At 43.8% G+C, this 576,716-nt stretch overlaps 1 protein-coding gene across 7 annotated transcripts; it reads left to right on the top strand.

Moving 5' to 3' along the window:
• Window positions 1–135,077: 135,077 nt before the first annotated feature.
• On the top strand, window positions 135,078–555,402 carry NRG1 (neuregulin 1). 7 transcript variants are annotated; one of them, XM_009687597.2, is made up of 14 exons: window positions 135,078–136,798; window positions 258,340–258,417; window positions 408,165–408,342; window positions 414,420–414,544; window positions 422,947–422,997; window positions 425,910–425,960; window positions 524,171–524,300; window positions 530,982–531,040; window positions 537,365–537,388; window positions 542,035–542,137; window positions 545,453–545,579; window positions 547,322–547,452; window positions 548,080–548,283; window positions 552,585–555,402. In XM_009687597.2, the coding sequence occupies exons 1-14, from the start codon at window positions 136,741–136,743 to the stop codon at window positions 553,234–553,236; spliced, it is 1,971 nt and encodes a 656-aa protein (XP_009685892.2). In that variant the 5' UTR covers window positions 135,078–136,740; the 3' UTR covers window positions 553,237–555,402. The 7 variants fall into 7 exon arrangements, with proteins under 7 accessions (XP_009685892.2, XP_068784459.1, XP_068784460.1 ...); XM_068928358.1 differs by lacking the exon at window positions 537,365–537,388; XM_068928359.1 differs by lacking the exon at window positions 425,910–425,960 and having other exon boundaries at window positions 135,079–136,798.
• The last annotated feature ends 21,314 nt before the right edge of the window (window positions 555,403–576,716 follow it).

Here is a 576,716-nt window from a genome sequence, read left to right as displayed (position 1 = left end):
TGTCTTTTTCAAACTATATTCCTTGTCTAGCTATGGGTCAAGCTTCCCCCAGCCCTCCTGGGAGCCAGCTCTGTGGCCTCAGCAGCAAAATTGCCATTGCCAGAAGCAGAGGAAAGGGACATCCTTCCTAAGGATGTCTTCCTAAGGATGCCTCCAGCAGAAGGTCAGATCCCCAGTACTTGCAGGAAGGCTGATGTGAGAGAAAACTCCCTTTGCTGCTTTTATAGGAAGAAAAAGAAAGGATGAAGAGGGTCTCAGCATCATCTTCTGCTGCTAGATGGTGCAGCTCAAATTGTCACTGACATCATTATCTTTCCCATCTGGCTGCCTATGCTCAGATCATCCCCTCCCTTTACAGCATCTGGCCAGCTCCATGCCTGATACCCTCCCACAGAGCCCAGGACTACACTGAGTTGGGCTTCCTCAGCTCAAGGCATTTTTTCCCTTTAGTGGAAGATCAGATCCCTGCCACCTAGTGGGTCCTGGGCCTGGCTGAATGCTGCTCGTGACCCAGATTAGGTGCACCCTTCTGCTGTATTCACATGACTTGGAGAAAAAAAAAGGTTCCTGGAGAAACTCCCCGAAGTTGTACTCCGTTTCAGTCTGGTTATACAGCTTCACCAACAATTAATGGGCCAAAAAAAAAAAAAGTCACATAGTCACATTCAGCATTTTACTTAAGCGGATTTCTGTCCGTGAGCTCTGTACCTAGGACACATCCTGTAAGGCTAGGGCCTATGTTCATATACAGTGAGGAAGGCAGTCCTCTCCCCAAAACACCAGCAAACAAACTGAGATTATAGGAGTTCTTCCATATGCCTGAGGAGTACCCAGCACACATTTGACTACAATTCTCTTTCTGTGTTAGCTATTACTACACCTAAATATGACATGAGACCGGTATCTTCACCAGGCACCCTCTCCTTGCAGGTGTACCTTCCCTACAGAAATGCACAATTCCTATTTCAGAAGCAGCCATGGCTCGGTCATGGGTGAGGTCTCCTTCTCAGGAGCACAGCAGGTATGGAGAAGAGGGGACAACCCCACTGAAATCAAGTACTCCCTCATACTTCTCGGCAGGAGCCAGCTTCCTCTCTTTGTGAGAAGAGGCTGGGGTACTGGTAGCAGACTTGCAGTTTGCCCGCCAGTGACCTTTCATGCAAATAACCCATTTGCTTATGTTTTCCACACACACATTTACAATTAAGGAGGCTTACTGCCACAGCTGAACACTTTCCAAGCTGTAAGAGGCTTTCCCTTAAAGACAATTCTATTAGTACTGAATGCTCTGGAAAAAAAAAAAAAAGATTTAAATTAAAAACCACTTAGGGCCTACTTTAATCCCCAGGACCCCTGAGTCTTTTGAGACTTCTGGGAGAGCAGCTTCTGGTGATAGAGGTAATTGTCCACAGAGAAGTGGGAACAGAGCTGCCAGGTCCTCTCTCAGAGCCTGCCAAAGAGCTGTCAAGTGATAACAAATTCTGTCTCTGACAACCTGACCTCGAGACAGGTGTCTCTGTATCCAATTATGCTGGGTCATTTCCCCAGACAAGTGGTTAGCTCACAGCTCCCTGCCTGAGACTGCTTGAATTCATGGGATTAATCCTGGTGCGTCTTCCTCTGGGTGCATTAGGCTAGTCACAAACATTGCTGATTTTGACTTTCTGAAGGCAGAAACAATGGAAGAATCTATTTCCTCCATCATTAAGCAGAACTAGTCGCACAGAGGTCTCTGAGACTTCTTCTGGTCTTGAGACAGTTGCATCCCATGCACCTTCCCTCACTTCTGTTGTTAAGGAGGAAAAACCATTCCTGCCCTCTACACTGCTTATCCCTGGTGTCGGGATCTAAGTGCCCCTTCCAAGCATCAGGACAGACTCCTTTATCTGCTTTGAGTTGATTTTGATTTGCAGTACCTCATACTGTCAACATGGGGCCAGAGCTGGAACAGTAGCTGCTTGGAGGCCATGCATCAGCTCTGTGCTTTCTGCCACATGGTATCTGTCTTAATGGTGATCCAATACCACGTAGTGCCAACAGCCCCTCTGCCTGGTAGCACACTCACAAACTTTCAAAGTCTTCCAAGCGTGAAAGTCTCCTGTGCAATACTGGCTGCAAAATTAGGAGGGAGGTTTGCTGATTGCTCCTGAGCCATGTATGACTTAGAAGAGAGAGGGAACGTAAACAGGGTGTTGTTACACTTCATTTGGCAGAAGCTGATGACCTAGTACTTACTGCCTGTGTGTTGTAGAGGTGCTTTGCTAACCTGTTCAGTGCAGGCATCCTCAGAACATTTGCTTTTTCTTTTTGCACTGAGTGCCTCCAGGGTTTGGACAGCCACCCATTAGCAAGGAGGGGTGAATATGATAAGGCTACAGAAAATAGTGGAAAGGGGAAGAGCAAACCTGCAGCTGCTTTGGAAGAGGGTTTAGAAAGACTTTCTACTCTTTTAAAGAATGAGTTGCCATCTGGGATATTGTCAGCGTTACAGAGTGGCGATAATGTCTCATTTTTCTTTCTCAGGCTACCTTTCCTGATTTCTACTTTATGTTTCGTCTTCCCTTTTGCCCCAACACCTTGTCATTCCTCTTCCCAAGTGCCACCAGCTCTTCCGTGATGACTGGGAGTTTTGCACTGACTGGCGTTTCCCTTCAAGTGGCAACTATTGGAGTTAAACAATTATATCAGACTATTGTGACTGGGAAGAGCAGCAGGGAGTTGGTGATAGGAGAAGAACCACTCCCTTCACTTTCTTAAGTATTTATGATGATTTTTTCAAGTTTGGGACTGGCAGTGCTTTGGTAGCCTCTAGCCTTAAAGAAGCAATAAGGCCACACTTTTGAGGAAGCCTGGGTGGCCAAGCTGGGATCCCCCATACACAGGTGGAGTTTTGGATCCATAAAAATATCCTACTGATTTCTTTGATTGTCTAACACATGAATTACATTTGTTCTTCATTTTGTGTTTTAATCCACAATCTGTGCAGTGTTACCAGTGATCCATTTTACCATATAACTTCTGATAGGAGCTGTACTGTAAAATCCCACTTCCTAGAACCAGGAAATTATGTGAAATTTCAGACTCTATTAACAACTTTCATACCTCATGTTCCCTGCTACCCACACAGAGCCCAACAATTTATTAATAACCTGGCGTTTAAGCTGTTAATGAGCTAAGGATGTTTTTTGCCTGCAGGGTAATATTTGTATTTTTGTTGTGTGACTTCAAGCCTATGAAGTCATCTCCCTGGATCTTTATTTAGTTGCCCCAGAAGAGGATTGATTGAATTCTGCCTTCCTTATTAGGCAACCACATGTGCCTAAGACAGAACAGTCTTGAAAACGTGAGGAGACACAATAGAGAGGTCCGTTTTATTTTCAATTGTCCATTATGACTTGGCCAACTAGTTCAATGTCGACTGTGAGGCAGTGAGACAGGAAGAATGTGGGAGGCAAACCCAAATTCCTGATTTTTGTGTTGTTCGCCAAGACATTTGAGTTTAAGAGGCTGTTTTCCCAAACCTGTTTGGGACCTGGCCCCTCCCATTGTTCTCAGCACACGCTGGGGAGATTTCCCTTGCCCTGAACAGGGCTGGGGTGTGGAAATTTCTTTATTGTTCCCAGACAGGGTGGAGGGATTTTGCTATTGTTCCCAAGTGTGAGGTGAGGGGCTTCAAGTGCTGTCTGGCCAAGCTCGTGGCTCCGTTCAGCACGCTCTGAATGAGCTGGTGTGCCTATGCAGCGCAACAAAGCAGCTTGCTAAGATTTTGTCGGCAGTCACAGAAGCAACCTAACTTCACCAACAGACGATTTTTTTATGCTTCCAGCATCGTTTTATGCTTCCAGCTCGGGAGCCGGTCTATGCGGCACACAGTGCTCTGCAGACACGGACCTTGCCTGTTTCACTTCCCATATCATTCTGAAGCCCCGACATCGCAGCTTGAAAATGAGTATGATCCACCCAAGCCACAGCAGAAATCCTTGCAGCAAATCCTGCGAATGAATGCCTCCCTGCCTTCCACTAGCTCAAGCACAGCCCGTAGCCTCAGTCCCAAGAGGGACGGGGGATGCCTGCCCTGCTGTTGATTTCCCAGAGCGCGAACAGGATTCCCGTTGGCAGTGTGATGACTCCATCAACTGTGATGAATGACTCCACCTGAGGGGACCCTGATGAGGATGCAGCAGTGCAGAACAGCACTGACCAACCAGGCATCCCGAGCAACAATCTGAATCTTGCAGCTATCCACAGCTTTCCTGCAGGCAGAGGGACCGCATGGCATTTTGTACTGGGTTGCAGGGAGTACTCCCATGGTTACAGAAGCCAGCCCAGTTGAGAAAGCACAGGGGAAAGCACCTCTATCAGCAACCTGTTTAGGCACCTACAAAGATCATTGCTGTGAAAAAATTAAAAAAAAAAAAAAGACTGCTTCCATCCAGTCCCGGAGGAAAACCTCCTGTCAATGGATAGCAGCTATGGCCTGCCTGAGCGGGAAGGGAGATTTCAGCAGTCAGTGAAGAAAAGACCAAGCCGAAAAACAAAACTCTTATTCCTGACGACCACTGGCAAAATGCGTCATCTCAAAGAGACTATGAAGCAACCCACCAGCAAAGCAGCCTCCCTCCAGAAAGCAATTCCCCTGGCCCTAGTGCTAATCCTGGAGGAGAGCAAAAAGAAATTATATGTCATCCAAGGGAAAAAGCTGGTAGGTCTCCCAGATCCAAGACATAGGCAGCCAGCAGCCAAGCCCCAGAAGATCACTGCTGGATGCCAGCAGCTGTCCATCTGAGACAGGGACTCGTCCGTATGGCTAGGAGAATCCAGACACTAGCCCTTCTTACCCTTAAGTCACAGCTTTCTTTCTTCAGGATGTGCAGCATGAGACAACCAGGAGAACGCCCACTTTTCCAAGTGGGGTTGGCAGTGTGGCAAGAAAGCCTGCTGCATTCATCAAGACCATCTCTCTGTTCTTATCCAGAAAGAGGTCCCTAAGCTCACAGGAAAAATGTACTTTATGCAGAAGGCAATGTGTGAGACAGCGTTCCCCACCTGAGCCCAGGGGAGAGACACAAAAACCCTTCCTGTCATCCAGGTTCAAGTCAGAGGCTGCTGAACCTCTGTCATGATAATGACCCAGTCAGTCTGGTGGGACTTGGCTCTTTCCCTGGGCAAGGAACAGGGAGCTCCAGACAGCTCTTATCAGATCCTAAAGTCAGCCCAGCTGGACAGGATGGGAGTCTCTAGTATGTCTCTAATAATCCAGCTGGGCAGGAGGTCTATTTCCAGTACAAAACAGACAACTCATCCAACCAAAGGCAAAACATTCTCTGTGATGAGGTTATTCCTTGGCTTTGGAGGATTGTTTTCCATCTTACAATGTGTCCCCTCCTCAACCTTCAGGAAATAATTCATATTATTCTAATGAGCAGAGCATTGCTCCACTGGGAAGTTCTTGAGATCGGGAAATGGGTTCTTTCATACAGAACTTCAACCCCCTTTTCACAGCAAAGTAAACTGAAATACCCCGTGGGACTGTCCTGGGAGCAGGGAAGCAATTTTTCCACTCTGTGGAAACAACCACAACCCCAGAAGGCACCTGAGGAGGAAGGAGTTTCGGGAGAAACCCACGGCACTAGGAAAATCTGGCCTCCCAAGATGAATTTTTTGCATTTTCAGGTTTGAGCTGACCAGAACACTCCTCTCCTGCATTCATATACTTCTCCCCTCCGTCCTCATTGAAACCCTTCCCATGGGAACAGGAGCATGTTGAAGGCAGTTGCTCTAAGGATGCCAGACATATAGTTCACCAGTTGGTCTTCATTCCAGTCAGAGGAACAGCTCACGCTGGTTGAACAGAACTCATTTAGTCCGGGAGAGGGCTTGTGTGCCTTTGGAGAACAAGCAGCTGATCATGGCAGCAGCTCAAAAAAGCTCAAAAAAGAGATGTGGTCAGTACAAGAGGCCTGGGTCCTATACAGACACAGGGCCAGACCTGACCAGGAATCCCCACTGTAGCAGGAGCAATCCAAGAGGGGACAGCCACGCTGTCCTGGCACAAGTCCTAGGAGCTGGCCAGTTCAACACAGAACAGCTCCTGAGAAGCAGGTGGAGGGCTCACTTACCTTTGCAAAACAAGGGCCTATGCCAAAGGGAATCAAAAGTGCAAATCTGGTTAACAAAGTCACTCTGGTAGAAGACTGCACACCCCAAGGCCTTGGGACAGTGTCGTGCTGCAGTCTGGGGAACGGATGGTGCTTGTCCAGCACTGGAGCACCATCTGGTGACAAGAAGAGAAAATCGGTTTGTGCAGACCTGATGCTGTCTCCTGAGAAGGCAGATGTTTCTCCGTGGCCCAAGGGGCTACTCAGGAGCCCAAATGCTGTACCCTCCAACAGAGAACAACACCTGCTCTCCTCTGGGTCTCTAGGAAGAGATGTGACAAAGGTCTCAGAGGAAAGGAGCACAGACCACATGCTGTGGCAAAACTAACGCATGTCTTTACATAGCAGGCAAAAACAAGCTAGCCTAGGGGAGTAAAACTAGTCACACATGAGTGATTCCATAATTTGTAATATCATTAGTAATGGACAGGGAAAGAGAGTGCGCTAAATTAACAATGAGGACGTCCACCACGTTCCCATAAACTGTACTTATCTGATAGTTTTCAATAAGAGTAAATTCCCCTTAGTACAAAATTTATCTTCCTTTTTAAATGCAGCTGTGCTTCTACCCTAAACAAGTATCTGTAATAGCTTTCTATAAAGAGTTCTGCGAGGTATTTTATATATTTAGGGAATTAACATTAATTATTTTAAAGTGACTCTTTAATTGTTTCAAATATGTGCTTTTCCTGGAAGGACACACTGCCCTGGAATCACAACATAAATGCAATATTGCTCTTTGCTTTCTTACACCAGGATCTGCTCAGGCCTTTCTTTTTTTGATCTCACTAAATGAAGTAAGTTTTAAAAGGGAATAGTGTTATTCAGGTGAATGAGAAATGGATGTGTTAAATTACTCAGAAAGCTCTCTTCTCACTCCTTTCTCTGCCACTTAGCTTGGGAATTTCATGCCCTGAAAGAGGCCCTTTCACATTCCTGCACACATAATCCAGCCATACCAAAGTTCATGGGTATCCAGCTGCACAGGGGTGATTTGTAGAGGTCATGGCATGGTAGGAAGGAGACCAGTAGTATTTACTTCTCTTCCCTTGACTGATCATCCATTCCTAGACCGCTCATCTCTGTCCACAGCCATCCCAATATCCCTGGTCTTCTGCCAGGAAAAACTCTTTACTGAAGGGGAACACTAGGGCCTGCTATTTTCAAGACCGCTTTGAGACTTTCTGTCCTCTTTCAGGACACCACGTAGCCAGTGTCAGTGGCTATGAGCTTGAGGCACAACTCCCTGATCACTTGCTGCTGTGCGTGGAGCTGATCGCTGAAAAAGGAATGCCTGTAAGATTCACTGGCTTTTTTCTGCAACTGAACCTTCAGGCTGGATTCGTACATGGCTGTAAAGCTGGCTGTCCTACTGGTCTATTGGGATGCAAGCCTACCTTCAAATTGCTTGGACATCAGCAGGGCATACTAAAACCTATGCCTCTAAACATGGCCACACAGCAGCATGCAGCGTTTGAGGATAGGACTTTTTTTTTTTTAATAAAACAAATTCTTGTTAGTTGCAAGGTTGATGCTATGCTCTTGGCATTGCAAGGCAGATCATGCCTAGCCTTTGACCCTGGCATAGATTTTCTGGGCATAGAGAAACAAAGCAAAACAGAATCTCCGAACACCTGCTGTGTTAGGAATTAAAGCTCTTCTTTGTAATTCAGTGCTTTGTGTTGTGCTGGGTTTTACAGCTTGGCATATCAGCACCGCTTGTGTATTCCGCACAGTGGCAAACAATGCTGTTCGTCATGCATGGACCTATTAGTGCTTTGGCTGATTTGTACTGTGACTACTGACATCAACAATCCAAAACAAAAGCAGCTTAAATTCCTCTGATACTGCCCCGTTCTGCCACTTCTATAGCTGTATCTCCAGTGCAAAAACTCTGTATTCAAAGGTGTTCCTTGCATCAATGTTACACTTGAAAGGGATTTCTGCTAAACAGTGAAAACTTTCTCATTAAGTAGTACACACTTTTGCTCTCATTAAGTGATGTACCAGGTCAGTTTCCTCTCCTGGTTGGAAGGTCACCTTAGACAGCTCAGCTGACACACAGTCAGATAGAAGCTGGCGGACCCCCTGCATGTGCCAGTTTGGTCGTTATAATCAAAAACACCTTTCCTTGCCACGTGTCCTTGAAGACCCTGAGGCAGAGTGGAGCATGGTGCAGGATGCAGAGCACACCCCACGCAGAGCACCGGAGAGCTGTAGCTGAGCAGGGGCCTGACTTCTGATTTTCTCTCTGCTTTCACTGGGTACAAGCTTCAGCATACCCGCAGCAGGAGGTGTATGCTCAGCGCCTGCCAGAACTGAAGAGCCGAGCTGTCACTGCTGAGCACTGCACCCCTACATGCTCAGCCAGTGCTGTGCAATTTAACACAGCCCTTGAGGTTTTAACACTCTGATCAGTGCTTTATTCGAGAGATGGACAGCCAAACTCCTCACGTTGTAAACCCTACTGGAAATCACTCTAGCGCACACCACATTTGGATCCTACCTAAGCCTTCTGCTGAGCTTCAGTGAAGGACTCACTATGACCCTCAGTTTCCCAAGTAGAGAGGTGGGAACAGGAGCACATTGACTGGTTAGCCGGGTAGAGAGGAGGAAGAATCTCAAAATTAACAATATTCTGTATCAGTAGGAGGAAGCAGCGCTTTATACTCCGATGAGCCACAGCTCTGTAAGCTGCCTCCCCACAGAAGGGAACACATTGGACTGTGAGTCACTCTGAAAATAGCACGATCCTTTTATACTCTCAGAGCAAGATCCTTTTATACTCTCAGCGCAACAGGCCTCCCACATATGAGTCATGACGTTACCAAAGGTATGTGATACAGAAAGTACTTCGTTTCCCTTCACCCGCTCCCCTGGAAACCAAAGAGTAAAGTAAACTACTGCAAAAGACAAACACAGCTTGGGATTCTGGTTTGCAGGCGCAATGGCGCTTATATTCCTAATGTGGTTGGCACAGTGCAGGAGAGGGAACCTGCCCAACAAATCCAACTTCCTTTCTTCCACCTCAGCTAGCGACTGCTCCCTTGGCCCCAGCCACCTCATCTAGGTGAGGTGGAAGGAGGAATCAACATGCTGAGCAACGATGTCTGCGGCCTATTCACTGAACGCAGTGAAACTGTGCTGATTTGTGTAATACTGTCTTGCTTTAAGTCAGAAAACATTAATGCTAGGAAGGTCTTCAGCCAACAACAGAGGGAACTGTAAGGTTCCCATGTCTGGCCCTTTCCTCATGGATTTGATAAACTGTATTTTTTGATGCTGTAAGTTCAGTGATCAAAGTTATATAGGCAGTAATAAAGTGGGTTACCCAAAATGAAGGGAGATCAAACGACTGAGCTACATTCAAAGGGTATTCCCTAAACAACAGGAGGCAACTGGGTTTGCGAGTGGAGGAAAGAGAGATACAGTGCAAACCTGGGAAATCCATAGGATACCTCGACTTGCCGGGATCCCTGTGTAGAAGATGGAAATACCACCTGAAAAGCCAAGGGTTAGGAATAACCACCTTACAGTTTTAAGACCTGTTTCCCTCTGATCTTTTGTTGTTGTTGTTGTTATTGTTGTTCTAGAGAAAAGGACACTCAGCTCTAAGGTAGCTGTTTTTGATAACATAATCCTCAGAGGCAGGAGAAGGAGAGACGCTGGCAGTCCTGTGAAAGCACCCCAGCCCAGGGTTTTGTCTCAGAGCTGGAGAAGAGCATAGTTTCATGGCCCGAGGGAGCAGATAGCTGGGGCTGGAGCAGGGCAAGAAAAGCACTTAGCCAGATGAATGACTTCAGACACATCTTTTCCATTGCCCCCCATTCAATTACCCAGCTCTCCCGTATCCTCAGATCCAGCCTCAGAGTCCAGGGATATTGCAAGGAGTGATATAAAGTTTTCATCTGCTGCGGTGAAAGGTCTGACTGTCCTTCTAGCTTAGGAAGTCCTCGTGTTTCACAGCACAGCAGGAAAAAACAAGTCATGCACTTTGAAGGTAAAAATCCTTTGAGAGAAGCTGGAGAACTCAAATATGTACTTTCCTGCCTAAACATTCCTTGATCAAAAAAAAAAAAAAAGTAAATGTGCTTTTATGTCCACTGTTTCTTGTCTCAGGACTACAAAGAACCTGATCAGAGACTCACCTTTTCCCTGTGAAACAAAACGAAGTATACATTGCAATGTGAGGCTACTTCCACCTCTCTGTAGAAGGCCTCATCCACTTCCTCTTCCTGATCAGGTGGCCTGTAGTAAACACCCACAACAGTGTCACCCATGTTAGGCTGCCCTTTAATCCTTACCCATAAGCTCTCGACCCGCTCATCATCCACCCCTAGGCAGAGCTCAGTATGTTCCAGGTGTTCTGTCACATAAAGAGCCACTCCACCACCTCGGCTTCCTGGCCTGTCTTTCCTAACAGGCACATAGCCATCCCTGACAGCACTGCAGTGAAGTGAGCTATCCCACCATGTCTCTGCAATTGCCATGGAATCATAGCCCTGCGACCGCACACAGATCTCCAGTTCTTCCTGCTTATTCCTCGGGCTGTGTGCATTGGTGTACAAGCATTTCAGAGAGATAACTGAGCATGCAGGTTTCCCAGGATTGGTTCAAGAGGATCCTCCACAGTCATGTCCTGTGTGCGCTTCCCTGGCTGCATGCACCCACTGGAGGCATCCCAACTAGAGCCACGTTTTGCTGACTACCCTGTCTCTATAACTCTCCCCTTCCCCCACCTTTCCTCATTGAAAGCCCTCCTTACTAGGCTGGCCAACCTGTTGGCAAAGACATACGTGCCCCGCTTAGTGAGGTGGATGCCGTCTCTCCCCATCAGTTGCCGATCTTCAAACAGGGTCCCATGCTTGTAGAAACCAAAACCCTATTGCCAACAGCAGTGGCGCTGCCAGTTGTTAACTTGGAAAATCTGTCTACTCCTCCTCCCGTCCTTTCCCCTCCCCCACGCCCACTGGCAATATTGAGGAGAAAATGACCTGGGCTCATAGACCCTTGACCACCATCCCCAGAGTTCTGAAATCCCATTTGATAGTCCTCAAGTTGCCCTTGGTATCATCGGTGCCCAGGTGGAAGAGCAGCAGAGGGTATTAGTCGGACTTGCGGACAAGCCTCGGCAGAGTTTCCATGACGTCTTGGATCTGAGCCCCTGGCAAGCAACAGACCTCTCTAGACAACAGTTCAGGTCAGCAGATAGGTGCCTCTGTCTCCTGCAGCAGAGAGTCACCCACAACAATCACTCATTGCTTCTTCCGGATGTTCCTGCACAGCATAGGGTCTATCAGTCCAGTTGCTTCCCTTGAAGCCATGCCCAGCCCCTCCTCCACCTGGAGGCCACTGAACCTGTTCATCAATTGCAAGTCTTCAGCAGGAGTAACAGCCTTTCTCCTCCTACAAGAAGTGACCAGTTTCCAGCTTTTATCTACTGCAGAGTTACGACTTACAGTTCCACATGGCACAGAGCCCACCTACATCTCCACTGCTATGGGGGGTTGAGACTTCTGAGGCAGTAGGGTGTCTCAGAATAGCCTATCTATCTTTCACTTGTCTTCTCAGATACTATGCAGCCTGCTTACTTCCTCTCATAACTCCTTGCCCTGATGAAACAATTCATCAACAACAGTACACTTTTAGCAGAAGATAGGACTACCAGCACTAGGCTCACGGAGAGGCCCCAGGCACTCCTTGCACCCTGAGACCTGCAGAGCTACATCCACTGTCAGAAGGTCTGTCTGGGTGGAAGCCCTTGACACAGCTGACCCAGCGACTCCAACAGCTACCAGGGAATGCGCTCTGTAGTGTATCGTAACCATATCTGCGGAAGCATACACTACTAAGACTGGAGACAAGGGCACCTTCTTGCACCGTTCTGCGCGAACTGCTGTACAAACTGCTGCATCTATTCGCTGCACTCTGCTTTGCTACTTTGCTTGCAGAAGGGGAAGGGAAGCTTTCAAATATTTAGTTTTCCAATTCACAGCATGTCCAGGATCTGTATAGAAAGGGAAAATGCAGGATTTATGGGGCCAGTGCAACAGCAGTCCTAGCTGTTATCCTCAGCTGTTCAACAGTGCAACTCCCAGGCAGTTTCAACTAACATAGCAGCATCCATCAGTTTCATGATCCCAGAGTTTATAAATACAGGGTCAAACCAAGATTTACTGCAAAGTGCAGAAAGCCCTTCCAGCCACATGACCCAATGTGACATGTGTTGCATTGACAAAAGAACAATCTTAGCCCTCTCCTCCCTGGCTCATCTCCTGTTCAGCAGGTCCTGTAAGGCAGACCTCTCCAATCAACCGATCTGCCTTCCTAGGGAAGGCGCGTCATACAACTTCCCTGCACAGTTTCCCTGAATTGGAGTATTTTAGGCTGTTTGAAACCAGAGAAAGCCAGTGGCTAAGCATTTCTTAAACTGTTGGTAAACCCTTCAGTGATTAATTGTCCTCATAGATGAAAATGAGCATTTTATTTGGGGTCTGAATTTATCCAGCTTCCACTTCCAATTAGGAGATCTTCGTATATCACTGTCTGCTAGATGCAAGAGGCCAGAGCTGTTTGATTCCCTCCAACGGCAGCAGTTAGTTCCGGTCGTTGGGAACATATTTCACAGCTTAGAGGATGGTTCTTGTTCCTCTAGAGGCCGAATTGCTTTTTACAGTTACATTCTCAGAGCTGGCAGCTAAGACTTTATTCATTCAGTGGGCAGCATGCTGGGTTAATTCTAGCTTTGAAGAAGCAAGCCATCCCATTTCAAGTCAAACAGCACTCCTGACACCTATAGCATGGATAACCATTTGCCTTCAGCTGCCCTACTCCCCTTAGAATACATTTTAGGTGCTAAACCAACATTGAAATCCTTGCAAACAGAATAAACCGCTTTAAGGTCTGGCCTAAAGTTACAGTCAGAGTAGATTAATTTAAGAAGTCTTTTTCTTCAGGCAACAGTCTTCTGGTGGAGGGAAGGGAAACAGCAATGAAGGTGGTACCCAGAACAGCATTGCTGCATACAGCGCGTGTACTCCTGCCTGATGTGAGGCCAGACAGGGTTTAGTACACAAGTCCCTTAAAAGGCCACAAAGAAGAAAGCAAACAAAGAAAAGTGAGCAGCACACCAAATAACCATGGCTGAATGCAAAGAGGGATGATTAGCTCAGGTAGAGTACCTCAAGGACTTGAGTCACTGATATGCTGGCAGGCAGCAGGGAACCTGTAAGAGCTGCTATGTCTTGGCTTGAAGCGCATTTAGCTTTTTTCCACAGGTTTGTGGCAGCTACTGGACATTACCTACCACCAAAGCTAAATCAAGAAGCTGTACTTGGCCTTCAGAAAACAAGGTGCAGACAGGCAATGAGAGAGGCTGAGAGACAGACAGGCGCAAGATATTCACCTAACATCAGTAGCAGCAGGACTGCTCAAGCTATTGGGGCAGAATCAGTCTCCGAGCTAAGGAAGATGGGGCTGGAGACTAAGGATTTAGCCCATGAGATTAAAACAGTGGTAGGGAAAAGTCAAGGCGGGGGGGCTCAACAAGTCAGCAGCCAGTCCCAGCAGTGCCCCCCCCCCAGTTTGCTGGGGGAGAGATTTTGCTCTGGACCTGCTGCAGAGATGCCTCGTGCGGGGGTCATTTCTGACCAAGCAATGGAACAGCTCTGCTGCACCAAGTGAGAGTGATGGCAACGCCAGACCCTGCGAGGCTCTTCCCTCCTGGTGAGCCTTTGGGCTCTAACCGTCTGCAGACCGTGTGCTAGGAAATAGGTAGAGCACTTGCAAGGGGGTAAGCAGCTACTGCCACGGATCCATTCCCTTCCTAGTGCACTTGCTGCTGAGCAGCGCTCTGCTTTCAGGTCGTGTTTTGCTGTGGCTGAAGTGAGCAGAGTTTTTTTCTACTCTAGAAGTCCTTAAACACCATCTGAAGACATGCTTTCTCCCTGGGAAATACCTGTTTGAGCTACACTTTGAAACTTCATTTAACTACCTGTTTGTTGCCTTATAAGCATAAAGCAGGAGACTTTGGAAACTTCTTTGTTCAAAATCCCAGCTTTCTTCCACTCCAGGATCCCTTGTGAAAGTAGAAGAGGAAGACTGCCTCAGAGCTGCCCATTCTCTTCTATCTAGTCCAGGGCACGTTCCTTTAGCCTCACTTTAAAAAACGATTCCTACTGTGGCAATCTCCAGTATAGAGGGAGATCACCGCAGAGGAATCCCTGCATTTCGCATGTAGCCTGCTCCTTGAATGTTCTTATAAGGCTGCAGAAGATGGGAGCCTAGAGTGACTTTAGTACAAGAGAAGGATGGGTAAGGGGTATCTTGAGAACAGAGACACTAAACACCAAATGAGGAGGAAAAACCTGTTGGTTTTCATTAGCAATGTTAATAGCAATTTGCATTTCTTCCTTGCTGAAAAATGCATTTGATTGTTTGTTTACAAAACTGTTATCAGGTAACTTGTAACTGAAGAGAAGGGAGTACAATAGCTTTTGTATTTGCCACATGCTCAGGGTGGAATCCCTGCTGTCTGGTATTTCAGTCTTTACACTGTGACATTGTCGCTGTTTACCTGTTTCTGTGTCTCTCCTCGGAGCTAAAACCTGAAATTTAATATTTAGCACCTCTAATTAAAAAAAAAAAAAAGTAATTTTGCCTCCTCTTTGGTCACTTCCATGTATTTCAATAAAGCCTGGAAAATGTCTCACATCTTCTCACATCAAGAAAAGGAGGCTTTGGCTCATTAGCAAGTGTGATGTCGGGTGGTTTTATTGGGAAATGCATTATCAACTCAGATTTTATAAGTCTGAACCCTTGCAACAAAATCCTTTTCCTCAAAGTAACCTTGCTGGACAACAGCGTAATCTAAATCAGGTTGCAGGTAAACAGGGGCTGCTCTTTCAAGCTGTGCTTGATCAGCTAGAGGTATTAAATTCAGCAATTTTGAGTTACTGATTGCCAGCTCTGCCTGAGATTTTCACTTGAGGTGTGGCACTGTACTGGTAGCAATTTTTTTTTTCCTTCATCTTTGGCTGTTGCCTGAAAAGATATAATAGCTTTTCCAGCTGGAAATCAACCATATCATAATCTTAGGAAACATCAGGTCTTGACACTGCCAGCTGAAAAAACCACAGCAAAGCAAGATTAAATTCGATTTTGGCCCCATTTCATTCCCTTTTGACCCAAAAGGTCATTCTGAATAGTTTGTATTGCCCTAACTGAAACCTAAGTTAAAGCACAAACTGTTAAAATAAGTAATATTAATCTCACCTTCTAGATTAGGCTAGCAATACATAATGCTTGTACATGCTACGGTACAGTGTACCTGCAGTTTTAACGCAGCCGTCTCAGAGGTGCACATGACAAGACCTCATCCCCCTCCAGCTGCTTCTGCCCTGTTGGTTTGAAGAGCTGGAGTGGAGGTGGACGTGGTGGTGGTGGTGGTGGGGACCACATCTGACCTAGTAAACGAGGAGAGAAGAGTCCTCCTCTATCTCCAGGGAAAAAGATCCTCTTCTGTCAGAGGATGTGGAGGGATGAGTTTAGATACATTAAAATAAGGAGAAGTACAGGGTGAATTCTGCCTCTCTGCTTCCTTGGGGCCACCCTGCGCCAGCCCGTGCTGGGAAAGCGCTCCCTCCTCTTCCCAGCACGGTGCGCTCTAACAGCACAGCAGCACATGCAGGTCTCACCAAAGGCAGCTACACCTCCACCTCGTTGTACACCCTGTCTGATACCTAGCAAACCAGCAGCTGCAGCATCCCAATTTCCTCAATCGCTTTCATCTGCCCTATTTGGGCAAAGGACATCAGCAGAGCATAGGCTTCCCCTGGGGTACGGATGAGTCACCTGGCTGCAGCTGCTCCTGCTGGTGGTGCCAGAAACCCAGGTCTGGAGCAGTCCTGTGGAAGAAACACAGAGTGAAGTCGGCTCACTGGTTCCTGTTCAGTACAGCTGCCGTGGTGTGACCTCCACGTGGTCACCTCTCTGAACGGCCCATCCTAAGGTAGAGGAGGCAGGAAAGCCACTGGCATTGCTCCGTGTTTTGCTGCAGGGCTCATGAGATTGCCCACTCTGCTTTGGCCCTCCTGTGAGTTGATTTTCTAGTGCCTTAGAGGGGGATGCTCTTCTGATCCTGTGATTGTCTGGCAGACTCCGGGATTCCTGAATAATTTATTTTGTCTCATTACTTTGAGTAACTACATTTTACTAAGTTCTGAATTTTCAGCTGGATAAACTACTTCTGGTTTCCTTCCTCAAATGGTTTTATTCTAGCAGCTGCCATAACGTCTGGTAAAACTGCATTTCAGTGACTCACCAGATGAGAACACCCACAAGCACTGAATATTTGACTAAGGCTGGCCAGAAATCTAAGCTGATACTCGATTAGCTAGATTCAAGCAAATGGTTCATGCTTGGACAGCATCTCCTGTAGCCCCTAAGAGTCCCAATTAAAAACAGACACCTACCATTCTCACCCATTAGGTCCGGTCCCAAACATTGTTTTGCAACCACTACTGACAGATTGTGGTGAAATAATGAATATAGTATGTGAAGGGCTCTTCCAGCAGCTACCCTGGAAGTCCTACACTGTCAATAGGCAGCTGAACTGGCAGCTCTGCCCAGCTGCACCAGGTCATAGGCGCACTGCCTTTTGTATGCCTGGACGAAGAGCTGGCAAACCGGAGCAGCCTTAGCACAGTTTGCTTGTTTTCTGACATCCCTTGGCCACTGGGTGGCACTAAGGTTACTGCTTGGCTCACAAAAGCCTTCTTATAAAGCTGACACGGATTTTTAAAGAGCACAGGAAAATTCCCGCTGTCGTTGATTTTTGTGTCTCAGTTGGGACAAGGATGAAACTGGCTATCTCAGATTGTGTTGTTCAGATAATGCTTCCCCCTCCAACACTAAAACTTTCTTTTCTTACTTTGAAAGTGCTTACAGCTAGAATTAATTACTATCTGGCCATCTCCGTGTGGATGTGTGCTCCTGCCGACAGCGCATTCTGTCCCGTCATTCAGGTGGTTTAAGAAGACACTAAATTATCTTGGTTCCTACAGTAATCCCTAAGAAATGCCACTAGTAACTGGCAGCCAGCTGGACGTCATACTGCTGATTTCTACGATTTTTACTGAATGGCCTGTTTTCCACCCATCTTATCTTTCACTTACGCTGTCCGTATCTCACCGATTTTGCCATAAGGATACTATGAGAGACTAACTCACAAAGCTGCGCTCTAATGCAAAGCAGCATAACTCTGTACAGCTCCTACATGCCAAAACGCTCATGCAGATTGTGGGTCTGCTGAGGATCCATCAGCCCTGCAAGCAGTGCCCCTTCGAATGTCTAATAGCATGCTGCAGAAAAGGTCCCTGAGAGGCATTTCTGCAGCTGGGCACTGGCTTTCTGCTCTGCTCAATCCTACTTCATGCAATGGAAAGGAGGGGGAGGGCTGAGCTATGGGCACAGCTTCATCCCCTTAGCTCACCCGTTACTGCTTCCCAGAGATGCTGGTCACTATCGTCCACTTCCTCTTTAGATGAGAGGGCGCTTCTGTCCCTGTATTTGCAACTTGTGTTTTTCACTGAGACAAAACTTAGGAAGAACTTAGGAAGATCTCACTCTGCTTGGAGATTCCCTTTCTTGGACCTGGAGGACAATGTGGGAAATAATAGTCATTTCAAAGCGCACATACAATGGTCTTCAGATGCCTGGCACCATGGAGGAGGTGTTCACTGACCATCTAGTGGTCTTCATGCCCAGGATTTCTGAGGTCCCATGCTGAGAGCTCAGGAAATTCGAAAATATAGCACAGCAATTTCAGAGACTGAAACACCTAAAACTTCAAGGTATTTACAGATCTCTGACCTTAAAGCACCTTATTTGTCTCTGAAGATCAGATCCGGTAAGGGACTATGATTTTTCTCCAATGCAGTCGTTGAGCTCTAGCTGCACAATCAGCAGGCTGCGTTGCAGCTTGATTCACTTGATGCAGACCGCACAGTGGTACAGTTGAAACTAGGGATGGGAGCGAGTCTTAGTAACTGAGGCAGAAATATCTCTTTAAAGGTTTTATCTCCAAAGGATATAGTCTCGAGCCACGAGTATTTTGAATGCATTTATCCTGCAGGCCCCTCTTTAACTGCTAGCTGCCTTGAACAAGATAAAAATCTTTCACTTAGTCTCTAGATAGTTCATTGGAAGCTTTGCATTTCACTCCATAACCTAGGGAGTTTTGAGGGCAGATCGTTCTTCAGGTTGTTAATACCAGCAGTAGTTCACAGGTGGGTACCTCTAGCAGCGGAAAAGCTCCCACGTTGGGAGCGAAGCCAGCGCTGCAGACTCAGAACGAAGCACAGGGGAGCAGCGACTGCCCCCTCCCAGCCTGCCCGACCGACCCGGCTGCAGTCTGATTGCATCCAGCCGCTGAGGTCCCCGACCAAGCCGATGCGGTGGGCTGCACGTGGAGGTGCTTCGTTGCTTACTCCTACAGCAACGACCAGCAAAAGACAAAGTTGGGTGCTCAGGATTTTGAAGTAGCCAAGAATGGAAATATCACTGTAACTCCATCAACTGGATACTGAGCATTTCATCCTTTTTAGGTCTCCTCAAAATTCCTTTATGGTTCAAAGTGGTTACTTTCCCCAGCTACATTTCCTCAGACGTCCATCAAGTTAAAAGCGAGGAGACAGAGTCACTTTGCCAAAGTTTCATCAGAAATACTGTCTTTTAGAGAGAAATTACAGCCTACTTATGCAACTAATGTCACATAGTCTGGACTTTAGGACATAACCTTCTGGTGCCTGCTTAGATGCTTGTTCCTGCAAAGCAGACACACATATAGGCACTGAACTGACTAAAAGTACTAATCATTTATTTCGCTGACATTTAGTTTTTTCTTGAAATCAGACATTAAGAAAATCAATAAATTTGAAGGTGTGTATTTTTTAGTTCAGTGAAATCACAGATGCTGTATCCTGTTTGTTCTTAGTATAACTGCATTGCTTTTATGCAGACAGGAAATTAGAGAGAAGAGGCTAATTTATTGATGTTTTTAAATTGAACTACTTCGTACTTGTGTGAAAAACAAACAAAATATTGGCACATGTGGCTAAAACCTCATCAGGCATTGATTCTGTTTTAGCACAATTAGGTGGTAGCAAAAGATTGATCTATTTAAAGTGGCTGTTCTTCTGAGAATATCATAACTTATTTTTTAAATAGGTTTAAGCTCTTCAATGGGCTTTGATTTTGTAACAGCCTCAGCATTGTGCAATTAATGTCAGGATACTGAGCTCCAGCCTGCTGAGTACCTAGTGCTTTTGAAAGTGTTATGCCTTGTGGGACTTTCAAAGTGCCTAAATACTATCTATGCAGTAGCTATTGAAGATATGCTTTATGTGGGGTATAGCTAGCCTCAGGACTATCACAGCACACTACAGGGGATTTGGGCACCCAAAGCAATCTTAATAGCATGCAGCTCCAAGCCAGTAAGTCTTCATATGGGATTTGCTCTCAGGTTTTGATCCTATCTCTTCACTAATAATGCAAACTTCAAACCCAGCAGCTGTGTTTTGTACAAAGTGTCCTGATTTAAATGCTTTTGACTTCTGCGGAATTTCTGTGGCTCTTTGGCAAGTTAATGAAAACAAAAACTGCGGTCACAAGCATCCTTTGGAGAAGAGGGGAAGAGTTCAGTTTTACTGAGCTTTTGACACAGGCATGGATGTTTGGCTCCTGCGACAAAGTCAACCATATACAAAAGGATTTTGATCCAAACATTTGATGAAACGAACATTACTTAGGTGCAGTGTGGTCTTCTTTAATGCTTCATTTAAGAGATACGTTGCGCTGTCAGACATATGCTGTGTATGGAAAAGAATCATTTAGTTTATATTCCTGAAGACCTGAAAGACATTAAACTGGCTCTTTCTGGATTGCACAGACATGATTTCAAAGCTCTTGTGTCTGCAGAAATTTGAAAGTAAATTTAGAACAAAACTACACATTGACTAAACTGCCCTCTGGAATAAACATGCCTCTTCTGATCATTGGTATCTTTTCAAGGGGGGAGAGGATCATGCCTTCACTCTGTCATGACATGCAGTAGACACTGATTAAGTTCTTCCTGCACAGCTTTGCAAAAAATTGAACTACCTGATGTCTGCGTGGGAAATATCGGTGCTCCACTCTGAGGAATTCAGCTGACAGGTCACACCTCTTAGTTTTCCTTGCTTGATTATCTATTTTATATCTGGGGTATGCATAGTGAGACTCCTTACCCTCCAACCTGGCTATGTGATACTTTTAAAAATAGATTTTTGTTGTATAAGTGAAGATTACTCAAATCATTCATGCAAGCAAAACGCAGGATGGGGCAGAACTTGCCAAAACTCTCCTGAAAAATATCTATTGGTGAAATACCTGAACCAATGGGCAGAGTTGCAAGAACTGACTAAGCACTGGCGAAAGGAGGAGAAAGAGAAAAAATCAATGCTAGGATGTCCAGAACCGAATGGGTGCACTTTAAATTTGCTGTAAAAAGTCTGGAGCACATACAGGCAGTTCAATACTGTTATACTCAGGTGAGGAATATCACCTGGCTGCTGTGCACTGTCAGCTTGCACAAGTAGGGATAGCACTGTACAACAAACACAACCCAGGCTCCTGAGGCATGCAGCATCCTGGTGAATGTGCATCAATATCACAGAGCTTAAACAGCACGAATATTAATCAGATTTGGTCTTGATCCTGAACGACTGGTAATGAAACTTTTCTCTTGTCGATACATAGGCACTGAAAGCTTAAATGTAAACTGAAAGTCTTAAATGAGAAGACGTATGAGCTGTGTGCAGGATGTTGCTTGACTGGAGCTGTAGAATAAAAATCATAACGAAACATTTTTCTCCTAATACAGCTTGCTGCGAAAATGTCAAAGCAGCAGAATAAAGTAGGGGTCTTTCTTTCTTTTTCTTTTTTTTTTAAGTAGAAGTAATTGGAAGCTTGTTCAAACTGCTAAAGAGTATTCATCCCTGAACGTAAGCTCATTGAAATGAATTAGGTCACATCTGCTTATACCTGCAAATGCATATGCATCTTGAGATTTTTAAGGTCTTCTCAGCCCTCAAACTAGATGAATCTACTAGAAGAATGTTACCGGTTGTAGGTAATTTGAACTAGAGCTGGGACCAGAAATGCAGAGAAAATGTTTCAATACACTTAAAGGCAGGGCTGCCACTCAGGGGACTGGGCAGGTGGGAGGAAGGGGCTCGAGGGTGGCAGTCTCCCGGGCAGTGCGAGCAGGTGCAAGGCCCGGAGCAAGGGCAGGGCAGGAACAGCTGCCTCTGCTCAGCCTCGTCCCAGCTCAGCCTGCCACCAATGCGGGACCCTATGCAACAGAGACATCCACAACCCGGAGTGGGTCAAAGGAGACCAGTGGTGCCTGGTGAGAGAGAGAGGGGTGTAGCTGAAACAAGAGACGGTCATGCTGGAGTTAAGGAAACACTTTTTCCCCCTGAGGACAGCCCAGAATTGAGAGCAGGTTGTCCAAAGACGTTGTGTCATCTCCATCTTTGGAGATTTTCAGTGCTCGGCAGGATGAAGTCTTATCAACCCTCCAATTAAGGAGGGTCAGACCCTCCTTGGAGCAGGCTGTTGGACCTGAGACTTTCTGAGGCCCCTTCCAAGCTGAAGTATCCTGTGATTATTCTATGATTATGGTGAGGGGGAGGGTCAACAGCTTCTCCAGCCATGCTCTTAGATGGAGCAAGGAAAATCCCCGGCCTGCTGTAGTTAGAAGTGCAGCCACTAGGTTTTTGAATTATGCTGCAGTAAGAAAGGAAGAGCCTGCTCTGCTTTATCTGCAGTCACGAGTGGCGCTGCTACAAATGGAAAATCGAATGACTCTGTTGAGTCTTCCCTACCTGGCCACAGCTTCTGCTGCTTCTTAGTGTAGGTGCAACTGTGCAAGCCTTGGACCAGGCCCAGAGCCACTAAGCAGAGCTGCACTGGGTCCTGCTGGCGTCTCTGTTTAAGTAGTACTCGTGGAATCAGCCATACAGCTGATACACGGCACAAGACACTAATTCAAATGAAGACAAGTTAGGGAAATCCCTGGACCAATCTGATCCTCCAAAGAGTGTCTAATGGGTAATATGGGCATGTTCAAATAAAAAGCTTTGCAATTTGAAAGGGATTTGGTACTTTCACACACTTCTGTTTCAGAAAGAAAATAGGCTTTTAATGTTTAATATGAAGTTTCTCTTATAGTATTTCCAGTAAAAGATGGCTAAGAGCTGCTGAGGTTAATGGCCCAAGGTAAAAAGGCTATCAGGTTTCCCATCTGGTCATTAATCTGCAGGAAATGCACTGTGCTGTAATTGCTTAATTAATCAAATGAACCCTGCACTTCAGTACCACTGAAATGGTATTGCCAGATTCCATTTCAGATGGCTAATGGCAGTGGGCGTTTTAGCAAAAAGCCTGTTAACAATTAGTTCAATTCTATTAATTAATACATAATTATATTTTGTATGTGGTCACCTAAGGGATTATTTTTAATTCTTGTTTCTACAATAACACGGTATCTGAGCCAAATGTTCACCATGTTTCTTGTAGTTCTTAGGCACGCTAATCCAAGAAAATTGATAGCTTACCAACTGCCGGAACTGACCTGCACTGAGATGACTTAAGAACAGATAAATGAGGAATAGCACATCTACACACACATGTGCATCACCTTATTATAGAGAAGCTGGGCAGCTGGCACAACTGAATAGGGCTTAATAATGTCACTACCTGGCTCTCTTTCGCGGGCTGCTCTTCCCAGGAAAAGAGACCTGCAAATGTTTCCTTAGCAGAGGTCATGAGAAGCTGTGGTGAACATGGGACCCTTGGTCTCACACCAAGACATTGGGAGTTCTTATTTACCACTTGCCTTAAAAGCAATCTTCCTGAAGCATTTATGTCATGTAGTTTTAAGCCCCTGAATTGCTATTCAGTGTAGTGACTTGTGTGGTGCTGGTGTTAAATATCTGGCAACAATAGCCAGTCACTAATTCACCAGATAGATAGTCATTGAAGCTTACAGAGTGAATATGAACTCCTCTGTATGAAAGTCTTTGCATTTTCTGCAGGAGAGTTCAGCAGCAGAGTCAGGTGCCTCTTAAAAGCCACTAGAAAACGAGGCTTGTGAAGCCCTCACTGAGTTTTTTACTGATGGCATTAGAAAATTCATAAAGCATGAAAAAGAGTATGGCAAGAGGAGAAAGACAGTGCCATTTAAACCTTTTGTGACTTGAACGAGTGGTCTAATGCTTCCTTTCCAGACCTCTTACCCAAGAGGAACGCTGAGGTCACTGCTTCTCATGCAGGCAGATAAGGTCTCTTACACCTGTCTACTTAAACGGAAGCCATTCCTTGTCTTGGAGTAGAAGATGAGATACATCATCTGGAGGGGAGCAACTGGGAAAAATCAGTTACTCCTGGACTTGCTGCTTCCTGGCCTTCCATAAGCATGCATGCTCCTTCCTGTTAAGCATCTAGGACAGGGGCATTTGTTCTACACACAAAGGATCTTGCCCCACAGCCTTCGCATTTACTTCACCATAGGCAAAGCCAGCAAAATGTGGACTTAGGTCCTCATAAGATGGTGGTACTACTGCAATGCTCTTTCCAAACTGTTATTTCTGGGCAGAATGACTCAGTTTGTTGTTTGCCTTACCTCTCCTATTGCTTTCTGATATGAAGCAGCAGTAGTAACACTTTAGTCACACTTCTCACTCATGCTACCCTTCCTATGAGTTAGTGAAAAACACACTAAACCACTAGATTTGAGAAACTGGATGGCACTATAGGTGCTGTACTCAGGTTGTGCAGTACTGAGCACATTCAAGTACTGAGCTATTGCTTAAATCTCTTACAGTTAAGGACCTTTCATTTTTAGATTTTAGTGGGAGTTATTCAAGTCAAAGGGAGTTTTTCTTAAAATCTTTCCCCTCCTTCTTACTATTCATATCAGATTAAATCTCTTCACTGTCTTCTCTTGAGCAAAGAGAGTTTAGGCACCTCAAATCCAAATGCCTCTTTGGATGATTAGTGGGGGAATTCTGGTCCAAAAATTAGTGCTTGAAGCCTACTGACATATTTGTTATGAGTTATTTGTTATGAGAAAGAGGAAAGTTAGAGGTTTTAAGGAAAGCTGAAGACTTGTCATGGTAAATAAGAAACAACACATGTGAAGTGCAGTGAAGAAGATCCAAGTTGCATTGAGGGAGATCTGAGAAGGCTGGTGGGGTGCTGGAGGAGCATTTTGTCAGGTAATCCATGTCTTGGGGAGAGCTGATATTGCCCTAAGTTAGGGCAAGTGGGTAGGCTAGTGGCTTTTGAGACTGAGGTCTTGGTCAGGGGATGTCATCAGCGTATCTATTACTGAACAGCCACTGCACATGGGCTGGAAGAACATGAATATCTTCCTGTTAAGTGACCAGCTGTACAGTGTCATGACAGGAACTCTGTCTCTAGATAATATAGCAGTAGAAATAGCAGCTCACATCTGACTGTTCTTCCCGACTGCTCTTCCCGAAAAGAGAATGGTTCTCTTTTCACCTGCTGTCTGCTCGATTATGCTATAATAATGGCTTGTGAAAATGCTCTTATCATTGATACTAGTGTGAAGACTTGGCCTCAACTGGCAGAGCTATTTGCTGTGATCTCCTGCTAGCCCTATCCTTATAAAGAGAGCTAGCTGCATGGAATATGTGCAAGAGCAAATATTCAAAACATTCATAAAATGAGGGGTATTTTCAAAGCCAAAGGCATTGTGGAATCCAGCTTAATGTTAGCCATGGATGAGAATGAGTTCAACTTTGTCTAGTAAAAAGGTATCTCAGATACTTCTCCCTAGTTACATTAACTTCAAGTAATACACTTCAACTGCCAAGCCATATTTAGGGGAATGTAGCTACATGTCCACAGGAGGGGGCACTTGAATCAAATTTTAAGCCATTTACTACATAGCTGCATTCTTAATGCGCCTTTGTTTGTTTGTTTGTTTGTTTTGTTTTGTTCTCCGCGCTTCTGTGTGCTAGAGACGGGGAAAAGCTGAGATGATGAAAATACATTGAAATAGACCAACTACATCAAGTCATGAAGTAGCTTACCGAGCTCTTCTAGTTTTACATTGTTTCAGTCAAGCTTTGCTTCAGGTCAGCTTATGTGACACATATACACAAAGCAATCCATTGAAGTAAATAAAGCACTGAGTCATTCTGTTCCTCGGACCAGGACTTTTGTCCTCTGCTTCAGAACTCAATAGATCTATGGCACTTTACAGGGAAGCCTTAGTTTCATGGTTCATACTCACATGTACGCCTCTAAAACAAGAAAAATGGCTTTCTGAAGTGCTCAGTGGATTTTGTTCAACTGGACTAAGGCTCAAATTTCTGATAGCTAAGCAGCCTGAAAGGTCTAAAGAGCTTATTCTAGTGCAGAACTTATTCTTGCTTAAAGAGGGATTTGCTTCCAGTGTCTGCCCAGAATACAGCAACGCTTCCTTGCTCTTCAAATAAGTGAGGAAAAACTCACTTCTCCAGGCATTGCCAAGGGGCTGCGCTTAGGCTACATAGATGTGTTACATTTTCCCAAGGGGGCCAAGGCTCAGCTGAACATTGGCGAAGCTGCTTTTTCGTCCTGCTTGAGCTAGAGCTTGCTGCTTGCGCCTTGCCCCTCTGTGGAGCATCTCTGGCCTTTTAAGGCTGGCTGAGGTGAGACATCTTGGAAGGACTGATTTCTAGAACCTGCAGGTTATTTTCAAAGCTGAATAAGAAGAAGTTAATATAACTATAAACACCCACAGGACTGAGACTGATCTCCACTAGCAGAGTCAGTGGTAGGTTCTAGTATAGTTTTCCCATTACTGCATTTAATTTCACTCCTCCTTCTGTCCTTGCTTTTGTCTAGTTTAGATCCCGAACTGTGGCTAGGGGCTCCCTGCGATGCTCAGCACGTAGACAGCACGTGTGGGGTTTTGTCTTCACAGGAGCATCAAGGGGCCTATTTCTAGTTCCTCAGGCTGTGCCACGGAGATGCATCTGTAGAGATTCCCCACTGTCACAGTACCAGCCCTGCTCCCAGATGCAAGGCCTATCCTGAGCCAGAGGAGATGTCTTTAATCCAGAGAGGGACAGGGAAGATGTCATTGCTGATCTGAATAATCAATAAGATTATAACATGGAGGAGAGGGAGGACATGAAGGGAACCTCTGATTTAACTAGTAGAAAGTTCTGCACTTTCCTCTTCTATTGCCAAGTGGCAGCTAATGTGACTCTCCATGCTCTTCCAGAGGCCCTCCATCAGTTAGAAATTATAGCTTGGAAAGTAGCTCTTCTAACAAGAGTGCTAAATATGGCAGGGACTCAGAACAGGGCTGTGGAAAGAGAAGAAAGAAAGGGGCAAAGCTTCATTATTAAATATTATGATACTAGTCCTATTTCTCCTGGCGACACACGCACAGCCAATTAAGTGCATTATTTTGCCGCTGCTGCTAATCTGCTGAACTCCATGCAGGAGAAGAGGCATATGCCTTCCTTGCTTGCTTGTATTTTTTCCTTTCATCTTTTCTTGATGACAACATGGGTTGGATTTTCCAGACACAATCAGCCTTGTCATAATTACACTCTCTGACATGTGCGATCAAATTCCTATTTGCTAAAATGTCTACTGGTGAGATGCTGGCTGACTGCAGTGGGAGCAGAACTGCAGTTGTTCGGGCTCCTCTCACAAAACCACTAAGAGATTAGTGCAGGAAAATACCTTAATTCTTGGTCTGAAAGAGATTTATTAGGGCCAATATCAACAGATGAGAAAACTGAGGCAGGAAAGGAGAGATCTTTTTTAGGTTATGTGGCATGCACAGTGGAGCAACCAGAACCTAATTCTCCAGCACCTGCACAGGCTGACTTAACCGAAGCCTCCCTGTTAAAACTTAGGCCAAATGAAGTTCCTTTAATAGATTGCTTTTGATTTTTTGGAAGACATTTCCTCTAACTTCAAAGGTCTTGCTGAGAACTGTTCAAGGTCACCGACAAGAACAGCATCCTGCATTATATCTCTGCCTCTGGGAGAGGGCACCCGCAGAACTATGGCTATTTTTAATTTTTGTGGCAAAGCTATGACCATTTTCTTTGATTCTTTTTCTTTCTGGAAAGAGATAGTTGCTTCATTCCACTCACAGCAAAGCAATTATAAATTCCTGAGACTCCAATTAAAAACTAGATCAGTTTCCAAAACACTATTAAGGACACACCAGGGGATAAGGTTTTCAATTTATTGTCATGAATATAAAGCTTGTCTCCTTATTAGTGGCAGAACAGTGAGGAAAGTGTGTTGCGCAGACAAGCCTTTCTATTTTGCAATGTAAAAAAGTCTCTGAAAACCAAAATGGAAGCTGTAGTTAATGCTTTTCCCTTTGTAATGTACCTAGACTAGAGGTGTTGGCACTCATAAGAAATGTATACTATTAGGAGACATGATCTACTAAAACAGCTAGCAAACCTTTTGTACTGACTGCTCCTTGTGGCTGGCTCACTTACTTCCTGCAAGACAGGACTTTATCATCCCAAGCCTGTGGCACCTCTCTCCACATCAGATAGCCAAATATGCAGAATTGCTTCTTCCTATTGTATTTCAGTATCACCTGAGAAGTGGGCCTGATGATACTTTTCATCTTACCGCTGCTCACTACTCAGGTCTCCCCAGAAAATGCAACGATGGGGTGAGACGCAGCAGTGCAGGAACGCAGTTTGCCTCAGCTCAGCCTAAGCTTGGTCTGCCTACAGCTTTGGCTAAACTCCTTTTCTCTTGCCAGTGATTACAGAAGACTCCTAGTGAACTCAGAATAATTAAACGAAAACTTTTGCGTTCTGGTAACATTCATCCTGTCCTTCCCTTTTATGAGCTGTGCAGGTGGATAGGAGCTTGGGGTGCCGCCGAGGGACTGAAGAACTGCCTTTTCTCTATGCGTACCAGCAAAATGCTGCTCTATAACTGCACCTGACCACCAAAAGCAGTTTCCTAGATATTGCGGGGGTCAAAACTATGGAGAAGCTTGCAAGTCTCATTGAGCTGTTAGAGTCTAAGGGGGCAAAGTATGATTTTCATGTCAAATTTGAAAACACTTACATGAAGAGTAGGACACGCCTATGCATGGGGCTTGGTGCTCAGGGCAGCTGAGGCAGCTTTCAGACATAAGAAAATGTAGCTTCATCATGTTATAGTGGAGAACTTGCTGGCACAGGGTGCTCTGAGCCTGCCTAACTCCAAATCTTTAAGAACTTCTAGATATGTTCAGGTAAGAAAAGTCCAGGTAGGAAGACACCCTTTCTGGTTTAGGAGGCCTGAGTCCACATCTTTGAGGAGCTGAGACCCAATGGCAGAAGCATTGTTACCTACTTGCCCTGCCCTTTTCCTGGGAGAGAGAACTTAAGAACTCATCTCAAGAACTAGCAAGGGTTAGAGAAAAAGAGTTTTTTTTTTTTTCTTATGGCAAGAATCTGAATTGTTTGGAAAAGAAATAAAATTAAAAAAGAAATCAGTATCCTCAGTGCTGCCACGACTTGGTTACATTATCAAGGCCAGAAACACTCTGACTCAGCTGCAAGAAGAATATGACTTATTCAAAAATCACTTTAGAAGAGAGGTTCTGAGTCATTGAAGCTTTACCTATTATTTGCTTGACAGGATTCTGATCCTACCAAACCAAAAATAAAGAGAAATTTCTGCAGGAAAACAGAACGGCACAACAGCGAGCAGTGAACGGCTTCCAGCTGGACTTTGTATCACTGATCACAATTCCCTGAGCCCAGCAATTCAGGCAGGTTTCAGTCCACCTCACTGTCCACTTGTTTAGCCTGTCCTTCATCAGCTTGTCAATGAGACAGTGCTGAAAGCCTCGCTAAGGTTGAGATAAGCAGCGCTCCCCATTTCTGTAGGGGATGCTCATAAATACCTTCATCAGACCACAGCATTCCTGCAGGCTTCTGTGGAAACACCAGCCTCGCATCAGTGCGCAGTACCCAGCTTCCCACTGCCTTTAAGTGATGCATTTTACTGGCAAGACATAAAATCACTGACTTAATCCACTGGGCCCGATGAAATATCACTCTTGACTGCCTCTCTTCTCATGTGCCCAGATAGGATGGGAAGGAGTGCCATGGGGACTTCCTGAATGGGCTCCACAAATCTCCCTTCATTTCCTTCAAGGAGTTTATTCACAAAAACAGGTAGGGTCTTAAAAGATAAGTGTAAGAATTCGGCTTATTACGCATCAGAGAGAGCTAATTGGAATTGCGATGCTGGGGTCACTTTTTGTTAAGTATCTAGAATCCAAAATTTCAGTAGCCTGAGAAATCCTAACCGGTAAAAAATTAAAAATGACTACATTTAAACTTCTTAGCAACAAAACCTTGTCATAACTGCCAGCACTCATAAAAGAATCAATTCTTATCTATTTCAGGAAGGAAGAGAGGGAGAAGGGAGTGAAGATTTACCATACATGTTTCCATCTGCAAATCATCATAATTTCCAAACAAATCACAATATAAAGTTGGAAAACTTCCGTAATGCCTACCTTCGTGTACTGCAAGTAGCAGGAGATAGTCCCAGCACCCTGAAAGAAAGATTTACAAGGGTTATAATACTCTGAAAAACTACAGGTATTGCTTTTTTTCTGCCCTCTCTGGCTTTCTTCTTTCCTGAATTTTTAAATAACTGCACTGACTAATAGGATCTGGAGTTTAATCTTTACACTGCCACGAGTATGATCCACTATGCTGCAAACACATCTTTGGATGAGTAAAAGATATAAGGCTGAAAAGTGAAGTGGTGAAACGGAGAACTGTAGGATTGTTTTGATCTTCAATATCCCATTCAGAAAAGGCTCAAAAAGCTTGTTACAAGGTGGCTCTGTGCTTAACGCTAGCCTTGGAAAGCATGCTGTGCTTTGTTTTTGTCTACTTAAACCATTCAGAAACATTATTGCAAGCAAATTGCACAGTTCTGAGCTGCTTTAATGTACCGCAATCGTTATTTGTTGATATACTTCATGCATGAAGAACTTACTCCATTTGCAATGTAGTCCAAAAGCGACTGTATATTTATGACTGGAAGCAAAAGAACAAGATCAGGAAAAGGAGTGAGGCTGACTCCCTTTACAGACGCTGCAGGTGTTGTTCATGCAACCCTGAAACAGCCCAGGCTGCTCTAGTTAATTCCGGGAGTCTTCCTTGAAATGTCATGGACAGCAATATCAGCTATTTTATTAGAGGAGAAATACCTCCATTTACCTCTTTCTGAGTAAATGGGTTTCATGTTGCACCATTGCAGGGTACACTTCAGACAGACAGGAGAACTTGCTCTCCGATCCTGTATCTGAAAGTGTCACTTCATTAAACATGACATCAGCTTCTCCTTTGCATACGACTTGGGAACCTGCAGCGGCTGCTGTTTCACCCGAACTCAGGGACACAGACCAGGCACCTAAAACGCTCACACTTGGGTTGGTGAGGTCCACCTCACCCCCGAACCAGAAAATGGCTGTAATTACTCAACAATCTAGAACGCATCAGTTAGAGGAATATTCTTTAGCGGTTAGCTCTGAAGATTTGTGACTCACCTGGGTCTAGTTCCCTTAATATTTACTGTGCATGTACCTGAACTAAATTAAGTTCTTTGCAGCTTTCCTTCATTGTACTTGTTGATTACTGATTTCTTCTTAAACGGAGTTTATTGTGCTTCCAGACATGTCAATATCAATGATGTTGGGTAATGAGGCCATTTTTTGTCTGCTGTGCAGAATGTCTTCTTACAGTTATCCCCTGTGTTGGCATTCGTTGCTCACTGACAAAGCTCAATGTGTGGACTGATGTCCACCAAGTGCCTTGCTGACTCAGCACACATAGAAAACGTACAGGACTGGGACCACAATATAGCACCTGTTGTCAGCAAGTCTCCCAGACCGACGTCATCTGACCTGGAGGATGTGCATGACAACAGGTTGTGTGGTAAGGAGGCAGGGCTGGAACTGGAGAATACTTGACTAATGGGTAGAAAATGGCTTTGCTAATGAAAACAAATAAGAGGTATTAGTGTGGGGTGTGTGCTGCTGAATAAATATAAACATTGCAGAAGTAGAACATTAATTCCTTGATTACTGAAAATATTAACATGAATAGATAGGCCTGATACTGTATATTTCCATGGAGACCACAGCAGTCTCTTGGAGCTCGAGTGTGTAGGCAGAGGAATGTGTTGTTCAATCAATTAATACTTGGACTTGAGCCCTCCTTACAAATTTGGGAACTCACCTATCCTTAAAGCAGTGCAGCTACAACAACATTATAATAAGAAATTCGGGCCTCCATGAGCTAATTCCTCCTTGTAAAGTTGCTTAACTGACTTAACTGTGGCATACTTCATGCCACGGCCTGGTTCAGCATGGGAATAAGACGACTCAAAGACAAACAAAGCAGGATCTACTCTGATTCCTTATGCTATTGTTTTAGAATAATGGAAATGCTGAACTGACACTTCTGGCCAGATAACAGCTTTAAACGCGTGATGAAAAAGTACCTGTTACTGGTGGAATTGATTGAACAGCCCAATGAACCTACAGATATTTGTTCACAGAAGGGTATTTGAATATTTGTGAATATTCTGTGTAAAGGTCACTAATGATCTTTAGTGATGCCTTAGGCTTGATCATAAGGACTAGTCTGCCTGATAATTAACAGTCTGGTATAGCCAGCTCCGTGCAAGTTTGCTCCACCAGTGCTGCGGGGTCTCTGTACTGGTGCCGGAGTGCAGGACAGTGCTGTGTTCATGTCACTCAAACATAGTATGCTATGTCCGATGACAGTTCAAAGTGAAACAGAAAGCAGTGTGAGGCAAGCCATCTTCCTGATCTCCATATCCTGTTGTAGTCTGTGAAATCTCTGTAATGAAGGAGTGAGTGGTCTGGGGAGTTTTTGTTGTGGGTGTAACTCCACCGAACTCGGTTGCTCATACTGACCACATGCTTACAAATGCTCATACATGGAGCAATGATGGATCTACTCCTTACTGCTTTTTCTTTCCCCTCTTGCCCTGGTTTATCTTGTGGAGTTTAAGTTCTGCCAGCTCTTGACCATACTTCCACCCGGAGCTCTTTCCTTAGGACCGTGCCTGCAGAGCCAGGTGTGGTCTCACATAAAGGATGAAGATCCCAAAAAACTATGGACAACTTCAAGCTCTGGAAATCCCTGATTGTCAGCTCACACAAGGTCTTCGACAAGTCCTTCTTGTCTTCTTTCCCCACTGAGTTGTAATTTTTATTATTTATACTGCAAACAAGCTGTAAAAGAGTAAAGCATGCTTCCAACAGTCAAAAGGGGAAAGAAAAAGGTCTGTGTGCTGGCTGTTAAGATATGGCTGTCCCATCCTCAGCCAGCTGGTACACTTCGGAGGCAGCTGCCATCTTGTGCTCAGACCTTCAGCTGCCTTTAAAAGCATTTTTAGTCCAGAGAGGAGCAAAGGAAACCATGGAAACCAGTCACAGAATCACAGAATCGTTTAGGTTGGAAGGGATCTCTGGAGATCATCTAGTCCAACCTCCCTGCTCAAGCAGGGTCACCTAGAGCATATTGCCCATGATAACATCCAGACGGCTTTTGAATATCTCCAGGGAAGGAGACTCCACCACCTCTCTGGGCAACCTGTTCCAATGCTCTGTCACCCTCACAGGAAAGAAGTTTTTCCTCAGGTTCAGATGGAACTTCCTGTGGGTCAGTTTCTGCCCATTGCCTCTTGTCCTGTTGCTGGGTACCACGGAGAAGAGATTGGCCTCATCCTCTTGACACTCCCCCTTCAGATACTTGTATACGTTGATGAGGTCGCCTCTCAATCTTCTCTTCTCCAGGCTGAACAGGCCCAGCTCTCGCAGTCTTTCTTCCTAGGAGAGGTGCTCCAGCCCTCTAATCCTCTTGGTAGCCCTCCGCTGGACTCTCTCCAGGAGTGCCATGTCTCTCTTGCACTCGGGAGCCCAGAACTGGACACAGCACTCCAGGTGAGGCCTCCCCAGGGCTGAGGAGAGGGGCAGGATCACCTCCCTCGACCTGCTGGCAACACTCTGCCTAATGCACCCCAGGACACCATTGGCCTTCTTGGCCACAAGGGCACATTGCTGGCTCGTGGTTAACTTGTTGTCCACCAGCACTCCCAGCTCCTTCTCTGCAGAGCTACTTTCCAGAAGGTCAGCCCCCAGCCTGTACTGGTGCATGGGATTATTCCTGCCTAGGTGCAGGACCTTGCACCTGCCTTTGTTGAACTTCAGGAGGTTCCTCTCCGCCCAGCTCTCCAGCCTGTCCAGGTCCCTCTGAAGGGCAGCACAGTCTTCTGGTGTGTTAGCCTCTCCCCCCAGTTTAGTATCATCAGCCAACTTGCTGAGGGTGCACTCTGTGCCTTCCTCCAGGTCATGCATGAATACATTGAACAAGACTGGGCCCAGGACTGAGCCCTGGGGGACACCACTAGCCACAGGCCTCCAACTTGACTCTGCGCCATTCACCACAACCCTCTGAGCTCGGCCATCCAGCCAGTTCTCAAGCCACCTCACCGTCCACTCGTCTAGCCCACACTTCCTGAGCTTGCCTAGGAGGATGTGATGGGAGACAGTGTCCAGAGCCTTGCTGAAGTCCAGGTAGACAACATCCACTGCTCTGCCCTCATCTACCCAGCCAGTCATTCCGTCATAGAAGGCTATCAGATTGGTCAAGCATGATTTCCCTTGGGTGAATCCATGCTGACTACTCCTGATCACCTGCTTGTCCTCCACATGCTTAGTGATGACCTTCAGGAGGAGCTGGTCCATCACCTTTCCAGGGATGGAGGTGAGGCTGACTGGCCTGGAGTTTCCTGGCTCCTCCACCTTGCCCTTTTGGAAGACTGGCGTGACATTGGCTTTCTTCCAGTCCTCAGGCACCTCTCCTGATCTCCAGGACCTTTCCAAGATGATGGAGAGTGGCCTAGCGATAACATCCGCCAGCTCCCTCAGCACTCGTGGGTGCATCCCATCGGGGCCCATGGATTTATGGATGTTAAGTTTGGACAAAAGATCTCTAACCCGATCCTCCTCCACCAAGGGAGAGTCTTCCTTTCTCCAGACTTCCTCTCTTGTCTCCAAGGTCTGGAATTCCTGAGGAATGGCCTTAGCAGTGAAGACGGAAGCAAAGGCGGCATTCAGCAACTCTGCCTTCTCTGTATCCTTTGTCACCAGGGCACCCGCCCCATTCAGCAGCGGGCCCACGTTTTCCCTAGTCTTCCTTTTGCTATTGATGTATTTGAAGAAGGCCTTCTTGTTGTCCTTGACATCCCTTGCCAGATTTAATTCCAAATGGGCCTTAGCCTTCCTTGTCGCATCCCTGCACACTCTGACAACGTCCCTGTATTCCTCCCAAGTGGCCTGTCCCCTTTTCCACATTCTGCACACTTCCTTCTTCTGCTGGAGTTTGGCCAGGAGTTCCTTGCTCATCCATGCAGGTCTCCTGCCCGCTTTGCTCGACTTCTTCCTCAGAGGGATGCACTGATCCTGAGCCTGGAGGAGGTGACGCTTGAATATTAACCAGCTTTCTTGGACCCCTCTTCCTTCTAGGGCCCTACCCCAGGAGATTCCCCTAAGTAGGTCCCTGAAGAGGCCAAAGTCAGCTCTCCTGAAGTCCAGCGTTGCAATCCTACTCATTGCCCTGCTCCCTCCTCGCAGGATCCTGAACTCCACCATCTCATGGTCACTGCAGCCAAGGCTGCCCCCAACCTTCACCTCTCCAACTAGACCTTCTTTGTTCGTTAGTACAAGGTCTAGCATTGCACCTCTCCTCGTTGGCGTCTCCACCACCTGAGTCAAGAAATTATCGTCAGTCCTCTGCAGGAACCTCCTCAACTGTTTGTGCCTAGCTGTGCTGTCTTGCCAACAGATGTCAGGGTGGTTGAAGTCTCCCAGGAGAACCAGGGCCTGTGATCGTGAGGCTACTTCCAGCTGTCGGTAGAAGGCCTCATCGATGACTTCATCCTGGTCAGGTGGCCTGTAGTAAACCCCCACAACAGTATCACCCAAGTTACCCTGCCCTTTAATCCTTACCCATAGGCTCTCAACTTGCTCTTCATCCACCCCGAGGCAGAGCTCCATACATTCTAGTTGCTCCCTCACATAAAGAGCAACTCCACCACCTCGCCTTCCTGGCCTGTCTTTCCTAAAAAGCACATAGCCATCCATGATAGCATCCCAGTCATGTGAACTATCCCACCATGTCTCTGTCACTGCAACGAGATCATGGCCCTGCGACCGCACACAGATCTCTAAATCTTCCTGCTTATTCCCCATGCTGCGTGCATTGGTGTACAGGCATTTGAGAGAGCCAGTCAAGCACGCAGGCTTCCCAGAAGAGGTGCAAGAGGATCCTCCATAGCCATGTTGCATGCTGTCTCCCCTGGTTGTATGCACCCACTGGAGGCATCCTGACTTGAGCGGTGTTTTACTGACTCTCCTGCCACTATACCACTCCCCTTCCCCCATCTTGCCTAGTTTAAAGCCCTCCGTACCAGGCTGGCCAATCTGTTGGCAAAGACACGCGTGCCCCTCTTGGTAAGGTGGATCCCATCGCTCCCCATCAGCTGTTGATCTTCAAACAGGGTCCCATGGTCATAGAAACCAAAGCCCTGTTGCCAACACCAGCGGCGCAGCCAGCTGTTAACTTGGAAAACTCGTCTACTCCTCCTCCTGTCCTTTCCCCTCACAGGCAAGATTGAGGAGAAAACGACCTGGGCTCCCAGACCCTTGACCACCATTCCCAGAGCTCTGAAGTCCCGTTTGATGGTTTCCAGTTTGCCTTTTGTGTCATTAGCACCCACATGGAAGATCAGCAGAGGGTAGTAGTCCGACGCGTGGACAAGCCTTGGCAGTCTTTCCACGACATCTCTTATTCGAGCCCCTGGCAGGCAGCAAACCTCTCTGGACAAGAGGTCAGGTCGGCAGATAGGTGCCTCTGTCCCCTGCAGCAGGCAGTCACCCACAACAATCACTCGCCGCTTCTTCCGGGGGTTCCTGCACGGCACAGGGTCTGCCAGGCCAGTTGCCTCCCTTGGAGCCATGCCCAGCCTCTCCTCAGCTTGGAGGGCGCTAAACTTGTTCTTCAAGGGTAAGTCTTGAGGAGGAGCAAGAGCCTTTCTCCTCCTACGAGAGGTCACCAGCTTCCAGCCCTCTTCAACAGCGTTATGATGCACCTTTACACACAGTACAGAACCCTCTGACAACTCCGCTGCAGTGGGGGTTGGGGACTTCCGGAGCTGCACAGTCTCCGAGAACGCCCTGTCAATCTCCCGCTCATCCTCTCGGATGCTACGCAGCCTACTAACCTCCTTCTGTAGCTCCTTTATCTGGTGACGCAACTGGTCAACCACAGCACACCTCACACAGGAGAGCTGTCTGTCAGCCCAGGCCTCACGGAGAGGCCCCAGGCACTCCCTGCAGCCTGACACCTGCAGAGCTGCATCTGCTGTCTGAGGGTCTGTCTGGGTTGAGGCCTCAGACACAGCCACAGCCGATGCAGCACCTCCCGCAGCCACTGGGGAACGTGCTCTGCGGCGTGTCATGACCATGCCCCGGGGAAGGACACACCACTGTGCAAAATGTGCAAAATGGAGAGGTGCCTTCTTTGCCTTCTGGCACCCTTCTGCGCAAACTGCTGCATCTGTTCACTGCCTCTGTTGGCTGCGCTCTGGGAGCTGCACTCTAGGCCTGGCTGTTATAGAGGCCTCTGCCCAGCAGAGACTCGCAAGGGTGCTTGACCCACCCAATCAGGAGCCACCTGAAACAAAAGCCTCAACTCCCTCTGACCAGGGCAGCCCAGAGACCTCGTTAGCAGCAGCCCCACCTAGCTAGAACTTCCCAGGAGAAGGTAAGTCTCCCTTGCTAGCAGCAAGCACTGTCTAGTTCCTTGGGGGTCCCCAAAAAGTCTCCACAGCTTCCAACAAGGCCCACAAAAGGCCCAGGCAGAGCCCAGACACTGCTGCGCAAACTGCTGCCTCTGTTCGCTGCCTCTGTTGGCTGCGGTTCAACCATGCAAAACATTGACTAAGTCCAAGGAGGGCTCACCATCCTGGACTTGTTTACCTTTGGCTCCCAGTCTGAGTTTTACATACTCCTGGTAACAAAGGCAGGCCTGTCAATCAGAGGTTCCTCCAGTTTTGATTTGTAATCTGACAAATTCAAAGTTAACTAGAGATGGTATGGCTTGTAGCTTTGGGTTAGCCTTCCATAAAGACTGCTGGTTATTAGGAAATTGTGAGTTTCTAGCTGACTCGCGCAGCTAGAACAGAGCGCAGCCAACAGAGGCAGCGAACAGACGCAGCAGTTTGCGCAGCAGTGTCTGGGCTCTGCCTGGGCCTTTTGTGGGCCTTGTTGGAAGTTGTGGAGACTCTCTGGGGACCCCCGAGGAACTAGACGGTGCTTGCTGCTAGCAGGAAGGGAGAGCTGGGCAAGGACTCCTGCAGGGGACCTTGACTTAACTTCTCCTGGGAAGTTCTAGCTAGGTGGGGCTGCTGCTAACGAGCTCTCTGAGCTGCCCTGGTCAGAGGGAGTTGGGGCTTTTGTTTCAGGTGGCTCCTGATTGGGTGGGTCAAGCACCCTTGTGAGTCACTGCTGGGCAGAGGCCTATATAAGAGCCAGGCCTAGAGCGCAGCTCCCAGAGCGCAGCCAACAGAGGCAGCGAACAGATGCAGCAGTTTGTGCAGCGAACAGATGCAGCAGTTTGTGCAGCGAACAGATGCAGCAGTTTGTGCAGCGAACAGATGCAGCAGTTTGTGCAGCAGTTCGTGCAGAAGGGCGCCAGAAGGCAAAGAAGGCATCTCTCCACTTTGCACATTTTGCACAGTGGTGTGTCCTTCCCCGGGGCATGGTCATGACACGCCGCAAAGCACGTTCCCCAATGGCTGCGGGAGGTGCTGCATTAGCTGTGTCTGAGGCCTCAACCCAGACAGACCCTCAGACAGCAGATGCAGCTCTGCAGGTGTCAGGCTGCAGGGAGTGCCTGGGGCCTCTCTGTGAGGCCTGGACTGACAGACAGCTCTCCTGTGTGAGGTGTGCTGTGGTTGACCAGTTGCATCACCAGATAAAGGAGCTACAGAAGGAGGTTAGTAGGCTGCGTAGCATCCGAGAGGATGAGCGGGAGATTGACAGGGCGTTCTCGGAGACTGTGCAGCTCCAGGAGTCCCCAACCCCCACTGCAGCGGAGTTGTCAGAGGGTTCTGTACTGTGTGTAAAGGTGCATCATAACGCTGTTGAAGAGGGCTGGAAGCTGGTGACCTCTCGTAGGAGGAGAAAGGCTCTTGCTCCTCCTCAAGACTTACCCTTGAAGAACAAGTTTAGCGCCCTCCAAGCTGAGGAGAGGCTGGGCATGGCTCCAAGGGAGGCAACTGGCCTGGCAGACCCTGTGCCGTGCAGGAACCCCCGGAAGAAGCGGCGAGTGATTGTTGTGGGTGACTGCCTGCTGCAGGGGACAGAGGCACCTATCTGCCGACCTGACCTCTTGTCCAGAGAGGTTTGCTGCCTGCCAGGGGCTCGAATAAGAGATGTCGTGGAAAGACTGCCAAGGCTTGTCCACGCGTCGGACTACTACCCTCTGCTGATCTTCCATGTGGGTGCTAATGACACAAAAGGCAAACTGGAAACCATCAAACGGGACTTCAGAGCTCTGGGAATGGTGGTCAAGGGTCTGGGAGCCCAGGTCGTTTTCTCCTCAATCTTGCCTGTGAGGGGAAAGGACAGGAGGAGGAGTAGACGAGTTTTCCAAGTTAACAGCTGGCTGCGCCGCTGGTGTTGGCAACAGGGCTTTGGTTTCTATGACCATGGGACCCTGTTTGAAGATCAACAGCTGATGGGGAGCGATGGGATCCACCTTACCAAGAGGGGCACGCGTGTCTTTGCCAACAGATTGGCCAGCCTGGTACGGAGGGCTTTAAACTAGGCAAGATGGGGGAAGGGGAGTGGTATAGTGGCAGGAGAGTCAGTAAAACACCGCTCAAGTCAGGATGCCTCCAGTGGGTGCATACAACCAGGGGAGACAGCATGCAACATGGCTATGGAGGATCCTCTTGCACCTCTTCTGGGAAGCCTGCGTGCTTGACTGGCTCTCTCAAATGCCTGTACACCAATGCACGCAGCATGGGGAATAAGCAGGAAGATTTAGAGATCTGTGTGCGGTCGCAGGGCCATGATCTCGTTGCAGTGACAGAGACATGGTGGGATAGTTCACATGACTGGGATGCTATCATGGATGGCTATGTGCTTTTTAGGAAAGACAGGCCAGGAAGGCGAGGTGGTGGAGTTGCTCTTTATGTGAGGGAGCAACTAGAATGTATGGAGCTCTGCCTCGGGGTGGATGAAGAGCAAGTTGAGAGCCTATGGGTAAGGATTAAAGGGCAGGGTAACTTGGGTGATACTGTTGTGGGGGTTTACTACAGGCCACCTGACCAGGATGAAGTCATCGATGAGGCCTTCTACCGACAGCTGGAAGTAGCCTCACGATCACAGGCCCTGGTTCTCCTGGGAGACTTCAACCACCCTGACATCTGTTGGCAAGACAGCACAGCTAGGCACAAACAGTTGAGGAGGTTCCTGCAGAGGACTGACGATAATTTCTTGACTCAGGTGGTGGAGACGCCAACGAGGAGAGGTGCAATGCTAGACCTTGTACTAACGAACAAAGAAGGTCTAGTTGGAGAGGTGAAGGTTGGGGGCAGCCTTGGCTGCAGTGACCATGAGATGGTGGAGTTCAGGATCCTGCGAGGAGGGAGCAGGGCAATGAGTAGGATTGCAACGCTGGACTTCAGGAGAGCTGACTTTGGCCTCTTCAGGGACCTACTTAGGGGAATCTCCTGGGGTAGGGCCCTAGAAGGAAGAGGGGTCCAAGAAAGCTGGTTAATATTCAAGCGTCACCTCCTCCAGGCTCAGGATCAGTGCATCCCTCTGAGGAAGAAGTCGAGCAAAGCGGGCAGGAGACCTGCATGGATGAGCAAGGAACTCCTGGCCAAACTCCAGCAGAAGAAGGAAGTGTGCAGAATGTGGAAAAGGGGACAGGCCACTTGGGAGGAATACAGGGACGTTGTCAGAGTGTGCAGGGATGCGACAAGGAAGGCTAAGGCCCATTTGGAATTAAATCTGGCAAGGGATGTCAAGGACAACAAGAAGGCCTTCTTCAAATACATCAATAGCAAAAGGAAGACTAGGGAAAACGTGGGCCCGCTGCTGAATGGGGCGGGTGCCCTGGTGACAAAGGATACAGAGAAGGCAGAGTTGCTGAATGCCGCCTTTGCTTCCGTCTTCACTGCTAAGGCCATTCCTCAGGAATTCCAGACCTTGGAGACAAGAGAGGAAGTCTGGAGAAAGGAAGACTCTCCCTTGGTGGAGGAGGATCGGGTTAGAGATCTTTTGTCCAAACTTGACATCCATAAATCCATGGGCCCCGATGGGATGCACCCACGAGTGCTGAGGGAGCTGGCGGATGTTATCGCTAGGCCACTCTCCATCATCTTGGAAAGGTCCTGGAGATCAGGAGAGGTGCCTGAGGACTGGAAGAAAGCCAATGTCACGCCAGTCTTCCAAAAGGGCAAGGTGGAGGAGCCAGGAAACTCCAGGCCAGTCAGCCTCACCTCCATCCCTGGAAAGGTGATGGACCAGCTCCTCCTGAAGGTCATCACTAAGCATGTGGAGGACAAGCAGGTGATCAGGAGTAGTCAGCATGGATTCACCCAAGGGAAATCATGCTTGACCAATCTGATAGCCTTCTATGACGGAATGACTGGCTGGGTAGATGAGGGCAGAGCAGTGGATGTTGTCTACCTGGACTTCAGCAAGGCTCTGGACACTGTCTCCCATCACATCCTCCTAGGCAAGCTCAGGAAGTGTGGACTAGACGAGTGGACGGTGAGGTGGCTTGAGAACTGGCTGGATGGCCGAGCTCAGAGGGTTGTGGTGAATGGCGCAGAGTCAAGTTGGAGGCCTGTGGCTAGTGGTGTCCCCCAGGGCTCAGTCCTGGGCCCAGTCTTGTTCAATGTATTCATGCATGACCTGGAGGAAGGCACAGAGTGCACCCTCAGCAAGTTGGCTGATGATACTAAACTGGGGGGAGAGGCTAACACACCAGAAGACTGTGCTGCCCTTCAGAGGGACCTGGACAGGCTGGAGAGCTGGGCGGAGAGGAACCTCCTGAAGTTCAACAAAGGCAAGTGCAAGGTCCTGCACCTAGGCAGGAATAATCCCAGGCACCAGTACAGGCTGGGGACTGACCTGTTGGAAAGTAGCTCTGCAGAGAAGGAGCTGGGAGTGCTGGTGGACAACAAGTTAACCACGAGCCAGCAATGTGCCCTTGTGGCCAAGAAGGCCAATGGTGTCCTGGGGTGCATTAGGCAGAGTGTTGCCAGCAGGTGGAGGGAGGTGATCCTGCCCCTCTCCTCAGCCCTGGGGAGGCCTCACCTGGAGTGCTGTGTCCAATTCTGGACTCCCGAGTGCAAGAGAGACATGGCACTCCTGGAGAGAGTCCAGCGGAGGGCTACCAAGAGGATTAGAGGGCTGGAGCACCTCTCCTAGGAAGAAAGACTGCGAGAGCTGGGCCTGTTCAGCCTGGAGAAGAGAAGATTGAGAGGCGACCTCATCAACGTATACAAGTATCTGAAGGGGGAGTGTCAAGAGGATGAGGCCAATCTCTTCTCCGTGGTACCCAGCAACAGGACAAGAGGCAATGGGCAGAAACTGACCCACAGGAAGTTCCATCTGAACCTGAGGAAAAACTTCTTTCCTGTGAGGGTGACAGAGCATTGGAACAGGTTGCCCAGAGAGGTGGTGGAGTCTCCTTCCCTGGAGATATTCAAAAGCCGTCTGGATGTTATCATGGGCAATATGCTCTAGGTGACCCTGCTTGAGCAGGGAGGTTGGACGAGATGATCTCCAGAGATCCCTTCCAACCTAAACGATTCTGTGATTCTGTGATTCTGTAACCCTGTATGAAATTTGCTTACCGTTGAAAGCAACAGCCTTGGCTGCAATCCTGTTTGCTTGGGAGGGGTAAGCCTGATTCATCAGCCCTTCATTGCTGTGTAAAAAATTACATAAAAAACTCTTGGCCCAATTTTGCAAAGTGAAAGAGCATTCAGAGAGAAGACTGATTACTGGCAACTGGTATGAAGTTAGCTTTCAAATATTTTGTACAGCCACACAGATTCACGTGGATGGATATGTAGTATAACATTGGTATGAACTCCAAGGACATACAGCCTGCTTGTGTTTTCTTAGGTAGCTTTGTCCTGTGCTTAGCCTTAGCTCCTTGGAGCCTGGCTGCTGGTAACACGGCTCGTTCATTGCCAAAGCTGCTGTAGAACTGCAAACAGTGTTACCACAGTATAAATAGTTCATACCTACTTCTTCCGCTAATACCTTATATAGTCAAAATATAGGGAAATTTTATACTAACCAGAGCTATTTTGGGCAATTCTTGAGCCCAGATCTGATGAGAACTCTTAGAAGAAATGGAATTAAAATGTACATACAAGGAGCACCTCTTCTCTTGTAAACTAGAGTTTAATTATCATCTGTAACCACAGTATTGAGGCATACAATGAAATTCACACTGTCTTGAATAAAATCAGTATTACCCCAAGGAGGCTACTGCAATTCTCAGATTCTTGAAAGCTTTAACTTGTAATTCTGTCATAGAGGCCTATCTATATCTATCAACTTTTTCTGCTCTCTGAAGCAGGAAACTCATTAACTCTGAGCTGGAGTAGTGTAAAAGAAAAGTAATGCCTTTCTTGGCTTTCAGTCCTTTCTCCAAAATAGCTGCTAAAAGCCAGGAAAGCAGGAACTGGGATGTGGATTTGAGAGACAAGTAGATGTCTTGGAGTAAAAGATATGCAGAAAAGTTCCTAGTGAAGTTAGTGCAGTTGTCTGTATCAAACTACCAAAACCTTGTTCACATGCTGAAACTCGACCAATTGAACTATAAATTTCTAGACTGATCTAGTTAAATCCATGCAAAACCCTTGTGTGAATGAACTCCCTAAATAGGTTAAACAAACAAAATTAAGATAATTCAAGAAGTCTGTCAGACTGGTTGCTTTCCCCTTCCGGAGGGCACCTCCTTTTGTCATTTGATTTGAGAAACAGATTTAACAAATTAGTGCAACTTATGGGTGGATCAACCCCTTCCACACATCCCCTAGCTCTGTCATAAGGTCTCTCATATCTTGCTTCACGCGCAAGCCTGGTGATATTTAGTGTTTGAATAAGGACAGAAACATAAGCTGGGCATTACTGAGAGGATCATGCATATCAAAATTTGGTTTGATGGAAAAAAAAGGAGAAAGCCACGTGTTCCTCACCTCTTGTTCTCCCTGCATCTGTGCCCACTGCCATACAGAGGAAGTGCAGAGGGACTGGCCCGATACATTGAGCTCTGGTATCTTCATCACATTTTTCACAAGTCCCAGCCAGAGAGAGTTGCCTGATCTGTCCCCATTTAGGCAGGGTGGTGTCCTTACGCACCTCATCCTGTCACATGTGAGGATGTGCTGGCAAAAGGTGAGATGTGGTCCCTTCTGACGTGGGGAGGTGACCTGAAGATCTTGACAGACTCCTTCAGATGGAGGTGCCGGGGATACTATGGCTATTAATGGTAAATGAGGCAGACAAACACAGCCTTATTCCAGTAGCAATTTGAATATGGAAGTTACTGAGGCATGTGCCTTATGACTGCCAGTTCTCACCTGTTTTATACGAGTCACGGCAATGCTTGAACAGTGTTACAACCAAGGATGTCAGCACTTCCGAGCATTAATTTTCTGTTGCCGTGCAGCCTTCTGTAGTAGATGAATAATGTGCTCACTTAGCGACAAATGTTTACATTAACCAATGACATTCATTAGCTAAACAAAGCAGTTGTGTGCTGTATGTAGTTATAGTCTTGACCAGATGATGTCTTCCTTCTATTATTCTGCGATTCATAGAGCAGCCGAGAATGTATTACAAACACATGCTTTGCAAAAATAGTCTATCTGAAGCTATAGGTTAATCTACCTCTTGAGCCTGTTGCAAGCTGTGCCAAAGGAGTGTTTTCACTAGTACTTCTCAAAGGGCAGTCAGAGACCCAGGAAGCAGTGTCCTGCCCTACCAGCTGCCTCGGGGGAGCAGAGACACTAATTCCTGTTCTTCTTTAAAAAGGCAACCATAAACACCCACTGCTAGATACACAGCGTATGTGAGCTGGCACAGCTTCTGAGTAGATGAAGGGAGGGTAGTTTACACCAGTGAGGCTTGTGTTGAGTCTGAGCTGACAGTTTCCAGTGAAAATCAAGGGCCCACACGCCACCGGTAGACTGTCCCTTTCATACTTGATAAAGAGTGAATCAGGAAATCTGAGAGTGGTGTTTTCCAGGGCTACTAATATTAACCATGGTCCATTGATATAGCTTCTTTACACAAATTCCACATGGCTCCCTCAAGCAGCTTCACATTCCCATATCACTAAAGCAAACATAAGCATGTGACATAGCAGTTTGCCTGTCTGCTGTGTCTCAGGAACTAGTGACACTCTATAGACTCACAGTAATTTGCTGGGCTAAAAGTCAATATGAAATACAAATAACAAATATCTTACCCAGTGCCGGAAGCAAGTTAGATTCCCACCTGGGAGTACTGTATCCTGGAGGGAACTACCAAGAACAGCTGCTGTCCTCAGCGTGATGCTATAAGTTATGGTGAGACCAGCCTGACCCTGACACAGCACTGGTTTTCAGGAAGCCTTTAAAACCCTGGTCTGGAGAAAGCTAAACTGAATACTCATGTTTCTCGAGATGTAGGTAGCTGTTTCTATTGCTTTCAGTGTAACAAGAACCATCACAGTGACTACACTTTTAGAGCAGCTTAGCTGGTACTACATATGCACAGCCGGTCTGGAAACCACCTCTTTAATGCTTGGAGGAGATGCTGGGCTTGGCAGGCGTGTTTGGGATGGGATTCCTCATTCCTCATGGAAACTATCACTTATTTCTAAATACCACTGCGACAACAGACCTAGTTAAAATCACTTATTCAGTGGATTAAAATGTTGGTGCCAGCTGCTGTTCTGATCCTTCATATGTCTGCTGAAATAAAACTGCTTTACGACTTGGTTGATGCCCATGTAGCGGTGTCAGAGGGTGGCAGAGCCCCATATGAATGTTAACGCTGTGTAGGCAGAGGCAGAGGCAGAGGCAGAGGACAGCTTACACTGCCTAGCTCATATAATTCCAGCAGTGATTTAATTCTTGAGAAATCTGCAAGTGAGGATGGAGGAAAGTACCTGTAGAATCCCTTAGTTGCAGGAAAGATCAGGCCATAATGATGGAGCTTTCTGAAGATCCTATGAAATATAACTCATAGAGCAAGGCAGGTAAGAGATGACACAAGTCATAAGACAGAACAACAATTTGTAAGGATTAGTGCTTTCTGTGGCACTAAATCCTGTGTATCAGCCAAGCAGCGTTGCTCTTGTATAGAGCGCTTTTGAAAAAAAGAAAAGAAAAGACTAATCCAAAGTTACTGCAGCTAATCAATGTTAAACAGAACAAAAGCTGTTATGAATTTACTAATAGTATGTTAAAAGGCACATTCCTATGATAATCAGGTAGCAAGTCAAGCCTAAAACTGGATTAACTCAATTTCTCTCTAGTTTTGTCAGGCAAACTGTAAGGAACCGAGCACAAGAAGCAAGATGCTTTATCAGAAAGGTCAGGACTGGAAAACTCAGGCATGTTAATTGCCTGGGATATTTGTGTTGAAAATATACCCAGTCCTATTTACTGTAAGGAAATTGGTTCGTTTCCATCTGAATATTAGGGCTCAGATTTGACTCCTGCATCATCAGAGCACTTTCATCAGTCCTTACGATCAATCTTCTCTGCCCTGCACCAAGTATAGGTCCTACGCTGTAGAGTCAGTCTTTACTGTTCTTGCACTAGTGAGCTAACCTGAATAGCTGCAAGGCAGACCACAGGTAAGTAGCTAAAGGTATGATATACATAAGAAACCAAACAACAGGTTTTTTTTCCTACTAAAAGACTTGCGCGGCCATAAATTTTGCTTTTCCTTGAGTGGGGATTCCTAAACTTGCTGTTATCTAGAACTGCATTGGTACTATATGCAAAACACAGAGTAAAAGTCTTCCTTTATCTCAGGCCCAGCCTGGTACGCGTGCACAATAGGCCTTAAATTAAGGTGGCGTAAGGAAAAGGGGAAATTTTCTCTTGTGGCTCCCAGACAAGGACAGAGGCCGTTACAAGAGCTGCAGGTCAGAGAACGCAAGCCCCGTGTGGCATAATCATTCCAAGTGCTTTTCTTGGAGGGCCATTAGCAGCAATATCATGCCCAAGAAACAAATGCATCTTAGGATGTTTTCCTGCCTTGGCCATTCAGGTGACCACAGCAAACTGGCAGAGCTGAAATTCCTTCCTACTGCCTTCAGGGACGCCGTTTTTAGAGGTAGATGACATCTGCTGCAGTGCAGGGAGCAGCTGGTGTCGCTGGGATAGTACACAGTGTCCAAACAGCAGCAGCAAACTAATCAATACTTAACAATTCTCCCTGCACCTCTGCTGGCTTTTGCTCCTTTGTCCCTTTTCTGCCAGTCCAGCTGCATGTGGATTGACTTAGGAGCAAGGGAAGGAGCAAGGGAAAACCAGCTGTCACTCATATTTCCCTTGTCCTCCCTATCCTGCCTTCTCCAGCTCTAAAGAGAGAGAAGATAAATTGACTCTTACTCCCTCAAGGCTCATTTTCAATAGCTTCCAGCATCTAATGGCTTCGAATATCCCCAGAAAAGCAGTATATGTTCTTACCCAACATATATACAATAAATAACTTCACTGTGCATTTAGTGTTGGGGATAGTGGAAGATGTCTGAACAGCAGAGGAATGAAATCAACTCTTCTTTCAGGAGTAGTTTGCATTTCTTGTTGCCAGGAGCATTACAAATGACACATCCCATGGATTTATTTGCCTATATACCTGAGTGAAGTGTTACAAGGTCAGAATTATGAGCTGAATAGAGAGCTTACCTTAACTCGGTTTGCCCTGAGGATGCTTTTGCTTTGCTCAGATCGACTTTTACTCTTTTTCTGATGACTATAAATTGGCTGGAAAGACTGGAGGAGAATGAAGCTTTCTAGCCCTGGGAAATCTGTTGTTAGGAGTTACAGTGACAGGAATGTTTAAAGGCCACAAACAGGAGATAACCCCCCTCTACTGCCTGAGGAACTAGTCCATCCTCCATTCTAGCTCTTGGGCTCAAAAACACATATTGGGTATTTTTAATCTCTATATTGGGTCTGCAGCATCCAAAATTTCTCAGAAACAGAACATTTCAGCATTCATGTATAGCTGTCGAGGAGCTCTTTAGTTCCAGATCCCTGAGTGACACAACCTGAGAAGGAGAAAGGGAGGACTTGAAAATTTTCCTAGGTCAAGCTGATAATGCCAAAAGAACTGTTCAGACTGGTAAAAGCCTCCTATAGTAAAGGACGGTTATAAGCCATCAGGTTCTCGATTGGAAAGGCTTCTAAAAGACACAATGAAAGCCACTCCCCTGCTTTTGGGAGTACATGAACACTGGGTTTCCTTGGTTACTGATTTTGCAGTGTTTAAGCCAGGTTGTTTCGGCAATCATGTTTACAAGCTGAATTCATGCCTCTGATCTACATGAAACATGTAAGTTTCTTGACAAACTTACCCTTGTCCAAGAATTTCCACAGTTTGACTTCTAATGGAGAATACAAAATCAGTACGGTTCTGCTAAGGGCAGGAAAACCGCTGTATTTGTGGCATAGTGGCCAGGTATTCGACTACTGTTTAGCTGAGCAGTTTTGCAGCCCTAAAAAGCATACTTAGAGGCTGAGAACTTTATTCCTTTGATAGAACATGCAACTCTCACTCAGCAATTGGAAACTGCATAAAAATTTCTGAAAGAAATTGATGGCATTAAATCTCAAAGTATAAATATCTCAAATTTATTATCCAGACATTTTGCTCCTGGTTTTGGCTGAGAATATCATTTGCTTTCCTTCAGTTGAATGAATGCTGTTACCTGCAGCATTTAAGAGGAGAAACGCTTGAATGATGCTACACTAAGCAAAATAATGAGGGCACTCAGACCTGTGTATTTCTGAACTCCATGTCCTCTTACCCTTAGTGTAGGTATGGCTGTTAGTGTACAGAAATGACTGAAGCTTGTGTGCAGTACCTCTGCCCAGGCTGCACTGCAGCAGAAACCATGCATTTATGCATGAAGCTGTGGAGACACAGTTAAGTGACTGGTCAGAGCTCCTGGAAGTGCATGATGAACCGGGAATCTAGCTAGAAATTCTTAGAGCTCACAGCTACCCTGGTTTGTCCATTTGAAATGAACTCCATTTATTAAAAAAGTACAAAATGCAATCCAAGAGATGTCTTTCCCAGCTCTCAGGAAAATAACGGTATCAGTTGACTTAAGATGACAACATTAGACTAAGCCTCTTCAAATGTACTAACAATTTCAGAGCAAAGCAGCCCATCAACAATTCAGTTGTATGGTTTCCACTTAGAGGGAATTAAAACCAATGGTTCAATCAATTCAAAAAAATGGGATTTTCTTCCATCTATAAATTGTTTGTTACAAAATCTGGCTGTAGGGAGAATCTCACAGCTGAACCGATTATTCTGCTAACCACTGTTAAAATCTCCTTGAGATTAGACAGCTTTTTTTGAAAAACGAAATCTGAATGCCTGGAGAAACCAGTAGGATTAGAACGTGTTCAGAATCCCTTCTTTTCCTCTTAAATCAATGACATCAATAAAAGCTTCCTGAAGTCATGTTATGGAAAGCCTGTGGTTTTATTGCCTTTATTAACTGCAGAGACAGACATGCAGCTGAATGAAGGTGACTGGGTTTTAGGAAAAGGGGCTTATTCCCACAAACATTTGCTGTCTTGATGGAAGAGGAAGCTCTGCTATATCATATTCTTACCTCACCACATGCCTTCGGTGTTGTCATCTCAGACCTTTAGAAATGCAGATATTAAGTGAAATCAATAGAAAAAGTTCTGCTTCCAGCTCTTGGGGTCTGGTATAAATTGGCATAAGCTACGTCAATAGCTCTTTAGCATCCTCTGCCTCTCCTCTGGGACGCTCTGCTAGCCCGGCATGACTGTTTGAATGCCTTTCTAACTGTGTGCCCACTAGAGGGTTTTCTAGTCTGACTGCTGTGACAAAATGTTATCCAAGTGCGTGAGCCTTGGAGGAGACACCTGCTATCTTGATAACGGTCTACCTAGACACTGTGAACGAAGGCAGAGCAGGGACTGAAGAAAGAGGTGTGACCTGTCTGAAGTATCATTGCTGGCCAGTTGCAAACCCAGTAATAAAACTTCATCATCCCTTTCTTGTAGTCTGTATATTATCTCTCGCACCCAGAAGAATAACTAAACTTTGCATTTTTAAGTGAATTAACCTGAACTAAAAATAGACCTTCAAACTAGAGGCAACCTTAAGGTATTTTTAGGAAAGAAATGAATGCCTTGATACTATTAATGAGCAAGATAATAAGGGTAAAAGGTAGTAACAATGGAAAAATCATGGAAACCAGTTGGCCACTGAGTAAATACTTAGTCTTTAAGCATAAATGTTACTAATATCAAAGTGGCTTTTCCAAAAGTTCTCCTCTGAATACTACCTAGAGATTGTTTTAATGCAGAATTACAAAAGGAACAGCTTGGTTAAGTCAGATTTTTTTTTTTTTTAATAGGTGCTCTTTGCATATTAACCTTGAACTTTCCAGCTTCCCATGAACTAGGCTGCTGGATAGAACAATATTTTCTCAGGAACTGTGCAGTACTGATTATCAAAAAGTCAATGGGAACTGGAAGTCTTCAGCAGTTCAGGGAATGAGGATTTTAATTCAAGGTTCTCAGTATATATTAGCTGCTTACCTTCATTTTCCTAAAAGTGAACCTGATGGTGTTGGAGTCTGCAATTATTGATGCTATACATCCGCTCCAAAACCAGGGTCCAAAACACTCCGGTGCAGGCTCATTTACTCTTTAAAGAGTCACACAGCTTCTATCATTATTAACAAGATTTGTCTAGTGAGGACGATCCCACGACCTTGCTGCTTTGACAAAGTCCCAGCCGACCCTTTCCCTTTCACCTCAGCATCCTTCAGCGCTGTAGCACAGCGCAGCCTCCTGGGAGGGCATAAGGGGGATGAGCGCACCAGGAGAGGAGGCAGAAGGGTCTCTCTCTCCTCCATCCGAACACCTGCGTTGCCTTCCCAAAGGGAGATAGGCACCTGATAGTGCTGGTCATGATAAACATCCGGTGTGCAAGGGTCCAGATGCTGCCTTTGCCCAGTGCCCTTTGAAGTGCAGCAATAGCTTCTGCCAGCATCTACTTCTAGCAATCAAAAAACAAATCACAACTTATGCAAAGCCTGATGAGGCTTATCTCCAGGCAATTAGCATTTCCCTTACTGTGCAGTGAAACTACATAACTCATCTCCATGACAGGCAGAGTATTTTCTGCTGTCGAGCAAGGGTTTCAGTTATTTGAAGGTAAATGCTTTCAAGGGAGCTTGGAAAGCATAACTTCAAGTAAATAACACCATCTTCAGTGGCTACAGTGTGTGATGTATTTTGGGAATATCAACCTGAATATTTGCCACAACTGAAACCCACTGCACTAGTAAAAACTATTTTGAAATTTCATTGAAAAATATGGGAACATTTTAGCAGTCTATCACAAAAAATGTTAGCCTGTTAACCGGTAAAGTAAAAATATCTTTATTTCTGTTTAAAATCAGATTTCTGTAAGTATATGTGACTGCTTTAGGATACTTAGTGCAGAGAGCTCTTCTGATACAGCATAGATATATTGAATTGTAGCAGAAGTAAATAAATTAAATGAGCTAGATACCAAGTACATTGCTGAAATATGACTGTTTTGAAGGACATAATGCTTTAAATACCCAGAAAGGACTTACTAGGATCCTGCTGACAATGTAATGCCTATCGAGTGTTTTTATCTGAGCTCTGTTTGCTCAGTGTGTAAAATACATACTGAGCAAATGTGTCTGTGATAAGGTGAGCAACTGGCTCAAACTTCATATGCAAAGCAACGATAATTAATTAATCTAATGCAGTTAACCAAAACTATACCAGATAAGGTCTTTTCCTAGCTCAAAGCTGAATTCTGAGTAGGTCAGTCATGCTTCAGTACTTAGTTCTCGGTATGTGCAAGGGAGGGAAGCCTGAAGAAATAGCAGATGGTGAAATACATTGTTTTTTGCTGGACCTGTTAAAGAAGGGATGCATGCACACATGAGCAGAGTCTTCTGGCCCTTTCTGGAGAATGGCAATATCTGCAGACCAGACATTACTAGTTTTTTTTGGTACAATCATCTGGTCTGTGGAGCTTCAACACTTACAACACAAATAATGTTATGCTATGCCATCATGAAGAGGTAACAGTGTTGAACGGCAGACAGAAATACTCCTGCCTATCTTTCACCTGTAAGGTGCCTATCAGACACCTTATCCAACTATATTTAGCTTGTCCAAGGAAGAGTGAGGGGAATTTGTTTCCAAAAAGTGAGAAGTGCCAAAAGACAGCTAGGAGCACCTGAATAAGCACTTAAGAGAACCAAGCCAATATATTGAAGAGGTAGCCTCATTTTTCAGGGCTCCAGCTATGTAGGCATAGGAGGGAGCAGAGTGAGAAGACCTGCCTGTAGCGACACAGCATGTATAGAGAAATGCAGAGCATTTCTTGCAAACCTGCGCTTGGCAGATCAGGAAGAGTAATAAAGTAAACAAAACTGCAAGCACTAATTGCCTGTGCAGTTCCTAATGGATCTGGCTGTACCTAGACTGTAAAACACTGTCCTGTGAAGTGGTAACTTCTCAAGAACTTTAAGCTTAGCAGCGTGTTGCATTGACTGTTGGAGAGCATTCTTTGTGCCCATGAGAGAAACAGCTCTGACCAGAGAATTTCTTCAGTGTATTTTTTCTTAATGTGTTCAAGTTCAGCCACTCTGCTGACAATGGAGATGTTTGCCCTCACAAATCACTGGCAGAAGAACGGCAAGCCATTTGACGTACCACGCAGCTTACATAAAGAGGATAGTCCTATTGGAAAGCTGCAGGGCTGAGGAGGAAATGTCCTGCAGGGTATAAGACTGGATTCCTAAGGGAGAGGTGATATTTTTATTTTAATGGGAATATATTATTAACTCCTTACTGAATTTGATAGCTTCTGCTTTGTCCAACAAACAGTGTGATATGCTAAATAAGGAAAGCAGTCACACTGAGTGCTTGAATCCTGGCAACTGACAGTTGCTAGTTAAACAATCCCTTAATTCTTCAGTAAAGAATATACACACTTTTAAGTTCTTGCTTGGATGCCTTGAATAGAGCAGTTATCATTTCTCTTTCTCATTCATAAACAACCTGTCTAGGTTCCAGCATAGTTCTACACTGCTAAAATTGGTTGGGCTCACTGTGAAGCCAACGATTCAAAAGTGACCTTGTCTGCTCTTCCCCTTTGTGGGTAAACAGGTATTTAGGTGTCAAGATTGTACAGAAGATTAGCACTCTGCATTTAAAGGGAGTTTGATACAAAAATCTTAGTAAAACTACTGGTAAAAACAGGTAAGATGTCAGGCACCAAAGTTTTGTTTTGATTTTGTGGAAATACCCAGTCTCTCCCTAGAGACAGAATCGGGAAAAAAACATCTGCTTTCTTAAAATGTTGCAAGAAAGCAGGGGCACTTTGTAGCACCTCTTGTGTTTGAATAAAGGTCAGTAATGCATTTCCACTTCAATTATCACTATTGGCACTTTCTGCACAAATAATTAACTCAATTTCTCACTCCCAGTTAAAGTTCACTAACTGTGGTTTGCACGAGGTAAAACAAGTCCTGCGCACATTTTCCCAGAGTTTACTAAGCTAATCCTCAGAGCACAGGTACTAAATCCATTTTGAGAACAGACCACTTCAGTTTGGGATAAGTCATTCAAACATTCTCCAAACTGGATATTCACTTCTGAGTCTCACTTTCAAACACATGAAAGCTGGTTAGTCTCTTTTACGTCACGTCAATGGGGCTGTTAATTTTGCTTTCTGTAAATAAAGATCAAGGCCATATAAAATTACTATGTTCATTACGGCCCGGATAGGCTTAAGATTTGAAAAAGTAAGAAAGGTGGTGAGGCTAGAAATTTCATCTGTGTTTCTTGCTTTGATTTTGTTAGATTTTAGTCTTAGAAACCTGGAAGAATAAAATTAAGGGACCAACTAATCTTGATGTTGTTTCTTACTGCCCTCCAGGGGAAGCTGCTCTGACAATACCCAGACACTTTGTCTGGAAAGCCCCTCTTCTAATATGAATTAATTATGAAAACATGTTCCTAGAAAAGCCCAGTCACTGCATGCAGTGAAGGGACACTTGAAAGCCATATGGTGTGAAACTTTTCCACCAAAAGGGCATTTACACTGCAGTAAATAACCCACTGGGCAAGTAACTGGTTGGCTAAACTCTGCTTAGCCAACATCTTTAGATGAGATGTGGAAGTTGCACTGGGTCATGGAAGTGGAAACTGTTAGGCTTGTAGCTAGCTCAGACCAATCCCAGTCTACATCTTGATGGAGAAATGCATTAATCTATTTCACTTCTGACAGCACTAAGGATTTGGGCAGTGCAGAACTTGGAGTCTTTTCTATGAACAAGTCGGGGGGATTGTGCATGGTCTTTGGCAAACTTTGCAATCTTTTTCCGAACTAAAATAGTACCTTAATGTGTCGATTATACTTCAGCAGATAAAACAGAAGGCAAGATCAATGGATCAGGAAAGACTCTTCAAAATGCCTTTGTGAGCTACTGATGGTCCTCTAATTCTATTAATAGAGAAACCTGCTTGCCAAGAACACAGAGGAGACCAAACGATGCCAATTCGACATTTCACCCCTGGGAAGGTAACTACCAGAGCCAGTAAGGTAGTCTATAAACTGTCAGGCTGTGTCTTTTGTTACCATTGGACAATTTATCTAGCTCCGTTTGTCTGAAATCAATGTAGTTTGAGCCTGACTGTCCTATGATATATTAGCTCTGCCTCCCGTTACATAACTGCAAAGGGAAGGTCAGACCGATCCTATAAGAACATTATGATTAGAAACAAAAGCAAAAATAATGCAGTGATTCACGTGCAGCTTGTCATGGCTTGATGTTTTGCTGGACTGGGATGTACTGGGCTATCAGCAAGGGCAGGTGCCCTTATGTGCCTAGTTCTCTGCATACATTTCACCCGTATTAATATCAATAAATTGAACCGTGGCAGCAGTCTGAATGAATTTTCCATATGTAAATACAGATTTTTATACTAGCACCCACAGAACAATGGCTAATGAGGCAGTTTTTGAAACTTGTCCTCAATTTAGACAATTTTTCACAAGATGTGACTTGACATCAAAGCGACCCCAAATGGCTTAAACTTCGACTGTATGCCTTCCTATAAGCAAATGAAATGCTGAAAGCATGCCCAAGATAAGTCTCAGATTTAACTTCAAGAATAACCTGATATAAAGAAGATAACAACTATTTAAATTCACCCTGAGCCTGGATGCAAAGCTCCCTCATCTGCTTAGTTGAGCAGTTGGATTTTGCCCTCCCTTTCAACTTGTAATGGTTCAAATGTAGATACTCACCTCTGCTTGAACTCCTGCATCCTAAGTTCTCTCCTCCACTGATTTCTCACTAACAGCATCTCTGTCTGCAACACCTCCTTGTATTCATCTCCAGGCTAACACTCTGTAATGACTTTTCAAATAAAAGTATCCAATTGCTATCCGTGTCCTTATCAGTGGAAGACCGTAGTTTTACAGTGTAAGGTATGCTGCTGTGTTTAGTGGTAATAGAGCAGGTGCCAAGGTTAAGTGACTAGGTAAGATATTTTCCTGCTGAATGGAGCAGGAACTAATCTGGGTCCAGAGTAGCAAGACGTGAAGTCCGTTGGAAAGTAGACCTTCCTGGAAGAAAAGGCAATGAATGCTTTTCTATCTGGTCCCAGCAGTTCCTGTTGCCCCAAATACCCTAAGCCTTCCCTTCCAAGTAGGAGATGCAGCTTGCTCAGACAGCGTCCTCCTGACTTCCACCTATCTTGTTTAATTTAAATGGGCCTGAATGTTCCTTCAACCTTTCTGGATTGTTTCCACACTGTCAATCCCTTAATCTCTGTTCATACCTGGAAACAGAAGTGAGCTCAGCCTTCTAATAGGTTGTCTTTACTAATCAGTCCTCAGATGATGAAAACTTATCACAGTGTTGAAATTCTTTGTCTATGTCATTGTTTGTCACTATCTCTGTGCATCTCAGTGCTACGAATATGGAAATGCTATTAATCTCAAATCAGGATTTGAATTGCTCAGGGTGAGAAGCTGGGCCTTGCATCCTTCACTCCTGCAACATGCAGGGCTGCATCACTAGAGACTGCCTTGTGATTGTTACAGGGGTAGGGCAGACTTTGCGAAACAGAAAGGGTGGGAAAGTGTCCTTTTAACTCCTTGGTGCTGAGGAAGCATTCAACACAAGTGGCAGCCTGTGCACAGTGCAGCTTTGTACTTCAGTTTTTGTCTAGTAGATCCATCAGGTATTTGGGATTTGTTTCTGTCAGGTGGCAAATCTGTGTCCTCCATCTCCCTGTTTATATAATCCTTCACTTTCCTATCGAATCCCTGAAATGCCTCATTTGTCCAGTCATATGCCTTTCAGTGTAGCTGTACTGGACTGTAGATGAACTTGAGCTGGACTGAGAGCAGCAAGAGCAGGAAGCTCTGCGGGTGGGCTAAAGTGTCTGCACAGAGCTATGCCCTTGAGATAGCGGAGGGTCAGCAGAGACCCTGGACTGAGCCTCTGGCATTTGCTTTTGCTTTTACATGCTAGCAGAATAAGCCAAATCCTCCAGACAGTTCATTTGAAGCTAAATGTTTGCTAAAGCTTGTCTCATCTTATTTTTCATTAGCTTCTGCTATTTACAGGGTGATTCTTTAGAAATACCAAGACTCCAGTTTTGCATTCTTTGGTCTTGGAAATGGGAAAGAAACCTGAATCTTGGTTCAAATAGATGTTGCCACTGTCTACCCAGCAGCCTTCCCACCACCAAAGCCCTCTGCTGCACATCAGGACCAGAAGGAGCCATCACTGCACCCTGTGCAGCATTGCTGACTCACTCGCTGTCTGCTTTCCCACGTGTGTGCAAACACGGACTGTGGTACAGCTACATACAGGGTTGTTTTGGACTGTTCCACACTGAACTGTGGCTGTGCCTGCTACGAAAGTAGACACTGTGGTAGGCAATGGGGCAGGGTTTGTTGGGAGAAATACTGTGAACTAAGTTACTGCGAAAGCGAGGCAAGGGATTATAGATACCCTTTTGAGCCAGAAATGAGCTGCTAAGACTGACACTATACAAGAAGCAAGGGTGGCAAGGAAATTTCAGGTAGTCTCCTCTGTCACAGCAGCTTCCTTCAAAATTGGGGAAAGCTGGAGGGCTGCCAAGGCACCTGGTGTGCAGACCAAAATCCAGAGACAGAGGCACCTAGCCCTTTTACTAGTGAGCTCTCCAGAAAGACTGAGTTGCTGTTTAACTCAAGAGCCAATTTTTTCCCGAATGGAAAAACACTAAACTTTCCAAATAGGAAACCTGCAGCTGCTAGGAGAGATAGGACCTAAACAGACAGGTCTATGTCCAATTCTCCTTGCTGTCCGGACAAACCTTCACTTCCATTCATCTATGCACAGTGCTCTCACACCCAGAAATACAAAACTTTCCCTACAAGGCTTTCAGTCACCTCTGAAGTCTCGTAATCACTTTCCAAAATTGCACTGTTCAAGGCCTCCAACTCTGCCAGGTTTGCTGCCTGCCTGCCCCTGCGGTTCCTGACATCTCTTTGAGCAGTTCAGAGCTATCTCCCTTCCTCCCTGCAAGCCTATCTGAATCTCCCACACTCAAAGACACTCACATAATTATGAATATGCCAGTGAAACAAGTTAAAATACATTTAATATAAGCTGTTGTATACTGGGTTGTGGAGCTGGTAATGTTGTTGGTACAATTAAACTGCAAATCCTAGTCCTGGAGCAAAAAATGCAGCCTGCACAGGCCGCCTCTGGATACGACAAGGGAGAAGAGTCCCAGAGACCGGAATTATAACACTATCCCTAACGTACCCTCAGGGGAGCCTAGCCCATCACTTCTGTGCAAATGAAGTGACTTAGAGCCATAAATGCATTGATGTTTGTCTAGATCTCTATCACAGTGTGCTGGTCAGCCCAAGTTTCCTGTAACCCACAGCAAAGCTCAGCTCATCTGTCCTCTCGCTTAGGTGCCTTAAAGGAAGACTGCATTTTCAAAATGTCCAACCTCCAGCCTTCTTATGTGTTGATTGGGTCTAAAATGCCTGGCTCATGTGATGCGGTCTGTGAGCTGCATGAGAGAAAATAATAAAAAAAAAACCCACCAAACACCCTTGTAAGCAGATTTCCATTCTTTCTTCCAAGGAGTTTCAAACCTCAGTTGACCAGCCTCATCTGCTGTCATTATGAAGTCTACTTTCTCACTGAAGTTTAAACTACTCCGTGGGACAAGAGTGCTTACTTGCCTCAAAATGACCAGATGTCTTGCTAAACTTCCTTGCAACATAAACCAACATACCTTAGATTTTTGTCTCTTAACAGTGAAGCTCAGCATTTTAGATATTGCTTTTCAATGAGGTGCCTGCTTCTAGTGTGCAAATGGAGCAGTGGCATTGGGATCAAACCCATTTCTTAATTAGGGCTGAGAGCCATGTGCATTCAGTGCAGCTAGGATTTTAATTTTCAAGTCATCTGGAGCAATGTTTCCTTGTAGTCAGGACAGTGACCCATGAGCCATGGTGACCCTTCCTGTTGGCTGCAATTTTCCCGAACTGCTCAAGCTCCTGGGGCAATCAGAAGATCCTGTTACCATGTTGTACGTATGTGGCCTCATCTGAATGGGATTAACTGACAAACTTGCTTTACTAGAACATCCTCCAGGGAGCTAATTTTGACCAATGGTAACTAATGATGTTATTTCACAAGGATAATATTAGCAATAATTATAAGATATAATGAGGAAAAAATATCTCAGCTTTTGGCATAGGTGCCAGCACAGCATCTCTTAAGAACAGAAAAGGAGGCTAGGAAAAATCTTGGAAAATAGTTATCCTCCAAGACTCATCCAGATCCCAGCTGAGTGCAGTGTCTTTGCTGCATGGGAGAGCTCTAGTACAGCAGAATGGGTCCTCCTACTGCTGTATCAGACAGAGCATCACAAACAGAAACTTCAGGCATCTTATGCATATGAAAGCATGCTATAAACAAATCAGCCTAGCTCAAGCGCTTTTGTTGGGGAACATGAGGCAAAGCTCCACATTGCAAATTAATTTTTTTTCAAGTCCAAGGCACCAGTGAAGTTTTTCAGGGCCAAACTAAGGGAAGATAGTTGCAGAACTTGCAATTTTTGACTGGTAATTCAATCCCATAAGGACAGCTAGTGAAGACGGTTGTCATGGGATCAGATGAGGTCTTCCAACCATTCCCAAAGCTTTGAGATTCTGCGTAACAAAGCTGAAAGCTGGGGTTTGGGACGGGAGGTTCTGATTTAGACTGAACCCAGAGGTACCATGGACCATCTAGAGGGATCCTTTCAAAGCTAACAGCCCCTGGCCGTGAAAGCCTTCTAGCATTGCGTGTGAATGGATTTGGGGAAAACAACCACCCCCTTCTGTTGCTGGAGTAAGGAGCTGTGCTATGGTATCCTGGTGAGCAGTACTGGAGTACAGACTGAAGACATTATTCTAATTCATAGCAAGTCAGCAATGAGAGAAACTTACTTAAATCACACTTAGCTAGCACCAGTTTTTTCCCCAGTTCCCTTTCTGATGTAGCCCCAACACAGCCATGTGGTCGCACATCTGTTACAGCAGCTTCTCTGAGCTAAATCTGCCCTGAGCTACATGGGTTGCAGGAGTAACAGTCAGCTGCATTGTGCACAAGCAGCAATAAAATGGAAGAAACAAAACCCCCAGCCAACGACATTAAAAAAACAGTCTTCCTCCAAGCAACCAAACAAACACCATCAAGTCTAAGTCTTAATATCATCACCTTATTAAAAAGGCATGGTTTCTGAAACCAGCCTAAATGAGGCTGAGGCCTTATTGACCTCTGCTTGATCACAGTGTCCTAGCCTTACCTGGTTTTGCTCTAAAGATTGATGTCATGCTATAAGGCTTAGCAGTGTCCCAGCTTCACATGCTGCTGGGCTGCTCTCAGGTAGGAGTCCCGCCTTATTTCGAGGGGACTGGTGGTCCAGACTTTGGTGATGCTCTGCTCTTCTCACTTTGAATTCATGCAGCTGAGATAAACAGTCCTCTGAGTTGCAGTCCTAATGCACAGGTTTTGAAAGAATGTGATATCCTGTTGGATATGAATGTGTGATGGGAAGAAGACCACAGAGTAAGTAATGGGAAGCCACATGATGGATGGGATGAATATTGGAAGTTTTAGCAGTTTATTGCATTGCTGTTTCTGGCTGTTGGTCATGGGGTGGCCAGGGATCATGCTACAGAGACGTAACTCAAAGGTTTTGTGATGGGGAGAGGGAAGAGGAAACTGTGCAGTGCATGGAGAAATGATGTCTCCGCACAATCATTTCAGGATTGTTCCCCTTGACCGATACTGACAGTTGGAGATCTGCATTGCCTTACGCTTGCTTTGTATTTGCCTTCAGGTTGTTAAAACGCTTTTCATCTTTACATTAATGATTGTGTGTGAGTGTGAGAGAAAAAAGAAGTGGGAAGGATGCACAGGGACACCTATCAGCTGTTAGTTAGTCTAAGCCAAAATGCAGACTGGAAAAAATAATTACCACAGACAAAATGGGAACATTCAGGTGTTGTTACAGCACTGTGGGGACAGTTTACCTTTGCTCATCCTTTCAAATAGGAAGCAAAATCCTACTGAAGTGAATATGTGCTTTCAGAGGGACTCCTTCTAGCAGCTCCAAACTATAATGTTTTCTATTGTTGTTTGGAAAAGGATTGAGAGCAGTGTGCCTACTACTCTTGTGTCTCATGTCGGCACAATAGTAGGGCTTTCGATTTTATAGTTCTGTGATTACTTGTATGAGGCAAGGTCACTCGAGAGTCTTTAGCAAAAAAATAATGTTTAGAAATTTGTAACGGTGCGTAGTGTTCTCTTCTGATCTTCAGACCCACTGTGCTAAGCCTTTCTGGTGCCAAGGAGCACGGACACAACGAAGCTGCAATCTCAAGGTCAAACTTCTCACAACGGCTGAGAGAGAAGCTAAAGCTTGGGTCTCCTGCATGCCAGCCTGTGCTCAGTCTGTTTTACAACCTCACACAGAAAACTGCTCAATCTATACTAAGCAAAAAGATCACTATGGCATAAGGTTCTGCTTGGTCCTTGCCTGTATAGCGCACACTTTTAGGCTATATAACAGTTTTAGTGAAAAGAGCAAGTCATGGAAAGGTAACTTAAAATTGCAGCTAAAAGGTCATACAGAATTGCTTTATGCCCAAAACAACTTACAATTCATGCTCAGTCTTGGCAGCAAGAACAGCACATGTATGTTAATGGTGGCCTGTCAGTCTCTCTGAGAGCTGATCTCAATTAAAATCTAACTAGCTTCCCTGACAGTGCTCATCATATTTTTTCTCGAGGAGGCTGGATTGACGCTACGTGGGAGGTTGTGGATTCAGGCTTCGCTGCTGCTGGGTGCCCTTCATACTCCCTACAGTCCCTCTCCCCTGCGTAAGAGGTCCTTGTGCTGGGAGCTCATGGGGTTCATGGCCTGCTCAGCCCTACCCTCCTTGGAGGAGAGTCAGGAAATCTCCTGCCCCTGTTGCAGTCAATGGAGTTCTGCCAGCCATTTTTCAGACTTGTTTAAAGTAAACATGGGAAATACGGCTGAAAAATTACACAGTCTAAGAAAACTTCAGCATGAACGTGGGAATTGTCCTGTCTGACCAAGAGGATCTCAATACATCCAAAAAGGCATGCAGAAATCTTGGTTTGTGTAGTGTAATGGGACCCATGAAGACTGTGTTTCTGTGGGATAAGATGAAGCGGGCAGTATTACAGTCAGCGTAAAACTTGAGCTAAGCTCTTCCCAGGTCAGATTTCTGTTAAAATATCAAAAGCTTTAGCAATTCCAATATATCGCAAAATTTACAACTTCAAAATATAAAGCATGATCCTTCTTCTCCAGAGTGTGTTACTATCGACATGAAGAACAGAAAAGAAGAGTCTTAATAATATCCTAGATGCCAAATTATTACTTGGAATGTAGTTATATTTTATACTAGTGTCTTTAAAACTTATGGGAACCACTCGCTGCTCTTACAGGCCTTTGGGTAATATATCCAACTTGCCGTTACTAACAGCTGGAGTAGACTCCTCTGAGTTAACTTTCACTGTAAAAGGATATACGTGTATGTTTTTGTTTTACAACCAAAACTTTAGACAAAATGTAAAACTGTAACCTTTCACCTGTTATTACTGATAAAAATACTTCTTAATAATAACTGCAGGACTATAAACATAATTCCTTTTTTGTCTTGCCGAAATGGAAATGTGATGTTTTATTATTGTGAATCTGCAGTTTTGAACAATTGCACGTATAGTGACTTAAACCACATGTCCTCTTTGCTACTTTAAGTCCAAGAATAGGTGTAGTCATACAACCATAAAACAATGACTCATGCCTGAAGCAAAATATTTATGGTGTAATTCTTAAAGCCTCTTTCTCCACTGCTAATGTGAAGGGACTGAATCACAATACAAAGGAAAATTGCATCTTTGGAGCCAAATATGGGAGAGTAAAACTGAGCCCATTTTTTCAGCAGGTCATGCAATACGTGAATAAAGAAATCATTTGTCCCAGGGACAGGACACATCATGTCACAGGTAAGCCAAAGGCACGCTTTAGAGGGCTGTTTATAACCTGATCAGCTGCATATAAAGAGTAGGGTGCCTGTGATTCTCACTTAACCTCATCCAGCAGTAGCTGTTAGCCTAGAGCAGCTTCAGAAAAGGGTTCCCCCCCTGCCCCCCAAGCAGGCATCCTCCTCATTATGTAAATATTATGCACTTAGTGAAGGCTTGGCTGCGGGGAAATTCATTCAGAGCCAAGTAGCTTGGAAGGGAAGATATAAGCCTGCAGATCTGTAACAAGTGCAAAACATTTGTTTTTCGTCTGTATTCAGAGAGCAGCTGCAGATTCCTTGTGGCACAAAAAATGCTCTATATATACCAGCCAACAATGCTAGCAAAATCCGGAGTTTGCTGGAGCATTCCAGCAATACGAAAACAAAGTTGTTTTTTCAATGGCTGAAGAAAGATGTGAAAATGGGAGAAGCTTTCACTGACTCATCACAATCAGAGGGATTATTACAAAGCTAAATTGTTCTTCAAAACTACTATTTCTGCACAAACAACTCATTTGCAATTGCGAAGAATGACTGTCTTATCAGAAATAGACCCTTCTATTATTAAAAAGTTGCCTTCTTCCTTTACTGTAGATTTCCTTTTAACAGAATGTGTATGAATTAATTCTTCTATATTCTTCATCTCATTACTTTGAAAGAACTGCCATTATGTTAGCTTTTCCCTTATACACTTACCTCCCTTCAAAGTTAGTTTGTATTTTATATTAGTACAAAATAGCTGTAACCACAACCCTGCTCTGCTGCCTTCACGTCTTTTGTTTTTACATTCAAAGAAACTTTTCAGTTTTGAACGGATAACCTTTCCCATTATTATATTCCTCCCGTGATAACTTACCTCAGATTTAAGTACTCTTAACACTTCCAGGGAAAGCTTAATACAAATGTCAATTTCCTGCCGCACACATGCACACAGAGCAGATCTGGCTGGCAGCAGGGGTTTATAGCTGATCTCTGACCCCTTTGTCCCCTATTCCTTGTTCACCTATCTTTCCTCGCTCTCCCCATCACCACTTCCGTCCTTCTTTGTGAACAGACTCAGCCCTTGAGGTATCTCTTGAAATGTTTGGGAGGAATGACCACTTTGGCAATAACATTTCTTCCCTGAGAGGAGTCTCCAGGGTAACGGCACTACTTTCTCATGGCCCTTTTTGGCCTTGAGAATGACGGGGGATGCCAAGCATTTTGAAAGGGTGATTATTGATGAAGTTCTTAGGACATTTTGCACTCAGTTCTGCAGAAGAGGAATCTTCCAGTTAGAAACACTAGAAAAGGGGGATATACCCTCCAGCAGGAGCCTATGAACAAGGTTTCAGTAAGTTTAAGTGCATAAGAAGAGTCTGAGTTATTCCATTACTGAGGTTAGCACAAAAGTCTGGCATCTGGTGAAAAGACTCATTTTTAAGATTACGTTTCATAAATGCTGATTTTATTTGTAAACCTGCTTGAAGCTCGTTTTCTAGCTAAAGCAAGGGCAATATAATTTAGGGGAGAATATACCTTTTCTTTGGCACTTAACAATGTGTTTACACTTAAAGTAAAGATTTGAACTTTAGTCAGCCTTAACTGGTATGTCCTAACCAGCTTCTTCATGATGCTAACCCTGTCTGAACGCACCATACGCTTTGCCTTGTTGACGGCTGGCTGCTCTTTCTTATAGCTTGATCTGTCTTCCCCTGGCTAGGTTTATCTATGACAGTGCCTCCCCTTTCAACTCCATGCCTATGCATTTCCCTCAAACACTTTCCAGGAAAGGCCCTCACAACCACTTTATAATCCGGATAGATTATATACCCGCAGTCTATTTAACGTATTTATATTATGTAAATGTCATGAGTTTCCTGTATGGAAACTGTACTGGCTTTTGTCTCAGGCCATTTTAATCTACAACATATGATTTCGTTATGAGTGTTAGTGTGACATATGCACTTCGTTGACCTGAAGGTGGATAGCTCACCTTCAGCCACTTTACATAAAAAAAAAAAAAAAAGGCAGTCTTCTGAGATCATTGCCTGTACAAAATCACACATCACAGAGAATTTTTCAGTTAGCTGAAACATTTGGCTGATTTCATGCCTTCTGAAAGCATACAGTAGGAGTACAAATTAAAAGTTCTTTTGAAATTATTTTGTTCTGAAATTGTCTTGCAAATATGAAATGTTAAAAAAAATTAGCATTGATTTACAAACCATCTTGAGTTCTTTCCCTGACAGCTGTTTGTTCAGAGCTACAGAAATGAGAGGAGAATCAAGCACTCAAGAGAAGTTTTAAGTTCTTGCTAACTCACGAACAAAGAGAAAGCAGGTGGTGTCCTTTGTGCAAAGAGTTAGCTATAAACCCTTACCCAGCTCTAACTGCAGGAGATGAGGATGTTATGGCTATACAAACAGATACTGTCTCTCTTGCAGTCTCACATATTTGTCTGAAAGATGAGTTTATAAACAAACTCTGGAACTCGTTGCAGTTCACTGCTATGTTGGCCAAATCCGTAAATGTGTTAAAAATGAACTAGCTGAATTACTGGAGCTACTAGACCTATAAAGCAAAGAGGATCAGGTTTTAGGGTTATGATTAGTTAATAAACCACTGATGGCTGGAATTTGGGAGTGGGTACTGAAGGAAAGATGGTTATGGGTGTTTTCATTTTATCCAAAGCATCTGCTCCTGAATGATGGAAAAAGACACTAGATGGATCTTTGTCTGAGCAGTAAATCATGTCTTATGTTAGTCCATACAGTTGACAGTGTTTTTCAATTTTCAAGCTGAAAAGAAAAAGATTGCTTTACTGCTTTTAAACACTTGAATAACAGGCCAAAGCCTGCAAAACCACTATTTTTAATGAACAATTCTTGTCATGTGCCACTTTATTGTTTCCTACACTAAGTCCTTGCATCACTAAATTGAATGTTCTGTCTTATGCTTTATTTACAAGGCACCACATAACAAACAAAGGCTTGCCGAGTGTATATAATGTTGGGAAAAATCTTTTAGCACAGCCAAGGGCAGGTTTTACAATACAGGAGACAAATTCAGTGTAACCAAAATGGGTTTATTCTCATGTGTATGGAAGGACACAGATCGCAGACACATTCTGATGATAGCAGTTTGGTTCACTATAGCAGCTTTCATGTGAGCCTCTGACAGAGTGTTATAGGTAAGACTGCAATACTTCTGTGTTTCTGAATATTTCCACCTTACAAAACAGGAAATTAAAATCTCAAGCTTGAAAAAAAAATTGGTCTTTGACATCCTCAGAAGCTTTACTACCCACATTTAGACCCTCAAGTTAAAGCAGAACAGATTTTGAAGAGAAACATAAGTATTTACAGCATTTATAGCCATGCCTCTCATAAAGCATGGTGCAAACCACAGAATGTATCCCAATGTGTGTGCTCTTCACTGACAAAATGAGCTCTATCAGGAAATTCAAACCTTGACATAAATCGAGGTGAATATGTGACTTTCAGTTGCCAGCTCTTTGCTCACTTCAGATACTCCCAAGCAGATCTGTCTGAACTGAAGCTGTTTGTACTTGTGTGCACGCGAGGAAGGTTGTGTGGAAGAGTGCTGCCTTCAGAGATGGACTGAAGAAATGCATTTCTTAGCTCAGTTTCACAGATTTTCAATTTCTGCCCCTATGTTCTAATTCTCAAAGTTATGAGAAAATATTTCAATACCTCAGACACTCAGCTCCACAGTTTACTTAAAAACAAATAGCTGATGAAGCTTTAGTCCCTCAGCATGCTCAGTTTCCAGTCTAGTGTCAGTGAGAAATATGCCGAACTTACACTTCTTTCATGCGTGAGCTCCCCTGGAAGCTTTTCCTACCGTTGAGCTACTTGTGTTTCTGTCCTGCTGTCAAAGGGCTAAGCCTACACCGCAAGCTTTCTTCATCAGCATGGACACCAGTAGAATATCCTCCTTATATTTATATTATTATCTTGGTTGAACCTGTAGAAAAAGAATCTTTGAAAATCATTTGTCATTGCGTAGTTGGTCCACAAGCCCCATAATTGTTAGTGGTCAGGAAGTGCAGATTAAAAAAGGCTGAACTGCCTTGGGAAGTCAGGCTAAAGATTGGGGGAACATCGTTTGCTGCAGTCCTAATGCACAGGTTTTGAAAGAATGTGATATCCTGTTGGATATGAATGTGTGATGGGAAGAAGACCACAGAGTAAGTAATGGGAAGCCACATGATGGATGGGATGAATATTGGAAGTTTTAGCAGTTTATTGCATTGCTGTTTCTGGCTGTTGGTCATGGGGTGGCCAGGGATCATGCTACAGAGACGTAACTCAAAGGTTTTGTGATGGGGAGAGGGAAGAGGAAACTGTGCAGTGCATAGAGAAATGACGTCTCCGCACATTCATTTCAGACTCTGGAACATAAATTTTTACAGGCAGTAATGACAGCAGTGAAACTTCCTTTCTTTCCAATGGCAGCATATACAAGCACTGATTTAATGTTGTTTGGCACCCCTTCTATAAACTCACCAAGGCATTTGTTTACTTCCATGCACTTCAGAATACACCAAAATGAAGCATATTTTGCAGCTTTCCAGTTCCTAAAGATACTTTATGTAAGGGACAGAGGGCATGGGAAGTCAGATCTGCAGTACATTCTTTCTTCTTTCTAAAAGGGAAGAAAGTCCTGGAAGTCAAAGCTGGGTCAATTTCATCTTATTCAGATAAAGTTCTTATCTCCCTCCCACCCTGAAACTAGAAAAAATTTAACTCATTCATATTTCAGAAAATGATACTGTTTGAAATCAAAGTTCCAGTTTAATGTACAGTTTAGCCATTTTCTTCATTAAAGTACTGTTTACTACATGATCTTCTAGTACACTTACTATAAAGAGGTTAATCTATCTTTTTTCAAATGACCTGCCTGACATGAGTATGCCACCTAAATCCCACAAGGGTTTAAGTTAGACTTAAGAAAGTAAGGTCCTATGCGTGCCCTCTGTACGGACAAACAGTCTTGGTCCTGAGTGTGTCCTGCAAAGTTGAACCTTTGTGGCCAAGTCTTATTTGTTTGGTTCTTCTGAACAAATGGGACCACAAATCTCATCCTAAACATAAATCATGTACTTTACAGGAGAAGGAATAAGTCCCAGTTAAAAAGAGAAAGAGATGTTTCACTCCTTGCATGTATTTCAGTCGAAGAAACGAAATGTCTGATCAGAACCCATTATATCTCTAATGCATAGGACGTGTATTTGGACAACAGGAAAAACTCAGGCTATACATGCCTATTTCATTTTCTGGGGGTAGAAGGAAACAGTCTTGTGCTTTGTGATGTGCTTTGTAAGAACTTGAATTTCCAAACAATATTATTCCCAAAGAGTCTCAAAGCCTGATTTGAGGGACCTCATTTTCTGATCTCTGTTCTACTTCTGTTTAAACGATGAAAGCAGTGCCAGGAAGCACAATGTGCATTGTAACTCCTTTCCTGGGATTTGTGCTGGTGAATTTTCTTCAACTATGCTTCCTTTTCTGCTGCAGTATCTCTGGGATGCCATGACACTGTCAGTAGACAGGAGAAATGGTCAGCAGCTTTTACCTTGCAGATGCCCTTAAGCTGGCATGGACCATTTACTGCTTGGGCAACTGGAGTGATAGCTCTGGTGGCTCCAGCCTTACCTGGGACTGAGCAAAGCCTACCAGGGGAAGGAGGCAAGGCCCTTTCTGCTTCCTTCAGGGGTTTCTCTCCCATCTTGGGAAAGCCCAGGCGAGTAGCTTGGCCAAGGGTTTGCTCTCATTTGCTACCATACAGCTTCTCCTTCTCTCTGTCTTGCTTAATACGCACTGGGAGGATGTTTGGATTCCTGAAACTGTCCTGAGTTATTGCGTTATTAAAGTGTCCCTTTTACTGTGTTTGCAGGGCTTTTGAGTATCTCGCTGATGATGAGTTATGTACATACATTGTACCTCTTCCCATTGTCACTGTTGGATGGTGGTGCGATGACAACAAGTTCTGTCAGTATTTCCTAAAACAGGGTTTTTGGTGCAGTTCCATGATCAAAATGCAGTAGGATGTAAGACTTGGCTTCAGGATGGGTGGCTTCCCATCCCCTTACCTGCTAGTGAACGATAAGCAATGTTTGTAGAAACAAAATCAGAAACCTTCCAGAGCCTGCTTGTTTTGCAAGCCATCTCTGGAGTGCTTGACAGAGGCACAGCAAACTTTTCTGTAGTCAAAGACCAGTTCCTCTTTCCCCATCACCTCAAGGGCACAGATAGATAGATTTTCAGAAATCAGTGGTACTTTTCATTCCCTGTGATGCAGTTATAGAATAAGTAAAATCTTGGTCCTGGCTCTCCCCCACACAGAAAGGCAATCATATCTGTTTGCCTCGACTAGTAAATTTCCTGGCTTAACACCAGTCTTTTGTATCAGGTGAGAAAATCACAGCAAAAGAAATGGGCGTGGGATAAGGCAGACACAACAAATCTCTGTCAGAAAGAACGCTTTCAGTGCAATTGCTTTGCTGGTGAATTGTTATTCCTTGTTAGGCAAGTACTTTTCTTGTTTACGGCATTAAGGGCAAAACAAAACACTGCTCAGGAAATAACCTTAAGTATACTGGAACTCTTTTAATATAGAATTGTGATGTATTATTAATGTTAAAGATTTATATCTAAATGCTGCATTTCCTTATGTACAGATTTCTTCTTTGTGTTCCGATGGAAAAAGAAGAAATTTCCAGCCAGAGTAAATTATATTTATAATTTAATGGGTTATCAGTTCCGTTTTCCAGAGCAAGCAGGATGTGGCTCTTGCAGACTAGTTCTGCAGTATCTGTAGTTCATTTATTTCTAAATGTCAACCTGACTCAGTAAGGATGCTGTGAGAGTCTGATTTTCCATTAAAAACTTCTACACAACCTGAGGTAGTAGTGGAACCGAAGCAAGTGGCTGCATCGTTCCCCTGGAGTGTGTTTGCCTTTGCATCTTCACAGCTGTCTTGTGCCTGGACCTACCTGCTGCAGTGAAGTGTTTTGCAGCCTGGGTGATACCTAACAGGGTGGTCTTGCTGGACTGCTATGTCACGTCTGCTGCAATGCACAGAGTGTTGGCAATTCTTTCAGAGAAATAAGCAAATTCTGATTGCCGAGGGGCCTGGAGGAAATGTGGCTACAACAGGGGGTTATGGAGAATCCCCTAATCAGCTGGCTGAGGATGAGTCCCATCATACCATCAGCTGGAAGAGGAAGGCGGGGCAGTAACATACTCTTTAGTGTAAAAAAGCAAGGGCTGGGTACAGAGGAAAAAAGAGGAAGCGAAGCCTGAGTAGGATGCAATTTCTCGCCAGGGTTGGAGCTGGTAAGACTCGACTGCCCATCCGGACCAAGGAGAAGGCTGCTGATATTCACTGAATCAAAACCGATCCCTGGCCTGCTTTTGCGGGCACGCAGCATGGCTACTTTTACATCGGTGGAGATGACTGGTAGGTGCAGCACATTTGCGGGAAAGTAGATCTATAGTGTAGTAGAGCTCTAAGTCCAGTGTGTGGCATGAACCGATCTGCATTCAGAAAAGCCCAGACGGGTCTGCAGGCATGCTGCCAAGGGAGGGCTACGTTCTTGCAGAGTTTTCCTTCCTCTAGCTACTGTAAAGGAACATTTATTTAAAAGCCTGGAAATATAGGCTTCCCTACCCACTCATCTCACTGTTCTCTAAAAGCTGTCACTTCTTCCCACACTTTTCTCATTTAGGAAAAAAGCAGTATTCACCTACTTATCCGCTATCTTTGCCTCTTTTCCCTCTTCATCAGTACAGTGAACTGACTTGTTGCAGGAGTTCCTGGCTTTGAAGCCTTGGCTCAGTGCTTTATGCCAGGAAAATTCAAGTGATGAGAGGGAGGCAGCAAGCCCCATTTCCTCTGAGGTGGGCTGTGTTGGGCCACCCAGGACGATGATCCCAAGGACCATGGGGAGGATCTCCATGGCAGCTGGCCACTTTGTCCCTTGCAGGCTCAGCAATGCAACACATGCATTTAACTCTACACCTTTTTATCTTCAGGAGGACAGCGTTTAGCCTTAAGGACACCATCAGATACCATGCTATATTGAGACCTGCTTATAGAAGCACAGCATTTCAACTGATTTCCTAATCAGACAGACTTTTGTTAACAGAAGACTTTTATTAGCCCTTTAATTAATTAATCTATTCATAAATATATATATAGCTTAATGTATAATTTCATCATATATTACAAATATAGCCAGACTTTGATCATATAACGTTTTGCATACAGGCAGGCTGCAGAGCCTGCACGGGGCATGTTTTTGCCCCTAAACATTCACTCTTACCCTGTTTCACAAGGACAGATTATCTTCACACTTAGAGACTAGGAGGGACGTGTAGAAATCACAATCCATCACACTTATTTCAGTTTAGAAGTGCTTTACATGCTTTCAAATAGCTACTCCTTGCAACAGTTTGATAAAGAAGCTATAGGTTTTACTCTTATTCTTATAATTGTATTCATCTTATAACAGGAGACAAGCACAAGGGTGAGAAGTGGCACTTGGGAGTTCGTACCTCTTGGTTTGTGCTCTCTGTAAGGTTACTCTGTTTAGGGGGAAAAAGGAAAAAAAAGTGCTGTTTTTCTTGCGATTCTGCATGTCTCTATCAAGCAGTGGAATTACCTGAGACTAAACATATTTCTCTTTAGCCTCTTAGGAGGCAGAAAAACAGAATTACAGAATCACATACTCTGCGAACATAGACAATTAATACAGAAAGAGCACTTGACATGCATGACAATCACAGATGACACAGGATTTATTGATTCCCTCTTATTTCGTAGATCTTTGACTAGAGTGTAATACATTTCTTGCAAGAATAATAGGAGATTCACAGCTGTGCATGGACTCTTACGAGTGCACTGCTCTAGCTCAATCCCACCAAAGTCCTTGGGGACCTGGTACAAATCTCTGCTGATGCATACTGGAGCCTTGCCCAGCTATGAATTTCACTCCTGTTGCATAAATCGTTCTGAGTCTCATAGTAAAACAAGGCTGTTACATTTACAGTATGTGCCTGATTCTCATTTACACTACAGCACTTTTGCATTTTCTTTGGGTCAAGGGATTTCAATGTAACTGAAAATCAGGCTGTACTCAGTGCTCAGATATTTGCACTTTTCTTTAAATTCAGGGGGGTTTTTTGCATTCAGAAAGAGAGTGATGATATAGCAACATAAAGCCTAACGGCACAGGTACATTTGTCCCTGCTTGAAGACATAGGAAGTCATAGGGAAACCACTTTGTAGTCAGACCTGCAAGTTTAAAAGTTAAGTGTGCTCCTTTCTCCTCCTCTCTTTTATCTAGCTGTGGGAAGTCTGTCTGCTGCTGCCGCAGCTGGCAGAAAATGGCTTTTTTTTTTTTTTCTTAGAAGGGTCTTTTCCTTTCTGCCCTTTCTTTGCTGAAGCTGTTCAGTGAAAAATCTGGGAGAGTTTAGTAACTTCCAAAGACTTTTTTTCTTGAAGAGTGATCCAAGCATTAATACTTTGTAATACACAAGCAACTCCTGGTACCATGGAAAGAAATGGGCAAAACCTATCTTTGCATAAGGAAATAAACCAGGGGATCAGCTCTAGTAGATGAGAGTTGCACAAGGCGTAGAAAAAATTCACCATTGCCAAAGTTAAAGAGAGAGGGTCTTTTTGCAGCTTATTGTGTTCATTTTTTGGTAGGCTGTGTGGATTTCTGTCTTTGGTAAAATAAGTAAGAAAAGTAATTTTTTAATTTAGCACCTTTACAATATGTGAGGCATCCTGAAGCCTCCGTGGTCCCCCAGTGGTATCACATTTAGATTATCAGACTTGAATTGAGCATCAGAGCTCAATCCTAAGCATATTCTCTATCAATCCTTAAGCTCATGGTAAAAGTCATGGGCTGACCAGGCTCCAAAGTGCTATAAGCTTCACAACCACAGCAAAGCAGATACTTTGGAAACTACATTTCTATAGTATGGTATTCTTACAGAGACATCAATGCACAGGAAAGGTGGAGATAAGTTTAGATCCTCACCGCTGAGTATTTGTTTTGCAGCAGCTATTAACACACGTGTAACTGTTTCTCAGCTTGCAGGAATAAAAGGCTGTTTCTGTGAGCAGCAAAACTTGCAATACTGGAAGAGCATTGTTCCTCTGTCCACTCTGGGGAAGGAAACATTGTCAATGTACCATCTCTGAGCAGGCAGAAATGGTCCACAGTGCTGAATTTTCTTCTTCAGTCTGCTGGAGTATCGCAGCCCTTTCATTTTGGACAAAGCAAATGAAGCTTGTTCATGAGGGCAAAGAATAACCTTTGAGCTGAGCTCCCGCAGTGGCAATTCTAGAGCTGGAGGCTTCTGACTCCTGCCCCAGGGCAGCTTGCAGAAGGGACGTAAAAACATGCCAAGGTGGGAAGGCTCACTGAGCTAGAGGAAAACTTACCCTCAACCTGCAGATCCAAGCAGTCAATATCGTCATGTACCAACAGCTCCCAAGATGCCTGAGACAAAAATACCACTGGGGTTTGGATTGCTTACACTGGTTTGTGAACATACAAAGCGTGGCTGCTTAATCAGAAAGGATATTTCTTCCAGCTCAGAGACAGAAACTGGCTAATGATTTGTTCTCTAGCCACCAGAGGGAGATAAAAAGCCACATGGATTTCAACTGGATCATCTGATATCTTCTAATGCCATGTTAATAAGCGTCTACACCGTCACCGTAAACCTCGTATTAAGCCAGTGTAACTCTTACAGCAAAAAGCGATAGCATTCTGCCACCGTAACGTGCTGCCAATAAGCATTACCGTTTTAATTTTCATGCCTCTGGCAAAGCTAATGCCAGAAAAACAGAAAACAAAATGCTCGTTAGTGCTTTTAGAACAGGTGTGCACAACCTGTTAAAAAAGTTTACAAGTATTTGTCCCTGCTAGCCACACAGCATTTATTCTGCAGCTGTTACCGTTCTGCTATGTCTTTCAATGAGATCCAAAGAAACAAGAAGGTTCTGCAAGCATCTTAGTTACGTGGTGGTTTTGGAAACAGTTCTAAGCACAGGCTGCAAGGTGTTTTCCTTGGAAGGTATTGTAGGAAATTCATGCTTTCAAGAACTCTGGTGAACATTTCACATCAATTCTCAAGCTCAAAACAATCTTTCAAAAGCAAGCATACATATTACAACAAAAATTATGAGCTGCTGCTGACAGGACTGTTCTGACAAACTCTTGCTTAGTTTGTAAGTCTGTAAGGATACTGTGTTTCTCTCTCTCTCTCTCTCTTTTATGTCATTCCTAAGCTCAAAGATATCATGCAAATGTGAAAAGATCATGCTACTACTTGTAGTAAAACAGTTTGAGTTGTCTGGAAATTCAATCTGTAGTCCTGGGGAAAAAGGTAGATTTCTGATCTGGATCACAATGGAAAAAATAGCACAACTGTCACAAAGTGTATTCTAAGGCTTTCCATGGAAACAGGACATCTCAAGAATCCCAGATTAGAATGGGAGTCTTTTTAGGCTTGATCAAGAGGAAATTGTACTCCTGAGGGCCCCACTCCTATGCTTTTATTTGCTTCCAGTCTTGCTGTTCAACTGGGAAACTTCTCCCATTATACCTCTGTTATCCCCAATTTTAAATTATGGTAGCTGGTTAGAGACTAAGAAAGAAGGGTGACTACTGACCCTGAGGACTGTAAGGATGGCCAGTCAACGGTACATGAGGCAACATATCAGGAAGGAGTAACACAAGGCTCCCCATGCACTTTCTCCTGTATTCCAAAGAAGACTCCACTTCTATGCTACTGTTAGCCTTTGCTATAATTTATGATTTATATGACTGTCTAACTTTTATGAAAGGTAACTGAGAAAAAAAGAAGTAGGTTTTTGTGCCAGAGACATTGCAGCTCCAAGCACTGCATGCCATTAATCACACATTGTTGAAATTAGGCCTCAGCTTTTCTTCTTCTTTTTCTTTTGAAGTGTGAAGTATTCCTGTTCTTGAATGTCACCAGATTAAAATACCACAGAGAGCCAAATGAGTTGATGGAGATGCCAGATCTTAGGGATTTAGGGAGTTTTCTAGGTTAATGAACGGATGGAAGAATTTTAGCTTGAAGGATGCAGAATGAAGGGTGTGGGAGGGCAGATTGTTCAGTTCTTCCAGACATCTGAGCATCTGTAAGAATCAGCATATTTTCCTCTTAAACTCACAACAACTCAAGAGGGCTAGGTAACTGCTTGGAGTCAGGATTGAGCATGGTGGAAATCCAGCTGCAGCCATCACCCAGTCAGGGTTCGCAGGGGCAGGCAGGCAGCCCAGGCTTGACTGTTGGACTTTCTGTGTTGCTCCTCCTGCCGTGAGACCTCTGCATGTTATCTACAGAGCCTACAAGGGAACAAAGTGCATGGAAGCCCTGCAATCTGCAAATGTCAACTTCTTAGAAGGGTCACTGGGCACCTATTGGTGATGGCTGGAATGAATTACAAAGAGATTGTCATAGAGAAAAGGCATTGCTTTCTGCCCCAGTATTCAGAAGCAGAAGTATGATAATGGTTTGATCCAGAGTTGGTCTGGACTTTGTCTGATCCATGCTGACAGCGCTTGCTTACATGAGTTGCACGGGGCCATAACTTGTCGTCATGTTCTGAGCGTATGAGTAGTCTAGGTCTACTTAATGACACAGAAACTTTAAGAACGGTTTATGAAACCCTTGAGATACTAGTGATTGTAAGGAAATGTTTCTTGCTATTTACTCACCATTGCTAATCAAGCAAGTGGCTTGCTAAGTTCTAGCACTAAACTCGACACAGAAGTTGTGGCTTCCCTGTCAATCAGAAAGTGAAAGGCAGATGTGTCAAAGCCTTGGAAGTTGTATTGAGCATTTGTTCCCACTTTGCCAGCTGCATGAAGCTATGTGGTGATTTCATAAAAGCTGCAGAAAGATCAAAGGATTCTGGTTATGTGATCCATGCTGCTTACCACGCAGATGTGCTGAAAGGAGCATTGAATTCACTGTGAGTAGCTTCATATTCATGCTACAAATAAAACTACTTTTATCAACCATTCAGTGATACTTCTGTTAACTGTGTTTGCAAGACTAAATCCATGTGCTTTGCTCTTTTGCTTCAGACTAAAGACCCGAGTCAGCAAGGTGTCTAAGCATGTGCCTAAGTACAGACTGCAGGGCTTTGCTGAACAGTTGTGAGTTTAAGCACATGTTTAATCTTAAGTAGGTACTTAAATGTGTTGCCAAATGAGATCTCCCCTAAATAATAATTAATCAGATAGTGACTGTAATACAGGGCTGGTGATACTCTGGACTGAACTTGTGAATCCATGCTGGCATTAAGGAGAAAGTTTATTTTCTTTTTAAGGTAAATACATCTGAAAGGAAAAATATGAAAAGTAGGAGCATTTTCTGATAGAAACGGGACACTGACTGTGAGGTTGTCTAATTTTTTACAGAAGAAACACTGGTGTAGTTCTTAAAAAGAGAGCGTGGAAGGAGAAGACATGGGAACCTTGAGCAGCCTGGGTATTAAACCAGGCTTATGTGTGGGAGTCAGGTCAGACAGCCAGGGTGGATGTAGGTCATTGGCCTGTGAGCTGTTAGGGCGGTCTGCTTCCTAGGGGAGAGATTAAGTGACGAAAAAGGACATTTTCAAAGTGTCACTTTTCAAAAAGCCAAAAATTACTGGCAAGCTGTGCTGTCTAGAAATATCTTAGCTCCAATCACAGATTTCAGTTTGAATCAGACCTCATTGTCAAACACTGTTCAAATTAGGGATGCATTGAAGCAATCAGTATTCTCAGCAAAAAATCTTGAAAATAATTCTTTGTTTTTTTCTTATCATTCATCGAGAAAGGCTCATTCAGGAGCCTGATACTAACTTGCACATGCTGGGGAAGGAGCAAAAGATTACGTATTCTCTGAGGTTAGATACCCGCGCACCTGACTGTGGTGTGCCACTGGTCAGAGATGTCCATGTGTGCTGCAGATTTTAGTTTTGTTTTTAGATATAGTATAAACTGTCAAGCGAGTAGGAGTATGGGAGGGTTACGGACTGGATAAGTGGACTAGAAGGTGTGTGGAAAATTGGTGGACCGTTAGGTTCAAAGTGTTACAATCAGCTATACAAAGTCTAACTGGAGGCTGGTTACTAGTGGTGTCCCTCTGAAGTTAATGCTGGGGCTGAGACTGTCCAATGTCCTTACTAATGACCTGAATGATGGGGCAGAGTGCGCTCGCAGCAAATCTGCAGATCTCCAAGCCTGGGAGGAGCAGTCAGTATGCTGGAGGAGAGAGCTGCTCTACAGAAGGGCCTTAGTAAGCTGGAGAAATGGGCTCACAGGAACCTTCTGGAGGTCAGCACAGGCAAATGTTAAGTCTCATTTGGGCTCCCCTGATCAGGTCAAGACAGACACTGACCCCGTGGAGTCAGTCCTGTGGAGGTCATCAAAATGAGAAGGGGGCTGGAGCACACCAGATTCAAGGAGAGGAATGACAAGCGATTTTGTTTAGCCCGGGGATAAGCAGGTGAGAGGAAGCTCTTCTGGCTGTCTTCAGCTCCTCCATGGGAGCGGACTGAGATAAGAGAGCCGGATTCTTCTCAGAGGTGCAAAGAGACAGCACCAAAGGCAACAGACACACATTACAACAAGGGTCACTCCCCGGAGGTTGGAGAAGCCCTTTTTTTTTTCCCAGAAGGGTGCTCAGTGCTTGCGAGAGGGACCCAGAAAGGTTTGGGGTTTTCCATTCGTGCAGATCTTCTCAACATAACTGGGCATGTTGGGAAGGAAACAGATAAAGTTGGACCTACTGTGAGCAGAGGGTTGGATTGGGTGGCCGCCGGAGTCCCTTCCAAGTACTGGGTGCCAGAGAAGGAAGAATCTCTGAACCTGTTGGATAGAGACTTTTATCATTCATTTAAAAATTAGAAATCTATATCCTTTTCCTAAGTCTGCCAATGGTAAGTCTTGACTGCGCTTCTCTCATTGTTTACCTACATCACCCCTTAGACTGAAAACTCTTTATGGACTGGGGTTCTTGCTCTGTGTGTGCGTGTGTGCCTTCCGTAGAAGTAACTTGGGGGTGCGAGACCCTCACTCAGATCCATGCCCCGGTCAGGCAGAGCGCGGACTTGAGCGGGCATATCTCAGGGAGGAACTTCCTGGGCTGCACGTTATCTCCAGGCATCGAAGACTGGACAGGAGAAACACCATCGGGCACGATTTGCAGAAGCAGCGTTCAAAGCTTGCGGCGGGCGGTGAAGAAGGGGCAGCCGCTTACCCCGCCGAGGGACGCGACTCCCGCTCCCGCACCGCGGCCCCGACGGCTGCCTAGCGGGGCGGCGGGCCGGGCCGGGGTGGAGGGGGGGGGGCGGTGCGGTGCGGTGCGGGGCGGGCGGCGGGCGGGGCGGCGGCGGCGGCACCATGCGGCCGCGGCTCCCCGCCCTCCCGCTCCGGCTCTGCGCGGCGGCGGCGGCGGCGGCGGCGGCGGCGTCGGCGGCGGCGGCGGCAGCGGCGGCGGCGGCGGCGGCGGCGGCGGCAGCGGCGGCGGCGGCGGCGGCGGCGCCGGGGGCGGCGGGGTCCGCGGGGCGGCCGGGGGGAGGCGAGCCGCCGCCGCTGCCCTCCGCATGGAGCCGCGGCCGCCCGGCGCCACCGCCGCCGCGCTGCGGGGGGCGTCGGCGGCGCCGGGGGCGGCGGGCAGCGGCGGCGGCGGCGGCGGCGGCGGAGGAAGAGGAGGAGGAGGAGGCGGCGGCGGCGGCGGCGGCGGGGCGCCCTGCGGGGGATGCGGTGAGTGTGGCGCTGCGGGGCGTGCGTGGGTGCGGGTGGGTGTGCGTGGGTGCGGGGCGGGGGCGCTTCGGGCCGTGCCGCAGCGCGGAGCCGCCTCGGCGGGGCGCGGACCCCGCGGGGAGCCGCGGGCGCTGTCCACGGCCGCGGTGCTGAGCGCCCCGCCGCGGAGCAGCGGAGCCGCGGAGGTGCTCGGCGGCGGAGCGGGCTGCCTGCCCCGGGCCCGGCCTGGCAAGCAGGATAGCCCCTGCTTGGCCCCCGCGGGAAGTGAGCCCCCTGCTCCCGCCTTCCGTCCCTTTTCCGGGCCGGCCGCTGCGGATCGCTCCCGGCGCGTCGGACCCTGAGCGGGTCGGCAAGAGCCTAGGGTGACTCGGACATAACTCCAGTCTAGTAATTCGGGGCCGCCAAGGGTTTTCTGTTTGTGTGGCTAGACAATATCGACGTCTGCTTTCAACAGACAACTTACAGTAGCTCCTTTGGCACCCTGCAATTTTCCAGATGAAAACGCGGGCTCTCCCTTTGATGTGTACATCAGCTTAAATTAACTTGAGGTCAGCTGAAGCTTAGATGCATAATTCTTACATTTTCTTAGCTCTCAGATCACATAATGAATACAGCTGAAAACTGAGGGAAAGGACATCCTTACTCCAAGGACTAAATCCGTTTATTATAGTAGAGATTTCTCTGTATGTAAAAGTAATAGTAACTGTACACTTCTTTAAACCTTCCCCTCTTCCAGCCGAAGTTCAGCTTCTCTTGCCTAGACCGCTCTGCATGCTCCTCTTTCATTATTTCTGTAACATTTACTCCTCATTTGTATAAAAAATGAACTACTCTGCTACATTTTTGGAATTACATTTATCTTTCTTAAAAAAGATCCTTAGTTGAGTGTCTGTGTTAACGCATTAGTGTGAGGAAGCCATGCTTGCAGGTTTGGTTCTCCAGAGGTCTTGGCTCCTCAGTACTCACCTGGACTTGACAGGAACTGAACTCTGACAGCATTTTTCTGTATGTGTTCAGCACCTGGAAGTATGGTTTTTTGAAGATGGAAGTTGCCTGTTTAAAAAGTAAATGATGCTGTATGCCACAGGCACGAGAAGACAAAAGAGAGAAGTGTTAAGCTGAATGACTATGAGGTTATTGTATGATCAGATAGGTTAGCCGTGGGCAAGGACGTTTCTGTAGCTACACACAAGGAAGCAAAGTATTTTTCTAAAATTGAAGGTCCCTCCTACGAAATGAACCTGGCAGAGTGACTGCAGTCTGTCTAAATGAGACTTACTGAAAATCTTGAATTTGAGGGAGTAATAGCTAGTAAAACCCTGGCTCCCTTCAGTCTGTGTCCAGACTCCCTTGCAGTTCAGTGGGATCTGGATTTCATTTGATGTGTCCCATCTTGATGCATCTCACGCGTGTTTGATTTGACATCTGCCTCTCTGGTTAAAGGTATTGACTGATATATTACTTTCTTTCAAAGCTGAGAATAAGTCACTTTACTTTACTTTACTTTATTTTGACCCTCCTGTGCCCACTGATATATTGGTTGTTTCTCTTGAGACTACACGAAAGAGAGAAGAAGGTTGATTCAAGAAAGTCGGTGCATACCCAGCCTCAAATTTATAACTTTCTCTTCTCTGTTTTCTCTGCTTGTATAAGTGCTTCTGCTGGCTTTAGACAGTCCTCATGATGCAAGCACATTTTCTCCACTATTTTGAAGGTAGAGCCTCTTTCATTAAGGCTCGTGTTTGTATGTGTTCTCCTGATATGATTAATCATGCAAATAACTTAAGAGACTTACATGCTGGACTGCTCATGTGAACAATGAGAGACAATATACAGCATCTGTATTGAAACCCACAGAAATAGATTAATTAGGGAACGAAACAGCAGAAGACATCATCTTTTGACATTCAGCAGGCTTCCTTTACCTCTGCATAGGAGATGAAGTGGGACATTCAGCCTAGGCCAACAAGGTTCTTGCGCAGAACCGCAGTCCAGTCCTCCCATTAATTCTGCAGGGCTATAAAATACTTTCCCAGCATCTGTGGAAAGGCCAGGAAATGCTGGACCACAGCTGGCAGAAGTGGGCTCTGATATAAGGAATGGCTATATTCTTACTTAGTTGTTTGCCATGCAGCACCAATATTGCAATAACAAATAGTATTGCCTCCTCATGCAATGTGTTTTATTGTCTTCAAGAAATAGTTACAACACGCAGAAGTTATTTCCAGTGTATTTTGCATGGGCCAGCTTTGCAGTCAGGTAGGCTATTTTAAAGATACTCATTTCCTTACACAGTTAAAGACATGAAGTCAGCTGGTACGCCAGTGTGTATATGTGTTGTGTGTGTTGACCACAGGCAGGCACTTAACTGTTTTTTTCAGTTCTTGAGCTCTTCACAAAGCAGTATCATGAAATTAGCACTGAGACTAGTAGCAGCTTAATTATGTTTGTGCAGGCACAAATCTGATTTGCAAAAATATGTTTGTGCTAACCAAAACTTGTTTAGATGTACTCACTAGGGTGCCTAATGTTCATTTAATTTAATGAGAAGTTAAATTTGATTCTTTATATAACATATGTTAGTGAGACACAATACGTGTGAAACATATTTTTCATCTCTCTTCATCAAGTCAAACCGCTTCTAGACACTTAAGGACTTGCTCCTAAATGTAGGCAACTTAAAAATGCTTTTGGGGACTTGAGTTAAAAATAGTTGACTTACTGTTTGCCTGCACCAGGGAGTATATTTTTATCTTTAGCCACTGGCTGGCACTCATGCAATTATAGTGGATGTTACAGGTCCCCTCCCTAACAGTGAGATTAAATCCAGCCCCTAAGTGTGCTAAATCATTTTAGTTTGGTGAGCAGCCCCATCTAAAGAGTCATGTTTCTCACTGACATACAGATGTTTCTAATCAGATGAAGAAGGGAGGGATAAGAAAGCTTACTCTGAACTTTAAACATGTTGTCAGCTCACTCTTTGAATAGCTGGATGATTTCAGCATCACTTTCAGAGACAGGCTGAAATTAAAAGGAAAGAGCAGACATGAAATCTGCTTTAAATACCTGACTCCCCTTAGTACTTACTGTCTGTAGCTTTTCCCAGCACTACTGAAAATAAACTCTACCAATAGCTCATTTTAAATGGTTTCATGTATAAACAGCAATTTGAGAATAGCTAAGATTGATTAATGTGTCTCTTTAAAGACAGAAAGGATACGTCACTATCTGGAAATACGTATTGAGAGTTCATGTGCTCTGAATGCTTTGCTGAACTGAAGCTGTGAAATCTTAATGTATTTTTCTTTCATCCTTGTATAAACAAATTTATAGCTGTATAAATCCTATGTTTAGAGCACGATATAGGCAGGAAGAGATTTTATGTATTTTTGTGTATTAAAGATATATGTTTATATTAAATCCGGTCATGTAAAACAGGTATTTAAAACCATTAGTACTCATGACAGATACCTCTTCAGAAAGTTCCATTATTCTACATGTTTACAAGAGGATTCTGACTTTATAACCTAAAAACATGCTGCTGGAGTTGAGAATCTCTGAAAATACTGTTTTGTGCCTCTCAGCACTTCTTCTTGGGAAAAGTGCACTTCTGAAGGTCTGGGCATCGATTCTGATGGAGCACCCTGTCCGGGGGACCCCTATGGGATTCCTTATGTTTTATGGCCTCAACAGCTGATTAAACTGTGGGGTTTTTATCTATTTTTCTCTCTGCTTGTTGGGATTTAGCTGCACGTCACCAGCTCTGCCTGCCAAGTCAGAGGCAGCACTCCTACCTGGCTCCTCCAGGCTGGATTTTGCAGCCTTCTTGGTCTGCCCCTCGATCTTTCTAGCCAATTGTCTGCTGCTTTTAAGACGGAGAGGTTCATCCTCACAGTTTGATTTTTGAGGTGCTCAATGCTTCCTGCAAAGTGCAGGCTTTACGTTTCCTTCTTGCATTAGACCCCACCCTGCTCCTTTGTAGCACGTGGCAGTTTTATTACTGTCTCCGGCACAGGTAAAATCCACGTTGTGATGAGCACCTGGTAGCTACACGAGGGTGCAGCTTCCCCCCACACCTCACACACACACACACACACAACTTCACGACTGTTTTGATTTACGTGCTAAAAGTAAAGATACTGCACGAGCTTCCCTTCTCCACGTGAACACGCACTTCTGAATTTGGGTAATTGGTTTCGCTGGGATTGCTCGTGTAAGGAAGGTGAGCAGAACTTGCCTCTGTTTTTCTAATGTGTCAGTCTTTCTGACCACACAATTCTCTGTACAGTGCCAGGAGCAGCAGCAATACTTGCAAGCACAGATAGTTTTCTCCCAAAATAATATTAATGATTAATCATATCAGGATTTCTGCTCTGCAAGATGCAAGCTCGGATTTCTAAATGTGAAACGGGATTATTTTAGTCTTTGCAGGAGAAACAAAACCGTAGAACGTAGATTAAACAGTTACTTTCAGATAACCTGGAAATCTCTCCCCCTGCCTGTATATCCACATGCATACATAGATATATATATATAAATACATGTATATATGTATCTACCTATATATGTATCAATAAATTGCATGAGGGTTGAAACCAGATTTTATTAGTAATGTGTTTTGATAGCATTCTGGTAGTGATTGTAGCTGTTTATTTGGTTGTGAGTGATTATTTTGTCCTCAGATAGATGTGTCTTCTAGGATTGTGTAATGCTCTGGAATAGCCTAAGTATATTGCTGCTCTGACGCCAAGACCATCTTTAGCAAAGAGATGCATATCTAAACAGAATGCATCATGATCATTACCTTAATAAAAAGTGAGTCATGCGCACCGGCACATTCATTCTTAAAATAGTTCAATAAACTGATCTATCAGTTTATCGATGGACAGAGCACACTGTGGAAGAAAAAAAATCTGTTGCAATAAAGGAAATTAGTATATTAACTCAAGCATCTTCCCTGAAGCTCTATGCTTAATTTAGCACTTTATGCAGGAGCCAGCTAATGAATATTTTAATTAAGATTCTGCAATGTATGTTTTCCCTAAATTTTGGCTAAAATAATAAATGTTCAACTGGCATAAAGTCTCTTTGGACTTGACAAAGTTTTAGATTCTTATTGAGACTGTTGGCTAAATGTACCATTTTGTTCTGGAGAGCAGAGAAGAAAATCTAACTGCCTCACAGCTAACTCTGTATTTGATGATCCTGCAGCTAGTGCACAGCAAATTTAGCAAGTCACACCAAAATCTTCTCCGAAACCAGCCTCCGAGCTAGGGTCTCTGAGTAGCAATGTATGACTCAGAAAAACTCTCCTGTGCCATCTTGAAAAATTTGTGCACGATGTAGGAAGCACAAGGGAAAGTTGAAACTACACAGGCTGTCAGCTCCACTTCATGTTTATCTGTGCAAGAGAAAGTCAGCAGGCAAATGTGAAGGAATTTGGGAAGCATTGCATGTGTGGGATGCTATGGTACCTCCATCTTTCAAAGGGATTTTCTCACTTGTAGTGAAGCAGCAGTCACTTCGGAGATGTGTAAGGAATATCAGAAAATGTCAAACTCTGACAGACGTGTTTGTTTTTCTACATACACTAGGCCTCTGGGGCATTTGTCTGAGCTAAACTCTTACCCAAATCAAAGGTGAAATCGTCAGTGCGGTGTGTAAATTAGCTTATATATTTTCCATAGCATTCTGAAAATATTTCCACAGTATTGATTCTTTAAACATATATGTTAAAAAAAAAGAATATTCAAAAAGCTGTAATCTGTAGGCAGTACGACATATTTTTTTTTCTCATGCTATCAAGTCTTTTCTTATCAACAGTTAAAATTCATTTCTAATCCACCTGTTTTCTGACAAGAACAGTTGTCAATTTTTAAACGGTTATCTGTATATATATGTTAGCAGTTTCTTTGTGTGAAAGAGCATTTGGTAGCCTAGCGGAGGGAGAGAATCTGATTCATAACAGGTGAATAGTACTTGATTAATTTTTGGTACAGCTGTCTAAAACATTCAATCTTTCTTGCTAGGACAAACCACGTATATGGTGACTACAGTAGTCTTTCTTCTCTACTTTCACTTTTATAAATTAACTATGAGAATCTATCCCATCAGTAGCTGAAGAAGAAGGATTAATTATATTGTAATCCTCACTGGAAGATATTTAATCATGAGAAATATACCAAACCTAGATAGCAAAGACATTCTGGTTCATCTTATTGGTGAACATCATCATCATCATCTGTCATCAAGCATATTTTCACAGAATTTTTCGGTATGATTTTCTCAAAATAGCATTTATATTTATGGTGATTTTTTCTTGAATTATTCTGCAGTGCTGAGTTTCATCACTAGCTGCTGTCAAGCGCTGGTGCTTAAGAATCCAAAACTGCGTATTGTGGGAATAAAGGATTGAAACAATATAAAACTAGTGGTACTTATGGGGCATTTTACTGGCACATATGACTATCTTAATCTTAGAAGCAGGCAGTTTCTACTACTTCATGTACAAAAGTGATGCATCCACAGTTTCTGCTGGCTGCTTGGGGACTGATGTTGCATTACTACCACCTTCACTGGTGGTGCCAGCATTTTTGGAGTGTGTAAGTGCAAACTGTGTAATGAAGGACTACATTGCCTAATGAGCATTGTCTTATAATGCATTGATATGAGTCATTTCTGTCCCTGGTGAGAGAATAACAACGGTGGGGAAACGTTATTGCCAGTTTCCAACAAATGCGTTCCTCGAGACCGTGGAGATTAACTCTACAAGTGTTTGATCCTGAACTCAAAAGGTTTGCAGCAAACTTCAGCCAGCCGTGGAGCAGGCCCTCAGGTCTGTTCAGCAGAAGCTGCCAACACGCAGGGCTAGCTCAGAGCAGCAGCTAAGGAGGTTGTTGCGAGTGGCCTCTCCAGGTCACTTGCATTTAAAGTTCATCTCAGATGTCCCCTGCCCTCTCAGACGCTGACTGTCTAAGCATTCTGCTGGATCAAAGCTCTCCGTGTGGATTTATCTTCCTGAGAGCAGATATTTTTAATACATGATTTCTCTTAGATGCGTTGGTTGTGTTATATCAGAAATCTACAGCATCTTGAGCAAGTTCATCCTAAAAGTTTCGGACAAAATCAGTTATCTGATAGGTTTTTGGAAGCATAAAAAGTTCTAAGTTATAGGGAGTTTGTTTCTGTCTGTACTGAAGTCAGTGGCAAAACTCACCTTGACTTTCACGGACAGCAAGAACAGTGCCTGAAGCTATTGCTGTAGTCCAGCATAAATTGTATTGGGAAGTGGTCTGGTACTTTGTGATGTTTCAGTGAATATCCTGAAACAATTTTTCTGCCTTGACATCTGGTAAATTGCACGGCTGGGAGTTTAGGTCTCTGTGTGTACTCCTCTAGGCAGCACTTTTGTATTCACTTTTAAATGAGGTTTTTTGGCTGTCCTCGTACACATTTAAATACATATCTTCATAAAGAGTGGTAATGCTTTAACAGAGTAATAAATGTAAAGTGGAGTGTTAATGAAATGCAGCTTCTCATAAGTAGAAATGTGATACCTTTCTATTAACAGTAAGTTGAATGATTACACTGGAAATAATCAAGTATGTGGTAAATTCCTCCAGTTTATGATGAAACCTTTTTATTTTTTCTTTTCTTATAATGTTTAAATTTAAAAAAGAATAAGAAATTTAGTTTAGGGAGTATGTCCTAGGTGCAGAGAAAGATTTTTGACAAGTTTGAAATTGTAAACTCTCAAGTGATTAATAATTTCCAAAACCACAATTAGGTAATGAAGAGTAATACCTTCCAAGAGCTGATCAGATCTTTCACCAAAGATTAAGGCCCTGGCATCAGGCTGACAAATATGCATTTCAAAAGATGACGGGTATCAGGCTTAAGTGGGCATAATCTTATTAAAAGTGTCAACAACTGAGAATGAAGATACAACCTAAAGTCCAGACAAATAGTTTAGATAGCTTTTCCAAACATTCATGCTGGGAGCTTCAAATCTACCAACTGGCTTTGGACATTTGGTTCTTTTTAGGTTGTCCAGCTTTTGAAAAGTTGTAGGAGAACGAGTTTGACTGATTCTTAGATACTTTTGAAAATCTACCCTAAATTGCTAAAGCAGTGAAAAGCAGGAACGGTGCGCAGGTCTGCGGGCTGTGCACCATGAGGTTGCACAAGCATCTGGGCTTCCTGGTGGTATATTGCTACAAGGAGTTGTGCGGTTCAGGGTGGTTTCTGGTGACTAGCCGGTGTGGTGACACACTCTTGTCGTCGGCACAAACCTCACTGCTGTGGCCTGCAGGATCACTGTAGGAGACACAAACCACTGCCCCCCAGCCTCTTAGTGACTGTAGCTTCAATAGCACCAGAAACCAGGTGAAGCCTAAAAGGATATCTCAGCACTTCTGTGTCCATGTTACACAGACAAAGCACGAAGTTGCTTAATGGATGCTACGCAGCTGAATTGGCTGGAGTGAGTTCTTGTCCCATTAAGGTAAAAGAGGGCTTTATCTCTGGTTTGGAGCCAGATTTTCAATCCTTTAATTTACTGGGGATTTTCCTTTGGCAGGACGGGACGTTCTGCTGTGCCTGTGAAAAATATCTTACTTTATTGACAAGTTATGAAGGTCAAGAGAAACATTCAGTTGCATTGCTATGCAGAGACTCCTTCGGAAGAATGGTGAGGGAGGCAAAGGGAGTGGAAGTACTCCATTTACAAGTGCAAATTAAATTTAAATCTACTTCAGATTTTTAAATGTAACTGATCATGTTTTTCAGTTTCAATTCTGACCTTTTTCATATATAATTCCCGTTCTAGGAGGCTAATTTCAAGTATCTGCTTCTGCAAATGCTGGCCAAATTGTAGCCTCCCGTTAAATAGTTGCCAGAAATTCATTAGCTGAATGATCCGTTTTGTAGGTGCAAGCAGGATCAATACCTTTATTCCTACTAGTGATTTGCAGGTGTGATTTATGACACTAACTTTCCTAATTAGGTTCATTGCCTTTGAAATTTGACTGCCTGTGGCAAACTGTACACCTGCTCAAATGTTATCTTGACTGCAAGTGCTTTCTTAAGTCAGGGTCTCAAGGGAATTCTAGTGGTGCAAAATCTGGTGGCGTCTTTTGATGTCACTGTTGCTGGAAGTCTACAAGAAGTTTCTTCTATACCTCATAGCTGGCTTTGTTTCTTAAACTGACTTTATAAGAAGTTACTTGTAACAGACGTTTATAAAAGAAAAATATATTGATGAAAAGACAGTACTTTTTTTCAGTATTCCTCGTTTCTTCAGAAGTTTCTGCTCTTTCTGCATCTCTCAAGAAGCTCAATATTTGCGTTAGTAATACAGAGTAACTATTAACTGCTGTAGAGGGGCATTGACTTCAGAAATCGTTTTGAAATGTCCCATTAGTCTGTATGACTTTTAGACATTACTCTGGAGGCTAAGAAGACTTTCTTGACCGTACTCCAGTGTGTGATCACCTTTTGTAGCTTTCCGGCTTTCCAGTTTCCCTGAACAAATTAATCTGCTGTAGTGGCTTAATGTCAGAAGAACTTTAATATGATGATGAATCTCCACTAGTTTTAACTTCTGCCTCTCCCAGCACAGCTCTAGAGGAGGATCATATTGCTATATTTAGAGGCTCATTCTTTTTAGAGGTTTTTATGTATTTCGTGCACAAAGAAGTATTGAAACTTTAAACAACTTACTATTTTCAACACTTATAGCCAGATGTACTCTATTTTATATTTGTGAATGTCAAATAATGGCATTTAGTTACCTGGCTAGCTGATGATTATGAATATCCATGTAATGTACAGAAATGTGTGTCTAGGACTGCATAAAAATTACAGTTTAGCTGCCCTGTAATATTTAACAAAGGCAAAGCATAAGCAAATGGCACCAGTTTTGTTAACTGTGATGCATTTCCTGAAACACCGACATATAGAGGTAGAAGTGGAAGAAACTGATGTAAACTTTTTGTTGTTGTTGTTGTTTAATGCAGGAGAATAATGTCGATTGTTAACCAGGAGAGATTCTGTGTAGGCAGATGTTTGGGGAGATATGTTTCGCTTTACATATGGGACAGTATACCTGTAGCACAGGGTCATTACAATATTTTTATTTGTTTGTTTCTTGCAGTTTGCAAGTTGCTAATTGATTTTTAGCTCTATTTTCCTGAAATATATTCTAGCTTCTTTTCCCATATTTTTGCCAGTTTGTTATTCTCCTACAGTGGCCTACAGGTTCGGCCTGTAAAAGAGTAAACATTTTAAATTTTGTTCTTTTGGCTTTGTGGATGGTACTTGCTTCAGTGCAGTGTCTTGCACTTTTATTCCCAAGTGTAGGTCAGAAAGGTTATCTGTTTTTGTAAGCCTAAGGCTACCTTGTCCCTGAAAAATGGGCCTGCTATGGTCTGTTTGTCTTTATCCTCTACAGCAAGGACTTTTTTTTTTTTTTTGAAGTTGATGTGCTGATGTGCATGTATATGTTTATTTGTCATTGACATCCCACTCAGTGATCGCTCTAAGGTTATGTTAGTGGGTGATTTAAGGGTGGGGACATTTACCCAATGTTATCACGGCCATCACAAAATTTGGTTTATGCCCCCTTTTCAATATGAGATCATTGTCTGTTTCAGCATACCTTGTAAGCACATGCAAGTGTATTAGGCTGCCTACTTTTTGGATATTTTGCTGAAATATTTTGCTGAAATATTTTGTTCAATTTCATACTTAGGGAAAAACTACCAAAGTGCATCCAGGTAGTTTTGACACAGAGGTGATACCGGAGATGTTGAAGAAAATCTGATTTGGTGCTGAAAGTGATTGGTATTAGTTTTACTTTAGTCTCATCTTAGTATATACTACTTAACAACTGCTGTAAAGCAGAGGGTTTGAGGTCCGTGCACTTCTGAAATCAACAAGAAGCAGGATGCCAGGCTTACTAGAGTCACAGAAAGTATCTGCTTATTGGCTAGGTATTCTGAGATGTTCTTCAGTCATCTGGACGAAACCACGGAAACATTTCAGGCTGGCAGCATGTCAAGAACAGGAAGAGATTGTTGGTACAGCATGGCCTTGATCTCCTGGTAGGTTGGATGTAACTAAACAGTGCGCTTTTTTATATAATCAAATTCAGGTCCCACCTTTTGAAATAAGGACTACACTCTTTGACAGGAGAGCAGGAACTGCAATATTCTGGAAACAGTGTCCACAGAAAGGAATGAACACGTCATGAACATTGACAAAATACTAATGTCCACTCCATTACAGGAATTTTAAAAAATCTGCTGATTTCCTAGGGCTTCGTATCTATAAACACTCTGGAGTTAGAGCTTTCTGTCACGTATCTGGTTTTTGAGTGAACATTCAAGAAGCCTGAGGAGACTTCACAGAAGAGCTACCAACCCAACTTAAGGGCTGGAAATACGACTTGTAATGAGATTGAAAGGATTCAGTCTACTGTCTCTTCAACATGTTAAGGACTATTTAATCACTTTCTATTAGAGAACATTTTAGTCCTCTTTAAAGGACAAGAGCATGTCGATGTTCAAGGTCTGGCAGTGGAAGTTAGAGAAAATCCAGATAGGAAATACAGTGCTATTTTTTTTTTTTTTTTTTAACAGAGAGCATAATTAATCATTGGAGCAGGTTGCCTAAGGATGATTTGGCTATCACTTAAAGACTTAAAATAAAGACTTTTACAAAAAGCACTCTTTAATTTCCCAACAATCATTGTACACTGAGATGCCTGGAAAAGGTTCTAGAGGCTTTTTGTACAAGACTTCAAAATGGTTAATCTCAGTGGTCCCTTCGTGTATGAAATTTTAATAAGCCATTACTGAAAGAGTAGTTGAAATGACCTGACTTTTAGAAACTGTTGCTGATTGAGATATGTTTGTTTTAAATTCAACTATGATCTCAAGAAAGGGGATAGGCTGACACTCTGATGTGTTCAAATCATTTGCTTGTTGAGATGAGCCACCTGATTTTCATTTAGCATTTCCGGTTTTTCAAGATGTGCATGTTTTGTTCAAATCTCTCCATGCATCATTAAGTACAATGGAAAATTAAACAGCTGTTATGAATGGTTCTATAGCGACTAGATTTTTTCTTCTTTTGCCCTATCCAAAGCTAAAAAGGCTAATGACATTTGTTTCTGGATACTTCTGTTGCTGCTGTCATCCTTTTCTCAGTTGTTCTAAAACCAAATGAAATAATAGAGGGCTTTTCGAGAAGCAAAGAGAAGTTGTTATTTTGTTCTGAAGGTGTGTAGATTGCATTTAGTCTTCTAAAATCTTTTGCAAGGGCATTTTACCAAGTGCAAGCTGCCCTTTAAAATGTATTTGGCCTTTGCCCTTGGATTTCCAAGGTCTTTTGGCACCCTTGAATTTGTTTCTAATCAAGGAGAGTAGGACCTTGGTCAGGGTCGTGTGAAAAGCCATACCAAAAATCTAAGAAAAGCTAAGAAAAGGCAGATATTTTCAAAATACATACCGGGTACCTCATATCCTTGGACACCTTGGAGAGCCTAAGCAAATAAATCATGATGAAAAATGTCCATAAAAGACTTCAAACAGGATGCTAGCATTCAAGATAGATGAGAATAGACATGAAATGCATAGGAAGAGAAGATAATTCATTGAAAGGCAGTGTAGCCTTGCTGTTAGATCCGCCTAGCTGGGTAATCAAGAATTGCCATTCCCTCTGTTGTTCTGGAAAGGTCAATCATTTCCATTTGTTAGTGGAAAAAAAAAAGCAATACCCTCATGAGATGGTAAGGGCATTTCTGATGTGCTTGGGTAAAATACCAAGGAACATATATATAGGTGGATATACTCCCACTGACATATAACTTGGTGCCCCAAAAAGCTTCTCAACTAACCTCTGTCTTCCCTACCTCTGAACTTATCCTCTGAACTTCTAGGGTGACTTCCAGTTTCGTGTTAGACAAAACATCCTACTGGTTTCAGGCCAATTGAAGAAGCAAGCATGAACATCCTTTTGTAATTGATAGCATCAGAGGGCCCAGGAATTGCGTGCCATTATGATAGAAAAGTGGCTTCTTCCTCTGCAGAAAGGTGTTGGCTAATTAGTCACAGTATCTCCTTCCTCGCCTTCCCAAAACAGCTCTCTTTCTGTCTTTCCTATGCCTCAGTCAATTGCTATTTATCCCATAACTGCTTTTCTGTTCTGCCTGGGAGAAGCCGGGGAATTGTATCACTTGTGTTAGAGAAGAACCTGAACTACTAATACTGGCAGTTCTCTTTGCCAAGTGACTTCATTTTTTTAGTGTGACCTACTGGGGCATCCACAGATGAGCACCTTTGGCAGCATCATATGGGTGCTAGGTCCCTATGTCTGACACTTAGAGGAAGGACTCTAATTAGTTTTGGCAGTAGCTTATAATTCAAAATGACTTGTGTTCTTACTGAAAATATGAATGTGTAGGTGTCTGAAAAAGAAGCAAAATTAAAAAAAAAAACCACATCCGATTTTTAGAGGTGCAAACCACGTACGGTGGAATCCTCTAGCACAAGGAACAAAAGCCACCGAGTGCCAAGTTTTTGGAGAAGGCCCGTGCTTTAAATGTCTTATCACTAGTCTTATTCAGGAGAATGAGTGGAAAGCGTCCTACTGAGTCAGAAAAACAACGAAGAAGAAAAAGATATGGAAGAAAAGACTGCCTGCAACTCCTCTTCCTTTGCCCCAGTTTGTTAATGGTCAGCGCTACATTTGCAACCTTGCAGAGCTTGCAGTCAGCCTTTACCTTTGTTTTTTCTCACCCTGACTCTACTAAATGAAAAGGAAGAAGTTTGGTGAGTGGGATGTTCATAGAAACACAAATCTTTACCATCAACATAGAGAGGTCTTTTGAGTTTTTCTTTTCCTAACAGCATTACTTTTCTCTTGTTAGCTCTTTAGCTCTGTAAATCTTAATTCTTTGACATTGTTTGTCCAATAAATGTTTTCTCACATAGGCCTGAATAGCATTGATAGCAAAAAGATGGTCAGTAAATAGTGAAGAGGTATTAGGTCAGATCTACCTCAGTCCTGACATAATCGTTTTTACCCAGCAGTATCTTTAACAGACACGCGCAGGGACTGTCACACTCTTACTTCCAGTTTCAAAGCACCATCAACATCTTCCATAGCAACTCATTTTTTCTTCTGCAAATGCCTGTAGATGACTAATGCACTGTTAATTTCTGTAATTCCCCCACTATAAGTAAGTGTCTTAATCCGGTGTTTTAACACGACACGTTTTTGCCTCTTGTTTAATTCTCTTGGTTTGCTCTCTTTTGAGATTGGGTTACAATGCAGAAGAATACCAAAAGCAACAACAGTTAGACGCTTTCCTCAGCACTTGCTACATCCTTGCCACTTCTGTGCAGGTTGTGATTCATAGCCTGGTGTTGAAGCTACAGGTCAGAGACATGCAGACAGCTATAAAACCGCTCGTGGCAAACAAATATCCCTATATTTTCCAGAGAGGTCTTTGAAAGAGACAATAAATAGGAACCAAGCTGGTAGTTTTATGGATAAGTCACATGTTGCAAGACTTCCCTAAAAATGAGAAATGTCTGTCTGTAGAAGACAACTTACTAGAGTCATCAGCACTTTGCAGAACGTGATGCTGTTTTTGTGTTTTGTAGAATCAAAGAAAACTTTTTGTAAACAGAGCTGTATCTACAGCTCTTTGAGTACAACTTCCAAAACCATACACTTTCAATGTAATGCAAACTGTGAACAACACTGATCTGCAGGCTGTGGAGTAGTTTTCTGTCCCATCAGACTGATTATTGTAAGATACCTGGCTAGCCTTTGGATAACCAGGAGGTGTTGTTAAGGTGTTGCACAGAGCGGACAGACACTTGTGTGACAATAACTCATCTCCACTTTTGGGTTATTCTAGCTTGCTGGGACTGAAGAACAGACAATTTTGCTATTTCTCCCAGAAAAGAAGATGGGTGGGTAGCAGTGGTGGTATTTTCAGTTAATGCATCTAAATCTGAACACCTGTCTGAATTATGAGAAGCATGAGGACAATAGGAGAGCCAAGTTTGGCTCTCTTTTCAAGAAAAGCTAAATGAGCAGACAGAGCTTTTACGACTGTGCTTGCAGACACATTTCCTGCTCTCTCTGCCATCTGTGATGACAGCCAGCTAGCCCACCACAATGACACAACTTGTGCTAAGTTTCACATTAAAGATGCTACTTAGAAGCTTCCTTGGGCAAATTCAATTCATGTATTTGATACATGTTTCATGCCCAGATATTCCAAGATTGTGAGATAGTTCTCAGAAAAGACATTTATTTTTCCGCAACCAGTAAAGAAATATTTATTTTTAACTGTCTTCTGCTTCTGAACTTTCTTAAGTCATGTTTTTATGATTACTTTACAGATATTCTAATTAAAAGAAAAAAGCTGAGATTGTAAAGTAGTCACAGCAGCACAGGACCTGGCACAGTTAAAAGTGAACAAACTGAAATCTCTCAGTAGGATAGAGAAATGTCAAAATGAATTCCTCATTTAAGAGACTCCAAAAAGACAAGCAAAGTGGAAAGGTGAGATTTCCGTTAAGAGGAGGATATTGTATCTACTGAGAAACGTTGCTGTCAACATATGGTTAAGAGAAGTAAACATCTGCAAAAAGCAACCATATTTCATTCTTGATACTTGATCCACGACTTCAGGAGTTAAGAATTTAAAGAAAAAATTAAATACAATGACTTGGGGTACTTTTATATGTCGATTAAAGCTGTACTCATGTAATATACGCCGCGCAGGAGCAAAGTCCAGCTGCAGATTCCATCCATCCCTAAGCAGTGAATTTCCATATATTTGCTTCAGGAGTTTGTTTTTAGCTTTTTGACTTCTTTTCTTTAAAGTAAAAGGAAAAATAAAGATTGTTTTTAAGCTGATCCAGCAATACCTCATCCCTCCCTATGGTCCGTGATTTTAAGAAATACTTTGTTATTCATTAAGATAACAGTAATAATAATATGTTTACCTTTGAGGCTTCCTACTTCTTTATTCTTTTTATCTTAATTGGAGGACACAATGTTCCATTTGGCAGGCTTGAATATGAGAATAAATTTTGAAAGGAAAAGATTGAGTAACTTACTTTAATTTAAAATATCTGTTAACCTTATAAAGCACGTGTTCATTACTGTATATTTCTGGGACATCATGTAGAGTATCTTTTGGAATGATTCCTGTTTTCTGCTTTAAAAAAAAAAAACAACAAGGTATTTACTTCTCCTAGGATACTTGAAAGTTTTGCCACAGTTGTTTCAAAGCTACCACTAATGTGATGTTCTGCCAGTTAAAATATAGGTTATCTCAGAGCTTGATCTTACAAGGCGGTGGGCTCTTGGCTCTGATCCAGCTGAACTCTTAAATATATGCTTCACGTTGGCTGCTCAGATGCACACATTTAAGCACATGTTTAAATGCTCTATTGGATCATAAAATAGCGCTCTGCAGGACCAGACCATGTAATATATTAATATGTTTTGCAGATCACACATTGCACTGATGGTACAAATGCACAGGCAGCTGTGTGAAGTTGTCAGTTTCGGCTTTGAAAACAGGTGTATAAAAACTGACATGTTCACCTGCAGTATCTGAACACCAGTCCCTTATTGGATAGCAATGATGGCTGTCGAGATGGAGGGGAAAAACTGGCTCTGAATTCAGTGGCAAAACTCTGACTCCACCAAGTCAGCATTTCACCTGAAGTCTGCTCCGCTCTGCTTTACGCTTTTTCACTCTCTTCACTGTGGGATTCGTAAGCAACTTTTGTGGAATGACTTGGAAATCTCTCCTTGTGTAGCAAAAGCTGCGGCTATCTTTTGAGCTGATTGAATAATCCACAAAGAATAGTTCCTTAACTGAATTCGTCCTCTTATTTTCTCTAGTGCATGTTCTCCATGCCCGCAATAATGGCTAACTGCGAACTGACTGGAGGTGAGTCCCTCTAGATTTTAAGGGCTGGGTATTCACTGGTTAACACTTTGACACTGTAGCTGGAGATGTTTTGTGCAAGGCACTCCTTCCACCGCTTTGTAAAAGTTCAGTTTCATCCAATTTCTACTCTTTCATATAGTATACGTATATTCTTTCGCATTAGGCTGGTCAGAAAGCACAACTGCTACCCTGTGATGGCAAAGTGCATTAGAATTTCCAGAAAATCTGGGTTAACTGTGTAACACTTACACTGCTCTGAAGCCTTCGCCCTCCAACCCCTGATGAATACCAAATATTGAAGCCCTGCGGAGAATCACTTTCAATCAATCTACAGAGTTAAATATAGCTACGTAAATTTATTCGTGCTGTACTTCAGTTTCCATGAAATATTCACAAGACTTTGAAATTCACTGTCTGTAAATATTAGTGGCAACAAACTCAATCCTTCCAACATTCGAGGAAAGTGACACCAAAAGGAACACAAGCAGTTTTTGAAGTACTCCATTTCAACTAGGTGAAAGGATTCAGGACAAAAAGGGCCCTGGTGGTTTGATCTGATCCCTATACCCTTATAGATTTGGCTGAGTGTTTCCTACAGGTGGTGTGAGCTCTTGTGGCTGAGTTAAAATACATCTCACCTTAACTCATATGTTCTTTACCTGCTTGGGCTGTTTTATCTGCAGCTATCTTTTCCTTGGGTTGCAGCACTTTTCTCCCACAGAATTGTTCTGCTTGCAAGAGAAATTAAACTGGTAATACATAGCGAGTGGAAATAATTGCTACCTGCTGCTTCCAAAGCATTAAATGGAAAAGAAGCTAATGCATAAGCAGCCTTGTGCTAGCAAAGAACATTGTTTTCCATGTCCGGAAGGAGCACAGAGGGGAAGGAGCCTTGCTTTATACCACATCATCACAGGAAAAGTAGGTGTTGACTCGTATCTCCTCTCCCAAACCTCTTGTATGGATACTAATGTTGATTCCACACATCTACTCATTGTTTCTGCCATAGAGTCAGTTTGGATCAGTATCTTTCCCATAGTCAGTGAAGAGTGTTGCTGCCCTTGAAATGCCAAAGCTCAGTTCTGATTGAGTACTTCCCTAACTTCTTTCCCATCTCTACATGCAGCCTGTTTCTACTCAAGGCTGTGGATAACTGAGTGGGGATGATGCTGGTGGACTGGACTCTGCTGAGCATGAAGGCTGCTAAAGTGAAGCCTCAGGCAAAGAAAAACAAAAGCTGCAAAGAAAACAAGTGCCATTGTTGCTTTAGGAGAATTCTGCTAAAAAAAGGCAGGAGAATGGAGTGATGCAAAAAAAGGGTATTTAAAATAAAAGTGAACTGAAGAACTTGCTGCAGTTTTTGCTAAGGAAGAAGGTGATCGAATGAAGAGCTCAGTGAGCTAGCCTGCTCACATAGGGCCAAGAAGTGCCTTAAGTTGTTGTCAGGAACGCGGATCAGTCTGCACCTAACTTATTAACTAGACATTGGGGCCCAGGTGACTGTGCTAAGGCAGGATGCTGCTCTGGCTCTTTTTAGCTCAGTTTGTGTCTCATTTCCAGCAAGCCCCCTCTGTGCTTTGTGGGCTTTGAGGAGGAGGAACCAATCTGTGGTCCTACATGGAGAGTTGTAAATGGGATTGGCCCAGTTGTGTCTCTGCAGATCTGGGAGCGACTTTGTGCTACTTCATGGTATCTGCAACAAGCCAATATCAGGGTTATATTTACTCTGTCACAGGGGATGACGCAGACCTAGGTAACCAAGAGGAGTTATTCTTTCCTGTTATCGATGGTGCATAATCAGCCTTCTCTAAGAGGGTGGTCTTGCTCTGTGAAGTTATGGGAAACAGCTTAATTTTGGAAACCTTTGCTTACACCAGGGTCAAGGTCTTTAGAAGGCAAAAGAAAGCAGTAAGGTGAATGATAGAAATCTAGGAACTGTCAAAGGAAGCTCCTCTTGTTTCGTAGCCAAGACAGCGCTGCTTTAACCTCTGCACGCTCCACAGTTATTACCACCAGCCCTTCTGCTCGTGTTCTTCTCTTGGCAGCAGTTGGGAAGCAGGGACAGGATATAGAAGAACCCCCCCCCACCACCACCACCTCAAAAAAGTACTACTACGTCTTTGTCTTAGCTTAATCTTGATTTTTCTTCGTCTGCTTTCTTGTTAGCTGATTGATTGTTCTTTTTCAAGCAAATACTTTAAAGAAATACACTAATGTGGATGGTCTGTTTGCAGTTGGGAGTAGTTTACGATGAGAAATAAAAGGATTATCTTCACAGAGATGTGCAGAGAGGACTAAAGTCACTCGAGTCAGATAGGAGACATTTTGAGTTAGTGAGCCAGGTCATTGTGCTAGCACGGCCGTATTGCCAAGTTAAGGCTTCACTTATGGGACTTAGCTTAGTGGACATGGTTTATCTGTAAATGTAAGCAGAGCTGCTTTGATGTGCCTGTACAGGCAGAAAGAGTTGGTATCTTTTCACTCTTCTGGTAAAAGATGAGTTGGAAAATATATCTGTCATGATGGGAGTGGGGGGCAGGGGCTCAGGTAGGCTTGGTAGGGAGAGGGTAGGTTGTATAGAGGGACATGGGATGCTGATGATCAGCCCATAATACCTCCAGGATGACTGGAAATCTGCAGATTCCTGTAAACTACACAGCAGTAAGTGCTCCTGTGAGCATAAAACTTCCTTTTTAAAGAGGGTTTCCTTCCCCACCTTGCAAGGACGCATGTTCAGTTGGCATGCAGTTTTGATATGCCGTGGTCTTTTCCCTGTGGTCTCACAGTAATATAAAGGGCAGATGCTCGGCCCCAGAAGGTGAGAGCACAGGCTTTATGATTACAGGATGCACACCTCTTTCCTGACTTAGGTAACAGCTTGATAGACGTCAGCCGTGGGGAAACTTGACATGAGAGCAGCACATCCAAATTTTTCTTTAGAAATTGCAGCCTGACTTCATCTTGGCAGGACAGATATTGCCTGAAGCATGGCAATAGCAGAAAGAAGTCTTCCAGAAAGCAAATGCACAAAACTTTAAGGCACGACATCAGCTCTGAACAAAAGCAAAACCTCTGACAATCTGCTCGGTTTTCCAGGAACCAGTAATATCTTGTTATGTGCCATACCTGAGACAAGGACATACTCATCCTTCACCGGCTGACACAGACCTGCTGATCACAAAGGTTGTCAAAGACAATTTCCTTGTAATTTTGAATTCAATGATATAGTCCACGAATTAGTGAATAATAAGAAATGACCCAGCTCTACGTATCTGCTCTGTTTGTGCTTCCCACCTGTCCACCTTTTAGCCCAGAAATGGTGAAGTTTGTCATTCGTGCCATGGCCAGATCCAAACTGCCAGATTATTCTAAATTGGACTAAGTTTTCCACTGGCATGAAACTTAAGTTACTGTTAGGTTTACACCGGGGTTTGCAGCATCACTTAATTTAAACTTTTGGGTTAAAGGAGGTGCTCACTTCAATTTTTATCAATCAAATACTAATAACCGAACCACCACTTTCTGCTTCTAAATAGTGAATCCAGCCATACAATTTGTCTCTCAATTTCAAGTATTTTAGAAATTGAAGAGGCTCAGGTCTCGATTTTGATTCAGGGCTAACTCTGTCTGTTGCAGCTCCCTGCAGAAGGAATGAAGAACCATAAAGGGAATTAAAATTGGTAAAAAGATTTCCTAGAGGTAGCAGTAAAACAAGAGGATGTCACATTTCTTCAAGTCCAGCAGAAAAAAATAGCATGGCATACGATAACATAACATATAATATTCTAAATTCATTATTTCTGAATGAATCATAGACTTGTTGCATAGAGAAAAAAATAAATTACTTTCTTTTTGCTGAGGAACATCTTTTTATGCATCCAGCTTTCAGCAAATTAGAATAACTTCAGTGTGCAAGTGGGCTGGCTTTTCATTAGAGAACGTGGACTGTATACATCTGACCGGATCATGGAAGTGTAAGGATTTCTGCGAGGGCATCTGTTTGGTGGTTCTGCGAGCACAAAAGCCTCTTCTCTTGCCTCTGTAGAAAGGAGAACGAGGGCTGTAGGAAGGGATGCCTTCAGCAAGTTGGTAAAAATATCTATTAGCTATTTTTCTCCGTTTTTCTACAGCTGAAGAAGGTGCAGGAAATCAAGAAAGGATGTTATAGCGACAGAGTGGACATGTAGGTTCCTCCTTTCTGTGTTGGTAACAGCAGCTGTTATTGCCTCTCTGAAAGATAACACTTGTTACAGCAGCAGCCTATTACACTGAAAATCTGTTTTTCTGAATTGATTTGTTTAGCCAGGCAAAGGCAGAAATTGGTTAAAAGAAAAGAATCTGAGAAGGGCATTGCTTCTCACTTATTTGTGCAATCTGTTTTGTGTGAAGACACAGACAAAGAGGATGACTCTGATATTTATGCTACTGGCATCAAGCGTGTAGACAAGTGGGACACCTCGCACTCGGGAAGGGCAAGTCCTGTTTTTATACATCACATTTGCGCACTGGCCACATCCCTCTGGGAATGGACGGCTTCCTGACAAACAGCATGTTGCATCCCAAGCACACTGCTTGGCAGTCTTGCTGGGATTTGTTTTATATGCAGTGAAAGCCAATAAGGGAAGATGGATCTTTGCCTTTCAAGAGGGTAGGTGGAAACAGGCTTGTATAGCCTCACTGCCTCCCTCCCTGCATATGCTGCCAGCTGCAAAGACAGTGATGCTCCTGACATCGCCTCTGTGCTGTGTCTGACATGCGGGTATTTCCACACTTAAATGTGCAGTAGCAGCAACGCACAGAAGCAAGCACCCTTGCCGCAACGACAGCTGGCGTTTCGTGTCGTTGGCCTTTCCCTGTCGAAGGGGTCCTGAGCATACACCGAAGGAGAAACACATTTAGACGAATGTGGCAGTGCAGGGCCCTTTCCTGTGAGCTGTGCCAGATAATAAGAATTTCTCCGTTTCCGCAGCTGCCATCATTAACGCTGTGATGCTACTGCACAGTAAAGAAATGGGTAGGGTCAGGCTAATTTTTTGAGTTCAATTCTTGCAGCATCTTCTAAAATTCAGCTGCTTTTTGCTGTAGCCTCTTGAAACACTGTTAGAACAGAACGGAGGTTTTTTGTTTATGTGCTTGTTTGTTTTAATAATGGCAATTTGTTTGGATGCCATAGTCTGTGTGAACTGCTTGCATAGCTACACACTAGGGTCAGGCATTCCTCCTCTTGGAGAATATGATGAATGTTGCTTCAAAGAAATGAAATGTTATTCCTTTAAGGGAAGTGGACTGAGGGAGCAGGGCATAGCCTCTTTTGCCCCTTTCTCCACCTCCACAGTTAGTGAGCTCCATAACGCTCACTGATTCAAAGCTGCAGAGCGCTTTGGCAATGTGGCTTCTGTCTAAGACGGTTTGGAACATGGTGCCGATAAACTGCTTTTCTAGCTGTATAACTTTTTAAAGAGCTGTATAATAATGATCGGATCCTCCCATGTGTTGGAGCTCAGGGAGCCACTTATATAAATTCCACCCCTGAGGCAGATACTGCTTAACAGCTGAATTAATTTCTATGATCACTTTTAATAAAGTAATATAGATTTCCTTTTTACCTTTTCTCAAGAGCAGCATTCAACCAAAACACCTCTTCTCAGAGTAGAAAGCTCAAGGAAAAATGATCTTTAAAATACATAACTTTGAAAGCAGTGACTTAGACGTGTGTTACACAACATCAAAATTTATCATCCTCTGTTGGAATTGTCAAACCTTTCCATGAGGCACATGTGTCTTGCTGTGACGGCTTTACAGCTGCCACTGTCACTCAGCATTTGTAATCAGACTATCTTCTTGGCATTGCAGTACCTGCCTGGACTTTCTGAACCAGAGTCACCATGGTCCTCTTTGAATGCACTGCTGTATATGAATGAGAAGGTCTTCCAGAGGGGGTGAAATACATGGGTATTTATTTATGGCTTCTTTAAACTGCCTTACTAAGGGAAAGATGTTTTGTCATAAATAAAAAATATAGCGTTAAAGCCAGTTCTTTTCTGGTTACTTTCCCACAGTGAAAGGTGAATCGAAAAGTTTTCTCTTTACCCTCTTGAAACTATCTGAGGTTTTGTAACTCTCTTGAAAATGAAGCCACTTCACTTCACTAGAACTGAGGATTATTCATACACATGAGGGGGCTGAATGAAAGCTAATAGGCACATTTTATTCTTGTATTGCTGTGCCTCTGAGTGCTTGACTTTGTAGGCTTAATACTCTTTAAATATAGGAGGTTGGTGGGTGAAACTTAGTGTGTGTGTGTGTGTGTGTGTATACACATGCAAAATGAGCAGTCTGTGGTCCTCAAATAAGTGGATCAGTGTCCCTTGATCCAGAGATATTGTATATAATTCAGATGCTGTTTTTCTTCATTACTTGTCAAAAACCACTCTTCCAATTTCAGCAGTTCTTCTCCAACGCTCTTACTGGTGAAGTAACAAGAGGAAGATGGTTCGGCCCAAAAGAGGCATTTTTAGCAAGAAGATTTGGTTGGCAATATGTTGCAGTGTGATGCAGCTGCAAATGAAATATCAAATTTTTGCAAGCCTGCAAAAATAACTTATGCTTCAGAGACAAAATGCTGACCTGGATTCAGCAGCTGGCTCTCCCAAACAGAGTTTAGTTATGAAATCAGTACCAGAAAATAATTGCAGAGTAGTGCTGGGAAGAAAATGTATGTGTCGGACTTGCTGGCATTTGTGCACTCCGAGAAGGATCGAAGGAAGCAGTCTAGTGCCCAGATCACCAAAGTGCTCTTTGTGGGTTTTTTGCTGGTTTTCCCTGGTAGCAGGGATGGCTTCTTGTTCTCCCCAGCGCTGCCCATCCCTCATAACTGGCCTGCATGCCATTGACATCACAACTTGGACCTGAACTGGTTTAGTGGTGGCTAGCAAGAAAAGGCAAGTCGCGTCTCAAACTGGAGAGCAGACAACGTATTATTAACAGGTATTCTGGGTGTCATGTTTAATGATTTAGTGGAGGCAAGGGGCTGCCTCTGCACAAGCTCTGCTGAGAACTCTCATCTGCGATCATGGTTAATCCAAGGGAATCTGAGAAACTCTGGGCAGCCGTAGAGGCATGGCAACAGTTCAGCTTAGAAGGGGCTGATAAGTTACAAGTTGTCTCATTCCTTAGACATATTGATAGGGCTGGATTTGGATAACCTTCTGGGGAAAGGATATGGGCAGCTGGCTGAAAATGCCTTCTCGCTTCTCGCTATTGGAAACTTCAAGGAAAACTTGTAAATGCCTCATGGTTAGATATACTTCAAAAGGGATGTGAAGGAAAATGTTTCATAGACTTATGTAGAATAGTGGCCCACTCTCTTCTAAAGTGCCATGCCAGTTAGATCTCTATCACAAAAGTCAAGATGATGTATGGAGTTACTAACCCTGAAAGAGCAGGAGAGGTGAACAAGATTCCTTCTGTGTGAGAAGTTTGTTGAAACTAGGGCTATTTAATTCTGAAAGTAACTGAATAATGACACAGTGCTTGATTCTGCTCTCTCATTCATGCATTGATAGCAGAGTAATTTCAGTTGTATCCCTGTAAAACAGGCCTAAGTGAGACCCTTCTGAGGTAGTGATATTTTAAATTAGGAAAGTTATTATGAAAACTGGGGAAAAACTCTATATCTGACATCACAACAGAGAACAATGAGGAGGAGATAATATTAATGGCTATAATTGTAGATCAGATAAAAATAATCACTTCATAAAGCACATAGTGAGCATGCAGAATTTATTGCTCAGTGATCATCGAGTCAAATACTGTCTGGAATACAAAATGACAGAAAAGTTTTATGAGCACAAATAACATTGTAATTGTGTAAGTTAAAACAAGTATGACTTAGTCTCCTCCTTCACGGTGTGATGGCTGAAGGTAGAAGCGGTCTTTTCATGTACAGTGCTGAAAAATAGAAAGCTGTGCTATGAGATTTGCCCTCTCTTTGCTAATCATTCTTGGTGACTGCAGAGTCACCAAGAGTTAATTTTTTTACCAGTTAATTGTTAAGTTTCTATATTTATAATGGAGGGTTGTTACCGACGCTACAGCTGCCTGTGACACATTTGCCAAGGATGTGCGTGCACGGGACCTGTAGGTGTAACCAAGGAACTGGACTGTGCTACCTTCACTGTCCCAGGGCCTGCTGACGTGTGACTGCCCATGAGGAGAAGTCAACGAAGACGCTGGGGCAGAATTTGCTCTGGAGAATAATTCTGGGAACAATTTTGGCTACACTGCCAGTGGCAGGACTTCTGACCTACCAGCCTGCTGGGATGTGGCACTCACCCCTCTGACTGTGCAGAGAGTTAGTTGCAGGGCACCTGCTGGTGCCATGGAAATGTAGACTTGTAGCTCCCCTCCCTTTTAAAGCCCTCCTGATGCTGGCCTCCTGAGGGTCTCAGGAGGAGAAGAAGTGGGAAACACCCTGCCCCTTCTCTGGCAGTATATCCAGTAATGTGCGGGCTGCCACTGTTGTTCTCCCATCTCGAAACTCCCCCATCAAGTATGGGATGAGAATCTCTTCCTTTGCTCAGTTATGTTCACTTATGATGTCTGTTCCTGCAGTGATGGGCTGAGAAGGGAGAAATACTGCTTTGGTTACCAACTGTGGAAAGCGTGTCTTTCACTTCCCTTTCTTCTTCCAGTTCCTTCCCGCTGCAAAGACAGAGCATCCTTTACTCAGCCATATCCATACAACCGTAAAAATTTAGAGAATGGCTACGAGCAGCCCAGTGAGACTGGTTGGTAGGAAGTGAACCGCCGTTGCATTATGACTGCGTACTGGTCTCATCCTCTGAGCAGAAAGTCTGTTCAAAATAGATGCGTGAAAGACATACTATCATCGCCTGCATGACGTGCTGCCAGTCCTGGCTCCCCAGCCTGAGCGTTCGGATATCCATTTACAGTATGGTTAACCGCCCTCGGCACAGGCCTGGATATTTCTCAGCAATCAATCGTCAGTGAAACCCTTTCCCTGCTCCTGCGCTTGTTCCCTATACTGGACCCTACAGCTGACATGCTGTTGTGATGCAACGATTTTCAGTTGTGGGCAGAGGCAGAATTCAAACTCAGTGCCAAAGCTAGCAATAAAATTAAATTTAAAAAAGACAGTAAATGTGAATTTTAGTTCTACCTTTAGGGTAACGGCACCACCAAGTTGGCCAATCTGCCAGTCTTGTAAATGATGGCTAAATTATTGTGAAAGGCTGGTAGATAGTTCTGCAGTTTGGAAGTACAAAGTTAATGTAAAACTGAGCTATGCTTTTGGTCTATATTTAGTCACAATATGCTTTCCAAACCTCCTCATGAAATTAGCTTTGAAAAATTCGGATCAAAGCTTTAAAGCAGATCTAATAGGTTTCTCTTTTCTGTGCGCATTTCTGATTATTTTTCTTAGTGCTTGCAATCAATATTTAATATTGGAACAGACAGTGAAGCTTAGTTCTTTCCATTTTTTCTCAGCTAAAGATTTCTGTGTGACACACATGGCAAAAGTGCAACAGAATCACACAGACTTTCTAGCGATGTGTGAGAATGACAACAAAAAGTTGTTCCTACAGGGGCAATACTGGCCTTTGGAAGAGGAGTTAGACTTCGTGCCTGAAGAAAACACCGAATGCCAGTATCTTATCCTGAGGGGTTAAGTCACTTAGTATTTGCCTGCAGAAGAATTCTGAATGTTGTCAATGTACACAACAGACAACCCTATGCCAGAGAGGGATTTCTTTCCGGGCTGTGGTATCGCACAAGACCCAAAAGAAGTAGTGAAAGGCGATGTCGCAGGAAAAAGGAAAGCAAGAGCAGGAACAGGAATGGACATAACCCATGCTGATTTTCATCTCTGCCTGACCGCTGAGAGACGGTTTCTTACTGTACATGTTACCGGGGCTGAATGGTGAGGATGGGTCAGAAGCTGGACAAAGTGGTCCCTTTGATTTTTGACATCATTTTCCCTCAAGCATGAGGAGCAGCAGGCAAGGTAGCACAAACACAGTGATTCAGAAGAAGGGGAAAAAAGGCCGGACTAGGTGGCCGAGGGGAAGAGCAGAGGCCGGGGCTGGGTGAGTCAGGCAGGAGGATGAGCCACAGTGGACTGCAAGAGGCAGTCAGTTTGCAGGGGAACTGTGGCCGGAAGGGAAGATGTCGCTTTCCTTGCAAAGAGAGATTAAAATCGTGTTCAAGACCTCTGGGAAGGTGGGAATAGAGAAGAAACCTACTCTTCAAAGCGGTTCATGGGAAGAAAGGGCCAAGCGTAGCTGTGGTTCGCCCTGTATTAATGAGCCTGTCTCTTGTCTTACATCAATATATTTTCCCATATTTTAAAGCATTGACAAAATTGCCGATTAATGATATTTTAGATGTTGAGAGACATGAAAGACAACTTACTTGTTGGCTCAGGAATACACTGTATAGCATGCACTGGGATTTCAGCACATATCTTTTTTCCATAATAACCTGTCTCAGAATCGGTCCTTTCACGCTGAGAAATGCTGCTCATGATGAAACTACTTCCTTTGATTCACCGTTGTTTGCTTTTTTGTCCCAGAGCCCAACTAACCTGAATTAGCTGTGCACTGAACCTAACTGAGAGTAGAGTCAGCTCTTTTTTTTTGAATTTGATAGGCAAATAGTATCATGATTTGGCCCAAATTTTAGCTAGAACATAAACGACTACCCTAGTGCTGGTATGAAATAAACTGCAACAGGTTCATGAAAAGTACCGACTTTTCACAGGCTGTAGGCAAGTATTTTGCTCTATCTCATTGGATGTGTGCCCTCACAGCTCATCCTAGCTTCACCATTCATTCATAGGGAAATTCTTCAAGTTTTGCATATTCTCAGACTTCAAATCTACCTGCAATCTTAAATTTATGGCAAATGCTGGGTAGGATTTCTGCATCCTCCCAAATGTGCTAAGCTTCAGTCCAGACTTTTTCCTGGTTTTTGATTTTTGTATCTACAAAGGGAGAGGGGAACAGTTGGTCCCAGTGTAATGACTGTCTCTCAGATCTCCTTAATGAACTCATGACTGATAACGTTTGGAAGTCTTTGGCTTGAGCGCTCCTAAGAAGACAGGTTATTGACCTATTGGAATAATTTACACTCCTTGATCTAGTGCCATTGAGCTAACAGGGAACTCTGTGTTTTATAAACAGACATTGTAAAAGGGGACCCAAGCACTGGTATGTTAGTATAGATGAGACTGTTCTTAGCAGAGGTCTTAATTCCATGAAAAATAAAGATCTAAGCCAGTTTTGTGAGCATGGTTTTGTAGTAAAACTGAAACTCCATGTCCTGCCATGTGCATTCAGTACAGTCAGTTAAAGTTTTGACATATGGTAATATGGTACTCTCGATTTTCTCAGATATTTTTATTTTTCACTTACGAAAAGGAAGTTTTCCATATTGTTTCAGTTTTTGCTTTCTGAAATGAAAATCGTACACAAGATTTGCGTATAATACAAGGTTTTGTTGTATTTATGTATAATATAAGATGTTTTACACTTGTCTGTTGCATTTTTGTTAATTTGAAGGTGCTTCTCTTGCAGAAAAGAAGACACAAGTAAAGATGTTCTGATCTTATTTTCCTTCCATGTTTACCGTACCCTCCAGCCCCCTCCCAAGAGTTCAATCACCAGCAAAAAAAGAAATTTAGAACGTAATACAGACTACAGGCCAAAATCAAATATTTTAGGTTAGCCTCTTAGTGCTGAAGTCCTGAAACGCAAACTATAGCAAGCTTCTAGGAGGAGCTGTGAAGGGATGCTGCATTGTCCGTGCTCCCCGCAAACACTGGGACTTTGAATGTATTTGTCTCCTGCAAAGACAGTAAGCATCACTCGTGTCAGCCACTGCCAACCAGCCTGCTGTCTATGTAGCAGCTGTCCTCAAGCATTTGATGTGCGATGTCTTCTGCAGCTGTGTATCATGTAAGAGAGGAGGTAGCTCTGGTTTCCCCAGGCTAGTTCCGAATGGACGCTGCGAGTCCGAGCTCCTCCGTTACTGCAATGTGGCTAGGAAAAATGGGTTTCGACATACAGCGAAAGGAAACAGTCTCAGATTTGCACGATGCATTCACTGCACCTAGTTTCTGCTGAAACCCTCCTCTAGGACCTTGCGGTCTCTGAGGCTTCACTGTAATTGCCTTTCTACGTGACACATGTGTCCTTGTCGTTGCAATCTAGGAGAAACAGCAGTTGATGGCAATGTGCAGCAGATTATGTCTTTTGGCTTGTTAAAACTTCTACACGTATCCTTCTTCCCAAGCAACTGCAGCCTTGAGGTTGGGCCAGATGGTCACACACGAATAATCCGGAGTAAAACATACCTGTACTGCTCTGGCAGGTGGCACAGACTCCTGACACGTTGCATAGGCAGATCCCTTATGGCATAGTGAAGGGCTGAAACTTGCAAACAGATATTGGAAAAGAGCAACTACTGAGCATTGAAAAATGCTGCCTGTCAGAGGAGCTTTGTTGCAAGAGACTATTTGGCAGTGGCAAGTCACATGGCTAATTATGAACATATTTTAAAACAGGAAAACTATGAGGATTCCCTATCTGTTATCATTTAAGAGTTAGCGACTGGGGGTTCTTTTGGAGTGTTTACTGTTATGGAAGAAGTAATTTTAGGACATATATCCTTTGTCTGGCCCACAGCCGATTATTTGACCTTCTCTTTCACTTTTCTTTGTGACAGCTCTGAGCCACACCGCTTTGTCGTAAGGTCACGAGCCCAAATACTTAGCTTCAGTTTGCATGATGGTTTCGCGAGGAATTTGACACACCTAAGTACCTACTAAAATTATGATGCTTATTAACTTTTATAGCGTGTCTGTAATTGCAAAAGAGTAGTTGAAGTACTGGTAAAAGGTGCAGAAAAAGGTAAAACAAAATCAGGCTTTTGGGTAACTGTTAAACATGAAAATCCGTACATGCACACAAGTTGTGTAAATCCTCTTGCCCATCAGCCCCTTCCTACTTTAAATATATAAATAAAAATATCCAGGTGAGTAAGTGGTTTTCTTCATATTTCTAACTCCTGCCTGGTGCTGACCGAAAATGTGCCTGTCTGAGTTTTGGGGGGGGACTAGTTCTGTCGGAAAGCTTTGGTGCCTTTCCCACTGCTTCTGTTTATTGCATTTGCACATCTACATGCATTAATTAGCCATGAGTAAACAGGAACTTTGGTGAACCCTATACTCTGGCCATGCCAGTGCAGGGAAACATCAGAGCCCAGGTTGCTCTCTCTTGCACGTGCCCAGGTGCTTCGGAGATGGTGGGGTAGGGTAACAGAGCGCACTACACTGCTCTCATTTTCCTCATCTGTCTCTGCAGAGTTAATGTTCCCACACCTGAGAAGGGTCGTGCAAACACTTAATAAGAAACTTAAGATGAAGATAGGCCTCTTCACGCATCTTGTCTTGTCCTCTTACCCTGATAGAGAACTTTCATATTTCAAGATCTTTCTTGAATTTAATATTGATTAACCAAAATCCTCTGTAGGGTTTGTTTGTTTGTTTGTTTGTTTTTGTCCTCCCTTCATCCATTAAGTGAGCTTCACAGCTATGGCAAAAAACTTTTTCTAAATTCCAGCTTAAATATATTCAAAGCCTCTTTAAGCCACTTCTTATTGTGTCAGCACTTTATTACCTTGAGTAATTCTGGTCTTTCCCCTGATGTTTACCCCCGATATATTTATAGACAGCAAACAAATCCACTCAGCCTTTGTTTTGCAAAGCTACATAAAATCCTGCCCTTCAGTCACCTCTCCTCAGGCAGGCATTGCTAGCTGTATTCCTCCTCCATATGTTTCCAGTTTCATTTCATCCTGTTTTGGGATTATTGGCCAGACTTGAACATAAGAGTCCACCAGTGCCTTGTGCAAGGGAACTGCCACTTTATTCCTCTCACGAATAGCGTTTCCCTTGATGCTGCTTTCCACAGAGGCCAGAGAAGCCTTTTTTGTGCACGGAGCATCACACGTGGGTTAGCTCTGGCAGCATCACCACACTGACTCTTCCCAGCCCTCTTTCCCTGCCATGGATAATGCTTCTGCATTAGGCGATTGTTAAAAGGACTCAGTGCAGCTCTGGTGGGCTACAGAGCATCCTCTTTCGGAAAGGTGGAAGTGGTGTGTTACTTAAAGCTCATAAAGTACAAACTTCCACATACTGAAGTACCTGTATTCTTTAGTTTCAGTTTCATTTATATTCACTATTACTAACTTTCTACAAGCTATTTGTAACAGTAACACCTTTCCCCTGCAAATTTTTTCCGCTAATGTCTAACACTGAATTAAGACAAGTGATGGGATTGCTACCTACATATAATTGGGCCTGTAGGTGTTCAGTGCACAAATATGTAAGAGTAATCTGACTAATGACTCATGCTTACTGCCCTTATCTTTTAATATGTGAAGGTTTTACCTTTGCTCTGAGCAGGTGGAGCTCAGCATGTGTACATATAGTTTGGGAAAATGATCCACCGCTAGTGCAGCAGGCTTAGATAGTAAGTCGAAAAGCTTTATATAAGTATTTGTATTTGTACCCCAAATCCTACCCTCTTTTCTCTCTTATAAGCAGACTGAGATATTACATCCAGAAAAGTCCTGAAATAGGTCTTATGTGCTGGAGCTGTTTGGAGAGCCTGGATTCTTCTTTACCTGTAGAGTGTTATCAGGGTTCTTTTATTCCAAGCAGATGCTGATTTTTATGGAAATTCAGATTATTTTTATTATGGAAAACAGGTAGAGTAGCCTCAAACATTTATGCACTGGCCCTTCATTTATATGCATATAGGAGATCTCTACAGCAAAATATTCACCTCCATACTATTTAGTGCTTCCTTGGCTAGAAGAAAACAGTATACACTCAATGAGTTCTACATGAAAAATACGATGCAAGCTTGTCTTCAAAAAAATAAGTGATGTCCCAAAGTTATTTTCCATTCTTTGTGCAGTTTGTTGAGAACTAAATAATATGCCTCTGATCATGGGAATGAGCAGAAAGCATGGCAGCAAAGCAACAGCAGTGTTTGAAGCGCTCTGGAAAGCTATTTAACAGCTCACCTCAGATTGTGGTAAGGATGGAAAGGACTGATTCTAGTGTCATAAACAAAAAAACTAAAATGGGGTAACTTCAGAGAAGGAAAATAAAATATCTGCAGTAAAATACGCATTGTATATTGTCAGAGGTTTTTTTGCTTATCTTTTATTGGTGGATAATCTCCTAATTACTAGAACATGTTTTCTATCTCCAGCTGTGCCTAGCCTTGTTTTGACTTGATTGTGGTTAATATAGGAGGGAATGAACAGTTCAGAGCCAACGAACAAGTGTTTAGGTCATTTTCAGTCTTTTTTCCCCCTCTTCTCCTGAGCGCATTATTAGGATAGTGAAATTTCTTTGAATACATAAAAATTTCATATTTTGAACAGTATGTTTTATCTGCATGCTCTCTCTCTCTACATATAAAATTAACCTGAGTATGGTATATTTGTCTTGTTTCAAGTAGCATTTGTAATAAATTGATCTTTTCTTGCATGCCAGTTTCTGACTGTCCTCTTGATTTCAGATACTGCTGTGTTGTTGGCGTGTGAACTTCAGAGTTAAGCATCATCTTCAGTTTGTTTACCAGGGAACTCTTTTTACAGAAGGAGAGGGTCAGGAGAGGAGCAGTGGAGGAGAGGAGAAGAGGGTGCCTGAGAATATAGTGATGTGATTTCAGTTGAGTGTGAAGAAGAACAAGCTACACTCGTATTCCACTCATAAAAGTGGCAGGCAAGTTTTAGCCTAAGAGTCGAATTACTATAACGTTGACATCTTCGACATCTTAAAGTCGTGCATTAATTCAAGGCCAGATAGGCTGTCCTGATAGCCAGATTAGGCCTGATGATGCAATTTGCAATTCGCTGCTCCCTGCAGACCAACGAAAGGGGATTGGCCCTATTTCTCTTAGGCTTTCCTTCATTGGAGACTCCTAGCAGCTATGAGATGGGGGCATAATCCCACTCCATTCATTCAGTGGGAGGTTGACTTAAAAGCAGGTTTAAACTCTACTTATGGCTGACTGAGAGACATATGTAACCAGATCTGTCCCAACAGTCCCGTTTTATAGGTTGTCACTTCTCCAATGCCCTATTTTGTCCAAGTGCGGGGCCGGAGGCACCATGTCTTGGCAAAACTTCTAACATTTATTACCAAGATGCTGTCTTAAGCCTTATTACAACCTAGTGCAATTAAAAGATTGGATCCTTCTGTCATTCAGCTCTGTGGGATGTGTGATATTTCCTCATTTTGCAGTCAGCCTAGTTGCTCCTCAGACAGACAGGAAAGAGGGACGTATGTTCAGCGCTGGGTGCCTGAGAGAGCAGCCGGGGCACCTGCGAGCCGGAGAGACAGAGGTGCCCTGACTGCCCTCCGGACGAGCAATCCCCTCCCCACCACCCGCACAGGGGCACATACACTCCTCGATGTCCAGCAGCAATAAGCTTTGGGAAGGAGAGTCAAATGTAAGTGAATTTACAGCCCAGCCTGCTGGGGCCATGATTATATTCTTACTCTGGCATAGAAATGAAGTGCCTAAAAGCGGTTGAAAGTTGCAACACTGGCTTATTTCCCTCAGTGGCAAGCATTATCTTTTCGTTTATTTTTCTGTCACTGCTCAGGAGCCCTGCCAAATATAAGAATGACATAGCGCTAGGTTTCCTTTCTATAATGCTGTGTCTTCTTTTGCAGTCGGTCCAAAGGAAAGGCAGGTTGTGTGAATTATTTCAAGGTTAGGCCTTCCAGCATTTTCCTTTGTATCTGCTAATGTGTATCCTCAGGGCAGCTGTAATTGCAAATGGTTCTTGCTTGGGAATACTCCAGAGGGAGAAAATGACACCAGTGGGCCCTGCGCCTGCCAAGGAGAGTCCTGCTATCTGAACATCCTTTGCCTCAGTCCTCCTCCAGCAGCCGAGATGGCCCAGGGCTTGGTGGGAACAGGTTCTGCGTGACAAGTATCAGGCTTCGAATCCACCTCTTCTAAATATCTTCTCCCAGGAGCTGGAATGAAATATGTTTGCAATAAGTGATATAGCAGCCTTTGGGTGTTTAAGCTTAGGGTTAAAAGAGGGTTGCTGTGATGTCGAAGGGTGGGTGCAAGCAGCATGCTTCATGCCAGCTGCACACAAACCATAAAATGAGGCTGTGACAGAAAGCAGAAATGGAGCCCTTTTAAGGGAAATGAACTAAACATTCTCGAAGCCTTATGAGAATCCCAACATTCAGTGTAGCTGGCAGATACAGTTGTCTCCAAGGAGACAAAACTCAATGCTTCAGTCAGAGAAAATGACCAATTACGTAACTTGTCCTTGAATGTGACTACCATATGTGCATGCAAAACGTTTATGACTGCCACTAGATGACTGAAGATCAAAACACATTTGAATGTGTGCCTTTATTGAGAGCTTTATGCAGCTTTAAAATTACAGATAGCAATTACCTTCCAGGACAGAGGAACACAGTTTTGAGAATCTCAGACCTGTCTTAGAGATTTGATTGCCTTTTTCCTGTCAAGCCTCATAAAAATCCCACCAGGGGTTTTTCAAAGGTAACTTCTAAAATTTCTAATTTTTATTTTTTTTTATAATATTATCCTGAGTAAAGAACAACTCCCTCTAACAGCTTCACGAGGCTTTTTTGGCCCTTCAGGTAAAAGCAGTGATTAGTAGGAGTAGCAGGTATTGAGTTGCATTTAGTTCTTTGTATTACCAGGTATCTCCAAAACAGAGTAATTGCACGGTGGTGTGCCAGCAGGGTCAAGGACATGATTTCATAAGTCACCTGCTGACAGACCTCACTTTAGGATAAACTGATGTTCCTGGCTAGTTACCTACCAGGGAGGCACTGGCCCAGCCTGGGGTGACATGTATCACTAGATGTTCTGAGACCATTAAATCAGTTTATTTCCTGAATATAGAAATCAGGACAATAGCATGAACATAGCTGGAAGTCCTGAGCAGAGCCCCATGTAATATAAACGAGTTTAGTTTTATAAAAGGCATAAGAAAGGCTGTACTTTGTCCAGGGAAATGTCCATGCAGGCCTGTTGTTCTGTTTGATTGTCAGCTGCTGCAGATGCCAAGGAAAGAGTATAAACACTGGACAAATATATTGTTATCCTTCTTTTAGTATCATTTCCAGCTTTCCAAAAGTCAATGAATAACGCTTTACTGATTTGCACTCGCCAAATATCTGACCCTCCTTTTTATTTTTGCAATTTAAAAAAAAAAAAGTTCAGCAACAAGGATGTGAAAATTAAAACACGACAAAATAACCTTCCTAACTTATCTTTTTCGGTTGCCGTGTAACCAACTATAATTTTTGTTAGTTATTGGTACTATTAAGGCTTGCAACTTCAGAACGTATCATTTTCCATAACAGGATAAGAATATCTCTAGTCTCTATTTAACTGTAATGTAGACCTAGCGCTACATAGCTCTGATATATAGAAACATATTTTACAACGATAATATTTCTGCTTAGAAAATAAGTGCCCTTAAAGCAATTTGGTGAATATTGCTCCTGCCATTGTTATACCTTAATTACAACACTGCCTGCTAATAAAATAACACCATTATCACAGGCCACAAATTACCATTGGCAGAGCTTCTATGGTGATGCAGCAAATCACGAAACAAAAAAACCCTAGTGGCATCCTAACAGGAACTGTTCCTGTTTATATGCTGTCAGCTTGCGCTGTTGATTGCAGTGGGGCTCTGGTTGCTTCTGTAGCTGACTGGGTTTCTTATTTTTATGTTCACAAACTTGCACGCTGACCTTTTTTCTCCTCCTGCCCGGCACAAGTGAATTGTGCCGTTAATGACACTGCGGTGACTGAGGACATGCACAACATGTCATAGGCTACCTAGCTTGGATTATTTTGCACGTGGAGTTTCTACGACTTAAGTTAGCCTCAAATGTCATCAGCCTTTTAACTGTGAAATGAATCTGTCCAGCTCCCTGGGCGTGGAATTCCTGGACAGTAACATGTGTGTTTGACTTGTCACACCAGCTCTTTAAGCAATGGGCAGATGACTCAAAATGCACAGAAGTCAATCGAACCGTGTGCTTGGCAGCAGCTGGGAATCACAACCTTCGTGTGCCTGTGGACCCCGTCCTGCAATGCCGTAGGGATGTGCTTAATTACTTTACATCCAGGCTACTCCCAGCATTTCGTTTACACCATACATGACTGCAGGGTCTGTCATGGACTTCAGATAGTTATGAAGGATAGATGTCCAGTCTGTGGAGTCATATTTGTTAAACTTACCCTTCCTTCTCTCTTCTCAAGTTTTTTAAGCTGGTGTGAATCTACCATTTTTGGCTTCCTGAAATACCCAGTGAATGTGTTGGCTACAAGAAATATTCAATTCTGTGAGTAGAAAAAATAACTTTTTCCAAAAAATTATTACCAAGGAAAATGACGCAAATAACCAGGATTTTAGTACAGTTCATTGGTCTATTAGGAAAAATTTTAAAAGAGATGAGTCGAAAAAAGAGATTAGCTTAGTTTAGTTCTACCAGAGTCTCACTCATGCATGCAAGTGACAAATGGTTGACAGCAGCTGCTCTAGTTGTTCCCATGATCAGAAGAGCCAGAAACATAAGCCGAGACTGAGCTGCTTCCATCACACCACTCCTGGGGCTTATAGGAGAGTGACTGCACAGCAGACCTCAAGGAGCCTTGCAGAACCCACTTCGAGAACATGACGCTTGTAAAATGAACAAGTACCTCTCCTTCATGTCGGCTGTGGTCCCTGATATGCTTCAGGTGTCACAACAATAGGTTCAACATGTGGCTCTTGCAGTGGATGCGTGAGCAGCCGGGGAGCGCTGGAACTCTTCCAGGCATATTTCTGGGGGAGAGATTTGAAGCCAGCGTGAATGAGGCTGTGCTGGTTAGAGCTGTTCATCCCAGGGCACTCGCTGCTGTGGGATGTAGGGTATTAAAAGTTCATCAGTGACATTACACATATGCAAGCGGTTTGATATGTCATTAGCTGTTTCCAGTGCAAAAAATATTTGCAATTAAGAGATCTGCTTACTTGGATTTTTTCACCAGCAGCTCTGTAAGGCCCCAGTTCAGAATAATTTTAGAACTCCAAGCTTTCCTTTGCAATGATCTTTTGTTGTTTAGGGAGTGAAGGAGGATTTGATCAGATCTATCTCTCTCCATTTTTCTCGATTAAAAAAGTGCCTTTACAGAAGATATGTATTTGAAGTTCTAAAAGCATATTTCTGAGAGAAGGCTTAACTTTGCTGGTGAAAATATTTCTATTTCTGTGTGAGGTACTAAGAAAGTCAACCTCTGAGCTATTTAATTATGGAAAACATTGATAGGATGCAAATTTGAAATCTATGTGGATCTACTCCATAGCACCACAGATTACAGTTATACCTGATGATTCCTGGTCACAGCATGCCAGCACTCTCACAGCTGGCAGCTAAATAGGCAGACACCATCACTTGCACTTTCATACGGTCCTGCAGAGGATATGGGGCTGGTACAGCTGTTGTGGCAGTGGCATCAAGAGTCAAAATCAAGTTGCAGTCGCAGTTGCACCACTTGCAGACTGGATTGATTTGATTTTCACAGGTCATGAGCATCGGTGCTGGTGGAAACACTGAAGATCTAGCCAGTGGACAAGATCTCTGCAATATCTAATCACTTTCTTGCCTCATGTTTGGTGGGGAAAAAAGGCAGTGAGTGATTTCTGGGGAGTAGAGTTTGGCCACCACATTGTTCCTGAAAATTTCACGGAGTCTCTAGCATGGTGGCAGAGGCCAACGGAGCTAGTGAGAGAAAGCTGGTTTGCAGATCACCTGGAGATCTTGTGGCTTGGCAAGGAGGCCCGTGAACCTTGCGTTCTGCAGTCAAAAGAGCTTGCCCCGTAGCTTCAAGAGCTTTTAAATATTAACGCAACATTATATGTGGAAAGGTGTCTCCCAGCAGAAGGGATGAGATGCTATTTTAAGTGGTTTAATATTGAAGAGAGGAAGTTGACTGACTCGTGACACCAAGGCAAGCTGTCAGTTTAATGTGTTTGAGTAGCGCGAGTTTAAGTGCAGGGAGCATCAGAGAGGAGCAATGAATTTCCCCAGCCCTGAACCAACAGTCTGCTCCTTGCGCATGCCTCTGTCTGCACAGTTAATACTGCAGCATGAATGCTATCTTCTTTCTTCAGCACTGAGACATCGGTGGTTTTACAAGAGTATTGCAGTGGCCTCAGTAAAAAGAAACAGTCATAAGTTCATAGAGCGGGAAGCTGTTTTTCCTCTACAAGCTCACCCTCTAACCTGGCCAGCAGGCAAAGCATGGAGAGAGGAGACAGGCAACGGCACTGCTCTTTGTGCTGGGTCTCCCCATTTCCCTGCAGTGAGCTCAAACTGCCTCACCATATATGAAACATAAACTCAAGTAGACTAGCCTTCATTTATAAGGCACAAGATTTACCTGGAAAGAAAGAAAGAACAGTTCTCCGTCAGCTCGCTGAATGGTTTGAAAAATAAATATTTACTGTGCATTTACTTAAAACACGTACCATGCAGATCCGCATATGCTTGTTTTATAAGAGGTTCTCTAGTATCTTGTCAGTTTTAATTTATTTGCATGTTCATATACTCGTGCTTGTTCTCTTCGTCGAAGAGCAAGCCACTCGCCTTTTCTTCCCCTCCCCAACCCTGCTCTTCCATGGTTACACTCCTACTTACCAATGTTTTAATTATGATAGCAGCTACAGGCTTGATTGTGCTTTGGAGCTGTGCAGGGATTGTGATGAATCTTGCTAACTCAAAGCTACATGTGCAGGCTGAGCTCTGGGCTGAAACAGTGACAAAAGGGATCACGGAGAGTCACGGAGAGCCTTGGCGGCAGAGGGAAGGGTTGGCACCGAGCTCCTCCTGGCCTGCTTGGTGCTCTGCCCCGTGGACCACCCTGATTCAGCCTGGCCTTCCCGCTTTCCCTGCCCTTGAAGGAGGGTGTTTCCCCACCTCGATGGAGGTTTTCTTTGGTGCAGAGGTGTGCGCCTGCTAGAGAACTGCCTGCCAATATGTCCTTTCACTCAGCTGAGCGGTTTGTTTCGGTCCTACACCGTCACATTTGGGGCTTATGTGTCATACTGCATTGCAAACTCAGAGAGCAAATGCCTTCTTTTTGAAAAGGCTGTTGGGAAGAGTGTGTTTCCCCTTTGATCACTGACTCACCCCTTGGGTTTTTGTTTTTCTTCCTTTTCTTCTCACTTCTGATCCAGATTTTTACCTTCCACCTCCAGGTAATTTTGTGGCCTTTTTAAAGCAGTCTGAGAGAGGCAACACACTTCTGACTACCGTTTCATAAACATTCATAGCACAGTATTGTGCTTCTGTAAGCCTGAAATGTAACTGAGCGTTTTGTATAAGCTATTTTATAATCTCATGCAGATCTAAATCGATAGGGAACATTAAGCAAATCTCTTCAAAGAGACATTTTTAATAAAATCTTGCTGATGGTGTCATTCACCTACAAATAAACTCACTAGCCTTTTAGTATTTAAACAGAGGTGCTTTATGTATTTTTATGGTGCAATTACACATCAGTCAAAAAGACATACCATTCGGTAAAGAACCCTGAATTAAGTGACAGCTCATTTGAAAGAAGAGAGATGGGTCTGCCTGGTGTGGGCCTGTTCTTGTTTGCTCATTTACTTTGAAGTTTCTATGTGCTTTTTGAGAATTTACAAGTGTAAAATCCCAATTGAAAAAAAAAGAGATGGGTGCTTACTGCACTCCACTCACACAGTTGCAATCACTTGCTAGATAGGGATTTGCTCACCTTAGTAGCACCTCATCAAATGTTAAGCTAATGATGCATTTCTGAGGTAGTTGCAGCTGAAATTCCCTTTTTTAAAGCTGAAATTCAGCACGCTGCTGTGCTGAAATGTTTTACTATTTTTCTCCCTTGCCTTCCTCTGCTACAGTAACCAACTTATATCCCTCTGCTTTACTCTGGTTTTATAAGCGGGAAATTCAAAATGAGAGCAAGAGAATAAATGCAGATGCTTAATGGCTTACGCTTTAAGCCACCCAGAAATCTCTGCTGAAGGGCGTATGTGCAAAGTTAGAGGTGCAGGATCCCCAGAGCTCAGCCTTGCTCCGTCGAGCTGTTGCTCGCAGGATTCCCCCCTTTCACGTGCATCACTTCTCGGGAAGGGGTCGGACGTTGATTCCCTGGCCCCAGGTTTCAGGGACAGCTGTGCCCGCTGCCGTCCCCGGACTGCTGCTGAACACCGGCTCTCTGAGCTGGTCCCGCGTGCCCGGGAGCTGCAGCATCCCTGGCATCTGACCGCCAAACCACTGACTTCCTTTTGCAGAAGGAAACTTTTGCGTGAGGAAAAATGTCGAGGGTAGCCTCGTGCCACTTTCTCCCCTTGGAATAGCTCTTATCACGTTGGGTTAGGAGATCCTGTTATGATCCTGTTCTTGAGTCTCAGCCACAGTGGCTTTGTGTTCCCCTGCTGTATTAGTATGAGCTATACTGACTATAGCTCAGTGATTATTGCAGCTATTTAATCTGCTTAGGGACTAGCAAAGGCAACTAGAGAGCGGAAGATATTTCTTTCCAGAATGTTTGTAAACGCGCTTTTCTTACCTTTCTGTTTTTTCTGCCGCGTGAAGCAATGAGGAAGGAGAAGAGAATTCTAGCTTAGGCTGTGATAAAGAGGTATTTGTCTCCTCACCCAATAATATTGATCAGGCTGGAGGCAGCAAGCTTATTAAATTGCGTACTGCTGTTCCAAATCAGTGCCTCCTGCCACTGGGATTAAACCTGACGTATGCCTTTACCACCATGAGATGCCAGTGGTGCATTGGCACCACGGCCTTTTCTCTTGGCACAGCATCGCCATGGTGAATGTTCTCTTTCCAAAACTGTTTTTTTCTGCAGTGAAAATAGGCAGAGGCTCTTCTGTGCCTCTCTGTGAGGCCATAAGCGTTTAAGTAGAAAATGCCTGAGCCAGTGGCCAGTGTAATGAGCGTGCAGTCACTTGGCGCAAAATACTATAACTAAGTAGTGTAGGCGCTAAGTACTATTGTGCGCTAAGTACTAGAGAGTGCTGTCTTGGCCTTAGCTGAGCACCCTGAGCACCTGCTTAACTTCACACAGTGCGTGAAAGTACTGCCAGCACAAACAAAAGTTTGTTTAGACCTCTGCTAAATTTGCTTTTAGGAATACTGCAGTAGGGGAAAGCAGATGGGTGTCTTTCAAAACTTAATATACTGAAATCTTAAACACTGATACATAAGACTTTTTTTCTTCCCCTGTCTGTAAGCACTGGGCTGTGATGTCTGCATTGCTTTACTCTTGAGCTGCTAAGGTCTAATTGCTATTTATACTATGTTCTGCTGTGGAGAAGGATGATCATGAAGACATGTCTCCTTAAAGCATCGACCTAACATAACTCTTCAGTGATGCTGACAATTCTCTGTAAAAATCATACTGATCATAGAGCTATATGATTTTATACACACACACACACACACACACACAGACACACACACATATATATGTGTGTGTATATATACATATATATATTTATATTTATATATATATATGATTTTTTCCCCCCAAGTAGTACATGTATTAAAAAGAGAAATTTCAGCTGGGATGGTGGAATCAAATTAGAGCACTTGGAAAGATGTGAATTAAACCTTTCTTGGAAGTCAAAAAGAGTGGGGAAAACCTTTTCCTGACAACATGCAAAAGTTACATTTCTACTCTTCTTTTTATGAAGTATCAGCTTTTCAACAGAGTTTTGCAGGTGATGTGTATTAAAACAAACCAATTAAATAACACATAGATATTCAGAAAACAGCTCTTTTTCAGCAAAATAACACTTTACTTGTATTTTACTCAAAACTGCAAATATCTTGAATTCTTTCTGTCTTCTTTCCTCCCTTCTCTCTTCGCACCCAATTTTTGTCTTTGTTGATGAACCAAAAAGTTCATCGGCCTCCCAGTTTTAATTCAGCATTACTTGAACTGTTTAAATCCGTACTTAGAAAAGCAGAATAGAAATGAAATGCCCAAGAGCAAAGTGTAAAGCACTGCAGAGGCTAACCTGCAACCCTTCTGCACTAAAAAGTCCTACATTACAGTATTAAGAAAGTAAAGGAAGTACTGCTGCAAGCTCTAGCATAAAAAGAGAGCTTTTGGAGAGCTTTTCAAAAGCAGGAGCTGCTAGAGATCAAGTGTTCTGTAAAACTGAGTCCCTGATAAGACCATTTCAGAAACTGTCTGATAAAACTGAGTGCTGTTGGAAAATAGCTGTTTGTAACACAGCTGGTGGTGTCACCCACTGAAGGCACCTTCCCTGGTATCCCGACTTCCAGGAGGGTGGGGTCTCTGGTTCCTTGGCTGCTTTGCTATAGGGATTGCCCTCTGGTCTGACCCTGATTCAAAGGGAGCCGTGATTTAAAAAAAAAGCCTCGCCAATGACTTCAGGGCCTTCGGGTACCAGAGTCTGTTTGCCCTCTTTCGCCACCATCTTATTCAAGCTGACAAAAGAAGCTCCTAAAGTCGCAGGGCTATTTGGAAATGCGTGTGTTGATATTCCTGGAGAGGTTTTTCCTCTAGCACTTCAGTCACACAAGAAATTTGCAGAACTTTGCTTGGGTTCAGAGCAAAAGCAAAATCGAAGCCCCAGATCTCCTTGTGAGCCAGGAACATCAAGTTCCAGACCATTCTGTTCAACATCCTGTGCCTTGGATAGGAAAGCGAGAATATTTTCCCTGCAAACGGCTTTGCTAATTCCTCCCTGCCCCAAGGCTATCTCCACCACTGCAATATAGCCACAAAAACACGATAATATTTCCCCTCAGTTTGTGCAGAATTGAATTACTAACAAAAGTTCAGAGCAAAGAAGAGTCTAACACTGTGTTTGTAAATGCAGGCTCCTTGTTTCGCCTCCTCCCTTCTATCCCCTTTAGGCTGGAGTGTAATAGAGCCAATATTGGGCCTTATATTTAAGTATTTTTTTTTAAACAACAAAAAGTTCCCACTTACTTATTTCCTGTGATCTTTTGGGCTGGGCTGCAAAGCTGCTAAAGGGAGCAAAGTAACACCATAGGTGGTATAGTCTCTTCAGACTTAGAATGTTTACAAAAAAATACTGCCCAGATTTCTTCCATCATACACTGTTCTTCCTATCTTTCCTCCGGAGTGACATCTCCCTGTACCTGCAGCCCTTTTCTCACTCGGGAAAACAGGAGAAGCAGGTGTGAACAGCTGCCTCCAGCGTCCTCATGGATCGTGGGTGGCTCCAGGTGCCTCCTCTTTCTGCACGCAAAGCTGGACTCCACCACGTGGGAGGCAGAAAGGGGACCGAGCCCTGACTGGTGGCAGCAGGCAGCTCTTCTTCTCCCTAGATCTGGGGAATAAGTGATGGGGGGCCCAGGGCTTGGCCGCGTTGGCTGATAACCTGCGTTATCAGGAGGGATAACCGTTGTGCAGAGGGATGAGGCAGAATGACCTTGTGTGTTTTGCATTGGCACATTTCACCAAATCGATAAATTGCAGTCACACAGCCCTGCTGTAGAGGAGGCGCCTGCAGCATTTCCAGTCTCTTTCTCATTCCTATGCAGGAACTAGTGACCTCACAGTCCTTGCATCTGGGGCACTCCCTGGGAGAGGATTTAATGTGTGAAATGTAGCTCTTTGACAGCAGTGGCTTGCAGATGGAGGAAATACTAGACTGAAGTTGCCCGCCAGATGGAAAGCAGTGGAAATAGCTTAGCTGCTGAGGGCGGGCTGCAGACGGACATTCAGAGTGAGAATGAGGATGGTGACCAAAGGAATTGCAGTTGCCGACTCCAAAGAGGACACTTTAGTCACATGGGCATAAGCTGGAGGCAGGCCTGCAATAGAAAGAGAAGTGAAAAGTATGCTGATGACCTTCAGAAGAAACCACTTAGCACGCCTAACTGAAAACCCAGTATACGTCCCGGTATTTTGGTGAACCTGACCTGGATAGCAAAAAAACTGACTTTGTGCCTAAGTGCGGTGCTGAATCCAGTCCTGCTATATTTTCCCAATGTTGTCAAATTTGGGAGTTTTCAAGTATGAATCAAATTGCCAAACCATCAGGAAGCTGTTAAGATACTGGGAGATTAAACCAAAAGGAAAAAAGAAAAAAAAGAAGAGCTAGAAATGCCAGGATTCTAATAGTCTTTCAGAATCTTTAGGGTGCAGTCCAGTTGAGTTCTGGAACTATTTCTCCGTAAATATAAGGGATAGAAAAAATTTCTTTCCTTACATTCATCAAAGGGAGAATAAAAGGAAGCTGATTGGTAAGGACCTATTCATACAAGTTCAAAAAAAAATGAAGGACTGAAATAGTTCATCTCTGAGAATGCAATTGTAAGGATATGTTTAGCTAGTAGAGTATGAGCAACCATATGTTGAGGAAACAATAAAAAAAAATTTTTCACCTCTTCTATAAACTTAAGAAAATTGTGTATTAGAGGTTTTGCTGTCAATATCTTTTGCAGTTATGAAAATCAGGACTTCATACATTTTTAACTAGTGATTAAAAGCACCCTGCGCCTTTATTCAGGTTTAGTCAAACAACATAACCCCTAACACCTGGCAGAACCACGTCAATTTTATTTCTTGTAATCCCTCCTTGCTACAATTTTTCCACATAGCCTCGTGGAGCCTCATATGTTCTTTTACCTGTTTAACTGTGTTTGCTTGTATTGACTCGTGCTCCTTGTACCATTAGAAGAAAAATGACTGGTTGTCAAACAACTTTATCGATGAAACCTTTCATTTAGCAATCAGTATTCTGGATTGTTAAAATGTCTTGTATACATAAAAGACTGAAATGAGTGTCCAACACCATCATTGTCCTACCAGAGAAGAAACTCATGCATTGAAAGAGAACCAAAGCCTAAAGAATAAGCAGAAAAATGCCACTCTTCTCCTATGACACTCCAAATAGAGTCTTTGGGTATGCTCCAGTGATTTAGGATCCTCAACTTCACTTTTAGAATGGGAAGCCGAGGTTAAAGATATATTGACAGGGAGGTGAAATGTGAAGCATAAACATTACCATAGGTAATACATTCAGATGACCAGATAGTGTGTAGGAAAGCGTTTCCTGACTCATCCAAGGGTAAATCAGTCCCTGGTTATTGTCCCTGTTACTTCTGGATTTTTATGCCTTTTATAAAGCGAGGCAGCAGTGCTTGCAACAGGTCAGACCACCTGTGTGTCCACAACATCCATCTCATTGAACTTAGCAAGTCTGGAATTAGAGTTGTCCACGTGTGAATTAGCCCATATAGTGCTTAATTTTCTGGAAGGCCCACCACATAAAAGAAACTAGAAAGGAAATAAAATAAAATAGTACAATAAGATAAAATAATACAGTAAGACAAAATAATACAATAAAATAAAATAATAAAATAAAATAAAATAAAATAAAATAGTGCATCTTTTCCAAATATTTTATTTTATTTTGTTTTTTCACCTACCAGAGATCTAATTCTAGTGCAGATTATTGCTAGTGACCCTATTGCTTAAATAGCTTAAATAAATCTTCTTATTTACTCAACCTGCCCCTGGCCACTGTGTTGATTTTACTGCGTGCTAGCCAGCTAATTCTGTTCTCCTTATTTTCCGTAGTCACTATGTTGGCCCTTGCTATGCTGCTTCTATGCTGCTTCAGGATTTTACATCAGGACACCCCAGTAATTTTCCTTCTCAGAGGCACAGTATTATATCTATACAACAACTAGTATTTAAAAAAGGCAGGGTGAGTTAGCCCTTCAAATACACCTTCAGTCAGAATCAAGTGGGGCAAAGTCCAGCTGCCAACTCCTGCTTTCTGCCAGGAAAGGTCATGCCTGGAAACGTGGTTTACAGGCTTCCCTTTTTTGTGTGGACTGGTTGGTTCAGGTCTGCTTGTGAGCTTCTCAGGTTGAACCAAATTTGGGAAAGGAGCATTTAAAACAGTCTGAGCTGCCGATCATTGAAATATATGCCTGGACAAACCTTTTGTAATATTCCTGATGGGTCTGTTGGGCTTGTTGCTGTCTTGCTCAAACCTGTGAGGGGAAGATAGCTCACTGCCTGGTCCTCATCCAGGCAAGCTTTGAAATGGGAAAGATACAGACACCTTGAAAAAGAGAAGAGCTTTTTTAAAAATAATATCCTGGTAGAAAGGAATTCTTTCATTAATTAGTATGTTTGATAAAGACCAACGATGTCCAGAGGAGAGAGAACGGCAACCTGCATGGTCAAGGCATGTTCATGAGCTGCTGGCCATACAGGGTTAGTACCAAAAACTTTTGGGCTCATGTGCCTGTTGTACCCTGATGCAGAGGCAGATCCTCATCAGTGCTGGTAGTAAAACACAAATATACCCGCTATTCTAATGATGGAGGGAGATAATAATTATAGCTATATTATCATTACTGAGGTGGATAGCATTTCTAGGAGCTCCATGGAGAGGTGAAAGACAAAGATATAATCTCAAAATATGAATCTAAGGCTTCTGAGTCTTGGTCTTCCCCTAAAAGTCTTCTACATTCGTACTCTTGAGTCAAGCAGCTGTTAAAATTGAGTGGTAACATATATATGCTTGTCAATTGATTGGAGTCGTAATTCTCAGCTTCCAAGTGAGCTAGCATTTTGAGCTAGTCTAGAACGGGGGGAAAAAAAATCTAAACTAGTGTAAAAAATCCAGTGAAAGAAAGAATGAAAAAGACCTTTGGAGCACCTTGGGGGAAAAGGTCATTTCTATCAGATTTTGCTCATTTCGTGGGGAGAAGTGAAGGTCACCTGAGATCATGAGTTCTATTTATCATGTTTTTGTCAAGAAAATTGCTCTGGGAAAGAAGTGCTTGGCAACTACCAACAATGACAATAGCATCTCCTCCGAGAACAGGCTTTTAAGAGCTATGAGATGATAACAGCTGGCTTGCAGTAATGCATGTGTGGTGTAAGGTGTATGAAACATGGTAGTGTCATTAGTGCCAGTGACAGAGCATGATTTTTTTAGAGCGTATGCCCTCTGCTTGCATGAAACAGTTTGTTGCAAACCCTAAACCTGATATGAGCAAAACAGCTTTGCATTTTTGCTGGTTTTCTGGAGCTGCTTCTTACTGCTTTTTAGGTGGCTTACCTTCTCTCTCCTTAATTTTCTTTCAGTGAAACCTCTACTACTTGAATAGCTATGAGTGGACTTTTGTGTATGTACATACCTTTACCTTGCCAATTTAAGCAGAGCATGTGCGTGTGCTGCTTAGAGTTCATGCTTTGTTGAACAGGGGATTAGAGAGCTAACTGTCATGCTAATTGTGACAGCTGCATGATCGTGAGACTGCCTGAGTCAACAAATGCAAGTGAGGACTTGTTGACAACTTTTGCAGCTATGGTTCACTTTTAGAGTTAACAGTAGAGCTGGTTTTCCTCCCAAGCCACCTGTAAATTAGGAAATGGTGGGATTAATTATATATATATGTATGTACTGCCTCATAAAAGGAATTAAACACACTTGAGGCTTTTTGAAAACATGCTTCTTTTCTGAAATTTAATTTCCTCATTGAACTTTTTCTGCATTATGTTTGCTAAGGTCATGCAGTTCTACGGTATGATAGGCAATCTTTGCCAGAGCAATGTTTGGATATGTGTAAGGATTTGATTTAAAAAGTGATAAAAATAAGTTCTTGCCCTTTTCCAGGGATGAAATAAAGCTAATGAGGTGCAATTCAGATAGCTTTCTTTGTTATATATACATCTTTATATCAAGGTTTTCAAAAGATCCAAAATAATTTGAGTAGACACATTCATATTATAAGTTATGATAGAAACTTCTATTTCATTGCCTATGTTGTAATGTTAAATAACTATTATGGAGCACACTATGTCATATCTAAAACCCATCTAACATTCCTTAGGTGCAGTAAATGAGGCGAAATCTGCTTCATAGCTGTATCGTCATATTTGTAGAAGAACTCTAAGGGAAAATATGAGTAAAACTCATACAAAATACTAGAAAAAATTCAGATGCTGAAAGAGGTCATTCAAGTAAAGTAAAACAACTTTTATTTTTGTTTTGACTGGGGAAAAAAACAATAGATTTTAAACTTATCCTTTTAACCAGCAGCCGCTAAATGTTCATCATGTTTTTTTGGTGTTTGCTTCAGCTGTCTGGTCACTTCCACATTTCCTTTACAAAATCGTCTTATTGCCAGATTTTGTGGCAGGACCATCTCGTATCAGGTGATGTTCCCTGTATAATGCTACATCGGAGGCATGATTAAATGGTAAAGACAAGTCGGTTTTGGCTTGAAAAGCCTGCACATTTATTGCACATGTCAGTGATGATGCTTCTAACAGCTATGATTTTAGCTAGAAGCCTTTGACGGGCAGCCTAAAGAAAGACCAGCAATTGCTGCCCTGCACTGCTTACAAGCATTTGCAGCTGCTTTGTACTTTTGCTGCCCTTGCTGAAAAGAGTTATGATGTCATGCTGAAGCCTTCACTTCTTGCCAAGCGGTTGCTTCCACTGTAACATAATTTTTTTTGTAATCTTGATCATTAAAATAGCATAAAATGTATAGGGAGACTGAAATACATGAAAATTGTCATTGGATCTTATTAAAAAAAATGTAAATAGCATTTAGGACATGAAAGAGGACAAATTGATGATATGAAAGGAATTTTAACTACAATATTGTTCCAGGCATTTTTTTGGTGGGGAAGGGGTTATATTTCCTTCTGGAAAATATATAAGAGCTTCTTGGATAGTAAGAATTTATAGTGTCTGTTAACTGTGAACATAGAATAAAAAATCCAAGCCACTGAAAATGAAGGATAGTTTTGTGGTTATGGTCCCTGGGACCCAAGAGTCTTTGGTCTAACTCTCAGATCTGCTAAATGCTTCTTGTGTAGCTTTGGGAAAAGCGCTGAAACACACATCTGTCAAGAACTTACGCTTATGCCTGATTTTTATTTGTAAGCACATGAGCTATCACATGAAGTGCCCTCCTACAAAAGCTGCTTAGGGAAAACTTAAGTAAATTTTGCAAAAAAATTTTTCAAAAGATAGCAGAGAATTGTCAAAAAAACGAGAATGTGAAAACTATGCCTCAAATTTTCTTATAAAAATTCATTTTCACTTTTTTCTAGGAAAATCTTGTATTTTCTTTGCCAAAAAAATAAAATTTGTTTGTGTTACTCATTAAAAGCCAGGTGTCAGCTCTCACTTCTTTCTATGAAAACTCTGTAGTCTTTATGTAAACTGTTTTTTATAATGCTGTCCCTAGGTCAATAATGGTAGATTCAACCAAACGAATAGTTTTGGTAAAAGTTGTAATTCTAAAGAAGATAAAAATCAGGGTCAATGGACTCTGCAGAAGCTGAAATTCATAGAATTATTAAAACGGAATAGCCTGACAAGAGGCATTGCTGCAATCTATGCACAGAAATAACAGCTGCATAAGAGCCTGTGGGAAGTGACTACCTCACACCCTTTTCCTCCAGGAAGTTATCTGTTCATGAGGTTTTGAGCAGGGAAGCAAAGGTAGATCTAAACTTGTCTCTGCTTTTAAACAGGATTCATGTAATGATAAAAAAGCTAACCTCTTTTTATCTTTTTTAAAAAAGGAGGAGGGGGTAATGCTATTCCTGCTTCTGAATCCCTTCCCAAAGGTAAAATTTCTTAAGGGTTTGATACTTTTTTTATTTCCATGCCCTTCCCTCACAGAAAAAGTGTATCCCTGCATATCTTCTTCCTCTGCTGGAACCACTGTTTTGCTTGTTCATTTGAATTAATGCAACCTATGCTTGTAAAAGTTCTTGGCTATGTGGAGCAGCTAAATGGAAGTTCTCCGCTTGCAGAAGACAAATCTGTTTAACTCTCGGGTTGAATGATAAAGTGGAAATATTTTAAGAACTAGATGGCACGGTACATTAATTTGAAGGGCCTTTTTTAGGTGGTGAGTGATTTCAGTGTCATCACAGCAAAGACTAAGAACAGAATGGATTAGATTGTCCAGTGGCCAAAGGTTTTACAAAGGAATATCGGTGATTTATAGACTAAACTGATTTTAATGAGGAATGGCACAATTTCTCAAATAGAATTATCATGACTTTGCCTGATGGGTCAACAGTAGGAAAAAACAAATAATCTGTTACTGAAACTTGCTGCTTCTGGCAGGAAGAACCATGCAGAAACCAAGTTTGATGTCTTTGTAGCGCAGCAAAACATTTGTTTCAAAGTTGGCACCTTTAGCTTAGCATTGCATTTTGTGTTGGTCTTTCTCCTCAAATTCAGACTAGATTTACATCAGCAGAAGCCTCTTAAGCTTTCAGGAGCAAGTGGGACTCCCTCTGATCCCCTCTCCTCAGGAATGAGCTTTTCTTCCTGAACTTTGGACACCTGTGGGTAATATCTCCTGATCCAACCCGTTCCTTGGTAAAATATTTGAGAGCATCTGGCTGCTGGGATCTTCTCCCATCTCCCCAAAAGAGCAGAACAGGTGCTAGATGCTGTGTTTCTGAATACTTAGCCATGTTTTAGTCTTTCTGAAGTTTTCTGTTTGCACAGTGTTGTGCCAGAAATAAGTGAGACCTCTTGGTGACAATCACCAGCCCAGCAAATCCTGAAAAGAGTTACCTGCTCCAGAAATATGCTGTTTAAACAAGCAGTAGAAAAGAAGATGGGGGCACAGAAAACTGAAGAGATTTGTTCCTGCAGCAAAAAAAAACAGATTAATGCAGTGCTAGGAGCAAGTTGCAATTCTCATCTGTTTGTCCCCTTTCCAGCTTTCATTAAGAGCTGTACACTTTGTCTCGTGTGCGCAGTCTTATTTTTTTGAAATATTTTTTCTGAGTTTCAATTTTCTAGTCGTTTTGTTTGATCCCCTTCTCATATCTGTAGGATGGCCAGAGACAACAAACATAGCAGGAGAAGATGCTCATCTAGACCTTTTAACATTTTAGAGATGTTAGCATCAAAGGCAATCTAGTAATCCAAATATGATGTTCTGTGTTTAAAAAAACAACACCCTTCAAAATAAAATTTTACTTGAGAGGAAGGGAAAGATTTGAAAATGTTCATGAGGTAAGGCAAAAATTACTGAATAGGCTCAGGTAACAAACAAATCTAAAAACATCATTGCATTCTTAAACAAAACATTTTACAGTTCATGCTGACCCTTTTCCCAAATCTTCCAAAAATGAAAGAAAAGGTTTTAAAACCTGAAAAGGAAATTTAATAAAACAGTTCTAGAAAGCAGTCAATTGAAGTAAATGCAGACTGTACTCACAGAAGGTAGAAATAAAAATGCTCTTAGGTTTGACCGGAAATGCATCTTCTTTTCACGTGGTCATCAAGCAAAGATATAGTCATTTGTCTTGAGAGACTTTACTGTTTTTCCTCTCCTTGTGTTTGCTTTATAGTCTAATGCTGTCCCGTAATGTAAATACTGCTTGCTACCTTTCCTCTCTCAGATTCCTGCTTACATTATCACCCTGTGCTTTGCCTTCTGTCACAGCCAAATCTGTCAGTGCTAGTCTGGTTTTCCCCAGGTCATCCTAATGATAACACTTCTAAAGCATTAAATGCAATAAAGCCAGGCTCCATTTACCACTGGGTGTCCTTAAGGTATCCAGAAGGAAATTATGTGAAATTATCTGTGAATCTATATAGAAAAGAAACCCATGCATATGTTTTTTTGTGCATGCATGCAAGCAAATAAAAAGAAGGGGGAACTAAAAGAATAAATGGATATTCAAGACACAGCCTAATTCTAGTGAATTGTAATTTGAAGTTACTGTGGCCATACTGTACTCTATCGTTGATCTGCCCCCCTGGCAAAAGTGAAGGCATTTCTTCAACTAAAGTATGCTGGGAAACATAGGGCTAAGCAGTAAACAGGGAGAAACTCATGCTTCCTTTTTGCAGTCTAAGCACACAAACTGGAACTGCAACCTTCACACACAGAAATAATATTATGTTGATACATCTCTAGCCAGGCAATAATTGGTGGTTTGCAGACTTAATCTGCCCACAATAACTGTGCATATTTGGATTGTAAATATGCACCACTAGAAAAAGACATTAGGAAGCAATTAGAAAGGCTGGGGTAGTATATTAGCGTCAGCTGTACTGCTGGATTGTTAAGCTCTTGAAAGCAGTGAGGAGAGACAACAGTTTGCAACAGTAGGAAAGAGAGACTTGCCTTCAGTAGTTGAGTCATCTGAATCTAACCAAGAGGCACTGGCTAGCAACCTTCAGGGAATACCATTTATTTGTAATGGCAATTTGAGAATGTGTTTGAACACCTGTGTTTCTCTTGTAATCTTTTGTTGCAATTAATTTTCTAACTTTTTCCTGGATGGAGTTAGTTTGGAGACAAAGGGCTTAGACAAAGAGCCGTATTGCCATCCTGTAACCACAGTGTGATATGCCATACTTTGCTCAGACTGAAGCTGAACCTCTAGAGATTTGAGATCTGTTCTGCTTAAATAAATTATAAGAAATTATAAATGGAATTCAGATGGGGACTTTCTGACTTTTGCCTAACTAGGCTGAGCATGGCAGCTTTTATCTGGTCACTAATATAGTCTTCTTCCTACTGAGTTACCCCCTCTGATAGCAGAGGAAGGCATAGAAAAGGATCACGCATTGTGCATGAGACAAGGCAGACTGCTCTATTCCGCCTGATCTGCTGCTGCAGATGGTGGTTGCACATGTGGTGCCTTGTCTCCTTTGCTCTGTAGCTGGCTATCAGTACGGCAGGTGAGCAGACCCACAGGGAACTGGGGCTTGTTCCAGTGCGAATGCAGATATCGGTGAGTGAGATTTTCCATCATTTCACAGGATGGAGCATGGCACGCAGGGGGACATGGGCAGACTTGTTCAGGATGGGCATCCAGCTCCAGGGTTTGCACCTCTTTCATCAGCCTCTCCACTGAGTAGCCAGGTAGGCTCTCATACATGCCGCAGGATGTATGGCTAAGTTTACAAGCTTAGGCTAAGCAAGCCATCCTGTAAGGGTGTGGGACAGCTCTCTGCCCTCTTTAACACAGGTCTAGTTTCTCTTGGGGGTACCCTGACTGCCGCAATAGTAGTGGTTTGCAACGTCCTGGATTTGCACTCCTTTATGTCCCACCAGCTTTGAGCGCAGGGCTCAGATCTGTATGAAACTCTCTAATAGTTACGGTATGTAATAGCAGCAATCAGCCCTGGAAACACCATCCTGGGGAGAGGGGTTGCCCTTTTCTCCTACCCTTCCTCTGCAAAAAGAGTATCTGTCAAAGAACATCACTGCAACAGAAATTTTGTAGAATGGCTCATTTTCTCCCCTTCCACAGAAAAACTCTTTGAATAGGTACCGACACGTTACGTTGGGCAGCAGCGTGGAAAATGAGGTGGGTATCTGCTTTGATGAGGCCTGGCTGCTTCTGGGGACCACAGGCAGTGAGCACATGGCTGGCCGTTGACCCAAGCCATCATTTTGTACCTCTTGATGCAAGAAGTGGTTTTCATCCGCAGCTTTTCAGCATCAGTTGTCAATATTGGCTCCACAGCTGAAAGCAACTAGTGCTAACTCTCCAAATAAGTTGTTTCCCCAGAATTGTTGCTGGCACTTTTCATTAGCTTGAGGTTGATAAGGGTCAACTTGAATGAATGAAATAAACTGCCTACTGGATGTGAAATTAGCCAGAAATTACTCATCTGTATGCAGATGCTCCTCTTTAATTCAGAGAGGTGGAGAAAAGTGATCTTCTGTAATTCGTAAGTGAGAGTGTACTCACTCTCCGTACTGGATGGATGTACCTGTTAACATTCAAAGCATTTTCTTGATGCTGCAGCTTATTTTAGGTTTCAGTATTTTGAAACAGAAGTATATCCATCAAAAGGGCTCTTCCATTCCTGCTCATCCCAGTTTCTGACCCCTTGCCGTGCCCCTATGATCACTGCCCCTCTGCTCCCACTCTGGTGGGGACAGAAGGATGAAGTTTATGTTTTCCATAGTGAGTGATCCTACTTTACTCTCCTTGAAACTTAGAATTGCCTGGGATTTGCAAAGGAAAGTGTTTGAGTTCAGGCTGACTCAGTACATTGATATCTATGAGCTCCGTGTGTCCCGGGCCACGTTAAAAAGGTTGTCCAGCTAGGAGATGTGGAAAGGGAATGGTAAGTGAAACACCAAGGGGGAAATGCAAGTGATGCTAGAAATTGGAGGGAGGGAAGGAGCATTATCTCTACCTCTTTTCCAATGCTTTACCTGTGGATGATGCTGCGGGGTCTGAAGCAGTGTTCAGAGATTTTAGAAAGCCTATAAACATCGTTGCCATTATGCAAGCAAAATTTTCCCCTGGTACAGCATGTTGCGTGCTGCTTTCATTGGGGGTAGGGATGGATGCTCAAATGCAGTTACTTTAGAAACAAAAGGAAATAGGAAAGATTTCTTTAAAAGGAGATTGTTTTTATTTAGTTACAGTAGATTGAACGGAGAGGTCCAGCCAAAAGCACAGTTTTATGGAAGGAAGTTTCTGGGACATGAATCCTTGTTTCTCATTGCTACCCTAAATGAGATGAAAAGTGAGAACAGACCCCTAGGCATGGTGAGTCAGTATTTCACCCAAATAGATGGGGGTATCCAGCAGTAAAATGTAGATGCTTTGGTCACTCTTGAGGATTGTTATGATGTAATGTTTGGCCAACACTGATGGTCTAAAATTGACTAATTTACTGTGGGTAACATCAAGTAATTGCAGAACTGAGCTGAGCAGCAACAGGTATTTTTCTAAGTCTATTTTGTGAGTTTCTTTCCATTCCTGATGTAACCACAGTGACAGGACTGACAATTCAGCCTTGTCACTAGCACCAGAAAGATTACTACAGAATGACCAAGCCATTTTAAATAGGGAGAAAGAAAAACGATGGCATAAAGATTAAATTTCCTAGCTGCTGAATGACCTGGTAGGTTGCAACCCATCTGTTTTTCTGAACTGCATGTGTTCCCAGAGCCTGCCAGATACTGGCACGAGAAAGAAGAGTTCCCAGGGGAAAAGAGAGTTCTCAACACAGGGCGAAGGTGTGTGCCTATTGTAAATAAAGATAAGAAAAAAAAAAAAAAAGAGATTAAAGACACAAGTGGGCCTGTCTGTAACTGTGTGGAAATAAAGCTCATTGGGATGCTTCAGTTGAACATACATCCTGAGTGGTAGCAGAAGGTGTTAGAGTGCCTTGAAGAGGATGATTTGCTTACATAAAATTCCCTTTGCTGGTGTCTGTAGGAAGACCTGTGGGCCTTTCTGACAAAGAAATAGGTCAGTGCTAGATCCCAGTATCGAGCAGCCAAAGCAGCCAAAAAGCACTGTAACGGTGGATACTGCAGCAGATAAAATGTATTTTTCTGGACAGAATGGAAGTAACATTTGAGCTTTCCATACCCCCTATTTTTACCACTTCTGTGCATTTGAGCAGCTCAGCAACCAGCACGAATAAAGAAGTCAATGGGACCACCGATAACTGGACAGTATGACAGTTACTATGAGCTGAAGTGGCTGGCAACTTCCCGTAGCTTCAGCGAGTCAAAAATAAAACCAAGAGGGTAGTGGTGGGGAAGCGCTTACACACCTTGTGGTATTCCTGAAAAAGGGTTGCCAAAGGGCGGCGTCACACGATGTGCTTTGCAGCAGGGTGGTCAGCAGCCTACTCAGAGAGGCAGCAGAGGATTTGCTTCCCTTCCAAAGCTATTTCCCTCCCTCCAGGGATCACAGAAGCCACCACTTCTCTTTCCAGCCATGGCAAGGGAGCTGAGAGGGCTGCGCTCCTCTGCAAAACGGTGCTGGACTGCAAGCAAATGGCATGTCCGCTCTGGCAAGAAAAAGTTAAAAACCACGTAGGTCCCCATGGCAAGCAAGGGCCATTACAGGATCATGCGGTTTCTTGGGGGGACTGTGCTCCGTTTAGCTGTGGAGGTGGGAACAACTGCGAAGCGAACCCTGTTTTAACTCATGGGCCCATGCTTTTGCAGCGGTTACTAGCAGACCTCTGATAAACAGGCAGCGTATCATCCGGCTCGAGCAGATGCTGCCTTTTCCCATTGCTCTTGTGAATGGCCAACTCCATGGTTATGGCGCATCACCAGCGGCTCCTGCAAAACCCAAACAGGGCTTAGCTGAGCTACAGCAGCTCTTTCACAATGACAACCGCTGTTTTTTAAAATGCGAGAGTCAGAACAGTAGAGAACGTGTTGCTTCCTGTGCTGCCGTAGTCCAGCATTCAATTATCCTCCACTTTTTACTTTCTTCTATGAGCCCAGGTTTGAACTAGACTAGCTTGAACTCCCAGTCACTGGATCTTATTAGGCCCTGAAACTAGATGAAACAGGTTTTTTTCTTGACTCAGGCTGACGCTCCTTCTCAGCTTTCACTTCAATAAGCTAACAAATCAAAGCCCCTCGTTCCCTTGCGAAAAGCATGCTCTCCGGCTCATGAATCATTTACATAGCTCTTCTCTAAGCCTTTTGCAGCGTTTAACATCTTTATTCTGCTTGCACACCAGAGCAGGGAAGGGTGCCCCTCGGTGTTTCTCTGACCTGTCCCACAGCGGTACCCTTGCCTCTTCCCGGTGCTCCTGCACAGCGTCAGTCCCCAGGCGGTGGGGGACGGCACGGGGAGCACTGCCCCGGGGATGCACAGCTCCATCATGAGACCGCTGAGAGTAGCCACGGGTAGGCAAAGATTGGCAAAATCTGCTTTGAAATATCATAGGTGGTACAAACAGTAAAAGCCTCACTGGTCTGCTTTGCCATAGGACCCTCCCTGGGTGTTCTTATCAGAAGGCTACTTCTTGCAATCTCCACATTCACACCAGCATCTACTTTCCAGGTGACATCTTTCCTACTGTCTGCCAGGAGAATGAAGTCCTACATCCTCCAAGCCACTTCTAAAGAGACTTTGGAGCTCTTCACAAGCAGAGGAGATGTCTGTAATGTTGGGCAGCATATTGTGAAAGTGCAGTATCAAAAACAACTTCGGCACTTCCAGGGCTTCGACAGATAGTGGGTGTTTGTTTTGAGCTGCTGAATCATCATGTATGGCACCAAATCAACAGGCAAAAAGCGATTTTTCAGCCAGGCCAAGCAGTACTAGCATACTGCTGTGCTAGGAGGCAGAAAGGGACTTCTCTTTCTTCCACCAAGGCTTGTTTGTTGTGTGGTAGATACACAGTCAACAGTCAACGGGTGACAACAGTTCAGACTAATGTGAGCCCTCGGTTGGATGAATGCATTACAAATTTTGAATTTAGATGTCTAACTATCGTGACAATTCTGTGCCTTTGCAGTGGCACTTTTTTCCATTTTGGAGCTTTTCCAGTTTTTGTTCTTTACAATTTGTCTTGTGCAAACTCAGTTTTTTCTGCCAGCAACTGAGCCTGCAAATGTGCCTATACAGCCTGCCCTGCAGGAGGTCCTGGCTCCTCTTCCCAGCCTAGGTGTCGTTCAGTGAGAGTCACAGCTCCTGCACGTGGGATGGAGAACATTACTCAAGGCCATGTGCGGACCGCTGTCGCTGTGCAGAGAGCAGGCATAGCCCAGCTGTTAGGAGATTACACTGAATGGTAGGAGGTCCAGATTTAACTGCAAATGCTCTGTGCTCAAGACTTCCTTTAAGATCAGATTTCCAAAGGCTTCGGTTTCATTGGATTTAGTCTCCTAAGCGCCTATGAGAGTCTGGACTTTCCTCTCTGGAGGGTTCATTCAGTCTTTGCAGATTGGAGTATGAGGACTATAAAATAAAAAGGCCATGCATACCAAAGCCACACCTTGCACCTAGTGAAAGGAATTAAGATCCTCAGTGGTTCAGTCCATTTTGTAGCTGTCGGACAGCTGTGAGGACAGATAGCTGGAAGAGAACCCCAGACACTCTGCTGTGGCCTGGACCATGTAAACAAGATGGCAAGATAGTCATGCAGCAGTAACTGTAAGCTTCAGTTCTTAACGAACTAAATAAATTTGTAATCTAAGAGGAAAACACAAGAGAAGGGTTTAATATTCTCTGACAAATACGAAATAGTTAATTATCTTGAATGAATGCATTTTTTTAATTATAGGTAAATTCTTGCATCGTAATTGTAAAACTTGAAATCGAAAATAAGAAATGGGTTAATAAAGAAATATTGCTATTATGCTAAATACGTTATTGGCACACTGAGACCATTTACAATCTAATAATATTCTCTAACACTGGTTGTTGCTAGCTGTAATATGAGAAAGCTAAATCTTAAATTGTAATTCAATATAGGGTTTAATGTTTATTTTATTGTGCCTAGAGGTAATAGGCATAACAATTTATTTGTTTACCTGTGGCAGAAAGCCTACTCCTTTTAATTTTTGGTATTTCACTTTATTTTCTTTTACAGAACAGATAGGGAATCATTATGCTCTTGCTCACCCTTGAACAAATCAGAGTAATTACACTGAAGTAATGGGCTAATCTGCATTTTTATACCATAGATCAGAATAATGTCCATTGAACTCTCCTCTTCACATGGCTGTCTTCTGCTCAGCAAGCTTTATATAGGTGAGGAAGAAGCATTCAGCTTAATTATAGATTATTTTTGATTGCATGCTGTGGAATGCTTGTGCAGAAAAGCTGCAGTTTGTTCACATCTTGGCGTGATGTCACCCCATCACAATTAACACACAGTTATCATCAAAATGACTGAATTTTAATCAATTATGTATCTGAAGACTGCCTGATGTACCGATCCGTCAGAGGTCCAGGAAATCAGATTCAAAATCAAGACTTTTTAAAGCCTCCAGTGTTGAAATAAGCTAGAGATTGTGTGCAAGTTATTGAAATGACGTCTTTATAAAATTTACTGTGCCTGTGGATATTAATGTAAAAAGTATTATTGTTTGCTTCCCTTCTCATCTAATTCATTTTACATTTTTTGGAAAGCTGAACAAACATGTGACTTATCAGGGCTATAAACTTAACTATCTAATTAAATATTTTCTCTCTCAAGTATCCCAGCGTATTTCTGACACAAGTTTGTTGTTATATATGGATAAGTGGAGGAAAGCAGAGGAGTTGAGATGTGTTCTTTTTGTTTAGATAGGTAAACCTGCTGAAAAAAAGCCCTACAAGAAAACAGTGACTCTATTTTTAAATTTATATTCTAAAGCACTAATCTAATTGTTTTTCAGCAAGAGTTATTAGAAACTCATCATCATATCAACAAAGAGGGAACATGTTTATATGTAAAAAAGCCTTCTACATACTTAAGTAAAAGTGAAATAAAATTATTGCTACACAGGTATAACGTTCTGCTTGTTATCCCTATTCACATTAAGTAAATAAAAGAAGGCAATTTTATTTAATATAAATACTTCTTTGTAACTTATATGTAGAACAGTCTCAGAATAATGCTTTCTTGGATAGCTTTTACATCTACTATATGATTTATCAAGATGCCTTTCTCCAGTTTCCCTTATTAAATAGGAAATGTCTGAAGAATGTTTAGAGTCTCTCTTCAAAGGAAAGAAAATGAAGTTTTCATTCCCATTAGAGCGTAAATACAATTTCCACTGGCAGAGGCAGTGACTTCCAAAAGTGAGGTTCCTCAATTTGTGACATACATTAAACTTAAGGCAGCCCACTGGCATCTGTTTCCTATCCATCTTCAAAGAAACGCACTTTTACTGTTTTGGAGATACTTTCCAATAGCATGGCATACAAACTTCATAGTAGGACCAGGGAACACTGTGAGGCTGGGTTGTTTTTTAACTGTTAATATGACCTTGAAACAGATGGAGAACAACATTCAATCGATGTGCTGGTCTGTAATTTAGAAAATGGTGTAAATGCTTATTCATGATTGTGAAAGTTTTACTGTGGGTCAAAAGGAAATGCTGATGGGATGTCAGATTCCAGGTCCACTGATTATGTGAACTTCAGCTGACTGAAATGTGACTAAGCCTGCAATGGAAAATGCCTTAGAAACTTTCTAGTGAAACGGTAGAATATCTTTCAGCTCCTGCTGATCTTCGCAGGCCATCTGAGACAGGAGGTAAGCTTGACTTGCTTTACCAACACGCGAGTGTGTTATGCCGTACCTGGAGTTAGTAATATAAGAGACTCCTGAGTTCTTTAGCCTGGAACGAGACTCTACGGACAATCTGAAAAACTGTTCTCCTTGATGCCTGTCATTGTCAAGACTGTACCTCCAGCAAGTGCACAAACAAGACTTAAAGATATTAGCTGAAACTATTAAGAATCCTTATCAATACCTCGATTTGTGCAAAAACCTCTACTTATAGAAAATGCAATAAGTTGGTTGACGCCTGAGACAACTGACACTTTTTCAGTTATGCGTTTGTTATTGAATTTTTATTTTCCTTCCCATTTCTTCTCTCACCACCTCAAGCTGTTTGTGTACGTTCACTATCCCCAGTCTTACGCTTAGACTGCAGCTTCCAGGAGCACGTACCGCCTTTTTGTTCCTTCTTTGTGCCAGGTCACAGATAAAAGCATTTTGATATGGTTTATTTTTGGGACCATACTAAAACAGTAATGTAATGAGTGAGGTAACTAAAGAGGACCTCTATTCACTTGACAAATCAATGAGTACTTTCTGATTAAGATAGTTTTATCAAAACAGTTTCCTTCTGAAAAGGGAAGCAAACGTTCATACATACAAAGATAAAAGACAGAACATGAGTGTAAACAAATGGCAATGATGATATTTGTCTGCAGCGAGTCTGGAAGCAGTTGCAACTCAGTGCAAAGCAAAGTGGCTCAGCAGAATTCTAGTAGGAGAAAATATTCTTACTGCACACCTAGAGCCAAGAATCATACCTTTAGTTCTGAGTCATTATGCTTTATCTATGCGAGAATTTACAAAGCAAAAATCAGCTATGGGTATGTTTATGTTTTTGGAAGGGACTAAAAGGCGAATTTCAAAGCAGACCCAGAGGATCTAGCTAAGAAGACCACAGCAAGTCAAAGTATTTTTTGTGTGTGTGCTTGTGTTGTGTTTCATATAACTTCACAACTTGTCTAGAGAGCCAACACTAAGAACACATGATGTAAAATCAGATTTGACCTGTAAAACAAAAAAAGGTCAACTGGACTGGAGGAAGTAATAATATGCTGAGGGATGTAGACATGAAATGACAGCATGGTTATCAGGACAAACTCAAATGTGCAGACCCTATAAGCTGTGAGAAGATCCAGCCATTCTAAGTAGCACTCCAAGAAACCATCAGGTTTGTGATGTCTGGCATTGGTTTGAAATAGTTTCGGTAAAGGGAAAAGATTATGGTCAAATAGAAAATCATATCTTTTGCTAAGCTGTGGATGCATATATGACGTTGCAATGTTGCTGTCAAGATTGCCTTCAAAAGATATTGGTATCTACTGAGTTCCTGTAATTGCAAATGTACTCTTCATGCTTACGTTACTGATGAGGCTGAACAGACAAGAGAATCTGAAGTCTGGGAAAATGCAGTCAAATTCTTAACATTTACCCCATGAAATCCTGAGTGAGGTGCTGTCTTGCTGGCCGAGAAATGAAGAAGTTCTTGAACTCTGCCTCAGCTCCTCACAAACTCACTAATTGTCTGCTCTTAAAAGATCACAGTTGTGATCCATCAGAAGACTTGAAACCTCAAAGGCTTAGGTGCATTCATCACAGGGAAATAGCTGGCCCTGAGAAACGGCAAAGGGCAGGAGAGGAACAGCAGGTAGTCAAGCCTGTCAGGACAGAGATAGTTCTAGGTGGAAACCATGGAATATGTAGAAAAGAATAATCTGAAAAGCAAACCTTTTACCTAGGTGTTTTTCTTCTGGCCTCAGAGACTTATTTCAGTTTCCCCTTTGAAATACTGAACAAATTCAAACTTCATTCTTAGAACGTGAGATATCACATGTCAGACCAGGACAAGGCCTTGGAGATCAAACAAAATGAAGAGCAGTTGCAGGGCAGGACACCAAGACTGCAGCTACTAGATATCCAGCAGTTTGTCTGCATCAGCACCAGTCTCGCATCCACTCGTGTTCTCCAGACATTGCTGAGAAGGGCAGCCACTGCAATCCAGGGGATGGGAAAGATCTCCCAGGAGAACATTGCCACCAGACACTAAACCTTCTATAAGAAAGTAATTATATTTTTTTATTGTCTATTAAAAAAAAAAAAACTTTAAGGCATTCCCTGAGATCAGAAATATAGCTGCATGTGCAACTCAAAGTCAGAAAGGATGTTTCTGCTGCAGAAAATGAGGTGCTGGAAAACCTCATAGTGCTAGCCCCAGGTAGGCTGTTTTCCCTCCTGCAAATTGATGAGAAAGTATATATGATCTTTTAGAGGAAGGGAGAGTGGCGATATGGAAATAGGTTATTCTCTTCTACTTTTCTGTCATATAAGCGAATCTGTGGTCCTTTATTCACTGTTTCTGTGACCATCATTGAAACACAGGCAGGAAACCAGTCTCCTCATCTCCTTTCCGCCCGTTGTTGCATCTTCCGTCTGTTGTGTGCATGGAGAGATGAATTTCTGTGCCATCTCTGCTGTGGGTTTTTCACAAGGCTTCTGACAGATGCTTTTGCTTCCTCATGCTACTGGGTTTTCATAAAGCAGCTTCATGCAGGAGCTGAAGTGGCCTTCTTTAGAGAAATTAGCTTAAAGCTGTGGATGACGTATTGCCATCTGTTAACTAAAGTCTTTAACAACCATTTATTTTGAAGATGTCTCTGTCCATGCTGAATATTTTATTGGATGTCCAGCTGTCCAACGCCAATATTAGATTTTCGTTCAAATGCTTTTAGTGTGCTATCCTTTTCATCTCTGTACACTGTTGATTTTAGCAAGATACATTCATTTAGAAAAAAAGGTCAGGTATTGTCTGTTAGTGTTATTGCTCTCACGTGCTTGGATTTCAATAATATGCTTTGGCATAGCTGCCGAAATGTTTCTCTTGGCCTCTTTATCATCGCCCGCACTAGGATTATCCGTATCTCACAGCGTACCTGTTTAGGTCAGCAGCACATTATCATTAACAAAAGTTGACATCTTTTAGGAGTTTGGTGTGTAGCCCTATTTTACACCAGTGTGATGCTGAACCTTTCTACTATGTGGCAGGTCACCCTTCCAAGTCCCTTCCCATCTGCATATGTGGCCTCATAGCACGGATAACTTTCATGGGATTCCTGGGGTATAGAAAGTAACTCACTTTCTGACCTATGAAATCTGTCAGTCAGATGCTTTAGAAAGCTCCCAGAATTGCAGGGGAGGTGAGCTTGCTATCCATGGCTTTCTTCTCTGATAGTTCAGAGAGTAGCATATCTACTCTTGGGCTTGAATCCAGCCTGCTGTGGTCTTAGAAACAGTACTGCAGTGTATATGTTCTTTTCCTTGGTAGAAAGCTGATAACAAAATGAAAGATTATATAGTGGATGGGCTGCAGTAAGAACTTAACCTGCATATTTAATACGTCCACACTGATTGATAGCCTGTATGAAGTGTATTATACATGCTGGTATAATTTATTTGTGCAGTCCAATTTCTTTGCTTTGTCTTTAATTCTAAGGCATTTGCTATAATACAGAATAATACTATTTGTAAGCTACCAGATCATGATTACATAGCTTGAGCCTATTCTTTCCAGATAAACCATCTACATTTAGTTCTCTGTACACCAGGTTAAAGTCTATGTGGCTTGTCAGGAGATTTATGTACCAATGCTCGCCTTAGTACTGTTTCCGTTGCCGAAGGAGAACTAATGTTTATTTGATAAAGTGCATACTGGACCAGGTGAACTTTGCATGTCTGTTAACATTTTCCCTGCTGCACAGGCTGCAGGATGGATGGACATATCAACACAACAAGACTGAATGCATAAACAAATAGTTGTTTGATTCCAGTATAAGTGACTCCTTAAATACTACTGAGAGAGCATTTGGGGAGATCTCCTCGGCTCAAGCCCTCCAGTAGTGAGAGCTACAAAGCAGATATAACTTAACAGACATGACAGCAGCAGAAATTAAGAAGAAAATGTGGTAAAAGAGGAAATGAAGAAGAAACTGTATCTATTTAACTAAAACACCAACCTCAGTGTGGTATCTGCATGTGTACAAGCATAAAAAGTACAGTGGTTTCTTCTTCTACATGCTCCTTCTATTAGTTCTTTTACATTCTGATAATACTTCATGAATATTTAGGGGTTTTCTATGGAAATGATTTGCAAAGATGAGAGAACGTTTGGAGGATTGTTTTCTGTTTATTCTAGGAGGAATTTGTTACGGGTGCTGAAAAATCTTACCCTGGTCTATGAGTACTGATTTCATTTAAGTACTTAAAAATAGCCATGCAGTTCTTTCACCTGTGGGTAAAATCTAAAGTTAGATTGGGAATGCATTTCCCTTTTGCAGCGGTTTATTGGATATAGCTCTGTACAAATAACAAAATGCTTTCTAAATGCAAACGCTTGCTCCTCTTTCTTCTTTTCTTAGCAGTAATTAGTCAAAGAAGGAGAACTTTTCGTTGTTTCCACCGTTTCATAATGGAACTGTTCCCCTGTCTAAACCCTTCTCAGATGTTTAAACTACCAAGAGGTCTTGAAACTTGATATGGAAGTGGCTATAAACTATTAATAACTTAGCTTTTTGCTCCGTTCTTGCAAAGATTTGTGCAATGCTTAACTTTGAAATCTTTTTTGAATGAGATGTTTGGCCTTGAAAATAAAGCTGTAACATGTAATCTGGTTGCCTTTTTTGTTGTTTATCTCTTTATTTTTATGAGTAGAAAATGCCATAGCTTCTAGCAGGGATTTCTTCTTCAGAACTCACAGCCTGATATAGTTCATTCATTTACGTATTATATATTCATATTTTATCTAAGGTTATTATCTCTCCAAGGTCTCAGCATCTGCTTTATGTGCTGGAATGTCTACCGGGCCTCAGTGAAATGGGATGACTGCCCAGTCTGTGTTTTTGTTTTTACACATAACTGCTATTTTAAATGGAAGATTAACCTTCCAGCAAGAAGCTGGGGCCATTGGTATAAGGCTAATTTTGCCGTTGTACTTTCACAGCCCTGTCAAAACTAGACCAGCTTGTTAAATAGGTTATATTTCAAGCAAAAGCACGTGGGAATTTATCTGTAATTATGGCTAAACAATGTATTGTGGCAATTCTGTATATGCAAAGAATAATCGCGGCTTTATATCGTCTCAACACCTGCTACTGTTCAGTGTCTGTGCTTTGATGACAGCCGGCTGAACCGGCGCCTGAGAAAGTAACTGCACATGATTTAATTGCATTAGAGGGTCAAAATTACTGCTACACACTGCCAGGGTCATGGCAGAACCAAATAGCTGGGGGCACAGATCTTCCTTTCATGCTCCGCTGGGCTCAGTAATCCCCGGGGCTGTGGACTCCGATCGTATTTCCAGATGGTCTGCTCTGGTGAGGTCGCTAGCCAGGCTCTGCCCAGCCGCGTCAGCTGTGTTGGCAGAGAGCAAAGCTTTGGGTCATGGCAGTTTTGGGCTTACATGGCAGATGTCACCTGCTGCACAACGCGGGGCCCTGGTATTTTCTGCTTTCCTCAGGATGCCGTTTAGCTTTGTCAGTGGAATGACATTTGAGGCAAGGACAATGACATCAAATGAGCATGCAGGTGGTTCACGCTCAGCTTGTACTGCTGCTTGGGGTGAGCGTAATGGTGCCAGTCAAGCATTAGTTTTGTGTGACTTGCACCATGGTTGACTTTACGGCCTGCAAACAAGGCAACCTGTTCATTAGCCAACCTTCACGTAGTTAAGTTTAAATCCTTGGCTAAAGCACCTATGCTAGCAACATAGTTGCCCACAGCATAGACAATGGACAAAGGAAAGAGACCTCTCCAGAGGACTGTCCACCTCATCTAAGGTCTGAATTGCCCTCTGGAAATACTAGGCTCTCTTTTTTGGCTATATTTAGGAAATTTAGGACAGCTAGGCTTTAAAACAGGCTTTTCCTCTAACAGCCTAAGTATAGGTAGGATGAAGCTAAAGTGGGTGTTTCTTTACCCTAAGGGATAAAAATCTCACATAACTTGTGTTGCACTGCATTAGTACAAGTGGTGGGGGCTTCCTTTTCTCGGATGTCCCCAGTTCAGCCACTGCCAAAACTGGCAGATATAGGTGCTGCCAGCTGTCCTGAGAAGGATATTTGTCAACGGTAGCTGAAGCATCAACAAATACTGCTTTGCTTCTCTCTCTCCAAATGTGGCTGCTAGTTATTGCGCTCCATATTTTTTTAAAGATAATTCTGTGTTTCCCCCACTCAGTTGTCCTGAGAAAAGTAAAGCACAGCATCTGTTTATTTTTCATACTTTGCCCTAAGCTTTGAATGGCCTGTAGAAGAGCATGGGTAGAGCTCTTGCTGTCTTTACAGTGCCGTGTAAGCTGACAGAGGGACTCGGGGTGGTCTGAGGCTGACAAAAAAGGCCGTTGGTGTCTCAGTCAGAAAAAGTATGCCAGGAAGGCAGGTGGCCTCAATTTCTCGCTTGAACTGGCAGCTTGCCTAGGAGCAGCCATCTCAAAATCTCTAGGATAACGGATGGGGAAAAGTATCCCCATGCTACTCTCAAGTGGCTGAAGCCAGATCACAGGAGAGTGAATGGGAGGCATGAGATGCATATTCCTCATGAGCTATGAGGAATACACAAAGTATGTGCCATACACAAAAGTACATGGAGTGAGGATTGCACACAAGTAATTTCTGCAGGAAATGGAAGGGAACATGGCATCAGTCACTCTAGGGTGAATGTTTCGGGGAGGAACACCTCTTTCCGTAGTTTGGCCAAAAGCCTTCTGAAGGAGGAAGGGATCATGCGGTTTCTGTAAAGGTGGTCATTTGGGACTAACGTCAGTGCAGTTCTCCAAAATAAAGTCTACTTTGCAGGTGCTACCTTCCTGTAATTGCCCAGGACTTCCTGTAACCAGCCCTAGAGGTCATATCTGCAGGACAAAGTTCCCCGTTCCTATGCAGTGCTGGGAAGAGGCAACATACAGCTACCTTGCTGCGAGAGGACACCGGGTCACTGTTATAACCATATGAGCTCCCACAGTGATTTGGGAAATAATTCCCTGCAGATATTTACAGCAAACCACTCACTGGCCTCTGCCTGTGGCATTGATTCTTCTGGCTGTTTAGTCAGGGGAGGGCTGCTCGCTGCCACTGCCTATCTGCCTGCTTGAGGTGGGAAGGAACAAGTAGGCTGCGTGAGACAAAATCCTGTTTTCAGAGCACTGGAAAGGTGACAGAAAAATGACAGCTGTCATCAGGAACATTTTTACAACATCTGATCAAAAGAAAAACATATTTCATAGAACCATCTCATTCACTTACTTTATATGATACGAGGCAAATTGCGTTACTGCAGCAAGTAAGAGAACACGCCTCCCTTTGACTAGCAGGATCACCAGGATGATGGCAATGTCAATTACAAATGAAAACATGAGCTGCTGGGAAATGTTTTCCCCCCACTGCCCTGCAGCATTAGATTTTATGAAATGGTACTTTTATGAGGAAAATGTTGTCAATGGAAGTTTTCAATGGTGAACTTCAAAATAAAATTTTGCTTCACAATATTACTTCGCACGTCAGTTTTTGTAAATGAAATTTTGGAAATTAATTTCGTTTCCTTCTTTAAATCTGATTTATTATTTATGTGTTAATTTCAAAAGTTTGATTTTTCAGCTTTTTCTTGACCCCTTCTCATTTGTTCCTCACATGGAATGCAAGAACATGACTACCCTGAATTTTTAATTTATTAATTTTTCTGTTTGGTAGGATAACTCTGAAAAGGAGCTAATTTTACAAGAGGTTTTGCTCAATGTTGTGTGTTCTAGAGAAATAAAAAGGGAGAGATTGGAGAAACAGGTGTTCAGCATTTTGAAAATCAATTAGAAAATATCAATTTGGATTAGAATTTTTGAAAATTTCCCGTGACACTTTTTTAAAATGAAACACTTGAGTTAAGCCACTCTCATTTGCAGTCATGCGTAGCAGTCCATCATCGTGCAGGGCCATTGGGGGACCTTGTGGAACGGCGGCTGCAGACGGTGCTGACGTTGCAGTACCACACCAGCACTCACACTCCAGCACGCTGCTCCTTAAATAGTCTCAGCCAAGGCTTGTACACCTTATGCAGCCAAATAATTCTGCTCTAGTCAAGATTTTATGTGCTTTCATCTCATTAAACCATGTGACTTCCCAGCATTGCATGCAGTTTCCTGTTTCCTTTCAAGCTCTTCCTCCTGGGGAGATAGCTTTTAACACACAGAGACAGGAAAATGGATATCTTTATTACCTGCCAGGGAGACTAACCAAGGCAGCCAGCAACATGACCAGGGCTTTCACTGCACCTGCGTCCCGTGTGGCACTGGACAGCAGAGACATGCTGGGAGGAAGCAGGGGGTCTTGTACTTGCCCAGACTTTTCTTCGCTCCATGACAAGCCCGTCCTCTCCACTTCATGCCAGAGTGGATGCAAGGAAAATGATCCTTCCTGTTCACCATCGCAAAGTGCTGTTCTACATGTGATGCTTGGAGCTGAAGTATTATGGCTCTCAGGACCAGCCGGTACTGCTCTATGTCAAGGGACAAATAAAATCAGGAGAACTGTAAGAATAAATCTAACTAAAACTTTTCTGAGCATCATCTGCCTCGAAAGCTTCTGCCCTCTTCCCTACACACACTCAGCCCACCTCAGAGCTATTTTCTGAAGCAGCAAAGGAAAATTCAGAGAATAGCTTCATGTTTTCCTCCAGATTAGGACAATTAGTAGAGTATTGTTTAATTTGTTTGTACATGTGTGTCTGCTCAACCTTCCCTTCCAAATGCACACCTTATGCTACACTGCCTTTTCTTTTTGCAAACGTTCCCAAAAGGCAGGTATTCTAAGAGATTTATTGATGCACAGACGCTTAAGCATAAGATTAAACTGCAAATTCATTTTACTATTGGTTGACAGTAGTTTGGCTGAACTGCCAATTAAATAAATTACTTGAGTGTATGTTCCAAGTCTCTTAATTCTCCAACAAAACTAATCAAAAAGACTTTGAAGGCCCACAGGGAGGGTTTAACTTACTCAAGAAATTCACATTTAACCTTTTCTAAGGTAAAACTTTTACACAGGTTAGTAAACAGTTATTTTTCTGTTGATGATTTTTCCCATTCTTCCGGTGTCTTAGCAGGCAAAACGACTGCCAGCAGATCTTTGCACAGCATTAGATTAAAATTCTCCATTTCTACAGCACTTTACTTAAATGGCATCTCAGAGCCTTTTGCAGACGAGTTAATTATGTGCTGGCAATGAATATCATATAAGCTCAGAGCAGGAACACTGTGTAAGACATCTAGGTTTATTTCTTGTAGTTGTCAGCTACCTTACAGGAAACTCTTAAAGGTTCTTTAAAGCAGCAGAATCACAGATGTGGAGTTTTTTGGTTTCACTTTCCAGTTTCTGAGGTAACACCTGTCTTTCTCCCTCTCTCTTTCTAGTCCGAGGGCAACTATGTGCCTCTATGAGCCACCAAAATAACACAGGATCATGTTTTTTCCTAAATTCAGAATGGTCAGGAAAAAAAAAAAACAGGGCAATTAGAGGCCAGTACAATTTTCATAAGGTTTGGGAAAGAGAAGCTTATGCTTCTGACAGATGCTTCAATAGTGATGAAAATTCTAATTTCAGGAATCCTTAATGGCTTTTTATACTCTTTCCTTATGGCCTGAGACAGTGAAAAGACATGGAAATCCTTCTTCTAGGATCTCTGAGTCCAGCTTAAGATACCCACACATTCAGGAAGGTGCTGCTGGTCTCTTTCTCTGCACCCTCCTCTTTCCCTCAGCAGCCCTTACATTGATGTTTTCCCTCTTTCTCTGAGCAGCAGCCTGGTGGCCCAGATGTATCTGCTTCCTTGGCAAAGGGAGGGCCCCTGGCCTGCTTACCTCCTGGCCTGGAGCTGTGACCTCCTTCTCCTCCCTGCTCCCCCCCCATCCCTCCAGCTTTTCCCCTCTCCCTCCGCACAGACAGCAAGATCATTTCCATCCTTTGGGAGTGTCTGGCAATAATCTTCGTAACTCACTCCCCTTGGCAGCATGGACACATCTCCTCTCTAGTCCAGCTTAGTAGAACAAGAGCTATTTTGAAATCAGCTTCTTTTGCACTATTTCTTGCAAAATTAGCTGCAATCTGGAGAGAAAAAGCCATTTCAAAAAGATCCAGTAGCTTAGGCTTATAGTTAAGCTCTTTAGAACGAGTGGTTTTTGGCAGAGAGGCAGGAGTCACTTGTAGACTTGTTAGGCCTGCTGATAGCAAAAGAAATGTGTGAGTTTGAAGGGCTACGTGTCAAGCAGCTGGGATCGTCTCTGTAGTGATCGGTGCCTGCATGACAGGCAGAGTTTTCAGGAGCGCTCGTGGCTTCTGAAAGTCTATGGACATACATGACAAAGGGCACCCTCCTGTCCTCTGTTCCCTACTGGGAACATCCCTCCGCCTTTCCACCTCCCTGTGCAGGGTGGCAGCAACATCATGAAATGTCCTGCTGGCTGAAGACTTAAGTGTGGGGTTGTAACTGCCGTGGGGTTTCTTCTTTTTAGTGCATAATAGAAATTGTATCTGTAAATACCATTCAAAGTACATAAATATGCAACAGGAAGGAGGAGATGATCAGGTTTTTTATTTGTAAAGGTAGTTAACTAATTTCCTAGGAATGCCATATACTGTTGAGAAATACACATTTTTCGTCATGGTGAGAAGTGTTCAAAATGGACCTAATTGTTTTACATACTAGAGTTTAAGAGAATACTATACATATGGTAATGAAAATACAGCCTTCTGTAGTCACAGCTGGCAAGCAACAGCTAGTCTGGCATATTCGAAACTCGGAATTTAATCCCCAGAAATGAACCCCCAGAACTGTCAATAGTATTACAAGATGCCATTTCCCTTCTCTTTTGTTTAAGCTGGTAAGAGTTTTGAGTGCAATCTCAATGTCAGAAGCTTCAAAGTACAGATTGAGGAAAAATACTCCTTTTCTGCTGTAACTAATGAGTGTATAATTTTTAATAATTGTATGACTATTCACACATGAAGGCAACCTTACTCTAAATCTTCTTATGGTATCAAGAGACAAGACGATTCTAAGTCTGAAACTTAATTTCTCTTGAATCATTTAACAGTTCAGTTACGATTTCCGTAAAACATCATAGAATTCTGTTTTCTTGTCATGTCACAATAACAACAGATAAGGGACCAGCTTATGAGAAGAGGCATCATCACAAATAAAAATAAAGGCTATTTTGGGGGAATGAGCTGGTTGTACTGAGACCTGCAGGGATACAAGGAGGACACAAGTCTTTGGAAGCTAAATGGAGATTTTAGTTGCTTAGTTTTAGAGTTGCAGCACAAAATGTTTGGTTCCTCAGAGTTACTCCATACATGCAACTTCTTATTGGTTTACTTAAGGTCAAAATTATGGACTGGAAAACTAGGTAACGCAGTACACAGATCACTAAATTGTGAAGAGATGTTTGAACTTGTTGACTCGTATCAATTTGGAGGGATGAAAGCATTTGTAATGGAGCAGGCTTCTATTCCAAACATTCTGGGTAGGATTTTCAGAAGGACTCTACTGTACCCTAGTTTTGTTCCTTCTAAAATCAATGGAGACTTTACCATTTATTTTAGTATGGACTGTTAGATGAGAGCCTTTTTAAATAGCCTGTTCCTTTTTGCTATAAAAACTCATCTCTTTCGGAATTGAGGGTGGAGATTGTGGGAACCAAGGACCGGAAAGACCATAAGATTCTCTGAATCCAAGCTTTTGCTTTTGCAGCGTATGCCTAACTGTATCACATGTCATCTCTAAATCAGATAAATTTCTTGCTTTAGATGTTTGTGTTGAAAGAAGCTCTGGTGCTGTACTACAGCATCTTAACTTCTCATCCTTTTTTAAAGCCATTTGAGTTCCACTCACTTTACTGGAATTTGAAAAGTGAGACTGTCAAAATTAACTCAGGTGTTGCTGCTGTTTTTACCTCACATTGCCTACCACTTCAAGATCTAGCAGCAGACTTTGGCGATGGTTCCTTGCTCAACCTAACCATCCAAGGACCCTCATCCCTCCTTCCAAAATCTTCAGAAAATTAAATGATTGGGTATATTAGCACTCAGTACTAAAGGTACACAAGCTATACTGTATGTGCCTGCCAAATATTTCTGCTTTGGCAAATGTACAAAATCTTTAGAATCTGATCTTTAGAAACCATCAACATTTTTGCTGAGTCTTTGCTTAATAGCTCTGAATGGACTTTTCTTTAACAAGAGTCAGGGTCTATCTGACAATCTCATTTTGCAAGCCCCAGGAGAGTTTCCTGAAAATAATTTTATGCTGTTTAAATATGTTGAAGATTTCAGTGCATAATTCTTGAATAACTTTTTTTTTTTTTTTAAGGAAAACTATAGTATCCCCAGGGAACAGGGGAATCATTTCATGGAACTGGGAGGTGAAGAAATAAGAAATAAATTCAGTAACAAGTTCTGCCCTCTCTAGAGGATTCATTCAGCCCTAAGTTACACCCTGTTTGGTCCATATTCTTATACAATTCTGTTCTCTTCCTGAGAAATTAATTTTCTTAATTTGGGGAAAACTGAGTTATTACTTTCCACAGCAAGGAAAATCTCCTTTAGTATGACTCTGAATTATGCATTCTTATTGTTATGATGGTGACAGACTCTTGGGAAAAACACTACAGCATCAGAAACTCCAAGTAAGAGTCGTAATTAAGAAGAAATGAAATAGGAATATGGTTGTAATTTTGACAATCCATACTGTCAGGTGTATTCGTGACTGATGATAAAATGAAAATGAATCCTCTTTTGTGTGATTATCTTCAGCTCTTAAAGCATATTACTATATGAATGGTCTGTACGTTTGTCTGTTTTTCTTGGGTGTCTTCCAACCTCTTCAGCTCATTCCTACACCTCTGCAGCCTCGTAAGTGAGGTCAGCCCCATTAGTCTCTAGAAAGCTGGCAATCCCAAGGCAGCTGGACTGCCTTTTCTGAACTGTTAGAGTAATTGAGGTGCCTGACACTGACTTTTTGGTCAGCTTGCCTGCACATTTTTATTCTGAGGCAAGCACAACAATATGTAATTTGATTAACATTATTACATCTTTCTCAGGTATCTAGCTGTGGATTACTCTACCGCTTGGAAAGTTATAAAGTACCTGGACACCTAAGATATTTTATATTTGCTTTCCAAACAAGGATCAGCTCATACGATTCACACAGAAAGTGTGATTCAGCTCTCTCTGTATACCTATAAAGAGTAATGCTATAGCTTACAACACAGTTGTCTCAGCTGTGTTGAGCTGAAAAATTCCTCCCAGTGCACATATCTCTTCTATGATCGTTTTAAGTTGCTGTAAGGGCCAGGCATAATTAGGGATAGAGAATAATGCCAAACCAGATGGAAATATTTTTTTCTGAAAGAAAAGATAAAGGAAAAATGTTGTGTTTGTAGGCTGCTGCTGCTCCACATTCTGCGCACAATGAGAGCTCGCTGGTAAAAATACCAAGCAGCTATTGTCCAACATCTTATTACCTAGTATCTTCACTTGAAACAGCACTGCAGTATTTCTGACTCTTAAGAAATTCATATTTAACTCCCAGACATACAAATCTCATTAAGCTCGGGCTAATGTTGGCGGTAGAATTCAGTAATTTAAAGGTGGAGGGGGATATTATTGGGGGTTTGTCTCCCAAACAAATCCTAAACCTGGATTTTACGGAGTTAGAGTGAAAAGGAAACAAAACAAAAAAAAGAAAAAAAAGAAAGTACATCAGAAATGAAGTACAGCCCTAGGAGATCATCCCTTTAGGCTTGAATTCAAAGTTATCCTGTGGATTTTCTAATTTGTAATGGGCTCACTGCAAACGCTAGCAACCCTTAGGCATGGAGGTGAAGGGAAGTGGCTTAAAGTATCCTGTGGTCTGGGCACCGTCAGTGCCCAGCTGAAATTCCAGCCCAGATTTTAAGAAATCAAAGGATTTGGTTCTGAAAAGAGCACTCATATTAAGAGAAGAATAAAAGTCACACAATCTCCTTTTGAAAACTGTGAATAGGCTCAGGTTGCTTTGGAGTCCAAACACAATCACTTTTCTCCCATTCTGCTATTTCATCAGTTATTTTTATCCCCAGAATGATACGCTTCATATTCCTTAGTGAGGTCAGCAGGGGCTGTGAAGGCAGACCTTCAGACAAGTTAAATTCGTTTACCCTCGCATCAAGATCTGACCCACTCCTGTCTGTCTTCATACTTTTTGCAGCCAGGGACTACTTGATGTGATCTGATTTAGTTTAATTGTAGTGGGCCTGTTTTGTGAGGTAGGAGGATACTGTAATTTCAAAAGGTGGCTTTCCAGAACCTCCTTCTTGGAGGGAGCATGTTTGTGCTGAACCGGGTAGTCAAACAGAACCGCATGAACATAGGATGCTGTGAGTTGCTGAAGAAAGTTGACATTTTTGATTCATGAGGAAAAAAGAAATGACCAATTAATTTCCCACCAAGATGGCAAAAGCATTTCCATATAAATCGCTATCTCCCTCAAGCGCTGTTGAGCTGCAAAGTGAGCGTTTGGGTATTGTTTCTAGCAAAATCAATGAAATTACACAGCCTGCTAAAATTAGATTCCTGAAAAACACACCACTTCCTCGGGGTAGGTCACTGCAGTCTTCTGTTTAGTGATCCTTTTCTGCCCAGAGTTAGAATGGGTGAAAAGTGAAATTAAAGGGAATGACTAATTAATGCCGTGACTTAAACGTGTGCGCAGTGACAGAGCAATAAATCAGACATGCTTTGTATGTCCTGTTTTTTCTCATTTCAGCTTGGCTGTTTTATCCCTTCAAGCCCACTAGCGCTTCAGGTTTGTGGGTCAGGAGCAGCTCAGAGTACAAGAAACAGCCTACTGTACTTATATCTCTCAGTCTTCGGCCTTTTTCATGTCCTTTCAGGTTACAGGCTAGACGCAGGGACACCTCCGTGCTTGCCAGCAGCATAATCTACCCTTCACTGCTCGTACTAACAAGGAGTTGCCTGTAGCTGGGCAGAGGAAGCAAGGCTGAGACTGGCACACTCGGTGTATGTCTCATCTGTGCGCTCTGGCGACGTTCCCTCTGCACCCATTTTTGAGGTCTCAAGCTCACGCTAAGTCACATAGGCTGAACTGCAGCGTAGGGAAGGAGCTGAAGGCTTATCTGCCCCATGGCTTGAGACCAGCCTCTTGTATCTCTGGTTTTGTGCAGATTAGGTCTGGACAAAGCTCAGCTGCTACAAGCCAGATGGTCACCAAATCTCTTGAAATGAACTGTCCCCTTTCTGAACCACACTATTGCTGCCTTTGAGATGGAGCTGCTGACAGACTAATGTTACAGGCTTATTCTACCTTAACATTTGAGATTTTTCTTTTTCTTTATCTGGGCTATAAGAGTTGAGATCGTATTTTCAGAAAAGGTAAATATGTTAAAAAAGGAAAAAGGTTCGCAAAATAATTCGTATGACATAAAGAAGGGAAAAGGGTGTCAGGGGTGCAAAAATCTTTAGCTGTCTTTTTTTTGCCTTCAGTAAGAGTAGTTGCTCATCAGAGGGTTCAACTGTGAAGTCTTTTAATGTGCAGGTGTGACAAAATGAATTCTAAGCAAAGTCCTCCGTGCTTTATTCTCATAGTACACTATTTATTTAAAAAAGAGGAAAAAAAACTCACCTCTGGCAGATATTATGGATGAGAAAAAAGGTATGAACAGAGAGAGAGATTCAGCAGCAGCAGCTACAGTTGTGTCACTGCTGCTAAAGCTGAACCAAGGTTTCCCATTTAAGCTGCTTGTGACCAGGATTTATATCTCAGCTCCAAATTGTGCTGGAGGAGGAACTTCATACCTCATGGGATTTTGTTTTTTTTCCCTCCAGTCCTTTCTCTTTTAATGAGCTAAAGGGGTATGAACATGGGTTTTGAAAAATGTATTTGTAAAAATGTAGATGTGGCATTTGTACAAATGTCTATACATTTATTTTAAGTGTCGATTGACAGCTGGATGTGAAGTGAGTAAGTGTCATGCGTTTTCTGAGCTGGGACAAGAATACCAGGCTGTAGTAAGGCTATGCCACCCTAGTGAGGAGAGTGGGAGTCAGGTCACACAGCTGATCTCTCTGCCCTTAAATCCCCTGGAACATCTCTGCTTTGCCTTTACGCTGTCCATAAGACAGCAATATGTCCTGGGCAGCTCCTTGAGCGGGAAGAACAACCGTCGGGCAGCTGAAGGCCAGCTGTCATGCAGTGCTGGTAGCCCATGTGGGGAAGGAAGAGGGTGTCTTATCACCCTTGGTATCTGTATGAGAGGGCTGAGATTTAAGCAAATATGTAGGCATGTGCATGAGCCTATTCCTATTCTAGAGCCACGTGGTGGCATGCAATGAAACCAGAAGCTTCCTTTCCCTACTGCTTTCCAGTTTTGAAGAAGCAGTCCCCGCACACAGAATGCAGATTGCTCCTAAAATCAGAGCTGCACGAGAACACCTCACAAGTAGCATTATGTTTTCCCTTCTGAAACTGGCCCTGGTGCAAATTTTTTTCCTTAAGAATGCAAGTAGAGAAAATATCTACTAAAGTCTCTGATGGCTCACTCCGTTTTCACCTTCTTTCTGACCTCGTGTATGCATATGTAATCTCTTTTAAGATGACCTGGAAGGCTGCCAGACTTTTAGGCATGTTCATGTTGAGTCTTAATGTGAAGATCATTCTTATAAAAAGCCTTCAGTTTTTCTTGTCTTTTTCAAACTTTCTTCTAAAACACTTAGTTGTTTAAGACATTTGGGTAATGGAGCCCTTGGGGTCCCAGCACCAGCGGGTCCTTCTGCTCTACTGTGCTATCATCCATCATCAGCCAAGGAGATACTATCCATGAAATAGCGTATCACTTGCCACCCTTCTGAGTTATTAGTATCAGGATTTCTTGGTAAGATTAGGTGCGTACCTACAAACTGAGAGTATTCCACCATCATGGTTCGTTCCAAATAGCCAGCCAGCAAAATAAAAAGCTGCAAAATGAACTTCCATGTAAGCTTTCATCCAGTGCATGCAGACGGGGAGAACGTGCATACTATAGCATCCCACTGCCTCATCCCTGAGAGCAAATATTCAATGAAAGAGTGGAATTTTTCATGGCTGAGGTTCCTCCTCAGCCTACAGATAATGTAGAGTATATGCAGCAGCTCTTCTGTGATTCAAGAATAAAATGGGACAATAGGGTTGATATTGAATTGCAGGGACTGACAGGCAGGGTCAGACAGCACGCAATGCAAAGTTAGAGAGTTTTACGGACCTAAGTAACTCTAATAAAATTATGGTAATATTATCTACCTACAGTTAGCATCTGGGCTAGAAAGCTGATAACATCTCTTAGGACCCAAATCTAAAACTGAGTAGCTACGCTGTTGGCAAACTAAAAATGCACATTAGTACACCAAGTGTTCTTAAGATACCTATACCTGACACACAGATGTTGTGGTTTTGAGCCCTGTTTCCCCAACAGATGTGTCAATACTAATCTGAAAAGTGACATGAAAAATAAAAGTTCATTTTATATTCTAAGGAGAGGAGGACATTTTTGACCCTGATGTTTGTGACCATAGAATAGGAACCAATGTTTTTGGGAGAAATGGCTTCAAAAAGTTATGGAGGGTTTTGTGGAAGCAGGCCAGCTCCAACAGTGAGCACAAAACTGATGTTACTCAGGATGTTTGTTATGATTATTATAGCAAATAACAGAAAGAGTTTTTGATAGACAGAAAGGTGGTGGTCATGGCACAGTTCCCTCCCCTCTCTCCCCGCCCCCCACATTTAACAAATGTTTTGTGGATCCCATAATTTTTGAAGCAAAATTCTAGCAGGAGATTTGCTTCTAAACACTCATATCGACTGAAGAACCAAAAAATCAGTGCTGTATGAAAATTTCTCTGAAATCTCTCTTTATGATACCAGGGACTCATGTGACACATGTTCAACTCAAGGTCACTTGAAGCTGGTGAGGTTTTCAGCAGACTTCAGTAGAAGCTTAGCCCTGCCTTCTTTGATTTAAGTACAAGCAGCTATGAATTCAAGTTTCCTGCAAATAAAGACAGAAGCAGTCTGTAATCGCCTCTGAAAAAATTTACTAAAGATTGCAAGAGAAAAACACCAATATCATAAGTTTAAGTAAGTAAACCATTTACAATCTTCATACTGCTGTGAAACTTTTAACACCTTCCTTCTTGAGGCAAGTAGGCTGAGGTGTTTTTAGCCACCATTTAAAGAATGAATGTTATTTTCCTAGATATTTTCAGGGTCCCCGTTATGGGACAGGTAATGGGATTCTCAGATGCTATTGGAAACTCCAAAAGAGGGAAGAGAGCACTCAGGAGCTCATGGCAGTTACAAGAAGAATCAGAAACCGACATTCAAAGTTTGATCAGAAAGTGCATGTATTTTCAGATTTCCAGTACATGAAGTATGTCTTGGAATTCCCATGGCTCAATCTCTGGTAGATTTTAGACCTTTCGGCTTTTTTTTCTTTCACTTTCTTTTCTCTAGTCAGGAGGAAGCAAAGGGTGACCAATGACAACACCTTGAATGCTGGACTGATCTCTGGAGGTGGTTTATGAACTCACCTAATCAGTTCTCCTCCCCTGTTTTGGGGTGGGACCATCCAGCACGTCCCTGTCGGCTAGGTCAGCGGAGGAGCACCAGCTCTCCTCCACGATAAGCAAGCAATAGGGTATTTTTTCCAGTGCAGGCAGCTGTTTGAAGCATCGCTGAAGGAGCAAGGTACATTGAAATGCTTTTATTCAACAATTATATCAGGAAGATGACAGATGAAAATAGATTTCCTGAGTCAAGGAATGAGAATTGCTACTTCTTTCTCTTTCTATCATGAGATTTTTTTCTTTAACAAGTCCAGCTCCTGAAGTCACAATACTAAACCTCTCTGTTTTTATTTTTCTTTTTAAGTTCTATCCTTATGCTTATGGAAAAAAGCTTGACAATATGCATCTTAAGCTTGAAAATATGCATCTTAAAATCTCAAGCTTAGGAAAGCAAACCAAATATGTCCCTCGACTTACTCAAATGCCTTGTAATATCTGTCTGATCAGGTATTTTCCATGACCACTGCCTTAACAAATTTGAGCTGGACAGGTTACGCTTGTCCCTGTGTATGCCTAAGGAGGAAGGTTGATTGTGCAGACGTAGAGTGAGCTTTTCAAAATGTGGCCAGGATTGAAAGACATTTGTAATAGTTAAACAAAGCTGTCTTCAGTTATATTTTAATATAGAGAGCTGATGGGGTGTTGTAAGCAAAGTGCCTGATGCGAAACAGTCTCCCCACGCTCCACTTCTCCAGGGATTTAAAAGTAGCCTGCTGCTGTTTTTCAGTCTGAGCTCTCACCAGCTTGTGCTATTTCTAACATTTCTCCCCGTTCAGCTCTTCTCCATGCCCTTCTCTGGTTTTCTCAAACCCTTCACTGTGACGCTTGCTGTCAGTCCGTGCCCCACATCCTCCCAAGCATGTCTTGCCAAGTAGATGTCTTTTTTTAATGCTCTCGTGTTCGTAGATCGCTTTTCAGGCCTTATCACGTTTCTGACTCTGCCAGAGGCTGTAAACCAGGTTAGCGTAAGACGCAAAGCTTTAGCTGTTGGCAGCAGTTACAATTTATTTAAGAAAACAAACTTCTGAATACTGATTAAATAATAATAATCTGTTAGTAAATCTCCTGGGGCATGCTCCTTAACAAAAGGGATAAGGAATTAATCTCTCATATCTTGGAGGCGGCTTCATTTCGAAAAGCACAGTTTGACCCTGCAAGGTCGCTGTGTGCAGAAGGTCGGGGTTTGGTTCGAACTGCTGTGGGAAACCTCAGCCACAGCCTGCTGTATGCACATTAAAATAGCTGCCGGGAGGCAGCTGGACAGAGGTGTGGGGTCCCTCCGACGAACCAGAGAGATGTCCCTGCCCTGTTCCTTGTTGGCCCTGCACAGTCTGTCCCCAAACTGCACATGTCCTCCCTCGTTATGATATTCCCTCAAACACATACGGGGGGGGAAAAAAAAGGCTAGAAGTTGCTGTTCCTTTTCCGATGAAAAACAAAAAAAGACACAACTTTCCTATAAGTTATAGCTACCAACCTGTGATATTGCCTGGCACTTCTCAGAACCTGGCACAAGGCACCGGTCGGAAAGGGATGCACCCAGCAGAACAAACAGACGGTGAAAAGACGTTTTGTTTGTTTAAGATCAATGTAGTCAGAATTAACTTTCACAATGGGAAAATACGAAAATTTTATCTTGAATAGTCTCAGAATCTTTGTCTTGATAAGTGGCTATATAATTGCTGCTACTTCTCATAGGGACTAACATTGCTTTGTAGTGATTAATACATCTTCCTCAGACGTAACAACAACAACAGCAATAGCAATAATAACAATTATTATTGTTATTTGCTTACCAATAGCTTACCGAAGTTTCTCTTCAGCAGATGTTCTTAGGCTTGTGCCCTGGTGGTGTTTTTAGGTCAAGCCCAGGTAACTGGGACTAGCAGAAATTATATGTAAAAATGTTCTTTACTAATACATAGGTTTTTTGACCAGCATATCTAGATTTTTTCTTTACCATGGGCAAAACTCTGCCTATATGAAAATTTACACTACATGCTTTTATATCTGAAAAAAAAATTATTTTACTCAGACGCTAAGGGTAACTGCCAGGGATGTGCCATTTTATATCTTAAAGTGTGGATGCTTTGGAGTCTCAGAGGAATGTACTGCAGAAAATGCCATGCTGATACCATCTCTCTAAATAGCAGTTGTAACATTTGCTGCTACTAGAGACAAAATACAGGGCTACATGACAGTTGATCTGATCCAGACTGTGTTTTCTGTGTTACATATTTACTTTGTAGATACTGTAAGGACTAAATTTGCGTGAGTGCTTTGAGATTCACAGATGAAATGCTTGTTATTCCAGCTACAGCAGTCACCAGATGGTACTGTTATAATCTTATTCAATATGGAAATATTTTGCCGTCTTTCCAAGAATATTGTATTGTTTTTTTTTCTGCGTTGCAGAATTCTTCTGATTTGTTTAGGTGTGATTTGCTGCAAGCAGCAACGGAGTTTTCGAAAGAGTGGGTTATTGGTTAAGTGCTGAAACAGTGTTAGAAGTTGGTAGAAGTTCATAACAAGAGGTACTCACCTCTGTGAAGTTTGTTTTGTGGCTGGATGTGTAGCATCGATAAATAAATCACACTCATTCTCCTTATTTTTCACCTGTCCTCCTGATGATGAGTGCAGTAGGCATGACTCCAAGATCTGCTACCAGGGGGCCAATACAGTTATTTTACCTCATTGTTTTTAGCCTGTGTTGCTTTCAGATCATATTTTGTAATATGGTCTGAATCTGATTGGGGCAACAGATCGCCTATGGCTCTGGGGTAAAGCCCTGGCTTCTCTGTAAGAGGAGTACTCAGTTCACTATGGGCTCCTTAGCGCTCGGACATACACTCTTATTCTTCCAGAGTTGGCTTCCAGGTGGTCTTTATCATGAAGCCATGCACTGAAAATGCAGGGATTTCACAGAGGAGTCTCTGCAGTGGTACTGCAATCCCGGTTGTCTAGCTGGGTCTCTAAAGGCTGTTTCCCAGTTCTGCATGCTCTCAAGCCACTGAGGCCTTTAGCATTAGTCCTCCTTTCTCTAGCAAGGAAAGCTTCTTTCCAGTCATAGCAGAGTTGTCACAAAGGATATCCTCTTTTTAGTTCTCAAGTCGTTTACACTTTTGTCAAAAGCTCAGCAAACCTTTGTGTACCTCAGTGAAAAGGCATGCTCAGGAAAGGCTATTAGGTGGTTAGACTGCTGAGCTCTTCAAAAATCAGATTTAGGCGGATAACATCTAGGTCTGCCGTCCACTGAACATTCTGTTCCACTGAACATTTAGTTACGCAAAGCCATTTGCTTTCCCACGTGCGCTGAGTCTGTAACATAGCTGCACTAAAAACGCACAAACTGAAATTCATGGAGGAGATCAAGGGATACAGGGAAGGAATGAATCTCTGAGAGAGAATAAAGATCTGTTTTCTATAAATTGAAAAGTCCAGTCTTTATTTTATGCACTGCACAGCGGGATACATTTTGCCCAGATTTGCATCTGTAGTTTTAACAGGAGCTGCTTTTTATATAAGCTAGCCGAATCTGGTCTTGCAGCACAAAACCAGTTTTGACCGGAAATGCATTACAATTACTAAGCTACATAACTTTTTTGGTTAACCATCATGATGAGTGTTCAGGATTGCAGAGGATGCTTCAGTTTTGGAGCTGCTCAACTTCCTCTTAATTGCAGTGACGATGCAATCTTCTAGACAGCTATCAAAATCTCTCCCACACGCCTTTTTCAAAAAAAAAAGAAAATGTTCACACCGGCTCCAGAACTTGTAGACTATTGTAATTATCAGTTAAGACATATTCCTCTGCAGAGTCACAGGTGTTGGAGTTGATTTTGCAGGTGGACACTTCTCCAGGACAATCACAGAGTCATTGCACAGCAGTTTTGAGGTCTACACGTGGCTGGATTCAGGATTTGATATATGTTTTGAAAACAGGAGTGGAAGAAGACAAGGTGCCCTGTGCCATCCTTCTCCTTGCCAGCTGAGTGTTGCTGTGTAGGCCCCAGGACAGTTTTCGTACTAGAGCTGTGGATAGCTTGTCTATAAATGTAAGGTTCCGTAATTATCTCTTAAAGTAAATCACACATGATTTTTTTTTGTCTCCCCCCACATCAGTGATTGCTCTCAGATTTGGCCAATGTGCTTGTTTGACATTCAGTCTGTTCATTGCCATTAATATCTCATTATATTAATCATATCTCATAATATTAATCATATTAATCTAGCATGACAATGTCCACACAGAGGTGTTCCTGATAGCCCACAGGAAGAAATAAACCTTCTTGTCTGTATTATCTGGTGAGCTGTACACATCTGTTTTTTTGCTAGATAAACCAGTGAGTATCCTTCCAGGTTTCTCATAGTTAATCAAAATAAAAAACAGGACTTTGTCTAGTTTTTTCCCCACCTTCATATTTCAGGAGATTTTTTTTCTGAAATCCCCACAAGTGGTGTCATAATTCAAATTTGGAAAGTGACTGTGCTTCTCGACTGCTTTTAAGGGGAAGGAGACTTTTGGCCTTCAGTGAGAAAATCTAACACACAGTGGGCTTAGGTGATAGCAGGAAAAAGCAGGCAATGATTCTTGACCTGTAGTAATTGAAAAGAAAGCAGCTCTCTGCATAGCACCCATGAAGAAGTTTTCCAAAAATGTAGGAAAAAAAAAAAAAAACAAGAAATACATTATACCTTTCGTCATCTCCCCGAATCAAGAAGAAAAGCAGCTCACACTGGAGATAGATAAATTTTCAAAATACCTACATGACTCTGCCAAAGGATGTGTACACACCACACTGAAAGGTGGGATCCCAGCTAGCTTATTTGCTGGTTGGGGGCTACAGCCCCCTGGGTATTCAGTGTGAACTGTGTCTTCAGGGTCTCATGCAGCTTTTGTAGCAGATACACAATTTGCAGAGCCAGAGCTTATTCAAACCTAGTTCACAATCTCTGATCACATCTGCAACTGCAAGTAGACCAATCCTACGTCAAAAATGAACAAAAGCAGATGTCTGGAAAATACAGAACTAGTGCTGATCCTGGCCATAATTTCTGAGGAAGGAGTGTAGAGTCTTCATTTATCAAAAACATGTACTGATTTTGTAGGAAATCCATTTCAGTGTACCTGGGAATGTGAATGTGGTGTAGTATGATTTGTATAATAGTGTGGGATAAAATTTTAGTATGTGTGGGTTAAATCTGCCTTATTTCTCTATATGGCATAAGAAGGTAAGGGAGGAGATCCATCTCTCTGGGAAAAATGCTGCTATGACAATTTACACCAGCTAAAAATATGCTGCTAAATGTTTGAAAGCAAAGCAGAAAGCAAAGCAGCAAAGTAATGTTCCCATTGCAGAGTAAAATTTGAACTGTAAGTTCAAAAAGCAAATAGTTCTGTGGAAAACACTTTGGCCTTGAGTTATATCCCTACATTCAAAGAATGTAGTCCCAATCGTGGACAGTGAGCAATTAAAAATACCAGCCCTAAGTTCCCTAACCCGTAAATCAGAAGACCTCCGAATTTCATTCGGATCAATCTGGGAATTAACTCATAATTGCCCTAGTGCTAGCGCTGCCATTTTGCTGGGATTTCTTTGGAGAGTTGCAGGTTATTCAATTTGCCAAGTGTTCTCTGGACACGTGGAACGCTGTTTCTGTGCTAATCTCCCCCAGACACCAGCAGTACAATGATGTCACTCACCAAAGGTGATCTTCTGGTGCTTTTGAAAGGCATGATGTGGCTTTCTTCAGTAGGCATGCAGAAAGCTAGCTGTGCAAATCATTGTGTCATGTCCAAACAAGAAGCCTGCAGAGCAGGTCTCTAAATGTTTCTGCGAGTGTTTTTACAGTATTACCATCTGCAGGGTGGGCTGGAGCTCTGGTTCCTAAAGCTTAACCATTTTCCCTATCAACGTTTTTGTATCAATTTTTTTGCTGGAAACACAGATGAGGATGTGACAGGTTGCACATGCACTTCCATCCTCTCACAATATTTCCTCTAGTTGAGTATCACGTATTGCTGGAGAGGGCAGAACTGTTACTTTGCCTCTCTGATGCAGATAAAGCCAAACATTTTGGAAGGCTAAGAGCAGTATTCATGTGGCCCATATTCCAGCTCAAGCCCTGTGCCTTGGTGTTTCCTTGTGGCTGGCTTGGGATCTCAAATGAATTCCCACGTGAAGGGATCTGCCTCTCTGCTGAATGCAGGAGCAGCCAGGAGCGCCGAGCCTCTAACAGAGGCACTTCAATCAGGTTGGATATAAGGCTCTGCATGCCACCTGCGTGCAACTGCATCTTTTTTTCCTGAGATCCTAGAGACCTGAATGTCAGCCCAGGTTCTAGTGACCCTGCTCAGCTGATAAAACCAGATGACGTAGGTGCAGGGGGCAATGGATGTCAGTGAAGCAGCCTTAGTGGGAAATCCCTTGTGCGCTGATAAGGCTTTTGGAAGCTCGAGCCTAGCATAAATTACAAGGGCTCATCATGTAAACACTGCTAGGGATCCCTAATTAGAGCAGTTCTGTTTTCTCTCTCTCGTGCTGTGCAAAGAAACACAAAGACGTTCCCATTATCAGAAATCATAGCTTTGGAGCTCTGTTTTTTCAGACTACAGCTTTCAAGAAGCACTTTTCTCTTTGCAGCGGTAGAATCTGTTCCACCTCCAAATTACATTTTTGCCCAGCAGCTGCTCTTATGAACTGCAAAGAGTCATTTTGCAAATGCACGTTATCAGCATTCAGGCTGGAGCCCTGTTTCAAGCTTCACTGTTAGAAAGGGGTGCTGAAAAAATGAGGTGCTTCAAGTAAAGTCCCCTCTTTTTTCATATGCATAGAAGCTACTTTTGACTTCTGCTGACTTTCAAGCAGCCCTGATTTTGTTACTTTTAGTGCGCAAACTATCTGTGCTTAGTGCTATGCAATTATATAGTGAGTGTTGCGTGTGCAGTTCTCCGGGGCCAAGCAGAAAAAAGAGAGGTATAGGGTGATATGGAAAGAAATTCATCCTTGGGGTCACACAGCCATTTTGTCATATAGAAACTGGGCTTCCTGGCTTCCTGCTACCTCGTCTGGATGTATACAGTCTGCTACAGCTATCAGAGTAGGTAGTGGTCATGCTAACACAAGTGTTTGGGTTGTATGCAAAGCCATTTGCTATGTTAGTGAGGTGGGAAAAAAGTGGCGTTTTCCCCCTTTGCATGGCAACGCTTTCCTACATGTAAGCTGTTATACAAGAATTTAAAGACTGACTGTATGAGATTCCTTTCATTGCATTTTGCATGGGTGCAGGAGAAGTGGTTGCATCTTTTCACCCTTCTATTGTCTCTGCGCTTTGAACAGGAGGGTAGATGGGCCAGAACAAAGGTCTTGGCCAGTACTGAGGACAAAGTGCTTGTGTCATAGTAGATGTCTAAGAAGAAAGATGTTTAAGATGGCCAGGAGCATAGAAATTATGCAGTGATGCCTCTTTGGTATATCCTCCAATCTACCTGCAACTCAAACTTCCTGAGCAAGAGGTACTATCCATTTTCTTTTAACCCTATATGGATTTTTCAAACTATCTCCTTCCTGGAAGCTGCCACTAGATAATACATAAATGAGTAAATGAACCTCCACCTGAGAAACATGAACAATTCTTCTCTACCCATCCTATGAATGCCTCAGGGATTTTTATAGCTCTCGTATCAGCTCTACCATCTCTTTTTTCTGGGCTGAAAGGTCGTAGTTTTCCTCAGTCATCTGTCCTACAGGATATTTTTCATAATTTTCTAGTCCTATTATAGCTTTTTTGAGATGAAAAGGGTCAGAACTGCACCTAGCATTCAAAATACAGATATCTGGGTGATAATATAATAATCACAGAATCACAGAATACGACTGACCTCAGGAGATCGTATAGCCCAGCCTCCTACTCAAAGCAGCATCAGATAAAGCAGGTTGCTCAAGGCTGTCTCCAGTAGAGTTTTGAGCATCTCCAAGGATGGAGATTCCACAATATTTTTGGGCAACGTGTTCCAGTGCTTGACCACCCTCACCTTAAAAAAAGCTTTTTCTTATGTTTAAATGGAACTTCTTGCATTTCCGTTTGTGCCTACTGCCTCTTGTCTGTTCACTGGTACCAGTGAGAAGAGTCTGTCTCCTTCTGTACACCCTTCCTTCAGAAACTTGTACATGTTGATAAGATGCCCCTTCAGTCTTCTCTTCTCCAGGCTGAACATTTCCAGGTCTCTCAGCCTTTCCTCACAGGAGAGATGTTCCAGTCCCTTAATCATCTTAGTAGCCCTTTGCTGGACTTGCTCCAGTATGCCCATGTCTCTCTTGTCGTGGGGAGCTCAGCACTGCACTCAGCACTCCAGATGGGTCTCACCAGTTCTGAGGAGAGGGCAAAGATCATCTCCCTTGACCTGTTCTTCCTAATGCAGGATACTATTGGCTGTCTTTGCCACAATGGCACATAGCTGTCTCATGGTCAGCTTCTGTCCACTAGGACCCCTAGGGCCTTCTCTGCAAAGTGTCTTTCCAACAGGTTGTCCCCCAATCCATGCTGATGAATGAGAGCCACTTCTCCCAGTTTTGCATTATCTGCAAGCTTGCTGAGGGTACACTCTTTCCCATCACCCAGGTCATTAATGAAGATGTTGAACAGTATTGGACCCAGTGCTGGCTTTGGAGTGCTCTGGTAGTGTCTGGCCTTCAGCTGGACTTCTTACCACTGATTACAACCTTCTGAGCCTGAGAATTCAGTCAATTTTCAATCCACCTCACTGCACTTATCTAGCTTGTAGTTTACTAACTTATCTATGAGGATGTTATGACAGACAGTGTCGAAAGCCTTACTAAAGTAAAGGTAAACAACATCCACTGCTCTCCCTTTATCCAGGCCAGCCATCTCGTTGTAGAGGGCTATCAGGTTCATCAGGTTTGATTTACCCTTCATAAATCGATGCTAAATGCTTCCAGTCACCTTCTTGTCCTTCATGCATTTGGAAATGGTTTTCAGAAGGATTTGCTCCATCACCTTTCCAAGGACCAAAGTGAGGCTGACCAACCTATAGCTCCCCAGATCCTCCTTCTTGCCTCACTTGAAGATAGGGGTGACATTTATTTTCTTCCAATTCTCAGATACCTCTCCTGATAGCTCTCACTTTTCAAAGGTAATCAGGAGTGGCTTTGCAGTGACATTGGCCAGCTCCCTAAGTACTTGTGGGTGCATCTCCTCAGGGCGCATAGACTTGTGTATGTCCAGTTTACTTAAGTGTTCCCTAACCTAGTCCTACTCCCCCACAGATGTGTTCTTTGCCCTGGACTTTCCTTCTGGTCTCAGGGACCTGAGATTGCTGAAGGCCGGAATTACCAAGAAAGACCAAGGCAAAGAAGGCATCCAGGACTTCGGCCTTCGGTGTCCTTTGTAACCAGGAGCCCTGCCCCATTTAGCAGCAGGTCCATGTTTTGTCTACCTTTTCTCTTGCTGCTAATGTATTTGTAGAAGGCTTTCTTGTTGCCATTAATGTCTCTTTCCACTTTCAGCTCTAGGTGGGCTTTAGCTCTCCTAACCCCATCACTGCATGCTCAGACAGTATCTCTATATTCCTCCTGGCTCCCCTGTTTCTGCTTCCACCTCCTGTACACTTCCTTTTTATATCTGAGTTTAATTAGATTTTCCTTATTCACCCACGCAGGCAGGCCTCCTGCCACCTTTGCTTGATTTCCCACTTCTTGCGAAGGACCGTTCATGAGCTTGGAGGAGGTGATCCTTGAATATCAAGCAATTCCCTTGGACCTCTCTTCTCTCCAGGGTCATATTCAATGAGATTCTTCCAAGTAGGTCCCTGAACAAGACAAAATCTGTTCTCCTGAAGCCCAGGGCTGTGATCCTGCTCTTTGACCTGCTCCCTCCTGTCAGGGTCGTGAGCAACATTTCATAGTCCTTGTTGCCCAGACTGCCCCTGACCTTCACATGTCTGACCACCCCTTACTTTTTTGTAAGTGTGAGGTGCAACAGAGTGTCTGCCCTTGTTGGCTCCTCAGTCGCCTGTGATATTTTCTACTTTCTTCTCTGTTCCTTTCTTCATAATTATTAGCCGTAAATGTCCTTTTTGAGCCACTAAACAATGCTCTGAAATTGTCAGAGAACTGCTACGGCTCAGAGCTCTCTTATCTCAAGTGGAATGAGCTAGATCAAAAACCATCACTGAATTTTTAAAGTTAGTAATGATTTTTCATAGGTACATAAGTTTGCACTTATTGACATGGAATTTCCTGTAATATCACACAGGACTCGCACGAACCTGCTGCATTGCTACTACTCTGAATCAAACAGGATTGTTAGCAAGTTTTGTCATCTTTCTCCAGCAGCCATTACTGGACTGTCTTTACCATTGCATGGTACAGCCTAAATAGAAGTGGGCAGTTTAGTAGCTTTATGTCAGCGCCTTTAGCTTGAGTTTGAATCTGCATTACATGTTTCAGGCTTCTAAATCAGATGAAATCAGGGAAATCCATAAGTACTCCGAGTAAGTTTTGTTGAAACTTGTTACCACTTCTGGCACGTTCTCTGAAATTCACTGTGCTAGATATATGTCAAATAAGACGCTTCAGTAACTAGAAGAAATGAAGTGTTTCCTTCTTCTGGTACAAAGAAAATAGAGAAATATAGAAGGGAAATGAAAAGAAAGGAGTCAAACTTGAAAGGCCGAACTATTTCACTTATTGGTAGAACTACTGGGCAAATTCTCTGGGCTTCATCTATAATAGGTTAAACCAAATGGTTATAATATTAGTAAAGTTAAGAAGGTCCGTTAAGGAGTACAACAGGAATAGTTCCTTTATTTTTATCCAGGTCAATAGCTAGGTGTTTTTCTTTGGTTTTGGCTTTCTTCTGTACTGTCTCTTGCAGATTAGGATATATAAAACTCAGGTCATGATAGCCTATTTTTACTTAGTGCATCCATGCTTTTTAAATTATTGCTTGGATGGAAGAATTTCAAGGAACCGAAACCATTTTTCTTGAAATATAGGGTCATGATGAGGAAACATTTTGAAAATAAGTTCAGTCCTTGTATTTCTTTTTCATTTAACGCAGTCGGCAAATAAAATCTTATTTTGTGTCATTTTTGTCATCTTCTTGATTTTACTTGAAAAAATGGCAGAAAAATGAAAGCCTCAGTGCTTTACTTGTTTTTTTTTTCTATATCTGTGCTACATCTGTTTATAACTAAGATCTGATACCTACTGATAGCTTTATTTTCTTTCAGCCTGAATTTTCCTACACATCTATTGCTGGATGGAGTACTAGCCTCAGCTGTGTATTAAAACCAGCCAGGTACTCCCCATTAACACCTCATTTTTCTTCTGGTACTGTAAGGACTAAAAGCACTAGTCAGGGCTGGCGGTCCCACTGTGCCAGATCTCTGGTTGTACATACGTGTGCGCTGCCCCAAGTTGCTTGCAGCTAAGGCCAAATGTAATATTGCAGAGAAAGCATCGCACTGTTGAGTCCCTGGGCTTTGAGTCCTGCCGTTGACTTAGCCTGAACTTCCCCGCAGTGCACTTTACCTGTGCGCTGTAGTATCACTGATGTGTTTGTGCGTAGCCCATGGCTCCGTGTGCTGAGGTTTCCTGCACAGCTTGGGAGGGTTTTGCATTCCTGAGAGGTCATATCGTGAAAGGGTGCTACGTGCTGTCTGCACATGTGTCATCTTGCTGCCAAGCTGACGGATGTTCCGGCACAATCTGGGACATAACCATAGCCACTAGTTTCTGCAGAGTATGATCACAGCATTGAGAAAGATGTAGATTGTTCCAGGGCTGCAGAAAAAACGGAGAGAGGGGAGGATGGGAAAAAGAGAGGAATGAATTCATTCGGGTGGACACCTTCGTTAGAAACATGCAACATAGCATTGCATAAGACTCTCACCAAAGCCTGACACTGTGGCACAATCAATTGTCTTTACCATACTTTGAGGAGGTTGGTGAGGGAGAAAATACCAGCTCAAATACAGTGAAACTTTCTCTTATTGCGTCTCGTTGGATTTTTGCCTCTGATTATCACCCTCCGTGTCCACTTCCACTTTAAGGTGATAGTAACACAATTTTAACCTACTTGAATATTCAGACATCTTTGGGAGAAAGAGGAAAAAAGTTTAAAGAAATACAATTAGAACCGGGTTTTTTCTTCCCAAGGATGGGAAGATTGCCTTTTGCTGTTACAATGGCGATCAAACCCTTATTACGAAGGTTATTAAAATTGTCGTGTGCTTATAATAAGGACTTTGATGTGGAAAACCAAAATATAAAGGGATGTGAGCATATGTGTGTGCAGGCATGTGTGTGTATATTTATATTTGTGTATGTGTAAAAGCTGATAAAGTTTATAAAGAACTAAGGCTAAATCTTGAATTTTTAGAATAGAAGAGGGAATACTGAGTTACTTGGAGCATTTAAAGGTTGTCACACACTGGTGTTTCAGGAGCATATATTGGAGACATTTGTAAAAAGATATGTGCTTGGATCCTTGCACTATAAAGATTTTCTTTTGTTTTTTTAATAGTGAGAGTTGGACATCAGTCAGCCTAACAGGCTAAATATAAACATACCTGCAAGTTGCCTGAATTTAGGCTATTGTTTCAGGAAGCCAACTACCTGGTGTTGGCTGTGCCTCAAAGAGGCATAAGGAAGATGAACTCTTCTTCCCGTTTTCTTTCCTTTTGCTGACAGAAGGAGAGGAAAGACGCAGGCTCGCACGCTGTGCTGCTATGAGAACATCGGTAGCCCTGGGAACCGTCAGAAACGGGAAACTTTGAAGCTCCGTGTGAGGCTCCCAACTGTTTGCTTGTCTTCAGGACGGAGCGCAGTGTTTTCTTTGGCATGACACTGCCTTGCGAAGTGGCAGGAATGAGTAACAGCGCGATTGATTTCCGTGAGGATAATTGGCACCGGTGCTCTGGCGCAAGCAGCAGGCCACGGGCACCTCAGGGGCCCCTGCCATCCTCAGCGGGAAGGCTGATGTTGGAGCAAACGCACCCTGTGGGAGCATAAAAATTCAGTGCAGTGCCATTAAAACTGGAGTCTGTCAGCACCAGGCCAGGAGAAGGAAGTCTTAAATATTCAGCACCAGCATCAGCTGCGCTTGTTGGGCAGGCAGGAGAGAGAACTGAGTCTCCAAAGGATATTACCTGCAGGCGGGATTTGGTCTTCACTCCAGCATTTTGACTCTATCCCTATTTCTAAACAGGCCAAGACTTCAGCGATCGAGTAGGCCCCTGCTGATTGATCCAGCCCAGCCTTTGTGTCTTACCTTTTTGTGCGTTTTCAGCCTTGCATTGATTTGACCGTTCTGTTGCCTCTGGCAGTTGAAGTCGTGCCTGGGACTGCCACTGCTAATGCGGAGTTCGAGGAAGGCCTTCATCCCTGAGCATGCAGTGGTTGGTATATTCTCAATTTCAGCCTGCCTACAGTCATAGCAATGGTACTGCAAAAGGGTGGCTTGATATACCAGCTTCTAAGAGTAAGCATGGAATTGCACCTCTCTATAGCGGGGAAAGGTAATGAGGCAGAGAGCAAAATGGGAAGCCACGGAAAAGCAGGAGAAGGTTGTCAACAGTAGTTAGGGAGTTTTGCACTCTCTGTATGCAGTCATTCTCCCTGCCCTGGTGTCTCTGGGCCTTGCCTTAAAGGTATGTTGTGAGGACGAGCATCCCAAACATCCAGCAGCACCCCAGCAATGGGACACTCCCAGCTCCCACCACTATGCAGTCTTCCTTAGGGTTATATGCCTTATGGTGTTAGGGTAGGTAGGTGTAATCTTGGCTGTGCCAAGCCTCGCACAGGGCTGGGACAAGAAGAACCTTACCTATTTTTGAACGTTGTGCTGGGTCTTCTGGTAACTGATTTTATTTGTATTGCTGGCAAAAAGATGGCTTCTGATTTGTAAAAGTGAGCCTGCTTTTGAGGCAGAGGCTTGTAACTTGTTCCATGTATGGCTTAGGTGTTGCAGGACCCTGTGGAGTAACCGTTTTCTGTTTTCCCGTGTAGCTTTCTACAAACCGGACGCATCTCCGTATTTGCCGCTCAGTTGCTAGAGTTGCTGTAATCTGCCCTCTGGTGTAGATCATGAAAAATTGACTCTTAGACATTTCATGTATAGTAAGTGGTACTGATTTATAGTGTCAGGAGGCAAACTGCGACTTCACTACCTATTTTAAAATTAAGTTTCACTGCCTTTGTTTGCTTATGTTACCTTCTGAGAATTGCTTCAACTTCCTCCTATTTTAATGTCTAACAAAGACTTACACTTTGACTGCTACTTACTATTTATTTTCTTTATGAGTAAATTCCTTTAATGTTGCTCCTGACCAAAACAGATACCTCCTTGCCACTGGTTGGTCAGTACTTCTGAAAAAAAATATTTTGGCTGAAAAAAATAAAGGATTTTAAGATTATTCTTTTGCCTGCTTGTATTATCGTTCAACAGTTCTCATTCATACCTCTCACCGACATTTGGCATCGTTGTCATAAACAATGATGAATCTGTTAATTTTAGAGTTGTCAAGAAACACCAGATTTTCTAAGCTAAGTTCCTTTCTCTTCTCCCTCCAAGCAGGAGGGAGGGAGAACCTCTAATCTGGCAAACACCTGCATATGGCAACAGGTTTCTTCTTTTAGGCAGAGCTAGTGTATTCAGGGCTACCAGAGGTGCAAGCACAGCTATTTAGAAAGGAAGGCTTGTGCATGGCTTAGTGCTGGCCTATGGCAGTCAGATCCCATTCAGTCCACTGGTCTTGGACAGTCTGCTTAGGTGCAGAGCCTCAATATTACTTGGGCATCTCTCTGCTACTGAAATAAACAGGAGTTTATCCCAATAGGAGTCACATGCCTGAAGATATTTTCAGGCCATAATTCCTGTGTGCGTAAGTCTTCCCTTGGTTAGGTGAAATATTCAGCCTCCTTTCTCTGGGTGGTTGTGAGGTAAATGTACTCCAGCCTGTGAAGAGAGCTGGTACAAAAACTTGGATCAGAGCTTTTATACCCAGCCATTTTAACAAGCTGTTATGGTTCTGACTGCGTTGGGAATGAATCACATAATACAGTATGTTAGCACTGAAGCACTGAAAATGTAGTCATGGCAAATGTATGCCATGTTATTGCTTTTTTTGTTAGGTAATATCATAACGGTTTTCTGAAATCTTCTCTAGAGCTTCAATTTGATTAGAATTGCATTTTTTCCATGTCTTTTTTATTTCTAAGATGGCTGCAGTTAAGATCTCTGGTGTTTCCTACTGTTACTAGATCTTTTTCCCTGTCTTTTAAAGCAGGAATTGATGCAAACACTGTGATGACCTCTCTAGCTGGACGCCTCCACCTCAATTATCAGTCCATATGAATTACCACAATGGGGAACTAACTCCTAATTGCCGTTAGCTGTCATTCTTGCAATGATTACAGCTTCTCCACCGCACTACTGAAGCTGGGAGAAGTCCTTGAAATTAGGAAAGAATAAGCATTAATTTATCATTCAGTACCACTGCAGTACTTATTAGTACTTCCCTTGAGTCAATTCGTGTGGATTTAGATTCTCCTGTGAAGATCTGCCATTAGCTGAAATGGTTTGCTGGCTAATAGAACCAAGTATAGGACAGACAGCATCGGAGATGCTTCTGGCGTGGTCTCTGATGCATGTTCAGCATCCCCACTTTTTTGCTATATCAACGTGAATCCACGTCTAGCATGCTGGCAGCCTGGTCATGATAGGAAAATTATTCTGAGCATTGACTTCTTCACCATGACTTTTTTCCAGGAAAGTGGGAAGTGGGAAATGTTCAAAGAAAAATAAACCTGACATCAAGTTTATAAAATAAAATCAAGTAACAAGTTTTTCTTGAAATTTTGACAAGTGTGCCAACGTTTCATAAACTTAGCAGCTTCTTACAAAGAGTCTTCTCCAGTAATGATAGCAGAAGAAAAGAATTATGTTAAAAAATAGGAGCTCCAGCAATACAACCAGGGCTTACTCAGCAATGAATTTTTTTATTGTTGATTTAGTAATCAAGGTTTAAAAATCCTTCCTTTCTTTAATTGAGAGCTTATGAGTATTCAGCTAACTAAAGCAAAGCTGACAGTGGAACATTCTCCCTGAAGAGAGAAGAAGTAGTCAGTGGGGTGGGGGGAGGAGTGAAAGGGCAACTTTACAATTTTTAGTAGAAAAAATTAGGAACTCCTTTTCCCCACACTTTTTCTGTAATATTTTATCAGTATTTTATGAGAATAAAATAGTTGCAAAAATCATCTTAAAAACCTGATTGATTCTTTTACTTTTATTGTTTAAAAAAGTACTGTACTTTCAAGTGAGTATCTGACCTAAGATATGACCTACAGCAGCAGTAAGTTATTTGTTTCCAAATTAGAATTACTGGGGAGAATTAGCTATCTTCCTTAGACCAGCTGACTGTAGGTAGTCCAAGTACACATCAGCTCAGCCTACCGAGACTACTTCAAAATGGGGGCCACTGTTTTTGCTACTGCTAGAAACTTGTGGCTTTGCAAAGACTGTTTTTTAGAAATCAGTTTGATTCTTCTTCAGATTTGACAACCACCATGGGTTTTACCATGACCGCTATAATAGCCTTCCTGCTATGTTAGTACTGACTGATGTTCCTCTCAATAGAAAATTTTCTTCCTTCCTGTAAGAAGATGTGTTCTGTCTTCTACTCTTTTTCCCCTACTTCTGGTCCATCATTTAACAACTTCTTGCTGAAAGTGCTTTAAAAAATGTAGTAGTTCAGCCGAAGGTTGGGGAAAAGGAAGTATTAGAGAACTCTAAATGAGAAGAAAGTGACAGACTGAATTATGACAGAGCAGAAAAAAAAAAAGATAAAAAAGATACCTCCTAGGGTATTCTGGGAAAAGCAACTGAATTCTTTGGGGCACTTTTATTCCAGTCAAGTAACTCACTGCAGTAAAAAAGGCCATACAGGTTCAGGTGCTGCTGAGGAGTGATCAGCCCTTAGGGACTCTCAGTCTGAGCTGTGTCTCAACAGAGATAGCCAGTGTTTCTGGTCACTCTTTAAAGCCTTGTCTCACCAGCAAGGGTTTGTAGTTCTCAGTGCGCTTCCCTGAACTCATCAGAGTCGTAGGGATTTGAACTTGCGGTTGGAAGGAGTCACTGGTGCAATAAACCTTCAAGACTTCTTCTATGCTTAATACGGGGAAGGAAGACTCACACCTGAGCCTTGCAGCAGCCTTTTCAAGACGTTTTGCACGAGTACCTTCTTCAGACACATGCGTTCTCATCTGTGTGAATGATTTGGTCTTCACATGCATAGACATGTCTGTCCTAATGGATAAGTTGCAGACTTAGGTCCTCCAAAGAGGTTATAATAACTTTTAAAGGCTCCCAGCGATGCAGGGGACCAGATTCCACCTCTTTGATTGCGGTGACCTGGTGATCAAGGGCATCTGCTTGGAAATATTGTTAGCTGCCCCAAATCAAAGCAGCCTCCCCTTTCCATCAATTCGTATAACCAACTATAAGGCTTCTCACTGTCAGCTCCCTTGATGTCCCTTTCTAAGCAGATAACATTTCATAAATCCTTTTCTACTTCTACCAGTGCCTACGATGGAGAAGCTCAGCCTGGGATGAACACAGGCATTCACAGTCATATTCAGTCAAGTGAATTATGGCTAGTTCCTATAGATCACATGACTTCAGTAAATATATTCCTATGCGTACCAGCTAGGGCCTAAGAATTATTTTTCAGAAGTCCATTTTAGAAGCCGGGAAGGTGGGGGGGAAGGAGTGAAAAGGCAACTTTGCAATTTTTAGTAGAAAAAATTAGGAACTCCTTTTCACAAGACTTTTTCTTTAATATTTTATCACTATCCAACTGGTTGTTACAGCAAGCTGAGGAAAAATTTTCACACTTTTTCTCCAGAAAAATGAGAAAGATATAGGGAAATCTGTGAGCTTATTTAGTAAGACCTTTCTTTCATTGCATAATTAGTTTAAGTGTATTTTTAACTCAGGTATCACTTCAAACAAATACAACCTAATTTAATACTTAAATTCTCCCCTACCTTTTCTCCTCTCCCTGAGTTAGACATTCCTTCACAGGATCGTGCTCTTATTTCAGAGAGAAACATTACTTCATGTACTCTGTAGCCACGACACCAGTCCCAGGAGCAAATAAGCTGTTCTTTTGTTTAATTAATCAAATTAGTGTTGATAAGATGCTTTGAAAATGGTAAGCACTCTCTAAGCGCTAATATAATTGTCGCTTTTCCTACCAAGTACTTTACTAGGTGAAAATGTATTATGGGTATGATTAATCAAATATGGTAATAGGCAGGAGCCTCATGGCATCTTAATAGCATGGAGATCACAAGATACAAAAGTATCACTAATTTGCAGTTGAAAATGTAGCTTATGGAACCAAGCATAATGATAAAAAAAAAACTGATGGTAAAAAGAACCAATACAAATGTATAAGTTTTATAATGAATGCATCCAAACTCTGTGTGTGTGTGTGTGTGTGCACGAGTGTGTGTGCACGTGTGTGTGTGCACGTGTGTGTGTGTGTGTGCATATACATATGCAACAGCATACTCAAGAACATGGGAAAAACGATCATCTAAATGCTTCTGGAGAGGTAGGAAGAGAATAATGTTGCTATATTTTTGCGACAAAATTTAGTTTAGTTTTTATTTAGTTCCCTGTGCCCGGGAGCACTTTTCCCACCTCTCTCTCTTGCCTTCAGCTACCTCCTCTGCAGCGAGTTTTTGCCTGTGCGCTGCTCTGTGACCAGATACTGATGAAACCTAACAATGTTTGCGCTGCGAGGTTGCATCCCCATAACTTTATACAGTCCACCCTGAAAGGGCCTGCAACACGGTGCATACTCCTGAACTTGACTGCTAACCGTGTGATTTTAGTAGTTGTGGCAAAAGGGGCTAGCCACCTCTTGAAAGGTGTTGCACACCAAAGGTCTCAGATAGGTGCCAGGTAGGACTGGTTTAGGTCTAAGTTAAAACCGTAATGAATGCACAAACATCTCTAGGCTTCTCTTAGAAGGCTATAAAGAGAATTGTACTTTTCCTCGGGCTGGCTGGCAACCGTGAATCAAATCAGGGAAGGTGAGGCAGCCAGTGAGGTGTGTATATTCATACGATCTTGCGCTGACCTCTGAGTTTATCTTAACTGTGCATAATTTCTGCTTGATGCAGCAAACTATTTTTCATAATATTACAGTATGTCACCTCTGAACTCCAATCCTATATAGTTAATTATATAAAGAGGCCTATTAACTTCAGCAGGTTGACTAGTCATGCAAGGCAAGCTGTATAATGCTAGGCCAGGCGCTATAAAGGAGAGCTGATCATGTTATTTCAAGGGACCAAGAATATTTAAAGCTTCCACATAATCTGAAATTAACAGTCCCAGGGACGTGCACTAGGGGCTTCAATTTCTATGCTAGTGAGAAATGTCTCACCTTATCTACCATCATTTATATCCACTGGCTACAATAGATACAGTAGAACCCTGGTGGTTTTGCCGCGTTACAGAGTGGGATTTTGTTTTCTCTAGGTACAAAGGATTCCTATTTTCAGAGAAATCCTTTCACATTTCTCTATCTCCCCAGCAAGCTTTTGTGTATTTACAAGCCTTGTACTTTTTAAATGAACATTATTTTCTCTTCTGTCTCAGTCTGCCAGAAAAGTTTAGTAAACCTTATGCCTTGTGATAAATATATTTATCAGAGAAGAAGCGTAAGTGTGGTGTGCTCTCTTTGGAGTTTCTGTCTCTCTAAATTACGGAGCTGCAGACCAAAACGTCTGGCATCCCCTTGAGGGGAAAGGTGAGCACAGATTGCTTAATGCTGGCCAATCCCAGCAAGGCTCAGCATTTGGCTTCATCAAAAAGAGGTGTTAGAGAAAGGCAGCATGAGGCATGTCTGCAGCATATGTGGGGAGACATATGAACCAGTCTCACTCCAGGACAAGGAGGCAGCAGCCCCACACCTCTGTTTGGCACCTCTGCTGCCTTCTCTGTGGCATGGCATCTTTTCAGGTTTGTATCCTAACTGCACACCAGGGAAGAGCCGTTCTGGACTCACCAAGATTTTCTTTGCACCTAGGCGTTGCCAGGGCATGATGCAAAGAGTGAGATCATTTGGATGTGTGTCCATGAGCCAGACCCAGCACAGCCATGAACTGACATGCAAAAAGTAACTTGAGCTGCTCCCCTTCAGCAGGGTTGTTTGCAATCACAACAGGATTGGAAAGGCTAAAGGTCTGAGGGTGTGAAAAAGGCTACTCTTTGAGGACATTCAGTTGATTAGAGTAATAATTTGGCCTCTGCCGACCTTGCATGCTCAAAAGACCCTGAAGTGGAAAAGTAAATTGGAGCAGGTTGCCCAGAGAGGTGGTGGAGTCTCCTTCCCTGGAGATATTCAAAACCCACCTGGACGCGATCCTGGGCAATATGCTCTAGAGGCCCCTGCTTGAGAAGGGGGGTTGGACTAGATGATCTCCAGAGGTCCCTTCCAACCTCAACCGTTCTGTGATTCTGTAAATTTAAGAAAGCACAAGAACTTTGGCTTCCTTGGGGCTGTATTTCTGGGAGGAGGGGAAGCAGGCTATTTTGCACAGTGATATATATTTATACAGCCCTCAAGGCCACAACACTCCAGCAGAGCAGCTAGTCAGTGGAGGAAAGGGATAGGCAGTGGCAGGAAGAAATTAGAGGAAGTGACCATACGAAGTACACCAAAATGCACAAAATCCACTGCACTGAGATTTCTCCTTTTGTTAATGTTTTGCTTTGTAACTGTAATCGCAAAGATTAATTGACAAAACATCAGTCACTGTTGGGAACACAGAGGTGTCTAAACAATTGTGTTATTTTAATATTTTGGGGCTGCTGTAGTAATTTGCACAAGTAATAGAACCAAAGGAATTAGCAGAGCGTGCTTGTTTCTGAGCAGTTATTGCATTTTTAAGTGAATAACCTTGCTCAGCTTTTGCCTTTGTTCCTTTGTAACATTGTCTGATGGATGCTGCAAATAGAGGAATTACAGTGCTCGTAGCCTGCTGCCCTATTCTAGGGAAGGTGGTGCGGCCCAGTGGGCTGGAACAGGAGAGACGGGTTCTCTGCGGGGTAACCTTGAAAACCTCTTTCCATCCAACAGCTTCAGTCCACTGTGTGCTGAAAAAGGAAAGGGGCAAAGGGAGCTCACGGCACCTTCTTTGCGTAGTTATGTGAGATGTGAGTAAAAAGCTTTGTGAAGGAACAAAGACTGACCTGTAGCTACACCTTCTACAGCAGGTTAGTTTTGATGCACGGTGCGATTCTCCCACCTCACTGTGATTCTGTAACTAACACCATTTGTTTCTAATCCAAACAGATTTTTTTTTTCAAGGTTAATGGCTGCGAGGCTAAAAATACAAATGAGGATACACAAATGGATTACTGGAACAATGGTATAAAATTCTACTTTCTCTGTAATGCCAGCTGTTCTTCATCCATCACAGTCTAAGGGCACAAAGGATTCCTCCTCTTATGAATTATAGCTGTTAAAGAAGAAAAAGTATTTTACTGAATACTGTCAGTCTGACCTTTACCTGCTTGCCACAACAGTTTTTTGAAGTCGGAAGCATAAACTCTGAATTATATCTGAGCTGTGGATGGGAGAGTCATGAAGAAATAGTTAGTGAAGCTATGGCTATTACTTGTGAAAGCCCATTTCATTATAAACGCGAAACGTAAAAAGATTATAGGCTATATTATCATTGGGAAGCTGAAAAGAACATGAAATCCATTTAATATTTTAAAATTAACTAGTCTTTGAGATGAAAGCGTAGGGCTGATTCAGAGCTTCCAGAAACAATCAGGCTATGAGTCCCACGTTGTGATCTCTATTAAAGGGAAAATATTCAGCATCTTCTATAGCTGACATGAGTCGTTGTTTCTTTCTCTAAGAACAACACCTCAGAGCTCTCACCAGAGACTCTAAAAGTGAGCTAAATCCCTTGTACTTCTGTCCCGTTCCGTGCGTTCTCCCCAGATTTGAACAGGGCAATATCTGTCTCCAGGCACTTGTAGTCTGACTGGGCAAGACAGTGAAGATCTGGAAGTATAGACAAGGAGGAGGGAAATGAGTAGCCAATGTCACGCAGCACCTGGGAGCAGATATTCTGGTTCCCAGGGAATTGCCCCGCACATCAGTGGAGGGTCTACCTTTTAAGACACAGAATCTGTTTTGGATAGGTAAAGTTATCCAGAACAATAATGTAGAAGAATCAAATAAGGAAATAAATGTTGTTCCTTAGGGTAATTATGATGGTGTTAATGACCTATTTTGATTTTCAGATAAGACATTTTTTTCAAAATTAACAAAATTCATATCAAAATCTCTAAATACAATACCATTCTTTAAGATACATGTAGAATGAAATAATTTCCCCTTCTGAGTGCTTTTGCACTGGATATAACGTGGACATTTTACTAACAACCACAATAAACCAAAACTAATGACACCAGAAGTTCACTTGTTCTCCAAATGGTGTGAGTGCTTGTGTGCATGTGTGTACATGTATATATGTGTTCTTTCCCTCCTAAGTGATGGTACAGTGTAAAAGAATAAGGTAGCGTCCCTTGAAAGACTGCTCATGCTTTTCGAGGCTGTAGTTTTCACAAGCCACAAGAAACCAGTCAGAGAGGTAGGATCTATGAATGTAGGATGGCTTAATACAGCTGTGCACATTCCTTAAGGAAAGTTATTTCGCGCCTAACAGTTTCCGTGCGCTTCCTTCACATTTTTGTTTCTTTACAGCACTAAAGGTGCCACAGGAAAGGCCCTGAAAGATGGAATGACCATGAAGCATTTCTGCAGGAGTTTTCCTGTAGAATATGGGGGCTGAGTGAAGCAAACCTGTGAACTATTACGAACTGACAGTTCAGCTGGTCCCAGTATGGAGATGCACCCAAGTTCATCCTGTACTTCTGTAATGCGTGGCTGCATGTTCTCTCTCCCTCTCAGTGATGGATAACTACATGGAAATTGTAAAGACCTCTAAGATAAAACTCCCCAAACTATCCCCTTGATTTCAAACTGTACTATTTCCAGATTACTTAGGACTCTATGCAAGATTGCATAAATTCCCTGCATCAGCACCTGTGGGTTTGGTACAAACGTTGAGCATCAAACTAATAATGATTACTGCTCCATTTGCATTTCAGCATCCATAATTTGGGTGCTCATAAATTCCATATTTCCAAATAAAGAAGCAATTTCAACTGGAAGCTTTATTTATGTCTCATGCTTAGTTCTTTAAGGTCTCATAAATAAGAAACTTGAGTGAGGCTTTTGCTAGGGCAGGATCAGTTGTCCACCCCACCACCCGCACTGAGTCTCTGATAATCTAGCTGAATTCATTCTGCACTCATTCATGTCACTCAGCCATGGCACAAATTGTCCTTCTCTCTGCCAGGTGTCTGGATGAGTAGGTATCTTCAAATCTGATATCCTTTCCATTTCTTTCCACTTTGCTGGTGTTTGAAATTGTCCAAGGGGATTCCAGAGCTATTGGCAAGTCCCAAGGGAAAAAGATTGCCACTGGTAGTGTTTCTGGACGCTGACCACATCAGCAAATAATTTGGCACAGTAAAAGCAGACCAGCAGATTGAAACATTTGGTGCCGAGGTTTTTACAACTGCACTGTATGCAGTTTGGGGCTTGTTGCAGGATGGATTTAGTGTAGCCCCCTGGATCAAATATCTACAGTCCTGTGAACCAAGGCAGGCATAAGGACAAATCATTGGTGCAAACATTTCTCTCCCCAGTAGTGCATGGAGAGCACCTAATGTGTGCCAGAATAGAGCCTTTGGGTTAGCTTCCTCTGAAAGGAATCCAGTTCACATTTTTCAAAACTGTTCTGCAAACTCAACCTATGCTCAGAAAGACAGGTTGACTGAGGATTTCTCTTTGTAACTCCACTACTGCTTCAAACCAAAATGTTAACGTAGAGGAAGCCTTACGTGGAGGTAGTCCAGAAAACACTGCAAGTGTTTGCTGCCGTGAATAGGCCTACTCCTGTCAATGAAACTGCTCCTGGACTGGTATTCAGGGACCACACTTGACAGTAAGTGTTCACAAAATTGTCTGTTTAGATAGTAGCCCCCTACACTTCACAAGGACTGGGATGATAGGAAAAATTGTGTATTCTTACTGCAGGCCGTGCTTCCTGCTATATGCAACAATCTTCATCTGGCTTTGGTCTTTGCATCCTGCAGGTTTAACCATGGAAGAGAAGTGGAAGTTTTCAAAAGTGGGAAGTGAATTAGTCATTGGTTCATCTTATCATGCTGTGAAAAGTACACGCAGAGGTGTTGACAGCAGCTCTCCTGTATGCTAAAAGATGATTGGTGCACATTCAACATTTTGAGTCTTGGCATCATATGCAAGCACGGAAATGGCGGTGGATCAATTTCAAAAGTAGCAATGATGTATAGCAAGAATTATGGTCTGTAATTAGTATGCTCTATCTAGTCTGAGCTTTCATATTTTTGCAAAGTATATTTTTTGCTAATCTTGTAAAAATAAGCATGGTGGCAAATATGGAATAGATGAGAAATAGTAGCTGTAAAAAGAACAGAAACAGTCTTGTCATAAGTACAAATGAAATTCTGCTAGGAAGGCTTCTCTAGAAGCTCTTTGGTGTGACTGAGAGATAGGTATGATTTAAATACTTATGAGAAATACAGGAAAAACAGAAGAAAAACAGTGCCAGTCCTGGTCAGTGTCATCTGCACAAGGTTGCACATGAAAAGACTGGTCACCCATCTGACCTGACCAGACATCTTGCATGAGACAGAATGGGACAGCAAGCAGTGAAACATGTTCATCAGGTGCTGTGTACAGCCCCTGGACTGCTAAACCTGTCGTGGACTGAAATATGATGCCTCAAACGCACCACTCACTCTTAGGAAACTGTATATTGTAGTGAGCAGAGCTGCTAAACAAGCAGCAGCAACATCCTCCAAGTGCACACACTATATAATCAAACAGTGGTATCATCAAATAATAATTCTGTGATTGAAACTTAAAAGAAGGCAGTGAAAATCAACAACTGCACCTGAAGGAACAAACGCTTGCACGGGAAGTGAGGGCAACTGTCCTGGGTTATTCACAGGTGAATATCAGTCCCGCAGATGAACACATTTACGTGTTTTTCCACGAATGTAGGCTGAGGAAGTATGGGTCACACAGCAGAATATGGTAGTGATGGATCCTTTGGACGTAATAACAGACCCTAGTAAATGAAGGTTTGCCTGCGTTCCAACAAGTGCACAAATAACGCGAGTGCTAAATAACGGCTTGCCTCATGGTACAAGTGCAAAAGAGCTATTTAGCACCAGCTTCTTTATGTAAACACTGCTGTGCCAATAATATACACGCACTAGTCAAAAATGGATTAAGTTAAACAGCCCAAAGGCGTTTTTCTGTGAAATTAGATCACCTGCACAAAGACTTTGAAAAAGAATAACGATGGCACATTAAATTCGCACCTGAGTTTACTTGACAATAAATTCCCTGTGTTGACAGACTGTGAGAGCTCAGAGCCCATAAACGGATTATACACATAATATGAGGCGTGGTTACAGAAGACAGGCAGCCAGGCAGCCCTGAATGCTCAGCTGAAGCACAGAGGCTTATGCTAGAGAGCAGCTGAACTTTAGCTGGCTAATTGAAAATCATGTTGTTACAGAGCAAAACAAATGAGGAAAGAGAAACATAAGACGGGGGCAGCTTTAAGATAGTAATGCCCGTGGGAAAGCGGTAATACAGGACATTTGCTGACTTTGTGTCAGTGATGTAAAGAGCTGGATTCAGAGATTTAAAGATATTAAGGCATCTCTCCATGGAGCATTGCAGTGTGTAATCTGTGTTTACAAAAGTGACCTGTAAAGATATTCAAAATTTTAAAAAATGAACAACCAGATTTTTGCAGTAATTTTCTTATCTACGCTGTGGTGATAGATGTAAGAATGAGGGTCCTTCTCTCCCTGTGACTTCAGCTGCAGGAGAAGGCTTCAGGCTGAGCACCGCTCGCTCTGTGCATCCTCGAGACCGGTGCTCTGGGTTGCGTATTCATGCGGAGGTGGTGGCCATGGTGCCACCACGCTGTGTCGGCCGTCTTGCAAAATGGTCGATTTTGCTGGTCCTTCCCCGCAACATCTCGACGATTCCTGGGCTTTTACCATGCTCTGTCAGTGAAAAGCACGTGAGCTCAGGCTAGTAGGTACAGTCATCCTACCCTTGGATTTTTGGTACTTCTCCTTGTTGGGGCTTATGATTCAAACCTATTCTAATTGTTCAATTGTGGGATGCTTACAAACCAGGATCTGCACTAGACTTCTGTGGAAGGTAATGAAGACAATCCCCAGCGTGGGTCATTCTCTCCTGGGAACGATTTCCCATTAGAAATGTAGTTTCCCAGCAGTACCACAGTGCCTGGGCACTGGTTTCGGTCGGTGCAGATGTGGCACAGCCTGGCAGCCACACAGCGCCCTGACCTAGAGAGACCATGCGGAAAGAGGCTGTTTGCACTGCCCCTCGTGGCATCTCAGAAGGTCTCAAAAGACCCGGGAATTTGTGGCAATTCCCTTCATCCGAACGGAAAAGCTCTCCCTGCTTTTAAAGAGGGGAAGACCGACGGTGAGCGGATCATAACGTCGGTACTTTGTCCTTGTTTATCGGGCCTGGGGCTGGAGACCTTTGCCGAGTTCAGGAAGTTGCTCATGTTGCTTAGATGGGGAAATGGGAGGAGGGTCAAGAAAAGGTGCCTCAGAGGGTTATGCCTCCAAAGCAATGTTTTGTACCCAGGCCATTATTGTAGTACCATAAGTATCTGTTACTTGGGAGAGCAGCTGCTGTGCTCTCATCATTTGCTCAGTTACTGCTGTGAAAGCTTGGGCAATGCTTCTTGAACGCTTTGTTGCTCCTGTTGGCCCGGTAGTGTAAGTGTTTTATGTGGAAAGGCACCGCTGCACCCTGGGGGCTTGGATCGCTGGAGATGTCACTCTAAACAGTCTGGGTGAGTCCTGGGAATAGGCACCTACAGGCCAAGCGGTGGAGCTGCTGATGGCATCCGGTGCTGGGGGACATCACAGCCCACCCTACCTCAGGGGCGAGAAGAAAGGTCAGGCAGTGCGGCAGGGGTCTCCCCGCGTGTGCTGGCCCTGGGGGACCTTGCAAAGGCTGCCCTGCTCTCCGCTTTCCCGAGGCTTCACTGACCATGCAAAACAGTGGGGAAAGCAAACAGCCTGGGCTAGAGCATCAGTCTAGGTAGAAAATATTCAAATATTCCCTGGAAGACTGACCTGCTCCTTTGGCTGGAGTTTCCCTGGTTCCCAAAACTGCTCTTCTGTAATTTGTTCTCATTTTCTAATGAAACTCTGATGAAGTGAGGTGAAGGTCCCATGTGGGTCTTGGACAGGCCAGCTCATGCTTGCCATTAATTAACTGGGTTTCAGTTCTTGATTTTGAGCTATTAAAAATAATTAAGTTTATATGAAGACTTAATCACATAAAATAACTTTAATTTTCCACTCAGTAATGACAATGAGAGTCCCACTGGGCAGCACATTTCTGGTTAGTGACTCCCAAAAATTGCTTCTGGTGACCTGCTCATGTCATCTAACCCACCTGCACTGAAAGTAAACTGCTAATTGTAACAAATGAATAAGGACTGCGTGAGTCTGGAACCTAATCATGCTCGCTCAGGGAGATTTTTCTCATTAAAATATGTTAGAGAAGCTTTCCTTACAGATTCCCACGACCAGCTGCTGAAAAATGTTTTCTGTCCCTTGACTGGGGCTGAAATTCAAGGCACATGCTCAAGCCCTTGCCGCATAGCTCTGGATTTGAATATCTAAAGTTGATGATGTAACTAAGAGCAGTGCTGCACCCATGTCTAACCGAACACGTAAAGCTGTGAACACGACCCAAATCTGAGTAGGGCACGAGGTGGCGGCACCCCATGCTGAGCTGTGACGATGTGCCACTGAGTCAGGAGGGCGAGCGTGGGGACTTAACCAACTCTTAAGTATCTCTTCCTGCTCAAAACACCTGCCAGCAAATCCGTGCCTGAAAAGTTTCCTTGCTTCAAAACATTGCAGAAGACGTTTCCCGTTCTGCACAAACTCTATGCAATGTAGAAATGGTATACAGAGCTGGACTGCCACGATATATGTTTTACACATAATCTCTTGGGAATAAGCAGCAAGCCTTTGAATGAATTTAGCCCTGTATGAGGATGACTTTTTCTGCCTTCCCTGTGGCTCCTCTGAGGTCCATGACAGTCCTCAGAATGGTGCCTCAGGATGTCGGTTGTCTTCTCTAACGTTGGTGGCATTAACTTGCATTTTTATGAGGCTACATGTCTTCCTATTGTTAAAAATTTTTCCTAAATGCTTGGTTCACATCTTAGAATTTTTGGGGGGCATTATTCTACGACACAGACTTTTTTTTTTTATGTTTGTCAGAATTTTCCTCTTTTTTTCCTTCTTCCTCCTTCAGGGTACAAGCCAAGCGAAGCCTTGCTGAGGAGATTGTATGAGGATGTAGGGGAAGCAGGAAATTGTTTTGTTTTGTTTTGTTTTCTTGAGTTCCTTGCCACTGTACAGCTGCCTCTGCAAACAGCAGAGTTCAATAATAAGTAAGAATAACAATCCGAAAAAGATAAGGGAAATGTTAAAACAGGAAAGGAGCAGAATGAGATGGAAAATTATACTGAGAAGAAGATAATGCAATTTATAAAATAAAGAGTCATCCTTAGTCTGAATGGTCTGCTCGGGTCTACTCACCCGTCCCAAAAGAAAAAACAGGACTAGATGGGCTTTGGAAACAGACGACAAAAAATAATCAGAACTGGAGAAGTGTCTGTAAGGAAATGCTAAATATATTGCAAGTTAGGGAAGAGGTGTGTAGCGGGGACTCTGTGAGGAAGAGCACTATGAGAAAATAATTCAGGGTTTCTGCTTAATCTTGCTTATCTTGTGAGATTAGGAGGGGACACCTAGTGAAACTGAAAGGAAATCTTTCTTACCCAGCAAATAATTAACCTTTGGCACTCACTGCCGCAAGATGATCTTGCTGACACCCATGTAACACGTTTTGCAACGATGGAGGACCATCTCAGTGAAACAGAGGCTTAGATGTGAAAGAGAAAGCTCCCCTCAGGACATGACTAGATGTCTCCTCTGAAGAGCCTGCGGCGAGCCGTTCTGAGAGAGAGGCCGCTCCGTGAATCTGTGTTTTAGCTCAGTGCTGTATTTCTGCAGTTCTCTTCACAACAGGGAGTAGATAGACTTTCCTGGACAGGTAACTCACCTCGTCATCTTCTGGTAGACCGATGTGTAAGAAAATTGCATGCCCATTGCGATTCTCCAAACTATCCATTCAGCTTTGACCGAACTGCATGGTTAAGGCACCAAAGTTTGGAGTATTAAGATAATATATGTTATGAATAGTTCTTTACAATGGCAATGTAATACTAGTGGGACAGCACTTCTAACTTCGTTACCATATATGCCCTCTCTAAGAAGATTCTACAGTTTTTCTTTCCAAGCAACTTTATCTCTGCCAATGCAGATAACATCTTTATTGAAAGAACAGAAATAATTCAAACCCTGTTAGAAATTACCAGGAAACTTTTCCCCTGGCAGTCAGAAGTGGTGTTTTCTGCCTGCCGTTTTGAAACGAGTGCTGGGAGGAGATAAGGTCTGTGCTGTGTCACCTTTCATGGGGACACAACGCATGTATTATTTAGGGCTGCATGATTTGTATTGCATTATTTCAAAGCTTCCATACATTCTAATGCTTTACATTTGTAGCAACAGAGTGGTGTGCGCAGATAAGGACTCTAAGGAGGTTTCAAAGTGCTATTATAGTTCAATTTGCCAGCATGGCAAATTTGCATGGATTTTTCTTGATTTTCTGTCTCTCTAATTTCTTGTGCTATTCTAAAAACTTAATAATTACATACATATACACACATATATATATACATATATTCATGCACGCATGCACATACATGCACACACAGACATACATGCCCCTCCACAACACATATATGTACATTTAGTTTTCTAGTATCTTGGGTGGGAGGGCAGAGTGTGCCTGTATGTGCATATTTGATATTTTTTCGTCTGGATTATAGAGTGAAACTTGTTTTCTGTAAAGGTTTCTCTCAAGCTTCAGACGGTCTCTTCTGATCATTCTTATAAATGGCCTTTATCTACATTCAGGCATATGGCGTATGGCTCCTCTCCCCCAGTGATTTCCCATGTTGTGAAGAAAAGACAATTGATCCTTATTTGTAGTGGAGTGGACTCAGAAGCACACAGCTCCAGGATCTGAGCCTCATCTGTTCAGCATGCAGACATGGAAACATATCTCTGCTGACAATCTTGTTCACTTTTAGGATCCCATTCTGGCCTGACCCATTTGCTTTTGTTGGTAGGGCGGAGTCTACAGTGCGAAGCCATATGTTGATTGGAGTTACACTGTGATAAATTCATGGTTAGAGCTTCTTATGCCAATTGCACGGTGGCTGCAGGTGCCCAGCAAACGTGGAGAAACATCTCTACACTGTTATTGCTGTCATGCAGGCTATCAGCCAGAGCTGACACCTGCGTTGCCAGGAGGCTGGCTGTCGTGGTGCGTACTCATGAACATGCTATTGCATCTTTCTTGCCAGCACAGCTATCTGAGGGTAAAAGAACAGACCTTTCTCTGTCTTTATGGCAAAAAAAAAAGGGCGAGGGGGAACAAGATAGGAGTGACCTTTGCAAAATGTTACAAAGGGTCTTCGGCAGAGCTGGAAATAAAACACGCACTGGCAACACCCCTCACCTGCACGGAGGCGATGCAGCTCGCTCAGATGCTAATGACGTGCTCCTGTCACCTGCAGCAGCTCAGGCCATCACCTGCATCGCCTGCCCCAAAGCAGTGGTCTAGAAATACTTGGCAGAGCTGACTTGCAAGACTCTTACAGCTTCCCACGTATGCCCTCAGGCTACTTTCGAAAGACGCAGTAGTGGGAGGAATACGACCCAAGAAATGTGTCCGTGGGGGCAAGTTATGCAAATTTAACATAAAGCTTGAATTTTAATAGATACAATTGTATCTACTAGTTACAGATGTAAGGCCTTAGAAACTAAAGGCCGTAGAAACGTGAAGATGTGCAGCCTTAGAAGCTGTTACTGAAAGGTAAAGATTTGCTTTTCCAAAACTCCCATTGCCTTTGTCAGGCAGGAAATACATGTTCCAAAGAAAACGTCTGACACTTTCTTTTCTGATGGATCTCAGGGAGAGAGGGGTTTGCAATGAGATGGTGAAAACGCAGGATGAATGCAGAGCTTCTCTCCAGTTCCTCACACAGACACCCATCCGTGACTTCAGTGACACGTCTAGGTTAAAGCCACCCCTCCTGCACTGCCAGTGGAGAAAGACAGCGATACCAAATCAGTATGTGGTTTTGCCTTTTTTTTTTTATTTTTTCTTTTCTAACTTGGAGCCAATTCTTGCCCTACCTATGTCAACTCAGAGCAGCTCTGGGTCAGTTCTGAATTAGCTATTTCTAGGTAACAGCTGCTCAGAAAACTGAGGCTGCTGGGAGGAGAGGGATTTTTTTCAAATTATTCTTTTGCACATGCTAGTGTGTGTAAATCCCATCTGATGAATGATTTCAGTCTTTTCGTAAGGCTTTGCTGATAACATCTGGCAGGGTAAGTGCAGAACCTGCCTTTAAAGTTTTATTTGTGCAGCTGCTGAGCACCGAAGTCAAAGGAAATCTTTGCTGGGCTGAAATGCCTCTACTCCGTATTGTGTAAGGAAATCAGTAAGCAGTCCTTGTGTAGACGCAAAACATAGTATTTCTCCGTGGCTGGGATGATCAGTTTGAAGAGGGCTGCTGTGAATATTTTGCAATCTCCTTCCCCAAAATATTTATTTAGGATTTTCCCCTTCTCCCCGCTGTATAAAAGAAAGGTCTTCTTTCTTGTATTTATACGTGAGTTAAATCTTCTTCTTTCCGCCAAGCTATTTCCTTGAGGAATGCCTCATAATGACTTTTACTGTGTTCTGTCATGTGATTCAGCTTTCCTGCCAGTCTATCCCTTTTGAATGATGTATTGCTTTTGTTGATTAACCCCCACAGTCTGTAAATGAAGAAGAAATGCATCCAAGTGGTTTATGCTCGCAGTGACACTTTGCCACCCAGAAATCTATGCAGATAATCTGTTTGGAAGTCTTCAGGCCTCAGAGGAATATAACTACCCTGCACTGACTTACAACACCTGCTGCAGCTGCTTAGCGATTTGGCAGGCAACGCACGTCATTGCCAAATGTTGCATTTGCTGGACGAAATCTGATGTCAGTAGCACTGACTGGACACCTTGAGTTATAGAGTGATGTAGTCCTTGGTTTGATAAGTGTCTTAAGAGTAATAGCCAGGAAGGATAACTGGAAACAACTTCCAAGTCCAGAGTATCTGAGACTTAAAGCGTCCTCGCTGGATACTTTGACAGTGTGTAATTTTAAGCAGCAGACACCATTTCCCTGGGGGATGGCCACATCAGGTCAAGTGCTTTAGGCTGTGGGGATGTGTGAGAAGCAGAAAGACTGTCTTTTTTCTCTCCGAAGAACGCTGACATCTAGGGATAATCAGAGTGGGCCGAAAACTAGTTTCCTAATTCAGAGATGACTCTTCCAGCTGGCGGTCCCAAAGCTGAACTGAGCCGAGCGCTCAGGGTGTTATAGCCACGTGTTGCTGGCTAGGAAAGACGTAAACAGGCTGTACTTGTAGTTTCTGGCCACAGCTCGTAGCTTACCTACCTTCTTGTACCCGCAGCACGTGGTCGAATCTACTTGCAAATGACCCGTCCTCCTACTTGCCCGAATAAATACGGTGGCATCCAAATTAGAATCATGCTTAATGTTTTAGAAAATTTCGTGTGTTTTGCACACCATGTTGACAGGAGTGCCAGGTTTCGAAGCTAATAATTAAATCCACATTCCCCAGATGGTTGAAAGGATACGTAAGCAAAACCCTTTACATAACTGCCTAGCTTTGTGTGCCTGGAACTGTGTTTTTTCTAGCCACATCCCTTCCTTCACTCTTCTAGCAGCACCATCTTTGCTTTGTTCCTGCAAAATCAGACTAAAAATGACACTAGTGGGTAACGTTTAGGTCTTTTATACGTAAAATGACTTGAATGGAAGAATAAAATGATTCCCAATACCTTCAGTGGACCTTGAACTAAGTTCTCAGTTTCCCAATGCAGTTGACCTTAGCTGCCGGGTAGGAAAAGCTGCCTTATGTCACTCAAACAGGAATGAATTCCAAATTCCATACTGAAAAGTACTGGTGGTTGGAGACCCCTTTCACAGAGAGTTCTCTAGTGGCATTTAAATCTCCTACTGAGAATCCTGCCTTTGCCAGACTGTAAGCATCATGGATCAAGTTTATTATTGTATTACTATTATTTCTCCCTGAAGAAGCAGCAGAAACATTAAGGAGAGATGGTTCTGGTATCTCACAGTTGTTAATTTCGTATGAGTGTTTGAAGATCAGCTCAGGTGTTTATGCTCTTATTTTTTACTTTGCTTTTTGAGATTCCCACCAGTTTTCTTAAAAAGTGTTTCTCTTAACCCAGGACATTATCAATTATAGAAGAAGCAACGTGATGCAGCAGCTATGCGGTTCATTGTACACCTCAGGCAAGCACCTGAGCACTGGAGCAGCCAAAAAAAGAGTTTTGCCCATGATTTGGCAAAGCTGTGGGTTTTAGTTGGTTGGCTGGTTGGTTAGTGTTTTGGTTTGCTTTGTTTTGTTGTGTTTATTTTGTTTTGTTTTTCTGGAGAAAGAGATGTTACTCCTACAAATGTTCCCTTTCTCTGCTGGAGGCAACTAATGGAGCAGTTTGGATAGCTGGTCCCAAGAGAGCTCTTCTTCCTACACTGTTAACTAAAGATATTAAAATGCATTATAATAATAACAGTATCTGGTGATTTTACTGCAGATAGGCAGCTATTGTAAGAGGTGGAGCTCTTCAACAAATATTCAACAAATAAATAGGTCAGCTTCAGAAAATAGGAAAAGTGATATGTCTGAGGGAATGTAACTTGTAAATTCAAAACCTGGATGCAGCAGATAAAGCCTTCCCTTTGCACGCACGGGGGGCTTTGGAGAACAAGGATGTGGTTTGCCATGTCTCTCCAGTGTGACTTGAGTTGCAGCAGTAAATTGGGGCTGTCCAGCTGCTGCCCAGCAGGACACTGCTGGGGGCAGGACTTGGCTACGTGGGTACAGCATGTGCAGGAGTTTAAGCTCTCTGTGAGCACCCGCCAGTAGGAGCCATGATAAAAAGGGGTTCACAGTGTACTTACCTGCAAAAGCAGATATGCCTGGACTCATGTCAGATGTGTAATCTGAATTAAACATCTACTTGTACTTAGCACTCCTTAAGTAGAAGTTATATCTAGCTCATTAACAATCATTGTGGCTAATCGTCGCTGGCAGATGTCTGAATAAAACAGGAAACAGCAGCACTGCGCGTTTGCAGCATAGCAGAGAAGTGGGTGGTGCGGTTGCTGCTTGCGGCGACCCGAGTGCCGTGTGTCACATCACTGGGGGAGGCTGTGCCTATATTGTGACTATGAATTACACACCTCTGTTTCCGTCTCGATGTACCTCCGTATGGAAGCAAGAAGATAGAGAAAGCTACCGTAGATCCTTCAGTATGCCATTGGCATTGCTCCTTGGATGCAGCATGCTGAAACTGCTAATTTACAACTATAAAGATATAGTAAGAATTTCTTATTAAAGGAGGAAAAAAATTTCTCCCTTTCCTAATAAAATAAAAAGTAGAAGTAACACTTTTTCTAACTAGAATAGAGTATAATGAAGAAAGAAAACTGCAATCACAAAAGAAAGTATGTAGCCTTAGTCATTTCCCTTTAATCTTATTATACTAAGTTTTTATAGCTGAAGATATAATGGAAAATGTAAGAATTGTTGAAATTGAAAAAATAAATTGGATTCAGCTGGGCAGGTAATCCCCTGACACATACCTTTTTTACTAGTATCTGTATGTTCTAGCCGTACTGAGATAAGTTAATTGGAAAAAAAAGAGAACCGTGAGCCTGAAGATTCATGAACAGTCAATTTCAAAGTACCTTCCAGTTTAGCCTTGATTATAAAATTTTAATTCTTGCATTGGTTGGTGACATAAATCATTCCATTGAGGTGAAATAACAGAGCCACATGACTTATGCTATTAGGTGTATTTCAAATCGTACATTTGATTTTTATGTTTATAATCCATATTAATAACGTAAGTCATCTATTTAGAGGAAAGAAACAGCATAATATAGTTTAACAACTGCATCCAGACACCTTGAATATCAATCTGGACAATTTCAAAGCAGTTAATGAATAAAGGTTCTTAACTTCAAGCAACTTGAATAGATTCTATTTTTCTAAAGCACTAAGCATTCCATGTCTGTTGGTAGGAAATGCCTCAGAGAAGGCAGCTAAACTCGGAAACATCAGATGCTTCAGAAAAATCACAATGAAAATTGTGCAAGAAACGAAACCCAAAACTCTCATTTGCTAGTTTGCATCCTGATAGATCAATTATCATCAGTGATTTAGTAAGAATATTGTTTACTTGGCACTATAAACACTTGGAAGAAGCGATTGCAGAGCATCAGCAGACGTCCTCACTGCAATCGAAAGCACTTTTTGTCATTCACTGGGAGATGTGGCTTTGAATAAACGGTAGTGAATCAAATCTCCTGATGCCTTCTGGTTGTGCACAGAACACATGTTAATTACAGCACTGCCAACTAATTCCCAAACTTCTGGATGACTTGTGCTTGCTGCTCTGTCTGGCAGAGACATGACTGCCTTTCACACCGAGGAGTACTGGTCAGCCTTGGTAGGTAACTGTGAGCCCGTAATGACAACATGTATCTCGCACTGCTGTACATCAGCCTGTGAGGCTGCAGGAGCAGCAGGAGCCCGTCTTCATTAATGAGAGAGCAGAATAAAAAGCATGTTTATTTTGGTGTATGACCTCTCGGTTTGTCTTTCAAACAGTGCACAGCCAGGACACAGAAAGATGACCAAAAGTAGTTGAAATGGCGGTCATCCTCTCCCAGCGCACATGATTCCTCTCCTCCCACTTACGTTGCCTGCTGGGGAATGAGGCTGCCGAAACCTAGCAGAGATGTATGCTTGTGCCACGTCAGCTCCAGCGTTTCGGTACCTGGGGTGAAGCTGAACGCTTGAACACAGTCTCCTTTTATATTATGCTTAAGTTCTTGGGAGCTTAATGGTTACCTGAGGGTTATCAGAGGTTACCAGTGAGGTTACTCCTCTCGTAAGGCTGAACTTAGGCCCAAATAATGCACAAAGCGTTGAAGATCCAGCCACAAAAGATGGGGTGAAGGGCATGTGTTCTGCACCTGCTGCCAAGTTTGGTTTTAGTAATTAGTCTGGCATTGAATATACCATAATATTACACAGTCTTACCGTTTCCGTGCAGGTTCTGTGCCTTGTCTACCCTCTAGGCTATTTTCCTAAAATCGTGTATGTGTCTCTAGCGGCCTCCATGTACTTGCTGTCTGTGAATCCCCGTGCGGTAAGCACATAGGTGGAAAAGCGAAGACAAAAATGCAAGTGCTTTCAGTGTAGGTTATGGATTTTTTTCCTGTATAGCTGGGATGAGAAAACAGCCGTGAAGTCCCAGGACTAGAGACTTAAGGAGGAATTAATTGGCAACAGAGGTTTTTCTCTGTAGTTTTGAGCCAGATTTCAACCTTTTGCTTTGCTTTGCTATACCTGCTGCTGAAAAAAGTGACACTGAAATGAAAACTATGTGTCAATAAGTCTCTGGTGAGTACAGAAAATTTGATTGTTAGATCTGTGACATTTTGTAGTTTCTCCCCGAACTTTCATGTGTTAAATCAATAAGAGAGTCTGCAATTATTTCCCATCTGCTTCCTCTTGACTCTTCCCCTGCCACCCCAAAAGCTACAAGGTTGTCTAAAGATTTTGGTTATCTTTCTCCAGTAAATCATTACTTAAATAACCTGATTAAATTAAGGGAAAAATTATAATCCTAATTTGCTGTCCAAGATCCCTATTCAGAGTAAAAAAATTGTATAAAAAGTGTTCAACATTTAATTTATTTCATTAACTTGGTGAGCTGTCCAGCGCAGAAGTGTGGGAGATACATGTCTTCTCTGTTGTTTTTACAGTTTCCTGGAAAGACGCCATGTCCCCTACTCTTGCTTCTGACATAGAAAAAGGACAGGTGGATCAGTTCTTACTAAAAATGAAAATACAATAAAATGAGAGGCACCAGCTCCATTCTCAGATCGTAAAAGCATTGACTGCTTTATAAAAGCCATTGATGGAGAGTGGCTGGATGGTAATTTACAAAATCAGATCCACAGAGCTGTTTAGACACCAAACTCCCATTTCACCCCATGGGATATACCTGCCTAGAAAAGCTCGGGAATCTGGATTTAGTGCGAGATTAGTTAATGGTAATCAGTGCTTACAAGCTCAGCATTCAGGAAGCGTGATGGACCTGGTCAAACATCACCTGAAAAACTGAAATACAGTGGAGTTTTGTGTGTGTGTGTGTGTGTGGTTTTTTTTTTTTTTTGGTCCAGCTCAAGACTTACAATATGGGTCTGGACAAACTGTCTGGACTCTGTCCCAGATCCTCAGAGTTATTTAAGCTTTGAGCTAGCAGTGATCACAACACTAGTCTAATCTCTATGTGGGAAGCAGCATCTAAGTACCTTCGAGGATTTCAGCTTTTCTACCTTGAAGAAGTGCGAAAGCAGAGGTAACAATTCTTCTGATACCATGGACTGATGTGAGAGAAAATTGTGAAGCACTCAGGTGCAACACTAATGGAGAACATATGACTGTCCAGGGGTGATTAGCAGGGCATTTACTGGAGCCAGGACTCTCCAAGTTTCCTGCCTAGCTAGATCACTTTTTATTAACTTTTCTGTACATTCGAGTGCCTGGCTCCATCTGCTATGTTTTAAAAATACCAGTAAAATTGTCATCTGGTAGCAATATGCGTTCTACATGTGTGCGGGGAGTTCCCAGTCTCTCCTCTTATGAGCATCCCCATGTTTCTGACCTCCTCGTACTTGTCTCCTTTCCCTGTAGCATGGGGAGCATGGGCTCCTGCATTTAATCCTGAGCAGCTTATCTGAAGGCAGCAGCTGCTTTTGAGAACTAATATACCAGAAGGAGCGCAGGCTCAGCATGTGAAAAAACAGTGACCTGTGGACTGTTTGTACCCTACATCCCTGTGGCCTCCTTTTCTGAGACTTTCTGACTTTCTTTGTGTAGCTCCAAAGAGGTAGATCTGTGCTTGCATCATCTACATCAGATTAGCTGTGCCACAGTGGGGAGCAGCTCTCACGCTTCCAGCGTATCCTCTAGGAGCATGCCGTTGTCCTAAATTATAGATGGGACTAATTGGTAAACAGTTTCAGAGCGTTATCTTTGTATTATCTGTTGTCAGATCACAAAAGTGAAACTGGCAGACGGTTGGGATGTTGCCCTGGATTTCTAGGCTTTTGCAATGCCTCAGCTACTAGAAAGGATTAATGGCTTGTTCCATTGAGCTAACTTTGGCTGCACTCTTTTTTACTCTGAAGCATGAAATATTATGTGCATTTAGGGGACTCTGCATTTCTCTGTTTGTTTCCTCTGATTCAGAAAATGTAGTAGTCAGCTGAATTCCAGCAGAGGTTTTTGGTTGTTAAGATCTTTTTAAAAATCATTGCCATTTCAGCTGTGCTAGCTATTAAAACAACCTGCTAGTTGTCACAACGCAATACGTCATTGAGATAGTGAATACCGAACTGTTTTTTTCACAAACTCTACCAATGACAAAACTTAGGAAGAGGAAGAACTGACAGCTTCTTTTCCTGGGTAAAGCTTTAAACAGTCACAGTCGAAGGAGTACTGGGTGGGACATGAGTATAGAGTGTCTGTACAGGATGGGACACTCCCAGTTGGATGTATTTCATTTAGATTTATTTCATAAACTCAGAAACATTATGGAATAAATCTCTGGTCAGGCTTTCTAAAAAGAGAGAAGTAGCATGGGAAACATTAGCCCTAAAGAATACTTTTCAGTTGTATAAACTAGCAGAAACTGAGAGACACTGCAAGCGGACTTCCAGCCTTCCTTTGCGTGGTGGCTGCTTCACTTTCCAGAGTAAAGAGAAATGTGTAAGCTGGGTATCTTCTCTGGTGGGGTCAATACACGTGACACGGAGTCTTCTTATTTTGTCCAGCTTCCGTTTACAAGTTTCCTGTGTGCTTTGGTGCTGCTGAGGGACTTTTGCAAGGCTGCCCCTCCAAAGCCAGCCACTTGTGTATGCCTTTTACGCCTTCCTTTCTGCAGTGTCCCTTCTCACACAGCTTCCCTCTGCAGTGCTGCGGCTGTGGCCTGCTGCCACCACTGCTTTGCCATGCTCTGGGTTGCTCTCCTTTCCACCTGCCCTGTAAAGCTCTCTTTGCTGCTGGAGATCCCACACCATGTGCAGCGACTGCCCAGTTGGATGCTCTGTCCTGACGTAACTGGTCTGCAAATGGAGGAACGCATCTAACCTCACTGATAGACAACCCTGAAACAAACCAGAAGACCAGAAAATAAGGCTATAATAGACCCTGGAAGGGAGAAAAGTTGCAGCATTCACTCCCAGGCCTTGCAGCACTGCACTTGTTGGCATTTTCTGTGACATCAACAGTTACATGGAATTATGCTTTATCCTTTGAGTTCAGTAATGTCTCTTGTAGTGTATTCTCTGCCAGATGGTTCATGCACGCATCTTACGCTGTGTAATAGGGTTCGCATTTCTCCCCCTTTCATTCTCAGCTTTAGTTTTCTGCAGCTTTGTGTGCATGTGTAGCAGCAGCTATCCCATACTTGGAAACAATTTCCCACAGCTACTTTGTAGGTAGGGTGCCAAATAACTTGCTGTTTGGGTCATCAGATAACCCTTCTTTATTGGCAGTGGCATGTGAGCGCGCACCAGTTATCCCATTAACCTTACTGAAGAATCACTTAAGAGATTCTAATTTTAGCAGTGACAGACTGAAAAGTTGTCTGCTCCTAATTTGTGGAAAAATTGCCTCAAATGTTCATCTTATTTTTGGTACTTTTTTATTTTTGAAGGACTTTGGGAAAGTAAAATAGCTTTAAAGCATATTTCTTTCAAAGAACAGACAAACAAATGAATAGTTTCTTTGTGTCCAAGTCTGCTTCAGGAAATCGTTGTCTCACAGTGGTAGTGTTTCCTCCAATAGCTAAAGATCCTGTATAGAGGAAAATAGAATTTATATTAAAAATAGTCATTTTATATATAATTTTGGGGGGAAATCTTTTAACCCAAAATTTTCCACTGATTTTTTTTTTTCACAGAAATAGGAACTTGTATTCAAATTGACTTAAAGCAAAGTATAGTTTTTTTCTCTTACATTGTACCTCTTCCAGTTTCTTCTGCTTGAAACGAACTACCTCTGCTTGTATAAAAACAATTTCCCATCCCAAAAAGGGGCAAATGTACTGGTAAAGCTAGTTGTTACATTGCGTCTAGTGATTTACAAACATTGCGAACCCTTTTTGAAGATGGAATTTATTTTATGATCAATTATAAGTCACAGTATTGAAGACATTTACTTGTCAGTGCCATGTCGGTGTTTATATGTGGAACCCATAACTGAACGTGATTGACCTGTTCGATCTGAATAGGTAATCTTTCCTCAGTTGTCAGTGCACTGTCTTATAAAGTGCTGGCAAATGGAGGGAGGAAACACCCCAGCACGCCCTGAGCATGCAGCTGAGGAAAGTACCAGTATAGCCTCTTAGAGTAGTATCGATTTGGCACACTGAAGCACAGTAGCCCTAACTGAAAACTGCCTGTGCAGCAGCATATAAGCAGCCTCCTGCATTCTGTTTGATTTTTAACAAAATCTGTATTATCTGTTTTCATAGTCTTTATTCCCGCATTGAGCACTCCTCTCAGGTTACAGGTAAGAGGAAACAAATATAGACAGTATGTTTTTAACACACACTGGGATTGCCTGGCCAGGACTAAGCTGCTTTTATTTTTGCCAGCTGCAAAGTGGGTGGGATGACTGTGAATATACAGTCTGTGTGTTTGCAGAGGGAGGTGACCTGTGGTGAAAGGTCGGCTTTTGATTTGCACATATGATGTCATAGGCAAACTGGATGTTTTGGGAGCTTTTCTTTACTGAATGCTCCAAAGCAAGGCCAACCAACAGATGTTCAGGCAGGCACTGGCTCTCTGCTATTAGTTCACAGCTGTGCTGAGTGGGCAAGTATGTCATTTCTAACCTGAGCGAGCTTTTTACTTCTTGCAACGAGACCTTTTCTCACCGTTTATCCCTCTCAGTGTCCTATGTCTGATCATTTGTGGTGGATGTTGTCTCCCGCTAGCAAAGATTGTTTCAGGCAGTCAGTGGATGCTGGAGAAACTTTTGCTCGGTACATTTCCACAGTTCTGCCAATTTCATATCTGACAGAGATAAGCTGGATGTGACAACCTCAAAGTACTCCTTGGAGTGTCTCCTCTGTAATGTTAGGCCCTGTCAGAAGCAATCTGCTTAAAGTATCAATGACTGAAATAACCTTCCCCATGGGTGCTAGACCAGTATGCGCCTATGGAAAATATCTTTTCTTCCTTGCCGGCAGAGCGGGCAGTAAAGTTGTGCTTTCTGGCAGTATTGCACATAGTGGTACCTCCAGCGCTGGCACTGGGCTGAGGAGCCACAGAGAGAGGCTTAAATATGGAGCCCTCGTGTGCTTTCATGCCAGATGCTGTGCGCTGGCAGCTAATTTACTGACACTTCCCCCCCGCCCCCAAAAGCCTCCCCTTCTCCTTACTCTTAACCTGGCCTGCTGGGCCATCTCTTCGTTCATTTCTAAAATGGTCTTTGGGAGCCGGTTTGCTTTTAGCAGATAGAAGTTCCCTTTCCACACAGTTATAGCTCCTCTCCAGGACTCAAGGCATGGAGAGGTGCCTGGAGCCGTGGTCTGTCCCAGAGGGGAAGTAGTCTTTCAGAGAAGACCAATTTTTTAACTTTTCGAAACAATTTGTGCGCATGGAACAATATCCAGATGCTCAGCTCTAGAAATTTGTCTGCTGTCTTGCTGGCAAGGGAAAAGTGTACATTTACTCCAAAAAGTGTATTGCAACAGCGGGGACACGTGCCTCCCAGGGGAATGTTGCAGAAGAGGGGAAGAGCCTCCTGGCGTCAGGTAAGACAGAGCAGATGTCAGTTTAGCGAATGGCTACATGAGTCTCAAAGCTTTTGCAGTGTGCAGAAAGGGCTTCTGGAGAGGTGGATACATGAGGAAGAGACAATGAGCAGAGACTGGGAGTCCTCCCAAGGATCCTGCATGTCTTGGTTAGCAGATACCCCTTAAAAATACAGAATATTGTTGCCTGAGACCATGCCGCCCATGCTCCATGGCAAAGGGGACAGCAGAGACAGACAGTGAGGATGATAATGGCAGGGCTGCTTGCAGTCCTGGAAGGTAAGCCTTTGGTATTGTGCTGATGACATTTTAAGGAATAAATACATGTTTTGTTGGAGCCACAACTGCTACTGAAAGTTCATTCTACACAAACCTGATCCTCTGCTGAATGGTGCTCATGTATACTTCTTGGTGCATGTATATTTCTTGATGAACTGGATTTATATACTCTCTATTGACATACATGTACGATTTCATTTGCAAGCTGTAGTGCTGGCCGCTATGCCTGTGGCATGTATTAGTGATGTGGAAAGCACTGGCTGCAAATGCATGTAACACAAACATTGATTACTTATAATTAATGGTTTCATCAATATGTTTTTACTTATAATCAGTGCTTTCATCCATAGTTCTGAAAGCATTTTCCAGAAGAATTCAGTATAAACACCTGCATTTTAAAAAGTAGGAAAAGAGAGCTAATGGCAGCAGACTGGAGTGTCTTGTAATATCACCCTGGAAGCCAGCAAAAAAGGCAGGAAACAAAAGTTATGTAATGCCAAGATGTTATCCTGAGAGAAGATACGAAATGAGCCTTCCAGGTCACCTGAAGATTACGTCTCCTGATTTTGTCTGTGCCAAACAGTTAATGACTTACTGTGCCCCATCAGTGAAGTGTAAGGGAAGTCTTCTGTCTTCTGTCCCCTGAGCAAGCTCTGGTGGCTAAATGCAGGCCGACATGCTGAACTGCAAAATGAAGCCAACAGACAACCTGTTCCCGGGAAAGTGCTGCAGATGACTTAACAATCATAAGTGAATTTTCTTTTTATCTTATGGCTATGCAAGGTTGATTACTGCTAGACTGACTGCACTGGTGACACCTATGGCTGTGTAGGCGTCATCAAATTACCTGTGTAAGTGTGTAGTCATACACACTGGGTGGAAAATAGATACAGGTTTCTGTTCCTTGGCCTCTGCTGTGGATTCATAACTATGCCACGTGCCTTTCCATTGTCTTTAGGAATAAGTATCACCACAAATAGGGCTGTGCAATTACAGATTTAATTCCTCCTCAGATGACAGAACATAAAGTTATCCTGGCTTTAAATGCCGTACATGGTAGGAAGGTAGTCTGTGTTGGTGGCATTTTGTGCACAGTTAGGTGAAGGTCACAGCAGGTAAACACTAATGACCTGCAGTTCTGTAGGAGATGATCTGATTTCTGCTATCGATGTTTAAAATCTCACAGCAAGGCCAGCCCAACCAGTCCATTTTCTGGCCTGGAAGCCTGGCGTCCTTTCCTGTTGAGGGCCAGGACTCGCCCAGCTCTTTTCTCCAGCCCTTCCTCCCCTCTGCTGAAGCCCCTAACTTTTTTGTCTGTAATTGCGGGTTTTCATCTGTTGTGCATTTTAGATTCTTTCTTGCCCATCACCCAGGGGAATGAATACGACCCTGCATACCGCTCTCAGTGGGTTGTCCTCATGGATAAGTCCACAGTTTTCTCAAAAAGCAGTAGACCAGTTTCCTGGGTCCTTGTGCATCTGAGTTCACTACCTCTGTCTAAAAATGCAGGGGATCTAAACAGGATTTTTCCTGTTGTTGTGGCACTCTTAAAGCCTTTCTCCTGTGCTAATTCTCTCCTGTAGAATAATATGCTTGCACTGTCTCTACAGTCCGTTCTTTGTTAGAGGAAACGATTCATATCTTATGGCTCTGCTTTGCCATCTCTTTTTCTTTGCTCATTCACTTTTCAACAACTTGTCCTGCAGTCAAATTTATTTCAGATTGACCAATATATTTTTAAAAGTTATTAAAAAACAAGAAAGGACTTACACAGACAGGTGACTGAATATACCTCATTTTATTGGGAATCTCAACTAAACTAAAGTATATTTACACTGGTAAATTTATTCACTGCTGTAAGAAAGCAAATGTACATAGCCATTTTTCATTGCCTGGGACAGCAATATGTTGGTAGTTCTTTGTTAAGCCAACATCAAGCCCTAGACGGTGTATATTTTCCAAGATCCTGAGTGGGCAAATTTCCTGCTACAGGAATGAATATTCAAACAATACCTTTGAATTCCTCATTCTCCCTTTCACATTTATGTTATTATCTGGAATAGGACATCACTCCATAAATAGATCAAGATTGGCTGAATAAAGAAATACATGCAAAGAAGAAAATGGGCTTCTTTTCCCAAAAAGGAGAAATAGCGTCTTGATTGTATGGCTTCTTGAACAGCAGGTTAAAACTAACGATTGTGTGGTCTCTAATTGTTTCTCACTCTACAGCAGCAGGAAGGTTTTTAAATTACTCAACATCCTGGGCTTCGCTATTAATGTCTCCTTGCATTGCAAAGCAAAATTAAAAAAGGGAAAACCGTGATGGATAGCTGTGTCCTGAGCAGTTCCATTCAGTGGTCCAGCAGCCATTGGACACTTCACCTTGGGGTATGTCGGATCATGAGGCATGAAGGTGATCCTTGGTACCTTGCAATATAAGCATCTGAGATATTAATTTCTAGAGGTGCAGATTCTTTCTGCTCTATTGACTATTCTGTGAAATTAGCTTTTAAAAGTACACCTGCAGCGCAGGCCACTTCACGTCAGAAGAGAACATTGTCTTTGGCCATTTGCAAAACTTGATGTGCGTGCATTTGTTGGAGAGACTTTGAAAGTCACTTCGAATGATATACAAAATAAAAATACAATTGCAAAAATGCTAGGTTATTCTTTTTCCTGGTGCAAATTGGCTTAGCGTTATTGATTTTGGATCATATTCATTGATCATCATGAGTGTCGTCACATACAATAACGCTGGAGTTACTGATAGTTTTGTGAAACTTTGGTTTACCTATTTACAGTCATCTGTTGGTAGCATTTGGTGTCCTTATTACTCAGTATGAAATACGTGGTAACTGTGATGTGCTGTGAAGAACTGCTTGATTTACCATCATATCACCAGAAAATATAGTGCACATAGTCATGCACGTTTTTTGATGCAGAAAAGCATGCAATGAGGATCCTGTCAGTCGGACTTCTATTGGATGTGATTCTCAGTAAATGTCTTGTAGGAGGTGATCCAGTTCAAATCTGTTTATATTATACTAGGCATGACAAACATGAAGGAAAGTGGCAGTAGCTCCAAGGTCTGACAGAAGTCTCTGTCAGAACTGCTCTGCTCCCTTCATCCCCCCTTGCTCCTTGTTATCCCCACAGTAGCTTGATTCTCCCTCCACGTGCACAGACCCTTCTGCTTAAGTCCATGTTTTATAGTTAGAAGGGAGGCTGTGGGAAGGAGGATGGCTCAGAGGAAAAAATAACTTGCAAAAACGTGGTGTCATATGAACTATTAAAATGTACTAGATTTTGTATAGAGAACTGGAAATACAAAAATAAAGGGACTTTTAACAGAATACAACTAATATATACTAATTAAAACATGGAAAGAGTGCACAATTAATGAATTGCAGTGCCCTGAAGTCAAGGCGAAGTTGGATTGCGATAGTATGCATTAATTAGCAGGACCTTGCTGACATTCTTAAATCAAGGCTTTTTTAGTTTAAAGCTGGCAGGTTGTACCTCTTACCGTTCACAGTAGGAGACTGGCAGTTACCTCAAACAACCAGGTCTGAAAACATTTAGAGCTAGTATATGTGAACAGGACTTGACCTCCATGTGGGAGGCTGATGGGACCTGGGAAAATCAGTGCCAGAACTGCTGGAGAGATCAGGCTGGGTTCCTAAAAAAGTAGTCATAAGTAAAGATGAGGTTAGACTCGTAGAGAGAGGTAGTGTCACTGCTGGAACAAATGGCTATTTTAGCCTAGGCCACCACAGCTGTAACACCACCAAAATTATTGGCAAAGCTCTGGAAGATACAGAGATTCTCCATTTGAAATGGAGACGACACAGCATGAAGGAAAAAAAGAAAACCAACTAAGGAGAAGCATGTGCTTAGATCAGTGCATTTAATGGGAGATAACGTCACTTTCCTTAAGTCTTTGTGCAATCACATCAGCACTGTTACTACCACAAATTGAAGTTTAGAGTAGACATTCCCAAAAACAAGTGACTCCCGTTTTCAAAAATGTCTTGGTAGTCTCCCTGCCACTCCACTGGGACATAGCCTCCACAGCGATTTTTAAAAATGTGGCATAGATCACTGTTAAAATTTTATTCAACATAACTGACTGGCAAATGCAAGTGATAAGTGACCAGGAAAACTTCAAAACAGAAAGACCCATTGGCTTTCCTTAGCCTCTGTCACACTGCTGGGGCATTTCATTGTCTGGTAATTTAGGTTTTGCATTACTGGGGCAGTTGCATTCAAATGGGCATATGGATTCTGTAACACTTCAAGTTCACTCTTCCCCTGTGTTTCCGCTCTTCTGGAAGAACCAGTATGCTAAGATCTGATGGCAGGGCACCGCTGCTCTTGCTTGCATGGTAGATTTCTCTTAGTCAGCAGGAAACACTTGAGATTAGAGCTCCTTGGAGGGACTACGTGTTGGAAATGAGTGAGACAAATAAACACTACCCGCATCCCCCTGCACCCCGCCTTCTGTGGCCTCTTGGGAAGTCAGAGCACATCCAGCCACCCACATCGTGGTGCCTACAAGGGCAGCTGCTGCTCAGCGCTGGGGCTGCCGAGCAGCCCTCGCAACGCTGCCAGCCACTAAAGAGGCACTACAAACACCCGGGGCTTGCTTTCCAGCGTGGGAAAGCTTCATTTCTGGCAAGCTGCCTCCCACGAGTGGGCCTGTGCTGGATATGTGAGGAATAGTCAATAGCTTTTTGAGGGAAAAACCTCCAAAGTCTCATTCCCTAGCACTTGAAACAGGGAAATTAGAGAAGGACTGGGAAGGGACTCTCTGCACATGCATGCTTTGATCTTTTGCTGGTTGCTCCTCACAGTCAGCTCTCTCAGCGCTTCCAAGGCTGCCGGCTCCCCCACTGCAGGAACTTGTGTCCAGGAGGAAACAAGGGGTAAATCTTCTCCTTTGCCAGCTCTTCCCCACCAGCCATGACTAGGAAATGATTTAGCCAGTAGATGGCAACAGTAGTATAGACAGGCTCCAACAAATCTGGCATAACCTTTTCTCCAGAATCTGTTGTGCTGTGAGTTGAAAACTTGATCCAGGTGAACTGTGGTTCTTCAAACTGCGGTCACATCAGGTAATATCCACACAGCACGGCCAAGTTTTAAGCAGCTCCTCTATCTGCAAGTTACAGACGGGGATTTTCTGGTCCCAGGTGGAAATGCTGGGGAAATAGGTTGGACGTGCAGCCTTCAACCTGACTCCTTGTGGCACATCTATTTTATTGTAAGCATTTTCAGAAGTCCATGACATCTGAGCACGTCAGCACGTAAATTTTAGCAGGGCTGTGGCCAACTGTGCTCTGGACATGGGGAATGTCTAAACCAGGAAGATCAGAGGTTAGTGAGCTGCCTGTCACAACATACATCTGACACAGACTTGTGTGCTCTGGGTCTCATTGCTGGCAGCTGGTCTCACCCCAGAATAAGGTATTGTGCCATTAGCTCTACCTAGCGCTAATTCTAGTTGCCCTGCTCCAGGCATAGGTAAAGCCACTTTGCTGCATAGTTCTGGCTTCTCCTAGCAGTCTTCTTAGCTTATGGTAGATGCCAGGGCTCCTGCTTCCCACATTGTCCAAAATAACATCAACTGCAAAGTTAATGTTGGTTTCTTCATCTCAGTCTTTCAATATCTGTACATATTTTCAAACAAGCAAGCACTTGGATGCCGTAATATCTAAATCTTTCTTATCCACTTAATTTTCCTTTTTTTTTTTTGATTTCACTATTTAAATTCCTGTCTCCTGATCATCATTCTGCTTTGTTGCTGGGATTTCAGTGGCTGGTGTTGTATTGCACAGCTAGAACCTGTCATGACACTCCTGCACCCGAGTACTGCTAAAATAAAGCCTTAAGACCATCTCTGCACTAGAGGGTTTGTGGGATGTACTTAAGAAGCAGGAGGTAGAAACAAGAGCACAAGGAAGCAGTGGTGCTGCTTAGGTGGCCTAAAGCTGAGCGTTCTTCTGTGGGTCTTCACAGAAGACCATGCTGCCTGTTCTCAAGGGCATCCACACTTCTGCACCTAATTTATTCTGAGTGCTAAGTTGGACAGCTTCACAGGCATCTGCTGTAATCAGCCAGAGGAGACGTTAGTGCTCTAATTGTCTTCTACAGAATCCTCTCTCTGTATTACTTAGAGAGGGAGAGACGCAAAGCGGTCAGAGAAGGTTCTTGGAGCAGGCAGTGTGTGTATCTATAAAAGTTATACTAGGTCAGACTAAAGGGTCAAGCAAAGTCAGTAACAGTCAAAAGGAAAGTACAGCATGATACTCCATCTATATGGCCTCCCACAGTGTTTTTTTTCCCGTACTGGTACATTTGCACTCACAATATATTTGATCCTTAACTTATACAATAGGTAATGAGTAGAAAAAAGGGAGAAAATTTAATGTTCCCCAGGAAAACCCAAGCCAAGTTCTTTGTGAGGCAAACTGTGCTTTGGCAAAAATCTTAACAGTGATCTGAGTTAATTGAATCAATGTATTAGAGTTTCCTGAATATATGGAGCTTGTCTAGACTAGAGAACTTTACAATAGCGTTAAGTGCACTGATACAGTTATATATAAATTTTGGGTCCTTTTGTATTTGATTTCTGGTTTGAGTCTTTTGGGTGAGCTCCATGTTTTGAGTTTTGCTGCAAAAGTGCAAGAGCCAGACACGTTTTAAAATTAAGGCTGAAATTCTTACTTGCTGTCAATCTACCAAAGTCAATTGGAATGATGCACGTTCTATCCTAAAATGGAACAGTAAGTTTACCCTCAGGGATGGCATTGGGGTGTGCACGCCAGAGTGAATAAGTGCATCACATTCTCCATCCCAGAATGAATGCTCCTCCTGTCCGACTTGCTTGTCATTTGGGTTTCCTTCCCTGTGAGGGAGCTCTTGGTCTCCTTTCACAGTCTCGAAGCACTGCCCTAAAACCAGGTATGGTTGCCAAAAATGAGGACAGAGGCAGGTATCAAGAATGCCATGAAAGTCAGTTGTGGAGAAGCTATGTTTCCAGAAGTCAGCTGGATGGCATGAAATTTGTGGCAAGCTAAGGCACAGGCGGCTGGAGAAGGCAGAAGAAGCAGAGGATAACCTAGAGTGTCACAGATATCCTAGACAGGCATCTACCTGACCCCCAGCAGTATTTGTATTGCCTTCAGCTCAGACAACTCTATTTTTCTAAGCACTATATTTTTGAGTGGTTATTTTATAAAACAAGCCAGACGGTTCCCAGTGGAGTTTTTCTTGGAATAATGATGTTGCCACTTCCTTAGGTTTTTGTTTTTTTTTTTTATTTTGTGACTTTTCTTTTGACTGCAAAGTAAACAAGTTAAGCTAACACCCAGGATGAAATCAGCAGCATTTAGGACCACAAACTCAGTAGTTTTAGGTTCCAGCTAGAGTAGGTTATTATAGTTTTTTTGCTATAATTTCTTTTACTCTAAAGTTTGTTAGGCTTCAGGCTAGCTAATTTTCACTGTGTTTTTTATGTCTACAGGAGCCTTTGAGAAGTATGAGAACCCAAGCCAGCTTGTGAATTTCCTTATTGCTGGGTCTTTACTCACACTCTGCCACATTCAAAGTCCCCTTTTACTGTTAGCCTTGACAATACCAATCCCTTAGGATATGGCAGAGCCCCCCAAATCTCCAGATGCCTTGAAACTCATGGCATTGTTTATCAGTGCATATGAGTATGGTGTTAATTAGTTTTTGATTCCACTTTCACAGCTTTCGGGTTGCAGTTGATCTGTATCTTCCGTGTTCCTTACCCAGCTGAGAAGTCTGGAGACTTGCTTTGTTTTTCCGTCTTGAAAACTGAGCTTCTCATCTACTTACATTAGGAAGCTACAGGAAAGTTTGATGAGATCCTCAGTAAAATCATAGGAGTTGGTAATATTGCTTTCCTAATGCTTTGAAAGCAGGTTGAAATATTCACCGTTGTCCGTGTTCCGTAGCATGGTTCGTAAGAATGACCTAGCTGAAAACAAACTCTGCCAGGGATATGAAGATCATTTGCATGTTGTTTCTCCAGACTAGGATTTAAAATATATCAAATATCTTTTTCTTAAGGTAGGCATGGCCTACCATTCATATTGTTTAAAGTCTCCACAGCGCAAGTGACATCAGAAGTTATTTTGCACCATGAAAATGAATTTCAGACTCTTACGCCTATGAGAATTGCCTTGTTTTTGAGATAAAGTCTGGTTCTGCCAATTGATATTTTCGTATTTGCTTCACTTTCATATACAACCTCCACGTTATTGCTTGACAGTAGGGAATTTCCGTTTTATATTATTCCTCCAGATTGTATATCCTCCTGGTACACAATTTCAGATTGCGTATAAGATGCTCTGATTCGGTGTCCCTGCACACCCTTCTGCTGCATGATGGAAGTCATAGGAGGTGTAAGCGTGTAACTGAAACTTCCCCAGTGTGGGGCAGCTGCAGATCATGAAGTCCTCACTCAGTTGCTTGAGCTGATGAAGAAAAACAAAGAGTAGGTGATAACGTGTGATATTACCTTCTGTGGACCTCCTCCAAAACCCACTGAGATGGAGGGCATTTTTTCAGTTGGCATAGGACCAAGGCTGCTACACTGCTGGAGAAGCACGGGTGTTATCTTCAGTGTTATTATATCTTTGCAGATTGCCTAGAAGTGAAACAACTTGCCCAGAGCCATCCAGCAAGTGAGGTATCGGGACTAATCAGAGAAACATCACTGTTTGTTCCCAGACCCTTTATTTTAACCACATATGAAGTGATAAATAGTCTTTATATCCAGGAAAACATTAAACACTTAAGGCAATATAACTCTGAGCACTGTAGCGCATGATATTGCCCAAGAGTGCCTTTCATCTCACCCTGCTTTTAATCTGCAGCATTAATGACCAACTTGATGTTGTCATAAAAACTCATCTCTAGCTTTTGTGCATTTTTTAAGAAACAACTCCCTTTGAACAGTAACATATTTCCGTTGCCTTTAAACAGTAGGGTTATAAAAGATTAAAGGGTATTTTTTCCCCCCTAACAAATTTTGCTTTACAATTTTGCTACAAATGTAATTTTGTATAAACTTCTTTTCCCTTTAAAATAACTTCCCACCCCTCCTGCTTTGGATCCTTAATGAATAATACTATGCCTATCTTAAGAAAAACGTGTTTAATGTGGTTCAAATCCTAGTCCGGAGAAAACAAGTGATTTTTATGAAACATTAGCTTGTCAGAGTAAATATTCACTTGTCTCCAATAGGATGATCTGTAATACGCAACGATCGTTCTGTCTACACTAAGATTTTGACAGGTACAAGTTAAAATGTGTTTTGTAACCAAGATGCACATCCGTTAGACAAAAGCCTAAAAGGCCCTTTGTGAAGACCCTGACGCTGTTCTGGCTGCAGCCGGGGATACTGAGGGGCATTAGCTTGGTTTCCTGTTGGAAAAGAAATCACAGATGAAGGCAGTGGGCATCTGAGTGTGTACAGCTTTTTTATTTTTGCTGTATGCACCAGTCCCTGAACAGAAGCAGTATAAACCCGTGTGCAAAAAAAGCCTTACCTCGTTAATCTAAACATCTGTACATCTTTTCAAGTAAGCAGCTCTATCTTGGGTATTGGCTCTACCTCAGAAAGATTTAAATTGGTCATACAATCCTTTTTGTTACTTGCCCCATCACTTTTGCCCATCCCTCATCCCCTAAACTCTCCCACTCCCAAAAATCTACTTCCCACTGCATAGTTTCTGAATGATCATATGCACCTCTGGACTAAGGAAAAAGAACCCCCAAAATGTTTGTATTAATGCTTCAGCTAATAGCTTCTGCTCTAGAAATCCTGAAAAACATTTACAAATTTACAAGACAGTCATATTCTCCATTTGTAAGTAGCCAGCGAGTTGGGGGTAATCAAGATACAAGGTGCCCTGGACATGGTTGTAATATGCCTTTATTCAAAAAAATAGATTCCGTAAGCTTCTCCAAAATGGAGGAGTTACCTGGCCACCCAAAAGCACTATGTTAAAGGAGAGGAAGATAATTTCAAGCAAGGCTGAAATATATTTCCCTAACATTTAAAATATTTGTTTATATTGCTATAAAATTGTGCACATTTTCTGTCACCAAGTCAGGGTATCTGCTGAATTAGTTGGTATGAGAACACAGAATGGGGGAAATTAGAAAGAATTCCAACTGTTTTCTTTAAAATAATAATTACTTGGCCTTAAAATGGAGCTTTAGTGTAGTTGGATTTCATACTCTCTTGCTGCTCAGGTACAATACGGTTTATCATTTTCTGAGTGCTCTCTTATACTTCCCACACATAATTCACCATGAACGATTTGGGTATTTGCAACTGACAATGCCTATTCTACATTTAGTGTTTTGTCCTGTGAGAGCAGCAGAGTGATACTCTCTGCTGGACGAGAGAGTTTTGGACGATAAACTGTTGAGGCTGACCATGATCTGGAGTTGAATTCTCTGACCTCACAAAATAATAGAAAAGTGATTTGATGTTTCTGACTTCAAAATGTGAATTCTGTAAAACATTGGAAAATGTGGGTGGCCATGGGATAGAGTACTACAATAAGTAATGTTGCATCCCGCATCCCATGACGCATTTCATGGTAATAATTCCACTCGTTTTTCTTTGATATCTAAATTAATGTTTACACGTCAACAGTGTAGTACTGAACAGAAAGGGGACATTTTCAAGAGCTTGATTGCTCCATTGTTCAAAACATAACTCTGCAGAGATATTTATTCTATTGCAATGGCTAGAAACTTTTAACAGTCTTCATCACATCGCACTTACAGACATTGAAATAAATTTGGAATACCCTGCCCTGAAGAGTTTACAGTCTAGGCATAGGACAGGAGACTACAGATGACTGAAGACATTTTGTGTACAAGGAAGAGTAGACTGTACTGAAACATTTATTTCCAAAGTTATTTGTCTTGTAATGTACTGTTCTGAAGTGCCATGATTTTTTTTCTGTCCTTCAGGATGAAAATGTCGTGTTTAAAGAGATAGTGCATATTAGCTGAATTTACTCAGAGTGAGAGAAATTCCTGGCAGTATTGGTGGAAGTTTAAGATTCCAGAAGACAAGTGAGCTATACAATAAAAAGAAGTGAAAAAACTTGTTATTCCCCCTTCTTTTATTTTTTTGCTTGTTATCAAAGTTATAGAGAGTAAAATTTTAAATTTATTTTACTTTTGATAGTTTTGAAAAGTTTAGTAAAGCTCCTAATTAGTGGAGTATAGTAAAGCCACAAACAAAAATAGAGTCATGCGGTAGTCGCTCCTGTTTTCTGTTTGAACTTTCACTAAATTACTGCTTTCCTATCTCTGGAGAAAATATTTGGTGAATTATGATGACATGTCTTGGCAAGTGCTATCTTCAGAACCATGTAGCTGACAAAATATGTGATGAAGTCAAATGGGCTCAAGGGAGGAAAATGTCGTTCATTTTTAATCATGACAAGTGATATACCTCTGTAAGATAGTCTAAGAAGTTAAACTTTATCACTAGAGTCAAGAAACTGACTTAAATGATCAAAACTTCCTCACCCCACAATCTACCAGCTGTTTCCTCCTTCCTCTCTTTCTTCATCCCCGTTTGTTTCCCCAGCACACTTGCATTGGTTTTGCCAATGCAAGACTTCTGCCTGAAATTCTCCCAGATAGGAAAACACCTGTAGGCAATGACACTAGAAATTTCAGAAAAGAACCATGACTGGAGTCAAGGCAGAACACCTATGTCACACATTGTAGGCAGCATGACACCCTGAGTACCCACCCGAGGGCAGCGGTGTCTAGAGAAGGGAACTGAGTAAATGTCTTCTGGAAACTGCTCCTAGCGTTGTCCTTCCACACGGCAATACCTTTTCTGGAGGCAGGATGACAAAACGTGGGCTGAGGTTGTTGCCAGTGCAATGTTACCATGCCGCTTTGGTATTGTTTGTTGAGATTCACGGAGATCCCCATTCATAGCCCTGGTTGTCTTTGGCATCAAAATTAGGTGAGAAAACATCCCTGGGGAGCCTTGTAAACAGATGAGTGTCCTAAGCCTGATTCCTGACTATTATTATTAGTGATGCGGCATTTTCCTTGTCTCTGGTGGCCCTTTGAAGGGAATCCTTTGGCCTTTTCTTCTCTCAATGGGAGAAAGATAGGTTGATTGAGATTGAGATTGAGATTGATTAAGGCCATTACGAGTGGCAAAGTAAGAAATAAAGTCAAATCACAGCTCAGGAAAGACTCACTCTGCTGGAGATGATGGACTAGTCCAGCTTTATACTTGCAGAGTGCAGAGCAGGTTCAGCCCCAAACTGAGAGCTGCTCTGTCGTGGCATGACATGAACAGTATCTGTTGACATGAGTATTAACTAGCTCTAGCCCTATTACTTGTATGCAAGTTAAACTTGGAGAAGACCCTTTAAAATGAAATTTCTGAGCAAGCCTACTCATCTTCATAGGCTGTTTGCATTGCAGGAGTAGAGTTTTACTGGTTGGAATACTTTGGCACAGTGTCACCATCCAGTTTTGTGAAAATATATATTACTACACTATGCTGCTGGCTCGAGGTGACTTGGATTCTGTGTGGGTTTTTCCTCATTTAAATTAGCTTTGCTGTAAGACAAAGAAAGAAAAATAAGCTCCCAAGCACGGGTATTTAAAGAAACATTCCTGTGCCAGAAACACTGGGGGGGCTGTGAGTCCGGAGCAGAGAAGTCCTACAGGATCAGGATCAAAAGACAGCAAGGCAGCCACGGGGAGCTGACCAGCTAGTCTACAGCCCCTCCTCATGAGGCAATAAGCTACCAGGCTTTAGAAAGGATGACACTGGGAAATTCCCTTGCCTGGGTTTAAGTGGATCGTTGAATTAGCTGGTGATCCCCCTCCTGTCCTAACTTTGGAGCCTGGGGGTGCTTGTGGGCATAGATGCCATCTCTGATTTTTGGGTGGTGGGTGGGTGGCTGAGGGTGCACAGTTAACTGTGATCGGTGGCTTTCCAGCTCTGAGTGCACTCAGAGGTAAACTCCAGTTTGAGCCAGGGCCAGATTTTCCCTAGTGGCTGAGCCCTGTAGACCCCACAGTGGTATTATTGGCCAGACTCTGAGTGCGTTGCAGTGTTAACAAAGTGCTGACCCTCTTTGTAAGTTTTATACCACGGCTGGTGTCTTTTGAACATCCTCGTCCATGAGTTCGTGTTTTTGCATAATAAAACTCTGGATTCAAGTTCTTTCCTAGCCTGTACCAGGATAAAAAAAATGGTTCAAGTTGCTGGGTACAATGTTTAAAAGCACCTGTGCAACTTAAAATACCTGTGCTTTTCAGTAATAGAAACTAGAAAGGTGAAGATGTTTTGGCCGGAAGGGAGGAGACTGATACCAGCTGTGTATCAGGGCAGCCTTGCCTCTTTTTTTTCAGTCAAGTCTTGAAAACCTCCCTGGTGGCCTGTTCCAGGCTCCACAATCCTCTTGGGAAATAAAGTTTTCCTGTTGTTTCACCTGAATTTCCCAAGGTGCAATCTACGGCCCTTGCCCCTTGCACAACTTCTGCAACTGATGGGAAGAGTTCTTTGCCATTCCCTTTAAATACTTCTGAGATATTAGATCACTCTTGGCCTGCTCTTTGCCTGATTAAACCAGCTCACCTCCCTTAGTCTCTTCTCTGTATCATGCTAGGAGCCCTTGAGCATCCTGATCCCATTAAACTATTTAGTCTCTTTGAAACCGGACTAAAAGATTAGACAGTTTTGATATTTTCATGCATGCGCTGAAGCTGTTGGTAGCTGTTTTGTGTGTGAAGAGCTGTGCTCCCCTAGAGAAATGTCGGTTGTGTATGCTGTGCTAATGGGTAGGCTGGATGGAAACATTGGTTCTGCTTGAAACTCCTCACTCTGCCAGTGCTTCCCAGTGAGGCCGTATGTCCGTTCAGGGACGCTGCAGGAATTTTAAGGGATTGTTAATGACAGCCGTGGTGCATGGGGATGCTCTGTTTCCAGGCTGCCTGTGGTGCTCCCTACTGATGTGCTTTGATCAGGGGTCTCCGCTGAAGCTGTGGGCCGAAAAGGAAATAAAGCCAAAAAAAATTCCATCGAGATCTTTCCCGATGAGAAGTTCTTGCAGGCTGACTGGTTGATAGCAATAATTAGCAGCATCCTTGTCTTGCCCAGAAGGTTGCTGTCACTCTAAGTGGTGCACAGAAGCAGGGACAGAAGAGAGCTGGCAGCTCGCTGTCCCCAGGGCTCTGCCGCTCCAGGCAGCCGGGCTGCATCCTGCAGATGATCAGGCAGGAGCAGGCTGATGTCTCCACTAAGATCACGGGGAGCGAGTTTGGACTCTCAAGATACTGTAGCGTAAATTAAAATTTCTCACAGCAAACAAACAGGAGAGGCACAAGGGCAGACCTGCAGGCAGATAGCTTGTTTACAGGAAGGCTAACTTTAGAAATGATATCCCCAGGACTCACGCTCTTCCGAGCTGCCTCCCGAATTAAGTTCCTTTGCATAAATTCAGGGTTGCGTTTGCTACATATAACCACACGGCGCCCAGCAGGGTTACACCAGCAGAAAATTTTTCTGGGAGAAGTGGGCAAATGACAAGAACCGTTTTCATGTAACTTAATGGATTACTCCCTGCAAAATGCCTTGAGTTCATCCAGTGGTGTCTGTGTCAGTGAAGTATATTACCATTAAGCACACCCCAGTGAACACTGTGATTCAGAAAGAGGTGAGCACTAAATGCCAGCATACCACAGTTTACATCATCTGCTTGTTTGTTCCCCTTTCCAGCAATGCTTGCACGGTCCTTTCTGTGTTCGGTATTTCTCTTATCCACCACTTCAGCAGCAGAGCAATAAAGCTGCAATAAGCTTAAATTATGCATCTAAGCTGGGAGTTCTCTCCACATCTACTTAGTAACTGTCAAGTGCTGCAGGAGCACTGGTTTAGCAGCCTATTTAAGACTATGTGTGTCTTGATATAATTTAAATATTACATGTGATTGAACTACCGGAATTTTTCACCAAAGGTGGGCGTGAGTGCAAGCATTTGCATGAAGGAAAGGAAGGTTGTAAATCAGCAGTTCACAGCAGATTCCTTTTTGCAGTATTTTGTATCACCACTTTTACAATTCAGTATAAACCACGTTTGGATCACTCTGGTGTTCCAGGGGAACATTGCCTGGGTGCAAGGAGCCAGACCAAGGGCAAGCTGTTGAAATCTAGTAAGGCAGAGAGATGTCCTGATCCATATAAATTTGATAAGTAAGTCTGGCATCTGTCATGCAGACTAGCATGAGCTGATCCACCTGCAAAGCCCACAGGGAGACGTGGTGGCAGCCTCAGCCCTCCTGCGCAGCGGTCACAGCCGTTGTCTGCAAGTCAGTAGCGTTCAGCAGCGCGGGAGGTCTCGCTGGGCAACGGAAACGCTAAAGCAGTATTTGTGGCCAGCAGGGACACTGCAAGGCACACAGAGGCGCATGACTTCAGACATGGAGCCCTGCGCAGTGGTGGGATGGGTGGGAGACGGGGAGTTACCCCTGCTGGTGGGGTGAAACAGTGCCTGGGTGAGGTTCAGCCTCTAAAAACCGAGGAACCCTCTGCTTCCAAAACAGAGAAGGCAACCGTCATGGGGCACTCTGCCTGGGAACCTGGTGCCAACAGCAGAGAGGTGACAACTCGGGCCTCTCTTATGTGAAGAAACTCTCCCGGGAGAGCAGCACCGTAGCTGCCTGTAGGCTGCTTGCGCACAAGGGGAGTCTTTGCTTCCTAAGGAAAGATTTGGTATGCAAGTTTTGTGAACTTGCCAACAGCGATAGATTGGGGTAAACAGACAAATAACGGGGCTATGCCGAACTGTGGCAGCATGCAGAAATGGATTTAGCAGGGCGGGTATTTTAAGACAAGGTTTTTAATTAGCTCCAGAACTGAAAAACCTCTGCCTTTGTTTTGCAAAATGCACATTTTCAGGATGGAAACTCCGGAGGGCAGGTGGCTGATCTGAAGGACGATTGGAGAAGACAATAGAAATTAAAAGGGGGAAACCATGTGGATGTGTTAACACATTCAAGGCCTGTGACACATCCTAACTTTAAAGAGTTTGGCAGGGGCCCGTAATCAGGCTTCCCCAAGGCAGCGATACTTTGGGGTGCACAGCTCATGTAAGAGTGGGAGAAAGCTCTGCGAAGGACTTGTTGCAGCCTGTTGAGTCCCACAGAGTGCCATTCCAGCTGTAAAAAATTTATTACTGACATAGACTGTGGAAAATATAATGAGTGTTTGCAAAGGCTAAGAGGTGGCCTGGGGCACTGCAGAGTACCCAAAACTGTCTTCACTCTGCTCTCTCCACCCCCTCAAAATGGGATGAATTTCAAGACTGCTGTTCTCCTTTCAAGCTCTCAGGATCTTACCTTTAGCAGTAAGACTTACACAGCAGTAAAACTGTGTACAAGGAGACAAAGTGAAGCCCAGGGAAAAGAGCTACTGAGTGATCCCTATCCAAGTATTACAGCTGTAAAACTCAAAGAGATTTCACAGGTCTGCTCTGAAGGTTTATATGTTTAGAGTTTCACTGGCTTTCCCATTCAGCAATAGCCAAAAAAAAAAAAGAAAAAAAAGCAACTTGTTCCTGCAAAAAAAATTCTGTGCAAAGCCAGACTTTCAAACATGGAGCAGTCACCCTCCTGCGGCAGCAGCCAGCACCTCAGCACAGTCCTTGCTCCTCGGCCAGCGCTGAGCTAGGCTACCAACCACAGCTAGGTAGCTCCAGTCAGTCTGAGCTATTTTGTGGCGCAAAGATCCCCTCGGGTTGCCTTTAGAGCACTGATTGGAGCAGTAGAAAAGCAATTTCCACAGAAGCAAATGGCCTGAAAATGTTCTCAGGGTACTCAGAGGAGCTGGCCTGGGTGTCAGTGTCGTTTTACCCAGGCGACAAGTTGAGTGCTCATGTTCCGTATTTAGTTTTTAAATGATAGGAGCAGGGCGGAGGGGAAGAACAGAAACGAGGAAGCCGGCTGGTTGCTTTGCTTCAACATACACCTGGTCGGCTGAGCCCAGCTGCCCCATGCCGAAAGCTCCTTGCTCTTGGGTTGCCTTGCTCTCCATTGCTTTGCTGTTGTCACGTGGTTCCTCGGTGAGGTCCCGCCGAATACTTTTTATTGTTGTTTAGGTGTACTCGTTTCCCCATGTCTCCTTTAGTCAAAGATCTCAGCTGTTTCCCTCTTGATATTTTCCTGTCACTCTCTTCCCATCCTCATTATGTCCTTTCCCAAGGCAAGCTTATGATTTCACTGACTCATCTTTTGTAGCTAATATACTGCCATGAGCAGTGTAAACTACTCCAACCCAAATCCTCAGGTGAATTAGGGGAGGATAATAAAGGTGCCTTTTTTTTTTTTTTTTTTGGCAGTGACTAGAGGAAATTCCCTTTCATGCAAGGTCTTCTGGACTCTAAACTGTCTTGGTCCTGTCTTCATGATCAGCAAGACTCTGCCTTCAGATATTTCTATATGCTAAAGACAACTAAAAGTAAATTTCCTGGAGAGAAATGTTTTATAGCAACAATTAAGCCTGCTGTTCATCTTGAATTTCTAAATTGAAAAGCCTGTCATCCCAGATAGCTGGTGTAATTGCCAGCTTATAGTACTGATACGGCCCAGAGCAAATGCAGTGATAGGGCTGCATATTCAAAGCCTTTTCAGAAAGGGGAGATGCTCTTATTTCATTTCCTCCAGCTTCCCACAATAAATTCCTTCTTTTAACTGATGTTTGGACACTTGAATGACAGTAAAAGATTTTATGTTGAACCACAGCTCAGATAAGTATGCACTGCATCTGAATTGTCAACTTATGGCTATTTGTCAAGGAAAAAGGCTTGAAACGCTTACATCTCTATTGTAGCTCCACAGCAAAGCGTATGATATCATTTCTATTGGATATACTGACTTTCGCACTTTCCAAAGCAGTCAGGAATTAGAAGAGAGTGATATTTCAAATGTGTTCATTAACAATGGCTGCCACCCAAACTTGTCACTTCTGGACATTGATAGATTCGTTTTTTTGGAAGTACATATACTGGGTTTGGGGTTGTGAGGGGGTGTTTGTGTAGTTGCCTCCGTCTTCCCCAGGGCAACGTATGAAGACTGAGCACTCAAACCCTCACTGAAGTCAATGAAAATTGACAATCTTGCTCCTCTGGGGGCAGTATCTGAAAAAACATAACCCTGCTACCTGCCGTCCTCTGTGGGGTATCTCAGACGTTGTTCCCCCTCCATCAGCCATTTGATCTCTGTTGTAGTCTGTGACTCTGGCAGTGCCGTTCCCTGGTCAGAGTCCCCTGAAGTCAGGGAGGCAGGAGCTGTGCTCCTGACCAGACCATGGCTGGAGAAATGCGATCCGACTGGAAGCAGGGGCTTCATCTGCGCAGGGAAGTTGCTTGGAGCAGTTCTTCTGGGATATGTTTTCTCCCTAGCTTTTATTTAATCTCCTTTAAAAAAGGAGTAAGCCTTCTATAAGGAAGCACTCTTACCCTGAAATTAACGGCTTCTGCTGGAAAGCTGTCTCAGCATACTTTGAGTGAAAGGAAGGGTCTGACGGTGGGGGTTAGAAAACCCTCTATCCTCCCCTCTCCATTACCGTAATATTGGACACAGATATACTGTTCCTTGCTCTAAAATGGCTCAGGACCTTCCCCTGCCCTTCCTCCCTATAAATGACCAGGGCTTTATCCCCCTGACACATACAGGTGGAGCTCTGTAAGAAAGGGGTAATGGGCGGAGGTGAGGTGATATCTCTGCCCCTTAGGGTCCTTATGTCACACCTGACTGACTTTGGGAGAGAAGGGCCTGCATTCAGCCATAAGGTGCCTTTAAGTTGGAAGTCAATGGCTGATGCTAATGACTGTTGGTTAGTTAATTGTGCAGGTCCTTTCTGACTTTAATTTCTGAGCTGAGGATGTTCCCAGTTTGAAATTCAAAAGCTCATAGGGGGATTTAGGTCCAGTAAAGCCTCCATATCATGCAGAATAAGTTGGTGCACTGCACCCAGCAGGATCAAACCTTCTTTTTCTTAAATAAAGTAATTTTCTCAAGCGTAAGAGGTGGAAAATCTCTAAGAAAGTGATTCTCTTGAGAAATAAAGGAGAGATGTTCAGTGTGCTAAAAAAATCTGTTGCTTCCCTCTGAATGGCTTGAGACTGCTGAGAAGAGCATGACATATGGAGCACAAGGCACTACGGAAATGTCAATGAGCAAAGTTAGCCATGTGTTACAAATGAAGCAGTAATTAAGGGCACATATTCTGTGTTCCTCAACCCTTCCACCTTCCAGAATTTTCACTTTTGGTGGTTGCAGTCACCAGTCTTAAGTCTAATGAGTTACTGCAGTCAGAGCCAAACTCGGCTGGTAAAGAAAAGCAAAACAGGAAAGCTGTAAAAGGGGGTAAAACCTTCAAAGTCAGCTCCATTGCGTAGTGATACTGAGCTATATATATACTCTATAGGTAGGATAGGATATAGCTAGGATATCACTATAGGATAAAGCTGTAATCAGCTTTTTGTTTGTGGAACATTTTTTGTTTCACGAGCTGGGGCCCATATATTTGACAGAAGAGATTCAGAGAGGGTATGAACAAAGCAAGGAAGAAGTTTATTCAATTTATTGAATTTATTAAGCTTATTATTTACCTAGGAAATCTCAGAACTGACTGGAGTACTAGTCCTCCATGCATTAGCACCCTTTTCTTACCTGGCAGGCTAAAATTGCAGTATTTATGGAGAAGCAGCACTGTGTATGGAAATATGAACACAGTCACCACTAATGACTGAAGAGACTTAAAGAAGCAACTTCAATTCCTTGAGAAATGCATCAACAGACTACCTTTCGTATTGCTCGTGGATGTAATTATTCAGTTCTGCAGTGGGGTTGAATAGGGCAGATGATTGTCTTTGACATCTGATGCACAGTTTGAAAGAAATCTCTTTTTTCTGGGATGAGAACTTTTCTTGTCTTACCTCTGTTCCAATTTCCACCCTTTAAAAGGCATCTCTCTTCTTGGGAAGTCTCTTTATCGGCTCTTCCTAACAAAAGTGTACTGGAGATTGCTGAAATCACTCCTTTGTGGTGACATTAAAGATCTTTTCGCTGTCTGCCTTGCTCTGGAGGGGGAAAAGGCGGCGCTCTGCCTCCCACAGCTAATCAAATGGGCTGGGAAAGCCTGATCCCGGGGACCCGGTTGTCCCTTCTCTCTGCCTTGGCAGAGGGGAAGGGGGTTACGGGTTGTCTAAATAATGAGCTGTGGGATACTGTCATTCAAAACTTTCTAAACCCATGGCATAAACAAGGTGGGGTGCCTTCCAGTCTCTGTTTCAGTCCTCTGAGTATTCCAGTGCATATTGTTCCAAAAGCAGAAGTGACATCATCATTACAAGTTTAGCAGAAATGAACTGAGATTGGAAAATTCTACGTGCTACCCTGCAGGTATAGACCTGAATTCACACATACCAGTTTGATATTTACTAACCACAGGAGTCCTTCTGAAGATGGGACTGTCTTCAGAAGGCTTTAGTTTTTTCCAAGGTACAGTCTAAACATTTTTTGTACAAATTTCCAAGAGTGAGCTTTTCCCTAGGCCCTCAGCATCTCTGCGTGTTTGGTGTCTTTCATCGCACTGTTTTCAAGGGGATTCTCATTGCTTTGGTCTATCTCTCAGGCAGCCTTGCGAGGAAAGGTCTTTCTTCCCTGCTTCTGCAGACAATGCAAAGAAAATAAAAGCTTCTAATATGCCGCAGCAATCTGGAGAATTGCTGTGGTCTGGATGCAGCGAAAGCTTGGAGATTGGATGGTTCACACTTGATTTGTCTTTCCTCTGTCCTTTCCTAGGCTCTAAGCCATACAGAGCTCCCAAGATGTTTCAGCGGGAACACCTTCTATGTGCCACATTAGGGTCATGATAAGGCCCTGGCCTGCAGAAGTGCTGCAAAGCAGTAACTCTTTACTTGGCTATAGGCACAGCGCTTCCCGCAGATGTGAGAGTTACCACCCTCTTCCCGTGCAGATTTTGGAAGCAGGATCTGGATTTTCAGATTTCGTGATACAATTTTAGAGGGTCATCTAGAGGTATGTCGAAGGAAAGCTCCTGCATGGTGAGCAGGCTGGGGAAGCTGGTCTTGTATGCAGCAGGGCTAGGGATCATCCCAAATGAGGGCACAACATACCCGCATTAAAGCACTGAGCTGACAGTGGTGTGCTCTATCGGGCGGTGTGGTTTGACTGGACTTTTGGAAATGCGTCTGGTCTGTATTCACACGTTTTACTTTGAGAACAGCATTTTATGTGCAATCCGGACCCACTTAGAAATGACGTATGCCTAATTTAATTGAAATTTGCACTTAAAGTTGTGTCCACGTGTGCCTGAAAGCGGACTGGAGCAATCTGCTTATCCCTTCCAGTTGGCATTCAGAGGCTGTAACGCAAACTGAAACCAGGTTAATCCTCTGTATCCTTTTTTATTTTCTTTCTTGTAAGCACAGCACTCATCCCAGGCTAGAAATTTTTTGTACTTGGAGATACAAGAGAATGCCCGAGATTTTGTGACAACTTACTGACATCTACCTGCAGAAGTATTTTTATTGGCTAAACCGTTCAGTCATTGAGTGCAATGATGTGGTACGTTCAGAGTTAAGAAGCATGCACAAAAAGCTTATTGCACGGAAGATTCACACAGGAATGTCTACCACTAGGCTGAGGATTAATTTTATTATGTATATCTAACCAGGCAGCACCAGTATCCGCTTCAGAAAATCCCCAGTTTACCATTATCTCTCTAACATAAAACAGTGCACGCTGCTTAAAAGGAATGAAATGTCATATTCCAGACTTCCCGCAGCTGCACAGTTGTCCTTAAACTCACCACAAGAACAAATGCAATGGCATTTTTCAAGCTTTGGAAATGGAGGGGAGCAGCAGGCTTCCTTGGGACCTTTGCACCACACAGACATCTGGCACACTAAGAGAGAGGTTTACTGCTCTTACAGCCAGACGCCGGCTAACTCCATGCCTAGCAAGCATCCTGGAGAAGAATGGGCAGAGCGAAAAGGGAAACCACAGTATTAAGAAGAGAAAAACTGGAAGTGTGCTGGGCCTTAACTAGCTCTACTGAGGCTAGTCAATTGAAGCCCTCTGCTTAGGCAGCAAAGGCCTTAGCAAGTACAGCACACTGGTCAGCAAAGGTTAGGAGGCAAGAGTGCCCGCTGCCTTCCCCGAGAGCGGGGAGGAAAAAGGGGAGAGGGGCAGAGCAAATGCAGAGAGTCGAGGAGGACCTGTCTCCTGCACTCCTGGGGAGTGCTTTTTCTGCAGATGAAGTGCAGCACTGGGATGTCTAAGGCAGCAAAGAGGAGAGCTGCCAGCTCCAAACTGCAAGAGCGTGGGGCAGGCTGCTTCCCAGCCCAAACTGACGTGTGGGTAGTTTGCTTGGAGGTGTCCGCACAGCCTTACCCAGCGCTGTTGCAAGCAGCTGTTTGAGCCTAGATGCGCCTATATTCACCAAAACAGGTATGCCCATGCTCCGAGGCAGCTGTGCCCGGGAGCAGGTCCATATTCCAGCTCAAGCATAAACCATGGCATGGGTGCATGGGGAAAACGAGGCTGTGCCTTGCCTTCACTGCCCATCTCCTGGAGTAGCTAGGTCCCCAGTGCACTGTGAGGTGCTCTTTAATTGCCCTTACAGTCAGTCAGCAGTAGCTTGCAAGCCTCCAGAATCAGAGGAGAAATTAAACTGAGACAAAAAGAAGCATTTCTGCTGAGGGATGCTGCTCTGTTTCATCCTTACCTCCTTGGGGATGCTGTCCTCGTGGGAGCCTGGGTCACAGCTCCATCATATAAGCATAAAATAAGGAGATAGCTCCTCATTCCGAGAACTTACAATTCACTGGTTGTAAAATTACTAAATTTGTAAAAGCTAAACTTAAACCTGGCCTCTGATGCCAGTAATCTCTAATTTCAGCCTAATCACCATGCAAGAAGTATTTTGTTTGTCTTATCAGTTTTGGGTTTTTTTTGGTGGCATCTGGGTGGATGGATCAATGAGAAAAAATTCAAAAGGTGGCCAAAATGCCTTACTTACAAGCCCCAGCATATCTATTTGTCTTGACTCTGTGGGGTTTTTTTTATTTTTTTCATTTTTCCCCCCAAATCGAGTTACTGCATGTCCTAAATATTGCAATGAGGTCTCTGTAGTGTAGGAGGTAGTTTTCTGTTACCGGAAACTTCAGGGATAATCCCTCTGAGGCCAGTATTGTTCCAAATTCAGGAGAGTCAGCAAACAAGAATGTCATCTGCCCAGTCATTGTCAAATGCTGAAAAATTCATGTCCTCTTATCACTGCAATACATCTAGCTCTCTATATCTTTCCTGAGACCTGTCAGATGGAATATGCATTATTTATGTATTTGTTTTATTTTTTACAGTGCATGCTTTTATCATCACTTTTTCCAGGTTAACTGTGCTGTATGTCACCTGAGCAACAAAATAGGATCTTTCTTCATTTGGCCTCTTGGAGGCTGACTCTCTCTATCCAGTGGCGCTAGAGTCGCATGGATATGAACTTCAGAAAATGCAGAGATTAGTTACACAGAGAGAAAGAAAAGTTGTTAGCTTCTTTATAGCAGCTCTAAAGAAACAGTACACACCACTCAGAAACAGAGAGGAAAACAAATATTTGGAATTCCCAAAAGGGATGTAGTTCGTTGGCACTTTTTTACTCTGTGGCACAGCTTTTTAGAATGTGAACGCAGAAGAGGTCTCTTCAATGCACAGGGAAGAAGAAAAACTGAAGGGGAAATGTTCTTTTTTAGGGGCAAATCAAGAGAATTTTAAAATTTAATGATAAGGCAGAGGCCCTGTCATCTGAAAAGCTGTCTCTGCAGGCTGGAGAGGAGCTGTTAAGGGGAAATCTTTCTCTCCCACCTTCCTTGCTCACGTTCTGGTTCCTACATAAGACGAGACATACCAGAAGTCTTGTTTTCATTTGGAGTCAAGAGGTTGTTGGCTCTGCAGTATTTTTCCCTAGATAGTGAGGTACATAATTCTGCATTTATAGAGGTGCATCTGAATATATCTACAAGTCTATGTGCTTACTAATAAGATACACAAAATATATGGAAGTAAACCTAAATATTAACGAAGTACTAGATTTGAGGGAGGATGGACACAATATGCTCCCATTCTAACATAGCTCCATTGCAGTGAAGTTGCATGCATTTCAAACAATAATATAATAGGGATCCTACTTTAATGCCCCCGCTTTGGGGATCAGATTCTCAAAGGGCTCTTCATCTCCTTGCTTTCACTGAGAAAGAGATGCTGACAGAATCGGCACTGTCATATATTTCATACAGAAACTTCTCTTCCCCCCTTTTCTAGTAGTGCATCTGCAATCTTAAAGAAGCAACAGCACCACCATGACACTTTTTCTTAAAAAATACAAGATAATGGTAAAAATAACAGTTTCTCACTCATTAGCCAGTCCCTGAAAGCTGTCGTATTTGCATTTTTCATAAATAGAAGAGGAAGCCTTCAGCACTGGACAAATATGCAGCTGGTGGCAATCAACACAGTGTCATGACAATACTATAGCAAGGGAGCTATCGGGTGCTACCGCTAGCATGATTCGTCTTACTTCCGGTCTTACTACTTTATTTTAGTCTGCAAAATTTTCCCACTTAAAATATGCTATATCCCTTCCATCATTCCTGTATATTTCTGGGCAGCAGCCTCCATAAAGAGTGCATAATTACATTAGCTTAAGCTCTTGTTGAGAAGAAGCAAATGGCAAGACCTTATGACAAATCTGGTAGATGTGAAAGTGAATCAGGGTTTATATCTGCATAGACCTCTCTGGCTCTAGGAAGAACAGCTGAGGGTCTGTTCAAGCCCTATATAAAGCTCCCGTATGACTGGGCTGTTCTTGCACCATCTTCAGTTTGAGTCCAGAGCTCCTTCACCTCATAGAAGTCGGTTAACCTGATGAGTTGCTGATCCACACAAAAGAGATATGCACAACAACTGACAGTGTTTTACAACATGGGCATCTGAATCAATAGTCTTTTGGGAGCTCGTGTTTCAGTTTTCAAGTCCTGCAAACCCAAAGAGGATCAGATGCCTCAGAGTTTTAATTTTCTATTTTGGCAGCAGAAGGAGCCAGATTTCCCCCGTGTGGATTTTAGTGCCAGAGAGTTAAAAATACATGTTCAGTAACAGTATATTCTAAGTTTATAAAGCATAGGCAGGTCTTTGCTAAGCAGCTTGGTTTTAAAACTTGGATTTGTACATGTCACACAGCTTCATCCATTAATAATATGGTAAACTCACACTGTGTCTTTTTCCCAAAATCTATTTGTTCTATACAACTGTTGAAAATGTTTCAAAAAATCTGTAAAAAATTAGCAAGATCTTGCAAAAATTACCCTATAGGGTTGCAACACTGTTCAATTAACATGATAAATAAATTCTTATCGTTAAAAACAATGAAGTTTCTTGATTGTGAAGAGGACAAAATGCCTTCCAGAAAGTCTTTGTTTTGCTCTTCTGTTTATGTCAACTGTATTGAAGGCACAGCAAGCCTTCACTCTAGAATATATTATCAGTCTTTTATCTTGTGGCAAGTAGAAGGCGGATTTGTTGAAAGTGACAGTTCAGACTGTACTTCAGTATTTTTTGTTGCAAGTCTTGAAAACATTAGGGAAGCATATTGCACAAGCCCTGACTTTCACTAAAGTAGTGCTCTACTAAAGTAAACAACAGAGATTGCACTTCCTGCATTTAATGATTCTAATTTTCCAAGATGCTTCAGTCCTGCTGGGCCTGGATGTAAAGGGTTGGTGTAACCAGGCAATTTCCCCTTTGTTAAAGTGAGTATGGAAGCCCCGGATTTCTTTGTACCATATAGCAAAGTATGCAAGAAATCCCCACTGCAGCTGGATGAGCACAGATGGGAGCAGTGATGAGACATAAGCAGCGGGAGCTGATCCCTTAGCTCCTTTTTATTTTTTTTAAGGGTTCTTTTTGAAAACTTGAACTTTAACATCGGTATTGAGTTTTCCCATATCCAATTGTGGACATTAACATTATGACCCCCCCCCCCCCCCATTCTGCGCTTCCTGAAGGTCTTGCAATGGCTATCATAACTTCCTCTTGTGTGCTTCCTTATCTCCTGAGGAGTCCTTGGATCTTCTCAGACAGGTGCTCAGGGAGGACTTCTCACTAGGTCTCAAGGGATCTTGCCTTCATGGTAAGGACTCTGCAAAGGGCAACGGGTACTCTCTTTCCTCCAGCGTCCTCATCCCTTCCCTGATCTGCCCCACTCTGCTCTAGTCCCTCGTGCTTCAGGTGCTCTCACAGCCCTTGGCTGTGGCCTCACTGTCACTCTTTCATCAAACAAAATGAAAATAATTGGAAGCAGGGATCCCAGTTGCAGCAGTCCCTACTTTCTCTGGACCACAGCAAAACATTGCAGGGGAATGATCACTTTCTTTAAAGGCTTGCTTCAGCTGTAGAAGCAAGTGTTTTACCTTTTGACAAACCTTCTGAACAATAGAGTGATTATTGTCTAGATAAATGGATTTCTGCTGCAGAATTTATTGAATGAAGAATTATGGATATTAGATTATTTGAACTGCAGATTCCGTTATTAGAGCAAACAGGGGAAGAAAGAAGATCATCAAAATTGTTACAGCACAATAAATATGTTTTTCAGATTCTTGCCTGTGATCTGCAAGAACAACCATTTCAAGACCATTTTTACAGTCCTTTAGTGGTTGAAATGAATATGGATTTTTAATGAGTAGTACTAAGCGAAATGTGGTACGTTAATTTAGTTATTTTTTAAGGTTAAGATTGTTGACAAACTGCCTTTGTCTAAGAAAGTGTAAATCTAAATAAGTCACTCTTTAGATTTTTTTTTTTTTTTTTGCTAAAAGTAGGGAGAGTTTTTAGCTGCACTTTATGTGCTTATTGTTTAGGCACAGAAGATTCCCTATGAAGCAAATGAAATTATTATAAGTCAAAAATGAAATTATTGCATAGTTAATTTGGGAGTAAAACTGTGCGAGATCAGTGTATTAGCCTGTCCTCTGTAGAGACTCATCTGAATGGCCGATATAAGATGACTCTCAAGAGATATTCTCAGTTTGATCACAGAGTAATTAAAGTAATAATTCAAATAACTAAGCTGACAGTACCATTTTATTCCACCATTCAGCTTATTTACATAACATTCGAGCTGGAGGTTATAAGGAAGTATCAATTTCTTTATTTGTAGGACCAATGGGAGCTTTGTGGGGAGGAGAAAATGGGAACAAGGATATGCCTGACTCCATTAGCACAAGTGTCTGAGAAATCAGAGGTGCAGAGGGGACAATGTGATATTCTTCACATCTGCATCAGCACCAAGAAATCTTTTATGAATTCTCCTCCATGTGGAGTAAGAGGAAGGCAGGAGGCAGTGATAATGTTGGCAGAAGGACAAGCAGAGCAGCAGCAGCTACAGTCGGTGCTATCTGGTGGACTTCTATTTTCTGCTCACTTCCGCGGGTGAAGCTGGGGGCCATCATGTTGCAAGAAGCACGTGTCCTCCTCTCCTTACCAGATCCTTCTTCCTCGGGGAGAGGGTGGTAGGACTGGGGGAAACAGCGGTGGTGTACGTGGGCTTGTCCAGTGAGCAGTGCTGTGCTCCTCACACTGTGGCTACAGGAGAGACCAAAGGGGAAAAATAACTTACTTACCCAGGTAGAGAAGCTGAATCTGTGGCTGATCCCATGGCACGGATGAGGTGCTAAAACTTTGTGCTCTTATTTTGTGCCTTGCCAAAACTGCACCAGCACCGCTGTAGAAGGCACAGGTGACGGGAGTGTGGCAGTACTTGAGTTTGCTCTGTTACTGGCTTTGGAGCTATCATGGCTGTATAAAGCACCACGTGAGTACCCTCTAGAAAATCCTTCTCTACCTTATCTGGCAACAAATCCACGCAAGTTGTTAATCCTTTTTAATATTTCTAAATGCTTACTGAGTATAAAGGACAGGGTACTGCAATTCTGCTGATTTCTCTAGTGATATATTTCACCTGCCTTTTCTACAAATCCTTTGCTGTTTCATCTCATTGAAAATTTATTCATAGAAATTAGGATCCACTATTCCCAGGGGAAGAGGAGAGAGAAAGTAAGTATGATTTTGGCACGGAAATGAGGAAAACAGGCAAATGTGATACACTGGTGGTGTCGAGGGCATCTCAGCTGGCCTATGCCCACCCCTTGCTATGATTTATAGGCCAGGTGAGCAGTGCAGGAGGTTTGTCCGTGGCCTGTTGTGGTGAACCCTGGGGTAACATCTACCCAGTCTGCCTGTGCTTTTAGCTCCAGAGAAAAAGTAAGCAGTTTCATGTTGCTCTCAATATTGCTGATTTCTTGCAGTAACCTCATGGTTGCCAGCGGACACGATTAACACCATTTCGAGAGGAATGAAATAACAGTGAAGACGAGGCATCTGTTACTCGCGCTGAGTAGGGTCAGAGATGGAATAGGCAGTAACAAACAACTTGTTGCAGGCGATCGAGCATTGAAGGTCTATTCTTTCTGTCTTGTTTTCTTTCTCTCTGTTACCCTTGTGTCATCTCTGAAGCATGCGATGCAGTACTGGGAGAAAGAATGCTGAAAGGAATAAATTTCTTGTGTGAAAAGGAGAACATATGGCGTCGAGTGAAACTTTTGTGGCGTCTTCATTAGAAAACAGTGAGGAGGGGACGTGGAGAAGTGTGCTGAAGTGTGCTGTGCTGAAGTCAAGGCTGTTTCAGCTACAGCATCTCACTTTGGCTTTTCCCCCTTGCTTTTCTTGCCTTTTGGCAACCTCTTTTCTTTCAACAACTAAGGCACATAGTTTCTCAAGGCAAATTGTAATCCAAAGATCTGGTATGGAACAATCATAGTTTTAGAGTATGCTCCAGGGGTCTGAAGACAACTGTCTTGTCTTGTTCTGATCCTCCTATTTGTATTTCATTTTCATTGTGTTTTCATTTTAAAATACGCCGAGAGAAGTAGAGCATAGGAGCATTTAGCTCCAGAGCATAATCTTGGTTCATACCTCCTCTCTCAACTTGCAAAGTCTGTAACACCTGCACTGGTCAGAAAAGGAAAGAGCTCCCAGTAGCAACTCATGCCAGCCTGTCAGATCTTGCACGCTTTCAGATGTCCTTGAAGTCAGTTATAGTCTGGAGCAGGTGTATGGGCCTCTGCTCCTGCAATGGTGCCCTGCACATGGTAGGAATGTGCATCTGTGTAATACATTTGTGTGTATGTAAGCACGGATATTTGCATAAAACTATAGGGGCAACGTCACGGATGTTCCTTTACACTAGTAATTCCTGAATGTTGTACAGCAGCAGCCCTCAACACACTTTTTTGTGAACCATTGCTGACATTGTCTTCACTCTTTAATGAGAATACTGTAGCAGTGATGGGAAGAGCTTCTGGGAACGCCTCCAACAAGTGATTTTGTGCATGCGAGGGAGAGTGTGTGTGTAAATATAATGATGTATCTCCCTTTGTGCTGTTTCCCTTTTCTTGGACACAAACAGAAGTATAAGTTTCAGCTTTTCTGCTTTATTGCCCTGGAGTCTGACAAGACATTTACTTTGCACTGCCTGTTTTGGTCATCTCTTTAGGTTAAGGGAGTACGGACTAGGTGCATCCTTAAGAATAAGCTGCAGGCATCACTGTCAGGTACTTCAGCTCTGGGGCTTGTGTGTGTGGCTACTGTGCCCAGGACTACTCTCTGCTGCTTCTTTGCATAGCATAAAACTGGATTTTGCAGCTCCATCCTATCGCACTGGTGTTTGTCCCACAGAAATAGACTACTGAGATTCCTTGCCCATTCATTGTGATTAACTTATTTAGTTCCATTTATAACTGTGGACTTCAGTGCGAAATATAACTGTTGCAAGCTTTAATAGCATTGGAGAGTTATTGACTTAGAGAGACAAAGTGAATCTAAGTTTTAAAAGCTTAGGAATGGTTTAAGCAGGTTGGTTGCATGGAGAAAATCGTAAATCGCAACTTTGTTCTTTCTATGAGGATTAAACAGGATCTGAAGGTGGTAAGGGGGCAGCGAATGGCAAAATAAACTGACTTTACACAGTGGGGTTAAATCCACTGGCTGCAAGGAAAGTTATTTCCACCTGCTGCTAAGGGACTTCTCAATAGTGCATGATGGGATAAAATCTGTGCGTGTTCCATCTTGAGATAATTTCTTGTCTCCTGCTGCTTGGCAGCATCCTAAAATGGGTGGTATAATGAGCACTCTGGAACAATGCAGTTGTTAGCTATGCAGAAATTCCAGTGCACTGACCCCAGAATGCTATCTGATGTAGGTGTAATTATTTGTAAAGTAAATTAGGCCTGGATTATGAAATATTTGCTCATGTCATTCCCTTCAAAAGAGAGGGCGTACAGTTAGATTTGCATTGACCTTTTCTAGGCAGCCTTTTGACGTTGCAAGTAGGCGGAGGAAGCGTGGAGGCGCTGGTTCTATCAACACAAGTGCGGCAGGGTAACGCTGCGAGAAGATGAGGATTTCGGGGCGGGGGGGTGGGGGGGGGTGGAAGGCCTTACATAGCGTGGAGCAGAGTAGCGTGTGGCTGACAAGGGGCAGAAACCACAACCACTTGCTCCTTCGTCAGTGGAGGTGCATAACAGGCCTATGCAATAAAATGCAAGCTACTGAGGAAGCCAGTTAGCCTCTGATTGTCTTTTCTGGCTCACTAGCTGTGAATTGTGGGGGGTATGCCTATGGGAAAAGCACACAAAGTCGCATAAGGAAGGTGGAGCAGCTCCACCCCATCAGAGGTGGGGTGACCGGAGCTGCTAGAGCTACTGAGCCCAGTTGGAGGAAAGCTGGGGCTGGGATTTTCCTGCAGGTACACTGGAGCATGCAATCTGTGCTTCCCGCACTCCCTGGCGCTTCATCAGATCCTGCCTCTGCAAGCAACTGAGGTAAAGGGAGAGTGGATCCCCATAGCCCCACACCACCAAATCTCACCAGTTTGCTATTTTTTTGGAAGCAGGTTGGTCTCCCCTTTGGGCACTGGAATTAGGACAGAGAGTCTGCAGAAAAACTGAGTGCTTTAGTACAGTCGGGGAGCAGGAGTTCTGCCATTGCGTGGCCACAGCACTGGTCACGAGAAAAATGCAGAAAATACAGAAAACGGAGTTGAGAGGTTACACGATCCATCTTCTTATCCAAAGGTCAACTTCCTGAAACATTTTTCTGATTTGTTCTGAAAATCTCTGGTGATGGGGCTCTCCACAATGCCCCCAGGCAATCTTTGCATAGCTGCAAAATTTCTCCTGTTGTCTAAGCGTTCTGCGGCTTAGGGCCTTAAAGCTTGTCCCATCCACAGCAGACACAGAGAACAGTGTATTCCATTCCTCCTGGTATCAGGATTTTAACTTGAAGACTGTTTTCATGCCTCTTCCCTTCTGAAGGATCTCGGTTCATCCCCTCTTCCCCCAAATCAGTCATATTTTCCTGCCTTCAAGTCATTTTTGTTACTCGTTTCTGGACTTTCTCCAGCTGGCTCACAAATTCCCCCAAATGTGGGCCCCAAGATGCCTGCTCAAGTCTGCAAACAGTGGAAAACAGTTGACACTGAACTCTAGCAGCAGAATTCTGGTTTCACAGTGGCTAAAGCCCTTCATTGTGGATTGTTTCAAGAGACCATGCATTTAGCTAATATCTTTATCTAAAAATGAACTTTAACATATTTTGCACCCTGCCTTATGTACCAAAGGAACAATCCCCGCTACTCACCAGCTGCCACAGACTGTGATTTTTCCTGGGCTACTTTCACAGAACCGCTATGAAACCCTAAAGCATACTAGGCTTGAGGTGTTATCCACCTAGTGCAAAAGGTGCTCAGCCAGGCGTCATATTCAATAACCTGAGTGGCATCAGACAGACTGCATGTGCAGTTTAGCACATACTTCTGTGAAATTATACCCCCTCCTTTTTTTGGCACAGCAAATCTGCTGCAGCTGTCAGTCATGCAGGTCTTTTTAGGTTTTCTTGCTTCCCCTGGAGAAGCTCAGGATGCTTGGGGCCGCACCTACAGTTTTGGTTTCTGAGAGTTAATCCGATTTTTGGAGGGAAAGGGGGGGAGTAGGGTTAGGATAGTGTGTGAATTTAGAACACTGTAGTTCCTTGCCATTAACAAATATTCAGTTCCTTACCCAGAATGAGCTAAATCCAGCCAATTCAGAGTAAAATCCCGAAACTGATTCGGTTACATCAGCACCTCTCAGAGCTAGTGCAGGGTAGGTGATCTGAAATAAGTCCCCAAACAGGCAAGCCCTGAGGGTGTGATCTGTCCTCTCCTCTTTGGGCTAATACCGATAGTACCCAGGAACTCTGTGATCCCTCTCAACCTTCTGAGAAGGGACATTGCACCGGGTCTGTGCGTGGGTGTGCCTAGGATTTTTTTTTTTTCCAGGCATGCATGGAAGTTTATATGTTCTGCTATGAAGGAGGAAGAACTCCCTCTGCATTTGTTTGTTTTGCAGATTTCCAGCATTTACAATTTGTGATTTGAAATTGTGGGACTACTTGTCCCACTTGGGGCTTTTAAAATATTTGTATTGTCTTAAATAAATATATAAGCCCTTAGACTACTGTCTGGCTCCTTTTATGTCTCTCTTCTGATTTGTGATCTTTTATGGGATCGTGTTTTCAAGAATTTTGCCACAGCTGGAAGAGCTAGATATTTATTGCTAAATTAAGAAAAAGAAAAGATGTGTGTTGGCATTATAATGGAATTGTCCAACTGCAGGAGTTGCAGTAGGACAAGAAAACCCACCAGATAATGCAAAACTCAATAAAAACAGCAGATAGTCAATACAAATTTCAGATTTTTAGGCATACAAAATCACAGACATTTCAGCTGTCCTTGAAGTTGATAAGATTAACAAAATCAGATTTACTTTCAACAGTAGCCCACCATTTACTTCAGTAGAGAGTAGAACCAATCCCCAATTTTTGACATAAGTATGATCTTTTACACAAAGAAATGGTATTTTGTGCCTTTTGGGCTGCTTCTGCAAATTCATCTAGCTGATGTCAGCAGTTACGTTGTATTGCATATCCTGCCTGTTTAAAATGATTAATGCTTGTCAGTTATCTGCGTTTTGCAGACACGTACCAGTACAGCACTTATACTATAGAGACTCCTTCTGCATTTACCTTATGACAGATGTAATAGCAGTTATTTCCAGATGATACCTGTCTTCAAGGACACCAGCTCCCTGCTCCTTGTGCAGTATGTATTCTAGGGGTATTTCCAAAAAGCCAAGCGTTTATACATATAAATATTTTGAGCCAGTAATTACTAGACCAGCTTTTGGAAGTTTTGCAAGCAATGTTTCAGATTATTTTTTCCACAGCTAAAATGATGCTGATTGAAGATTAAACTTGCTTCGCTCCGAGCCACTCTGCCCAAGGCCCAGACTTTTGCCAGCACTTGAGATATAATCATAAAATCACAAGTGTTGCAATCTTAGGTTGATTTCTTTGGCAGTCGTTAGTTTTCAGAGCACCACAGGCAGCTTAGTAGTTTTAGATCATCCCTAAATTGATTGTATTGTTTGTGTATATTTTGAAGCTGCATTGATCAGTCAGATGGCTACATTGCACAAATGCTTGTGAACTTTTGGAAAAATTCACTCCGGAACCTGCTGGCTCTTAGTTTTAGTTAGAGATGCCTGAAGTCACATCTATATTGGGAAGTTAATTTGAACTACAGTAGGCTGTGAATTAAAAGCAGAGTAGGTATTTTCAATTAATATCTTGAACTGGCAGCACTCTCTATATGTATATAGTATAATGGGAGCCAGTTTAACATTCCTGAATAATGCTGAATAATGGCTTTACATTATATGTGGTCCTGCCAGAATGTAAAAGGCAGTAATTCCTCTCACAGATCTTTTGAGATTAGATCCTTAAGGACCAAACTGTTCTCTTCAATATCCAAGCTTTGGCACTAAGTTCAAATCACTTGCTCAGATGCATGGAAATATACCGTCCCAGACCATTTGAAATTCAGAACTGAATGGGTTATTGAAATCCTTATTCAGAATATCCCTGTTCAAGGATGGCTTAAGACCTACTGTAGTACATTCCTGCCTTTGGTTTGCTGTGTTTTCTGGATATTCTGATAAGGACCAACATCTCCCTGATTCTGCAGGCCACTCCTATTTATCAAATCACATCGACCAAAAGGGTATTTAAGCATGGATGGACCTACAAACACACAGACCCAAGGTCCAGCTTCTGCCAAATAGTTGCAGGGCTTCTGTGTGGGTTACCAACAAATCTTTTCAGACCCCTTAAAAACAGATATCTCCTGCATGTCATCCTTCACACATTGTCAGCCAGCTTTGATGTTCTTTTTGGAAACCTTTGGACTTTTGCTTCTGCAGCTACCATCTTTATAGCCTGATAATGCCAGGCTATGAGTGAAGGTATGAGAAAAAGCATGGAATATTTTACAAACAGTACCAAGTCTCTGGCTCATCTCACGTGAATGTTATTTGCTTTAATGAGTTTCACTGCATAAAGTAGGCTGGACAAGTAGTGACTTCTCAGCTTGATAGCTGATTTGCTAAGTGCCTATGTGCAGCCAGAGATCTGAAAAATTTTTCTCTGGCCACTTACATGGCGGTCTCAGGAGCAGTCTAACCCGTTGTTCTCTAGCTTAACCTGTGGTGTGTTATCTTTTGCTGTTAGACACCCTGTGTGTACGCCTGTGAAGGCATTCACAAATCCCCAAAATGCTGAGGTGCACACAGTTAAAAAGAGGCTGCAGACAGAGCACAAGGATTCCCAGGCCTTTCACTGGAAAGGAGGAAACGGAGACACTCAGGACTACCACCTCTGCCATTCAACCATGGTTTGCTCTGCTCTGCAGCTCCCTGAGGAAAACTCAGTTAACTTATCTTCCCAGGCTGCGCTTCCAAAGGGCAGGACACAGAGACCTCCTGAGTCCCTGTGACACTTCTTGTCTCCTACGTGGAGCCTCGGTCCTCTTGGGCCCTCGGAGTGGTACTGCAGTAAGGGAGACCACGTACGGTACTGCCTGGGATGTCCGATCTTGAGGCTCAGCTGTCTACTTATGCTAACGTCCACCCTTACTGATGCCCAGAGATTCCGAGTATGAAGTCTATAAACATTTAAAGCATGCTGCATGTCTACAGGGACAGTCTTTAAACAGAATAACAACCACCCACTCGACAGTGAGCTCCCATTAATGCCTAGTCTGAGAAAATTCAGCCCACTGAAGTAAAAACTCTTTTTCCCCAACATCTTTACAGTTATCTGAAACGCTCACCTTTTGTAATTGTCTTTTATGTGTATTTACTCCGCAAAATAAGTTGGAAAATTATCAGATTGTGATTAGGATTTGGGGTTGCTTGTCTTCTGTTTGTACCAATTTCAAGCATTTTATATTAGGAGATCCTGTCCGACTTTAACAGAGATTCTTGATATGTCTTTGCAGAAAGAATAATAAAAATCATATTATGAAGTGTAATAGTGCAGTGAAGCACCACAGTTCGGACACTTCTTTCACATTAGACCTCTCCCTGTTGCTGTTCAGGGAGGCAAAAATCTATTTCTAATAACTTACACTCTGAGGAGCGTCCCGTTTATAGGGAACATCCTCTCATGGATTCTCTTGCAGTAAGACAGTTGTGTGACTTGTCATCACTATAGTTAGTCAATGTTGCTCCAGCGCATCCAACGGATATGAGAAATGACTTTTCAAGGAGTAGCAGCACTCTTACCTCAAGGTGGTTTACCCATAAGGAGCACTTAGACTATAGCTGGTGCTGCTTAGCCCTCTAGCTACCAAATATACCCCTATATGGTCTTACACTTTCTGCTAAAAAGTTTTCAGTTGAAGCATAACTCAGCTGAATTGCCCCAGCAATGAATGCAAAACCCAGTGAACATGCCATGACCTCCTGAGGTCACTCCCGGTGCAAATTGACTTATGACTCTACGTGGCTTTACTGCAGTGTTAAGCTCATGGGCAGGCATGCTGCATTACCCACCTGGGGTTATCGTGTCCATGTGGCTCATGTCTGTCACCAGACATGTGAGGTATCTCTCATAACTTTAAGCAATGAGTTATAGTATTATTAGTGAATTTAAAGGGATAGTATCTTTCTTCTAGATCTGAAGGGGGCTTATAGGAAGACATCAGAGAACCTTTAATACTTCAGTGGTTCAGCTGATGTCCATATCTGACATATATGCTCATGGAGTTCAATAATCTGCAAAATGTACATTCTACTGGCGTATTTAATTTAGCCTAGGCACCAGAAACAAGCTAGCTCCAATAACAAAATGCTCCTCAGCAGGCAAATTATCTCCAGCAGAGCTCCATCCTACCTGAGCCTCTAGGACTATTTCTAATCTTTAAAGTGCCCATACACCACTGCAGTGCTAAGTGTGAGCATGTAATTTGTGATGCCTTTAGATAAGCATCAGGCTAGACACCATGACACACCTTCTGACTCTTCCAGAAGAAGGAGGTCTCATCAAAAATAGGTGAAAAGCTTCTCTTTGAGAGATAGAGTGCAATTTGATTGCATTTCCTTCTACAAGCAAAATTAATGTTTTGAGATCACTTCCAGTCTAACTGCATGTTTGGAGTGGGAGTGGAGCATCAATAAATTGATATACATGACATTGCTCAGGCGAGATCATGTCTCAGTTGTAAGTGGAAAGATAGTATTCCAGAGTTTATTTTCACACAGATGTTCATGAGATTGGGCATTTTTGATTCACTTTTTTGAAAAAAACATTAGTGCAAGAAATGTCTGGGGTTTTGATAGAGCCTTCCTATGGGACTCTGGGAAAACTGTCCGTGTCACTCTGCGTCCATCTGTGTCACTGTTGTTTCTAGCTGTAAAACTTGTGCAGCATCATTGACTTATGGCATCTATACATTCAGAATTAAAAAAAATCTGCTTTCTATTGCCTATTTTCTATTATCTGTCACATAGTCATGTGGAGTAGATACTTTAGATCAGAGGAAATGGAAGTATTATACCTCAGTCAAACTCTTTTCTTTGGAAAGGGTTATTTCTGATATTTTAGAAAGTGTGCATGGCATAAGTCTTTCTAATGCCATGGATAGGGAAATAAAATTCTGACTACCCAGTCCTGCCTTTAATGTGACAGAATCTCACCCGGCATAAATTGGGGCAAATCCCTGCTGGATCTCTGCCACTTTGCATGAGTGAATTATCTGGTCCATTAACACATTTTTTTCTTGAGGGAAAGTTTGTGCCCCTGGCCAGTTGCAAGTCATGTTGAGATAGAAACGCTCGCGCTGTTTCTGAGACATCTGCCTTCTCCAAGGCTAGGAAGGTCACCCTGTTGGGACAGCTATAGCCCTTTCATTGATGCAACAGTTTGCCGGAACATACCTTTTTGTTTTTAGCAACTTGAACCAAATGAAGGTCTCTAAATTATATTGTCTCATAAACTGGGTTGTTCTTATCTTCAGCTATTTGAAACCTTTACCACTGTACTATGTTTATGCATGACCCTCTGTTATTAAATTACCCTCTTTTATTGTGCTGAAATTGTATTATTTTGCCGATATCTGACCATCTCTTTCTCGGGCCTGTTAACTTCAGTCTGTGGATGTCAAGAAAAGTTTTATTTGAAAGCTTTAAATGAATCTTTAGCTCAATATGATTTCTTCAGGAACAATTTACAATTTGCCATTTTTTTAAATAGAATCAGTAACTTTTCCATAAAAGATTCAAATAATATCCATTTTGTTTCCTTTCTGAATCCTTAATTTGTTATTAGTTTTCTGGTATAAAGCAATGGAATTCCTTCTTGCTGTCCTCTCAAAAGGGGAAAAGAGAAAGAAAAGCCATGATAAATATTCTTCAGTCCTGTTTTCCTCCTTTACCAAGGCATTAATTCAAATCAAAGCCTTGAAAATTCAGGACCAAGAGTTTAGGAGATTTTAGGCTGGCACATTTTACTGATAGTGAGATAAAAATAAAATGCCTTTAAGTCTTGTCATTAGGATACTCTGCAGCTGCAGAGAAGGGACCATTAATACTTGTAGCTGAATCAGATTTAATTAAGACTTAATGGAACTACAAATCACTCTGTGTATTAAGGACCCTGTTTATAAATGATTAACAGTTGTTTAAACGGTTAATTGTTACAGATGAAGTCCAAGGTGTTGCTAGGTTGCTTATAACCGTATATAATGTCACCTGAGAATGTGCTTACGTGAATAAATAATATAGCTTTTACAGTTGCATCATGCTTCTGTTTGCTTATAATGTATTGCCCTCTATATAAGCTCTTTATAATGGGACAAAAACATGGACTATGACTAGACTCTTCTTTTCTATTCTTTATAAAGAAAATAAAAATTAATCAGTAAAGTATAGCTTTTGAGGTCAGCTAATATTTCAGGTCATCCTTAACCAAATGCTGCATTATTTGTGGGCTGAGGTTTGATGCCTGTGCGTGACCTTCACAGCCCTGCATTTTCATGTATGTGCTGCTTGTGCTATGCTGTGTGTTAGAGGGAATAAGAAGAGCTGAACTCTAGGGCAAACTCAACAGAGCAGTGTATTTTTACAGCCTTCACTTTTACCATCACTCACTAATCATTGGGAGCCTTACATAGCTGTGAGGGGAAATAATGTTGGATATGTGCAGCTGTATCAGAAGATATGCCCTACTCCTCAGAGGCTTAAAGCCATAATACTAATGGTCTTACGTTCCCGTGTTTGGGCTAGAACTGAGTGATACACAGAGAAATTAAATAACAGAGGATCAGCTTCTGAAAAATAAGAGTTTCTCAAATGTTACTGAAATGCCTATTAATAGAAGAATGAGACAGACAATTTGGCTTGTCTGGCCCAAAGGTAGGAATGTATGACAGGTGGACACGTAGTTATTGGAGCAGGTGATTAAAACAATGTTGGATTCCTTCCTTCTTTTGTCAGTATTTGTCCCTATGCCCTCAGCGGGACTCTGTTGAATTCTTGGCAGAAAAAATCTTCTGCAAAGTGAAATGAGAAGAGGTTTGAAGTGGGGTGGGACCTGCTTTGGAGCCAAAATGAGTGATGTTCTTTGAAACGAAGCATGTTTCCTTTCAATGAAATTCTCATTGACAAAAGGAACTTTTGATCAAAGAGGTATCCTGCACCGACCCTAACCAAATCCTGATATGATCCCTATGGCAGGATGTTTTTTTGTCCATCTTACTGAGCAATATAAATCAGAAGGCCTTACTGGTCCCTTGTAGCCTTTGTATTTTTGTGTGGTAGTCACTAGCACGTGCTCTAGTTAAAAAGTTAGACAATATTTCCTACTACCATTTCTTGTTTTCCTGTGATCTTTCCAAGGCACTTATTTCTGCCCTGATTGATCTTTGCTGGAGAGCAATTTTATTCAAAGGACTGAGCCCTCAGTGTTGCTATGTGTCTTAGAGCCCATGAAATTTTATTCATTAGTGCTTACGTCTTGCAAAGATAAGAAACAAAATGGGTTCATTGGGAATGGGAAAGAGGAAATCATTTGCCTAAATCTGATGGTCCTTTTGATCCTTGAATCTGTCAATAGATAATTTTAGGATGATCATTTCATATATAGAAAAAAAAAAAGCTAGATCTTTCTGGATAAATACCTTGGACTTTCTGCACAGCCCCTTGCAGGGCATTAGGCACTAGATGTTGTTCATTTGTCGTAGCAAATTTCTTATCCTACCATAGAAAGATGTATTCAGAGTCATTTGCAAGAGGAGAGAAACAAGGCGTAAATTATCTATATGATTCTATTGAGCATTAAATTAAGAACTGCCAATGCTAGCAATATATGTAATTTTTAAAATAGTCCTGCCAAAGGTGTAATTTTTTTCATTGATTTTGCAGTAGTGTAATTGGGAAGAAAAGCTCTGTACATCCAATTAATTTGATCAGTTCGCTAACGGTAGGTATTTTTGGTGACACGATAACATAGCACATAATTGAACTTCTGTTCAGTCAAGGACAAGGAAGTTATGAGATGGCACTTCAATGAAAAATCTTTCAGTGCTAGGGATGTACCTTGTTTCTTGGCTCTTGCTCAACAGTGAAACTGCGTCATTGGTCAATTCACTCTCATTGTGTCATTTGTCAAATTTGCTTTCATTCCTTTTATGCTTTTCTCAGCCCTCAAAGAAACCAACTTTAAAGTTGCTCCTTCCCATTAGATCAAGTGGCCTCAGTATTGTAAAAGAATGTCAAAAGCCTCCTTTTCATCAAAGTGCTTTTCCAAGGTGGTTTTGACCTTGATGCCAGACCCTAACTCAAACAGAGTCAGCAGGTTGCAAGCCAACGTAATTAGACATCGTCTAATAGAGTGTTGAGAGGAGAAATGCTTACAGTTATTTTGTCATGTATTGATTTTCTAATACATGCCTCAGTTCTAATGAATCAAAGAGGTCTCTAGGGCATGGGTTTTCCAGACTCTGGAGATCATCAAGTGCTCATAGCAGTCGATGCAGACACTGGTAAAAAGTATGTAATTAACTGATGTCTTTTATAACCGAACACTGCTTGGCACTATAGTCTTTCCTTTACTGTAGGAGGCCCCCCTTGTTGTGGTAATGATGCTCGTATTGATCCCTTTACGAACAAGAGGAAGTGATTGCCTCTGCCTTGATGAACAGTTCCAGGAATTGATGGGGGCACCTGGAGAGTCATATACTGGTCCCTCATGCTGACTTCCTGTGGTAGAGACCCGCGTCGGCGTTTTGTCCGAGGGATCTCTCCTCTGTGCCTTGTGTAAGGGAGTCCTGCAGCAGCATTCTTAGAAAGATGGCTGGAATTTTTCATAAATAAGTTTCATCCCATTTTCATTGAACTAAATGTTATTTCTGCAGAGAAATTCAAACACACAGCACGTCAAAAGACTTCGCATACGGCAACAAGCAGGCAGGACAACAGGATATTAATCCTTAAGTTTGTAGCCCCCCCCCTTAATTTCAGCCAGCTCGTTACTCTTGATGTCCATAGGCTGCAGGTAAGATCAGGTGAGTCCCCCTTGTCTTCGTAGCTGTACAAATGGTGTTTGAGAAGGTTTAAACTTTGACAAGCTTAGAGCTAGATATTTGAGTCAAACTAAGTGTGTGGAATGTGACCACAGGGATAAAAAGAGGAGCTCAAGATCATCAAATAGATCAATGGCAGAATAAAGACTAAAAGGTATATTTTTCTAGGTGTTGATCTTCAGTTTGATTCTCCCGGAACTCATTAATTAGGCTGCAGTTCTGCAAGGTGTGTGCATCCCGCTCCAGAAGCCAGGATGTAATCAGGGCAAGTTTTCTGAACTTAATGATGACGATTGTAGGTTCCTGGAAATGATGATTCACATGCTGGATGGCAGAATTGGTCTTAGGAAACCTGCCTCAATGCTTGGGCCAGCACATTAACTGTTTCATCTTTAACATATTATTTATTCAAAAAGCAAACAGATCCCTACCTAGTCAAAGACCAGGTAAAATAACAGTATTTACAAAGGCTCTATCTTTTGAATTTTAGCTGCCTGGTGATAAACAGCTACCCACGGATGATTATTTGCAAGATGGGGAGAGAATCCTATCGGTGCATTTCGGTTTAAACATTTATTATTTCTGCCAGCCTTTCCACTGTGATAGCCGCTCTCCAATATCCTCAAGAAGAGAAATAGCCTCCTGAGTTCCTCTTTATATTCACCAGGTTTAGATACAACTGAGTTTTCTATCCTGTTAGAAAGGACCGCATACACATAAAATTTGCGTTCACTGGATCACTGAAAAGGCCTTTGGTGTCTAAACTAGCCATTCATTCCCTTTATCTTTTTGAATGCAGACTCCAAAAATTATGAGTGAAATTTAGAGACAACAAACTCCAAATTTAAGTGTTTCATTATTTATTTGCAAAGCAGAGTTTAAGTTTTCACCACAATAAGCTACAGGCACCTCACAGACTATTGTTTGGAGGTATCTAGTTGTTACACCTTGCTTGTGAGCTGGTTCTTCAGCACAGTCTTTTAGTGATGACAAACATATGTTCAGCAAAATATATCCTCAGGGAGAGTCTGCTGAATGCATATTAATTTATAAATCAAACTGCTGCTATGAGGCCATGAAACGTAAATATCCAGCCAGAGTAACAGGCACATATTGAGAAGCAGAGACCTTGAAGGCATCTAATCCATTCCACAGACCCAAAATACAATCAACGTTACTGACATCATCTATGCTATTCTTATAGACTTTGGACTCTTTGAGGATGTCCCACGAACTGGGGAATTTTGCAGCGCGAGCGAACAGAAGATACATATGCGAACATATGGGAAGCCAAATTTGTCTTGTGCTCAGGATTTCCTTCCTGCCTTTTTTCCTTATCTGACTGCAGGGTCTCAACATTGCCCAGTGCTTCTGCTTATCACGGGTATCCTGCGTCTGCTGTCACAGGTAGGGAAAGGGGAACGAAATGGAGGCAGGGCAGTGGCTGACATAACCAAAGGCAGGCCTTCTAGTAAGGCGGAAAGCTAGCAGAGCTAGCAGATATTTTTAGAAAGAAGGATGCTGGGGGAAATTACCTCATGCTTGAGGTCTCTGGGTTTTATCATTTTAAACAGTATAGCGAAAAAAAATTGAAATTGCATCTTTCTAATTCCTTCCACTTCCTTATTTATCCCTTGCCCTTTTCCCACCCTGTCTCAAGAGCTAGATTATTCAAGATCTTTAATCAGAAGTTAGTTCAACAAACTTTCCGTTTCTTACCTGTCTCCTGCATATCAGTGGCATGTATTAATTAATAGAAATCAGAGCCAAGAGAAAGGATTAAGAGTGAAATTTTTAAATCTGCTCAACGTCTGTCTCGTTCTGCTCCCTTTGAAGCCCAAAGTAACTCTTCTAAATTTCCATATTTGCCCTGTTATCACTGATGTCCATGCTAAAGCAGCTGGGGGCTTGGAGGAGAGCAGAGGTAGACTAATGCTCGGCTCTTCCAAGAATTCCCACACAGGCTTAATACACAGCTTATTGTGATCAACGGAAAATCACTTTTTGACTTTATCAGGATTTGGATCAGCCATTAGAGTATACTAGTATTTGTTTCACAGTTCTCCAAGGGTATGAAAGCGGAGGGGGCTGGCTCAGGGTCCACATGAGTGCTCTGGCTGGCGGAAACAACCAGGTCTCCAAGTTCAGCCTCCCCCTGTCGCAGGAGAGAAGTACCTCAAGGATGGAGCTTTGTGCTGCTGAGTGTTGGTGGGAGTTTTTTTCCCCCTCCCAGAGCTTTATTACTTTAATATATGTTTGGTTGTCATGGACGTGATACAAAAAGTCTGCACAGTCACAGCCCCTGTACCTGGCAGCTCACACTGCAAGAGGAATGCAATGTTATTATCACAGTGAAGTGAGTTACCACACATCACTTGAGCTACATTTACTGGCCTTTAGTCCATAGGAGAGGCTACAGTGCAAGAAACATGAGCAAAGGAAAAGAAAATGAGGAGTATTGGGGGGTGGGGGAGAAAGGCATAAATTTCCAGTTGAGTTTCTCCAAGTTTCATGAAAACAGGCAATTGAACAGAAGAGATAGGATCCCCGGTCATGGAAGTACTGCAGCATACTTCAACACTTATTCAGTATTGGAGAGTTCAGATAGGACTTGCAGGTCCTGAACGGACTGAATACCAAAGCCTGGAGTTTTCTCATGGTTTAGGTGTCTGGTACCTGCTCATTTGGATACAGAATGCAGCAGTTCCCATAGCATGAACATTACAAAGGGCTTAAAGCTGTGAGCTTGCTAGAAGTGCTTTCTCATACAGTCCTCAGGCAGCTGTCTGGTGAGCTGATGTGAATCAGCAAAGCTTCTTGCATACTTTGTAAACTACAATTTCAGCCTTACATGTGCAGAGCAAGGAAATGAAAACCATTATTTATCATTACAGCTCTGATTTATCTATATGGCATTTCAGCAGCTTCTTGAGAAATACAGGAGATAAACTGTTATTGCAGCTAAACTATTTACTGTTACTCAGGCACACATTTTGAAAGGAATACTAGTTGCAGTAGTGCTTGGCAGATGAATAGGCATTGTTTACCCTGACCATATGCTCTTCTCCAGTAATTACAATGTCTGCCATGCAAAACTAGATATGTCTAACCAACTGCTTTGTGGTAAAACCACTGTGCACGTACTGACACTAAGAAAGCCAAATTCTGCCCTTCGTTGCGCAAATGCAGCTCCCATTGGTTTCCGTGAGAGCTCTAAGTTTTGGCCCTCCAACGTACAATATCCATCAACTTTGTCCCTCGGTTCAGAAAGTGTTTGAATGTTATCTGGTACATGTAATTCTTTCAATGACTCTGTTGACTTAAGTAAGTAGATGCTTGAGTATTTTGTTGAATTAAGGTCTAAATTGTAAGCATGCTTATTTTATCTGGTCACTGTTTACTGGGCTTAAAGAAGCACTTTATTTTAAAGGTCGAAGCGCCTGGCTATTTGGATTGAGTGCCTAGTGAATGTGTGCGCAGACATACCAGAAAGAAGAGTGCTCAAGACAAGGAACACTACCTTCTGGGCACATTAGCAAAGGGAAAAAGAGGAAAAACGACATCTTCTAAAGAGCATCTCTGCCACTACCAGGAAGATTTGCGGGAGTTTACTGATCTGCTTCATGTAGATAACAAGAATCTTAAGATCCAAATCCAGCACAGATTAAAAATGCCTATTTATGTGCTTCCTGCCAAACGATAGCAGGCTACTGCACTGTTAGGGAACCACCAACAAACTCATCTTTCTTGTGTCGGACAGTGTTTCTGGTGTTACACAGAGTCAACAAAATACCCTGATGCATTCCTCCTGCCGGGTGTCCTGTACATCAATTAGCTAGTTATGACTCAAGGACTCCTTTTCATTACGCATGGAGCAACCTTGCTGCTCTGCAGGTATCCTCTGCATGTGTCATTTGGTACATTTGAGACCAAGCACTGGAGAAAATAATTTGCGTAACACCAGGTAGCTTATAAAGCCAGCAGAAGGGATAGCTCAGCCTGAAGCACTGTCTCAGGCCCCTTCCTCCGTGGTGCGTGTGGGGAGGTACAAACAGCAGCTTCGTTTCACCTCAGAAATGCATTGGCATTTCAATTGGTTTTTCAGCTGGGCTGCCTGGAACTGCTTACATGAACTTATACTAGTTCATACCTTTTCCCCCAATGCTATGTGATGGTTAACCTTCATTGTCTTGCCTTGCTTATCCGCTAAATCACTGAAAATGGGGTGCTCAGAATGCTTTGTGGTTGATTATGCAGAAGCATACTATTAACTATCAAAATAATTTAAAAGAATATGAAGGCTTTATTCAGTTGGTTTCTGTTCATCCTGTTTCTTAATAATCAGAACAGAAACAAACTGCTTCCCCCAAGTTATGATTAATTCCCCAGGCACAAATAGTGCACCGGAAACACAGATACACTCCAAAACATCACAAGCATTTCCATGAACCATCTCTTGCAAGGTTAATGAAAATATACAGTCAACAGGCTGAATGGCAGAGTAGCTAACAGTGCACACCAGATCAAGAAGCCACTGGTGCGTTGTGTGAGAAGTGTTATGAAAAGTCTTTATTGCTGGACCTTTAGCAGCGGTGGCTCCTCTAGCTCAGAACCTCCGTGTGAAGGATGTCTCAGCCCTGCTGTCATATATCTCAGTCTGTGTCCGCATGGCTGGCAACACAGCTGATTCGTCTTCCCTATCGGAAAGGACTCCCCTGTTAGATCATCCTGCCAAACCCTGGGGACACACTTAAATCTTTACGGGGAACAAAACGTCTGTTCAAGAGAGAAACAAAGTACATGTCTTTTTCCTCCTCTCTATTTATTTTACATGTCCTGGTCTCAGTTGCGGATTGTCCATAGCCTTAGAGCAATGCACGTAACTGGGGGCACAGCTTGTACCACAGATGTCCCTAGAAAGGCTAACTGCTCCTGAATGTTCATCTATGTAGAAATTGGAAAGGAGTGAAGTTCCCTTTTCCACACATTCTGCTCCTAAAAGCTTTTAAACTTTATATAGGATGAAAGGTGTTGAAACTGAAATCAGTAACACAAATATCAGCGTTCAGAGTTTTTGTAGGGACTTCATTAGCTGAGTGCGATGCCAGGAAATCAGAGCGTTGACTGTATTTTGAGGACAGCTTAAGGCTTGGAGATGGCTGTAATTGCTGTTCTTAGGGCCAAGCGCAGAAGTTAAAAGGAGATCCAGGAGTACTAACTGCAGAGTTAGATGGGTTACTGAAATGACTGCCTCTACCGCCCTTTTGGGTCAAATGCTATTCAAACCATGCATCTACCTGCATGAGACTGGTTGCCTGCTGCTTGCAGTGGAACCAGTTTTTGACCAGCCAAAATGGCAAGGCGTTAACCTGGCTGCCTTGCAGCAGTCAGAAACTGCAGCAGACCCAGGGCGTGTGTTAGATTACTGTGGAGAGAAGCAGAATGTGGAAAGAGGCCTACAGAGGTATCTGCAGGGTTACAGGGGACAGCCCATCGCAGAGACAAAGGGCTGTTTAGTCTGGATCTGCCCTTGCTCTGGAAGGCTCTCCTACCTTAGAGAGTGAGGTGAACCTGCAGCAGCTTAAGAGGACAAAGCAAGCAGAGAAACTACGGCAGTGCCTTGCTTGCCACCCGTGGGAGGATGCGAGGGGTTATTGCAGATCAGCCCGTGAGAGCATCACCAAAGCTGCAGAGCTGAGCTGGACACCTGCCTCGCAGGAGCCGCAGAGGCAATGGCAGTGGCAGGGCGTGTTTTTTACCCACTGGAATTTATTTCAGTCCCGCTCAAAGAGGAAACGTCAGTTCCTCAGAGCCAGGGAGAGGCACGGAGGTCAGCCGGGGCTGAGGCAATTTGTGTGGGAGGAGGAGAAGGAAAAAGTAAAGCAATTCACGAAAGAGCCGGTTACTTCAGTGCCCCACTGACAGGCAGGGTGTAATCACAGAGAGATGGGGCCTCCTTGGCCCTTTGTCACCGTCTGTTTCTTCACTGTATCTTGAGCTACTTTTCCCTGCTATGCCTGAAGCATGCTTTTATGGTTTGGATGCTTGGGCTTGAGATTTGGGGCCACCCCTCTGCCTGCCGCTTGGAATCAAGTGTCTTAAATGCAGCCATCCTATAGCCAGAAAGGGACACGTGCGATTATCCCACTCATCCCCGTCGTGACGCATCCTTCTAGCTTCTGTCAGCAAACCCAGCATTTCAGGAATTGCTGCTCTGCCTGTACTTAGCCCGGTAATTAGTGGTGCAAATGGGTGGTGCTTGTGATGAAGACTTCCAGACCAGCTTTGGGTGACGGGTACACTGATGCCTTCTTAGCTCTCAGCGAGTCCTAGAACTTAATTAATTAACATCTGTGACCTGTGAAAGCGTCCTCTGAGAGGAGCTATTAAGCATCAGTGCAAAATACGAATAATCTTGGATTGTTCAAATTTTCTAAACGTTAATATAGATGGAAAAAGAATGAGTGACACTTGATACATCATAGGGAATATCTAGCGTTATTTCAAACTCTGCAATCCTTTCTGTCACTTGTGGATTTATGAGCTATTTTTAATATACTAATTCCAACTAAAAATATAAGTCTGCTTTGTCAGCTCTAATCCACGCTTCATCCCTGCACATCTAGCAATGCTAAATGCTCCAAGTCGGGCTAGTGTGAAGGCATTCAAAAACACTCCCATGTACTTCTGAGGGAAATATCCAGGCTATTGACATTTCTTAGCCTCATCGAGTATGGGCAGGTCTGAATACGGAAGAGTTTATGGAAGTGCATACGGCTGGGTGGCTGTAATATGTAGTTTATTGACATTGATTGTGTCCCAGCTATGGAAAGCAGCTGTTTAGTTCTTAGCTCTCTGCTGCTCCAGTGCGAGGCACTGGAGTTCAGCTGTGATCGTCCACTGGTGTTAATAACGGTCTGCCTGTTTCCAGGTGTTATAGCTTTCCTACGTCTCATCAAGGCAGCTGCTCAGTACCACTCTTGCTAGCAGGGACAGCCATATGAAAATGGGCTGGAAATGCCTCGACCAAAGTGGGTGAGGCTGAGAGGCTGCTGCTTTAGCCTAGCCCTGGCTCTTGGCACCACCTCTGTGCAGGACACAGCTGCTTTGAAGCTGTTTCACATCATAGTCCAGCAAATGAATAAAAAAAAAAAAAGTTTCACCAAACTGCTTAGCAGCGTGTAACTCGCCAGAGCAATGGAGAAAAAGGCACAGCCTGGGAGTTATTTCGTGCTCTTAAGCTTTCTGCCTCACTTTGGGTTGTGTTTTGAACTCCCTGTACCACAAATAGAAACTTACTGCAATATTGAATTCAACATTTTGCTGCTTAAAAAGCTCAGTTAACATCCCCACACTGCACAGATACTGCGAGAGCACTTTTCATCTACTAAGTGCAAACTCTTTAGCGCTGTTTTGAAATAAAAATGAAAAAAAATCCCTCAAAACAAGTTTCTTAAGCTGTGTAATTTGGTGGATTTTTTTTAGTATCTTGCATATAAAAAGCAAATTTTTTTTCAGTGTTCTAGTGAAGCCTAGTCTGACCATGAAAAAAGTGATTAAGCTAGACTATATTGTACTATTTTATCTGATCTTTAAGTAATTTAGAAGCCAGAATGAGCTTTTCCATTATTTTTACTGAGTGATAAAGTCTTTGCTGAGTATATGTGCAAGTAAGAGCAGCAGGCAAATTATATAAAGCACAGATAGAGGTGGGAAAGGGTTAAAGGAAAGAGAGAAAAGTATACTTAGTCCTGGAGGGTTTGGCAGCCATGGGCAGTGTGATTTTCTAGTGTGGGTGCATGGAAGAAGATGATAATTTGGAAATGCTGGATGGAAATCATCCAGTCCACGTCTCCATCTCCAGGTTGTCTTGAAACTTTAAATTCTTTAATTCCAGCTGATACATCTTGTGATCTTTTAAGCTTTCTCAAGAGTTGAGGAAATGAAATTAATTGGCTATAGGGATGTGTGTAGGAAGACTTAGAGAGTACACTGCATTTCAATTATGTAGTTAAAGCTTAAAGAGTGTTTTGAAAGAAATGCTTTTGAGTAAGCATTTAAGAAACCTCCTCTGTAGGAAAGGTGTGCGCGCACTACGCTAACAAGAGTAGCATGAATTGCTTTCTGTAATGAAAAGATTATGCCTTGGGGCAGTCTGATCCACAATGTTGCCTTGCTTGGACTATCCAGACATAACTCAGTCACCGCTGACCTTGACTAAGACTCTTTTTCTGTTTTCAAAGGGGGGGCCACGCTGAGAAAGGGGCCTTCTGCTGTAACCCACTATATTCTCTTGAGGAAGGTTCCTCTGTTACGGCGATCTGCAATGGGTGGTTGGCTGTGCAGCCAAAGGAGACGGGAGATAAATAAAAGTAAAAGCAGTGCAGTGTAGTGCAAAGGAAGCGTAGGCATGAAGAGATGTGGGGAAGATTTTGAGGGCACAGATGGTGGTTGTTTTGAGGACATAGATAGCAGCTGTTTTGAAGGCACAGACAGCGCCTGGGCCGTAGGAATCTGTAGGAAAGTGAGACATAAAGATGCCTGAGCCAATTTTTCAAGTGGGCTTGTGAGTTCAGGTGCCCCTTTTTTCAAGCACCCATACTGCTAGATTTCTAAAGAGCTTGGTGACCCTTCAGAGTATGCGGCCTGAGCACTTTCCACAGACTAAGCTCCAAAAACCCCCAGCTGTCCCTTTTTGTCCTTTCCCTTCTTCCGCCCACCAAAGTCAGCTCAGTCATTGGTTATTTTGACAAACTGTCCATCTATACTGGAATTACCTAGCAAATGTTATGGCAAAAGCATTCACAGATATATAATTTTCTCACATTCAGTAGTGACTGTGTAGGGGTTGGTTGCCACTACCTGATTATTTTTCCCCAGCTTGGTCTTTTAGTTACTGAATAGAGCTGCAGAGTGGCTGTGTCCAGCTGACCTTTGTTTCTTGACACAACGGATGAATCTCATCTCTCTATCACAAAATCATGAAGCAAATAAGTCTAAATTCAATAAGCTGGGTTTATTTTTAGCTTCCTGCAAGCTGTTGCCTCCTCCCTCTTGGCTCCTCTCTTTCCAGGCAGTTGGGAGATGCTGTCTTCATCTCTCATAGCTCCTCTTTCTGCCCTAGTGATTATGCACCATCTGTTCTGGACTTCATGTTCACTCCCCAAGTAAGAACCCAAGGCAAGATATGATATAAGCAGTGGATAACTTGAAGCCTCAGGCTCCCCAGATCAATATTCATGCCTAAACTGATGACCTCCTGTTCGATTCAGTTTCATACACTTACATTTTCTCAGAAGGGCCTAAGTGCAGGTGTGCTGACTGTGTCAGAATGGCCTTCACATCAAGGACTGTTAAGGAAGACGGGTCACATGAAAATGGAAATATCAGATCAGACCAGTGTCCATCAAGCCAAGTGTCCTGTCTCCAGCTACTGATTTCTGAACAAGAATATACAAGATAAGGACAAAAATGCATAGAGTTGCTTGCCTGGATATTGCTTGAGCTTTCAAGAACTAGTGACCATGGGCCTCCTGAGCCAGAGGTGGGGTGTTTGCATGTAAAGGCCTAACATCTTTCTTCTTCTTCTTCTTTGAATTTATCCTGTTACTCCTGGAGCCCCCACATGCCTTTAGCATCTAAAGTGCTCTGTGTCCAGGGTTTCCCCAGGTGAACTAATATGTTGCATTAATAAGCACTATTTATTTTTGTTTTGATCCTACCATATTTGATACTCGCTAATTCTTGAATGAAAAGAGATTGTGAAAAAATGTTCCCTACTCATTTGCTCTGTGATGCTCCTGACTTTATAGACCTGCACCATACCATTCCTCAACCCGGAAGCCTGGAAAGAGATTGCACGTGTTCACTCCATATTAAAGGCACTTAGAAACAGGTTTGCTCTTGCCACTCATAACTCTTTTTGGCCAATGGTCAACAAATGCCATAAACCATCTAGCTCAGTGGTTCCTTAATATGACTTCAGAAGCTGACCTCATTTCCAATACTGAGACATTTCATTTCACTTAATTTCTCATTTTCAAGATGAGTGTGACAGTGGTCCAATCAGTGCCTCCTTAAAGAACAGAAGCATGCACAATTCTGCTCTGCTTTGGAGGGTTTTCACAGGGGAAGCCAGGAGACTGGCATTTCTCTGAGTTAATGCATTGATTTCTGGCTGCAGCTGCTTCAAAGCCATTAGACGTTGCAGTTAATCATTCTTGATTTTTTTATTGTCAGTCGGTTCCTGTATTGATAATACTGGATAATATCAATACTACTCACAGCAGCTTTATTTGTAGCTGTGTTCCCTGAAGCTATATAAATTGTGCTGGCATGCTCTGTGATAACATTGAAGTATCGATGTAGAATCAGGGAATTATTTTTTGCACTCACAGACTATATTAGAAGAACGTTATTCCAAAGCAGAGCACTCCAGTTTTAGGAAATGCCAGAAATGAGTCTGTCTGTGCAGTTTTTAGCCGATCACATTAAGCATATACACAGCCACTCCGCTTCACTGACTTTCAAGTGGAGTTTTTGCAGATATTAGAAGAGCAACTGCACTGAGAGTGCTACAGTGGGCAAACTTCTTGCTTATCAGAAGAAATTCTTGCTCTGTAATTAGAACAATATTACCACGTGAAGGATTTTGTTGACAGGGAAAGAATAACAGGGGAGCATAGACCTCTACATGGCTACACAAGAGTACACAGTTCTCTGCTGTAAGGTTTCTTTGCTAAGTCCTTTCACTGTCACTCAGAAGATTCCTGTCACTAGAGCATGTTACAAGTGTTACCTTCCACTTTAATCTCTCTTCATAAGCCCTTGACCTGGTGATGATCTTAACTCTTACTGGTGCATCCTCCATAAAGTCACTGAGCTTGGGATTGGATGTGCGCTCAGAGGAAATGTTGTAGGAAGTCCACACAGCCTAGATGGACCTACAGGAAAACTGTCAGTACCTGGATTGAGACCTTTTGGACAGACATTGTAAATTTTAGAAATTTTAATTTCTGATGATGCTCTCAAACATCTTAAGAATGTACTGAACAAAACCCAAAAACCTAGGTTCTATATTTTATATATTTAGTGTGGAAACAGGTCCACTGCTTCCAGTTAAAAGCACTGCATTGTTACATTTTTTTAAAAAAATGATTGACTTAGCAAAATTTCAGAAGCATCGAATGACTTGGGAGCTTTTGAAAACAGTACCCCAGGACAGATGCAAATTAGATAGATAGTTCAAAGGTCCTTTCAGGAAGCCTTCAGATGCTGTGGGGTCACAAGGCAGAGCAGAGCAGAATCAGTCCCTCCAGGAGTTTTTCAGGTGAGATTTGCCAAAGTAGGTCAAAGCCAGGCAGACTTCTGTCAGCATGGGGCTGCTGTCCGCAGGACTGCTTCTCCTCTGGCCATGACATGGGAAGACACCGGAAAGTGTCTGGCGCTGCAATCGCCAGAGAGGGACAAGGATGCGTCTGAAGGAGGTGCAGTCCCCAACAGTCCAGAGCTGGGACGTTGTGTGCTGGAATTTCACTTGGTGCAGAACAAGACCATTAACATCTCAGAGCATTAACTCCTGAAGCTGATTGTGTCTGAGGAGGGACAGAGCATTTATAGACTGCTTAACTTATAAACTACCTGTCCTGAGCTATTTATGAAAATAGGCAACCTATAGCAGTGTTAAAATGTTTCCTGTAACCTTTTTTACACTTACCCTGTAGACCAATACTAAGTCTTTAGGCAAGCTTCTCTTCTCAGCTATGGACATGTGCATACACTGGGATTTTATTATTTTTATAATACTTATACACAGCCTCAGGTTAAAAGCTGTGATTCCATTTTGCTAGCACTGCGCAAAACAAGAAAAACAAGACAGCCTTTTTTGTGAGCTCATCCTCTGGAATCATGATAAAACTCATGGTGGGGCCTTGATATCATGTGTGACTTCCAGGTGCTCCTGGATGAGGAATGATAATAGTTTCAAAAGAAATGGGATGAGCTTATGAAACTGGATAACGTTGGTCAAGAGAAGATGTGGTTTCTCCTCTGGAAAAAAGTGGTGGCTGGGGCAACAGAAAAGAGGGCGTTAAATCAGTGCTTGTGTTGCAAGTAGAAAATTGCTTTTTTTTTTTTTTCAGTTAAGGCTGAAAACTGAAGCTACCTGGAAAACAGGAAAACTGTTGTATTTCCATGAAGAGGAACTGGCATTTCTTGACCAACAGCTTAGCTGCATCAAAATATTCCTGGCAAACTTTATTAAAGAAACATGTTGAGAGGAGCTGGTTCAACCTTCTGTGCTATCTTTCAAAACTGTGAGGCCTGGAAGAAGTCAGCTTTGGCTGCATATGAGGAACAGACTTGGTTTGCTGAAATAAATGACAGCAGCTTAGACGACAACAGAGAAAGTTTCATGGCATTTGTTAGGAATTAGATCTGCTAGACTTTTCCAGACACTGGATAAAGCAGTGTTTATTTAGGTTTTATTGAGATAATGGTATTGTTTTCCTGAAACATCAGGGCTGTGCTTCATTAACTGAGATCATATTCTGGCCCTTCAGAGGAATGGCAGATACAGTTAAAAAAGAAATAAACAAATGAAAGTACCCTACATTAGGAAGCTGCTCATCCCTGTTACTTACCGCAATGTGAAAAATAAGAGCAGAAGTTTCAGGGCCAAGTCTTGTGACTGGAGATAGCTGGAACAGTTAATGCCGGTGGTTCCTTAGCAGTGCAGCTGTAGTGCTGTGAGTGCCTTTGCTCCCCCATCCCTCCACCAAACCTGCCCCCAGCTGTTACCCTTGGCTGCTGAAGGTCATTTTCTCTCATTGGATGCTGGCTCATTGCTCTATTGGGAAGCCTGGGATTCGAGCCTTCATGAGTCATTGATTTGCCTCTGATGCACTGAAAAAAAAGAAAGGAGTTTTAAAAAGAAATTAGCTGGTTTCTGTAGGGGAGCTTCTTATACTCTAGAGGGAACTCCTTGCTGCTTGCAATAGGTTATTCCTCCTGCTGCTATCTCCTGCAGACCATCCGAAACCAGGAGGCTGGAAGGAGAAGTGCTGAATTCCCTATGTGTAGTCTAAAATAGCTGAGGATGCTTGCTGGTGTTGGCTGTACATTTCTAGGACTTGTAGTGACCAAATTTTAGTGACCAAATTTATCCTTACTTTTAGTGACCAAAATTATCCTTATCAAGCACTGCACAAACTGTATTTCTATTATTTAAAAATTTTAAAGGTCTATAAGTAAGCCCCTGTTTCTTTGTTTCATGCCCAGAAGGCTACCCACTGAAGGAGATTTTGGAGATTAAGAAGTGTGTATACCTCCATATTCTTGCAATTCATATCTGCCCAGATAGCATTGTTTCCACTCCGTTTTGAACCCCCTACAATCTTCATTTTACCCATATCATTCGCTTCAGTTATCTACAGTTGTGTTATACAGCGCACTTGATTTGAAACCAGACAGAGAATGGAATAGGTGACCATTTTTTTTTAGAAAAAATAGATGTGTCTCTCTTAAAGTCACCACCTCTGGACAAGGACGGATTTTCAGGATAACTCAATATTCCATTGTCAAAGTCAGTGTGAATAGAATTAAACCATCTCTAAGCGCTGTTGAAATTCTTACTGTAATATCTCCTGGCTGTAGAAACAGCAATGCAAGAGGCCTTGTACCAAATTTGGGATTTATAATACTCGTGCTCAGGTCTGAACAATCCTACTTTTCAGATGCAAGTGATCTCTGATTCTATTCAGCACTTTACAGTATGAGCCCTAAAACAAAATGGGCTTGAATTTTATTCTCTCCTCATAGACTTTGAGAAAAAGAAGAAAGGTAACAGCCATCTGCCACCTTTTGCTCCTTAGTTCACTGAACGTTAAGTGTGTTTTTTTTTTTAAGTAAGGTACAACTTATAAATGTGATCTCCCATGTATCCGGAATGGATTGACACTGGTCCCCAGCAAAAAATGTGTTCCCATATTTATATGTCAATGATTATTCTCTCAAATATGGGACATATAAGCACTGACAGTCAGGATTACCAGATTCCTGTGTTACAAATCATAAAATGAGGAGAGCTGGAAGGGACCTCTGGAAGTCCCTTGTGCAACCCGCTTCTCAAGATCAGGTGGCTCCATACCTTAGCTAGAAGTGTTTTAAATGTCTTCAAGAATGGAGATCGCAGAGCTTCTCTGAGATCTTATTCTAATGGTTCACCACCTCTAGCAAAAAAACATTCCTGAGGTCTCGTGGGAGTTTCATGGGTTGCAGCTTGTGCCTGTTGCTTCTCATGCTTTCACCACGGCCCTCTGAGCACAGTCGAGTGCCATCTTCACTTTCCCCTCCCATGAAGTTGTTGAAAACATCAGTAAGAGCCATTTTAGCCTTCTCTTCTGAAGCCTGCCTTGAAAACCGTGCAAAATCATGAAAATCTCCAGAAGAAATATGAGTTTAAGGGCTTTGATATTTTGGTTTTTGAGCAAGAAGGAATCGAGTGTTCAGATTTTCCTCCACAACCATGAAGACTACTGTTCTGCTTTGTTTTAACTTTGCATTGTTTTAGTGAAATTATGGTTCTCTCATTTGCACTTTTTAGAGAGAGCTGGAAATGAAACAAGTTTACAAGAAAGGAAATAAAAGAATGAGAACGGGCTAAACCACAAATGCGATTTTGATTGAAAGCATTTTTGTAGGCACCTAAAAGTAGTTCAGGACGCATTATTGTTTCAGGGCTAGTGGAATAAAGGATGGAGCTTCACCCTAAGAAAAAGAACAATCCACAAACCCAAACAAACCGTGTTAACTAGTGATTCAGAAACAAGCGTCTTCCAGCAACACTGAAAAGATATGGCATGTGTTTAGGCACACAGACGCTTTGTATTTCTTACTGCTTTGAAGATGTAGTTCTCCAGAAGACTCACAAAAAGCTAGAGCAGCAAAATAATTTAGCCCAGCATTTGTGCAGAGAGACTCCTACCAGCCTTATATTTGAGAAGCATTTAATTTTGACCGTTATAAGTTGAGGGCGGGTTTTTTTGGTGTTTCCCGCAACAATCCAGTCTCTGAAATCATTAGGGAAGACCTTTATCTCTCATGTAAAAAATGTTTCAAGAAATAAAGACATAACAAAAGCAGTGGTGGTTCACTGGAAAATATCAGACAGTTAAAATGCATAAGTAAGGAGGCAAAGGCGAAGCAGGCATAGGAGAGGGGAAAAAAGCTTTGTGATATATGAGCACTGAAAAGAAATGCAACTATAGAAAGTAAAGCTATTGTGCAAACAGAAGTGAAGAACAGCACAAATGGCTGGCAATCAAAAGGACTTGGAATAGAGAGAGGGCAAATTCTAGGAAAAATCTTTATAAACAGTAAGAATGCTTTAGAAGTGGCTTTTCTGATAAACAGGAAGCCAGTGAAAGCCTAGGTAGATGGGGTAATACTTGTCCTTTTTACTAGATATGAGAAAACAGCTTTGGCAAACAAAGGAAAATAGGGCTGACTAAAAAGTATTTTAGAAAATATTGCTATCTAAAAGGAAAAAAAACCCACCACCAACAACAATAAAAGCCCAATGCCTCACCTATCTCAGCTGCCTCTCAGAAGAAATTGTGTGCTCCTGTTACACGTGAAATGGAAAAGGAGCAAGAGCTCATTTTTACTGATTCTCTTAAGCAATTCTGAAGAGCCTGAAAGGGTTTGGGTTATTACTGTCTTTTAATGAAAAGCTGTTGTAAGCAGGGATAGGGACAAACAAGCATACAAAAACCACTAAGAGGTTGGAGTCTTCAGTCATACTGGCTCATAAGTGGCATCTTAAAACTTTATACTCTCTCAGAGCACGGATGGATGGTCCTGAGCTGATTCTGCTGCAAGGCAGAGACTATAAATATCACTTTGCTCATCAGTCTTTGCGCTTATAAGACAAAAATTAATTTAATGGTATTGTTCGGCATTCACATGGACGGGTAAAAGCATCTGTCAGCAACAACTTAGCACTAACTGTTCTTTAATTAGCGTAATAAGCCTTTTTAGATGGTGTAAGGCTAAAGTATGTTTCTAGTGCTTTCTCAAATGAAGAATTAATTCTACATCTCCTCTTTGAAATATCTTTTAATTACTGTGAATGCTGCTTTATCATCCATCTTCATTATTAAGTAGAACAAGTTGCCCAGTCAAATTGTGTGAGAGTTAAGTCAGGAAGGGAGATCATTTAAAGAGAAATGAGAGCTTAATAAAGATATTCCTCATTTAGAGAAAGACAGCTAAGTCCACTTAATACTGGTTTAGTAGTCAGAGAGAGAGAGAGGAGTGAAGGACAAATGCCAAGCTCCTGTCTTCCTCACTGAGAAAATCTGCTGTCTACAAGTCCATGTGCCTATGGCACTTCATTATTTGATCTGTAGCAGCAGCACAGAAGTTTTTTTCCCCTTAACAGCCTAAAGAACCTGTCAGATTCCTTGGTTTCATCACCATGTAGAGACCTGAGCGTCCTCCGTCAGTACTGTGGGTGAAAGGAGGCCATGTGAGCTAAGTCTGTAACCCAAACCTTGTGCGAATGAGAAGCAGCAAAACAAAAAGAGGAGAAGGATCAGAAATGTGGTGAGCATGACCTCAAATGTTAGCATAGGTGAGCACAAGCACTGTCAGCCTGACAGGCTGCCAACCCACCTTTGGTGCGTCGTGTACAGAGCAATGTGTCTGGACTGAAGGACGTTGGGGCAGCCTGAGGTCCGCAACTCTGCATCTTCTGCAGGCAGGGATTGTTCCTGCATAGCGAATTCATTAGTGCAGTTTGCTAAGGAGACACACATCATGTTAACAGCACAGCTTTTGCTGACCTGAGTCAAGTATACCCTTAATACCAAATAGGATTTGGATTACATTTTCCTGAGGAAACACAATTAGATATTCATCCTGGGAAATGTTGCGGGGCTACTTTTTTTGTTGCATCCTACATCCGTTAATAGATAGGACAGCAAGGCTGACTTGCTCATATTTAACATTCAGATCCTATCATATGTTTCTATCCTTAAAGAAAAGCTGAAATATTAATGCAGGCATGCTAACAGCCTGATCTGCAAGGTCCTATAAGCTGCTGAAGCCCTGCGCTTCTCTGTACTTGCACTAGCAGCTCTGCAACTTGGGTGCCCTCCACCCTTTTTAACAATCCTGGTATGAAGCATTTCCAGTAGAAAGAAGTATTTTTCAGGCAAAGTAAATGAGTGTGTTTTGCCGAACTTGAGGCCACCAGCTCCTCCAGATTTCTGCTGAGGAACACGTGAAGCATGTGCCTGTGAGTTTCTGTGGCAGTAAGGGGAGAGGGATTTACAATATGAAGTGCTGTTAAAACATCAGAGAGTGTCTGCAGTTTCTATTCACTGAGATTATCTAAAAATTCTCTTTTCTCCCCTTTCTTTCCCTCGTCCCTTCCTCCCTTCTCTTCTCCTATTTACTGTCAGGAAGGGCCACCTCTGAAGGCTCAATCCAGCATGGCCTGACGCCAACACAGACGGATATCAACAGCAGTTACAACAACAGTAAGTGATTTAAAATCAAGGCACTCCTTGAAAAGACGTCACTTTGTGTATATAGAACGTGCAAGAACTCTGCTGAGGACTTTGATGGGGAAAGGGATGTGTTTGTCACCCCTGGCTCCCTCTGGTTTGATGAGATTTCAAATTTTTGATGTATCATTGCAAGCCTTAAATACAGGCAGCTTTTACTGAATGATACTGGGAGTTTGATGCATGAGGGCCAGTGCCAGGGCATAATACCAGCAAAACAGGCTTCAGCAACTGGATGCCGCTTGGAGATAAATGGCCACCGAGAAAGTCCAAGACACTTCACCTGAATAGAAAGCAGAGGCTGGAAAGGCAAGCATAGACAGGGTTCTCAATTAAATGGTCACTTGCCCAGCCCTTGGCATGCTGAAGTGAAAAGCTACCAGTCTCAGATGGGTGTAGGAGCACTAATCTATTATTAGGGCAGGCAGAAAAACTCTGCTTGCAGCTCTGAGGTAATTCAGCTGCTATTGCTTTGATTCTCTGTTTCTCCTTGCCCTAGAAAGGAAAAGGAGGTTGAGCCCTTGCATGGTATAATATGCTCCATCTCTCTTGTTTTACATACACGTATTATCCAATACTTGTGGTCGCAGCCTCAAAGGCCTTTTCTCCTAATGCATATGCATATGGGGGTCTCCTTATAGGTTGCAGGAGAGGAAAGAGAAATTCATTACATGGGGCAAATTGTCAAGGGCACCTGGTCCTCACTGTTCCTGCAAGGTGCTCATGTCATGTATTTTCCTTCTGGTGGTTCCCTTCAGACCAGAAACCTCTGGTCCAGTATCACACAGGAGGCAGCTGAGGAAGGAGCTCATGGCTTAGAGAAGGAGTGGAAAAGCATATGAGCTGGAGAGGATGAGAAGGGGTGAGAGCAAATGGAGAGGGCAGCAGAAGGGAACTGGAAAAAGTAGTTCTGGCTCTCTGGAAAAGCAGTCTGGAGGGCTGAAAAATAACAAGTGAGCTAGCCTTTAGGTAAACCATCTGGTCTGAGACCTGGAAGAAACCTTCCTCCTCACACACACTCCTTCAAAGTCAGTGTGACAAATTTAGCAGGGCCTGAGGGCAGAGCCAGTGTCCGTCACTGGTTCCAGGCTGATCACCAAGGCTACATAATTTCTAGCATCTTACACATTTACGGAAAGGTAATATAAAGTAGCTGCAATCCACTGCATACTGATAGGTTTGCCTCTATTTTCTCTAGCTGTGTTGTCCTCAGCGTAGTTCTAACATTTTCCATGCATCTGCTGAACACTGTGTCTTTGGTAGGTTTACGAGTATATAGCTTGTTACGAACATATCAGAACATGTTTTTTAAATCCTTGCTCATAAACCATAAACATCACTGCAATAACGTTATCATGAGCTATGCAGAAATCTAATCTTGTTCTGCAATGAACAGTGGAAAATCTACAGCACAAACCAACAGCTCACTGCTTTGGACTCTTAAGCCAAGGACTGATTGTTTTCTTTTTGCCCTGCTTAGTTGTCTTTTAAAGGCTTGAGCGAGTCATACTGGGTTTTTCCTCTTTTTAGTTTTTCTTAAGTCTCACAGTTCATGTAGCCTTATAGTTACCTCTGTAAACTGTCACTTGGAAGTGTTGATATCTTGGGCAGTGCATCAAACCAGATGTTTAAGCAGCTGTAGCCTCAGCCCTGTGAGCAGTTCCATGTGCCTGTAAACGTGTGGACACAGGTCTCCAAATCAATGGGACGACTCATCTGTGAAATCATCACATGCGGTTGAGGGATCTGGGCCTGTATTTGTGCCAAAAGGAAATGGATTTTAAAATCAAATAGTGTCTCCTGAAGATGTGACGCTGAGCACCTGGGGAGATTAGGCTGGTACTTGGCTTGTCATAAAACGCATCTAACCATCAGTGAAGGAGTCTGAACTACAGCACAGAGTTTACATTTAGCAGGTCCTTGATGAAAAAACAGCAACAGAAAACATGGACAGACCCCTGACTTGGGAGAGGTTGAGCTGGAAAGTTGTTCTTTGGGCACTCAGAAATCTCTAATGTGATATACTATCATATCTTGCCTTACCTTGCCTAATCTTCAACCCTGTTTTGTCCTGCTTGTCTGGACTAGCACTCAATTTTGGAATTTTTTATTTTCTTCTTCAAGTTGTTACAGCACTTAAGCAAAATGAAAGAAGCACTCTGCTTAGATCGGAAAGCCTTTAAATAGTGTTTGATTCTGGTGTATTTGATGCAGTTCTTCACCAAGAAGAAGAATATTTTGAGGTTACATTATATGAGCTTAGTATTTGTGAAATTCAGGTGACAATATTAGGCAGGTAAACTATCAGGCAAAGTTATTAATAATGTTTGATTAGTGCTTCTCGTGCTTGTTTTTCCTAATCATAAGTATTTAGCCTCTCCATCTCTGTTCATTGGAGACTGCATCTGCACAGCTTAACTTTGAAATGACTGTAGACATGCAATACTTGGCGACTACCAAGAGCATCTCAGAATGTCGCTATTAGGATATTATTATTATTATTATTATTATTGATGTCCTCTGTGGAGACTCCATTGAATGACTAAGCCTTGTACAAACACACAGGAAGAGATGATCTATCCAGACAGACAGAACTAGGGGCAAGATGAAGGAGGGTTTTCAAGCCCTGTTTCATGGACAAGCAATGAAGAGTCTCTCTCTGAGAGTGGGACAGAATTGGAATAGAGGATCAGAGAGGGTGTGCAATCCTCATCCTTGGAGATATTCATAACTTCACTGAACAAAGCTCTGAAGAGCCTGATCTAACTTGCAAGTTAGACTTTGAGCTGGGAGGTGGGCTAGATGACCTCCAGAGGGCCCTTTCAAGCTACATTATTCCATAATTCTCTTGTTGCTAAGGTAGCAACAAAAATCTGGGGCAAACTCCTGTGTGTTTAGATTAGATATTCTGATACCTGATCTAGCACTTGAGCTGCATAAAATGTCCTCCGTCTTTGGAAATGAGATGTCTCCTCCAAAACCACCCAGTTGCTGTTGTCTTCTAATAACCTGCAGTGGAAAGGAGAGGAGTGTGATGGAGAATTTTGCATTAAATTAAAATCAAGTCTGCTACATTCACAAAGTAGGTAGGATTCAAGGAAAGGAGGACTGGAAGGTGAGCCGGTGATTTTATGCAGGTAAAGAGAACTTGCTCTCCACAGGACTGATTCTGATTAAGGCTCTTGTTGACTCTCTCAAGGGTAGGAGGACAAAACTGTTCTTTCCCGGAGATCCTCAGGATCAGAGCTGGAGGAAGTTTATTCTGACAGTATTGTTCCTGTTGTGTAGCTAAATTGAACAGGTCAGGTCCTGGGGCTGTCAATCCAGTGAAGTTTGCACTTCAGAAAGGAAGGAGACGTTCTCCAGGGGCTTAATGCCAGGAACTCTGATGTGACATTGTGATAAAGCCCTGGGCTCTTTCAGTGAGAAGAAAGTATTGTTGCATTACTGGAATGATTTGTTATATCATGCCTGTTGCTCCCTTATTGTGTGCTTTCAACCCTGGGATCCCATTTTGTTTTGACGGACATCGAATTTCTTCCTCTGAATGTTTTTTTTAACCTTTCCTTTTTGTGTTGATAGGAATCTAATCTGAGAGCTCATTATAGATTCCTGCTGTGCATACCGAGTTCCTATTACCTGAGGCAGGGACTGTAGGAAGAAGTAACAGCAGATAGTCTGATGAAAAAAACAGACAGGTTTTCTGGCACAGAAGTCACCATTCATATCTGAAACAGAAGCTGCACATTTTAAGATAATACACTATATTCTGGGATCCTTGGCTGTTATATTTTGACTCTTATTCAGAAGCCCCTGAAGCTGTTCAGGTGCCTGCTGTTGATTTTAATGGGCTTTAGGTTAACTATTATGTCAGCAAGATTAAATATTGTACTAGAATCTATAATGTTCTGCATTTTTTCTTGGTATCTATGACATCACTATCTTTTTTACCTAGTCATTCATTAGAAAAACAAACTAGCTGGCATCCTGAGACACGCCAAATTGTGTCTGCAGACTACTAATGATCATTAGTTCTATTGACTGAGTTCATAGGGAAAATCTAGGAAGCGAATCTGCGTTACTAACAGCGCTACTGCAAGCTGATTTTGTTAATTACAAGAGTTAGACCCTGTCCTTTCCACACTATAGCCTATACACTGGGATTGTCTGTCACAATATAAATGGGAGGGAAAGGCTTCCCCAGCAGCATCCTGCCAGAATTCCAGGACTAGCGAGCGCAGTTGTGCACTGCCTTTCCCCGAAATGTTTTGTTCCATTATAGCTGCCAATTTCAAATTATTGGTTTTGTCTCAGTTAATTGAAGCCACTACAGAAATGTCACTGCGCACAAATTTTAGTGTCAAGATCTGCACAGAGGCAGGAAAACAGCAGCTACTGAGAGAAAATCCACAAAACAAAGCAGTGCATCATCCAAGCTTCTCAACACGTGGAGGAAACTTTTAAGGAAAGCTGGATGGTTGAACACCACCCTCTTACTGTTATGGGCTTCTTACACCGCTAGACGTTTTATGAACCTGAACAGCTTTGGAGTGAATTTATGTCAGGGCAAGGGTAAAATATCACTGCCCTCCTCTTGAGGTAACGAATATGTCCCTTAGGTTCCTGTCTACAACAATGAAATAACACAGCAAAAAGTATGCATTTCCAAGTGAGTGGAGCAGGCAGAGGTCATGGCAGAGTTAATACAGACAGTATCCCCGTAAGTTTCAGCAGGACAGCCAAAATCCCACTTCTGGTGCCATGAAAGAAAAGTCCCTTGATTTGCCGTTACTCCTTCCACACATAGTTGTACTCCTTCATCACAAGGAATCGTGGAAGTGTGTTGACTCACCCTAGAGCGCTCAGAAAGCCTTGGAAAGGGCTTAGCACAAGCAGGGCCCTTTTACTTTTGAATATCCCGGATCATGCTGCTTGTAGAATAAGTAACCTAGGAGAGCAGAGAAGATAGCACACGTCAGCACTCAATTGGAAACGGGCAGGTAAACAGTGCTTGAGCAGTGTCAGTATTGCTGTTGGCTAGGAAGGTGGCAACACAAACTACATATAGACTTAAATCCTGGTGTGGGCAATCTCACTCAGAATGAAGCTGAAGTAAAATAAGGCTCTTCAAATACTAGAGCAGAGTACCAAAGGCAGTGGAAACAGAAGGGAAAATTTTCCCTCGTCTGAATTTGGTGAAAAGCTCAAAGTAGACAAAGTGCTACAGGCCAGGTCCCTCACTGATTTAAGTTGCTGAGGCTCCGCTGAGGCCAATTGAGCAACAGCAGATTGCACAAGAGGAGGACATTCCTGTAAAGAGAAGGACCTGTCATCAGCCTGGAGCTGTAGGTATGAGGCTTTTTCTTTATGTAGGCAGGGGGCTGTTCCTGTGTATTCTGTTCATGTTGCTCTGCTCTAATGTCGCAGTTTCCAGTTAGTGTGAAAATTCACATCATTTAGTGCATATTCTCAGCCTCTGAGTCAAGTGGAGAAAGGAGTTTGCTTTATGAGGAAAATCCTTTTCTACAATCAGAAAAAAAGAATTGTGCTAAACTACCGGAATCTTGTGAATGTGACTCAGACCTAGACAGAGAGGTTTTGCACAAAGCTTTTCTCCATCACAAGACTGCGCTCCAAGTATATGTCCTCAGCCAGCATGAATTATCAGTATCCAGTGGTTTAATTCTGGTGTTTGGTAGGGAATAATCTGGACCTTCACAGGTAGTTAGTAATGCAGAGTATCAGTGTTCGGAAACTTGCTCAGATGTAGTAAAAGGGCATAAAATGCAAAGGTTTACAGAAGCACCTGCTGTTCAGATCAAGTTAAAGTAGCCTTTAGCTTTTCCTGCTGTGCGTGGAAATCAAAGTATTTTATTGACAAATCAGTACTCTTGCACCTGACTGCTTCTTTTGCAAACAGAACAAATAAGAGATGATCGAAAATATAAAAAAGGAGCGATGTAGACACAGATGAATAGGGACTTCTGTTCTGCCTCAAAACATAAGAATTCAGAGGAACCAATGGAAATTAAAGATGACAGTTTGACAGCATGTTATTAGACTCTGGAATCCAGTGCCACAGCAGGATTTCAAAGCCAAGAGTTCAGTTAAAGTCAAGGAAAAATTAGCAGCTTCTATGAATTACAAGATATCTAGACAGGTAGTAATTAATTATGATGAAAAATCTGGAAGGGATATTAAAAATTATGCTTTAGGGATTATGCCAATGTTTATCGTGGATCAAGATGAAATAATCTAGGAGGCGGACAACCTGCAACAGGCAGAAAATTACCTGAGAAACACCTGGGATTGACCACTAAGAGACAGGATAAGGAAGAGCTTGGGTCAGATCCAGGCTGGCACTTGCTTTTTTCCTTTTACAACTGCTCCATCCTTATTTTGGCTGAGTTAAGCATTTCAGGTGTCCAGCTGCTGATGAGTAATCTATACTGATCATACCGATTCACAGAGAGTAATGAAACATGACTTTTTAAGGCATCGTGCTGAAGAATCATGTAGAGTTCAGTGTGTTCAGAGCCCGGATATTGTCATAAATAACAATGCTGAGAAAATAAGAGGGGAGCAGGATTGACCATCAGCCAAGCACAACGTCAGTGATCGAGATGTACAGGCTGGAACTGTTTAGTATTGTTATAACGGCACTGTCTAATATTATTAGCAATAAGAAAGCAAGCTGTGGGAACCAACAGGTATGTGCGCTTTAAGGATCACAAATAAAGCATCCACATCCACATCCACATCCATGGCGCCACATTATGCAGCAGACTTGCTGCTCACCAGAGGGACCAGTGTCAGAGGGGACAGGAGGTATCATATTCTCTCTTTTTTCCTGCACTCAGAGGGGAAACAATGCCAAGGGAGTATACGAGAAGGAAAAAGAACCAAGAGTTGTCATGTGGGCCGTTTCACAAATACCTCTCATATTGCAGTGTCCCAGACAGCCTTAAATGGTCATTCTCATTCCAAAGCAAGCAGATCGAGATGAAGTACCTTACTGGTAAAACTATTGCGGGTTAAACAGTTATACACTCTTTATGTAATTAAATTGTGAGGCTTTCTGTCATGTCCTCCAATTAATGTGCACAGTCTGTGAGATCTCAGCTGCACCTATAAGCAGCTGGTAGAATCTCTACAGCAGTGGCTGCTGTAGGAGCTTTGGAGTAGGAGCTTGAAACTGCTCCCAGCTTAGCTCACCCAAGTATTTAAAACTATCTCTATGGTCCAGAATGGTCAAGCCACATGTGGGCATTTTTTCAGTTTTTGCTATTTTTTGAGTGCAATGCTTTCACCACATCACTGTCCTAAGTTATAAAATTAGCTTCTAGCCTTTTGTTTGCAGGTGACAAACATAATCTCTCTACAGTAGGGTTAAATAATGATTATAATTATCTCCTTTCAGATCAAAGCATATTCCACAGCTTTTACCAGTCTTGTAGTGGAAGGAATGAAAAAGGAGGCTTTTTGCTTTCATTGTAGTGTTTTCACATGAAGTTTATACTTACACAAGGAAGAAGAAAAGAACTTGAAATGTTGAAAGAAAATAGAGTTTGTGAGCCCTCTGTCTGTTCTAGCTGCTGCAGCTCTGTTTGTGTTCATGCACTAGGCAGGTAGGGTCCACTTAAACGTGATTTGAATGTCATCGTTTCCAGAGGACCAGACAAGGGGCAGAGGAGTAACGACATGCTGGAAAAGCCACTGCGCAGAGTGGCTGAGACAACCAGCTACCTGCTTTCAAGCCAACCGCTGATTTCCTGCTCAGATACAGTAATTTCTCCAGAGAAACTAACTCAGCTCCCCGAAAAGGTGCAACTCACCTTTAGCCATCACACCTGAATCTTACCTGGAGAGGGCCCAGAAACGATTTCTTTCCCGGTTGTGTGCTGGGAGCAGCCAGAATTTATCTGAACAGGACATAGTCGGTGTCCAGTAGGCAATGCATGCTCAACAGGACTGACTTGCTTATCAATCCTAACCCCAGCCTACCCGTATTCTTCACTCTCGCAGGGTGGCTCCCCTCATCTTGCCGACAAAGCCTATGGAAACTGCTCCCCACGCAGCCTTCTCCCAGCACCACGCCCTAGACACGACCGTGGTCCTGGTTCTCCTCTTCCTCTCTCTGATGTAAAGCAGGACTAAGCCCATGAGGTTAACTAAGGCAAAAATGATACAATGTAATGAAAAAATGACAGCCAGTGGGGCCAACATAAACTCAAAAGGGGGAAACAAGCACACAGAAATCACCACTTATGTTCTCTTGTGAAGCTCATATAATGCAAAACTTCTGTTCCTTTTCAAATATCCAGTATACAGATTTAAGCCTTTTTTTTTTTCTGTGATTTTAAGTGAGTGATACCTGTGGGGTTTTCTTTCTGTGACCAAAGTGTTTCCAAAGACCTTTTGCCACTGTTTTCCAAGACCAGTGATAACATGGGGCTGTAGGTACAGTCATGAGAAGGAAGAACAAGAATTAGACTGCCCCACCCCCAAATTTAGTTGACTCATGATCTCCACAGGCCCAGCCCACATTGCCATGTCCTAGTCCTCTCTGGGATGACCTTGCCGCACGGCCAGCCCTGATCATGCCTTGATGTTTGTGAAGACAGGCCATCGCTCCCATCTGCTCCTGCTAGTGGCCTTCTCTGCAAGTCACATCTGCAAGTCTCCAGAATATTTAGCAAAGAGGGGAGGAAAGGAGGTGAAAAGACACTTCAGAGAAGGGTTTCAATGCCACCTGCTGAAGTGGACTGGGCCCGTCACAAGCACTGCCTATAGCATGTGAATGGGCCAGATGGTCATGGGGTTTGAAAGCTTTTCTCCAACATCTAGTATTGTCCTATTACACCTACCCAATGCCTTGAAATAGTAACCTAAAGCCATCGAAGATGGATGAGGCTGGTGTTACCCCAACCCCCAGCTCCTAAACTTGCTTTCCTGACCCCTCTCTTGTAGCAGTTCTCCCATTCCTGCAGTTGCAGGAACTGACTGAAGAATGGATGATTTCTACTTTTGCTGGGGTATTTTTCAGCTGGATCAGTGGATTCATGGCAGAAGAAAGGCACCCGGTTAGCACCTTTGCTCAGGGAAAGACAGAAGCTTCAGATCCATTATTAGACATGGGAAAATCTAGACCAGAGAAGTATTATCAAAGCGCTCAGTGAAGATAAGTTCTTCTATTAGTCATCAGATCTAGCTGCGAGAGGCAGCACTATATGAAACCATGGCTAGTTCTGCTGCCCGCAAAGCATGTGAAACTACAAGAACACTTTAAGTCGCCGTAGGCACTTCCAGAACACCTCAAAGTGGGAGAAACCCTCCTGAACGCAAGGGCTGTTGACCCCAAAGTCTGGGAGGATGACATAGGCCTGCCTTCGTGAGAGGGCCCATTTTCTTTTCTTTCCATTGCTTTTGCCTGGTGCCAAACAGTCCTTTTTACTGGTGACTTCTGCAAGATGGCTCTTCTAAGGAATTCAGGTGGATTCCCCTTACCGTGGGGGTGACTGTTTCTACCCTCGCACTAATCTCTTCCACATTTCTTACCTGCCTCTGCCAAACATAAGCAAGATAAGTAACCTGTTGAACAACCTTCTCCTGGGTATGATGAGTTGCTTTTGCAGGTGGTATTTGGATCAAGACCGGATTTGGAGTAGTGAGGAACCATTGGTTTCCAACATGGACTTCAACTGTGAGAAACAGCCCCCTCTTCTTTGGGGGTCAAGGATAGGTTGTGGGATTTGGCTCAGGCCTTGCTGACAGGGAAACCTTACAGCTTACTGGGAGAAGGCAGATAATAAGAACAACTACAGTCTAGGCTGTGGCTACAGGGACAGGTTATCACAGATAATCCAGGGTATAGTTTTGCAGCATTCAGCCACTCAATTTAAAATAAATGCACCGTACTCTATCACCTTGTCACCAGGATGAGGTAGTTCCCTCTCTGTGGAAATGCTTCTTGTTTTGAGTAAGTGCAGAAGTCAAGTTTGCCAGGTTTCTATCATGTCTTAAGCCTATTGGTATGAGGTAAGGAGTAAAGCCCTAAGACTTTTTCCATCCTCTTTCCAATCCATGCATAATGGTTTCTGTTTTGCTTGCAAAGAAATACCTCACTTCTCTGCTTGCTAATCCCGTTCATGTTGGGTTTCACTTCCCTTTCTGACACAGAAGGTTACCAGCATGTTCATGCCCAGCAGGCATTAGTTTGCATCTGTTCTTACATTCAGAGCACGTAGCTGTGCCCTCAATTTCCATTCTTTGGAAACCTGTATGTAATGTGATTAAAATAGACTGCAAACAGATGCTTGATGATAAAAAGGTCCCGTTTGTCTGCACTAATTGCAATTTGTGCTGTGAGGGTTTTGTCAGTGTCTAATGAGTAATCTTTGTCAGGGCTCAGTGAATCTGCCTGACCTGGGGCTTTGGAACAGCCATGACAGCCCTGTGCTTTTGAGCGCTGGAAGTTTTGGGTTCAAAGCTCACTCCTTTGCATCCCAGAACCACCCAGACAGAGGGACTGACACCAATATACTCACTCTGTCTCTCCCTCCTGATTCACATTTGACAAATAAAGGCATTCCACTTCCAGAGTTTGTGAGGACAGGTAGAGTTAACTGTGTCAGTTCTGCGCTGCGAGCACAATGGGAAATGGGTCCTATGGCTTCGGGAGCCCTCAGTGGCTTTCGTAGCAGAAGGCAGATGACCGGGCAAATGTGGACGCTTTCACACATGGAAACCTTTCCTTAGCACAGAGTTTAAGAAGGAACCTTGAATTTTCTTTCTTTTGTGCCACCCGAACTTCAGTGAGCGAGGGTCAGCAAAGCCAGGTGGCGGCAAAACATCTAGATCCTTTACAAACTGGTCAGTTAAAAGAAAATCTTGGCAGGGCACATGATGTGAAAGGAAAGGCAGAGATGACCCTGAATGAGCCTGGAGATGTGTTTTTGACAGGTTTTTGATGGCACTGTTGCTTCTGTCAGCTCACACGCCTCCAAGATGAGTTTGTGGCCCCTGTCTGGAGAGAAGGACGGGCATAATGTCTCTCTCCTTGCAATCCCAAGGCCTGATTTATGCCAGTTGACATTTTCAAGCTCTGAGGCCACAACAAAATAGCCCCATTGTCCCCTAACTTTCATGCCATTGTATATCAGGAGTGACTCCCTCCCCAGCAGTCTGAAACTTAGACAGAGAGAATCCGAATTTCAGCTAAAACTGAGTTTTCCATTTATCTAGATAGTGCACTCCAGAGCTTCAAGATGTATGAGCAGGTCCATAGAGCTCCTTGCTTTTAATTAACAGATTGTGGCATAGACATTCAGTCTTCTGATGTGGAAATGAGAAGTCAAAGGACTGGATTTGTCCATGTTTGTGGTTGGTCGGGAATGCTAAAAATAGCCCCCCAAACTTCCACTTTTCAGCGTGAGAGCCCCCCAGCACAGCTCAGCACAGCGCAGCCAGCCTTATCCAGCCACTGGACCACATGGCTGCTGGGCCCATGGTGCGCAGGTACAGCGGTGGCACCGGGACCCTGGAAACAGGAAAATATGTGCCAGCAGAAGACCCGGACTGTGGTGGGATCACCTCCAGCTGAGGGCTGCTCATCGTCAGAGGGCTCTGGGGAAGGGATGTGTGATGCCACTTGGGAGCAGGGTCTGAAAATACCCTGCCTGCTCCCAAAAGAGATCCAACCTGTGCCTCCCGGGGTGCTTTGCCACCACCTCATTTTTAGGAAAGGCAGCCTGCGCTGCAGCAAGGCGCCGTACATGACACAACCCCCAATTTATGTTTTGCATTTATTTGAGGCTACAGCAGGCCAGCAGAGAAAAATAATTTTTGTTTATTTTTCTCCGTGTTTTCTTAAGTCTTTGAGTCCTATATTGAGAGTAACAGTTAGCTGCAAAGTAGAAGCTGGCCAGGCATGTGTTTATAGCACATCTTTTTTTTTTTTTTCAGTACAGTAATTCTGTACAGAGTTAGATTTGCAGCCCACATCCATTATCACACTTAGATTTTGTTTTCCTGAAGCCAGCATTTCTGCGAAAATGAACAGAAATGGCAACATGATGGAGGAAGGAAAGGAAAAAAGCTAAGCAGTGTGGTAAAGACAACAGTACCTGTGGCTTTATTTTAGGCACTCACATGCTACTGAAGATAAAAGTTTGGGAGCCACGAGAGGCATGATCCTCTTAGCTCTTAGGTATCTTGAGCTGTGCATTTTTGGGGGTAGAAGTGAGGCATTGCAAGGTATTGGGGGCTGTGTTCAAACTCCACGTTCATTATATCACTCGTAGTCTGCTCTGGCTGAAAATCATGTGGATACAGTCCAGCTCGGTCTCTCCAGCTTGGCTGGTGCTGAGGATCCTCTGTCAGGGACAACAGCCCCAGTGAAGGTCTTCTCCTCCCAGCAGGTAGAGAGCTGCTTCTACCTCCACCACAGACAGGCAGCAACCAGCTCTCTTCCTGGGAAGGGGATTCCTCAGCTCCAGCAGAACTGGTAATGGCTCCTGCCCTGCCTTGCCTCTTAGCAAGTAACCTAGGCTACTCCTAAATCATGCCAGAAGTGGTCTTCCCTATACACACTTCTTAGCTTGAAAGTACCAAAGAAACCAGTCCCCCCAACACATTGCACAAGATAAAACTGTGAAATTTTAAAATGCTATTGTCTTTGCAAAAGGCCCATTAGAGCGACCAAAAAAAAAAAAAAAGTTAAATCAAGTCTCTAGGTTGTAATAACTTAATATTAGTTATTCAGATGAACAACCTTGCTCCATTTGCTGAATGGCAGCCACTAATATAGCATTATTATCTAGGAACGTGTTACACTACATACGCAGCTATAGCCTTAAACATATCTGTGTAAGCCTCATTTTAAAAGTGTAAATTAACATAGAACAAAATGGCAGTTTCTGAAGTGGTTTGCAAGAATTAAGACAGACGTGCTGCGAATAATTGTATAGGAGATGAAAACTTTATTTATTTATTTATTTATTTAAGATTATTATTTCTTGGTATCTTCCCTGACTCTGTAAATTACTCCATTCCTTTTGGTAGGTAGGGAGTTGGGACAGGGGAGTGAGTGTCATGGTTAAAAAGGACAGGGAGACCCTCAGTGTAAAGTAGCTGATTTTACGCTAGTGAGTCCTGTCCTGGAGCTGCGTTTTCCATGGTCTCTTTCAGAAATATTTGCACAACCCTGTGCAGGCCAACTTGAAAGCTGCATGAAATTCTGTCATATCCTCTTTCACCTTCTGCTGCAACCCCTGAATGAGTAAATCTCTTTAACGTACCCTTAAAAGTTCAACTGAAATCAGGCTGAAACGAGCGATGCCAGAAAATTAACAGTGTTTCAGACTAAGTATCAGGGAGACACATTCCTTGACTAGCCAAGTTCATTAATCAGCTCCAGCGATAGGATCCAGAATACATCACCGATTGGCCCATCAGAGAATTAGATTGAAAATAATCAAGATTTAATAGGCTCAATGAGGCTGAAAAACATAAGCATTCTCTGCAGCGTGCAGAGATGGGAATATTGGACTGAATTATGACTCCTGGTGCTGGCAGAGGAGAGCAGCGGCGACATGACTGACGAAGGCACCGCTCCCGCAAATAGATGTGTTCCTGCCCTGCCGACTGTCCCCTGCTGTACTCGGACCGCGTCTTTCTGGGCTGCTGGCGGAGGAGCCCAAGTACTCCCCTATTTTCACTTGCCAGGCTCATTGCAGGGGGTAGTTTGTGAGCAATTTAACAGCGAGACCAGCTTCGGGAAGGAGCTGCGCTGCAACCAGGCTGCATCACCATCTCCGTTCTCGGGCACCTTCCTCCGCTCTGAAGGCCTGTTTCCTTTCGGAGGGAGAATGTGCACGAAAAGCCTCCTCTTTGGTTTATGGGATTTTTTTTCTCTCTCTCTCTCTCTTATTTATTTCCTACTATTCAGGTATGCAACTTCTGAGGAGAATTTTGTAGGGGATTTTTCAGGTTGCTCCCAGTGATCAGGGCGTGATGATGGCCCCAGGTTCCCATCCCTTGATTAGTCTATCCTCCTTTGCCTTTTCACTTTTCACAAGAGTTTTCTGATTTTCCTTTTGCTGCGCAAGCCTTTTTGTGTTGCCTAAGCCAGCACACTGCAGGAATTAGAGGGAGGAAGCAGCTAAGTCACGTCAGTAGTGACAGTCAGCAAAAGCCTGTGCTTTGCTACCGACAGGCATCCATCATAGTCTCCCAAGCCATTGCCTGGACACTAACACAGTTCCTCCTCACGACACAGCAATCTCACGCCAGAGCAACAGCTCAGGCATCAGCAGGCTTCACCGTCAGCGGGCTGGCATCCATGACTTACCGCTTTGAGGCAAATTTCTGATTGCTGATAAGAACAAGTCGATTGCCCTTTGCCTCCCTAGGGAGAAGATCGTACCTAGAAATGCCTTATATCAGTAGCTTTATGTGCTTGTAACCAAGCCTGGAACGCTAGCGTTTATGGGGCAGTAAACTCTTGCACCAACAGGGAGGGCTGAAAATCAAAGGCAGATGGAGGGAAAGGACAGGAGATTTTTCACTGTGAACCCGCTACGTCGCTTTCATACTACCTCTGGCCCTGGGGAAAGGCAACGGCCACCTTTGCTGAGGGTTGTTCTGGAAAACCAGCAGATCGGCACATTTACAGGGTCCCTTTCTGACAGGAGCGAGATGCCGCTGCCGCATGGCTAGCCAGTGCTGCAACCCCTGTTGAAGGCGCTGCTTTCACTCTCTTGACCCTTTCTAACTCCCTGCATTTCCACTGCTTTATCCAATGTTAGGCTGGTCTCTGCCAGCCTAACCCAGGTGTCAGCGCAGCTCTATCTTTGTTTTTCTGCCTCCCTAAATGAAGCGGAAAATTGAAATCAAATACTATGCTGGCTACACATTCATCAGTGCCTATTTAGAAATACCCCTGGAGTGATCTTTTGGTGCCATAGAGGCTTGCATTCAGACTTGCAATTTAGGAGTGGATGGTTCAGCCCACAGGAAAATAGCTGAAATGTGTAAACAACTGAAAATAAACTACTGCTGTGCTGTCCAGGATGCCTATCTCCTGCAGGGCATAACTGCATCAAATGAGGTGTTGAAACGTTGACCTGAGTAGGACATGTGTATGACAGGGCCTTCTTCGCAAGTCAGGGGAGAGATTTGCAAAGCACTACAGGGTGTTTGATTGTGCGCATTAATTGTATTGGAAGCCGCTTGCCTGTGCCTTTGAAAGGCTCAGCTCTAACTGCTTAAGCCCTCCGTTCTGCCGGTTTCTGTGCATATCACAGCCTTCCTGGCTGAGTGGAGGGGTCCACCCACACAGAGCCAGGTTACTGAAACGTGACCTTATATATTTAGTTCTTTAAAGACAGGCCTGAGAGGCTAATTTTAGGTAACCACTTTTGAACATTTTGTTTAGATTTTGGCAGGAACAAAGGAAATAATGGCAGGCTAAACTTTGGAATATGTGAGCATGCGCCTTCCCCATTGCCTTTGCCTTCCCCTTCGCCTTCCCCTTTGCTTCTCACCAACCATATCTTGTATGTAAATATCAAGACAATAACTGGAGCTTCCAAATGAAGAAACGACATGACTAAGTACATGCTATATGAAATAAAAGCTCTGTGAAATACATGAAATAATACGTAAAATGTTGACTGTCTGTCACAAACAGTTTGAGTATGAATTCTGTTCAAGTGCCATTTCCACTTGAATTCATTCACAATTAGTTGTCCCCGAAACTTGCTGCTACAGCCAGCCATCTGTCTTGCGTGCCGCCTTCCTCAACTTGCTGGTGTTGGTTACCTGCTGGTTAAAGGGGAGTTCAAGGATTTTGGGGGGCCTTTTACTGTAGCATATTCTTTCCACTCTAGTAGCAGATCCCAAGTCCTTCAGACTCATTAGACATAATTTAGTTTGAGCCATTGCTCCTTGGCTCTACAGTGTTTCATTATCAGCTTGTTGTTTGAAAGGGAAAGTGAATTATTAGCACTGTAAACATACGCTGTCCTCGCTGGCTGCTGTTAGTCCAAAAAGCTGCTAGAAGATGGAGAGAAAGTGCTACAATATGAGCTTTTACTAGATATGTCAGTGTTTACCACTTTAACCCATCTTCTGTCATACAAAGACTAACCTCCAAGTGACATAATCTGGTTTTCTGTGTTTTTCTCCTCAGTTTCCTATGTCTCTGCCTGCAACTGTTAAGAATAAATTCAGGTAATTTACTTTATTATCCAAACAGAGAGCAAGGTAAATTAAAAAGAAATGGACTTGTAGAAGTTTTTTTTTTCCTTTCAGAGGACCAATTTCTCTGGCCTACAGAGCATCTGATTGCACTTATTTATCATAATATACTATGACATGGTCATGAAGAAAGATTGAAGAATCATCTAATGATTTTTTTTTTTCCAATTAGAAGGATGCCATTAGTATCAGTGACTGTTCTCAGGTGCTGTGAACCAACCTATGGCCACAGCAAAGTTAACTGTTAACTGAGACATCAAAAATCCCATAATTACTCCATAGGAAAAAAAAAAAAAACCCTGAAAGATATCAGTTTTGATGAAAAAATAACACTGAGGCCCTTCTCATATAACAGTTTTTCAGACCATCCTCCTGTTGATTTTAGTGGAGATTTCTCACAGGGAACTTAGCAGATAGAGAAGATGAAAAGGCACTTCCTCATCCTGAAAAAGTGTAGTGCTTCTCTGTTCACATCAGTCCCGCATCTGACTGGCCAAGTGACTGGACGGTCCTGTATGTGATAGTTCAAGATAGCTATGGGCCATTAAAAGTGACAGACTTATTTTAGACCTCATTCCTTTAGTCCTCCTTTCACGCTTCTCTGACAACATGCACATTTTACTATTTTATCTCATTTTATCTCTGAGGTCTTTTCGTGATCCAGGATACCAGATGCCAATTGCTGCAGAGCCCTACCTGCACAGCAGTCAGATATGCTGATGCAAGGGTGTGGGTTTCATTGTCATGCGGCCCACTGACAGTGATCTTCATACAAGTTTTTTGTACTTATTAGAGAGATTAAATGTAACTGTAGTAATGAGCTCAGCCCATACAAATTGTTTGCTCAGTTCCGGATTCTCACAAGGGGATATTTTCTGTGTTAAATCAGCTACTACTTATGGACTCTATTAATCCTGATCTATACTGTGTTTTCATCCAAGACTGAAGAAGAAGGAGTGTGCATTTTGGCACTTCATATCTTTCTATTAACAAGTGCAGTGAGATGTTCAGATTATTGCAAAATTGGCTGTTGAGAACGGCTCCCAAGGGCATGATCAGGTGATCACTTGCAGATGTGAATAAGTTGCTGCCACTGCCACAGAAGATGTGGTTGCTGATCACTCAGTCTACGCTAGCCCACACGAGCTGCCAGCGTAGGGCCACTTTGGGTGTGCTGGTGTGATTGCTGACAGTAGTCTGATCATGCTCCGATTCACCTCTCTGCTTGTGTTTTCTCAGTGGCTTAGATTTAGGGGAAATACATCCCAAACCTCATGCTGTAGGCTACTTGGAGTCAGAGGAAAGTCCTGCAGCAAGCGTGATGGAAAGTTTCAGCAGCTCCCCTCCTGCAAGCACCCACATGGGCTGCATGAGAAACCAGCAGGGGGGATGTCCCCAGAAAGAGGGATGTCCTGATCGGAGAAAGGACAGTCAGCATGTCCGAGGCAGGTCTGTTACTAATACAGACTGCCACAAAAGGACATCCAAGCTCCGCTAGAGCTCATCAGACCCTGCTCGGGGGTTCCCCCCAAGGTTTACAATAATTTTAGGAAACCTGCAGCACATTGTTGTGGAAATTGTCACTGGACCAACAGAAATAGCTAGTGCGCCCCATGGCCTTGGGCGGAAGACACCTTATGCTTTAATGAGTTGAGTCTAATTAGCAGGGGTGATTCATGCCTACTTCATTCCCTCTGATACCGATAGGCATGGACAGTACTGCTAGCAGTTCTCTGTGACAGAGAAGACATGAGCTGGCTAGAGCTTCGACTTGGGAAACAGGAGTCGTAGGAAACCTAGGACCTCCAAAGTGCTATGTATATCATAAGTGCATATACCAAGTGGATATACCGTAAGTGGTACACACAGCGCACTGTGGGGTTTTCTTTCCGATGTGGGAACCATCTGAAAATTTGGAGTATACATTTGATTTGTGTGTGTATATGATATCATATTGCGTATCTTTAGCAACGGTGTGCATGTTTACATTTAAGTATTTATTCTTCACTCTTTGTAATGCATAAATTCCATAAATATACAATCAGAACTAGGCAACTGCCCCATTCTCCCATACTAGAGAGTTTGGGTAGGAATCAGTTCTGTGATGCATAGCTAAATCTCCTCCTACGACAAGTAAGTGCAGTGGGTTTTCCTGTACGAAAGGGAGCCAAGTCTCTAAAGGTGAGGAAGTGTTTCCTATATCCTGCAAGTCAGCTGTGCAAATGGTCTTACTCACACTCGATGTTTTGAAACCCTGATGCATGTGAAGTCCTACCTTGCTATAATGATATTAACACTGTGCACACATGCACACACACACACACACACACATCCCCCACATTGATGTTGTGTGTGTGTGTGTGTGTGTGTGTGTGTGTGTGTGTGTGTGTGTACAAATACATGGAGAGATTCAGTAAATTACTCAGTTACACAGAGGTCTGTGGTGAGAGCCAGACTTTGAACCCAGTATTCCTGCACCTGGGATCTTCTCATAAGCCTGCCTTTACTTTATACAAAAATCTGCCCTCCCTTCCCCGTTTCTCTTTCCTGATCGTGTCGTGTATGCAATAGTCTTCTCTGAAATGGACCTTTTAGGATCTACTTCTGGCTTCACTGGTTCTCATAAAAGTATCGCTAGTTCAGGCATGCATAACTAATGCATCTTTAGAAAATGCTTCAGCCTGACGTAAAGAAGGATATATCTGTTGACACAGTCCTTTTCTGAAAAGAAAAGTCCTTAACAAGTATTAGCATGTGTATATGTCCCCCTGGACATGTATTTGAAAATACAGTCTTTGCTTCTCCTTGGGCTAATTTACCTTCCGGGTCAAGAGGAATGTGAGCAACTGAACCTAAAGTCCTCACAATCAAAGCAAGGAGCTCATGTTCGAGTGAGCCAACTGCAATAGATCTGGCTCAAATGTCTTGGGAAAGCCAGTATTTTCCATGCACAGAGGGCTCACCTGATTCCACTTGGACTTGAAATAGAAAATTAGAAGAGGTACTCGCCTTCGGGTAGAGATGCGAATGGGTATTCTTTCATACGCCTCCTGCTGGACAGCTTTGTCCTGGCTGTGTAAAGCCCACGGGACTTTAGATCCCATCACTGGTATAAGTAAGTAACTAAGGCTGGCTGCATGATGTGGGTGCTGGGGGTGACCTTTATAGTGAGCGTTCAGATGATGCCATGCTGTTCTCAGATAAAACTTAGCATGCATGTGGGGGTTTTGGAAAACTGGGGTCAAGAGCTGAAGAAATAATTCCTCCCAGCAAGGAGCAAGATGCCTTCTTCCTTGGGCTGGTCACTTTTTGGGGACATGAGTATATGGATGGAGCACTCTGTACTGCAAAGCATGGGAAAGAAAGGCTGAAAACAGAATTGGTTTGATGAAAAATGGAACAGCCCAGAAAAAAAAGGGAGTTACTTCAGTTACTAATTATTGTAGGCATTACCTATAAATGCTGTAATTCCTAAAAAATGCCAGCGTTCCTGTGCAAATCAAATAGATCAGGTCTGTGCGTGCAACAGTGCAGTCAGCAAAAGCTTGGGCCTGTGTCACTAGGACAAAAGGGTTTGGGGTTTTGCTGAGCTAGCTCCTGGCAGTTTTCACAGTTAAGTCATTTATAGCTATAATTTAGAATTTATAAAACTCATTGCTCATGTAATTTAACGTAAGAGTTACCCAATGCCAACCAAAGCTGGATTATGGGAGCACAAGAAATTTTCATAGTCAGTAGGAGAAAAAAATCTGTTCTATACCAAGTCTGTAAGAGTAAAGAATGCTTGTACTATGCATAGTTTGTTGATAAAAGAGAAAGAGAGATATGAAGCTTGCAGATTGGGAAGTAGCAGCAGCAGAGCCAGAAGGCTATAATGCCTCGTTTGGAGAAATGAAGAATGAGGTTACTGGCATGAAAAGAAAAAGCATCTCCTTGCAATACACATAAAAGTCTACTGCAATGGAAAATGTAGGCTATCAATTTTAATAAAGTCTATGTTAACCCTTTTGTATATGACAGACATCAATTTAATAAAATCTGAGATGAATATGTGAAGCAAGTATAGGATGAATTGCATCCTGCTGAAGCTTAGCTCTACTGGCTGTAGTGAATAACATCTTTTTTTAAAATGTTCCTGCAGGTCAGTATTAGGTTTTAGTTTATTTTACACTAACAGTATTTATTAATATTGCTGAGGGAGTTCTGTTCATCTGATAACCTTTTCCTTTTTGTTATGATACCAGATAATAGATGTCAGACATTCACAAGTGAGATGCAACTTTTTCAGAAAAAGATCTGAGACACATACCTCCAGAACAGAGAGTGAAATATGTGTATTCCAGCCAGTTAAAGCATCTGATGGTATTACATTTCAGATTTGTATGCTTTACTTTAAGTATGTAACCCCTTTAAATGGATTTTAGTATCTCTCAGGGCAGCAAGGGATTTTGCGGTTATGAATTCTGCATTTATAAAGCTCAGTTTACCTGAATGCACAATTATTAAAAGTAGGTTCTTCTTGAAGAAGAAAAAGATCTATTACGCTACCACTGTTGGAGGAAGAATTGAGTGAACTATCCATAGCATGTCAGAACTTACAAGAATGGGTTTTTGCTTTAGTGAACACCAGGGAATGAAAAAAGTGCCAGTTAAAACAGATCTTTTTATGGGGCAAATGTCCTTTTCATAGCAGTTAGTGCCAGAAAGAATTATTATGTTGAGTTAATCCAAGCCCCTGCTTATCACTAGCAAAGGGCTGGATTCATCCAGTGTGCCCTATATCAAATGCATATACTGTAGGTGGGCTGTAGGATACCTCTTACAAAGTTACCCCTATTCAGCCATACCCATACCCATACCCAATATCCTGAGTCAAGTGGAATCAAATACAGCTTAAGTTACCCTGGGCAGGCTGGCAGGGACCGCAGGAAGCGTCTTCTCCAACCTCCTGCTCAGAGGTCACCTGTGAGCGTGACTTCGCCTCCTAGGCTGAAGAACACAGTCACTCTTTTGACACATGCGATACCCAGATTTTGAATACTATGTGACACTGCAGCTATGTATTTCAGAAAGTATAGACTAGCACTGGAAAAGGTAAGCTGACAGGGGACAAGGAAGGTTTAGATTTAGGGAATTGTCTTTGACATGTTAGTGACTAGACAGATGAACACTCTTCAGCCAGGACGTGTCCTTAGCCTTTATAGCATTACCCCTCATATGACGAATTGTCAAGACCCTGTCATCATACATTTGCAATAGTAGGCATTGTACACTTCATCTGGTGCTCCAAATTGACCTTATGCCAACTTTGAACAGAATAACCACCAGTTTCTACCCTGAGCGTGGTGACAATCAGTAAGGACAGAAGGATCCTGCTGTCAGTAGGAGAATATTATTTAGAAGGCAGCCACTCTATTTGTAAACCCTCCACCTGGATCCTCAAACGAGAAGTCACAGAGCACCTTCTAAGGACAGGTCAGGAAATTAAAATCCTTTAAACAATGGAAGCTGAAAAGTGAAAGTCTGTGCCTGTGCTCTATGTAGGTATGTGTTGTATTATACATTATCATTTTACTTACACATTAGATAGATATACTCATCGCCCCTCCTGCGGCTGAAACCCTTCCTCCACCCTTTGGGAATCAAGTACCTCCTTTTTCTCAGATGCTCTGATTAATTAACTGGTCCAGTTAAACTCCAGAAAAATGTTTTCTACTTTTGAAGACTGCTGCCTCGGTTCTAGACCCGAAGAAAGCCTCATGGGCAAAAAATCATGTTTATTTTTTCCAGCTATATTAATTGACCTTACAGAAGACTTCGCCTCCTCCCACAAACCATGCTATATTTACTTCATGAGATTCGTTACCACAAGACATTCAGAAAAAGATAAATATGTTGAGAACAAGACTATCACTGACTATTTAAAATAGCATCTGGAGGACATATCAGGAAAGAACAATTCTATTCTTACCTTGTTTCTTGCACGTTTTTCTTAAATTGACCGCTAGCGATAGAATACTAAGCTAGATGGATCTTTGGTCTGAGTGAGGACAGTTCGCACCATGTTATTGCAAGTCATCTACTGTCAAAAATCTATTCCCTGCGTAAGTGGTTCATCAAGTCTCTAACTGTCTCTCGGTTAAGTTAAAAAAATGGAGCTATATTTCACATTTATAAACAGGAAAAAGGAAATCTATGGGATTTTAAGATTAACATCTGAAAATGGACAGCACAAGTCCCTGTGTAAACACACGTTTGCCTCAGACGTTCTTTTGGAGCAAAAATAAATCAACATTCAGAAAACAAATAGCAAGAGTCTTGAGTCTGGTCAAAGCAGGTGTCCAAACGAATGTTCCATTAGTACTGTTTGGCAGCAGAAGCCCATTTCTAATTAGGCATTATCTTACGTGGGCAACATGTTTAAAATGCAAGATATATACTGCCTGGATATTGCGTTATCTGCCTGCTGTTCGTGTTAACTCGTTCTTGCCATGCACCGCCGTACGTAGGACTGCTAAAAGCAATATTTTTCTATTTATATTCCGATTTCCGCAGGCCAAAGAGTAGGAATAAGGCAGAGCTTAGAATCTTTGACTGAAAAGAGAGGAGTGTGTTTTTTTGCAACGTTATGTGCTCTTCTTCATCCTAACTAAATTACAAGCATTTTGAACCAGCTTCTGCTTTGCCTTGCATTTGATGTGATCATTTACAACAGCGCAAAGCTTGATTTAGCTGGCATTTGCTTAAAGGAGCATATGCTATGCAGATCAGTAGAGGACTAGATCCCTTCTGTTAATCTGGAAAAAGGTATATCAATCAGTCGTTTACCTTTTTATGTCATCCTGAAGACTCCTTTCTCCTATCGTCAACACTAACTGAGAAAAAGAGAATTAAGAGCCTCCTCTTTGTGCTTTAAGAGCAAGATCCAGAGCTTGTAGGGTCTAGTCTGGTCTCAAAAGCTGTTTCCAGGGAACAGGTATTCATTGTTATCAATCATATCATCAGAGATTACCGTTAAAAATGAAAAAATGTACTGAATGCTTTTGGTGGAAATGATTATACAGATTTGCCTCTTGTGCCAGATTCTTTTTTCAGCCCACTCAGTACAACCGCAGTTTTGTAAACAGAAGGAAAATTTGGCCCAATGTGTATTTTAAAGATTATCTTGTTTTAACCACAATTACAGTAAATATTATTTTGGGGATAATGTAATTACCAAAGTCATAAGTGACCTTTTTTTTTCTCTCTTTCTCTTTTTTTTTTTTTTTTTTGGAATAAAGCACTCTTTCTTTTCATATGGCTGAATGTAACTGGACCGCTGCTTCAAAAAACACATATTTTTTCCTTTCTGGTGTGCTGTTTCACCTTCAATTTCTTCATTGCATGCTTCCATTTTTAGAGCACTTTTGAAAAGCACGATCAGTTTTACTGGAAGCACAATGGAAACTGTTTTACCCATTTCCCTTCTGGAAAGTGCAGCTGGGCATGTGCAGTAAATTGGCATCTGCATCTATGAAAGAGCTGGTTTTCCTCTACAGTAATTCAGGCTGTCTTTTCCAACTTCACTTGAAGGTTATTTTGCAAAGATTGGCATTCCTTTCCAGGCTGTGGCTCTTTAGCATTATGATAACATATCCAAATGGTAGAGAAAAGAGTATCATCACTGTTAGCCAGAGACCAAAGAACAAGCCAGATAATGGGATCGCAATGTAAATATTGATAAATGTGTAAACACATGCAAACTTTGGCAAGTACCCTGCTGGGGCATGAAGTTTTCTCCATACCTCAGAGCTGCTTCAAGTTTTCTGACCTCAGAATTATCCTACAGGGAAACACACCTTAACTGAAAAAAGAGTTCTTTGCTCTGTCTTCCTCCATTTTTTTCCCTATATTTTTTTTAGATTAGTTTTTTTTTTTGTACTGAAATTTTAGTAAGAAATATTTTTATATTCAAATGTGCGAATTCAGATGTCCTATTTCATGTTTAAAAAAATCTTGCAGACATTTAAATTTTGGATTGCAATTTAGAATTTTCATGGCAAAGAGTGAAATTTGCTTTTTAATATTCTTAAATGGCAAATTTTGTGCACCATGGAAGTACTTTTGCCTCCTATCCAAATCCAAAGAAAAATACCTGTATGGCTCTGTATAAGGAGAAAAATGAAGGGATTAGCATCTTTGCCAGTGTATTTATGCACCTTTGAAAAAGAAGTACAAAAGCTCACAAAGCGCTGAGTGCATGCATTTGGAAAACAAGCCTCGTTATACCTCAACGAACTTGCTACCAGACTCCAGCTTTCACTGCCCTGCCCCCTGTGTAAATATCTGTGCTTGCTGAAAGATGGTGCAAAACGCAGCGTGTGCTTGTGTGCGTGCACGGGTGCACAGCCACATCAGTGGGACCATCCCGGTGGAGAGCACAGAAACCCCAAGGGTTCCTCCAGGGCAGCAGAGGTGGATGAAGCTGAAGGCTCCAGGGACAGGGTAGTCACACCACTGTCTCCCAACCAGGTCTTCAGTGGTTAAGTGTGTTTTTAAACTCTTACCTCCTGGCAAGTTTCGGCTGAGGGCTGCCCTCGGGCTGGGGCAGGTTTTGTTTCGAATCAGCCTGGCTGGTGGAAGGGATTTGTGTGGGCAGGTTTGGTGCACAAACCCTCCTCTGATGGGCAAGCAGATTAAGCTGGGCAAGCATGGCAGAAGATTGATCTTTTGCTAACGGGAGCAGTAACCAGTCTTGGGTTTAGCCTGGTTGACGGCTGCTATTTTTGCTTACAAACAGCAGCCACGAACCAGGTTTCTCGTGTGGCTAAACCCCTGGCATCTGCTTTGCAAGGCTATAGGCAACCTTCCAAATGCAGTCCTCCACCTCTGAGCCTGGCACACTGCTTCGCTTCGGCTCGTACTACTCGGTCTTTGTGGAGGGTCAGTAACCTTTTACTTGTAATTGCTATTTTCACAGTGTTCTCCTCAATGCTATCGTTTGCTTCTGGAGCAATTTTGTGGATTTTCAAGCCACAGGGAACAGTTATGGTCTTTCAGGCCAACCTCTGCATAATGCAAGCAATAAAGCTTTGCCCTGGTCATTCCAGCTGTTAATCGGCTACCCTGTAGATGAGCTAGAACACGTGTCTGGTGACAGTTTGAGAGGGCTCTGGTTCCCGGTCAGCAATGTGGAGGTGTCTTAGCAGGTCTTAACTTTAGAAAACCATTGGCAACCTTCTCCTCCCCTTCGTCTGTGATTATTGCTAAGGTATCATTGTGCTAAAAAATAAGCAAGCCTCAGTGACCTTGATAACTGGGTGGCTGTTTTTGGCGGCACAGTTCCCGCAAAGCTGAACAGAAGAGCGATAGCCGTGTAGCTGCTGGTGCACCAGCAAGGGCAGCGTTGCACTTTTTGACTCCAGGCTCAGACTGTGAACGCCGGGATCGCGCTCCGGCCCTGGCAAGCTTGCAAACAGCAGCGTGCGGGTGATCTCGGTATGCCCGTTTCCTCACAAGCCTGGCAAGTGCATTAGGAACGGAGCCTGCCGGAGCCAAGATCCGAAAGACTGGGCAGACCTTTGCATTTTCAGCTGCAAACAACCCGAGTTTCAACAAACAACCTCCCCCTGAGAAAGCGCGCGGGTGCGCTGCCTTCTCAGGGTGACGTGCCCGAGTCGGCACGCGTTGCTCCGCTTGCCTCCTTGTAGAAACCTCCGCCGACGCAAACGGCGTGTAAAACATTGTCTTGATCGGGTGTAGCTGCCTGTAGCAGGTGCAGAGCAGCTGGGGAGACGATCCTTATCTTTGCTTCCGTAAAGATGGTATGTATCTGAGATACGTCAACTAGAGAGATTTTCATAGAGAGATGTGATGAGGAAAAAAAAAAAATAGTGAAAACAACCACCCATACCAATTAAAGCATCAATGGGGGGCAGTGTTGGTTCGTAAGTAACGTGCTGAATTGGGAACATTTGGAATTGCAGTGTTGCAGGACCAGCTGGATATTTCACAGGAAAAATAGGATTGTTAGCCTCACATATGACATGCTGCTGTAGGCAGAGTATCTTGGGGTCCTGTTGCTGCTTCAGGAAAGCTACTCTGCAGAAAGTAAACGCCCAAAGACTGGCCACTGCAGGGCTGTCCTAACCTCACTGAGAAAGACTGGGCCAACCAATAGTAAAGAGAACCAAAGAGTCCCCTGGGACACCAGTTCAAGGTGTCTGCTTGTCAAGAGTTTGCTTTTCTTATGGGTGAAAGAGTAGATAGCCATTCACTGACACCGGGTAATTTTTTTAGAAATACCTGAACAAGTTATCTCCCTAAATTTCCTGCAAGGTGCTCTGCCCCTTCTTCTCCACAAAAAGAGCTCACCTGCAAGAATCACCTGCTAGGCTGCAGGAGCCCGAGGAAAATCTTGTGCAATTTCTATCGGGGGTTGTGACAAAGGAAGCGAACCACAGAGGTGGCTGCTACATAAAGCTGTGCAAGGCTGACAGATAGATAGATAGATAGATATCACTAAACTGAGCAGATAGCATTGAAAATTAGCCATGAATGAATATTTTTCTCCCTTTTCTCACCTTAGAGGTGGCTGTGTAAGATGAATGGATAGTGTCTTTGAACGACTGTGTGTGGAGCATCTCAAGCACTATCACTGCTCCAAGGGGAAGGCTTTTCCTAGCTGCCTTCACCCATCCAAGCCCACGAGGAACACCTGTGATTTGGTAATGGTTCCCTGTGAAAAGTGTGGCAGCTGGAAAAATAGCTACATTTTCTCCAATGCATCTCAATTTAAGTTATTTTGAACTCTTGTCCATCGTTCCCAGTTCTTCTGTGTTAAAGTTGTGGCTTCCACCTTCGACAGAGTTCAGAGTTGCAGTGCAGTCTGGTGCTCCTTCGTGTGTCTTGGCCTGAAATTTCCCTTCAAGATTCCTTTAGTTTTTTAGCAAAATGCTTGAGCCAGTGTGCAAGTCCCCTGCTGAAAAGCCTGAGAAAATTCAAAAGGTATTGCTTACCACAGTAATTTCCTAATTTACTTTGCTTTTCACTAGGTTTCTAAGGAAAAACACAGCAATGCTGGTGGTTATTGACCACTTCTCAAGGTGTTTCATCTGAATCAGTTATGGAGTAAAACCACAGCAATAAGAGTCAGGGACTGGGCTGTGAATTCTTCCTCTTCTCTCTTTCTTCCTGTATACATAGGTGTGCGCCTGTGTGTGCGTGCGTGTATGTGTGCTGGAAAGCTTTATAGATAGTACTATTTATTAGAACCATAGTGACTGTCAGAGCATTCATAGATCTACTTTTATTTTACAGATGACATAGGATGTAGTTACATGTTACCAAGCTAACATGCACAGTCTGCCCTTTGCAAAAGCAAAGAAAGAAAGAAAAAAAAGAAAAAGAGAGAGAGAGATTGATGGCCATGAATTAGTCATGGGAAGTATTTTTAGTAATACACACATCATTCCTCTATGTTTTGCATGAAGAAGCCCCTCTGTGAAAAAGGCTTTATTTTCAGTTTGTGAATTTGAATGCTCAACTATAGAAATATTTTTGTCAAAAAAGAGTAAATATTTTGCCTTAGACTTTTGTAAGATGGCATCCCATATTGCAATGGTAGTCCACATCTGCAAAACTTGGTACCTCCACTGAATGACGGAGACACCCAAACAAACAAAAAATACAAGTAGGATTTTATGCTTATTTTCTATCTTTTTGCAGCTGCAAAGTGCTTTTGCACAAAGGAACATCTGGCTGAGGCCAAATTGGAAATAGGAACTTGAAACAAAAAGATGAAGGACTCTTTTCCATGCCCTCCAAAATATAAATCTTTAATGGCTGAAGGTGAAAGACCTCCAACCAATAAAATGTTGAATGGATTAAAGTCCACCCAAATCTTTGTAATGAAGATAAGTTTTGAAATAGCACAAATTTAGCTTCAGTTCTCCTAAGAAAATATATTTCTTTTGTTCAAATATGTAAAAATTCTCATTGAGTTTAATGTGTTGCGGCACATTGCTCAACGTTACGTACCAGATCTTTGCTATGCTGGGCCCCTGTTTGCAACCAGTAAGTTTTTGTCTTGAAAAGGCTTTGAATAACACATTGTCTAGACATTTGAGGATACCGAAAGAGTGAAGTTTTGCGAGTGGTGGACACCAGAAAGCTAATTTACTTTGAGGAGCTTAATCAATTCCTGCAGCCTGGTTGCTTGCGATAAGACGGAGCCAAACTTTCTGACCCAGAAATCTCTTCTGAGTATATATCTTATGTAACCATGTCTTGTCTCTTTAAATTATAAACGCTTCAGGTGGTACCTGCATCTGAGACAGGTTTGGAATTTGCGTTCTTACAGATGTGTTTTAGCAAGGATGTTGAGCTACCCTCATGCGGATTGGTATAGGGGAGAGAGCTTTTTCCAGCCTGGGATGTGGCGAATTTAAGCCGTACAGATCCCACACACAGACGCATCCTCTGAAACCAAAGCACTAGGGACTGTTCAGGGTGCTGCACTGGCTTGCAATGGCTTAAGTCAGTCGGGGCTGTACCACTCCTTACGGCCAGATTTTGGGCCACGCGTCGCTCCCACGTGGGAGGGCCTGGGAAAGCACGGCCATTTGCTGCGCCCCAGGTATCCATCTGCAAGAGCGGGGTGACTAATTCCCTGGTGGCCTCCGCTGGAAAAAGAGGGGTGCTGATGGGCAGAGCAGGTTCTTGCTCCTGCCCCTTTCCGGCTGTCCGCTGGAGACGAGCATGTCCCTGCAGAGCCGGGGCACTGGGGAGGACACCCACCAGACTTGGCAGCGGCGGTTCCTCCCGCCCCTGGGCAGCTATACGCAAAATCAACTGCCCGAAAATTTAATGCCAGCCAGGCTTTGGTCTGTGCTCTGGCGGAGTGCTGGTCTGATAGGAAGACTACGTCTTTTTGCAAGACGGGAGTAGCTGCGTCCTATCAGATGCATTACTTTTGGTGGGTGCAAAGCTGATCCCTCAGGTTGCAAAGTAACTGCGGGAAGAAAAGGAGCCTTTTCCTCCTGGTTCCCTTGGCAACCCTCACTCTTGTATTCAGCACCACTCCAGGAGCCGGGAGAGCATAATTAGATATGGGAGATGGCGGTGGGGATAGGCGGGGATTGTACATCGCCTAATTAATTCTGAGTCTGGCTTGCAAGGGCTGCAACTCCTCCATTCCCAAGCAGAGGAGTAGTAAAAAGAGAAGGGGGATGGACTGTGGCAGTGCGGGGGGAGGTATGTATGTGTGAGGGGTGGAATTAGCTAGATTTCCAAAGGGACAGCTGTGATTTCCAAAAATATCCTTCCCGCTGGTTGAGCTACAGATGTGTCACTATTTATCAGCAGACCAGGCCATCTGCCACAGTGTTTCCCTGGAAACTCCTTGCCTTCTCCTTGCACCCCCCATCCCTCCCCCTTCTCCATCCTTTGCTATCGGAGTGGGCGAGTGCCCTCCCATGCACAAACCATGCAAGTGAAAGGAAAGCAGTTCCCAGTGACGTCATTGCCGCTTTCTTACACAGGGAATCCCTCAGCAAAAAGAAATCCTCTTGAGCACCAGGCAAGGAGGAAACTGTGCTCCGTAAGAAATTACAGAAAGAAACGGAATTGCCACGGTCCACAAAGCATGCTTCTCCATCATTATTTGTATCGTTCTCTTCTGCAAATTGCTCTCTGCGAGGGAAAAAAAAACAGAATTGATATATGTAAATGTTTGCTAGGCAGCAGTAGCAACCCTGCAGCAGATTGCTTTCCTCTTCCATATACTGTTTGAGAAATGTGGAACGCACGAAGCTAAAATACAGGGATTTTTTCGGTCTACAAGACCCCAGATTAGCTGCCAAGGGCCAAAACCCTATCATGCGAATGACAATAACTCAGTCATGGACTTACTCCAAAATTAAGTTTTCTTTTCGATGGAAAGAATCGGCATCAGCACATTGGCATGTCTTCATTTACCTTTTCTTTGTGTATGCATTTTCGTATGACGGAAATACTTATAAGCTAGGACCCCGCGGTGCCATTTGAAATGGCGAAATGCAAAAAGGATACATGCTCCCTTCAAGATCCTGCTTGGAAATGGGAAATGTTAATTTTGTATTTACTGATTTGCTCCTTTGTGAAAAAAATCTTAAAGGCAATAGGTGTTTTCAGAAGTGTCTGTTACTGCTCTGAACCTGACACAAAACATACTGAGAAATCCTGTATTTTCAGCCATCAGCTGGCTTCTGCTGAAACTGTGCACCTCACTCACTGAATACAGAAACAGAAACAGAAACAGGTCAGGAGTTGACGTGTCATGAAAATGGTTCCCTCTTTCTTCTACTATTTTAGAAGGGTTTTTTTTTCAGATTAACACAGAGAGCTTCAATTTGCCTGTCACTTCCCGTACAAAATCAGAGGAAAGAGAAACATCAGCCTTAACATATGTACCCACATTTCCCACAACAAGATTTTGAACATTGGTTATCTTAAACTAAGAATTTTTAGAGCTAAACTGAACAGCAAGGTTACTTTCATCTGAAGAAATCCTTTTTTTTTTTTTTTTAAAAAAAGAGTTTTAACTCTTTTTTAAGTCTTAGATTTTTTTATTTAAAAAATGAGCTGTACTTGCTTTGCCCATTGAACCCTTCTGTTCTAGACATTGTTTCAGCTTTCACACTTTTCCATCCAGCAGATTTCAATGAGTCCCAATGAGTCCCAATTCCATAAAAGCAAAACGCAGCATGTCTGGACATAAATCCAAAGTCTGTATTATCCAAAATAGTTTTTAACATATTTTTTGGTATTTCTCCAAAACTGATCTAGAAATACATTTTTCTCCCTTCAGACTACTCTGGCAAGCTTACAGTCTTTTCTGCTTCCTACCTCAGTGCCTCAAAATCAGTATATTGATTTACCAAATTATTTTGTTTGTTCATTTTTCTTTTTAGGGAATTAATTAGAAAAGTTCAAGTAATGAAATTCTTCTGTTTCATTATTTTTAAATGTTTAATAATATAGTCTTATCCATGCCATAAAGAAACTTAAAAGTTTGGATGATAATAGCTTAGTTGCAAAATTTAAATAAGGACAACATATTTACCCCTTGGTATCCAAAAGGAGCTTACTGAGGGCCTCAGTAAACCAGATTTCTTTTTTTTTTTCTAATGTCAGTCCTCAGACTGATGAAGTATTGTTGGTCTATCTGGAGTATTACAAAATGCATACCTGAGAAGATCAAAAGTGACTATGCATGGCTCTGATTCTGCCTATGTCCCCCCCCCACCCCACCCCCAAAGATGTCAGCATTGTTTTTGTAGTAGTGGCTCTTGTTTGTATGTTTGTTTTTTAGTTAAGGAAAACTGCACAACTGAAAACAGAGTAGAGCACAAACAGATTTATTGACAACAATTGCTAGATATGTGGCAGAAATGTAAATGTGCTTTCAGATTCAGAAGTGAATTTTGCTACAGCTATGATCATAAATCATGTTCTTTCTTGGACCATATGAATGCTACAGAGCTTACTTTTGGTGCGGAAATAGTGGTTTGCATTTGTATTTCACTTCTGGTACTGTTATTTATATATCGCTTATTACTGCTATATCTCAGTCACTCTAGGGGTTGTAGCTGTAGTATTAATAGTGCATAATGCACGTGTATCAGTGCTCATAAAAAGCTAATCTGAAGCATGAATACTTTAATATTAGCCACTAGCAAAATTCAGATTATTGAGTAGATTGTATAATTTGTGGTTGTGTATCCCAGGTCCTCCAAAAATAAATAGACTATACTTGATTTATTGCTAGAAAGCACTGGGAGATGTATGAGCCAAACAAAGTGAATATTGGCAATGCAATGCTCATTGGCAGTCTGCAGAGTTGGATTCATGCACTGAGCAAAACCGTGGGTAATCTGAAAGAATGAATTCCTCATGAAAGGAAACACAGGAAGTGTTTGCTAAGTTAGCCAGCTAAGTTGTGCTACAGGCAGTACTAATTTTTGACAACAGAGAGCAGCCTTCTGGCCTTTCAAACATCTTCATTCCATTTAACAAGACACGGCAAAATCCAGACTAACTAAGGAGTAGACAGAGTTGCTCTTAATGAAACCTAATTCTGTTAATCAGTTTATCCATTTGGGAATGTATATGGTTAGCAACGTTTCATGCAGAGTCCCTGCATAAACCAAAGCCTCTGCTTAGTCCGGGACTTTAACAGGAGGAAGAACTGTTTATTTTAGTGCCTGGGCTCGTGTTTGGGAAGTAGTCTGTAGCTCTCTGTTGGGGGCTGGGATCGATAGATCAGAAATGGGACAGCTGTTTTGTGAGATGTTCTGATTTCCGTAACGGAATGTGTAGGCAAAATTTAAAGATTGTTCAGTCACTTACCTGTTCTCACAAGGAAATCATTTTCATCTTTGTAGAGTAAAAGGCAAACGCAGCTTAGATTGTTGAGCACTTGTTTAGTTTTAAAACAAAAATAACAGATTTTTTTTTCATTTCGTTGACATTTTTCTTTCAAGATTCAGAGACTGTCACACAGATTTGAAAGCCTGCTTGCATCATCTTTTACAGCCCAGTTGACTGAGAGAGCTTGACATGGCCAGCAATGGTTTTCTGTTGCTAGCTGTCCGGGTGAGCATACAGTTTGCCTTCCAGTTATCCATGGACAGAACACCTTAGCAGAGAAGAGCTTGCTGAAGTGATCTTTTGGTGATCTTTTATCAAAATACAGATATCACCAGCCAGAAATCAGAACCTTCCTTCAGCTGCATCGACATACAGGGCCAGAGGCAACCAGAGGCTTTTGGTATGAGTGTCCTTGTGGACATGACCTAGTAGACTCACACGGCTGCCTCATCCCAGTACAAACCTCACTTTGCACTCAGCCTCCTGGCACCCCACTGGTGCTGGCTTCACCATGGCTCACCACAGTTACAGACAACTAGTCAGATCTAACACTTGCTGGAGTGAATACGCATTAGCTTCAAGGGGCTTTGAATCATCCCTTCAAACAGTGACCACTTGGGCACCAATGGAAGTGCTCTTCTTTATAGCCCACCTTCTGTAGCACAAAGATTTGTAGCAAACCAAAGCTGCAGAAGTGATCAGGGAAGGGGTTTGGTCAATGACTGTAGCGTGAGCCACCTCACGGCACTGACAACTGCTCTGAACCGGAATCTCCAAGCCACTTCTCTGCCTTTACGTATGTGATGATATATAATGTCAGACCAATGTCCCGACATCGAGGCCAATGTTAGGACCCATTCACTGAGGCTAAGTAAGGAACTGCTCCATTCTTGCTGTGCATTCAGTACAAGATACCCTGGAAGGGCAGACAGAGGTACAAACAGGAAAAGTTAATTTCCCAAGGTTGCTTGAGAAGGTGAAATGCAGTGACAGAAATTAGGGATGAGCTCTTTTGATTCCAGCTCTGCCCTGAGGAGTAAACACAAGTGAATGAGGACAGAGATTTCTGAAGCCTCCAGTGCACCATCCTGAAAATGTCCTATTCTTGCTTTCTGGAAAGTCACTTTGCAAGTCACTTTTTGCAGGAGGTTTTGCAAAGTGCTTTGAGATGTGTCAACCATGAAGCAGAACAGTAGATACAGATCTGCTCATGACTACACATGCTGCCTATAGTGTCCCAACGTTGTGCTAAGTGCTATTTTAGAAAGACAGTTGATGGAAACTGTTTTCAGTGCTCCTGCGCCATCTCCATAGCTCAAGATAGGGCCAGAGTTCTCCAGACCCTGGACACCTCTCTTCCCACAGATTAGTATGCAATGAACTACTGCATTTTCTGCATTAAAGTTTATTCTTAGGACTTAGAGTGCTGTGCAAACTCCTCAGTGCAGTCTTATCTGGAGGTGCTAAAATAGTAAGGATGTGTTAATTTGCCCTCGTTTCTGGCACAGCTAGTTGGGAAACAAGACAGGACCTTCAGGGAGACCTACAGCTCCCTGAATTACCTGTGTTATCAACTTGACAGGTAGTTTCTGTACACCTCCAGGCTGGGGGGGGGGGGGGGGGGGCGGTCAGCCAGAGAGCTGGACTGACTCATCTCCTGACCCTTTAATTTATCAAAGGTAGCATCATCTGGCAGCAGGCAGCCAAGGTGAGCACACACTGTATCATGCTGCAGAAGGAACGGTTAGCGGTGAAGGACATTTATTTCTCATAGCCTCCCACAAATCATTTTGCTGTCATCAAGTCTGCACTGGAAAAAATGGACTCGGAAATTCTGCTCCAGGTCTGATCTCTCCTCGGTGCAGCTCCTTGCAGTTGAGCCTACAGGGCCAGAGCAGTCTATGAAATGTCAGTCCCGGCCTGAGCCAGGCAGCCTGGAGCAAAGAGACATACTGAGCAGTCTGGCAGAGCTGCTATTAGAAGGGTTTGGTTGCTGTTTTTTGGTTTTGTTTTTGTTTTTTCCCACACTCCCTCTTTATTCTGAAGCTGTTCCTTCTTTACTATTTATGTTAATAACTGTTTTGACCAGGAAGAGTTTTCCTGTAACATTAATGTTCCTTGTCTCCAGGGGTGACTCACGCTGAGTGCTAAGGCTGTGGGCATGCCAGGATCCTGCTTCCCATAAGTTTCTGCCTCTGCGTTGTCCAGAAATGTGCTCTAAACCCACAGCATCCTGAAGGGACGCCTCTTCATCAGGAGGTTTGACAAATTGCTTTGTAGTGTAATAGCATCACTGCTGGATAGGAAATCAGTGCTAACTTGCAAATTCATCACAGGAATGTGCTTCCGGCTCCCTACCGCTGCCTACAGAATAAGGGGAAAGGTAACAGCAAATGTATCATAGGTAGGTAGTAAGACGCTTTTCATAAGAATCTCATCTCTCTGGCACACGAGTAAAACTGAGGAGATAGGTAGGCTTTCATAGTGATTCAAGCTTCTAAGCTAAATAAGTCATAGTGAAGCACTAGGACCAGTAAGATAAGGTCACAAAAAAATGTTAATCCTTGGACACAAGGAACATGAGTTTTACCTCTCAGCTCAGCCACAGCAAGGTGATTCATAAATCATGGTATATAAATATAAAGAGATGAATTGATAGACAGATGAATAGATGTTACATTTACACATTTAGAAATTATTTAATGTAATTAAGTTGACAAGTAAAACTACTCAACTGAATAGTATCAATGTCTCAGCTAAACATAATGCACTGGATCGTGTCTAGAGGAAATTGTTACAGCTCCACTGGCAATTGCCAGCGTGATCATATTGCAAGGAACAAAACCTCCTGTTTCTGGATTCAGCCAGAAAGGAGCGCTGGATCCCCCTACCAATTTCTGACTTTCCGTCTGACTTTCTGTGTAGCAAAACCCGTCACATTTCACATCACAGTTTGACCCCAGAGCCCACATGTTCTGGTTGAGCTGCAGTGTACCTTCAGAGACTCACCCTGCTTTGAGTAAAGATTCAAAGGACAGAGAGTTGGCATTCTCCCTGGGGCTGTTCATCTTTAGCGTTAAAATGAAAATAATTACCATTTTAAAATTTGAAACTTCTTTTTAGTCTGAATCTGTCTTCACCATCGAAGCACTGCCTGAGGTTGGACCTTACCATATGGCTTAGTGTACCTTTACCTTGGCAGCAATACTGGCTTCAGGAGGGGTTTTTTGTGCTCATGCTGCTTTCAGCCCCTTTTCTTCACTTCCATTCCCCTCCTTCTTGCAGCCCACAGTTAGTTAGGACTGGACAGTAAATTAGTTCAGGATTTCACTGGCAGAATTGTTCTTGATCCATTTATTGATCTAACTTCCAGCCTCACACACAGTTGCTTCACACCACTGAAAGGATAATGTGGAGGAAGGGACGGTACCTGGGGCGGAAGAAGGGGAAAGGATCCATATGTTGCCAGGAAGAAAAGAAGCCTTGTCTGCTAAATGCAGTTATCAAGGATCTTCTTTCCATGGAAGTCTTGCAATTAATTCACCTCTCGATTTTCTCGTTGTTAGATTAAACAAGCTAAGCTTCAGTCCTTCATGAGAATTAGTTCTACAGATCTCAAGTAACATTTTGGATTCTTTTCCCTGTGTTCCTCAGTGTGCTTTTTGAAAATTTGACTGCTGGAAACAGACACTGCCTTCCAACAGTGCCACAGAAGTAGCAGCTGCCCTCTCCCTCCTTCTCCTGGACAGTCTTATATTTCATACAACCAAGGACAGTATTGACTTTGTTTTAGTCACCATACAACATGGCTATCTAGCTGCTCGTCCAGATCATTCCCTACTTGCCTGGCCGTTTGTGGCCAGTGTTTCATTATGCCTGCTGTGAAGCGATTGACGTTTTCTCTCCCTAACACTACCTAGACCAGAGTGTTTGGGAGATTGTTTGTCTCCTCCCACTTTCAATCTCCCTGAAGTCTCTCTTGGCCATTAGGCCTGAAGTAGAAGGTTCAGTGTTTCATTTTAGTGCCTCTTCCTCGGTTTGGGGCTCAAGGGTGAGCTGGTGAACTTTGTAATTAAAACATTTAGTAGCAGCCAAGCATGTTGTAACAGCCGGGTCAGAGCCATTCACAGCTCTCTGCCTGAACTTGCAGGAAGGAGGTAGACCAGGACCTCATTGTCGTGCTCTGCACCTTTCTAGCAAGGTGTGTCTCTCCTCTTTGCCTGAACTTGCAAAAGGGAAGGTTGCGTTGCAGCACTTGGTATAACCTCAGCCTGCTGTTTTGTTTTAAAGGGGATGTCAGAGCACGAGTGAAGAAATGTGCCAGTAAATAACTATCAGGTGCTGTTTGCCACTCACCAAGACTTAATTTAGTTCTCTACATCAGCTCTCTGAATGCATTTATTTCTTAGAAAATAGAAAGACCTCTCAGGGTGCAATACCAACAAGCTGTTAGGATGTGAGTGACTGCCAAGCATTACCACATAGCTACCACAGACAATGAGGAAAATAATTGCATTATTTGCACAGTGCCAACAGTGTGATAAGTGATTTATAGATACTTCTGAGTTCTGCGAGACTCGCCCTATTCTTCTCTACCTTTGGTTTCCAACACTGTGGCACTACTGACTCCTGTATATTTACTCTGGGGTGTTCACCAAATCAGATTGGATTACATCTCTAGCAGCTTGGTATCTCTTATAAGAAGCATAAACTGCAAGAAACTGAGAGATTTTACACAGTCGGATGTTCATTAATTCCAGCATACATAGTAATGGAATGGCAGCAGTACCATTTTTGCGTACTGTGTCCAAAAACAGTAGAGATGAGAACTTGCTTTTACAGCTGTAGAAAACTGGGACTTAAAGTGTATAGCAGATCTTGAACTTATCCATGATTCTTCAGGCAGCTCTTCAACAAATAAAATTATCTTTGTGTTAGTTTATGGGATGACTTCATTGTGGTTGCTAAAATGCACAGCAGAAAGTATTGCATTCATGGTATAACACTCATTTTGAGGCACTTGGGGAACAATTTCCAGAAGTTCACAGTGTTTTCTGATTTTCATGAAAACACTTGCATTGAACATTGTCAGTCAACACTGAACACTTAGAAACATCTCAAGAAAGCTCACAGTTCCACAGACATTTAACAGGACACTTGGGCCTGATTTCTGAAAATCCCATATAAGAAGTAAAACCCTAACTCAGGAGAGCTGAGCGCTCTCGTCTCCCACTGCCTTCTTGCAGAACTCACCAGCCATCTCTGTCTTGCAGAAGTCATTCAGCATAAGGGCTAGGCAAAAGCAGTTAGAAATTGTTTGCAGATTTGTCTCGAGCTTTGGCAAACAGCCCAGGCTAATAAAGAATGGGGATGCCAAAGTGAACCTTTCTCAGCCATGTGCTTTTATAAAGTGTGGTCCCAAGAACTAGGAAGGAAATACCCACTTTATACTTTCCAGCTTGGAAATAATTACATCAAGGATATCGGAGTCCGAGGCTGAAATCCCTTATCTAACTAAGTTGAAAAGGAGGGTGCAATCTGAGGTCTCCCCTTCCATGGGAATACCCTAACCTCTTGGTTATGGGAGAAGTGTTTCTCAGCCTCTCCTGTAACTATTTTATCTCGAATAAGACACTTAATTCACTAGGTAAGCATCAGCCTGTAGAGTGATTTCAAACTCCTTCTGACCTAATTAATATGTAAGTGCTATACAGCACTTCAAGGACAGCCCCCAGCTGAACAAAGAAAGGATTTAAGCCTGGCTAGCTATACCTTCACTTGTGCTCCTGCTCCTAACCTAATGGGAAACAACGATGTCTCACTTTGGTTTTGTGTTCATCCTTTAACAAATCTGACACCATATTTTCCAAGTCCAGGGTTTTAGTGAATAAAGGAAAGCCCTAAAGCTGATACTGGTGTGAGATTAACCAAAAAATTAAGCATCTTTCAGACCTTCACCTCCTTTGGTGTGAGCAGCTCCATGTCACATAACTGGTAGTTTTCATCCCTTTTATTTGTAGGGGCCTTGCCTTCTTCCTTATGTGACCGCATCAAATTCTCAAAGATTTCCTGCTCATAAAAAATAGGAAGAAAAGCTAAAACTAAAAGCGTCTGTGAGAGCCTGTCTTCCTCTATTCTTTCGTTTTCTCTGGTTCTAAGAATTGCAATACCACTTCTCTGCCATGAGGAAATGAACTTTGACCATTGCCGCCTGCCGTTTTTCAGTATGCCAGTGGAAAGCATCCAAAGCAAGCCTGTTTATCCATGGGCATCCACAGAGTCATCTAGGTGAAGGAAGCATAAAGAGCACAGACAACTAGAAGCCAAGTCCTGGTGGGAGGAAGAATCCAAGTGTGGAAGATTTGGCCCTGAGGAACGCCGTGCAAAAGGTGAAGAAGGCCGGTGAAAATTCTAGCTATAAGCTTTCAATCCCAAAGATTTCCACTGCAACCTAGCATGGCATAGTGATATGTTGGGAGTAAAACGCAAACACTCTAATAAAAAACGCCTGAGAAAATGATGCTCACCACACTGCTGTGATATTCAGAAGGAAGGGCTGGTAGTGCAAGGATAGCTGGCCTGACAGATGGCTCTCAAGGTGGTGAAATAGAAAGGACCGGGCAGGTTCATAGCATTCACCTTGAAGGTCCAGAGCCTTTCTGAATACTGTTACCTTGATTTGAGAAAGTATCTGGTGATTTGAGTAGACATCCATTTCGGGACGCTCTAATAAGGCCTCGTTTACAAAGAGCAGCTTCTTCCGCAAAGCATACCTTTATAGTGATCCTGAATCCCAAGTCAAGTCTGAAAATCCTGGCCTAACTCAGACCTCCATCCAATGTGCAGTGGACCACAGAGCAGACCAGCAACTCAATGCCGTGCCTGGCCATATAGCACCGTTATATTTTCATTCCTGCCTGCTGCATTGCAGCAAACTGACTTAAAAAAATAAACACAATTTTTTCTTAACTTGCTTTCTACATAAGCAGTCACTACGGGTAGCCTAAGGTGGTTATCTGATGATATGCAGGCAGGAGGGATGCACAGCACAGTGTCACTGGTTGAGCTAGTCTGCCAAGGCGTCCAGGGAAATTAATGTGAATTACCTTTTAAAACAGATTAGTTAAAGCATATTAAATGCCCGTGTGAGCAGCCTTACTCAGAATTTAAAAATAATTATCTAGTATACAAATGCTCTGAAACAAAACATTGCTGTGAGACTTCATGAAGCAATAACACATAATATAAATGTCACCTAATCCTCTTGGGAGGTAGATAAGAACCTGTTTGCACTTCCCTGTGGCCTGAATGCATTATCATCATATTAAGGGACCTCTGTCTCAGTCGGGATGTTGGGAGGATGGGCAAAGTTAATGGTAGCAACTCGTGACTGCTCTAAAGAGTGTCTGAGAAAAACAGATGAAGTGAAAACACAGTGAAAGGAAAGGAGGTGAGTAGAGGAGTGTGATTAAGAGATTGGCACAAGAAAGCCCATGCAGTAGTCCCAAATGTTCCCGAGGAAGGAATGAACTATCCAGACTGCATCTACTTGTCCAGTATTACCTCAGAGACAACATATTTCCTTCCTGCCTAAGTAGTTACTCAGCTCCTGTCCTGGTTAGTAAGGTTATACTCACTTTGATTTTGATCAGTCATAAGTATCACAGTGAGCTCCATACCTGACTAGGTTCCTGTTATGGGGATAATATGGCATTTGCAACGATGCAATGCATTTCACGATGCTGCTGAAGAACCCTTTATATGTTTAAGTGGGGGCTGTTTCTTGTCGCTTAGACGAAGTAGAGTTCTTACATTCTCGTCAGTACAACCCCCGCTTTGGAAAATTGCAAGTAAAATGTCTGACCTGATGTTAAGGAATGGTTTCTGGTCTGTGCTCTCGAGCTCGTGGCAGTACCTGTGACAAGGTGGAAAGAGGAACACAGATATCAGCCCCCATAGAGCATGACCGCAGAATATAACCAGCTAAGGCCTTTGCATCTGGTAACCATACACAGCAGACTCAAACTTAAGGACGATGCTCTGTATAAAAGTAGAGTTCTTGATAAAAGTGGAGTTTGAACTGCTTCTTGTTATTGTAAAACTTAGTGGTCCCATTGTGCAAGATGCTGTAGAAACACATACTGTGAGAGAAAGACAGAAGATTTAAATGCCAGGGAGGAGAAAGCAGTATGTTGCAGCTGGCATACACCTCAGAGCCAGATCCACAGCCCGGTGAATATCTTCCCACACCTCTGCATTTACCCAGTTACTGGGAATAGATGCTGGGTCAGGGTCATTTGCAGAGAACAACTGGCCTGTCTACCTGTGAGAACTTTTTCCATTCATCTACTCCCTTCAAATAATGACGACAAAGTCAAAGTGAGCAGATGGGCATAGTTGTGCACTTAGAAGCTATCTGAGACTTCGTCTTCCCGGCCCTTGAACTCCCCTGTCAGTGGAGTCAGTGTCCTGAACCGACTCTCACAGCAGAACCGAAGCGCTCTGCAAAGCCTGGGACACAAAACATTTCTAACTCCTCTTGGCTTACTGCTTGAGCAGCTGCACGTGGTGTGGTTGCAGAATCTTATATACTGTAGCAGCTGAAGTTGTAATGCTGTGTGCAACAGGCAGTCCTTTGATCTTGTTTCAGAATTGCTATCTGTGCATTAATCTTATTAGTAGATAGCACCAATCCAATTGCAAAGATTAAGGTCAGGTGGTACAATATGACTTTGACTTTGCAAATGAGCCCTTACCAGTGATGACTGCGAGGTTTAACAAGTATATGTTTTCTGCTTTGTTTCCCACTATGTTTCAGAAACACGTGCGTATTTTCCTAACTCAACTGGTGGCCTATCAGTCTTGGGAGCTATTAGTGTGCCAGGGAGAAACAATTTTTATGTGGAAAATGCTATGGGAAGCCATTTGGGGCTAGATTCTGCACTTCTAGAGCCCCTGGGGAAGATAAGGGAAGAAATACTAGCCCGGAGCTGGGTAATACTAAAGAGCCAGTCCATGCTTCCCCAGCGGTTGTTTGGTTAGTGAGACCGCTTACTTTAATCTTCCTGCTGAGGTAGGGGGCTCTCAGGTTTCAGCACAAATTGCTTTCGTTCGATAGTTATATAAAAACAGAGAGGGCAGCACCAAATTCATCGTCTGCCACAGAGAATCCCATTCCCCATCTGCCGGCACGTCACCCTCCCTGCCCTGATCCTGCCGGATGCCTGTCATGGGATGTGGTGTGCCACAGGATCAGGGCTGAAGGAAAACAACTCCTAAATAGTTCACTTCTCTGAAGCAAGAGAAAAGGACACAGACTGCTGCTGAAGCAGAGGAAAAGGCTGAGCAGTGAAATGAAAGTCCAGCCAGGGAAAAAAGACGTGCGAGCAAAGTTCGGGTCTCTTTGCAGGAGTGAAGGACGTTTTGACGTAACTGAGCATCTGTCTCTTAGAGCTGAATTCAAGCCCACTGAGTCCACAGACTGCAAGGAGCATCTGTTCAGACCCTTAAGAGCCTTGAACAAAACCCAGCATAAGACTTCAGAGGCAGAGAACATTTTCAAGTTCAGAATGGCTAAACCGTGAAAAGTGATACCAGGGAAAATGTGCATTCTTCTATACAGCAAAATAGATAGTGCTCTTTGAGGAGCTCTCCCCTGCACTCTCCCCGCACGACCGTAGGCACTTTTACAGATGACGCTGGTAAGCCTTTACAAACAGAGAGATTGTGAAGACTCTGCTGCAATTAATGGCTAAGAGAGCAATTTCAGCTTGAAATATGTTAGAATGAGGCTTCTTGACATGTTCCCTGTACCTTAATAATTGTAAATGGAGAAGCCTGTGTTGCTTGGTAGTTTGCCTCATTTGAACATTGTGTTCTTTTGTGGAGCAAAATGCAAAGTCAAATATCCAGGAAAATAAGTAAATAAGTCGTACTTGCAAAATAGAGGTCTGTATCCTATAATGCGCTGTGAAAGAGCTAATGGATAATAGTAGAGGTCTAATTGATCTGGGACCTCCAAAGCAATGCTATAGGACAGTCAGGGTTACACAGAATAGGAAAACGAACTAGGAGCTGAGAGACTGCTGTGGCTGTGTGCACCATGAGGCATCAAAACAGATGTTAGAAATTTGGGAAGGGATTCAGAAAAAAACAGCAAAAATCAACTGAAGACCAGAAAACTCTCTTTATTGTGAGGTTATTTGAGAAGCACAGTCCTTTTCTTACTTTCAGAGGAACTGATTGAACGTCAGTCTCCAGAGAATTACCTGAAGAAAAGATCACAGACCTTTCTTTTGCATAGCAAAACAAGCTGAAGTAAGAAGGCAGTGGCTAGAAGCCAAAACTAGACTAATTCCAAATAGAAACAAAGGTGGAAAGGTTTATAGAGAGAATGAGTCAGAATTTACTGAGCAACATGGCAGATTTTCTGGTATTTGTAGGCTTTAAAAGAAGGCAGAATAACTTTCTATGAGAAATATTACCGTTCAGTTCAAAGTTGCTGAAAGTCAGCTGTTACACAGGAGATCAGAGCAGACCGTCTCTGTGATGCGCTTAGGTGCTTAAGAGTAGCTTGTGCTCAGGGATTAGAGTAAATATTGCACCTTTTTCAGCAATTTGCTAGTTACCCATTCTTTGTGGGTCTAGAAATGAGGTTTATAATTCGAGCACAAGGTCATGAGGGGAAGTGCATGTCTACTATGTTCTATTCGGCTATTGCAGCGAAAAATCCTGTCTTCTGGAATTAATAAATAGTGAACATAGGAAAATTACACAGCTGCAAAGATGTGAAAGAGAAATGATTCCTAGATCTCTAGATGAGGTTCTGAATGTGCTTTTTAAAGAAAAATCAATCTAATTCTTGATAAAAAAACTTCAGTCAGACTGTTAGGAAATCTAGTCTATGAGTTAGAAAACAAAATGGTTTCTCTTTTTATTCCCGGTGTGGTACTTGACAGTGTTGAATTACACAGCTGAATATACATACAGAAGATTCCAACAGTAATAACTGGAGGAAAAAATTCACAGTGCAATGAGTTAGGTGGCAGGAGGCCAACAGGTTTCCTTTTTTGCATCTCACAATAAAATTGCACAGCTGGAACCTGTACATTGTAACTCAGTGAGAGTGTAGGTGAGCTAAAAAAGTAGTTCTGCAGAAAGAAAACATTTGGGATGGTTTGAAGGTTCATTCTGAGGGTCTATTTACACTGTCAGGCACGGATCTGATCCAGAGCTTAGAGACCAAAGTTTCCCGTTATTGTCAAATAAAAGCTCTATTTGGCTTCCCTGAGTGTTAGTAAGGAAAGCCGCGTTGGTCTCTTTTCAAAGAGCACAGAGAATTTCTCTTCTTTTTGAATGATTAGTGCTAGTTGTGCAGCCCCAAAACCAGCCAGTATGAGCCAGTATAACAGTGCATGGAAAGAATAAAGTGCAGATAAACCATCTGCAACTGAGAAACTCAGGCTTTCTCTCCACAGTCCGTCTGTCTGTCCACGGGCCCTAGCTCAATACTTGCCAACAAGACAGCAGAGAGGGTCGGAGACTCAGAAATTGCTCTCTCTTGCCTAGAAAAAAATTTGACTGCAATTGCCTTTTCCTGCCCCTATGAGCAGTGCCAAGAGGAGAGGTGACTGCCTGAGCAAGCAGGACAGGGTGCAGCCTGTTGCTCCCCTTGGTGTCAGAGATGTCCCCCAGAGCAGCAGCTCACAGCCTGGGAGCGGTGTCGCATTTCTCAAGGCACCAGCCAGCAGCCAAAAAACAGGAGGTGAGGAGCAAGTAAAAGTCAGCAGAGGAGGCCGGAAGAAACAGGGGAAACTTTAAAAGCTCATTTCCGCAGCTGACCTTAGGGAATAACTGACCAGCTGGGACTTAGAGGAGAGCTAGGCTCCACCCCTGCTGCATCACTGCTCTGGTCACCCATCAGCCCTACACTCCTGATTTCAGTTCCCGATGCCCCATCTTCCCTACGCGCTGAATGGCAATAAATTTCCCAACTGCTTTTTGCGAGCCATTTGAAACCTCTGGAAAAGGAAGACCAACTCTGAGCCAGCTAGGATGAGCAACATGAAGCAGGGGCAGGAAGAGGCCAGTGAACGTGTGAGGTTAGCTCAGAGATCACTTGCTGTGTGAACTTCCCATGCATCTCACCTGCCAGGGCTTGTGTCCCCTGTGGCTGACCTTTCAGTCCACAAGCCACCAGTGGGAAGGGGCTGATGGATTTTAGTGGGGTTTGGCTGAGACGCTATGCGAGGGAGATCCTTCTCCTTCAGAAAAGATCAAGACAGCTGAGCTATGACACTCACAGTTCTCGTCCAGGTGCACGATAACACAAGGAGAAAATCACCTTCTCCCCCTTTTCTAGCACAGGGTGATGAACATGTACCTTTTCTTAGAGCTGGACTGAGTGAGCAGTTGCAAGCAGGGCAGAGGAATGGTGATCCTGGGGAGCGCCATGCTTTTAGAGTTTATCAGTGGCAGCTTAGAAGAACCCTGATCCAGGGGTTACAGCTGTGGTGGGTTTCTGTTACAGCACCACCACTGTAAGACTGGAGAGGAAAAGGTTTGTGAAGGATCCCTGTGGGTCTCTGCTAGCTGTTCTCAACCAGAATATCCTTTGGAAAGGTACGTTTTAGTCCAAGCCAAGGTCAGCTGTCCTAAGATTGGTAGGAGGCCACCTTTTTCTTGAAGTCCTTGTATAAACACCGGATATGCTGCGTCCTTTGCATCACAGTAGTATAGCTCCTTGCATTAGCTGAGAGTTGTCTCTGGAGTGAGGCAGTGTCTAATCCTTGCATTTTTGAGATGACTAACTCACCAGGAAGGAAGAGGACTGAGCAGTCTTTATGTGGAAGCACAGGAAGAGGAGCAAGGCAGAAAGACTTACTAGAGGAAAGTATTTCCCTGCCCTGGCTTAGCAGTCTGACCAGCCCATCCGTGCGCAGGATGAAGGAGCCACTCCCTCTCCGTGAAGGACAGTTAGGTAAGAAAAGACATGTTCTCCAAATAACTGCTGCCTCTGGCAAGTTCCCGGCGCACGCACGTTGTGCTGTTCAGAGAGAGATTATTCATAGCCGCACCCCCCCCCCCCCCGGCTGAATTACATGGAGTAGCGATGGTCAAGGCTCTGTCATCAAAAGTACTTTTCACTGAGTATTATGAAACTTCTGTCCAGATCAAAATTTTTCTCTTTTAATGGCTTCTACCCCCAAAATTCACACTGTTCTCAGGTTGAGTTGGTTTCTTCTTCGTCTCTGCTTCATGTTCCTTCTCCCTCCCCTTCTCCAGTCACATACGTGGTAAAAAAGAAATGGAAAGGGCTAGGAGCAGAGGCTTATAAAAAAGGAAACCGAACTGAGATGGAGAAATGAAAGGTAATAAAACACATTTTTGAAAGAGAAAATAGACAGCTTTTCTCAGACGATTGTTATTCACCTGGATAGTAAATGAAAACACTGTGAAAGCTAGCAAGTGTCTGAACTAGTGCTGCCTGGAGAGGGTCGTTCATCCCTGCATGTGCTAGGATGCAGAATTTCATTGCGAGAACTTCACTTGCACCTCCCTGTTCCCCCCGTAACATTATTTCCCTTTCTCCTTGCTTCCTCTTGCCCTGCTGCTCCTCTCCTCATTTTCCAGGCAAGTTATTTTCCCACAGGCCCAGCCAAGGGGAAGAGAGAGGTACGTGCAGGCAAGCTCTTTGCCAAATCAGGGCCTGAATGTGTAGAATCAGTGGTAAAAAAGGCTTTTGTGCTTGTGACACCTGGGATCAGGCAGCTCATACTGCTAAAGAGCAAGGCTGGGTATTTAAATACATTAATTTAAGTGATATCCCCAGTGGAATCAGAGTTGATATAGCTAACTTAGATCTTTTTTGTCATACTCCTGCAGCTGTAGACATTTCAATACCTTCAATAAAATGGTTTCTTTTATTTGTTTGACGTGTTCCAGTGGGCTGCCTGTGCCTGTGGCAAGGAGGGACTACGTTACCATTACAGCAGTCTGAATGATGTTGCTTGTAAGGTTGCATGACATTCCTGAAAAACTTTGAGGCTTGGGTCCGGAGAGCTGGAGAGCTAACCATTTTTTTCTGTTCAGGTAACACTGAGAGTTGGCCAGTTGTTATGGATGTCTTGGTTTCCTGATCTCTAATATGAGAAAACTTGAACTCATAGCTGTTAGCTGTAATTTGAATGTTTTAAATAACTGCAAGTTTCCACAGCCTTCAAGTTTTGCCAGTATATTCATGTCACAAACACCATAGTATCTGAAGTGCTGCAGTGCAATGAGACCGAGTAGAAACTCACGCTATTTTTTGTGAGGATATTCCTGTCAAAATATGTTCCACACTTTGACGCCTTTGATTTATTCGCAACCTATTTGACAAGGTTTCAGTCTCACTGCGCCTATCTGGCGTTTGTTTGAGCCCTGCCATATTGCTAAAGAGACGTTTCAAACAAGTCGGAGCTCCTCAGCAGGGCCTTTCCCTCGGCGTTCTGTATCTAAACATCGACGAGTGTTTGCTGTTTATCACATTACTAAGGACTAAGCCACTGTTGTTAGGCTGGGGCATAATCAACTTCTGTTGTGCCTTTGATCAAAGAGAGCTGACAGTGCCTTTTAGCTTAAAATCTGCAGTTTCAAGCAAACTCCGTTCCTGACCCAAAGCAGAAAATATGACAGCTCTGCTGTGGCTTTGTCCAGACAAGTTAAAGCAGAGGCGTATTGACTTTCCTGATGTTCTTTGCCCCCAAGTTCTGCTCAATAAACATGTTTGCTTTAACTTAACAATATTGTCACAGGGGGAGAAGCAGTGCCAGAGAAGTGGGCCGACAGTGGTGTTTCCGCACAGTTGGGATAATTTCCTTGTGAATCACCCATCTCATGAATGAAAGCACCCATCCCCAACTCAAAAGGTGGGGAGGCGGAAAGAAAGACAAGGAGCTCCTTGCTACTGCCTCTCACGCTGGAAACATTTTGTGAATGACTTTAAACGCTTGGGTGGTTGGCTCTTACTTAAAGCAAAAGTCATAAGAAAGTGATTCTCTTTAATCATAAGGGTTTTATGTGCTATTTCATTCACATTCTTCATCTTCCAAGGGCTGCCTTAGGACACAGGGCCAACAGCATGGAAGCAAGCTGCACTCAAAGGGTTTTGGAGGAGAATGCCTTGAGCAAATGGCTGTAGCTCCACGTACACGTTTCAGGTGTTCGGTGAGGGGATGCCTTCCAAAGGGTTGTTTCCTGCTTGCTGCTAGCCACCTGGCCGCAGCATGGCTGTGGTCCCGGGATGGCAGTAGAGCAGCGCAAAGCAGGCTCTGTATCCCCTTGGCAGAGAATTGCACGTTCCACAGATGAAGGCATGCTCGGAGCACACTCACTTTATTTTCTCTTACCCTTTTTTTTCACTGGGAGAAAGGGAGTAGAGGGTCTCTCATCTCAAACTAGAGCTCTTCAAAAGATGTTTGCAGCTCCTTGAAGTGGTGCAGAAATGTCTGAGCGTACCAGCTGCCTGCTTGCATGACTCTTGTGCTTGTTGCCAGGCGGTCCACACCTGACCACTCTCTTAAACAGTGCTCGGTGCGTATTTGCTCCCAGCCTATTTACTCATTCCTGTGCATCAGTTGCTGTTCTCTGCTCTGAGGCACTGTAAGGGCAAAGCATTGCTGAACTGAAAAGATTGTATTTTATCCTTGTTGTGCCCTGGTGGAAATAGTAGAACAAACTTCAGAGAGGCAGAGAATCTGTCCTACAGAGAGCATTTCAACTGAAAGCACCCAAATCAGCATTTTCCCTTGGTATAAGGCAAGAAACAGGAGAAGATGATCCACAAGCTAAAATATTGGGATGCTGGTTCAGCCCCATCCTCTACTACAAGCTCCCTGATGGGGCCAGGACCTGGCCTCTTCCTCGTCAGCATGGCAGAGAGGGGATGGAGGGACAAGGAAATCAGTCCATTCACCGAAGGTTATCAGATGAGAGCCAGGATCCCCTTACACAGAGTATTTGCATTTGGTACGGAGCAGTTCCTCCCCCGGACCACTGTCAGGTACTGCCAAACTACCACAGACCCTCTGCGCACACGTGTCTGCAGGAAACAGAAGGAGTCAGAACATCACAAGTGACACGCAGACATAGGCAGGTTTAGTCTGAACTGTACATCTAGCTCCACGGAATTAAGTAAAAATTATTTCATTACCGTAGAGCCGTTTTCATTCATATATAAAAATATGTATTGCTGCAGCAAAAACCTGTTCTCCTTCGCAAAAGTAAATAGGAAAGCATTTCTGAAAAGCCTTAATGAATGCAGAAGCAAGCTGAAGTAAATCAACAAGTAAATGTTCCTTTAAAAGTGTTGGCAAAACGCAGAGGGGGAGGTAAGTATCTGTACACAATGCTTCACGGTTTATGTTGCTAAGGTCCATGTTCAGTAAAGGGCTTAAGTGTGCTTAGCTGCAGGCACAGAAACACGAAGGTAAGACAGCATCTAATCCACGCTGAATCCAGAAAGAAAGGATTCCTGCCAGCCGCAATGAACAGTGAGTGGTGTCCCAAGCAGTGCAGGCTAAAGGCTTGATCTCACAAAAGGGAGCAAAAGAGTAAGGGTAAAATGTAAATGTAACAAGAGTGACGTGCCGGATGTTCTTGTGGATCTTCCACAGTGTTTGGGTAAAGGCAAGCACAAAACAAGCTTTCTACCGTTTTCCTTAGTGCAATTATTGTAATGTTTCTTATGCAAGAAATGAATTATCAGGAAGGAAATAAAAAAGCCCAAGAATATTCCAGGAATGAAATTCTGAATTCCTTTTTGCATATTTTTGCTGAAGTATTGGTAGTTTGGAGAATTAAAATATTTGGTTCACTGGGCTGAGGCTGGAAGTTTGTCTTTAAAAACTGTCATTGACAAAACTCTTAAGAGCACTTTCTTACTTCTATAATAACATTTAGCAGCTTGGAACTGAAATGTTTGTTTAAATTTTATCCACCCATGTGAGGTGTTTGCTGCCAGGTTGCTCGTCAAGTTCAGTGACATTTCTGAATAGGTTTTGTAGGAGCCCGGTTTATTTTTATTTTTATTTTTATTTTTAGCAAAAAGGATGATTGAAACATTTGTTCTGAAAAGTCAGGCTTGGTATATAGGCTTTGCATATTAAAACAGATGGGAGAAATAGAAAATTCCTAGCTGGATTTCCCAAGTCTGAAAAGCTACAGATAAAAACTTGCCATTTAAATTTTCTTTTGCTAATCACTTGGTACGCATTCTGTTGCAATACACTGGTACTGAACCTTGTGTCGGCAAAAAACAGCTTTTTGTCCTGAAGCAGCAGAGGGTGCTAGACAGACATAATTAGCTATGTGTGATGGCTACTAGTCTCAGCTTCTGTAACTGTGAATGGAGACCTTTGTGTGCTGCATGTCCCTGGCATCTGCAAAGATGAAAATGTCAGAAATCTACTGAACTGTGATACCAGCCTTAGGGGAGAGGTGGAACATGCGTCTGAAAAGTAACCAACGAGACGAGAAAGTACAACAAGAGAGTACATTCAGACGCTCTTAGGTGTGAAAAAGCATAAGTGTCCTTGCAGGTTGGTGGGATGCAACCTTTTCATATACTTTGACATTTTTGAAAATTGCATTTTTTGTTTCAAGAATGTGGGGAATTCCAGTCATTATTTTGGGAGCTTAGAATGGCCTTTTCTCTACCATCTACATCTTCCTACAACTTCATCCTGACAATGGCACCAACTCACAGAGCTTTTCGCCTTCTCCTCGGAATATATGCATAAACTCCACTGAATACTGTGAGGTGTAAGCATGCATTGACAGTGAAACACATGCTTAAATGCATTGCTGAATAAAAGAAGAGATTAATCGCTTATACTTAAGCATGTGTTCAGGCATTTTGCAATTGTTCTTGAAAGGATTCACTTGAAGGCCTATTAATGCAAGCAGCAAGTCCTTCAAGAGCTAAATATCTAGAAAATCTTCTCATTTTTATCAATCGCCACAAAAGAAAAAAGAACTTATTCTTCTGCACTGCGTGTTGGACAACCTAGTGCGTGTCTATATTTTTCTACCTGTATGCGTGTCTACGTGTGTGTAAATACATTGTCATTAAGTTATTTTACAACTTGCATGTTCCTCTTCCTCCCCAATTTTTTTACTCTCTCAGTTTCCGTCCAGTGACCACCAGGGAAGATGTAGAAATCCAAACACAAACATTGTCTCAGAGGTCACCACAGAGTTTTTGGTTCTCAGTTCAGGACAGTGAGACTGCCCAAGGCAAAGCAAAAACAAAAGAAAAATGAAGCCCTGTGGCAGCCACAAATTTCGGTCCCCATTCCCAGCCCTTCAGAGATCCTCAACCAGCTCCTAAATAATCAAGTTTTCAAAATAATTAAGTTGAGGAAGGGGAGCATTCTCATTTATAGTCCAGGTTTGAAGCCTTTAGAGTTTGTGCGTGCAGCTTTTCTTTGCAGCTAAAGAGTTAATGTTGGGAGGGAAGGGGGAATCCTCAATTTCAGGACACTTTATGTGCCTAGGGCCCTGTGCCTGACTCTGTAGGTGAGCTGTGTGATTAGCTGCAGCCCTTTCTTCGCTCAAGTCAACGTTTCTGTTGGATTCGGAGGCTGTTAGTGACTCTTTTGGTGGGACACTGCTTCACGCTGTTTATCCAGGAGTCTGCTAGACACCTTTAGAGTTATTATTGTTTGCTTATTTTCAAGAGTGAGGACGAGGTGAGGTAAATTAGGTTTTATTCCTCAGTAAACATGCATTTAGCAGTCACACACGGCAGCATTTTGTGTGTCAGAGATCAGGATTTGATAAGTTTGTTGAAAAAACTTATTATAAAAAAATGTGTGCCTAATAAAAAGCATAAGGCAAGCATATGTATCTGCAAATTGTTTGACCTATTGAATTTCAAATACTTCTCATGCAGGTGTTAAGGAGAGGGCAAATAAACTAGCCATCTTGGTGTAGAATTATAGAAATGCCTGCATTTGTAGCTTTGCTCGGTCAGTCCAATCAGCGTATAAATAAACGCTGATTTTATTCAGGACACGAAGTCAGAGAATCACAAAAAGGTCAGTGGCAAAGGAAGATTTTCTTGTCGATCCATTCAGAAAATGGGTATTTTCTGAAGCGTTTCCCCAGTGTGTCTGCATGTTCCAGGGGAGGGCTGGGGAGCTGTAACACTGCAGACCAGGAGAGCAGAATTAAGCACACAGAGGTTCAGGGAATCGAAGCATGTAGGTCTTTTAGTCCCACTCGGGTTCAGTGCCTGGAAGGAGCCAGGTCTGTGTAGCTCTGAAGCTCCTTTTCTCCCTGGTGTTGGTTGCCTTCACTGTTCATACCGGTCCTGAAATGAAAGGGCTGAAGGATTGCTTCTCGGAGGCGGATCTGCAGCCTAGTCAAGGGCTCACGGGTGTTCTTCCGGTGTCTCCAGGGGCCGTGGGCTAAGATGGATAAAGTACCAGTTGCTTTATGAGACTGGCAATTTCATGCTTATGTTCTTGGTGATGCACACAATCACTTTCTTTCTGTAAATTCCCGTGTTTGTTAACCAAGGGGTCTGTGCTGAAACCTCCGGAAATCGCAGTCTGCAGGTCCGTACAAGCTCCCAGTGGCGAGACTCGTGTCCCTGGATTACTGTCACAGATAAATCACCTCTCTGTGGAGCCATTCGCAAACTGTGAGGATCAAATGCTGCAGTGCCTAAAGAAGGCTCAGATAGCAACCGCTCGGCACAGAGCAGCTCGGACAAAAACTTTGGGGGTATCTGGCTTGAGATTTTAGTTTTGTGTTAGAAACGTGGAGGTGAGGGTCTGGGGAGAACAATCAGGTTGTGTTGATGGTCTCAAGAAAAATTCAGGTGTGCTCCAGGGCAGTGCCTTACTCTGTGGCCTGCTGTGCATGGTTTTCTGGTGTGAAAAGCCTCTCCAGGATTTCAGTGAAACGTGCCTCTAAAACGGACTTAAGAGCCTATTACACTTTTCTTAAAATGTTTTTGTTAAAGAAAAATGTTCATTTAAAAATGCCTTTGAGAGAACACTGACACCAAAATAGGTTTTGATGTTGCTGTCACTAAAAACTCTTTTTTCCTCCTAATTTTGATTCATTATTAGAAATAGGTGACTTTTTAGATATTTTGTATTCTCTTTCTTCCCCTCCTCCTCTTTATGTCTGCCTTTACTTAATAGTACCTTCATGTCTTTTGACTGAATGCAACAGGACAAATTCTGTCTAGCTCTTGGATTTTTCTTTTCCTGAATCTTTTTAATTTATTTTTCCCGGTTACTGATATTTTTACTATCAAGAAGGGTAGGAAGGGAAACAACACGTCCATTATAAAGCACTATGTATCTTAAAAGTCAGCATTAATAGAGGATTAAGCAGAGAGGCTTTATTGGAGAAGGGTACAAAGGTGGGGGGCAGGAAAGCTATGAGAAAAGAAGAGTCCAGTAGATGAACCCAGGAGGAAGCAGAAACTGACTGTCTATACTATTTCAGCCCAGATTATAGCTTTGTTGCAAATGCCGTGCAACAAGCAGTGATTTCATGGTGCTGCCCTAGACTGGTTTGTTTCTTTGAATGATGGTATTGTCCTGGCTTGCTCCTGAAGTAACCTCTTCCTCTGGCAGAAAATGCTTCACTCTGTTCTGCCCTCGCTACTCTGCCTGATGCGCTGTGAGGGATAGTATTGAGGTTGAAGGGAGAAGAGTGAGCAGCCTTACGAAATTTGTATCCCCTCTGGTGAAACATGGAGATTCAGTTTTTTGGCATCTACATAAATCTGAGTACGTTTTCAAGATGGGAAACATACTTTGAACAATATAGAGCAAGAGATGAAGATGTTCATGCTAGGGAGCGTGGAATATCTAGCTAATTACAGGTTTTTCTAACGCTTCCCCAGAAAGGCTTCACATCATTTTTATGAAGCAAGCACCTTTGAAACTTGCTGTCCATTTACTATGTTTTAAAAAATGTTTTGTTGTGAATTACCTGATTTTCTGAGAAAACAGAAGTGGTCTATACAACAAAAGGACTCATCAGGGCAGTTCCTTTAGCATGAGTCCCTCAGTTTTACCAGCAGTCACCACTGGCGAAAGTGTCTGAAGCACTGACATAACTCAGTACAGCTGGGACCAAGTCCCCCTCAAAGTCTTTACTACCCAGTCAATAAACATGAGATAAAATCAACTGAAAATGTCAACAGTGTATTTCCATTACAGAAATAGACAAAGAAGCAAAGTTAAGGTTGACATAGCTATGTAAACACTGTGTGTTAACAGTGAGTGATAAAGGCTTATAGGGCTTTTGGGAAGCGGCTAAATTCCTTTACCGTCCATGTCTAGACAGACTTACTAGTTCTGGTCAGGAAATGGAGGTGAGGGGGAAGGGTTCCTCCTCCCTTGTGAAAAAATGTCTGCAAAACCGAAATAAATGAGTACTCATTTTTTGTACGCAGAGCATTTGTAACAGAAAAATGCTGTGACAAAAGGAATCATTCCCAGCAGAATTTCTCTTCCGAGTTGATCAAAAACATATTTTTCTATTTGAAGAAAATTTGTGGGAAATTCTCAAACAGCTCTGGTTGTGACATATAGATCTTCTTAAGGGCCCTCATTTTAGCCATGAGTCGATCTTCATTGTGTTGCTCATCCCTACTCCAGCCTTTACAAGTTTGTCTTTTCCAATTTTGTTTGTGACTGGGGAGTCTCTACTTGGACCTCCCCAAAGTTTCACAGAGCTGAGTGAAGATATGCTTTAGTATATCCTAGCTTAGGGTTTATAATCAGGTAATGAAGACAGTCCAGTCATTTTCTGGAAAATTTACAAGTGAAATGCAAGCACCCAGAATTAATGACTTTCCCTTGCCCAGACTTTTAAGATTTGTTTCATAATTGTGTGATTTAAAAGATGATAGTCTATTTTCACGGAGATTTATACTTTTCATCCCAGTGGGAGGAAAGAATTGGAGCTTGGAGCCCTTCTGATCAAGAGGCATCTCAAAACTCTGCAGGCTGGAAAGTTGCTCTTTGAGCGAAGCGAAAGCCGAAATTTTCAGCTGACAACTGAAACCAATAGAAGGAACTTTTGAGGAAGGACCAAATAGTCTCAAGCTTATGATAACACCCTCAACAGTGGACATACTGGCGTGTCAAAATGCCAGGAGCAAAACCGGTGGCTCCTTCCTTCCACAGAGCATATCTCCTTTCTGACAAAAGAGAAGTGAACATTGCTAGGCGGTGGGGTTGCTTATGCTATGCAGACGTCTTGCTTCTAGAGGGAGGTCTACTTTTGAGATCAAACATTAGTATACCCAGTACAGGGGGACAAATCAAAAACCTGCGTGGATTCTTAATATACCCACATCCAGGCTGACATGAACGGCAGCGTGAAGATGTGAGTTCATCCTACTGAACTTCGGGGAGACACTTTCACATATTTGGTGATGCTAAGGTGGAGACTGGGGCAGATCCCATCGGGACTACTTGGCAACATGTCTGAACAACTCTGTTCTGAGTCCTAAATTTTTAGTCATATGAATTGGTGACTTCTTTTGACAAGCCTCCAGCCTCACCTATGAAGAGATTTATTTGCAGGCTCTTAAAGCAATGCGTGGCTGGGGAGAGAGTTGCTTATTTTGGTTAACCACCAGACAGTTAGACTGCAGTTGCAATGTATAAGCAAGCAAAACGTTCAGCTATAAAATCTGGCTGCATTCTAATATAAACATCGTCTATCCTCAGACGTTGCCTTTTTGGGGGAAACTGGGATCATACAACACAGCATCCCCAATTATCATTTTCTCTTTATCTAGGCTTCTCGGTGAGGAATAAATCAATTTCAGTAAATCACAGGTTTGCCATTTTTATTGCAATAATAATGAACTACTGTTCTGTGCCTTGCCATGTGCAATGGCTTCCTAGTTCTGAAAATGAAATAAATAAAGACATTCTTCTTTGAAGGGTTATAAAATGTTGGAGTCAGTGATAGCAGTTAAGTGGGGGGGGGATAGTTCTCCTGATTGTTGAGAGCTTCACCATGTTTATCCTCTATGCTTCCCAAGAACTGTGTCTACACTTCTGTCTAGACTGCATGTAGTGTTAAAATATCAAACAAACTTTAATCCAGCGAAGCAGGAACTGGTAGTTCTCTAGTCGTGGAAGCACAGTGTAACACAGACAGGCCTGAGAAACCAATCAGTACTCCTGCCTGCACTTCAAGCTGCTACAGCTAGGTTGAGTGTCTTCATGCCACTGTGCAGATTTCAGGACAGACTTATTCTTGTGCTTTTCAGTGGAGATGTCATATTTTGAAAAAGATCGAAGATGCTCCTGTGTCGTGAGATTGTGTTTGGGTTGCTGGGAGAACAACTCCCTGGCTTTCTTCTGGTTCCACCCAACTTATTTCTCCTAAAACTGTCACACAGGGATTCCCAGGCTGGGACAAATATTGGCTGATAAATTGATGTGGCTTATGTTGCTATGCTATCAGGCTGAGGCAGTGGGGAAAGCATGAGAAACTTCCAAAGGTAAATATAAAATTGCCCAGTGCAGCAAACATTTGGGAATACGAGGACACGTCACTGCACAGTTTCTCTTTTCTGTGAGTATTTGGTATGCACGTATTTCCACACTTGTGAGCCCTGGTTCTGAAATCACTTTTTTGCTTCTAATTACGCCTAACAACTGACATACAGGGTCCAAACAAAGATCTGTTAAGCCAATTGACTTGGCCTGGAATTAAGGTAACTGCAGTTTTTTTGAAAGAAATGGTAACATATTCCGTATGCCACTTGCAGAATAAAGACCAAACAGCATCACAGTGTATCTGCAGTGGTGTCTTGATCACAAGACTGTGCCTGCTGATCCTGGACATGCTCTTAGCATAGCTTAAAATACTATATTTAGCTTTTTTGAAGGCTCACATCTACTTTCCCCCTTCCTTTTGCATTTGTCTGTAAAGTAGACCAGGTGTAAGTGTTTTTTACCTCCTTTATGGCATCCTGCGGCTCTCATGGTGGCACCACCCTGACTGCACCTCTGATGCAGCAGCCCCACCACCCTAGAGGACCTCTCAAACAGCCTGGACTCATCTGACAAAGGCAGGGGCAGTGGCTCCACCGTTTCATGTGATGAGCTGCCGCTTCTTCCCATCTCCTTTAGTCAAAATAAGTCCATCAGCTACTCCAGGAAGCAATATAGAAGAGTCCAGAAGGGACCAGCAGGTGAAAAAAAAGCCGCTCTTGGGCAGGTAGACCGAGGCTGAGCTGATTATGGAGCACAGCTTCGCATATGCTCTTGCTGGGCTTGGCACAGCTGTCCTGGGAAAGTGACCACGCACGCCTGGTTTACAGGAGCAGTAGGTGGGGAGGGTGCAGTTTTTCCTCTTATCCTGTCTTGTCCTATCCCGCCCTGTCCTTTCTTGTCCTCTCCTCTCCTTTCCTCTCCTCTCCTTTGCTTTCCTAGCAGGACAAGGCAGGGCAGGAAAAGGGGAAGGGAAAGGGAAAGGAGAAATTTGAGAGCTACTGGCCTGATTTGCCAGCATACTGAGCACTTGAGAAATCACAGTGAACTGGTCTGGATCACGCAGTGCTGTGTAATGCTAAATTCTATGAAAAATTAGGCCCCATATATTTCAAACAGGACCCCTGAAATGTGTTATTTCTGTGCCTCTCATCCTCCTCTGTGAGAATAGGATAATAGCCTCTCGTGTCATCATGGTGAAAACTGCATGCTCCCTAATCTTTCGGATAGTATAATAATGAAAGCCATATTAACTGAGGAAATCAATAGCTGTGCATTTTCATCAGATTTTTAATACTGAGCAACTACTGGAGAATAGGGAAAAACTGGAGAAAGGGAAGTGTGTAAATATCGGAATGAGGGAAACTTCTATACTGGGGAATAAGAAAGGGAAATAATTATAGATTCTTACTGCAAAGCCACGTTTCCTCACTGCTGAGCACCGAATAAAATCGAGGTCAGACAGCTGAAACCTGAATCATGATCCATCGACAAAAAACAACCAAATCAAGGAGTCAGGCATTGTCTAACATTTCAGTGTTTAATATTGCAAACTTAATGTTCTTCTTGTGTAGTTTGTCCATGCATAATATATACTGAGAGCTCTGTTCTTGCTCCCTTTGACTTTTGAGATATAGATCTTGATAACCTGGTATTCGTAAGTAATACAGCTGTAATTCTGTCAGGAGTTTTAGTGGTAACAGAAACCCCAAGATCGAAACTCCAGATACCTTATCTCTGAGAGGCATGCCTACAGAAGGACCTTGCAAGAGCTAAAAGTGGAAAGATTGTTGTAGTGAATCTGAGTGCTGATTTAATGGTAGTTTTATCACTGTGGTCCTCATTCCAGACTTTAGCCACCGAAGTTGGGAGCTGTCCTTGACGGGTGTGGTGGTGCACAGGGCAGTGATAGGAATTCATGTCTTCCCAAACGTGCTGTTTAGGACTCAGCTAGGAAGCAGCAGCAGCCAAACTACAGAAGCCCATCTTTGACAATCTGCATTTTAAAGCTGCATCCCGTCCTTCTGCTCTGCAGTGCCAGTAGCAGCCCATTCAGAGAGGAAGGCAACAAGTCCGCAGCTGTAGCTGTGCCGCCTCATGTGTGTGTCAGGGGATTTTCTTCCCGTTTGTAAGACGGTGCAAGTTTGTCTCTTGCTGTGTTTATCTTCGAGGCGTACACAAATGAGAAGATCTACCTTCCTGGGCTGAAGTTCATGTTTCTCTTCTGCCTATGACCTGAATCATAGTCTTTGTGCTAAAAATACTGGGATGTCTCACAAGCAAAGGAGAGGGATACTGTACATTACTTTGAACACACCATAGGGAAGCTGAATAGTCCCCAGCCCCTGCCAGGCTATAAGCTGGATCAGGATGGTGACATGAGGCTGTGGCTAGCACTACCTAGAGCCAGCCAAAGCCAAAGCCTGGAAGAGGAACAACTTTCCTCCTGCTTCATTGCGTCTTGCCTGATGTTGCCCTGCAGAGCCATCCCCGAGCATTGCTGTCACCTCTGTCTGTCTCTTCGCTCGCTGCTTTCGGGGTGACAGGAGCTTTTCAGGTCCTGTCCCACCAGCAAAATGCTATCCTTAGGGATGAGACTGCAGGCGAACTTGTGCTTGTGCCATTTCACTGACAATCCTGAACCTGACTGAGCAAATTGCAGTTTCTCAGGTATATCACTGGTGCATATGGCTGTAGCAAGGGGGTTGTCCGACTCTTTTAAACCTGTGCTGAATCAATCAGAGTGAAATGAGAATAGCCTGGGACCTTCTTCTCACTCGACTGGACCCCGAAAACCTCTTGCAGACTTGTACAAGTTCAGAAAACTTCTGTTTTTCATTAGTTCTTTTATTTCCTCTGGCAGAATGACAAAACTACCCAGTGAATAGCAACCTTTGTGGTATTTCTGGCCTAGTCAGAAGAAAGATTTCTGCAGAGTTTTAGAAAACAAGATCCGTGGTTTAGCGTCTTAAATACAGCTCCGGATTGCATGGGCATAGCATGGATATAGGAAAAAGCACTGTTTTTGCCCCAAAGTGTTTAAGGTATAGCTTCTTCAGGAATACTCTACTTGAATCAGAGTATAGGTGTCCTGCCCCTTCTTTCTTTCTGCTGCTATAAATGACACAAACCAGGACAGTTGTGTTACAGTTTGCTAGTCTAATTACATCTCTACAGAGGTTATCTGCACTGCTCTGTCAGTTGGGACCATCCTCCATCCTGTCACCAGCTGAAACTGCAGCAAAAGAGAGTGGGAGGGCACAACTCGTCCCTGCTGAGCATGCTGGACCTCCCACGGCTGCCTGCAGGGGCTATGCCTGGCATTTCTGACCATCCCTGACCAAGCTGTTGGCAGGCTTCATTTCTCATTTGATTTAGTTTCACGAAGGAGGTCAAGAAAGTGAGCAATCTTTTTTGAGCGTGAGATTTCCCAGCCCTAGTTTAGAGAGAGTAAGTGGGAGGACGGAGGGATCTGGGCCAGACTGCGCTTTGGATCTCTTTGAGCTTTCGCTTTCCTTCTTCCATATCTGTGCCTACCACAGCTTGTGTCTCCAAGGTAAGGAACACCTATATTGCCATGACCTCACTCTATAGCTACTGGGGACTGTTTCACTGCTTCTAAAGGCTGCTTCACAGAAAGGCACCTAGCCTAAGAGATGTCCTGGTTGCCAGATGCGAAGGTTTATTCACTAGTGGAAGATGTGACAGCCTCTAGGGATTTTACAGCGTGAGTCATTGGTTAGTGACTAAGACCGGTTATTCATCGGTAGCTGACAATTAAAACAATCCTGCAGCCTTGTGGGACAGCATCCTTCATAGCTTTGCAAAAAGTTCACTTTAACCTCATACTAAATTGTCGCTTTATAGGTTGCACATTATGAATAACATTGTGATTCAGATGTCTCAGAAATGTTTAGAAACCTCTTATCGTGAAAGCCTGTTGTCATAATTATTAATCATAGTTTTCCCAGAAGCGTGTCCCCCCGTGCAACGTGCCTGTTGAACAGAGGGGCTGGAGAGCAACCTTCTCCATCCATTTCCTTCATAAGCAACAGAGAAAAACAGGAGAAGAAGCCTGTAGCTACTTCCTGTGAGGAGGAGTAGTCACTGAAGACTTCTGACCCCCAGCATCTGCAAGGATACTCATTTTTCATAGCCCTGATCTTTGTCAAGGTCAAAAAAGGTCATATTCCCAGTCAGCAGACTTAGAGCTGTTTCCACTGACCTCAGTTTAAAGGGCTGAATAGCACTGACTCAACATGAGCCCTCATTTATGATTTTCTACCTGCTGGAGAGTTTATAAGGCTGCTAAGCGAAGATCAGGGGCTCAAACAACTGCAGAATATTTTTTTTAAATATGAAAATTTAAATCTGCTTGTTTCACTTCAGCCTTGCTGGGTCAAGCTAGGAAAACACTTAGTCAAACAGCATGTTTCCTTTTTACGCCGTTGACAAAGTTTAAGGGAACATAAGAAATCAAAGTCTTGATGCAGTCTGTGCGTTTGACTTCTACAGTGTCTTCAGTGCTCTCGTGCACATATTACCCTTCTTAATTAGAGCAACAATGCCTATGCTTTCTGCACAGCATGGACATAGCCCGTAGAAAACAGTGTGAGGGGTTGTCCCTGACCTTTTTTTTTGCTAATTTTTACGCTGCTATGCAGATTTGCTTACTTATTTTTCTCTTGTTTCATACCTGCCTGTCTCCTCTGGATCTTTATTGTTCAGCCATTGGAAAGGCATTAGTGAGGCTGATTTTCATCCTGTTTCTTTTCTTTATAGTTTACTTTTGTGGATGACTACTTCTCTCTAGGTTGATAGTAGAATTTGAAGGGGAGAATTTTGAAACTAGAAACTGTCGGCCTCCTGTGGTGGACCTGACAGAGGAGCCTCAAGCAGCAACTGTACAGGCTTCATGCATTGACTGGCCAAAGTTCAGATCTTACAGACGTGTGCTGTGTTACGTAGTGGATGCTTCATGTGTACCTTATATTCGTGTACACTTTAGTTAATCTGAAGAGGAGGAAGTATGTAACCTATAGATATTTTTGCCCTTGAACAGCTAGTCCGCATACAAGGGTTGGGTCTGCTTTGTCTAGCACTAATAGTTGTAACTGTACAGTGCCATAGTAATGCCTGCTGCTTTTACTCCCTTCCCTGAGAATCCTAGAATTAAGTTTACCTTTTTGACTACACTTGATCATCGAATGACATTTTCCTAAGTTTTGTCATGACCCTGGGATCTTTTCCCTCAGTGGCAATAGCTAGTTTTTAACCAGCTGTTGGGTCTGTAAGGTTAGGATTCCTTTTCCCCATCTGCAGTGCTTTGCCTTCAGCAACGCACAATTTCCAATTTTATTTATCACTCTCTCATTTGGGATCAACTTTTGCATATGCTGCCCTGAATAATGTAGGATCGTCAGCAGAGTGCTACGGTGTCATCAGTCACTCCATCTTCCACCTCCTTTTCCTAATCACTAAAAAATACATTGAACAGCACAGGTCCCAGCGCAGAGCATAAGCAAACTACGCTAGTATCCTCTTTTACTGTGAAAGCTGAGCATTTGTTTGTACCTTTTTGTTCTTCTTTCAATCAGTTACTGATCCCTGAAAGGAACTCTGAAGAGACATTAGTTCCTTTCAAACCTCCAATAAGGGTATGACAAATACACCCTGGGAACCACACTGTTCACCGTCAACCTTATCCATGTGCTTGGTGACTCTTTACGTGAACTTTTAATGCATTTGCAAGGAATGGTTCCCCTCCCTGTACTGACTGCGTGGATTTTTCTTTTATGTTAGACTGCAAGAAAGTTGTTGGACTTGCAAGAATAAAATTCTGTACAAACATGTATTTATTAACCAATCTGCATGTGCAAATGCATTTTGCATGCCCCAGTGGGTGGTAGGTTTCTCACCCAGCTGGAGATGCAGTGCTGACTGAATGCCTTCTAAATAAGTGATTTTCATCTCAACGATTTTAGGTTGCTTTGGCTGCTTGTGAAGACTAAAAATGTTGACATAAAATAGGCAAACCATGCAATATCACTCCCAATTACTCTCACTTACATCTCTGCCCTGTAATTTCTTCCTGAACCATATAGCTTGCCTAAAAGAGTAATTGGCCAATCAAATAAAGCTGCCCTGCAGCTTTGCATGCAAATTTATCTAGTATTCAGACTTACTAGCTGGATATCGCAGACTAAGAAAAGACAGCTTGTCATTACCCACAAAGGCTGGTACACAATACATACACTACGCTTCTAGGAGCTTTGTGGGAGAGCAGCAAATCCATAAACACAGAAGAGACTTCAGATGACCAAAGCCAGAGCTGCCATAAGCTATATTCCTGTGTCACGTAGTTAGCCCCCACCAGTGCCACCGGCTTATGACTTAAGCAGGAAGGTAAAATTTTAAGACCACTTCTGAATGCATATACAAAGTAAACAGCCTTCAATACGGACAAAATCTTACGCCCTCTTGAGTAAAGGGGAATCTTGCCACTGATTTCCAGCTAGCCCAAGACATCACGGTAGTGCTTTAGGAACACCTCAGAGATGTTATTATACTTTTCCTCTTGTTATCTTGGCAATAGTCCTGCAGTTCAAGCAGACGGCACTACGACTTAGCCTCAAGGCCAAGCATGAAAAATGTCTCCCCAGGAAGCAATATTCACTGCAAGCTAAATACAGCCAAAACGAAGCATTTGGAATGCAAATGACATCTCAGCCTGAACAATACCATTGCCAGTGCACAGCTTGTGCTGGAAAAGGGTACTTTCGTCATCCTCCAGCTCCAAACCACCCTGCTCTGGGAGTTTCAGCTCCACATATTCACAAACATGTTGACGTGCTTCAAAGCAGACTTTTAGGTTAAAAAGACAAATAAAAACAGCTCCCATGTATAGTAGCTGGGTGGTGGGGCCTAGCAACTACTGAGATTCAGCACTATGAATCAGAGTGTAAATGTGAACATTTGCAGCTAGTTCATTGTTAACTGGGAAAGAGGAGCTTCCCAGGCGCTGTTTTTTGAGGCTGAGCTTCCTTTTGCTGTCTCTAAAGCTCTGCTTATAGGCAGAAGAGTTGTCGCCATATGCCTGAGTGAAGAGGCTAGGTTTGAAAGGGCAAATCCTTCCTCTTCTGCAGATATGGAGGGTTTCCAGGGAAATGGTCACAGGGGTGGTTCTGCTCTGCAGAGAAACAGGCAGGTAAGGATATGCTGGGGAAAACCCTTGCAGCCACCCACTGCAGCATGAACTAAGCCCTGCCTAGCTCCATGAGAGTACATGGGACTGAGATTCTGCAGGAAGGCCACTGGGATGTAAAGGTGACTTTAACAAACACCAGTGCCGTACCCTAAAACACATAGTTTTTCTAGCCATATTCATCTTCTGCTCTCCCACCCCCAAAAGTGCTCCCAGACTGAATGGGAAGCAAGGACTTAGGTGCTTAGCCCTAACAGAACTTATGCTCAGCATTTATCAAGTGCTTATTTTCAGGGACAATAAGTAAGGGAAAAAACAATACTAATGGTTTTAATTTCATTTAAAATAAGCATTATAATGCTTAAATATCACCTCTTCCAAACTCCAGCAAAGATCTTTTTTTTTTTTTTAAAATAGCATTTGAACTTAAGATCTTCATTTTATGTCTAAATCAACACCTTTTTTCTTCTGGTTTTTTTTTTTAATCTCATCCTACTTTAAGTCTTCAGAAGTCCTGAAATTATTGTTTCATTCACATGACAAATACCTAAAATGTCAAATATTTGTGGGATAATTGCTGTTTACTTGACATTTGTTGCTGCCCTGAATTTCATTGGACATGTGCTTGCATGGTTCAGCCATTAACAGTAAGCTTGACATCAGCCACTTTGCAAAGTTAAATAATTCAGCTGTTTGTATTTGCCTACTAATTGCTGAGAGCAGCCATCCACACAAAGAATTAAATAACTGAAAAATTAGAGCATTATTCTGTACAAAGAGGTCTGAAAAATGATGTTTGGTACTTTCATATATAGCATCTCGAGAAGTACGGTAATGGATTTCAGCAAGTTAAAAAATGCATTCAAGTCTGCTTATCAAATTCTGGCCTGATATGCCTTTAATTTTAGCAAAATGCTTCAGAATGGAAGCAGCAGTTGACTCTTAACTTCCATCTACTACTAGAGTGGAATGCTATGTTACGACTAAAATAAAACAGTTCATTAAAAAAAAAAATAAATAAGCCATCAACTCCAAAAGTATCTGAAAGCTGGCAGTAGGCATTAATGAAGGCAGCAGACTCTTCTGTGATTGGAGTGCTGAAAACAACACTGCAATATATAATCAAATGAATACTTTATGAGTCATTGTAAATCTGTCTGATGATAGCGCCTTGAAACTAGAATTACATTCTTTCCCTAAACACTTAATTTAGTGGAGCTTTTTTGCTGAATTTTTTACAAGCAAATGTAACTTTTAAAAGATTTCCTTCCCATTGCAATGATAACTCCTGCATAGAGTTTATTGGTAAGAAATCAAGGGATACATCTCAAGGCAATAATTTTCAGAGCATTCTGTTCAGTTTGACTAATCTGCTACGTTTACATCTCAAGGGTTCTTTCCCTGGTTAAATAAATACAGAGGCTTTCACTAACTCTTGCACTTGCTGCTCTGCCAGTAGCCATGACGCTCTAATTCAGCAAAGGAAAAATAATTGCACTGGAAGTAGCTGTAAAACACAAGATGGTATCTCCGCATCGATAAAAGCAATTTTATTTCCTTTGTAGCTTGCACAAAGAAAAGGTGACTAAGGTCATGTTTCTTTGGTGTATCTTAGTGACATCCGCGCCATCTCAGAGGTGAGGGGCAGTGTCTGCACAGCAAGGTGCGATGTTGTGCAGAGGCTCCGAGGCGGACACCAGAAGAGGCAGCTGGCCAAGCGCAGCACCACGGCTAAGAGACACTCGCCTTGGGGAAATGCAGGCCGGTGTGCAGCAGCTGCGCTCCTCCGGGCTCATCACGAGTGCTGTGACGTTGACTGCATGGCTTCCAAGGCTCTTGGCTGTGCTGTGCAACGCGAGCTGTTGCTTTGCTCCTGTGGCTTGGCCTAGTACCAGCCTCTCACCTTCAGGCAAAATTCAGTGTCACCCAGGCACCTGAGAAGCTTTTTCCTCAGTTACCTTCTCCAGAGCTCTCAGAAACAGTTCACAGATCCTCATGGCTGGGAAGGCCTACTTTAGGAGACACACGTGTTTGTTAGAGCTAGCACAAACGGGGAGATGCTGGAAAAGGCCCCACTTCAGCAAAGTGCTCAAACTTTGCTCCCATTTTGCTCTTGCCTGCAAAATCCACTGCCTTTTGAGCTTCCGTTCTTCCAAGAAACGGTCTTTGACTGCTCCCTCTTGCGTAATGCTTGGTCTGCAAAGAATATTTCTGGGTTTCATGTGATTGTTTGTCTATATCCCTACGTGGTCTGCAAAACTTGCCATGTGCTGTTGCAGTAACAAAGCTGGTGGGAGCAATGGATTTCTTGTAACTGGGGCTGGTAGTTTTGAAATAGCCTTTAAAACCATTTAAATCCAGGCACTACTTATGTTTTAGTGCTGTGCTGTGTGCTGTAGCGTTAGCTTCTGACTTCTGGAGAGACTTTGCTTGCAGAACTTAACAGGAAAAGAATCGGCCAGGCCTTATTTTAAGGTTACATTCTTGCAAGGGTAGTATGAGATTAATGAAAGCTCTGAGCTTGCTATAGGCATGGGCACTCTGTGCTGTAAATGGCTATAAACACAGCAGGAGAAGGTAGTGTAGCTGCTTCTAAGCCAATGTTTATAAACAACTTGTCCAACTTTATCACTGTTGGTTAATATCTATTAATGTATTAATGCTTTATAAACTATTTATAAATGGAGTCTGAATATAGCAAGAAACTTTTGCGTCTCAGTTCTATCACTATGGCTAAGAACATCTACTCCCACTCCAGGCCGCATCAGTATTTTTTCTAAAGTCCGAAGAAGTAGTACGGGACCAACACTAAATGTTTTTGGCCTTGATAAATGCAGTGCTGATATGCTAACAGACAAAAGCACACCATCCGGTAGGTTCTGATTTGGTACCCAGTTACTGATTACCGGATTCCCACTATTGCTCCATGCTAGGCAGTTCCCTGTATCTAGCATCGGAACAGTGAACACTTTACAATGTTTGGCCGTTTATTGCAGGTCCCAAGGCTCACCTTGGCCAAATACATGGAGGGCAACTTTGCTGTGTGATCATAAGGAGCCAGAACACACTGTCCTTGCTCTCCTAGTCCATGGAGAAAACCTGGTGCTGCTGAAGAATAAGTAATTCACCGAGCTTTGGTAAAGAGATGAGCAGACAGCTGTATGGAGTGGGCCACCAGGAGCTGTTAGGCTCAGACATTTCATAGTCTAGCTGAACCTCCCTGCTCCCCTACTTCCAGAGGGCACTTGCAGGGAAAAAAGAAAAAAAAAAAATCATTAATATCACTTCTTCGTGGAGCTCAGCAGTGCTCTGGGCACTGCTAAGGCTGTGGAGCTAATTCAAGTCATTGCATCGTAAAAACGTGACATTTAAAAAAAATACCTTCTCTACAAAACTGATTTGAAAAAGTCAGAATATCACTGTGATGAATACTTGAGGATCGTAGAAAGTAATAACTGTTTTTCAAAATGTTATTGTCTACAACCATTTTTCCAAAGAATATTCATGCTTCTCAGTTACGGTCAAGTCTCTCTTATCCGTGAGTGGATTATACACATTGTAAATTAGTCAAGCCATGCTAAAAAATAAAACAAACACAACTTTTTTCCTTTACATTTATGAGTCATTCTACATCTTTTTTCAAAGATAAACAGGGCGTGTTGTGTGAGCTTACTTTACGTAGAGTGTAAACTATTTGTACAGTTCAGTTTTTTTGCTTTGTCTGAGCTATCCATCAGCTGCCCTGGATATCTGAGAGCTGACAGTGCATCCATCCTGCCTCGTCATCCTGTGTTGGTAAGGAGGGACTGTAACTAGATAGAATAATGAGCAAACACCCATACAGTGCAACGCGCTCGTGACCTAGCAGTCAAGCTTTCTTTGGGCATGAGTCCCCACTGGCTTTAATCAACCTCACTTTGAGTCCCAGATTTCTTCCCCAGCTTCTCTCTGCACCCAGAATCCCATACTCTTGGGAAGGTGAAGCCAAGAGGAAGCTGAACGTATTCTCCGAACCGCGTGAAGAACATAGGAAATGTTTCTTGTTTTTCATATTCTGGGGTGTTTTGAGGGGTATTTTGTGGAGGCTGACAAACAACATGGCATTGTCGTGCTTTAATGAACCAGTGCAAACTCTCAGCACATGTCAGCGTTAGCTTGAGATTCACGGCTGAGGCACTGTGTGACCCACTGAGTGGCTTCTGATGGTGCAGTGTCACTGCAAAGAGCAACCTGTGCTTCATCTCCATCTGACTACCACAGTCATAACTGCTAGAACAAACTGTACTAGCTTTTCCGACTGTGATGTAGTTTCTTCAGAAGTGTTCTTTGGATGGCGTTTTACTGAGCTGCATTTGGGTGGAAAAACTGGAAGAATTAGGAATGAGCAATATGTTAGCATTTCTGAAGTTTGGAAAAAAAAAAAAAAGTGAGATCTTTCGAAAGCATGTTCTGGTAAAAAGCCCAAACTCGTGTTCAATTTCTTTCAACTCAGGGTCTATCAGAGGGACCTGCAAATTCCCTGGCTGTGCTGAAAAAGTAAGCACTAGAGAAGAGGTGCTGCGTTAACCACACAAAGCAGAGCAAACGCATCAAAGGAGGAGTTCTGAAAACATTAGAGTGATTTAAGAGCTATTGCCCAGTTTTGGAAAGTGACAGACTTGCAAGACTGTAAATCTTTTTGCTTGTCAGTGAAACAGGCTCCTAAGGGCCTACAGATCTACAAAGCTCTCTAGGTACTGAAATGGAGAAATCTGCTAGCAGGACAGAGCACAAGACGCTGGGATATTGGCAGTCCACAAGTGTGGGCCTAGCTGCCTTCCACTTGCCCATGTCGGTGAGCATCTATGCGCTGGATGTATCAAAGTTAGCTTTCAGATAGCTGTGCAAAAATTGCCAGAGTTTGCCATAAGAAGCTACAAAAATTAGTGTACTTAGCAGGCAGACTCTGAGTTCCCTTGTAGGTCTCCACAGGCCAAAGTGGATGTGTTTGTGAGGCATGCTGGATAACCTCTCGCATGCTCTCTGTGTCTCCTAGCAGTCTTTCCAGCCCATTGGGATACAGTGCCACATACGCTACGGCTTTTTTCTTTTTTCTTTTTTTTTTTTCAATTATCCTGTAAAAAAGTGAGAAGTGTGAAATATTTAAATGCTGTCAAAGATCGTTATTTATGTGACATTCTCTTGCTGTGTCTTTAATGTCTCTGTTGGTTGTACCTGTCCTTAGTGAATCAAGCTAATTGAGACAATTGATAATTGAGACAATCTCACTTGCCCCTGTTTGCGTTTGGGGAGATGTGCTGGCCACTCCAATGTGCAAACCCCCCTGCAGACAATTACATTCACTTCAAAATCAATAAAAGCTCTTCTTAACAGAAGGTGATGGAAAATTATGCATCGCACCTCCTCGCTTCTTTCATTTCTCCAAATCGTGTACTTGACAGACTAGTGGGCAGCATCTCATTGTCTCACGTTGTCCTTTGGTGAACTCTTTGGCCAATTCCATTTAATGTGAGAACGAGAATTACGGTTTGTCTCCTCACTGATCTTTACTTTACTGTTTCTATTAAAGTGCAGAGCTCCCCTGAGCTGTTTTGATCTCTTTGTAGTGGGCTCTCCTGTTAGCCCAAGTGGCAAGCCGTGCAAAGTGTCCTCACAGCACTGCAGTTGCTGGGGTCAACATTTTCCTTTCAAAAAAGCAGTCTTTGGACAGTTGTAAAAGCTGACCCTTGTGCCCCCAGTAGAATGAATGGGTTTGAAAACTGTTGATTCAGAGCTATAAAAGAGACTTTCTGACATCTCACCCATTAACACAGCCAAAGCTATTCACTCCAGTAGTAGCCCAGCAGTCAATGAGCAGATCAGAGAGATGGTGTTAGCATTTCTTCATGGGCAGACTACAACAGCAGTCCTTTGTCACAGCGGTATAGACACCAGGCTTAAACTGAAACAGAAGAGAAACTTGTGTCAGAGACCAAGTACTGCTGTCTACATGTCTACATATAACTGGGCAAAAGGTGGGATTGGCAAATGATGTACTGAGGCACATTAAGAGCAAACGCTTTGCTAACCAATTATTGGGGGTCTTCAAAAGGCTCGGAAGGTATTGTGGTGAAGCTTCAAAGCAAAGAAAAATGAGAGGTGAAGTCGAATTAACAAGCATGCAGAATTTAAAGTACATTCTTATCCTAAAGAACGCTGTCGAAGCCCAGGGTCTGCAGGCCTGGAAATTTCTGCCTTTCTCAGCTAGGTGAAAAGAACTTCTTCTTTCTGATCTTTTTTTAATAAAAAAAAAAAAAGTAATGAACTGAAAACGCTTTTTATCTGGGCAGAGTTCTGTTCCAGATCTGAATACAAGAGAATCTTGCTGAGGGTTTCTTCTCTTGTCCCAGGCAGATTTTACCTAAACCAGGAAACTACCAAATGAGAAGCCCTGATGTGGATAGAAAACTATGCGATCATCATTCTTGCGTTGTTCTGAGGAAAACAGAGGGCCTTACAATGTCTCTGCGTGCTTGGGGAATGTTGCTTGTATTCAAGTAAAAAAACCGCAAAACTCGCATACCAAACACTGGTGGATTTTAGTCACAGTTTCACCAAGAGAAACATCTGTTCTGGTGGTTCCTGAGGTCTCGGATGGCCTGTGCTGATCTGCACGCCTGCTGCAAAGGCTGAGGCAGCAGCGGGTGGGATTCCTGTCTTGGTAAGGGAGTAGGGTGAGGTAGGGTGGGGGGAGAGGAGCTCTACAAGTCACACAGTGGCCTCCCAGCTGATAGGTAATGTAATGGAAAGAAGAGCTGCCTTTCCTCTGTGCCACCTACACCTTCCTGTGATAAGCAGCCAGCACACCCAGAGACCTGCCAGGGGGCTATGCATCACTGGTGTAAATCCGAAGTCTCACGCAACGGTACGAAGATAAGAGCTTGACCCTTGGCTGTGTTGCAGGAGTGGTCTCCCTGTTCACTTACCTGCTCTGAAACTGGCCCCATGGGGTGAGGAATAGACCGCTGGGCCAGGATTTTCCCATAAACTTCAAGGTCTCCCACCAAAATTGCTTCCCAGTGGTAGTTTACACACTAGCAGTCAGGAAATGAATTCCCAAGCCACGCGATGCTCTAGGGAAGCTCATGCTCAGTCACACAGCAAAATAACGGGGTGCTGGCTCCATCTACTCTTTAGTTCAGCCTGTTGGAAAACTCGCAGTTCGTCTCATTACTCTGAGATAGTGAGTAAAAGGGAATTAAACTGGTGCTGCTTGGCTGATTAGCACTGCTAATTAGAAGGAATGGGGCAGTCTGCCCATCCGGTGCAGCCTGCATTTCAGTTAGGTAAACTCTGCCAGAAGGCATTCAACTGTATTTTTGCCTGAACTGTTCCAGTTTTGTGTGAGCCAGACACCATTTTCTTCATGGTCTGTGATTTAGATTGACTGTTAGACGTTTGATTCTTTTTCCTTTTTTTTTTTTTTAATTTATTTTAAGTGACGGAGAAAATGAGGCTGAAAATAGAGGAGAGACATTGTCAGCCTGGAGCAGGTCCAGGAAAGGGTCCCGAGGCATCGGGACTGGAGCCTTTGCCCTGCAAGAAGAGACTGTGGGGCTAGGGAGGCCACCTGGTGCAGAGATGGCTTCAGGGCACCTCGCAGTAGCCCTGGCACCAGCAAGGAGGGGAGAGAGGAGATGGGGCCAGCTCCTCACAGTGGTGCCTGGCGAGAAAGTGAGAGACAGTGGTCATGATTTGAAACAGGAGAGTTTCTGACTGGATATACAGGAAAAAGAAAAAAAAAAGAAAAAAAGAAAAAAAAGTACTACTAGGACAATTAGGCATTGGAACAGGGGTCCAGATAGGCTGTGGGATCTCTGTCCTTGTAGGTTTTTAAGACCCACTAGGACAAAGTCCTAAGCACCCTGGTCTGAATTCAGTGCTGACCCTGCTCAGAGCAGGAAACTGGTCCAGAGACCTCCCGAGGACCTCTTCGCTCTTCCACCTTCAGTAATTCTACGGTTCTAAGAATAAGCATCAATTTTTTTCCTTAAATAAGGACAAGATTAAAATATACTGAACAGGTACCTGCTGTGGCTCAGCCTCGACTACAAGAGCTCCAGGCAGTTAATTTCTCACCGTCTTCTATGCTCAAACTCAACCATTAAAATCACAAAAGAACAAAGGCTCATCATACAAACATGCCATGCAGCTATTTAACCATGCATGGACTTCTCTGGCGTGGTTTCTAGGGTTGGACTGTGTCTCTTTGTGTAAATATCCATAGGACTGAGATTTAAATTTGCAAGGTGCTTGGGTGCAAAATCCTAGGGCTGTCCAAATCTCAGTCTTTGAGCTGGCAAACTGCTTCTGGCTCATGCTTCAATTTAACTGCTTCGCTAAAATTCACCCAAAGAAAAGGTGTGTGTAGTTGCTTTGCTGATCTGTGGCTGCAGTTGAGACTTACGAGATGATAGCTGGTTTGTAAATTCACACTTTTCTTGTCGTTCAGTGGGAGCGGAACATGCACAAGCAACTTGAACACATGAGCAAGCAGCTGCCTGGGAGCACAGTGAAATGCCAGCAATGGGCCTGATGAGGCTGGTGAAGAATTAAAGCAGGGCAGAATTCACCTTCAGGCCAAAGTTTTGCACACCCAAAGCTTGTGATGTGTGGCTGTGGTGGTGGCTCACGCTGCACTCCTGTCTTCCACGGAGCTAGTTCTTACTTTTCTCTGAAAGTGGGGAAGGTCACTGGCTGCAACCAGAAACTTCTGAAACAAAAGGAAACTTTGCAGAGTTTTAAGAGTTGTGAACCATGAACAGCATAGTCAATAAAAATGATAGCCTTTTATCTTTGTTAGTAGCATGAAGGATGTTGCACAAACTTGTAGGAAATTCCCATCCAGGGCAAAGAATGACACTCCTCCCCCACCTTGCATATTTATTCCAGTGCCTGCAAGACACAGACTGTTACAACATGACCCGGAGCTGCTGTCACAGCCCAGCACCGCTGCCAATGTACGATGCCTCTTCTTAAAACTACGGCCCCCACTGCCGTGTCACTGAGTGAGGGATCCCAGCTTTGACGGAAAGAAAGAACGTGCTCATGTCTGAGACTTTAGGGAAAATCTTGAAAATATGACCTTATCAGTTCAAAAACCAGAGAGGCACTAGAAAGAATCTCTAATATCATTTTGCAATTTTGTGATGTTTCAGCCTAATTTCAAAAGATACAAGAAGAGAGGACACGAGCAAGGGAGTCGACTCAATTTTTGATTTCTGAACTTTCACTAGTGGCAGTACTGCAGAAATATGAGTGAAATAGCCCAGGTTATGCTTACCAAGGATTTCTACTCCTCCTCAGTCATCCATAGGAAACACCCTTGCTTTTGAAACTCCTCCTTCCCCGCTCTGATGCCATAGTCTTCTTCGTAAAGGAAGGAAATGGTGATTCTCCACTTATCTTATTAATAAGGGAAATGAATCCAAACACTTTGGTTCTAAGTAGCCAAACAGGAATTGAACGCCGTAGGATATATGACACCCTTTCTCTTATAGACTCAGCTGGTATTTTTGGTATCATTTCTGTGCTTCCTATTACCTCGTGATACAGAAATTGACAAGAATATCACACTTCTAGCCAGTGAAAACCAGAATCCTCACTGGCAGAAATTCCTTTTTTGGGCAGCTGCTGTTCCTTGTGGCGGTTCTCCTTGTTCTGTACGGTTGAAAGGCCACCCATCACTATGGTAATGAAGCAAATTGACTGCATCATTGGTGGGGGAGGGGGGACGTTTTCTATTCCATCAACAATTTGTTTATTTCTGAGATGTTTTTGTTTACTTTTCTGGAAACTTGCTAAAACGAACGACTTAAGAAACAAGTACACACGGCTATTCAACAAACTGTCGTTTTGAAAGTGACGTGTACTGAACGCCCTACCAGATCCCCACTGCCTTGGACTGATCCTTCCCCTACATCTATACTCTGCTCTGTTCCAGTGGAAATTTGTTGGTATCCCATGCATATAATTGATATGATTTTGTTAGTGACAGCCGTGGGAGAGTATTAACCTGCTCCTAATTCAGGTTTTTTTCGTAGAAGCCCTACCAGCTTGCCATGTAAGCCCTATTAGAAATGGATGGAGGCTATCAACCCCGGCAGACAGGAGATCCCAAAACACATGTCAGTCCTTTTGAAATACATGGAGAGCTACCTTCCTTCACTGTCATTCAGTGCAAGTTCAGGGCAGACTCTGCCTGCCCACAAAAACATGGAATTCAGCACTTTTTAGCACTATTAAGCTATTATTTAGCACAGCAAGAGAGTTAAACAGTCCTGTGGTACTGCTTTTGAGATGTTCTCTACATCCTGGCCCGCCTAGTTTCTTCAGGACGCAGATCAATGTGAAAACAGCTCTCGTCAGTCGAGGGAGCAAGAGGAGACAATGCCTAGTAGAAAGAGCTCTCTGCAATGCTTGTTGGGTGAGATATCAATACAATGCTGCTCTCATCAAGACAAACCCAATATCTGCACTTTTTGAATCCACTCCTTCCCAATTATGGGAAAGGCTAATGCTGCCCCAGGGCAGCCTTCGTTTTCGTCCCGGACAGAGCTGAGATGGGCACATGGTACGTGCCCTTTGCACTGTGATCAGCCCCAGGTGGGCAATAAGATACCATTTCTAAGACTCACCAAAACCAGCTAGATGAAGTAGTAATTTGCTTTACTGAACTGAGCTGTACAGGAAACATCTTCCTTCCTTGGGCTGCGAATCCTATTCCCACCACACATGCCCACTGTCCACCACCTGCCTGCTACATTGCCATCATGTCCACATTTTCTTGGACAACATAAGTCTCCACTAGCTGTCTGGCATCTCTAGAAACAGCAGGATTGTCCTACCTCTGTTGTCTTGCCTGGTGGGAGAGAGGAGCTGGTGGGAAGCCTGTGCCGGAGGTGGGGAACCTGTCCATTGTCTCTGTTTCGTTGCACTTTAGGGTTCCCAAAGAGCATCCACAATGGGAATGCCCCAGCTGTCCTCGGCTGAACTGGGGAGAAAAACTGCCTATTTCACCTTGCTGCTGGAGGGGTTCAGGCCTTGGGAAGAGCTTCACTGGGACAGTGAAAGCCTGAGAAAAGCCTGAGAAAAGATACCTGAACATTAGCCTGAACACCATTCTCATCCTAATCATTTTGCAGAGTAAATTGCTTATTAAAGGACTGATACGTTGGAAAGCTGGGTTAAACCCTGAGTCTCTGCTAGTTGACGTCAGTGACTGTAACGAAGTAGTTGAAAAGAAATCTGGAAAGCAATGCAGATCTCCTGACCACTGTCCTCCATCTGAAAATGAAACCAATTCTGCATTTCTTCTAGCCTTTCGCTTTTCTTGCCTCTAAGCGTTTCAGAGCAGGCAGGACTCTTGCTTTGTGTTTAAACAGCTCCCAGCACGACTGGAAACTGTTTTTTTAGCTGAGGCCTCAGCTTCATTGCAGTGGAAATAGATGATTCATTGAGGTCCAGTCTCAGAATTGGTTTCAGTTACTAAAAGTCCATATGGAAAACAAACGGGTCAGTCCTGTACCCCTCTCCCTCACCTGCCTGTCCCCACTTGGCATCCTATACTCGCTCTAGTGCCTGTGTGTACCTATGGACAGCCAGATCAGGAAGCCGACCTGCCTCAAAAGCAATGATTTATTGTTTCATGCTATATTTTTGTAGGGTTAGTTTTCTGCCAGATGATTTCCGTTGTCTCTCGTTGCCAACACAAGACAGAGGATGAGAACAAAAGCAGAAGGGCAGGACAACGTCTTTCAGGAACAGATTGTCTTATATCAGTCATAACTTTTCATGAGTAGAATAACTTTAAATTCTCCCATTCCAAAGAACATAAATAATTCCTCTTATGGAGAACCACTTATCTTTCCTTAGGTATTTTTACACAGAAACCCCATAAGTAAAAGTTAGCGTGTAGATCTAGAAAAAATCTACTTTTATTAGAAAATCTTGCTTTTCTGCTTTATTTTTGCTTCAAGTTTGGTTTTAGTTCCCTTTTGAGCAATGGGAATGGGTGCTCATTGCTGTGGTTTGTGCAATCCTTGGGCTATCCAAAGCCATATGTATTTCTTCTTCAAACCCATATCGTGTTTTCAGCATGTGCTTGGAAAAGATAGTAGCATTGTCATACTCCTTAACACAGCACAGTAATCTGCCCCACAGCTCAGAAGTAGCAGCAAAGTGGAAGATTCTACTGGCTGATAAAGATTATCTGCTGTTTCCTGTTCTAGGGACGAAAAATGAGCAAAAATAAAGGTCATCTGTGTTTATATTAACAATACATAGTTCCACCATGTTTCGTAACAAAGTTCGGTCATTATTTATCCACTTGTCCTTTATATCATTGCTTTGAACTCTCTGAGTTTGCTTATCATGATATTTCTAAAATCTGTAAACAGTCAGGGAGAAGCATTTCTAGTTTTCTAAATAGAGCATTAGGTCATATTATTATCAGGGAACTAGAAAGCTGCCCATCTGTTGTTCTTCCACATGTGGAACAGCAGGCAGCCTCCTCCTAACCGTTAATTATTTCAAGGAAGTTACTACAGCAGCTTTGCCATCTATGCCCTGTTTCATTTCTGCTTTTCAGCCCGCCCTTTTCCACAGCTATCAGTGAATTACAGGCAATGTTAGGTTAGGAAAACACACAAATCCCCCAGTTAACAACCCATTCTTCATATGATTTGCCATAAATGTTTTTCTTTTTGGTTAGCGGAGCAAAGATAGGGTTTCATTTTCACTTTAAAGCATTAATGCAGCTTTTAAGTTCTCATCTTCCTGGAATCCTCTGCAAAAGGTGAGGTTTTCCCCTCCATACCCCAGGGGTATTGTCACCTGTTAGGGCACTGTACTGCTTCCTGCAGCAAGATGTCTCTCTTGTTACTTTCATATGCTGTATAATGTGGGAGGGAGAGGCAGAAGGGGAGTAAAGGGGACTAGAGGAATAATAGTTAACCAGGTCTGAAGATCCCAGGTCCCTTTGTGGTTCACTGAGAGCATGTTCTTCCTTGTCAGAAGATGATGGAAACATTGAGGTAAAAGGGTTCAGTCCCAAAGTACACAAAACCCTCTGTGTCGGCCCCGGTGTCCTTTAGGCAGGGATTGTATTTCTGCAAAGGATCTGTGCAGTGCCTGGAAAGCTGTGCTAGTTCTTGCAAGTGGTACAGCTGTACAGAAAGCAGGAGAGATTATTTTATGTGGAAGAATAAACTTAGGAGTTTTGAAGGCAGTGTGGTTCCCATTTTGATTTTACAGAGTAGAGAAATTCACATGTGAACTTGCTGCAATCTTTCACCTTCCCATATACTACTGTTCCCATCACCTCTCCTCTGCAGGGCCGTTTTATTCAACACATCCTGTACCCTGAGAAATCATCACCTCTGCTGCTCAAATAAACACATCAACAGGGCATGAGGATGTGGTGCTTGGGGCTCAGTCTAATCCCCATAGAGATCTACGTTGAAGGTCTGCATGGCAAAAATTTAAGGCAGTTCCCATCTGCAGCCTACCAAATCCTTTACTGTTACCTCCAGCAAGTGTTTTTCCATCAGCAAATTGACAAACTGTGGGAGAAGAGAATCGAGTACTTGCCTAGTGACCACAGCACTCAGCATCTGAGCACACTTGCTTGCTGACTTCACTTAGTGATCACCTTACTCCTGATGGAAACATAACAGAAGAAATGTGCTGGGGCACCAGCTGGGTATCTGTGGGCTCTTGCTACCTCTTGGGATGTCCCAGAACATGAAACGCTCTGCAAGCCACCGAGGCCAACATGGGCCATGGAGGGTGCTGAAAGATCTGCCCTCTTTCTCCCTCGGGAAGATTATCTTGGGGTAGGGAGCATATGTTTTGCTTTATTTTATAGGTGGAGTTGTTTCTTCTTTGTTTTTTACGGGGGTAGAGGAGTAATTCTTCTTGGTCTGCGGAGCTGCCATTGTACAACACTAAGCATGCTACCTCCGGGTATGCCATGTTGTAATACGCAGAAGGAGGCCCAAACACTCTGCGTGACAAGAGTTATTCCCCCTCCCTTTTTTTTTTTTTTTTTGCATCTCAGCAACACCTTTCACACCTATTCACAACTTCTTCTCTGATTCCTTACCTTAGCTAAGATCACTGTAGGCTCCTCTCTTTTCTCTGGTGCTGTGGGATCTTCTTATAGGGAAGCATGACATTAAGATATATCAAGCCTATTTTAACTGTCTTCTAAGAAATTAGGCAGCAGAATGTAAAAAGCATGGCAAGAAAGGACTACAAGTGTTTGACATGCCAGCAGCAGTAGTCCCCAGACTAGAGTCTGAGAAAGCTTGCAATAGACTGCATAAATATTAGACAGGCTGCAGAAAGGATGGAGGAAAAATGTAAGCCAGTGCGGATAGGCTGGACCAGAGGGATGGGAGTAGGAATAATGTTTTCAGCTCATCTTGAAAGCTGAAAGTCATGCATAAGCAATACATCTGTATCAGGACTCGGCCGTGTGTATTTTCATGCAGGCAAGCTACTACTCTTGCTTGTTTGATATACCCAATCCAAATAGGGAAATGCATGAGAAGGAGCTTAGAGGTCAGCACTTACTGAGCAACTGGGTGAGTCTTCTCAGGGAGACATCGAGAAGAAGCCTGAAGCAGGAAGGTAGGTGCCTTTAGATTCACCCCATGGTGTGAGGAATCTGACCTGGGTAAGCGAGGTACCACCTTCCTCTTCCTGCAAAATGAAGAGGGATGGTCATAGCTTAAGGGAGGTGAGTGAGAAGGTATGAGCTGCGGTGAAGGTGAGTCTTAGCCAAGGACCAGCTTGCCTCTTGACCAGATGAGCTGGGGTTGCTCCACTGAGAGAGTCTCCTTTGCAATCAGTGCAGTTTTATCTGTTCATCCTGGCTGATGCCTTAGCTATCATGGGGAAAAATCCATGCTAGATGTTGATCTACTCCATATGGATCCCCCCCGACTCCGCTGAGGTACATGTTTTCAAGACCCTATCCTTGCCACTGATAATTTTATCACCACTGACCTTATCCAACAGGAATTTGTTAGGCTGACATGACAATTTCCTTTAGGTTCTGGTTTACTGTAGGTAATTATTATGTCTTGTGAATTATCCTGTGAGACAGTTTTCGATGTGAAGAGTAGCTGCTCTTTTTGTGCCCTGCAGAAGAGGCATCCTGCCAAATTTTTTAATTCCCAATGCCCTGTAATTGACCGCAAGGGCTTGGAACACTTAAAAAAAAAATGTGCAAAAGAAGTGCAAGTATACATTAAAGAGGAATTTTGCAGTTTTTACAGTTTTCCAGTGTGAGTTTGTGTGTGTGTGTGACTGCACATGGATCAGCGTGCAAGGAAGACGACTTCCAGGCATGCTGGCACTGTTGAGCCTGCTTGATCCTTGAGTATAATCCCCCTGCCCCCCGTAAGCAACTACTAAATATTTGATATAGCAGCAAGGATGGTCTTTTACAAAACGTGTGTGATGCTCATATCAGTGCTCTTCCCTAAACTGGATGCTGCGGCCAGCACGCTTACTCCGCTTATTCCCTTTTGCTTGTTTTTCTCCTCCTCTTTCAAGTTTGTATATCCCTCATCTAAACAGCTTGTTACATGCTAAGAAAGCGCCTTGTCCTAAATCTTGATTCTGTCTTATTTACATGTCAGGAGTGTATATTGTGCTTGTTCCATTCTGACTGTATGTTACCTGATTTGCTAATGAAAGTTCGTCCCCAAGAACTTCAATATGTCTCTCAAAGATGATGTTTTCTCTTGCTTGCGAGTCTGGCAGCCACTGCTTCATGATTCGCTAGAGGTAGCTGTTTCCGTTTCCCAAAGCCCAGCTTACCTGCTGCATGCGTCCCCCAGAGAAGTGGAGTCTGGGCAGAGAAACCTACTAACCCTACCATGGTTTTCTGTTCAATCACGCCCACTTGTAACTCTGCTCTCTGCCCAGATCCCTATCAGAGAGCTCTGTATCCGCACCAAAATTGCCTCCAAAAACAAAAACGCTGCTCAGGACAGGCAAAGCTTTTCCAGCAATTTTGCATTTCTGCTTGTGAATCTTGTTAGGGGGCTTTATGAAACACATAGTAAGTATATAACAAAATAATATAAAATTATAGCACAGCAATAACATAAATTAGAATAAGGCTGAGTTAGGCTCGAGGAGGGAAGCAAAGAGACTATAAAACTAGGGGGAAAGAATGAAGGTAACCTGTTTTCTATCAAAAATCCAATTTAGAGCTCCAAATCCATTCCCGCAAGGACAGGAAGATGTGTGTGACATGTAAGGAAATGAACTCTCCAGGATGTGCCTTGGGAGTGCTCTAGGACAGAGGCATTTTGGAAAGAGGTGATAATGGCCTTAAAGGGCAGTGATGAGATTGTGGAACTCCTGTGTGTGGGTTCTGGAAAAAAAAGATATATTCAAAAACCCCCAAAAAACAAAAAACAAAAGCTCCTGGAAAATACTAGCAGCCGGGCTAATTCAGACACTTGGAAAATGGAAAGACATTTCCTTTTTTTTTTTTTTTTTTTCTTTTTAACAGGCACTTTTGTAATCTGGCTTCTGTTCAAGGCATAAGGAAAATTGTCTTGATTTCTGTCTCTTTGTTATGTGTATTCTCCGCAGTCACCATCTGTAAACCTAAAATAAAGGAAATCACCAAGGGATAAACCCCAAAATACTGAACTGCAGCCCCCAGGCTGCTTATCAGTCGTTAGGAAGCAGAGAGATTTCGTAGATGTGTGCATAATACTATTTCCAATTTTACCAGTCCATCAAATAAGAACATAGGAGGAGATACCTGTATATCTGACGGACAGATATGGCGGCCTCCGCGAGTAAACTTAAGTTGCAACTTCTGATTTAAATTATCCAAATTATGGGGAAATAAAAAGCTAACTCTGAAGTCCGTTCCCCACTCCAGTGTACCTACGATAGAAAACTCTCTGCTTGGTGCTTACATCGCTACATGGTCACAAGTCTGTTGGATCTTATACCAAATCAGATTCCCTCTGAAACCCTTATTTCTTGCTCTAACTCCACTCTTCATCTTGCAGTAGCAACTCTGTGAAAATGGTGTCAAACATTAGCTTTTAGAAGACATTTCCTTATCAGAATTGATTGTTGGAGTTCCTTCTTTGTTTCATGTTCTATTTCAAGGACTCAGAGAAAAACCTTGAAGGCTGTGGCCCTGCTGTGAAATATCTCCAGACTGTTGATCACTAGGGTCTGCAGCAAGGCCCATCTTCTTGTCAAGGTTGCTGAAAAAGTAGACAAAGATAGGGTGTTTAAATTAAAATACGAAACTTGTGTGTTTGTCTTTTTTTTTTTTTTTTCTCAGCGTTCAGGGATTTCCTATTATCTTTGTTAAGGGATTGCCCTGCTATTAATTACTATGCCAATTTTGTCTAAATTGTTGATCTAGTTATCTCTTGTCCTTGCTATTTTGTGAAAATAATGATATCCTGACCTGGCTTTTCTCATATACCGAATTTGTATTCGCTGCTTAATACTCGAAAGCGTGATTTGGCAAGTCAGAGACCAGAATTCCTGCTAAGCTATTGCACAGTGTAACTCCAAGGAGGCAAGAGACAACTTGAGCAGATAGTTTTCTGAGGCTGGTATACATATTTTCATAATCTCTAGGGTCTCTGAGCTCATTATGACCATTGGAGTGCATCTTGATGTGAGCTGTTTTGATGCAGAATAGGCTTTAACTTAGTCCCAAAAGCACACAGCAAAAAGTAACAGGGAGGATGCTCCAGGAGGTGCAACAGGGCTTTTGCTGAAGTCTGCCTCCCAGCATCTCGCCTACTTTATCTGCCCAGAAGAACCTAGCACTCACAAAGCATTTGACTCTTCCACTAATTATATCTTCTCCAGGCTTTAACAGTTCTTGAGAAGCTTAGTAAAAGTACTATCAGTTACTAAGCCGTGCAGGAGAAATCTACAAGACCGAGTCTTCAGTTGGCTTTTTGAACGATACTTAAGATATTGAGTTCAGTTCACAATAGCTCTGAGTTGGTGCACAAGCTTTGTCCATTTCTCTCTTTCTCTTGGTGTAAGCCAACAATTAATCATGGCACAAGAGGTAAATGAGTGGGGGATTTCAGTGTAAACTCTGCTGTGGGATTGGTAAACATTTCTGGTATTGTTGCAAATAACCAACACAAGTGTAAGGAATGGAAGTTTAGCTTTAGCCCTGTATGTTTACCATCATAACTTTAAACTGTTTATATGAAGAAGAGTACTTTAAATGTCCCTGAGGAGATGGGCAAAACCACATGGCTAGTAAGGGTTTAACTGAGATAAAGTGTTTGCCTTAAAATTCAGAGAAACATGGTCACTTTGCAGCCGTGTTTTGTCATTTAAAACATTGCTGTTGATACTGTGCTGTGACGACAGCCTAAAACATTTATGGTAACTCCAGAAATGAGGTGTATAGGAAACGAACAGGCAACATCTGGACTCTTCTTTATCACTGTGTCCTCAAATAGAGCTAATTTGAACTTATCCACATGAAATACCAATGCAAAAGCCTTTACTCCTACTGTTTTTATCGCCGTCATTAGGTGCAGGCTTAAACAGCTTTCAGTAAAGCTCTGGGTCTGCGTGGCAACAGGTGAAGGTGTCTCTTTTCGTGGTGGCCAGTAAAACTTTGGTTGGCATTTTCTACTAGCTAAGGCATTAACGGGAAACTTGCAAAAGCTGGGTCCTGCTCCCCAGCGGCCTGCAAAGCTGGCCGTCCCCCCTCCCGCCAGGAGGCCTCGTCTGGGAGCTGCCATCAGCGCTGGGGAGCTTGGACACGGGAGACCACAGCTCGAATTTAACTTCTATACGAGACAGGTCAAACCCTCCTTTCCACCAAGAGACTTTCCAACCTGCGGATGGCAAAATGTTGTGGTCTGAAGTTACTCTCTAGCCTGTTAAAGCTGTTTCACTTTGCAGGAAAAATCTGACATTTACTGAGGCAGAGGGAGAGTGGCTCTCTAACCAGGTCATTATGGCACTCGGTTGGGAGAGCGAAGCCCGTGTTTCCAGTCTCTTTCCAAGGTCTTTTTAAACATCCTGTGAGGTCTGGAGCCCTGAATTAGGCTTTTTAAACATTTGGCATTGGCAAGTAAGATACAGAGCTCTCCCTGCCAGTACAGGTGGGGAAGGACGTCAGAAAGTTTGTCACTCAGCTTTGTGAAAGGGCTCACTGCAGTGGGGGCCAAACTCCACTCCGCCGTTGTTCACAGGACCGCATTGCCTGAGGAGCACCTTTGGTCGTCGGACCTTCCAAAGGAAAAGGGCAAACACCTAACTTTTTTTTAGGTGTAACCATCGCGGCCTAGAGTTATAAACAAGACAACTTTTTTTTTTTAACTGCCTTTTGCACAAATGTGTAACTTCCCACTTAAGACGAGTGCTCTGAGAGAAGACTTCAGGCTGACATTTGTACTCATTAGCTACAAAATATACAAGGAGAGATGTAAACAACACTGCTGTCCTCACCTGAGATTTCTGTTTCCCTTATTAACATCCTTAGTTGAGTGCTTTTGCTCCAGTGGTACCAAGAGGGCCAGAGTGACCCTGATGGACTCTGCTCCGTTCAGTGCTGAGCAGACAATAAATGTTACACCTCCTTGGAGAAGTTTTAATATAAATAGAAGAAAACAAGCATAGAAGAGAAGATGAGCATCCTTATCCCTTGTCTTTGGTTTTGCCCTTTAGCCCTGTCTTCTGTGTGTGTTCAGCTCGGCTCGCAACAAACAAAACTACCTTTTTCTGCAGGTGCTGTTCAAAGGAGAGCATGCCATTTTTTTTTGGCTTTTTCTTTGCAGTTTGTTGTAGCCTTGTTCACGCTATCCTGAAGTCAAGCCCTACCAGCTAGTGTTTCCTTGTGCTCTCACTATATTTGTGAAATTTCTTGGCTAAGACCTCTCTGGGTCCCATTGTCAAAGACCGAGCTCTGCAGTGTTCATCCTCCCGTTTTCCTCATGAGGAAGAAAGGGGTCCCATAATCGCTTTTAGCGTAGGCTGCTCAAGCGATGTGTGTTTAAATGCTCAAGAGCGTGTCGCAAATCCGCAAGAGAGCTACTCTCCCAAGCTCCAGACCAGCACCCAAGCCACTGAACCTGTCCAGTGATGCAAGTGCTCTGTCACTGAAGCAATGGATATGAAAACATGTTCCGTGTGATGAGACGAAGACCCTGTAGAAACAGGAATGGGGCAATGAGCCTCATCTGATGGGAAAGGATACCTTCAATGCAAATGATTCATAGGTAAAACCTCTGTCAAGTTCCTGCATGAATTCCCCTCAGGTTTGAGAGCTTAAAAAGAAGGAACTTCTGGAAAACACAGGGAGTATTTTGGACGAAAAAATGGATTAGTATTATATTGGGAGGAGTAGCCCTTGGTGGTTTTCCAGTCTTTCTAAATGACTTAGATGTAAAAGTAAGCCTTCAAAACCATTCCACCTGAGCTGGTATTTCACTTGAGTAGTCAGATTTTACTTCTTAGGACTCTGCCACAAGCCCTGCCAAAGAGCAGTAGCACACAGTGTTTTCAACCTGCTCTAAACGTGTGCGGACTTTTGGGTTGCTGTGCTTGGTTTAGGTGATGAGGAAGTACTAACAGCGCAATCAGTGAAATATGTAACAGTCACATCTACCTATAGTACAGATGCCTCACGCTGGCCTGCAGACACCACTGAGAATGTAGCCAGGTGCATAGCACTACGTTTGTAAGGAAAAGACAATTCATTACAAACTGACAGACTCAGCTAGCAGGATTACAATACTCCTCTTTATACAGCGAAAGGCCAGGTTAATTATCTGTGGTATACAGGATAGCTGCATGTGTCTGATGGCCTTTGCTCCTTCCTGAAGGGAGAGATGGTTTATTATTTGCTAACTCCAGATCTGAAACTGCTAAGAAATTTGTTTTGGTTTTTCTCTGTGGCAATGGCCTGGAATAGTTAATACAGCTGTTATTTCCCTTGCCTTCTCTCAAAGATCAGAACAGGAGAAAATTCTATTATTTGACCAGGCAGTTATGCTTTTGGCTCTGCTGATACACATATTCTAGGTTGTACATACATACTTCCTATTCCTATATGTATCAATTTACATATATATGTATAGGTATATACACACAGACATATATATGTTCACATACACCTATACATAAACAAATACATACATATCTACATATATATGCACACACACATCATATATCTGCACTACCCCCCTGATATCCATAGCAGATATCTCCGAGGGAATTAGCTCAGTGCTTTTCCTCACTGACATTTCACCTTACGAGGTTGTTTTATTTACCACAATATGGTGGGGGCATAACAGAAGGACAGGTACTGCAGCCTTTTGCTTTGTGAATGAGCAACTGCAGTGGTCATACACTCTTCTTTAGGAGAATTCACCTATGAGCTCTATCATCATTCCACTAAAGCCTGTAAAAACAAAGCTGACTCCACTGAAACTACAGGTGAGCCTATGAGTGGGGAAGAGGAAAGAGCTTTGAATATATTTCAGATTACGGGTGATAGAAGGCAGAAGAGCCCTTGCAACCTTTTCTAAAGGAATGCTCATTTAAAATATTTTGGAATAGAGTCAGACGATGAGGCGTAAGCCTGTGGAGAATGTGTGACGTCGGTTAGTTTGGGCTTCTGGTGGATTTCTGTAATGTAATCATGCTGCAGTCTTGCCTTAGGAATAAAGAATGACTCAGCACAGCTTTTCTCCAAATGTATGTTGAGGGTGAGAATCCCCCAGATATGGCCTAAAGTTCCTTAGCATCTAGCGTATATGGCGGACAAGCATTAAAATTTAGGGGCCCACATTTTAGAGCGTGAGTTCGTACCTGGGTCCCAGTTCAGGAAAATATTAAGCACTTGCCTCACTCTTCTTGATTTCAGTGGAAGTAATGCGTGTGCTGAGGTTTAAGCATGTGTCTGTGTATAAATGCTTTGCTGAATCCATTAGTAACAGCTTATATTCTCAGAGCTACCTCTCAGCCTCAGTTCCTGTTCAGGTTAATCATACTTATGAAGCTCGTCGGAAGTATAAAACTAGTCATGGGTCAACCATCCATGAATAATCAAATATATTAAAATATAAAGTGCACTTGTGGAAATCATGTTGTGCCAGCAGACATTCTGTTCAGAGTAGTTAAAACTCATGAAATAAGTTACTCATTGTGAATTATTCACTCATCTGTAATAAACAATTAGCTTTCATCAGAATTCTTGGACTGTTTTATTTAGCAGAGATCACAGAATCACAGAATGGCCGAGGTTGGAAGGGACCTCTGGAGATCATCTAGTCCAACCCCCCCTGCTCAAGCAGGGTCATCTGGAGCACATTGCCCAGGATTGCATCCCGGCGAGTTTTGAATATCTCCAGGGAAGGAGACTCCACTGCCTCTCTGGGCAACCTGGTGCAGTGCTCAGTCACCCTCACAGTGAAGAAGTTTTTCCTCAGATGCAGATGGAACTGCTTGCGTTGCAGTTTGTGCCCATTGCCTCTTGTCCTATTGCTAGGCACCACTGAAAACAGTCTGACCCCATCCTCTTGACACCCTCCCTTTAGATATTGGTATACACTGATGAGATGCCTTCTCAGATATAAACTGAGAACATGATGGAGTGTGGTGAATGCAATACACTTGAAATTCATTAAGGCACATGCTTTTATACCTTTCAGAATTATAACTGAACATTTTTACATGGTTGTATTAGATGCTAAAAACCAACAACAAAGGAGTGGATTGATTCTGGGGAAAAAAATCACTGATCTGGACCTAGTGATATACTTGTTTGGCTATTTTTACAGAAGAGGGAGTAAACTACACATAAATTAATTCATGCACAGAAAGGGGTTGGAAAGATTTGGGCAAATACACAGCACTTACACAAACAGGGCATAAGAGAAATGAATAAGTAATAAGAAGGGTTGATTTAGGAAAAACGGGAATTACACCAACCCTATGTCCAAGGTAAGAATTTATTCAAAAAAGCTATTCAGCTCTGAAGATCTGGAATGGACAGGGGACATTGAGTTAAAGAGAGTTTTGTTACATGATTAGACCATAAAAATAATGGTTAACTTTAGTTCTATAAGCATCAAAACTCCTGCTTCCCAAGGTCAGGTTGAACCCATCCGTTTTTATATCCTGGGTGGGTCCACACGCACCACTGTGGAGGCTCCACTGTCTCTGAAAAATGGTAGCATGAAAGGAGATCATAAACAAGAGACAAAAATTTGTGGTCGGTAGGAATCAGCGTAGGAGGTGGTAAGTAACACAGAAGGGCACTGGCACTGGTCACACTCTGCTCTGATGCAATGGGAGTCACCCACAGCCTGTGTACATCACCAGAGACGCTGGAACTTTACTGGGGTAAAGCCTTAGGAAATGGAGTGAAATGAGTCGGAGTGTCTTCTTGGGATAAGTCCTGCCCAAATTAATCCCTTCCTTTGCCTATTTCCTTCCCTCCGGGTTGTTTCCCTGAAACGTTCATGCAACTAAAAGGGATGATAGGGAAAAATATGGGACATATCTGGGAAGTGAACGGAACAAAAGGGAAGCTATCCAATCCCATCTTCCAAACATTGAGGCGAGGTCTAAATGCCAGTGTTTTAGTCATAGAAAATATCTGGAGTATAAAGACACGGAACTTAACCTTGGCATAGTAAGAAACCCTGGGATGGTTATCCCTGGAGAAATCTGTTTCCCGGTTTCAAGTGCTCTTGGCTATCCATGTGTACAGTGAGCATATACAAAAAGTGTTTATTTCGACTTAAGAATGGATCTGAATACCTTCATAGTCTGAAAGACACTTAGGCCTAGATCCTCAAAGATATTTATTCGTCATTGGGAATTAGGCCCTTAAATATCTTTATGGATCTGGACTCTACACCCTAGACTAGAAATGTCCTTAATCGTTTGCTCAGTTTAGGCATCCTCCTCTGATGCCAGCTATGCAGGTGAAGGCATCAGCATCGCCCCAGTGGAAGTTGCCACCTGTGCATTTCTGCCGGCAGATTGGTTCCCTAATCTGCCATAGACAAAATTAGCTGGCGTAACCCAAACCCGAAACATATCGTTTAAATTTAAGTGTGCAAAGCAGCCTGACTGATTTTCCCAGAAATGGAAGTGCTGATGAGCAGCTTGAGGGTGATAAATTTATCATCTGGCATCGCTCTGTGCAGTGTGAGATCTGTCTACAGCTGTAAGGCATGGCAGCAGTTCATTCAGGTTTATTGCAGTGACTTGCCAGCACCACACTGGAAAAGTGTGCAAGCAGGAACAGAAGCCTTAAAAATGTCAGAGAAGAATACTCAGAATACGACAACTAAGAAAGGGTAAACAAAAGGGAAGCTCTCTAGCTGTGGGGGAGAGCCTTTCTTTATTTCAGCCCGTTTTATTGTCTTCTAGTATCTCACAGAGCATGACTGGGCTTCACAGTCTAAAATGTCACCGTGTTCACTGTGCGGAGCACAGAAGCTAGTGGATAATAGAGGCATAAGTCTTGGGGAGGGCTAGTCAGAGGAGCAGATTTGTCATGTATCAGGACCCACTCTCAAACACGTGCAAAGGTGTACCTGTAACTTTAAGCTGTGCTTGGGCTGCACAGAGGAAATGTGGTGGTAGTTTTCCTTTTCATCCCACCCGTGGGCAACATTTATATTTGACTGCTTAGTTATCTGTAATGGTTACTTAAAGTTACAAGAGACTTGCTCTTGCTTTGGTACCATTCTCAGAGTTCAGGGCTAAGATTTTCAAGAACATCAAAATGAAATAAATGTGGAGTTTTTATCGACATCAGGCAAAATAGCTGGTTCGGTGGGAGTCAAGCAGCACAACCCATTACAAAGAGTGAACTTCACAAGCTGTGAAGCCCTCAGTATCATATTTCCAGTTATGTAACATGAAAATAAAACATAGCCAGAAAACAAAACAGTGCAAGAACCAGAAAAGGTTTGGCTACTGAGGATCATCCACCCTGCTAAAATTTGATAAATCATATCTTCAAACACATGTCTGTTATCTAGATAGTCTTTATTCCAGGGGGTCCATACGTACCCATCTCTACGGCCTTGGACCTGCATGGAGACCTTCTTTTCTAAATCTCTGCAAAAGTCATGGAAAATGGTCTCTCTCCATTGTTGACAGGAATCAACGAGGGCAAGTGTTTTGCAAGTTCATGGATTAAAAAAAACTGGTGTTTCCCCACAGCCTGCCTTCCATTATCATCTCTATTACTCCAGTTCCTGCGTAGTCCTTGATGGCAAAGGCAGCCAGTTTCTGTAGGGACTGAGAGCCATTTATTTTCCTTGGCAGGGACAGACCAAAGCAACACTGACTTAGCCACCTCTGCTGGCCTCCTCCTGCATCTACACATATAGTCCCTCATGGTCTGCCCCACAAAACCTTCACAGAGCAACTCTCCTAAGAAGTTTTGCCTGCTGACCGGCTGGTTTTCCTATGAACTGGAGAGCACTACTGGGTCCCTGGGTTGCAAATCGGTTGTTCCTCATCTAAGGGAAACTATAAGCCTGATATATCACTATCTATTCAGTACAAATACAAAGCTTCAGTACAAAGCTTCAGTACAAAGCTTCAGTACAAAACTGGCGTTAGATAGTATGACTCATCAGCAGTCTCCTCTGAATTCTGTCCAAATTCTATTTAGCGTCCTTTTATTTAAGAAGATAACTTCTGACCTTGAAGACTGATTTGATTTCTTGAAAACATTGTATTGATTTTTTTTTCTCCCCTGCTAATATTCCCTATTATAATGGACCTGTAATGTAAAAGTGCTAGTTTAGAGCAGGTGCGTAGCTACAATGAAGTGAAATAGAAGTGGCTCCATACACCTTTCAGCCTTTCAGATGTTAACAAATTTATCTGAACAGCCTCTCTGTGAAGAGCTGGTTGGCTTTTCTTTTACCTAGTTGTTCAGTTAGGCTCTGGGCAGTGGAATAGCATGGTTTAAAAGAAGAAGGTATAAAACCTGGAGCTGAATCATGCCATAGGCCTAATTCTGACTTAAGCTAAGTGCTCTGACTCATGAGCACTGACATCTTTGTCTGCAACAGCTCACACTGTTTACTGCTGTCCACCCTGCTCCTCTGCCAGAAGATGCTACCTTCATGGTGGGGTAAGAAAAGCGAATGTGCCTACACCACAGCCCCACGTGTTACCTTATAGCGCTCATTAAGGGTGAGTGGGCAGGCAGGAGGTGTTTACATCTAAACCTGCCATGGCTGAAACCATTCAAGCTCGTGACTCAGAGCTTGCGTGGCCCCACTGTAGCACATAGATGGTGTGAAGTGGCCTTCCAGGCTTTTTATCGTTACAGGAGTCATGCTCCTGCATTTCCATGCAAAGATTCCCATCCCATTTAGAGGCATGCTCAGCACTGTATATGCAAGAGGAAAATGAGTTTCATAGCCACTGAAGCAGGTCTAATTGTGCAGGGAATCCCTGCCTGCCCTGCATGAGACCATTAAAAGGATCAGGAGGAAAACTGGTGACTGTTTCGAGTATTTCTAAGCTGCAAGACAAAATGGACTGGATATACTTTCTTAAAAAGTTGTCAGGTCTCTAGTGTATTTCCTTACTTCTCTTTTTGAACAAAACCTTAAAATCAATTCTCCACAGATTTGCTGTTCTTTCAAGGTACATTTGAAAAGGCTGCATTGGTTTCCCTGGAGTCTCTTAGAGATGTTATTATAAGTATCTACCAGCCTGATGGAAGAAGGAATTGCACGTGGTCCTCTTTCCACAGAAGTGGTTGACTATTTCAAATGCATAATTGATTGGACAGCTGACATAGTAGTCAATTGACTGGTCCAGTATCCAGCCTGACTGATGATTTTTTCCCTTCTTTCCTAGTGAAATGAGGCATTTAAGTGTCCCTTTTGTTATTGGGGAAACACTGAGGTCTTATGTAGCCTTTTATTTAGGTGGTTTCACCTTCCACACAGGAAAAAATGGTCCTTTAGAAGTCAGTGAGTGTAGATCAAAGCAAACTGGAGAAGAAGGGTTCATAAAGTGGGAGAGTAAATAAAGGCTGGAGGATAGATGACTGGGAACTGGGTTGAGCTTTCATTCTGGCAGCGAGGCCAATCTGTTCATAGTGTTTTGTCTTCCTGCAGCGTCCCACTCCTGCGAGGTCTGAGAGGACAGGAGTACCACCCATCTCCTGCCAAGCCTGGGAGTCAGTTACTGGTGTATCTGAGATGGGGGAAAAGTCCTGCGTGCTCGGAGTACTATGCTGAAAAGTGACTTTGTACTTGCAAGTTTCCCTGGCTACATCTTGGTTGATTTTTAGCGGGGATGACCTCAGGAAGCCCTTCAGATCAGATTGACTGTAAACACATTCATCAGATTGGAAGTAGCAGCCCAAAGGGAAGCTGGAGACTGGCCTTTGAAGTTCAGGGGATCCTCTGTGCCTGAATGCAGTCAGTGGTTGAGTACACCAGTAGCGTGACATTTGGCACCTATAGAAGGGCAAGGCATGCCTAAGGCAAGCTGCGCTGTGGTGGGATGATACATTTCCAACATCACCTTTTAAGGACAGTGCAAGCATACACGCTGACTGTGGAGGGGCTTTTAACTTCCGTCCACCACAACCCCTTTAGAAAATGGGGGGCTGAAGTTCCTGGGTCCCTTGGGTGATTTTAAACTGTGTCCAGAAGCACATCAGCTTTCAGTGTGGTTAGTGTTGAGCTGGAGAAGACGTTCATAAGGAATATTACATTCCCTCAACATTCGCAACATGCAGGTTCTCATTTCTGTTAAGCTCTCTTCATGTTGTTGCAGGAGTACTAAGTGGGTATAAATATAATTTGCAGCCAATTTAAAGCTATTATATACTGCCAGACCGATGTAAAAGGGTCTCTTAGCGGAGTAAATATCTGCCTTGAGAGTTCATTACTGTCCATACAGTAGCAATACAGCCAAAGGATTATACAGCTTACTGAGCTGGACTTCTTATTGGCTGAATATGAATTAGAATCCAGAAATAATCTTGGTGGAAATCCAGGTGACATGGTCTGAGCCCCGTCATAGACCTTATTAATGTTCTGTTTTTCCAAGCATGTTTGCCCACTGAATGGCTCAAACATGTTCCTAGTGGCATGATTTCTCTGTTAAGGTTCACGCAGTTAGAAACAGCCATCCCATTGCAATGGCAAGCAGAAGTCGATAGATCTGTCCACGGAGGTGCAATATTGCTGGGGAGATGAAGACGAGAGGGAAGGTGCATTCAAGCTGAAAGATACCTTTTTATACACCGTTTTAAAGTTCCACCCACTGTCTCTTTTCTCTGCCTACATTTTCATTTGCCTTATAGCCATACCAGCCTCACAAAAACCTAACAGCGCTACTTTTTACATGCAGCACTCTTCAGTTATTCGGCCTGTTCTTCATCTCAAGAGACGTGGCATCATGAAGAGGCATTTACAGAACACATGGCATTCAGAAACACATGGGGAGGACAACATGTAAAGAGTAAGCGAGAAAAGGCAAAATAATACTAGTTGCAGAGCTTTTTGCTCGTAAGTAGTGGTAAATATCTAGACATTGGATTGGTTTCCCAGTCCAGTTTTTCCCAATTGTAGCTGAGGAAAGCTCTCCCAGCAAGGCAGATCTGTGAGAATTTTACCTGTATTCCAGACAGAAGAGGTGGGCAGGCCTTGGAGAAGGGCTGAAAAGGAACAGCCCTTCAAAACTTTGGGACACCCACCACATATCCGTCCTGCAGCATGGAGACCTCCATGCTGAGTAATATCCGTTTGCCTGTTGATCCTAAGGAACAAGAACTCTGTCCTTTTTCAAGCAAAACAAAATGATACTTGGGATCATTTGATGACAGAAAACAGGATTTTTTTGCATGTAGTTTTTTCCCCTTCTCATTTTAGCAGAGGGAGTAGGAGGAAATGATTGAAAGTGAAGCCTGGAAACAGCTGGCTTCTCTTCTGGGTCACAGAATTATCCAAACTGTTTGCAAACACAGGTCTATAAAGCTAACAAAGTGGAAGTCACCAAATCCACCGTATACTTTATGTTTCATCTGACGCCCACGTGCTAAAAACTACCTCAGCTGCATCTGCTAATACAGAGAGATCCTTACTTCAGTGAAGTGTTTCTCCTGCACTGCTTGTCTGATTGTGCTGATTTTCTGTGCTGGGAGGGTTTCCCTGAACTCTGGGCAGTGTCAGCACGAACACATCTGTGGCCTCTCCCACCTGCCTAAGCGTGAGTGAAGCCACCTGTAAGTCCCCTCCACATGTTTCCATAACAAAGCTGTATTTTTTAGAGGTAGATTTAGCAGGACGTGGTGTGTGGAAATGAAAGCAGACAGTATGGCTACACGTCTCCATAACCCCCAGCACAGCCGCCCACGGTCAGTGCGGTCTTTGCCTTAGGCAAAAGGAAATCCAGGAGGAGCAAAAGTTAAGTTTCACACCAGCGAATATCAGTGGGGTGTATATGTGATTGCCTCACTCTTTGGGCTGCTTTTTTCCGTAAAAGTGCAGATTGCTCATTAAAAGCAAATATATGAAAGAGCTGTAATAGATGCAGCTGGCTTCCACTGTAATACCAGGTCAGTTAGGCTGGCTAACTGCTTTCAAAAGCCTTATGTCTCCTCGTGCAACTTCCTCAACAGAGACATTTTATTTTTATATATTTATATTATGACAGTTCTCAAAGCCCATCAGCCTGAGCTGTTTTGCTGTAGTCTTTACAGAAGCGTGCAGAAGAAAGTTGCAAACACTTCCATCAGCTTTACTGACTTTCTGATGTACTGCTGATCCTAATGCTGTAACTTGTGAAGAAGCTTCACCATGCCAGTTCCTGAGCCTTATGGTCTGGAAGAGAAAACATAGCAGGTGGATGTCAACCATTACATGGGCAGAAGATGGGCAGTAAGACAACTAAACTGAGTTTTAGAATGGCCTGGCCCACGCGCACTGCTTGCTTTATCTTTGTGATGTCTTTCACACTTCTCTTTAAGGGAAGAGGAGGTGTAAGCAGCAATGTGGAAAAGCTGTCTGTAGTGCCTTTTCAGTAGTCAAGAAGCTTCTCACGTCTGTTGTTCTTAGACTGCATTTGTTCGGCTGTCATCTCCTATTCAATAACAACAAGCATTTAAAGAATAAATCCTCACAGGGAGGAGGAAAAGCCTCTTTGCAGACTGTGTAGTTATCAGTTCCAGTCACGAGCAAACCAGCAAGAGCATCAGTGTTAAAACAGCTCCTCATCTCTCTCTGAAGTGGTTCTTTCTGATGGAGCTAACATGAGCATGTTTTTCCAGAGGAGCCACCAGGTGTCTCATACTAACAAAAACTTAGCGAGGAAAAGCATTTTTTTTTTGTTTGGTTTTGTTTTTATCAAGATAATTCAACAGTTCTACATCAGCCGGGTTATATATTCCTTGCTTTTCAAAAACTTTGCTGGGTTAGGTTTGGGGGGGAAGGGTTGTTTGTTTGTTTGTTTGTTTTTTGTTTTTTGTGGTTGGGAATTTTTTTTTGTCCTTAGTATAACCACTTAGCTCAACAGCATCAATTTTACTTCTGTTCTAGCAAGGGACTAAGGCTTAAACACAAGGGTTTTTCAGCAAGACTGGCTTTAGGTAGAGACAGTTCAAACAGCTACTGCAGTTCACTGGCAGCTAGCAGCAGAAGGTGGCCCTGCTGAGGCCATCCAACTTCCCCTCCACCCCCTTTCTAGAAAAGGGACACACTGTTGTCTAAGCACCACACTACCCAAAGAGCTGGTCTCCATCTCTTGCGTGCAGAGCTACGCACAGTCCCCGGCTTGTTACTGCCACTGGGACTTGAATGGGGAACTGCGGGATGTTGGACACTGCTCCGTCCCTCCTTCTCCCCTCCCAGCAACAGGTCTCTGCAAGTCCTGCAAAAATGAGGAACAACAAACTTCAGTGGGGTAACCTGGTCCCCCTCTGCCTCACCCTGTCCTCAGCCTACTCACAGCAACTTGGGAAGGACAAGTCTACCCCGATACGAAGACAGGGAGAAGATCCTACAAAAAGATTTGATCAGATGATAGGGCACATGGTACTGAGGAGGACAGAGGGAGACACCAGTGACCTTACCCGTGATTGCCTGAAGGCTCCTCACCATCCTGGAGCCCCATTCGCCCATCTCCACCCCCATCTCTTACTTCAGACGACCTCGAGTCGCATTCGTCCCTCCCCACTGCAGCTCCTCTGTCTCTCCAAAGGCCTACTCCTTCCTCGCAGCATACCTCTCCACCCACAGCCCCTCAAAATTCACCACCCCTTTTTGGTTCCCCATACACTTACCTGACACGTTTCTAAATACAGGTTAGAAAAAATTCCCCTTAGTCTCATTTAATTCTCTTCATTAGCCAGCTAGCTGGGTAATCGTAGGGAATGCAGAAGTCCAGTAAACTGTCAGTGAGGCTTTTACTTCTTACTCTCAGAGACACTTGCAATTTGTCTAGTAAAGTAATGTGTAACTGTTGCAACTGCAAGTGTTTGTAGGTTTTATCTTTTCAGATTCATCTTGTAACTAAAGAAATATGGATAGCTGATTTTTATTAGGTCATACAAGAATTGCACATAGTGCTATCTAGCAAAACTTGCTTGGAAAAATAGTCCTTCTTTATCACGAAACAAAAGCAATACATACTTTGATTCAAATCAAAAGGGAATGACATATGATGCAAGCAAGATCAATTCAATCCTGAATTGAGATGAAAAGTGAAATTCCTAAAATGTTTTGCAAGATGAAACATTGTTTTGACTTGTATTATTTTGACTTGGTATAATTTATAAAAGTCTAAACAAGAAAGCAAAAAATGAGCTGCTTTATGCTTTTTATTGAAATAAAATCTTTTGGCTTTATGCACTTTAAATATTTTGATTAACTTTTTATTTTAAATGCTGGTGGAAAATGTTCAGCTTTGCTATCATTGAAAACCAATTATCCTTTTATATATAGAGATAGTTTTAAAGAGCATTTAGTGTGGGAGCGTGGAAGCTTTTCTTATCGCTAAAAATGAGTTATGAGCATTGCATCCAGAAAAGGCAGTTACTGGACACTGTCATTCTTTAAAGTATATTGAGTTGCTCAGTTTCAAACAAAGTCAGTTCACCAAGGAGTCTAAGGAAAGGCTGAGGTTTGTAGGACGTCTGTAAGCTCTAGTCCTCAACAACAGGTTGAAGAATATTGCAAGTTTGATATGATTGAAATGCTAAGTAAATCAATAGAGTTTTCTTGATGTGCATTGACTGAAAAGCTGAGTGAACACACTTGCATATTCCATCTCACCTAACAGCAGGAGAGAATAATCAAATATGTATTATTGATGCACTTGCATTTTTTTTTCACTCAGTATCTGATGGGGGCAGAGTGCAGGACACATCCATGCCATTGAAAGTTTTTGCACCCGTTATCACCCAAGCGAGGTCCTGTTCACGGTAGAGGGAGAAGATCAGCTAAATAAGATCGTGAGTTGTGTGGCTCAACAGCGTGCCTCGTGTGTGGGACCTCATGCTGTTGGCCAGGCTGGGCTTTTTCTCATTTCAAAGGGAAATGGATGAGTGATGCTGCCTCTGAAAAGCCACTATGCTGAGATGTCACCGTGACCGGCAGAGGCCTCTGACTTTCATGTGTTTTTCATTACTGATAAAGCTGTGCCTGTTATTTTAATTCAGTTCTTCAAGTCATATCTTAGCCATCTGCTGTATGAATAAATACAGCAATCACTGGGATCAGGGACAAATGTGACTTAACACGGCTGTTTGCTCCTTTAACAGGTTTTATTCAGATGACTCCATTGGTCTGATTTGGAAGTGGCTCTGTGACCTTTCTGAATTAATCAATTGCACCTAGGGTGTGCAGTCATGACATAAAGAGCCTTGATAACGGGCTGCAGGGTTTAGCACAGCTGTCCAAGACAAACTTCAGAATCCATGTGTGTATCAGTTCTTCAGTCTGTTTAAGTGACATAAAGTTTGTTTGGAGAACTCAAATCTTTAATTAGAACAGCTGATATAATGGGAAAATACAGTCATACTTCTAGCAGACGAGTCCTTCTTCAGCTCATCTGTTTTTTCCAACTATAACAGTTGTTCTAATAACAGATTCTACCTCTTCCTACAAGCCTGGACCTACTTGTGTCCCGAATTCATCACAGTTAAAACAGCAGTGCTACCCGCTTGTCCATCTGGTGAGCAGAAGTATTTCCTGACATGACGTCTAGCTTCTGGTTGCAATGAGATCTAGCTTTTATTGTATTTTTCAGCTTACATTTAAAAATTTCGTTGCAGTGATTTTAAGTGTATAAAGTCAAAAATGAGGAAGTAGCAGCAGGAAAAAACCTGTTCATACAGCTCAAACTCAGCATTTGAGCGTGTAGCCTTTATGGTACAGTTTGTAACTGCGTAGGACTTTTTTTCCTTATGACGCCTTCATTATCCAGTGCAACTCTTCAAAATCCTGGGGGATTTTTAGGTACCTTAGGATGGAAACAAGTACCTACCTTTAAGCACCTATACTTGAAGCGTTTGCTGAGGCTCTCCTTGTGCAGGAAATCACAGCTTCATCCTGTTGCAGGAAAACTAGGGTCTCATATAGAGTCTGATCCCGATTCCCTGGGGGGAAGAAATTAAATCTCACTTGTAAAAGAGAGTACACTACTAGGACTCCGGGCATGAAAAATTGGCTTAACTTGGTGAATACCATTTAACGCACTAGATAAGTTTTCAGTCCTCTGAGGTAAACCAAAATGTCAATTCTTAAAATCAGAAGTTAAGCATTAACGTCTTGGAGACAAAGTTAACAGGAGGAACAGGCGGCTATGTAAAAGGAAATAAATCGAATAGACTGTGGATTCTACAGCATGCTCAGCTTTAAAAAACTGTGTACAGCACTATCTTGCCTCTAATTCTCAGACTACTTTTTTTTTTTTTTTGGTGTGTGTGTTTTGCACTATGATGAAGAATGCTGAGAATTTAACTGGTTTTAAATTCAATATAGTTCAAGACATTAAAAATACTTCTACTAATAGTCGCTTGGCCTCCAGGAGCAGCAGTGGAAAAGGGCATCTTGGGCTTGGCTCTAGGTGCATAGGACTCAAGAAAAAATCCTTCGTTCACTTCCATAGGTTTCCAGCTACACAAAATGGGCAGAGAGTGATATGAATTTATATACGATATGTATAGCTCATCAGGTCATTCAGCAGCAGCTAGTTTGGGCTTAACTGCATGTTTTTCAAAATAACACTTAAAAGATGTTAGAAGAGGAAGAAGTACTGTTATTCTTCTTAGTAGTCTGCAGAGACTATCAGCCCGATGTCTACACTAAACTGCGAGGTGTGTTTGCCACTGCTCCACCTATCCATGTAAGGCAGAGCAGCCCAGGAGCTGCTTTGAATCATCTCTGAAACCACACCGGCATTGAGAAGGACTCCCGCTGTGCTGCCGGTTTTCCGCGGCTGCAGAGCAGAGTGGGTGGGTTGGCAGGGAGGTCAGAGGAGCAGTGCCAGTTGCGCCTTCTTAATCCACTGCAAACTTCCCTGCCTGGGGGGCTCTCAGCTGGCACCCAGGGCCTGGTCTGCTGAAGCAGGCGGTGGGGAGCCTCTCCCTCTCATCTGCTCCCCAGGCTTCAAAACCCTCTTGAAATGATACGGAAATAATGCCGCCGCTACCAGCACCTCAGGAAAGAAAAAGAACGATTCCTCTCTGAGGTCAATTAAAAATGAAGGGCTAAAGGCTGTGTGCAACACGGCAATCATGAAGCTGAAGCAATCATCATGTACTTTCCCATTGTTCTAAAAACGAACGTGCATGTTGCTTTCCCTCCTCTGTTCTCTCTCCCAAGCCCAAACAAGATGTTTGCCAGCTCTCTGCCTATTAAGCCAAGACAGGCGCTACTGAGGATGATGTGGTCTGCCAGGCAGGAGCAGTAACCCTTGGCAGAAAGATACGATGAGCCCTGAGACTTTTGTTATGACAACACTTCCCCTCGGGTTTGCTCCTCTCCCTACAAGACAACTGCCAGCCATTGAAAGATAGTTTAAAGCTATCTATCTTTGCTACCCAACATAAAAATCCTGAAGTCTGTAGCACGTCAAAAATACTGGGTTAGTGCCTGAGAGTCCCAGCATCCTCCATATAGCAGTGTGGCACAAAGACTGAGCAGACAAGACTGTGTCCTGCCAAACAAGCATCTCCAGCCATCCTGCCTCACGCAGGCAAGAAGCAAAAGCACATACAAAAACATAGTTTCCCAGCCCTGGAGCACAGCCTTAGCAGCAGCATTAACAATTTTTTCCTAAGAGATTGCAGTTTTGAAACCCTTGGTGGCTTGGTTCTCCCTCCTATTTAGAAGACCATCAGAAAGAAGGCTCTGTGGTTTACGGTGTAGGAAGCTAAGTAGGAAGGAAGGTGTGTGATTTTGCTAGAGCCATGCTTGACTCCTGATCAGCTCAGTATCTGCAAAGAGGTCAGGTCAGGGCTCGGACATGTGCTGCTGGTCCAAATGGGCTGTGCAGCAGCTTGTGCTGTAGAAAAGCAGTCAGATTGTCTCTTTCTCCCTTTAAAACACATAACTGGCCAGAAACACAAAACTGGCACTTCTGCTTACTTACCCATCAGGCAAATGCGCTCCATGCTGCAGTTAAACTAATGTGTTATGTTTGTTTTGCTTGAAGCACTGCTACCAAGCAGCACGGAGGCTTCCCCAGCCAGGCTGGACAACGACAGCAGGGCCCTGTGCTGCTGAAAGCAAGTATTCCACAGGCAACTGAAAAGTTATCCAGACCTTTGGTAAATAACACCAAAAATTGGCCAACCCTTCCTCCCTGAGATTCTGCAGCTTTAAAAAGGAGGAGAGACTTGGGTTCTGGAGACTGTGAGTCAGGACGCTTCTTCTTGTGGTACTCGAGCCTACGACTGCTCTGTGATGGTGACCTTTCAATATCCCTGTCCTGCTGGTTCAGCCAGCAGAGTGCCTCCAAGCTAAGTCAGGTGGACGTGGTCCACCTCCATGCAGCCTGGGTGGAAGTGACTGAAAAGGCCACTTCCAATCTTGGAACAAAGCTCTTTGCTCTTCACCAAGTAATTTAAAACACATCCAAGCTCAGGAGCCTTCTGGAAAGTGGTGTGCTAGAAGTAACTCCTGTGCCTGGCGAGACGTTGCTGAAAGCCACCAGCTGGCCCCGGCACGCTGTCCCACAGTGTGCTGTACAGGAAGGGTGTGTGCTTGTGAGGGGTTAAAGGAGCTCCACCAGGAAACGCTGGCAGTTCCAAGAAATGACACAGGGTATTTACTGCCAGTGGAGTGAATATTAGGCTTGGATGAGCAGCATCCCATCCAACCAAGCCAGACTTAGTAATCTCCTTCCTCCTTGGCAGTGCAGGCTAAGTCAGCCCTGCTGAAACTTGAAACACTTTTGTACGATTTGCATGTTTCTATGATGCTTAACCATAGTAACCGTATAGTACTCTAATTATCTCCTAGAAAGACACCTAGGAGGACTGTTAAACAGGAATAAAACAGCATCTTACCAACAAGGATGAACATGTAGTACATTGCAAAGATGAAGAAGACAGTAAACACTAGTGTAATATTTTACAAGTCCCTTCATGTATCATTCCATAAGATCCATAATCGGGATGATTCAAAGGAACAGCATTGGTGACACGCAGGCTCTATCTGAAAGCTTTATTGTTGAAATCAGTGGACTAAGAACACCTCCTCTCCCCAATTTCCTGTCATCAAACATAGTAACAGAAGTAATTTCCAGTTTAGTTGCAATATTACGCATACGGTGGGTGAGGCACACAGATCGTGAGGCCTATCACATACTTATAATTTTCTTGGCTTTTTGCAACAGTGCAAAATGGAAAAATTTGGAATAGCCCTTCTGTTAGTGATAGGCCAACTCAAAAAAAAACCCTCATATTGTACGTTTTGGATTTGCATACTTCTTTTCCTTTCCTCTTTGCAATGATTTTGCTGTCTTTGTTTGCTCAGCTTACACGTTTTCATAAGAACAGCCAGCCAATTCCTCTGACTTTCCAAAAATTTGTGACAAATACAGGGATCATGCAAAGGTGTATAAATTACACCTAGAGCAGGCATGCACAAATTTAAGCATGATCAGGTATTTGTGGCCTGGCTGGAGAACCCCATTCTCCCGATGAGTAGCACTTAGGTGAGTAGGCCCACTGACTTAAATAGGATGTCTCATGCAAGCAATGTGCATTGTAGTTAAATGTTGCTCGCACATAGGTGGCGAACCAAGAGGTGTATGGAAATTCTTCTCTGTTGAGTGTGAGCACAGAGCTCCTGAACAGCATGAATAGCCAGTGCATGTGTCCACAGGCCTCTCTGGGGTAACAAGTCATGCCTGCCTGATTTGAGTCTATGCCGGGAATAAGTAAAAATATCTTTCTTTTTACCTTGCGGTGCCTGTTGGTCAATATATACGTTTTTAACCTGGATAGGAGAAAACTTTGACATTGTATTGCCCCTGTAGCAATGGAAACATTAAAGCAACCCATTGCTCTTGACTGGTCCGGGCTAATACAAGGCAGGGGAGGAGGCCTGAAGTTATAAATCCCAAGCAAGGTTCATTCTTTGAAAAGAGTGTCTCTGTTGGTAGCAAATGCCCTAGGAAAAGGCAGCTGTCTAGAGGAGCCATTGTCCCCACTGTCAGTCTGAAGACTGCTCTGCAGTGTGCTTTGAAGGATCCCACAGCACGGTCACTGATAGAGCAGGGCCTGCACATTACCACCCACCCAGTAGTCCTCCTGAGAGGAAAATAAAGCCTTTGCAGCTTTGCAAGAGGAAGAGGAAGCAGCCCCCTCCTCCTCCTCCCTTGCATACGTATGCAAAGGATCTGGCTAGTCTCCCCGCTGGCATGCAGAGATTGTGCAACCCCTGTGCCCCCCACTCTCCGGCCACAGCAAGCGCCGGAGCCGGGGAAGCACAAGCGCACCTTTGTGCACAGGCTGAACCATGGCTCTGCCCATCATCTGTCCCCAGTCGCCTGCTGATGTGCTGCATCCGGGCCCTGTTTCTAATTGCCTACTGATGCTGATATAAGCAGGGGGTGAAGGACAAGAAGGTCAAAGTCCGTAAGTGCAGACTTTCAGCACAGCTCTGCTGGCTTCCCTTAAACTCCATTGGCCTACACGAGCTGAAAATCTCTCTGGTTTTACTGGGTTAGACGTCTTTTCCTCTCCTTAAGACAGGGACAGAGCAATCTAGTGGTTACTATTTTTATGCAGAAAGTTCAAGTTAATCTCTGTTTTCGCATGAGTATAAATGCCAAGGCCTGCATACATACATTTCAGCAGCAAAGAGAAATTATTCACTGAATTTATGGCATTTCATTAGCCTTTACATTATCTTTGGGCCCAGAGGCCCCAAAGGAAACTGAGACCTTCCTGTGAAAGGGACTTTTTTCAGGGCTTTATCCAGCTGGGTCTTGAAAACCTCCAAGGACAGAGAACACACAACCTGCCCCACTGCCCGGCTATCACTGGGGGGAAAATTTCCTGATCTCCAGTCTGAACTTCTCTTCTTTCAGTTTATGCTCAGTATGTCTCTCCCTCCCACCAGGCACCACTGGTTTCACGGGTTCCCTGTACAAATCTGTCTGCCCTGATAGAAGTTACAAACTAAAGAAACACGACAAGGTGGGCCACAACAAAAGCAAGTCTGTGGAGGACTTGGCTTGCCCAAACTGAGCTCACTTAGCTGAGACCAGAAGTCCACCTCTCCCAATATCCTTTCTCTGAGACCAGCCCACAGCTATGGAAGAGTGAAAGGACAAGGAGGTCTACGCTGGTACTTTTTTGGAATACTTTCCCAGCTTCCAGAAATTTGTGTCTCAGAGGTGAAGAGTTTACATTTAATAACTCCTGAATGATTTCAGTTGTCCATGAGTTTATCAGATTGTTTGTGAATCTGTATAAACTTCTGCCGTCCATAGCATCCTGTGGCAAGGAGTTCCTCAATGTAATTAGCTAACTGTCATGTGAAAAAATGTGCTTCTTTTCACGTCTGAAAATAGTGGAGGTTGTGTTTGAAACCACCACTTTCTGGTTTTATTGAAGCTCCTTACTTGAATTAGGGGAAACAGTGAATAATCCCTTAGTCATCTTCTCTGTTCAGCTCATGCAGGACGTACAGGACTCTACCATGTCTCTTCTCATCGCCATACTGCATCCTTTCAACCACCTGTGTTGCTCTTCTTTGTACCTGACCCAGCTCTACTGGGTAGATGTAGGGACAAGAACTGCACGGAGTTTTCCAAAACACAGGTGCAAACTGACAGTTTGGCAGAAAGATGTTCTCTATTTTCTTCTCTCTTCCTTTCCCAAAAGGCTCTAATACTGAGCTAGCCGTTTCAGCTGAGCGCTAACCCTGCTGTGTGCAGAGCTATGTATTTGACCCTGAAGATCTTCTCCTGAGCAGGAATAATCCATTCAGAATCTGCCCCTGCCCCAGAATAGTCAGGGAGGGGTTTTCCCCCATTACGGCCCCTTTACCTCCACTCCAGTGTCCTGTCCATTCAGATAAGCCAGCTTCCAGGAGCACTCCATAGGGGTGGCTCATTTCTGCTTTCATTTGCTTTCAGTACTTGTCTAACATGCTCCAAACCTTGCACCTCTTTGACCATGAGACAACAATACGTAGTACAACATAGTGCTATGTACCACAGTACAACAGAGACTGTGCCCCAATAAAATACTTTTCTGGCTTTTATTGGAGGGAACGTTTTATGACATCTCTGTGTGCCTGCCTTCCTGCAATCCTGCTGATTCCCTTGGGCCTTGTAGCTAGCCTCAGTACCCAAATCTCAGCTTTCGGAGTAACTTCCTTCCCTACTTCCAGCCCCAGACAAGGGGAGAGGTGTTAAAAGGCTATGAGAGCATGATGACATTGAAGGAACAGGAAAGCGGAGACAGACAACCCCCTCTACGCCATAGCCTGCATTACAGTGGTGACCGGCCTCCGCTGGCACTGTTTCAGAGACAGTAAAATGGCAATAGCAAGTGTCACAAGTCCATATCTTGGCAGTGCCGTTACCCTGGTGCCATCTCAGGGCAGGATCTGGGCACTATTGGGAGTTTATCACCAATGGGATCAAACTAGTGTTCTCGTGACTCAAATGCAATGAAAAGGGAACAAAACTTGTTTTCGTTATTTCGTCTATCCCAGAGAGCACTAGTATTTCTGAAACGACGCATGACTAGTCCAGCACAGTGTAAAACCCTCAGTCTATTTTTTTTTCTCACACTGACTTTTTCTGTGCCTGGTACAAAGCCCATATAAGTATTCTTTCTCCTAAGGGAACAATAACCTTAAGGGCTAATCTGGAGTAGCCATGCTTTGTTAAAAAGATCTATGGCCTGTGATGCATTTTGTGTAGAGTCACACTGCAGTGGGTTGGCTGATGGGGCACTCAGTCTGCCTAGCCTGGCAAAAAGGCCAGCATATGGTCTTGCATGTCCCGCGTCCTATTTCCCCAGGTGACACAGCCTGAAAAGGACAAAAGGGAAATATTTTGTGCCCTGGCTGAAGACCTGAGATAAGACTATGCTGTGCAGATTTCTGGAACAACATTTTAAAGATCTGATATCTTTACGATTCTCCCACAGCTTTGATCTGCCTCCCTGAACAAATTGCTTCACCACATCATGCCTGAGTTTCACCTCTGTTGAATAGTAAATATTATAGTGACTCCTTAAAAGCCAGGAATTATTTCAATCAATCCCAGGGAAAGGTATTGAAGGAGTTTCTTGTGGGTGAACACTGTCATTTCCTTGGTGGTTCACAGAAAGCGTTCATGGCTGTTAGAACTGATAGTAATTAACGGACCACGTAAAAACACTGATGACTTAAGAAGCCGACTCAGATCCCACCTCTTTGTTTAGACTTGTCTGTAAATTCTTCACATTTTTGTTTGTTAAGAACAAAGATAAACTGTTTTAAATGTAACCACAACCCGTAAACGTAACCTGCAACATCCGAAGGACGGGTCAGATTTTCTGTTGGGTGAGTGGGTGCAGCTCCTGACTGCAGTTGAGAGGTTCTCTCAGGAGTTGCAAAGCTGTGAGCATTTCCTCTCTGAAAGAGAAATGAGTCTTTCTATGTAAGGCAGAAGATCAATTTGCGTAATGTGGAAGATCGAAAGATGTGGTCTAAAAAGGCCGAGGGAGCAAGATGACGAACCCGAAGAAAAGAACCCAGAAGAGTGGGCATTTGCTGGAGGAATGCGCAGGTTCTTACACAGCAAGGGGAAGGGGCACAAAGAAAAGGTTTCGGCATGGCCTACAGTCCAAAATGCTGGCGATCAGAGGTTTTAAAGTACCACCCTAAACAAACAAATGGAAAATAACACATGGGAGCAGGAAACCTCTCCACCCCAAGTTCAAGTTTTGCACATGTAGAGTGGCTGGCTGGAGCAATGGGACATGGACATGGGCCTGTGCGTTTCAGATACCAAGAGCTGCTGAACCTCTCCCCGAGAACCTTACAACAAGGCAAAAATGCAGGTGTGTCCGATCGGATCACATGCCATGCGGCAGGCACAGTTGAGCACCGTGTTAGACGAAAGGCACCTGTGTGCTCATTGCTGAAAAAGCAGTGACTCTGGGATATGGGTCAATTCACGCTCAGGTCAGTCCCTTCATTACATCCGCTCCATGCAAAGCCTCAGATAGCTTCAGCCGCGGTGTGTGTGTCAGCTCCGGCGCTAGGGCAGTCACTTTCCTGCCCCAAGAGAGGTTAGAGCACAGAGCTTCAATCCCTCAGTGTCACGCCTTAGCCTGCCAAAGCCATCAGCTTAGCTGAGAGAGTATGAAAAGGTTCTGAAAACATCGTTTCAGATTCTGAGAACGTCATTCCAGACTAGGCCTTGCTTACCCCATTGCTCACGGGGAACAGCATTTGCAATCAGTCGCTTTGCCAACCCTTAAAACGTTTTAATTTTGCTACAGCAGCTCATGGTAACTAATTATTCTCTTCAAACAAGTTCAGTTTTCCCTCTAGCTCTTCAGCCCTTTACTCAGGGCACTCACTCACTCACTTATTTTTTGCCAAAACACTGAGCTCCGTATCCATGTGACTTATTATTTTCTTGAGGTGTCCCTGACCATCAGACACTTCATCAGATTCTTTAATATCTTTTGCATCCTGTTGCTGTAGACACGTTATGCACCTGCTGGACCATCTGCAGTTGCAGACTGCAGTTCAGCCCACGCACACAAGAGATTTCTTTATCCATTACTTTACACTTACACTAAATGGTATCTGTCTGTACAGAGAGGCTCTAGCGAGGTTTCTAACAAGGGCCAGCTCAAGACATTTCAGGAGCACAGGCAAAACTGAATTTTTTGCTGCCATGAGGACCAAGGGCCTCTAGTGCTGCCTCCGGAAGATGAGACGAATGCTGCAGGCAGCTCCAGCATGCTGATGCTGTTCTTCTTGCACCCAGGGAAATGGGAGGTTGGAGAGAGCAACTAGTGCAGTGGCACCAGCCAGCCTAGCTTCCCGGGACTCCAGCACAGACTAAGAAAGTGGTGGGGCTATAGTCCTTTTCCTGCTAAACTTTTTGCTTATTTCATGGCTTTGTCACATGTTCATTTCTTGCTCATATTTACGGAACAGCACCACCAAGACTTGATGTAATCACTTGGCATTAGCACGAATTTATGTTTTGCTGTTTATTTTTTCTTTCCTTCTTTCTTTCTGTTGTCACAAGTCAGCCTGTTGAGGAACAGTCTGTACAGACTCTTCCATAAGTTTATTAGGCAGTCTGGCAAAGCATCCAGCTTTTCACCATACTCCCAAAGCTTTGCGTTCATTGTAATATTTGGCACCCTGATTCCTTTGCAGTGTAAGCTAAGAGAATAATGTTTTTGGTTTATCTTGTTGCATTCATAACCCTGCACCACTGAAAACTATAAAGTTCAATGTAACATTTGCAAAAATATCAATTGCCTGTTTGAATTTCTTTACCTTCTGTTTGGCCTCTGTGACATGACACAGATTTCATACTGGACACACGTTGTTTCACTAACTGATAACAGGACAGGGCAGTGTTGGATGGGAGGGCTTCTGTTCCCTGCCCTCAAGCTCTTAGCCACTGCAGGTGTTGTTTTGGTAGGTCTTAATGGACCTTAATGGGAGTGTGCGTTCCCCAGAGAAACCCCTCCCGAATGACTTACCGATCCAGCCTCACAGGATTAGTCCTTTGGATTTGGCTTTCTTGATCATTTCCCCTGGGTAACTAATAGCTTGTCAAGAAATTTCACAGAAATGAATCCTTCTGGTCTACTCTCTGTAATAGCTGGTGATCACCCGAGCCACTGCGCACCCGCTTGGTGTGAACACCTCTGTTCTGGTGTACCCCAGAACATCTCATGGCTCTTTTGATCCCTTCTAGGTTTCACTGACAGGTTACTGGCAAATGATTAGGATTTGGAGGACTTCGTTCTTTTTGCTCTCTCCACTAACGGGGGGCTGACCTCGAACTACCTGGCTCGAGATTGAAATACAGCTAAAGAGTGACTACTCCTCGTCAGAGAATAGGGGTCCACATGTACTGACCACACGGTAGCAGCTGTTGGTCCCATTGTTATGTTCAAGCTCTGTTTCTGTTTATAAATGTTACCTTACCCATCTGGGAAAAACAAACAGCGCAATTCAGGTGACCAGCTGCATAGCTGGGATGGTGACTCAAGATTACCAAGTTCTCTTGGCTGCAATGGATAGTTCAGGAGCAAACCAAAGGATTAAATGGGCTTGCATGAAACAATCCATCAAAGAACTACGCATAGCGATCAAATCGTCAAATAGCGATTTCACATTCTCCTTTATGACTGACATATCCACAGTCTTTCTGTGCGTTATTCATGGACAGAACAAAGGTCTGAGGTTGTGAAATAGCATGTTCACTGTTGACTTTAACTCAAAAGTAAATTTGTAGAAGGAATTACCATTAAAATACACTCTTTTCCTACTCAGCGAGGTGATCCAGCAACTTCCGGTGCCTTACTAGCAAGCTGTACATTTAGGGTAATCAGATTCCTGTCTTGGCTCAGTTTTAAATGTTTTATGAGTCAATTAAAACCACTTGAAAGAATTTAATGACATAGGCACCACACATTTTATTCCTTGACAACTGAGTTCTGCATTGTTTTCCTAGGGCTAGGATTAATGAACGTTCTCAAAAAACTTTGCCCTAAAGGGAAGTACCCAGATCCTAACTATTTGTATTTTTAAGCACTGAAACTTGGCAACCAGGGCACTGCTTGTAGGAAGTTTTCAGTGATCCAAAAAAGCCCCACAGATATATGCATTTAGGTTTTCACGTGTGCTAAGCACTGTGTTTACCGGGATCTGTGTGGCCCCACTAAATCTCCTGAGATTTGTGTGGGTGTGGGTGTGTGCATGCGTGTGGGGGGGGGGGGGCTGTGCGTGTGTGGGTGTGCGCGTGTGGGTGGGTGGGTGTGCGTGCACACACGTGTGCTGGGGGGAGACGGAGATACTTGAGGATTTGAACAGGGTTTTCCCCAAACAGTATTTTATGAAAAGTTTTATCCACACAGGAAGTCACATCACTCTGATTATATCAGAGCAGTTACAGTGCTGAGGGTCCCTGACATGACTCCCCGTTCAGACTTCCTTTCAAAATGAGGAATTGGTCAGCACAGAGAAAAGCTCTTTGCTATCTATTTTAAACCAGGGTTCATCTGGAAACAGTCACATTGTGTTAGGGCCAAATTTTCAGGAGTGCAAATCACCATTTGCATGGACTTCAGAGGAGCCAGGCTTGTTTTCCACCCTCAGAGATCTGACCTCTGGATTTCTCTTCAACTTTTACACTATGTTCATTATCTTCCTTACCGCTCCTTTTGCCAAACAAAGCTATATTTAGCCCTTTCTCTGATATTTCATGCTGAATTCAATTTTTCTACCTCCACCAAGCAATATATGATACCTCCAGTCATGGTTTTACAAAGCCATGAAAACAAAATGAAGGGCTTTTAAAATGTAGCTCTAACTTTACTCTAGAAGTCTTGTTATAACAAGCATAGTTTGAGGTCTAATGCTGCAAAATGAGGAAGCAGAAGAAAGTGACAGTGGGGGTCTGGAAATTCCAGTTGTGACAGGTCAATAAGACTTACACCTACAGGCTCATGTGCGTGGAAAAAGTGGGAGTCTGGGAAGAAGAAATGAGTCAACTGGATGACCTGGTGTGGGTTCTGGAGACGCGGAAAAATCCTGAAAGCCGTCCGACCCACACACACACTTGAAAAGAAAAAGCTGTAATACCGGGACAGTAAAGAAAGAGAAAGAAACCAGGACGCTGTTCCTGTAAACAGCCCTGAATCAGTGCTCACGTACAGATCGCTGAAGTCACCTCTTGCTTTGAGAAATATGCCGAAGCCCTGTGCTGACCCAAGACCTTAGACACTTGTTAAATTGCGTGCAAAGGAAAAGAACGTAAGAATGGTCCTACTGGCTGAAACGAAAGATCCATCCAGCTTAATATCCAATTTCTAGCGACGGACAGGAGCAGACACCTAGAGCAGATTACAAGAGCCAGGCATGTAGAGAGCAGTTCTGGATTCATGCTTCCAGCTCCAGTCTGTCAGCCCAGTACCCAGTGCTACTATAACTGCAGAGCACCCAAGGGTGGTTTAGGTGCACTTTCTTCCCCCATGCAGTTGGCAGGGTTCAAAACAGACAAATATACAGCTTTTACTCAGGCCTATCCGCAAGCAATGCCCCCCTCCACCTCACCTACAAGTGCACAGCGTTTAAGGCAATTTCAAAACATTATTTTTTGAGGCTTGAAATAACTAGATTTCCCTGGCCTTTAATTTACCACTTGACTAGTTTCCTATTTAACCTTTCACTTCAAACCCTATTTCACAGCATGAAATGATACCCCTGCACACCATATTTCTCTTTTTTAGGCAAGCCTACCAAAATTATCTTTTACTTAGATGTGATGGGAAGTGCATGCCACTTTCTGAAACAACTCAGTGAAAATAGCATATTATTTGAAAGCAAATTCTCGGTGAAGGTTGCAGCTGAGAAACTTGGATGGGAGAAATGGCATATCAGACAGGTTTTAACCCAAGTTCCACTTATTCAGAAAGGCAAGGGCATGAAAACTTTCTAAAAGAGCAACCTTTCCCAAAGCCCTGTTTCAGGAAGGCACCTAAGTCTGTGCCTAGCTTTAAGGAAAGGAGTTGCCATAGAAATACTCCTGGGCTCCCACTAAGTCATGGATTGAACTAAAGACTCTAGAATTAATCACATAGACTTCTACAGCTTGAGCTAAACAGTCAAGACTTGCTAGCTAAATTGTAAGGAGATATATTTCTTATGTGGATAAGGCACAGCAGGGAATCTTACCGCTGCTTCAGACTTTAATTAGGCACATCTTAATTATCTTGTTGGATGGAAGCCCTAAAAATAAGGCTGGAGTGACTGTACCTCCTCTCCAGCAGTGTACTTAATCATTTTGCTAAGGTTTGAAACAAGAGTTACAGAAAAGAGTAAGCCCACACGGAGAGATTCTTTTCCCCACATGTGATATATTTTTGTTTACTGCTGTAACATCTAACGGATTTTGTGGGCAGCAAAACCTGTAGTTGAATCATACCAGTCTTGAACTAGCTGTGAATGTGTGTGTGTGTGTGTGTGTGTGTGTGTGTCTGTGTGTGTGTGTGTGTGTGTGTGTGCGTGTAAATATGTATATATATGTACGTGTGTGTACATATATGTGAGGGATACATGCATGGGGGAAGTCTCATCCTTTGCATTTATTTATTCCGATGAAGCAACCTGAGCTCAGGTTTCTCCCTCTTGGGGAGAGGGCATTCACCAACGTTAAGGTGTTAGTGCCGGTACGAGGGAGGTGATGTGTCCCTGTTGCCTTCATTTTCAGGTGGCATCTCCTTTTCTCTTCTTTTTTGTCTTGCTTTGGGGCTGGAAGGCACTTCTTTACAGCATGCAGTTGAAAGCTCCTAAACCGCAATGAGGCATCTTTTTTTTAATGTGAACATTTCTGATGAGGTGGTTTGGGTGGGTGGTTGCTCGGCAGACATGACTTTGGTGAATCCCACTGTCAGTCACTTAACACTCCCCAGCCTCTGGGTGGGGAGCGTGTGTGCTTAACTGAGGGGGCTGCTTTGGTGACCAGGCCATGAAGAGTTTGAACCTTCAAAGCTGAGATCTGTTTTGTCTAAATCCCTACTCAGTCCTAAACCCATTTTTTCCCTGTCTGTAAAGAAAGCAGCTGATAGCTTTGCCATGCAGCCTGAGGAGCATTATGGATATGGATACCTTGGAGTTTGGCGTGTCATTGGGATAATCTAGGAGAGAAGGCTGTAACAGCCTTGGGTGGCAATGCAGGCGAAACAAATTCCAGCATGACTGTGCTGTGCTGGTTGGCTCCAAAGGGGAGCTGCTTTCTCCACAGTCTGAGGACGCACGACAGCGATGAAGCGGAGCCCGTGGTGACCTATGAGGCTAGCCAAGCGGTTTAGTCAGAGACGTGGGGATAATTATGCACCTTAGTTAATTGCATTCCATTGGGAACACCATTTTTACTCCAACCACCACTGAAGATTTCAGGTGCTTCTGGCCCCTGTCACTCAGTTGGTCACTGTTTGCAGGACACACCAGCCTGCTAGGGAGGTAAGGAGGGCTTAGGGGAAGCAGCAAGGCCACAGTACCGTTGCACTCGCCAGCACACAAGATACAGGCACATCCATGACAGGATCTCCATGGCCCAGAGACAAAAATAGCTCTACCAAAGCTGCCGAACAGCATGCAATTTTGGATGGCTGACCATGTGGATGCAGCCTTTGGATGGGACTGGGCCAAGGTCCTTTCTGACATATGTCACCTTAGAGATAAGGGGTGTGTGTTGGTTGCACAGGGGACAGATTAATTGTGGATTTATTTCCAATTTGTGCCAGCCTATTTAAGACCAGTGGGTCCCTGGTGAGTGTACCAAGGCAATGGGGATTATCATGCTTGGCCACTTCAGTTTTGTCTACAGCAAGAAAAATCAATCTAGATCCACAATAGATGTAGACTTAAAGTGAATTTGTTAAACCACATTAAAACTCTGTTTGGGCATTTTCAATTAGAAGTGGACTTAATGTGATTAGACTTAATTAGTTTCCCAAGTGAATTGGTCTGAGCTTAATTTGAGATGTTTCAATCCTAAATGAGAGGATCTACCCAGAAATTGAATGAGGCTTCAAAATCCACTTAAAAAAATTAATTTGAATTCATTTCCATGAGAGCACATTGTGTGGATTAAACATTAGTCGATGGAGTTACAGCAATGAAGTGAGAGAACTGTCAATTCTGTCAGCACCTGAGGAGTTTACTGCCTTGCAGGTCCGGATTCAAACAAAGGTTGTCAAAATTATTCCTCGTAATAGATTTTCACCTTCTGTGCCTTTTCCCCCTTCTTTTTTATTTTCAACAGCCAAATTTTGGGTTATAGCTAGTGATGTTCTTCAGGAACGTAGTAGCTGTTATGTCTGTAGAAAGAACAAGCCACTTTAGCCTGGTATTTTTTTAAGAAGGATAAAGCTTATGCTCATTAAATACACAAAACTATTTGTCTTTTGTCACAGATCAAATAGCATCAACACTTTGCCCACTAATGTGACTAGCAGTTGGTGATCAAAAGACCCAGAAAATTCTGAAACGATGTATATTAAAGTGCCCATTTCTCTTGTTGTGAAAGTTTCCTGAACTTTCACAAACTGAGTCCATAAAAATTGTTGGTAAATCAGATGCTCTTGGATCTTGTTTGTAGCATCATATATACAGACACATGTACAAACAACTCCAGAATATGCCATTTCCTGAAAAGAGACGTTAGTGAAACGTCATCACCTGCCACAATTGCTGCTGTTGCTAAATGCATTGGTCTGTCAGCTTGACCTTTAAACTGCTATTGGGATACTTGTATGTAACCAAGATTTGCATCTTCAAACATGTCAGTAATACAGAAGCTACTGTTGTCCTGACTCAGCTGAGTAGATGTCAAAGATTTGGTGCTTAGCTGCTGACAAAATTTCAAGCCCAACTTAAGATGAGAATGTATTTTATTCCCAGTTATGGGAAGGACACAGATTTACTAAATATTTCTACTTACACTGGTGTTTCTTACCCTTTTCTTGTTGTTAGTGGAGTAACAATAGGTAGTTTGATGCTTGTGCAGGTGTAGATCCAAAATTCTGCTCTCCTTCATGGATTTTAAATGGAGAGGAAGAGAAATTGATAATTCTCGGAATGATTTAAGAGTACCCTGAGAATAGGATTAAACCACTAACTATACTGATGCAAGAACCAGTTTTGTTACATCAGCGCAATTTTTGTTAAAAAAAACCCAGAGGTCTCAAACCGCTATATACTATTCTAATAAGGCACTGGAGTCTCAAAGCAATTGTAATTAAGCCCCCTTTGTACGGCCAGTGTATTTGTAAAAAGGAATCTAAAAACTAAAGAAAATCAGGTTCCTGAAGTGTTGCTCAACTATTTGTTACACTGGAGCACTCTATTTATTTTTGTTTACTGATCAGCCTCTTTTGCCCCACATTTCGCAAAGTTGTTTATGTGAGCGAAAAAATTAGACTTAGCAGCATTTTGCATTCGCTTTGCATTGCGTAAAAAATTGCACGAAGTGCAGAGGTTCGGAGTAGCCAGTTTATCACCCGTAAGATGAGCTTGGGCATAGACAGCTTTATTTGTACACTGAAGAAGGTGAGGTGAAGAGAGCAAGATATGAATAAGCAAAAGCTCCACAAACTGTTGGTACCCGCTGTGCCTTGGTGACAAGGGGGAAGGTCTCCTCTACCCATCCTGTGATGAAATGATGTACATGAGAGTTCAACTTCTTTTCCCCTGAGATCTGTGTAATCTTTCCCAGGTCGTACAACATGTCTGAGCTGTCGTTCTTACTTCACTGAAATGGTGTTAATGACAACACCCCTCTACCTGAAGAAGTCCAAGTGGCCTCTGGACAAGGAGGTGATAAAGTGCTCTGAGACCTGTAGACGGTACCGTGCCGTAACAGCTCAAAATATCGTTGAATGTGGCTCATTTTTTGAACGCTCTCTGAAAGCCCACTCTTTGCCACCGTTCTGCAACAGAGGAGCAAACGCAGCTGGCAACTTGGTGTTAAACTAGCTGCTACCAGCTCTGTTGTAGTAACTCTGAGCTGGCAGCAGCTGAGGAAGAAAGACAGGCTTCAGCGTCCGGAGCGATCCCTGCCGCTTTCTCATCTTTGTACATAGGATTAAATCTTGCCTTTCCTCTGCAGAGGAAAGACATGTTGCCTGAAAGGAATAATATGCCTCATTCTGGGCTGGATTCTGATATTCTAACTCTTGGTTTCCCAATAAATGAGCGTCACTTCCGACAGAGAAGGTGTAAGGGAATCAGGAATCTGGCTTTTCATTTTTTAGGCCTTCTTTTTGAATCCTCAGGTTCCTCAGGTCATCTCACAGCACTGGGCCCTCAGAAAGAACGTAGCTTTGGTAGGGGTCCATCCTGTTTCCTGCTCATTGCGCCTCAATGCTGATAACACCCTAGGATGATTATACAATGCTGGTGAATGCAGCGTGAAGGTAATGTTTACCTTGAGCATTTAAATTCCGCAGAGTACAGAAAACCAGGTCATAGTGAGATTATTTAATAGTATACTTGGTTCTCCAAGCACAGTTGGTGCTCACATTTTGCCGAAGTATGCTCCCTCCTTGCTGAGTAGTGACCCCTTAAGGAAAAACAGAGCTACTGCCGCTAGGAACGTCTTCCCTGCCACAGGCTGTTCTTCCCCGAGATTTGCTTTCTCTCCCCTGCCTCGGGTTTATTCTCCGGTTCTCTGTTCAGCACATTTGAGAAGGGATATCTTAACCCTGTCTGTGGAGAAATTCAAGTGCTGTTCAAATACGCTGAGGGGCACGTATCTTCTGTGAGTTTTTGTGTCAAAAATTGTACCCGCGTCTTTTTTCATTGTCTGGTACAAATCTCCGATGCTGCACTGTTAGGCCACTTTGCAAGTTCATTTCTTTGCCTGATTGTTTTGCAGTCGATGTTGTTCACTCCGTTCACTTTACAATAGAGTCACAGCTTACACAGGTATTGGAGTTTTTTTGACTGTTTGTTTTTATTAAGTCCAGATGCTAAAATCCCAGTACTTCTGGTTAACAACAGCTTTCCTAGAAGCTTCTTGCTCCAGGGGTTCATTGGGAAAATGTCAAAAAACTGGACCGTAAAACTTTCAGCTCCATGAGACAGGGAAGAGGAACTCAGTATTTATTGGTTTTATCTTCTTAGGGCCTGACTCGGGAAAGTTTTCTGAATGTTTTCAATCAGGCAGTACTGGAAAACAGTTCTATAGCATCTTTTGTGCATGGTGATCGCTGCAAACGTTTTTGCAGCCTAACAGACACTCAAAACAGTCTTCTCAGAGTCAATCACTAAGACTTGCTAAGCAGTAATCCTAGTTTTAGGCTCTGATCCTGTCCGTTTTTCCATATTGCTTGACATTTCCAAACCTACAGGTCCTTGAGGTTTTGAGCAATTCCTGCAATTTTTTTTTGCCTATAACTTATTCGGAGTATCCTGTTTCCTACCTGATGGAGTAAGCATACCTTTTACAGATAATAGTTACCTGCACATGCAAGGACATTGGCTCAGGTTAGCAGAGCAAGTATTTACCCGGACTTTTGGGTAAGTTTTCCAGATGCAGTGAACTCCACATTGCTGTAGTTACACTGTTATCACCACTTTAAAGCTCACTCCGGTATGTCTGTATGAGGAGCAGCTGCACCGATGGACTGCAGCAAGGTGCCTCCCTGGCCTACTCTCACCTGTGCACAGCTTGGTCTGGCATCCGCCCCTTGAAAAGGAGACACGAATAGGAATAGATCGGGATACGGGGCTGCGAGTGCTTGCCATCGTAAGACTTTCCAGGGGGCAGAACTGCCTTGGGGGGGGGGGGGAGAGATGCTCCCCCCTCCGCGCCGTGCCCTAGCTGCCCTGCCGGCCCGGCACAGCCGCTGCAGCCCCCGGCCTGTCCCCCCGTCCCGTCCCGCCCTGCTCCGCCGGGGCTGTGCCCTCCCCGGGGCTGGGGCCGCCCCACGCCCCACGCCCCACGCCCCGGGGCCGAGCAGGCTCCTCCCGAAAGCAAGCGTGCGGAGCCCGGGGCGGGCATTAGTGCAGCGTGTGCCCGGGGGGTGGGGTGGGGTGGGGTGGGGGTGTGTGTGTATGTGGGCTGGGTTTCTTTTATTATTATTATTATTATTATTATCATCATCATTAAGAAAGGAAGGGGTTGCGGGGAGGGAGGGAGGGAGGGAAAAGGCGGTGGAAGAGGAGGGACGGAGGACGGGGGTGGGTGCGGGGGGGGGGGGGGTGAAGAGAGAAAAAAAAAAAAGCCCGGAGAGAGGAGTTTCCAAAAACTTCCGAGGAACTCGCCGCTCCGGGTGGCGGGCGAGGCGGACGCGCACCGGCGGCAGGAGCGATGCTGGAGCCGCGGGCGCTGCGGGAGGCGGCGGCGGGCGGCGGAGCCGCGGCGGCGGCGGGCGGCGCGGGCGAGGCGGCGGCCACGGCCACGGCCACGGCCACGGTGGTGGCGGCGGGGGGCTCCGAGCCCACCGGAGCCGGGATGGCCGAGAAGAAGAAAGACAACAGAGGCAGGAAGGGGAGGAAAGGCAAAGGGCCCGGCAAGAAGCCGGCTCCGCCGGACGAGGGTGAGGCGCCCGGTCCTGCCACAGGTAAGCCCGGCGGCAGGTGCGGGAGGCGGCGGGGACCACCCTGCCCGGCTCTACCGCGGATGGAGGTGTTTTTCCCCGCAGCGGAGGGGAGGCAGCGGCGGGTGCATCCCCGCACGGCCCCGGCTCTCGGCTCCCGGCTCCGGCCCGGCCAGCTGGGCGCCCGCCGCCCCGTGCGCGCCCCGCGGCGGCGGCCGGTTCCCCCGCGCAGCGGCGGCGGCGATGCTGCCCGCAGCCCCCCGCAGCCCGGCCGCTCTGCCCGCTCGCCCTCCGGCCGCCTCCTAAGCCCTGAGCGTCTCCCGGCCAGCTGTTGCTTTCTTTTGCGGATGGATTGGGGGGGGGGGGTCGGATATCTCCCATGACAAAACGCGTTTTCTCTCCCTTCTTGTCCCCAGAAAGTGCTCTAGCTGAGCTGGGCAAACGACAGGCTTTCAGGTCAGGTATCTTGTCCTGGGGCTAGGCTCGCAGCTAGTTCTTCAGGGATAAGCGGAGGGGACTTCTCTCTCTCTCACTTACTTAGCAGCACGTGTTGCTTGTCTTATGACACACTAGTATTAAGTGCAAGGATTCTTGCTGGCGAGACCCTCGTCCTTTGTGCATGTCTGCAGAGGCAGGACTAAGGCTGACCCACAGGTAGAGTTTCATGCTGCAGCACTCACTGTGGCTACTCCTTACTTCTACCAGATGAACATCCCAATCAAGATCAGGGCTCCCGAGCGTTGTACAAACACACATGAGCATATATCGCTTTTCCTAGAGAGCTCGTGCTATGCCACCTAGTTTATAAGAAAGGCACGTGTACGTACATAGAGAGACGCACTTAGCTGTTTGCAGCAGTAACACGTAGCTGGAGTTATCGACTAATCCCTTTATTTGTTTGAACTCTTTGTTGTTTGTTGTAGCTAGTTTTAAAAGAAGTATATGAAAACCAGGGTCAGTTACCAATTGCTGGGTTGTCATCCCCACCTCCTTTTTTTTTCCCCTGAAAAGACAAATAAGCAGAAAGCTCCAGAAGGGTAAAACTCTCTAAACACACCTAAGTTAATTTTGCTTAGTGCATCATGGACAAATATGATGCTGCTCTAGACTTTAATCATCAGCTCTCAAGGAAGACATGCATGATTCAGCAGTGGCAGGTATCCCTTCAGGCTAATAATCTGTACAAACCAGCACTGCCCAATGCATCTTCTCCTCCTCTGTCCCTCAGAGAGAGACACATCTCATCCAGCTTCTGCTCAGCAGTAGGTGTAAATGAAAGCTTCAGATACTGTAGGGGAGGTTTCCTTTGCTATGCTAAGCTATAGACAAACCCTTTTTGACCTTCTTACTGTCTCTCTCACTCTGTTACATTTTTTTTAATATATAAAGCTGCTAACCATTACACGATGTGAGCACTGAGAGTGTCTCCTGCTTAAAAACTAACTGCCTCTTGCAAAATTAAAACCTCTGGCAAACCTACCAGTGACAGCTGTGCTGCTTGAAGTGTTTGGGTTTTTGTGTTTGTTTTTGTGGTTGATATAGAAAATACGAGGACAGTGACACGTTGGAGGATTTGTGACAGGAAAGTTCTGTTGAGGACACACGGTAAAGGAGAGGGACCTTTTCTGACTGTGCGTGCCTTGGAGGCTCACTGTGTCTCACCCCGTTCTCGCAGGAGAGCTCTTCTCCTGCTCCGAGGACAGCTCGGTGTCTGCAGCATAGCAAGGCTGTTGCATGAGCTGGAGGAGCTCAGATGGTCCCCAGGTAGCTGGGGCCAGCTCTGCACGTGCCTGGGGAGACTTCAGGTGCCTTAGGCTGGTTGCTAGTGTCAGTGGGGATGGAGCTGGGGAAATCAGTCATGGACGGAAGGGAGTATTTTTCAGCTAACCTAGTTGACCTGACTCTGTGCTAGACAGAGCTTTTGGGGAAGATGACCTTCTTTCTTGAGTGAGGAGAGCTGGAGTGACCAAATCTAGAAGATCCACACAGATATATATCAGCTAAGGTTATGGTATCCACATGGACTTAATTCTCAGTCCTGGGATGTTCTAATCATGTGTGCCATGGTGAGGGTTTTATTTGAAAAGCTGAAGGGTGGCAAGTGCATTATTGTTCCAGCTTGAGGTCCACCGAGTCAGGGTTCAGATCAAGCATAGCTCCTAAGGCTTTGCTAACGCACCAGAGGGTTCATGTCCCTGCTAAGCTAAAATATGTTAGTGTTTGTATCAGCAAAAATAAATGTTTCTGGCAGTGCTTGCCTCAGTGCTCCAAACGAAGAGAGAAAGACCTGCAGAAGCACTTATTTGGAGGAAATGCGCCTGTGCAAAGGTGCCAGTATGTTTTTGCCAGCATAAAAGTGTACCGCCCTCATCCATACCTGACGTTACTAGTCAAAAGTTTCTTGTGTAGGCAAGAACCGAGCATTCCTCTATCTTATGTAATTACAATCCCACTCCTTCCAGGATGAGTGTGTGTGGCACGGTAATTCGCATGTGTAGCCTGTCCAGGTAGAGTGTTGGCAGGTATGGTATCTAACAAGGAGAATCAAATACAGCATGAGACGTCACTATGCACTTGACTTGCAGTCAAATAATGCCAAGCCGAAAGTGTTACATTTACAGATTATACCTATTCTATTATTTAACGATATTTTTCTCTTTTGGGGGAGCTCAGAACAAGAGCTGACATTCTAGAAGAGAACAAGCAGAAAGACTGGTACCAAAACACGTAGCAGGGAAATAGCTTTACTTTTTGTGCAATGGGCTTTTATTCTCTCTGCTCAAGCGTATTTGAGCTTCGGTTAGTGACTGGGCTATACATGTTGATTAATGCTACAACAATTGAGGATGTAATGAAGGCCTCGGTGGGATCACGATTTTGCTAATACAGTTTTGCAGTGAGAAATAAAGGGCTGTATACACGCTGATCTGTTGGTGTGTTGGGGTGTAAAGTTGGAGAGGTCATAGAGCAGCTTTGCTTTTTAGGTACCTGCTTTCCTAAATTGAAATATGCCAGGAAGTGTCATTATCTTTATTGTGTTCCTCTCTGTCAGTAATTTACAACTGTTCCTCGACTTCCTTCTATATGAAAAGTAGCCTTTACACCCAGACAGCAGTTTTAAGACCTGTGCATCAGCACAGAAGTGCTTAGGAGATCTTGAGTTTTTTGTTTAGTGCTATGTTTTTCTAATTGTTGTTTCTCTCAGGTTAGTTTGGTGGACTTTGACTGTCAAGGTAACTCCCATATCCTTTCGGTCTTGGGTCTGGAAGCATTTTTTTACTGGTAATTTGTTATCAGCTTTAGAGTCAGCTTTATGATTTTTAAAAAATTGCACAGGAACTCTCCTGTCTTCTCTCATAACTATTCTGGGAAACTCCAGAATACGTATTAGAGAAGAGAGTTAATTAGAGCATTTAAAAAAAAAAAAAAAAAAAGATCTTAGCTGGTTTGGCCTGCCCTGCTCAGCTGCACAGTGACAACACAGGAAGATGCCATGTTTTTCTTTGCCCAGGTGATATTATGGCTCAGTAGCAATAGTTTGGGGAGGGCTACACTGCTGTGGTTTATTTCTCCTAAAATTGGGCAAAGAGTTCCTCACACACACACACGCACACACACACACACACGCACTTCAAATGGTCTTGAACAAATCAATTCTATCTGGCTTGCTTAAAGCCCAGAGTGATTCTGTCTTCCTTCATCTGGGCACTCCGGACCATGATAAATACAGGGGGTGGAGAACGGAGGAGAGAGTGCTACGAATTGACGGAAGCTTGCAGCTCTTCTCCCGCTGACCTGCTGTGCCAACTGCCTGTGCAGGGGGCCAAGCAATCCTGCTGGCTGGGCCTCCTGGAGCAACACTGATGTGCCTAGGACAACCCGCCTGGGCAGAGGGACCTAATGGTGGAGGCTGAGCTGGCGGAGGGAGTGTTGTCTCAAAACCCTGTCCACACAGAGGCACTGATGGCACCCTGGGTGCTGTTACAGCCAAGGCTAGGAGGCAGAGATGGAGCCCTCTGTGTCAGACCTTGCACCTTTCCACCAGGCAGACCTGAGGACTGTGCCCCCTGAGATGGTGCCAGTGAAGTGAGAGAAAGGAGTCAGAAAAATCCAACTGCAAAAGGGCAGTGTTTTGGTAAATAAGATGGTGCACCAGCACATCGGCTGCCCAGCCCCTTTGTCGAGTGTTTGCAGACATCTTGGGGAATGTGAGTTTTCAGGCAGTTTCTGCTTAACAGAGAAGATGAGGGAGAGGCTGCTGAGCTTGAGAGGACAGAGTATGAGAAGGCATGAGGTACTCCTGAGAAAAAAGCCTTAGTGAGCTGAAAAGACTGGCTGTTCTCTCAGAGCAGAGGTTTCTGCAGTTACAGGTTGTATGAGCTACTCTATATTTCAGTAGCAATAGTAGGATGAGCAAGGCTCTGTGACAGATTAGTGGGAAAAAAATCCCCAAATTTGATGCGGTGGGGGGAAGAGCAGCAAAGGTGGGACCCCAAGCATCATTTTCGTCAGCATTATTCTGAACAGGTTTTAGGGATACACATCTACATCTGCAGAGCCCAAAGAAGCGATACTGAAGTCATTGGCATAGATGACAACAAGTATCTCCTGGTAAGAAACCTTATTTAGACTTAGATGAAAGCCCAGAGCTTTGAAACTGTAAGGCAGAAGAAAAAGCACAATCTTCAAATGAGATGAGTGTGACTACACATCACATTTGAGTTCATCTGGGTGCAGGCTTGGCTGATGAAGAAAGAAATGATGTTAATTATATTAAAGACCAAGGTTTAGTTCAGGGCTTAGTGGGGAGGATTGAGAGCTCCGACTAGGGCTTGCTAAGTTTGAATTCAGATTCAATATTAATTAAAAGAGGTCAGAAGGCAGATCAAGATTTTAGCATGAATTGAAGCATGAATATCTCCTTCCCTGGAGATATTCAGAACCCGCCTGGACGCGATCCTGTGCAATGTGCTCTAGAGGACCCTGCTTGAGCAGGGGCGTTGGACTAGATGATCTCCAGAGGTCCCTTCCAACCTCAGCCATTCTGTGAAGGAGAGAACCTTGGAGATGGCAGTGAAGCTGTGATTTCTGGGAAGAGTTATCCATTTCTAGAGGAAAACCATTGTTCAGAAGAAGTGAAAACTTACGGTGCTTTCAAGCCGAAATATTAATGTGCTGCTGGTATGCCTGTACATTTTTCTGGAAGGAGAGCAAAGCCTCTCCACCTGTGTGCAATGCATGAATGCTCCAAACATTCCACACAATCTTCAGGGCAATTTTGAGAATGAATCTTTTAAAAAGCATGCGAGTGTGTTCATGTTTTGTGAATAAATGAGATTAGTCACCATTCAACCTTTTTTGACTTAACACTACAAGTACTACTTCACTGTAGCCAAGGGAATGCAAATAAAATTGTGAGGACATACCAGGAGGGGTGTCCAATAAATACTGTATGTGTATAGAAAGACATTCCCCTTGTCTTCCAGAAACGGTTCTGAACTTTGTGCAAATATTGAGAGCTGGGGAAGGCTGAGCTGATTTTTCATCTTAGGTATAGAAATGCCAAGATCTGCTAAGCTAGGCAAGGATTTTAAAATACTAATGTCTGGCAAGCCCTATGAGCTGACACTCAAATCTAAGTTTGTCTCTTTGCAGTTGTGGGCTTTTCTTCTTTGGGCTTCTGGAAAGGCGCTAAGTGAAAAAAAAAAAAAGAGAGCAAGCTGAGTGAAACGGTTTGAAGCAGCTCTTTAAAAAGAAAAAAAAAAAGGGCGTTTACAGGGCTGTCTTTTCAAAAGGCTTCAGTATTCACTATTTGGGGCAGCTCACTTTTCATTTCTTCTGCAAAATCAAAGCCATTGGCTTTTCAAGAACACATTTTTGGTACTGTGTTCACGAAGATCTTAGCTACCAGAGTCACAGAGGAGCTGGTGAGCATCTTCAAAAATGAAATCTACCTTAAGCACCTAAGTGGCAATTTGTTCCTCTGAAAGTAAGGAGAGCTAAGTAATGAACTGTGGAAAACTTTCTTGCAAGCACCTCCATTCTTCTCTCCCCCCCCCCACTCCTCCCCCCATCCTTAATCTATCCCTAAGCATCTGATAGCCCTTTGAGGCAGGTACTTACAACCCAAGAGCAAAACAATGAAGAACAATCATGTTGCAAAGTGTCAGAAGTTCTGGAAATGCTATGAATTCTTACCAAATCAGTGTTTTGTTAACATTCCAAAAGTAACAAGAGTGAATGTGATTTTAACAGTACTGATAGTTTATCATGTTCCGTTATGATACAAGAAAACAAGCCGAGTGTCAATATTTTGTGTGAGTCATTCTAGCTGTACAAAGAACTGCCTGAATGTGCTTTAAGTGTTTGAGTTAACCCTAAATTACTGCCTCGAATGTACTGAGGACAAAGCCCTAGGTGGGAGGGAGGGTTTATTCCAGCCCAAGAAAATGGACAGGGAAAAATCTGAGTGTGAGGGTCTGCAGCGTCGGGTCTGCACGCGACAAGCAACGGGAGCAGAGCTGAGGCGAAACCTACCTTGGTGTTTTATTGCAACTGCGGTGCTTTAACGTGATGCCCACAGGGGCGTCCAGGAAAGGACGGCTGTAAAAATAACAGTCAATAATGATCAGGAGGGTGGGGAGGGGAAAAAAAAAAAAGGGGGGGGGGGGGGAAATCCTACCTTTGGTGACCCGAAGGGAAAAAGGATGAGAGGCCGGTGCTACCGGGGAAAAGTCCCGCGGTGCCGGTGCCGCCGGTGGCCGCGAGAGGGTGCGCCGGGTGCGCCGCTGGCTGCCGCCCCGGCCGCTCCGGCCGCCCCGCGCCCCGCGCACCGGGCGCACCGGGCACCGCGCACCGGGCACCGGCCGCCCCGCGCCCCGCGCACCGGCCGCTCAGCGCACCGAGCACCGCGCACCGGGCACCGGCGGGCTGCCCCCGTCCCCGCTCCCCTCGCTTCACCGTCCCGGCAGTGCGGAGCTCCAGGCTTAGCTATACCGGAGTTTTACGAGTTTGGGGAGCGTTGTTTTTGTTTGTTTCTTTTGTTGTTGGGGTTTGGAGGGGTTTTATTTTTATTTTCCTCCCCCTTCCATCCTTTGGCTCTATTTGTATTTCACAAGCAGCGTGAGGTATCGGGGGATGATGCGAGGGCGGCAGGCTTGAAAACGACCTCCTGAAAATGTGGGGGGGGGGGGAGGGGAGAGTGGGTTAAGCTGTGCTAAAGCTCAGTCGATGCGCAGATAAACTGGCAGGGAAGCTATGAGGGAAGCTTGGGTCCTGGCACGGACTCTGCTCTGATGTCATGTAATACGAGTATGAAAAAGTTCAGTGTGAGGTAACAGAAATATTCATGAAGATACTTTCCTTCCTCCCTTTCCTTCCTCCTTTTCCTTCCTCCTTTTCCTTCCTCCTTTTCCTTCCTCCTTTTCTTTCCTCCCTTTCCTTCCTCCTTTTCCTTCCTCCTTTTCCTTCCTCCTTTTCTTTCCTCCCTTTCCTTCCTCCTTTTCCTTCCTCCTTTTCCTTCCTCCTTTTCTTTCCTCCTTTTCTTTCCTCCCTTTCCTTCCTCCTTTTCCTTCCTCCTTTTCCTTCCTCCTTTTCCTTCCTCCTTTTCCTTCCTCCCTTCCTCAATCCCTTCTTCCTTTCCATACATCCACCTGTCCAACCCTCCTTCCTTCCTCGCTCTCTCCCTCCTTTTCTTCCTCCCTCCTTTTCTCCCTCCCTTCTACTTTTCTTCTATCCTCCTCTCTTTTTTCCTTCCCTCTTTTCCTCCTTTCCATCCATCTGTCCTTCCATCCTTCCTTCTCTCTACACTTTCTATTTGCTTTGTTTCTGCTAATGGAGAAAAATAATAAAGGGAAAATAAAGTAAGATATTTTGTAAGGGACAAACAGGGAACTTCAGTATAACACCCTGTCCAGAGTAACTGCTGTCCTTCCTTCTTCTGTCTGTTTTCTCATTTATGCTTATGTAACTTCTTTGGAAGCACAAGATCTAGGGAGAAATTGACCATGTTAGGTAGGTTGCTGGTTGTGGGCCATTTGACTTCTCCTAGCTCTGACAGGGAGTCCATAGGCTTCAGGGGTCAGGAACTGAGAGAGTGACATCATTCGACCCTATGTTTTGGCTGATGAGATGTTAATCCAGTTGTGATAGTTCATCCAGGCGTCTTTCCTCATTCCCTCTGTGCATCTGTTTCTCAGGTTTTACGAGCTGATTGTCCCTTCCACCTCTGTAAGCAGGGGGAATTCATGTCAGGCAGTTTGGGGCTTGGCATTCAGAGCTTGTACTTAGGTTGAGCCTTGCTCCATGGTTGTTTTGAGTGTTAGCAGCTTTCATCTCACCCCAAGTTAACTGCCATGTCCTATGGCTAATGGTTAATCCCTTTGAAGACAGTTACAGGAGCATGAATGCATATCTGCGATGACTAAATAGGCTCCTGGTAACATCCAGTTGCAGAGGTGACTGAGGGGTTTTTCCCACTGCAGAGGCTGCCAGGAGAGTTTTTTTAATCCAATATAGTGAGATTGTGTGCGTGTGATGTTTTAGCAGGACTGTTGGCTTCTATAGTGACAGACTCTTTAGTTTTCCTTTGGGTAAGTCCACTGGACTTCAAAAGGGGAAGAAGAAGGGGCCGTTCTGTCAGCTCTGTATTGCACCTGTATATGAAACAGCACTGAAAACTGCTCTGAGTTATTGCATTATGTTTGGAAGGGATCCCAGGGAACGAAATAGGGCCAGTAATTCTGTGAATGCTTTTTTGCGTTTAGCCTTGAATTGGACCAAAGGAGCTGATGTTATTTGTGCTGTGAAAGTGCTTCAGGGTATAACTGAAATCTGTACCTTCAAAATGCCCACTGTGGAACAAGCCCCAGTTGGGAGCAGGCCCCTGCAGGCCAAGGAGCCTGCAATCTGCATGTCCAAGGTCGCCTGAGATCAGAGTCAGATCCCAGAACAGAGCCTAGGTCTTGATTCATATGTTAACCTCTTCCTACAAACAACCCTGTTTCCTGGTGTATGCCACTTCTATAGATAAGAAAATAAGATACAAATAGCGTGAGCCAGCCCAGCTTGTGCTCTATTCTTTGGCATGCAAAAAAAACCTCTTTTCCTGCTGTGAAAATGGGTTTCCCGGAGGGCACTGTGTGTGGCTGATTTATCCATTGTAGAGGGAAGACAAGATCTAGGTAGTATGCGCATGGTTTTCCCATTGGTCGTGTGGAGCCAGCTCTACAGCAGGAGCCATTTCTATAGGGAGGATCTGAGGATGAAGAAAATTAGGGAAGATGTCAGTCATGCCACTGTGCTGGAGCTGCATATTCAGGGAATATTGCAGATAGGATTTGGGACACCCAAAAAGAGGAGCTGCTGTTAGCAAATTTTTCCAGTAAGTTGATTCCAAGGACACATTTCCCACTGCAAGAAAGAAGAGCCACCCATGAGGGAAAGTTCCCTAGTGGAGCTTTCCCCTCTGGTGCAAGCAGTGTGGTCCAGTTGCCAGCTCCTTCTTCTTGCTTCTGCCCTCGGCTGTACCGCTGCAGTGAACCTCGACAGCTTTGCAGCACTGTCCTGACCAGCTGCAGAAGTGCACAGAGCTTTTTCTGGATAAGTTAGCTGGCTTTTGAAAAGTGAACATGAAAACATGAAAGCTGCTAGTCAGACCTGTTCTTGGGAAGGGTAGGCTGCCAATACAGAAGTATAAAGCACATTAAAAAGTGTGTTCTCCACGGGAGCTCCAGAGAATGAATGGAACTGCTGTCACACAGATCAGATTAGATAAAAGGCACTGATTTTGAAAGTGAGAGTAATTATGCATAGGACTTGTTGGGGCATGTAGAGCATTTCCTGTCACTCACAGCCTAGGAATCACGGCAAGGATAGGTATCTTTTTTGAAAGCTATTCTATAGCTCAACCAGAAGTTATGGAATGAATGCAGAAGTTACCGGTGAGGTTTTCTGTGTGTGTTTGGCTTCTAGGCCAGCCTCCTGCACAGTTTATTGCCAGACTAAATTTTGTAGATTCCAGCTGTCCTGGCCTCCTCTTTTTTTTTTTTTTTTTTTTCCTGTCGATACATTTGGACTTAAAACTGATTCTTCTCTTCAGCATGTTGTGGGTGGCACATCTGAGAAGGTGCTACAAGTGTGCAAAAGGCTAAGTGCAAATGCTGGATGACAAAATGATCTGTGAACATAAGTGAAACTGATGTGTGGAATTTTTCATGGCTCTGTGAAGTGCCAGCAAGGTCAGAAACTGGAAAACTATTTCAGATTAACAATCTAAAAAATGTGTGGAGGGGCAAGAATTAAAGAAAAGTGAGAGGGGGGATTTAAGACAGACAAAGGTCCTTTTATCTCAGGTGCACACTCCTACATTGTTTGGCATTGCTATTCCTCCATTACATGTCCCACCTGGGGGTGAGACTGTTTCTCACCCCACTCCATCCCCACTACTACAGGAAAGGCCACCTGGGTGAGGACCTTTTTTGCAGGGTCAGGGCCTATCCTATCACAAAATGGTCCACGCTCAACCCTAGCCACGGGTCTCTCCTGAGGTTCATGTTAGTCCCACAAATCCTACCGCTCTTAGCTACCACCCCCAAAGTGCTGTCTGCCTCCTTCCCTTTTCCAGATCATGGCTGACTAGCAGAGGCTGTTGGCAGTAACCACATTGCCTCCAGTTTCCAGGCCCAGCGTGTGACAGGAACCAGTTCTCCAGCTGCAGTGTGAGCTGTGCTTAACAGCAGGATGCAGGCAGGCCTGGGTGTTGCAGGGATGTTATCTTCACTGCTGTCCACAGGACAGAGCAATGGAGACCATATCGTTCCTGAGAGCTGTTGAGAGGGCGATGGCCTGATCTAGGCATTTTATTGAAAAGGCATGGAAATAATTGCACTGCTGCTGCCGGTGACATTGTTACTGCCTCTTGAGAGGAGGTGCTGAAGAGAGATTCTCAGGGGTGCAGAAGGCAGCTGAGGATGGCTCGGACCCAGGGTGGGTTTTAAAGGCTTCTCATGGCTCACTCCAGAATTCAATGGCTTCCCCTCAGGTCTACTTCATGTGCAAGTGCCATCAAAACTGAAGTAGGCTGCCAGGTTTGGATATCTCTTCTTTTCCAGGGTTTGCAGCTTGATTCTGCAGCGTTTCTTTCCTTTTAATTTCGCTGAAAGTCAGACTCTCCTCCTGCAATGAATAGTACTGAGTGCTGACTGTCATAGCCTGTAGATAGTCCCAGGTCAGCTAAATCTGATGCCTTGCATTGTGGCACTGGCAAAAGGGAAACAGCATGTAGATTAGATGAAACGGCAGGAGGATATCTTGCCTGCATGGGGAAAGCCCTTTTGCAAACTCTCCCAATACTTGCACATGAAGAAAGTGTTTGGGGGCCTCTTCTTCTGCTGTTGCCCTGTATATAGTCTCTGCATATCTACCCAAGATGCTTCTCAGAGTTGGGGATGCTAAACCATAAATTTTCACCAGATTCTTTCCAGCACCAAAACGTACTTTGGAAGGAAGGCAGTTTGGTGGCCCTTGCTCTGCCATCTCCACCATGAGATGAAGTAGCCCGGCGACTTTTCTGGTTTATGTTGTCATTTAGTTTGAAGTGCTGCTTCCTGCCCACTGTGCCAGGAGGTTGTAGGTGGTCGTCTCCTTCCTGCCACAGTTCCTCAGTAATACCTGGGGTTCGTAACTGTGTTCTGGTCACTTTGTGCTGTGCAGGAGCCGATACTCAGTGTTACCGTCTATCTCTGAGCTCTAATAAAAGCCTATTTGGAGGGCCCTTTTCTTGCCAGAAGTGGCAAAGAAGATGGTGATGCTAACTTGCTTCAGTGTAGGCAGCTTTCCCTGTCAGTTTCCCAGGCACCTGCACGTGCCACAGCAGGGAAGAATAAAAATTGCTGCTAGTAATTTTGAGACAAATCTCCAGGGGAAGAAGAGCTTTCATCAAGGAATTTGACTTGGGAGGAAGAAACATAGGCACTTGCATGAATGTGCGGGGTCCTTATCTCATAGACAGAAGAGTGGGTCCAACCCCTTCCAACTCATTACAGCTCTGAGGCTGCTGTGTCTGTGTATCTCCCTTTCCTGTGCAGTGCTAGATCCTGCAAGAAACCTCATCTTCCGTCTTACTTACAAACAAGTTCACCTGTCAAGAACGCAGGAAACCCCTGCAAACTTCACTGGGACTATTTGCAGACTTCAGCTTAAGCACTCTGATAAATGCAACTAATGGGGGCTGTGTGTGAAGATTTCATGCCTGCAGTCATATTTCCACTCAGCCCACGTGCATGACCCATGGTTTTTCAACTGTGAGCAGGTCCTTCCAGGCGTTCCTGGGCACAAGTGTGTAACGGCAAAAATGCAGCTAATGACATTGCAAATTATTTACATTGAAAATAACAAACGGCCTTCACAAAATATCAAATAACTTCCATCCTGCAAGCACAGTTTTGGAAGAAATTGAAATGATGCACTGTATCATGTCTGCTGGCCCAGAGATGAAAAGGGAAAGAAAGATAATCAAATTGAATATTGAATGTTTGCTGTTGAGGTTACCGCTTAACCCAGCTAACCTGTGAAAACAGATAGTCCTACATTCCCAGGTGTTTTGGCATCTTTTTCATCTTGTTCTCTCTGCCTCAGCAAAGAGACAGCCATTTCTCTCTCTATCTGTCTTAGTGTATTTAGCTTTTGCAAAAAGAAGGCAAAAACGTTTTTTTCTGTCTAGAGTTGTACTAGAGCGAGGTTAGGGCAAACACACGTGCGAACTTGCGCACACACACACTTTGGTCCATCACAACTGCAGCAAGAGAGGAATTAATTTTTAAGTGTTCAAGCCCTTGCAGAGTTGTATAACATCAGAGAATTCCTCCACTGCGTGAGTATAAAGAAAAGGAAAGGCTCATTTTTAATCCATTTTTAATTTTTGGCTCCATAAAAATGCTGGAGCCCCTTGACAGACCCCCTCAGGGAGTGGTTGCGTGAAATGTGCCAACAGCTGGGTGGCACAAATTTGGAAAGCACTGCTGTTCGTAAAGAACGGAACTGAATGCTGCTGTGAGAAAGCAGTGCATTTTCCAAAATAATCCTTTTATTTCCATATTAATGCTTAAGAGAGGAACAAATGTGTATTCATTGGATAGAGCTGGGAAGTCAGCTCTTTACAGAAAAGCAGAAATCTCCCCACCACCATTCGCAGCAGGGAAGTGTTGAAAAGTTTTAGAATAGCAAGTTCCCTTTGATTTTTTTTAAAACTATATTTGGTTCAGAGCTCCCTTGACAAATTAAAGGAATACCAGGCGGCCTCAGGACTGCCTTGTTTCATGGCATGTTTCATGAGGTTTCTCACTCTCAGTGTCATGGAAAAAGCCAGTCCGTTTCTCACCAACGCTCCCAAAGAACCTAGGAGCAAAACGAGAGCTACAAAACGCTTTGAACCTGTGGGATAAGCAACAGCTTGAGGTATTAAGAACCGGTATTTGTTTGCTGGGCTGTTTGCGTTCATAAAGCCATGGAGATTGCTGGCTCTGTAACCGAGGAGCAGATAAGATAAAAACAATAAGGCAAATGCAGGGTTAGGCCGATGGTGCACGTGGCTGCTCTCCCATCAATCAGCCGGAGACTCACGGGTCTAGGGATATCGTGTGAGAGTGGCCTGTTCTGCTCTTGTGAGGAGCTTCTCTTGGCCTGCTCCCTCTCCCAGGCCCTGGCAGACCCCTCTGTGCAGTGCACCTGGGCCTCCTCACCCACCTCCGGGCCCAACCAGGAGAGGCGAGAGGTGGCCTGTCCATCTGCCTTTCAGCACAAAGATCTCCAAGCATCTACCCCAACCCATCAGTACCTGCTTCCTCCTCGGCTCGCCGACCTGGAGGACCTCGCCGCAGTCAGATGTGTCATGGCTGACAATTTATGCTGGCTTCTCATCTCCTCTCTTTTTCTCGGTCATCCACTGCCAGCCACTGCTGGAGGTGGCACATGGCTTGCCTGGGCTAGGCAAGCTTTTAGTCTGACTAGGCATGTCATTTTTATAGGTAGTGAAATCTCCATAAGGACGGAGGGAAACATGGGTATGTGGGCCTGGTCCGACATGGGAAAATATGGGGTTTGGAGGATTTTTCGAGCAGGAGTGGAAGGCAGACGCTTGACCGGGAATGAATGCCTCAGCAACTGAGGGAGTCCTTCCTTCCACAGCTGCCCTTTTCTCATGTTCTCAGTGCTCTGCTGCATCCCCTTCCCCAGCATCACCATTCACATTTCAAGTGAGCCCTCTTGCCTGGAGCATGCTGTATATAATGTTTCTAAGGAGGAATGTGGGGGTGGAAAGACCACATGAGGTCATAAAGTTTTTGTGGAGTTGCAATTTGATCCAGAAAGTGAATTACCAGGTGCTTCTTCAGAGAGGGATTGGAGGTTATATTTAAATACCTCATTTAGGAAGGCATTTTACGCTAGGAGAGAATCAATTCCATTTATTTGCTAAATGTACATTTGTTTTGCCATAGTGTAATTCCAGGATGACATTTTAATTGATCAGTGGATTGAACTGACAACTTTAAAAAAAAAAAGGCTACATGTCATTATCCCTAACAGAGGATTTTACCAGGCTGTGGAGTAATAAGCCTTAAAAAGGCAAAAGCCTTCGGATGTTTATTTTCAGAAATTCGCTTTTCTCTTTTAACTTGCAGGGAAGGGAGGTAGTGGGAGTGCTGTCCTCATACAGTAATCAGCACATGATCTCAGGGCTCCAGGACCAGGGTGGAAATAACATCGATCAATGTGCTTTAATCAAGCAGGGAAAACGGTGGAGCTTTGATAGTGCCCTGCAAATGGATGTACTGCTGCTAGAACAGCTATTAGCTTAGTTACCTCTCGGGGATGCTTCTTGTCATAGAGAATTTGTAGTGAAGACGTTACGCTTCTGTGAGTTGTAAAGCAGGGGTGAGTCTGGTCATGACTTGGCTGGGAGACGGCTAGGTTTGTTCCCGATTCTCATGTAGACTAGGCTGCTGGAAACATAGGTTGTATTTTCTTTCTGTAGTTTTACTGAATGGCACTGCTGAGCATTGCTCTCCTGCCCACTTCTTCAGATGTTCAGCGGGGACAACCAGCTGGAGAAGTAACTGAACTGCTTAAGGACGCTTGCAAGGCAAGTGCCTGCAGCCCATGGCCTGCTTCTGCAGGGACACTTGGAAACTTCATCCCAGGGAGCTTTTAAAGGGCATTCATTAAGCCATTCTGGATCATCACTTGGATATTTTTCTCTAGCTCTAAAATAGCCAGATTTAAGGTCACTTTATTTCTTAAGGTGAGTGTCTCCGCCATAGTTTAACCAAAGCAGTTCAGACTTACTCTTGTACTTATTTCAGGTAAAGTTTTGCAGCCCACCCTTGTGCCAACAGCCCTAAAATGCGTCTCCCTTGCTGCTTAGGCTGGCCTAAAGCTCTAGTCCCAGTTGAGACTTCAGGGGAAAAAAAAAACATCCCAGGCCACAGTGCTCCTGCATCATGAGGTTTTAATAGGGGCAGGGAGAAGTCGGTTTGGGAACATGTTCAGGGAAGGGGAGAAGTGGTAGCAAAGTGCTTACAGGTATGGCTGGGAGGTAATGGTGGGACCAGACAGCAAGCTGTGGGAGAAGAGCCGTAGTGAAGAGATATCCTTGCTGGAGAGCAAGGAGAGGAGGGATGGAGAGCGGGGGCAGAGAGCCCAGGAATCTGGCACGGCTGAGCGGTGAGTGTCGGAGAGCGATAAGGACAATTTGGGCTCAGTGCGGGACGACTGCAGATATGGAAAGAGGAGAAAATGAGGCACACCAAAGCCTTATGATCATGAGGTGAGCGAGACCAAGAAGGAAGGAGAGCTCAGGGGTGGAGGCCAAAGGCTGCTGACGCGAGGGGCATTTTGCAGCCCTTCTTTCTCCCAGGTCTGCAGGCAAAATAATTTCATTGGTCGTCCTCACGGTCTTTCCCCCTGCCTTCCTCGCCACATGCAGGGACTGGGGCAACCCAAGCCCTCGACCGGCTGCTCGAGGCTGGTAGCTGTAACGATAGTGATAATGAGTATTGACGGAGGGGAGGGAAAGGAGAGCAGCTGTGGAGCAGGGGGAGGTTGCCTGAGTACAGTAATCGTGTTTGGCAGGTCAAGGGTGAACTGAGGCCGGCGGGATTTGAGCAATGCCCAAGGCTAGCAAAGTGGTGTTATAATAAACCCCAGATGTTTCCGCTATTTACAATGTATATGTTATGTTTAAACCTGAAAATACATCCTAGGATCTGGTGGGTAGGGAAGTAGTTATTAGCTGCTTGGAAATGACTTGTTGGTAACGTATCTGTTCCCCCTTGATATTAGCTGTTGCCTGTTTAACATATAAATCTTCTAAGCAGAGACCCTCAAGAACAGCTTTTTTTTTCAGTTTTATTTTTTTTCCAAATCAGTGGTTCCGTTTGACTTCATGAGAAACTCGCGCCGTGCTCCTCAACAGCTTTTTGGAAGAGTTGAGCCTGGGCACTGTGGACCCTGGGAGCTGTGCTCACAGCCTGTGTGGGAGAGGGGAGGGACACTGCTGTCAGGCATGGGGGAATGAGGCAGTCACAGGTGCACAGAAAGCACCATTTAATTTTCCCAGACTAATTGTTTTAGAGCTTGGAGCCAGAAACCTTGTGGGATGTCACGGGCCACAGCAGAACCACAGCAGCTCTGAATAAGCGTTTAAGGGGGGGATTTAGTTGGTTGGACATTTACGTCAAATCAAAGGCTTCCTTACGGGAGTAAATTAGTTAACTAAACTGTGAATTTACAGCCTGATGGTTGTTCTGCACAAACCCTCCAGGTGATCAGAGTTACAGCTGGTCCAGACAGGGCACTGAGAATATTAACATTTAAAGTGGTTTAACTGAACTGCGGAAAACCCTGAGGTGTGTGTTGCTGTGGAGGGCTGCAGAGCCACGAGCGAACTTCTGCTGAATCTGCTTTGGGAATGAGTTAAACCAAAATGAGGCAAAGCTGCCTGAATCCTGAGCAGAACTGCTCACTCTGATGTTTAATTTGATGTAAATATTGCAGGTGAGATGCACATCTTCAATGAATCTCGATTGTTTTTTTCCCCCCGTGTACTCTGTCTGCCCAAGTCTCCATAGATCAGTCTGCACGATGCAGAAATCACGCCATTCGTGGGTGGCTGTGGTGCTAGGGGACGTGCGTAGGGTCCTCTGCCCCTGGTGTCAGATGTGGAAGAGAAATGCTTTAGAAAGCCATACTGCGTGGAAACCTTGCTGAAGGCCAGGCTGCAGTTTGCAAGGAAAATGACTAAAAATGGAGTCCTAACCTGGACGCACCAGTCTAATTTACTTCTTCCAAGAATCCTTTCACCAAGGGTCCCTGAGGCACAAGTGCAAGCTGAGTAGCTGAACTGCACTGCACTTATCATGTCTGGGTATGGCTTTGGGTCTGGGTACATAGAAACCTGGTGGGGCTGGGGAGCTGGCTGTGCTAATCTTGACAGTTTCCATCAAATTTTTCTTCCTTGTTCTCTGTGTTTATCCCAAACACTTCCTGTGAAGCTACTCAATCACAAGTCTATTGTGGCTTCTACTAGGAAAGATACCTTTTTTGTTTGTTTTCTTTCTCTTGGGCTTTATTGTCCTCCCACATCCAGTGTGCCTTCCTCCTAGAGATTTTCTTGTTTTGAGCCCCAGTGGACAGCTCCCTGCCTAGCCATCCAGTTTTATGGTATTTCGTGTCACTTCATAAAAAGAGGCAGGGTGCAAGGCTTTGGCTAGACTGCCTGCCTGCATGATGTTGATGGCTCTCCCTAGCCCTCGCTGTCTGCTCGGACTTGTCTGCAGCAGGGAAGGACCCCTGGTTCGTGCAGCTCTAATGCAACATTGCCCACTCCGGTTTGAAGTGTGGGAGGCCACTCCAGTTAGTATGGATTCAGGGTCTGGTGACTTGATGCAGACTTATAAGAGCACTGCAAATTCCTATCCCATCCCATGCATTAATTTCCCCATGCGGGAAGCCCAAAGTGTAGAAATTTCACTTGTTTAAGATCATTCTGGAAGGCTAGACTTGTCTCTGCTGATTGAGAGGGAGATTTTTATGTTTTTCAGCTATTTCAATTTGAAGATCAATTTATTCAAAGTGAAGTTGCTGAATACAAGTTAAAAGAGCAGAAAACTGCTTTTTCCTCTCCCAATCTATGCATAAAAATGAGGTACTTCCCCTTCTTTAAGGACACGATGACCAGAAGTAGTTCATAAATCACATTTACTACTCCTCTGTTTAGTAAGCCTGTTGACTTCGAATTCGAAACGTGTTTTAATAAACTTTCTGCTTCATTCATTCCCCAAGTGTCTGGCAGATTCAGCTACTACAAGACATCTCAAAATTCTTTTTTCTGTGTTTTACTCTCTATCCATCAGCCCTGGGTAAAAAAAGAATCAGTCAGACAGGAAACATGTCAGATGATAATACACTATTTTCCAGCCTAAAACCATCTAAGAATTTATGGGCTGGCTACTTTTATATTCAGTTATACAGGTGACCAAATAAATAGAGGGAAAAGACAGCATATCCTTAATGCTTGGAAACTAGAATTATCAAATTGAGAAGAAGGGCTATACCTAAGAAACCAATATCAATACCTATTTAGATACCCAAGAAGCCAATGTCAACACCTATTTAGAAAACAATAACAATCTTTTTCGTTTTTCCTTTTTAGGAAAATAATAGTGTACAGAAAGGAAAAGATGATTAAAGCCTGCTGTTCGGATCAGTGCTTTCTCTGATGATTTAAATTATGTTTAAGGTTGGTGAAGCAAGCCTTGGGAATTAACAGCTGTCAAATATCTAACTACTATCAAAACAGTTTGTCTCATGAGCACTTAAAATACTGAAAAACAAAAAACAAAACAAAACAAAACAAATTCGCATTCTTTTCTCTACTCAGAAAAATTAGGATCAAGAGCCTGGGGGGAAGGGAGCCTCTGATCCTGGAGCTTTTTGCCTTTCTTGGCATGAAAATCTGGCCTTCCAGAAATTGTACATCTTGTTTGGTGTGCATGCCCAATGAACCTCAGATGCATCTGTGAAAGCTCACAGAGGGACAGAGATGCCAGATACTGCCATGACTATGTTGCTGTTTTGCTGGATTTAGACCCTCCTCTGTACACTCCCAATTCATGTCAGAGCGACTCATGAGAAAGGCTTTGGGGCCTTTTCACACCTCCCTGAACATGTAGGGTGTGTTCACTTCCTCTCCCTTTTAAAAAAGAGTTAGGCTCTTCCCCTTTGACTCCAGGAAAAAACATATATTGATACTAATTTTATTTAATCCTTGGTATGTTCATGCACCACTGTATATTCATGAAGCTGATGAAATAAAATACTCTACAAAAAGAAGAGCACTCCTGGAAATAACAAATTCCAAGCCACGTCTTAAATTCTTCCCAGAGGCAAAAAAAAGTGATAAAAATATAATAGGCATTCAGTATAACGACACTGGCTTTTTTAATTATTCGTTTTCTCCACGATATTGAGTTTTATGACATCTCTTACAGTATATAACAGTATGTATACTCACAGTAACAGTATGTCTATCTTTTACAGAGTATTTTTCTGGCTGGATTTTCTCCATTTCCCTTAGCAATAATGGTGTCCTGCTTGGTTGCTTCCTTCATAAAATTCCCTTTGCAGCCAGAAGGGGGACTCAGGATATTAAATTTCAGCAGAGACCGTGAAATCATCCTTTGCGTTTCTTCTGAACATGCCTTTCTGATGCTCTTGCGGTTCATTCTTGGCTTCCATCAATCTTTCATGGCTTTCATTTGCATAGCTGTCATTATTGTGTACTTATCAATGTAGGACAAATTTTGGAGAAGGAAGTACCGCTGAGCTAGGACATACAGCTGGAATCAGGTTCCAGTCCATCAAGAAGAGGCTTTAGTACATCTTTTTTCTCTGCCCATTTATCACAGGGGTTGTCAACCCCTCTCAGTCCAGGCATCCCCACAGTTACATCCTCTCCCCAGTGAGCAAGTAGGATCCCAGACTATGTTCGTATGGGAAGATTTTGGAGATTGGGGCTCCCGAGCACATGGGAGCATTGCAAGACCAAGAGAGAGTCCTTGGTCTACGGGATGAACTTAAGAGCACCTCTCTTAAGGAAAGGGAATAAGTGGGCATTCCTCAGCAAAGACAATCATATTGTTTCATGCCGGTGGCAGTAGTAAGTAATCCGGGAGAGAAAAGCCGGAGGCTGCAACATTTTAGATAAACAGCAGACTCATCTTTTTGCTCTGCCCTGGGGTATAAATCCTGTCTGCAGTTGGGCTTCCTGCAGTGGTCTACTGTTCTTATGCCATCTTGCAGGAATGCGTGTTATAGCAAACCGGATATACCTGCTACTTCTGCTGCTGGAGGTGCACAACAGTTTCCACCGTAATCCCGTTTCCCAAGCCCTTTTAGGATTAGGTTTTTATGTTTTTTTTTTTTTTCCTGGAACGTGAGTTTCTTTCTCATGTCTTCTAGAAAGCCTGGACAAAAGACATACCTGGCTGCCACGATGGTTTCAGCATGGTTAGGGAGAAGGTAATACATTTGTCCTGTTAGGTGGTAGCCACACTGTTCAGTGAAAACTCAGACAGGAACTGGATACAATACCATCTCTGAGTTTTTGTACGATTTATGAAAAATGACTTTATCTTGAAGGAGTACTAAAAGAAAGAAAAAAGTGATGACAATTATAACCTTTGGCTTTTTGTCGAGAAGCTGTCTCAAGGCGCTCTGGCTTGAGGTTTTGGCTCTGTTGGGAGAGTAAAGAGATGTAGACTCAGACTTTGCAGTTCAGCTATCCAAAAGTAAATTGAGCTACTCTGAGCTCTCAGTGGGACTCTGCGGTAGAAATAGCTTTGCTGCAGATAAGCATGCAGTGGTACTACTAATGCTCTTCAGTAATTTATCATCAGCAGAAAAGCACATTTTATGCAGGCTGCTATGTGTATGCAGTCCAGGTGATTCATGACTGAAGTTGGTGTCCTGGCGAGGAATTAAAGGAAGTGGAAGAATTTCCTGTTGCAGAAATAATGGTAAACTGAAGCTTTTGTTTGAAATAACATAGAAAAGATAGGTCACAGGAGATGATACGTGAAAATCTCCAGCTCAGGAGTAACAAAAATAAAGGCATTGCCCATAATGCCATTATACTTGAGAATGAAGCAAAAGGGAGAGTAGGGAATGGTTGGGAAGTTAGGTCCATTTGGCCCTTTTGTACGGATGTTTAGAATCACATTAATGTCCTCCTAGCTTGAAGGATAGCCACATACTTACATGTATGTGGCTAACACCCAAAGTTGCTGTCATTACAGTCAAGTTTCTTAAATCAAATCAACTGAAGTAGAGACAGCATTGCCTCTAGGAGGACCTGTTAGGACTAATTTAATCCAGAAGTTTATTGATTCAACTTAATTTGTTAAGGAATTGATTTTATTGTGCATTTAATCATAAATCAGCTTTGAATCATTTAAGTATGTTCACATTGAAGCTTTCCATTGGTTTGAATAAAATTAATTTGTGCTTTGTTTAGAATTTTGGAAATTTGGAGATAGAGAAGGGCTGTGCTTTATTTTTTCCACCTTCTAAAGACTGTAGCACATTTCCCCGTCTTCTGGGGTGAAAAGCTGGCTGTATCAAATCAATGACAAAGCATTTTGCTTTCACGGGGCCAAAATTTCACCTTAGTACTGTGCTGGGCCTGCACTTCTTATTGTAACACCAATAAAGTTGTAGATACTTGCACACTTCGTATAATCAATTTTCAGGCTGTGGCTTCACCCAAAACCGTGACACATGAAAACCATTTGTAAGTTTAAAAAAAAAAAGTTAGGGAAAGGAGGTTTACTTATTTTACCACATCATTATTCTTTTAATTAGCAGCCAATTCAGAATTTATGTGGAATTTTTTAGATTTGGTAAATTATACACATTACTTACTAGGGCTGATAATTTTGAATGGATCTAGAAGGTCTGTATGTAGCTCCTATGTAAAGAATATCGCCTTCATGCAATTAAAAGCCATAATTCCTTCCTAACAAGACGTAGTGGTGGCCACGTTTTAAAGGGATTAGATACTTAAGATATTAAATAATTACTGACTGTTAGGATTTATTTAATGTATTTTATTTTTTTCACATAATCATAGATTTTAAGGCCATTGAGGGATTTTGACAAAAGGTTACATAAATACCTGCCAGAACGAGCTTGATAGATATGGATTGGGAGCTCCAGGTTGGACTCGATGGCCTCTTTGAGACCTATTTCACTTTCTTGTATTTGTGTGCTGATCCCTGTTCTGTATGATTTGCTACCTCGCTTTCACGCAGGTTTCCTGGTCTGCAGTTCTACGGCTCACAGTTGATCAGGAATATATTTTTTAAAAGCCTGGTAATTTTTCCTGCATAATTTTTGAACCTTTGACTACAGTCCAGAGACCATTTCAGAGCTACATAAAGTCTTTCTGTCCCTCTTCCAGTGAAAGCAGAAGCGTGGCATATTTCTACACGCTTCACTAATCATGTGGTTATGGATTTTTGGAGGTTGACCTTTAAAAAGAAATCTAATCTTGTATAATAATTTAACCAGGGGAGATATTAGGTCTTCATGGGAGCCGTTTTTTGATTGTAAGTATTTAGCAAAGTTTATCCTTAAGAGGTTTTCTTTTCATTTTTCGTTTGTTTGAAGATTGACTGTGCACATATTTAAACAGGTGTGCAATTCCTTCTCCATTTTCCCATAGCTGCATACTCTAAATGCGAAGTTCAGTATATGTCAGAAGTAAATTGTTTAGAGAGGTGTACATGAGATCCTTTCTGCATACTGTGTAAGTACGTTATGGTAAGTGCTATATTTAGATTTTTTGCTGACCTGGGCTTGAGTGGATAATTTGTGTACAATGCCCAGCTGCATCCAGATCCTCAGCTCCTAAAATGACTCAAACATCTTTGGGATGTATTCGCTAAACTGTTTGTGTACCTCCTGGTAAAAAAAGAAAGATTTTGCTAATAAACATTGCCAAGTGATGGCAACATCAGTTGTCTGAAAGGGCAGGGACCGCATGTGCTGTATCCCAGGGATAAGGCAAGTCCTTTTGCAGTGGAAGCTGCACCCTTCCCGGACTGTCAGTCCAAATAGTCCTTTCTTAGTGTGCATATGTTAAAGCAGTCATCTTCTGACATGGCTTTGGAGTGGAGGCACAGCATGTTCCGCTAGTGACAGCTTTGAAGTTTTTTACCTGGTGGAGATTTCAACAGGCAGGCGCAAGGGAAATCCTTCTTTCACGTGCTATGGTGCTTGGCTTGATGCGAGCACGTGCAACGCTGCTGTCTGTGCCCAGCATTAGAAGAAAATAACCCAGAAGGACTTCATCAAGGTGGCCCCATTGAAGTTTAGTTTGAGACAGACCCCACTATCCTTAGAGGAAGGGCTGCTGCCCCTGCTTCCCATAGGTTTTCTGTGTGTTGCCTTTGGGCATATGGACGGTCTTGTAGGCGTAGACCCTTCCATGGCCAGTGCTGAATGCTCAGGTAAATCACAGAAATTATAAAGTATTACTAGGAGACTTGACCGCAAAGGATTTAAAGGGGAGAAAGGGAAAGAATCTGGTGAATGGGGAGCCAAAATCCATAGTGTTAGGTTCGACTTGTGCATTAGCAAATCAATGTCTTGAAAGCTTGGAAGTTCTTCACACTGCTGTGAATATTTTATGCAGCCTGTAATGCAATGACAACTTCTTTCTTTTGATGCTTAAATTAATCTTCTTTTCTTAAAATTGATCTCTGCTTTTTAGCTTTGGTTCAGCTCATATCAAGGAAGCCATGCGACTTAGTTCAGTTCAGGTTTTTCTACCTTCTCACTCCAAAATTTCAGCACAGATGAGTGTTTTTTTTGTGGGGAGGAACATCAGCAGATGACTGAACCAATTAAAACTGTCAGCTGTGCCTGAGAATGCCCCGAAATCTTCTACACTATAGTTCAGATACCGTTATTCATACTTTTTTTATTCAACTTGTCACTAACATGGGAAGGTGCTCAAGGATGGCCGCTGGAAGCTTCTCTTGGGGATGTTGCATGCAGGCCTGGGTGCAGTCGTGGCGCTGGGGAAGAGGTAGGAGAGCGCCGTGTAAAGTCCTAGCGTCACACCTGTTGACCTTCATGGGTCCTTCCAGATAGTGTGTGCATAGAGGTCACATCTTGCTTTACTCCTGCAAAGATGTTTCCACTGCTGCATGTCACGTTCCAAAATGGTAGTTTAAGAATAACTTGAGATACCTGTAGGAAGCAACTATTCCCAGCTACAAACAGCAAACGGTTGAAGTGCACAGGCTGCTTTTGCTTAAACACTTTCATTAGGGCATGAAGAAATTTGAGTATTATTGACATGAAGCTTGGGCCATCTTTTTTGTTCTTGGTTTGTATAGCACCTGGCTAGGGAGTTCTTCCATTAAGAGAGTTTCCAGACACTGCTGCAATAGTAATTACCAATGGCAGTAATAAAATCAGTGCTTGAATTATCCTAAGTCATTGGCTTCAGCATGTCACAGCAGTGTATTCCATGGGTTAAACACACACATTTAAAAAAAGACAGTTTCCTTTTCTCCAGATATCTAGATGTGTTTTCATTTTCTACAGGGTGTCTCATTAGCTGTGTACAGGAGGCAGATAAGCATATTCAGCATTATGCCTTTTGTTATTTCACATACGTCTTTCACTGATCTTGCATAGGGAACTGAAGGTTAGTCTGTTAAATACATCCTTATACAGAGGTAACGCAGTGTATCTTGCCCTTTTCAGGAACTTGTGGCTTTCCGTGCCATTTTTGTTAGGAGAAAATTACGGGAAATTTGTGCCATAAAAGATGCGTGTGTGCTCATGTGTTACATTCTTTCATATATTACCTACTCATGATTAGCCTGTGTCCTTTTCTTAATGTACCCTGTGATTCTGTTGTCATTGCTGTACCTTGATCCATTTGTTCAGCTGAACCGTCGTCATGATTATCCTATTACCAAGGCAAAGATTTCTGAGAATTTAAGTCCTAAGTTCATGCTGGGCTGCCTCAGTAAGGAGCTCCTGCTGTCTCCCATTAACACGTGGCAGATATTAATTTCCCTGGACTCTTGAAAACTGAGTCATTTCCTCTGATGCTGAACCATGGATTTGGTGACCTTTCTGTGGGCTTTGTGGGAAGGGGATTGTTCGGGGCTTGGCAGGGGGAGGCAATTGTTTTGGTAAAGCCCATTTCAGGTCTTTTTGTGCATTCACTGGTTATTACTTCCAGTGCTTCTGTTGTGGGTCCCTCAACTCAGCTTACTCAGCTATCGCTGTTGGTGGTGGCCATGACTCCAGGCACGGTGAGCCATGCAGCTATAGCACCTTGTGGTATCTCGTATCTCACAGTCTGGGAATCCCCATTTGATCCTTTTTTTCCACTGAATTTCACCTGTCATAGCACAGGCCATTCCCCTTGTGTTGTACCATTGATTAATAAGACATTTCATGTGGGCCATAGGTCCTTCTGGTTTTCCTCTTCAAAATGGAGAATTATTTTAATATGCAGAAAATTTATGTATGTCAATCGTTTGGCTACAATTTGTCTGAAGCCATTTTAATTCTGCACCGTGCACAGACGTGCCAGACTGTTGCTTTTATGCATATAGGCCTGAGCTCTCCCTAGGAGTAGAGAGTTTGGCAGGTTTAATTAGGAAGATCTCTGACCAGGCACATAAAAGTCTCCTTGCAGCATCTCTGTGATGGATGGTCTTTTTCTTTCTCTTAAGGCCTTCACTGCCTCAAGGGGATGAGGCAGGTTTTGAGGAGTACCAGGGCCTGCTATGGATAAAGCCACAGTGGGCAATTTATTGACTGATGCATGGCACACTTTCATCTATGAGGTGGAACTACTGCAGAATCAGAACATTCCGAAAAGCCAAGAGAAGAGTGTAAGAATTAAAAATGGGCCTTTTTATGATGAGGTTTAAGGGAAAGCAATGATTCATTTTTTTGTGCACGAATGCTCCAGCCGTGCTGGAACCGTTTGAAGGGAAAGAGCGCGATGGAGAAACGCTGAGAGGATGCAGAAGCAGCTGAGTCCAAGGGAGGTGGAAACAAGAGCTATAAAATTTAGAAAAATGTACATAGGATTTCAAAGCTTACAGGATTCAGACCAGAGAAGACCGCGTTCCCTGGTGGTGGCAAGTACAGGAGTGTGTGAGAGGACAGATAATGTGAGAGGGAAAGGAGGAGAATCTGGCTGCAGCATTTTGGATCCCTCAGACTGAAAGATTAAAGCTGTAGGGAGGCTATCAAAAAGTGTAAGTAAGTTCTACAAAAGCAGACAAACAAACAAAAAAAGGAGTTACCTAAGAACTGGATTTTCATCAGCAGTCTGCTATTGTGGAGTGGAATACGCTTTGAAATGATGCCAAAGGAGAATGTACTTGGAATGTCGTTGTGTCGCTCATCTTCCCTTTCTTGTCCTCTTCCCCCCCACCCCCCCATTTCTCTTTATTCTTCCCAGCACCATCTTCGGACGCACCTAAATTGCCACATGTTTACCACAGTCTAGACCAAAGTTTAAATTTGGCATGCCTCTCCACTCAGGAATCTGGTGAATCTTCCAAATCTGGCCATAACTCCTAGTCTGGGATCCAGCCAAATTAACAATGCCATCACAGCCTTTGCTTTTAGGTGGTTCTCTCAGACGTGCTAGTCTCTGATGGTCAGTGCAAGTCTTTCTAAAAGCAAAGAGAGATTAGTGTTGAAAATGCTTATGCTGGAGAGTAGACGAGAGAGAGAGACATGTATATTGCAGCAAACCACTTTTGCTCGCCTCATCTGACTTCAATATATGCAACTCAAGACAAAGTTTTCTAATGTGTAGTCCTGAAGTTCAGCTCCTAAATCAAAAGTGGCTTCATTTAAAAAAAATCATTGAGTACTTTCAAGTCCCCTTGAAGTCCATGGTATTTATGCCTGCCTAGCACTTCTCAGCATCAGATTGCTTATTTTAGTGCTGAAATAAAGATTCTGGAGTATTCCTTTGTGCACTTAGGTATGTAAAATACGGCCTTGCAAGGTTTTCGTATCGACTTTGTGAGCAGTTGTCCCTACATTGCTTGTTGGATATCAAGTACACTTATTTTACACTGTCCCTGCATTTTCAGCCTGTATGATCAGGTTTTTGTATTGACAGTGTCTAACAGGATCATCAGCGTTTATTGGGGAAGTAGCTAGCTGGAGTCAGCTGCAGCATTTTGAACCTGAGGAGAGAACGTTTAATGCAATCAGGCTGTGTGTTCCTGTAGATATGATCATCAGTAAATAAATTAAGTGTTGACCTTTAAATTATAATCTTTAGGTTAGACGCTCACTCACACCCAGTTTCTGTTGTGCAACCTGCGTTTTGCTGTCTTTGAATTCAGTTCCCTGTCTCTGAGGAGGTCTAAGCTCTGAAACTGATACTTTGAGTGACTGCACAAGGCTTGACAGCTTGGTATTATCTTGTTACAAGGAGTAAATGGGTACTCTTAGCCTTTCCCTCATGGGCATGATTCTGCTTCTGGACACACTAGTTTGTCACTACCGTCCTTTTTCTGGTTCCACTGGAGACGCTTTTAATTTACACAGAGCAGAGGGGTGTAGGGAGACCTTCTCCATGTGTACAATACTTTCTCCACTTTTCCATTTTCAGTGACCTGTTGAAAATGTTGCCTTCCCAAGGTCGTGTTATGAAATGGCCTATAAAACTCTTCTTGGAAGGATTTGCTGTGATACCGACAGAAGGAACGAAAGCGAGATTAACACAAGCTCGGACAGCATTTTCGTGGCTGGAGATAAAAATACCACGTACTTGATAGCATTTCACTCAAAATAAACCAGTAGTTCACGTAGAGCTCTTTGAGTCTGTTGGGTGCACCATTGCTTTGAAAGGATAAAATGAGACTACAGCACCATCATACCTAAAGCTATCAGGCTCACTGAGTTTAGATCCAGACTCTCCACGGCCTCAGATGAGCGGTTTCTGGTCAGGGTAACCGGAGCTGCAGTTGCCTTTGCAACTAGCTTTTGGAAGGAGTTACTCTGATTTATGGTGGCACTTATTTGTTCCTTCCGGGTCCAAAAAAGCACATGGCTGGAGTGCTACGCGCCCTCCCTTTTGCTCTGTTTCTTGGCTCCTGATCTGGGAACTGGCCATTCATAGGGTCTCCCTTCTCTTGACCTTTACGATATCTAAAATTTCTGCAAAAATTTTCTTGTAGCATCACTAAGAAGAATAAGATTATGTGGATCTTGATTTTGTGTGCAGTGCTCAAAGATAAATGTTGGTTCTGCTTTTTTTCCTTTTGTTCTTCTTCACAGATTTTTAGGTGTTCCAATCATACTAAGACTCAGAAGCTGAAACATATTTGGCCATATTTTCAAGAGAGTACCACACTGAACAATTCTCATTTAAGCAGATAAATAACTTGTTGGATTTTGCAATTTCTCAGCTCGTATTTAGTTATTCTGATGTTTTGGAGAGTTTGCTTGTGTAGGATTATGTTCTGTCATCACCTAGTGTTTTATCACATAGGTAATCTGCACAGAGATTCAGCATATGGGAATGAGATAGCTAGATTTTGAAAACTTCCCAGAATCTAAATGTTGCCTGAGATAATAATAGGAGCATTAAAAACAAAACCAAACCACAAATGGTCTGCTTTTTTAATTGTCTAAACAGGAGCAGAATTATTTCAAAAATAGCTTATAGAGTTTATATGCAGGGCTTTAGAAAATCTGGCCTGCTGATGATAATTCTGAGCTTGATTACAATCTCATATGCAAGGGGAGAAGGCTTTTTGGAAATAATATAATTTGTCTTGTATTACTTCCCTGCCTGGAGCATTATGCTACAAAAAAGCAAATTTGAGGCTAAGGCAATGGATATTATTCTTGTGGCTTCCACTGCTATTCACCAAACCATTGGTCACAATTTTGCACAGCAAGCTATGCACACCTGTGTATTGACAAAGATGCCTAACGCCTTCCTGCGCTAAGATGCTTAAAAAGTTTTATGCCTTCCTAGGAAAAACAAAAACAAGAACAAAAAAAACTGCCATGGAATTTCAGCTGAAAGTATGTGGTTCCGTGATAATATTTTGCAGGTTTCCTGTTCAATTTGTTCAATGTGTTGAGCTTCCATGCAGATTAACTAGACAATCAAACACGGAGGGTGAGGAGATAACTGTGCCTTGCCACACTCACTAAAGTCCAGAAACAAGAAGTTATCTCCAGTCATATATTATCAGTGTGTATTTTGCAGAGTGAATATGGAAATGTGCGTTCCTTGACTGAGATGATATTACACAGGCCAGCAGGCATGCATTGCCGAAAAGAAATGCTAGAAAATACAGATATTCAGGCTGCCTTACTAAACAAAGCTTGCGCGCTTTTGCTGCTTAAATCCTTCTGCTGGGCTCCCAACAGTGTGGGCCTTTTGCTGACACAAGTCCTTTGTTGCTTTGTCAAGGCCTTTCGCATCGTGACAACCCTCGCTCCCCGTTATCACCCGTGTTGCTTTCTTAGAAAGTCTGTCAAGTCAGTGAAGGTCCATGGGTCACAGAGAGAGGTCCTGACCGGGGACCGTGAAAAGCTCGAGGTTAACGTGGGTGCCTTTCTGTGGGCCGAATTGACTCCTCAACCGGGAGGCCCTGCCAGGGTTTCAGTATATTTCCAGCGCGAGGAATACGTATAGAGTAGGTCCCAGTGCACCTTTCATTCAAGCAGTGCCGCGCGGGGAGTGTTTCCACGGTTAGTTTCCAGCGTTTCTCCTCAGGATGTGCTTATTTTCTTTGCTATCTGGCCTTTGTCATTCTTTGACTGATGGCACGTGTAAGAGCTCTGCTGCCGTGATACGGCGGTGACTTAACAGTGGCAACATCCAAAACGCGATCAGCAGTAAGTGCTGCAAGACTTCTCTTCAACGTTGAGCGTATATTTTGACCAAGTCATTCTGTCAGAGATGGCTTCCTCATCTCCTTTCTAGAAACCACAGAAAGGGTTTTTCTCACCCTTTCTTGCCTGCACAGAGCAAACTTTGCCCTGAGCATTTGACAGGAGCCCTGCTGGTGGAGGGAGCGGAGCTGTGACAGGCGCAGGAAGAAGAGGATGGAGAGGAGCCAAGCTGGCATGAGATGCGCTAGGAGCCAAGAGGAGGGGGGCAGAGAGGCGAGGAGAGGGGGAGATCCGCGTCCAGTTATCATTATAAATATCTGTGCCGGCTTTAAAATCATTTTTCTCCCTCAGACAAGGTCATGCCTCACCAGAACCGGAGAAACTGGCACAGGCTGTGACAAAAGTCAGCTATCTCTTGTAGCGTTGGAAGCCGTAGCAGATCTCAGTCCACACACCCAGGCTATAGTTTTATCAGCACAAGCTTTCTCATATGCCTGGCAGGTCTGATTAGCTATTGCAAAAGAGTAGCTGAAAGGAAAAAAACCTAGTGTAAATGAAAGGGGAAAAAAAAAAAAAAGAATCTCTTTTCTAACGTGTCTGTGAGCAGCTTTTACTGCTTTCCCTGGAGAGCCTGCATGCTTGGACAGCGAGTTACTGTGAAATAGTGAGGGTCACTGCCATTGATTAAGTACTCTTTTATGTTTCCTGGTAACTCCTGAATTATGGCAAGAGTTGAGCATATTAATTTCACACTTTCTTTTTGCTGACAGCCCTGATGGAGGAAAAATTCTGCAAGTCATTTTGAGGAGATAATATTGAATTAAAATAAAATTCAGGAACAAAATGGCATCTCCCTCTCATTCCCAGTCTTACACTGATGTGTTGACAGGAAAATCAATAACCAGCTGAAGTCTTAAGCACAAAATTTTGGAGCCTTACAGTTATGCTTGTTCCCCTAATTTATAGAAGATATGTACTAGGAATACTACAAGTGAAATATAGTAAAATAAGTAATATTACATTTGTATTTCATACCTCTGCAGCTCCTTTTCTCATTTTGTGACAGAAGACTACAACCTTACTTCTTAAATGACAGGCTGAAACTGTCAGCACTAACCTTAGCAAAGCTGTTAATTAATGCTAATTACTTTGTGAGAAATTTTAAAGATGACATTCTTCATTCGTTTGGGTAAACGTCCCAATATTTATACATGTGTACATATATATGTGTGTGTGTACAGATATGTATATGTATTCACACAAACACACACAGGTATATACATACATAAGCATATTGCTTTTAGAATGGTGTGTGGGCACTTGTTTCGCAGCAAACAAAACATGTTTTCATGGCATTTGGGGGATGAGTTGGAATTTCTTAAATTATGACATGAGGAAAAAGATGGAAACCAAAACACAGGGACACGTTGTTGAGGGAAATTTCTTCCCGATCGTGAAACTCTAACCTTCAAGCACTTATCTAGTCTGTTATATTGCCTGAAGGCAGTCCACTACCCCCAGCTAAAATCTCCCCTGATGGAAATTAATTCCACGTCCTCCCCAGACAAGCTATTCCTGTGTGTGCTGGTCTCCCTGTCAGATATATTGCCGATGTCTAGTCTAAGACTTCCTGCCAGTTACTTTTTGTCCTAGCCAGTGGAGACACACAGAAAATGTTGTTACCTTCCTCTTAATCAGAATTTTTTTAATTATTGAAAGCTGTTGTCTTGTTCTGTCCCCATCCTGGCTTTTCTGCCAGTGGCTCGGCAACCTCATTCGGTCTTTTGTCCGTGTTTCCCCTGCCGCCAGCCATTTATGTTGTTCTCCTCTGAGCTGCTCCCAGTGGGTTCCCAGTTTCCAACGACATCAGGCCTTCCCTGATTGCCCGTGCTGAGAACATAAACGGTTGCGTCACGTGTGGGATGGGCAGTGCTCATGTTTATACCAGGCAAGAGCTTATCAGACCAGTGTTTATCCTGTTCTTCTGACAAATATTTTGATACGTATCTCTCAGAATTAAGGCTGTGATGGTACCACTTGGTTTCAGCCCGACTGGAATAGTAAGTAAGGGCAACTGACGTCAGCAAGTCTCCAAAAAAACACAAGTGACAGATATCAAAAATTATCAAATGTATTCCAGGATGTTTAAAGTCTTCACATCACAGGACCATACTGGAGACTTGCTCGTGTCATGATGAAAGCTTCTAATTTCTGCGCTGCAGAGAACCATTTGGCCGCCGAAGGCAGAACCCATGCCGGCCACTTGTTTCCCTAGACAGTCGTATAGTAATGCAAGAAACAAAAAACAGTAGATTTTACCAAAGGTGCTGCGTGGGAATACTGTCCCCCTGAGGATCCAGACCTGCAATGGGGCACAACTGAGCTGAGCTGGATTCACAAGCCACCACCTATCAGCTGCCCTGTTGCAGCTGGCAGCCCTTCCCTTATCACCCCTCCCCACTAAGGTGACATATGTGTTATCCTGCGCCTCAGCATAAATAGGGTTAAATTAAGTGTTTTACCTAATTTAATTTAATCAGTTTAGGTGTTTTACCTGTTGGAGCAGGATAGATGCTGGCTTAGAGTTAGCCCATGGGGTCACATGGAGGGTTGCCTCTCACAGAGTGACTGCATCTTATTGCGAAGGCCATGCCCAGAGGCCTGTACTGGTTGTGGAGTATTAGAGGTCTTCTTTAACTGGGAAAGCCCTAAATGGTTTGAGATTGACCTACACAAGAAACACCATTGACACAAAGTTACAGAAATTGAGAAATCAGCTGAAGTCCCTGCAGTGCATGTGAGCCATTGGCTGGGCATTTTCAATGTAATGTCCCTTTCTGGATCCAAAATATCCTTAACTGACATTGATTCTCTTGAAAGGCTTCCAAACCCATCTCTTACCTCAGGGAAAGGTTATGGCCAAGCTGAGTTTTAAGCTGGGTGTGTAATGTGGTTTATAATGTTTGGCTGGGGCAAGAACCTTCTCCCCAGGTTAGAGAAGCTGTGGGCTTGTATTTATGCTTTTAGCTCTCCATCAGATCAGTTGCACCTGGATCCTTTGGACAGCCACTAGCTCAGAGCAGTTGGAATAAGTAATGCGGCAAAACACCTTCCCTTTCTCCTTCTGCATTGCCTACTGAGACTGCCAGCCCCAGCATGCTGTCTTGCGTCTAGGCACACGTGATCAATTAAGTATTTTTAAAGCTTCATACCAAATGTGGAACCCCATTTTAGTTCACAATAAGGCTGCATTTAGCTTGCAGGCCTGTCACACAAGACCCGTGTAGGAAGACTCTGAACGGTCAAGCTAGCCTCTTATTAAACGCTCCCATACGCACTAATTTTGGTATCCATAACACACAAATGACTCTTGTCTATCGTATTTTGATGTAGGAAGCTTCGCTAGTCTGGTTGGGATTTTGCTCTCTGCGGCTTACCTTAGCTCAACTTCAGTTAGCACTGTTTTCCCTAACAAGGATGGCCTATTCACCAGCGCATTCTTTTATTTCTTTAGCGGTGCCTCCCAAATTGAAGGAAATGAAAAACCAAGAGGCTGCTGTGGGTCAGAAGCTAGTGCTAAGGTGTGAAACCACTTCAGAGTACCCTGCGCTCAGATTCAAGTGGTTAAAGAATGGAAAAGAGATAACCAAAAAAAACAGACCGGAAAATATCAAGATCCCCAAAAAACAAAAGTAAGTACAGAGACATATCTTACAGGGGGGGCTGGGAGGGAAGGGGTGCAAGCTGTTCACCAGAATGCAGGCACTGAGGTTATTAGCTGCAGTGTCTCTGCCGCACAGAGCTAATTGCTATGAGTTATGGAAGAAGAACATCTAAGGAACCAGATGCTGTCTTTATTTTTCTTGAACTTGTGCATGAAGCTGTAGTATGGTACAAATAGCCCATAATTTTCCCTTTTAAATTCCTATTTTTATTCCAATAGCCAAAGGCTGTCATTTTAACTTATAAGCCTCAGAGACAGGCCATTTCTAAACTACTCATAAAACAGAGGTACCTAATGCGTGTTGTCTGAAATCCGAGAATGTTTAAAATCATCAAAGTGACGCAGATTTGGGAATATTTTTGAGAGTCGCTTCATGAACAGTCCAGGCCTGAAGGAAGGCTGAACTCCTTCTGCAGTAGCTCTGGGTTCCCTGTTCTCAGCTGGCAGTAGCCCATTACCAGAGGTGTCCCAGCACCTACAGAGTGAGGCACCAGTCTGTCAGATGTCAGATGAGCTGGTAGGCCTGTGAATCCCATCCTCCCACCCAGCAGAGAGTCTGCCCGATGTGTGACTAGTGACCAGTGTCAAGGGACGGGCTGGTGCCTACTTGCTGTGGGGAAAGCAGAAGAAGCTATGCAATACTCTGCGTGCTTTGAGGCAGGAGAGAAGTCTATAGCTACTTTGTCCTTCCGACGCTGTCTAGGTGTAAAAGCTTTGAATATGGCTGCTTCTTCATAGAAGGGAGCTGTAAACATCTGTGTCCAAGCCCAGCCCTGCAATGCCCACTTCTGTCCATAGATAGGGGTGCTGCAAGCTGCACCATCTCTTCCCTCTGTGCAGGGTGCAACAGATCTGGGGGGCTCTACAAGAGAAGGTATTTCTCTCCAAGGTGTTAAGTGCCCCTGTATTTGTGGCCAGCTCTCATTTCCTTTGAGCAAACAGCAGTCACAGTCAAGGAGGTGCTTGTCCTTTTGGACTCATGCAGGATGAAAACGAGACGTCCTGCCCTCCCATCCAGTTTCTCCTGCCACGGCCAGGAGCTGGTGAAGCAAGGAGGGGGGCAGAGCAGCACCACAGCTGTCCCGTGCCATGGTCGCACAAATGGCAAGTAGGGAACCAGTGATGTCTCTTTCCAGCACTGTTGAAATGGAGCTGTTCCAGGTGGCACATAGCCTGGTAAATTGTCTAGACCCTTTTGCAAGGCCATATGTCTCAGTCAGAGTCAGGTTTTTAGTCTGTTCCACAGAGAAAAGGCTCAGGTCAGAGCCTGGACCTCGGCCACCCTGGCTGCACAGTGCTGCCTGTGCAGAAAAAAAAAATATTTTCTCCCATTGCATTTTGGCTGATGTTGACTGAGTGTGAAGCTCGAACCCCAGCAAACTGAGCAGAGTTAGGATTTCACCTTCTGTTTCTTCATGTTCCTCAGGGCTGGGCTTTATCAGCACAGCTTTGGATCAGTTCCAGTCTTGGCTATTCGTAGGTACTGGGAGACAGAGGAGCCCTTAGTGGAAGGAGTTATCATGTGGGGTTGAGCAGGAAATAGTTTTGAAGCCCCAGAACTGGGGCTGGGATGAACCCAAAGTCTCTCCAAGTTTTATGGAAGAAAAAGAGAAAGAGAGGAGGTGGTAAAAGAGAAACTAGCTAATAGCCATTGCTTAGAACATGCATGTGGAACACGTGAGGCTACTTCTGAGGTTTTGAGGTTTAAGTAAATGTTTAACATTCCCCAAAGATACATGTTGCGGTAGAATAACAAAAAAAACTAACAATCGTGACTTTTTTTGAAAACGGAAATCTGAAATTCTCGTCCTCCGCCTTAAATGCAGGCTTTCAGACTTGTAATGCTGGATTTCAGACTTGTATTCACTACCCCAACAGAAACTTATTCTGGAATAGAGACAACTTCTCACTTAGAGATGTGAAGTCACTAGATGTAAAGTAAGAAAAAGAGGAAGACAAGGATTTTCTTTGTCCGTATCTGGGGGATTTGGCTTGCCTTTTTGCTTTGAGACTGTAACCTGGGGAAGCATCACTGCCTTGCCATTCCTTCTTTTGCTTTTTACATGTTATTCCAGGATTGAGTGGATATGAACAGCTTAAGAGGGGTTAGATTTTATTTGGATAGAAAATAGGACAGGCACATGTTCTAAAGCTAATGAAATGGAGAAAAAATGCAGCGCTAATGAACGCGTAAAAGACCAAAATTAGAGTATTTGCAGATTAGAGTAAATAAAGCCACATAAGAAATTCCCATAGCAAATGAAATGAATATCAGTGATTAAGGGTTTTTTTTCATTTATTTTACTCATTTTTTTTCATAACAGCACATTGATAGATATTTGTCTCATTTGAATGTTGCCACATTGTTAGAACAAGCTTTCTTAGTGTGAACGTTTTACAATTAAGTGTGGGAAACACACAGGAGGAAGGTTAGATGATTGGTTTTTGAGCTATCTAGGATTAATATCTATTTAAAAGGTCAAATGGCTACATAAAAAGTAGGCTGTATTTCCAAAGAACCATTATCAGTATGTAGGATAGTGCTGTCTTATTGGCTCCTTCAATCCAGACAGCTGAGAAGAGTGCCTTCCACATTCTTATAAATCCTCATAAAATTTGCAACAGCCAAAAATGACTTCTGGCAATTTCGTATTTAAAAAAAAAAAAACACTTTTCTCATTGTATGATGGCAAAATAAAACTCATTCACTGTGGGGAAAAAAGAAAAGTTTCTGAGTTCTGACTATTTAGTTTTAGATTTTTTACCAAACTGTATGACTATCTGGTAGAATTACTACGTATCTAGCTCAGAAAGAGAATATGAAGGCTTTAGGTTGTCATCTGGAGTAGATATGGAAAAGACAAAACTACAGCTTAGTACTTATTGGATGCGTTGGGTCAGGGGTAATACTGCGGTTTCATAAGCTTTGCTGAAGCAGAGGGCAGATGCTGACTGTGTTCCCCTAGCTTTTTTAATGTGTTTAGAAGGGTCTGTGGAATTGCAGGTTTCCCCAGAGCTTAGCATTTTGAAGACTGGTGCTGCATGTGAAAGAAACTTCACGAATCGCTCTTCCAAGTTTGTTAGGCGTATTTTCTGGTGGTTGGTTGCAAGGGCTCAGGGCCCAGACGTCATGTCATTATCATACAGCAGGTGAATCAGACTGAATGACTGTGCCCCTGCAAATTCCAACAGAAACTGAGAAAGAGACATTGCATGAGTTAAAACAAGAGAAACTGCAAGAGTTTAAATTTTATTGTAAGGTATTAAAAGTAGTCAGATCTCTCCGTAAAAGGTATGAAAAGCAAACGCTTTTTACCTCAAATTTGCCATGGACAAAGAGCAGGCTCACAGTGGGTTTCTAGTGCTTTTATGATTGCTGGTGACTCATTAAGCCATAATACGTTAATTCACCCCAGCTCTAAGCATTTCCTGTGTGTCAATGGAAACACTGGAAAAAACAGGCACCAAACAGGGTCTTTCCACCTGCTAGTTAAACATTCCTGCTACTGCTCACTTGTAGTGGTAATGTTTCATTTTCCTTCTCCACATTTCAAATCTGGCTGAAGGCTTTGCTTTTTTTGTGCTAGGTAGTATGCTGAGCAGTGTAAAGTTCATTTCATTACTTGAACAGAAACTCCTGTACCAGGGCTGGTTTGTTTGGGCACAGGGAAGGTGTTTGCTGCTTCAGCCAGCTGATGGCACTGGAAAAGACAATGCACTAGGAAACCTTGTGTTAAGTGCCCTGTATTTTGGGCTTCTTCCTAGCTTAGCCTAGATATTTGCTCACAGATAGGCGACTCTGGATAACAGATGGAGCCTGGAAGCAAAGTGAATTCAAGCAGTCAGATAAACCCGGCTGGGACTGCATTCTGTGGGTGTGTTTTTTCCTTTCATGCACAAATAGAAGCTCAGTAGTGTCTTAGCTGTGATCCGCTACAGATAGAGCAGAAGCAAGCCTGATAGGGAAAGGTATTTTCTGATATAGTATGGTATTTGTTGAGAAAAGCGCAAGCATTTGGACACAACATCCCTTATCAGGAACTTTAGCAAGTACTGTTGGAGCGAAGGGAGCTACTAGGAGCTGCTTCATTTACGGCCATTGAGTCAGACTACTTTGAATTCTATCCTAGTAAGTCTCAATGATATCTTTAAGGTTATAAATATTCATATTATTTCTACAGTTTGCAGACTTCTTCTACAGTCATGAATAAATTTGGCCTATTAGACTTACAAGAAATATGGTTGTTTCACTTATTTTAGTACCATCTTAAAATTACAAAGGGAAACCCACACTTCCTCACCTCTCTCCATAGCTGACACTTCAAACAGAGTGATAAAATAAAAATTAATGTGTAGGGAAAAGAGTTGCCTCCTCTAAAAGCCGTGAGTACCATGAAGGCAGTTTGCATTGGCACAACTTAATATCATAGAGAGTGAGTATTGCAGAGAGCAGAGATACAGAGAGTGCCCACATAAAAATCATATAGCTGCAGCTGTGCTTCTTGTTTATCATTGGGTTAAACTGAGTTCCCAGCAGTGTCTGTCTATCTGCATTGCCTCTTGAAGTACCCTGAGGCTACAGTCTGCTCTCCGTATCGGCAGGCACGGTTGATCAGATAACCTGATCAGGCTGCTCACCCACTCTTGGCTACTCCCTCTTCTTGCAAGCCCAGTGGTCACAAGAAAGCTCTTTCAGGGCACGAGGTGGAGACTTTTATGATGTGAGTCTCTAGCGGAGCCGGGGGTCCATCTGGCACAGAGCTTTCACCACAGGGCTGGCTCCTTGGTGGTAGCACCTTTGCTTAGAGACGGGGAAGCATGACCTGCCCATAAGCAGATATTAGAGACGGGGTAGTTGACTGCGCTGCTGGAGGGAGTGATGGTTCACAGGGAAGCACTGGGAAGTGGCACTGGATTTTCGGTTGCTCCAGAAACCCTCCAGCCATGACAGGCTTGTCTCCAGCCCAAACCAGCCCCACTCAGTGCTTCCTGAAAGGCATAACCAGTTGTGCTGTCTGTGCAGGGAGTTAGCAGACTTGGTCATGCCAAAACAAAGTAACTCCTCAAACATCTCTTGCCTCAGTGCTCATGGCTACCCATGCTGGTGACTGGGAAATTTTGGAGGGGTGACTGGGAAATTTTAGAGGGGAAAAACCTTCACAACCCTGGAAACAATCCTTCTGATTGGGGTAGGCCAACATAAAGAAGCCCATGCTCATGCACTCTCCCAAGTGGCTATTCTGTGGGTGTAAAGGTCTTTGTTATAGGCAAAACTTTCCCAAAGCACCTCTTCTAAGGAGCAACTGGGAAAAGTAATAATTTTGCAAATTTTCCACAGTCTAGTCATTCCCCACACTCCAGGCAATGGGATTACTGACGTCACATGTGTTGGGGACCTCTTGAATGACATCAAACATGTTCCTACCAAATTAATGGGCAAGCAGGAGTTCTACATTCTAAAATCTAATCTTAAAACCTTGGAGACTGATTAAATTACATCTCTGAGCCAGGAACAAAATGTAGCTTCATGCAAATTGTGCTTCTGCCCATAACTTTTTGTTAATGCTGGAGAATGATTTACTATTGGTGTCTCAGAGGTTGTTAAAGAGAGTGGTGTGTCCTTATCTCATGATTATTTAGTCAGATGTTGGAAACTACAGTACTTACCCAGCACCCTGCTACTGGCAACAGGAACCCATAAGAAAGGGTAATCTATTCTAATATTACACCCATCTCTGTGGCATCTGAAGAGCTAACAGTTCAGCTGAGAGAGGAAGGCTGTTTTTCAGACATTTCCTTTAAGAACAAAGCCTCCTCTCAAGCAGAAAAGCATTAAAAAGTATCTTTGTTTGAGGTCATTAATATGCCTGTTTTCCAGCAGCCTGTAGGAGAGAGACTTTTTTACTCTCCTCCCTTCTTTCAAAACTGGACAGTGTTAACCTGTCAGAGTATACGAAAGGAAGACAAGACCCTTCACTGGGGGAAAAGGAGGGTGCATTAGTTGGTGCGATACAGGACATTTACATGCTTTTTCTAATTCCACAGGAAATACTCTGAGCTTCACATTTATAGAGCCACCTTGGCCGACGCCGGGGAATATGCATGCAGAGTGAGCAGCAAACTAGGGAATGACAGTACTAAAGCCAGTGTTATCATCACGGACACCAATGGTAAGATTTGGCTCTTTATTTTACTGTCATGTTCAGAGAGATCTTGTATTTATGCCGCCACTGGGACAAAAGGCTTTCAGGGAGGGAAAAGATTTGCTAGTGAAGTGGGAGTGGAAACACTGAAATCTGTTAGGCGTGCCGAGAAAATAAATTAGGCCTGACTTGTATTCAATATCGGTTTGACTTTCCTTACCCAAAGAAATGGGATACCTCTTACGGATGTCGCGAGATAGTGGCATTTTCTGTGAGACACCTTCCAATACCAAGTACAAGTCGCAGCCTAAATAATCAATATAAGAAGAGGATGAAGGAAAGGGAATATTATTTTTATTCCCATCATATACATAGGTAGTGGAGGCACTATAGGCCTATGGGGAGAGCTTTCATTTGACCTGAAACAAATCCCAGGCTGATTTCCAAACCAAAACTTTGTCTTTCAGTAATATTTGCATGGTTCTGATTGCCACTGCTTTTTTTTTCAGAGAAGTTGATGGGTTTTTTGATTTCTGCCATATTAGAGATACTGTGTTGAGCAGGTTCTTGACTGACATATCAAAGTTATTCAAAAGCATGAACGTTATCCAGGTATTGTGATTTAAATTTTTTTCTTGAGGAACAGAGATTCTTATCTGCAGATGGCTTTCAGACTTATTCAAACAATATAAAGATATTAGTTTTTTGGGGGGTTTTTTTGAGCTACTTTCTGTTTCATGTATAGGATGTTCAAAATGCCCCTGGCAGAATTTAATGAGTGCTTTCATTGTGCACAAATATTTTAGAGGTGCTGCTTCTCATTGCAAGTGCGTGGAGTTTGTGGTTCGGTAGAAGCCTTGTTTCTTGAGCATGACATTGACTAATTCAACTCTGGCAATTCAAGCTCTAGGATCTATCCAGTTGTGAAGTGTTAAACAAACAAACCCTAATTAGTAAACAAAGAGTAAATTCTGTGTGTATACAAGATGAGTTTTAAAGTGTTGTTGCAAGGGGAATTTACCGGAGATGCTCTTCTGTTGCACATTGTGCTTTGGAGCAGGAGACATATTTTACTAAATAGAAAGCTGAATGTGACCCTTTGCCAATCGGGTGTCGTCACTGCCTATTTGTTGTTGTGGAGTAACGCAGTGATTGCTAGACTGCATTCACATTGTATATTTGCTGTTCTAAATCATCAGCTAAAGACTCTCAAGTGCTGAGATTTTATCCTAGGTGTATGGTATTGCAGTTATGATCACATGTCAGGAGAATAATATAAAAGATCAAGTGTTATTTACCAAAATATTATTAGGAGCAAAAAGGGGCTGGTGCTTCTGTGTAGCTTTGAAACTGTGCTTGGTTTCCATCAATACAATATTTGATTGCTCAATAGCTGCTTGCACAGGAAGCAGCCTATACTGTTCCCAAAGAGCCAGAGTTCCCGAAACTCATCTGCAAGCGCTGGCTCGGGGCAAGGGTACAGATAAATGGAGGAAATGTGTGGATATCCTTCATATCTTTCTAAGAGAAGGGATGGTTGTGGAATGCATTCAGGACCTCATTGCTACGCTTGATGACATGAAATTTTAAAATTTCCTTTTGGGCTGTAGTGAATGACAGCAAAGCATTCCTGCTGCAGGGAAACAGGAGCTTGATTTTGAATGAGTGCATCTGCAGGCAAGCCCAACCATGTGCATTTGTAACTTCTGTGTTAGAATCTGTCTAATCATGTTGTGAAACATAACTCGTTTAAAACGCAACTGTGCAATGCAGCCCTCCTTAAATGCAGGGAAAATCTGGATCCGGTCTAAACCTGGCAGCTGGCTCTTATCTGTAAAACGACTCAGCTGGAAACCTACGTCTCAGTGATACTTGACAATTCAGAGTCAGGCATGGCATCATTCAGTGGATAAATAAATCAGTCATGCGTATTTGGTTGCCACACATACATCTGAACCTTCTCTGCTTATTATTGCTTATAAATTATCAGTCAAATAGTTACTAGTTTCCCTTCTAAAGGTGGAATTTTCCACCTAGATCTTAAGGAACAGCATGAGCAACATGTGGTGAGCGAAGAGCAATGGATCCCTAAGGCCTCTGAGGGCAACATCTGCTTTCCAAACACGGACAGACTCCCTGCACGGGTGACCTCCTCACCCCTCCTTCCCCCACGCTCCCTGACCTCTTCCCCTCGCTCACTTAATGACAGATTTGGGATCCAAACTCAGTAATGAGCCCTGAAGGGCAGTCATTACTCAGGTCTGATGTATCTGTGTGGTCCTGCCATATTCATAAGAATATAAAAAATGTATATTTATCCCTTATCTGTAATTTCCTACTGATGAGCTTTTGGAGAAGACCTTGGGGTCTGGAAGAGCCCAAGAGCCCCCTCAGAAACCTACTGTATGGATAGCTGAGGGGACTGAACATGACAGGGTAGGAAGAGAGGTTGCTTCCTTTCACCTCCAGCAGAAGGGGTGACAGTGGGACAGAGAATGACATGTCGGAGACCCCGATTTTCTTATGTTAGTACTAACCTGCTCATCCCTATGAACTACAGCATTAATTAGCCACTTAATTACTATTCAGTACTGCCACGTGTGTGCTAACCTGGTAGTACATGCCCTGCTCTCTAGAAACTAGATCATCCTCCCCCTTTATTCTGGGGGCATTGTGCACCTATGGTAGATAAGGTGATGACATTCCTGGATATGAACTTATTCTTATTTCCGCTAAAAAATGAGTGCTTTCCAGTAAAAAAAATCCTTGATGTAATTCCTTAGAACTTTGTCAAACTTTAACAATTTTAGTTGAAATTTTCTTTGCTAGTGTATGTCCTAAGAGAGAACTCTAGGACCAGATCAAAGGTCCATCTGGTACAGTGCCTGGTCTCTGACATCACCAGCAAAAGTACCAGAAAAAACAGTATGTGGAGAGAAACGCAAATGTGGGTGGTTTTTTTTTCCAAAGAATAGAAAAAATACACCTTTACTACTAAAGTAACACTTCTTAAAATGACTACTTTCAGTTTTCCTGCTCCTAATCATAGAAATATTAACATTTATAAACAAAACCATTGTAAGATTTTCTTCTTTGTTGTTATGTGCAAAACATTTTATTTTTCCTTAATTTCATTCCCAGAAGTGATCAAACTAGTTTACCTTAAACACTAGTAGTCAAAGCAATAGTAACTTGAATTCTTGTTGTTGTTGTTGTTGTTGCTATCATTACTGTTATTTAAAAGAAGTGCCAAATTTGCTGTTGTGGAAGTGTGGTCTACAAACATATGCGCTTACACAGGGTATGTGCTATATTTAAGTCTTCTCCTTTTTAATGAAAAATACGTAAAGTCTCACATATAATGCCATATGTATAGCTTAAAATGCAACAAATATAAAAGCAGGTAGACAAACACTGTTTTCTAACAGTATTAATAGCATGCAGAGGGAACTGTTTTGTTCTCTTTTAAATTTGTAATGAGTGTAGCTTGCCTGCAGGATACGAACTGCCTTCTTATTTTCATTCGCTCCCACTCATATATGCTCCCCATTGAAAAATTGTAATTGAGCTTAGAAGAGAGGCATGAAGTTCTCCTGGAGTTATATAATTGGTGCACTGGTTTGGGTATGTGGTAATAATTGCTTTTTTGCCTAATTTGTCACTTTAGCGAGGCAAAGCATTCTTGCAGCAAATTTTTTCAGAGACTGTGCCATAAATGTAAGACCTTACTAAGTATAAAGGACACTGAGAGAATACTTTATACCACAGGCAAAGTTTTCAATTTCATGTTTGAAAAGTTTGTCACAGATTAGACAAGGTAAGTGACCTTATTTGCTAACATGTTGAGCCGCTAAATCTGACGTTGGCTATTCACATTAAAACCTGCTGGCCTAAATCTTTCATCTCACTAAGGAGGTATGCTGTTCCCAGCGTGGCTCACAGCGCAAAAGGGTGGATTCCTGCAGAGAGATTTCAGAAGCGACCAGTCTTCAATGTAGCGTTGTAGGCTGCGCTGCTGGCTAGTAGCAGGGCATTGTGTGAGCACTCATCCTCCACTCCTCCGCAAAAGGAGGTGACATGGTTTCAGCCATCAGTGAAGGTGTTTGGGACAACTTTACCTGAACTGAAGGCAGCAAGTGCTCGGGCGATCTGTTAATGTGGCTTGGCTGGGGGCAGAAGTAAGCCTTGGTTAAATTCATTACCTGCACAGTCAGTGCCCTGCACAAGCCTCTGTAGTTGCATCCTTAGGACTTTCAGTGATACTAACAGCTCAGAGTTGTACAGTAACTAACAGGTACCTGCTCTTCCTCAGGCCATTAGAGTTTAATGTGTGAGTATACTATTCTTCTGAAGGAATTCAGGAGCTGATCTTTCAGAAAATGGCAGAGAAATACTTAAGCAAAACCAGCATCATGTGTCTAGCGCCCCACAGTGCATGTGACTAAGTATGAAATACTTGACATGAAAGAAAAGTCCCTTACTACTCAAATGTTGATCCATCTGAGATTTGATTAGGGCAGGAGATCAGTGTACTTCTTCGTTAGGATAGTTACATGTGATTTCAAGCCATAGTTTATTATTCATATGCGAGGCTAGCATTACGGGTTAGATTCTCCAGTGGTGCAAAACAGTATGTCTGAGTGATGTCACTAGTCTGGGCCTCCATATAGAAGATTTTTGTTTTGTTTTGCTTTTACTGTGCTGTTTGAGTAGGAAGAGCAATGTTGCTCCTTGGTCACCTTTTAAGACTGGATAGGAAGGGCAAAGGGTATGGCTGCAGTCACAAATTGGGGAAAAAGCATACGTGTGCAGTGTTCGTTCTGCTGGACAGTGCGTACAGAATTTAAAACGAAAACGAAAACAAAAAAAGAACAAAAAAGTCCAAAAAAGTGTGACCATCATTCAGTCTGGCATAGCAATTCCGCGAAGAGTTTTGCATTAGGAGATGGCTCCTTGTAGGCCCCCGGTTGCTTTATCATCAAGGAATACTGTGGTTTGTCTCCTCTTCCGTTTGGGGCTTTTCAAAGGGAGGTGATTCTGTTAAGGAAGACTCTTCTAGCTATGCCAAGAAGCAGCAAAGCAAATGCAAGTGGATAACTAGCACAATTTTTCTGTAATAACTAAATCAATGAGACATGAATGTGAATGAAAAGCTTTCACTTGTAGAGGTGAACAATTTCATCATTTTTACTTATTTAGAATAAAACCGTTAATAACATATACATTACATAGGGTATAGATTCTTGCATAATCTAGATTTTGTATTGTATGGTACTGTGCAGAGTAAAAGAGAAAAAGTACAACAATTTCGCAAAACAAAAAGAAAATTTATCAGCTGGATGTCCCTGTGTCCCCTGGCCAGCTATGCTCACGTGTCTCCAAGGCTTCAGAATGTGGCCTTGCTCACCTTATAAGAAATGGATAAGTAGCAGAGGTTTTGGAAACTTCACTTTTCTCTAGCTGTACATCTGAATGAAACAATCAATGCACAAAGTTTAGTTAAATCACTGCCAGAATGTACACCTCAGGACGACAGAAGGCTTATTTGCGCCTCTCACTAGTCTGCTGCTCATGGTGTTGGAATCTGCTTCAAAGCCCAAGTTGCTATCCCTGTCAGGGTCCTCCGAGCCTTCTTCAAAGCCTAAACCAAAGCCAGTGAGATTAACCGAAGCACTTTGGTTGGCTTAAGGAGGCTTTGCGTTAGGCCTTTGGCAAACTAATTGGAAAAGAATGGCTGTGAGAGCAGGCAGAGGGCTCTTCACAGCAGCAGCCGTAGGGCTGTTTGATGGTTGATTAACCGTAAAAAAATGGTCTCCCCTCTGGAAGTAGACATGCTGCCTGCCTCAGAGGTGCTACAGCAGAACTTGTGGTCCAAGCATTGAGCTGTCGCCTCTCAGCAGCCCAAGCAAAGCTCCCTGCCTAGCAGGGTGCATCAAGATGCAAAGCCCATCAAGGTGGTTTGTGCTGGGACACGAGGTGTCACAGGGCACTCTTCTCCGCCTTGGCAGAGGAGATAGCAGGAGGTGGAGCTGGCCAGAACATTAAGCAAACGGGAGTGAGAGGCTGCAGGGACATCTCTACTGAATCATCCCTAAATAAGGATCTCTTGGCCTTCCTTCAGTATTTTTACATAAGAACAGCAAAAAGTCCCACGGCAAACATATCCAGTCTCAAGAAACAGCACCTCACTGAAGTTAAGTGCTCCCTGGAAGAGTCAGGGGACAGAAGTGGATGGAGCATTTGAGGTTGCTGCTCCTCACAGGGACTGAAACATGAAGATGAAGAGAAGGCTGCAGGCCGCAGTCTCCATATCTCAGCAGACTCTAGCTGCAGCTGCAAGTACCACGTCTGGAAAATGCCTCCAGCTCTTCCACCTCAGGCACATATTGAAAGCCCCCTTCAAGCAGATTCTATTCTCTCTCCTTCTTGTTTCCAGATGGTTTGTTATGTGGATATGTGCCGGCCCTCCCAGATGGAGTATAATGTTTCTCTCACCATTGTGGTGACCTCAATAAGTGGAAACAAGCACGTTTTGCATCTTTCAAACATTAACATCCACTGTTAATGTCGCTAACACAATGTTATTAACAGGGCTTGGTAATGAGTGACTCTACCACATGCTTTCCAAATGTGTTTCTCGACATGCTTCTGGTGCAGAAGGCTCTGGCTGTATTTCTGCCTGCAAACAGGAACTTTCTATCTGCTTTTGTGCCAACACAGGCTGAGCTGCTGACACAGCTGAGCCTGAGGAGGTAAGAATAAGAAATGCTCCATCAAGCTCAGCGGGAGCACTGAATGGGACATGGCTTCTTTATCGAGGAAAGGAAGAGTTGCTCCAGCCTTGCCAGGTGCTGAGCTGCTCAGCTGTCAGACCTGCTCTGTGACTGCTCTTGTGACTAAGAAAGGTAAATTGCTCGGGCACCCTAAGTGCAACAGTGAACTGCCTTCCCTCCCCAACATACGACGGAGTGCTGCCTGGCTATGGGCCACCGTGTTCCAAGACCTCAAGCAAAAGCTTTGACCTTAAAAGTTTTATAAATGATATGATGTCATGCACCACTGGCTATCAGGGAAATGCTGCATAACACATTCTCTTGCATTAATGAAACCAGGCTGTTTTGCCCCGACGAATATATTTGTTGCAGAAAATTGGACCAAAATGCAAAAAATACAAGAGTAGAAGACCTAGCAAATCAGAAATTAACTTATAAGCTCCAGGGGTGTTGAGGGAAAGACTCTTGGACTGATTTCATCTCTGGACCCTGAAGACAACAGAGGGGACATCTGATCTAGAATCACAGAAAAGAAAAACGTTTGGTTTTTTTTTGAAGGACTTGAAGCATTTGCAGTAGTGTAACAAGACAGACAACATCTGTTTATCTTCATTATCAAAAAAAAAAATTGCACTGCAGAGTAATCTTCACTGACTTTCCAAGATCTTTTCCTAAATCTCTCATGAGGCTTTTTCTAAATTCTTTTTGCTCACTCTACCCAAGGCTTCTTGTTATGCCTTGAGGATTCAAACCCAGGCTTTTTCCCTGGAATCTGTGGCCTTTCTCCAGCTGTGAAGTTGCGACTCGTACAGTTGTACTGAGCTCCACCACTCCAAGGCTGAAAAGTATTGCGCAAGCTTGGAGGGGACTGAGATTGCTAATGTATGTGACTGAAAGGCAATGTGTTCACACCTAGGAAACTGCATACATCTGTGGCTGGTGGGGTTCACCGTTGGCAGACAGACGATTGGTGTCACTGGAACGAGGTCTCTGTACAAACCTGTGAAGCCCATATGAAAGCCTACTTTCTACTTTCTTTCATCTACGTTCCGCCAGACATTTAGCAGGGATCTAAGTATGGCAATATCATCCACCATGGCCATCAACTAGCTCAACAAGCAGCATGAGAAGTCCACAGCACTGTCAGAAGCAATAATGTGTCTCCATATGACCAGTATGGGAAGATCAACTTTCCTCCTCTCTTCAGCAATGCAACTGTCTGATTTCCCTTGCAGAGCCTTCAGCTGTCATTCCATGGGAGACTGGATTTGCAGGTGTGGTTTAGAGGATTTCCCTGAAGTGGCAAGGGACCGTATTGGATGTACTTAGAGGCAAAGTCATCTGCATGATTTCACCTGTTGTCACTGACCTGTTATTCCCAGAGGAGAAAGAGAGATTGAAAAGCTGCGTCCTTTCAGAAGAAACTGGCTTTTCCCTTCAGTCCCACCAGTAGACACCATCATTGTTCATTTTTTCCCGAAAGGAAACTTCCAGACTGGTGTCTGACTGCAGCCCCTGCCCAATGAGCCTGAATCTGAGCTTACTTCTTTGAGCATCTTTTTCCCCCTTACCTTGTCCATCCTTCAAGTTGAATGCTGAGTTAGAGGATCGTCTGACTCCATATTATAACTTCTTGTTGCCTCTTGTGTTTTCCAGAGAGCACCAGCAAGATACCAGTATCAACAGAAGGGACAAAAACTTCTTCACGTAAGTTGAATTAACAGACTCTTTCTCTTTCTTTTTCTCTCTTTCTTCCTGAAACTGCTTCTTCAGCTCTGAGACTGCTCTCTCTCAGCATAAAGCAATTCACCTGCATCCAAAGCCTCAGCACCAAGTACAACCTTGAATACTGGAGCTGCTTCAGGGTTTAAGAAATGAATGAAGAAGGGCTAAGCATAATTTTTGGTATGCTGCAGTGTACAGAAGATGCTAGTTTAGTCTGCAGTATTCAGCCTGCTGCAGCTTGAGTGAAACGGGATCTGATTTTGTAATAACCATGTTCTGAATAAGGACATGTTTCTCCCATTCCTCATCAGTCTTACCAGCTGCATGCTGCGTTGCAGGATACATACATATATTGACGTTTCCTCCAGAAAATCTGTTAGCTGGACCACCGTGTTCCTCAGGGCACTGGTTACATTGCCTGGTAGCTCTTTTGAGTCTAGGAATGTGGACAGGTATCTTAGTGCTCAGTATTTTAACCACTTTTGAAGCTGCCTCAGCGTATACTAGCAACCTTCTCCAGAATGGCTTCCTTTCAGACTGATGGAACTTAGGTTTCAGCATCCTGCCTGCAGTTACATATTGTATGACTCCAGATTTACTCCTGGAACTGACCCCAGTGAGAAGTCACTTTTATTATTTTAACTCTTGGAGCTGCTTTCTATATGGCCACAGTACAAGCAGACATCTCTACTGCTGAGTTTGGCTGAGGAAGCTGTGGATAGGCATGTGTAAGCCGAGCATCCCAAGGATTTACAAAATGCACATATCCTGCTTGGCAAAGGGGCTGGGGTCCTGCCAGCTTTTTGAGAAAGCTATGTCTGGCAGAGACAGGTTTGAGTGTGAGATGACAGTGTTTGTAGGCTAGATCAAGGAAAATAGTGTGATTGCCAGATTTAGCATGCCTGCAGTCTTTCCTTTGATGCATCTGCGTGTGTGGCGACCTACTTCTGAAATCTTGGCACTGCTGCCTGACAGAAGAGCCCGTATTCTTTCATGTTCTCAGTGGGGCCTGTCACTGATGCTTCACTGGGCATATACAAGACCACATAGCTAATAGCAAGGGTCCTGTAACCATTGGAACCATTTTTGTTTGAAGAAGGTGACATGCTGGTCACTGACTCCACCGGGCTCTCCTTGCCTTGTGCCTTGGGAAGCCAGAATGTAGTCCCTGCGCTTCGCTCCCTTCTTTCCCATGAACGAAATCTGGTGGTTTTAGCGCTTGTGTTCCTTCCAGCGCCTGCTGTCACTTTACTGTTCTCCTCTTTACTGCTGTTGTGTCCCTGGAGAGGAAGAGGCTTGTATGTTCAAAAGGCTGGCTGCATTTCTGATAGATCACTGCGCTTGCACGTTTAATACCAAGTGGCACATCGCACTGTCGCCTTGAAGGAAAGCAGAAAGCAATAGACGCATTCAGTGGCCGCTTGCTGATATCTTCCAATGTGTGTCCCTGTGGAGCTCTGAAAAGGGCTTGGCCATGTGGCTGGAGCAGAGATCTGCTCAGTCCTAAACCCAGCCAGGTGCCATTTTTCCCACAGTTGTCACCAGCCCTGGGCCCAAGCCGCTTTCAGCTTTCTCATCCACTGCAGTACTCTCTTTCTGACTGGTTGTGACTGGGGTTTTGTGCACCAGTGATTTTTTTCCAGGCCTTGCAAATGCAAATAAGTATGTTGTTTCTTTAACTGGAGATAGGCTGTTGTGAGATGCTTCTGTTTAAACCACCAAGAGCTAAGTTTCTTGAAATATTGCTACTTTCTGGTGACGAGAAGGCTTACAAAGTGGCCTTAGCTTTTAGGTGTGCCTAAAGGCCAAACTCTGTTAGGCTCTAGATTCACCTCCTCTGCCTGATGTGACTTGCTGTTAAATATTTCAGTAAAGTGTATGCAGTAGGTCTGACCTGTTTCTTGGGATCTACAAGGAGGCTACCAGCTACCTTGACTTCATCCCTCTCCAAAGAGCACATCACGCTGCCACCTTAGGTTAAGCGCTCTTTTCTGCAGTTCCTTCCTTCCACTCACACTACTCCTCAAGTGCACTTTTCAATTCTTCATTCATGCATGACACCATATATTTTTGCTGGGCTCTGAAACAGTAAAAGCCCATGCAGCCAAACAAATGCATGGCCTGTTTACTGCTTGGTTTGGTACCTCACAGCTCAGGAGGTTCAGCCCTAGTTTCAGGCTGGCATGTTTCTTCCTTTAACTTCTCTGAGCACTTTCTTTGTGTAAGTCATGTTTAAGGGCTGCTTCCTTCAGCTGTCTTGCAAGATTATTTGCCAGCTTGAGAATGCTTCTTCTTTTGCCTTTCTTTGTAGCCACTTTGGGCCTGGTGGTAGGTCCAGTTTTACCCTGGACCACGTCCTGCACTCCCATCCAGCTGCTGCTGTCTCCAGAGATGGTGGCACTCATGGATCCTGCTCTTTTCAAGGCAGAGGTCCTTATCCATAGCTATTGAAAGCCAGGGCTCCTGGCTATCCATCTGGAGCTTGTATGAGAAGAGGAAAAACATCTAGTGCTTCTGGGGTCAGCATGTGGAGCTTTAAGACCTGCTGCCCTCTGCTCTTCTCTGACGCTTGTCACAAACAGCTGAAAACTTTGCTGCTCTCTTGCCAGTTTTCTCCTGGGCTTCCCTCCCAGGACTGTGGAGCGTTTTTGCTGTAATTGGTTATTCACAGTGTGCCTAGGACATGCTGTACTGACTTTGAAGTTCTTTGCTTTCTGGAGCTATCTAATTTTTTTCTCTGCTTTGGTGGTTTCTGATTACTGTTAAAAAAAGAAGAAGAAGAAGAAGAAAAAAGAAAACGCTCTTCTGGGGGAGGGTGTTCAGGCTCCTCCAGTATAACAGTGTAGCTGTGGTTGTATTCTTACAACTTTGTTGTCGCCTTCTGTGTGTTGCAGAACCCATGCTTATGATACAATCTTCAACAGAAGGAACAAACACTTCCTCCTGTAAGTACATATAAATTGTTTAAATTATTGCTGGCAAGCAACACCTCCTACTGTAGCTCCGCAAACAATATGCTTGTACCTAGAGCTACGGTACTGGACGGAGACTGACTGAAAATGATTCCTGGTCCTACAGATATGTTTCTGAAGGATTGCTGTTTATTTGATGCTACAGTATAACTCACAGAGCTATGTTGGTTGCAGACGGAGGGCTAAACACCTTCCTTTGGGAAGGTCAAAGAGCACGTTTGGGCAGGGCAGAGGAAGAGGAAACTGCTCCAGAGCTTGCTACCAGGAATTCCCTTCCTTGCCCTCCCTTCCCTTCCTTTCCTTACCAGGAATTCCCTCCCCCAGGACACAGCAGGGCAACGTATGGCCTCAGTAGCGAACTCTTACTCCTCCACCCCCGCAGCCCTGGCACTCGGGTAGTTGGAACGTGCTCAGGTCCAGCCATCCCCAGCTGGAGCACGTTTCCCTTCTTCCCCTCACCAGCTGCTGCACATTACAGTTCCTCAGGCTCTTTCCCCTGTGCCAGGGTGCCCTTGGGAGGAAGGTGACGAAGGTAGGGACGTCTGTCTGTGCATCTTCCCTTGGCTGGGGGGGGCAGAGAACTGGAAACAGAGCAGCCAGAGAGATGCCCTCCCTTCTGGGGAAGAGGCCAGAGGTGGCCGAGTGGCCCCAGCTCACCGCAGGGGCATGCTGAGCCTGCAAGGGGGCGAGGGTGGACCTTTCCTTCCCTCTGCAACGCTGCCTCCTGAAGAAGCATGCTTTCCACCCACAATCCTATGCACATTCACCCTTGAACGTGCCTTTCAGCTCTTGAGTAGACCCAGACCCTCTGTCTACCCAGCCTGGTGTTGTGCGTTCTGGAAGGACACTTGATATGATCAAAGTGACCAGGGCTTTGGGAGGCAGGATACTGGCCTTCTCTTGATGCATTAAGCATTTCCCACTGCCAAGAATGGGGTGGCAGGTGAGACAGATCAGCAGCATGATCCACCTTGACAGCTCCAGTATTTCTGTGAAATGTGATGTTTATTCTGTAGCAAGCTATACATAGATGCTCTTAACTCACATCTACAGTACCTACTGCAGCAGCAGAAGATGGGATGTTCAAAGCCAAGTCCCTTGGCACAGTACGCTCAACATTTTTGATTATTTATATAAGATGTGGAAAATGTATTTGTGAAGGGTTTGGGGGAGGGAGGAGGGGAGGCATTAGATTGATTGATATTTTAAGTATGTGTTAAGCTTTTGGATTTCTGAAATTCCTTTATTTAAAAAGGAAGCTTCTCTGCCAGAAAGGTAAGAAGGGTAAAGAGTTCTATTTTTTCCCTCAATGTTTAGCAGCAGAACAGGCAGGAACGATTTCTGGAGTAATTTAAAATAGTCCGTTTTTTCTATTTTCTTCTCAGTTACGCTGATGTAAATCAGGAACTGTAATAGTATTCAAGTCACTAAAGTAACTTAGGGAGGAGAGTGAGCAGCACTGGACATTTGCTGTCTTTCCTGGGTAGTGAAGGTACTACAAAGCAGGATGGAGCTGTTGTTTATTACTAACAGATGTGAGTGTCTACTCACAGCACGGAGCAATGAGGGAATTGGGTCCATGTACTTATTCTGAAGTTGCTTAGGGCTTTTCTTTTCTGGGTTTCAGTGGGACATGTCCATTTCACACTTGTCACTGTCAATCTTATAACAGCTACAGGAGATAAAATAAACTGTTTCCTTCCACTTCTCAGACAATAGCAGATGTTTCAGACAACATGCCAGCACTGTCACTGTTGGCCAGACACTGGGAAAGACCTGAGAACAGCAGAGTGATTAAATAGGCTCTCTCCCCTGAGGCTTCACAAGTGAACAGACGTGTTGCACGCTTTGCTTTTCTGAAGTCCCAAGGAAAGACAAATGTTCGGAGAGGTAAAACTTTCTAACAATGCCATCTCTGGAAGGTGCTCTGCAATGGGCGTGCAAAAACTGCAAGTCCCTCTACTCTTACATTTTTGCATAGACCTACACCCTTCAAAACCCAGCCCATTTTGAGAGCATTGGCCTCAGATTTCAGTAATCCAGGGTCCTACCTGGAGCTGTAGGGAGAGAGAAGAGTACAACTGCAACATACTCTCAGTTTCATGCCATCGCATATAGGGCTGGTGACTGGGCGCGTCAGAAATCCAAGGGAGGAAGAGGAAATTCCTGCTTTTGTGTCCTGTTTTTTTAATGGGAAACTTTGCGATGCTGACAGCTAATTATACCCCTATTAGGTAGAAATGGTTACCGACTTCGCTTCCACTCCCCAACATCCCCAGGATGGCTGAATGTGTATTTATTTCATAGTGTGTAGTATTGAAAGCTAAGTTATAGCTTTTATTTTTCTTGCCAATGGAGTTCTCTGTGATAGCATTTTCCCTGCTGAATGAAATGAACAAACCAATGGTATTTGGAGCCCCAGGCACTCTCACTACCGAGGGCTGCAAAGGTCATTCTTAAGAACATGTGAACAGTTTGGGGATGGAAAGCATTTTTCCTTCCCCAGTTTTCAGGACTGCAGTGCTCTGAACAAGTCCTTTATGACCTTATGGATCTTTTCTTCCCTGGTGTTGCAGTGGAGAAAGTAAATATGAAACTTAACCTTAGCGCCTCGCTTTTGTGAGTTCAGTCAACTATGTGTTCAAGGCTACAGAAAGAAAATGTGGCGGTGTTTTCACCGTTTTGAGACTTGCTGTTAAAAGTTTTGGCTTCTCCCTCTGACGGCCAAAAATAGCACACCCATGCTTCCAGCACACCATGACAGTCTTCCTTTTTTAGAAAAGCAGATCCAAAAGTTGTATTCTGGTTTGTGAATTAGAACATGCCTATGAAGACATTCAGAAGTAACGAGACTTCCTGTGTTAAAATCACCAGCAGTACATAACCTCCAGCTGGAGGACATATTCTGCAGGAACATCTGTGCAGCACGAAAAAGAGGAAGGGAAGTGGCAAGACACAGGGTGCTTGTGATGACCCTGTTGGTGAGGGGACTATCTGCAGTATGGTGCAGGAGCCTTCAAGTGAGTGTTGACTCATCCAGCCCCACAGCTGTGGTATGTAGACCAGCAGGGATGCAGCACCTGAGCTTACTGTTTCTACACCAGTTTGGAAACCTGTGCTCTGAGGGTTCAGTTAGCTCAAGCTGAGCATTTATAAGAAGTGGGAAATGATGAAACTGGACAGACCCAAAATCTATGGGAGCATGTTTGAGACTTTTCAGCTTGTACAGGAATGCTTACTTAGCTGTATCCTGCAATATTACCTTCATGTTCTTGTCGATGCTGCCCACCAAGGGTGCCTCCCCAAAATCTCTGTGGAGGCACTCTTTGCAGCAGAGGTCCTGGGTATCCTGTGTGTTGTCTTCTCCAGAGCTGATTGCCTTAGGCTGGGATTCTGAGTTCATATATTTTCTGCTGTGCAAGACAGTGAGCTAGCAACCATAGCTTGGACATGCTTGAGGCATGTTCCCTGCAGCTTGCATCCTCCTGACCACTGCCTAACAGGCTGATGTGATGCCTGGCTAGGGGGCAGGAGTGCAGATGGGGAGCAGATGGGAGGCATTTCCCACCTTGTTTACAGCTTCTTTTTCAGAGCAGTACAGGGTGAGTTTGTTTGGCTTCTGGCTGGAGGGAAAGACCCGATATCGGTCGTCTGCCCAAGATTAACTTCATCTTATTTTCTGTGAAACTTTCATGCTGGCCTCTCTAAAGTGTGCAGAAATTAAAAAGGAAAGATCAGCTGGAGAAGGAATGTGTCAGCTAGGGTTGCTCATCTCTTCTCTCCGGAATTAATAACTTGCAGCCTCCAGGCCTGGCACAGCAGGGCACCTTCCTAACAATTCACCTCTTCATGGTACAATAATGCGGACTCCAGCTTGCATATTAAATGGAGACCAGATAGAGCACACAGCAAGGAGGCACGCAAAGACATTCTGCCTGTCACATTTTCTCAGGTGAGAGCATACTGAGCTGCTTTTTTTTTAAATGTTCCATGCTGAGCAGTAAAACCTTCTCTGACACGGTATTAGAGGCTGTTTGTTTACAGGGTATTTTTGACACAGACATTTTACACTTACAGGACAAACAGCCTGGCCAGTAAATCACCTGTGTGCTAAAATCTTAACAGGGAAAGGGTTAGTTTCTGCTTTCCTTCATGTCTTAAAGTGAACTCAGTCCTTTTTCTCAGTAGATTATTTATTTGTTTATCTAATAACAAGCATTCACTTTAGAAAAACATTCCTTTTGTGTAAGAGTCAAGCAAGCCTGAATCAGGATTTCCGGAGGACAGTAAGCCTTGTCCCACGATGGTGCAGGTTTTGCAGCGGTGGGTCAACGTTCTTGCAGAGATTTGGACGGCTGAATATATGCTGTGGCTATATTCCCCTCTGCCTACGGGAGACTTATCCAAACTTCTAAACACCTTCTGATTCGGTTAGTGTTTTGAACAACAGTCTAAACATGTCATCTTGATTTGTAGTGCACCCTTAGACCTTTCAAGTTACCCTGTTACCTGATGTTTGGAGTTTTAGCTAGCATCTTTTTTTTTTTTTTTAATAGTACTCGTGCAAAGGGACCTAGAGGTGTATGCTTCCCTTTGATGTGTGAGCAAAACCTACGGAATCAAGAAAATAGAGAATCCCACTACTCTAAGGTCTTTCCTGCTCTCTCAGGTCCATGTGAATTGCAGATCATGAAATATGTAGTGTGACTTGGTGACCAGATATCTTGCAGTATACCAGAATGTAGGACATATAGAATTTCTGCAGTAATTCAGAGATCCCTTTGTTTTGTTTGACTTCACTTTATCCTGAGCTTGACAGATGTTCATTTCTAATATTCCCTCTACAAGAGAGAAGCAAAGAAAATAGTGTGGTGGACAGTGCTGCAGCACAGAGAAAACATCAGAAGAAAGCAGGACACAACCTAGCCATTAAATGTGTATTTAACTCCTTTTATACCAAAAGGGCTGAGCTGTTTTATCATAAAGTCTGCTATCAGCTCAGTCACTTCTGAAACGCAATTATGTTTGGTGAAATGGTAAAACTGTTTTAGGAGGCTCTAGTCACAGGGCACAGTCATTTGGGCCAGGACAGGAAGTGAAGAATGCTGTATCCAATTGAAAAATCTGAAGGAATTCAGATGGGCAAAGGCAATTACTCATATTGCAGTTTTGCTAGCACAGCAGGACTCCCAGCCCCTGTTCTTGTAATAAGTTAGTCTGCCATCTCCGACTCTCAGTGTTTAACTCATCAGTTCCAGGGGCTGAAAGGCTGCTTCTCCAGGAAAGCCATGTATCTGACACCTGGGTCAGAGGAAATGCTATGCCACATCCTGCATCTTGTGTTATTATTTCTCTGTTCCTGTCTTTCTGAATCATCTTCTCTGGAGAGAACAGTTCCTGTTCCTCTAAGGACAGAGCAGGTGAGTGAGGGCAGGGTCAGATAACCTGTTGTCATTCAATATAAAATTAATTTAAGCCTTCTGGCTAGTGGATTCTTGCTGAAAAATGAGAGCTGAAGATACGTCTCGATCCCCCTGTAGAAACCTAGTTCAATATGTGGTATTTTCACATTACTTTTCTGCACAGCGGACACTAGCAGCAATTGGGTGACACAGCGGTAATCTCAGTACACTTATGACTTGATCTGGCATGGCAGATCCTGTTTCCTGTGTTTGAATTTCCCAGATAGGGCAAACTCGTGTGATTAGTTAACATTTCTCAGCAACACAGCGTTCAGCCTCTGCGCAATTCCCCATCTAAAGTCTGGGTGACATTAAATGTCTGCTTCCAAATCACTTAATCTTGCAGGGTTCTCTGCAGTTGCAATCTCAGTCCTTGCTCTGAAGGATGGATTGGGCTGGCATTGAGGATCCGAGCAGGATTAGGCAGCCCCAATGGGAAGTTTGTACATGTCATCCTTTTGTGATCAGACCACTACTATAAAGTCAAGTCTCTTCTGTGCTTTTTTTTTTCCCCTTTCCTTAAAAAGGTCATAGAAGTAAAAGGCAATGATGGGTATGATGAGCAGTGTTAAAGTTGGAAGCAGCTAACATAACAGTCACAAAGGAATAAGTGGAAGAGTTTGTATTACTTAAATACAGCCGCCAGACTGGAAGGGTTTTAAGAACATTAGCTTTAGCCATCTGCATATTTGTGTGTATAAGGAATAAATCTATAAGGCTAGCACTTGCCTCAGGATTTGTATATCATGAGGCAATAATTTTTTATATATAAATATGCATACATATATAGGTTTACAAAGTATATACATGTTAGAGTGAAGGCAATGATTTGGATCAGTTTATTTCAGACGGTGTGCATGCTCACGGCATTGAAGAGCACCACAGAACATGCAGCAAGCTGTTCTGCTGGCATACCTGTCGTGCAAGGACCCTCACACATTTTTATTGCTTGGATTATTTCTGGTAGAGTTTCACCGGCCTGTATCGTGTTGTAGATCATCTCCAATTGCTGCTAAAGATAAGTTAAAAGCTGAATGTGTGGCCACTAGTGGGGCGGGAGACGCCTTCACAACAGGGCAGCTGGCTAAAACCCCTACGCCATCAATTGCTGCCCTAGATGGGTCTCAGAGATAAGAGATGATGAGCTCTGTTCCTAGCATTTCCGCATCCATGAGTAAGTCAGGACCCTACAGTCTCTGACATCCTGTAAATCATATGGGAATTTGGCTTCATGCAGCTTTTGATCAGGCCTGATTTCTCTGAAGGTCTTCTAGAGGACCTAATCAGGTCAAAACCTTTTGTAACAGAGTCGTTAACTTACGCCTTTCTGGCTTGTTCTCCTCACTGTGTAGGTCTCATATGTGCCCAAAATCAGTGTCTTGCAGTTTTGTCAGCCTAATCTATTCTGAATTAGTGATCGTGAAGAAGGCAAGCTTGTAGCACAGGGACGTGTTGCTGGTCGAACCTTAGCATTTTGATTGCTGTCACTTACATGGGACAAAGTCCCTGGTACTGTCACAGTGACAAAAACAGGTGTTCGAGGTGTCCGGTTCTCCACTGGCTAGACTCTTCCTGGACAGCAATTACGAACATGCTTCATGGCAACCTTTGCAAAATCTTCCCGCTTTTATACTATTTTCGAGATATCAAGGTAGTTTAGGGTGAATAAAACTACAAGACAGGCAGTGATACTAGCTGGGTGGAGATCTGTGAACAACATGAAATACATGACCTTGACAGAAGCACACATCTATTTCAGGCTCTCAGATGAATCAAGATATGTCATTAACCATGCTGAAATCAAGAATGTGAGTACTTTGTAGGAAAGCATAAGGCAGCCAAAGAGCTCAGTAAGAGTGTGAAAAAGGATACTCACAGCAGGCAAGAAATGATTAATGTGTACTGCATGCGTATGGAATAATATCAGTATTTTAATAAAACAAGCAATTCCCAAGTTTTCCCTAAAATCCAGGTACTCTGCTCATCTCCTTGTTGTCCACCTATTTAGCCAACAACGTATGTACCTGTAGAAAGGCTTTGCTTGAGGCACCCTGTTGTGTTAACCCCCAGGTAAGAGTAGCAATATAAGGCCCTTCCTGATCCTGAGGAGGCCCTCCTAGCTTGAGAAGGACATGCTTGCAGCCTGCTTTCTCATTCTGGAGGAGGAGTTCCTGTTGTTTTGGCTTCAGTAGGAAAGCTCCAGCAAAGAGGTAGGGCCTAAAGGGAATTTAGCTTTGATTTGACCCAGCGCACCTGGAAGTTTGCTGGATTCCCCTTGATGGAGAGGCAAGTATTTCCAGCTTTCTTTGGTATGTTCTAGGCTTTCTATTCTACATCCTCCCAGGGGAGATCTTAGGCCGCATGAGCAGTAAACAGAGACACGTTGGTGTAGAAGGATCCTGGACCGTTAAAGATTGTGCAAAGTTAGAGGTCTGGCAGTGGGAAAATCTGCAGAGAGGCAAAAGCAGTAAATGAATGAAATAATACCAAAAAAAAGGGAAAAAAAGGCATGAAAGTGGGTCTCATGCTTTATTTTCACAGTGAGCTTCCTATATGGTGCATTCTAATCAACCATTAAGGCAGATGCTGTTGTCTAGGGAGAAGGGCAGGTTTCTCAGAGAGCAATAGGTGGAGGGAAGGTACTGAGTTATTTGACTGGTCTCCTGGGCTCTCTTGATTCCCAAGCAGGAATCCAAGGAGTCTCTACCACTTGGATAGGTGAAAGTGCCCCAGGGTTGAAGTTTATGACTCTGAACACGTTCCCACTTCATTTAAAATAACCAGTTGATAAATTACTTTTTACTTCTTGAAAAATGCAAGATGCATGACAAAAGTTATATTTCAAAAGCCAGAGGTAGAGCTCTATGTGAATAAATGTGATCTCTTCATAGATGAAAAGCCATGGCTGTTATTAAGTTCTCCATGAACACGTTGGTATGCTATGGTTGCGACACAAGTTAGAATACAGCCGTTCTAACCAGGTAAATTAAAAGCAATGCTTTTTTTTCGTGTGTCTATTTTTTGCAATCTTCTAATAATATAGGGGGAGCCAAGCTAAACCCTTGGGTAGAAATTATCAAACCTTCCTTCATGGCAGTATCTCTTCTGAATTGCTTTTTGGTAACGTCTCTTACTGGATGCAAAGCGGAAAAGTTGTATCTCCTAGTGACTTTCATTGTCAAAGTGTTCCTGCAGATTCCTAATGGTTTCTGCTGTTCTTGCCATCCGCCCTTGCACAGAGAGGAGAAGGAATCACTGTAGTTGGCTGCAGCAATTAAAAGCAGCCTTTTACAGTACTGTCTTCCTTCTAGGTGTACATCTTCCTAAATATTTAGCAGTAGTTTGCTAGTGAGTAGTCATGAATTGCATCCGCAGTAAGGTGGAAATAAAGCACGAATATGGTGGAATAAGGTACAGATAGCTGGTTTGGCTTGTTGAGAAGGAAGCTGTAAGGATAAAGTGTCTGAGGGGTGTCAGAATTTTCTATGGTGAATACATACCTATATAGCAGCTCTTACGTTTCTTCACAAGATTTTCTTCCCCTGACTGCCCACTCTTCAGAGTAGGCGTTTCAACTTTATTACGGATGTACAGAGCTCTGTAGGCCTCATTAGTAGTTCATATTAATAGCAGTATCCAGCTGTCTGAGATCTATTGACAAGTCCGAATTTTCCCTTCTGCAGAGATGTGCTTGCCCGTTGGGAGGAAACTGTTCACGGCACTCTGATTTCCAAACTGCATCAACTCTGTTGCAAGTTAAAGTAGCATGGGCATTTCTAATTTATGACAGCTGATCATTAAGGCTAAGCCTAGACTGCTAAGTGAAGCGAGGCCGAGGAGTGATAGAGCAGGGTCTGCCTGTTTCTTCGTTAACAGGCTTCCTTGTATCTTTTTGGCTCATGTCAGCTATTGCTCTGCAAGACACCCAAGCACTATATGAAGGATCGAGTGCACCAGGAGGGCTCCTAGGAGGCAATAACTCCTCCAGGCTGGGCTTAGGGAGGTCCTAAGCAGTCCTCCCACATCATCCCAACAGATACTGCACCCCCTAACACTCCCCAGGGCCTTTACACTGCACCAGAAGGAATTTAACGTATTTCCATTTTCATAACATAAAAACACCGCTAAGACCCACCCTTCGAGACCTCAGAGACTTTGCACTGCAAAAAAATCAAATACCCTAAAATTATTTTTACTGAGGGGTGGAGGGGTTCACTGTGGGGCCCGGAGGAGAGGTGCAGCCAAGTTGTGTGTCACATAAATGCAGCCTGTAGATGACACTTACCTTGGGCTGAGAGCATCATCCCTGCCCTCTGTATTCAGCATCTGCCTTCCCCAGCCTTCCCAAGCCACACTTTAATTCCCTTTTACTGCTCTTGGGCAGGAAGGCCGGACCACGCTGCAGAGACCGCAGTCTCAAGCCTAGGGGGGACAAGACCTTTTTTTTTTAATGCCCTGAGCATTTGGCATTTTTGTTTGCTCATTTGTTTCTGTTGTGTTTATTCAGCATGGAAAAGCTCCTTGCTTTGGAGTTATAAATGTTCACAACAGATATTGAGTCAGGAAGGATTTGGCTGGATGCAGCTCTACAGCCCGAAGCTTTTACAAGCACCGAGCTTATCTTAATGTTTAGCATTTACGTCTGGTAGTAGCCCTTCAGAAGTGAAGACTCATCATGATTTAAATGAGATAGTAAAGTCATTGTTTTACTGAGGTTCAGAAAGTGGAACACTGAACTTTATTATTGATATTTTGCTGGTAATAGTCACAATGATCTGAAGCATGATTCTTAATAAGGTAGTCAAGTATTTGACAGGTGTTCAGAAATTCTCCCTAGAGCTTTCCAAAATGTCAGCAAATTCGTTGAGGAGAATTACTGCAGTGGTTAATTTTTAATAGAAAAAGATAAAGCCATACTCTGGGGAATAAATATGAGGGTGTTTCTTCAGATGCTTGCAGGCAGACATCTAGCTGGTTGTTCTGGCTTTGAGGGAGGCCACAGTTAACCTGTTTTGAAGAAATCTACCCAAGAGATCCACTTCTGACAACGGTGGCACAAATTGTCAGTGGTAGAAGATTTTTTCTCGTCTCCTTACATTAGAAGTAAGCTAACCATATTATGCTTTTATTTGTTTTGAAATGTCCGTGCTTTTATATATAGTAACTGAGGATATTCTTTTAGTTGTTGCTAAAATTTTATTTATTGTCTTAAGCACTGGCATCCAATGCCATGGGGCATCAGTTCAACAGCGTAGTTATTGTTCTGGAAGAAGAGCAGGTTTGAATGTCCGGTACTGTAGTCAGAGTAAAAGCCACCCCCCCACCCCACCCCACCCCCCACTTTTTACAAGAAAGTCCAAAACTGTCATTTACTGTTTCAAATTCCCTTTTATGTTACTTAAAGCAGTACAAACATGGAATAATTCCCCGGACTCCACAGACTACATAGGGAAATAAGACTGGAACCTAACCTAAGTTTTCATGCTATGACTATGACCTTTACTATTTCCCTGGAAAAATTCCTTCCTTCCATTTTCCACTTGGGATCAATCTTTGTCTTAAAACAAGCTGCAGGCTCTCCAGAGCTCTTGAATATTTTAACTATTTGCGCGATAAACGTTAGTTGCCGCAGTTAACAACAAATAATTAACAGACGGTAGGGCAACGGTTGTCTCAAAGTCTGCAAGAGGTCAGAAGGATCTTAAAAATGAATTTTGCAGGAAGTATGCAGGAGGGCCTCGGGAGCAAGACAGCTCATTCGGACGCGCGTCCGTCTGTCTGTCTGTCTGTCGGCTGTGAAGCAGAGCTGCAGTCTCCGTTCTCCCTACGTAACGGGCCCTAAATCAGATGCTTGTCTCTGGTTACTAGGCAAGCTAAGGGATGCGCCGTAGGTGCTTGTATTTCCTGTACGTTTGTTGCGTTGGAGGGAGGAGGAGGTTAAGGGCCGGCCTGGGAAGGAATGCTGTGAATATGGATTGCACATGTTTTTCCAGTCTAGCAGCTGAGCAAGTGTGACTGTAATCCCAAAGAGATGTAGATCAATCCCGGTCTTCATGGGAGACGACACAAGCCTAAAGTCCCGTCCGCTTGTGCTAGGCCAGCATGTTGGGGCTGGGCATGGGTGCGATGCCCTCCCGGAGGCAGGGCCAGCGGGAACGAGGCAAGGCACAGGGACTATCTACCCCAGCTTGCTCCTACTGCGTGCTTCTGTCGGATGCAGAAGATCCTTGGTCCCTTCCCCAAGGGCTCTGCATCCTGCACTGAGGGTATCAGTGACCTCTCGTGTCTGCAGCAGCACTCTAGGTAAATTTCAGTTCAGAGGACCAGAGCTGAGCAACAGCACCCTGCTGATTCTTTCAGCCAAATGGGGTCCTGGAGAGCTGACTTATTGCTGTTGCTATTGTCTATGCGTGGAAAATATGCAGTAAAATTCCAGATAACTAGTTGTGGATTGCATTTTCAATTACATGTTTACTGGGTAACATGCACACATCGGAGACCTAATATTAGCTGAAGTGAGAGAGCAGAGTTGTAGGCAGGCTTAGCAAATGGAGCTTTTCAATTTAAATGTGCAAATGAATTTCGTACACACATGGACACTGTTAGCAGATTGCCAGCCAGGAGGGCTGGCTATAGGAGAGGAATTCTTCATTTTTAATTTGTTAATAGTTTGTTGCACAGTATGATATTTGATCTTGAGGAATAGCTTTTATTATCTTTAAATATCTCGTAAAATCTGAGGTTGCCATTCACAAAAGCTAAAAAAGTAGCGTAGAAGAAATTCTAGATGGATAATTTTCTCTAGATGAAGAAAAAATTATCTAAAAAGGGTTAACACAACATGCTGAGCATTATCAAATGGGCAAGCAAGATGTGGAGTAGGTAGCTGTAGTAGAAAGATATTAGCCATCATTGATAAACCGGCAGATGTTTACTGAGAGTTTTAAAACTTCTTAAAAGAAAAAATAATTCTTAAAAATAATATTTAAGAATAAATGAGTATCAGCTAACTTTTTAGCACGGGAGACAAAAAGACAATTGGCTATCCCTTTCGGTTCAGCTTGCTGTTGTGAGGTTCATCTGCTTTAAAGAAGTAGGAGAAGAAAGGGAAGCTAACCATCTGAAAAAACCACTATTTGCTGCAGGGCGGAAGTTCTGCCATCAGTACACAGTCAAATTATAGCAAAGCAGACTAGTCAGAGACACATCAAAGCATGCAGACTGTCCAGCCTCAGGTCCACTGAGCCCAGTGTCCAGTCTCGGGGAGAAGGCACCAGTTGGTGCCTCAGAGACTAGTGTGAGAAAGACACAATAGAAAGATGATGCCACTGCTAAATGAATTTCCTCCAAAGCCATGGCAATGAGAGGTAACTCATCCTTTCTGACTGCTATTTTACCTCTTGTTAGACCTGTGGGGAGCCTTGTCTCTTCTCTAATCTTGTTTGGTTGTTGGCTGCAGCTCCCTCCTGCTCTCCTATAGCAACCACCACCCTGTTATGCCTTGGATCAGGTTCCTCGCCATGAGGCCTCCCAGTATCTACTGACTTTGCAAAAGAGCTTTCCCCACCTTGCAGACGCACGCACTGGGCAGTCAGGGACAACAGAAAGTCCCTGAGTCACTAACCAATGTTTAATCCTCCCTGGGCCTGCTGCCTTTCCTCATCCATTATCTACATTGAATAGAAACGATTACAGCAGTAAGCTGCATAATCAGACGTTACTGCTGAAGTCACTTGCCATTTCAGACACCTTCAATACAGTTGTGCATGATTGATGTGGGAATATAGGTGTTGCTGTAGCAGAATATGCCAGTGCTCTGCTGATTACAGTCTCTGTATCTAACTGTAGGCAAGGACCAGGAAGGGTGGGGGAGAAGTAAAAAGAGTCTTCATGGATAACTGCAATTGTTTTGTCACTCACTAAAAGTCATCCTTGCTGTCTTGTGATATAATTGATTGATATTCTAAAGCATGAGGCTTCCTAGCCCTTGCGTAAGAAGTGCTTCTTTTTGCTAATGCAGGAAGGGAATGCATGTTCCCATTCCCCATGCAGATATTAAATCTTTGACTACGCTGGTAATGTGCAAACCTAAACTGAGAGAAGTTTGGGGGTGCCTTTTTGCAGCCCTTGTGAAGTGCTGAGCAGGAGGAGTGTGTTACAGTCACGGCAAGACGTCTAACTGACTTTGATTGATCACAGTTTCACCTTTATTCATCTCAGAGTAGATGCAATTAACATATGGATGAACATGCAAGGAAAAATACATCTTCTGCAGGGAGCCAGCACACGTTTTCTTGTCACCCAAGCTCTCCTCTGTCCCGTTGTTTCACCCGCTGTAGTTAGAAATGCACCAAATATGTCTACAGAATTTGCATGTTTAGCCTGCTTTGGAGAGAGAGGATTGTCTTGCTATGGAAGGATATTATGCAGCAATTTCCTCCACAGCACAGCGAGACAATGAATCTGACTCTTCATTATAGATGAATAAGAACGATTGCATTTCCTGTGCAGTGAGAGCAACATGAGCCGTGCTCCGGGTTCCTCTGGGAATTTCCATGACCATGCCTATTTCAAACACCATGCATAATGCTACTATGAGAAAATGTAGATATTTAAAGATGAATGTTTAAGGGGAAGGGGAAAAGGCTCAATTTGTTAAATGAGGTGTTTGATCTCAGCTTGGAAGGCAGGCTGTACGAGTGAGGACAGAGGCTCAAAGTTAGTTGCCTGAGTTTTTGTAATTCATGCATTAGTCCCTGACAGAAGCAATGTATTTTTGAGATGGCTGGAGTTTTTAATTGTTATTCTTGTATTTTTTCACCACCAACCAAAATGTTCGCCCTTGCTTTTGTTAGGTGAGAGGCTGTGAAGAGACCTTGCAGGTACTTGCACTTGCTAAATGAATGAAGGAGAGGGAGAGAGGTCCTGCAAAGACTCTGCACATCTCTCATTGGTTTTCACGTTCCCACTCAGGGTGAACACACCTCAGTGCTGCTGCCAACGCATCAAACAACCCTTCTTTCCAGAGGGATCCCAGGGTCTCTAACGGAAATGCAGATCTGCTTACGTTCTCCTAAGTCTGCTACTTGAGGGAGGCTATCCATCTGCAAATGCAGAACTGTATCACAGGGTTAATAACACTGGGACAAGGTGAGCTCTCACATTCCTGCGAGCTCAAAAACGACAGACAGTTCAGTAACTGGATGTCTGCAAGACACTGACCAAAGGAAAGCTTTCCTGAGCAACCCTGGATACATCTTAGGACCCAAACAAATGAAGGTTGCAGGCTGGGAATCCCAGTCTGGCACTTGGCCCTGGAGGGAGCAACCCATGCACACTGAGCTGCACGCGTGGGCCCCCCTGTGACTTTTCTACTAGAGTTAGCCCAAATAATTACCACAACATGTGCCACGCTTACGTGCTGAGCAGGGATCCAGGCAGCCAGTCTGCAAGTGGGAAATACCCAGGAAAGAGCAGAGGCAGTTGTCTCTGGTCCTGCCTGTCCCAGGATCCTCAACACCTCACTTGGAGGTATTAGGGGCAGCTGCCCGAATTCAGGTGCTCAGCTCAGCTCCCTCTGGTTAAAAAAAGAAAAAAAAAAAAAAAAAAAGGCACACTAAACCACCATTGGATAAATGCACCAATTAGTCTAGGAAGAGATAGTGTTCAGCACGTCCTTCCTCCGGCCACAAGGTTTCATAAAAAACCTTGAGTGAGCTCATCTTCTCTTTAGTCTAGAAAATATTACCTCTTTTTCTGTGAAGTTGGACACCTCCTGCATCAGGAGGAGCTCAGAAGTAAATCGTCCCTGAAAGAGCCTCCAGCCCAGAAGGGTCTGAGGAGCATTCTGGTTCATCCAGCACCATCTAGAGCAAGAAACGGAGGACAGCCTTGTTTCTGGGTCATGATCAGGTGCAAGCGTGAGAAAGGAAGTAAAGTGCAGAAGGCCACGTGGACAGGGGTGCTTATAAGCCAAGCTAGGCCCATTTTAGGTGCCTAAGCACATTCTTTTTGGAGCTGGTTATTTCTTCTCATAAAGAAAATGCAGCGACTTCACATGCCATATTAAAAGATTAGTTGTTTGGCTGGTGGCCACAGAATAATTCTCCTTATTGCACAATAAATCAAGCTACTGTCATTTTAAATACTCTAGCTGAATGTCTGATGTGCCCGTGAAAGAGTTAACTCTACCATTGTGGTGTTGTCACAGCACTGAAATAAGAGCAAATCTGGGGCTCATAAGTTGGATCCCCACTTGGAGCACAAATTTGGAGCACAGGCAAAATCCTTATACAATTATTCACATTCTATGAACATCTGTCCCCTTTACTTGGAAGATATACAAGCTGAATGGTGGACTTGTAAAATACAAATAAAATATGTGGAAGAGAGCGGAGTTCCGTAGAATCTGTAGTCATTTCCAATAAATTTTTCCTTATTTTTTTAACAAATTGTTAAGATGTGAAACAGTCTGATCCCAATTAGCACATCTTTTCCTATGCAAAATAAGAATCAGGCTATTTGGGGGTTGAGGGGGGGCAGTGCTTTAAGTGCGGGGGTTCCTTCTCTGAGAGGTATTTGTTGCTTTAGCAATTGAAAGCCTTTCTTTCCTAATACGATTAGTTCAAGTAATTACCGAAGGATTTGTCTGTGTCAGCTCAGTACAGTTCCCCACAGCAGTATTAAAAAGGCTGTCTACAGTAGGGAAATAGTCGATGGCAGTGTGTAGCTGATGAGATTGTAGCTAACCGCTGCCAGAGGAAGTCACCTTCAGCTGCAGGGTTGTTGCCCTAATCCCCATTATGTGCAGCAGACGGGAAGAAGAAAGAGTACGTTTCTGTCAGCAGGAAACTACCGAGGGTTCGCAGTTTCCAGGGCGAAACTGGGAGCCCCGGTGCAAATGGTAGGTGCTGGGGCAGCCCCATTTTTTGCAGCTCTTTTTGTCACTGACTTGCCCAGCAACGAGGAAGTGATCTGGGACTGCAAAGCATTAACGTCGCGGGGACCAAACTCGGCGCTAGCCAAGTTGGCCGCGGCTCCTGACCGGGGTCCTCCCCTCCAGGGAGGGAGTTTGCTCGCCTTTTTTCGGCGTGTTGCTGAGATCCGCGTGGCGCTTGGAGGCGCCGCGGGAGAAGCTCCTGATTCTTCAGCTTTAGGACAGCTCCTTGCTGCTTGCGTACAGGTCTCACGTTTTAGGCGCTGTGACAAGGAGTTGCACGTTTTGTGCAGAGAATGAACCTCTTGGGGAGAGGGAGGGAAAAAAAAAAAAAAAAAAGTAACTCGGGTTTATAGCACACAAAGGCATCCTGCTGGGGATGCAGATTTGAATTAATTTCTGTGATTTTAATCCATTTGTCTAATCCACAGCTTTATTACGTGTTGAAGTCACACCATATTTTCCTGCTGTTTCTGAGCCTTCATTTCAGGGGTTCGGGCTATACGTCTGTATTTGTATGCAGCACAATATGCTGTCCAGGATCAACTGGAAAATGAAACCTGAAAGGCATTTCTTCAGAGCGCGTGTGCAGATACCATCTTGACAGATACATGTCTGCAAGGACAGGTCATTGTGCGGTACGCCAGGAAATGAGCACTTCTGGCTTGTCTGACTTGTTCCTTGAAACCACAGGACAAGTGCGGGGTTTTTCCGGCTCGCTGTGAGCGCCGTGTTGTTTCAGTGGGACATGGGCATGAGGAAAAGGGCTTGGTAAAGACTTTAATTTGGGGCGATTTGTTTCACGCTGCTGCCTGTGCCCATTTCCCCTCTGCCTGTCCTCCGGAGATTTCCGACTTGCGTTAACTGTGTTTGAACGTAATCACATTTGTGCATCAAAGAAAACACACAACCGTATTGTAGCAAGTTAATTGTTCCCGGAATAATGCCTACAGGTGGTCCATAGCTGCCTGCCTTGGTGACAGATTCAGCCCCACCATCCCTCCCTGCCTCCGGGATTTTCAAAATATCTGGTATTATTTAGCTACTTCGGTCGGTATGGCTGGAAAATCTCTCATTACCTAATGCAGCAGCCAGCTGACTGTTGCCAGAAGCTGCAACTTACCTCTACAATGGTAAGCAGTAAATGTAAACTTTCTGGCTGCTGCAGCCACATTAATAATGCATTATGCTTCCTGTAACTACATACATGCACAGAGAATTTTTTTTTTTTTTTAATAGGGGAAGAGAGAAGGTGGAAGGTGGTGGGAACAGCTACAAGTAATTATAAAAGCTGATTAGACCCCAGCTGTATGGGTTTTTAATTAGCCCACGTCTAGCGTTAATAGTCACTGTTGGGAGGATGCTAGCGCTCCTTAAGTGAGCTAGGGGAAGTGTACTGTCTGCTCACACCTGCCCTGTGCAGTGTTACTAGCGTATATCCAGCAGTGCAGGCCAAAACTTTGTCCCCTTCTGTCTTTCAGTTAAGTCGTAGTCCTTTTGCGTCATTCAAGGCAGCTTCAAAGAGTGTTTTGTGCAGAACTGAGGCAGGCTACTTTCCTGACGAACCCATGAACTGATGCCTAATGAAGGAGAGGAACGTAAAGCGCAGAACTTCACGTATTTTTTAAAGCGTTATTAACAAGAACCGCAGAGAATCATTTCAAACTGATCAGTGAGTTAGCAGTACCGTCTAAGCCCGTTGGGGCAAAAGGAGTTCAAAAGGTTTCAAGACATCCTGCCTTCTCCTTCCTCAGCAGAGCGTCAGGTTTCTGGAATAAGCAGAAACAACACTATGCCCGTGAGTGCGTGTGCCAGCCCCAGTCTGCCCAGGGGAGCTCTGGCCTGGAGACAGGCTTTGCCCCATGGAGCTCGTGTCTTCAGAATATGATCTATTTTAGTCACATCCTTGTTTTCTCCTCTACCACATGCAGGGTCATTAAAATATAGTTCCTTTGTCAGAAGCCCTGTAGGAAGGACACGGGGGTTCAACGTGAAATTGGAACGACGGAGCGGGTTTGTTGCCCTTTGCCAGCTTTTAATTTAAGTGGAGTTAAGCAACCGTTAAGCAGTGTGCAGGGAATTTTTGAGCCACAGCAAGGCTGCAACCCTCGGATAAGAGCGAGCACTGTTACCTTCACTACTGCCTTGGCTCAGTGGGCTGAATTCTTGCCCAAAGTGGGAAGAAATTTGGCGCCACCTTTGCAGCGGTCAATGTCTGGAGGAGTGCTAGAGCTTTATAGGAGCTGGCTGCAAATTAAGGCCTTGATCAGGCAGGGACTTAGGGACAGGCTTCACCTCATTTGTGCGTGCACAAGCTAAGGCAGTGAACGGCACTAAGTGCCTCTTTCTCTCTGTGGACTAGGGAAGGAGGATAGATGAGAAGCTGCGCTACATCATGTCCGATTTCTGTTTAGGCACTTAAACGCCTGTTGATTTCAAGGGAAGTTAAAGGCTATGGGTCTGCACCTTAGCATTTACTATGAGTTTTGCTGTCTGCAAATTGGCCTGGCAGTTGCCATTTGTGTCACTTGGGCTTCCCTATGTCCCTTAGGGCCTGAAACATATCCCTCCTCCCCGCCCCCGTAACTGGAGCAGCCTGGGATCTTGTCATACCGCAGGGCTGAGAGCTGCAGCTGTTTTAACGCTGAGCTCTGCAGCAGGGTGGCAACAGCGCAGAAGAGTGGATGAAAACACTCAGCAGAAAAATGGTCCCACTGTCTTCAGGAAACCGTTGCCCAAACCGTGCGAAGCCCCCAGATAACGTTTTCTCCTTCTCCTGCAGCTTGTAGGTACTTCTTTCCCTTCCCCACCATCACAGCCACCTCTCCCACCGCAGGCGCCGCATACCTCCAGCAGCGTAGGTGAGGACAGCTCTATTTTAGTTGACTTTTTTTCTGGGCGGTGATTCGGATGAGCTTGTCTGTGAATATAGATTATGGGGTAACCTCAGCCCTTGCTGCCTGGCCTACCCTTCCAAGTACTGCTTCAGGGCAAAGGTATTGCCTTCGTAGGGACCCTCAAGCAGAGAGATGAAGACAGCCTGTCCCCTCCACCCACTTTTTCTCATGCCATCGCCACCCCACTGACTCTGTGGGGAAGGCAGGGTCACACAAGGCTTCCCTAGCAGACGTGACCTGAGAACCTGCAGCCTGGACGCAGGACACGCTGCAGGAAAATCGCACCCATCAGATGACGTGATGACCGCGGTGGCATTCATTCCAGTATATAGGTTTGTATGGGTGTGTAAACACTCCCACGCATGCTCCTGCCATTAGTAGTGGGGATTAGAAGTAGTCAGGTTTGGAAGCAAAGGTCATATTTGTTTGCCTCCTCTACATTGTTGCAAGCTTTAAAAACGCATGTTTCTCTCTGTTACTGCCTCCTGTGCTCCATTCACAGGTTGTCCAAAGCCTGGCAAACAGCAATATTTCCAAAGCTGCACTACTGCTCTTAGATCTTCCATCAGCAATCACCCACATTGCCCTGCACTGTGCATGCCAGACCATTAAGTGCAAGCAAGTTGTAATGAACGCATTTTGCACTGGTGTAAGGCTCTGCACAGTGTCGGGAGCAGCACCGAATCTCCTCTGTAGCCTTGAACTGTATCAGAGAAATGAGAGTGCAGTAGATGTTTCTTTAAGGTTTGTGAGTTTTCTCTGCTGTTTTCCTCGCTCTTCCTTGACAAGACCCAAGTCGATGTGGGAACGTGAAAGTTCAGTGTGTGAGAAGAGTAACTGCCTTATTTCACTTTAAATTTTGATTTCTAAAAGGTGAAAGTCTGTTTTTGTGCCAGTCCCTATATAGCACAAACAGTGCCTGGACGTAGGAATGAGAAAGATGTTGCAAGAACACACCTTAAAATTCAGGTTAGGGATTTGAATTAAAAGCGTAGCTGTGTAGTAAAACCATATTCGGTTAGACTACCAAAAGTCATGACTAGACATAAAATCTCCTTTGTCATCCTTATTTGAATTCTCCTTAATTATTTGCTGGAAATTGACAAAGTTTTCCAGCCAGTGCCAAAGGAGTGATTCATGCCTTCTTTGGGTTTCTGAATCACTAAGAAAGAGTATTAAATATTAAATGTCCTGGGTGATGCTACAATTCTGAGATACGATGAGAGCTGTCGCTTTCATTGGAAATTTTGCAGTTACAAATCAGGTGTTTTTTAATATATTTTAAACAGATAGTGTCTCAATTCTACCACTCTATCCTGAACGTTATGAGGTTACGTATAGACATGACCAGAGCTGAACCAGCCGCTGTGATTGAATGAATATCTTGATTCAGTATAAGGTATATTAAATTCATTATCTGGAGGTGTTTGCAGAAGGCTGCAAATCAAACCAGCCCTTGAGCCGAAGCATATTACTCTCTGCAATAAAATTCTGAAGCTTGCAGATTCTGAATGCAGAACTGCATTGTAAGGCATACTTTACAAATCTAAGCTAGCAGTATCTTAATATCCTGTCATTAATGTCTCTTTATGTAATGGTGCAAAAGTTCTTCCTTGCAGTAAGTGTGGTGGCTGCATGTCTTTGATGTCGGTAGTTTTATTTTGACAATAACAAGATATTAAATATGTGCTGGAGAGTCACTCTATATGAAAGTCCAGGTAGCTGAAATTTTAAAAATGATGCTTTAAAGTAGTGGTTTGGTGCCTTGGAGTTTTAAACAGCCAAAGTTGAGAATTCATGCAAGTGTAAGAATAACTCTGTCATTACAAACAACTGAAATGTGTAAAAAGTAGAATCAAGATTTTTCTAGATAACAGGCATCTTGTCTGGTTCTTAAACGTGTGCCTAAGTCAAGCCTTGACTCAGAAGGGGCCTTGGTTCTTGGCTTCACTGTGCGGTCTTTGATGAGAAGACCAGGTCAAGAGGTTTCTGTCCTCTGGTGCAGGGTACTGCTCCCGTTCTTCCAGCCTCCAGGCGTGTTTATGGGGCTGCGCTGGGAAGCAGTTGGTAAGCTGACCTCATTTGGAAAAAAAAAAAGTTTAAAAACACCCGTTTTCTAAGTCAAAAATCTATTCCCTAATCCAGTTCGCAGCCTAGCCACTTAAGCAGTGGTGCTGAAACAGTGCAGGTGGCAGAGCAGAGGCAGCAACAAGCAGGGAGAGGAAGGGAAAAGGAGGGTATCGCTGCCAAACTGTGTATATCGTGAAACCGTGGCACTAGGCTCAAAAATCCCTGTTCAGTTCTTGAATTAGGCCCTGGTTCAAAAAGGCACTTAGATATGTGATCTAGCCCATCTGTAACCAGGAAGGAATTTCACTACTTGCTTAACTCCATGCATGTTTAAGTGCTTTATTATCCAGGGATCAATGTGGGAGGGATAATTCCTCGATTCAGGGTTTTCAGGACCTTTGCTCAAATTGTAGGCATCCAGTGACTCCCCCAGCAGCAGTGGGATTGTGGATGTGAAGACATTTACTTCCATGAGCAGGGGGACGTCGGCTCGAGGCTGGCCTACGCTGACATCCTACAGTGCCGCCTCTGCGCCGAGCAGCCGCGTTCCCACGGTCCAGCAAACACCCACCGGGAAGTTGTGCCATCTCTCAGTCAAGCTGCTCAGATGCAGGCCCATAAACGCATTTGACCGCTGCTGTGGGTGGGAGTTAGTGAGTTCCCCTGGGCCGTGTGGCTATAACGCTGTCCCAGCTCCCTGCTGCGCTGGGAAGATGAACGCGATGGCCCCGGCGGGCCAGCTGGAGACGTCGGGGATGGGGAGAGGGTGACGCCAGATCTCAGGAAAGTGGAAGACTTCATTTCTGGTCTTTCTCCTGCTGCTTATGCCCTCAGAGAGAAGAGCCTATCTGAGGGCACGTCTTGCATGCTCCTTCATATTTCTTCACTGCTCCTTTACCGCCTAGCAGAGCCAGCCTGGACAGCGGCAGTGCTCATCGTCCCAGGTTTTGCGTCCGGGCGGGGGCTGGGAGAATGAATCAGTGCCATTGATTAAAACTCCTGACGCTCCCGGTTTGATGTTGGATCCCTGTGTCGCGTGTAGTGCCACAGGCTCTGCTTCTGATGAGGATGAAAGGAACTTGGTGTCTCGCATTGCACTTGAAGATGAAAAGAGTCAGAAAGCCTTTTGCTTCCCCTGAAATAACAGGCCACTTTAAGGCAGCTTTCAGTTTCAGCTACTGGCTGCAGCTATTTAAAGGATAAACATCTCTTGAAAAGCTCATTGTAGCTGGGTTGCTTTCTCAAATCACCATTTTTGTAAGCCACAGCTATTGTACTTATAGCAAATTAGTTCCTGGCGTAAAAGGGTGGGGTAAATTTGCGTCTATGTTGTAAATACAGAAAATTCTGCCACGAGACAAGCTTGTGATCTCTCAGACTTTTCACATACACTGAAACTTGTATTCTGCACTGCAAACATTTCCAGGAGGTGTACTACTGAGGGGATGTGGTTCCAACACACTTTTCGTAGGCACCGGAATAATTTGTCTGAGCGTACAAAGATGATTTGGATGATGGCCTCTTTATGTCCCTGTCTCCTGTGCTGCTTGGGAAGGCTTTGGGCATAGGGGATCTTCCCACATCAGTCCTGTTACGGCAAATCACTTAAATGCACTAATAGTTCTGCTAACATTGATGTATTTATCCATGCGTCTGAGGCTGAGCATGTGCTTAAGGTTTCCATATTTTTAGCACTGACATTTTCCTGCAATTTCTTAGGGGGTTGAGGTCTTTTCTCCTCAGTCATATATGGTTGTAAATGGACAGAGTGTTAAAAAAAAAAAAAAAAAGGAATGTGGAAGGGCAGAGGCATAAAAATAGCAATATCCCGTATATCCTGCTTGCTTTCCACCAGGTGAAAGATGAGGGAGGAGGTTATGAGTGGCAGGCTGTCACATTTTAGCATTTGCAGTTCCAGTGAAAGGACCAGCGGAGAAGCAAAATGAAGTTTTCTCCTTGTGTCATTTGAGCTGAGAGATGGGGGTTTTAATGTAGGCTTTTGGAAGGACTCAAAGGTAGAGAATGCTGGCCCCAGTCCAAGGGAGATGGATTAGGGACGGGAGACTGGTGGAGCACTGAAAGGAAGAATGCACGAATCTTTTTTGTGCCGCATGTGTGACAGCCAACTCTTCCCACACCGTGACTGCGGGCAGTGGTGTGGCTTACTGGGCCCACTCGCTCACTTTTGGTCACCTCCCATCTTTAAATGGTGCACTTACTTAATTTGAAGAAAGTGCCTGCAATCAATAAATAGAGATCCTTTTATCTTCCTCATCAATCTCTTGTTAATGAATGTGCAGGGTTCTTTGCTTCTTCTTTTTAGCTTCTTGGTTGCACTGCTTTTGATTTCTCAATGTATGAAAACAAAGGAGTGCAATCAAACACATGATGGAGCAATTGATACCACCTATAGCTGCTTGTTTCTTTCTGGAGAACTGAAGTCCTCTTAAAGGAAAGCAATGTTCTGGGGAGAGACCGCTTGGGCTATGCCAACCTGCGGTCCACTGGGTGTCCTTTCTTAAGCTGTGACTCAGCAGGCCCATATACAGCGTGGAAGCACCTGGGAAGACACAGTGCAGTTTTCTAGGGCCCCAGTAGTTACAAGAAGTTAGATTATTCTTATAGAATCCTTTTGTGAATGATGGGGTCTTTACTTAAAGCAGATGAATATTTGGAATCCATTGGCTTCCAAGCGAAGGACTTATGAGGCCTAATGTCCAAAAACTTCAGCAGGTTTACGTCTGGTTATGATGTGGTTGAGGAGCCAGCTGAGTGTAACGGTACGTGCTGCTCTCATTTGCAGGATGTTCTCATTTATGATTGCATATCTATCTATGCTTCATTCAGAAATAGTCCTGTATCTTTGTGGTTGCCTTCAGATAATGGTCCTCTGCAGCATGGTAATATGAAATGAACCGTTTAGAACCCATAAAACTGGAGGAACAGGTACAGCTTGTCCATCCTCATCATAGGCTGGCGATTAATGCTGGTTTTTGCTTTGTGTCTCTTCTTGAGGCTTTTGGGAATGGGACTTAGCAAAGTAACCCCTGACTCGACACACAAAAACACTCCACAAAAATCAAGTGACAGTTTGCAGAACTGTGTTTCAGGCTGTCGCGTAATATATAGCAAGAGCTGAGATCTCGGCCGTACGTCAGCTTCATTCGCCCAGAAGCACGCTCCTGTCTGCTCTCTGCCAAAGAGACCCAAGCCACATAATAATCAGAAAGAAACTTTTGCACAGGGACCTAACCTAAGTACAAAAAGGCGAAGCCTTTCCTATCTTATCTTCATGTTGGCCGCCGATGGGCCACCTTAGAAAAATTTTGCACCTGCCAGGCCACGCTCCCTCCTGTTTTCTCCCAGGGTCTTCCTTTCTATTAACTGGCTGCGGGCACTTTCCTGAGGGGCTGACCTCCCCCAGCCCGGGCCAGGACCCACGTTTAAGCACAGCAAGCCAAAGCTAGTGTGTTACTATGGAAATGTAGATGTCCCAAAACCCGTGGATTCCCACGCTGCTTCAGCGCGGAGGGACAAAAGGGGGCCTAAAAACAGCAGGTTGTCCCTTGTACCTGGAGGAAGGGGGGACACGGTGGGGGGGGGGGGGTTGCCGAAACGGCGCTGCAGACCTGGCTGCGGGAGGAAGGAGGAGAAGGAGGATGCTGAAGCCGGCAGCCCGGGCGCCGGGTGCGGAGGTGCGGCGGGGAAGGGACCTGCAGCCGGGACCGGCGCCAGGCTTGAAGGCGATGCGGCGGCGGTCGGTGCCGGCGGCGCGCCGGCGAGGGGGAGGCCGGCCCCGGCAGGTGGAGGGAGCCGGCGGGGGGGAAAACCGCGGGAGGCAGCAGGAGCGACCCTGGCTCCAGCTCCGCCAGCAAGGTGTGAGCGAAGCAAAAAGGGTAGTTTAAAGGGGAGCAGTGAAACGGGGAAGAGAAACGAAGATTACGGGAAAGAGTTTAAAAGAGTTAAATGCGGGTGGTTTGCCTAGAAAGCCAGAGCAGGGAAAACGCAGACCTGACAGTGGGTTAAAGGTACTACAGAAACCGCTCAGAGCTGCCTCGGCGGGGCAGACTGTCTCACTGGAAGTAGGAAGGTTAAAAAATTAGGCACGAGTAGAAGAGGCGAGATGCTTTAGGAAACTTGCGCCGAGCGCTCGGAGGCTGCCGTCTCTCATCAGTGCGACGAGGAGGGTGTTCCCAGCTGGTTCTCAGCTCGCAGCCAGCCCTGAGGAGCGCTGCCTCAGCTGCGCACCTGAGGAAGGACTAGCGTGCAGGAAAGCGCGTCTGCTTTCCCCAGCTCTATCGGTTAATTCGATAAAAGACGCATCTCCCTAGAAACTTGCTTACTTGTATCCCCAGGCCATCGCGCCGTGCTGCTGTCAGCCTCCTCCCTTCCTACGGTGCCGGCGTTGCGACCGCTCTTTGAAACGAGAGGCTTCGCTCGTGCACAGCGTTTTCTGCTCGGTTGGCCCCGTGGCTCGCGCAAGGAGCTATGCACGCAACCGTGCTAGCGGCTAGCGCTGCGTGAGGGTACCGACCGCACCGTCAGCCTGCAGGCCAGGCACCTCGGCCGGGGACTAGGGCGTACGGCCACCTATCGTTGCATGTTCTTCCAGCTAGCGTTGCCCTACCGTTGGCTGTGCCTTAAGGTAAAAATCTCCAGGCACTCGCACGTGGTAGCGTCGTGATTGCTTCAGCTGGGCTGCTGCAGCCTCGCAGGAAGCTTTGTGATTAGACGTTCATCAATTAGCCCGTGACAGGAGGAGCTGTGAAAACGCTGTAGGATTTATTGAGATTCTTGATCATCTTTTTTTTTTTTTTTTAATGAATGTTTCTAACGTTCCCACAGAGATCTTTGTGAATGAGGCCAGAGCGGGGGGGGGGGGGGGGGGCGCAAGGTATGGAGAGGAGGCGGGAGGAGACAGGTGCGTTTTTTGGTAACTCCCAAAATCATACAAATACAGAGGAAATTACCTTTTGGATGCCTGATTAAAGTGCCAGCAGAAAGGAATCTGGAGCAATTTGAAGGACTCGATTCTTTGTTTCCTTATGCCGCCAGTTACACTAAGGAAAAAGGGGGCTTCATGTCACCAAATCTTTGATGTAAATGTTTTCACAGCGTCCAAGGAATGAGAAATTATGTTAAAAGTGCCTGTCCTTTACGTACCTATGTCTATATTGTTGCATGGATGTATTTTTTTGTGGGAGTCAGGAGGGAGCGGAGATAGGGCTGATTCCATTGTGATTTACCCCTGTTTTGCACTGCTCTGGTTGAAATGAGAGTCAGTGCTAGATATTGGTAGTGATGGAGAAGGATGTGCAAGGGCAAAGTAGAAGCTTGTTATTTTTGAAATTCTTTGGGGTTTTGGTTTTGGGTTTTTTTTTTAAATAGGAGGCGAGGACTTAAACACTGTATTCTCATACGTTTGCAGCCTGTCAGGTCTTAAGAAGTATGCTGAAGAGCTGGGTTTAGTGCGAAGGCTTTTATTGTTTTTGGTTTTGCAGGGTTCCTTTGGAACTTGTAGAGGGCGTGGGAAAATGCAATGTAAAGAGAAAGCGATGCAAACCTCCTCTCTGTGCAGAGAGGAGGGTAGAAACGCGCATCCGCCGGAGGGTAGAATGTTTTTTTTTGTCTGCTTGTTTGCTTTTCTCTCCTTGGCCCGGCCTGACCGAAGATGCGTCCCAGCCCTCTTCTGAGCGCAGCGAACTTAACGTGGGGGCTCGGAAAGAAGCGCGGTCCCTCCGTGTCAGGCAGGGAGAAACTGCGTTTCGGGAAGCGGGCTCTCCCCGGGGGGGAGATCGGATATCAGCCTCGGCCAACCCGGCCCGTGCCCAAGCCCTGCCGCCTGCCCCCCACCCTCACCCCCGGCGCGGCCGTGGATGGCCATCTCCTCCGGCCGCGCAGAGGATGCTGAAGGAGGGCGCGAGGGCCGGCCGGCCAGCCGGCGTGCGCCCTCCTGCCTGCCTGCCTCCCTCCTTCCTCCCCTGCGCTTCGAAAGGCCCCTTTATTCCTCCTAATTGGATAAAATAGGAAGTCACTTGACGGTCCTGCCGCTGCCGGGTGCGCTGCTTTTCCCCGGGAGCAGCCCTGCGGAGGGCTGGGGGTGGGGAAGGGGAGGAAGGAGCCGGCTGCCGAGGGGGGCTGAGGGGGTGGGAAGGAGCAAAGTGAGCCGGCGCTGGTGGTGGTGGTGGTGGTGGTGGTACGGGGAGGGGAGGGAGGACAAAGAGGGGAGGGGAGAGGAAGGGAGTTACCAGCCTCCTGGCACCGCTCGTCCTTCCCAGCCCCGGGGCGATGATGTTGTTCGCAGCGATGCTCGGGCGGCAGGCACCTGCTGCTCCGTCATGATTCAGCCCCTTTCCGCCGCCGCTCCAGCGCCGCAGGATGCTGCCGCCGCCGCCGCTCTCGCTTCTGCCGCCGCCGCCGCCGCTGCCGTTGTCACAGGTTTTGCTTTTGCTCCTGCTCCCGCGTGGCGGTTGTTTTCCTCGTCCAAGCCCATACCCGCCTCAGATGCTCAAGGTGAGAGTCCTGCCTTTCGCTCGCTCTGGGCTGTCGGTTCACTTCAGTGCGGGCGGTCGGTTCGCTCCGCGCTTGCGGTTTGCTTTCTCTTCTCGCCCCCCTTTTGCCCCTCTCCAATCCCCCCCACCCACCCACCCACCCACCACCACCACCCCCGGCCCCCCGCCCCCCGTTTTTGTTTTGTTCCGTTCGCTTTTTAGGGTGGTGGTGGGGGGGGGGGGATGTTCATTCCCTCCCTTGGCAGAGCTGGAATTGCTTGAGAGGCATTTAAGGAATTATAAAAGTGGCCAGGAAACAGCAGCTCAGTAATTACGAAGCTACTCTTGTTTGAGAGAGGAGGAGGAGAGGGGCAGAGGGCTCTGGGTGGAAGGAGGGGGGGGTTCTGCTCTTTTTCTGTGCATTGCTCCTCTCCCAGTTCGGATGATGTTGCTGAACTCGGACCTCTCGCTGACGCCCGCTCTGTGATTTTTGCAGAGCCGCGTGACTATTACTGCCATCCTTTTTATTTATTTTATTTCACTTTGTTTTTCTTTCTATCTGTGTCTCACAGTAATGGACTGTGATAGAGTTAAGGCCTTTTGGAGGTGAGCTGCTTGAGAGCTGGTGCTTAAACATGTCTGAAGTAGCTGCCGACACTTTCCCCAGCCCCTCAGCTCAGCTGAGGCCTGACGCATCTCTTGAGGGGCTCCCGGCTGAGGAGAACATGCCGGGGACCCAAAGGGAGGACAGGCGGGTCCAGGGCATAGCAGGCCTTGCCGCTACCTGCTGCGTGTGCCTGGAGGCAGAGCGCCTGAAGGGCTGCCTCAACTCTGAAAAGATCTGCATCGCCCCCATCCTGGCGTGCCTGCTCAGCCTCTGCCTCTGCATCGCTGGCCTCAAGTGGGTCTTTGTGGACAAGATTTTTGAGTATGACTCTCCCACCCACCTTGACCCGGGGAGGATGGGACAAGACCCCGCTGTGGATGCTACAGCCCTGCCAGCCTGGGTGCCTTCGGAGGTGTACACCTCGCCTTTCCCCGTAACTAGCCCCGAGAGCAAGGCTGACGTGACCGTGCGAACGGACAGCTCGCCGGTGCCCTCCAAACCGTTCCTCCAGCCTTCCCTGTATAACCACCTCCTCGATGTCGGGTTGCTGTCCTCTGCCGCACCTTCGCTGCCACCACCCGCCCGGGAGCCTACCACAGCGTCCCAGGCGCAAGCGACAGAAACCAACCTCCAAACCGCTCCGAAACTTTGTAAGTAGAAAGCGCTGTTTCTTCCTTTTCCCCTCCACGTACACGCACGCACCCCAAAAAAGGGGGGGAAAAAAGGAAGCACTCAACCGCTCTGCGGCTGTCCTCGGGGAGGACACGCAGTTGGCATGCTCAGCCTCCGTGGGCTAAGGCAGGTGTGGCACGGGTTACCTTCTGAGGACGGCACCTAGGGGCCTCCCAACTTTCTTGGGGTGTGCTTGGCGATGGCCAGGGCTTCCTGTGGGACCTGCGCCAAGAGCCGGTGCCAGCCCCTCCTCCGCGTCCGCTCGCAGGGAAGCCCGTGGCGCACCTGAAGCCCTTACCTGACAGCTGTCCCACGTGGCCGGTCGGCCGATGTCTCTCGTAAATTTGATTTGCGTCCTGTGCCGGATCTTGCGTGCGTGCTCGTTTTCTTCGCTCTGCCTGCAGAGCACTTCTGCTGCCTCCTTCCTGAAGGCTGCGGCTGGCAAGCGTCCCTGCCATCCCCCTGAAGCAGTCAGGGAGAACGGTGGGAAGAAAGCGACAGTGTATTTGAGGCAGCTGGAGACTAGGAATTATTAATTGAGTGGTTAGCTTACGATCTTTCCCTTTCTCTTCTGAGCAGAGTACACATTTCTTTGCATTTTTCCCTTCCTTTAGGAGTTGAGTCTTGCTAAACTTCTTTCTCAGACGTTGCCTCGTTGACTGTAGTGGGGCAATTCAGGAAAGTGCTCCTGCCCATGAGAAGGCAGGAGGGATCAGTTTCCGAATGAGCCTTCATTCATCTTTAAAGCAAAAAACACCCAGGACACCTGGATTATTTTCTCTGTAGCCGTCACAAAGCCTCAGGCCACCGCATTGCTGAAATATAATTTCTTTGACGTGCAGCGTTTCAGGCCGTCAAATCTGGAGCAGATCAAACCAGCAGTTCCTGTGCGGTGTAGAATTGCTCAACTCTGGTAAAAGCGACGGCAGCGTGCCGTTCTGCGAGAGCGCGGGGCTGGGCTTTCCGACAGAAAGCTGCAGTCGTTCAGGGCGAGAAACTCGGTTCTGGGTAAATTGCTTTGCTGGACCCCATCTCATTTTTCTTCCTTGTGCCTTTCCTGTAATACCGCAGGATAGCCGCCCTGCCGTTAGCACATACCAGACCTCACCCTGGAGCCCTGAAGTCACTGGAAGTTTGCTACTGAGTTTAGCCCCACGAGGGTCGAACTCAGCATAGATATTGTGGCAATTAGATTAGATATGATGTTATGGGGCAAATGCTTTGCTGGTGAAAAATTGCCCGTGCACAGCAGCTGCTGTGATTTCGGTGAAGACTCTTCCAGCTGAGAGTCGGTCCTGAACAGCTCGCTATTAGGAGCAATTCCAGGCTCACTGAAAGGAAATGTTACGTACCCCTATAGAAGCCCTGGTGCCGTTTGCTTAGATATTGGGTATGACCAGGCATTGGATTAAAACTGATTTATCTGAGGGACGTGGTCTGATAGAGCAATATTGCTGTGCAGTTAAATGACACGGCTTTTTGTCTGTGTGAAGTACGCAATTGCTTGAATTATTGGGACATTTAACCAGCTTTGCAGTTATACAGAATAATACGAAGTAAGTGACTTATTTTAATAGCTGATGCAGAAAATCCTTTTTGGAGCACAAATCTCATAAGTGGTATAAAAGAAATTACACCTCTTTTTACTTCATAAAGTGACCAGGCAGCACCATCCAGCCAAAATTGCCTCTTTCCTACAAGAGGGATGAGAGCTAGATGTGTCAGAACCACCTTCACCCTCTCGAATTTCCACGTGCAAGGCGAACCTTTCTCATCACCTGATAATTTCACCTCTGAAGTAAATAAAGGGGAAAAAAGGAGATTTTTGGAGTAATCACTGACATGAAGCTGTTATCTGAATTATTATCTGCTCACATCTAGGCAATAAATGGGTGTCCAGAAATTAAGTGTCTGGGTTGGGTTTTTTACTGGAGGCTTAATTTTCGTAAGATAAATGTCTCCTAAGCGTTCTAAGGCATCTGATTTACATATAGATATGGACTGAAGGAGAGAGAGGACAGGCAATAAGCTGAGTCTGGTTTGCTTCGGGTGAGACTATCTTGTGGAAAATAGTTATTCTACCTGTGGCAAGTAATTCTGGCTATGGCAAAGGGCTGCGGTTCCTTGCAACTGTAAGAAAATAGAGCTGGAAAAGTGCATTGCAAAAGATCTGCCTAAGAATTGAGAGAGGCACAAAAAGAACTTTTTGGACAGCTCTAAAGCACTATCTTGGGGTTTTTGGAACAGCTGCATTTCAAACACATCATTGCATTTTATGTACAACAAGATTTGTTGGAGAGGTTGAGAGATTGCATCAGTGATAACTTTTTTTTATGAATGCTTTTGACAGCTATAAAAATTCTGGGAGAGATGCCTTGGGAAGTAGCATCTGCAAATTGGATTGTCCCTTCTCATGTCCCTTTTTCCATTTCAAGCAGAGTGAGACGACTTGTTCCCAGAAAGCCCCTTTTGTACTGATTTTTTTTTTATTTTAATCCAGAACTAAGAAAGAAATGTCACATCTCATATTCTGTGAGTGATGCATCCTTTCTGAATCAGGCTGTTCCATGAGTTTCCAAATCCTTTTCTCTTCTGTCTTTTCCATCTTACTCAGCATATTCCCCTTAAAGCTGTATCCTTCAAGGTCATAGTCTGTTGAGAGCTAATTGATTCTTCCTTCTCCTGGAGCCTGGGAGAGAAAGCAGGAGAGAAACAATCCTAGTAATTGTGTCTGGTGCATTAGACTCAAGACTGGTCTCCCTCCTATTATTATACTTTGCCCTTTATCAGTACCGGAATAATCTCTTCCTTTCTTTGCAGTTTCTGTTTTATATTATAATATCATTTCTCCTTAGCTGAAGCAGAAAGGAAAGGTGAATGTTTTAAAGCATTCACATATTTAGGGAGCATGTCAGTCTTAGCTCGATTACACTGGAGAAGGTTTCATTATAGGCAGGATATAGTATTACTGACTAACCTACAGTCTCTTTCATTCTGCAAAGACGCGTAGATGGAAAAATGCTAACACAGTTCAGGAACTAAGTTTTAGTCCTTCCTCGGCCCTCACTTTTGAATACAATCCCACAATTTACCCAGGTCTAGTTCTGTAGTACTACCAAATTTGTGTTTCCATAATAAAATTGAGTCTTTCTACCTGTAAACAAAACATTCCCCTCTTTACAGATCTTCCCACTGCCTTCTTCTTCTGTTTAAGCGGACCTTCCCCGAGATAAATTCAGATTTTAAATTGATCTGGAGAGAGGAGGGCTCCAGGGGGCTTCAAGCGCGATGGGCAGCCATGGATCTCCAATACCTTCCTCTTGGCCCGGTGCAGCTTCCAAAAACCCGCCTGGTCCCCGCTGTTGCACCACGGTGGTGGATCCTTTCCCTTTTGGCCTTCTTCACCTCCTCAAAGCCCCATGAGCTCACGGGCCGGCCACACACCTCCCCTGGCATTGCCAGCCGGCGGGCGGGCTGCTTCTCCCGGACCAGCGGGCACCTCCCGTCCTCCTACTGTCGGGGTCAACCAGTTTTGTTGGCCATAACACAAGGAGGTGTGCAGGGGCGTGCGGAGCTGGACCCCATGCATGGGGCTGTCGGGCAAGGTCTGCCACCCTTCCTTGGCTCAGTTTCACTGGGAGAACGGTGATTCCTTCGTGTCTCACAGGTGCTAGCTCTCACCGGGAAAATGTGGCCAAAAGAGGGAAGTGCTGGGCACTGTGAGTTAACCACCCCAAGCTAGGACCACTCCCTTCTCATATTTCTGATTTTTTGCTGCCTCTTCCTTTGTGCTTGGAGATAGCCGAAACTGCTGTTTTCTCACCCTCGGTGGGAAAGGTGTTAAAAGATTCCCATTGAGGACTAGTAACGGGTGTTCACCTAAGAAATGGTCTCAGTTTGCCTCTGAAGTAACCCAGGCACAATGGCTTTATTCCTCATATTATTTTAGAGTTAGGGATGGGGGAAAAAAAACGGAAAGAAAGCTAGTCTTTAACTTGGTTTTGTAACTTGGATTTCTCTCTGCCTCTTTCACCTCCTCTCATCCTACTCCAGTTCTGCATTTGATATCCTTTCCCCTATTTGCAGTAATTTGCAAAGGTCTCTGTGGCAGGCTGGAGGGTGTCTTTCCCTTCAGCTCTAAGTGGTGCAGCCCAGCTAAGGAATCCTGTTTATCAGTGGCAATGGTTTGTCTGCAGCAGGTACTAAGGTAGCTTTTTGTTACGTTTGTTCTGCTTTTTCTTGAAGCAGTCTGATTTTGACTGCTGCTCTGTAGTTCAAAGCGCCAGGACAATACTGCAAGATTTGATCCGCGCCTGGCAGTCTCTGATGGTATCAAGGTCAGGGATGTCTCTCCTCGGAGAGCGGCAGGGGGCTATATTCACAGGAGGGGAGAGCAGGTGGTACGTCATGGGCTCAACAGCGTCTTTTTTCTGCACTCACTCACTATTATTATGCAGGGCAGCACTGGAAGGGAGATTGCTTATTTAAAGCAGATACTGCTCCGTTTCTGATGCTATTGATGCTGATTAGCTTCAGACACCTAAGTGCCTGCATTAGAAATTTAGGCTGCCATGAGATTTCTAGCCAGCATAAAGGAAGACACCTCCACCGGGGTTGATTCTCAGTGTGAGTTTAGCAAGGGTTACTCTCTTTCTCCAAGGAGTGGATCGGGAGACTAACCTTGTAGTTCAGCTTCTGAGTGTCTGCGACAAAATACAAAGACTGAGTTTGAAAGGCATGCGTTCTCCTTGACATGTGTCTTGTGAATTAGCAATTTCTTGTCACAAGGAAGTTATATTTGTAGTCATGTTTATCTTTATGCAGCAGGAAAAAAATAGCAGTAGCATGGATAAAATGATGAAGAAGGGTGAAGAAAGACACCAGACAAGTTCTGAGCCAAACTCAAGAGTGTAATAAAGAGATACTGATCTTAGTAAGCCTTGGAGACACAACTGGGCCTCCATTAATAAGCAGCAATAAAGCAAGTGCCAATATACCAAGCCAGCCAGTCTGTATTTCCCTAAAACACTTCCTTCTCTGATATCCCAGAGGTCATTGGGGCTTGCGGATGTGTACAGTTATGGTAGTAGTACCAGGAATAAAGTGGGATTGGGACTGATTGGGGTGAGGTGCATAAGACGGTGCAAAATTCAGGAGGCCCGGTCCATTAAACCTACTAAAGGGGTGACTGAAGTATGCAGATTTCCCATCCCCACTCCAGTTAATAATGCTGTCTTTAAAATGCCCTCAGTGAGCACACGTTTCAGTTAGATTAATTTCTTGTCATTTTGCATCTAGTGGTAATCCTATTATCCCTCTTTTAACCTTCATTCCCTGGATAGAAACAGTTCTTCTCTGCTTTAACATGCAGAGGGCTGAACTGACCAGTGTGCTCACCCCTGCTTTCTTTTCCCTTCGTGCAGCACCCCAAAGTCATGTTTTTTTACAACTGAATAAAGGGTGTGGTTTCATTCTTTAAAACACAGAACACAATGAGGAAAAAGGAGCATTTTCTGAGGTATTTTCTCTTAGTAGTGGTCTGAATTTCTCGGTGTGAAATAACGGTTTGCACCTCCATTTCTTTAAAAAAGCTCATTTTAACTTGTAAACTTCACTGAGAATAAGTTAAGAATTCATGCTACATGGAACTTCTGCATTGCCCCCTTCCTCATTCAAATACATATGCATGTGTGTATAGAAAATTTCATGTATATGGAGTATATGGCCATTGTTTCTTTATTAAAAGTGACATCAGGGACTGCACTGTATCAGAAGTTTCTGAGCAAAACTGATTAAAAACTGATGTCATAATAAAGCTGAGGGTTTGGATTTTCACTGCAGGGGACTGAAATTATCATATTTCAGTATCTATTGTAAGTGAAATGTTTGGTTCCCTGTTCGTCCATTGCAGATAAACACACACAGCAGCCAACCTCAGGTTTGCAGCGTCTGGTCTTCGGGTACAGAGAAACCTTGGGGAACTTTCTCAGCATCAGATGAGAAGGCAGATTTTTGGCTTGCAGGAGGCTAAGTAGCAGGTTAATTGTGATGCAGAGCCAAAATGATATAAATGAGAGTTTTCATCATTTGCAGTCCTGCTAATGGAAATGCAATAGATTTGCTGCAGAAATCCAACTCAGAATCAATAGCAATGCAATGAGGCAGCTGGTTCAGGGAGAGCACATGCGATGCCAATCTACTGCAGACAGTACCTGGGCAGAGATTGCTCTGGCTCTGTGTCAAGAAAGGGTAGACAGCCCTAGAGGATACCACAGCAGGTGATGAAAGATTTCTCCACGGAAAAAGCTTGTTTCGGCTAGGACGGGGCGGTGTTAGGAGGAAAGGCTTGTGAAACTCAGGGCAGAATACTGTTTTATTTGAGGAATTCAGGTTTGTTTGGACCCAAAGATATCTCTTTCATTACAAGGTGCTATGCAAAGTGAAGAAGGGAGTCTTCTTGCTTGGGGGTCATGTCCAGGCCACATGAAATCCAGGACAGACTGAGGCACAGCGCCCAGATTTGTAGACAAGCAGTACTGGTTTAAAGTACCTCCTGCCAAGGGTTCTTGCCCTCCTGGTCCCCAGGCAGACCATGTAGCCTCTGTCTTCAGGAAGCCGGCTTTTAGCAGGCACACTGGCTACCCTCACTATTAATATTGAGGGGAGCTCAGTGTCCTGAAGAATAAGCACAGCGAATCACATCTTGCTCTTTCACCTTTGAGTGACGCATTGAGCTCCTAGACTCACACAGGAGGTACACATTAGACTCAGTAAGACGTGGTCTGAGCCCTTGTTTGGTAATTAGAAAGCTCTTGAAAGCAGCAAGGGAGAAATCACTCTGCTTTATTTTTGGGCGCTGTAAGGCTAATGTGTCTGCTTATTTGTGGTCTGTCCCATCCAGTCTCCTGCCCTCCATCACCCACAGAGACTTAGTCACTAAGACAACAGGAAAGTTTTTAGCTGGGGAAAGATGGGCAGGAAAAGATCGGGTGGGATGTGGCCGGCTGCTTCTGCTATCACTTCGGACAACCTCAAGGCTGCTCTAAGCTAAACGAGAGGCAAGGTCAGTCTCTCTCCAGCTTTGGACAAGAATGGTGGGATTACGGCATCCATCTATTAGCTTTGTTTCTGTACTGTATTAATAGGAAAGTCTCATTGTAATATATGTCTTCTCATAGAGTAAATTCAGCTTTCTCACATATGCTTTCACTACCCCCTTCCCCCACTTCTTCTTTTTTTTTTTTTTATCTATACTTTATCCTGGAACAGCACGTTCTCATATCTCAGACAGCTTTTTAGTTTGGCAATGAATATTGCTTCAGTTTTTTAGATGAAAGGAAATCAATAGTGGGTTGGTAGTCACATGGTGCTAGGGGAAGTATATGAAGCTATGATCTTAAGCATGATTCATGACATAGTTCAGTTTTGCTAAGGAATTCCTGAGAGAGATTTGAATTTTACATTTTTACCAGTCAATTAATATGTGTGATTAGACAGATCAAAGGAGAAAAGAGAATACCAAGCTCGTTCAAAAGCCTTTCTCTTGTGCAAAAAAGCTCCAAGCTCATTAAAGATAACTCGACTCCTCTAAGATGCTAACTGAAGTCCGTATAAAGCTGCTGAGACTAGATCTCAGGAAGAGAAATCTACCCTTTTCACCATAGTAAATTAATCTAGATAGTTAATTCAGTTTTACAGCTCGAACAAAATGGCCTGAATTTTCACTAACATAAACCTTCTCTGGTTTATGGGCCTGTAAGACCTAGAAGAGCCTTTGGATGCTCTAGTCCGTAAGCCACAGAACACAGGCTGTCTTTCTGACCAAAATTTCCTCTATAAATGCACCAGTTAGGTCTGAAGACTGGGAGCAAGCCAATGTCTGCCTTTTCCCTTGTTCTAACTTCTCCTTTAAACAGGCATGCCTACTCTGACTTTGACCTCGAAAATTTGTCTTTGCTTTCTGGCCGTTTATTCGTTTAGACCTTTCTCTCCTAGATTGAAAAGCTCTTCTGTGCCTTGTATTTTCCCCTCGCAAAGGTACACACACACCGTAATCAATTCAGCTCTGGATAAGTCTTTCTGACATGGCAGGCAGGCTAAGCTCCATAATTCTCTCCATGGGGAGAATTGTTTTCCGTCTTTGAATTATTTCAGCCCCCTTCACACTTCCTTAGTTTTCAAGTAAACAGAGCTATAATTTTGTTGTGACGGCTAGTCCAAAATTCCAACAAAGACATGAAAATCTGTTCAGTATCTCAGGACCGGTGTGCATTTAATATTTTAAGCAGTAAATAAGCAGTAAAGAAGTAATGATGTCTGGTCAGGACAGAATGCCCACGCCTCTTGGCTGCACGGACCCTCGCTGTCCTGCTCCTTGAGCTGTCCCCAAGGTCACATGCTTCTTCTTGCTGAGGACTTACACAATCCTAAGTGCAAGTCAAGGGATGAAAAAGACCAGTATCACCATTCCTCAGCAATGCTGTGTGCGTTTTAGGAGATATTCCAGCTTTTCCATTCCCCATCTAGTTCTGTGCAGCCAGACCCAGTTCTGAAGCCTCAGCAGGGCTTTTTAGACGAATGGGAAGTGGACTCAGCGGTTTTAACGCTGTTTACTCTGCCATTCCCTTGACTTCTCTTAGTCCTTCTGAGGATTTCTCCCACTATGCCCTGTTGATACTTCTCCCACCCTTGGCCCAAGGATCATCTCATCAGTTTAGCCATCATTCAGCGTATTGTCTCAGCTCCTCCAACATCAGGTTCTTCCTTCCAAAACTGACAGCAGTCCCAGAGCATGGATTTGTGGGAGAGAAGGATTTTGGTGTCTGCACACCACTCTCGTCAAACCATCTTAAAGACACTTTGCTTACATGATGGATTCTCTTGTGTTTTGGTCTAATGGTGGGCCTACAGCATGCATTCAACCTGATAGGGTTGCACGATGCCTAGGCAGCTTGTGTTATCAGCAGGACACGGGATTTCAGGTGCAAGATGATATCAAGAGGGCCACAATAACCGATATTTTCAGTGCTGGGACTTGCGTTTCTGGGATTGTGCTCAGCAGGATCGTTAGCAGTGTGAAGGTAATACTGACCAGGTAATGGAAATGAAGTGCTCTCCAGAGCTAGGAGCGAGAACTGTAGGAGGATGGAATAATGATCATTTCTGTGTCTAGTCTGAGCTGATCAAGAAACAAATCAGTGTCCTGGCTGGACTATGATGGACTATGGTTTTAGGAATTAAAGAGCATGGGATAAGAAGGATGACAAGAGGATTCTTTTTGCTTGGTAGAGGGTTCTGAAGAGGCTTTTGAATTCATATGCAGTAGAGGAACATAGTGATGTGGCCAGAAAAGTGCTGGGAAACTGGGAAGAAGTGGATATAGCTGCAAGGCACAGGAGAGCAGGGGAGATCTCACCCTTTCATGGTCAGAAGAAAGCAAGAAGGGTCTGTCCCCAGTGCCTTAGATTCTTGCAGTCTCCCTAGGATGCTGCAAGAGGTCCTGTGGCAGTTTTGCACCCTTGCTAAATTGCAGGAGTATGAATGCAATAATCCGTTCTTTGTCCATACTGCACTTCTAAGGGAACCTCTGCAGGGCAGGTCCTTTCACAGACTCACAGAATGGTTGAGGCTGGAAGGGACCTCTGGAGATTGCCTAGTCCAAATCCTCTGCTCAGGGTGGGGTCACCTAGAGCAGATTTCCCAGCACCCTGTACAGTCAGCTCTTCAATATCTCGAAGAAGGATACTCCACAAGCTCCCTGGGCAACCAGAGTTCAGTCACCCTCACAGTAAAAAGTCTTTCCTCATGTTCAGATGGAGCTCTTGTATTTCAGTTTGTGCCCATTGCCTTTTGTCTGTTCACTAGATACAGCTCAGAAGAGTCTGGCTCCATCTTCTTTGTTCTGTCATCAGGCATTTATAGGCATTGGTAAGGTCCCTCCCGAGCCTTCTCTTCTCCGGGCTAAACAGTCTCAGCTCTCTCAGTGTCTCCTTGAATGAGAGATGCTCCAATCCATTAATCATCTTTGTGGACCTTCGCTGGATTTGTTCCAGTAGCTCCATGTCTTTCTAGTCCTGGGCAGCCCAGGACTGAACACAGTACTCCAGGTGTGGCCTCACCAGGGCTGAGTGGAGGGGAAGGATCACCTCCCTCAATTTGCTGGCAACGCTCCTCCTAATGTAGCCCCAGGTGCTGTTGGCCTTTTTTTACCACAAGGGCACATGCTGACTCATGGCGAATTTGTTGTCCATCAGGACTCCCAGGTCCTTCTCTGCAGAGCTGCTTTCCAGCAGGTCAACCCCCAGCCTGTCCTGGTGCATGGAGTTACGCCTCCCCCGACGCAGGACTTTGCACTTCCCTTTATTGAACTTCATGAGGTTCCTCCCTACCTGTTTCTCCAGCCTCTCAAAGTCCCTCTAAATGGCAGCACATCCCTCTGGTGTACCAGTCACTCCACCTGGTTTTGTATCAACCTCAAACTTGCTGAGCAAGAACTCTGTCCCATTATCCAGGTCATTAATGAAGATGTTTAAAAGTATTGACCCCGTATTAACCCCTGGGGTACCCCACTAGTGCTTGGCCCCCAGCTGGACTTTGTGCCACTGATCATAACCCTCTGAGCCCAGCAGCTTCTGGCCATGCCAACTATGGACTCCTCACCACTGATGGGATCCAAGGAAGTGGCCTTCATGCTCTGCCCTCCTCAGCCTTCCTGAGGGCCAGAGTCACTCTTCTCTGCCTGCACAGCAAAGCCTGTAAAGTTGCACTTTGTCATTGAATTCCCTCCTGTCACTTTGTTCAAAAAGCCCTCAGTGCAGTCCATCTCTTAGCTCATGAAGGTTTGTCAATCCACCCTATTTCCTGGGGACTTCAGTTCACTGATGGCATTAGCAGATATTGCAGGTTACCAATAACTATTTTTGCCATTCGTAACTCCTTCAGCTATGTAATTGTTGTGAGGTACGGCTGTGTGAATGTGTATTCTCTTTGCGTGCAAAGAAAGGTTGTGTTTCAGGATCGAAAAGCCAATCAGTGTGTTAGCACACAGCATCTGTTTTTCAAAGTCAGTTAGTGGAAAGATACTGCAAAACTCCCCTTTTGGTCTACAAAATGGTCTACGGTTAGCAAAGCCAGCACGTACTCTGGCTTTAAACATGTAAAGGTTCATGAACGTGGCTGGCAATCTCTCAGGCTGTTGCTTGCTAGCTGCAAGCGTTTGAATTCACCACACTGGGAGATTAATGGAGATCTCTCAGATCAGTAGCTTTTCAGGCAACCCTGTAATTTTCCTAATTGCTGCTAATCGACTGTTTAGTGTTTGCAGTTTTTCCATCTCCAAATTTGGAGGAGGGATTAAAAAAACATGTTCTGTAAGTGTATACAGATAACTGGTTACAAGCTCAGGAAGCACAATTATTAGCTGTGAATCAGAGGAAGTATCAATTCCCTTAAGCCACTTAGCTGGGCAGAAGCTAGGCTAGGGGAGGGGAGCTTGATGATGTATGGGGATGAAGACAAAGAAAACAGAAGAATGTTCTGTTCACCTTTTGAACAGGACTGAGCTCTGATAAGTATGGCATATTTATATGCCAGCGTTCAAAGAGCAATTTGGTATCCGAGTTGAGCTGCCCTTAAGAAAGAGCTAGCGGGTTCCCCAAAGTTGCAGAGTAATATCTGGTTATGCTTTTATTGTAGATTAGAAAAGAGCTGTAATGTCTCTCATTTCCAGGGCTGTTACTGACACTTTCAGGATGCTAATACGTGTTGATTTGACAAAGGGGTATATCTGGGGCTAGTGTCTGATGTAAATTTACATTTCATTTATATTGTAATTTTCACATGTTGCTCTGTTTTACAAATGGGTCGTGATGGCATAATGACAAAATATCCCTGATAATTAGTCCAAAATGCTGACTTAACAGAAACACTGACTGAGTTTTTAAAAAGCAGAACTTACGAACGCTGTTCAAGTCATGGAAATCTTGCCACTGCAGGGGAAGGCTTAAAAATCTTAATCGGTAGAGAAAGTTAAGACAAATTACTTGACCATAAATTTTAGGTAGCCGTATGAGAAGATTTTGGGTAGGCAGAGCTGGCAAGAGAGGGCTCCATCATGTGACAGGGAGCTGCAATTAGATAACTTAAGCTGAAAATTAACCAAATTTTTTTTTAAGAATAACGCTTTTTAACTACTGGGTTTTTTTGCTCTGACTGACCTCAGTCAACCACAAGGCAAGACTGTGTGTCCCAAACATTACTGCCAGCTGTTACACCATGGTACCTTGCTACCCCAGGGTAAACGGTTTACATCTCAGTTCCATCAGGAGCGTCTCTCTTCTTCAGAGAGAGCTTCAGAGAGCTTCAGCAAATTTGGATCCCACCCTGTCACTGTGGAAGAATGCAGATTTATTCAAGTTTATGATGAATACGTGAAGCAACTCTCTACCTGCATGCTGAACTCTTGTTTGCACTGAAAACTCATGGGCAGTCCCGCTACACTGATCTTTGGTTTATCTTGTGGTGGTTTAGGACTGAAACTGCTCTTTCCCCTTCCAGTAGCTGCTGGACCTCTCTGTGACTGTATGTTAAAAGGAGAAGAAACCTTGGAATGGCCGTTTGAAATCTAACACTAGTTCCACTAATTAAAAGAGTATTATGTACCATTCCTGTGGCTAGCCCATACAGTGAATACTCATAAAGTGTTAGAAGACCGTCTAGCAGAAGGACAGCAAATCTACAAGTGCCTACAGAACTACCAGCGCTTCTGGGGAGGTTGTTAGTTCACTTGCTAGCAAAGCCTTTAAAGTTGGCAATTAGTGACTTCCCATGGATTATCTCAACCTCAGAGGTGTTTGTGCTCCCTTTTCTCGCACTGTTACCGATCTGCCCTGTTCATTGCTTGTGAAGCCTTGAGGCACATGCTGCTTGGCATTCTCGGCAGGCTTGGACCCAGGGACCTGCTCCCAAATGCAGCTCATATTTTGAATTATGCATGGGTGCATCACAGAGGGGGCTGCACTTCATGGCTTTCATTTGGGGGGATGATGATGTAAGGGAACCAAAGTAATGTAGTGACACTTTTCATTTTTTATGTCCTAGCTCAGTTAAGAGCAACCCTTGAATTGTGTCATTTTTCTCCCTGGTGACTGTTTAATCACCTGAGAGAGTACCAGCCAGAGTTTTGTGGTAAGATTGATTATACTTCCAACAAAGTGCTTCCTTCAGCTGAGCGCCGGGAAGTAGCCTAGTTTAGAAGCTAATGGGCTTCAGTCTAGGGGGGGAAATGGTGGCTGTGATTGAAATGTCACTGCAGTGCAAGCCCTTTGGGCTGCATGCTATATGCTACTGAGATCCTGGAGAGATTGCGCTTGTAGGGAGTGGGGGAGACATTCGGGAGCTGAGCCGCACGAATTGGCGATGTGGTGAATACTTCACAAGTGTCAAGGGAGCAGGCAGGGAATGCTCAGCCTTTTAAGTGCTTGCAGTGTGGAAGAGAAAGATGCTGCTGCAGATACAGTGATGATTTTGTTTGCACCGTTAGCCTGTATTGCCACAGTGCTGATGCGGTGAGGTTTGCAATATCCTTGCTGGTGTCAGCAAAGCGCGTTGCAGAACAAACTAGGACCCCCATTCGCATGGCATTAGATGAAACTATAAAGCAGTGCTCCTGCACCACCACCCTCAACACACATTTTAACACCAGCCTGCACTCCTATCTCTTACAAGCCTGTGAGAGAATTAAGGAATTTTACTCATCAGCACCATTTTACAGGGAATGAGTCAATAGCAACATTGTAGATGACAGTCTAGAAATGTTTTGCCTTGCTTGGGTAAATTCACAGCCTCTGAGTAGCAACAGTTCCTGTTAGAGAGGCTTATGGATTTACCCAGCATGGCAGATGAAGTCCGTGGCAGAGCTAAGAGTGAAATCTCACAGTCTGAGAAGCAGTTGTCCTCTCTTTAAAAAGTGATAGGTACTAAGGAAAATCCAGGAAGAAAGGGGATGAAAATCACAAATAAAGAATGTTAAATATGGTTGCATAAAGGTATATTGAAGTGAAAGCGTTGTAGAAGCCTTCATTTCCAGACCTTTTTCAGGGGAAATTATTATTTAAGAACCGTAGGAGGAAAATAGGTCTACGTAGCAGTGTTAACATACGCTCGTTTCTGGCATTTATTGCTAAAAATGGATGAAATAAACGTAAACAGAATTAGATTCTGACATTTCAAGTTAGGCTGTTTCTCTGCTATTGCTTCACTGAATGTTAGAGATTGTTTGCTAACAGCTTCCTTTAGAGAAAAAATAGTAAAGTTACAGTTCATTGACATTTTATAAAAACACATTTAAGACAACTTAGCCAAAGTTTGGGGATTGCATTTCCCAAAGTTGAGAGCTCTGAATGTCAAATGCATGTTGTTCCCTTTGGCTGAACCCCAACCAGCTGCAGGATTTGTTTGTTTGGTCGGGTTGGTTTCTGTTTTCTGGTTTTGTTTTCCAATAGAAATTGGTTGTTCCTTTCCAAATCTTTACTGCTTTTGCACATAAATACACAAAATCAGCTCGTCCTTTTGAGGGTCGTCTTCCTCCACAGCTGCTTTTTCACGGCCGCATGCATAGCATGGGTCCAGATCTCAGGCCCTCGCCCCTTCATGGAGCTCCATTAAATTTAGCGACCTGGACTTGCACGACACAAGGAATGACCTTTACAGCAGCATCTCCTAAGTCTCTGCCTTCTGCACGGCCAGAGCCAGGAGACGCTGTGAAGCTTCGGTGCTGCAAGGAAGGCGCAGTGCCACTGAGGAGAGGGGGCAGTCCCCGCAGCAGTACTCAGCGAGGGTGTAGGCATCTAGCAGGCATGTAGCGGGGGGACGGCTCTGGCTCAAGGGGCCGAAAGGCAGACGGGAGAGGAAGGGATATAAAAGCTGTCTGGGCATGTGGAGGGAGGGACTGATAAGTGTGAGTGTAACCTTTTTTGGCAGAAAAGCCCCTCCTTGCTTGTCAGCCCTGCCCAGAAAGATTTTTTAGCTTCGCCCTTGACTATTGTCATTACTTTAATAAATTGAGGATAATTGTTTGGCTCGAAACAGCTCTGCCTTCTGCTGTGTAGGTTGGGAAATGAAGCCAGGAACAATCCTTTCTTCTCCTGCCAGTTTGCTTTTCTCTGTAGCAGGGATACTGTACATATCAGTTCTGTTTAGCTGCTGCTGTTGGCAAAAAGTAACCCAAGCACTGCCTCAGCTAGAAATGCAAGATTGATTACATTAGATGTGCTTTATTCCTAGTGTCCTGCATGAAATCAGCTCTTGAGTAGGTTAATACCATTGCTTCAGAGTGGAAAATACCAATGTTAATACAGACTTTGTTACGGGTGTATGGTTTAGTACGGAGCACAAAAGCATGGGGTTGGGTCACTCCCAGACTTGCACCTGAGGACAGAGGACAGAAGACGATTTGCTTATGATGCAATTTCCTATATTAAATTCTGCACGTGACCAATTGCTGTGTCATCCCAGGAAGCCGTATCTTCTTTAGATTTGAGTTCATCTCTGACATGAGGGCATTTACAGAAGACTCAAACATGTTTTCAGCTATGACCCAAATTGCTCTGCTGATCCAGGGCGAGGGCAGGACACCACAACAACACTTTAAACCCCACTTTGAAATAAAACAAGCCTCCTGGAAAGCTCCTAGTCTGAAACTGCAGGGAAACAAGTGGAAGCAGAGCACAGAACATAATGCCTACTGAAGGGACACAGACCCTCCGCATGGTCCTTGTGCACTACTAGGTGGAGGGATCCTACTTCTTCTTTGGGACCACACACTTTTGCACTGTCTCCAAAAGACAGCAGCCCTCAGTGCGACATCAAAGTCCTCTGTTCCACTCTCCCAACATCACTGATGGTGGAGATGTTAAGGGATTTTGGCGTGGCTCTAGAGCTGGGAGATGTACTTCTGCTTTGCACGTGCAGTGTGATGGTCGTCTTCAGCACTCTACTGGGCAGGGAAGATACCAGCCTTAGTAGCCACAGGAACCCAGCGTACAGCTCAGATGCGACTGTGGCTCTGGTAAGCTCTAGTGGGATTGATGAACAAACAAATGAACAGACAAGTGGCTTTCCCATCCTTCGTATCTCCAAGAGCCTAGCCTTGGAGTTGAGTTTCTGAGTGTTTCTATGCGATGAGTGTAGCCTCCCATCAGTGAATGCCGTGATTGGATGGCTGGCAACTAGCAACTCACAGCTACAGCAGAGACTGGCATGGAGCTGAAATGAAGTGTGCGATTTGAAGGCGTTTCCCAAGAGGAAAGAGCACTGCTGATCTGCGACCTGTCCCTCGGGAGTGCCACACAGCCTTGCAGCACGCTCCTGTGCCTCCACCCCAATATGCTGCACAGCATCTCTGTTGTGGCCACCTTTTGTTGTCAACCCATCTTCCAGGGTGGGAGTTATTGAGGGGAGTGCCCTTGCCCTGTTCCTGGGATAGCCTGCAGTCGTTTGAAAAGCTAAGGACGTGCTGCCCCTCCGTGAAGACTGTTGTTTCGGTGTCCGCTTGGACAGCTGTTGCTCAAGACCTCAGAGGCAGGGCAGGCTGTGAGGAGGTCCCGATCCTTGTTTGGAGTCTGGCCAGAGCAATGTAGTTAGCTCCTCTGGGGCAGGATATGCTAGTCCTGTACAGTTTTTACATGTTTTCCTGGCCTCTGCACCTTTATCAGGTCACAAACTGTGTCCCTCCTGCACCCCAGCCAGTCTTTGGAAAATGCAATAGGCATAAGCTATTTTAAGGCAGGGAAACAGTAGCTTTGAGGCTACTGTTAGTGGGGATGGCTGCATAGTCTGTGGAGTGCTGCAGCCCGCAAGACATGAGGCAAAATATTGCACACCTCTGAGAAACAAAACAGTGAAGAATCTTTTGGCTTGCACGCTACTAACAGCCGAGCTGATGCTCTGTCATGCAACACATCTGTTTTGTGTTTGTATCAGGCAGAAACAAAACACGCTGTGGGCTATTTTTAATATTGCAGATAAATCAGTGGGGTATCGCAGTAGGTTGATTTCTCAAAAGGATCAAATTCGGGAAGGAGGAAAAATACTTATTTGTTAGTAGCTACTTCCACAGTAGAGTGCGTGTGTGTTTAATGCCTGTTTAATGAAGATACAGTTTTAGGCCAGAATGCTAAGCTTTTAGCATACACTCTGGAACATCCAAGCACCTGTTTTTATTTACTTTGCTAGGATGATCTCTGGGACTAGTGTGGACTTTTACAGGTATTAAATCCTAATATCTGGAAAATAATTGAGAAACATGGATTCAGGATGTGGTGGGTGGTGGCCTTATAAGGTATGGCCCCATCCTTTGACCCTTCCTTGGAGATGTGACAACCCCAAACCAAAAACATCTGTAGTAAATAAGGTTTATTGTCCTGTAGCTGTCACTGATACTCATGATTGACTATCTGTCTTTAAACTACCCTAATCCACTGTATTTCCAAGGCATTTTTTTAAGAGGTCTCTTGCACCCTGAAATGTTTGAGAGGTATATTGTTTCATAATTGTAATGTCTTATATCATGTCCTGGCTATCTGACACTTCTAGAGAATGACAGTGCAGCTAAAGGCTCTTTATCTATTGCCATGGGACATGTGCAAGACCTCCTTTCATTTACAGATTTAAAGTCGTTATTGTGAGAAAGGGGGAAGCTGTCATTGCTTTTTACAAGGCTAAAATTACTGTATCATTATGGAGATTAAATAGAATAATCTTGACTGCTCATAATGTATTAGCCTTGCCTGCTTCCAACTAAGAGCTGGGAGAACAATATTTCCAGGGGACCATCTATTATTCATCCCTCTTTCTTCCGCTAAATGAAAGACCATAGACACTGAGCGTAACTAGTTTTGCCTTTTCTTCAAAAGAAATGCTTTGTTGTTTCATCTTTTGTGGTGCAATTCTATCAGGTCCTTTGGAGAAGAAGGCAACAATCTGTTCTTGCCATGGCGGGGGAGGCCATCATTTGTTCTAACCAAAAATGGCTCTTCAGGAGTATAAGACATTAGCAGAGAACAAGCCATAAGTTTTAATAAATCTCCAGAGATAGATAGAGAGCTCTCGAGCAAATGAGGATTCTCGTACAGCCTCCCACTCCCCTTCCCAGTGTGTTGCCAATTTTAGGGAAAATTAAACAATTTGGCAGGGGCAGAAGCCATGCCGTTTCTCTCAAAACGACAGTTACAGCAGGCCCTTCCTAGTAATGCTTTACTCAGTTCCTCTCACAGAGATCTGCTCAGCTCTGTAATTGCTTCTCATAAAATGCATTTGTCTGCATAACTCCTGCTTTGTCATTCCTGCAGTGCAGGGTCTCTCCGGGGCTAACAAATGGAGCTCTTGCAAGCTGAGGAGCGTGGGGCTGCAGGGGGTGGTACTGAAGTCCAGGCAGGCTCGGGACGGCCACGAAAGGATGGATATTGCACTGCGCAATAGGGCTGTTTTAGGGGACACATAGCACAGTGCAGTGTAGGCAACAGGCTATTTTCTCAGGGCTGGCATGGCAGAAAATCTTCACATTTGCCTCTTTGGCATAGCGGATGTGTCCAACTGAGTGCAACATGTTTCCCAGGCTTTTCTTATGGGCATCAACTCATACTGCTCTGTGTGGCCTGCCAGGACGGGGGTGATGCTTAGATCTCATCACTGCCTGTTGAAGGACCTAGAAAAGAGGTAGCAGACTGCACCATAACTCATTAGAGAGAGGGATCAGTAGGGAACAAGGGGGTGAAATTGCACCTATGTCCTGGCACACCTGGATAATCTCCATACGACTCCTGTGCTTGGTGACAGGAAAATGCTGAAGGAGGCGTCTGTGGACGAAATTCAGCCCTAAGTGACCAGGATCTCAGGCTTTGGACGTTGCACCCCCAGGGTGATGCAGGCCTTCCCTCTGCTCTGAGCAGAACCTTGGCCCTACTTGTAGTCTTTTTTAAGATAGTGCAAAGACATACCGCAGCAGGACCAGAAATGGGAATGATGCACAGATTTGCGGTTCCTTTTGCCTTCTGTTGTCAGTCAGTGTTACATTTTCAGACCTTGTTAATAACTTGCTGGTGAGTGTGTATTATTGTTAGCAGTATGAGCTACGTCTTGAGGCTTCAACCTGCTGTGGAAGCAAACTGAGATAAGGGGAAAGCCCTTCCTTTAAAGGGTTGTTCTCTACAGAGTCCAGAGAGGTGAAGGGTTGAAGGGGAAAGCAAGAGGACCAAGCTGATGCTGCAAGTCAGAAGCAGGACGAGGGACTGAGTCTACCGCCGCTGGGCCAGGCCTTCTCTGTTATCGTATGCTACCTTTTCCCAGCTCCTGCTGCTGGAGCTGCAGTGATTTACCAAGCTACTGCTCACACAGCCAAAGCTGATCACCTCCCATACACTCCCAGAGCACAGCCCCTCCTTTGGGGTAGGACATGGGAGGCTTTGGTTTGACAGCAACCAAGCTTTGGGATGACCTAGTACTGGGTCAAAAATACCTTGGTCAGAAACTGCCCAGTACTGTGATCTGAAACACACCCTGTTGGTTCAGATCCCTTCCAAAAACGATGATAGGATAACTTTGTTCTGTTCAGGTGTCGTCTACCCTTTCTAAAGCCAGCAGTGCATTAAACAAAAGGTAACCTAGGCATTTGCATGTCTTGTTGTGGTGCTGCAAACTGAGAAATTCAGCGCAAGCTCTTAGGGAAACGTGTAAGGATTGATAGCTGAGATGTAATAGCTCTCAAAGGGCTCGGCTTTGATTTGGACCTTAGGCCTCTACAGGAATCAGGAGGTGCAAAGCAGAAAACTGCAGGTTTGAGCATCAGGAGAGGCAGCATGTGCTGACTCAGACGCCTCTCTAACAAGAAGCCACTCTCTGAACGTGCTGGAGGTCACTTACACAGCTCAGCTGAGGGCTTAGTTTGCAATTATCCCTTATGGCCACATGCAAAGAGAGAGAGGAAAGCTGTCCCTGGATCAGACGCTAATTGTGTGCAATACCCCCGTAAAAACAAAGGCACAGCTGCTAGCCCTTTCTGTGTGGCAACTCTTAATTAAGGCTGTGTAACGTGAGAAGTGCTCCACACCAGGATCACTGCCTTCCGCCTTCCTCCTTCCACCCCACCAGACATGCCCCAGCTCACAGCCTGCCCCTGCAGGGCGAGGGGCACATCAGGACAGATTTTGCGTGAGTGAAGAAGAGCAAAAGCATCTCCAGCCCTCCTGCACACGCACAGCCCTGAGGCAGAGAAAGGCACTGAGGCTGATACCAAGAGCGGGAGTAAATGCATGCTCACTGACTGCTGATGGATGCTCCTTCTCCAGCAAACTGCAGAGACCTGGTGGTGGCAGACCAAGTTATAGAGATGACTGTACACAGGTGCACATGTTCTCTCTCCCCCTCTTTCCCCCTAAAAGCTGTATGAAAGGGAGGGAAGGACGGAGGCTTCTTTAAAGGCAGCTATTTCTTGTACTCCAGAGGGGCGTTGGGCACTTGCAGCAAAGCCCGTTAGGTGTCAACCAGAATACTGAGGTGTTTTTATCCCTCAGAAAATCTGTCTGCCCCCTGGAGAAAGGTTGTACTGTCCCTGAAAAACACTTTCTGCAGATGTCACCCTGCATTAAACCCCCCTCTGTTCAGGGAGAACAGGAGCGAGTCAAAGAACAAAGCCCAGCAATGCCTTCCCCTGCCTCCCCGTCTGCAAAAAGGAGGTGGTATGGGCCATGGTACTCGCTGCAGTAGCACGTTTTCCCCACAGCATCTGTTCAGCCAGGTTGGCGATGCCTCTCGCTTTTGTGAATTCAACCGGTGTCGGAGCTGTAAGCCATCAGTTAGTTGGCTTGTGGCCCCGATTTGGTCAGCTGTCGTCAAAAACCGCTAATGAATATTGACTAAAGGTCCGCAAGTGTTAATTAAGATAGCTGTTCTTTGGCGATATCTGCTTTGTCACAAAAAACTGCCTCAGAAAAATAGACGGTCAAAGCAACTGTCTTAAAAGTCATTTGTAGCCAAGTCAGATATTCTGCCAACGCAGCACTTGAGAGATAAGGAGTTGAAAAATGTCTTGTAAAATCCATCCAGATACAGCCACTGACTGTTCTGCGTGGACCCACACTAGTGCTGTCATCATGAGTCTGTCAGTACTCAGAGCTTCCCTTAAAAGTCTCATTCCCTTGAAATCTGACACTACTCAAAAATCTGCACTTCCTTTCTTTTTTATTTTCTTTCTTTTTCATTAATTTCTACTTGTAATAACTGCAAAATGGACAGTTAAAGTTCAAAAAATCCAGGGCCAAAACCTAATGCCTCATTTTAAAAACAATTTTTGATTTTCATGCCGGTTTCGTAATTTTTGAACGCTTAGGATTGGCAAGACGGACTGTATTAACCTTTATTGAGAACACAAGCTTCAAATCTTGGCATCTTCACCAATCTGGATTTTAATAGTATGGGGTTTTTTTGGTTACGATAGGACATATTTTAATTCACTTCATTTTACGGCAAGCTCTTCAGGACAGATTTCTGGTTTTCTTTTTTTCTTTAAATATCTTTCCTTGTTCCACAAAGTCTCCAATTTGGCTGAATAAAAATGTAAACAGGCCCATACATATTACTGATGGAAGCTCTGCGTGATATTACAACTGTTTAAAAACCTCTAGAATGTTTCAGAAACACATAGGGTAGTTTTTGAAACTTGCTAGCATTCCTCCACTAGTAGTTTTTTCCCCATAGGGAACGACTGTTCTATCCCCAGCAATAAACATCCGGCACCCTCCAAATAACACTGTGTTGTGAATTTTACTTTCCCATCATCCCCATGCAAAAACACATGTGCTCTTATGTGCCTGTACATGCACACACACACACTGAGCATGAGCTAAACACAGAATATTTTGCCAAATGCAGCGTAGCGATGTTTTTGTCTCCCCACTAATTCCTCTGCCATCTCAAGAGCTGTATGTCATACATCGCACAGAAAGGTTGTATTTGCTGAATACAGCAACCCTGCCTCTGCTGAGTCTGTAAAGTAGATCAGAGCCAACCAAATGTTTTTATCAGCTGCCCCAAGCAGAGCGGTAATCTTTTGCTAAAAATTAAGCTATACTCTCATTATAAACATACTCCTAAAACTGAACTCCTTTTGATCTATCGCTTAGCATTAGTGCTCTTAGCGTAAGAGTTAAAGGTTAAAGAGGGCTATTGACTCAAGATTCATTTAATGAATATCCTTCTACCAGAAGAAGCGTGAAGCAGGTTGTCTGTCTGAATAACCAGCTTTGAAAAGGATCGGCCTGCTGAAATGTTAACCTCTCCCATGTTCAGAGCTGCATTTGAATTCGAATTGCAAAAGGGTAAATCCAAAACAAATATATTTGACATCAGCAGGGAATTTCCATATCCCAGTAATATCAGAGGGTGGCACTTAATGACCTGTTACAACAGTAGGCACTACACTGCTATACTGCTTAAGCCAGAGTAATGATCTAAAGTGTGCATAATTTCTCTTACGCTGTTTAAGCATTTCTGAGCTTCTAGTTATTCTCTCCTTCATCACAGCTCATGTTTCGGGTGCTAGCTGCTGTCCTCTGGACTCTCCCCAGGTTGTCCACATCCTCCTTCTTTAAAGAACAGTCTGTAAAGAACAGGTGAGGCTTACGGGCACAGCCCAGCCTGGGAGGTGCCTTTTCCATTGCTTTGTTGATTCCTGTTGTTTGTGATCCATGACAACAGTGATGTCCTTTCTGAGAGTTGTTCCCCGCCTGTGTATGTACAGTTGACTCATGCTCACATGTCCTTCTTGAACAGCATCTCAATATTTTCCCATCCATTGCTCCAGTTTTTCAAAATCCCTTTTCATGAAGATACTGTCTGCTAGTCATTCCCACTCTCGCAGACCATAACCGAACTTCTCAACCTTTACGCTTTTGCCAGTGTGTGACACAGGACATAGAAATGTGTGACAAATGACACAAATGTGGAACACTTGTGCCCTGTTGCGTATCATGCTGTAATAGACAGATTGTAATCGTTTTTAACCATAAAAACTGTTTATGGGATGCTTTTTCAGAAAGCATGAGTCACTTAAACCAGTTTGTGTCACTCGCCTGTTTATGTGTGATTTGAAAATGGATTCTTTGGCCAAATTATGTGATGGCTGGTGCAGAGGGTCTCAGGTGGGAGTCTCCCTTGACACCTGCAGGACTGAGGCATTGAGCGTGTGGGGCTGAAAGAGAAGACACCACTCCACCAACTTAGCTCCTAAGTGCGTCCTCCTCTGTAGCTCTGGGGGATGTTCCTTCACCCCACCTCTAGAAGACTGTGGACCGTGGACCGCTTGTAATTGCGCTACCATCTTCTAAGAGCCTCCCTCACACGTACTCAGGGCTCAAGCTTTGGGGTTCCTCCATTCCCCACTCAGTCCCTGTTGGTGGCACATCAGAAGATACCGTGCTTGGCCCCAGCTGTCAGAAAATGAGTGAAACAGGATTAGTGGCCAAATCTGAGAGCAGACTAGCTTGCTTATGCTACATCGGAAGCATGCAGCAAAGCCAGGGATAAAGCTCAACTCCCCTTCTGGCACAGCACAAAACCTTAATTGTACAACCATTTCCTCCATGCGTGCGGCTTCTTTGGTGGTGGTTTCAGAGCTACATGGTAAAAAGCAGAATAATGCCAGAAACCAGAGGGTACATCCTGTGATGGGGATAAAGTCAGCAAGGGGTGCGTGAACTGCAGGGACCAGAAAGCACCGTTGTTCCTGGCCTAGGAGAAGCGTGGTTATAAATACAGTGGTGAAGCCTGGGGGTCCCATAAACAGTAGTCTTTCACCCTCCCCAGCCACACTAACAGGAATCTAGCGAAGGTGTCAAGAGGATAATAGTACCAGTTTTACAGCAGCTTTAGGCCAGCTTACATTTAAATGTGCAATCTCACACCCATTTTAAAAACTTGCCACATTTAGGATTTGCAATTGAAATGAGGGTGCCTTGGTAAATGTTATGCTTCATGGGATGCTGCTGCAGAAAAAGTGATCATTTTTTAGTGTTTTTTTTTTTTATAAAGCTGTTACCACAGTGCCCTCATTTCCTAAATGCATTGAATATGAGAATAAACTAGTAGAGAGGGCTAGGTCTGAGTTACTAGAAAGGGGAATGCAAAAGGCTTTAGAAAAGGTTCAGAGAAGTCTGTTTGGTTTATTGGAAATCCCTTGGCAAACTTGCCCTTGTAGTTCTCACTTGCACCAAATTGAAGAATTAAACGTAATAACATGATCAGACCCTGCTCAGGAAAGAAATAGATGGCCAACACTAACTCGGTAAAATTTGACATCTCCCCGACTCCCAGGCTGGTTATGGGAGTTGCTACTTCTCATGGTTAGACATGGAGGAATTCTCCAGGAGGACTTCAGACCTTGGCTTCTTCAGGAGCACTCTGGACACATAGAAACACACAGCAGAAAGGCCAAACCAGAAGGAAAAAGAAAAGAGAGGGAAAAAGCATATTTTAGTCTTTGAGAAACCCAATAAATTTCACAAAGACATCTCAAGTGTGGAGAGCTGCAGCTGCTCCTCTATAATCTCTGCAGAAAAAAGTAGAAAGGCCCTAATAAAAAAACAGGTTCTGAAAAAAATGCTCCCTGCTGCATTTACCATTAGATCTGCACAACAACAGCCACTATAGACTCCTTTGCATTCATTAGTTATTAGAGTTATTTTAATTAAGTGCTTAAAGATGTAGGAAACCATAAAGTGCCATGACCAAGCTGCTCAAGACTTTTTGTAAGCATTGGTAATTCATGATGAACACTAAATCAGGCAGCTTTTTCAGTTGCTTGGCAAAGTTATCTGCAAACGCATTGTGTAATAACTGTTCTCAGGACAATGTTCTGTCATGGAAATTCTGTGATGCAGGCAAATATTTGATAATTTTTCATAGCCTGATAATTTTCAAGACATAACTACTAGCTACTTATTTCACAGTGAGAAGACAAGGAATAAGAGAGAGAGTCCCATTAACATTCGGTATTGCAAAGTCAGTAAGATAACCCATTATTTCAATGGGAAAGCTTTCCTAATTCATCTGCACTTCATGATTTTGCTCTTGCATTCATAGTATACGTTTGCTATATGGTCATAAAAAAGTGTAAGTAACAGAGTCCTGGAAGATTAGCTGGCGAATCTGAATGCTTTGTAAGCACAAGGGTGTCTAGGAATGAGTTGGTCCAACCTGAGATCTAGATATTATATTAAAAAAGAAAAAGAAAAAGAAGAGTCATGTCATTAAAGAAAATATATGCTATATTTAAAAGAACAAGGGTGGTAGGAAATCTGAGAAGGATACACCCAGCAAGGGAAAAAGAGAACAACGTAGTAAGATGCCTGAGGGGGAGAGGTTCAGCCGGAAAAGGGCACACGTTAAACAATGAAAGCGACATAACTCGCGACCAGACCCGGGCATTCGACAGCAGCAGGCTTATTCAGGAAGGGCTCTGCTATAGGGAAATGTCAGCATGCGTATGACATGGAGCTGATCTACTGCAAACCATGCAGCTCCAACGGCAACGGCAGTTTCGTGGGAACTGATCCAGCCTCTGGGCAGGCTGGCCCATTTCTTCCCAGCAAGTTGAGCCTCATGGGCTGCAGCCAGGGATGTGGCCACCAGGAGAGGTTTGGTGCTCTCTACTGAGCACAAAACCTTGCTGCTTCTGTAATAAGCAGCCTCTTTTTGAAGAGCAGCACGTCTTCCCTCTCTATACCTAGTATGGGAGGTTGCTGGGGGGGGGGTGGGGAGGGGGGCTGACTCTCTCAGTGTTTATACAGTGCCGAGCACAGATCGGTGGAGCAGGGTGGAGGCTATTGGGGAGCCCTTTCTGCCCAGTTGCTTTGTTCACACACTGTGTCCTCTCGGGCGTGTGGCTGACCACACTCAGTTTTCCTGGTGTGGTCTCACCAGGAGGGCCTGTATCACAACTCTATTATTTTAAGTAACAACAACAATTACAGATCCCAGTGGTTAGAATTTCCTGTATCCATGGCCAACGCTTCACACAGGGTCGCCTCTAGTCATCTTGCCGGCATGGTTTAAGCAAGGCCTGAGCTCTTTTGGGATACGGTGACTACCGTTGCAAAGAAAGGGCCCGTTTATATGAAGTGCACTTCTGGACATGCAAGTGGAGTCACACTAACTTGCCAGGAACGCCATCCACGCTCGCATTAGTTAGTGTGGGCAACGGCAAGGGAGCTTGGACCAGAGGCTAGCAAAACAAAGCGTAGATGGAAAGTGTGCTCTGTTCTTCTTGCTGCCAGACGGGTTGTTAGTGTTTCAGGTTTTCCCTTCCTGCTTCAGCCGTGTACTTCCATACGGCAAGGACATTCCCTTCCCCTACACATACTGACATTGCTCTGGCAGCCTAAGGAGCCCATCTAGTGAAGGTGAGACTCACGGCAGATAGTGGACTAGTGAGGCTGATTTTCTATTTCTTGGAAAGAAGTAAGGAAAACGTCTAGCTGTGGAGGTGCTTAGGCCCTCCTAAGAAAACTTTTGCTATGTTCTTTCCAACACAAGACAGATACATTGGACCTTGCAAGGCATCTTCTGGTCATTGAGGACATCTCTCACCACCTACCATTAGAGCTCAGCTGAAGGCAAAAGGTGAGGCAGCTTCACTCACAACGGAGAAATTTTCTAATTACTTTGGAAACGCTGCCTTTCTTCGCCTAGTCCCACTGTGCTCCCTTCACCAGTACAGCCTGCTACTGTGAGTCATCTGCCTGGGGCTTAATGAAGTTAGGCTGCAGTGTCAAAAGCAATTAAAGTGCTTCTGCAGAACAGCTCCACACAGTTACCTTTAGCTTTTCCTTTGCAAAGTCCTGTGCTGCATCTATGAAAACTCCTGTACAATTGTTGAGGAACAGTCCTGCTGGTTTTACATATGAGAAAAACAAATCAGGATTGCTCTTGTCCTCTGTTCAGTAGACTGGCCTCCTCTGGGTTCAAAAGCATGGCCTCTGGAGATATATATATGGCAACGACTCTGTTAGCGGGTAGGAAACCCGGGTTGGGGGGGGAGGTGGGATTAAGAAAGGAGATTGTTAGACATGCAGTTCCCTGGGTCTGGGTTCCAGATGGGTTTGCTGTGTTTCTGCAGCTACCGCGAAGGAGTACACCCTCCCGGGAGGGTCAGTCTTCATATTGCTGCTCCATGAGGGGACCGGCAGCCCCTGTGGGTGTAAGGTATAAGGAGACACCCACATGCTGTGAGGTTGCTCAGGACTCTGCATCAGCATGGCCCACGTTAGGTGTTTCAGCTCAGCACCCAAAGAAAACCTAGACCTTTCCAGAGCTTTCCAGAAACTTTTCCCCACAACTGAGCACCAGCATCCCACCAGTGAACGTAATCCCTTACAGGACAAGAAATGGGCTTTCATTTCTGTTTCAGGAGAAAAGGGGCATGACATGAGTCTTTTATACCATGGCTAAGTGTGCCAACCCCCCTTATTCCAAAGGCTGCGATCCCAAGCTGTCTTCCTGCTGAAAGCTTTGTCCAAATGGAGACAAAAAATGCTCCAATTGCAACCAGTCAGCGTTTCCTAACAGAAGGAGTTTTCGCTGGAAAGAATACCCCACCTCAGCTCTCACTCCTGTTAATCCCCACCCTCCGGGATTTTCCAGCTGAGCAGATGACATTGACAGCTGGCTGGATGTGCACAGTTGTGCCTCATTCTCCCTCAGGCCTGTCACTGGCTGGCGTTTTGCTCTCCCTGTCGAAGCTGATCCTCTCTCCCCACATAGGGCCTGAAGCCAAAATCGAGGCTCAGGCGGAGCAAGCTCTGCACAGACCCAGAGAAATGAGGAAGGGATGGACCAAGCTAGGTGGCACGTGCTTGGGGAATATGGGGACTGACTTCCCAAGCCAGGGCGGAAGATGCCAAGAGACGAGTGCTAGGAACAAAGGTGCTGCAGACATTTGGAGGGAGAAGTCAGGGTAGCTGCAGATACAGGGAAAAAGGCATGTGAAGCTGTAGCTGGATTTGGGAGGAAGGAGTAACAAGCACAATAGTTCGTGACAACTCCTATTTTGAAAAAGGGAAGCGTGGCAGAAAGAAGGGAGTAGCTTGCTTTGAAGCTGTGACAGCAGCAGAGATCTGGCACCCGCTCCTCCTGCCGATGCCTCCCAAGCACATCTGCTGACTCCACACCAGAATGGGTGGCATCCCAGTTTCCTTGTTCTTTGTGGTTTGAATTTTGTTTACTTATTTTTTAAACTTCACTCCTGGTCGTCTCATTCAAGCAAAGTGATATGCATATACATTTTTCATCTTCTTTTGTGCCTCATCTCAAAGCCTGTGGTTGTCCACGGACAATGCTGTGTTATGCTTCCTGGCAGCCGACAGAAACAGGACCCACAAGCAAGGTTATGCGTGTGTGGTCTCAGGAGGTGATGTGAATACTTAGGAAACGTCCTGGCCGGAGACCATGCGGCAAAGGAGGTCATTTACAAGCAAGCAGCCTGCTCTGCCCCCAGAATGGTGTCTGGCAGAAACTGCTCCTGGACCGTTCTGCAGCACATTTCTTTCCATGACAAGGCTAGGACCATCGTATGAGAGAAGTAACAGAGGCCTCAGCAATATTTAGGAGTAATCAGGTCCCGTTTCATTGCTTCAGTGCAGTGCTGAATTGGTCGTTTCCTCCTGCCTGGTTTTCACAAGGTGCTTCAGTGCTGGTAGTGAGTGTGGCCATTGACAAGAGCAGCTCTCCGCTCCGCACTGGCCACATCTGCCTTGAAACTGGTGCAGGCCACAGCCTGTGCGGCAGGTTGCTCCTAACCGTATCTCTCCATCCCTCCTTCTTCCTTCTACACATACCTGCCTGCCCATGCATGGGTGTAGGCACCAGGGGCTCTTTGGGGGCGGGTGTGTAGGAACATGACTGGTGCCAGGGGCACCTGTTGTGAGGCTTTACGATGCTCAGCTGGTAGCTGTGTCTGATCCCTGCTGCTCCGCAGATCTTTCATGAAGACTCTCAAAGCCTTTGCTGCAAATTGCCTGTTTCAGGAAGGGGTTAGTATTCTTCACTACAGGTGGTGCATGCTTCTTAAATAAAAGTCATGAAGGAAGGGCAAGGAGCAGAGCTAACATTAAATATGTAAACAAACTAATGTGAACCGAACAAAGCCAGATTTCCCTGCGCTTCCCTCCCTTGGGCAGGGTTTGTGGCACTGTGCTTTGAAAGTAGTCATTTATAGTTCAGTATGAAAGGAGCAATGTTCCATGAATATTTAAAAGATCCAATAAGTCAAAAACAGCTTAGTCATGAGTGAAATAGCCTTGTAACGCCCCATTAGCTATCTGATGTCCTCTTCCTAGTGTATAACCCTATTGCTTCTACAGTGCTGTCTTTTGGGTTATCTTTGTGCTTGGAGGGTTGAGTTTTTGAATGTGAACCGGTCCACAGCAGAAATATCTACGCCAGGCGGGAGGAATATCACATGTAAATTTCCAGTGACAGCTCTCTGAAGCAAGCAGGGAGAGACTGGCAGGTGGTGTCTCCAGGGAGTGCACACCTCTTATTGTTAGACCTGCAAAGTAAGATCAGAGAAACTCCCCATTTCTGAGGTGCCTACAAAATAGCAAGCTAGTAGGCAAGCAGCATGCTGACACCGTCAGTCAAGTAGCATCTCCTGCCTGTGCTGTTTGTGGCATCTCTCGGCTGGTCAGTCTCTACTCACGCACCACGCAGCTGATGTGGCCAAGCTGGTTTCTCAGGTGGTCATGCAAAGTGGGAACCTCACTTGTAAGCTTTGAGCTTGCCCAGGGGCATAACCTTCCTCTGCCCCCTGGCTACGGGAGAGGCTAATGTAATGCCCTTGTTTTCCCTTCTCCCTTTAGCCACTAGCTAACGATCATTTACAAGGATTTCAAGCAGTTCAGGACAGCGCTCTACGTGCTCCGCGAAAGACCTGCTGTGTAGTTGGAGGTCTCACGTGTTTTTTGCAAGCCAGGAATAACAGAGGATCATCAGATGTTTTGTAGGTAATATATAATGGGAATTAGCCTCAGAAATCTGCCACCCTGTTCGCAAATTTGCAGAGTATAGTACAGAGGAAAACCAGGTTGTAGATTGGATTGAGAAGAGTGTATTTTAGTGATCAAATATTCATTGAAATTCAGAGATAAGTGACTGAGGAGACTCCCAGCTGCTGCATATTGTCACTTTTCCATCAGCATGGCAAAAACAACTTCTGCCAGCTGAGGTCTGCCTCTTCCTACGTCACAGGGAGGGTGCAGTCATGTATATTTTGAGGACAAGGCTGCAGCAGGTAGGGAAGTTACTTTCCCTGGCTGATCCTTACTGTCAGTCTTCTGGAATCAAGCTAAATTTTTGAAAGTGTCGTGTGCTCTAAATTTGGAGTAACTCCATATAGACCAGTGGTAAAATACTTTTGTTCCAATGAGTGAGGTTAGGAGTAGTCCTGCTGACTCCATCCTGATACGATTCTCTGCTAAGCAAGGGGAAATCAGGGAATTCTGCTAGACATTAGCTTTCAAGACTTTGGAATGAAAAATGGTTCTGACCTAGAAGCTGTGTATAAGGCTCCTAAAATAAGAAAGCTATGGGTAGTTGAACATTTCTGGGCAGTAGCCATATACTGAATAGTATTTTATGCAGTTGTTTGGAATGCTTGAATCGCCTCGATTTTGTTTGGAAGCACAACACTATCCGTTTTTGTGTTGGCTTGCTAAGTTTTTCATTGCTTTCTGGCGCCTCGGATCTTTTGAGTTATGTCTTCAGATATGACATGCCACAAAACAAAGCAGAATGAAGATTTATTGTGGCTGTGCCTGTATGTCAGCCCTCAGAGCGGTGGGTGCTCCTGAAGCCTTTAGCAGAGGCCCTTTGGCTAGCCGGAGTGCGTGTTTCTCCTGCCGTCCCTGTCTGCAGCAATATATGTGAGTGCTGTGTCACTCTTGTTAACCCCTCTTATTCCATATCTTCATTTCAGCTCTGGATGCCATGAGGCATATCAGCCCTTCAGGTCATTATGGTAACAAAATGGTGCCAATGATTCAGGTTTTCATATTGCTAAGTACGGCATGGCGCATAATACAGAAAGATGTTGTATTCAGGTTATGTTCATCAGTTATGTTCAGGTGCTGTTCATCTCAATATACAGCGCAGTGATGCAAACGAGATCCTTTCTTGGCTGTTAAGGAAAAAAAAGAAAGAAAGAAAGAAAAATAACTAAAGAAAAATCAGGTATCACTTCTAGCAGCACCCCCAGAGCGATGAGACGGAGTAGTGTTGCTGTTATGTCATTATAGAATCGTCAGTGGATTTCCTCATTGTGAAAAAATCACGATGGACAGGGAAAAAAATCCTTGAATGATTCGTTGTCTGTGTGTGGAGATGGTATCTCATTACAAACTTCATTAAATGCCTCCCAGCATTCATAAGCGGGGAAAAGTTTGGGGGAGGGATGATGAAGACGTGAAGAGAAGGAGAGAGAGAAGGACAGACAAGAGATGAGGTTTGAACGCTGCGCTGACAGATACCCTATCATTGCTTTCCTAGGGGCTAAAAATAGGCTCCTGCTGGCGTATACATAATGGATATTCAGTCTGTCTCCAAACTAGGTGTGTGCAGGTTTTACAAATGCTTGCTTTCTCCCCAGGAGGACAGAAGCAGCCTGCAAACCTGCTCCCCTGCCCTACATGCTTTGATTCAGATTCATTTAGACTTTCACTTAAACCAAGCATGAAGGAACCCCCCCCCCCCCCCCCATGCTCAGTCTAAATAGAGGACCCCGGCTCCTGCATCCACCAAGTCCCTCTATACTTTCGGGGGGAGTGGAAATGGATTCGGAAGCCAGGAAGAATGAGACCCTTGTTTGGGGCCAGCAGATGAGGAGCTGCGAGGGCTGCTCAGCCCCCGGAGGTTTCCAGGGGCAGGTTTCCAGCTGGTGCTGCTCTGAGGAGCTCTTGTAGCCAGTGGAGCTGCGAGGATTTGCAGTTGATGAAGCTGAGACTCGCAGGCCTGCGAGCATCTGGTGCTGACTCACCGCTGGGTGCAGCAGCCGGCAGAGCGGGTGCGGATATGGGGTGAGGAAGCCCTGACAGCTCATGCTTTCTGCAGCAAATACAGCATTTAACATGTGAGCACCCACCCCTGAAGGAAGGCTCACCCTGCCAGCCGCCTGGGGCAGAAGCTGTGGGCCTGTGTATTTGTTAAATTTTGTTTTCCGTTCTTTGCTCTAAAAGAGATTTCTTCATCCACATCCCTTCCCTCACCAAGAAAATCAACCGGAGAGGCAACTTTCATCACAGACGATGGTTTCTGTCACTTTACTGAGAGCAGCGTGCAGCGCTGTACAAGGTGCTGCCTGGTTGCGCTCCCAAACCGCTGCCTACGTGAGCCCCATTCGCTGTCAGATGTCTCAGCTTCCACATGTGCTCAGTGAGAAGCGGGATTTATTGCGGTGATAAGTGGTCTCTGAAGTGCAGTCCTGCTGCTCAGTAATTGAAGCCAAGAGCCAGGCTGTTCCCAGCCCCCCTGTGACTTTCACCGTGGCCAACGCAGCGTGCTCCCTGCGGTATCGCTGGCTGTACTTCTCTCCCACGTCTTTGCCCACGGTAGTGGCTGCCTGAGAGCTCCGCTCCCTTCTCTTGCTCGTCCGGTGGCTTAGCTCCGGGTAGGAAAGGAGAAGCAGTTTGCTCTTTAGATATTTGTGTGCTTTCCCCTCCACAACCTTGAGTGCTAGATAAGAGAAGGAAAAACACTGGTCTCCAATCGTCTTGTCAGCTGACGTCGGTGGTGACCATCTTCCTCTGAGGGGAAACATATAATAAGTGTGCTTGGTGTGGGCAGCTGCTTTTGACAGAGCTGCCAGGCAAGGCGTTCTCTCCTCAACGGACCTTTCACTTGGGGCTTTCAGAACAGCTGCCCAAAAAAAATCATGTTAGGGAGGGAGTGTAGTCACCTCTGAATGGGTGTGAAGCAGCCCAGAGTGGAGGGAAGGTCCACAGGCTGCGATTGGTTTTGTTTTTATTTGCTCATTTTGCTTTTTGTTTAAGGACTTTCTCTGACACCTCCTTTATGAGCACCGCCTTGCTGCTCAGGCTCCAGCAGGCAGATTCATGGAGCCTTCTGCAGAGGTCCCAAGGGAACAGAGAGCTGTTTCTGCAGGGAAGTGTTTAGGGAAAGCATCAGGAAATGAGAAGAGGTCAGACTGTGAAAAGAGAACTGGAGAATATGCCTTGAGTTACTTCACAGCTGAAACGTGCTGACTAAGGGCAGTTAGGTATTTCCTAAGCATTGTGTTCGTCTGCATTTGCAACCCAACACAAGCTGCATAAAATGTGGAGGGATACTGTGGCAGGGACCAGACAAAAAAGTCAGGAACCCCACCCGAGAAGATGAGGCGACCCGTTATAACCCCACTGCCCCTGTCAACCAGAGAGAAATGCCGATGATGTACAATTGCGTTGCTAAATGTGGACAGGATCTAGCCCGGGGGGCTTCTGCTAGCTCTTAGGGCTAGTTATGTTGGACTCACTGTCCTACTGGGAAAGCCAAGCAGGCTCAAGGCTCCTTGCCCGAGGCTCCTTGTTCCCTGCAGTGTCCCAGAGTGGGTTTCTAGGCTGTGAGACAGTTGCCCTCAGTGCACAAAACTCGCCTGGATGCAGCACCTGAAAACACTATGGTGCTAGTTCCTTCTATTCCAGGATAGGGAAAGAGGCCAAAAAGTAAAAAGAGGGCATGGTTTCCCAGGGTGTCCTGTTTCTACCGACGGCTGTGACCCTTGGCAATAGTGGAGGGGAAGAAAAGAGATTGCATGCAAAGAGGTCAAAGGAGGGACTGGAGGTGCTGACATTACTGAACCAAAATCCTTATATCTACATGCATCTTGGAAGCTATTGGCTCTTAATTAGCACCCACGTTGCAGGAAGAAGGCTAATCTTGACTGTGAATAAATTGCTCTGAATACAGAGGGTGACTGAGTTGTCTGTGAGCCAGAAAGTGGGAGGCTCTAGATTATTTCCAGTAAGTTACTGCTGTAGAGTGGAGGGAAACAAGGTGACACATGAGACAAGTCAATGATTCACAGACCAACAGCTGAGTGCACCCAGTTCATTGAGCACTGGCAGTAGAATTGCCTGGCATATGAGAAAAGATGTACGGGATGCAACCATTAAGGCCTTCAAAATATTTTCTCTATTCAGTTGCAGTACAAACAGATTAGAAGAGGTGGCAAATGGTCCGGAAGATGCTGGAGGCTAGTAGTAAATCCCAATAGTTTAGCAAGCACAGACTCTTACAGGGGGGTGCGTTTAAGAAGAATACCTGGAACCGTGCAGCAGTCGTGCTGTTGCTTTTGGGACCACAGCTCAGCTGACACCCTGTTAGTCTGTTGAGTAAGTAGGTCTCGCTAGGTCATATTCAGGAGATGCCAATTTCAAGCCAATTCCACCACTGATGTAGGGAGCTACGCTGACCTCCATGAGATTAAGCCACTAAAACACCAGCAGAAAGAGTTGCTTGTGGAGTGTAAGAAGAGTATTGAATTGGATTTGGATGAATCTGTTGAAAGTGCAGGTGCCTGAAAAGAGACCACTGGGTTAACAGGTTCTCCTGTCTTTTTCCAACTCAACCAGCTGGAAAACCAACAAATACTATACCAAAAAATGCTACTACCAAAAAATACTATATCCCAGTACAGACCTGCCCTCATGTAGAAGGTGTAGTAGCATGTATGTGTTTCAAAGAGGGTTCTGCTGCCTGCTCACTTATGTTACTGCAAAAACTACAAGTAAGTCTTCAGTGGGCTGACATGGAAATCTGCTACTGTCAGAGAAAGCACTGCAAGTAGCCAGTATTATTATCAGAGCATGCTTAAAATGGATCATCAAAAATGGCTTCATGTTCATCGGTAGGTTAAGAAAAATTCTGCTCTCTTTCAAGATGGTAAGGAAAGCATCAAAGCTTTCCTCTGAATGAAAGACAGGGCTGCAAACAGTCAAATGAGTGGTAACCCAGAGCTGTCCAAAGGATAGAGCAATAATAGCCCTGAAAGACAGATATGTATCTTCATAGGAGGAAGAAACCGTGCACAGGATCTTGTTCATGAAGATGTAAGCAATATCGCAGTACCTTTGGGAAAAAACAGAAAATGAGAACAGATTATTAGAGGGCAAATAGTGAGGAAACTGGCAGAGGTGGCTTAAGTTACAGGCAGCTGGGGCATTGCTTTGGATATACTGTAGTAAGACGCTGTGCTGAGTGACCTGTTTGATTTTATATTTCCTTGAATTCAGGTCCCCTAAAAATGACAGTTATCCCTGTGCTCCAAGAGTTCCTCCCTTTATTGCAACCTAGCACGCAGTGCATATAGCAGTAACAGGCTGTCTGTTTATCCGCTGAGCATCTCTAAAGGAAAACTCTGTTACTTCTTATTTCACTCGAAGTTTACTGCCTTCAAGTTGCAGTCAGCATCGCAGAGTTATAACACCCCAATCTGAAACACAGCATGTGCCTTGTGTCCCCAATGTCTTCCGAGAAAGCATTCTGCAGCCAAAAAAATTAGATAGCATCCTGAATACACTGAGGGACCTGATATTACTAAAAACATCTGCACAGCCAGCCTTAGAGTTGTTCAGAAAAATTGAACATACTATTTCTGAAGTGATGGTATTGTTTTTCACCACCTCATCTTATTTTAAAATAGTTCTTTTCTATGATAAGATTGTTTTACTTCCCAAATGTTTTAAACGTTTCCATTTCTCAAGCAGATATTGTCTTGCCCACTTTTTGAAAATAAAGCTTGTTATAGGAAGAAAAAAAGGATGAGCATGTTCAGTTTTGTGCTTTCATCAATTTCCTGAGCACAGGAAGAGGTAAATTGCATTTACCTGTACCTTCACATGAGGGCTAAGTAGGAGTAGCTGTGATACCTGTGGTCTTGTCAGGCGGGAAGCAGGATGAACGTTTTCTGTTGTCTGTGATACAAATGAGAAAGCCTATTGTAATTAGTTCTGTATTACTACTTCTGTGTTTCATACTCCTGAAGGTAATAAATTGTATTGGGGAGGGAGGGGGGACAAATCTGGTAGCCCCCCCCATAGGCGAGGCTGCTGCAGCTCCCTGCTCCCAGGTCCATCCGGTGGCCAGGCTGTGCCTGTATCCCTCATAGACACACACACACAAAAACACGCATACAGTACCCATACACGTATGTACAACACGGCTGGCTGCAGACACGCCGCCTGCTCCAGAATTGCTCCTAGTTCCCCAGTCTCCCCAGTTGCTGGTGCCTGGCCATGCAAGCGCCCAAGGCTCACAGCCCCACTGCCGCTGCTGGGGCAGACCCCTTGCACACACGCGCACACACTCATACTCACCATGGACCCCTCCGGTAAGTGGCCACCACGGACCCATGGGAGCCTTGTCCGAGGTATCGGGCACTTAGCCCTCCTTGCACAGGAGCACAGAGAATAGACAGCTCCCTCACCCAGGAAAAAATGAGAAATGGGCTTACCAAGAAGACGGGACAGGCTGTCTTAGGTGCAGAGCATGGCCATGGAAGCATACCAACCAGCAACCGGCTCCTATTTCGCCCTTATCTCCTTATTTTCCCCCTTTTGCTCCTCCCCAAGCCATCTTGATCCCGGCCTTTCGTTCCTCCCCTGAACATCCGGTGATAAGTCTTGTGCAGTCCCCAAATGCTCTTCCCCTGCATCCCAGGAAGCCCCCCCAGCCCCCATAGGCAGTGACCCCCCTCTCAGCCTGGGAGGGCAGCCTCCCCTATCGGCTCCTCGTGGTGGGTCTCACCAGTCACCCTGACCGTGAGGCTGGTGGCTCCCCCACATGGGCCTGGCAGTAGAGGGGGGTGATCCTCCAGGTGTGCAGGGACATGCTTATTATCACAAAGCCTAACAGGATAAGAAACCTGTTATGAACACAGTGAGAAGTGGGTTTTTTTCAACTCTGTAATTCACAAAATATCAGCTTAATTACGTTATGGGTCATTGTTAGCCATGCCGCTTACCAAAATAAAGATCGTAAACAAGAAATCAGTGTTTGCTGCTCGGTGGCATTTGCCCTTAGCAGTGCCACAGGCATGCAAATTACTTCTGCATGTTGTAGTTCCCAGGTTACCTCCTGGGACATCTTTTACACAAGCATTTTTTCGATAAGCTTTGTGCTTTCATTGTCTCCGGAGCGAAGTAACCCAGGCGAAGACACACACACCCCATGAGGGTGACGTTTTAGCATCATCTATGAGGCATGTCAAGGCCGGTCACCGTGTGCGGAAACAGGCTACCCCGAGGTAGTCATTTCACTTTGGGAGGCCTAGTATTACTGCTGTGACCGGTCGCTCTGCCTCCCATGTTCCCTGTTAGCAACAAGGGAGCTGGCGAAAGAGAGTAGAGGTTTCTGGCCTAAATCTCCCAAAGGAGTGAGCGATTTGGGTTGCCAGTCGGAGGCGAGGGGCAAAGGAGAGGTCCAGTCTTGCGTGTCTGAGCGTGCAGCACTTTGGCAACTGGGGTCTTTCATGACACCTCCAGTTTACTATCAATAAAAAAACTGAGGATCCACTTTTGCAGAGATTTTCACCTGTTCGAACATGCCCTGGGAATGATACAGATGTTGGGGATGGTGTGGGGGTGGTGAGAGGGAGGCATGACTGCTGACTTGGTTATAGGCAGACAGCAGGCTTGTGCTCTCCTTCCCTCGGCTCTGCCTCGGCTCTTCATCTGTCTGGGCACTGGGTGCCTGGGCAGAGCTTACCAGCCTCCTTGCCAAAGGCTAACTAGCATTCAAGCAAAACAAACTTTATTCAAACACTTGTTTAGAGATGAAGTGCAAAACTACTTTTTCCTGCCAAGGTCTAAGCTCAGAGTTTTCTACTTCCTCTGCAGCGGTGAAGGACATCACCACCACCCTCTGACACGGCACTAAGCGTAAGGAAAGGCATTTAGTGCCGCAGCAGAAACAGAAAACAACTGCCTGGAAATCTTGCACAAGAAATAAATGATTTTCTTCCAGCTGTTTAATCTTTATGGGGAAGCTGATAGCCAGCACCTTGTAGCTAAGGTTGTATGACATTTTCCATTACAGGGACATGTTGTCAGCAGTTTATATCTTGGACGGACTGCAACTATTCAGGTGGAAATTTTCCCTGCCTCATGCTGTATGTAGCACATTGTTGGAACGTTTCAGTGGAAAAGCGTATTTTGCATTTCTGAGGGCAAGATTGGGGAAGTTCCTGAAGAGCAGGTTTGCCTGCGTGTAGGTGACGTGTGTGCCCACACACCCGCCCGCTCGGGTTAGCCTTGGGACACAGAAACCATGCGGCTGTAGGGAGACCACTGTAAAGTGTATGTGTTCGACATAGTGTGTTATTTACCTTGTCCTTTTCTCAGGCAGGTAACAGCCTTGCTAACGTTTGGGGAGACACAGTGTGTTGGTGGCTAATAGCAGCATGTGCCAACGTGTATTTTGCGTAGTCGTCTGCAGACTGGTCCTTCCCAAACCTCAGTGCCAGCATTAGCGTGTTGGTTTTGAAACCTCACCTGGACTGGGGAAGATCTGCACGTACTGCCGACATGTCGGCACCGTGCACGTGACGGGCTCGGTCTCCAGCCGAGGTCCTGCTGCTCCGCCGGGCCACCGCCAGCTCCCTCGCGGCTCGGGAGCAAGTTAGCATCGTCCTGGCTCTTAGGGCAACCGTTTCCTCCAGCCGCACCCGGCTTGCTCTTGCGTGGGTTACTAAACTTTCACCGCTACAACCGAGGTGCCTACAATATCTCTGCCCCTAGGGTTGCGGGTGAGTTACCTGCGATAGAGGGGAGGCAACGGGGAATGCGTGTGAGGACCGGGAGGGCAGCAGCAGAATGTTTTCATTTAGTGAGTTTTTTGCTAGGAAAAGGTAGATATTACACTGCCCGTAGTAACTCTGTTCTCCTGAGAAGAGGCAGAGGAGAGAGGAGAAGGGCACATTTGGAAGAAGAGCTGTATGCCCGCTGGTTGCAAAAAGGCTGAGAACGCAGTACGAGCTTACTTCACTTTTGGCACAGCTGTTCAATTTGCCATTAAGGGAAAATAAAGGTGATCTGCCTCCTGCTGTGAGTCAGCATTGTACACTAGGTTGTTGGGAGTGCGCAGGGTGTTGCTTATCTTTTGGAAGTATGACTATCTGGGATTATGACTGAAGACCACATTGCCCTGAAGCATGTTTTCTTTTTATCGTTCTTGATTTCTTTTCTTTTTTATTTATTTCTTTTTATGAATGGTCTGTTTTACGTTAAGCTGAAAGACACAGACCAGCTGATTCACTTGCTGTGTTTTCAAACTGCAAATGGAGAGCCAATTAAAAATTAACAATAGCACAGAAAAAAAACCACTCATGGATAAGAGCCGGTATGATCAGTGGTCCTTCCAATTGCATTGAGAGGATGTAGCACAGGCCACGTTTCTATTTTCCACTTTGATTTGCTATGGGAGGCTGTGAGTAATGTTAAATAGCTTATGCTGCTACACTTCTCCCATTCATTTCCATAAATTTCTTGGTCATCTAAGATGACGCCCAAACAGACAGAAAGGACCTTGGCTTTGAAATAGTGGCTGCTTGTCAAACTAAATCTGGCTGCTGCAGGAGAAGAGTCTCTCCTATACGTCTAAATGTCTTTCACTCTCTTCATCTCCACTTCCCTCCTCTATTCATCGGCAGTTTTTGTTCTCAAAGCTTCGTCTCAAACTCAGCCATCACTTAAAATCCTGGGATAGTAATCATAAGGCAGTCCAGCCAGTATTTTAATGAGCAAACAATATTTCCGGCATTGAATGAAATGTCTTTATTTAGTCTTTTGAGTTCAAGAGTGAGAGTGTGTGTGTGTGTGTGTGTGTTTGTGTGTGTGTGTGTGTGTGTGCGCGCGTGTGGTTTTGGTCATTGGTTGGCTGTTTTTGTTTGTTCCTCTTTCTACCTGCCATACAAGGATGAATCCTGTCGGGCTGTGAACAGCAGCGTGAATTTGCATTTCTTCTTAACTGGGACATGTTTGATTCATTACTTGCATCGTGACTGTTGCGTAAGAGTGCACTCAAAATGACAAAAACAGTGGGGCATGTGAGGGTGCAGAAAAAGGTGAAAGCACCGTTTGCTAGTCCCTGTCTCGGAGCACCCAAGGCTTCGTTCGGGGCTTGCGCAGCTCATGGCATTCACCACAGCACCCTGCGTGGTGGGGCCGGAGAGCCCACGGGCAGGACCGAGCTGCAGCACATCACCACCAGCCTCACCACGGCAGAGCAGAGGGCAGCGGGCTGTTGTGCGCTGGGAAGCTACAGATGCTGCTCAAGCTGCTGACCGTGGGAGACATGGTGCAGGCAGGCATTACCAGCCCCGGACAGCAGGCTCACATCAGCAGGGAGAGGCCTTGGCAGAAGGAGCAGCTTTGGGAGCGAGCGGTTGCTCTGGGAATCGCAAGTTCTGTGAGATGTTCTAGCCTGGGACTTTGCATTTGTGCTTGTTTATTAGCGGAGAACAGATTTCCCAGAGGCAGAAATGGGGAATGAAGTGTCCGTTGGCCATCGGCGGATGAGAGCAGCATCCCCGTCCACAAAGGTGCGGAGGTGTCCCGGTGTCTCCAGACATAAAAGGGAATCTCCCTGTGATACCCGACCTCAGCACTGGTTTGCTCTTTAGAAATCCCCTGCAGATTATCAAAGTTTGCGGCTGTTCTTTTACTTAGTATTTCTGTCTTATTTGCAGTTGCTTTACTTAAAAAAGGCAGAGCTCAGAAAGATGCTCTGAGAGGTGGGGTGGTTAGCTTTCGGTAACCTTGCACAATCTCAGGCAGAAAACTTTATGTGATGGTCTTATGCGTGGAGTCCCACTTTGCATTTTGACTTCAGATGCATCTCCCTCTATCATGAAGTCTGTTACTTTTAAGTAAAGGGGGCAATTTAGGAGTGAGAGTACAGATGGTGAGTTTCTTTGAATGCTGTCCCATCACAGACACTTCTTCAAGTCACAGTATAATACTTTATAGCAATGTTTTTACTTTTTGCTTTCTGATGAAAACATTGCAGAGCTCTTCTCCTGAGAAGCCTATATGTTCTGTGTTTTTCCTCTCCACCTCCATACTTCCCTCAGTTTCCTCTTCAGTGGTACGTACCATGACAGCAAAGCATATTGCACTGCCTTGGTGCTTAACAACTGTCCAAGTCCTTACAGATGAAACATTGCAGCAGTGCCAGTAGTGTCAAAATACTGCGCTCAGGTAGCTGATTCTTTTCACCACTACAACAATTTCAAAATCTGGAGCACACACTGCCACTGTAAAAAGCAGGTTTTGCTCTTTGGAAATGAAGAAGAGCTGGTGGTCTCTCTAGCTAAGGCTGTTATTAGCTTTCCCTGTTAAGCCTGGAATTAATCCTCTGTTCTACCATGGCCAATCTAAATCAGTCCATCTGTGATCTACATATAGCTCTTCTGGAGAATAATAGTTTCAGAATGTTAAGGATAACTGAGTGGAAGAGAGGAGGAAGGCTGTCAAACGTAAAAACTCAATACTGTCATTTTCGTGTCTCTGGTGGCTACAGCATGGGATAGAGGGGGAGGATGATATACAGAAACAGCTCCAAAACGAAACCTAGATTTATGTTTTTCTGTTGTCTTAATTGAAAGCCAATGCACTGGTCTATGTAGAGAGTGAAGCATAGTAGCCCTAGAGGAATGGATAAACCAACTCCTCCGAATTTCTGGCTTGAGTTTTGTAGTTACATGAAAATAGATCTTCTCTAAGTCAAGAGACTAAAGAATTGCAGCAATCTTGCTTCATTTTAATAGAGGTTGATTTACAGTTTTATAATCATCTTAACATTCCTTCTTTTTTTGGCATCCAGTGTTGTGTCGCTAGCAAAACGTGGCCGCCTCCAGCTTCAGGCTTCTTAATTTGTCGGCAATTGAAATGGTCTAGGAATGGGGGTGATTCATCCTTTTTTTACCTTTGTAAGCACACGAGCACAAGCAGGCATAAATCCATATCAAAGCACCACTTCTTTTAATTAAGCAGCAGCACTTCATCTGTTATTCGAAAGGCCAGACATACTCTTTCTTTCTGTGCCCAATATGTAAAAACTGCTGGGCAGCACAAGGACACAGCAGGGCAGCTGGGGCACTTTGCATAGGCCTACCTTAATAATTGTTAGGGACATAAATAAAGTCTTCCCGGCTTGGCATAAGGCCTCAGGTCATTGTCAGATGAAGTGGCCTTGCCGCACCGCAGCACTGCTGCATTGCATCACTCTGTCCTGCCCCAGCCAGCTGTTAATACCTTTTCTCTCTAGGTCTCTCCTGCGGCTCATAATAATTCAATTCAGTATCCTCAGCCCCCAGGCAAGCTCTGTGCCCGCAGACACCCAGCACCATACGGGTGAGGTTACTGCGTGCCCAGTAGTGTCCCCATTGCGCCCATGGCACCATGCAGGCACATAGGAAAGAACAAGTTCCTCCAAGCTCTCCCAAATGCAGTCCTCTCTGGCAGCGATAAAACGAATCCCAGAGCAGTCTTCCTTGGCCCTTCTTCCCTTTGGGAGTTTTGGGGAGTCAGGGATCTTTGGGCATAGTGGAGGATGCTAACCCATCCCATTTGCCATGCCTGATGGCTAAAACCTCAAGCCCTCAGAGCTGAAATCAGTGGAAGTTTGGCTGCGAGCTTGAAGGGTTTGGGAGATGCTTGTCCGCTATTTGAGCTCACATGGTTCAAGCCCTCCTCCTCCCCTCCTCCTTTTTCTTTTGGGAGCCAGCAGCTGGGAGCTAGGCTAAAGTCATGTTTGGGAGAGGAACTCCAGAAGAACAGGCAACGAGGTGAAGATTTCCCTCTCCTATTAAGCTGGTGTGTCTGTTGGCATGACTCATCAGAGAGCTGCAGCCAGCAGACAGGAATTTGTTCATCTGCATCTGGTTGGAATAATGTGACCTCTAACGTCCACTGCAGATTTTGCTGCCATCAGTCATGTCATTGCCACTTGGAAACTGATTGTCGCGGGTGCCTTCTCTCCCTGCCATCTCCCATCTGCTCCCTGCCCACACCTCATCCCTGAGGCAGTTGTGTGATGGAAAAGAGGGAGATATAGGAAGCATTTTATGAGTTTGCAGCTGTCATTTTGCACAGTTTAACAGCTGGTAATGTAGAGAGGGAGGCAGCATCACAAAAGGAACCAGGTCCCCAGCTGTGGCCAGGTGCCATATTTTGGGAACACACAGAAATGCATAGCTTCCTCCCAGGTGCTGTGGATTTGTAGCTCAGATGGGTGCCATGAGTTGACCTTTACAGTCCTTGCCAGCTCCTAAGACCCACTGTGATCTGGCTCTTAGGTCAAAAACAAGTCCCTGGACAATTCTTGAACAGGGCTGGAAACCACAAGGAGTCTCCCTCCCAAGCACCACCTACAAAGCCACCCATCTATCACTAGTGGCACGCCAGGCATGCCAGATGTAGAGGTCTGTCCCTGCCCGGGGAAAAGCAGATTCCACCTATGATCAGGAATGAGCCTTGCATTGTCCACTTGTTGCCTTCAAACCTGTCAGGAGAGTGAAGGGAGGAAGAGCAGTATCAGGTGCAATGGGGGAAAAAAAAAAAAAAAAAAGGGGATTGCTCGCAAGAGTACAGAGTTAGCAGTATTTTCCGGTTTGCTGCATGCCATTTCTTCTGCACCCTGTGTGTCTCACAGGAGGCACATTGTCTCCATAATGTATTGGAAGTTCTCAGCCTAGAAAAATGGCGTTGCATGATTACATGTGCATTCTGCCTATTTTTGCTGGGGAGCTGCAGTAAGCAGCACAAGGTGCTGTTACTGTGGTCCGTGCATCTCAGTAGAGAAGCCCTGGGAACGGTTGTGTGCCGGTGCAGTGTTTGAATGTCAGCAGAAATGAGGGGATACTTGGCTATCTTTTTGTCCCTTGGGGACACTACTACATATACTTATACTTAGATTTCTAGTCCCCATTTAAGCGCCATGGCTTGCACTGAAACGTGTGAGGAACCTGTGCTCTGGCCTTTGAGCTTTCAAGGTGTGTGTATGTGGACTACTGAGACAACACACAGCTCAGAGGGATATGGAAGTGTCTCCTTTGGTTTCTGCAGATGGCAAAAGTCAAATCTCTGCTTTTTTAAACAATTCTGAGTATGTAGGACCCACCATATACTTAGAAGTAGTAGGACTCTGTTCATGTGCTGGAGCAGAGCCATTTGCAAGATCAGAGTTAGAGGGAAGTGACATTTCTTGGCCAACTAAAGCTAAATTGCTATATGCAAAGCAAGCGGTCATTATTCAGGACCAATGTCTTCCTGTGTATGTAGTACACAGTATGTAGTACTAAAGTAGTAAAGTGTGGTAGCAAAGAAATGTTATGGCTGTACAACACCCCAAATGCAAAGAGGTCTATAGACTTTATAAGGAGAACTCTGAGAAATTCACTTTTATTTCCCCCAAAAAACATTTGAGCCAGGAGAGTTGCAGATAAAGCATTTTTCCTTTTGTACAATTTGTCACTGTCATTAACCATGATTAAGGGCCTGTGCAAGAACTGTCGTCTTTACTGCCTCTCCTCTTACATGTGTTTGTGTTGTTTTTAATTTTTACTGCTTAGTAACACCCAGCGCTGGATAAATATGTGCCGATCTTTTGCTCCGTCTCACAGTGAGGTCATACACCTGTTTATACTATCAAAGCCTGTTGCCATGGCACCATGACTCCAGACATCCCGAGCAATGACTTTATTGCGAGACCAATTAAGACAACAGGCTGTGAGGCAGCAGTTCTCTGACACAAGCTGATGCACAAGCATGCAGAGCAACTGCAAGGGGAAAGCGCAGTGTGGCAAGCTCGCAGTTCTCGTGTCTTTGCTGTCTACACGTAGCATCTCACTGAGCTGGTCTTTGCTCAGTCTTTTGCTGAGCACCTCGTTGTTTGAGGTGCTGTGGCGACCCTGAGGTCAGCTGTGCACCTTGTCTGCACCTTGTCTTGGGTGATCTCTCAGACCTCCCAAGATCACGGCCAGGAGATCGAATGCCTTGTCCAGCAATCGTCCCCTTTTCTGTTCAGCTGGCTTCCTTGAAGCTCCCGAGCAGTGGCTACGCATGAATGAAACCGCCATGCCATTTCTATTCTGCATTTAATTAAGTAGCCATTGAAAATGAAGCAGTTTTGCTTCCTCCAGTTCGGTAGGTGACAATGATTGAGCAGCCCGGTATGACCATGATGGCACCAGAATTGATTCATTTAATTAGATCAGTTGTAAGACCCAGATTTTGATTAGTTAAACAGCTTGCTTTGGTTAGTGATTAATGTGGCTTCAGGACTGAAATCTGTTTTTTTCTAGAAGACAGAGAAGACAACCCTTTATGAAATACAGGCTGTGACACACATCTAATTATCAGAACAGTGACTAGAACAGTTGCTAAGCGCAATGCAATACTGTGTTTTTGAAGTCGAAAGACGGAGTTAATGCTACAAACAGCACGAATGCTACAAACATTTGATTTCTGTAGGGTTAGCCATGAAAGAGGCATTCCCAAAGTAAATGCAGACTCGTGTCCTCTGGGTCACAGACCTCTAAAACCTGATGAAGACCAACAGACACAGCTCATCTTGAGCCCATGTGAGTCACTGCCACTAGTGACCTGCAGTTTTGCTCTGACAGCAGAGAGCTTTCATGGTGGTAGGCAATGGCGCAGGAAAATCATTTGCACTTACCCTGTACTAAGGGATGTGAAACACTTGACTCGCAGGAAGCCAGATGCCAGAACAGGTCCTAGGTTACTTACACCAACTTTTCTGCCAGGGTTCTCAGAAAGCTCAGCTTTTGATTTAAGGATGTTTTCCCCATCAGAAAATCCCCGAAGAAGGATGTCACTGGCACTGCCATCTGTTGCGTTTCACAGAAAGTATCTCTAGTGAACACGGAGGAATGCTGGCTGGCAACTAATAATAAATTTTATTCTTGCCTTTGCCAGTTCTGGTCCTAAAGACCGCTGGTCTGCAAGAAAACAATGACTATATAATTCAAATAAATGAATCAAATGGCTGAACTAAGACATCTAAAATCACAATTCATTGCAGTAAAGTAAAATAATAAGAAAACACAAAAATTTTGTTCCAGACACATTTATGACTCCAAATTCTATTCTCAGAAGCTCTGCTTTTTGGGGTGCTGGCACATCACAGCGCTGACTACTTGGGTTGATTAAGTGATGCCTTCCACCCCATCCCATGTTTCTGAATCACTGGCACAACTTGCGTCAATAATAAATGTTCCTCTGTTTTGCTCCAGCTCCTGGCTGGATGTCTATCTCTGAGGAAAACAGGAAAAGAAGAGGGAGGGAGAGAGGGAGGGAGGGATGAAATAGAAAAATAATTTTTACTAAGGCAAAAAGTGAAAACTAATAGAAGGAAATACATTTTCACACAATACACAATTAGCTTATGGAACTCACTGCCAGAGGATATAACTGGAGCCAAGACTGCAGGCCTGTTCAAAACAGGATTAGACATAGCATCAAGAGCAGTGTTAGCCAGAGTCATAATGGTTAATACTTAAAAATAAACAAGAGATTTTGGAAGGAGTATAAATCCTTGGGCGTCAGGACAGAAGCCAAACTCTGGCTAACAGGGCTTAGGAAGAAATTTTCTCTGGGGCCTGTTTATTCCATAACTGAGCATTAACAGAGCTGCTTGCACCTTTCTCCAAAGCATCTGGTGCTGGCCACTGTCAGAGAGGGGACACTGGGTGAGTGGACCCTGAGCCTGACACAGTCTGGCAAAACCCATGTTTTCTTCAGTTAAATATGCATTCAAAATTAAAATATAAACAAAGCAAAAAGTCGTGGGGAGGCATACCAAATCTTATTGCTTCAAATTCTGCGAGGAAAAAGTAAAACTTAAGTCAGCCTATCCGCAGACCAAAGCAAGAAACTTAATACCTGGCCTCATATGTTGACTACTCAATCTATTGAATTCAGTGAGAGCCAGCCACACACATCTTTAAGGCTGGCAATGAGCATGAGTATGATAGGCCACATCATCCTCTTCCACTGTAACACTGGGACGCGTCAAAAGCATTTCCTATTTTAATGCTGTTTTTTAATTTTTAAAGTAATTTCTGTGAGATCTTCTGTGCAGGGCAGGTGGCGTGCTGATTCTGCTAATGAATGAGGGGGTTTTGCTAACACTAGCATTTCTTCCCCTTGAAGAGGAGGAGAAGGGTTCCCATGTTTTGGATGTCCAGTCAGTGAAAGATTGCAGCAATGGGGTGGGGTGATGAGGAGAGAGGGAAGGTCAAGTCTCCAAGACATGCTCAGCACCCATGATCCCACCCCGGCTCCTAGTTAAGCCTGTTAGCAGACAGCTTTCTCAAAGTCTGGAGAAATTGACTGGGAGCCATGTTGAATGTCACCTCCTATAAACACTTATTCTTATATAGGAGCCTCCGTGGGAGGTGGATTGTATCTGAAAATCAAGTCCCAGGAGTGGAAGCTGGGTGCTTAAAGTCTTTAGAAAAGTCTACCTCTGTTCTGTTAGGGTATTCCTAACTGCTGTGGGGTTTGGGTTTTTTTCTGAAGCAAAGCTGAGCTGATTTCCTTCTGTTTTGCTCTTCTACTGCTTCCATAAAGCAAAATAATCTCATGATAAATCCAGGGAGAGGATGATATTGATACTGGAAAATTTCTGTTCTGAAATGAGGCACACGACTGGAAATAGATTAGAAAATCAATGTTGGAGATGGGGAGAGGGAGGAAGTGGCCAATCTCTTCTTCGCTTAACACCGTATGTGGCTTAACAACATGAGACAAATTACTGAAAAACTGTCACGTCAGTAACAAAGTTTACTAAAGCATCTGCAATACTTTCCTAGTGGCTGTTCTCATGCCAGACATGCCAATAAGAAAATGACAAAGGAGAAGAATAAGAGATATTCCTATTTATAAACCAGACCAGCTGTAAGGCTCAAAGGACTCCTGAGACTTTTGGAATGAGGAACACGAATTAAGAGTTCCCCATTCCCTCCTTCCCCTCTACCCTGAAAAAGATATTGTGGAGCGTATTATGTCTTTCAGGGATAACTGGATGGCTTTTATCTTTGGTTTTCTCCTGTTTTCCTCCTTGAAACATTTGGATCAAAGGCATTTCTTGTTTCCTTGTTGAAAGTTAAATTTTGGCTAAAAGTAGGTCAGTCAAAGTTTCTTTCTCTCTTGGGGGAATGTATCTGAGCAGATCTGTTAGAGTAAATCTCGTGTAATGGAATTATTTCTCATGATTCATATTAAACAGAACTGGCAAATAATACATGGTAGAGGGGGAAAAAAAAGGAAGAAGAGAGCCCCTAAGGGGGCGGTGGAATAGGTAGGCCCCTTGATGCAGGAAAACAGGCTGTCAGAGACAGCTCTGTTCCTGACAATTCTTTGTTATGGTTTCCTTCCCATTTTATTAGAGTGTTTGAGTTGACGTAGGACATAGGTCTAATTAGATCACCAGTCCGTCTCCCAGAGGGAGAGTTTGAACCTGGATACTCGTGCACAGTCTTGGCCTTGGTTCAGGACACCCAAGTGTTTCCCCTGCCTCTGCTACTTACCTTTTATCTGTCCTTGGGTACGTCACCTGTCACCTGTCCAGTCATTTTGGATTGTAAGCACATTAGGGGTGAGTCTGCATCTATATAGTGGGCAATTAATATTGATGAAATACAAATAACCGATACCACCGCTACCTCAGCGCGGCCAAAGTCAATTTTTTTTTTTTTCTTTCAATACAAATTAAAAGAGCTCCAAAGAGCTCTGCTGCATGCACAGCTGTGCTCAAAGACTCATCTAGGGTCTTTTAAGGAACCTTGTTTTCATTTGTTTTGACATTTCTTTAGTTAGGAAACGTATAGATTGGAACAAGAAAACTGTAGGGCACATGTCACAGTGCCTTCTTATGAATTGTGACTTTTGCTGGAGTGGTGCCTGCTATTCTATTTCACAGGCTGAGTGGTAGAAGTAGAAAGGGGTCCAGCAAAGATTTGCAAGAATAGGGAAGAACTTGAAAACGCTCTTAGGGTTTTTCACAAGTGAGGAGACTGGAACTTGTAGATTTGGGGAACAAAATGGAGCTGAGATGATTTTTAAAAAGGCCTTGAGAAGGTAGGGGCAAGTACGTGCTCAGTCACCCTGCTTAGGGCACTGGAAAGCTGATCAAAAGCAAAATTATTTTATACTACGTGCAGTTAAACTGTGGAGCTTATTGCCTCAGAAAATTATTAGGCCAAAATTATTAGGCCAAGAATGAAGTCGGGTGCTTCTGTGGATTAGATTTTTGTTGCAAAGGGTTGTTAGGAGAGCACTGGATGTGCTTGGTGGAAACCATCAGAAGCCCGTGCTTGGTGGAAACCATCAGAAGCCCTAAATTTTCTTTTGGGAGTTACTCGTGTGGTAATGGTACAAGTAGTTGCATCTGGCCGACTTCAAACCCTGCATCAGAGCAGGAGTATGGGCCAAAGTGATGGATAAATTAAGAGAGAAATTGCCCTGGTTCGGTGCAGGAAACAATGCAGATGAGAATGGCCAGCAGAAGGAAATGCTTTAGCCTTGGAGCGGATGAAGCCTTTGGCTAATCTATCTGGCTATCAGAAACCAAGCGTGCTGGGGACCTTCAGGCCACTTGACAGCATCACGAGGCAAAAATGGCAGTTTTCCAGCGGCAGCCAGCCAGGAGTTTCCAGACAGACAAGAATGCACCACAGTCACGCAGACACCCTCCACCTTCAGTCTCATGACACGTGGCCGGGAGCACCTTCTAACTCCAGATGGCACTATATCTGTCTGTCCCCTGTAGAGCGGTGCGGGCCCAGAGGATCTGGCTAAACTGGTGGGGCAACGCACCGAGTGAGAGAGAGCGAAATTGCCAAGGTGAATCACAACAACAGACACAGCACCAGTCTTTCTCACAGGCCTCTCTCCAGGGTCAGTTTCCTTCTTTGCTGCCAAGTGATGCTCAGACCCCAAAGACATGCCTTCATGTGTTTTCAGATGTTCGTCCCTCCTCCCCGCTGCTAAGGAATTCTGTTAACACGACAGAAACAACGCAGCTACGGGAAAGCAGCTGGGATTTGGGCTAACGTACGAACAGAGCTGTTAACTCGCTCCAGATTGCAGGAGTTATATCACTACTGATTAACCTCCCTTGACTTCCAGATAACAGACCTGAATTTCTAGGGCTAGCAGTTTAGCTTGTAGAGTGATCAGACTTGATCTGGGAGTAACTGAGAAACAACAACTCTGGAACCCCATGATACCATTTTTATAGTCTTTACTTCGAGAAGGGCTGTGCTTTCAATTATTCTGCTGTCCTCTCACTATGCAGATCTTCTCTGCAGGAAACACAATTCTCTCCAGAAGATTACGTCTTGGCCCCATACTGATAGAAATGAATGGGTTTTCTCCCATCAACAGATTCCGTGTGGATCCAGGCTAAGAACAGATGTAGCTAAGCTTTCATTCTCAAAAATATAAAACAGGCAACATGTTAAAGCTTGAAACCCAACTCTTCACAGGTGGATTTGAATTAAAAGTCGTCGCTGCTTCTCTGGATACTAATAAGTGTTACTGATAGAAAAATGAGGCATGCTTGTCCAGTTGCTTCAGTCTAACTTTAGGTATCTATGTTTGAATACATTAGCATTAGCTTTTTACGCTGTCCTCTTTTTACTCTGCTGGTCTGAGACCGTCTGTAGCCCATTTCAGACAGCCCATTTTGGATGCTGTCATGAGAGACTTCATTTCTTTTAATACCTTGCTGTTCTTGCTTGTGTTTTTTAAATGATTTGTCGGATCAGAACAGGAGATTTCCAATAAGCTTTATTAACAGAGAGAATGTATCATCTCAGAAAGTAAAGTAGCGAGTCTATGAAGAACCAGTAAACACGACAAAGAAAGTCTTCTAATGAATTGGGTCCCATTTTCTGAAGTAAACAGGCTAAGAACAGTGAAAAACAATGAGAGAGAAGCGTAAGAAATGTGTGACAGGGGCTAACGCATCTTCTCACTTGTAAACCACAGCTGCAAAGCAAACTCAAGAGCACTTTTGCCTTTTCCCTGTACTCCTAAAAACTAGTCACCATGAAGTCAGTAACTTTTTGTTTTTCCTGGTTGGGATGAGATGCGCATCCCAATGCAATCCTGATGCAGATTTGTGATCTGTGATTAGTTGGCTCTTGCAGACATTATTATTTTAATGATGTATCTGTGCTCTTGTGAAAAAGCCAGTTATCACACAGATTCTCCCATATGCTGAAGGAGATAGTTTCTTCCGTTGGTGGCCAGTGGAGTTAAGACGACATTTAAATCACCCTAGTGCCAGTGTGTAACAGACCATATCGGCAGAAGAATTCATGCCCAAAGGCACAAAAAGGCTCACAAAAAAGCACAGCAAAGTGCCGTTAGCCTTTCGCTACCGTATGGCCCTGTCTAAGTGAGCCACCTGTCGCTGCTCCGTCTGTTGACCCATCTTCCAAGAAGCAACATCTGGCCCATAGGTGGTTTAGAGGCCCTGGGACCCTGCTTCTGCTAAGGAGCACCCTGTACACTGATCCAGCCTCCCTGGAGTGCCCTTGCACACGTCCCCCCCACTCCATGCAGGGATGGGTTGTTCGTTGCATTTGGCTGCTAACAAGGGGTGTTAGCAAGGCAGGCAAAGGCATAGGTGGCCAGGGGAGGCATCTCAAAGCAGCTCTGTGTTCTCCCACATGGATTTTCCTCTAAGGTCTTTGTCAGTCTGGTTGAGAGGTCTGGCAGCGCTGGAGAAACAGGTCAATAAAATAGGAGGCGGATGAGGAGGAGGCAGAGGATGGCTCCGGAGCTCTGTCACATGTCTGATTCCCTCTCCACAGGGCTTGAGACCAGAACGGGATGTCTTCTGTGTGTGGAGGAGCAGAGCGTCACTCTGTTTGGATTTCTCTTCCACCACAGCCTCCTCCTTGTTTATTCAGCACTTTAACAGTGTCTCCACAGGGGCATATGAAAATGAGAAGGCAGGTGGAAGCAAAACAGAGTTTCATGTGTTTCTGCTACCTCCCAAAAGGAAAGAGTGCATGGTGCGCTCTTCTCAGTCAGTTTCTCATCTGGCTCTGGCAGCTCCGCATCTGTTGTACGTGGCAGGTAAACTCCCTGCTTCCCTTCAGACTCCAGTATCTTCAAAGACACCATGCAACCTGGTGTTTTCTGCAGTAGAGGAAGCTGAGCCCAGATTTGATCTAACCTGAATTAGGTGCATGCAGTCATAGGGAGGGCTTTTGGGGAGCCTTTTTGCAAGCAAAAAGAGGAAACCCTGACTGTAATCAGAACATAAGCCTCCAGATTCTCCTGAGAGATATAGGAATGGCTCCCTTTTTCCAGAGGGTCTGGATATGCTGTGGCTATAAAGTGTCCCTGGTCTCTTTACACTCATGCATCTGCAGCTTCACCTCAGTCAGCTAGAGCTCCACAGCGATCAGAAGAAAACGAGAAAGAAAGAAGAATAGCTGTTAATATGCTTCTCATAGCAGCTTTTAAAGCAACCTGTTTTTCACAAAGAAAGGGCCCTGTAAGATTGTCTGTAAGATTAATGGCTGAACATGCTCCTTGAGAAGCAACAAAAAAAAAAAAAATAACTGCAGACAAGCTGCAAAAGATGCAAATGGCAAGGGATGTATCTTCTGCTTATTTTTATTTTGTTACACGAGGAGAGACCTCCCAAGACTCCAAGCTGGTCACCGCAGCATAACTCTAGGCAGGGCTTTTCCAAGGCATCCAAGGGCCTACGAGGATAACAGCCAGGCCCACCACCTCTCGTTGGACATACGGGTGCTTTGCAAATGGGATGCATGCGTGTTGCATCAAGACAGTGCTGTAAGCATATTTTCTGGGCTAGGTTTTTGTGTGAAGTTGAAGCCCAAAGGTTAATTCACTTTAGACTAAAAGAGATTTTCTCTCTTCAGCTTCCTTACATCAGTGGCTGGAACTAGCTCAGCTAATTTCCTCACTTTCTTGCACTGCATTGCTTGGTAAGCGCTTCTCATATATGCCTGTTACTTCCTCCTAATTTACTCACTGCTAATAATCAAGAAAGGCCTAAGCAAGGGTTCGGTGAAAGAAACCCACCTATGAGCTGAATCTCTAATTTCAAGTGCAAAGTAATAAGTTCTGTATTATAAGTTAGCCTACTGATGTCCTAGTGAAACGGACTATCTCAAAAACACTTTAAACGACCTTTTTTTTATGTCAGAGTGGGTAGGTGAAGCTTCTCTTTGTGACCCTTTATTTAGCACGAAGGACATGTCCTGCATTGAGGTATAAGCAGACCTGTCTCCAGAGAGCAAGCAGTCTAGGAGAGGAGCCAGGCGCAGTAGGAAATGCAGGCGATGCAATTACGGACAGGTCTGGTTACTGTGTCAAACCCTGCCGTGGTCCAAGAACCCCACGAGCCTCCGTCGCTCGGCCGGATTATACATCTCCCCCGCTGCCGGGGGGGTTCGCCTCCTCCAGACAGGCTGCTGGGATGCAGAGACAGGGAAAGAGGAAGCCCCATTTTCAAGGTGGTTGAGGGCAAGTGTTGTGCATTGACGTCCTCACCTGCGAAATGAGTCGCAGGCTACCGCGTGCCTCACCAGCCTGCCGGCGAGCGTTTCTGGAGCCCTGAAATATCCCCGCTGGAGCCCCGAAATATCCCCTATTGGGATGGCCTTATCTCTCCGCAGGAGAGGGCTGTAAAGGCACTGTAAAGCTGGGGTAGGGGGAAGAAAATGGAAATCTCTTCAGAATGAGTGAGGTGGAAGGGCTGCAAGGAGGACGAGAGGGTAGATATACGATGGGAAACGTGGCTCGAGACAGAGAGACTGGACGGCCGGTCTGGCACAGGCTAAAATAAACTGTCGGGGGAGAGGGCGAAAGGGTCTGAAAACAGAAAGTGGTAAGTGGTGCGCCCCACAGGTCCCCCACTGTAGCAGTGGGAACCAAGCTTGGACTTCAGCTGTGCCCTGAGTCAGGAGAACCATCATTTTAGGCAGCCGTAATTCTTTTTCAGCCTCTGGAAACCGAGCCGAGTTGGCAAATTTCAGGCTACAGTAAGGTCACAAATGAAATCCCTGGAACTTGCTTTTTTTCCTGTTTTATCTCAGAGCGATAACCTCTTCCATTTATTTCTCCAGTGTGACACACTGCACCAGATCACACAGAATATGTGTGAAAGATGGGAGGTAATGAACGGCATCCTGTTCTCACTCATTTATAAAATGTATCTGCTATTGACTTTGGGCCAAACTCTGATCTCAGTTACAAGAAGACAGACCCAGGCTAATTCCACTAGGAATTTATATGGTTGCATTTAAGCTCAGATTTTAGAAAAGACTGTGGATTTGGGGGGTACTTCCATTTTTGGAGCATCTAGTTCAGGATAGCTTTCATGGATTAGCCCAGCCTATCCAAAAAGCAGGCTGATTCAAGAAGTCTTAGGCTGGCCAAACCAAAACCAGCAGTCAATTTAGCAAAAAAACCACATATATTTTATCTGAGGAGTTCTCCCAACTACTATGCACTGAACAAGTGAAAAAGAAAGGATTTTTGATAGTATTTCTTGAGGAATCTATATAAAGTCTCTTCAGATTGGGGTAATTTTCCTCTCTCCTATTAAGATTTTATGACGTACTCAGGGTACACTGCAGCCCTCTGATAGACATGCAAGGGACATGCACCAAACAAGAGCTGATAATTATTCATTTCATAGCTTCGGGGGTGGGGGTGGGGGTAAGGGGGGGGACTTTCTTACTGAATTTACTGAAATTCATCACAATTTACAACAGGATGATAAATGAAATTAACATAGTGATTGTTTCCATGCAGAGAAAGCAAGGACTGCTAGAATTCCCATTTTTCTCCACTGGAGAAAAAAAATACTCTAGGTTCATTCAGTTTGTTTGTTTGTTTCCTGTCGAAGCCCTTCTCAAAAATATCAAATATTCTTCTCAATTACTGTCTACTGATTTCTTGAATTTTTTTCTCTAGTTTTGGTTGCTCATTGTTAGGAAATAAAAGTTAGAAAACAAAAAATGCTTCCCTATGCTTCTGGAAGCTAAAATTATTTAATATGATCATCAGGCTTCTTGAATTTGCTTCTGGCTTCACCAAATGCATGCAAGTTTTTGTTATTTTGCTTTTTCTAACATCACCTGTTAATAGATTTCTTTCTGATATCCAAATTTCTTCTGATCAGCCTGAGTAATGAAGGAAGGATCCTGTTCTACAACAAATTTCCAAAAGATGGCACAAAACTAACAGACCAAAAAAAGAAAAAAAAGATGCTCTGAAGGATAAGAGGACTTACTGCTAGAAAATAAGCAAATGTATTTCACGTTATACTTTTTTAATCTCATTTCATTATCTGGGAAGTCATTTCAGCGTTAGACAATACTTTAATGAGACCTAACATCCACTAAGTTTTTTGTTTTCCCCATGTCTGAATATTTACGTCAGTCTGATTAAGTAATCTTTATTTGCATCCCTGGGTAAAAGGGGAATTTTTGTCTAGCTGCTCAAATTCATTCATTTTCATGCAGGCAGTATCTCAAACTGCTTAATTCCAATAGCTGTTCTTAGCCTTAGAAGCATTAATAGAAAGTTCTGCTCAAAGGACCGCTCTTCATTGGTGCATGTAAATAAAAGCAGATAAATCGTGCAGAAATGCCAGAAAGCAGAAAGGCCCATTCCCTCTCTCTCCATGGGATCAGTTTCTCATTTCAGCCTAGTCGTAAGTGATTGTAGCAGATAAATTGTCCTGGCCTGTTTGCCCTTTTCTCTCAAAGCAGACTCCTCGCACAGTAAAATGCAATTTCATCCCACTCAGTGAGTTCCATAAAGGCCATGGAAATTAAAGGCACCTAGGGGTCAGTCTCTGCAGTATTGAGGGAATAAAAGATTGCATAGACACTGTAACTTAGCTCACCGCTGGCATACTACCAACAAGAGACACTCGTCACCAGTTTTAAATCAAACTCCTCACACGTTTCATTGGTGGCTTCTGTTCCGCTAATTGCTGCTGTGATATTGCCACCACTAATAACAAAATACATGGTGGAACAACGCAAGCCACATTGAGTAAACGCAGGAAGGGACTAGTGTCCTCTCCAAACCGAATGCAACTGCCACAGCAGTATCACATTCAGGGTCTGTGTCCCGCTGCCCAAGGTTAAATAAGGTAGACAGCTTACTCAGGTTTCTGAGTCAACAAGAAAGTCGAAAAAGACATGAAGTCAGCTTTGCTTGACTGTAACAGAACACCCTGAAGAAGGCAAAAATCGCTCTGTTTTGCCCTGAGATAATCAAACTTCATCTTGCCTTCAGTGACCTTCAAACATTTTCCCGTAAAGAAATGCGTTCTTGGAAAGGCTGTACCCAAGCTGGATGGGTTTAGGCTGCAATTGATGTCATTACTTTATATTCACCAGGGTCTTCCTGCTACAAACTTTACTAATTTACTGGAGGACCCATGCACAACGAGCATCGGCTCTGGAGGCAGGGAGACAGGACGCTGCCCAGGCAGAGCCCTGCAGGCGAGTCGGCCTCCGCATCCTTCCCCCGCACGCACCCCTTGGCCCTGGAGAAATTCAGACAATGACTTTTGGCCCACATAAAGGCTCGGCCTAGCCAAAATATTCCCAGGACTCGAAAAATTGATTGCCTCTAAAATTGTCATCACCTTTTGGGCTGATAATTTGCTTCTTGCAGCTCACTCCGGACAGAGTGGCCAGGGATCCTTTGAAAGCAGTGTTTAGAGGCAGTTTTGGAGCAGAGTGTGCTCTGTTTCCCAGGCTCCAGGAAAATGCTGTTCGGCACTACCGGCAGTCAGTTCTAGCATAATCCCTGCAGCTTTCTGTCTTAAAGCTGCATCTTAGGTTTCACATGAAAGCGTCTCACATGAAAACCTCTTCTAGCTTGCAAGAGGAAGATTGAAAATGCAAATCTTAAAGGCTCAAAAGCAACAAATGGATAAAAACACATAGAGAAGGATTTTTTTATATCTAGCAGTTCTCTTTCTAAACGAATCTCAGGATTTTGAAGGCTTGACTCAGGGTTTTTAAATGTCTCAGGCCATCAGTAGTCTTGTTTTAGCTCACAAGACAATGTTTTTAAATAAATAAATGCTAAGTGTAAATCTTCCATAACTTCAGGAGAGCTCCTTCACTGATACTGTCAAGTGTTTGCCTGAAAGGTTGGCCATGAGCTCTTGGGAGTTCTCCCTTTCACTGGTTTGTGTTGAACAGTTATCTTGTCGTGGAGATCTTCAGGAATTTCACTTTGTTCCTAGCTTCTTAACAAACATGGAAAAGACTGAAGCATCTACCCAGTAATCAAGGTACATGAAGCACATTCTGCTTTTGGATAGAAGCCACGTCTAGCTTCGCTGAGCTGATGTGTACAAATGTCTTCCAGCCTTCGGGTTGTCTTTTGGACTTCATTAAATTACTAGCTGAGACTCAGGAAATAATCTTATCAGGCCAGAAATATCAGCAGGCTGAGCTCCACGGGCTCTTCTGTGGGGCGGCGGAGGGCAGCTTTCTCCATCACCTTCAGGAGGCAAGGACGTTTGAGTCTTGAGGCTCTCCTTAGCACAAGGTGTTTGCTTGGAGGTGCGCTCCATAGTGCTGTTGCACAGATGCGGTTGTTGAGAGACCACAAGAAGTCAACTTGTAGACCAACAGAGGATGCAAAAACAAGCCTTTTAAAAGGCTTACTGATGTCAGTGTGGTTTTATTTTGATAAAAGGGGACTCAGGAGCACGTAGAGTTTGCAAAAGTTGATTGGTAGGGTACTATATGCATTAACGGTTTTCTGTGATGAATCTGAAGTGTTAAGCCCAATCTAGAGAAGAAGGAGGATGCTTTCAAGGTAGCCCATGTGATGAGATTGAAATGCTCTCTACACACCCCTCACACCCACCCCTTTTAGGTGTCTGTGTCTGCACAAATCCGTGTGCATGACTGACTCCTTTAGCACAGCAATTGCTAGGAATCTGTTAGCATTTCCTTATAAATCTGATTTCTGACAGATTTATACCCAGACTGTAGAAATTAACTGCTGGAGGAAATGTACCATTTAGTCTCAACATGAACACATTTTATTTTTCTACATGGTTGTTTTTTTTTTACCAGACTTTAAAATTTTTAGAGGATGGAAAAATAGCATTATGGTTGTTTTAATGCACTTTTTTTACAGTGAAAAGAACCTCAACATCTTCGTAAACATATGAAAACTGTCTGACACAGTAACATATTTCTTGAATAGTCCTCTCTGGGTTTTTCTTAAGAACAGGTACTAAATAAATATCAGTTATTGCGTCAGCACGTTATCTTTAACAGAACTTCCGTGAAGAAATAGCAGCTGGATAAAATAAGGTTAGCAGGTGAATAAAATCAAGTACCAGAACAATCAGTGCTGTTGATATAGGGAGCGTGGCCCTTCCTATTGCAACATATGCACCACTGTTCCTTTTTTCAAGACCTAGTTGACAGTAAATGATAATTAAAGATAACATCCGATTCACCTTGCAGCAACCTAAAGTTTTGCTGCAGAGCGTAGTGAGCCCCGGGTGAAGTATTGCTCTGTGTTGCACACATACATACCTGTTTTATTGCAAATGAAGACACTCGTGTGAAATAACTAACTTTCGCACTATTTCTTGAAGGGGACTTGCCCTGCTACCTATCTGCATCCTCCTACTGCAATTTACGGCTGCCCCCTTCCGTCCGGTCTCCCAGGCGTTGTAGGGGCCTGCCTGCCCCCTCATCTCTCCCCAGCACCCTCTCCTTGCCCACTGCTTCTCTAACTTTTTGACAATTTTGGTACTCTTTGGTTTCTCTGTGTCCGCAAAATGCTTCTTGCTGCAGGTGGCAAAATGCCCCTGCATTTGCAATTGCAATCCACAGCGGCTCACTGAGGTGCGGGGCAGGGGCGCCGTGGTGGCAGGCAGCTTTCCCCTGGTGCCGCCGCTGCTGCTGCTCTTTCTGAAGCTTTGCGCCATCCTTCAAATCCTTTTGGAGTCAGTCCCCGCAGGGCTGCAGCCCACAGTCTGAAAAAAAACCTTCTTTCAGACTAGCCAACCCAAAGTCTTTCGGTTCTGCCTCACCAGCCACACTTTCCGGGCCTCTGTCATTCTTGTTTGCCTTGTTACTGACACTAGTTATGTTGTCCCTGTGCATCATTTCATACACATTCGTTTTCAAACAGCATTATAAATAATGACCGTTTCATACCTCTGGGCTGGAAACGAGGGAAGGAAGCGATAAAAGTCTCCCTTAATCCAGAAGGCACTTTCATTGACAGTAATTTCACATGCTTTGACAGTTTTCTATGAAAGGACCCTGCTTATGGGGTCCAAAGGATCTCACTACAAGCAAAGCACCTAATAAAGTCATTCTGCACCATGCTCCTGTGGAGAGAGAAGTTCCAAGCAGGAAAATGAGAAGTCTAATTTTTTCGGAAGAGATAGGTCCCACGGCTGTGCCAGTGGGATACCGGAGTGGAAATTTCCTTGTGCACCCACCCAGAAAAGATTATTTTCCTGTGGCTCAGTGAGCAGCTCCAAATCAGGCCTGGAGGCTGACTCCTCCAGCAGAGACTGCGTAAGAGACCTGGCAGCTCTGCCTAACAGCTTCTCATAGCTTTTTCCCAGGGGAACAGTCCACTGCAGGTATGAGGAATAGGCTTAGTTAGACAGTAACTCTTTTGTCTTTTCTGCTGTTTGTATCTCAAAACTTGTGATCTGTAAAACATCTTTTAAAAAATGAGGACTTTGGAAATCTCTGCTGGGATACAAATATAGGAGTAAACTGACAAATAAAACCGAGCGTCAGTCCGTTAAGAAGGAAGGTGCCTTCAAATAAACATTCTTGTTCTTTATTTATCATCCGTACATGACAGTCTTTTAAGAGGCCCTTTCGAACCCTTTCTTGTCATAGACATCAAGGAGATACTTGGCAACCTCTGAGCAACCGTTTGTGTTTTCTGAGAGAAGTAGCTTTTGCCATATCTTTAACTCAGAAATGGAGGTCTGTTTCTATACTAGTCTGTATTTCCAAGAAAGTCCCAAGAGTTACTATTACGTGGGAAGAGCCAAACTCTGCTGTCTTGCTTTTCCTAACATATTCCCTCACCAAGGGACCTTAGGATGGTTAAAAAGACGGAGCTGTAATTGCCTCAGAGCCAGCACATCCCTTTCATGCCTCAAATTTCCAGTGGGCTCTTCCCACGGACATCCCTGTGAAGTAGAAGGCACCTGGGGGAGCAGCAGGCAGATTTTTGTGCTTTGGGGGCAGGGTGGGAGGTGGGGGCAGAACAGAAGTATGTCCTTGATGACTCTGAAAATCAGTTTCAAAACCAATTAAAATGTGTTTCGTTACAGAATTAGTAAACTGATAAATGTTTTTTGCTGCAGAGAGTGTGCAATAGCGGGCATATTCATGCCTGCTCAGGATCCTTAAACTGGACATTTTAAACTATCTAGAGAAAGGTTGCAAGCACTGCTCGCTCTGGTAAAACTATTTAACTTAGGCTATTTCTTTGGACAAGTTTTGCTTTCAGCAAGGCAAAACACTCAAGGCATTGTGCTTAAATCCATCATAATTCAGCAAAACTCTTTAAAGACAGCAAAAGAAAACATGGGAGTCAAAGTGACTTTAAACTAAGCAAGTACTTATGTGTTTTCTTCAACCTGAACGGGCTTTTATGCTCAGCTTTAAGTATATTCTTGCTGAAATGCTTTCCTGAATTAGGGGTCCTGACAACATAGGATTACCACGTAGATTTTATCTGAAATATCATTGGGAATAGAAAGCTTGCATGCTTTTCCATAAGCTAGTGAATAGTCTTTATTATTTAGCATATAAACAGGCTGTCCCTGTATCTCTGTGAGCAGATAGCACTAAAGGAGAGAAGAGATTTTTTGCATTTATCTGCAGAAGTATAATGCATTCTTGGAACTCCTAAGAATAAACCCTCAGATGAAAAGGGAACAAGAACAGATTTTATCTCTCCATATTGTAACAGGGTGGAAGTATTTCAATAGTCCATGTGATAAACAAATAGCTATGTCAATACCCACACACCCATCAAGGTAAACTAGTACCAGACTGAACCTGAAATACAGTCCTCTGCTACGGGAGCTCTGGAACAATGAGATGACCTGGACCTGAGCTGAGACTGAGGCAATCAGCTGAGCTGCAGCTAACTAGGGTTAGATTTCTTTTTTCTTGTTCTATTTTATTTTGGTGATTGAACGTGATTTACAGTGCAGGTGAGCCACATGACTGGCCCTCACAGAAAATGTAAGGCATGGACTGGAGAACGGAAAAATCCAGAGTTTGCATCCCAAGGCAGGAACAGCAGTGTAAGTGCTGTGATATTTGTTGCCTTGAGGAGCTTACTGCAATGCTGTGAAGCCTGCCGTTGGATGTGGGCAGTTGGCAAGTGCGCTAGGATAGTGTTAGGATTTCTTTCTGGACAGCTCCTCGAAGGACAGCAACCTATCTTAGTAATCTTCATACCCTTTGTTTGTCCGTTCAGTTTTGTCAAGCCTCGAGCAGCGGGGCATTTTTTTTTTAATAAAAAAACTCTTCCTGCATTACAACCATTGAATATGGTGGTTTATTCTAAGCAGAAATGATGCTGTTCAGACTATGGGTACTTCCAACACTGCCTACCAGAATCATGGCGTTTGAAACTTGAAGGAAGAGGCCAAGTTCTCCGGTTTGCTAGTTCAAGTGCAGTTCACTTTCTGACCAGTCTCTGTATTTGTACCTCTGTATCTGTAATTTCTATTCCTCACGCTGTATGAAATAATTATCTTATTTGGGAAGGAGAGAGAGAGGAGTCAGCCATTTTCCCAATATGCTCAGATATCTACTTCTTACCTGCCCCCTCAAAGAAATGCTTCACTCATAGGATGAAGTATGTTGCTCCAAGCTCACAAGAGTTTCAAGAGATTGTTCCATTTTCTCAGGATTATTGCTTCCTTGGATGATGCAAGCAATTAGCAGTAGCATTTTCTGTGGAACATAAATTAGTATATAAGAGCCATCGTAGCCTTAGGTGGCTTTAATGTGTATTTCTAATTTTCTCCTGGTGCCCCTGATGCATAGTGTGTCAGTCTGGCACACAGGCACTGCCAAGCCTGAGACAGTTGTCCAGGGAAAAAGATGACGCCTGTCTCCTGTGCCTGCATCCCCTGTGCTAGTGCTGTGAAGCCCTACCAGGAGGCAGATTTCCAGCTAGGTCCTATCAGTAGCCTCTCCAGAATGTAATGCAACTGTGGATGGTGCGATAGCGCCTTACTCCTTGATTAGGCGAAGTTGTGACAGAAAAGGAAAAGCTTGTCCAATGCAGTCGCTTAGTGCAGTCAGTTCACCTGGGTCAGGTAGCTGCTCCTTGGCGTGGAGAAGAAGGAGGCTTCCCACATGTCCAATAGCTGATGGTTCTTATTTATGCATGGACTCTCCTAGCTGTGTTCCTCAGGAAGAAGTGGACTCTAGGCAGTTCTTCTTTTAGAAAGCTTTGCCTTCCCATTAAAAGTCCTTTATAGTTTCTTCGGGTCTGCTTTGCATGCACAGTGGCGGTCCTTCCCCAGCAGTGGGAAGAGACATTTCAGAGTCCTGCAGAGGGGCTGTAAGACACAGAGGAGAAAGGTCCTTCATGATGGAGTATATCTTACCAAACATACTGCAGGTTACTTTGTGCCCTGCTCCTGTTACGAATTTCCAGCCCAAAGAGTTATTTGCATTGCCCTCCTGCACAAGACAGCGTAGAAAGGAGCAAGGTGCAGCCTTTGAACCAGTGTCAGCCAGGGACCTTTTGCTACACTTTACTCGGCCACCTAGGATTTCCATTAAGATGGGGTGTTCTCCAGTAGAGCAAAAGACTTCCTTTTGGATAAAGTTCCCTGTATCACTACAGTGGCATTCAGCTCTTTCTGTGCTGTCTGCTTTAATCTAGGGCCTATAGGTTTTCAGGCCCTTCCACCCATTGCTGGCATTTTCAAGACTGTTTGAGTCCCCCAATAGTTAAGCTACTTCCCTATCTGGTTAGGTGTCAGTTTAATGTTCCTGTCTCTAGATTTGTTTTTTTGTGCACTGGTTCCTCCTATGCATATTTCCTCTGTGTCCTTTTTTTTTTTTCTTTTTTTTTTTTTTTCTTTTTTTTTTTTTTTTTTTCTTTTTGCTGCCCCCTTGCTTATTTTTCCTGTTTTACCCTGTAACTTGTCACTGTCTTCTGCTTTGCCATTCAATTCTCCCCTCCCTGGGCAAGGAATGTTTTCTAAAGGCCTTTTCAGAGTTTTTGCAGAGGCTTATCATATTGCGTTGTCTTCTTCCTGTTACCCTAAAGTGAAAGCTGACATCTTTCAAGGCAATGGGAAAGTGTCCTTTGTCTAGAAGCTCAGTTTCAGCCACATCACTCTGTGCACCCATCCGCTCTTCCATGCTCTTCCTTCCCTCTCTTTTTCTCAAAACTCTTATGTTAGCAAGCAGCTGCTAGGAAGGAGGTAAACTCATGTCTCACCTGATGCTTTGGTCTGGAGCGGTAATTGCATTTCCTTACAAATAGCCTGCAAGTTGTGTGTGTCTCTCTCCATCTTTCCTCCCATCGTCAAAAGCAAGTGAAACAAACAAAAACTGTTCCTGGTGACGCTGCCTTTAGCGTGTGTCACCTCTCGACCCTCTGTGGTGAGCCAGATGCTGTGCAGGTCTTGCAGTCATGTCATGCGCCTGCCAACTGGGTCAGTCTGTTGGCCTATCAGGGAGGAAGCGATCTGCTGCAGTGAAATGAAGCGTCTGTCTTTTGCTTTTTGTTTTGTTTAGTTTTTGCTTTGCTTTGCTGAGCTTGGATTTGTGAGGGGAAACCACCACTGACTCCGTGCCTTAGAGGGAAGTGGGCCACACTGCCTTGGTTCAGCGAGAGTTTATGTGCGCTCAATCTTTCCTGAAGTTTCTATCTCGCAGACCCAGCGGTTTCCTGCTTCCTTCTTGCTGGCCCTGATCTCTGTAGAGATAGTGCCAAAGCAAGAGGAGCATTGTCTTAAAGCCAAAGAATAATTCTCCTAACTTGTGAGCACTTGATTCCAGCTTCTGGCAAAACAGGAGGCTCCTTAAATGATCTTCTCATCTGAAGGTCCCAGGAATCTGTCATACTGCACATTATTTGTCAAGACTCAGTCTAAAAAAATACCTAACTAGACTGAATACCTAACCAGCCAATTAATTGTATTACACCACCAAAGCAATGAAAAAAAAAAAAAATGTGAGCAACCTGATGAAATAGACCATAAATGCCTGTTAAAAGATTTGAGTTTTTTTCGCCAAGGTTTTGTTGTTGCTCTTTTTTAAAATCTTGGTATGTTCAGACCTAATGGATGCTATTCCAGCTCTGGAACCATTAAGCATGAAGGACATGAAACGTGTCCATCTATGTGAGTGGTGAAATGGAAATTCTTCTCTGTACAGGAAGGAGAGAGTATCTGACTGCTCTTAGTTTTGGCTTTGGTTCTCATTGAAGACACCCTTATAGCTTTTGCTACCTGTGTTGCTTTACTCGTCCAGCGCAGCACAGAAAGCTTTTCTGCAGACACAGGTACCTCTCCACGCCTGGTCTGCAAGTTAGGCTCACCAGGGAGGTCAGAGTGATTTGGAGAGGCTCAGTACTCAGTGGGATGAAAATGTAAATGGCTTAACTGAGACACAGAGGGATTAAGTGCTACAGCCAAGGTTTCATGGAAAATCACTCTTCCCTGCAGATCAGGGCTGGACAGTTCTTTAAGTTGCCCATGAGCAAGTCAATAGGGAATCAGCTTGTGCGTTTAAAGGCATGGATGAGCTTCACGTGAGGGAATGCAGACTCAGTAACGCCAGTTCTCCTTCCGTTCACAAAAGGAGACTTGAAAGGTCTCGATCCAAAAGCGGACACATTCATATCCTGTGAGTGGCCTTCTGGTGAGGACAGCAAACCTCCCTTCGTGCTGCAGCTTCTGCTTAACTTTGTCTCCTTTCGGTCATCAGCATCTCACTAGTCACCTTCCGTGGGTATGAGCGTGCCCTCTGATTTTACACTAACGTTTGCAGAAGCTCTGTTCAAAGAGGCACGGATACTATTTAGTTTAGGTTGCAAAGCCCGTCCCTCTCAGTCCGTACCCACAGATCCCACGGGACTCCTCTCAGCAGACTGACTCACCTTTCAGGGCCTGGGAGTCCTGCTGTTGTAGCTGCTGTATTTCAAAGGTTTCCTTTGGAAAGCAAGAGAGAGGAAGATAATGCATTTCCCTGTTTCAGGACAAAAACGGGTCAGAGATCCCGCAGGTAAGCTCAGAATTACGTGAAACGGCTGTGGCCGCCTGGGACGAGATAGTCTTAAGGAAGTTTTACAGCAATAATTCATATTTGAGAGAGTAGTGTTTGAAAGCTGCTATAATTCGTATTCCTGTTTTTCTTAAAGTGTTCGAGCAGTTCCCTTAGAAGGGAGCGGGTTGCACTGTCTTGCACTGCCTCGTGAATACTTGCATTAGTGGGCACTTTGTTTGTTCATGCTACCTGCAGTTGTTTGCAAGAGAACTGAGGCTTCTGCGTTCGGAGAAAAAAAAGTGGAGCATGCAGAGTTTTTAAACATCATCTTATGCATGACATTTTCAAATTGCGTTATAGCATGTGATTTATCCTTTCAGTAAGTTAGAAGTTTGGTAGAGAAATGCAGAACATACCAGCTTTGCTGTCTTGTGCTTGTATAGCTGAAGGAAACATTACAGAAGAGAAAGGAGGTGCGAATTTTGGTTAGGTGAATAAAGAGCAATGCAGAGACACACTGCCTACAGCTGTGCTTTACCTCACCATTGCTGCTCATTCCCACTACACATCTTCCTATCCCCCCTGCGCGAAAGCAGTATGGAAAACCAGTGTTTTGGGGCTAGTTATGGGCTGAGTGAAATGGGCTCTGATGAACACCTGCTCTCAACCACCACATTTCTTCCGTTATGTGGCTTTAACGGAAACCCAAAACCACAGTTAGTGTTTCTTGTACTTAATTTGCAAAATACACTTACAGTTCATAGAATGAATACTGGCCTTAGGCCATAAAAAACTATGCATCTTTTGCAAGGAAAAACTAATACCAGAATTAAATCACTGGAGACTTTTTTCCCTCCCCTAGCCCCATGCAGTTTACAAAGCTCAGACAGATTGGGACTACAGTGCCAGTAATGCAGAGAAAATTCTCCTGCAAGATTTATAGGACAGTTTTGAACATGTGATGCCAAAAACGAAGGGAAGGGGCACTCCTCCCAAATATGCGTAAAGCCCTTATATCATGGGATCTCTCTGAGAGCTACAGATTATTCCCATCTCTAGTAATCAGTTCAGAGCAATTGCTGCTATCCAAAGCTCGCTTACATCAGCTGGGAAATAACTGTTACTTTGAAACTCCATGGTGATCTGCTTTTGATTGAGCTGCTGCTTAACGGAAAAGCAGTAAGCAAGAAGACCAAAACAATTATAGATAGCTACAAGCCCTGTTGTTACTACAGCTACCTTTATAACTCAATTTGAAACATTCCATTAGCCAGCATGGCGGTAATATGTTTTTTTGGCAGAAGCTCAGCAGACGTTATTTCTTTTTTTTTTTTCTCCCTCCCACGATTAATGCATTAGCTTTCTGAGGTCTAGGACACCCTCAGAACACTGGGTTGAGTTGCAGGAAGAAGTCTTCTAATGAGGTAAAAGGAGACGATAGGAGATAGTCAGGCTGTCACCAGAGACAAGCTTTAAAGTGAGGTTACCTGTTAAGACTCACCAATGCTTCAAAATGCATATTACTATAGATGGGATTCACTCATCCAGTTTTTATCTTAGGGCGTATTATGTAACAGGCTTGTGTCCTGTTATGTCACATCAGGCAGGTATTAATCGACTAACGTACAAGCTACTAATCTTGTAGGTTGATGGAGAAGGAAAGTCTCTTCCAGAAGGCAAGTCGCCCCATTTTAAGATTAGTGTCGAAGATGGCAGTCAGTCCAGTTACATGAAGCTCAGACCACCCTTCACCCCTGAGCTGATGGCAATCTCTTGGCCAGCCTTCTGTCAACACTGGGTGCAAAGTCCTGCTTGGACTGGTGCTAGCTGGGAGAGGGTCAGACTACTTTTAAAACATGACCTCTCTTCCTGTGTCTAGACAAGGCATAAATTTATCCCAGTCCAAGAGGTTATAACTCATGCTTTGAGGGGCCAGGAGAAAGGAATGAGTTATTACAACAAATTAGTACTCCTTGTTTGCATTTCATTAGCGCGTGGAGGCCTCAGTCAGGATCAGGATCTGGTGAGACGTGACGCAGTGAGTGGTGGGAAGTGGAGGGGTCCTGAGTTCTCGAAGGGGTCAGAGGAGTGATTTTCTTGGCCTGTTGAGGGAGGTCACTGCAGGCAAACAAGATATCATAGAAGAAGAAAAAGAAGTTGGCATGCTGATGACCACTGGAAAATAAGGAAGGGACCTGAGAGGCACATTAGCTGTACAGACAGATGGGATTTTGATGGAGCAAAGAGGAGTGGATATATTCCGCGCACTCTCTCTTGTCTCCATGAGAGAAGGTAGCTCAAACCATTCTGAAAGTGCCGTCAGCCAAGGTGGCCTATTTTCCCAAGCGCTTTGTGCTATAAAGGCAGTTTTACTTGGAAGGTGATGACATGGAAGTCAGATGCAACTGGGACTACCTCATCTATATCCTCAGAAAGAAGAATTTGAAATGTACGGGTTGTACTTGTTAATAGCTGATTTGGAGAAAAGGGCCTTTTCCTCGGATTCAACTTGTGCAACAAATGGTAGGGAAAATCACACTTTGCTTATTAGAAACGTGCCCCTTGGGTGCCTTTATGTTATAAAAGGCTTTAACTATCGGAGAAGTTTCGGGTAGATGCTTTCAGCTGTCTCATCACCTCTGGTGGAACTAGTCAGTAGAGAGACCAATTGTTCTCCCTCAGAGCAGGAGTTCACCTTTCAGAAATAAAAATAGTGTTTGTTCAGCACTGTAACAAAATTTCTTAATTCTTCAGCAGGTCTTGAGACGGCTTCCCAAAGACCATAAGGCTACAGTCCCTCCCTTTTAAAGACATTTCACTTAATTTTTGCCACATGAAAATTAGGGGCATGTTCTTGCCAACTTAAGCTTGCTCTATAATTGGCATTGAGATGAACGTGGTGGTGGCAGCCCTGCTCCAGGCTGTATGTGCACAGGAAGGGGCGGTGCCTCTAGCCCCTTGTCCTTTCCCTCCCTTGCGTAGAGTCGAATCAGAGAGGCAGCACCTCTGTGCCAGGCCATCCAAAAGCAGAGGGAGGAGCATTCAGCTTCTCACCCACTCCTCCAGGAAAAAGGCAGTGGCTGGACAGTGGCAGCCCAAGGGGTGGATTCAGCGTTGGGTCACCAGTTCAGCATCACTGAAAAACACCTACTCCGTGGCAATGCCAGGAAGCCACCTTATCCAGGGCCTCGTTTTATTAGGCACTACACAGATGCTGCACAGCAGTCTGTAATGAAGCTCATGCGCACAAAAAAAAAAAAAACCTTGAAGGAGGAAGGCAATTTAAGGAACTGCAGAAAAATTACACCACCCTTTTAATGAAATACACCGGAGTTCAGTAGAAATTTAAGGTTGCTTCATGGACTGGGGATAGCGGAAACCTTCCTTTCTCCTAGTGGGGATGTGGGATAGCATATCTCTGAGGTGCTCATTTATGCTCCACTCCCTGTGTCAGTCAACCAAACAGTGCTCGGTAGTTAATGCTCGTGGTGGCAGCTGGCAGAGCACTCACAGGACTTGTCAGATCCTCCCTGCCCCATACCTCTCCGCTTGCACGTGCATATACTTACTTTAAAATCCAAAGACGATTCAGGAAAGAAAACGTAGACCATTCTGATCTGTATTCTCGTTCTTGTCTTTTCCAGCCACTTCTACATCTACAACTGGGACAAGTCATCTCACAAAATGTGACATAAAGCAGAAAGCCTTCTGTGTAAATGGGGGAGAGTGTTACATGGTTAAAGACCTCCCAAACCCCCCAAGATACCTGTGCAGGTAAGAAATCTTATTTGCCTACTTTGGTGGAGCCGCGATGTTTCATAAGTGCTTTTTTTTTAAAAAAAAGGGATACCTGAGCAATTTCTTCTTCCACACTTAATTGCATTATATATTTCTTCTTTCTTATGTTTGTGGATATGAAAATAACCTGCCAAAAATGACCTCTGTGTCATATATGTTATGCACAGCAGAGGTGAAGCAAGTAAACTTTATGTAGCCTGATGTAACATGTTTATATAGCATGAAGTAACGAGAAAAGGAAATAGATATTGTAAACTAAATATACATCAAATAGGAAAAAAAGTTGAAATAATGGTTTTGGAGAAGTACCCTTTATATATAAAAAACTGTGATTATTTTTATCATCTGCTCTAGTAAGTAATTATCTGCTTTCTGATGCGACTGGATTCACAACTGGAGTTGCTACTGCTGTGTTAAATGTGTAAAAAACAATGAATAGCAAGTTAATCGGTGGAGGCTACCATTTTGTACAAGGATTTTGATTCAGGAAATCGTATAAGCACGGTTTTGGTCATAAGTGTGCGTCTGTGCACCTTTCTCAAATCTTGCCCTGCTCGGAGGCAGGCTGTTACAACAGTCCATTAGGTTGGAGAAGATCCATTCAGAACTAAGACTCTGCCTTATACCCCCCTACCTGTTAGCACGTGATATTGCATTTACCTCTGGCGCTGACCTGGTCTTGGTAAGTTAGTGGTTCTCTCTGACTTGAGAGGGAGCTCAGCATTTAGCACCTTCAGAAATGCTCTTGGGACCTAGCAGGACTCAACTGAAAGGGGTCCCTTACATGAGGGTGTGCTGTTTTTCGGACAGACAAGAGGTGGTGGTCAGCAGAGCAAGTAGTTTGCTGTAACGGCATAGATTTTCAGTCTTCTAAGAGCAAAAATCAAACTCCAGTAACTGCGAAGGAGACTCTGAGTGGCAAGAAGGAGGAAGGTCTTTGATGCTTTTATTAGGGCAGGAAGGCATAGACTGCACTGCCCTGGTGTTAATTATAAAAACGTGCAAAGTTCTGCTTTACTTGTGCGATTTCTTTATTATAGAAGGATCTTACCTGCACTTTATGAGGTTTGTTTTGCTTTGGTTTTTCACAGACTACTCTGCTGCTGAAATCATGAATATTTCATTCATTTTAGAATCATTTTTAGCTAATTTGAATATGGAAAAGTTGCTGGCTCCAGTGGGTTGGATTTAGACAGGGGAGGAGGGGAGAAAGAGAGAGAGAGAGGGAAAGAGTTATGTTAAATTTACATGCTCTTTGCAACCCATCAGTACAAGATGAGCCGTTTGATACAGCTCTCCCGGGCATGTACCAGAGCCTGCCTCCCTGTTTCCACTTCCAGTCCAAACACCCCTCAGATCATCTCAAGGCAGCAGAGCTGAGCGTATAGCAGACTTCCTACTAATTAGTGTTGCCTTGACGGCTTCGGAGATACCTTTTTTTCACGGTGTTTTGGGACCTTTTTTTTTAATTCAGGGTCTGGGAGTATTTGCTCTTTGCTGTTACGGTTTGGCTAACTCTTTCCAATGAAATGTTTCACAAACATTTGAGCGGAGTGGGGATTTTTGCCCTTTTATGGACAAGAAACAACCTTTAAGTCTGGGCCCGAAGTTGAAAGAAAAGGCAACTTCCAAATTTGGCAGATATGCATCATTCTGAGTTGCCCAAGACCTATCTGGAAAAACCATCAGCACTGTAAAATCAGAGAGAATGAATCTCATTTACAGTAAGGCAGCGGAAAAGGATTCTTATCCTGACGACAGTCACAGCCACAGTTATTGTGTAGGCCTTCTGGTATGCTTTCCAATACTTGCCAGCACTGAAGCTGTATGTACTACAGCAAAACAAGAAGCCATATCGCAACACAAGAAATGAAAGGATGAGTGCTTGCAAGTGGGTATGCTAGGAAACGGAAGCGAAAAAAAATAGGGTTCTTTTCTGGGTGAGTAAAAAATACAGATATACGCTTTTAATTCTAATATTCCAGTGTTAATTAAAATAAATATCTATCAAGGACACGCTGCCTTCATTGTTCTGAGAAACTAAATCTTATACCAGAACGTGCCTGTGGAAACAGAATGCCTGAAATATGGTACTTGCTCTTCGTATTTCTGCCTAGTAGCGAGTTCGCATTTTTCCATATGGTCCATCTGCTGAGAGCAAAAACAAAATTTCTAAAGCACGAGCCATATCATTATAATGTGGTTTTATCCCCTACCAAAAAACATGATTCAGATTTGCAACAACTATGGAATGTTCCAGGTAGTATCTCTAGTTTTGTGAAACCTTCAATTCTATTAAAAGAAATGTCTTAAGTCCATCTTCTTTTGTTGAAATCTAGAGGTATGTATTCCAAAACTGTTTTTGTAAAACACGTGATATAATGATCCAGACTGGATCAGATTTTGCTCTCCTAGATACTGATGTGAACTTTGAGAAAATTCCCTCCTTTTAGGAGGTAATTACAATGAACTACTCAGGAAGCATGTGAAGACTTAGTAACGTATTGTATGGCTACATCTCCAGTAACATGTATGTTTCCTGTAAGTATTTTTAATTATGGTTCCAGACTGAACAAAATAATCTCCAAATATGAAAGATGAGAAGGAAGCTTTGAGACCAGTTAAATAAATTAATATGTAAAATTTTCAGAAGTTTCATAGGAACATTTTGTTGCATTTTGAAGATGACCTAGACTTTGGAAGCCTGGATTTCATCAACTTTCTGTACGGCAGGTTTCTAAGTCGCTTCTGCGCTATTGGAAATGTGTCCCAAAGCCACTGAAGACACAAAATCAGATGGCTTCTTAAGCAAATATAAAATTAAGACCAGCATTCCTAGTGTTTAGTTCTCATTTGAGAAAAACTCTATACAGTATTTCAGAGACTTCTTTTGTAGAATCCTGCCATGAAGCCCCTGCTGGTGTGACTAATTTGATCACTTACTAGCAGAGATCTTCTTTTACAGTGCTTTTGCTGTTACTGAAGAAATGAATTTAAGGTCCTGATTTCACTGGTTGAAACAGTGCTTTTTTCTAACAGAAGGATGTTGCTTCCCTTCTTAAAAGCAAAAGAGTGAATTATGTATTTTTTTAATGGTATAGAGACCTTCTATATTCTTATTCATGTAAAAGCCTTAGTGGAACAGAAATTGATGGAAGGTTCTTGAGAACAACAAAGAGATTAAAGCTTTTTTCACAGTGCTAACAAAAGTTTTGAGGAAATTGGCTCTAGCGGCAGAATAGAAATGCTAGTTCTGACCTCAGCTATGAAATAGGCCATTAAATTAAGTATTTCATGAAAAAAAAGCATTAATATACTTGTTTGTAGGCAGCAGATGAAATGGGAATTTGAAGTCCTGATTCATTCAGCCACTCTTCTCCTGCTGAAAAACACGCGAGTGGTGTTCTGAGAAGCGCGTCTCTCCTGAACACACGCAAATACTGCTCTTTTCAGACACTGTGTGTAGAGGGAAAAAAGCAATTCATTTAGCATATTTGTGTTTCACCGCTTTGGTACTGTAAATAAATACCTTTTGTTGGGCAGAAAAGAAACTGCACGGCTCTGGTTACACAAATGTCTACTCAGAACGACTCTATTGCCTGTAGCAGCCTTTCTCCAACTTTTGCCGGTGTCACAATAGGAAACTGCACATGGGTAATGACGGAGAAAAGAAAGATATAAAAGAAACAGTGTTTAGAAAGGCTGAGCGGGACAAGGTATTTTATTAAGGACAGCATGACAAGCTGTTCGTAAAAGCACAGTCTACAGCAAACAAGCTACCAAACAGCACCGGAAACTGTGCTGCGTTTTATATCTCAGCCGTAAAACGCCTTTCGCATTTGCACAGAATCGGAAGCGGACGCGATCGTCTCGGCCCTGTCTCCGCCGGCCGACCCTGGACCTGTCCGCGGTGGCGGGTGCCGCCGTTCGCGCGCTGACGGTGCTTCCAGGGCGAGCGCAAACGCATCCCAACCGTTCCCAGCGCCGTTTCGAGAGGACTGACCTTGCTCGGTCTGGAAACGATTTTGGTATTGTCCACAGCAGCACCCGAGTCGTTTTCGTCACCCCCACAGCTGCACCGCTGTCTGAAAACGAGCCAGCCCAGGGGCCGGTGGCAGGAGCACAGCCCGAGGCCATCTGCCCGCGCGAGCTCCTCGGCGCCCGTGCAGGGTTGGGCTGGCCACGCACATCGGAGCGGTCCTGGAAAACAAGGGCTGGTGCCGATGAGAAGGCCAGGCAGCTTCCTCATGCAGGGTATTTAACAAGTCCGCCACGGTGCAAAATAAAATTGAGATAATGGGGGAAAGAGTTTTTTACTCCCATTGAGTAACACAAAGCCAAATGACGTCTTCCTCCTTGCCCTGTAACATCGCCTTTTCATGGCAGAGTTGTCCTCGTTACCTCTTTCTCAGTTGAATGAGTCGGTGGAGATTGGGGTCTCACCCCACACGGTACCGCACAGACTCATCAGAAGATGTGATATTGGCTCTGAAGAATATAAACTCTCCTCCCTTAATAAACACATGTATCCAAAAAATCCTCTGTGGATGCCTGAAATGCACCTTTATTATACAACAGTCACTTCTGCATGGTTTATTTCAGCAAGATACTGGTGTTTATGCCTGACACCACTGCAGAGTTTTTCTAGAAGTACCTCTAGGATCACCCCTGCCCTGGGGGCTAGAAGCAATTGCAGAAGAGCAAAATTTAGAAAATCAGGCCACATTTCAATGCACGTGAAAACCTGATTAATAGAAGAGATGCAGCATTGTTCTGGACAACTTGCAGTTGTAAATAGGAAGGCTCTTGAGCCCCTGGCAAGTAAATGATGAGGCCATGCGAAGAGGACATGAGCAGCCAACAAGGAGGAGGAGCAGAAGAAAAGGAGACTGCACTACAGCAAAGTTCATGGATAACACCAGAAAGGCAACGCAACTGAGCCAGACACGGGGAAGTAGATATCGTGTGATTTATGGTTACGTGCTGAAAAGGAGTGGATCGAAGAAGGAAGAGGGAAGGAAATCTATAGATGTTTTATGTGGTGGAGAGTCATGCAGACTTACGTCTGAGGGGAACCACAGGAGCTGGCATTGCTATGGAGATATTTTGGGAGCATGCCGCCAAGCTCTGTTCTGAAATCAAGAATAAAGATGAAGAAAGAATTGAGAGCCAGCAGCAGGGAAGAAGACAAGCAAAGCACGGAGGAGAGAAATTCCTTCACTGTGACCAAAGAGCATCCTGCACTGAAGTTTTCCATAGATGAACACATGAACTGAAAGGGCGCACAGCTATGAGGCTTTGAATTTTGAAAGCACCTTTGCCTAAACACCGTCTCATCTTACTCACTGACTGGACTGACTCATTTTCCATTTGTCAGCCATGTTAAATACACTTGCTATGGGTTTCAGGTTACCTTCTCACATTCTTTTTCTTTTTTCCCTTTTTTTTTTTTGTGACTGTTATTTTAACTATTCCACCTTTAAGGAGAGTATTTGAAGACACAACATGTCATTACAGAAATAGCACAATCATGATATTTCCATAGATCCTATGTGACTCCTGAAACCAACGGTGTAAACTGCTGTTATACGCTGCATTGCAAGTTGAAAAAAATCAGTCTGGTCCCTTAATGAGACGGAATTAACTTGAATAATGAGCCAATGCTCATTTTTACTAGGCCTGATTCTTCTTTTTTTTTTTTTTAAAACAGGCGAACAAAAAATCCTAGATTTTTCTCTGGTGCGTTTTTGTTGTAAATTTTGCCAAGTGTTATCTTCTTCAAAGGTTACACTTTCTCCCCTCTTTTCTGCTCATTTTTCACTAAGGCATAACCAGGAGGTCATTTAAAGCTCTCCCATCTCCCTAGGCCAACAGATGTCAGTCTGATAGTGCAGTGGTTTTGGTGTACTATTGCTTATCACGTTTTTGCCCTTTAGGTGCCAACCTGGATTCACTGGAGCAAGATGTACTGAAACTCTGCCCATGAAAATCCAAAACCAAGAAAGTATGTTAAAATAATCTGAACTTTGCTTTCTTCCCCAACTACAGCAACAAAATCAATAGTACTTGGTGTTTTCACAGTTCAGCTGGAACTGGCCTCTTTATGCACTAATTTATGACCTGATTCGCTAAACTGGCATCTGTACACCATGGCATTATCGACCTCCAAAACGTTTCTCATTTGTGTGATTTTTAATCTTTCCGTCCATTCACAGATGCATTTGTATTGCACACGCTGGCAGCTTTCTCGTTTGGGAGACTGCTGTAAAGTGCCACTCTAAAAGAGCAAACTCATCGAGATGAGTGATGTACAGATCTTGTTTCCTAGCTGCCTTGTGAAAAAGTACACTCTAAAAGCAATTTGGGAATTCGGAACGGTGAATTTCTCTCTCATACCTTGAAACGCACTTTGATCCGGACTGGTTTGGTTTTGGTCGGTTTTTCTAGGGGGGATTTCTTTTTCGCTTCACAGAGCAAGCGAGTTGCTCTCAACATCTTGAGCCATTTTGACACGCTAAACCGAGATTCAGTTTCTGAAAGTGAACTCACCAAGTCGTATCAGTTCACACTGAAGGAGCTTCTTTCTTAGCATATATTCACCTCTTCTCTTTTCTCTGTTTTTTCTCTACCATTTTTTTTGTTTGTTTTTCCTCTCAGGTGCCCAAATGAATTTACTGGTGATCGCTGCCAAAACTACGTAATGGCCAGCTTCTACAGTACGTCCACTACCTTTCTGTCTGTGCCGCAGTAGAAGCATGCTCAGTCGGTGCTGCTTTCTTGTTGCTGCATCTTTCCTCCGATTTTTTTTTTTTTTAATCTGTAACTCGATTTGTTGCCTTAGGCCTAATATTGATCGTCTCTGCCTGTTGCATGAAAATGATAACAAAAAGCAATTGCAATACTCTCCTGGATTGTTTGGCGTTGAGGTTATGGGGAAATGCAAGACACAGGAATGCTGTGAAATTAACACTGAATGGTGTGATATGGACTCCCCAGTGATATGAAGCAGTAAAAGTGCAAAAATTACATTTTGAAAGTCTCACGTTTTATTTGCCACAAAAAGCATACGAATCGTTATACAGGGCAGTATACTCCCCCAATAAAGGGACACATAGCTAAACCTCTACTTTTGTATGAGATTTGTACTTGGAATGACAAGTTAAAGGTAATTCACATGCTTGCATTGTTTCGAGTGAGCGCGCTCAAAACAGGATGAAAGTGCTCTTTCGGCTCATTGTTCAAGTTTCAGTGGAAAGAGAGCACAGAAGAAAAGAAAGAAAAAGAAAAGGGGGAGGGAGGTCATAAACAACGGGGGCTGACATTTTTATTTGTTAGTGACAGGTGCAAAAGATCAAGTATTTCAGAGCCAGATTAATTGGCCAAAGAAATGTGCCACATAGGCCCCCGTTGGAGCTCAACACACGCACACCCAAAAAAGAGAGGAATCTGTCTGTGTGAGACTGCTGGTTAAATCCACACTGCAGTCGGATCACCTTGTAATATTTCCCATGGAGGGACTGGTTAATTATTATTAATTGTCAGCATGAAAGCAGAAAGTACACTGAATATTTATTTTCTTTCATAGGCTATAACAAAGTCAAAGGGAAAACATAAGAAAATTGCATAGGTTTTACATTTTTAATGTATGTGTGCTATTCATAATTAATAGTTGCTGGCATCAGAATTTACTATGATCTAAGAGGAATACAATAAGAAGTTGTTTTTTTTTTTTTGATGGATTGCTTACCAGCATGGAAAGATTTTAGAGACTATAGGATAGCTTAATTTAATTTCCATTAGTACATAGGACAAAAAGCTGTTAGCATGTGCTGGACATTTTGGAGCCTGAAGAGATGCATAGGTTTTCTCTTACACTGATGGCTGAAAAATGTCCATACATAATTCATGTTGCCCATCATGGAACTTACCCATGAAAATCCCAGGGGCACTGACTGCAGACCAGACCTTCTAGCATTCAAGTGTTTATTTTATCCTGTGTTTTAAGAGGTTTATTAGTGTTAGTTATTTTTAACATGTTGCCGGCACCTATGAATTTAAAAATATTTAAGCTATTACAGTGTTTTATTCTACTAAGTGTTAGATTTAAATGTTCTTTTCTGTTTACTGTAATGAAAAGTAAAGTTAAGGTTTCCTAAGCTTAGAAGAGCCATTTAAAAGGAAATGGTATAAAAAGATAAGATCCACTTTTTCCACTTTTTGAAAATGAATTTACCCTTGAAAATATGAAAGAATTGTATGTGGATGATAAAATCACTTTCCTACCCAGAAAAACAAAAAAAAAAAGGAGGAGAGAGAGAGAGAGACTTAGGTGGGTATCCTCTCTCATTAGTTTTTCAGTTTCCTAACTCTGGTTGGGATTTTTAAAGGAATCTTTGGGCAGTAGACACCGCGCTGGCATTTTATGAAGCTGCCTTCATGAAAAAGGCACAGATATCCTTGCCTTGCAGCAGGAGATATGCTCAGTTACATACATTTAAGCCAGTCCAGCCCACATCTCCTTGCTCTGTGGTGGCATGAGAGCAGCCAGCAAACTACCTTTAGGCTCCTCTGCAAATCCCCACCAATGACTATTGGATTCCAGCATCTTCTGCCCACTGCATCTGCAGCATAACATCCGTTTTCTGAAGTGGCTACAGATCTTAAAATGACACTTTTGGAAGGAATCCAGGGAGGGCACATTTATATTTAGCAGAAAAATCAATGAAGAAGCATTTATATAATTTTTTGTTATTTCACCCAACGTAGAGCCGGGCATACAATTAAAAAGGGGACTTAGGAAGAGTTCTCTTCAGGCAAGCACTTGATTTGGGGCTGAAAGGCGAGTTCGTATTTTGCACAAAGTGTAGCAGGTGATTAATTTTATTTAGCTCTGTCGAAGCAGCTTCTGCAAATTATAGAGAAAAGCAGGATGTTAAATAAAGCAAGTGCCAGTAGGAAACACAAACGTATATGTGAACTATACAGTGCCATATCATTTTAATTGATTTCAGAAGGGTCTCTTTCCATACAGAACAGAAGGTTCAATAGGACTCTATGCAAAGTGCATCTACTGATGAGCTGTTACTATCTTAAGGCTGTATTTTTGGCTGTTGAGAAAAAGCTAGCTTCAGAAATCTGCTCAAGAGTTGATTTTTGTAAAAGTCCTGAAGTTAGCAAGAATTTTGCTGGGGGCCTTTTGCTGAATCAGAGGTAGATCAATGCTGATCATTTTGAAACCTCCCCCACCCCGCCCCCAACCCTAGCAGGGTGCAAGACTAACTCGCTTATCTTGGGAGTGATTTGTTTAGCCCTGGAGGATTTAGTTTTCTGGGTGCACTGAAAATAGGTTGAAAAAGGACTGAGTTAGTTAGATCTCCATTGTAAGAAAACTTGAAAATTAAGAAAACTGAAGAACCAGCATTCGCTTCTGGCAGTGGAGACTTGAGCGTGACTGGGAAGGGGTATGAGGGAGACTCCTGGAAGGCACTTGTTCAGGCTGACAGTCCCTTGGTGTCCAGCTTTGCAAATACACTAAATCATAGGGCAAAATGTCACGGCTGAGAGGTGACAGTTGTTGGTCTCCCCCCTGCCATAGTCACCTCCAGCACCGCAGCTGCACAGCCTTTCACTTTTACCTGGTGCTTCCTGCCACTGCAAGCAAGGGGAGATGAAGGAGAAACTGTGCTGCTGTCTGCAGCCCGGCTGGCAGATCCTGTAACATCCTTCCCTTGAGCAGAGCAACCACACCTGCTGCTGGATGTTTTGCCTGGTCCCCTCAAACTGCCCAGCCTCACCAAATGAGGAAGGGGAGATTTCAGAGACACACAATAGGGAATATGCACAAATCCACTGCATGGGTGTTGGCCAGGAGTTTGTGCCGCATCCACAGATCTCAGGTGATGCCAGAGCACCAGCTGTCTTTTTGCTGCAGTGGTTTTAACCTTGGAGCTCATAAGTCATCAGAAACAGGTCCATAAAAGTGTTGCAAAAATGCATGTGTTCCATGCAGATACATTTTCTGTATTTGAATTTTCACACATTCCCACACTTGAAGGAAAGGAAGCAAAGCAAATGAAGGACAATGAAAGTAATGACTCAACCTTAAAAGTTTAGGCTGCTTTTTTACATAGTTGTCCATGAGAGTTATTACACCAGCATTGTGCAGAATGGTCCTTGGATTCAGAAAGAATTAGGGAACCTTAGATTAATAAAAGCTTGAAGGCACTTCTCTAGAGCATAATCACAGGTAAACGGTGTGTCCTTCCAACGTGTCCCAGATGGACCAAGGACCCCTTTCCAAAGGACTAGCTTACTTGCTTACTTTACTGGTTAGTAATTATATCTGTGCTATGACGTGCAACATTTCGAGGGGCATACCGTAAGCAGCCTCATGCATGGATTGGATGTGCAAAAAGATCCCCACATTCCTGAAGTTAAGTATGCTGGCATGGGGCACCAGTTTAAACTGCGCTCCGTTTCAGCTCTGCCATCCTTACTGAGCCATCAGTCCAGGAAGGGCAGAGGGAAATTCGTGTTTAGATGATACCTTCTGGCCCATACTCTCAAGATGTGCTTGGCTGAGGAATTAAAGGGGGGATCAGACAAGAGCTGGGTAAGGCTATGATATATTAGAGAGATGACGACAGCTCCACTGTAGATTGGAATAGCCTCAATTTTTTGCTCTTTCCGCATAGACTACATGTCTTGAAAAGTCTAGTGTTCAGCACTTCTACTAATTCAGCAGAGTAGCTCTGTTCCACTATATTTCTCAAGTGGTCATGTATTTCTGAGTTTATTAGATAATATTACTTGAAATTTCCAGTTTCTGATGCATTCAGTACCCTGTGTTGTGCTCTTCATGTGCTGAGACCAAAACTCCTAAATGATAAAAGCAAATGTGAAAAATGTTTTTGTCCATCTTCTGGCCAAAGTTAAGAAAGGAAGACTATAAACTGCTCAGTTAGTGCTCGTGAAACTCTAAAGCTGCTGTGATAAAACATAGTGGGGGTTCATTAACAAAGGACTTCTGAGATTTGGACTAGTTTTAGGGTAACACTTCTACAGGAGCTGTAGGACTTTACCTCGCGTATTCAAAATGACTTTTTCAGCCTGAGCACCATGAAAAGGGGCTGAGACTTAGGGTCCAAAGTGCCTGTGCCATGCAAAGCAAGGGCGTCCCATCCCCTCAAGCACAACTGGCTGACATATAGGGTTTTTGATTGGTGACAGTTCTGTGGATTCTAGCTTGCTTTCAACCCAAATTTCATGAAAACCAAACTTTTAGGATTTCTCGTGATGCAAAGAACTCAACTAATAATAAAATTAAATCACGATTTAAGAAAAAACACAGCTTAATGTTTCAAGTGAAACTGGTGACCCTGGACCATTCTGCTGCTGCGGGTGGTTGATCCGAGGGGGTAGTTCCCCTTGCCAGATACTAGCTGCTCACGAAATGCCCTCTTGCTCTGCTTGCCCCCAGCCAGGCAGCCCCGTGGCCCTGCGCTACCTGGCCACCTAGAGTTTTAGAGCGCTTTAGAGTGCCATCTCAAAATCTTGGGTGTCTAGCAGCTGTCAGACACAGTTCATGAGCAGAGTACACACTCTCAGAGGACCTGTTCCAGCATTTCCAATCCTGCAACCCCTTCCCCCCAGAAACTCACATAGAATTAAAATTGTTATTAAAAATAATTAATTGTATTTCTTATTAAAGCTGCAGGACAATTTTTCAATGGAAAACACTCTGTATTTAATAAATATTCAGTAATATTGGATTAAATAGGAAAAGATCAAAAGTAATGACCTGCTCATCGAATGAAAAGTGTTGGGGTACTCTGCTTTCTTTTAATCAGGGCCAGGAAATGTAGCTATTCATAGCAGAGATAAATAAGAGCTATATGGAGTTTAGGTTTGAATAAGCATTGCATGTTTCTTCAGCATGTTTTCTTGTTAGGGCTTTCAGGCAGAATATATTCCCATTTTAAGTTTCAATTTCCCATTGAATTATTTGAAATAGAAACTGCATGATATGAATGACTTCCCCTAAAATTAAATTACATCTAGGCTAGCAGTCTTACTTATAAGCAAGCATAAATACAGTAATACATATGCATGGGCATGTCATTCATTTTATTGAAGATTTAACCAAGCTTTCTATGCAACTAATGTATACCTTCAGCAGTGTTCATGTAGGCATGTAATACTGGAAGAGATCTGGATGAATTCCAACTTATTTAACCCTTAAAATGTTACTGATTGGCAGGAAAGAATTGGCACTCCCGAAGCATACAAACTGCTTAAAAACCCATGCAGTCAGAAAATTAGGATCGGATTTAAAATTCACAGCGAATGAGGACACAGAAAGCGAGAGCCTAACGTGGTCACGGTGTTGGCCCCATGGGAAGAGAAAGGGAATTTCGGCGGGGGTCGAACCTGTGCCCTTGAGCAGTGAGACCTTTTAGCCCCTCACGCGGTGGGTGCTCTCCAGGCCCGTCCAGGGTGCTCTGCCGTGGAGTCCACCACAGCCAGGATGAGCTAGGGAAGCTCATTTAGGCACTTAGTCTGGCGGAGGCGGGAGGCGGCATCGAGCCCCTGCAAGGGGCTGCATCAGACGCAGACACGGGAGGAGGATGCATTACCCTTTTGGGGGGAACGCCTCTCCCTGTACAGCACCCCTGTGCTCCCATGGTCCTACCTGGAAACCTGTTTCACACAGCACCCTCAAGCCGTGGCCCCACTCACCTCAGTAAGATCTTTAAGGGTTAATGGTTCCTGCTGCACTGGTTTTCACTGCATTGTGCCTGTTCAGACACCCTATACGTATTTTGGTGTGTAACCCTTTCAAAAGCTCTGGTCGCATAGCTTACGGAGGCGTACTAGAGCACGGCCCGTTTAACCACATGCCCCTCCGTGTCCTGTTTCATGTGCAGACACAGAATAGCCGTAATACTCATGTGTGATTTGTTTTTTGAGTACAGTGTATTGCTCTTTTCTGAAACTTTTTCCTTTTTCTTTCTTTTTTTGTCAACTTTCTGCATTGGCAGAGCATCTTGGGATTGAATTTATGGGTATGGACCAATCATTCCTTTTAGCCTGCAGATTTTAGAGCCTGAGAGATAAAATCCTTTTTTTTTTTCTCCACCACCCCTTTTCGATTCCTAACCAATTTCTTTATGCTTTAGAAGGGATCATACAGCTATAACAACAACTCTTGTCGAAATGTCATCAGCAATCGGCTCCCTAGAATGGTAACAGTGACAGGATATTCCAGATATAAAGAGTTCTAGGAATTACAGAAGTAATGATAACATACTGTACATTCATTTTTCTGTTATAATTTCCGCTGGTTTTGACATCTGCTTTTGCTAATTTCCTCTAGAATTGCTGAATTTTGGAAGCATTTACTGAATACATTAAGCAAAGGGGCTAACAGAGTCTATAAAAAAAACTAATAAGCTGATACCTAATAAAAGCCGCTTAAAATTCTGCAAATTTGCAGTTTTGAGCCCTGTTTTCCAAGTAAAGGAAAGTAAAGGTTTATGTCTAAACCCAGAGCTAGGTATGAAAAGCAGATGCGTATACACATGTGAAAATGATATGCATAAATACATATGTTACTAGGCATGCAAATTTCAGCACTGACCTGAAAGCTATTTAGGACTTAGGTGGGAGCTTATGGCCAGGCTTCAGACCCTCGAGTCAGAAAACGTATTCAGCATTCCTAATAACAAGTCCATACTGCACCCAGCCAAAAACTTTGACAGTGGGTACTATTTTTACACGAGAGCTTAAATCTGTTTCGTGAATGGACTACCTTTACCTGACAAACATTTAGTAGTCAGGGGTACAAATAAGCATCTCTTGAGTAGGTTGACTGTAGGAGTTCAGGTTGGTTTTAGTTTGCAATCTCCTAAAGCCATCAACAGATGGGAAGAACCAGCCACTGACACTTTGCAAACCATGTTAGTTGAAGTTCTTATTGAAGATGCCCATATGAAATGGGCACTTCACATTAAGCTCTGAATTATGGAACACCCACTATAAATCCAAATTCGAAATGTCTCTCACAACCCAGCGCATTATGATTGTTATTGCAAGGTAACACCAATTCTCGGTCATAACTACTAGACTGTAGTGGAAGATACATGGCTACATTAATATGTGATGAATTAAATTAAAATCCTAAGAAAGCTGTCTTGAAATTAAGCTCTATATATCAAACTTCATCAGTAACTGGGCAAGGAAGTTTTTAAAGCATTTTCAACTGCCTCTTGAAACAAACTGTTTTAAAAGTCCCCAGAGAACTGTAAGAAGAAAAACTTTAAAACAGAGCAAATTAAAGACCATATATACTATCAATTATGTATAAATTAGGGTGATGTGAAATTAATTGCATAACGTGCGTATTTGAAAGGCTGCACATAGAGGGATTTAACATCTTGATTTAAGACCCGTGTTGATTTGAATTTTCATAGCCTTCTCTAGGAAAAAAAAAATACTCACAGCATTTTTAATATTTAACAGGCGAAAACGATTTCTAAATTCTCACTGCACACACATTTCTCTGCGGGCTTTTCCCCACGGCTGCTATTAATTTCTTCTAAGCTAGTTCGACAAGCGCTTTAAACGCAGTGTGTGTTGCATTGCTGAATGTCATTAACTGGCTCTGTAAATGTTACACCAGTCTGGGAGAGACGTCTTGACTAGCAACAAGCCCAAATCGCCCTCGCGCGGCGTTAGCAAGGTGACCACCAGCTAGCACCGGGCTTGTTCGTACCATCCTCCGCCTGGAGTAGCCCTGCCCAGGCCGATGCGTCTTACGCTGAGCCCAACCACCATGCGGGCAGCGTTCCTCCTCCTCCTCCTCCTCCTCCTCCTCCTCCTCTCCCTCCCCATCTGAGAAAAAGGATTTGATATTTATTTGTTTGTTTTGCTTTCCTGAGCTAACAGCTGACAGCATGACCAAAAACAAGCAACAAACAACAAACAAAAACTCAATACATTCAAAGCATTCCAAATTTACCGCTTAGCGCAATTCTCCTGTTTTCCTGTGATGTCCTCATAATACCCCGTTTCCATGGCTAACTAATAAGCGCTTTCAGAAGGGGCAAAACGGGAAGGGGGCCAGGTGCCACTAACTAGCCTAGGTGAGGAGTTATGCTGTATGACAAATCCCTTCACACTCCGCTTCAGTCTTTTTCTTTATCCCCAAGCATTTCTTCACTGTTTTTTTCCAGTATTACGCATGCTGCGCCAGGCCTGCAGTTGACTTCTCAACCCTTAACCTTATCATTCCCTGTATTTCACCTTTCTCTTTTTCCCTCTGTCCTGGTTTGTTGTTTTTTTTTTTTTTTTGGAGTTTCTGCCTTTTCTTCCCTCCCTTTTTTGACTTCCTGTCCTTGGAGTTATATTTTGTTTTCTTTAATACATTTTTGCAGCATCCTAGTTTTACCAAACTGACTTCTTCTACCCCCCAACCCTTGTTAATAATCAGTGCTATTAATTTTGTCTGACGGTGCTCATGACCTGTTTGTTGGTGTTTTGGTTTGCAGTGGGGTTGGCTTGTAAGAAGAATTCTTTCCATGGTAAGGTGCATTGTATCAGAGAAATTAAGATTTCTTTTCATTCACTTCTTTGTTTCATGGAAGATTTTCCATTCGACCTGACTCTTGGGCTGCAATAGCTGCTTCGAGACTGGAAAATCTTAAAGGGCTCATACTCACGTGATGTTTTGCATATCTCAGCAGTGGGTATTGGGCAGTACCTGCACTGGCACATAGCCATGCATGAACAGTTGGCCACAACGTTTATTGAATTAACTAACAGGTTTTCCAGATGAGTGAATTGCGGTACTTGACACCGCATTTCTGAAGGAATAGCTTCAGCAGCCTCAGAGAGCAGCCACCTTTATTGCCCGAAAATCTGGCATGTCACTCAAATTCCAGGGTTTTAACCCTTTGCTGATCAAAGATCCCGGGCTCGGCTGAGGATGAGAACATCAGGTGCGTGTCATCCTCACGGCCGCAGCCCCTCTGAGGTTCCCTCTCCCCCAGGAAAGGAGGTGGGGGTGGATCCTCTCTTGTCTCCTGCCAGCCGGAAGGGAACTTAGCCTGGAGACAAATGCCAGCAAGCACGTGCAGGACGGCGTTCGAGTCCGCCCCCGAACGCAGCTTGCTGCCTGTGAGCCCCTGTGCCCCAGCAATATCAGAAATGCTTTTTTTTTTTTTTTTTTTGAGGTGAAGGGAATTGTCCCACACCACCATCTCCCTAGCGCACGCTGAGCTCCTTCCAGTTCAGCTTTTAGGAGAGCAAATCTTTTAGGTCCCTGAGCTTGGACAGAGACTCGTGGCACGTGTGTGAGGGACAATACGCAGTGTGCAGGAGCGTGTACCTCCTAGCGGTCTGCCCCATGAGCCTTTTGTGTTCACGTGAGTGGAAATGGGCCAAGACAGTGGCAATTAATCTATGAGGACCCTCCCAGGAGGAATCATGCTAGGATTTATCCTCCTGATAGTGTGGAGCTATGTGGCATTTACTCTTTTTTTTTTTTTTTTTTTAAATCACCTGGTGGTATTCCAGATGTGGTCAATATTGCACTATAACCTGATGACACCCTCTGGTCTGGTTGCTCCAAGCCTAATTTACTGGGCTCTGTACTTAATCAAAAACGAGACACAAGAAAAATCCAAGCCAGACACGCCTTTTTGGCCTAAAAACAGGAACGAAAATCTGCATTCATTTAGCTAACTCTTGTGTCAACACAGAGCACGTTTCCAGTTCAGTGCTCTTTATGTAACATTTCCCTAGTACAACACATGGTGGGCTTTGCCAAGCGCGTTCGAGGCTGGAATGCAAGGGTTGCTCCAATCCAAACATTACCGGTGCTACCAGCTTCTTTATTATAGTGAAATATCTCTTATGAATGAGATCAGTGTTGTGTAACAAGTTCTCATCAGTGAGCGAGCTGCCGCTCTAGATAGAGCGTTTCCTTTGCTAGAAGCGAAGAGATGTAAGTACAGAGCCAGCATTTCTCTGATACAAGGCATTGTTAGCTGTTGATACCGTTGTGTTTTTGTGGGGCACTGAAGAAACGGTCTGACTTTTATGAGCAGATCTCAGAATCTTTGTTTCACTTCCATTGGTGGTATAAGTACAAGCCAAGCTCATGTCTCAAATGTAGGAAGATATTTTGAAATTTCTCCTGTAAAGACCACTGAGATATAAATTGACATGGGGGCAAAAGGGGCGCTGGATATGAAAACAAACCAAAAGGAGACAATTGGAAAATAATTTGATCTCAGGGCCCGTAAAGCTGGCCTTCATTCCAGCAGTCTTTGCAAGAGAAAAACTTCCAAAGTGTTTGCAAACTCATGTTATTACTTTAGCGCGTTGCATTTTTATTTCCAGAAAATGCTGAATGTTTGTTAATTGTACAGTTGTTTATTAGATATTACTCTTGTTAACATAAAAAAACAGATTACTTCTGACTTTGTTTGTACGGATGTTCAGGAGTCCCCAGTATTGTGTTAAGAGCTTAAGGTATAGTCCTGCTCTCCTCACAGTCAAAAATGTGTTTGCCCAAAGTGTGGTGGCTGTGTTTCGGTGTGGCTGTGTGAATCTGTGCGGTGGTGTGTAGCATGCCAGCCGTTGACTGTGTGCTTCTTGCCAAGCCATCCTCCATGTTGTGACCTTCTCTGTTTTTATCCCTTTCTAGAAGCTGAGGAACTGTACCAGAAACGCGTGCTGACCATAACTGGCATTTGCATTGCTCTTCTAGTAGTTGGCATCATGTGTGTGGTGGCCTACTGCAAAACCAAGTAAACTTTTCTCTTCCTTTCTGCATTTGTGATCGCTGGTCAGGGCCTTCCCAGTTAACTGTAGTTCTTACTCCTCTGAGCATGAAGTTGTAATCTGGGTTTCTCCAGACTTGAATCAAAGAAACAAACCTATGGCTAGAATACTTTCATCCAAGCCAGGCAGGTACAAGCATCTCTGTCTAACAACAGTGCAAAAATAAGAGAGGTATCTGACTGGCTTCTCACGTTTCAAATGTGGAACAAGTGAATTTCACTGGCTTGCAATTCTTCATTTATTAGATGTTCGTGATTTCTCCAGCTGAGAGGGAGCAAACCCTAACATGGAAGTCATGTTGCTATCAAGCAGTAAATTTTAAGGACTGACCAAGTTGTTTTGTATTTGAGATCAAGGTTAACAGCAGCAAGAGTTAATAAATGCCAAAGGCCAAAGAACTGAGTGCAAAAGTGCTCCCAGTGCAAAAATTTCCAGTTAAATGCAAACTCTGTGCATTCTGTGGTGTCTCCATAAATTACGGGGGCAACTCTCAGCCATGCATAAGGCATTTTGGACCATAAATTCTATACAACATCAGCAGGATTTGTGCTGCCAAATGTGCTGGCTGCTCTTATAAATCTCCCCACCAAAACACGAAAAGCCGTCATCGTAAATCTTCCACATTTGTATAAACCTGTAGATTTACTGTTGTAGGTCCTGATCTGCAATTGGGTCTCTGCTTTTCCTTGGAAGCCCCACCCATAACTGATGCGGTGGGCAGGGGGACACACATCAGCAGCCCCCCTCCAGCCACACACACACTGCTCCCGGCCACAAGCTATCTGCCAGTGGTCTGCTGGGAGGTGGGAAATCACTGAAACAATAATAAACAAACAGATCAGTTATCGTTTTTGCAAATGACAACGGGCAAACCGGGGCAGCTGAGCAACAACTTTCCTCATCCCGAGTTCACTGAAACCAGTCAAGAGATCCCCATGAACTTCAACAAACATACAGTCAGGGTACTGAAGCACAGTTTTTTTGTGTGAAGTGCTCCTGGAATCCACTAGAGGCATGAACACATTACCGGGGTCTGTCCAGGACATTAGAGATCGTTGCCAGCCAGAGCTAAAATGTTTTCAAACGTGGCTGGTGAGAGTGAAAGGGAGCTGCCAGTTCACAGCCCTCCAAATGCCGCAGGGATGCCAGACTACTGTCCATGAAGTGTCCTGCAGGTGTGACTTCCTCCTGCTGGGGGAAAATCCAGGAACCCAGGGAAATCCTGCAACAGGCAGAGGAGAGCACACTAACGCACTTGAAATGGCTTAGACCTGGTGGGTCTCCTTGCATCAGATACTGCTGATCGAGTGCTAAGAAAACATCTTCTAACACTGAGTCTCAATTCAGAAGTGCTTTAGTTGCAAATCAATCACCTTAAGTGAGAGGCTCCCCAGAAAAAGTGAAGCATGCATTAGCTTTCCCGTTATTCTGCCCTCTCAGTTTCCTGGAGTAATTCCTTTTTTTAGTTAACTGCCTTTAGCTAGAGGACAAATGGCACACATGGAAGCACAGAAAATGCAAGTATGTGGATAATTGAAGGTCAGAAGTTATGTGGATTCCTAGGCACAGATTCCCAGGCAATAGATACTAGGCTTTCAGGCCCATAGATGATGAACTTTGTGTGTCTACCGGCTAGCTGTAGCTTAGTTATACTCCAAACACAAAGCCCACATAGACCAGGGACCGCCTCCTGCTGGGACAGCAGCAGTCCCATGGCAGCCGTGTATGCTAATACCTTTCATGTGCAGTCAAATAAATTAACTGTCTTCCACTATCCAGGCACACACACACAGACTGTAAAAATGCAGCGCGTCAAGCAACGTTTTCTTTGTCTTTAAGCTTCCCTGGCTATCGAGCGTCAACATTTTTATAGTTCTCCCTCCCCTCTCCATTTTGGCAAGCCTGAAGTAGTCCTCTTGAGCTCAGAGTGGGACTGAAAATGGTTATATCCTACAGTGTCCTACCCTGCCAAAAAAGTCCGCGTTTCTGCGTACAGCTCGGGGAGCTGCGTGTGCGTTAGCTCCTGCCACTGCCAAGGTCACACGCACTCTGCAGCGCATTGGAGCCTGCGTCCTCCTTTTGTTTCCCTGGACTGTGTAGCAGGATGGTGGATGTTTTCCAGCATAATCAGGCAAGACTGGGGAATATTGATAAATTAAGTCAGCAATTGAATTGAACTGTCCACAGTGACTTGTTTTAATGTAACATCTAGTGCATTCTGCATGGCTTCCACGGTTTCAAGTTCTAGCGTGCTGCAAGCTTTGTTACTGGCGGCTCATAATGATCTCCTGAAAAGTTTTCCTGAGGAGCAGAAGGACTAGCAAATGGGGAAGGACCAGTTGAGGTCTGGGCATAATAAGAAGCATCCAAATCAGCCACAGACTGTGGCATTAGTGTGAAAGATGGATGGCTCTGCTGAATGGCTTAACAGCCCTGATATCCATCTGATAATCATTGGGTTCCAGAGTTAATCTGATGTTGCTGTAAGGAAATACTTCAGAGCTGCCAGGCTGCCTGCAGACTCAGGCATACCTCACACACTCACTCACTTTGGACTTCTGAGACTTTGCTACATTGTCTTCTTTAACACAGTGGAAGCTGAAGTTTTGGAGTGCACTGCTGCCGTAGGGGACAAAGTCCACAAAAAGTCTCCAGCTGCAATATCTCAGAGGACCCTAGGCCTGGTAACTTTGTCGTTAACAAATGTCTTGGTCTGCCTGCAGAGCAAAAAAGGCAGAGAGCTGTCAAACGCTCACATGCTACATTTTTTAATGACTGTGTGCAAGCTCTAATAAAGGTGAGGCCGTTCTGTTCTGTGTGACTGCTTGCTTAGCTGTAAGCGGTGGCAGCTCCACGAGGTGAATGGAAATAAGCATAATCTACTGGGCTGTCAAGGATGTGACCCCGGCCTTGGTGAGGGTGACAGGGTGATTGGGTTAAAAACCTTGCCCCTTTTCCATTTGAATGCAGAAAAATGTCACTCCTGAGACGGAATGCAATTTGGAAATGGCTTTCTTCTTCCCCACACTTTTTCATGTCCCTCTGGGCCTGCTGACTCTTGGAAGGGCTCCTGCACATCTTTCCCCCTCTGCAGGTCCCCACAGCCCCAGCTGCAATTAGACCTGAGGTGTTAGGAGTTACTCTGAGATCTTGCAGCAGTGGGGAAAGTGTTGGCAATAGAGTGCTTTTGTATTATTGCTATCATCATCATCATCATCATGCTGGAAGGTGCAGCTGCTTTTCTTTTGTCTATTAAAACCTTTTCTGTGTTTCGTGTACAGGAAGCAGAGGAAGAAGTTGCACGACCGCCTTCGGCAGAGCCTGCGCTCAGAAAGGAACAACATGGTGAACATGGCTAACGGGCCGCATCACCCCAACCCGCCGCCAGATAACGTCCAGCTGGTCAATGTAGGTTTTGCTGCCTGTATTTCAAGCTAGATTGCTGGTGCCACAGCAAAACTTGTCCCGCAGTTTTTAAACTTGTACCTACCGCAAGGCTGGTTACTGAAGTCTTTTGGCTTTCTCCACCCAGAAACATTTAGAAATTAAGCTGTAAACATGCAGCAAAACAAGAAATATTTCCACAGATGGAGCCTGCAGCAGTGCTGCAGCTGAGCCTGTGGGCCCAGGACACCAGAAGCAGCAAAAACGCCTCCAAAAAATAATGAGTAACAGCACTACAGTAGGGCTGAGCTTGTCCATAGGGATCATTTACTGCAAACAGATATGTATGTGTCTTATTCTTCCTACCGCTCCTGGCTTGATGGCAGGTGAGTAGAGCAGGCCACCCTTGATCTGGAGCATGACACTATAAACTCATGCTTCAAGCTCACAGACACCATGAGCACCCAGGTAACAGTGATCACTGTAATTCCCAGTCCTGGAGTCCTCAAAAGCAAGTTTCTTGCCTAGAGCAGGAATGATAATATGTGACGTTTTATATGAAGAAGGCAAAGGAGTTAGGTGTCACCAAACAAAATGCTGCTGCTGCAGTAGGAGAGGAAAAGTAGCAAGGAATTAAAAAAAAAAAAACCATACCTCAGGAGTAGAAGCCTGGATGAAAACCTCATTTGCATAATAGCACAGGATGTGTGTTTGGCCAATGAGATGGAGCTGTGGCAGATACGCCACCAGCATCCCTCCAGCCGTTTGTCAGAGCAAAGCGCCAAGCCGACAGCTATTCACAGCTTGCACTAGCCTCTCTGAGAGAGGCTGGGGTTTGCCCTGTGCACAACCACTTCTTCCTTTCCACCCTTCCCCACGGAAGCCCAGTGTCCAAAGACAGAGTCGGCTTCCTGCAGCCTTGAGCCATCCCGGCTCTCCTGCTCCAGCATCGCTGTAAATATTAGCAACAGCTCAGTGCAGGGCTCCGAGAAGTCAATGGCAATGCTCCCACTGCCCTTAGTTAAGGCCAAGACACATTTTCGGAAGAGCTCAACTTCCAGCATTTCCCCTTAAAAGACCTAAATCTACGGTCAGGGTGCTAAAAGTGGGGAAAACAGGAAACCCTGCTGAGAAGAACAGGTAGTCTCACCAGCAAGCAGCATCTCTGCTGAGAGCGGTGGGGACCCCATGGAAAACCTGCGCAGGAGGTTGGGCGCTGCACATCTCCGGCATCACGTGCACAAGGCTTTTGGGCTGCCCTGCAGACCACCCCCTAAAAGCTAAAGAGTAGGTCTGCTCTAGTAGGGCAGCCATGTGACGTGGTATCCTTTGGCACTGAAAATAGCCATTTCCTGCCCAGATTCTTACAGTGCAATGAAGAAACGAATTAATTAACTACTGCTGTGTTCTCCATCACAGAATAGTATTTTTGATGTATCTGGTAGCAACGGGTGGGTTGCCTTTCCAAGCCTCGGTCCATGAGGACTTCTCATTTTCTTTTAACATATGCATGTTGTTTATAGCGTGGTTGGGATACAGCCCTTTCTTAATCTCCTCATTTGCTTCCTGCTGTTTTCACTTTAGAGAGGACGTGTACAGAGAGATGTATATGAATGTGCTAGAGTGTGTTTGGGAAACAAGGTTTGTGCTTTGGTGTCTGTAAAAAACTGATTCTTTGTGAAAAGAACAAACAAAAAGAAATATGTCTGCAGATGTGCGTGAATTCCAGCCTGTAAACCTGAGATTTGTGTGGGTTTTTTTTTCAGCAATACGTTTCAAAAAACATAATCTCCAGTGAGCATGCCGTTGAGCGAGAAACAGAGACCTCGTTCTCCACAAGCCACTACACTTCAACCACGCATCACTCCACCACAGTCACCCAGACACCCAGCCACAGGTACTGGGGTGGGGACACAAACAGCAACTGTTAGCAAAACAGTGTTAGTTCTGCTGCTGTTGCCCAAGCAGAAAAAATGTGTAAAAAGACAAACCTAGAAAATCTGTGCTCCTTTTCATAGGGTTTTAGTTTCAAGATTAATGGTACTTGACGTCATGTCACCTAACTAATTATCTTTCCAGGAGTTTACAAAGAGCTTTATTCACTGAATGGCATGCCAATGCTGATGCTGTGAATTGTAGTATGAATGGTAGTAAGAATTAGTATGAATTTTAGTTGTGAAATTTTAGTATGAATTTTCAGTGACAAGCCCTTTATTTTAAAGAGTGGTCTCCACTCCTGATGGCTGAAAAAGCTCCTTCTCCTTCCCTTTATCCACAGATGCATAATCATCTTGATGCGCATGGGTTCATACAGCTTGCAAAACTCTGGAGCCCCAGTTACCAACCCCGGGGTTACGTTCCAGAGCCGAGTTGTAACATAGCCCTTGCTCTCCCTGGTTAAACTTCTCGTTTCTTCTAAAAGTTCATTGTGGACTTCCTCTAAACAGCTAGTCCACATTCTCCTGGTTCATATTTACAACCAAATCGCCCTCTCACGCTCTCCTCCCTTTTTCTCCTTCTCCAGTTGGAGTAACGGCCACACCGAGAGCATCCTTTCCGAAAGCCGCTCCGTGCTGGTGAGCTCCTCCGTGGAGAACAGCCGACATGCCAGCCCTGCAGGGACGCGGGGACGCCTCAACGGCATTGGCGGGCCACGGGAGAGCAACAGTTTCCTCAGGCATGCAAGAGAGACCCCCGACTCCTACCGAGACTCTCCCCACAGCGAAAGGTACTGCAACCACCTGATTGCCGTGGGCTGGTGAGGCCGGGTGCTCTCCAGTGGTTTTAGGCTGCAACGATGCTGTGCATGCGGGGCATACCTCTCCTCACTCGTAAATAGTAGTTTAAAGTCTGCCAAACACATCTTCCCTTCCTGCCTCTTCTGGACTTGATCTTGCAGGTAGCAGGTCACATTTGGATATGGTCCATCAAGAGTTCCTTAGCAGAAATTTTCATTGTCAAGTATACAATTTGCAAGCTAGAAGAAGCCAGACCACTAATAAATCAATGGTAATTACGAACAAAAGCTGGCTGGGAGTTTTCCAGGAAAGCAACTTTTTCTCAGAAAAGGTTGGTTCATAAATACCTAAAGTATGCCTTGAACTAGATCAGCTGAAAGAAAACTTTCACTGGAAAGGGTTCTCACCTAGGATTATTATCTCAAGAGCAGGGGTTGGCCCAAGAGTAGCAAAATAAAAACTGAGAACATATGAGGAGAGTTTTAATCCCAACAGTCAGAAGGAGAAGACAAACTATTACTGGATCAGTTCTTTGAGCGCTGTGAAATTGCAAGGGGTTTGATCTCGTGGGAAGTCCATGACATCAAAAGTATAGTTAGCAAGCCCCAGGGAGACTCAGTGGTGTAGGAGACATATCATTGGCTTCCAGAAAAATGACTGTGCAAGTGGAGCAGAGCCATTTATATGGTGTTCCCTCCGCTACACAAAGAATTGCATATTAGCAGGGCAATGAACCATGGCTGTGAGCTCTCTAAGCATGGTGGGACTACGCAAAGCATCATGAATCTCGCTTTCGTCTTACTGTAGGTTTCTTGTGAAAAAGTATCTGTAATTTTCAGGAAATGTGGCTCACATGACATAAACAGCCATGGCCCCAATCCAGCAGAGCACTTAAACACATGATTAACTTTTAATCATGTGAGTAGTCCCACTGAAATCAGTGTGATTACTCATATGGGTACAGCTCAGCACGTACTTAAGTGCTTTGCTGGATCAGGCCCTATAGCAGTAAATATTGCATTGTCTCCTGCCTGGGAACCATGTGGATTGCCCTGCCACGCTCCTGCAGGTGACGTGTACTATAGCTTAATATATTTGGGACTCTGCATTTGAGGAGCAAAGATCGTTTCCTCAGTCTTTCTGAATTGCCTTGAACACCCTAAGTGGCATTATGATATAAAGTATGTGTATTTTAGCAGGAGGAAGAGGAATTTGTATCTTTCCATTTCAATTAGAAGAAAGAAGGCATTTTGCAAATTATTGCGTTTCTTGAAGATTACATTAGAGAGGAGAAATCGCAGCATTTCTGCAATAATTCACCAGGCACCAATGGCTTAGCCTGTGCCTTAGATGACTGTGAATTCAGAATACAGAAGATATTTCCCTGGGCATTAAATTAGGCCTCATCTATTTTTAGCATGCAGGAAATACATGGCAGATTATTTCTTAGAGATGGATTGCATGTATGCGTGTGTGTATAAGGCAGAAAATGAGAGTTGTTTGCAACTAAAAATGACTCTGAAACAGAAAAGTATGTGCAAGCTAACAAATGATTTCCTGAAGCAATCAAATGTTGCTGTGCAGTGAATTAGTAAATCAAGGCTGGGTTTCCTCCATCCTCCAGTCCTTTGAAATCTTTCAAAATTTTGAAATAAAATCAGAATAGACTTTATCAGGCGGGATCTGTTGAGTCCCTCCATTGGATCCCATGACGTGAGTGGAGTCACCTCTATTTTTGAAAGTCTTTGGATATCTTACAAAAGAGAAGCTCATAAATACTGTATCTGCTGTGAAAGACTGGGTTATGTGATGAAGTTAGCAGTGTTTAGCTAGCTTTATCCTGTCAACGGAGTGTGGATATACTCTGAGCCCCTTTCGCTGCACCAGCGTGGTTCACCTTATTTGCCATGAAGACAGTTAAAACTACTGCTTTTTAACCTTCCCTTTGGGACAGACTCGGGATAGAGCTCTGCGTGTTCAGCTCCTGTGCCTCAGCTCGTAGACAGTAGCTGGTTAACACTAGCCCACTGCAGTGTGTGGGAATACACAAGAACTGGGTGAATGCAAAATGCCTTTACTGTGATGGAAAAGACCCTGCAAAGAGCACTGAGCAAGTTTAGCTAACTTAGTGCCTTAACTGAACGAGGTTAGCTGAACTCCAGTGTGTCAAGATCTAAGTACATACCAGTATCAGCCGGGGAGGTTGGAAGGTGTCAGTTCTCAGCTATTTAAGTGTTGAAAGGATGAAAAACTCACTAATGTAAGGAAAAACTTAAATGTATGTATATATGTCATTCATTCAATGCACAGACGTGTCAATTCACGTTTGCTCTCACCAGTGACCAGCTTAATTAATTCTCGTGCATAACTCCAGGATTTTAATTTTCTTCCTCGGTTACTGTAAATCAGTGTACCTCTACTGAAACCAATTTTCCCCACATAACATCAGTTTAGGATCAGTTCTGGTTTCTCTCTCATCTGATAGCTCTGTTTTAGTCAAGAGGAGTATGTGGAACTGAGTCAACCAAGGCTAGATAAGAAATTTGGATTCGGAGGTTTTTTTTGTAATTTCAGACTCAGATAAATAAATCACTAATGAAAAACTAGATAATTTCATCAACCGTAGCCACATAACTTGTCCCACTTGGGCTCTCATTGTGTGAGAGCTTGGAAAGATTTTAAATTTGGACACAGCTGAAATTCAAGTAGGTGAACTTTGGCTAAGAGGGAAAACAAAACCAAGCTATGCAAAATGTCATGTTGGGCACTGTGCCTTTGACCAAAGTGTTTCAGGCAGACTCTACCTGGCAGGAACCAGCGTGACTTCATAGCATCTCACACAGCTGTACTGATTCAAACCAGCTGAGAGTCCCACATTTTTTGTTGTCTTTCTCTGAGAAAAGCTCTGTGATGGAACCTGAGCTCCTCTCTCAAAAATTGCCTTCAGCTGCTACCCTTCCCACAAAAGATTGTGAGGAGATTGGTCAAATTTTGCAGAGAGAGGCCAGACAGTTGTCTGTGTCAGTGCTTGTTACCACAGGAGAACGGATTGTGCCTCATATTTATGTTTCTGAAGCTACAGCCAGAGCGTTCTGTCTGGAGCTTGGGTCCTGGTCCCCAGCAGAACAGGCAAGGAAAGCCATGCCAATATGTAACAATGCCAGTCATAATAACAGCGCTCATAATAATAACAGTTTGAATCCCAGGCAAGGAAACCATGCCAATATGTAACAACGCCAGTAATAATACCAATGCTAATGCTAATAATAATAATAATAATAATTTTAATCCTGCAAAACCTGAAGGAAAACTTAACAGGCTCGTATTACGCTGCAGCAAAATCTGACATTTCAAAAAGGTGTGTTTCATGTTATTTCAAGACAAGAAGAGTGTTGCAAGACAGTAGCTGCAGCATGGAGATGACTTAACAAGTGCTCAGGCAGATCCAATGCTTATTGCAACTCGCCAGTAAGGAATTTCCAGTTGCTTTTGAAAACCCAGACCCATGTGTTTTAGTGTCAAGGGTCCACGTCTGTTTCTTAACCTCCTGGAGCACATGGTGGATCCCTGGGCGTGGCTCAGGCGCAGTACGGAGCAATCACTTCTTTGCAGAGAGGCCTAACAGCCAAGGCAACAAGCCTGCAAAGCGTGGAGCAGTACGAAGCTGTTAGGACAATACTGCACATCTTTCTCCGGCTACCCCATGGTGACTAAAGTTGAGGGAATACGGCCCTAGCTTTTCTGAACAAAACCTTTACTTTTCTCCGTAGCCTGAGGCAGCCTGGTTGCCGGAAGGGGGTGAAGTACCACAAGGACTGTCCCTTGGCTCCCTTCCTTTCCTTTTCTCCTGTTTGTTTGCATGTGCCCCTGGTTCTGGGCAAATACTGCCTGAAGAGCAGCAGCTATTTTTGCTTGTGAGAAAATACTTGCAAATGCCTTTTGTTTCTATCTGTCCTCCAGTCTCTGAATCCTATTCCTGGATTAATTCCAGTAAACGATTCTGGCAAATAACTTACATCATCTCCCTGGCTCTTCCCAGGCAAATTGACCTGCTGGCTTTGCCATGCTCCTCATGCTCTCAAACTTTTTTACCCTAGAGTCCCAAAAGTTTTGTAGGCTCACATGCTGTAGGACTAATAGCAGGAACGTTTACCTAGTGGTTACCATCTTCTGAGGATGCTGGAGGTCTTAAGAGAGACCGCTGGCTCTTTCCTTCACAGCCCACATGAGCAACCGTGTTTATGTGCCACCACCTGTATGCCTGCAATTCCTTTTTGTCTCTTTTCTCCAGGTATGTCTCAGCCATGACCACACCAGCTCGCATGTCACCCGAAGATTTCCACACACCGACTTCTCCCAAGACCCCCCCTTCCGAGATGTCTCCACCAGTTTCCAGCTTGACCGTGTCCCTCCCTTCGGTGGCAGTGAGTCCCTTCGTGGAAGAGGAGAGACCGCTGCTCCTGGTGACCCCGCCGCGGCTACGGGAGAAGTACGACCACCACCTTCAGCAGTTCAACTCCTTCCATCACAATCCTGCCCATGAGAGCAGCAGCCTGCCACCCAGTCCTCTGCGGATCGTGGAGGATGAGGAATACGAGACCACACAGGAGTATGAACCAGCACAGGAGCCTCCAAAGAAACTCACCAACAGCCGGAGGGTAAAAAGAACAAAGCCCAATGGCCATATTTCCAGCAGAGCGGAAATGGGCTCCGACACAAGCTCTGAGAGCAGTAGCTCTGAGAGTGAAACGGAAGATGAGAGAATAGGCGAGGATACACCTTTCCTGAGCATACAGAACCCCATGGCAGCCAGTCTGGAGCCGGCCACCGCGTACCGGCTGGCTGAGAGCAGGACTAACCCGGCAAATCGCTTCTCCACACCAGAAGAGTTGCAAGCAAGGTTGTCCAGTGTAATAGCTAACCAAGATCCTATCGCTGTATAAAACGTACACAAAACACATAGATTCACATGTAAAACTTTATTTTATATAATGAAGTATTCCACCTTTAAATTAAACAATTTATTTTATTTTAGCAATTCCACTGATAGAAAACAGGAGAGGGGGGAAAAAAAACTTTTATAAATTAAATATATGTATGTACAAATGTGTTATGTGCCATATGTAGCAATTTTTTACAGTATTTCAAAAATGGAGAAAGATATCAATGGTGCCTTTATGTTATGTTATGTTGAGAGCAAGTTTTGTACAGTTACAATGATTGCTGTCCCATAGTATTTTGCAAAACCTTCTAACCTTCAGTTATCCTAGCTTTTTTGTGCACTGCATTATAATGACTGGATGTATGATTTGCAAGAATTGCAGAAGTCCCTCTGTTTGCTTGTAGTAGAATTCCCAAATCAAAAAGCCCTAATGGCATTCCCACCCTACCCACCTCACCAGAAAATCATAAAAATACCAAAAAAAAACAAAAATTGAAAAAAAAAAACAAAAAAACTATTTTCTTCTATAAGAAGTTTTATTTACTTTCAGTATATGAAATTAGTTTTGTCTGCTCTATGCCAGCCGAAAGGTTTGCTTCATTGAGCACGGGGATATAAGTAGATAAAGCAGCATGCTACTATTAATTACAGCAGGATAAGAAAAAACCTGCATTAAATAATGTTACTTATAGAAAGAAAGTAATACTGTGATTTTAAACCAAATATATTATTAATCAGAGGTCAGCTTGTATTCACTAGGAGCTGTCATTTCATTATTTTCCAGATATTAATTGTTCTAGTTATCCCTTAGGAAATGGGTTCAGGTTAGCTAAGGCTTTGAACCCAATAGTCTATTAAAAAAAAAAAAAAAAAAGAAAAAAAAAGACAAGATTTCTATTAGTTTAAGTTAATGGGGCAAATATTATAGCAGATATCTGTAATCAAACAAGGAAGAGATCTAGCTGGAAAACAAATGCCACTAATAAAAGTGCAATCAGTTTTCACCTCTATTTTTTAATGTTGATTTTTAATAGATTATTTAGTCTTTTGTTTCCCCTCAAATTCTCCCCTTTCTTCCCCTCCTCAAAAAAAGAACCCTGACAAGCTTCTAGCAATAACTTTATTAGAGTTGCTGTTATGGTAGTAAGAGCCATTCCTGGACACAGAAGTGACTTTCAGGGAAGAACTGATTTGCTGAATGGTTAAAAAGGGTAGACGGTAGGAAGGATATAGCAGAAGTATGGAGTTCATTTCTAGTCGCCTTTATTGGTTCAACTATTTGGGGTAGGGGAGGCAAGGCTGATGCAAAGCCCATTTATGAAGGCAAGCACACCACAAGGGTTACAGCCATACAGTGCACGGATATCTGCTACGGATGTCCATATGACCAGTGATGGCCTTAGAGTCTTGGACTGGCAATGGACAAAGTGCTGTCAGTGCTGGAACGGCTGCACCCTTTCAGATAGAAGCAAATGGCCTCTTTTGCACTGAATTCCTATCAGTTTAGTCAGGGTCACTCTGCCTCTTCTCTTTGTTTGACTTTTGTTGTATGTTCAGTTGGCACAACACAGACTCAGGATTGATGTGGAAAACAAATGTTTTGCCTGGACTCTGGGGATTCTGAAAATGAGAACATATGTTCTACAGGTATTACTGGACTCTAAATAAGAGCCATGTCAAGAGAAATTTCAGCCAAACTACACTCATCCTTTGGGCCACGTTCTGGTCCCAGTTAAATGAAGAGAAATAAGTCAAGGAAATTTTATCAGATGTAAACCAGAGGAGCTAAGGGCCCGACTCAGTAAATTGTTTGAGCATATGCTTATGTTAATCCCAGCAAAACTTGTCTTCAGAGTGTGCTAGACTCCCATTGACGCATCGTGGGAATGCGTAAAGTTAGGCATGTGCTAAAGGGTTTTGCTGAACGAGGTGTCCTGTAGATATGAAAGCTAGAGGCAAAGTCTAGTAAATGAAGCTCTTTATCAGGGTGATGAAAATCAGTGAGTTGGTCACTGTATAGACCAACCATACCATGCTAAGAGGAGTGCGCAGGAGTTTGTTTGACCACCAGAACCAGCAGAAAACAAAAAAAAAACTTTAGAAAGGGAAGAAAATGATGACAAAGGTGGAAGCTAGGATGTTGGTGTAGGAAACCGAAGACTGGCTAGCTCAGCTTTGGGCTACGTAATGCCTGAAACAGCACTGCTTATTTGAGAAGCCTCTGGGAGACTGCAGTTTGTCATCTACATACTGCCAGGACTCAAGTCCTCTTTGCCATTTTCCCCTAAGTGGCATGTAGTTGACTACACCTTGCCTTTGTACTCCCTCAAAACCAAAACAAGAGCTCTGTTTAAATTCCAGATACCATATGCTCTTTTTCATCTCTTTAATCAAGCCTATTTGTATGCAATCCCATGCATAGCTCCGCAGTAACTCTGAGTCCACTAGTACAAGGGGCCAGGTAGATGTTCCTGATGCCTAACCAGCTGCAGACCACAAATTTCAAGGAGACATGTGCTATTGAGTTACCAGAGGCTCTTAGAAAAATCCTTTCAATAAGGTCTTTGATATCTCACATGCTTACAGAATGCTTACAAAACAGACAAGACAGAAAAGGGATGGCAGAGAAAGAAGGGATTTGTCCAAAATCACCCATCTTAGTGGCAGAGTAGAGATTATTGCCCAGGGCATCTGTAATCTCCTCCAGTATAGATCACCTATGAGGTCAGCTCACATTGAGGTGACTGTCATAACCTAGACAGGATGGAGAAGAACTTTACTTCAAAGTAGAGTAAATTATTTGAATTTACCGAAACTGTTATCGACTATAGAGGGCCGATACAAAACGAAGGAGTCACTGTATGTCTGGAGCTGTACCTGTGACATTTATTTAGGCAGGCTCTAGCACAAAATGTCACACCTCTCCTGTTGCAGTGCCTCAAAGTCAAAGTAGTGCCCAAGCTCCTACTCCCTCCCATACATATGGTCATGCACTATAGAGTATAAGCTAGCTTGATAGCTGGGGCCTTCAAATGGACCTAAGACCAAAGAAATACTATTGGGGATCTGGCAGTCTGAGCCCTTAGGTCTTTGGGGAGAACCCAGCCTTACAATACAATTCATGCAACAGCAAGTAACGGGAGTTTCCCTGGCTTGGCACTCACTGAACTGGGAGCAGAACGTGGCCCCATCACCTCTGCACTTACTTTTAGCATATTGTAGGAATGGTAGGCGTCCGCTTCAGCCAAGTCCTCACCCCAAAGTCAGCAGCTTTACATGGACCCAGGCTCTGCTGACTGTGCTGGGCGTGACGCTAGGGAGCAAACTGCAAGTAGGGAGCAGAGCCAGCAAGTCCATAAGGGACAGGCCAGCTCCTCTATTGGGGATAATTGCTCCATTTCCCAGACCTCTGTGCTAGGGCCTTTACCCTCGGGCCAGCACTCTGTAAGCCTTGCCAATCTTTGGCTGAAAAATCACGGCAAGGAGATATGTGCTTTGAAGAGGGGTAAAGTATTACAGAGGCTGTGAAGTTGTTCAAATTGTCGTGGTTTCCATGTTATTTAACTTAGACTGTGGGTTTTCTCTGTATGTATGAGTGTGTGTGTGTGTGTGTGTGTGTGTGTGTGTGTGTGTGTGTTTATATGAGGAAATTGTCCATGATTAAAAGGCTCCCTTCAAGGGTGCGTAGGTAGAAGATGCTGTGCACAACCTGGTACAGCTTGCCTGTTTAGCTGGTGTTGATCAGTACAGCAGCACACAAGCCCATTTCACCAGTGAAAAACTTAGTCCTTCCTCTTGGCTCAGTGATTCCTTTCCTCAACTGAGCCACCTCAACACCGCCAGGACTGAGAGAAAAATCACTGACTCTATCAGGAAAACAGTGAATCTCCTCTTTCCAGTCCTCCAGAACAACCCTGCATCTCCCTGCTTCTCTCCAGCCACTATATCTTCATACACATCACGAGCAGTTACTTGTGCATCCTGGATAGCAAACTTGTGTTCCCTCCATGGACACATCTCTGGCAGTTGAACATAAGAAAAGCTGCTTCTTGGTCCTGCAGCGTGGCTACATACCAACAACTTGGACTTATTTCCAGTTTAAAAAAAAACAGTACCTATGAAATGCTGCAGAGAAAGCAGACAAGGAAATGGCCACCTATCATCATTTGTAATTCTCTGCTCTACTGTAAATACATCTTGTACATACCTGGATGTTTTCTTCATCATTTACTGTCTTTATGGATTATGTGTTGAAAGAGGGTCTCTTAGTTTATTGTGTAACACTGTAAATAACATAATGTCCTTTATTATTTATGCATAGTCATCTAACATGCAGAGAAAGTTATCCTCATATTATTTTAAGAAATATGTCAAAAATATGTTGCATTTTTCTCTTTGCTTTGAAAAAAATTGTTATGTATCCTCTTTTTCCCCTCTTTTCCTTTAGAGAAAAAAAAAAAGAATGCTAATTTATTGTTCAAAAGAGAGAGGGAATGTATCTGAAGGTAAACTGTTCAAAGAACATGCCATGGAAGCCACAAGCTACTGATAAACTAAAGAATTTATTATCCCAAATACAGAGCAATAAGTAATTGTTGATTTATTTAAGGTTTTGTTATTCATTTACAGTAAAAGAGGTGCTGGAATAAATTGCTCGTGTGATGTACTGACCCAGCTGCTCAGCAGACTGTGTCAGGCCACTAGCCATCCCCTTTCTGGAACCAAATGCTATTGTAAAGGTCTTGTTTGGTCTAGCTCCAGAAATTTGTTCTGGGTGTTACATGCTTTATGTGCCACTGTTCACTAAGTTTTCTAACTCGTACCTATAGAGGTCTCTGATAGACACTCTTGTTTTTAGGTACAACATTTTTAGAGTCTTAAATTAGAATGACTAAGATTACGCAGACCTTTACTACTCAAGAGGGGGAACTTGTGACTGTAAGAGGCTGTTCTACGAAAGTGTCATATCAGTCCTCAAAAACAGTCAAAAAAGCAGATTAGATGTTAGGAATTATTAAAGAATAGCACATATAAATTCAGGGTTTGCGCAGATCTTAAATAGCGTGGGTGGTTCTGGTCTCCTTGGCTCAGAATGGAAATAGTAGACCTGGAAAGGGTATAGTGGGCAGTGGGGTGGACAGAAATCTGGGACTGCTTCTGTTCGGGAGAGGCTGAGTAGTTCGGGACTCACTGGTCTGGGAAAAAGACAGCTGCGAGTAGATGTCATGAAGCTCTCTAAAATCTTGCATAGCTTGCAGAGAGTTGACGACCGGCTGTACACTCTCTCTTCCAGTACAGGAAACTGAGGTATCAAATGAAACTTGTGGAAGCCATATTCAGAGAGATGTGGTTCTTTACATGGTGCACAGCGAACTCGGAGAACTCCTTGCTGCTGTGAGCGGTTGATCTTAGGTGTTTCCTTGGGCTCTAGGGGAGCCCAGAGCTCAGACAGAAATCCAGTGAGGGTTGCTAAATCCACAGAAACCTCATGAGGTTTGGGGAATCCCTGAACTGAAAGGGGGAGGTTGTATAAAGTGGAAGTACTATGTATACTTGCCTTGCTCTTTACCTTTCTCCACCTATCTGCCACTGCTGGAGACTGGGCAGGGTGGACAGTTGGTGTGGCTGTCCTTATGTGATATTAGTATGCAAACCATTTGCTGTTGACAAGGATTAAATAACAGAAGAAAAGTTAAAAGCAAGCCCAACTGAGAGGAAACTACCAAAGACATGCCTTGCATGTCTTCTATACCCATCTATTGCCAGACCCAGTGGAAACATGTAGGTCAGATTCCTTCCAGCTGCCTGTCGGCACTGAAGAAGATGCTAAACTGAGGAGAAAAGAAACGGTGTTATCTGTCACTCTCTCCCATTCTCAACAGAGAGAGAGAAGAGCTAGTGGGAGGGTCAGACCTACGCAGAGGATCCTTTGACAGTTGTCCAAAGTTGTCCTTTGACAACTTCTCCGTCTTGCCATTGCCTGTAGATGGATCTAGGAGTCTGGGTTCTCAGCCCATTTTCGTCAACTGCGTGCCTTATCCCCGAAAAGCAGACCCAGTATCCCATTGCACAGTAGCCCTATCTTGAAAAAGAAGGTGTTCCTCTTACCTTCTGTTGCTGGTTGTTGAAATGGGAACCAAGCTGCTTTCAGAAGGCTATCTCCTCCTCAGGCACCATCACAGGCTTTCTTGGGTGGGAAAGGAAGGGATAGCATTTCTGAAGCAATTAAGTACCGTAGGAGCTGCTAAGAGTCAGCAGGACTTAGGACATCATTTTACATTGGACACATCTTTTTGTGTTCCAAATGGCTGTTCTTGCAAAAATCTTGTTCGTCACACCATGCTGTCTTCACCCTACTATCTCTCTGTGCCGAGCTCTTGCCTCTGCACTTTTCCACCAGGTCTGGCGGCAGAGGGCCTCAAAGAACACTAGAGCAAAGGCAAGCAATACCTTCTCCTCATTTGTGCAGCCCGCAGCTTGCCACGATTTTTGCATGCCGACTCTAACAAGTCATGAATGCATTATTTGGATGAGGCATTCCCTAAGCTGCTTCTCTTTGTTTCAGCTGCAGTCGAGCAGAAAAAAACTACGTCAAAAGCCTAGTGAGGCTGCAGCTAGTCCTTGATGACAAACTTGCAATTCAACTGCATGGCCAAAGCAAGGCAGCATGGGCCATCTTCAGCTTAGGAGCCTGAAACTTCTTCTTTTGTAATGGCAGCCACTTAATATTGGCCCTAGGAACCTTCCAGGGCCAAATCTCCTTGTACCGTTCATAAACCAGACAGAGCTTTGGGACTTTCTGACAGCAGAGTGTCCCTTCTGCCCATACAAGACGGCCTTTTGCTGGAGTCAGACAAAGAAGCCTTTATCACAAAAGTCATACTGATTGCAAAATTATTTCCCATGTTTCTAGAGTACCTGCATCAGCAGAAACATCCCAAAGCACTGGCATGTTCACAACGGCCCCTTTTCCACCCACCAAGACAGGGGTTTAAGTTAAGCTCTACAGCTCCGAGCAGGGAAGAATTGGAACAAGATCAGGCCTGAGCTCTTCTTCCAGGACAGCTGAGATGTACAGAGTTGAGCACAGTGTGGCTATCTCCACCAGGGGGTGGTTTGAGCTCCCCTTTTTCTCAGCGTTGCATGGATTCTCTGAGCCTGAGTTATAGCTGCCCAAAATGAACAGGATTCACCTTGAAAGTTAGACCTCATTCTCTAAGCCCTTAAGTGCAGGAAGTAACCTAGCAACAGCTTTAGTCTGAAGCTGGACTTTTAACATAAATGGCAGCTGCTGCTGAGGTTTCTATCTTGTTTTTTGCCTTTGGGAACAATAAGAGATTTCCCTGCGCAGGATATAACCCCTTAGGAACTCAGGAGAGCAGGGCCATGGCAGCGCCATGTAAAAACCCCCTGAAATAAGACCAGCTCTTCTGATGATAGCAAGAGAAGAGGTGGTGAGGGAGTCATTGCAAGGTTACGTGCGCATCAGCTGGTAGGGAGTACGGTAATTATTAACAACTGATTAAATCATTACTCTGGTAATAGCCAATTTGGAACCAAGCTTCAGAAGCCAAACATTGTGTGGGAGGTATTTTAACTTACCCTGCACATTGCTGCAGACAATTTGGTGATGTGTTCTCTTTGCGTACGCATACACATATGCAGTCTCCCAATTTGCTGTAATCATTTCCTGATGTGCAGTGCATGCTCGGTGACAGGAAAGGAAAAATGCCTCAACAAGGCCATTGAGCAGCTGCAAAATTGTCTGGATCCAAGAGAAAATATTTTTACACAGCAGAGAGCAAAAATGAGGGTGATATTTAACCCATACGGCTGTGAAGGGGTTGAAAGGAAACGCCTCCTGCCTCCCTAATTAGACAGGTTGGGTCACGGCTCGCAGAGCAGCGTCTGTGTGGACCACGACTGAGAAGGGATTGGCGGGGGGCGGGGGGAGGTCTGAAGGACTGAGGGGGCTCAGAGCTCAAGGGTGGCATCTCATTTCGACCGAAAAAAATCCCAGCTGCGAAAGACTTGTCTTAAACTGAAAGGGAGTCACTGCAGATGCCCAAGTGAGAGGCCCACAGCCCTCTGTATGTGGCACAGAAAAAGTTTCCAAAGTGCAGTTTTCCCTCCCAAGTTCTGGCTCTCACAAGATGTCTGTCTTACACTCCACCTTTGGACTGTAAAGGCTCTAGAGCAGAGGGTGAGATGAGCCAGACCCTCAAGGGAGGTAGACAGTAAACTGCAGAATGTATGTGAGTAGGCTCGAATACCTGTATCCTACAGAGCCATTCCTGGAAAGAGCAATGGAAGCTATCAATGCTGTTAAAACAGTAGTTCAAAACTACAGGAAAATAATGCCGTAGAACAAATTTAGGAACCTGCAGTTCAGCATCCTGTTTTGAAAACATCTAGAAAACAAAAGCAGGCAATCCTAGAGACACAGGAAGCATCTTAGTCCCGGAAAAAAGCATATAATTCTGACATCTCATCTTTGACACATACCATTTTACCGTACTCGGCCAAAGTGTGCAATATTTCTCTGATGGCTAATGGTTTATGAAATAAAGCTCAAGGTAGTAAAACTTCAGAATAAGAACTGGCTGACCAAAGCTATCTTTTTTTTACCCAAAATCAGCAGTTTGATTTGTTGTGGCACTTAATCCCAGATAGTTTCAGTGAAATAACAGAAAGGAATGCTTATACTTTAGTCCCTATCACTGTCACTTTAAAGTGCCAGCTTCTTTCAAAGTGGACTTAAGTGACTTTTTGAGAACAGTTTTACCAGCTCCAAGGAGGAAACTCTGATTGCTTAAGTCCAAGCTACCTCAGGTTCATTTGTCTTGCAAGGTAATCTCCGTCCTCGGCTCTTTCCTTTGTTTAGCTGCCTGACACAGATCACTGCACAGAACTCTGCCTGAGTCCAGAACACTTCTGAACATTTGTGTGCCTCTCATAATTAATGGCAGTTGCCATTCTAAGACTCCGCATGTGGCAATCAGGGTATTGTTAGTAAAGCACTCTTCGTGAATTTCTTAGTGGTTTCAAAATGTAAGGCTTCCCATCTTGCTGCCTTACAACTTTATCGGACTGACAAGTGCTCTGCTGGCTCAGCTGCAGAAGCGATCTCAGCTTCGTCCCAAGGTAACCTGCAGAGAACAGGTTTTCAGTGGCAGGAGAACAGCGTGCTTGATACTCACGCTTTGCTATACTTCACTAGGACCATATCATCAACATCAGCATGTAGTTCCAATATCGTCTCTGGAAATATTATTTGGTTCACGATCTAAAAGGGCTGAGCTTACTTCCCGTCACCTTCCCACATAACGTGCACAATGTCTTTCAGATTTAAAAAAATAGAAAGGTATGTGACTTAAATTTTGGGAGAGAAGAATAAAGGGGATGTTATGAGGTTCTGTCTCAGAACTGAAGGATAAAGAGACTTGCCATCAAGCCCATATTTAACTTTGTTACATTCAAAGTAAGTCATCATTCACTATAAATCAAGGTGAGGGGAGATAAGCCGTAGTGCCTGAGGAATAGGATGATGCTGAACTTCAGAGTAGAGGCTCAAAAACCCTTCGCAGTCAAGAAACAACACCCATAAACTCAAATGAGCTCAGGTTTCCTGAAGGATTCAGAGCATTGCTCTAAAGCAGCCTCTGAATGCACTGCAGTGCATCACCTCCCAGGCATGTGTGGGGGTTTTAAAGGCCAGCCATTCTTGGCCGTGGCATGCTTTCAGGGGTGGCAAGCGCTCCCAGACTGTCAGGGAAGCCCTTTGGCATGCAGACGCCCACCCTGGGCTTTCTTCCTGAAGCCAGTGGGGATCCCCAGAATCTCAGCAGTGCCCTTTCCAGCCTGGAGGAGGAGGAAACAAATGCATAGCTTGACTTTCTGTATTTTGGCCTGAAACCAGGTACTCTGTCAATGCTCAGCTATGGCAGCTATGGTAGTGGGAATTACCTCAGAACAGAGGCATCTGGTGATTTATTAACTGAACAATCTCTTGCACCAAAGAGTAAATGTTTTCCCTGATTTCTTTGAGAGAAGGTGGGTGGGAGCTAAGATGGGGCAGTGCAATGAAAACTTGCAGCCCGCTGGCTGGGTTAGAGTCCTCCAAACCCCAGAGCAGAAGTAGAACTTCTGCAGTAGATGCTCTCACCTACTAGCGGCGTAGAGCCTCAGCCTGTACCTGGAGCCAATGCACGGGAGACTTCTGGAGGAGAGAAGGGTTGGTTTGCTTGGTGATGCTATTGCTTGGTGGCTGTGGTGGAGAACAGCATCACAACCATCCTGGTAGATCCAAGCAGTGAGATGAGTGCCCAGCGACTGTACTTCTGTAATCAGCTGTCCCAGCTGCCTCTGGATAAAGTTAGTACCTATGTGGCAAGGACTTGCTGGAGGTCATGCGCCCTTCCCTGTCCTTGAAAAATGCTTATTCTCCTTAAAGCAAGCAACTGCACTGCTCTGACTTGCAAGCTCTTCCAGAGGACTCGCTTAGGTCGGGTCTCTCTCTGGGAGAATTTGGTCCGAGAGACTTTTCAAGCTGAATTGCCCCTGAAGGGGAAGGATAGCCCTACAGCCTGGTGCGATTGTGGCCATCAAGGCAGCTTTGGTTTAACTGGCCTTGCTACTGATAGCAAAGTAGTCTCAACGGCACAGAGACTAGCATGCACTGGCCACGGCTACGTAGCTACACTCCTGGGAAGATTGTGCAGCAGGGTCAAGCTCTCTGCTCTGATAGCTGTGCTTTTCTGAGAAGCTATCTCTGTGACTAATCATGGTGGTCCTAACTCCCACCGACTATTCAGTTATCCACCCATCTCGCTCCCCATCATATCTGACTCATGAAGCCCATATACAAAAGGATCCATGCCATGTGTGCTGAATCCTGCTGCTCTGGAGCAGCCTTTTCCTCTGTTGCATTAAAATTCCTGAATCTTTAAGCGCCTTAAGAACTGGAGTTGTAGGAGAAATGTCTGAGGTCAATTCTGTAAAAGGGAACTGTAGAAATACAAAGTCTCTAAAGGAGTGGAGGGAAGAGATTCTTGCTTATGAATCATCTCAAGGTGCCTGCCCAAAGGAAAAAATGCTCACTTCAACACAGAAATGAAGATAACCAGGTTAAATGCACAAAATCTTCACTCCTACCCTTCCACGGGATAAATCTTCCCGCTTTTCTTGATCTTTGAAGAGTAATGGCTTGCCTGGGACAGAAAGCCTCCTACAATGACTGTAGGCCTCATTTGCATATGCTTATTTGCCTCGGTATCTCCAGCCGGCCTGTGCGGATGAGCACTCTGCAGCTTCTCGTAATGAATGCTCCTGTCTTCATTCACAAATCTGAAAAGGTTTGGTAATGGCATGAATAACTGTGCTTTGCTGAGAACAATTAATAATGCAATGACTGGAATCACAAGGAGGGTTGCTAATGCTGTTATCATAAGTGACAGTGGTAAAGTCACAGTGCTGTAGTTAACCTTGTTATAGTTGAAGGTCGTTACCACTAACATACATTTATGGTCTCTCTCAGCTAAACTGCTGAAAGTATCAGCTGTAAACGGTCTATGTTTGGAGAATAAAATACTATTGCCATGCAATGCTCCAGTTCTTGGAAGCACCCTCGAGCAAAAATGTGTGTAAGCTTTGTAGGGCTCATCAAAAAGGAGAGGGAAACATCTCAAGGTGCCTGCTGGCAATTTAAGTGTGACAAAGCTGTTTGGTATGCTAAGTAAAAATGGTTTGCTCTTGTTCCATAACTGCCAGTACTCAGAAAAAGGTGACTTTTAGGGTGCATGTGAAATAGTCCATGACCAGCTTCAAAGCGGGGACGCAAAAAGCATCTCTCTGTTGTTCCTATTCCCTGTGGACTTCCCGATAAGTCTACTTGGTCATCTCCACATGAAGTAGGGCAAGAAGTTAAGCGTGAGTGAGTATCTAGGACCTTTGGGGAAGAGAGGTAGGAACAGTTCAGAGGCCACGACTGGAAAAGACCAGCATATGTTTATAAATATCAAAAGGAGTGGCAAGGGCAAAATCTTGCTACCATCTGATAGGCCTCCTGAGAGGCAGTGATCTGGGGGCCTAGGCAAACACCATTAGATCCTTCTGCAGATGATGGAGTCTACATTTTCCCTTCTCTTTTCCAGCCTTTAACATGAACTGTGGAAGAATTTTTTCAAACTAACCAAACTAACCAAGTGATGACATTAACGTGGGTAGCAATGGCCAGGGGCAGGAGAAGAGCTTTCACTGGTTCACAGAAAGCTTGTTATGGAGAGGCTGAACACAGCCATTAGCTTTCTTGCGCCTCCCAGCTAACAGGAACACCTGCCAAGTCATCAGGAACATGTACTAAGGAGGGGAAGAAAAACAATAGGACTTCAAATTGTCCTGCTTCATAAGGCCACAGACTGTTGTTCAAAAAACGGGCACTATTTACCTTTTCCTTGCAAACAGTTGTGCGCTGTTGCTAGAAACAGCCCATTAGAAATTACTGCAGTGTGAGGTGGACTGGAGGAAAACCAAGAGGAAATGAATAGTGCCATTCAGTCAGCGGGAGAGTCTGCTGCACAGTCCATGCCACCGCAGCGCCCGAGAGATGGGGAGAAGCCTGCTTGTCTCCTGAGGGACCGAAGTTCTCTGTGACAGAAACAAAATGACAACGGATTTCTGAAATTACCAGCGTCATGCTTCCAGAAATTGAAGCTTTTCCTCACTTACTCTAAGGATGGAGGAAAAGTGACTTAACTGATTGGCTAGGGCATGTTTTTATGGTTGTCCACTAACAAATCCCAGGCACTATGCCAATTAACGGGTCTGCGTGATGTCTGCATTATGCACATTAGAGCATTCTTGTATCCTTGCTGCTGTGGCTTTTCCACACTTCTGAGTAGAAACATCCATCTTCCAAAACGACACATAAACACTGAGCTTAGCCCTCAGCCTAATGTTTTCCCTAATTACTGGGTGTCTGATTCCACCCTGATCTCAGACAACTCACACATGAACTGAGAGGAAACAGAACTGAGTTTCTTGCACCCTAGAAGAGACAAAGTGCTGCATTCTGGTCTTCTGCCTATTTAATTCTTCTACTCTAGGCAAACGCATGAAGATCACAACTTAAGTCCTGGGTGGAGCAGACAGGGCACCTTCCCATAACCACATTATCCCAGTCTTGCCATGCTTCACCCAGCTGATACAGCCCCTTGCTCAGAGGGTGTTAAGAACCTTATTTCTACAGAGGGGGTGGTGCCAGATCAGGTGCTCTACAGGAGTGTGAGAGACTGTAAGATGTTTTCCGAGGCATGCCGTGGACTTCTTGCGAGATGACCTCTACTAGCCAAGTTTCTGGCTGCAGTTTGGCATTGCCTGGGGAGTGTTTCTTCCATTGTTACTGACTGTAAGAGTTGTCAGGTCTTAGACCAGTGGTTCATCTAGTCTCTCGGGGACTCTTGCCTCATTACAGCTATTTCTAAGTGGAATGCAAATTGCTAGAGAAGCCCCCGTACGCTAACTGCAAGGAAAGGAGCGCTCCACCTGAACAGGGCATCTGTTTGTTAGGGACTGACACTGTGAATGGTGAAGATGGACCTGGGTAGGCAGGTTCCCTGGTGGCCCCCCCTGCCCTATGGCCCTCTCTGTCGTTTTCACAGTTAACACCCCCTCTCTCCTGCCTTTCCCCAGGTGCAAACCAATCCCTACTCACAAAGCGCCCAGCAGCATTTTGAAAGATAGAGTTTTCTGTCTGATACTGATTGTCATAGCTATAGCGGCTAAAAACTGTATCTGTGCTAGCAGTCTGTCCCACAGCAGGTGACACGCTGGGGGACAGAGCCCTCCAGCCTTGGCAGTCTATTGTCTCCCTGCCTGACTTCACACAAAATGCAGCTGGAAGTCCCTTGTGCCCTACGTATTACAACTTTCTGACTAAAAACACCTCTTAAAGACACAGCTGTGATTCTAAGATTTTGTCATTTGAAAATGCACTTCAAAAACACAGAAGGGCTTAATCATATGGAAATGCATTTTCTGGCTGCGTCTTTAGGATATAACTGGGTTGCATTCTAGCTTCTATGTCATTGGAAGACCAATAAAAAGGACACTTCTGGAAAGGGGGAATTAGCCTAAGCAAGTTAGAAGTCACGTAGGTTAATTAATTCTTTTTTTGAGTCAGCTTGTGCATTGAAGTGCACCCCCTCAGAAAATCATTTTCTGGATGTGCAGAAGGTTGCTGTAGGCAACAAGAACAAGCCGGAAACTTGATCAGATTTCTGGTCTCGCTTTGAAGTTGACCTATCCTACCCAGTGCTATTTGTGCATTAAAAAAACCCTGGTAGGGGGCAGGCAAAGTCAATTTCAGAGTAAGAGAATCGAAGCCTAAATAAATGCAATAGAAAATGATTTCCAGAAGGTAAGGCCAAAATAAAAGGCAAAGCAGGGAATAGTCTTTATTGCCATAAATCTGTACAGCCCCTTGATTTTGTCCTGTGCAGGGATATGCCCAGCGGAGCCAGCTCTGAACAGTGTGAGATGATTGGGTTCAAAATTACAGGGATCTAGGGAAAAAAAGCTGTGCTATGTCCAGTGTTTTACCTAGTTACCGGCTATAACAAATGTTTTCTCATGTGTTTTCTTCACATGGCACAGTCCCGATTGCACAACTGCAGGCAGTGCGCTCATTGCAAGAGGGGCTGAACAAATGTTTCAGGACTCAGCCCAGTTGCACAAAGGTCGTAACCAGAGATCTGCCTGCTGGAGGGTCTCAGGAAAACGGGTCACACTGAAAGAAGGCAGATAAACTTTTGAAAATAGCTGCCACTCCATTTAGTCATGTTGGCTTTTCCAGGCTGTTTTATAGCAGGCGAGAAAAATGGGTTTAAGGAAACTGGCTCAGCTTAGGCATAGCCATCTCCTCTCTGAGCTACCTATAAGGGTCGAACTGAATTATCTTCCCAGTCGTTCGTTATTCCTCTTCTCCCTGGCATGTGAAAGGATGGATCTGCTTTACCCAGCAAGATGCACTATGCAGTTTTGTCTTTCTGCTTATGTGCTCTTACTCTGAGGGACTTCAGGATGAGGCACTTCAAGTAGATAGGCGCACTGCCTTCGTGGCTTGAGCAGACCCTACTTTATGCCACAAGGCAGACTGATGACAGCAGTTACACTTCTCTTCCCTTCCAGATCTGGGCCACCCAGCTTGCAGATGAAAATACTACCTCATCTGGCTCCTAGGCTGCCATCTCTGTATGCAGGATTGCAAGGAGAGGCGTTCGTGTTAACCTCAGAGAGATAAACTCAAGCTCACCCTTAGGGTCAATCACTGTCATGCCCTGAGCACATACTGGGAAACAAGCTGGCAAGTCCTGTGACGCCACTCAGTTAGGATTTTGGAATGAAGACCATAAAATACAGTTGAGAAACAAAAAGATAGGTGGGATGGCCAGAGAGAAGAAACAAACCTATGAATAAAAAACACCAAAAAAGTCAATTGTGATGATGAGGAAAGATAACCAGAAAGGCAAATAAAGTGGGAAGATGCAGTTGTCTTGCATGTCACAAAGCCAAACTTAGTCAAAGAGGAGTCTGATCGAGTCACAGACTTCAACTAATTTTATCCTCCAGCCACTGGAATTAGCTGACCATGTCTTGCACATTGAAGGACTGGACCTGTGTTTGCATGCAAGAAGTTAATCAAACTCGGGCCCTTTTGTGCAGCCCAGAATATCAGAGTATATCAGATAAGTAAGGGAGACAAACTTGACCTAGAGCTGTGAAGGAAAGTTTTGTTTCTTCTTATTCTACAGTAAACCTCTGTTTAACTGAGCAGCAGTTCCTCCTTTCAGATCTAGGTCTCTACTGAAACTGGGTATGGTCTTTGGTTTCAGAAGTAGAAAAGCATCTACCCACTTGTGTGATTAGCGTTTTTATGGGTGTCTAAGAGAGTGTTAACAAAACCAGAGAGTATCTGTTTAAACTATTTCAGCAGCTAAGAGAGTTACATATAGTGTCAGATATTTTTCAGATTAGTTCTTTTAGCAGCTGATAACATATGGGTCTGAGCTGAAATGCTATGATGTAAGCCCTGCAACAGGCCTGCGAGGCAAATTAAGCAATAACACGCATGATGCTCTAGCATCATAACAAACTCTATTTCTAAAGGGTGCAGAGGGGAAGAGGTATTCCCTCCCCTTCACTCTCCTAGCGTTCGCCCCTCAGGCACAAGATGACAGACTCTGCGCTAAGTATCTTGGGCTGCTTTCTACGCCTGAATGTGCCAGCTGTCCGCCTGGCAGCCTGCAAAAGCAGGACAGAAGGGCAGCGCCTAGAGGAGCTGGCCGGAGAGCTCCTTGCCTCTCTGGGGCACCTTTGGGGTCCTCCTCCAGATCTGCCCCCCACTTAGGTGGGGAAAAGGGGAAGCTGGACATCCGGAGAGAAGGGCCCAAGGAAGGACGAAAGGTGGGGAAACCAAGGTGCGAACGTGGGGAGCTGCAGGGAGCCAGGAGGACAGTAGGATATATGCAGGGTGCACTCAGCAATGCACGGTGTAAGCCTGGGATAGACCCGTGCTGAATGAGAGAGCTTAAGGAATGCACTGGGAGGGAGGAGGAACGGCCCCCGCTTCTTCCCCTCCTCCTGTACACTGAATTTCTGCATGATACTCAACCTTCCGTAGCTATCACATGGAGGAGAGGAAAGAAGGAAGAGAGGGAAAAAGGAGACAGTGAGGAAAAACAAATGAAAAGAACAAGGTGGGAGTAGAAAACCAGGAAGACAATGGTATGGAAAGGGAGAAAAAAGGTAGAGAGATGAAGCTGGAGGTGGAGAGAAGTAAGAGGCTGTTTCACACATAGGCCTGTCACACTCATCCTGGGCACTTTCACTTGTGCTCAGGAGGGGAAATGGGGCCTGGCACGGCGCAGAGGAGCACAGCATTGAAACAGCCCAGCAGCCTGGGGCAGCTGCAGGACCATGAGTGGCGCTATATGCCCCTGGTGTCGCTGGCCAAGATCTCTGCTGTAAGACATCTGTTATGAAACTCGATGGTGCTAGACCTATGGTTGTGTGTTTGTCTGTCCGGGCAGACAAACATTCCCTGCTGAAGGGAGCTGGCGAGGGACGCTCAACGGATGGTTTCGTGAGTCCTGGTCCTGAGCCATGCTTTGGCTGACATCTCCAGCTTTGTCCAGGGGAACAAGGGCAGTCAGGGCTAACTCTGAGGCAGTCTTGTGGCCACGCTGCTGCTCAGGCAGGTCTCAAGGAGGGGTGCCAGGGAACACCTGTGCCAGAAGTGTGCCATAGGGGTGCCATAGGTGATCACATATGGGTCACCACGAGGCAGGGGAAAGATGCACTGTAGAGGAAAGAGGTGCACTTAGGAAAAGCCAAACTTACAAAAGACCCGTTGCACTGAACGCTGAGACCTTCTGAAGTCTAGCCACACGTCCCTGCAGCAGAGCCTGCATAACTGGACTCCTGAAACTAAGCTTGTGCCTTTCTGCATGCTTGGAAATCAAGCCTGGGCTCAGCATCAAAGTGAAGAAGCACTCTCAAACACGCAGAGACAGGCTCCTGTGTTCTTATGGCACTGAAAACTCCCATTTTGAAAATTCATTATACTGCTTAGCTGAACTGCACAAAGCTCAATTATTCCTTATTGGCAGTAGTCTAGCCAGGAAATTCAAACCTCTGAGGTGAGGTCATTAAAGCTGCACTTTTAGAAACTCAGAGGTGTTTAGAAAGCCTGTTAATGACTGTACTAATCCTTTAGACAATGCTGGCTCCTGAGATTTCCTGAGTATTTGCATTTTAATAGCAGTCGGGCCCAGATCACTCCTCTCCCTACTGACCGTGGTACTTCCTTCTGGACATAATCGGTGATGACTTCTCTAGGGCCACGCATGCAGGGTAAGGCAGAGTCAGAAGAGCATCAGAAGCTGGCCCTGAGCATTTCTTAGCAGATGCAAGTCCCTTTTGTTTCTTTACCACAGAGCTGACATCATTTGTTTGCTATGTTTATCTGACACCTAGGAGGCTTCTACCCATTATGGAACGAGCTGCCTATTTTTTCCAAAGCCATGTCCTTTCAAGTACCTTACCCCTGGAAGCTCAACAAGCCAAATGGTTAGCAGGGAGAGAGAGAGAGAGTCTGGAGCCAGAATACGGTTTTAATGACAGAGTGGAAACCACATGCTTAATCCATGAAAAATGCCTATGACAAAATATGAACAACTGAATTCATAATCGTAGTAACACTGGGAACAGACCTCAGCATAACAGTTGTATTCTTTCAATCAGGCAAAGTAGCTGTTGCCCAGCAACTCTCACTCTTTCCAGCTGGAGAGTCACATTCCCAAACATGTCCTGTTCAAGACAAGACTTCCTTCCAGGGGGGGAGCTGAAGCCCCTACACAGCCGAGGGAACAGCAAAATTCTGCAGACCGGTCATATTTAATGAACTTTGTCAGATTATTGAGATCAATGATCTTCTAGCAAATTTGGCTGGCGTGGTTGAAAAGCAACTATACTGTGTTAATGCAGCTGCAGAACAGCAACCTACAGCACCTACAGCTGCAACAGTGGACGAGTGCATGCTGCTCAGCACTTCTGGTGGTCAGCAGCTGTCTCGTACACCTGGCCCCTCATACACCGGGGCCAGGTCTTAAACCACCAGCTATACATGGTTTCACAAGGACATCTAGGCACCCAAATCTGGATGATATGGGCACTGAGGTCTCCAGCACAGATGAATTTTGGAGTCAGGATTTGAACCTGATTATAGACCCTTGGGTTATTGACGGGTGCAGGGGTTCCTGGGTAAGGCCTTATCCAAGGACAGTCACTTCTCTGGCTTAGTAGCTTACACAGCACTGAACATGTTGCACAAAGGGTGTTGAGACTGATACATAAAGACTTACTGGAAAAGTCTGTAGCTGATAGCATACATTGGCTCTAACGATGGAAGTTACTTTGGGAGAAAATAAAAATGAAATGAGAAAAAAGGTAAAGGGAAAACTCTTCCTAATGGCAGGAAGAGAAGTAAGGGTTGTCCCCAAACAAGTGTCCTCCTCTTGGTGTCTTCTCCAGGGCAGCAGGTTGTCCCCCACCATGACACCTTCCCATAGTAACAATACAGTTTTTTACTAGACCAAGAGACTCCTTCCTGGTTGTCCCTGCTTACAGTGTTGTTCACACTGATGGGAGCACACTTTAGTCAGGAGTAGGTGCTGCACACTAGTTGGCTGTTAAGCTCTGTGCATGTATGTTACTGGGCACCTAAATGCAAACAAACACTACAGGCAGAGGGTAGGAGAAAGAGGGAAATAAGTTATGGTTTTCATTTCAGTGGCTGCTGCTTCCCATGAGAACCCACCATAGAAACATTATCAGAGTTTGCAGGTGCAAACAGAGAACAACAGCACGAGAACGACAAGGGGAAAATGCTGCAGCAGTCTGGAAAAGCACTGCCACAGCAGCTAGGGTGAGAAAGTGGAGAGGTGCAAGGGAAAGGTAGAGCTGCATGTAGAAAAGGCCCTCGGTGTTACGAAAACCAGGGCACTAATGCAGCTAATAGCTTCCACGAGGGAGAGTCCAAGAGCTGGACTGCTCCAGACCTGTTGGGGCAGAGATTTGAGCTGATGTCCCCCACGTCCCAGTTAGACAATCATTACAGTCCAGGCTGCTCTACATGAGGCTACGCTCTCACACGCAGAGGCAGGGGCACCCAGTTTAGGTGCTGGAAAGCATTTATACCGAGAATCCTAAGGAAGGTTACCTGTGCTTGCTCTGCTCTCTTCCTCTACAGCTCACTTGCGCCAGGCTTCGGCAGGAGCAAGCTCATCGTGCTTCCTCAGGCACTACGTTCTCCCTATATGTTGCATGGAAAAGTTTGTGCATTTAGCCTGAAGACAGGGAGAGTCAGAGGCATATCCCTCAGCTGTATGGTGGATCTGGGGACTAGAGCCACCATACAGGAGCATCTTTAGCCAGAGAGTAGCCCTTGAGCTGTTGTTTAGTGAAAACAGGGACCCTCAGTAATGACTGGTCAATTAACGGACATTGTCGCCTCAGATGTTGCTGCAGCCTGTGGATGCTCTCTTAGGAACACAGAGACTGATGTTGGAATTTAACCTACAAATACAGAAAGACTGGTTATTTCTATCTCCAGCCCCTACTGGTTGCGTAGGCACCCTATATTCACAAGACACCTGCAATAACCTGAGTTGCAGCCCCCTGGACTTTCCCTCTTCGTCTTTCAGTGGATGTTCGGGATACTCTGCCAACACAGACAAGGTGTTTCTCTCAAGCCTGAGGAGCGAAAAGAAGCACTTTGAGACTAGCAGGCAGTAAAAGCCCTATTAGAAAAGCTATTCACCATATGTTTCATTTCAAATAAAGTCTAGCCTGAAAAGCAGCATTGTAAAATGAGTCTCCCTTAAAGGAGAGAGATTTTTGTTTCTGTATACCTCAAGTTGCTGATTTAGTGTCATGAAGAAAGTAAAACTCCATTTTTCCTTTAAATCTGCTCTTTTCCCAGCACAACCAGCAAAGCTTCAGTCATACACATTCTCCTCTGCCGTCTGTGTGTCACTGACTGAATTACTTGGTAAGTCCCCGTGGGGAACAAATTCTAAGACCACTCTGTACTATTTTAAATCATCTACCTGAGAAGCTGAATGGAAGGCTTTCTATTTTCAAGAGCAAAAAATGAAGCTTTCTGGAAAAAGGTGTGCATGGGAAAAACATAAGTAATTTAGCTTCTGCAAACATATCAAGAGAGAAGGAGCATTTAAAAGAGTGGGGGGGGGGGGGGGGAGGGAAGAAATGTTATAGTGCTTTAGGATAGCCTGAGGTAGAGATGGAAGGCAGGAAAGGAAGGAAAATTTGTAGAGACAAAGAAGAGGATAAAAAACTGTCAGTTAAGAGAAATGTTATTTTTACAGTTTCTTACTGTAGTATAGTAAGCATTTTTACAATGTTTTTAGGGTTTCTTATAGAAAAGATAGAGCAGGAAATCATTTGGGCAGGAAGCAAATGCACTGTTCTCAAATCCCTTTTTGTAGGTGGGTGTTGGCTTGTTTACCTTTACATGAAAACTTTCAGCAAGGTTCTTCTGCTACTGTCACAACCATAGTTTCTTTGTCCAAGAGATCAAAGGGCAGTTAGCTCCGTCTGACTGGGACCCAATATACCTGAAAAAGGAAGACAGTTGAAGGAGCCTGGGCTTGGCCTCATCTCCAGTCTGAATCTCTAGGCTGAGGAGTTTAAACTGGATGGTTTTTCGCCAAGTTCCCCCCATTCTGGAAGAAGTTTTTCGGCTGTCACTGTGCCAGAGGTTTAATTAACTCATTAGCATGTAGCTCAAGTTAACTGACAGCCTGCTCATGGTAAAAGTCTCAACTAAACTAGACATCCAGGAACCTGAAGAGCATTAGGTCTGCAATCATTGCAGCAGTTTTTCTATTTTCGTACTTCCATAATTATCTGATAGCACTGGAGCTTGCATTCGCTATTGTCAGCCTTCTTCAAAAACTGTACTCGCCAGAAATATGGAGCTGAGCAAATCTAACAGTTCTTGTTATTTGTGTATTATGTATTCATCAGCTTCTGACCCAAAAGTCATATTCAAGTCATTTGTTTAAGCTGTGTTCGGCAACCCAGTAGGTTAGATTTTGATCTCTGTGAGCACATCAGCCTTAAAAGGATTTCAAGAAAATATTCATGCATGCTATGACTGGGAGTTCTGTCAAAGGGTCTTGACAGAGTCTTGCTACCATATCACCAAGAGTTTTTACATTTAAGCCTACTTCTTCTCTTACATGCTGAAAATAACAGCATACAGGAGGGAGAAGTGGGGAGAGAGGGACAAGTCCCTCATCTCCGGTTCTTGATGTGCCTGCCGTGGGTGGGTTTCCAACTGGAGAAATAGGACAAGCTTCTGTGGCTGAAGGGAATGAGCAGTACCGAGCCTCCTGTACTAAAATGACCGTCACATTTGAGGCCTGACAATGCTGTTAGAGCCAGTGGCTCAGTCCAGTACTGCACAGGGACATGTCCATCCCCAGACCTCTGAGTGGAGCAAGAAGCTCTCCTGCTCCGTCTTGCTCTGCCCTTGTTTCTACAGAGGCGGTTACGAGGATCAGAGGCTCCTAGGCTTTCTGCGGCTGCTGCTGCATTAGATGGTGTAAAGCAGTGAAGAATCTACCCTCGTTATGTTTTTGAAAAGATGTAATTAGGTGATGTTTTCTTTCTCCATGTGCGTTGCTGCACAACATCACCAGATATAAACAAGATTTGTCACTCTAAGGGGGCAGAGGGAGATCTTGCTCAGGCTGTTATGTATGTCAGGAACAACTTAATCACGGGTAGGGTTGCTTACTTGCCTAAGACCATTGCTATATCTTTCAGGAATCACCAATGTTCCACTTAGGAAATATTTTTGCCTCTGGTGATTTGTATGTGTATGTTAGCTATCCAGCAAAAGATGGCATGACTAAATAATCCAACAAGTGTTTTATCAGCTTGTGTTTGCTCCCGATTCAAAGACAATGCCCCAAAACAGTCATTCCCCAGGAATGCAGATCTTAGAGCTTTGGCATTAAATTTCACTTAATGGAATTTGCTGCACAGATAAAACACAAAAACAGCAAGTCCTGACTCTGAGGACATTTCCTCTGATAACAAACAGTCGACATAGGAAAAAATATAAATTATCCACTGGTTTGTCTGAGGTCAATGATTTAAAAAAACAAAGTTTAAAAAAAATCCAGACAATCACCCCAGAAGAATGGATTTCAAATTGATGAGGTATTTCATCCTGATCTTTAAGTCATATGAGCTCACTTGTTGCTGAATGTACTTTAGAGGACCGGCAGCAGAAGCTGCAGAGGAGCTGTGTAGCCATTTCAGCAGCCAAGAGAAGCCATGTTTCATTCTTGCCCGTCTAAGAGCCACCTGGACAGCAAAGTGAGACAAAGGCCTGGCCCTGACCAGGAAAGTGGCAATGAGTGTAACCAGATACTTCAGATGTCTTTGGAACAAAACCAACATCTACTGACCTGCTGGTCCCTATGGTCTCCTGTGTGTGATCTCCCCCAGGGCAGTCATGGGCAACCTTTTTTCAACATACCACATTTGCTCTTCCAGACTGGAGACCTGCAGAAACTGCTTTTAGCTGCTGCTGGTAGACACGCAGAGGAAAACAGAGTATGCTTTCACCTTTCCAGGCTATTGCTACCTTTTACTCACCCTGCAATCTTCATATGTTCTGCCACCACGTCATCTTTGGCATCCTGAGTCATGGGTTGCTGACCTCTCTTCTATTGACTGAGGTTGCAACGTAGATGGAAGAGACCTGAAAGGGGTGGAATATGTTCTAAAACTTTGACAATTGTTTGGCCGGCAATTGTCTCCTTTAGCTCCATTAGCTACTCCTTTGGCTTACCAGTCGGACATGAAAGTTAGTGGAGCTTCTCCTCT

The sequence above is a fragment of the Struthio camelus genome, chromosome Z (genome assembly GCF_040807025.1).
Source record: "Struthio camelus isolate bStrCam1 chromosome Z, bStrCam1.hap1, whole genome shotgun sequence".
Lineage (NCBI taxonomy): Eukaryota > Metazoa > Chordata > Aves > Struthioniformes > Struthionidae > Struthio > Struthio camelus.
This window is presented reverse-complemented; position numbering and strand designations above follow the sequence as displayed.

What these genes read in the sequence shown, in the direction of transcription:
- NRG1 (XM_068928356.1), top strand. Translation starts at nt 454,479, where the DNA reads ATGTCTGAAGTAGCTGCCGACACTTTCCCCAGCCCCTCAGCTCAGCTG. An exon ending in ACCCAGACACCCAGCCACAG is followed by an intron (nt 547,453 to 548,079) that starts GTACTGGGGTGG and finishes CTCCTTCTCCAG; the next exon opens with TTGGAGTAACGGCCACACCG. An exon ending in GACTCTCCCCACAGCGAAAG is followed by an intron (nt 548,284 to 552,584) that starts GTACTGCAACCA and finishes TCTTTTCTCCAG; the next exon opens with GTATGTCTCAGCCATGACCA.